This window comes from Lepus europaeus, chromosome 3, assembly GCF_033115175.1.
Source record: "Lepus europaeus isolate LE1 chromosome 3, mLepTim1.pri, whole genome shotgun sequence".
Classification (NCBI taxonomy): domain Eukaryota; kingdom Metazoa; phylum Chordata; class Mammalia; order Lagomorpha; family Leporidae; genus Lepus; species Lepus europaeus.
Window position 1 is genome coordinate 67814962 of NC_084829.1, and position 576716 is coordinate 68391677.

General features: G+C 40.0%; 2 protein-coding genes and 2 pseudogenes across 5 annotated transcripts; 2 read left to right on the plus strand and 2 right to left on the minus strand.

Moving 5' to 3' along the window:
- The first annotated feature begins 22881 nt into the window (after positions 1–22881).
- SMAP1 (small ArfGAP 1) lies at positions 22882–192894 on the plus strand. Of its 4 annotated transcripts, none has more exons than XM_062186342.1 (11): positions 22882–23100; positions 86944–87077; positions 107587–107672; positions 116026–116101; positions 122906–122986; positions 128778–128858; positions 161313–161403; positions 181015–181142; positions 187499–187670; positions 188522–188829; positions 191403–192880. In XM_062186342.1, exons 1-11 carry the CDS (start codon positions 22983–22985, stop codon positions 191535–191537), a joined length of 1410 nt encoding a protein of 469 aa, XP_062042326.1. In that variant the 5' UTR covers positions 22882–22982; the 3' UTR covers positions 191538–192880. The 4 variants fall into 4 exon arrangements, with proteins under 4 accessions (XP_062042326.1, XP_062042328.1, XP_062042327.1 ...); XM_062186345.1 differs by lacking the exon at positions 22882–23100 and adding an exon at positions 99153–99273 and having other exon boundaries at positions 86990–87077; positions 191403–192894; XM_062186343.1 differs by lacking the exon at positions 122906–122986 and having other exon boundaries at positions 22884–23100; positions 191403–192861.
- B3GAT2 (beta-1,3-glucuronyltransferase 2) lies at positions 192828–289421 on the minus strand. The gene is made up of 4 exons (XM_062186346.1): positions 288831–289421; positions 233227–233371; positions 192996–193144; positions 192828–192914 (listed from the first exon to the last, which is right to left on the minus strand). Exons 1-4 carry the CDS (start codon positions 289419–289421, stop codon positions 192828–192830), a joined length of 972 nt encoding a protein of 323 aa, XP_062042330.1.
- A 30534-nt stretch (positions 289422–319955) lies between these two features.
- On the minus strand, positions 319956–321614 carry LOC133756565 (UBX domain-containing protein 2B-like; annotated as a pseudogene).
- Positions 321615–396483: 74869 nt separating this feature from the next.
- Positions 396484–397376, plus strand: LOC133756566 (casein kinase I-like; annotated as a pseudogene).
- The last annotated feature ends 179340 nt before the right edge of the window (positions 397377–576716 follow it).

Sequence of the window (576716 nt, forward strand, 5' to 3'; positions counted from 1 at the left end):
GGAGCTTCATCCAGGTCTCCCATGTGGGTGCAGGGGCCTAAACACCTGGGCCATCCTCTGCTGTCCCTCCCAGGCCATAGGCAGGGAGCTAAATCAGAACTGGAAGAGCCAGGACACGAATTGGCACCCACATAGGAGGCCCCTGCCATAGGCTGGCACTCCACCCACCACACCAAAATGCTGACCCTAAGAAAAAGGTACCTTAGGTGATATTTTAACTGCTAGACCAAATGCCTGTTCTTTTGTAGCTTTTTTAAAATAAAGGATTCTGCATTTTCATTTTGTGTTGAGTGCTGCAAATTATGTGGCTGAACCTGGTGTGAGGATGGATGTTGGAGAAGACCAGAACAGATACACTTAGTTTATTTTTCCTTTCTGGAAAATGGGAAGCAAGAAAATAGGAGGATTCTGAATATTGGCATGAGGGGCAGTTTTAAAGGTTTAAGATTTGTGTGGAGAATCAGTGAGGGAATGTAGTCTTTTGAGGGTTTTAAAATATTTTCAATATGATAATTTCCATAAGCTCTCTTATTACTACATTTAAAATATGCATTTTATGAGCATAAAGAATTACATTTGGGAATTATTGTATTTCTACCAAAATATTTGCCAGACTTAATGTCATCTTGTAAAAAGTGGAATACAGTCAGCTTGACTTGATGTGAAATAAATGGTATGGTAAGGTTTCAATTATTTTTGTAGATTATAGAAATAGTATAAAAGTGGCATGTAAAATGTCAATCACTCTAGGCACTAATTAAATTTAGTTTTGGTAAATGATCTATAAAGTAAGAATTTTAAAAATGTATTTCTGTTTAATTTTTAACAGTAGGATTTTTCAGATTATGAAGAAGGCCAAATAGTCTTTAAACTTTCAAAATTGAAATGTAGAGAAAAATAAACTACTCACAGGATCCTCCCTCAAAGCCTAACCCTGTTTTCACTTTGTTATGTTTTCCTTCCAGATTTTTTCCTGTTACATGCTATATAAACCCTTCATAAATATCCATTAAACATTTATCAGATTGTCCATTATGTGGTTCTGTCATTCATGATTTATCCATTTATCTGTTGTTAGACATTTAGGTTGTTTCTAACTTCCTTATACTTTTATATAAGTATATGAGGATTTCCAATTGAACTCCTTTCCAGCTGAAATACTCCTGAAATTTAACTAAATCCTACTTTAAATTTTTTATTTATTTATTTATTTTAATTTTTTTATAACAGCTATGGCTGGGCCAGTATGAAATGAGGGACCTAGAGCTCCATCCAGGTCCCAAGTGGTGATTTAACCACTACACCAAACAACTGTCCCTAAATTTAACCATATTTGATTTTTCTCTGCCTGTCCCTTTTTTGTACAAACACAAAAATTTGAGTCACTGACCTACAAAAGTATTTGCATCTTAGTTACTAAAACCAGTTTGCCTAAATAAAATTACTTCTGGAAGGTTATAGGTGAAAAAAATACTAAAGCTCACCTTACAGAAAATTACCTTTGTGAACTTATTTTCTGTAATATCACTTCTGAGTTGAAAATGCCTGAGAATTTCTTAGCAGGGAGGCAAGGCAAATGTTCAGATATTGCATGATTCACTGAATTAATCATTGAAGGAGACAGTTTGGGCTGGAAACAGTCTGAGGATCTCTGACAGATATAATAAGCAATTTTCTGTCACCTCTCAACTGTTTAAATGTAACTAGGTCATTGAAGAGCACATTTACATTTTCCCAAATGACCACCTGGATGTTTCACTAGCCCTCTAGCAATGCAATCTAACCACTAACAGCAGTGTCAGTTCAGGGATATTTATTGTGTGGTCAGGAGACTTGAAAGAGTTAATGCACTTTGCAAAATGCCTAATTTGTATTTGGGATTAATTTACTCCCACAGCAAGAACGGGTTTATTAGAGCTTCAGCTATGTCTAAAGAAAATTCTATGTTAGGTGCATCACTGAAATGCTGCTGTCTCATTGTGAGCCTACATGAAAGCAACTTGGTGGAGTAACTTATTTTTGTCTTTTTCTTCCTATGAATTTTCTATAAAACAGCTGGCTTTTTCTAAAATGGGGTTGACTAGCTATTTAGAAGATTTGAGAAGGGGCTAATTAAGTATTGTAGGTTGATTGGGGATCGTAGCTATTTTTATTTTTTAAAAAGCACATACAGAGGAGCATTTGTTTGGTGATTTGCTTGTTGAATTCTTTTTCACTATCCACAGTGTTACAGTGTGGCTGTTGCGTAGGAACAAAGCCCATGATTCTTCACCACTGTTTGAGACTGGGCTGTTGTAATCACTGTCGCTGAACTACATGATTTCACATGATTTTACAAGTGAAGCAAGAGATAAAACTCACACTGACCTCTTGTTTTTATAGAAGTCTTCATTAATTTCTCAAGGAAGAGGTCAGGGCTTAAGTCCACTTGTAGACTTTTCCTTTAGAGTTGCACAGGGTGACAGGATACAGCATGGGAGCCTTCTAGCTGAGGAAAGAGTGACTATAAGGGTTCCCTCCCAACTTCGTTATCCCCATCCTGATTTCTCAGGGGAGCTCTCTTTAATGCCCTACTGACACTGAGCCAATGTTTACCTCCAAAGTAAGCATCATGAATAACACAAAAGAACACTGTCTTAGTCCATTGAGTCTCCTGTAACACAATTGGGTAATTTATAAACAATAGAATTTTATTGCTCACAGTTCTGAAGGTTAGAAAGTTCATGATCATTGTGCCAACAGATTTTGTATCTGGTGAGAGCTTGTTCTTCGTTGATGGTGTCTTGTAACGCCAGGGGGTGATAGGTTTCAACATGAATTTTGGAAGGACAGTTCAGACCGTAGAAATGTGGATGGATCTCTTCAGAAGTAAAGCTCTTATCTTCCCAATCTCCCTTCTTCCTTCTCTTACTATCCTTCAGCTAGTCAGTTCTGTTCTTAAGTCCTGTACTTGGAGTTCCTAAATAACCTGGATGCCTCTTTCCTCTTTATACATATTCTTTATAAAATTTCAGCCTGAGACTCCTCCATGCCCTATCCTTCTTTAGCTAATTTTACCCGTTATCATAATTTCAGTCCAGAGGCCAGCTTCTCTGACAATACCTGTCCAAGTAAAAGTCAGAAACAAGCAAACCAACTCAAAGGATAATAACAGCAACAACTACAAATTTAGAGACTGTTCACTCTTTTCCCATAGCATCCTGCCCTTAAGCGTGAAATGGCATCTAAACTCTATTATAACCACTTATTTACTTAGGGTTGGTCTTTCCTGTTAGTAATGTTCTTTTTTGTTTTGTTTTATTTCAAGTTTATTTATTTCTTTGAAAGGAGACTTACAAAGAGAGAGAGCAAGATCTTCCATCCACTGGTTCACTCCCCAAATGGCCTCAGTAGCCAGGCCTGGGCCAGGCTGAAGGCAAGAGCCACGAGCTTCATCTGGGTCTCCCACATGGGCGGCAGGGGACCAGATATTTGGACCTTCTTCCACTGGAAGTGGAGCAGCTGGGACATGAACCAACACCCATATGGGATGCTGACATTGCAGGCAATGGCTTAACGCACTATGCCACAACACTGGCCCCACAGACAGTAACATTATTGAGAATACTGTTCATCTTTATAGACCATTTTGTTAAAGAGGATGGGACATAGTTCCTTTCTTTAAGGAATTTTCAATTCAGCTTTAGGAAAAAATGGTATTTAAAGCCAGCAGTAGAAAAAATCTACATAATGTGCAAAATGCACATGATTAAGTTTAAAACTGTTTGGCACAGTTATTAGATCAGAAGGAATTTATAGATAAGGCTGGAGATCCATGGAGGCAGGAGCAATCATGGGAAGTTGAGATGAAATTAGCTGGATATTGGCATTGCTGCAGAAATGTGGAAGAGGGTAGGAGGTAGTTTTCTAGGCTAAGAGAATAAAATGAACAAAAATGTGAGAGTTGGAATGAGGTTAAAAATGGGATAAAATCATCCAGATAGAGAAGGCTGGGGCATGGAGAAGGGTTTCAGGCAGAGGCAAGGCTGAAGCCACAGAAGAGAGCTAGTCTGACCAGAAAGAACATGAAGTCATACACTGGTGAAAAGTAACTTACACTGGACTTGGTGTGAAACAATGATCATTTCAGATTCCTAAGGAGAGGATTGTTGTGATAGATTGTAATTTTCCAAGACTTGCAAGGAACCCTTCCTCCTAGGGTTTATGCTTTATTTACTAATTTTTTGTTTCTTTGCTTAAATATGTATTTTATTTCTTTGAATGGCAGAGTTACAGAAAGAGGTCAGGGGAGAAAAAGAGAGAGACAGAGAGATCTTCCATCACTGGTTCACTTCTCAAATGGCCACAGTGGGGCCGGCGCCGCAGCTCACTAGGCTAATCCTCCGCCTAGCGGCGCCAGCACACCCGGTTCTAGTCCCGGTCGGGGCACCGATCCTGTCCCGGTTGCCCCTCTTCCAGGCCAGCTCTCTGCTGTGGCCAGGGAGTGCAGTGGAGGATGGCCCAAGTCCTTGGGCCCTGCACCCCATGGGAGACCAGGAGAAGCACCTGGCTCCTGCCATCGGAACAGCGCGGTGCGCCGGCCGCAGCGCGCCTACCGCGGCGGCCATTGGAGGGTGAACCAACGGCAAAAGGAAGACCTTTCTCTCTGTCTCTCTCTCTCTCACTGTCCACTCTGCCTGTCAAAAAAAAAAAAAATGGCCACAGTGGCTAGGGCTGGGCCAGGTTGAAGCCAGGAGCCAGGAGCTTCATCTGGGTCTCCCACGTGGGCACAGGGGCCCACGCACTTGGGCTGTCCTCTGCTGCTTTCCCAGGCGCATTCGCAGGATCAGAAGTAGAGCAGCCAGGACTGGAACTGGGGCCCATATGGGATGGCAATGTTGTAGGTGGTGGCTTAACCCACTGCACCACAATCCAGCCCTGGGTCTATGCCTTGGCTAGACCATTGACTCTGAATTTGGACATGTGACTTGCTTTGACCAATACGTTATCAGCCAATAGGACTTTTAGTGCACTAGAATTTGTCCTTTGGCTTTGTGAGTCCAGGTTAGCCTCCTTCAAGATGAGAGACCAGAAAAAACATGAAGTGAGAGGCTTGCCTCTGCCAGTCAAGCCAGCCATCCCAGCTGAGGCACCAGATTTGTAAATGAGGCCATCATGGACCATCCAGCCCCAGTTGAGTTGCCAGGTGATTACAGCTGTATAACTGAACTTAGGTGAGACAACAGAAGAACTGTCTATCTAGTTGACACCTTCCAGAATTGCTAACCCACAGAAGTGGATGAGCTGGTGATGGTTGGATTAGGGTACTGGTAATGGAGATGGCAAGACACAGACAGATCTGAAAAGGTTAAGAAGGTAAGCAAGATATATTAGGAATAATATGGGCAGTAAGGGAAAAGGGGAGTCAAGAAGGACTGAAGTTTCTGCCTTATGCAGCTGGGTGAATGGTGCCATGCACTGAGCATGAAAACACCAAGACAGCAGTGTTTTAGGGTGATCATAAATCTGAAGTGCCAGATAGAGCTATTGAGCAGGCAGTTGGATAGTTGAGGCTGGATCTTACAGGAGAGATCTGGGCTAGAGGTGTAAATTAGTGATTGAAAGTCTGTACATGGTAATATACATTAGCACATTTAAAAAGCTAGCAGCATGAGCAAGTAGTGAGTTGAAAGCAGAAGATGGCCTAGGATTGAGGCTTGTGGAATATCAATATTTATCAAGTATTGATATTAGCCAGGTGTAAGTAACTTGAACTGGTGACCAAGAAGGAGAAGCCAAAGAGGTAGGAGAAAATCCTTCATCTTGGGACTGATACCACGCGGGTGCAGGGGCCCATGGACTTGGGCCATCTTCTACTTCTTTACCAGGCCATAGCAGAGAGCTGGATCAGAAGTGGAGCAGCTGGGTCTCGAACTGGCACCCATATGGGAAACTGGCACTGCAGGCAGCAGCCTAACCTGCTACTCCACAGCACCAGCACCAACATGCAATCAATTTTACTACCAACATTAATGACTTAAAATTCTTGGAGCACTTTCAGCCCCTAGTCTGGGAAGAAGCTTCATATGTGCTGTTGAATCCAAACAGAAGGAAAGGGTGGCCAAGACTACAGAATGCAAATTCATAGGATGTGGAAGGTTTTGAAAAAAGATTACTTTGAAGAACCCATTTTTATTTAATGCCTTACTTTTAGAAAAGTAGGGGGAGCAGCGGATAAAGCTACTGCCTATGATACCAGCATCCCATATAGGCACTGGTTTGATTCCCAGCTGCTCCATTTCTGATCCAGCTCCCTGATAATGTGCCTGGAAAAGCAGTGAGGCATGGCCACCTGCACCCACTTGGGAGGCCCAGAAGAAGCTCCTAGCTCCAGATTTTGGACCAGCCCCACTCCTACCATTGCGACCATTTGGGGAATGAACCAGCTGATGGCAGATCTCTCTCTCTCTCTCTTTCTGTTTTTCCCTCTGTAATTTCGCCTTTCAAATACATAAATAAATCTTTTTTAAAAATGGGAAGAAAACAGGAGATCTGATAAGAGCCAAAGGCTACTTAGTCTTGGCCATTTCATAACCTACTTGGAAAGTTCTTGAAACTTTCTATTCAGTTACTAATTTTACTTCCCCATATAGTTCAGATCAACAGTTTAACCTCAGACACATATCCTTAAATATGTTGATAAATCTTTGCAGCTAGCTTCCTCTATTTAACAAATGGCATTGTTCAAATGTTTTGGTAAATTTGAGAAATTTAAGGTACTCTGTTTTTCTAAAGTGCCATGCCAACATATAACTATTTGATATTTTGGCAGAGCCCTATTTTGAATAATAAACAAAGAAAGAGTTGGAAAGAATTTTATTAAGGAAACTTAGCTTTCTATACTCAAAGTAACAATTTAAAAAATAAATGTTAGGGTAGGCATTGTGGGATAGAGGGTTAAGCTGCAGCCTGTAATGCCAGCATCCCCTATGGGCACTGGTTCATGTCCTAGCTGCTCTACCTTTTTTAAAATTTTATTTAAGTTATACAAATTTCATGTATTGAAACATGTTTTGTATGTGAGTAGTTCGTTCCTTTTAACTGCTGAATTAGAACTTCACTGTAAAAACATACCAGTATCTGTTTACCCATTCCCTTTCTTATGAACATGTAGGTTGTTTCCAAGTTTTGGCTATAACAGATAAAGTGGGTTTTTTTTTTTGTTTTGTTTTGTTTGTTTTGTTTTTTTTGACAGGCAGAGTGGACAGAGAGAGAGAGTCAGAAGGAAAGGTCTTCCTTTGCCGTTTGCCGTTGGTTCACCCTCCAATGACCGCCGCGACCGGCATGCTGTGCTGATCCGAAGCCAGGAGCCAGGTGCTTCTCCTGGTCTCCCATGTGGGTGCAGGGCCCAAGCACTTGGGCCATCCTCCACTGCCTTCCCGGGCCATAGCAGAGAGCTGGCCTGGAAGAGGGGCAACCGGGACAGAATCCGGTGCCCCGACTGGGACTAGAACCGGGTGTGCTGGCGCCGCAGGCGGAGGATTAGCCTATTGAGCTGTGGCGCCAGCCAACAGATAAAGCTTTTATGAACCTTCTTTTGTAAGTCTCTTTGAATTTATTTCTTCATTTTTCGTGGAGTTAGAATTGCTGGGTCACCAAGTGGATATTTAAATTTAGCTGGCAACTATTTTTTCCAAGTGCTTAGAATATTTCATGCTCCCACCAGCAATGAGAGTACCAGTTGCTTCATTGACTTCTTCTTTAGTATTACCAGTCTTTTTAATTTTAGTCATCATGCTAGGTATAAAGGGGTATCACATTGTGCTTTTATTTATGTATCTGTAATGACTAGTGATATTTCATGTGCTTACTGATCATTCATTTTTTCGATGTTTCTTTGAGTCTCTGATCATTTTTATGGATTATATGCTTTTTATTATTGATTTTCATGAATTCTTTATGTAATCTCTAAACGAGTCCTTTGTATTTAGCATGTATTACAAATATTTTCCTCAGATTTATAGTTTGGCTTTCAATTTGCTGAATGGTGTATTTTTAAAAATTATTTTATTTATTTGTTTTTATTTAGTTAGGGGCAGAGAGACAGAGATGAGAGACAAAGTTCCAATTCACTGATTCACTTCCTAAATGCCTGCAATGACTGGGTTAGGCCAAATTCAAGAACTGGAAACTCAATCCAGGTTTCCATGTGGTAGCAGGAAGTAGGTAGCAGGAAATAGCATTACCTACTGCCTTCCAGGGTATGCATTAGCAGGAAGCTGGAATTAGCAGCAGAGCCAGAATTTGAAACCAGGTACTCCTGTATAGGATGGAGCATCTCATATGCTGAGACCAGTACCTGCTTAATGGTGTCTTTTGAAGAGCAGAAATTTTAAAATTTAAAGAGGGACTGGTGTTGTGGTATAGCAGGGTAAGCTATAGCTTGCGATGCTGTATTCCATATCACAGGACTGGTTCTGAGCCCTGGCTGTTCTACTGCCTCCAATCCATGCTTATGTGCCTGGGAAAGCAGTGGGAAATGGTCCAAGTCCTGAGTCCCTGCTACCTGTATAGGAGACCCAGATGGAGTTCCTGGCTCCTGGATTTGACCTAGCTATGTTCCAACCATTGCAGCCATTTGGAGAGTGAACCAGCAGGTGGAAAATCTATTTCTCTGTCTCTTCCTCTCTGTCTGTCACTCTGCCTTTCAAATAAAATAAAATAAATCTTTAAAAATATATTTTTAATGAAATCAGTTTTAATTTTTTTCTTGTGTCCTAAGAAGTGTCTGCAAAGGATAAATAACATTTTAAAATATTTGAAACAAGATGATGACTATTTTCTTCCCCTTTCTTCCTAAAATGATGCTAGATTTACTTTGAAGTTATTGAGATGGTATGCACCATTTTGGCAAGAAGGTCAAGGATGAAATTCCATGCATAAGTTGTCTCATTCCAACAAGGTTACTAAATCTCAAAGTCCTAGAAGGAAGGGAATGGGTTTCTTTAAAGACCGAGAGAAGAAATTAGGCTCTCCTTTGAGAATGTGTTGTCTTAATCTATTCAGGCTGCTGTAACAAAATACCTTAGGCTAGGTGACTTATAAACAACAGAAATATTGCTCATAGTTCTGGGAGCTGAAAAGTCCGGGATTCAGGCAAGTGCACATTTGCTACCTAGTGAGAGCTCACTCTTCAGATCATAGATTGTGTCTTCTCTTTGCATCTTCACTTCATACAAGGGGCCAATAAGATACCTTGGGCCTCACTTCCAAGGGCACTAATCCCATTATTAAGGGCTCTCCCTGATGATCAAATCACTGACCAAAGGCCCCACTACTTTATACTATCAGATTGGAGATTAGGTTTCAGCATGCGTGCTTTTGAGGGAAAGAGACATTCAGACATAAACATGCCTTACCCACTCCTTCCACCAAATGGTACATGGTTCATTATCAATAATGCTGATGCTCTACAAAATAACTTCTGTATCTAACAGCAAAAGAGGAACAGAGAGAATGACTTATGAGTGGTAGTCAAAGAATCTAAAGGAAGCTAAATAGTCTTTAGAAAGGACAAGAGCTAGAGCAGCTGTGAAGATCAAGGGAGCAAGATCAAATACATGAATAGATGTCCCTAGGGCTAAATGAGCTCCAGCTGTTTCTGTCTTTGTGTTACTTCCCTTAAGGTCAACTTTCAAGAGGAAAGCATCAGAGTGACCTCATTTGGTCACATGCCTAATATAAGGGCTTTGGTTGATAGTCATTGCTTCAAAACTATATTCAATATGGAAGGGGGATAGTTCACAAAGTAAAATTGGGGCACTGCTACTAGAAAAATGGGATGAACTCTGAGCAGCCAAAAATAATGGATGCCTATTATACCCTTACACAAGCAGAATATGCGTCTTTCAACTTGGATTTATGCCTCCTATTTTAAGCAATATGAAATTGCTTATATGCTTATCTTTGAGTCGTCCCTTAAATAATCCAATTTATTTGAGTTAAATTACCGCCAAGGTCAGGTTTGTGAAAGCAGAGTGTACTTGATTAGAGCTCATCCTAGATCTTTTTTGTTGTTATTGTTTAAATCTTGAAGTTGTCTGTGTATTCCTGTTTACTCAGCAGTTGTCTTTCTAAATTGATATGTTGAAATTCTGTGAAATCTAATATTAAGTGAGGAAAAGGCAGAAGAAACATTAGATAATGTGTAACTTGACTAAGATTGGAAATGAATTGGGAGTGATATAAACAGTTTTTGTAAATTAAATTCCTTTTTTAAAAAATTGCTTTAAAAGTTGTGTTTCGGGGCTGGCACTGTGGTATAGCACGTGAAACCGCCACCTGTGATGCTGGCATTCCAATATGGGTGCCCATCAGAGTCCCGACAGCTCTACTTCCAATCTAGCTCCCTTCTGAAGTTCCTGTTAGAGTAGCAGAGGATGGCCCAAGTCCTTGGGACCCTTTACCCACGTGGGAGACCCGGAAGAAGCTCCTGGCTTCTGGCTTCAGGATGGCCTGGCCCTGGCCATTGAGGCCATTTGGGGAGTGAACCAATAGATGGAAGATTTCTCTCTCTCTTTCTTTATCTATAACTCTGCTTTTCAAATAAATATTTTTTGAAAAGTAAAAGTTACATTTCTTTATTCTGCTTTTAAAAGTTATATATATATATATATATATTTAAAGATTTATTTTATTTATTTGAAAGACAGAGTTATAGAGTGAGAGAGAGAGAGAGAGAGAGAGAGAGGTCTTCCATCCTCTGGTTCACTCCCAGAGTTCACTCAGCCAGAGTGCACCGACCCGAAGCCAGGAGCCAGGGGCTTCTTCCAGGTCTCCCACGTGGGTACAGGTACCCAAGGACTTGGGCCATCTTCTACTGCTTTCCCAGGCCATAGCAGAGAGCTGGATCAGAAGGAGCAACTGGCACTCATATGGGATGCCAGTGCTTCAGGCCAGGGTGTTAACCTACTGCGCCACAGTGCCGGCCCCAGCTATATATATATTTTAAAGATTCATTTTATTTATTTGGAAGACAGAGTTACAGAGAGGTAGAGACAGAGAGAGAGAGAGATTACATGGGATGCCAGCAGTGCAGACCCCAGCTCTAACCCGCTATACCACAGCACCAGCCCCTAAAAGCTATATTTTTAATCTACAAATTTTAATTTTTAAGTTTAATTAATTCTTAAATTTTAAATTTAATTAATATTTTAATCTACAAGTGCCTATATTCAAACTCATTTGCTCATTCATTCATTCAGCAAAAATTAATTGGTTTTCCATGTGCATTAGAGATCTGGAGATCTCTAATAAGGAGATAGTAAAGGAAGCTGATCTCTCACCAAATGTGGGTACTTGAAAACATTCATGGAAAAATGGGGTTAAAGGATAAATTTAGTGCAAAGGATTTGAAAGTCATGCATGATTATTTCATAGGACAAATTTTCCATGGTGTTTTTAATGATCTCTCACATATCATAGATAATAAATTATTATATAGGGATGGCGAATCTTTTTTTTTTGGCCAGGTTCTATGTGGTTATTTATAACATCATTCATGGGCCATACAAAATTATCAACTTAAAAATTAGCTGGGGGCATAGCTACCAGCATAAAAAATTATCAACTTAAAAATTAGCTGGGGGGGCCGGCGCCGCGGCTCACTTGGCTAATCCTCCGCCTGCGGCGCCAGCACACCGGGTTCTAGTCCCAGTTGGGGAACTGGATTCTGTCCCAGTTGCTCCTCTTCCAGTCCAGCTCTCTGCTGTGGCCCGGGAGTGCAGTGGAGGATGGCCCAAGTGCTTGGGCCCTGTACCCGCATGGGAGACCAGGAGAAGCACCTGGCTCTTGGCTTCGGATCAGCGCAGCGCGCCGGCCATAGCAGCCATTTTGGGGGTGAACCAACAGAAGGAAGACCTTTCTCTCTGTCTTTCTCTCTTACTGTCTAACTCTGCCTGTCAAAAAAAAAAAAAAATTAGCTGGGGGGTAAAGCCACCTGCATATGGGTGCCAGTTCAAGTCCTGGTTGCTCCACTTCTGATCCAGCTCTCTGTTATGGCCTGGGAAAGCAGTACAAGATGGCCCAAGTCCTTGGGCCCCTGCACCCGTATGGGAGACCTGGAAGAAGCTCCTGGCTCCTGGCTTCGGAATGGTGCAGCTCCAGCTGCTGCAGCCATCTGGGGAGTGAACCAGCAGATGGAAGACCTCTCTCTCTCTGCCTCTACATATTTGTAACTCTGACTTTAAAATAAATAAATAAATAAATCTTTAAAAGATATTAGACTGCTATAGATTTATTGAATTTCAAGTCCTGACTGGTTGCCTTGGCAGGGCCAGATCAAATGATTTTGTGGTCCTTATGTGGCCTGCAAGCCAGATATTCCTCACCCTTGTGTAGGAAGGATGGGTGAAGCTGTGATTGTTTTTTTTGTTTGTTTGTTTGTTTGTTTGTTTTTTTAGTAATTCTTGTCTCTTGTACCTAACATAGTGCTTGAAACATTGGAGGAACTTAAAATTATATTGTTGAATCGATGAGTAAATGAATGAGAAGAGCAGTAACTCTGCTATCAAAACAATGATGGGGTTAGGAGTATGGAGAAGGGTCAGGTTCAGGAAAGTTTGGTTCCGCTTCAACAGGATGCTTATAAGAAGGAAGAATAGAATTCTTGAGTTCAAACTGGAGGATTAGCTACCCCTCCATGGGTCCATGAGGCGTCAATCTTCAGACACACAGATTGATTTTCTTGCCTCCAAAACAGGAAGTTAAGGTTTGGATTGCTCTTCTGGCTCCTGTATCAGGACCTTTTGTTACTGGGGACACTGGTTGCCCATATAAGCACTAAGACATTGTCAGTGTTTTCACACAAAGGAAATTAGGCATTGAGAATATGGAAATCCCTTTTTCCTGCACTGAGCAGTGAGATGATTGTGGGTTCTTATTACACATTTTTTTTTTTTCAGAAAGATGATTTTTTATTTATTTTATTTTTTTTTTATTATTATTATTTTTTTTTTTTTTTAATTTTTGACAGGCAGAGTGGACAGTGAGAGACAGAGACAGAGAGAAAGGTCTTCCTTTTGCCGTTGGTTCACCCTCCAATGGCCGCCGCGGTAGCGCGCTGCGGCCGGCGCACCGCGCTGTTCCAATGGCAGGAGCCAGGTGCTTATCCTGGTCTCCCATGGGGTGCAGGGCCCAAGCACTTGGGCCATCCTCCACTGCAATCCCTGGCCACAGCAGAGAGCTGGCCTGGAAGAGGGGCAACCGGGACAGGATCGGTGCCCTGACCGGGACTAGAACCCGGTGTGCCGGCGCCGCAAGGCGGAGGATTAGCCTGTTGACAGAGACCTCATTCTTTCCACTCTGAGAGAGTCCACTGATATGTGGGCATAGATCAAGAGTACCCCAGAAGCAGGTCTTTAACCTAGTGGTAAAACCTGTCTATGTGCCACATTACATTACCTGGGTGGGCATGATTCCCAGCTGTAGCTCCTGACTGCAGTTTCCTCCCAAGCAGCCCAGGGGAGGTACCAGTGATGGCTCACCTAATTGGATTTTTGCCACCCACGTGAAAGATCTGGATTAAGATCCAGGCTCCTGGCTCCAGCCCTGGTTGTTGTGGGCATTTGGGGAGTGAACCAGTTTTCTGTCTCAAAAAAAATAATTTTAGTAAAAGGATCTCCACACACTAGTTTTTAGAAACCAAAAACACGGAAACATTCCTTGATGTGACTTTTAAAAGCAAAAGCAAAATAAAATATATGTCGTGTTTGTTTATATACTTGTATCTCCATTATAAATATTCCTCTTGATTCAATACTTTTGTTTGTTTTTCTTGTGCCTCAATATACTTTGTCTCTCTTTAACTATTGTCATTGCTGGATTTAACTTATTCTATTCTGTTTTCTATCCCAAGGGCTAGCCGAGCTTACATAAAGAGCAGGGCCTTAACTCCTAAAAGACCAAACCCCAAATACCAGTTTTGCTACCTTATATCTAGGCAAATTTCGATGAAGTGCTAACACTCTGAGCCACAGTTTCTGTACTATGCATTTCCGTTTCTCCTTCTAGGTAAGTAGTAGGACTGTACTTCTGGTATTAGGAGGAGTATGCACTTGCTTGGGCCAATGGGTTGAGAGTGGAATTAGATATGTATCATTCCTGGGGAGAAACTTTTAAGAAAATCACCGTATTGCCTTTCCCCTGAAAGATGATGGAGATTCTATCAGTCCAGTACCTGAGTGAGGGCAACTTGGTGTAGAATCCTCACCAACTCAAACGCTCATGTAATACGACCAAGAATAAACTTCTATTGTTTTGAGCCTCATTTTTGAGATTATTTATTATCTCTACATGAAGTAGTCCTTATTGACTGCTGTTTCCTGTTGTGAAAAATGAGTATAAAATATTTACTTCAAAAAGTTGATATTTGGATTATTAACACACAGTGGGGAATTAAAAAGTAGTGGCTTTTATTACTATCACAATTCTTTCAGGTGTCTCCACCTTCTCATCACATGTTCATTCTTGTCCATTTCACACAACCCATATTTTTTTCCTTCATTTCTCCACTCCCACATTCCTTCTTTTCCTACGTCCTCTCTAGAATACTGCTTCCATTATGGTGAAACTCCCCAAACCTGTTTCTCATCTTTTTTTCTCCAACTGGGAGCAGAGAAGTTGAGAGTTGAAAGTGACTTCACCTCATTAAGCACCTGCAGAAGCAGACCTTCAAACTCGTTCTCCATCCATCAGGCTCTCATGGAGAACTCTACATCCTGGATCTCATTATTACATGTTACTACAACCCTCTGGGTGCTGTCACTGGCACTCCCTTTTGTTTTTAGCTGTCACTATCCATTTCCTAACCACTCCAAATCACCTCTGGCCTCCAGGAAACCTATAATTATTTGAGGTGCTTCTACCTCACCTCTCCCCAATACACTTTGGACACTTCCCTTCCCTTACACACTCTAGTTAGCTCTAGCACTGCTTCCTATCCTCATACCTTTACTTCTTCCTTTGTTATATCCAACCCTAGCTCTCCCTTCACATTTCAATGAAAGCTCCAATCAATCCCTTGGAAGCCTCACCAGATGATTTCTTTTCTCCTTTTCCTGGGTGAAAGGCTAGTTCCTGGGCAAAAGGAGAACAATGAAGTATATAGCCCATGACTACATGTTGTCTACAATGTAAACAGTTGAGTTTTCTGAGTCATCAGTTGGCATTTGTGTTCAGCCTTACATCCCAGAAACCTCTCCTTTCATGATTTCTGGTTCTCTTCCTGGCTATATCTCATCTCTCTTTTCAGTGACTTCCCCTTCTCTGTCCACTGCAAACCCAGAGTTTAGTTCTTTTTTTTTTATAGAAAGCTTTTATTTAATAAATGTAAATTTCATAAGTACAGCTTTTGGATTATAGCGGAGACTTTAGTTCTTGAGTCTCTCCTCTTTGTTTCTTGCTTTCTATGGAGGAATTTTGACCATGCTTAGGACTTCCATGACCGTTCAAGCACAGATGACTCCCAAATGACTTTTGCCAACACTAACTTCTTCTCAAGCTGAATGAAGTAGGTGTATAATGTTCTAGTAGATATGTGAAGCTTAATGTCTTATGGAAATATTTTTCAAAATTTATTTTAAATTTTAGATGGACATGTAATATTTGCATATTTTAAGGGGTACAACACAACATTTCAACACATATTCATAGTTTAAACTGATAACACCAGGAAAATAAGTTTTTATGAATGTTATAAATGTTATATATGAATTTTTATTATAATTCCAATGTCTACATTTCAAAAAGATTTGATGGAAATCTTTATTTCTTTTTTTTAAATTATTTATTTATTTGAAAGCATTACACAGAGAGAGAAGGAAAGGCAGAGAGAGAGAGGGAGAGAGATGTCTTCCATTCCGCTAGTTCACTCCCCAGTTGGCCCCAATGGCTGGAGCTGTGTCAGTCTGAAGCCAGGAGCCAGCAGGAGCTTCTACCGGGTCTCCCACGTGGGTGCAGGGGCCCAAGGACTTGGGCCATCTTCCACTGCTTTCCCAGGCCATAGCAGAGAGCTGGATCAGAAGTGGAGCAACTGGGACTCAAATCGGCACCCATATTGGACGCCGGCACTGGAGGCAGCGGCTTTACCCGCTACACCATGGCACCAGCCCTGCAAATCTTTCTGTTTCATACATAATCTTTCTGAAAAATGATACCAAAATGTATTAAATATGCAGTGTTAAATTCACCTATTCCAGGTATTTCATACACTTATTTAGGTTGACAATTACTTAGGCAGCAGCTGGAAAGAGATGATCAAGAATTTTATGTTGAAATTTTATGAGGTTACATTTGCTTTGAACATACATTTACTTTTTTTGTTATGCATTTTGTAAATACAACATTAGGAACATTATAATTCTTCCTATAGCCCCCGTCTTCCCACCCACTTGCCCCCTTCCCCCCCTCTCCTTTTCGGTCCGAGAAAGAAAAAGAAACAGAAAGAAAGAAAGAAAAAGAAAGAATGGAGTGAAAAACTAAGAGAATTGATCCTCAGCAATCTAAACAAGGGCTGTTCTTTGTTAATGCTCATCAAAGGTATTTTCGCTTTCTTTTTTCCCCTTCATCTTTTCCCTTCCTTCCTCCCCCTTCTTCCATTTCCTTATCTTTGTGTTTGGAACCTACCAACTCCTCTGTCCTGCTGGTTTATGTAGAATATTATACACAGTCATGAGCTGTAGTCACCTCATTGTGCTGCCAACTACCAGAATCCGCTACATTCACCCTATTTTTTTTTTAATAAAGATTTATTTCTCCGAAAGGCAAGGTGAGACTGAGAGAGAGAGAGGGAGAGAGAGAGAGAGAGAGAGAGAGAGAATATCTTCAGCCACAGATTCACTCTGCAAATGACCATAATGGCTGGGACCAGGCCTGGCTGAAGGCAGGAGACAGGAACTCCATCCAGGTCTCCCATGTGGTTGCCAGGGGTCCAAGTACTGCGGCCATCTTTTGTTGCTTTCCCAGGTGCATTAACAGGGAGTTGGATCAGAAGTGAAGCAGCTGGGACTTTAACTGGTGCTCTGATATTGGATGCCAGCATCACAGGCAGTGACTTAATCTGCTTTGTCACAGGTGGAACTCACCCTACTGTGTTTTGGTAACTATTTTCCAAACCTCCCCTCTCCTACTCTCCAACTATTCCTGGCTTCTAATTATCACTATTTTAAATTCAGGTTGATATTCAAAATATATATAATATGAATTTAAAAGGGGCTGGTACTGTGGTGTACCAGGTAAAGCATCCTCCTGCAGTGCCGACATCCATATAGGCATTGGTTCAAGTCCCAGCTGCTCCACTTCCAATCCAGCTCCCTACTAATGTACCTGAGAGAGCAGTGGAAGATGGCTGAAGTCCTTGGGCCCCTGCACCCATGTGGGAGACCCGGATGAAGCTCCTGGCTTTGACCTGGCCCAGTCCTGGCCATTGCAGCCATTTGGGGAGTGAACCAGCTGATAGAAGTTCTCTCTCCCTCTGCCTCTCCTCTGTAACTCTGACTTTCAAATAAATAAATAAATCTTAAAATATCTACATATGTAACTACCTACCTACCTACATATATATGTAAACATATTTTAACTTGCTCATATGAGAGAAAATATGCTGTGTTTGTCTTTCTGCACCTGGCTTGTTTCACTGAACAAAATGGCCTCCTGTGCACATGTTAATCATGTTCTCCAGCAAATACCCTTTCCTTGATCTCAAATCTGTTCTTTTTTTTCTTCCTCTTCAGTGTGTTCTGTTTTTTATTGTTTTGTAGCAGAATGCCCAACATAGAACATAATTGCAAATATCTGGCTATGCACAAGAGAAGGTAGTGTTTAAGCACCAAGGAGACACAATAAAACAACCAAAACCATTCTTTAAAATTTATTTGTCAGAGTGAGACAGTGAGAGAGAGAGGTCTTCCTTCCATTGGTTCACCCCCCAAATGGCTGTTACGGCCGGAGCTACACCCATCCAAAGCCAGGAGCCAGGTGCTTCCTCCTGGTCTCCCATGCAGGTGCAGGGGCCCAAGCACTTGGGCCATCCTCCACTGCACTCCTGAGCCACAGCAGAGAGCTGGACTGGAAGAGGAGCAGCTGGGACTAGAACCTGGCGCCCATATGGGATGCCAGCACCGCAGGTGAAGGATTAACCAAGTGAGCCATGGCGCCGGCCCCCAAAACCATTTAAATACAACTGAAGTCCTGACAAGTCTCCGGACTCTAGGGCTGATTAGTCGAGATGCCTCACCTGTGGACTCACAGTGACGTTATGGTTCCCTCCTTTCCCCAGCAATTCGTACATGGAATCAGGTGCTGGTGGTCCCACACGATCACCAGGAGCCCCTTCTCTACAGCCTCCCCCAGCCCTTTACAGCCATAATCTGGACAGGACAAAGATGGATGGAATTTTGCACAGTCAAATGGTCAATAAGAGTGAAGTATGAGACTACTCTCTTGATTCTCATTTCTGATGAGGAGACACACTTAGGACAGTTTTCTGTAATTTCTCCATAGCCCAGCATGAATTTTCCCCACCCCCCAACATCTCTGTGAACATTGAACCATATGCCTTTGAAGAAGCCTTTGCTCCATTGTCTTAGAAAATCTTCCTCTAGCATTCAAGAGTCTCCATATACAAGTTATTGGCTCTTTTGTACTACACAGGATTGAAGGGGTAAGAGACCATGCTGAAAAAGACAGCCACAGTTTGGTCAGCCATCTAACTCACTGCAGTGTAGGTGTTCTGGGGGATGCCCATGGTGAAGAAGACTGTCAGGTAGATGATGTCTTGCATGGAGACACAGAAGCTCTGGTATAGGTTCAGGATCTCATGAGACTTTGTGACTTTGATCAGGAAGACTCCTAGGCCTTTGAACTCATGTTCTGTGCCCGATTTCCCAATGTCAGTCACCAGATGGGTTCTGGTGAAATCCAGGGAGTAGATGAGGCAGAGATAAGGTGCTCTGTCCGCCCTTCCAGAGGTCAGATTGCCAACAAAATATCTCCAGAATTGTGTGTGTTTGTCCACACCCTGGGGAACACCTGCATGTTTTTATCCTTGAAGTCAAAGGTAAGGGCGTTCATACGGAAGAAGCAGATCACACAATGGCCAGTTTATCTCTCCTTGGGAATGTTGACTGTGAAGTCCAAGATGCCTGTGTACAGCTGTCAACTGTGACCCGCTTACTGTTGTGTTGCATCCGTGGCAGCAGCTTGACCACTGGATAGGGGCCATGACTATCTTTGGGAGGCTGGTAGCTAGAATGTCCTCTGTAAAGGAGATGGCCTGCTATGCCATGGTGACAGGGCAGGCAGCTGAACCAGAACAGCTTGCATGGTTAACATCTGGGTTCAGCCCTCCTGCTACCACTGAGAGGCCAATCCCTTCTATTCTTAATCTGGGTTAATGGTATCACCATTTAACCTGTCTCCAAACTGAGAAGCCTTGGTGTTATTCTCACCTCCTTTCTCTCACCCTCCACCTAGAGTCAGCTGCCAAATCTTGTTGCTTCTAATTTTGAAACATCATTTGATGCAGTATTTCCCTAAACTCTTTGCTATTGGCTTAAAATAAGCCTTCATAATACCTTCTTTGAAATATTATTGTAACAACTCATCATCTGTCTCCCTAACAGACTTTCCTCATCCATGTTCTTCATGCTGCCATTGTGCTTACTGAGATCAAAGCCTATGAAGTCACTTTTCTGTGTAAAAGCTCCCATTGGCTGTATATGTCCATGGGATTCAAACTACATAATTTGGCTACAAAGCTCCTAACTGCTTGGCCTTAATCTCTCTACCTTGTTTCCTTTTCTATCTTTTTATTTCCACAATCTGGGTTCCTGTTACCTCATATGCTCCCAGCATATAATCCTATACTTTCAAAAGTACACTTTTTGAAGCTACATTTTTTTTTCTCACCTCTACCTCCATTCACTTGAAAAATCCCTACATCTATTAAAATTAGGTTTAAGCATCATCTCCTCGAGGAAGCCATTCCAGATTGTCTCAAGTTACTGGATGTCCTGTTCTTTTTGCTTACAGATTCCTTCGTATTTGTAATAGATTTCAGTATAGTTTTTAATTTTTTCTATTTACATGTTCATATCTCATAGTAGACTGTAAGCTTCTGATTATCAGTGGATAATTGAATGAATATTGTTGAATGAATGCAATGTGTTTTTCTTCCTAAGATGCTTTTGATGTCAGTCTCTTCCTTTCTTCCTACTACAGCCTTAATAAACAATCAACTCAAACTTGGATTTTAGTAACCTCCAAAGCAACATGGTTCAATAATGTAGCCACTAGTCACATGGGGCTATTGAGCATTTGAAATTCAGCTCCTCCAAACTGAAATGAGCTGTAAGTGCAAATACAGACTGCATTTGGAAGACAATGTGAAAAGAATGTAAAATATCTCAATTTTTATATTACTCATATGTTGAAATTTTTAGATACATTGAGTTAAAATGTACTAGTAACTTTTGCCTGTTTCTTCTTAAATGTAGCGGCTAGTATATTTAAAGGTAGAAATGTGGTGTGCGTACTATTTCTATTAGACATTGCTGTGACCTTTTATTCTATCCTGTAGGTCATTTCTTGGTGGTAAACCTGTCTTCTGTTTTTCGGAATACTTGCATAGCTCAGCAAATTTCCAGAGGGAGGGTGTTAAAAGGTTACTTCTGGACTAACTTTCTCCCAAAAAAGTCCTTTTTATCATGCTACTAACCTAGTTGGAGAATCTGTAAGGCCGTATTACTTTGCTCCCCAAGTGTTCCAAAATCTATCATACTTGACTTCTACAGACTTCTTTCTCACTTGGACCTAACCAGTAACCCTGTGCTGTAGTCTGTTTTCCAAGCTACTTGATGTCTTTATGGTTGTGTGCATGTTGCTTTTCCTCAATATCTCCCACTCTACCACCATTCTAAATCAAACCAGTTTTCTGGAGATGGCTGATAAATTTTACTGTCATTTTTTTCCTTTTCATTGAAACTCACTGATATCCTCTTAGTGATTATTTGTCAGAGTTGCACAGCTTAAGCTCTAATTTTCTCAATTACAGGGCATCTTCATTGCTATATCTGTTCAGTTTAATTCCACAAACATTTCTGAGCCCTTGTAGCAAGAACAGAGCTGGGTAGGCAAGAGGGTTACCATTACAAAGAGACTGAAATTAGCAACTGGTGTTACATAAAAGTATAGCATGGGGGCAAACATAGATAAGACAGAACTTGGGGACCCCTGTATCCTGTATCAGAGTGCCTGTGTTGAAGTCCTGGCTCTGCTTCCAATTCCAGCTTCCTGCTGCTGCACACCCTGGAAGGCAGCAGGTGATGGCTCAGAAGGTAGGGTCCCTGCCATTCACATGGGAGATCTGGATTGAGTTCCCAGCTCCTGGCTTCCACTTGTCCCAGCCTCGCTGTTGAGGACATTTGGGAGAGTGAATCCACGGATGGAAGATCTCTTTCAAATAAAAAAAATCATAAACAAATAAAAGAGTATATGACATAGACCCTAGCTCATCACCTTTCTTAGCATCTGCCCCACCACAGATAATGGTTATGTTTCTTGTTTACATAAATTCCATATTAGAAATTGCTAATAATCCTTAAAATACCAAATAGTTCAAACTGTGTCACTCAGAGTTCAAGCCCTATGAGGTTGGATTAGGGAGTTCAAGGCTCTAATCAAAAGTGTCTTCATTCCTAGGCCTTTTTTTTTCTTGCCCTAAGATCACTGTTTATACACTGCCTGGTATTTGGCTACTTGGTCAAACACTTTCTCCACTTCATGAAAGAGCTATTGCCAGGTGTCTGAGACTCTCAAGGTGCACTGCTTTGGATTTGAATCTCAATTCTGTCACTCAGGCAGATTAATTCCTATGAGGTGTACTTTCCTCATCAGTACAATGAGGATAACAGGATCGTACGGTTAAATGAGTCACAATCCCTTAATAAATGTTACCACCAGATTATTTCGCTAACCTGAAATGTAAGGGATTTATTTCTCCTCTTTTATTCCAGGATTCTACCTTCTAGAATCCTGCCTGTTTCAGAACTGCAGAGGAATAAAAGGATGAATACATTCTCTCACTATTATTTCTGCATTTCCAGTGTTGCACCTGTTGGAAAAGAAATGCGGTGGTGAAAGAATCAGAAACGAGAAGCCACTTACTTAACAGCCCGGTCAGGCGTATTACAGAATAAACGTGAGAGGGGGCCTCAGCCACAGAGACCCCCCAGGCTGAAAAGGTTTTACAGGGTAAGGCTGGGAGGGGCTTTCCATCTCTGCTGGCTCTGCAGCTGCTTCAAGATGCAGGTCAAGCTAGGCGGCTGAGCACTGCGGCTGGCTCGGGAGCCGCTGGGTAACTGAGGTAGGACTTAGCACATCTCAGTCTCCCACTAGGCTGTCAAACACACTTGGACTGAACACCTTCCGTGTCTTTGCCCTTCCCCATCAGCGCCAGCACGAGCAGAGGTACGCAGGCGAGGAAAGTGGCCTCCCTGTGAAAGGTCTCCCACGGCCGGGTTTTACTCCAGGCCCTCAGCAACCACCAGCTCCGACGAACCCCGCCAGCTACCTTTCAGGAATCACCTTGGGCCAAGGCCCTTCTGGGAAAAGATCCGGCTAACCGCGGTCAGGGGACGCTCGGCGCATGTGCAACGCGCCCGCGCCCGCGTTCTTTCCTCCGCGCCACCCGGAAGCCTCGGCGCCCTCCGCCTCCGCCTCCGCCTCCCCTCGCCGGCTCCGGCGGTGCGTGCGGGGCCGGCCGGGCGAGGAGGCGGGACACGTCGCCGCCGCCGCCGCCCCTCCTGTTCCAGCTGCCGCCGCGGCCGCCGCTTCCTGGGCTGAGTCCGCCCGCGGCCCCAGCGGCGCCAGGTGCGTTCGCCCGGCCCGGCTCCTGCCCGCGTTCGCCGCCACCGTAGGAGCTCCGGGCTCCCCGCCCCGCTGCCGAGATGGCGACGCGCTCCTGCCGGGAGAAAGCCCAGAAGCTGAACGAGCAGCACCAGCTCATCTTATCCAAACTGCTGCGGGAGGAAGACAACAAGTACTGCGCCGACTGCGAGGCCAAAGGTAACGCGGACAGAGTCGCCGCCCGTGGCCAGGGCCTCCCGCGAACCGTGACCTTCCGGCCGCCGCGGCGCGTCGGCGGGGCCGGCCGCTCCGGGCCGAGCCGGGAGGGCGGCTGCGGGGGCGGCCGCGGGGCTCCCAGCGACCCTCACCTCCGCCCGAGGCGGCGACGAGGTCAGAGCCGAGGGCTCCGTCTGCGTTCGCAGCCTCCTTTCCGCCCCGCCGGTGCCCGCGTCCGGGTGTTCGGATCCTCCGCACAGTGCTGGTCTGGGAGCGTGGACCTGGGCGCCGGCCTGGGCAGTGCTTGGGGTTAAAGGGTTGTCCTGCCTCTGCTCACAGCTACCTCGGTGGGTGGGGCCGCCCTTCGGGTTCTGGCCCCCCTCGACCCTGCCTTGTGACCAAGTCCTGCTGCTCGGGGCTCGGATGCTTCCCACATGGAGCCCTACCTGCCTGCCCACCTGACAGCTTTTGTACAGGGTTCTTGCTTATGCTCTCTGAAAAAGACTGTGGTGGTCCTTTTTGGTGGGTTGGATTTAAAAAAAAATATTGGGAAGGGTCTGTATTGCTATTAGTAGTAGAAGTGATCTTTAGGTTGCTGTTAGCTAGAATGAAGAGGATTTCATTACCTGAATCTCTTGGATAGTGGGATTATGCTCCTGAAGCTATTAGTAATTCTGTTCCCTCAGACTAGATAGTTTGAGAGAACATGTGGGCTCTGGTTTGTGTACCTGATAAACGCTGAAGGTGCATTTTAAAGATCCGGAGATGGAAAAGACCCAGTTTTAGTTTGTTCAGTTGGAGGGTTTCTGCCCCAGCCTTTAAAATACATAACTATTTTTAGTTGATAGGTTGTCTTTGGAGGTCTGATTTATATTTAATGCCTTGTAAGTAATCTCATGGGGAAAAATATTTCAGATTTTTAAAAAGCAATGTCTCCTGTAGTTAGAAAACAGTTTTGCTTATTTGTAAACTGGTTTGATTATTCTGTTAGAAATTTCTTCAAAGCAAGAGATGGTCAGCCTTTGGGAATATCATTTATGGATTTTGCATTATTTGATCTAGACTTTTCCTGAAGCTTTTCTGTTCAAAATACTAAATAAATGAGTCATGTTTCTGTAGGCTGCTCATATTTGATTAGACTGAACCTCACAACATCAGCAAGTTTACTGTCTTAGCAGGTATGGGATTACTAAAAGGATCATGTGGGAATACTGTAACTAGATCATTTTCTGAAACACTTTTGAATATCTTAGTAACTCCATTGAGTCAGTGTTCCATGTATCATATGTAATCTTGTAGATGATGAGTTTAAAATATTTGTATGCCTGGTTCTTGTGATATTTGCTTGGATCTTGACTGTATATGTGGTTATTTGAGAGTACTGAGGTTCAGTTGTGTACTTATCACTAACTCATTACTAGTAAAACACTGAAAAATAGGCTTTTAACAGATCAGAAAAAGAAACATCCTGAAGTTATATAGTATGTTTTGTTTTGAGTAATAAATAACATGGCCAAGTAGAAATTCTGGTAAGTATTAAATGTGTTCAGTAAAAATTGAGCGGGGTAGGCATTTGGCCTAGCAGTTAAGCTGCAGATTGCAGTGCCTGCATCCCATATCAGAGTGCCTGGGTTCCAGTCCTGGCTCTGCTTTCTGTTGCTAATGCATACCATGGTTGGCAGCAGATGGTGATTCAAGTAGTTGGGTCTTTGCCACCCATGTGGGAGACCTGGATTGGTTCTTGGCTCCAGCTTAGGCCTAGATGGTGGCCATTGTGGGCACTCTGGGAGTGACCCAGCAGACAGGAAATCTGTTTCTCTGCCTCCCCTCATAAAATAAATAAATAAGTAAATCTTTAAAAATAGAATAAAATCAATTTTAGTAATTACTTTCCTTCATGTGTAGGGATAATTAAAAAATGTCTTTTTATTAAGATATCTTTCTCCAAAAAAGTACTTCAAAAATTCGATTTTTCCTGATGCTTTCTAAAACAAAAGTTTTTTTTTAAAGTCATACCATATGTTAACAATGTTTTCATTTACTTTTTTTGGTGGAGGGAGGAGAATCATATATTTCTTAAATTAGCATCAAAAGTTTTACTTCTTACTTGAATAGTAGGAAGAACTCATTTGCTCAAAGTGAATCTAGAGTGAATGTCTTTTTTATTGTGGTTTCTATTTGGCCTTTTGTTTGTTGGTTTATTTGTATGTGAGAAATGGAGAAAGTGGGAGAGAGGAGCGTAGATAGCATAAAGAACTTAAGGGTGCAACTTGAAGGGCTTGAATTCAGTTATGATTTAGAAAGATTGTTTTTTTCCCATGTTTCTATTAAATCTAGAATAGTGCTAACATTATCTTGTAAATTATCTCATCGCTTTACCTTGATCTTTCAGGAAAAGTATCAGTTGTAAGGCCACTTACTGATTTCACAGTTGTAATAACTGAAAAGTTTCAAATGATTTGTAGTTTATAGAGTTCAATGCATTTTCGGAAAGTTTTGTTATCTTTGATATGACTGAACCCCGCTTTAGAGCCACTTAGTACAATCTTTGCTTGTTACATGATTTTGTTTCTATTATTGTATATGCCTCATGACATAATAAATGTAGGTAGTGAAATTCTGATTCAATGTATTTTTAAAATACATGCCAAGGGTTTTATTATAGTTGAATTATTAAGAGCATCTATTCTGTTTATGTATTGTGTCTTCCTCATAATCTAATAAATTCCATCAAGCTTTTCATGTGCTTTTAAACTTATTTCTTAGTTAACTCAATTTTCTTTTTTTCAAAGAACGCTTTCTCAGCTGATCTTTGAGAACATGTACCAGAACTAAAGTTTGGGGTTGGAAATTACCCTGTTTTGTTGCCTTTTAATAGTTGGCAGAAGTATGTCAGTTAGATTTTGACATTTATTTATCGAGTTACCAGTTTTTATTTACTGTTTTGGCAGTATTTAGGAAGTAAGGATGGAGAACAAGATGGTAAAGGTGCCAGTTTCTTACTCTTACCGAATTTTTGGGGCAGCTGGAGAATTAGAACAGGCAGATGGAGCTGTGCTTCTTCGACTGGCCACATTTGTGACTTTGTGGGAGTTTTATTTATTTATTTATTTTGAGTAAAACAGGATTCACTTAAGTCAGAAACCTCCTACCACAGCAGCCAGGAGGGGCCCTGCAACAGAGGAAGACACATTTGTGGGGGTTTGAAAGCGGCTTTGTTGGTTATTAGTTGGTGGCAACATGGAGCATTAAGGATGGAGTGCCCCTTGGTAACTTGAAGTAATATTGCAGGTAATAGCTAGCCTTGAATTTGAATATGTGTAAACTGGCATGGAAATGAGTTTCTTTCCCAGTAAGTTTGGGATAGTCAGAAACATAACGATTTTGAACCTTATCAGTTTTCCAACCTGTTTGGTATTGAGAAAGTAAGCTCCTTATTAGGAACAGTTAATCATTTAATTCATGCCATGGATGTTAACTTGAGGACATATGGTTTGTTGAGCAGTGCTTTAGGTTATGAGACTATTGAAAATTTCTAAGACCGAGGAGCTTATTTAGTGAGGGCTGTCTTTTTGCAAATGAGTAGTTCTAAAGCAATGCTAAATTCTTTTTTTTTTTTTTGACAGGCAGAGTGGATAGAGAGAGAGAGACAGAGAGAAAGGTCTTCCTTTTTGCCATTGGTTCACCCTCCAATGGCCGCCGCGGCCGGCGCACCGCGCTGATCCGAAGCCAGGAACCAGGTGCTTCTCCTGGTCTCCGATGCGGGTGCAGGGCCCAAGCACTTGGGCCATCCTCCACTGCCTTCCTGGGCCATAGCAGAAAGCTGGCCTGGAAGAGGGGCAACCGGGATAGAATCCGGCGCCCCAACCGGGACTAGAACCCGGTGTGCCGGCGCCGCAAGGCGGAGGATTAGCCTGTTAAGCCACGGCGCCGGCCAACAATGCTAAATTCTATCAGTTTTAAGAATGACTTCCCTCTCCCCTTATTTCTGCTTCTACTAAGTTGGGGCCTTGTTCCCCTTGTACCCTGACTTTTGCCCATTGGTTGTCTTTACAGTTCCTAGAGTGCTTCCTCAAGGCCTTTGCATATGCTGCTTTTTCAGCCTAAGAAGCTCTGTAACAATTTTTGGGTAATTAGCTTTTACTCATCTTCCTGGTTTCTACTTCATTTTCAAGGGAAGTGATTCTCCTTGATCTGCCACATTAGGTTCAACTTCCATTTATACATGTATAGCGTCACCCTGAATTGTTTATTGTACTTACCACAGTTGTAATTAAACTTGTATTATTGGGTACCCAAATGCCTGTTAATTATAGCTGCAAGAGAGAAGAGACTTTATCTTGCATGGGGTAGTTACTCTCAGGCCTTAGCACAATATATATGACATGTGATAGGTAAAGGTAACTCAGCAAATAGCTTTTGAACAAAGGACTGTGTGAATGAACATGGAGCCCACAGCAGGAGCAGAGTGTGTGGAAGAGTGCACCTGTGAAAGGGAGTGGCATATAGAGTAACGCTGTTAGTCACTGAAGTCTCATTTAAGCTAGGTTCTGAAGATGGAGTGGGATTTTGCCAGTTGGAGAAGGAATTAAAAGACACAGCTGTGCACACAAAAGCATGGGTACATAAAAGAACAGAAAAGATTTCCATTTGGCTTTTTTTTTTTTTTTTGATTATTTATTTGAAAGGCTGAGTGAGAGAGAGGGAGAGACAGAGCAAGAGCAACATCTTACATCATCTGGTTCACTCTCCAAATGGTTGCAGCAACCAGGGTCAGACCAGGCTAAAGTCAGGAGCCGGGAGCTAAATCTGGTTTCCCACATGGGTGGCAGAGACTCAAGGATTTGGGCTGTTATGTGCACCTTTCCTAGCCTCATTACCAGGAAGCGCCTTGGAAGAGGAGTGGCCAGGACTCAAACACACTCCCATTATGGAATGCTGGTGACAGAACTCAGGCCCCTGTTTGACTTGTTTCATCCTTCCTTAAGCATAATCAGATTGGGTAGTGGCAGATCAGAGCAAGAACTGGAATGGTGAGAGATTGGAGGCAAGTCACTTAGTTAGGAGGTGTTTAACAGCCCAAGGAGAGGGACTAGGGGACGTAATCTCAGGTAATGTCAGAGTATCAGTTAGGGTGTAGAGCAAGAAACAGATCCACTGTAGCTGTTTTTTTTTTTTTTTTTTTTTTTTTTTTTTAGCTAAAAGGGGTGTAAGGAAAAGATTTTTAAAAAAATCATTGGAAGAGTTGGAGGAGGAAGAGTCAGGTAGTCATTACTGGACTTCTGGTTTCAAGGCCACATATACTGCCAGTGTTACCACTGTTCCATTGCCATGGCTGCTTTTACTCACAAAACTGGTGAGATGATAGGGGTGCAGAGACTGTGGTTGCTGCAACCACTGAATGTCTATTAGATATTTTATTTTAAAAATTTATTTAAGGGGTCAGCGCCATGGCGTAGTGGGTAAAGCTGCTGCCTGCAGTGCTGGCATTCCATATGTATGCTGGTTCGAGTCTTGGCTGCTCCACTTCTGATCCAGCTCTCTGCTATGGCTTGGGAAAGCAGTACAAGATGGCCCAAGTCCTTGGGCCCCTGCACCCATGTGGGAGACCTGGAAGAAACTCCTGGTTCCTGGCTTTGGGTTGTTATGGCTGACCGCAACAGCAGGATGGAAGACCTCTCTCTCTCTCTCTCTCTCTCTCTATCTCTCTTTGTAACTCTGCCTTTCAAATAAATAAATAAATTTTTAAAAAATTTATTTAAGAAGGGGGGGAGAGAGAGAGGAAGAGAGAAAAAAAGGGAAAGAAAGAAATAGAGCTGACATTCACTGGATCACTCCCAGTTGCTTGCAGTGGCCAGGACTGGGCTGGGCCAAAGTGGGGAGCTGGGAACTCAATCCAGGTCTCCAGCTGGGTGGTGGCAGGGACCCACCTTCTGGAACCATCACCTGCTATCTCCCCAGAGTGCCCATTAGCAGGAAACAGGACTTGGGTGTGGAGCCAGTACTCCAATCCAGGAACTCCAATAGGAGATGCAGGTGTTTCAACCAGCGTTCTAACCTCTAGGCAAGATGCCTTTCCCTGTATTAGGCATTTTTGTTGGTTGCTCTTGTAGGAATGCAGTCTTTACCACACTTGTGCTTCCATGTGAGAATAATTATCAGAACCCTTTTTACATGCAACACTTTGTCTTCAAGGGAATTTTTTAACTTTCTAACCTCCAAAAAGTAGAAATGTGTAGAGTCTATTTGTCATAATTGCTATCACCACATGCAGTGAGGATGGGAGAACATTTAATATTTTAGAGTTAACACATAAACCCATTTTAGAGTAGTTCTCATTTAAAAAAGTAAAGTTCGGGGCCAGTGCTGTGACATAGCTGGTAAACCATATGGGCACCGGTTAGAGGCTCAGAAGCTCCTCTTCCCAGCTCTCTGCATTGGCCTGGGAAAGCAGTAGAAGATGGCCCAAGTTCTTGGGCCCCTGCATCCTTGTGGGAGACCCAGAAGAAGCACCTGGTTCCTGGCTTCGGATTGGCCCAGCTCTGGCCATTTTGGCCATCTGGGGAGTTAACCAGCATATGGAAGACTTCTCTCTCTTTCTCTCTGCCTCTCTGTAACTCTGTCTTTTAAATAAATAAATATATCTTAAAAAAAAAAGTAAAGTTCACTTTGGGGAACTGATGTTTATGATGTCGATGTTTACAGGATTAACTTTTATAAACTAAAGTCTGTGGTTGTAATTCGCCTATGAAATTTGCCAACATGTAAGTTTCCTTGAAATACTGAACAGTATGTTGGAGCTGTTGTTCTTGTAATTTTGCTGATCTTAAGATTTTCCCCTGATGATTGTATGGAGAGCTCTGGTGTCAGAGCTGGCAGAGAAACCACTGGATCCCTTCTAACTCATCAGTTTAAAACTAAGGCTACATGTTGCTCCTTGTATTTTTTTCCTCCTAGCTCTTTTTTAAAAAAGATTAAAATATTGTTTCATTACTTGCTTTAATTATTAAGGAGATTTATATCCTTTTAATTCTTGCTATGTGAGATAATGAATTATGACCCTGTTGATACACATAAGACTTGAAACCTTGCTCTCTAAGGTAAACTATTTGACATTCTAATTATATGCTTTAGAAATTCAAACCACTCTGCCTGTCAAAAAAAAAAAAAAAAGAAATTCAAACCTCTTAACAGTTTTTATTTATTTATTTGAAAGGTAAACAAATCTCTTATCTGCTGTTTGACTTCTGAAATGCCCACAACTGCCAAGTGCTGGACCAGGCCAAAGCCAGGACCCAGGAACTTATTTCAGATCTCCCACATGGGTGACAGGAACCTGACCACTCTTGCCATCATCTGCTGCCTTCCAGGTTGCCTACCAGCAGCAAGCTGGAATCCGAAGGAGAGCCAGGGCCCAAGTCCAGGCACTTTGATATGGGCTGTAAGTGTCACAGGTGGTGTCTGAGCTACTAGGCCAAACACCTGCTCCCAAACCTTTTTCTTACTGCTAATGTTGCTACTGCTACTTCTACTACTATTTTGATAGAATCAAGCTGTTTTTGTTTTCTTTTTTCAGTGGAAAAATAGCAAAAACAAACAAAAAAAGCAAAAGTGCTGACTTGCTGACTGCCTTTACTCTGAGCACTGTAAAGAGTTATTTTAATAAAGATAGATGATAGTAAGGGCTAGTGATGATGTGAGCAAAAGGGTACCCTTATACACTGCTGGTGGGAATGTAAATTAGTATAGCGGTTGTGAAAAACAGAATAGTATTTCCTCAAAAACTAAAAATTGAGCTACCCTGTCATCTAGGAATCCAATAACTGGGTATATATATCCAAAGAAAATGAAGTTAAGGGAGTAGACATTTAGTTTAGCAGTTAAGATGCTGGTGTCCCACATTGGAATACTTGGGTTTGGTTTTTGACTCCAGCTTCTGACTTCTTATTCCTTCTAAAGCACTTGCTGGGAGGCAGCAGTGATAGCTCAAGTAATTTGGTTTCTGACACCCACATGGGAGACCTGGAAATGATTCCTGGCTTCTGTCTTTGATCCTAGTCCAGCCCCAGTTGTTGTATACATTGGGGGGTTAAATCAGTGGATGGGAGCTCACTCTTTTTCATTCTGCCTCACCAGTAAATATATTAAAAATGAAATTGGACTGTCCAAGAGACATTTGTACTCTGATATTTACTGTCACTATTCATAATAGACAAGAAATGGAAACAATCCAAGTGTCCATCAGCTAGTCCAATGAAGAAAATGTGATATATATATATATATACTCACTGACACACACACACACACAGTGGAATAATTTACCCTTAAAAAGAAGAAAAACACACATACACATATACACACACATACGCACACACTGGAATACCCATTTGTGACAATATGGAGTTCATTATGTTAAGTGAAATAAGCCAGGCAAAGAGAGAAATACTTCATGATCTTACTTACATGTGAAATCTTAAAAGCTTGATGTAATGGATTTTGAGAGTGGAATGGTGGTTATCAAAGGCTGGGGAGAGTGGAGGGGAGGGTTGGCTAATGTGTACCAAATTATAATTAGACAGGAGAAAGTTCTGGTGCTCTGTTGCACAGTAGGGTGACTATAGGTTAAAATAGTGTATGTGTTTATACATATATATTATAATGTATGTATATATGTGTTTATATACATGATGTGTATATATATGTAGATATACTGTATATGTTTGAAAAGAGAAGCTACAGGGGAGGATTCTGGATGGTTTCACACAAAAAAATAATAAACATTGAACCTAGGATTACCTGGTATTGAACATTATATATGTATGTATCAGGACATCAGATGGTACTCCATACAAATATACAACTCATATATCAGTTAACATTGTGGTGCTGTGGAGGTTAAGTGGCTGCCTGCATGTCTGGTATGCCATATCTGAGGGCTGATTTGAGTCCAGTTGCTGACTTTACAATTCAGCTTCCTGCCAGTGTGCCTGGGAAAGCTGCAGAAAATGGCCCAAGGATTTGGGCCTCTGCCACCCACATGGGAGACCTGGGTGGAATTCATGGCTTCTGCTTTGGGCCTCACTCTGGCTGTTGTGGCCATTTAGGGAGTGAATCAGCAGATGGAAGGTTTTTTTCTCTCTGTCTCTTCTTCTCTTTGTATCACTCTGCCTTTCAAATAAGTAAAATAAATCTTAAAAATTTTTTCAAAAAGTTGATTAACAGCCATAATTTCATTGACAAGTCAATATTTCTTGGGTGGTATTTGTCATCTTTTCAAGTCTATAATGAAATACCTGAGGCTGAATACTTTGTGAAGAAAAGAGGTTTATTTAGGCTGGTGCCACGGCCCACTTGGCTAATCCTCTGCCTACGGCGCTGGCACACTGAGTTCTAGTCCTGGTTGGGGCACTGGATTCTGTCCCGGTTGCCCCTCTTCCAGTCCAGCTCTCTGCTGTGGCCCGGGAAGGCAGTGGAGGATGGCCCAAGTGCTTGGTCCCTGCACCTACATGGGAGACCGGGAGGAAGCACCTGGCTCCTGGCTTTGGATCGGCGTAGCCAGGGAGGTGAACCAACGGAAAAGGAAGACCTTTCTCTCTCTCTCTCTCACTAACTCTGCCTGTCAGAAAAAAAAAAAAAAAAAAAAAAAAAAAAAGAAAAGAGGTTTATTTAGCTCCCGATTTTGGAGGCTGAGAATCCAAGCATCATGGTGCTAGTTCTGGTGAGGGTCCTCTGGCTGCTTTATATCATGGTAAATGGTGTTAATGGTGGGAACTGTGCCAGATGCAGAGATCACATGGTCACACAAGAAGACAGAGTGGGGAAGGGTCAGGCTCAGTCTTTTTAAACAACTTCCTTTCTTGGGAATTAACAGTGAGTGACCTAACCACCTCTCATTGGGCTCCATCTCTTAAAGGTCCTACCACCTTTCACCTCACCCATCATCACACTGAGGACCAAGTTTCCAGCACTTGAACTCTTGGGGAACATGGGTGGATGGGGGGCAGACCATACCATGGGCACTACAAAGATTAAGTACCAGGTTAGATACTATTGTATGTGCTAAAAAGTTTTGGGTATGGTCCACAAACTAGTTAGAAATCTCAGTAGATATGAAACAGTTGCAAGTTAATGTATATGTTTAGACTGGTGGAGTCATTAGGAATTTAAAAATGGGGTAGCTCCAATGTGACATGGAGAAAGTAAAAAAGAAATTACATTTACACACATAAATTATATAGTGTTTTCTTCTTGCCAGGGATGTTTTCAGTATTTTACATTATTAATTCACTTTATTTTTCAAATAACCTTTTGAGGCAGGTAATACTGTTACCCTGTTTTACAAATAAGGGAATAGGTTTGGTAACTTTACCAATGCCTTGTAGCAACAAGTGGTAGATCCAGGAATCTTTTCATTAAAAATAAAAATAATAATATAAAAAGAAGGTTTGGGGCAGGTGCTTGGCCTAATGGTTAAGATGTGGTTAAGGGGTTCATGTCCCATGTAGGAATCCCTGGGTTTGTTATCTGGCTCTGCTCTTGACTACTTCCTGCTCATGCAGACCTTGGGAGACAGTGATGATGGCTTAGGGAATTGGATTCCTACCGCTAGTACAGGATATCTGGATTGAATTTCAGGCTCCCAGCTTTGGCCTCCAGCCTGGGGCTGTTGCGAGCATTTGGTAAATATAAGGGATCTTCTTCTCAGCTTCTTAAAAAGAAAATTTAGTGATTACTGTGTTTCAGGCACTTTAATAGGAGCTAGAGATTAAAGCAGGGACTAGGTAGATAAGGCCCAGTAAAGTCCCAGATTTACTGCTGAGACTATTACTTGTGTCTAGTGCACCACTGGAGGAGAGGGTTGCTCCTAATTTACCTCCTTGGATTCTTTTTTTTTTTTTTTTAAGATTTATTTATTTAACAAAGAGTTACACAGAGAGAGAAGGAGAGGCAGAGAGAGAGAGAGGTCTTCTATCTGCTGGTTCACTCCCCAATTGGCTGCAATGGAGCTGCACCGATCTGAATCCAAGAGCCAGGAGCTTCCCCCATATCTTATGTGCGGGTGCGGGGGCCCAAGGACTTGGGCCATTTTCCACTGCTTTCCCAGGCTATATAGCAGAGAGCTGGATTGGAAGTGGAGCAACTGGGACTAGAACTGGCATCCATATGGGATGCTAGCACTGCAGGTGGCGGTTTTACCCACTATACCACAGTGCCAGCCCTTCCCTTGGATTCTACTCCATGTGCTTTTTCCTTTATCAATTGAGCTTGGTATCTTCTTGCTATAGTAAATTGTAACTCTCAGTATAAATGTATATGAAATTTTGAGAATCCTGTTAGCCAGTTATTGAATCTGAGGGAGTCTTGGGTACCTCCCAGCATAACTAACAGTATATATTGCTATCCACTATTTGTATAGAACATGTTGGAGTCTCAACATAGCTCAGCTAGCTCTAAGAACCAAATGCATTGGTAAGGATATAGCCTAGAGGGTCAGGATTGAATGTTAGGGGCTCTTAATAACTTGAGTAAATTCTGGTTTTACTGAGATGAGTTAGTTGTGGGAATGTGAACTATAGAATCAGTATTTGAACACAGAAGATTTCGCCCTATAGGGTCTGTGCTGTTAATCATGTATTCAGTGGAATGATGAATAAACACATGCTTTTGTGGTTGAGATTTTGTAATGTAAAGATTGTTTTTAGGAAGAACAAGACCTTTAAGCTAGATTGTGCTATTTTGAAGAGTGATTATTACTGAGGGTGGAAGCTGTCTTAAGTTATCTCTGTATGTTTAACGGTAGAACCACTTTAACTGCAAAATGTCAAATTAAACAGGTTAGATTTTTTGCCTGGTTGCTAGAATTTATTTTACAAATTGATTGAGTTAATAGGCAGATGTGTGAGTGCTTATTTTATTCATTTTTGTCTTCATTATAACTTCTTTGTTTTCTATTTTTGTAGTTATGTCCTTAGCTCGGGTAGGGTAAACAAAGCTGCTTTACTTATCTGAGGACTGGAATGCCTCTTATAAATGTTAATGTTTCTTGAAAAAGTTCCTGTGTCTTCTGCTTAGACACCAGCCTCTACAAAATCCTTTTTCTTTGCTTTGTGGCACGGAAAAATGTGTTTTATGACCCTTTAAGACCTTGTGATCTCCATGCCGCCCCACTCCCCAGCACATAAAAACAATTACATTCCTTATTATCTTGGACTTGTACTCTTTCCTCTGTCTTACAATACCTTCTGCCCTTGGTGGCTGGTTCTTATACATTGTGGTTTTCCAAAACAACTAGGCTAGACCCAACTGGGATTCTTTTTTATTTTATTTTTTTAATATTTATTTATTTATTTATTTGAAGGGCAGAATTACAGAGAGGGAGAGGTAGAGAGAGAGAGAAAGAGAGAAAGGTCTTCCATCCACTGGTTCACTCCCCAAATGGCCTCAGTGACTGGAGATGGGCTGATCCGAAGCCAGGAGCTAGAAGCTTCTTCCGGGTCTCCCATGCAGTTGCAGGTGACCATCTTCTACTGCTTTCCCAGACCATAGCAGAGAGCTGGATTGAAAGTGGAGCCGCCGAGACACAAAATGACATCTGTATAGGATGTTGGGGCTGCAGGCCGGGGCTTTATTTAACCCGCTGTGCCACAGTGCCGGCCCCCAACTGGAATTCTTAATCCAAGTCTGCCATTTGGGTGGTAGAAGTCCAATTACTTGAGCCATCACTGCTGCCTCCTGGGGGTCTGCATTAGCGGGAAGGTGGAGTTATAAGTCAGAGCTGGGTATTGAACCCAGCCACTCAAATATGAGACATGCGCTTCTTAATTGCTTGGCTTAATTCCTGCCCCTTGGACTTTTTAAATCATAGAGACAGCATGCTAGAATTGAGAGCACTGACCCGGATTAAGCTGAGAAAATTAGGTTTGAGTCCAAGCTTTGCCTTTGACTTGCTTAGTGACCAATTGTCCTTGTCTTCTTTGATCCTTACTATAAAGATTTCTTTCAACTGTTGTGTATATCCTTCATGTCACTTGCATGAGTATTTGCTGATATTAATATAAATATTCAGTTACTGAGGGTTTATATCTTTTTTTTTTTTTTTTTTTTTTTTTTTTTTTTTTTTTTTTTGGACAGGCAGAGTAGACAGAGAGACAGAGAGAAAGGTCTTCCTTTTTGCCGTTGGTTCACCCTCCAATGGCCGCCGCGGCCAGCGCGCTGCGGCCAGCACACCGTGCCGATCCGATGGCAGGAGCCAGGTGCTTCTCCTGGTCTCCCATGGGGTGCAGGGCCCAAGCACTTGGGCCATCCTTCACTGCACTCCTGGGCCATAGCAGAGAGCTGGCCTGGAAGAGGGGCACCCGGGATAGAATCCGGCGCCCCGACCGGGACTAGAACCCGGTGTGCCAGTGCCGCAAGGCGGAGGATTAGCCTAGTGAGCCGTGGCACTGGCCGAGGGTTTATATCTTGAGATCTTACTGAACTTTGGGTTACCATTAAACCTTTGTATTTCATATATATACTTTTATATATATAAAATATGTATATTTATATATATATAACTTTATATTTATTTATTTATTTTTAAGCTTTTATTTAGTAAATATAAATTTCCAAAGTACAGCTTATGGATTACAATGGCTTTTTTCCCCCCATAACTTCCTATATTTATTTTATTTATTTTGAAAAATTTATTTATTATTTATTTGAAAGAGTTACACAGAGAGGAGAGGCAGAGGGAGAGAGAGAGAGAGAGGGAGGGAGGGATGGATGGAGATGGGGGAGAGAGAGAGGTCTTCCATCTGATGGTTCAATCCCCGGTTGGCTGCAATGGCCAGAGCTGCGCTGATCCGAAGCCAGGAGCTTCCTCCGGGTCCCCAGTGCTGGTGCAGGGGCCCGAGGACTTGGGCCATCTTCTGCTATCCCAGGCCATAGCAGAGAGCTGGATGGGAAGTGGAGTAGCTGGGTCTCAAACCAGTGCCCATATGGGATGCCGATGGTTCAGGCAGGTCTGTGCCACAGTGCTGGCCCCATATATTTATAAGTAAAATTTTTTTGCTGATGATTTAGGTCTGGCTGAGCAAATTTGCCTGTTATCTTTTATTATCTCATCCCTTAATCATAGAACCCAGGAATACTCCTCACAAATTGAGAAGTCCTTTTGTTTGAAACTTTTTCACTATAATGCCTTCTTGGAGTAATATACTACCACCTCTTTCAATCAACTACTAAAGCTATGTCTTCTTTCATTCATCTTTTTTTTTTTTTTGGACAGGCAGAGTTAGACAGTGAGAGAGAGAGAGAGAGAGAGAAAGAGAAAGGTCTTCCTTTTCCGTTAGTTCACTCCCCAAATGGCTGCCACAGCTGGCGTGCTACGCCAGTCCGAAGCCAGGAGCCAGGTCCTTCCTTCTGGTCTCCCATGCAGGTGCAGGGCCCAAGGACTTGGGCCATCCTCCACTGCATTCCTAGGCCACAGCAGAGAGCTGGAATGGAAGAGGAGAAACTGGGACAGAATCCAGCGCTCCAACTGGGACTAGAACCCCGTGTGCCGTTGCTGCAGGTGGAGAATTAGCCAAATGAGCCGCGGCGCCAGCCTCATTCATCATTTTTAAGAGACTTCTAGGTCTATTGAATTTTCAGTTTCAGTCACCCATGTACACTTATCAATGACAGTGTTTTCTAAAGAGCATGGACTCTAAGTGGCACTTAGCTACATATGGAAATGATTTTAAAGGTTATTTCACTTAAAATAGAGCTTAGAGTGTTATTGGAAACCTGCCAATTTTATGTTCACATGTATTTTGAGGGACAAGTATAAGAAATTTCAGAATCTTATCGGATAGGATTATTTACTTCCTAGTAATCTTCTATTCTGTCTTCTCCCCGCTCCCCCACTCCCTTCCTTAGCAACTTTACTCTTCATTTCATCAAAGATCCAGATGATTACTTTAAGTGTCATTAATGATGTTCGTGGTTGATCTTTTGTAAAGAGTGTTTTTCAAGAATCAGTGATCAGTTTAAACTCAAACTTATAAAAAGGGGAAATCTATGGGAAATCATCCTTAGGATAACTTTATGTTCTAATGTAGGAAAATTAATAAAAAATTGTGCTTTAATCTAGATGTTATTTAGCTTACATGGTTCTGTCCATAAATTGCTTTTGGTGGAGGTTGGTGATTGTGCATGATGCCACAAATCTAGCAGAATTGTGTTCATTGAAGTGAAGTGATCACCTATGATAAATTCATTTCCTTTTGCTGCTATTAAGAATTTACACAATTTACACACTCCCCAGATGCCTGCAACAGCCAGGGCTGGGCCAGGGTCAGAGATAGGAGCCAGGACTACAATCCAGGTCTTTCATGTGGGAGGTAGGAACCCAATTGCTTCCGCCATCAACACTGCTTCCCAGAGTCTGCATCGATGAGAAGCTGGAATCAGGAGCCACAGCTGAGAATCAAACCCAGGTACTCTGATGGGACATGGGTGTTTAACTGCTGTATTAAATACTGGCTTCAGAAGACTGAATTTTTTTTAAAGGTTTTTTATTTATTTGAGATGCAGAGAAGGAGAGACAGAGAAAGAAGTCTTCTGTCCACTGTTCACTCCCCAAATGACTGCAATGCTGGAGCTGGGCTGATCTGAAGCCAGGAGCCTGGAGTTTCTTCTGGGTCTCCCACATGGGTACAGGGGCCCAAGCACTTGGGCTCTCCTTCACTGCCTTCCCAGGCCATTAACAGAGAGCCGAATCAGAAGAGGAGCATCCCAGACACGAACCAGTGCCTGTATGGGATGCCAGTGATGCAGGTGGAGGCTTAAAGTACTGTACCACAGCACTGTCCCCAAGACTGAATATTTTTAAGATGTCCATTCTGTCCAAGTTAATCTCTAAAATTTTACATGACCCCAATAAAAATTCCAGAAGGCTTTTCTTAAAGAAACATTGACAAATGGATTCTAAATTTTTTTAATGAAATGCAAAGGGCTCCCAAAATTCAAAACAAATTTGAACAAGAAAAAAAAATTGGAAGTCTTATACAACCTGATTTCAACAAACATAAATCTCTAGTTATCAAGACAGTGTGGTATTTCTGTAAGGACAAGTATGAACAATAAAACATAATAGATAGCTCAGAAGTAGACTCCTGTACATGGTCAGTTAATTAAAACAAAAGAACAACAAAACCTAATCGATAGGCAGAGAGACACGGAAAGACAGGGAATGAGAGCTACCATGTTTTGGCTTTCTCTTTAAATGCCTACAATGGCTGGGGTGGGGCTGCAGCCAGAGCTAGGAGCTGGGAACTCAATCCAGGTCTCACATGTGGGAGTCAGGAACCTAACTGAGCCATCAACACTGCCTCTCATATTCCACACTGGTGGGAAGCTGGAGTCAGGAGCCAGAGCTGGGAATTGAACCCAGGTACTCCAGTGTGGAACATGGGCATCTTAACCAGTAGGCTAAGTGCCTGTTGGTCAGTTCATTTTAATGGAAGAGTTAAAGTAATTTAATGGAGAAAGGATAGTGTTTCAACAACCACGGCAGCAGAATGGACATCAATGACATTACTTCATACTACACAAAAAAATCAATTTGAAAGGAGTTGTAAAGGTAAATTTAACAGCTGATACTCTGTATTGAGAAAAGCAATCTTGAGTCAGTGCTGACACTGAGCATGCCTCTATCAGACACATTTTGCAGTATTCATCAAACTTGTGTGATGTTGGTAAAACACTTGGCCATTTGTGTGGGGTTAATTGTTTTTAAGACAGGTGAACTTTATCTGGACAGTGTCAAGTATTTCACCTCAAATAAGCATAAGAATTATTTTGAGTTCCATCAGCCTATGTGTATTTCAGTACTTAACTGGTCACTTGAAGTCTGTCACAAAAAAACAGCTAAAATTACCAGAGATGGGGCCGGTGCCGTGGCATAGTGGGTAAAAACTGCCTGCAGTGCACGTCCTATATGGGCGCTGGTTCGACTCCTGGATGCTCTACTTCTAATCCTGCTCTCTGCTATGGCCTGCGAAAGCAGAAGATGGCCCAAGTACTTGGGTCCCTGAACTCGCTTGGGAGACTAGAAAAAAATTCCTGGCTCCTGGCTTGTAATTGGTGCTGCTCTAGTTGTTTTGGCCATTTGAGAAGTAAATGAACAAGTGAAAGACCTCTCTTTCTGCCTCTGCCTTCCTGTAACTCTGCCTTTCAAATAAATACAAAAATAAGTCTTAAAAAATTACTATATAGTTGACTTTTTCTAGAATCATTCCAAAGTTAATTTTCTTGGAAGGTTAACACTTATTCTGACACCAGTTAACAGTGTCTTTGGCTTGTTTGATGTGGATTCTGTTTTTGGGAAATTGTTGCATTCTGGTCTGATTAGTCCACATGAAGTACTCCCATAACATTGTTTAATAATAACAAGCACTTTTTTTCTGCTGTAACCTAAGTGAGTCCCTGAGACAAATGACCTATTCTCTGAGTGGTAATCCTTATAATATTAATAAATGTTGTTCTGTTGTTTCTTGTTCAAAAAAAAAAAAAAAGAGCTAATACTATAATACTTTGAGAAGAAAGTACATGAAAAAAATCTCTGGGGCCTTGAGTTAGTTAAAGGATTCTTGAAAAAGAAATAAAAGTTCATTCTATAAAGATAAAATTGAGCAAATAGACTTAATTAAAATTAAAAATGTTTGATTTTCAAAAGATACTGTAAAAATGCAAAATCATAGACTAGAAAATATTATATCTTTTTTTAAATTAAGAATTTTTAAACTTTTTTTTTAATAAATATAAATTTCCACAGTACAGCTTTTGGATTACAGTGGATCCCCCTCCCCCCCAATAACTTCCCTCCCACCCACAACCCTCCCATCTCCTGCTCCCTCTCCCATTCCAGTCACATCAAGATTCATTTTCAGTTCTCTTTATATACAGAAGATCAATTTAGTATATATTAAGTAAAGCTTTCAACACTTTGCACCCAGAAACACAAAGTGTAAAGTACTGTTTGAGTACTAGCTTTACCATTAATTCGCATAGTACAACACATTAAGGACAGATATTCTACATGGGGAGTAAGTGCACAGTGACTCCTGTTGTTGACTTAGCAATTGACACTCTTGTTGACTTAAACAATTGACACTAAGTAATCACCTTAGGCTCTTGTCATAGGTTGCCAAGGCAATGGAAGCCTTTTGAGTTCGCCAACTCCGATCTTAGACAAGGCCATAGTCAAAGTGGAAGTTCTCTCCTCCCTTCAGAGAAAGGTACCTCCTTCTTTGATGGCCCATTCTTTCCACTGGGATCTCACTTGAGATCATTTATTTAGGTTGGTTGGTTTGTTTTTGCCAGAGTGTCTTGGCTTTCCATGCCTAAAATACCCTCCTGGGCTTTTTAGCCGGATCCAAATGCCTTAAGGGCTGATTCTGAGGCCAGAGTGCTGTTTAGGACATCTGCCATTCTGTGAGTCTGTTGTGTATCCACTTCCCATGTAGGATCATTCTCTCCTTTTTAATTCTATCAGTTAGTATTAGCATACACTAATCTTGTTTATGTGATCCCTTTGACTCTTAGACCTATCAGTGTGATCAATTGTGAACAGAAATTGATCACTTGGACTAGTGAGATGGCATTGGTACATACCACCTTGATGGGATTGAATTGGAATCCCCTGGCATGTTTCTAATTCTACCATTTGGGGCAAGTCCGATTGAGCATGTCCCAAACTGTACATCTCCTCCCTCTCTTATTCCCACTTTTATATTTAACAGGGATCACTTTTCAGTTAAATTTAAACACCTAAGAATAGTTGTGTGTTAATTAAAGAGTTCAACCAATAGTATTAAGTAGAACAAAAAAAAAATACTAAAAGGGATAAAGTATTAAGTTGTTCATCAACAGTCAGGACAAGGGCTGATCAAGTCACTGTTTCTCATAGTGTCCATTTCACTTCAACAGGTTTCCTTTTTGGTGCTCAGTTAGTTGTCACCAATCAGGGAGAACATATGATATGTGTCCCTTTAGGACTGGCTTATTTCACTCAGCATGATGTGTTCCAGATTCTACCATTTTGTTGCAAATGACCAGATTTCATTGTTTGTTTGTTTGTTTTTACTGCTGTATAGTATTCTATAGAGTACATATCCCATAATTTCTTTATCCAGTCTACTGCTGATGGGCATTTAGGTTGATTCCAGGTCTTAGCTATTGTGAATTGAGCTACAATAAACATTGAGGTGCAGACAATTCTTTTATTTGCCAATTTAATTTCATTTGGGTAAATTCCAAGGAGTGGGATGGCTGGGTTGTATGGTAGGGTTATATTCAGATTTCTGAGGAATCTCCAGACTGACTTCCATAATGGCTTTGCCAGTTTGCATTTCCACCAACACTGGGTTAGTGTCCCCTTTTCCCCACATCCTCGCCAGGATCTTGTTGGTAGATTTCTGAATGTGAGCCATTCTAACCGGAGTAAGGTGAAACCTCATTGTGGTTTTGATTTGCATTTCCCTGATTGCTAGTGATCTTGACATTTTTTCATGTGTCTGTTGGCCGTTTGGATTTCCTCTTTTGAAAAATGTCTATTGAGGTCCTTGGCCCATCTCTTAAGTGGGTTGTTTGTTTTGTTGTTGTGGAGTTTCTTGATCTCTTTGTAGATTCTGGTTATTAATCCTTTATCTGTAGCATAGTTTGCAAATATTTCTTCCCATTCTGTCGGTTGCCTCTTCACTCTCCTGACTGTTTCTTTTGCGGTATAGAAACTTCTCAATTTGATGCAATCCCAAATGTTTATTTTGGTTTTGACTGCCTGTGCTTCCGGGGTCTTTTCCAAGAAATCTTTGCCTGTGCCTGTATCTTGCAGGGTTTCTCCGATGTTCTCTAATAATTTGATGGTGTCAGGTCGTAGATTTAGATCTTTAATCCATGTTGAGTGGATTTTTGTGTAAAGTGTAAGGTAGGGGTCTTGCTTCATGCTTCTGCAAGTGGAAATCCAGTTTTCTCAGCACCACGTGTTGAATAGACTTTCCTTGCTCCAGGGATTGGTTTTAGATCCTTGATCAAATATAAGTTGGCTGTAGATGTTTGGGTTGATTTCTGGTGTTTCTATTCTGTTCCATTGGTCTATCCACCTGTTTTTGTACCAGTGCCATGCTGTTTTGATTATAACTGCCCTGTAGTATGTCCTGAAATCTGGTGTTGTGATGCCTCCAGCTTTGTTTTTGTTGTACAAGATTGCTTTGGCTATTCGAGGTCTTCTGTGTCTCCATATGGATCTCAGCATCATTTTTTCCAGATCTGAGAAGAAGGTCTTTTTTGGTTTCTGTTGGCATGGAATATCTTTTTCCAACCTTTCACTTTCAGTCTGCATGCATCTTTGTTGGAAAGATGTGTTCTTGTAAGCAGCAAATAGATGGGTTTTGTTCCTGAATCCATTCAGCCAGTCTGTTTGTTTTAACTGGAGAGTTGAAGCCATTAACATTCAATGTGACTATTGAGAAGTAGTAACTTTGCCCTGCCATTTTCCCAAAGATATTTTCTAATATATGTTTTGAACTTCCTGTGATCTTTTACTGTGAGGTTTCCTTCCTTTACCTTCTTTCATATTGATGGCTGTGTTTCTGTGTTTCTGTGTGTAGCACTTCTTTAAGCATCTTTTGCAGGGCTGGACGAGTGGCGACAAATTCTTTCAATTTCTGTTTGCTGTGAAAGGTCTTTATTTCACCTTCATTCACAAATGAGAGCTTTGCAGGAAATAATATTCTGGGCTGGCAGTTTTTCTCTCTTAGTAGCTGGGCTGTATCTCGCCATTCCCTTCTAGCCTGTAGGGTTTCTGATGAGAAGTCTGCTGTGAGTCTAATTGGAGATCCTCTGAGTAATCTGACATTTCTCTCTTGCACATTTTAGAATCTTTTCTTTATGTTTCATTGTGGTGAGTTTGATTACAACGTGTCGTGGTGAGGATCTCTTTTAGTCATGTTTACTGGGTGTTAGCTTCCTGTACTTGGAAGTCTCTGTCCTTCTCCAAACTCGGGAAGTTCTCTGCTAGTGTCTCACTAAAAAGGCCTTCTGATCCTTTCTCTCTCTCCATGCCTTCAGGATTTCCTAGAACCCGAATGTTGGGTTTTTAAATAGTATCCTGTAGATCCCCACTAGTACTTTGGTTACTGCTACGCACATGGGAGACCTGGGCAGAGTTCCTGGCTCCTAGCTTCAACCTTGGCCAGCTCCAGGTATTGCAGGCATTTTGGGAGTGAACCAACAGATGGAAGATCTCTGTCTCTGTTGCTCTGCCTTTCAAGTAAATAAAAATAAATAAATGAAAATTAAAAGAAATATTGCATCTTAGTCAAAATATTGTGCTTGAATGTTTATATGACAATAATGTAGATGTGCAACAGCTTGTAAATAGGTAAAGACAATACATCTGTACCATGGAATAATACTTTGCAGTATAAAGGATTGTACTAGTGATACAAGAGTAACAGGAGTCAGTCTTAAAATCATTATGCTTGGGGCTCGTGTGGTACAACGGATTAAGATGCTGCCCATGATGCCATCGTCCCAGATGAGCTCTGGTTGGAGTTCTGGCTGCCCTGTTTCTGACCCAGCTCCCTGCTAATGCACATGGGAAAGCAGTAGAAGATGGCCCAAGTTCTTAGTTCCCTGCCACCCATGTGTGACACATAGGTGGAGTCCAGGTTCCTAGCTTTGGCCTGCCCCAGTTGTGGCAGCCATTTGGGGAGTGATCTAGTGGATGGAAGCTTGCCTTCTCACTGCTCGCCTCACCCTGCCCTGCGTCTCTCTAACTCTGCATTTCAAATAAATAAATCTTAAAAAATAATAATTATTCTTAATGAAGGAATCCACATTAAAGACTACATGGTAATATATGATTCCAATTGTATGGAATTCTAAAAGGATAAAACTTAAAGGGATGGAGAATAGATCAGCGGTTGTCAAGGGATTGTAGTAAGGGAGGTCAACTATATTTTAAATTTAAAATGCATTCCAGCAAATATTTTTTTTAAAAAGATTTATTTATTTATTTAAAAGTCAGGGTTGCACAGAGAAGGAGAGGCAGAGAGAGAGAGAGAGAGAGAGAGAGAGTCTTCCATCCGCTGGTTCACTCCCCAGTTGGCTGCAATAGCCGGAACTGGGCTGATCCAAAGCCAGGAGCCAGGAGCTTCTTCTGGGTCTCCTACATGGGTACAAGGGCCCAAGGACTTAGGCCATTTTCTGCTGCTTTCCCAGGCCATAGTAGAGAGCTAGGTCAGAAGTGGAGCAGCTGGGACTTGAACCAGTGCCCATATGGGATGCTGGCACTGCAGGTGGTGGCTTTACCTGCTATACCACAGTGCCAGCCCCAGCAATCTATTTGAATGTAATGAAATTACAGTTCGTAGTTAAGATTGCCATAATATTAACCAAGAAAATACCATTTAAGTACCTTTAACTCTTTGAAGCTAAACAAGTTGTTAGTTCTTTGATATTGGAATTTTTGGTGTGAGACCAGTGGCCCACTTCATAGGACTTGGAAGTACTCATTTATGGAAAATGGTAAACATTTAAGTCAACCTGATACCTTAACACAGAGTCTTAAGTTTTTAAGCTTTGCTTACAATGTAGTAAACTATTTGAAGGCAGTTCTATGCCTACTTCTGTCTTTCTTGTTCCAGAAAGTAGTTAAATTGGATTGTATGTTTATTAATTGTGTATCCTCTATAATTTCTTAAGCATACCAAGAGCTAGAGTAATTTGCTGAATAAACCAAAATGAGTTTGCTATGTGGTCATATGTACAGGGATTTCTCTTGGGAAGAGTTTTGCCAAAATGAATTATTACTCTTTTATTTATATATTTATTTTTAAAAAGATTTTATATATTGTTTATTTGAGAGGTTGAGTTACAGACAGAGGGAGAGACAGAAAGAAAAGTCTTCCATCCATTGCTTTACTCCCCAAATGGCCACACTGCTGGAGCTGGGCTGATCCGAAGCCAGGAGCCAGGAGCTTCTTCCACATCTCCCACATGGGAGCAGGGACCCAGGCATTTGGGCCATCTTTTTCTGTTTTCTCAGGCTGTAGTAGAGTGCTGGATCGGAAGAGTAGCAACTGGGACTTGAACTAGGGCCTGTTGGGGATGCTTTTGCTGGAGGGGGAGGCTTAGCCTACTATACCACAGCATTGGCCCCCTCTTTTATTTATTTTTAAAGATATTTTAAAAATTTTATTTAAAAAGGAGAGAGAGAGAGAGAGAAAGAGAAAGAAAGTGTGTGTGTGTGTGTTTGTGTGTCTGTCTGTCTTCCATCCATTGGTTCACTCCCAAAATGTCAGGAAGTGGTATCTGATGTAGAGTAGTTGGCACCTACCTGTACTCCTGTGTAGGATGTTAGTGTTGCAAGTGGCCACTTAACCCCTATGCCGTGGGGCAGGCTCCAAATTATTGATTTTAAAAGCAAAGGTAGAAGAAGGAAAATCTGAATTTTTGTTGAAAATTTCTGAGACTCAGTGTGAACAAATATGAGAGTTCAAACCTCTAGGGAAATCTTATCATAGTGGAGTCCCCACATTTTTGTGAGGTTTACTTCAGAATTTCAAACAGATTGTCACAGTGAATATTGAAGAACAATATCTTTGCACTGTTACTTACTAGTGGTGGTGGTGGTAGGGGAGTTTTTGAAATACTGTATGGCAGAGCATTCAGTTTTTAGCAAGATTTGCCCTCAGGAGAAACTATTTTATGAGAATCTAATTTGTCAAGATTTTGATTTTTGAATTTACATGTTTATTTTGGTAAAAAAAATATTTTAAATCCATTCGTAGTTTTTTATAATACAAATTTTCCTTTAACTTTTTTAAATAGAAAACTTTTATTTAATAAATATAAATTTCAAAGGTTTGTACCTTTTGGATTATAGCGGTCCATTAACTTTTTTTTTTTTTTTAATCTAGAAACCTTTTATTTAAGGTATACAAACTTCAAGCATTTCATATATACAAATTTAGGAACATAGTGATTCTTCCTACCCTCCCTCCTGGCCGCAATCCCATTCTTCTTCCTCCCTCTTCTATTTCCGTTCTTATGTTTTACAAAGATCTATTTTCAATTAAGTATACTCATAAGATTAACCTTACTCTAAGTAAAAAGTTCAAAAGAGTATGTGAAAAAAAAAAAAAAAGTTCCTCAACAGTAGACGCAAGGGCTGTTCAAAATCATCACATTTCAAAGTGTCAGTGTCACTATTATAGGATTACCTTTTAGGTACTCTATTCCTTACCACTGATCAGGGAGAACATATGGTGTTTGTCTTTTTGGGACTGGCTTATTTCACTAAGTGTAATGGTTTCCAGTTTTATCCATTTTGTCACAAATGACAGGATTTCTTTGCTTTCTTTCTTTTTTTTACCGCTATGTAGTATTCCATGGTGTACAAATCCCATAATTTCTTTATCCAGTCTTCAGTTGATGGACATCTGGATTTTTTTTTTTTTTTAAAGTCAGAGTTACACAGAGAAAGCGAGGCAGAGCGAGAGAGAGAGTGAGAGGTCTTCATCTGCTGGTTCACTCCTCAGTTGGCAGCAATGGTCAGAGTTGCGCCGATCTGAAGCCAGGATCCAGGAGCTTCTTCTGGTTATCCCATGCGGGTACAGGGGCCCAAGGACTTGGGCTATCTTCCACTGCTTTCCCAGGCCATAGCAGAGAGCTGGATGGGAAGTAGAGCAGCTGGGACTTGAACTGGCGCCCATATAGGATGCCGGAACTGCAGGTGGCAGCTTTATCCACTATGCCACAGTGCTGGCCTCAAGGACATCTGGATTGATTCCATATCTTAACTATTGTGAGTGGAGCTGCAGTAAACTTGAGGGTACAGATAATTCTTTCATTTACTGATTTCATTTTGTTTGGGTAAATTCCCAGGAGTAGGATAGCTGGGTTATATGGTAGGTCTATATTCATATTTCTGAGGAATCTCTATACTGTCTTCTATAATGGCTGTACTAGTTTACATTCCCATCAGCAATATGTAAGGTACCTCTTTCTCCACATCCTCACCAACATTTAATTTTTTTAAATTGAGAGGCATAAAGACAGAGACAGAAGGAGAGAGAGATGGACAGACACAGAGAGAGTTCTCATTCTCTGCTTCACCCCCTGAATGTTTGAAATGGCTGGGCTGGCCCAGGCCAAATATGAGAGCTGGGAACTCAGTACAGGTTTCCTACAAGGGTGGCAAGGATTCAAGTGCTTGAGCCTGCATCTGTTTCTTCTCAGGGTGTTCATTAGCAAAAAGCTGGAGTTGGGAGTGGAACCAGGACTCAAACCTAGGTATTCCAATGTGGGATGCAGACATCCCAACTTGTGGCTTAACTATTAGGCTAAATAGCAACCCCCAACAGGGTTTTATGAAGGCCTCAGCTTACTCTTAACTGTCCTGTCCCACCACCTAAGGGTTAAAATTAAGGAACATTTGTGAAGGTCATAGTCAGGAAGTTCATACATTGAAAGACAACTGCTTAATCTTAGGACTGTGGTATAAAGCTTCCCCTTTTTCCATACCTTACTACCACATTACTAAAGACCTATTTATAGTGGATCCTTTTACCCAGTATTTCCTACCTGCCTATCAGAAAAAATTATGACATTCTAAAAAAAATAAGAAGTTGATTTTCTTTCTTTTTTTTTTTTATTATTATTTTTTTTTGACAGGCAGAGTGGATAGTGAGAGAGAGAGACAGAGAGAAAAGAGAAAGGTCTTCCTTTTTGCCATTGGTTCACCCTCCAATGGCCGCTGTGGCCGGCACATCTCGCTGATCCGAAGCCAGGAGCCAGGTGCTTCTCCTGGTCTCCCATGGGGTGCAGGGCCCAAGCACTTGGGCCATCCTCCACTGCACTCCCGGGCCATAACAGAGAGCTGGCCTGGAAGAGAGGCAACCGGGATAGAATCCGGCGCCCCAACCGGGACTAGAACCCGGTGTGCCGGCGCCGCAAGGTGGAGGATTAGCCTGTTAAGCCACGGCGCTGGCCAGAAGTTGATTTTCTTACTTGAAATTTCACAATGAAAGTGTTTTCAGATATTTGAAGTATTATTAAAGCCTATCATTCTGCATCTAAATGTAACTGGAAAAACATGTAAAAATATTTTCATTTGTTTAAATGAATGTATATGTAATTAATATATAAATGGCTAAATATCTATTCATATTGAATGCATTTATTCAATCTATACTAAATTACTGAGTATTTGTAGTGTCAGTCCCGAATGATACTAAAATTAAGAAATAGATTACTAAATCAGCCCCACTCTAAGCTTTACCCTGTATATGGACTTTGAATAGTTGCGTTCAGCTTATTTTTAGAATTCACACCAGGTTAGCAGCATTATGATGATAGCAGAATAGGAACATTTCATATATGTATGTGCTGTATATATACGTATGCATAATTATATGCATATTTATGCATATATGTATGCATAATTACTCTTTATGTTAAACTTGGGCTTAGTATCTTTTCACCAAATCAGTGATAAGTAAAATAGAGAGTAGATTTCTAAGTTAAAAAAAGCCTTAAGACAACATAAAACCAAATATAATGTGTGGGCTTTGACAGTATACTTTTTTGAAATAAACTTTTTTTTGTTGTTGTTGACAGGTAGTTAGAGAGAGACAGAGAGAAAGGTCTTCCTTCTGTTGGTTCACTCCCCAAATATCTTCTACGGCCGGTGCGCTGCGCCGATCCGAAGCCAGGAGCCAGGCACTTCCTCCTGGTGTCCCATGCGGGTACAGGGCCTAAGGACTTGGGCCATCCTCCACTGCCTTCCCGGGCCACAGCAGAGAGCTGGACTGGAAGAGGGGCAACCGGGATAGAATCCGACGCCCCACCCAGGACTAGAACCTGGAGTGCCGGCGCGGCAGGTGGAGGATTAGCCTAGTGAGCTGTGGAGCTGGCCTGAAATAAACTTTTATAAAAAAATAATTTTGAGAGCTAAATTTGTGGGAAATTGAATACATGCTGAGTATTACATGACATTATGGGCTTATTGTTAATTTGTTGGGTGTGCTAATGACATTGTGGTTGAAGGAGGAACTTCATATGTACGTATATATTTTAAATATTATTTGAAAGAGTTACAGAGAAAGAGGGAGAGAGGAAGAAAGAAAGAAAGATATCTTCCAATCTGCTGGTTTACTCCCTAGATGGCTGCCACAGGAACTTCATCTGAATCTTCATGTGAGTGGTAGGGGCTTAAGCCATCTTCCACTGCTTTTCCCAGGTCATTAGCAGGGAACTGGATGAGAAGTGCAGCAGCTGGGACTTGCTCAAACTGGTGCTCATATTAGATGTCAGCATTGCAGGTGGTAACTTTACATGCTACACCACAAAGCCAGCCCTGATATTAACAATTCATGAATCTTTACAATGGATATGTGGACATTCATTATACTATTCTTTTTATCTATTTGGAAATTTTCATAACAAAAACTCAGAAAAAGTAAGTTTGTGGTTTATGTACTTGAAAATAGGCATAAGCTAACAGCACATGAGGAGGACCTTCTGGACTTAAGAAATGTTCCATTCACTTTTGTCTGAAGTTCTGTCTTTCAGTTTCTCTCTCTCTGTCTCTCTCACACAGTTTGTCATATATAGAGAGACATTTATGTAATATTGTACTGTAGGATAATTTTTTGACATATCAACTCTTCCAAACATGCAGAGAGCTTATGTAAATATAACAAGAGAACCAAAATGCCTTTTTTCTTTAAAGATTTTTTCATTTATTTGATAGAGTTGCATAGAGAGAAGGAGAGGCAGAGAGAGAAAGAGGTCTTTCATCGCTGGTTCACTCTCCAATTAGCATTAACGGCCAGAGCTGTGCCGAACCCAAGCCAGGAGCCAGGAGCTTCTTCCGGGTCTCCCGTATGGGTTCAGGAGCCCAAGGGCTTGGGCCATCTTCTACTGCTTTCCCAGGCCATAGCAGAGAGCTGGATGGGAAGTGGAGCAGCCTGGACTCAAACCAGGGGATGCTGGCATTGCAGGCGGTGGCTTTACCCACTACGCCACAGTGTTGGCCCCCAAAATCATTAAATGAACCATTGCAGACAGTGTGATTAAGGAGTAATTAAATTAGCTGTTGGCTCTTTATGGTAGATCCTAATCATCTTATGGTGCCACATTAGAAAAAAGATTACCATGGAGCATCTTAGTTTTTATTAAAAAAAAAAAAAGCATTTGAAAATTTAGTTGTCGATATTTTTATAATTTTAATTTTTTTAAAGATTATTTGTTTATTTGACAGGTAGAGTTACAGACAGTGAGAGAGAGAGAGAGAGACACACACAGAGAGAAAGGTCTTCCTTCCGTTGGTTCACTCCGCAATGGGAGCTACGCCTATCCGAAGCCAGGAGCCAGGTGCTTCTTCCTGGTCTCCCATGTGGATGCAGGGGCCCAAGCACTTGGGCCATCCTCTACTGTTTTCCTAGGCCACAGCAGAGAGCTGGATTGGAAGAGGTGCAACCAGGACTAGAACCGGTGTCCATATGGGATTCTGGCGCCGCAGGCATTAACCTAGTGCGCCACAGCATCGGCCCCTGTAATTTTAATTTTCTGTTATCCTGTTTTTAAAAAAGATATTGAAAAATAATGTAATAAACCTTGAAAAAAAACACCAGAATCACTAATGCCAATCATTGGGGGATTTATCCAGTTATTGGTTTGTTTCTTTCTTTCTTTTGAAGATTTATTTATTTATTTGAAAGGGAGAGTTACAGAGAGAGAGATCTTTTCCATCTGCTGGTTCACTCCCCAAATGGCCACAATGGCATGGGCCAGACCAGGCTGAAGGCAGGATCCATGAGCTTCTTCTCGGTCTCCCACTTGGGGGTAGGGGCCCAAGGACATGGGCCATCGTCCACTTCTTTCCCTAGCTTATTAGCAGGGAGCTGGATGGAAAGTGGAGCAACTGGGACTTGAACTGGTGCCCATATTGGGTGTGGGCGCTGAAGGCCATGGCTTTTAACTGGCTGTGCCACAACACTGCCCCCTATCCAATGGTTTCTCAAAGAAGTGTAGTCTGAGGCCAGTGTTGTGACAGCCCATTAAGCAACTGTTTGCAATGTCAGCATCCCATATTGGAAAGCTGATTCTGGTCTAGCTGCTTCACTTCCATCTAGCTCCCTGCTAATGAGCTTGCCTGCTAATGATCTATGTACTTGGATCCTGGCAACCCTTGTGGGAGATCCAGATGGAGTTCATGGCTCCTTACTTCTGCCTAGCCCAGTCCAGGTTGTTTCTGTGATTTGGGGAGTGAAACAGAGGTTGTAAGAGTCAGTCTCTCTCTTTCTCTTTCTCTCTTTCCTTTTTTCTATTCTTTATCATTCTGCCATTCAAATAAATAAATCTTAACAACAAAAATAAGAGTACAGTTGGATTCAACCAGCTATCAGCAGAAAATATTCTGGCCAAAATGTGTATTAAGCATGAGGAGATGTTTTTCTTTTCATACTCCTTAAATAATACAGCATAATAACTATTTATGTAGAATTTACATAGTAATAGATTTTGTTAAGCATTCTAGAAATGTTTTAAAGTATGTACCTACATACATGTAAGCAAGTACTATTCCATTTTTTATAAGCCTCTTGGCTGTCTAACAATTTTGGCATCTTTGGGGGAACCTGGAACCAGTCTCCCTTGAATACTGAGGAACAACTATAAATTTTAGAAATATTTTTAGAGCACCTATTATGGATAAAATACAGTTAGTAATCGCTATACAAGTTGTATAAGGTATATTGATCCTGAACTTTCTGTATTTAGAATTTTCCATCACAGGGGATAGGAACAGAGCTAACATTAAACTTAAGCAAAATAGGGGACATTGAGTTTTGTATGACTCAGCCCTCGAATTTCTGCATTCACTCCCTTGCCAGTCTCATCCAGTCTCTTACATTTAATCACCATTTACAAGTCTGTGACTCCCAGATATAAGAGTAGGTATCCAGGCCTGGAGACTTCTTCCAGAAACTCCATACTGGTATATGAATTGCATGTTTGTTTAGCAGTGCAAAATTCACATCTAACTAAAATTATATTTCTTACCCATTTTACTCTGCCCTTTTTTTCAGGCCAGAAACATTGGAGTTGTCTCCATTAGCCTTCAAATTGGTCTCCCAGCTTTTATTCTTGCCTACTGTGGTCTGTTCTGATACACCACCAGGGTGATCTTTAAAAAGTCAGATCAGTCAGATCATGTCATTGCTGTACCTGAAACTTTCCATTATTATTATTTTTTTTCTATCAGAGTAGTCTGCATTCCTGTCCCTCCATTGAATATACTAATTATGCTTCTGTCTCAGGGCTTTCATACTTGGTATTTCCTAAACTGGAATGTTCTTCCTTCAGTCATGCACATATTTGGCCTCTTCATCTAGGTCAGGGCCTCACTCAGATATATATGTTGTTTTCTTTAATATATGTTTCTCTTTGTAGAATGTAGAAGTCAAATTTTTGTCTTCTTTTGTTTTTCAGAATGCTTAAAATAATTCCTCACATATAGGTTGTCAACATTTGTTAAATAAATGATTGAGGAGGGAAGGAACATGTTGAGCATAAGAGTAATGTATACAGTTAGCTTAAGACATTATCTGCAAAAGATTTAAAAAATTACAATGCAAGCAGCATATGCAAAGTTAATTTATCTCAGGGACCTTAGAAACATTTTACATAATATATTAAATACTCAGTGTTTAATGAGGGTGACTGTGACACTGGTGATTTTCTTTCTGGAAGATAAGATCTAAATCAATATTTTTCTTTTTCCACTTACTGAAACATTACTTTTATTATTATTATTATTTTTATTATTTTTATTTTTGACAGGCAGAGTGGACAGTGAGAGAGAGAGACAGAGAGAAAGGTCTTCCTTTTGCCATTGGTTCACCCTCCAGTGGCTGCCGTGGCTGGCACGCTGCGGCCGGCACACCGCACTGATCCAATGGCAGGAGCCAGGTGCTTCTCCTGATCTCCCATGGGGTGCAGGGCCCAAGCACTTGGGCCATCCTCCACTGCACTCCCGGGCCATAGCAGAGAACTGGCCTGGAAGAGGGGCAACCAGGACAGAATCCGGCGCCCCGACCGGGACTAGAACCCGGTGTGCCGGCGCCGCTAGGCGGAGGATTAGCCTGTTGAACCACGGCGCCAGCCTGAAACATTACTTATTTTTAAAAGATTATTTATTTATTTGAAGAGTTACACAGAGAGAGGAGGAGAGAGAGAGATGTCTTCCATTGTCTGCTGGTTTACTCCCCAGTTGGCTTCAATGGCCGGAGCTGCGCCGGTCCGAAGCCAGGAGCCAGGAGCTTCTTCCGGGTCTCCCATGCGGGAGAAGGGGCCCAAGGACTTGGGCCATCTTCTGCTTCTGCTGCCTTCCCAGGCCATAGCAGAGAGCTGGATGGGAAGTAGAGCAGCTGGGACTTCAATGGGCACCTATATGGGGTGATGGCACTGCAGGCAGCGACTTTACCTGCTATACCACAGCACCAGCTCCCCAAAATATTATTTAGTGTCAAATTTATAAAAGCCACTGGCTTTGAATACTGCAGTTGTGTTCTTTTTTTTTTTTTTTTTAAGGTTTTATTTATTTTTTCCAAAGAAACCTTTTATTTAATGAATACAAGTTTCGTAAGTACAACTTTAGGAATATAGTGACTCTTCCCCCCCACCCCCACTCTCACCCCCACCTCCCTCTCCTATTCCCAGCCCCATTCTCCATTAAGACTCATTTTCAACTTACTTTATACATCGAAGACCAACTCTATACTAAGTAAAGATTTCAACAATTTGCTCAAACACACACAAACACAAAATATAAAAAACTGTTTAAGAACAAGTTTTCCAGTTAATTTTCAGAGGTCCTGCATGGGGAGTAAGTGCACAGTGACTCTTGTTGTATGTGTGTTTTTTTTTTTTTTTAAGATTTATTTATTTATTTGAAAATCAGAGTTACATAGAGGAGAGGCAGAGAGATCGATCGATCTTCCACCCACTGGTTCACTCCCCAATTGGCCGGAACTGTCCATTTCTTCTAGGTTTGTTGGCAACCAGTTTGTTGGCATACAACTCTTTGTATGTAGTTTCTCATTTTATTTCTATGGTGTCTGTTGTTACATTTCCTCATTCATCTCTAATTTTATTGATTTGGGTCTTCTCTTTGCTTTTTTTGGTTAGTTGGGCCAATGGTATGTCGATTTTATTTAGTTTTTCAAAAACCAGCTCTTAATTTTGCTGATCTTTTGTATTTGTTTTTGGTTTCAATTTTATTGATTTCTTCTCTAATTATAATTATTTCTTTTTTCCTATTAGTTTTGGGTTTGGTTTGTTGTTTTTCTAGATTCTTGAGGTATATTGATAGTTCATTTATGTGGTGCTTTCCAATTTCTTGATGTGGACACCTATTGCTATAAACTTTCCTTTTAACACTTCTTTTGCTGTATCCCATAAGTTTTGATATGTTGTATTGTCTTTCTTTGTTTCCAGAGATTTTTTGCATTCTCTTGATTTCTTCTGTGACCCACTGTTCATTTAGGAGCATGTTTTTCAGTTTCCATGTATTTGCATTTGTTCTAGAGATTCCTGATTTCCAGCTTCATTCCATTGTGGTCTGAGAAGATGCATGTTATGATTTCAGTTTTTTGAATTTTCTGAGGCTTGCTTTATGGCCTTGCATTTGGTCAATCCTAGAGAAAGGTCCATGCACTTGTGAGAAAAATGTTTATTCTGTGGCTGTAGAGTGGAAGGCTCTGTAGACAATCTGCTGGGTCTATTTGGTCTATAGTGTTGATTAACTCTGTTGTTTCCTTGTTGATTTTCTGTCTGGTTGATCTGTCCTTTGCTGAAAGTGGTGTATCGAAGTCCTCCATTACTATTGTATTTGAGTCTATATCTCACTTTAAATCCATTAACGTTTCTTTTAGATAGCCAGGTTCCCTTTAATTAGGTGCATATGTATTTATACTAGTCACATCTTCCTGTTGAATTGATCCTTTAATCATAATATAGTGTCCTTCTTTGTCTTTTTTAATAGTTTTTGTGTTAAAGTCTATTTTCTCTCATATTAGGACGGCTACACCAGCTCTTTTTTGGTTTCTGTTAGCATGGAATGTCTTTCCATCCTTTCACTTTCAGTCTTTGTGCATCTTTGTTGATAAGATGTGTTTCTTGTAGGCAGCAAATATGTGGGGTTTTCTTTTTTATCCATTTAGTCAGTCTGTATCTTTTAACTGGGGAGTTGAGACCATTTACATTTAGGATGATTGTTGTTTAGTACTGACTTTGCCCTGTGATAAAATAGTCCTAATTTTGTATTTTGTGTTTCCTTTATACTTTGGGCCATTTTCTGCATTCATCTTTAGTAGTGATGTTCCTGTTTCTGTGTTTCTGTATGTGGCAAATCCTTGATTGAGCATCTTTTGTAGGGCTAGGTGAGTAGTTACAAATTCCCCCCCCCCCCTTTTTTTTTGACAGGCAGAGTTAGACAGTGAGAGAGAGAGACAGAGAGAAAGGTCTTCCCTTTTTCCGTTGGTTCACCCCCCCAAAGTGGCCACTACAGCCGTTGCGTTGTGGCCAGCGCACTGCACTGATCCGAAGCCAGGAGCCTGGTGCTTCCTCCTGGTCTCCCATGCGGGTACAGGGCCTTTTTTAAAAAAAGAGCCAGGGCCGTGGCTCACTAGGCTAATCCTCGGCCTGCAGTGCCAGCACCCTGGGTTCTAGTCCTGGTTGGGGCGCCGGATTCTGTCTCGGTTGCTCCTCTTCCAGTCCAGCTCTCTGCTGTGGCCCGGGAAGGCAGTGGAGGATGGCCCAGGTGCCTTGTCACCAGCCCAAAGTCCCTCCCTCCTTCCCTCCTTCCTTCCCTCCCTCCCTCCTTCCTTCCTTCCATTTATTTACTTACTTACTTACCTGAAAGAGTTACACAGAGAGAGGCGAGGCAGGGAGAGAGAGAGAGAGGTCTTCCATATGCTGGTTCACTCCCCAGAAGGCTGCAACGGCCAGAGTTGCGCTGATCTGTGCCAATCCAAAGGCAGGAGCCAGGAGCCTCCCCTGGGTCCACTAGGCGGGTGCAGGGGCCCAAGGACTTGGGCCATCCTCCTCTGCTTTCCCAGGCCCTAGCAGAGAGCTGGATTGGAAGTAGAGCAGCCAGGACTCGAACTAGTGCCCATATGGGATGCTGGCACTGCAGGCGGTGTGGCTTCACCCACCACGCCACAGCACTGGCCCCACAAATTCTTTTTCAGTTTGTTTATTTTGACTGATTTTTATTTCTCCTTTATTCATAAATGAGAGCTTTGCAGATTACAGTATTCTGGGTCGAGTTTTTTTTCTCTGTTAGACTTGGAATATATCTCATCATTCTCTCTACCTGTAGGGTTTCTCATGAGAAGTCTGCAGTGAGTCTAATTGGGTTTCCTCTGATTGTGATTTCGTGTTTCTCTTGTGTACATTTTAAGATCTTTTCTTCATGTCTTACTGTGGTGAGTTTTACTGCGATGTGTCTTGGTGAAGATCTTTTTTGGTCATGTCTATTGGGAGTTCTCTGTACAGAGCTCCGCCTACTGGCCCAGCTAGCTTCTCACTGGTAGATGGAACAGGCTCCAATTTTCCATATTCAGACTTCTTTTTGTACAGCTTGCCTGGTGGGGAAGAAATTCTTCTGAAATGTTATGGTCCTCATTCCTGGGTGGGGCATGTGGTGAGGTGGCCTCCGCAGTTGATGTATATGTGCATGGGAAGCAAAGGTAGGAGTGCCCTGCTTATCTTGGAAAATGTCAACACAATATGGCATCTTCCAGCCAGCTGCTGGTCCAGTTTGGTAGGGATGGAGATGGACAGGAGGGTATCCGACCTCTCTATTTGTTCCTCTATACCTTCTCTTTTTTCTCCTTGTGGAACTTCACAAGCAGTTCGCAAAGCTCCCCCTCCTGCTGTTATTTGCACCTCTGTTGACCTCAATTTCCCATGTATCCTGGGCTGCTGGGGACTAGTGCAAGCCTCCCTGGTCTCTGCCTCCGCCACACTTCTGCTGCTTCCCTTTCTGATTTGCCCTTTCTGATTTTGCTTCCCCTCCCCCCTCCCCCTCCCCCTCCCCCTCCCCCCCTCCCCCTCCCCCTCTGAAAGTCAAGAGTTACAGAGAGAGAGAGAGAGGTCTTCCATCTGCTGGTTCACTCCCCAATTGACCACAATGGCCAGAGCTATGGCAATCTGAAGCCAGGAGCCAGGAGCTTCTTCCAGGTCTCCCATGTGGGCTCAGGGGCCCAAGCAATTGGGCCATCCTCCGCTGCCTTCCCAAGCCACAGCAGAGAGCTGGATGGGAAGCGGAGCAACCTGGACTTGAACTGGCACCCATAAGGGATGCCTGCACTGCAGCCAGCGCCTTTACCCTCTATGCCACAGTGCCGGGCCTTCTTCGCTCCTTTTTTTAACTATTTTGCCCCATGTGACTCAGATCATCCTTTTGCTATACTGCCATCTTGGTCCCCCCCATTGTGTTCTAGTTGAGATTGTGTTAATGGGGCTTTAGCACAGAAATAGAACACTAGGTGTGTTTGCAGAAATGCTTTAATACAGAAACATAAAGTGCTTTTGAAAGCCCTGGAAGGTATAGAATGGTAGACTGCAGGCTGAACCCCCAGGAATGACTTCTAGATCTCATCAGAACTGACCTGCCAGGGACTATTACACCTGAGACCTTCACTGAAGATACTGATTCTAAGACAAAATACTAAGTTGGCAGTGTTTTAGGGATTAGAAAACCACTTCTTTACACACCTATAACCTGATGGTGAATGAGTTCCTGAATATGGGGTTTATCTGTCATCTCTGTCAAAACTACTACGTTACCTACAAAAACAGGGTTCTAGACATCTCATGATCTTGACTTTGTATCAGAAAACTGAAAAAGTGCAGGAAGTTGGTCTCTACTTCACTTTTCAAATACTGCATTAGTGCATCTAATTGGTGAAAACTGCTTCTTATTCAGGACTTGTAACTGTAAAGAAATCTGAATAAGTTTTTAGTTTTCCATCTTGGGAATAACAGGAAGGCACACCAGAAATAGGATGGAATAGAGGTTGTGCAGGCAAATCAACAATATCTGCCATGGCTTCTGTCTTAGCCAGTGATATCAGAATGAATGGAACATCCAAAGCTTGCCCTAGAAAGAACTTCAGAATCCCCAGGCAGCAATTTTTTTTTTGTCTGCCTTTGGCTTTCTGACTCTATGAGTTTGTACAGCATGACTCTTCATGCTCTTTTTTGCCAGAGCTTCATTCATTTCTGACTCCAGTAGATACATTTAAAAAATTTTAAAGTAATCCGTCCCTGCTGTTTGGATGTTAGTTTTTAGCTTCTGTGATTACAATTTCTCCTACTGTCAAAACTTTATGTGCACACTTAATTATGTCTTCAGAATAAAATTTAAAGTGTATATTAAAGAATATGTTAGATAAGAACCTGTTTGATCTGTGTTGCTGGGGTTGTTGGGACCAGTTTACCTTCGCACCACTAGGTTACAGACTAGTTGACCTTCTGCACCCAGTCTATTACTGGGTATTTATATATTTTTTTAAAGATTTATTTATTTATTTGAAAGAGTTACACAGAGAAGGAGAGACAGAGACAGAGAGAGGTCTTCCATCCATTTGTTCACTCCTCAGATGGCTGCAATGGCCAGAGCTGTGCTGATCTGAAGCCAGGAGTTTCTTCTTGGTCTCCCACATGGGTGCAGGGGCCCAGGGATTTGGGCCATCTTCTACTGCTTTCCCAGGTCATAGCAGAGAGCTAGAGCGAAAGTGGAGCAACCAGGACTCCAACCGGGGCCCATATGGGATGCTGGCACTGCAGGCGGTGGTTTTACCCCCTATGCCACAGTGCTGGCCCTGAGTATTTGTATTTTTTAAAAACTTCCTTAACATGATTGATGAAAATGGTATCATGCTATTTTGCATTTTGTTGATATTCTTAGGATTAAACAGTTTAATATGCTTATGGGTTATTTTTATTATTTTGTGATTTGCTTCTTCATTTTGGTAGCTTGGAATTTGGCAATTCTCTTTGCATTTTTCTCTTGATCAGTCATTGGGCTAAGAGAACATAAAATTTCAGACAATATATGTTCCTCTTACTTTGGTTTAGTTCCTCCCCTAGATATATCTAATGCTGTGAATAGGAAGCTATTGAGCATTTTGGAGAGATTTTTAGTCTCTGATTTATATTTTTGATAATTTTGGCATAATGGAAGTTTAGAGATGAAGAGACCTGTCATGGTATCTAGTTTAGTCTCCTTGTTTTAGAGAGATGAAACTGATCACGAGGGGTTAAGTGACTGCTCAAAGCTATGGAAACCTAAGATAATAGGAGAGTGAACTAAACCCTCAGAAAACTTCTCTTTTTCTGGTCATAAATTGACCTTGGGGCCAGCATTGTGGCACAGTGGGTCGGGTCACTGTCTGTGACGCTGTCATTTCATATGAACGCCTGTTCCTGTCCTCCTGCTGTTCTTCCCTTTCAGTTTCCTGCTAATACACCCTGGAAAGCAGTGGAGAATGGCCCAAGTGCTTGGGTCCCTGCCATCCACAGGGGAAACCTGGATGCAATTCCAGGTTTTGCCCTGGCCCAGCCCTGGCCTATTGTGGCTATTTGGGGAGTGAAACAGCAGATGAATGATCTCTCTCTCTCTCTAACTTGGCCTCTTAAGTAAAATAATAAACACACACACACACACAAGAAAACAAACAACAACAACAACAAAAAACAAACCCAAACAAACCAAAAAAACAGAGGGCCAGTGTTGTGGCACAGTAGGTAAAGCTGCTGCCTGAGATGCTGGCATCCAGTTTGGGTGTCAGTTTGTGTCCTGGCTGTTCCACCTCTGATCCGGATTCATGGTAATGGCCTGTGAAAAGCAGTGGAAGATGCTTGAGCCTCCGTACCAACGTTGGAGACCTTGATGAAGCTCCGTGTTCCTGGCTTTGGCCTGGCCTAGCCCTGGCCATTGCACCCATCTGAGGAGTGAACAAGTAGATGGAGGATCTTTCTCTGTCTTTCCCTCTATTTCTGTAACTCTGACTTTAAAATAAATAAATCCCTCCTTTATTTTTTCCCCAAAAAGACATAATTTGACCTTTAGAGCAGATAACATTCAGCTTTTTAATCTCTTCATTCTCTTTAAATTCTTTAAATTCATTCATTGTATATAATAAGGGAGGTAAATTCTACTTTTTAATGCTTTTTAATACTGGCCCTCTATTTTTTTGGTTTGTTTGGGGTTTTTTTTTTTTTTTTGGGGGGGGGGTTGTTTTCTATGTAATAGTACCAAATTAGAGAAAAAAAAATCAGAGTGAGTAAATTAGCCAGTTTATTTACATACAAATATGACAACCATGTAAACATATTTCAAAATGTGGAATGCTTTTTGTTGGTGTTGGCAGTGCAACAGAGCAAATGATTATTTCATGAAATCTGTAAACATTGTGGAGAATAGGTTAAAAGAGATAGTTGTAAATATCTTTATCCAAAAGCACTAGAACATTTGTGCTATAATATGCTTTTTCAAACTTTTGAATTTTTAAGTTGAATTTTTGAATATTGCTAGGTTGCTCAGCAAAAAAATAAATGATGTGTTTCATAAAGCTTAAACTTCAAGGCAGTGATGTGAAACAAGAATTCCTAAAACTTAGAGTTCATTTTATTTTCCTCTTTTGTTTTACCCTGTGACCAGAGAATCATTGAATTATCACCACAATTTAACTTGTTTGCTGAGGTAAACTTAACAAATGTCATGGAATTTTATTAGTTTCCTGAACAATATTCTGTGTTTCCTGAAGAATATTCTGTTTTTCAGTGTCCTTATGATGTTTTGAACTTGTTTACATCTTTATTCCTACTTTCTAAATTAAGAGATAACTATAAAATATAATAATAAAATATAATAGTAATGTTTTCTCCATGATAGATTTCCTCCAGTTGATTGTGGCATGGTAGATTCACCATTCTGCTGTTACCCTAGAGAGAGAGAGAGAGTAGTTTAATGACAAGAAGTAGTGGTTCGGAAGTGTCATTGTTTGAGTTAAAAATCTTAAGCTCTACCACTGATGGCTCTGATTGCTTTTTTTTCTTTGTCTCTCCTTCCTTCCTTGTGGTGAGAACATGTTTAAACTTTCTGAGCTTCGGTATCATTACAGGTAGAATAGTGATACCTGTGTCCCACGGTTGTGAGGATTAACTGGCATGTGAAGTAATGTGTGACACAAAGTGAGTTTTCATGATGGAATAAGGAGATGGTAGTTATGCCCAATCTTAGTGTTTTGTATAAATATTTACAGCATTTATACAACTTTGCAGGAAGCATTTGTAAATTTTGTTTGGTAAACAATGTAATTGAACAGACTGTGAGAATAGATGGGAGTGCAAGAGTACTTAATGGAAGGATCAAGAAAAGAAACTGTTCATTGTTTTGCTTTTTGTCTGCTGTTCCACTAGAACACATTTTAGTAAGAAGGATACAACAGGCCTTCCCTGTGGGTGAGGCCCACACTGTCGTGATGGTGGGGCATTGGCATTCTTTTTATTTATTTATTTTTAATTAAAAAAATTTTTTTTATTTAGTTATTTGAAAATCAGAGTTACACATAGAGAGGAAAGGCAGAGAGAAAGAGAGAGAGGTCTTCCATCTGATGGTTCACTCCCCAATTGGCCGCAATGGCTGGAGCTGCGCCAATCCAAAGCCAGGACCCACGAGCTTATTCCGGGTCTCCCATGTGAGTGCAGGGGCCCAAGGACTTGGGCCATCTTCTACTGCTTTCCCAGGCCATAGCAGAGAGCTGGATTGGAAGTGGAGCATCTGGGTCTCAAACCAGCACCCATAAGGGATGCCGGCACTTCAGGCCGGGGCGTTAACCTGCTGTGCCACAGCACCAGCCCCCAGCAAGGTATTCTTGGACAAGAAACACTGGAGACAAGTTTTGGTGAATTTGTCTGTTTATTAACAATCAGGCACAAGCTTTTAGGGGGCAGGCAGAGGAGTGTAGCTAGTTCAGGGCAAAATTCTGTAGGATTAAGCCGATACTGGCGCCTCTGTGTTTCTCCAATCATCTTGAAGGTTATGTAGCCTGTGTAGCCTTATGTGGTCCTTATGGGTCTGAGCCACACCAGGGAACTGTTTACCAGTTTGAGAATTACAAGGCCCTTCAACAGGAAGCAGGGGTTGGGGAAATGTGCCTGGGGCTCCTGCCCCCTGCCAGCAGTCAGGTCATGTGTGCCTCAGTGTGCTGAACACCCCCCCACCCCACCCAGGGCCCCAGGGGGCATGGTATGCCATGCGCTCTTAACCTCCTGTATGGGCTAGGCAAACAGTCTCCCAGCCAGGCACAGGGTCGGTCACCCACGCTTTCCTACACTTTAGGAGCTTTTATTTTAAGGAAATAGGCAGGCCATAGCATAGAATATACTTTGGGCACCTGTATGGAAAGTGTAGTATAAGCATTGTTACAAAATTGATAAAGTAAAATCACCAAGAATAGAGGTTGGGAAAGGCTTTTTAACGAAAGAGGTAGTGCTTGAGGAGGGGTAGAATCTAAAGAAGACTAACAAAATCCTTCCAGGAAGGGAGAACCTGGTAAACAGGTTTATGCATATACTTAGTGGACATACTTTGCATTCCGGGTGCAGGTATAGGTACTGGTTAAACATTTAGGAGAGAGGATAGACAAGATTGTTTAATTGGGAGTCATCTGCGTAGAAGTATTTGCCAAAGCCATGTGACTGGATTGGATGCCTGTCTTCTTGCAGGAAGAGAGCAGAGGAAGTAGAATAATTAAAGGAACTAAATAGCATCCTGGGAGATGGCAAGGAAAACCAAAACAGAGAGGCTTCAGAAGAGGGGTTTCGGCAGAAGGGAGTTAAGGTCAGGGAAATTAAATCCAGCAGCAAAGTAAAAAGGACTAGAAGTGGCCATTTGATTCCTGTATTTTTTGTCAAGTTTAAACTATTTTGTAAGCTCTAATGAAAGTGTTGTGAAGCTGAACCCAAATTGCTTTCAAGCTTGTTTTCCATCTGCTGTACAAAGTATTTTGTTAAGATTTAAGAAAACAAATCTTCAGTATGTCGACACCATTTTTCAGTTTTTCCTAGGCAGTTCTTTGCCATTTTTAAAGCACTTTTGCCAAGTTTCATTGCTTATTTTATTTTCTGCATTTAGTTTACTTTTGAAACACATGCTTGTTTCCCCATAGAAATCTGACAACTTTTATACTCTGAGGAAAATGGAAATTTATTTTGCAGACAAAAGAATGTTGTTAATATGTATGTGAATGGGCCTTGAAATAAAACTTAGTTGACAGGTTGTTTTTGTTTGAGGAAGTATAATTAACTCTTGAATAAGCTGATAACATTGAAAGGGGGTGGTTTCTAGGGAGGCTTGTGAAGTGTACTTTTGAAAAGTATGCATGTATTTTTAGCACATTTTTTTTCATATCTTATACAGTTCCTTTTGTGTAAATGCGTTTATCAATATCTTTTGATTAGTATATTTGGACTTTTAAGTGACAGTTTTATAACATGGCTGCCCTCTTCTGGTGAAAATGTATTATTGCAGTTAACTCAATAGCTTTGGTAAGTTCTTTGAATGAAAAAAATACTCTAATTTGAAAAGTAGCCATTAAATTATATCTGGAAAGAAACCGTTTGAAAGGAGTATGTTCTGTTTGGGACAGGCCTTCCTAGAGAATTATTCCTTATTGAGAAGTTCTGATCTGATACACTGATTATTAATTTTACACTGTGTGTGTGTGTGTGAGAGAGACTTTTTTTAATTGTTTGGTAAATTCTAGATATGTTTCATCTCTTATGGAATCCATATGTTTAACTCATTAATTGAATTTAATTCATTAATTTAAACATTCAGTTGTTTTTTTCCACTGGCCACATTTCAAGGCTTAATAGACACATTTATATGTTGAAAAATTTGAATTATAGAATGTTTCCAAACAGAAAATTCAGTTGGACAGTGAATGCTATTCTAATTTTCAAATGTTGAGTAAAGAGGATTATCATTTTCATGAATTAATTACTGTTTTAAAATTTGTAAGAATTTCTTCCTCTTCCAAGTACCCTTTCCACATAAGATAAAAATAGTTTCTCAGCTAGCATCTTCAGTTAACTGGGGGAGTCTGTGTCATAGGATTTTAGATTACTCAGATTTTATTGTACAGTATTATGTACTGTAAATTAGAGATTTATTTCCAAATGGCTGTAGTATGGCTTTTTCAATGTAGGGCATTGAATGGTTTCTAGTATTTCATTATCTGTTTTGGAGATTAAAGTTAGGTTAAAAATAGTGATCATATTTTCTGTGTGCCATTTAATTGAGGTAATAGCTTATTTCCCCTTTTCATGGATGTTTTGGGTAGAAGGAAAGCTGTAAAACTTTATGACAGTAGGAATTGTACCTACTATGTTGATTAAAAGTTCATGGACACTTGATCCAGTTTAATGCTAACATCTTTTTTTTCTTTTTTAACTTTTATTTAATGAATATAAATTTCCAAAGTACAGCTTATGGATTACAGTGGCTTCCCCCTCCCATAACTTCCCTCCCACCCGCAACCCTCCCTTCTCCCGCTCCCTCTCCCCTTCCATTCACATCAAGATTTATTTTCAATTCTCTTTATATTCAGAAGATCAATTTAATATTACAAACAGGATATTATTGATATGAATTGATATTACTGTAATTTCTATAGTTTTACATGTATTCATTTGCGTGTGTGTGTGTGGTTCTATACAGTTTTATCACAATTAGATTTGTGTATCTATCACCAGTCAATATTTAGTACAGTTATATCACCATGAGGGATCTCTTTTACTGCCCTCTTAACTCACGTGCATCTTCCACCCACTCCTCCTAGCCCCTGGTGACTACAAATCTCTTTTCTACCTCTAAAGTTTGTCATTTCAAAAATGGTATATAAATGGAATTCATTTAATATGTAACCTTTGAGGATTAGCTTTATTTATTTGATGTAATTCTTTGGAGATTCATTCAAGTTGTTGCATGTATTAATAATTTGGGGTGAGTGTTTTGCCTGTTGGCTAAGATGCTGCTTGGGGTGTCTGCATTCCATATTGGAGTGCCTGGGTTTGAGTCCTGGCTCTGCTCCCAACTACAGCTTTCTGCTAGTATATTCCTTGGGAGGCAGTAGGTGATGGCTCCACCACCTTGGGAGACCTGGATTGAGTTCTCAGCACTCACCTTTGGCCTGGCTCACCTCCACGTCATTATGGATATTTGAGGAGTGAATCAGTAGATTGGATATCTTTTTTGCCAAAAAGAAGTATTTCTTTCTCTTTTATTAAGTAGAATTTTATGCAATGTATGTACTATAGTTTGTTTAGTCATTCACATGTTGAAGGACCTCTGGCTGTTTCCTGGTTTTTGGCTATTAAAAATAAAACTGCTCTTAATATTTGTATACAGGTTTCTCTGTGAATATTAGTTTTCATTTCTCTGATAAGTGCCAAGTAGTGCAGTTTTCTTGGTTTTGTGGTAGCTGCATGTTCAGTTTGGAAAACTTCGGCAATTGTTTACAAATTCAAAGTGGTTTTGCCATTTTATATTACTGTTAGCCATGTATGAGTGGTTCAGTTTCTCTGTATCTTTACCAACATTTGATGATGTGACTTTTTTCTTTTAGCCATTGTGTTAGATGTAGTGACAATGATACTAGCTTTGATTTGCATTTCTTCAATGGCTAATGGTATTGCAAACATCTTCATCTGCTTGTTAACTGTATATCCTCTTTAGTGAAATCTATCTATGTTTCTCATGTTCTACTTGAATTTTTTTCTAACTGTTGAATTTTGAAAGTGCTTTATATATTCTACATACTAGTTTTTGTCAGTTATGTCAATTATGTGTAAATATTTTGACTCTCTAGTTTCTCTTTACTTCCTTTTCACGTGGTCTTTTTTTTTTTTTTTTTAAAGATTATTTATTTATTTGAAAGGCAGAGTGACAGATCTTTGATTTGCTGGCTTACTCCTAAATGGTGACTACAGCACCATGGCTGATTCAGGCTGAAGCCAGGATCCTGGATCTCCGTCTGGGTCTCCAGTTGAGTGGCAGGGACCCAAGAACTTGAGCCATTCTCTGTTGTTTTCCCAGGCTCGTTAGCAGGGAGCTGGATCGGAAGCAGAGCCAGAACTTGGCAGTGCATATGGGGCGCTGGCACAGCTTAGTTGTTTGTGCCACAGTGCCAGCCCTTGCTTTTTGACAGAGGAAAGGTTCTTAATTTTGATGAGGACCTATTTATTTATTTTTAAAAGATTTATATATTTTTAAGGGCTAAGCTGAAGCTAGGAGTCAAGAATTCCTTCTGGAATTCCATTCTGGTGGCAAGGACTCCGGCATTTGGGCTGTCTTCTGCTGTCCTCCAGGAGCATTAGCAGGGAGCGAGACTGGGAGTAGAGCTGCCAGGACTCACACCAGCACTCTGATATGGGGTGCTGGTGTCAGGAAATTTAACCTGCTGCACCACAATGCTGATCTCTACTTTTTCTTTAAGTGGATTTTGTTTTTAGCAACTCTTTTAAGTACAATTTGCTTAACCCTGTGTTGTTTCCTAAAGGTTTCATAGCTTTATAAAATGTCCATGATTCAATTTAGGTTGCTTTGTCTTTTGCATATGGACATTTAATCCTTCCAGAACAATTTCCTGAAAAAATTTTTCTTTTTTTCCTGAATTGCTTTTTCACATTTGTTTACTCTATTGACTGTGTATGTTGTGAAGTATTTCTGGAGTTTATTATGTTTTTTGGATCTGTTGGCCTGCCTTTATGCCAGTATTGCCTGCATTTATTACTATAGCTTGATAATACATTTTGAAATCTTTTTCAAAATTGTTTTTGACTATTCTTGGCCCCCTAAATAGTTAGGTGGGTTTTAGAATTAGTTTGTCAGTCTCTACAAGTAATCATTTTGCATTTTAATAAAGATTACTTTGTGTCTGTAGAATCACTTTGGGGGGAATTGACATCTTGAAAAATACTGAGTCTTCCACTTTGTGTACAAAGGGTATCTCCATTTATTTAAATCTTAATAAATTTCTCTCTGCAATATTTTTAATGTGCAGGCCTTGCTTATCTTTTGTCAGATTTATCCGTAAGTTGTGCCTTTTTTTTTTTTTAAATAAAATACCTTTTTAAAAGCTATTGTAAATGGTTTCCTTTTTAAAACTTCTATTTTTATTGTTTTATTATTTTGAGTATGTAAAAATACAGGTGTTTCTACATATTTATCTTACATCCTGCAACTCTGTTAACCTCACATGTTTTAGAAGCTTTTTTGTAGATTCTCTCAGATCCCTTACCTAGACAAATGTCTTCCTCAAATAGACAATTTTTGCTTCCTTTGCCATCTGGATGCCTTTTGTTTCCTTTTTCTTAGTTCATTAGACTGATTAGATCATTCAGTGAAATAGAAGTTGATCCTGTTCTGATGACCCTGTTTCTGGGCAAATTATTAAGTTACATCCATGAGTATGAGGTGAGTGTAGGTTTTTTTATGGATGACTTTTATTGAAGAAATCTCCTATTCCTAGAAGTTTCATCAGAATTAGAATTTGGATTTTATCACATATTTTTTTCTACATTTCTTGAGATGATTATATAGCTTTTCTTCTTTTAGTTTTTTAATATGATACATTACTTTGGTTTTTGCACATTAATACCAGTGTGGCCAGCATTGTATAGTGCATTAAGCCGTTGCCTACAACACTAAAATTCAGTGGCTCTGCTTTTGATACAGATCTCTGTTAATGTAGCTGGCAAGGTAGGAGATGATGGCCTGAGTATTTGGGCTGCTTCCACCCTCAAGGGAGACCTACATGGATTTCCTGGCTTCTGCCTGGACCAGCCCTGGCCATTATGGTGTTTGGGGAGTGAAGAGGATGGAAGCTCTGAGATTTGTTTCTCTCTCTGTAACTGCCTTTCAAAAAAATAAATAAATCTTAAAAAAAAAAACTAACCTTGCATTTCAGGAACAGGCTATACTTGGTTATAGTGTATTCCCTTTCTGGGTATTTGATGTGATTTGCTAAAAATTTTTAAAGGATTTTGTGAAGTTTCATGAAGCAGTTTATTGAGTTTTAGTTTTTATTTCTTGTGACAGACCAGACAAAAGTCTGGGTTTGGTATTAGTTAATGACCTCATAGAATTAATTAGGAAATAGTCTCTATAGCCTCTCTTTTCCTTCCATTTCTAAAAATTTGTATATATTTGATGTTATTCTATAATTATTTCTTTGATTTCCCCATTTTTAGCAAGCTGTGCTTGATTCAGTTTCTTAAAAAGGTATTGCATAGTTCAGGTTACCTATCCCTTCTGGAGAGAAATTACTTGTGTCTGTCAAGGAAAGGGTGCACTTATTAATAAAAAGTTGTTTATAATATTTTTTTTTCTGATATCTTCAGAACCTGGAGTGGTGCCACTTATCTCATTCCTGATGTTGGAATCTTAATCAGCATGGCTAGAGATTTATCAAATTTATTGATTTTTTCTCAAATAATCTGTTTTTATTTTAATTGATTTTTTTACTGATTTCTGGCCTTATTTTTATTTTACCTTTGTTTTGTAAGATAATTTTAGCATGATACACAGTTCTAGATTGACAGTATTTTACTGTTCTTAAGAAGGTGTTCAAGAGGCTGGTGCTGTGGCATAGTAGACTAAGTAGGTGCTGATTCTGGTCCTGGCCACTCCATTTCTGATCCAGCTCTCTGCTATGGCCTGGAAAAGCAGTAGAAGATGGCCCAAGTCCTTGGGTCCCTGCACCAATGTGGGAGACCCGGAAGAAGCTCCTGGCTCCTGGCTTCGGATCGGCGAAGCTTAGGCCGCTATGGCCATCTGGGGAGTGAACCAGTGGATGGAAGAACTCTCTCTGCCTCTGCCTCTCTGCAACTCTGCCTTTCAAATAAATAAATAAATCTTAAAAAAAAAACAAAAGAAGAAGGTGTTCGAGTGTCACCTTGCATTGTTTTTGATGAGAAATCAGTCATTGTTATACAAGTATTCCTTTGCACACAATGTCTTTTATTAAGCTGCCCTTTTTATTTGTTTTTAAAGTTGTCTTAGTTGACTGGTAAATTCACTGTCTGTTCCTCCATATTTTGGCCAGAAATGGAATTCACTGTATTTTAGTAGAAAAAAAGACATGAAAGGAAATTACTTTTAATGGTTTTTGTTTCTTTTTACTAAAACTTAACATTTTTCCTAGACCCTTTCAAGAGAATAGTTAAATTTATTCATAACATCTGTCTTTGTGTAAGTCTTAGAGTTACTAAAACTATGTAGGAGAAAATGACAAAATTACTGATGTTGCTCCTAATTTTCTATTTCAATGAACGCTCCACTCTGCTGACTAAATGATGTGATACAAGTTAATCCACTGCATTAATCTTTCCATTCCCTGAAGGAAGCTTACAGAAGAAATTTCTTAGGATGTGCTCTTCATGTATAAATTGTATTACATTGCTGACTGCTGACATCACAGATTTTTTTTCAAGTCATATTGAAACATTTGGTTATGTTCTGCAGTATATTATAACTGTATATTTCAGATATCATCTCATTCTATTTTATACAGTTGAAAACATCTTTTTATATAATTATGTTTGCTATTCTCAAACTGGTAGAGAATTTGCATTGGGCTTTCCATTTGTTTTTCATTCTAAATTTCAAACAAGGTCAATAGGAGTATATTTCAAAGTGATATTTGTTAGCATCTTGATATCAGTGTTTCATTGTTTTATTACTGGTATCAAAGACATTAAATGGAGTCAAAGTAGTTGGACTCTGCAGCTAATTCAGAATGCTATTTTAGACAGTTTCTGTTTTTCCTTGCATGAAGTATTTTTTAGAATAATAGTTTTAATATACAGAAATATTAATTATTTGTTACTTCATTTCAAGCTCAAAGTTAATTTTAATTTTGCAGATCTCTAATGACAAGCATATAACTTATTTATCTCTCGTTTTGGTCCACTGGAATGCATAGTTCAGGATGTCAGAGAATGTAATGTTTTATATCCCTACTGGATCTCCAACACTTTGGAAATTTTTGGCTCATAGTAAACATTCTGCATATATATATGTATATATATATATATATTTTTTTTTTTTTTGACAGGCAGAGTGGACAGTGAGAGAGAGAGAGACAGAGAGAAAGGTTTTCCTTTGCCGTTGGTTCACCCTCCAATGGCTGCTGTGGCCGGCGCATCTCGCTGATCCGAAGCCAGGAGCCAGGTGCTTCTCCTGGTCTCCCATGTGGGTGTAGGGCCCAAGCACTTGGGCCATCCTCCACTGCACTCCCGGGCCATAACAGAGAGCTGGCCTGGAAGAGGGGCAACCGGGATAGAATCCGGCGCCCCAATTGGGACTAGAACCCGGTGTGCCGGCGCCGCAAGGCGGAGGATTAGCCTGTTGAGCCACGGCACCGGCCCACATTCTGCATATTTTTAATAACAGTGAATCAATGGGTGAAAGAAAGAACAATGAGCTAAGTCTTTTCTGCTTATCCATTTCTCATCTATCTTTCTGGGTTCAGTTCAGATTCATATTGCTTTCATGAAGCTGCCTTTGAATGATGTTACCTCCAGCTACTTCATGTCATCATGGTTTTCTACCTACTGTGAATTCTTGACATATCAGTATAAGAGAATTTTCTGACAGCTGTAACTGCACACAGTTGGAGTAGGCTACAAGAAGAGAATACCATTATTTGAAATGTTTAAGTAGTAGCGGGATGGCCTTGTTATTAACGGCAAGTTGACATGCACACAGTCTTCTTGTTGTAGGTGCTTCCATACTTCTTGCCCATTAATTTCAAGGACCCTGCCCGGTGGAGGTAAACTTTGTGTTAGTTGTAGAAACTGAGGTTTTGAAAGGCCATGTAATTTGTCTACAGTTCCATAGCCGTAAGTATCTGATTGGTGATTCAAACATTGTTCTTTGTGGAGTTATTGTGCTGCCTCCAGTGGGTAGCAACCTGAACACCTGGTCCCTGATGATTATGTGAAATGTGGCAGCTTGATTTTTCTGTCAGTGAATGAAGGCATGAATGGGGCAGATTGGTAGCATTTGGTTAGGAAGAGAAGAATGTTTTGTATTAATGGGATGTTGGAAACAACAAAGGGGAAAGAGAAGCACCAAGCTTTATCATTCTGTTCAGATCTTGGTTTTGTGAAATAACAAGATTTTTGGACAACAAAGTTGGTAGATTTTACTGTTCATTGCTGGGGTTTATTTATTTGGTTTCTGTTTGTATAAGATGTATGTGATCGCATGTAAAAATTTATTTTGTTTAAAAAGATTTATTTATTTGAAAGGCAGAGAGAAGAGACAGAGAGGGAGACAGATTTGTTGGTTCACTACCAAAATGGCTTTAATATTTGGGGCTGACCAGGCACATTGTAGAAGCCTGGAACTCCATTTGGGTCTACAGTATTGGTGGCAGAGATCCAAATGTTTGGGCCATCCTGTGCTGCTTTCTCAGGCACATTAGCGGGGAGCTGGATAGAAAGTAGAGCAGCCTGGACTCAAACTGGCACTCCCATATGGGATGTAGATGTTTCAGGTGGAGACTTAACCTACTGTGTCACAATGCTGACCCCCTCACTTCAAAGTTTAAATGTAAAGATATTTTTTATTTTATTTTTATTTATTTTTATTTGACAGAGTTATAGGCAGAGAGAGAGAGACAAGAGAAAGGTCTTCCTTCCGTTGGTTCACCCCCTAAATGGCTGCTATGACTGGCGCTGCGCTGATCTGAAGCCAGGAGCCAGATGCTTCTTCCTGGTCTCCCATGCGGGTGCAGGGACCCAAGCACTTGGGCCATCCTCTGCTGCCCTCCTGGGCCACAGCAGAGAGCTGGACTGGAAGAGGAGCAACCGGGACTGTTGTGGTTGATTTGTTCTGAGAGGAGGAGCGTGGTGGGAGCAAGAGGTGTGGAGTCACCACACAGACCCCGGGAGTCGGGCGAAAGCTGGCCAAAGGCGAGCAGCCTGCAGACTCGTTTATTTCAGTTGGTACAGCGGCTTAAATATTCAAGGTAGCCAATCCAGTCAAGGGGCGGTTTATGCCCTAACCAATCACAGCCTGTTGCCAGGCAGTATCTGAAGCCATTTAATCACAGCCTGCTGCCAGGCAGGCTCCGTTTGCCATGTTGTTTCCAAAGCCATCCAATCACAGCCTGTTGCCAGGCAGGCTCCGTTGCCAGGTGGGTTTCAAAGCCATTCCTGAGTAACTGATGCTTGCTTGCCAGTGGCCATCTTGGCATGGCCTTCTCATTCCAGCACACTGGACTAGAACCCAGTGCCCACAGGGCTGCTGTCACCGCAGGCAGAGGATTAGCCAAGTGAGCCACAGTGCCAGCCCCTAAAGATATTTTATTTGTTTTACTTAAAAGTCACAGTTACACGTAGAGAGAAGGAGAGGCAGAGAGAGAGAGGTCTTCCATCCGCTGGCTTACTCCCCAGATGGCTGCAACGGCTGGAGCTATGCACATCCGGAGCCAGGAGGCAGTAGTTTCCTCCAGGTCTCCCACCTGCATACAGGGGCCCAAGGATTTGGGCCATCTTCTACTGCTTTCCCAGGCCATAGCAGAGAGCTGGATGGGAAGTGGAGCAGCCGGGACTCAAACCGGCAACCATATGGGATGCCAGTGCTGCAGGCTCGGGCTTTAACCCACTGTACCACAGCACCGGCCCCATTTCATTTAAAGTTAAAACCAGTGAACTAATTTCTTATTTTTATTGAAGATCATGTTTATTGGTAAAACAGTTCTTGATATTGTCTTGCCTATGATTCCATATGGACCAAGCCTATCATATTTAATTGTTGCTTTGAGATACTTGTATCTGGCTGCTGAATGGGTGATCTGGCAAACCACTGCAGGATATGTTTAAAAATAGAGGTTAAAGAGTTAAAGTGGGTTTATATTTATGGTTTATTGTATTCTTTTTGCTTTTCTTAACATTTGAAGGAGTTTTATAATTAAAAATTGAAAAATTATATAAGCCTATTTGCATTTAAGAAATGCCTTTAAATTGAAGAGTATTTTAAGCTTTTGTTGTACCACCAGATGGCACTCACAGTTAATCCAAATTAATATACCCACACCATTTTCTAAATTATGAGTATTGTTAGAATTTTGACATCAAAGTATAATAAGAAATGGGATTTAGAATTCAGGAATGAAAGAAAAAATGGAATAAATGATTTGCTAATGGATAGCCCCAAGCTATATTAAAGAAACCAATGTCCAATAGTTTCTGAAATTTAATCATAGGCATTAAGATAATACTAGAAAAATTTTTTGGTTTAGGAATAGAGCTCTTTAGTGTTTTGTGAAATATGTTTGCCTTTCTTTGTTGCTCTGTGTTTTCTTATGATCTTACCAACAGTTTCTGCATTTTAGCTGCTTTTGACATTAATGACTTTTCTTGTTGAAGTTAGTTTTTGTAATGTTCGATTAACTTTAAGTAACTATTCTAATTACCTTGTGTTAGAATTTGAGTTTGTGGGATTGTGCCATATTTTCATCACAGAAAATGGGATGTTTGAACTTTATTTCAGTTCAATGAAGTGAATAAACTGTTACATTCTAAATAGGCTAAATTTTAGCTGCTAGAATTTTCATGAATTACCTGAGACAGAGAATGTGATTTATTATTTTTGTAACAATAAATGTCGAACATAAATTATTTATACTAAATAAGAATTTTATATTAACCTTATTTAAAAACTTTTTTTTAAGTTAGAAGAAATGTTGATGTAGCAGGTAAAGCCATTGCCTGCAACATCAGCGTCCCATGTGGAAGCTGGTTTGTGTCCTGGCTGCTCTGCTTCTGATCCAGCTCCCTTTTAGTGGCCTGGGAAAGCAGCAGGAAAAGGCCAAAGTGCTTGGACCTCTGCCACAAATGTGGGAGACTGGATAAAGCACTTGGCTCCTGGCTTTGGCTTGGCACAGTCCTGAGTAAAACCAGTAGATGAAAAACTTCTTGTCTCTCCTCTCCCTCTGTGCCTCTAACTTTCAGATGAGTAAATAAATGTTAAAAAAAAAGAGAGAGAGAGAGAGATAAAGGAATACTGGGCAAAATTGTGCTCTGAATTCAGCTATTGAGTATAGTCTTACTATTGCTGTGCAGAAAACAAAACTTTAACAAATGAACTATTTTGACTTATTTATTTATTTTTAAAAATTTGTTTGAACAGAAGTGCTGGAGCTGGGCAAGACTAGAAACCAGGGTCTTGGATTGAACTCCATCCAGATCTCCCACTTGATTGGCAGGGGCCCAAGTAGTTGGGCCATCTTCTGCTGCTTTCTGAGGCCATTAGCGGGGAGCTAGATCAGAAGTGGAGCAGCTGGGACTCGAACCAGCACCCATATGGGATGCCAGCATCTGAGAGAGGGGCTTTACTATTTGCACCATAATACCAGCCTCTATAGTTAATTTTTAGATTTTTGTCTTTTATGCTTTATAATTGGATGGCAGTCAATTTACTTACCACTGTTATGGTCATAAAATATAATTCTTTTTGCCTACATGTTTGTCTTTGCCAGTGAGTTTAATACTTTTTATACATTAAAAATACATATTTTTAGTCTTTTCATTTCAACTTGAAGAACTACCTTTTGAATTTCTTTTTTTTTTTTTTCTGAAGATTTTGTTTATTTATTTGAGAGGTAGAGTTACAGACAGTGAGAGGGAGAAACAGAGAAAGGTCTTCCTTCCGTTGGTTCACTCCCCAATGGCCACAATGGCTGGAGCTGCACCAATCTGAAGCCAGCAGCCAGGAGCTTCTTCTGGTTCTCCCACATGGGTGGCAAGGACCTAAGTACGTTGGCCAACTTCTGCTGCTTTTCCCAGGCAGTTAGCAGGGAGCCAGATCGAAAGTGGAGCAGCGGGCACAGGGACTGTGGGATGCCAGCATCACAGGTTGTGCCCTTACTTGCCACACCACAACTCTGGCCCCTTGCTACTTTTAAAATTCTCTGTTTGTCATTAGATTTTAGCAGTTTAATTATAGTATGTCTTTCTGCAGATTTCTTTGGATTTATCCTACTTGGTATTCTTTGGACTTCTCAGAATCTTTTCATTACTCCAAAAAGATCCCTCAAGTTTGTTTGAGGTCACTTTCAGTCTCCTCTCCTGGTCCCCCAGATTTTTTTGTGACTTTGTCATTAAGTTGTTTATAATGTGGAAAACATGTTTCTTGTGTTCTTGCTAGGTTCTCCTGGTGAACCCAATTTAAAACATAGCTGATCACGAGCAAGGAAGGGCTAGTTAGTATACTTGGGTAAAGAACGATGAGTTTTCCCACTCACAATAGCTACAAAAAAAATTAAGTACCCTGAAATAAATTTAACCAAGGACATCAAAGATCTGTTCCCTGAGAATTATAAAACATTAAATAAAGAGAAGACAAAAAAAATGGAAAAATCTTCCATGTTCATGGATTGGAAGAATCGATATAATCAAAATGTCCATATTACTGAAAGCAATTTACATATTCAATGTGATACTATTCAAAATACCAAGGACATTCTTCTCAGATATATGAAAAATGATGCTGAAATTCATATGGGAACATAGGAGAACCTGAATAGCTGAAGCAATTTTATCCAACAAAAATAAAGCCAGAGGCATCACAGTACCAGATTTCAAGACATATTATAGGAAAGTTATAATCAAAACAGCCTAGTACTGGCACAAAAATACTTGGGTAGACCAGTGAAACAGAATAGAAACTCCAGAAGTTAACCCATGAGTCTACAAGCAACTTACCTTTGACAAAGGAGGTGAAATCAATCATTGGAGCAAGGACAGTCTCTTCAACAAATGGTGCTGGGAAAACTGGATTTCCACATGCATAAGTATGAAGCAAGAGCCCTACCTTACACCTTACACAAAAATCTACTCAGAATGGATCAAAGACCTAAATCTATGACCCAATACCATCAAATTTTCAGAGAACATTAGTGAAACACTGCAAGACATTGGCATAGGCAAAGAGTTCTTAGAAAGGACCCCAGAGGTACAGGCAGTGAAAACCAAAATTGACAAATGGAATTACATCAAATTGAGAAGCTTCTGCACTGCAAAAGAAACACTCAGGCAAGTGAAGAGGCAGCCCACAGAATGGGATAAATTATTTGCAAACTATGCAACTGATAGATTATTAATACCTAGAATATATAAAGAGCTCAAGAAACTCAAGAATAAAACAATCTAGTTAAGAAATGGGCAAAGGACTTGAATAGGCATTTTTCAAAAGAGGAAATCCAAATGGCCTAAATACAGATGAAAAAACTCTCAGGATCACTAACTGTCAGGGAAATGCAAATCAAAACCACAATGAGGTTTCACCTCACCCCCATTAGAATGGCTTTCACATAGAAATCAAAAAACAACAAATGCTGGCAAGGATGTGGGTGAAAAGGTACCCTAATCCACTGTTGGTGGGAATGTAAACTAGTGCAGCCACCATGGAATACAGTATGGAGATACTTCAGAATTCTGAATATAGACTTACCATATGACCCAACCATCACACTTCTGGGTATTTACTCAAAGGAAATGAAGTTAGCACATGAAAGAGTTATCTGGACCCCTGTGCTTATTGCAGCTCGATTAAGAATAGATAAGATATGGACTCAACCCAGATATCCACCAACTGAAGGCTGGATAAAGAAATTATGGGATATTTACAACATGGAATACTACATGGCAGTAATTAAAAAATGAAATCAGGTGATTTGCAACAAAATGGATGCAACTGGAAACCATCATACTTAGTGAAATAACTAGTCCCAAAAGGTCAAATACCATGTGTCCTCACTGATCTGTGGTAACTAATAGAGCACCTAAAAGGTAATCTGTAGAAGTGAAATTGACAGTTTGAAATGTAATGATATTGAACAGCTTTTGCCTTGACTGTTGAGGAGCAGTTTTTTTCCCATACAATTTGTTGACCTCTTTATTTAGTATAGAGTTAATCTTATGTGTATAAAGTTAATTGAATATAAATCTTAGTAAAAACATAAGAATGGGAAAAGGAGAGGGAGGGAGGAGGGAGAAGGGTGGGAGGGAGGGTGGGAAGAATCATTATGTTCCTAAAGTTGTATTTATGAAATGCATGAAGTTTGTAAATCCTTTTTTTTTAAAAAGATTTATTTTTTTTATTTGACAGAGTTACACAGAGAGAGAAGGAGAGGCAGAAAGAGAGGTCTTCCATCTGCTTGTTCACTGCCCATTTGACCGCAATAGCTGGAGCTGCGGCAATTCAAAGCTAGGAGCCAGGAGCTTGTTCTGGGTCTCCCATGCAGGTGCAGGGGCCCAAGGACTTGGGCCATCCTCCACTGCTTTCCCAGGCCCTAACAAGAGCTGGATCAGAAGAAGAGCAGCCAGGACATGAACCGGCACCCATATGGGATGCTGGCACTGCAGGTGGCATTTTTTCCCCCTATGCCACAGCACTGGCCCCCAGTTTGTAAACCTTAAATAAAAGGCTTCTGGGGAAAAAAATAAAAATTGTGTTTGATTATAGTAAAAAAAAAAGAACGGTGGGTTTGTGGTAGGGAAAGAAAAGTGTTCTTTCTAATTTCATGCTTGAATTTGGATAAAGGTTTGATACAGGTAGTTTTCTTTGGGATCATTTGCTTTTTGGTCCATTTCCCCTTTCCTAGACATTGATTGACATGATGTTGCCTTAAGAATTACCCTATTATGGCCGGCGCCGCGGCTCAATAGGCTAATCGTCCACCTTGCGGCGCCGGCACACCAGGTTCTAGTCCCGGTTGGGGCACCGATCCTGTCCCGGTTGCCCCTCTTCCAGGCTAGCTCTCTGCTGTGACCAGGGAGTGCAGTGGAGGATGGCCCAAGTTCTTGGACCCTGCACCCCATGGGAGACCAGGAGAAGCACCTGGCTCCTGCCATCGGATCAGCGCGGTGTGCCGGCCGCAGCGCGCCTACCGCGGCGGCCATTGGAGGGTGAACCAACAGCAAAAAGGAAGACCTTTCTCTCTGTCTCTCTCTCTCACTGTCCACTCTGTCTGTCAAAAAAAAAAAAAAGAATTACCCTATTATGATGCTGCCTTGAGATTTAGCCTTTGTATATCAATGATTTTACCCTCCTCTTGCCTGCTCTTCACCTTTTAGCAAAATTTTCTGTCCTTTGCAGATCCATTTTCCAACAAACAAAACCAAAACAAATTCATTTCTTGTAATCTGGGGATTATGAGGAAAGAACAGATGTGTAACAGTAGAGGAAGAATTGATATTTTGGAGAGCTGAAAAAACTAGTTGTTTTTAAATCTTTGTTATTTGTTTCAGCAATAGATGACTTGGCATTTCAAAAATTGGCAAAATAGAGTAAAACCATTCAACCAGTATGGGAATTTTGTTTGGAATGATAGAATTGATATAGCAGGGGAGATAAAGTGTTTATGGTTGCATTTGGAGATCTGTCCATTCATTGCATGGTCTTAACTCCTCTGTTCCTGCTTTCTAAGTTTCTAAGTTTCTAAAATGGGGTGGTAGTGTTGCTTGCCTTACATGTTCATTAGGATTAAAGAAGACTGTGTATCTGTAGATATGATGAATGATGTCTTAAATATTCCTGGTAATTTGGCAGCAGTAACATATATGGATCAATGTCTTAGCTATCATTTGCAAGCTAGAGACTACCTAAATTTTTATACCTGACATCGGTGCTGGGTACAGAGCATATGGAACCCAATAACATGAAGGCCCTCTTTTTAAAAAGTTTACCATTTTTCAGAAAAGATAGCTAAAGCATTTGACTGTAAATCATTTTAATGAATATTACTTAAGATGTTGTTGGGGGATTAGAGAAAGCGATACAGAGAAATGAGTTCTACAAGAAAACTGCAGTTAGCAGCTGGTGTTAAGTTCTCTGTTGCCTATTGTATTTTATTTTCTTTTTGTAAAAGAATTTAATGGAGTTTTTGTTTGCTAGTTAGTCATGGTAATCAAAAATTTGAGACATGCTCAAAGGAGCATACAGTTTCATCTTATTTCTCAAATGATGTGAAAGTAACAAGTGTATTGATATGCTGTAAAATTCTGTTCGTATTTATATATACATTATTTAGACATACAGTGATTAGTCATTCAATAAACCTCATTTTTCCTTCTCTCTCTCTCTCTTTTTTTTTTTTTTAAGATTTTTATTTATTTGAAAGGCAGAGTTGGAGGGAGAAACACAGGGGTCTTCTGTCTGCTAGTTCACTTCCCAAATGGCCATAACTGCTGGGGTTAGGCCAGCAAGGGTACAGGTACTTGGGACATCTTCTGCTAATTTTCCCAGGCACATTAGCACGGAGCTGGATCAGAAGTGTTGAATTGAGCTGCAATAAACATTAAATTGGCAAATAAAACAACTGTCTGCACCTCAATGTTTATTGCAGCTCAATTTACAATAGCTAAGACATGGACTTAACCTAAATGCCCATCAGCAGAAGACTGGATAAAGAAATTATGGAAAATGCACTCTACAGAATATTATACAGCAGTAAAAAAAAAAAAAATCTGGTCATTTGCAACAAAATGGAGGAAGCTGGAAAACATCATGCTGAGTGAAATAAGCCAGTCCCAAAGGGACAAATATCGTATATTCTCCCTGATCTTTGACAACTAACTGAGCACCTAAAAGGAAACCTGTAGAAGTGAAATGGACACTATGAGAAACAATGACTTCATCAGCCTTGTCCTGACTGTCAAGGAACAACTTACTGTTTTATTCATATGAGTATTTTTTTGTTTTACTTAATACCATTAGTTGAATGCCTTACTTAACACAGAATTATTCTTAGGCATTTAAACTTAACTGAAAAGTGATCCCTGTTAAATATAAGAGTGGGAATAAGAGAGGGAGGAGATGTACAGTTAGGGACATGCTCAATTAGACTTGCCTCAAACAGTAGAGTTAGAAACATGCCAGGGGATTCCAAATCAATCCCATCAAGGTGGCATGTACCAATGCCATCTTACTAGTCAAAGTGATCAATTTCAGTTCATAATTGATCATAATAATAGGATTAAGTGTCAAAGGGATCACATAAACAAGACTAGTGTCTTCTAATACTAACTGATAGAATTAAAAAGGAGAGAACGATCCAACATGGGAAGCAGAATACACAGCAGACTCATAGAATTATAGATGTCCCAAACAGCACTCTGGCCTCACAATCAGCCCTTAAGGCATTCGGATCTGGCAAAAAAGTCCATGAGAGTTTCTCAGGCATGGAAGGCCAAGACACTGAGGCAGAAAAAAATGACCTAAATGAAAGATCTCTGCGAGTGAGATCCCAGTGGAAAGAATGGGCCATCAAAGAAGCAAGTGCCTTTCTCTGAAGGGAGGAGAGAATTTCCACTTTGATTATGGCCTTGTCTAAATAAGGTCGGAGTTTGTGAACTCAAGAGGCTTCCATAGCCTTGGCAACTCGTGATGAGCATAGGGTGATTACTGACGTCATAAATCAGAGTGTCAATTGTTATATCAACAACAGGAGTCACTGTGCACTTACTCCCTATGTAGGTTTTCTGTCCTTAATGTGTTGTACTATGCGAATTAATGAAAAGCTAGTACTCAAACAGTACTTTATACTTTGTGTTTCTGTGTGGGTGCAAACTGTTGAAATCTTAGTATATACTAAGTTGATCTTCTGTATATAAAGATAATTGAAAATGAATCTTGATGAAGAATGGGATGGGATAGGGAGTGGGAGATGGGATGGTTGATGGTGGGAGGGAGGTTATAGGGGGAAAAGCCACTATAATCCAAAAGTTGTACTTTGGAAATTTATATTTATTAAGTAAAAGTTAAAAAAAATAGTGTTGAAGCTGGAACTTGAAATGACACTTATGCTGTTAAAGAAAGCTTGATTGGAGAAATTCCCTTGAACAGAGGCTGAGTGGAGGGTCAGAAGCAGTTTATTAATATCGATGGGCGCTGTGGAATTGCTTCCCAAGACTGAGTGCCCAGTGAAGGTTTCTTACAATATGTATAGGTTTGTCAGCACCATGCTTTAACAGCTACAGAATTGGTGGGCTTGGTTGCAGCCTGTGTGACTCAGGACCACTCATGAGGAACTTGAATACACTTATGGGGTGTGCCAAGAGATTAGGACACCTACCCAGACATCAACAGCTGTGAGGAAGAGATTGGGGAATTCTCAGACATGTGTGGGGAACTTGAACGGGGGTTTCAGTAAACAGGGATTAGGATATCTGCCCTCTTCAGGGATCTTGTTTTTCTCCCTTGTCTCTAGTTGCAGCCTTATTTCCTCCTCAGTGTGGGATGAGGGCATTGCAAGCTTCAGCTTAACCTATTGTGCTTTTTTTTTTTTTTTTGACAGGCAGAGTAGACAGAGAGAGAGACAGAGAGAATGGTCTTCCTTTGCCGTTGGTTCACCCTCCAATGGCCGCCGCGGCCAGTGCACTGCGGCCAGCGCATCGCGCTGATCCGAAGCCAGGAGCCAGGTGCTTCTCCTGGTCTCCCATGGGTTGCAGGGCTCAAGGACTTGGGCCATCCTCCACTGCACTCCCGGGCCATAGCAGAGGGCTGGCCTGGAAGAGGGGCAACTGGGACAGAATCCGGCGCCCCAACCGGGACTAGAACCTGGTGTGCCGGCGCCGTAAGGCGGAGGATTAGCCTTTTGAGCCCTGACGCCGGCTATTGTACAGGCCTCACTTTCTTACTTCTGTCTATAGACAGAAACTTCTAGGCAGGGAAATGGTGGGCTGGAAAAGTGCCAAGATAGGATAATTGAGTTGTAACAAGGGAAAGCAAGGAATCTGTTGCTTTTAGACTACTTTAAGTTGGAGTTAAACAAAATAAAGCTAATTTAAGAAGTGTCAAGATAGTCATGAAAACAGTATAGAAGAAAATAGCAAACTGTTCAACTATTAAAAGTTTGGAGTTGTAGACTGAAATGTTGAGTTTAATCTGACAATAGAATTCAGGATAGATAGATTCCCTCTTTCGTCCAGATGTTCTTTCCTAGTAAGAAGTATATGTACCTAGTTCCATTTTGCTTGACTTCTCTGAAACTTTTGACACTGTCAGCCATCTTTTCTTTCTTCTATTTTAAATTTGTTTATTTACTGAATCTTGATGTGAATGAAACGGGAGAGCGAGCGGGAAAGGGGAGGGTTGCGGGTGGGAGGGAAGTTATGGGGGCGGGGGGAGCCATTGTAATCCATAAGCTGTATTTTGGAAATTTATATTCATTAAATAAAAGATTAAAAAAAATTGTTTATTTATTTGAAAGGCAGAGAGAGAGAGAGAGAGAGGTCTTCCATCTGATGGTTCACTCCCCAAATGGCTGCAATGGCTGGAGCTGAGCCAATCTGAAGCCAGGAGCCAGGAATCAGAAACCTCTGTATCTCCCATGAGGGTGCAGGGGCCTAAACACTTGGACCATCCTCCACTGCTTTCCCAGGTCATAGCAGAGAACCAGATCTGAAGAGGAACAGCCAGGACTCGAACCGGAGCCCACATGGGATGCCAGCACCACACGCAGTGGCTCTACCCACTGTGCCACAGTGCTGGCCCCATCTGTCTTTTCTTCAAAATTTCCTCCTCTGATTTTGTGTTTATACAGCTTTTCGTTTTCTGCCTAAGGCTTCTTACTCTTTTTCTCCTCTTTGTTCTTGGAACTGCTAATGCCATCTTTTTAAATTTAATCTGGATATACAACTAATTTTATTTTTTTAGATTTTAATTAGTTTTTAACATTCAATATGTTTATAGATTCTGAGGATATAATGATATTCCCTTCTTTCCTCCCTGCCATTCTCCTTCCCTCTCCCTTTCTTTTTTTAGTTTTTGAGTTAACATATTTTAAATTTATATTACAGTAAAAAGGCTTATTGCTTCATGAAATAAGTAAAAAGCAAAAAGACCCTAGTTTAGTGGGAATATAGGCAATGACTATGTACAGTAATTGCATTGAAAAATTACTTTCATTCATATACAGTAAATTTTAATCTTAAATCATTAAAACTGTAGTAGTAGCATAACTTTCTTTACCATTGGTTTGACAGAAGTATAAAGCAGAATTTTGCAAAACTGCATTTGCAGCAATGCTGATACCTACAGGTTCATTCATTCATTCATTTTAGTTCCCACTTCTAAGGTAGAACTTGTGGTACTTTCTGTGTCTGGTTTGTTTCACTCAGCATGTTGTCCTTCAGTTCCAAACATTTTGATGCAAATGGTAGAATTTCATTTTTTAATAGTTGAACAGTATTCCATTGTATGTATATATACATACATTTTATATGTGTATATATATCTATATATACACATTCATACACCACATTTTCTTTGTTCATCTGATGATGGACACCTTGGTTGATTACAAATTTTAGGCATTGGTGTTTCAGTGGTAGAATTCTTATAACTATGATCTTGAAGAAGGTGCTCATATCTGTATCTCCAGTTTGAACTTTAGTCTTGTATTCTTAATTGCCTACTGGACATTTTTGTATCAAAAGTCAGTTTTCTGACTCTATAAGAAACTTTGTGCTTTAAATCCCAGGTGCATAATTTCTGATGTTTTGATCTCTACCTTGTTTGTCACTGTATTGTCTTTCACTGAGTCCTGTCATTTCTTCCTGATGCTTCTTACTATGCGTGTTTCCCTTCTTATTGCCTCCACATTTATTAGTCCCTTAACAGGCATATGAAAACAGATCAGGAAGTACAATAGTTCCCTTTATTGATGGTTTTGCTTTTTGCAGTTTCAGTTCTAGAGTATATTTTTGTCCAGAATTATTAAAAGGAAAATTTTCCAAAACAAATGGTTAACTTTTAAATTATGTACCATTCTGACTAGTGTACTGTGATCTTTTCCTCTCTCACATCACCCTACTCGGAAGTGAATTATCCGTTTATCCATTGTATGTGTGTTGTATATGCTACTTGACTGTTAGTCACATAGAAGCTGTCTGTTAAAAGATCCAGTATGATGGTATTGTGGTGCATATGTTGAAGTAACTCTTATTTTACTCAGTAATGGCCTCAAAGCATTATGGCACTTTATTTAAATATCCCACATTTTCCCAAGAAGAATGAATACAATACAAAGAGATATTTTGAGAAACTATAATCAGAAAATAAAAATCATAGGCTTAATGGGCTATATTGTAATTATTTGTTATTGTTGATAATCTCTTACTATGAATAACTTATAAATTAAACTATCAAAGGTGTGTTTACATAGAAAACTATAGTGTATTTAGGATATGGTACTATCTGCAGTTTCAATCATCTACTTGTAGTCTTGGAATATATCCTGTGGATAAGGGCTGATTACTGTATGCTGAATGCTTGGTTTTTAGACTGTTGAGATTAATCTAGAATGTGCTGTTTTAAGGGATGTATGCATGCCAGAATGGTCATAACTGGAAACATAGAGGGAATACAGAATCTCACATGCCTCTGTGAGGGTTACAGAAACAGACTTTATTTTCATGATTTCCCCAGATGATATGTATGTTCTGTAGAGCTTCTGCGACATTTCTTGTTGCAGTTAGATACTTAGCTGCTAAAAAAAATTAAAACCTCCAGCTATTTTCTCTGTTTGTGACTACTTCCTTTTTAGATTTCTGTGTGAGCTTCAAAATACATTGTTTTAAGTGTTTTATGTGTTGTTATAAGTTTTAGAAATGAGATGGGGCCAGTGCTGTGGCCTATCGGGTAAAGCCGCCACCTGCAGTGCTGGCATCCCATATGGGCGTGGTTGGAGTTCCGGCTGCTCCACTTCTGATCCAGCTCTCTGCTAGGAGACTTTTTAAGACGTTTTAAGACAATCAATCTTGTTTCTCATTTCACCAACACATAGTACTAACAGATTACTTTTTTTTTTAAAATCAATCTGTTGGATGCAAAGTAGGAGTTAGTATACTTTTAAAGGGCATTTTCCTTAATTGCCACTGCAGTTGTACATGTTTTCATGTTTCTTGGCATATAAATCATCTGTGAAAATTACCCAGTCATATTGTTGATTTTTTTTTTTTTTTTAAGATTTATTTGTTTATTTGAAAATCAGAGTCTTAAGAGAGGGAAAGGCAGAGAAAATGGCCTCAGTGGCAGGAGCTGAGCTGGTCTGGAGCCAGAAGCTTCTTCAAGTTTTCCTACCATGGTTGGCAGGGACCCAAACACTTGGGCCATCCTCTGCTGCATTTCTAGTTATATTAGCAGGGAGCTGGAAGGAAATGGAACAGCTGGGACTCAAACTGGCACCCAGTGAGATGCTGGCATCGCAGGTGGTGGCTTTACCTGTTAAACCACAATGCTGGCCCCAGTTTTATTTATTTTTGTGTTTATTTTTCTGAATGCTTTTGTTTGATTTCTGTTGTTAATCTTTTAGGCACTGTTTTTCCATTTGATAAGTAACTTACTATTTACATGGGATATTACTAGTACTGATTCAGATTATTGTGTGAAAAATATTGTTCACATAAACTAAAATTAAAATTTTAGAGTATTCTAGAAAAGCAAAATTAGTAAATTGATTAATGTTATTGAACATTGATTTATGACTTTTCAGTGTAGCTAAGGCATGTCTTATCAAGTCCCTCTGCACTGAAAATTTGAGCGTGTGGTTTTTATAAATTTCTACTATAATCGTATTAAAAATAAGAATGCTTCTAATATATCATCATGATGTTTATTATGTTATCTTTTAATATTTGCTTCTTTTCCTTAAATAGGTCCTCGATGGGCTTCCTGGAATATTGGTGTATTTATTTGCATCAGATGTGCTGGAATTCATAGAAATCTTGGGGTTCATATATCCAGGGTCAAGTCAGTCAACCTAGATCAATGGACACCAGAACAGATACAGGTAAAATACTTAATATGGTTTAAGAACATTTAGCCCTTCCTGCATCTAAGGATAAAAGGTGTATATTGAAATGCATAGATCACGTGTAAAATTTGAATGTTACTTGAGTTGTCAGTTTAATTTTTATGTTTATCTCTTGGGTCTATGGTAAAGTCAGGTTTTAATCTATTTTTATTTAAAATGTTGATTTGGGAGTGTTTAAAAAATACTTTTTCTTGTGTTGATGAAATTTGCCTGTATAATTCCCTAATTTTATTTTTCTGTCAATAGAGGGAGCCAGGGTAAAGAAAATACCACCCCTGGTCTAAAAAGTGACTTGAATGAGTTCCCTGTTGTACAGAGGTGCTCTTGATTTTCACTTCAGGTATAGCAGATTTAAGCCAGTCCAGTGAACAGATGTTGTTTAGAGTGGTTTAGCTTTGTTAGAGGTAAGTTTGTAATTTTAAGAGTTTGCTGTTTGTTCAGTGTGACAGTCTTCAACTCTCACAGTTTTGCTTTCTAATCCTTAAGGTTGGCTGCTAAAACAAAAATGATTATTTTTACTAGTGTTATTTTATAATTCATAATGAAATTGTCCTATGTAAGTCCTTTTGAAATAACATTGAGTCAGTGTTGAAGTATCAAATACATAAATATAAAGTTGTCATTCAGTATCTTGGGGAGACTGTTTCTAGGGCTTCCTTGTGCATACCAAAATCTGCAGTGCTCAAGTCACTTATATAAAATGGTATAGCATTTACATATAAGTTATAAACATTCTGTTGACAATTTAATCTGTAGATAACTTATAATACCTATTAAGATGTAAATACTATATAAATAGCTGTTAGACTGTATTGTTTAGGAGAGAGAAAAAAGTAAAAACTTAGTGTTTTAGTACAAGTGCAGTTTTTTTCCACAAACGTTTTCCATTTATGGTTGGTTTAGTCTGGGATTCAGGGCCCATGTAAATGGAGAGGCCCACTGTATGGGGTTGTACCTCATTGATTTGCATGCATACCTCTGTGCAGAATCAGAAAACAAAAATTGCACAAAAATTTGCATGGATGGAGTGAGGTAAGGGTAGAAAAGATAGACTAAGGTACACATTCAGGGTATAAAGTCAAATGTAATTTTATTTGGTTCCATCTTAAATTAGTTTTTGAGCTGTTTGCTGGCTAAGACATGAAGAAAACATGATCTTTTATACATTTTCAACATCCTGGAGGAGAAAACATACAAAGTTATATCAAAGAAGCAGAGCTTGTTGGACACATATAAGATAGTGTTCTTAGTAATATCTGTGTAGCAATTGTGATAACAGATGTCATGATCTTAAAATTTAGGAAACTGTGAAGTAGAGCTTGAAAATATAAAACTTGGCATTTGTCATGGATTATAGAGACTATATGGACTATATTGCCTTTTTAATACTTCATTGTAATTAAGGATAAAACTTGGGCTCCTTGAACAATTCAGAATTGCAGAGATACTATTTTTCTCACATAAGCTGTTCAGATTTGGATAGCATGATCCTTGAGGTGAGCAGCTATACAGAGTACAATATTTATTACAGCCTACAAAATTTTAAGATAGCTAATTCCAGAGAGGCAGCAAAAAAAAGTAATTAAGAGGATTGTCCCTAGAGTTAGACCGCCAGAGTTAGACCTTATACGATCTCACCAAGACACTTAAACCTCAAGATGCTTTGGTTTTGTCATTTGTAAAATGAGAGCAGTAATAGTGCCTATTTCTGTAGTTAAGATGAATTAATATGGATGAAGTATTTAGGATAGTTCCTGGAATATTTTATTTTTTATTTATTTTTTTACAGGCAGAGTGGACAGTAGGAGAGAGAGACAGAGGAAAAGGTCTTCCTTTAGTGTTGGTTCTCCTTCTAATGGCCGCTGCGGCCAGCGCGCTGCTGCCAGCGTACCACATTGATCTGAAACCAGGAACCACGTGCTTCTCCTGGTCTCCCATGCGGGTGCAGGGCCCAAGGACTTGGGCCATCCTCCACTGCACTCCCGGGCCATAGCAGAGAGCTGGACTGGAAGAGGGGCAACTGGGACAGAATCCGGCGCCCCGACCAGGACTAGAACCCGGTGTGCTGGCGCCGCAGGCGGAGGATTAGCCTGTTGAGCCGCGGCACCAGCCTTGGAATATTTTAAACACTCAATAAATTTTAGCTTAGTCCACTTGTTCATTATACAAAACCCTCAGTGTTGCTGCCTTGAGTATCTTTCTGATCTTAACCAATTTAGCCTCCTAGCTAATCTGCTGTGATGAGTTAATTGATTGCTAAATTTACTACTGAGTAAATAAATTTGTGGTTATTACTGAGTATAAATGAATTTTTTCCTTAAAATTTTTACCATTTTTCTAGTATTGGATTTTAAGGCAATTTGACGTGCATCAACTGTCTGTTGAAGTTGCTGTTAATTCAGATTTAAGCATATCCTGTTTCCTTTGGTGCTAGGTATGTTCCATGTAACCCAGTTCTAGTTTATACCATGGCATTTTATGTATGTATCTACTACTTTTTAAAATTTTAAGTACAATTACTGATATAATAGTTCATAGATTTCAGTGAGTTCTGTGAATCTTGGCAAATGTGTGTACTATGTCACCTGCACTCCATTAAAGATAGAGCATTATCAATATCCCAAAAAGTTCCTTTTTCCTTTGTGTTGATATTTTTTTTTTTTTTTTTGCCAAACAGAGTTAGACAGAGAGTTACAGTGAGAGAAAGACAGAGAGAAAGGTCTTCCTTCTGTTGGTTCACTCCCCAAATGACCGCTACAGCTGGCGCTGCTCCGATCTGAAGCCAGGAGCTGTGTACTTCCTCCCGGTCTCCCTTGCCAGTACAGGGACCCAAGGACTTGGGCCATCCTCCACTGCCCTCCCAGGCCATAGAAGAGAGCTGGACTGGAAGAGGAGCATCCAGGACTAGTACCCGGCGCCCCAACCGGGACTAGAACCTGGGGTGCCAGTGTTGCAGGCAGAGGATTAGCATGTTGAGCCATGGCGCTGGCCAGATTCTGGTTATTAATCCTTTATCGGTTGTATATTTTGCAAATAATTTCTCCCATTCTGTAGGCTTCCTCTTCACTTACCTGCATGTTTCTTTTGCAGTATAGAAAGTTCTCAATTGGGCCGGTGCCGTGGCTCAATAGGCTAATCCTCCACCTTGCAGCGCCGGCACACCGGGTTCTAGTCCCGGTCGGGGCACTGATCCTGTCCCGGTTGCCCCTCTTCCAGGCCAGCTCTCTGCTGTGGCCAGGGAGTGCAGTGGAGGATGGCCCAAGTGCTTGGGCCCTGCACCCCATGGGAGACCAGGAGAAGCACCTGGCTCCTGCCATCGGATCAGCGCGGTGGCCATTGGAGGGTGAACCAACAGCAAAAGGAAGACCTTTCTCTCTGTCTCTCTCTCACTGTCCACTCTGCCTGTCAAAAATAAAATAAAATAAAATAAATAAATAAATAAATAAATAAAAAAGAAAGTTCTCAATTGGATGTAACCCCATTTGTCAATTTTGACTTTGACTGCCTGCATTGGGGATGTTTTCCAGGAACTTTTTGCCTGTGCCAATGTTTTGCAGGGTTTCCCCAATGTTCTCAATTAATTTGATGGTGTCAGGTCATAGATTTAGATCTTTAATCCATGTTGAGTGAATTTTTATGTAAGGTGCAGGGGTCTTGCTTCATACTTATGCATGTGGATATTCAGTTTTCTCAGCACCATTTGTTGAATAGACTGTCCCTGCTTCAGGGATTGGGTTTAGCTCCCTTGTCAAACATAACTTGGTTGTAGATGTTTGGATTGATTTCTGGTGTTTCTTTTCTGTTCCATTGGTCTGTCTATCTATTTTTGTACCAGTACCAGGCTGTTTTGATTATAGCTGCCCTGCTGTATGTCTTGAAATCTGGTATTGTGATGCCTTCGGCTTTGTTTTTTTTGTACAAGATTGCTTTAGCTATTGGAGGTCTCCAGTGTCTCCATATGAATTTAAACATCATATTTTCTAGATCTGAGAAGAATGTCTGCTATTTTGATTGGTATCACATTGAATCTAAATTGCTTTTTGAAGAATGGACATTTTGATGATACTGATTCTTCCAGTCCATGAACATGGCAGATTTTTCCATTTTTTTTTTATATCTTTTTCTATTTCCTCCTTTAATGTTTAGTAATTCTCTTCGACATACTTGGTTAAATTTATTCTAAGGTATTTGATTGTTTTGTAGCTGTTTGTTGCCGTGGATTCGTTCTGAGAGGAGGAGCGCGGTGGAGGCAAGAGGTGTGGAGTCACCACACGGACCCTGGGAGTCGGGTGAAAGCAGGCCAGAGGCGAGCAGCCCGCAGACTCATTTATTTCAGTTGGTACAGCAGCTTATATAGCCAAGGCAGCCAATCCAGTCAAGGGGCAGTTAAGCGGGCCAGAGGGGAGCAGCCCACAGACTCGTTTATTTCAGTTGGTATAGTAGTTTATATAGCTGAGGCAGCCAATCCGGTCAAGGGGCAGTTTATGCCCTAACCAATCACAGCCTGTTACCAGGTAGGCTCCGCTGCCAGGTGATTCCCCAGGTGGTTTCCTAAGCTATTCCTGAGTAACTGACGCTGGCTTGCCATTGGCCATCTTGGCATGGCCTTCTCATTCCACCACAGTTGTGAATGGAATTGATCTTAGAAGTTCTTTCTCAGACATGGCATTGTCTGTGTATACAAAGTTTGTTGATTTTTGTGTATTGACTTTATATCTTGCTACTTTACTAAACTCTTTCATGAGTTCCAATAGTCTTAGTTGAGTCTTTTGGATCCCGTATATATAGAGTCATATCATCTATAAACAGGGGGAGTTTGACTTCCTCCTTCCCAATTTGTGTCCCTTTGATTTACTTTTCTTGCCTACTGGCTGTGGCTAAAACTTCCAGGACTATATTGAATAGCAATGATGAGAATGGGCTTTCCTGTCTGGTATTGGATCTCAGTGGGAATGCTTCCAACTTTCCCCATTCAATATGATGCTGGCCATCGGTTTTTCATAAATTGCCTTGATTGTGTTGAGGAATGTTCCTTCTATATGTAATTTACTTAGAATTTTCATCATGAAAGAGTGTTGTATTTTATCAGATGCTTTATCTTCATCTATTGAGATAATCTAATGTTTTTGGTTCTGCAGTTTGTTAATGTGATGTATCATATTTATTGATCTGTCAATGTTGAACCATCCCTGCATACCAGGGATAAATCCCACTTGAATAGGTGAATGTTCTTTTTGATGTGGTAGATTTGATTTGCTAGAATTTTGTTGAGGATTTTTGTATCTATATTCATCATGGAAATTGGTCTGTAATTCTTTCTCTGTTCTGCTTTTTCAAGTTTAGGAATTAAGGTGATGCTGGCTTCATAGAAAGAATTTGGGAGTATTCCCTCCCCCTCAGTTGTTTTGAGTAACTTGAGAAGAATTGGAGTTAGTTCGTCTTTAAATGTCTGGTAGAATTTAGCAGTAAAACCATCCAGTCCTGGGCTTTTCTTTGTTGGGAGGATCTTTATTATTGATTGAATTTATGTTTTGGCTATGGGTCTGTTTACGTTTTCTGTGTCTTCATGGCTCAATTTAGGTAGGTTGTATGTGTCCAGGTACTGATCCGTTTCTTCTAGGTTTATTAGTTTGTTTGCATACAGCTCTTTGTAGTAACTTCTGATGATTCCTTTTATTTCTGTGGTGTCTGTTGTTACATTTCCTTTTTTCATCTCTATTTTTATTGATTTGGGTCTTCTCCTTTTTTTTTTTTTTGTTACTTGGGCCAGTGGTGTGTCAATTTTGTTTAGTTTTTCAAAAAACCAGCTCTTAATTTTGCTGATCTTTTGTACTTTTTTGTTTTAATTTTGTTCATTTCTCCTCTAATTTTAATTATTTCTTTTCTCCTACTAGTTTTGCATTTGGTTTGCTGTTGTTTTTCTAGATCCTTGAGATGCACTAATAGCTCATTTTTTTGGTGCATTTTCAATTTCTTGATTTAGGTACCAATTAGTATAAACTTTCCTCTTAACACTGCTTTTGCTGTATCCCATAGGTTTGATATGTTGTGTTGTCTTCATTTGTTTACAGAAATTTTTTGATTTCTCTTTTGATTTCTTCTATGATCCACGGTTTACTCAGGAGCATGTTGCTCAGTCTCCATGAGTTTGTGTATTTTCTAGAGATTCCTGAAGTGTTGATTTCTAGCTTCATTTCATTGTCGTCCAAGAATTGCATGATGTGATTTCGATTTTTTTGAATTTGCTGAGACTTGCTAAGTGGCCTAACATGTGGTCAATCCTAGAGAAAGTTCCATGCACTGGTGAGAAGAATGTGTATTCTGCATGAATTTTTTTCAGTGTTCCAATCTGGTTAATATTGGCTGTAATGATAATTATTAATGTGTAGCATTTGTAAATTTTTAATATTGGAAGATGTCTGTTTTATCAGCTTGACAACTCTAAACAAAAGTAATGATTTGATTGTCTAGATTGGCTTTCTTTCATAGTTGATGGCATTGTTCCAGTTAATTTTTTTTTTTTTTAATTTATTTGACAGGTGGCGTTATAGACAGTGAGAGAGAAAGAGAGAGAGAGAAAGACAAAGAGAAAGGTCTTCCTTCCGTTGGTTCACTCCCCAGATGGCCACTACGGCAGGAACTGTGCTGATCCAAAGCCAGGAGCCAGGTCCTTCCTCCTGGTCTCCCATGTGGGTGCAGGGCCCAAGCACTTGGTCCATCCTCCACTGCTTTCCCGGGCCTCAGTATAGAGCAGTACTGGAAGAGGAGGAACTGGACTAGAACCCGGTGCCCATATAGGATGCCAGTGCCGCAGGCAGAGGATTAACCAAGTGAGCCACCGCGCCGGCCGGCCAGTTAATCTTAAAACTTTATAATGTGCAGTGTTGATGCTCCTTTCTTTCTCATGCCTTTGTAGTCTGTCAGTTCTTAATTCTTTCATAGCTTCTGCTGCTATCTATTTGCATTTCTCTTTCCATGTCCAACACTTCAGCTTATTCTGGATGTTTATATAACACATCTATAGTTTCAGGTAATTTAAAAGAATGTGACATTCTCAGGTTAAACCTAAAAGACACATGTTATTTCCAAATCTGAATAACATGTTTTTGAATTCATAGTTTTGCTGTATATATTTTCTGTTTTGGTTTGAGGGGTAGGTCACTAAGATAATTGGAGAGTATAGTTTCCTATTAGATCTAATTGTTTCTATGAAAACCTTCTGTGAGGTAATTTGGTAGCCTTTAGTTTAATTTCACAATAATTATGTCATAATGTTGATTTAATTTAAACTTGATCCATGTTAGAAAAAAAATTTTTACCATGGGAGCCAAAAGCATCAATTTTCACCAGTCTTCATCAACAAGCTTTCCTGTGTTCTGTGGCATAAAACAGATTTCTAATTAGGCCAACTGTGGGGAGAATGGGTAAAAGGATACTGAAAGATATAAAGACATCACCATAGTTAAAAAAAAAAAAGCAGCTAAAATTAACAGGTTCTTAAGTTCATGCTCATGTTGTGCTTCAGTGCTAAAATTGGGATATAAAAGTTGATGATACAGAGGATGGAGTGTCTAAATGCTCTTAAGGTTGTAACCAACTTTATTATTAAAAAGCATATTACTTTTTGTCAAAATGTCATTACATTGATTGAAGTGCAGCATTCTTGTGTGGTACCTCTTTGATCTTTAAGAAATGAAAATCTGGAACTTAAAAGAACCTAGAGAATATTGATACATCGTTGAACAGTGTATTGCTTTGATCCTCTCTCTCAGATATTGTGTTAGCTATTATTGAGTAATTAGCTTAGCAGTTTATTACAAAATAAGTTTTCATGATGCTAATTTTTAGTCTCTGGATGAAGATGAGACAAGGTGTGTTTTCTGTGTGAGTTTAGAGGAAAAAGATGTGTTAAATATGATACATTCAAATTTCACCTTTTTTTTTTTTCCTACTGAGGCGATAAGAAAAATTTAAAGATATAACTTGCTTACATTTTTGTTGCACAGCAGTGGTATAGATGTATCACAGCTGTATCCATTTTCTGCAATCACAGCAGCTTTCTTTTGCTTGATGTTTGCATGTGTATCTTCTGTGCTTTTATGTTTAATGTATCTATATATTTAAATATAACCTGGGTTTCTTTCAGACAAAAAAGGCCTATATTTAATGTGCTCCTTCAATATGTAGTATCTGAAAATTTATTTAGTTTTGTCATTTTACTTTGAGTGTTCTATTTTTCTAATTTTGTTGTTCTTCTATAATTTACATATGTCTTTTAACTATTGACCTCATGTGTTTTTTAATGTGTTCTGAATTAGCAGGTTATAAGTTTTTTTTTTTTTTTTTTAAGATTTATTTATTTGAAAGACGGAGTTGTATATATATATAGAGAGAGTGAGATCTTACATCCTCTGGTTTACTCCCCAAATGGCCATAATGGCAGGAGCTGGCAGATCTGATGCCAAGAGCCATTATCTTCTTCTGGGTTTCCTTCATGGGTTCAGGGGCCCAAGCACTTGAGCCATTTCCCACTACTTTCCCAGGTACATTAGCAGGGAGCTAGATGTGAAGTGGAGCAGCCAGAACTTGAAGCGGCACTTAAATGGATCCTGGTGTTGCAGGTGGTAGCTTTTCTTGCCACGCCACAGCATTGGCCCCCAGGTTACAGTTTTGATCTGTTTGTAAGCATATTGTTTCTGGGGGTGATTTCATTATTGAGATATTATTTTTTTTTCTTATAATACTTTTGCATGAGATCTGACCTTCATTCTTTTCTGTTGATCATTTGTATATGTCATGAAAAAAATTTTTTTTTTTGGAAGGAAGTGATGTTCATGATAGCCTTTCTAACTTCACAGACTTTTCTCTCCAGTTGTTTTCACATAATGTTTAAACATAAAGCCACTTACTTTCTGATACTTTTCTGGCCGTGTTTCCTTCTCTCACTTTTATCTAGATCTTCTTTTCTCGTGTCTCCATTATTCTTGTTCTGCTTGATTTTGGGTCAGGTCTTCTCAGTGTGGAGCCCTATTCTTGAAGGGAAATTTGGTGATTAGTTGAGAGTGTTCACAGAGGTAGCTTATTTCCCTCATTCAGAGCGTATTGTCAGTCCTTTGCATTTACTGTTAGATTGGGTAAAAATCCCTTTTGATTTCATGCATTTCTCTTAAATTGCAATTTTTAGTTTATGTATCTTTTGGCTATTTAGAAACTCTTAGATCCATTGGACTCCCCAGTTGAAGGTGTCAGGAAGATCTAATAATTATTAGTGCTTTGTCCATACCTGGTGGTATTTTGAAGTTTCTGTGTTGTAAAAATTGTATGAGTTTTTCTATGTAGTTGTTCTCATTCTCTTCCTATTTTGTATTAGAATATACTTGGAACTTCAGAAACAATCTGCTGTTAAAGAATTCCTGTGACAAGCAATATTTAATAGAGTAAAATTCATTTTCTTTTTAAAGTCTGTGATTTAACTACAGAAAAAAGAGCTCTTTGATTTAACCACAATTGACCAGTGTATATTAGAACATTACTCTTAAAGTTCTGACCCTTAGATACATTTCCATAGAGCCTTATAGATCCAGGTATAAAATAAGTAAATTATTCTTCAGAGCCATTTGTTCAAGAAAATTCCATTTCATGCAATTTTGTTGTTTTGTGGGAAGATTTCTCATTATAATTTTATTAATCTGACAAAATTTTTCAACTCATGGCTTCATGTACATACTTAATTTTTTAATTTGATTGAGATTCAGTGTACACTGAATCCTTGCTGAGATCATTAAATGTATCTTCAAAAAGCAGAGAATGGGCCGGCGCCGTGGCTCAGCAGGCTAATCCTCCGCCTTACGGCGTCAGCACACCGGGTTCTAGTCCCAGTCGGGGTGCTGGATTCTATCCTGGTTGCCCCTCTTCCAGTCCAGCTCTCTGCTATGGCCCGGGAGTGCAGTGGAGGATGGCCCAAGTGCTTGGGCCCTGCACCCACATGGGAGACCAGGAGAAGCACCTGGCTCCTAGCTTCGGATCAGCACGATGCGCCGGCCTCAGCGGCCACTGGAGGGTGAACCAACGGCAAAAAGGAAGACCTTTCTCTCTGTTTCTCTCTCTCTCACTATCCACTCTGCCTGTCCAAAAAAAAAAAAAAAAAAAAAAAAAAAAGCAGAGAATGGGAACAATCTACAGCATTGTGTTTATATCTATAACCTACAAGTGAAGGGTGAGATAAAGTACATAATGTGATACTATTCATGATTCATTTTAATCTGTGAAGGTAAAATGGAGGTTTGCAATTTAAGCAATCCATTTGGAAAAAGTTGGAAAAATTTTGAATTTGAATGTACAGTATTATCTTCTGTATTTTCTTCTTCCTCTTGACAGTTTACTGGTTAAACTTTAATAATGTCTCTAATTTTTTAAAGATTTATTTTTTATTTATTTGAAAGGCAGAGTTACAGAGAGGCAGACAGAAAGAGAGAGAGAGGTCTTCCATCCGCTGGTTCACTCCCCAGATGGCCACAATGGCCAGAGCTGGGCTGATCCAAAGCCAGAAACCAGAAGCTTCTTCCAGGTCTCCCCCATGGGTGCAGAGGCCCAAGGACTTGGGCCATCCTCTACTGCTTCCCCAGGCCATAAGAAAGAGCTGGATCGGAAGTGGAGGAGCCAGAACTTGAACCCATGCCCATATGGGAAGCTAGCACTGCAGGCAGTGGCTTTACCTGCTATGCCACAGCCCTGGTCCCACTAATTTTTTTAAAGGTGCATCTTCTTAATATATAGTTCTTGGGCTAAAGTAGTGAACAAAACTGTATGATACTTAGTAGAAGCCTTTCATTTATTTAATTCTGTTAATTCTTACACTACCTAGTCTAGGTAGAATGGAGAGAGTATAGCTAGATAAATAGCTATTTGAAGATAAAGCCTTAAATCCTCAGTGAAGTACTATATCTGGTAGAACATTGTTAGATGATGTTGAGTGAATATGCATATGAATAGGACATCTGTAAATATTAAATTTCATTGTGTACATTTTAGATATCTAGTTATTCTTCTCCCTGTATTGTGTGACTGTAATGACTACATGCTATCAGGTATAAAAAACTGGGCTGGTATTGTAGAACTGGGTTCTGGCTATATTAAATACATAGTGGGTTATTTCAGCAAATCATTTCCCTTAGAGCTTTTTAAAGTATGTATTATAGTATCTAGTCAAATACTTTTCAGCATTTTAAAACTTTTTCATTAATATTTTTGTAGTCACCTTTAATTGCTTATGAATTATTAAAACATACTGCACGGCGCAGAAGGATTTCCAGGAAGAAAGATGCAGAGAGCATGTTTTATTTGAGAATGTAAGGTAGTATTTTGTGACTGGAGTGCTTGGTGTAATTATGTGTGCCATAGGAGGTAAAGGTGAAAATGATATGCAGAGACTGGTTTGGTGTTGATCTTGTGAATGATAGGATATGGGCCAGGAACGGAATAGGGAGCTGTTAAAGTGTCTTAAGTTGAAAAGTAACATTTAGTGTTCTTTCTTAGAGGATAAATCTAATGGCCTTGTTGCTGCAGTAGTCCAGGCAGTTGATGACTAGGTCTAGAACTAAGGTAGCATTGATAAGGTTGATAAATGGGAGCAGCCTGTAAGAAATATTAAGGAGTTAAAATCACTAAGACTTCTGGCAGGAGATGGAAGAGTTTGGGGTGACTTCAAGAACTGGACCTTAAACACCTATAATGAAACTAGTGGTTACCCCTGGGCTTCAAATGGAGTGAATTTCATAGTCAGTATAGATGACAAGAGTGAGTTGTGAAACATATGCAGATTTTCATAACTGTTTTTTTTTTTTGCTTTTAAAAAGGATGCATTCTCTGAATTTGTAGCAACTAACAATTAGATAAGTCAAGATCTGTGAATTTCTAGACATTGTTGAAACATATGAATTAACAAAGAAAAAAAATCTCCTTGCAAAAGAACATGAAACTAGAGGAATGGACTCTGTATTAAATATTTCCAAAGAGTTCCTGAGACCAAAAATGGTGGCCCTTCTTTTCCAGCAGCTGGAATCCAAAAGATCTTGAAACCAGTCCTGAAAGGCTTGCTCCCATGCAAGAAATCCTGATGGCTTTTGAGAGGAAGATAGAGAACTATTCTGGAAAATTTCAAGTGGTAGTAGAGGTGAGTCACTGACATGAAGAATTTATTCAGGGACTATAATTATTCATTTGTCTTTTTAAATAGGAGGGTTTTTTGAAAAGCTATTTATTTGATATACAGAGGGAGAGGGAGAGAGACACATACCACATACACACACACAGAAAGAGAGAGGGAAAGAGAAAAAGAGAGGGAAAGAGAAAGAAATAAATTTTCCATTCTCTGGTTCATTCTCCAAATGACCACAACAGTTCAGACTGGGTAAGGCTGAAGCCAGCGGCGTGGAACTCCATCCAGATCTCCCATGTAGGTGGCAAGGACCCAACTACTTGTACCATCTTCTGATTTCTTAGGAGCATTAGAAGGGATCTGGATCAGAAGCAAGACAGCTGTTTCCCTGATAAGGGATGTGAGAGATATCTTAACCTGCTTTGCCAGTAACACCAGCCCCAAGAGGTTTTTTTAAAAACACAGATTCAGCTAAGGCAGTTGAAAATTATAGTCTTTGTAGTTTTAAAGATTTTAATGAAAATAGTAGAGCCAAGTATTCCCTACTGCTGGCATAAATACCATAAAAACTGAAAAAAATTTCAGTCCTCAGCAGCAGTACTGTTTAAGAAGATGATTCTAGGAAAAGACGTGATAATCAAATGTCAGACTTGTATTTTTACTGTAAGATCTACTTGGATGGGTTTTAGAAATATGTATGGGGGCTGGCACTGTGGCATAGTGGGTAAAGCTGCTGCCTGCAGTGCCAGCATCACATATAGGCACTGGTTTGAATCCCAGCTGCTCCACTTCCGATCCAGCTCTGCTATGGCCTGGGAAAGCAGTAGAGGATGGCCCAACTGCTTGGGCCCTTATACCAAGAGGAAGACCAGGAAGAAGCTCCTGGCTTCGGATCAGCACAGCTCCAGTAGCTGAGGCCAATCGGGGAGTGAACCAGCAGATGGAAGATCTCTCTCTTTCTGCCTTAACTTCTCTTTCTGTGTAACTCTGACTTTCAAATAAAATAAATAAATCTTTTTAAAAAATGTATGTATTTGATTTGATTCGTAACCCTACTTGAACTCTCTGTAGATGGTGTTTATTTAGATACAGTGCAGAATTAATATTCAGTTTTGGGAACGAGAAATATATGAGCATGGTGCAAACCTCCAAGAGTGTTAAAAGTATAAAGTGATCGGTTTTGTCCCATATTCATCCAGTTTCCTCTGAAGCAACCATATTTGTCAGTTTCATGTGGATTCTTCCTGAAAGATTTTATGTATATACCAGGGGTCTTCAAAAAGTTTATTGAAAATGGACATTATCTTTTAACTTCATTTTCCAGGAGCATTTAAAGCCTTTTCTTAAATACAAACATTTAAGTGATTTATATTCCTACACAAAATCTGACCATGAGGTAGGATTCTTTTTCCCCTCCAGTCTGTTCCTCAGAAAGTTGGGTAGAAAAGTTTTATGTTTAATAGTTTTATCTTTCTTCCTCTGTATTTAAAATAGACATTTAGCATCCTTGTGTTAGACATTAATGTTTAAAATCTATCAGTTATTTTAATGTGTTTCATTTTTGGCGTTGGGAATTTAGAAGATCTAATTGCAACCTAATGGTAACCTAATCACTTGGCAATACTGCTACTCCATTACTCTTTCCACTTACTAAAAAAAAAAGTCAGTAAACTTCAAAGGACACATCATAAACACAAATACAAATTTGTTATTACTAACCAGATAGCTTTCTAAAATAATGCATTAGCATAACTTTTAGTTTATTCTTAGTGACTGAGTGGTAAAGTCAAGGATACATTGCAGGGGACAGATAGGAGGAAGGCATGGAAACAAAGGAATGAAGCATAGAAATGGGAAGTTCTAGGAGCCACATTTATAGCTGCTGAGCCTGGAACAGACTGTTTTTGGCTTTAATTGGTCTAGAACAAATAGAAGCTGTCCCAATATCTTGAAGTAGTTTATCACCAAGAGAGTTCTACATTCCAAGATTTTTAAAAGATCAAAATAAGGAAAAATGCAAAAATTTTTTTTTTTTTTTTTGACAGGCAGAGTTAGTGAGAGAGAGAGAGAGGGACAGAGAGAAAGGTCTTCTTTTTTCCGTTGGTTCACCCTCCAATGGCTGCCGCGGCTGGCATGCTGCGCCGATCCGAAGCCAGGAGCCTGGTGCTTCCTCCTGGTCTCCCGTGCGGGTACAGGGCCCAAGCACTTGGGCCATCCTCCACTGCCTTCCCGGGCCACAGCAGAGAGCTGGACTGGAAGAAGAGCAACCGGGACTAGAACCCAGGGTGCCAGCGCTGCGGCTCACTAGGCAAGTTTTTTTTTTTTTAAAGATTTATTTATTTATTTGAAAGCATTACCCAGAGAGAGGAGAAGCAGAGAAAGAGAGGTCTTCCACCCGATGGTTCACTCCCCAATTGGCCTTAATGGCTGGAGCTGCGCCAGTCCGAAAACAGGAGCCAGGAGCTGCTTCTGGGTCTCCCATGTGGGCGCAGGGGCCCACGAACTTGGGCCATCTTCTACTGCTTTCCCAGGCCATAGCATAGAGCTGGATGGGAAGTGGAGCAGCTGGATCTCGAAGCGGTGCCCATATATGATGCTGGTGCTTCAAGTCAGGGCGTTAACTCACTGTACCAGAATGCTGGCCCCGAAAATTGCACGTTTTACAAGAGGTCTTCAGAAAGTTCATGGAAAAGTCTGTGTTATGAAACTGCATGGATTTAAATTTTGTTTTGTATCAAAAGTTATCTTTTAATTCTATCGTTGTATGAACTTTCTGATATCCCATCATCTTCTCAAGGGAAGGAATCATTACTTTCAGGTGGCTTATCATTTATCTTTTATTAAATGTTTAATTATTTCCTGGCACTGACAGTGACTTAACTCAGCTACATTTTGTTTTTATTTGTTATTACTACCTTTTTTCTTCACTTATTTTAAGTCTCCATTGTCAAGGAAACTGTGTGTGTGTGTTTGCTGCTTATGAATTTGTCACTGGAGATGCCCCACTGACATAAAATAGTGATTTATTTTTATATATGCAGTATTGGCACATAAAGTTTCTTGTTGCATTTGTTTGCCACTTACTGATTCTGCTTAGTTTTAAATTTCTGCCTACCCTTTATTATGTTTGTTAGTTTTTTGTATGTTTTAGTTTATTAAATTTGACATTAGAACATTCTAATGAAAATTAAATCACTAGCTTCAATTTCTCTACATTCACTGTAAAACACAGAACACTTTTAGAGTATATTTGGTTGTTTTTTTTTTTTTTTTAAGGATTTATTTATTTCAAAGTCAGACTTTTAGGGAGAGAAGGAGAGAAGGGGAGAGAGAGAGAGAGAGAGAGATCTTCCATCTGCTTCTTTTACTCCCCAAATGGCTGCAATAGTGAGGGCTGAGCCAGGCCAAAGCCAGAAGCCAGGAGCTTAATCTGGGTTTTCCACATAGGTAACAGGGACTCAAATGCTTGGACCATCTTCTGTTGCTTTAGCAGGTTATTAGCAGGGAACTGGATCGTAAGTGGAAAAGCCAGGACACCAGTGTCATAGGCAGTGGCTTTACCCGCTGTGCCATAAAGCTGGCCCCTAGTTGTTATTTATTTATTTTTTTTGGCAATTAAGCTTCCATTGAAGACTATCCCAGAAGACTTTGCGTATTATATTATGTTTCAGACATTCAAGAAAGAATTCATGTAGAATTATTTTCACAATGCAGTCTTCCAGACAGCCACAACTATTTTGAAAAGTGCATCCTCCTATTTGTTGTTTTTAATGTTAAAACTGACTATGTAAAATGTTTTGTTATTTGAGAAGTTTAAGAAATAGAAATGGTTCTGTATGGTTAGTTGTGAAGACAGTTTGGCCATAGATGCTTTTCAGTAATTCGAATAGTATTTTTTGAAATTGAATCTCATGTAATGTATCAGTCTTCAGATTGGTAATGTTCTATATACTGGGTTATGCAGAGAAACTAAAAAAACATAATTTACAAACTAATGAGGGCATGATACCTTTAATAGCAGACTTTGGAATTCTAAGGCATGATTTGCTATACGATTTCTAAATAATAAAACCTACTTTAGTAATTTTAACAGTGGTTTTTGATGAAAATTATTGAGTCAAAAAGTACAATAAATATAATCTTTCTAGGAATACATTATATAATGCATTAAAATAGAGCAGACCACATTTAATGGGAAAAGTAAAATTAATTTAAAAATATGTTCTACCTAACTTGGATTTGTTGTAACCATGAAGCACATAGTTCTTTATTTATCAATATGATAATTTATTTTCTTAAAGTAAAATGAATGTTGAGTTTGTTTTTAAAGTATATTCTTACAGTAATTTATTTGTCAAGAGGATCAATACATTTTCAGTTCACTGGCTGCTTTGTAATTAAAAAATCTTAATTTTGAGATGAGCTATTGTTTCCTAAGTAAATATCTGTATAAAAATATTTTTAAGACAAACATAATAGAAACTTTAAGTAATTAGTTGTCTTCTTCTTTACTTTTGCATTCTTGACATGTGAGAGAAGGTAAACCCAAATACACACATACAGATGAAATGACATGACTTCTCTAAAGCTGGAGAATTTTCAGAATTACTAATATCTTTGAGCTTTTGTTAGTTTGTTTGATAGTCTTACAAGTATCCCTCCTGTTGGATAAATTGAAAACAGGTGTGGAAAATTTAAATTTTTCAAAATAATGCACAGTACTTAGGATCTGTCTTTATTCCTAGGAAATAAATGGTAGAAATTAAGGTATGTAGCTCATTACCTATAGCTTTAATCTTCTACTGGTTACAAATAATTAAAGATTACTTTTTTTGTTCTTTTAAAATAAATACATGCCATTTATCATCCTGTTTTCATTTTTTTATAACCAGTCTGCTTGTCCCAGCTTTGGGAATCCAGGTCATTAACTACCAAAGAATAATCAACTAAAATTCTCCTTTCTGTCTCTGTGTGTGCTAAAACAGTTTGGTTGAGGGAATTTAAGAAAAAAAGAATAATGTTTAAATCAACAAGAATGATGTTTTCATAATGGAAACAACACTTCAAGTATGCCTCTATCTTGTAAAAGTTTCCTAGATGCTATTTTTGATTGGCTACCACACAGTAATAAGGATTTTGAGTGACAGAACTGGATCTAGTCTTTGCACTTTCACTGATGCATGTGTGTTACCCAACAGAAAAAATCTTGCCATTTCATTGTGGTTTAGTTTCCTCATCTGTAAAATGAACAGTGAGCCTCTAAAGCAAAGAGCCTGGTGTTTGTATACCTTGCTGGGCGTAGTCCCAGTTCCATTGGATGAAGCCTGAGATATCTAAACTACTGATGGCTGGTGTTGCTTCTGTTAAAATAAGTTGAATCATGGAGACGTGCTTTTAGGACTGTTACTTAATAGCTTGGAGAGTAAATTTCCACTCCTATAAAACTAAGGTAATAAAGCCTATTTTAGGATTGTTTTGAAATTTAAAATTGTAAATTTCAGTGTATATATAGGATATTGAATATATGTATATATTCAGCATAACTGTTACACCGTTTTCTTTATGTATTTTCTCCTGCCAGTTACTGAACAGAATTTGCTCTGTTTGATTCTACAGCCAAGAGAGTCCATTTTCATAACTGTTCTTAGGGTCCTTCATTAGGGTGTCTTCAAACCTTGATGCAGTTAGTTTGTACCATATTCTTTATCATTTTCCCAAAAGACCAGCCCATTTTCCCTACCACTTGGCCCTAACAATCATCTCCATATTACTCTACCTTTCATCTCCACTGATCCTTTCACTGCTGATCCCTACTGTACTTTTTTATATATTTGACATTATCTTCTGTAGTTTCATAAAATGATCTCTTTATATTTGTAATGCCATTGAATCTGTTTTCTTCAATCCCAGCAAACACATAGAAGCAACTGCACCTTGTTATTTTTTGGCAGTGGTCTCCTGTAGAAACATCTTACTATTTCACTGTACCTCTCCCTTTTAGATATTTATGCCTCCTTTTTTTCCTACTATCAAATTTTGGTGGATAACATCACTAGAACGATGTTTAATAATTTGGGTTAATGTACATATATACCTTGTTCCTAATTATTTTCTAATTAGTCAAAATAAAATATTGATGACTTGTATTAAATAAATGTGTACAGTCATGTTTGTTTCCTAGACTAATAAAGAAAAAATGTGTCTGTTATAAACACCATCAATTCTAAGATGTATTCTTCCTCAGAGATGTTAAAATATGAAAAGCATATAACTAAAGATTGATAAGATATTGTATGTATAATAGATGCTGCTTTTAATCATCAACTTTTGTTTTTTAAAGATGTATTCATTTATTTGAAAGGCAGAGTTACAGAGAGACAGAGGCAGAGAGGGAGAGAGGAAGAGAGAGGTCTTTAATCCACTGATCTACTCCTCAGATGGCTGCAATGGCTGGAGCTGAGCTGATCCGAAGCCAGGAGCCAGGAACTTCTTCTGGGTCTCCCACAAGGGTGCAGGGGTCCAAGGATTTAGGCCATCTTCCATTGCTTTCCCAGGCCATAGCAGAGAGCTGGATTGGAAGTGGAGCATGCAGGACTCCCAGCTGCTCCCCATATGGAATTCTAGCACTGCAGACAGCCACTGTACATGCTATACTGCAGTGTCAGCTCCAGTCATCAACTTTTATGTTAAAATTTCCATGTACTCTTCTTGCTTACCAGGTAGAAACTTTACCCATTTTCTTACTGACACAGTTTCAGTGACCTATATCTAGATGACTTTTTGCTTCATTTTAGATACTCTACAGTCTAAGAGGCATTTTTTCTTTCCAAATGTTTGATGATTTTATGATTATGTAACTTGATCATCCCTACTTCCAAATTCATACTATGGCTCAAAGATGCAGTATTATCTGAGTATTAGAAATGGAAAACATGTTTTCCCTCTGTTCAGGAAAGGTGAGCTACACTGAAAGTTTCTAAGTTCTCCCCACCCCCCAATTACATAATTACATTTTAGCTTCACTCATACTCATTCATGCCAGTATCCACCATGACATAATAGAGACCTTTGATCTTGTACTGAATGTTCACCTTATACAAAGTTTTTTCATCTTACATAGTTTTGAAGCTCAGATTTACTAGCTTCTGTTTCATCTTGGGCTAAATAACCACCTTCACCTTTAATTCTGTTACTGGCTGCTTTCCCTGTTACTTTACTTTCTCAGTATCTCTAGGGAAGTGACTTATAAGGGGATGCTTACATAGAAGTGAAGTAGAATAGATACCCGAACTGAGTATATTGGAATTTTTTATATCTAAAATCTTTCAGTTGGGAGAAGAGTCAGTATAATTCTTATTTGAAGGAAGATGGTTCTGTGTATACTTAAGTGCAGCAACTCAAGATTGACATTGGTTAATCTGTTAAACCTGAGTCGTTACCTGAGATATATAGGGATTTGTGTCTGGGAAATCAGGAAAATAAAGTATAAAAACTGTTCTATTTGTTAAAAACTTTTTAAGGAGCTCAGGATATATTTATATATATATATATATGTACATATATATATATGTTATGTTACAATAATTATATATTTTTTGGTAAATCTTCCATTTAGTTTCAAGTAGAATATAAAGAAACTACTGTTTGGCTGGTCATTATAGATAGAAGATACTGAAACTTAAACTGGTTGAAATGATTATCAAATTGTTTCATGTCACAGATTTTATGTTACAGATTTCAGAGAAGAGGTAATTTGCAAAATTTGTGAATAAAATCTGACCATTAGCCCAGTTTTTTGTGGGGAAGGCTTTTAGCAGAATATCATAGGACCTTAGTAACCTCAAAGAAATAAACTCAATTCTGTGATGTTCTAGGCCAGCAATATTTCCTTTTTATCTAGCCTCCCTTGTGATCTTCATTGTAAATCATGAGACTCCTAGAGTACTTTAAAGCCCAAAAACAGAGAAAACTTGATTTTGTGTCGTTAGCCATGGCAATAGCAGCATTGTTTAAGTGGTATATATAAGAAACAATACTTTCCACAACTAGGGAATTCACTTTTAGGAAGTAATGAGTATAAAGGTGGTAAGGTTTACACAGAACACAGATGTTTAGAAGACTGTGGATCCATTTGTGTTGACAGATATGGAGGCTTAAAAATAGGTTTCTAATTTGAACTTGAAAAATAATTTTATAGTTGTGATTTAAATTATTTTTCTAAAGAGAAGAGTTATACATTAGAAATAATGTTAGTATTTATGTATATGCATATAGGAATTGCTTTTTAATGTAAATATAATAAAAATTCTTGATTTTCTTTTATTATAGTGCATGCAAGATATGGGAAATACTAAAGCAAGACTACTCTATGAAGCCAATCTTCCAGAGAACTTTCGAAGACCACAGACAGATCAGTATCCTTTAAAACTTGCTCATTGTGGATTTAAAAAGAATTAACTCGTTTTCATTATTCGTTCTATCTTATCTGTTAGTGTTTAGGAAGGTGTGAACTTTATCTTGCTATTGTTCATTAAAGATAGAAATTGATTTTCTGGGCTAGTGGTATGGCATAGTGGGCTGGGCCTCTGCCTGCTATGCCAGCTCCCCATGTAGGCACTGGTTTGTGTCCCAGCTGCTCTTCTTCTGATCTGACTCTCTGCTGTGGCCTGGGAAAGCAATGGAGACTGGCCCAAATGCTTGGGCCCCTCCACCAGCATGGAGGACCCAGAGGAACCTCCTTGTTCTTGGCTTCAGATCGGCCTAGCTCCAGCCATTGCAGCCATTTGGGGAGTGAGCCAGCAGATGGAAGACCTTTTTCTGTGTCTCTCCCTCTCTGTCTGTAGCTCAGCCTCTCAAATTAGATAAATTGATTTTCCTTGAGCAACACTTTGTATATAAGTAGGCTTTTAAGAAATTTTATTTATTTATTTAGGAGGCAAAGAGAGTGAGCAAGCTCCCTTCTGCTGGTTCATTTGCCACATGCCCACAACCAGTTCTGGCCTGTGGCTGAAGCCAAGAACTCAATCCAGTTCTCTTATGAGGGTAATAGGAATCTAGCCAGTCAGTTGAGCCACCACCAAAGCCTTCCAGGGTTTGCATCAGCACTTAAGTTGGAGTCAGGAGCTAAAGCCTAGTATTGTACCCAAGTACTCTGATATGGGATGTGGCATCCCAGCCAGCTACTAACTGCTTGGCTAAACATTCAGCTCTGTAATAGGAATCTGGTAAATACATAACACATATATTATTTTTATGTACCAAATTCTGAAATGTTATAACTGGCCTTTTTGCTTGATCTCTGTCTTTTTAAAATTTTTTTTAAAGATTTACGTATTTATTTGAAAGGCAGAGTTGCATAGAGAGCGCTCTCATCCACTGGTCCATTCCCCAGATGGCTGCAATGGTGGGGCTGGGCCAGGACAGAGCCAGGAGCTTCCTCTTGTTCTCCTACATGGGTGCAGGATCCCAAGCATTTGGGCCATCTGCTGCTGCTGTCCCAGGTACATTAGCAGGGAGCAGGATCAGAAGTGGAGCAGGTAAGAGACACTGCTGGCATAGTAGGTGGTGGCTTAACCCACCATGCTGCAATGCTGGCCCCGATCTCTGTCTCTTGATTGGCGAATGTCTGTTGTTTATTGATTTATATAATTAGAGATTTGATTTGTCTTTTTAAGCCATTTTTTAAACCATAAGAATCTTGTGATTGCTTTAATTTACTCCCTTTCTTTTTGCTCTGAACCCGCAAACCTGAGCTTATATATAAGATGCCTCAAGTTGAAGAATTCTCTTCTGCAAGTTTTATGTAATTATATTTATGTGAAACAGTTTAGTATTTAGCTATTTAAAAGGCAGATTATATATTTAGTGCAATTACTAAATAATTCATGTTAATGTTTTCTGTTAATGTTCTATCTCTAGGTTGTACAACTGTTTGTTTTATATATTTGCCTTTATGAATGGATAGACTATTTTCCCACAGGCATTTTGCTCAGGATGTGTCTCACATTTGTCAATGATAAAATCATTTGATTCTATGGGATTTCTGAAGCTTTATATTGGAGTTTGAGAAAGCAGCTCATAAAAACTGCACTGCTTTGTAAATAAGTTTATCTTCTAAAAAGATAACTTAATGATTTTGACAATGAAATGTAGCTTCCTAAAGGTGAATTGTATGTTACTCATTTGTATAGTTTAACAGTATCTGATTATTTTTATATTTGGACAGAAACCTTTTTTTTTATTATTATTTTATAATTGAAAAGTTAGTAATTTTCAACTCTCCATTTTCTGTTTCCACCTTCCTCATCATTTTTCCCCAAATTAAGTAACCTGATATCCAAGGCAATTTTTGTTGTAGGAAGATCCTAGAGTAAGAATGGGAGGTACATTTTAAGTGTGGGGAAAAAAAAATGAGCAAAAGTATGGAGGTGGGAGGAAATATGACCTATTAGGGTTTTGATGTGATAAAATTACGGAGGAGGTATCATAAGAAAACTAAAAGGTGTTTTGATCCAGATTATAAAGAGTTTTCAATATTATGGAGAACAATTTGGACTTCATTTTATTGGCCCAAGGGGTTGAAGTGTTTGGAAGCATATGAAGGATTTTGAAACAGGAGAAAAAGTAGAAACATTAGCTTTTCACCATAGGGAAGATATTAATTGGAGGTAAGAGGAGATCCTAGAGGTAAAGAGACCATGCAGAATGCTATTTTTAGCTCCAACATGAGCATAATGAAGATCTAAATTATTATAGTGGTGTTGAGAACACAGAGAAAGAAATTGGTAAAACAGGAGCAGTTGGGCTATTTTGAGATTGACTTTGATTCTGAGCAAGATACTGAGATGAACTCAAAGTTTCTAGCTTATATGACTGTAAAGCTTATTTATTTACTGAAAGAATTCACGACCAGATGGAATTTAAGATTTAGAAATGAAAGATAATGAACCATGCTGCATTACCCTGGGCTGACTGAGGTGTTTGCTGGACATAAAAATTGAGTTACCTATTTAGTAGCTAGAAATATGAGTCTGGACCCTAAAGAAAGCAGGGAATGCCGAGTGGGGAGTCACTTAGTCTTTAGGTAGTGTAAAATTCAGGAGTGAAATTATGTTCACTTACAGTAGTGATCATTTGTTCTTTCTTAGTTTTTTTTTTTTTTTTCTGAGAATCTTAGCAATATTCTTTTCTTTTCCTCTAAAAAATGAAGAATAGAGCATGGTAGAAAGAGATAGAATCAGGCCAACAAATCAATGTGGCCATTTGAGGGGTGAACCAGCAGATGGAAGACCTCTCTCTCTGTCTCTACTTCTCTCTCTAACACTTTCTTTCAAATAAATAAAGCAAACCTTTAAAAAAAAAATAAAAAGAATCTTCTGAAAGCTTCTAGACTTTCCCTCCTATTTAAGGGCTCTTGGATATTATTTAATGATAGTCTCTGTGAAGTTATTGTTGCCGCATTTGAGTTTTGATGGCCTTTAAAAATATATAGGCTTATAGTGTGGCACTCTTGGTAGCTAAATCAAGATCTAGGTGAAGATTTCAACTCTCAGTAGCTGCTGTGATTCATGTTTGGCTTTTGTGTATGTATGTTGTTCTTAGCTCAGGCACGCTTATTTGATTTTTACAAATAACACTACTTTCAAAGCATTTACAAATTATGATCATATTCATATAGGTGTTAATCTTTTGTTTTTCACTAAAAGGTAATCTAATGGATGCTGGGAGCAGTTTGAAAAGGGACTTTGCCTGAACTTATTTCAGATAGACTACTACAGTTAAGAATATAAATATAAGATACAAGTACAGCTCTTGGACCATGAGCCCTTCTGTGCTCCATATCCCATATAATACTGTAGCCTTAAAAATTACCTTAGTTATTACAATAGTACTTTTATCATTTCTTCTTTTAATTATGTTGATTTGGATGTTTTATAAGGAAGGCTAGTAACAAAGCTAGTATCTTCCCTCCCCCCTTTTCTCTCCCACCCACCCACCCACTCGTTGGTTGTTAAAAAGATCATTGCTCTTTGAAAAGCTTAACATCTCTATGCTTCTGTAGATATAAATATAGTTGTCTTATCTGTGGAGGCAAGTAGAACCAGACTGTGTTAAAAATCATATAATATGGGATCTCATTGCATTCTAAAAAAGATTTATTGCTTTTTAAAAGCTTTAGTTTATAAAAGTCATGCAAAAGCTGCTGTGTAATTTCTCATGTGATGTGGTTAATTATAGGCCTCACGTGCTGGTAGGTGACAAATGATAAAGCTTTACATTAAGCTTTTCATTATTAGTATTTTTTGTCTTATCTGAAAACTTTAATTACTTCAGTTCCATGCGATCTATTGTGTGCCGAAGCTAATCAGCAGTTCTGCTTTGAGCTTTTCAAAGTTTTTGCTCCTGTCAGTGGTGTGTGTTTGAAACTGGAAGATTTTGTTCTTTGGGAGTAGATATTAATTTAATTGTCTCTGAAATGGTATCTTTAAAGAAAAGGAAGAAAATCTTAATATATAAACAACATGTTAAAAGATAAAGCATGTAATAATTAAAAATTTTTCTGGGCCCATAGAGTACCAATTGTTAGTTTTGGCATTGGAGAAAATTAGGGTTGCTACAGTGAATGCTTTGTTAACTATAGGCATGGAGAAGAATCTAGGATATTTTGATGTCTGTGTACTAAATCCTAAATCAGCCACTTAAACTTGAATTGTAATTAATACAATGAATCTTCAGGAAGTTACTAGAAAAATCACATTATGAAAATACTGTGTGTGGATTTCAAAATATTTTTACACCAAAATTTCTTTTAATTCTGTTTTTCCACAAATTGAAGTACCCTCTTATAATTCTTACATTGATTGTCTGAAAATATTGCTGTTTCTAATTTTTAAAATCATGTTATTGATCTACATCAGTGTAACTATATCCTTACATCTCAAATGATATTTGGAGACTGGCAGATGAAGATATATATTTTCTAGTTTCTAAATTCACTAATTCTTCTATTGTTTCTTGTTTACATACCTGTATGAGCTTAATGATAATGCAGGGCATTTTAACCCTTAACAATGGTTGCTAAGTAGTTCCCCTCCCTACCACAGTCCCTATCTTTTAAAAGGTTTGCCTGTCAGGGCTGGTGCCATGGCTAAGTAGGTTAAGCATTTAGCTGCAGTGCTGACATCCTATATCAACATCTGTTTGACTCCTGCCTGTTCCACTTCCGCTCTAGCTCTCTGTTGGTGCCCTAGGAACGTGTAGAAGATGTGTGCGTGCTTGGGCCCCTGCATCCGAATGGGAGACCTGGAGGAAGCTGCTGGCTCCTTGCTTCCAGTTGGCCCACCTCCAGCCTTTTGCAGTCGTTTGGGGAGTGAACCAGTGGACGATAGACCTCTCTCTGTCTCTTCCTTTATCTGTCTGTAACTCTGCCTCTGAAGTAAATAAATACAACTTGAAGAAAAAAAAAGTTAGCCTATTAGAATAGCTTTATATTAATAAGAGCAAAAAGTTACATAGCATTCACAATTTATGATGTACTGCTCTTAGTTCTTCACATATACTAATTTATGTATTACAGTAATCCTATGAATTATTAGTATTATTCCCATTTTAAAGGTAATGAAAATACTGCACAGTAGCCATTAATTTTCTTTTCTTTCTCTATAGATTTGCCTGTTTTGGATTTTTCATGTAATTGAAAGAATATATTAGCTTCTTGTGTCTGTTTTATTTCACTTAGAATAAAGCTTTGAAGTTCTCCATGTTGTAACAAACATGAGTCCTTCATTCCTTTGTATAGTTGAAATTTTTTGTTGTGCAGATATTCCACATTTTGTTTACTCATACATCAGTTGATCAATATTTGAGCATTTCTATCTTTGAGCTATTATGAATAGTACTACTATGATTATCATTCCACAAACTTTTACTTGAAAACCTGTCTTCAGTTCTTTCAAGTAAATACTCAAGAGTTGCATGGGCAGGAGGGAGCGTGGAGTGGGAGGAATCAGTATGTTTCTAAATTTGTATAATATAAATTACGTGAAGTTTATATACTTTAGGTAAAATTTTTAAAAAGTTGAAAAAAATTTAAGACAGTCATATGTTTTCTAAGGTAACTGTTTACTGATAAATGTGTCCTCGTATAAATCCATCTTGGCAGTTCTTTTGCCCTCTAACATTGAATAAAATTCAGGAGGCAGTAGCTACGGTTCTTTGAACTCACTACCTGTTTTTGTAAATTAAATTAGAATGCAGCCATGCTAATTCATTAATGTAGTTTCTGTGGCTGCTTTGGAGTCACATGGGCAGATCTAGGTAATGAACATCTACACCAACTGTACTTTAGTTCTTTAAGGTCAAACTAACAATGAAACATTGACTTGCATCTAGGATCTTATTTAAAAAAAATGTGTGAGGACATTCTTGCTCTATGAGGCATGCAGGAATTGAGAACACAGGACTGGCATTGTGGTACAGTAAGTTAGGCAGCCTCTAAAACAATGAGTGCGAGTTCAAGCCCCAGCTGCTCTGCTTCCAGTTCAGCTGAACATGACCCTAGTACTTGGGCTCCTGCCATGTGGGAGACCGTGATGGGGTTCCTGGCTTCTGGTTTGGGCCTGGCGCAGGCCTGGCTGTAGTCCATTTGGGGAGTGAACTAGTAGATGGAAGATCTCTTGAACTCTGTTCTGCTCTGCCCTCTCCTTTGCCCCTCCTTTCACTCTCTCTCTCTGTCTCATTGCCTTTCAAATAAATAAATGGATATTTTAAAAAACAAAAAAGGAAGCTGAGAACAACCAAGGACTTGGCATGTGTCCTAGATCACAGTCCTTTGGGTGAATCCCTTGAAATTTAAAAAACTGATTTTATGGCATGTAATGATTGTTTTTTTTTTTTTTTTTAATTTATTTTTTTGAAAGGCAGAGTTACAGAGAGACAAAGGCAGAGTGAGAGAGAGAAAGATCTTCCATCCGCTGGTTCACTCTCCAAATGGCTGCAGTAGCCAGAGCTGGGCCCATCTTAAGTGGGGAGCCAGGAGCTTCTTCTGGGTTTCCCACATTGCACCATCTTCTGTTGCTTTCCCAGGCCATAACAGAGAGTTGGATCAGAAGTGGAGCAGCTGGGTCTTGAACTGGCGTCCATATGGGATGCTGGCACTGCAGTTGGTGGCTTTACCAGCTACACTACAGCTCTGGCACCAAAGTTTTCCTGTTTTAATAATGTATTTTATTTATTTTAAAGATTTATTTATTTATTTGCAAGTCAGAGTTACACAGAGAGAGGAGAGGCAGAGAAAGAGAAGTCTTCCATGCGCTGGTTCACTCCCCAATTGGCTGCAACGGCCGGAGCTGTGCTGATCTGAAGCCAGGAGCTGGGAGCTTCTTCTGGGTATCTCACAGGGGTGCAGGGGCCCAAGGACTTGGGCCATCTTCCACTGCTTTCCCAGGCTATAGCAGAGAGCTGGATTGGAATTGGAGCAGCTGGGTCTCAAACCGGTGCCCATATGAGATCACGGTGCTTCAGGCCAGGGCATTAACCCACTGCGCCAACAGCAGCACCAGCCCAAATAATGTATTTTATTATGTCTTTGTAAAACAGTTGTAGCAACATATCAGTTTGACCTCATGTCATTTTAAAAAATTGTTTACTTGTGTAATTTTTGAAAACATTTCTTATAATATGTAGAAACCTTGGTTTTAACTTTTTTTTTTTTTTGACAGGCAGAGTTAGACAGTGAGAGAGAGAGAGAGAGAAAGGTCTTCCTTTTTCCGTTGGTTCACCACCACCCCCCCCCAAATGGCCGCTACAGCTGGCGCTGCGCCCATCCGAAGCCAGGAGCCAGGTGCTTCCTCCTGGTCTCCCACACGGGTGCAGGGCCCAAGTACTTGGGTCATCCTCCACTGCCTTCCTGGGCCACAGCAAAGAGCAAGACTGGAAGAGGAGCAACCGGGACAGAATCAGGTTCCCCAACTGGGACTAGAACCTCGGGTACCATCACCGCAGGCAAAGGATTAGCCTAGTGAGCCGCGGCGCCAGTGGTTTGAACTTACTACTTTCTCTGTTCTTCAACCTTGCAAGGAAAAAATTGGCCTGTATTCTAATACACAAGGAATCCTATATGACACACTAAGAGACAGCACGAATGATAGAGAATAATATAGTGATTGGAATCACAGTTACTTTTTTCTTTTTTTTTTTTACAGGCAGAGTTAGAGAGAGAGAGAGACAGAGAGAAAGGTCTTCCTTCCGTTGGTTCACCCCCCTGGAATCACAGTTACTTAATTTTTCTGATTCTTTATGATGTGAAAATAATTTTTTATATCACTGGTTTGTGAGAGAAATTAGAGGAAGCAGAATATGTAAAACATATAGCACACAGGGTCTTATACATTGTGTATACTGCACAGATGTTAGTTTCTTTAATACTTTTTTTAATACTTCTTAATACTGAAAACCCAGAATGAACTTGAATTTAGAGTTTGCTAATGAGGGTGATAGTAGTGGAGGGATTAAGAATTGTGGTAGTTACTTTTCTTTCTAGAATTGGGTTGGGTGGTTTTTGATAAATAAGCAAATAAGAAAGAGGTAGACTTTGGGAGAAAGAAAAATGGGATACAGAATTTAGTTGAAGAATTAGTGCTAAGGAAAGTAATAGGTTGGGGAGCAGGAAATTTAAATTTGGAATCTAGACTTTGTAGAAAGGAGTAAATAAAGGCAAGTGGCCATTGTTACCACACTCATACTTTTCCTTAAGTTACTTGTTTTCAGAGCGGTGGAATTTTTCATCCGAGATAAATATGAAAAGAAGAAATACTACGATAAAAATGCTATAGCTGTTACTAATGTAAGTAAAATCTTTATCACCAATTGATGTTTGTTGAGTGGGTTTAAAACTTTTAACGTTCAATACAACCCAATTTGTTTGTTGTAAAAAGTGCTAGTTAAATATGTTTAAATATTTGAATACAAGAAATTCTTTGGTCATGAAATGTTGAACTCTTGCAAAGCAGAACTCCCAGTTTAGAGAGGAGCATATTCTAAATGAATCTGATAATTACATATGTGGCACTTAATTAACTTTATGAAATTTGAAGAAGATAAAGTGACTAAATGCAAAAAGGAGAGATGATTATTTTCTAGATTCTGAAAACGCAGGAAAAAGAAAACAGGCAGTTCTATTTTCCCTGGAGGCTTTGATGAATTTGCTGAGTAGTAGCCTAGGAATATATTAAAAGGTGGCATTTGAGCTGGTTATTATCAAGCATTTTAGTTGAGAACTTATTGTAATAATCAAATATATCAGCTATTTTTTTTTTCCTGACTAAATGTTTCTATCCCACTTAATTATAGTTTAAGGCTAATTGCCTTTCTTATTGAAATCATTTCTTGGCCTTTGATTCCTAGATTAATAAGCAAGCTATAAATCAGTTAATCTTCTGGTTGAAGTCATATCTCAAGGAACTTAGAAGACAATATATATAGTTTCATCTCCTTTTGCATGCAAACTGGGTTTTCCTTCAAGTCCATATGGAGAGGCAATATACTATAATATTCAAATCTTAACAAAGTAATATTTCAGTGCATTGTCTTTGACCATGGAAAAAACTTGTTTAGAAAGTTTTAAATTATCATTAGTGTATATTTTGGAATGAAGACATCCCTCTGAGTAGTTTGATCTGCAGTACAGTGAGTATGAAATGAAATATGAAAGACTGATAAAAATGAACAATTTGTTGAACATTATATTTTAAAATATCCATAAATTTAAGGTTAACTTAAGCATTGTAGAGCGAGGAAGTACTAGTACTTTAAAGCATAAGTAGCATATTTTCATATGAAATGTTAAATAATTTAGTATATTTTATAAAACATACTACCTTATATGTATTATTCTTTTTAAAATCCTAAATATTTTTATTGTTGTTTTGTTATATTTGTATTTGTAGAATTTTTTTTCCTTGGCAACAGTTTGAAAGTTATTTTTATGTAGTAAAATACAGGAAAACAGTTTTATCTTTGGCAACTGTGACAAATGTTATTATGGAGCTTGATTTGATAATAGTATGTTAACTAGGAGAATTTATTCACTCATGGATGTGTGATGGAATAAAATATTTAAAGATTAAATGTAAAGATGCATGTAACTAGTCTTCAGATGATTCAGGGAAATCTGGCAGCTGTGGGTTGTATGTGTTGTGTGTGGATATATGTGAGAGTGTGTGTATGTCTAGGGAGAGAACAGTGTTAATGTTTGGTGAATAGTAGTGATGCTTATGGAGGTAATTGTTCTACAATTATTCCAGTTTTTATACACTTGAGAATAAAAATTTTATGGCATAGGTTGCTTACTGTTCGGTTTATGTTATTAATGAAATTAAAATTTGGAAAAATCAAAAATATAAATCACATTTACTCAAGGGAAAATATATCCCACCTATTCCTTTCTAAGCAAAATAATGATTGAAGAAAATGAGTTTATATTGTAGGGAAGTTCAGAGTAATTTTCCTTTTTTATGTTGGTTACTGTGCAAGTAACTATGATAGTGAGAGTTACATTATATTATATATTTATGTCCAGTGTTTTGTCTTCAGTAATGGATTGGGCATTTATTCAGATAACTTTAAAAAACATTATGCTCTCAGTCTTCTAAGTAGTAAAACAAAGTGGATATGATCCTTGCTTTCAGAGAGCTTTATCATAGTGGAGATAAGACCAGATTTAAAGAGTTAACACAGTATGAGGCAAAATATAAGGAACTTGTATCTAAGGTATTTAAGGCGCATTAGATCACTTACTGAATATCTAAAGAGAAATAGTTTGAAAACTAGTTGTACTCTGATAGAGATGTCTTGAGTGGCTGTTAAATAAGATTCATGTGACTGTTACCCTCATATTAAATGACACTGCTGTGGATTTTGTATTTTTTGGTCTGATTTTTTTAGTTTGTCTCCTCTTGTTTCTACTACTGTTTTTTTAGCAGTATATGTTGCTGCCCTTAATTTTCTAATTTTCAACAATGGCATTGCAGGAAGGACCTAAAGATAGAACCTTTTTCTCTGTGTAAAGCAGAGTTTTTTGAATCTTTTCCAAACAAACAACACACATTTCTTGTCCTCTATGATATGAAAGTTTCAAATACAGTAATAAGACACAAAGCAATAAAGAACAGAAAACAATGGCAAGGACTTTTTGCTAATTTTCTAAAATATTGTCTCGCTGCCTTCCATGCTGGTCCCCCCCCCCGCCCCCCCGCAAGAGACTTAGAAAGAGAGACAGAATAAGACTGACAGAAAGAGCTCCCACTCCCTGGTTCACTCCCCAAATGCCTAAAATGGGTCTGGGCCAGGCTTAAAGTGGTAGCTAGGAGCTCAGTCAGGAACTCACTTGAGCTGTCATCTGCTGCTTCCTAGGTCTACATTAGCAGGAAGCTGGAAACAAAGAGCCAGAGGTGGCTATTGAATCCAAGCAGTCTAATAATACAGGATGAGGGCATCTTAACCAGTAGGCCAAATGCCTACCCCCCAGGTTGTTTAATGTGTTTCTGAACTTGGTCTCATCAGAATGCATCATAGAGAGTGTGAGATGGGATAGGATAGAACCTCTGCCATTCTTATGGATTTATTTACAGTTGTGTAGAGTGGCTTCAGCAAGCTATTCTTAAGTATGGTGTCTGGTCATATAAACATCTTAATTCTGAGAAAATAGAGGCTTATATGTATTGTTTTCATGGAAGGAATTAGTGGTATAGACTTTATAATCTTGATTATGGTATGTTACTGTAAACATAAATTATGAGAAGAGACTTAAAGGGGAAAAGCAAAGTTTAGATAAAGGCAGAAACAAAGGAAACTATGTTCTAAGTATAAGTGCTTTTGTATTGGAAAGAATTTTCACTGGTTGGTAGTCTCAAACAGAAAAAGAGGTATTTTAGGTATTTCTCTTTTTGTATACTCTAAAGTGACTATATGGTGCTGGATACTTTGTGTTTATTTGTGTTAACTTTTTAAAAAAAATTTTTTTTAAAGATTTATTTATTTGAAAGAGTTACACAGAGAGAGAAGAGGCAGAGAGAGAGAGAGGTCTTCCATCCAATGGTTCACTCCTCAGTTGGCTGCAATGGCTGGAACTGCACTGATCTAAAGCTAGGAGCCAGGAGCTTCTTCCAGGTCTCCCATGTGGGTACAGGGGCCCAAGGACTTGGGCCATCTGCTGCTGCTTTCCCAGGCCATAGCAGAGAGCTGGATCAGAAGAGGAGCAGCCAGGACTAGAACTGGTGCCCATATGGGATGCCAGCGCTTCAGGCCAGGGTGTTAACCCACTGCACCACAGCGCCGGCCCCTTGTATTAACTGTAAATACTTTCTTCCCTTCTTCCCAAGGTATGTGTTAACCACTTATTTTGAGCTTAGGTAAGGAGTGACAGAGACTGCTGGTGAAGTCCCCTTGGATTTTCAACTCCATTTATTCATTTAGTTATGCAACAAACATTACTAAATATATGCCATGTGCAAAGCACTGAAATTGAAAAAACTTTTATCCAAAAATAGCTTACTCTCAAACATTTCAGCAATACAGTGTACATGTAAAATGAATTATATTCTAAGGTAGAATATGGTCATTGTTAAAACAGAAAATGCTGAGGGAACACAGAATTTAGGTAGCAGTATTTTCTACTACAACTCTTACAGGATATATGTTTGAAATGATCCTTAATAGAGAAGTAAGATTTCAGCCAAAAGGAAATACACTGATATGCAAGAAGAAGAGGTTGAAAATACAGAAGAGACATCTTATGCTGATGGAACACTTTATGACATCAGTTCTAAAATGAGATGAGGTGGAAGAAAAGTTCAAGTGTGTCATTTGGTGTTTGAGATTTGGTGAGTGGACCATGAGGTGAGTGAGAAAGAAGACTTTTGGGTGTGTAAACGAGGAGAAGAGAATAAATGCAGTTTGAGGAGGCAAGTCTCGAAACGCAGATGGGGATTTGTGGAGGACTTGAAAGCCTGACTGCTCAGAATTTGGCACTTTTTTGACTAACGGATAGTTACTATATTAATTTTATTAGCCATTTAACAAATTACAGAAATTTAATGTCTAACAAAATACAGATTTACTATCTTACATTTCTTTATGTCAGGAATTTGGGCATAAGTATGTTTTCTGATCAGGATTTTAGTAGGCCAAAATCAGAGTTGTCCAAAACTGTGGTCCTCCCTGAGGTTCAGAATCTTCTTTCAAGTTCACAGTTATTGTCAATATTCATTTCCTTATTGCTGTATGAATGACTGAGGTCCCATGTTCTTGGCTAATGCCAGCTGGCACCCACTGTCAATTCCTAAGGGCTACTCTTGGGCCTTTGCTGGATAATCCCATCACCTCAAAGCATTTCTCTCACAGTTCAGATCTCTTTTTTCAGAAAGGGACTACTGTCTTTTTTTTTGTTTTTAAATTTTATTTATTTATTTTTTATTTTTGACAGGTAGAGTGGACACTGAGAGAGAAAGAGACAGAGAGAAAGGTCTTCCTTTACCGTTGGTTCACCCTCCAATGGCCGCTGTGGCCAGCGCGTTGCTGCCGGCGCACCACGCTGATCTGAAACCAGGAGCCAGGTGCTTCTCCTGGTCTCCCATGCAGGTGCAGGGCCCAAGGACTTGGGCCATCCTCCACTGCACTCCTGGGCCATAGCAGAGAGCTGGAAGAGGGGCAACCGGCACAGAATCCGGCGCCCCAACTGGGACTAGAACCCGGGGTGCCTGCGCCGCAGGCGGAGGATTAGCCTATTGAGCCATGGTGCTGGCCAGAACTACTGTCTTTTAAGGACTTACCTGATTAGGTTAGACCAGTTCAGAATAATCTTTAGATTAATTCATCATCAATAGATTTAGGATCTTAATTATTTCTGTACAATTCCTTCTCCTTCACCATTTAATAACCTAATCCAGGGAGTGCCATCCATTGTATTCATAGAATTGCCTATAGTCAAGGGGAAGGCATCATTAGTGTGTATACACCTAGAGGATGGGTATTTTCATGGTTATCTTGGAATTTTGCCCACCACGGGATGCAGAATGAGTCTGCCCTTTCTGGTTGTCCCTTAATTCAATGAGTGGTAGGGAAAGTTTGAAACACATTTACTGTTCAAATCTGACCTGTCTGCACTAGCTCACTTAACCAACAGTGAATCACAATAGGAAGCACAATGATGAAGGGAGTCCCACATCTAGCAAGTCTTTAGTAATCCTTGACATACTCTAAATGCTCCTATTTCCAATTTTATTTTTATGTTCTGCTTCTATGGAGTTGGAACAGTGAAATCCTTATTACAGATTATCATCTTCTGAAGTGATTTTGTAGCCTTTTAATTTTTTTCTTTCTACATAAAATAGATTTCTAGCAAGTAAATATCCAATAGGACTAATCAGCTTTAAGTCAAGGTATAAGGCATAGTTTTGACCCTGAAAGAATGACCCTGCATTTCTTTGTAATGTGTGTATTTTCTTATATGTGCAACTGTCATTAGTAATTATTATTAGCTAATTTACACAATTAGAGCAATGTGCAAGGGAAAAAAACTACAGTATATACTCTTGTGTTATGATTTAAGAATTACTCTTGTAACTAATGTAACAAGCAAATTGAAGGAGGACTTATTACCTTGCAGCGTTATTTTGACATTTTATTATGACCAATCTGTAACTGTGCCATCTCTTTTTAAAATTCCTCATAGGCACCATTGATATGGTAAGGCAATACAGAGATGTCAGTTTTATGGTTTCAAAGATCTACACATTTTGTAAACATATTTCAGTTATATTTTTGCAGTAAAGAGAGCAGGAAGATAATGCTTCCATTAAAGTGATCAACTACACATGTAGAAATTGGGTAGGAAGATACGTGAGAAAGTTTTCAGATGAAACCCATTTTTTGTACTTAAATTGCCTCTGCTGCATATATAACTGTCTCTGCTGCATGTGTAACTGCTGCATATGTAACTGTCTCATAATGCTTTGTGATAATTCAGCAAGTACAGCACTGGAAATGGTGCTTGCATGCTGATCTTAGAGGAGGTATATAAATTGCTTTATTGTAAGCTGCTCAGCTGGTAAACTACATTAGTTCTTTTTTTCTCTCAGTTTTTTTGGTTTTCTTAAAATAATTTATTAAAATTTTAATTAACTTTTTTAGCTCTTTTTATTTTTCATTCTTAAAAGTTTTAAGTAAAAATGAAAACTTAGTTGCAGGTCCTTAGTTGCTCAGGTGAGATGTCTTTATGCGAGATGTCTGTATGCTTCCTAGCATCAGTATTTCAGTAATTACATTAACTAGGAAGAAATTATTAGAGAAGCTTGGTTATTTTTCAAATAGTTTGGTAAATTCTTATCTAAATACTTTTAAAATTTTTGTACCCTAGTGAAACCTATGTTAAGTAATGCAATATTCTATACTAAGTCCTCTCAGAAATTTCACACAGAAATTTTAGGAAAGCAGTGCTTTCCTCTTGATACATTGTTTTCCTTTGTTAACATATATCTAAGTGCTTCTCTAGCTCAGAGACATGCAGGTGTTTGTTTCTTTCCTGTGCCTGTTAGTTCTGATTCCTTTCTTTTTGTCCTTTTCTCCTTATTTTTCCACCTGCGTTCCACAGATTTCCTCCTCTGATGCTCCTCCTCAGCCTTTGGTGTCCTCTCCTTCTCTGCAAACTGCTGCTGAGAAGAGCAAACTGGAGGTATGGGAGTGTTTAGCTGGCTGCATTTTGTAGCACTCAGTGGTAAATGACCTTCCTTCTGCAATGTGCTGTAACTTCAGAGTGCTGTAATGATTGTTACATATTTTAAAAGTGATTTATTTATGTTCATTTTATTTGAAAAACAGAGGCAGAGATATCTTTCAGTTGACTGATTCATATCCTGAATGCCCCCAACAGCTGACAGTGGGCTAGGCTGAATACAGGAGACTAAAACTGAATTCCGATCTTCATTGTGGTTGGCAGGGACCAAAGTTCTTGAGCCATCACCTGCAGCTCATGTTAATATTGAGCTGCTTCCCAAAGAATACATTAGCAGAAAGCCATATTAGAAGTGCAGGAACCAGGACCTGAACCAAGCACTCTGATGTGGGATATGGGCATCCCAAGCAGTGACTTACCTGCTGAGTCAAATGCCTACCCCGTTTATATTTTGAATGAATCCTAGTATTAAATGTGTTAAATGCAAAAATTTCTAAAATATTTTCCACAGACATATTTAAAAATATTTGTTTAATTTCAGAATGACTGATTTATTGGTGCCATAGATATATCTCAACAGTTAAGAAGCGTTTAGTTTGTTTTTGTTACGTCTTTTACTACCTTATTCTGTATAGGAACTTTTTGATCTTTTAGAAAAATCTGATTAACTTTTTTCTATGATTCTGTTATAACCGCAGGCAGAAAGTTAATGCCAAGTTCCTTTATTTAAACAGTAGATGGATAAAATGTATGTTGTAAGGGATCATGAATTTGGACTCTTCTACAATAATGGTTAGAATACATTGTGGGTGTGGGTGGTTAGGCTGCAAAAGCGATCCTTACCCTGATGTGTTTTTAGCATCAACCCTACAAGTATTTGACAGTTTGTTTCCTTTAACTATCCTTTTCTTTTGTGTTGCATTTATCTTAACTGTATTAGTTGAGGCATTCTTTCATTTTTCCTATGCTACTCATTGATAAATGGTATAATTTCAAATGAGGGGTACAGTGACAAAGATACAGCCCCTTCCCTAAAAGAACTTCCAGACTAATGGATGAAAACAAATTACTACACAGCATTCATAGTGCAATAAAATAAGTGCCATGATTGAGGTACACTTATTGTGTTACTGTTAACACAGGAGGCATCCTTTTGATTCGTCTTGCACTCTGAATGAGCATAAGGTATAAGGATTAGGTGGCTTGTGAAGAAACATGGGTAAAGTGCAGCATTTGGGGCATTGCAAGTTGAATGGTATGGCTTAAAATAGGAGTTGGGCAGGGTGAAAAGTTGGGGAGAGAGCCAGCCCCTTGGGAGCTCAGTGAAGGAGTTAGATCATCCTTCTGAAGGTCCAGATGCTTTAATGATAAAGCTTAAGTGGGGAAGGACTGACGGGATCAGATTTTTTGGTTGTAACACTGTTCTCTCGCTTTATGGATATTAAATTTTGTGATGATGAGTGAAGAAGAGGCTTTTGGATCTGTTGCTTGAATCCAAGAATAAACTGATGGAACATGTACTAAATTGGAAACAGAGAAATGAGAATAAAAGTGTGGTTTTAAGAGATCTGAAGAAGATTGAATCCATGGGAGTTAGCCATTGATGAATTGTGGAAGCATTTTGAGAAGGCTTGTGACTTGAGTATCTCCATTGAAAGTGGTGTGATTTAGTCAGGTAAGGATTCAAACCAAAGGGAAGGAAGAGATTGGAGGAAAATAAAGAAAAATCAGAAGATTTAAAACTTGGACATGTTGCGTATGACTATGCAAGATCTAGGTGTCTAGGTTGGATATACATATAGGTGTGTAGTCCAGAGGAAGGAGCCAGGCTGCAGAGAGAAAAGGGGGATAGGGGAGGAGAGGGACACTGCGCAGAGCAGAGAAAGGAAGCTTGTGAGATTTGAGTGACAGTTTTGGAGCAGAAAGGGCAGAGTTAGAAGTGTATAGGCTTGGGTGATTTACCTGTAGTGGTTTAGGTTAGCAGGCAGGCTCAGGAAAGGAAATCTCCAGGAACATGGGGGTTGCTATGAGAAAATCAAAGGAGGCTGAAGACCAAGTCTGACCTTTTGAAAATTTTCATTGAAGATGTTTCTCACCTGCGAAAGGGAATGGAAAATCTTGGGTTATACTTTTAAGCTATGTTGTTTCTGCCTCAAGTCTCTGAAAAAAGTGGTATAATCTAGTGGTCTTCAAAGTCTAGTGTCTGTAACCCAGGCAGTCCATTTGGAATATCTGTTTGTGCTTTTTCCATTATCCTTTTAAAATCTGTATTTTTATGTTTTATAATGTGTATATTATATTGTTATATATGTATCATAAGTAAATCTACACATACGATGGTGTATACATGCTGATAATTCTTAGGAGTACCTAATCAACAATTTTGGAAACTATCTTTTTTTTTTTTTTTTTTGACAGAGTGGACAGTGAGAGAGAGACAGAGAGAAAGGTCTCCCTTTTTTGTTGGTTCACCCCCCCCAAATGGCCGCTGCGGCTGGCGCACTGCGCTGATCCGAAGCCAGAGCCAGGTGCTTCTCCTGGTCTCCCATGCAGGTGCAGGGCCCAAGGACTTGGGCCATCCTCCACTGCACTCCCGGGCCACGCAGAGAGCTGGACAGGAAGAGGAGCAACCAGGACAGAATCCGGTGCCTTGACCGGGACTAAAACCCGGGGTACCGGCGCCACAAGTGGAGGATTAGCCTAGTGAGCCACGGCGCCAGCTGGAGACTATCTTTAATGGAATCTCTCATGTATAATTTTATTATAATGAACCCAATATGTACTTTTCTCTATATATATCAACTTGAAGGTTGATACCAGTTTTCTTGCACTGGAGGTCTGCCATTTTCCTGCAACATTTATATGTGTAGCAACCCAGATTTCAGGAACTGCCATTTTATGATACCAAATACTACCATATTTTGTTCAGAAAATAGTTCAGGACATCTCAGATTCTCACAGTATTCTTTGATCATTTAGCAGCTTCTGACTGTATAAATGGGAATCATCATTGGTCAAGCTGTATGATCTGAGTTTAGAGCCATAAAGTTTCTTCAAAGCCTGAATCATAGTACCACTACCAGAATCAGAGTAGATGACAGCCGTATTTTGACAATTGAAATTTCAGAGTTAAGGAGCATCAAATAATTATTTATTTTATATAGTTAATTATTTTAATTTATTTTGAATGATTTCTTATGATGTGTTCCATCATAATTATTAAGTCAAATGTCTTTGTCATTCATGACTTTGGCTTCCCTGAGAAATAACTGTCTTTATGTATGAGGACTGCTCTAACAAAACACCATAGACTGGATAGGCTATAAGTAACAGATGGTGATTTCTTACAGTTTTGGAGGCTAAGAATTCCAGAATCAGGGTTTCAGCAGGTTCAGTGTTTTGTGAGGACCCACTTCTGCTTCATGTGATAACTTCTTGGGACCTCACATGGCAAGAATGAGTAAAGGAGTTTTAAGGGACTTCTTTTGCAAGAACACTAATCCCATTCATTAGAGCTCTATCCTCATAACCTAACCACCTCCCAGTGGCCCCCACCTAATACATCACATTAGGGATTTGGGTTCAACATATGAATTTTTTAAAAGATTTATTTATTTGAAACGCAGAGTTAGAGTGAGAGAATGAGGGTGAGAGAGAGAGAGAGATCTTCCATCCATTGGATCACTCTCCAAATAGTCACAGCAGCCTGGGCTGGGCTAGGCTGAAGCCAGGAGCCAGTAGTTTCTTCCAGGTCTCCCGTGTGGGTACAGGGACACAGGGACCCAGGCACCTGGGTCACCCTCCACTGCTTTCCCAGACCGTATTAGTAGGGAGCTGGTTCAAAAGTGGAGTAGCTGGGATGTGAACCAGTACCCATATGGGATACTGGCATCTAGCATTACAGACAGGGGCCTTACTCATTACGCCACGACACTGGCCCCTCAATATGTGAATTTTAGAGTGCACACAAACATTAAGAGCATACAACTGAGCTGCTATTGAGAAAAACAAACTGGAGGTTTGGTAGTGTTTTAGCTAGTTGTATTATGTAGTACTCAGTAGTAAATGAACTTTGTTTTACAGGGTGCCATGGTTTGGGAGTGCTCATTGTTAACACACACACATATTTAATAATTTGGTTTTATTTATTTTGTATTTTATTTGAAAGGCAGAGAGTTCTTCCATTCTCCACATGCCCACAGCAGCTGTGCCTGGGCCAGACTAGAGCCAGGAGCCAGAAACTCTGCCCACATCTCCTCTGTGGGTGGCAGGGACTCAAGTACTTGAGCCATTAGCTGCTACTGATGAGGGTGTACTTTGCTAGGAAGCTGGATTAGAAGCAGAAGCAGAGGTGGGGCTTGATCCCAGGTATCAGACACAGGACGTGGGTGTCCCGAGCAGCAACATAATCTGGTGCAACATAGCACTTATTGCTGTTACTATTTTTAAACTTAAAGGTTTTTTTTGTTTGTTTTTTTTGAGATGCAGAGAGACACAAAGATAAAAAAGAAAGAGACAGAGTGCTCACATCTACTGTTTCTCCCCCCAAATGACCTGCGACAATCAAGGCCAGGCCATGCTGAAAGCCTGGAACTCAATCCAGGTCTCACATGTAGGCAACAGGAACCCAGCTACCTGAGCCATCACCTGCTTCCTTCCAGGGTGCACATGAGCAGGAAGCTGTAATCAAAAGTGGAGCTTCAAACCCAGCAACCCAGTGTGGCATGTGGGCATCTCAATTAGCATTATTTTTTTTTTTTTTAAAGATTAACTTATTTATTTGAAAGAAAACAAGAGAGAGATTGATTTCTTCCATCCGCTGGTTCACTCCCCACAGGCCTCAATGAGCGGGGCTGGGCCATGCCAGAGCCAGGAGCCAGGAGCTTCATCTTGGTCTTCCATGTGGGTTCAGGGGCCCTCCCAAGAACTTGGGCCATCCTCCACTGCTTTCCCAGGCTATTAGCAGAGAGCTGGATTGGAAGTAGAGCAGTTGGGACACAAACTGGCGCCCAAGTAAGATGCTGGCATTGCAGACAGCGGCTTAACCCACTATGCTACATTGCTGGCCCAGCAAATTGGCATCTTCACCACTAGGTCAAATGCTTGCCTCAGACTTAAAGTTGTATCCTCTCCTGTCCTTCTGGATAATGCAAATTGTGAATATCATAATACCATTATAGTATATCTCAGCTGCCATACACTACTCAATTGGCTCCAGTTCCCAAGCATTATATTTAACATTTTTTTTAAAAAAAAATTGTGTACTTTTTACCTTTTCCTCCAAATATAAAATTCTGGTAATGGACAAAATATTTTGCAGTATTTAAAATTGAAGTGATTTTATTTTTGTCTTCCTGTTTACGTGTTATAATTTGCCTTTACCTGTATGCTAAGGAAATATGTTCCATCAATTGATTTACTCTTTCTCTTTATTTAAAATTCAGTATTACAGATGCTATTAGGAAGCCTATTTTTATATAAGAATGTTGTGAGAATGGAGATCTCATTTGTTGAAACAAACATAAAACAAATACTAACATGTCAGAGAAGTTGTTAATTGTCTCACTTGTCTTAAGTTTTTGAGAGATACGCTTTATTATATCACCAATATGTAATTTCAGTGGGAATATGAATTTTGCTGTGTTTACTTTTATATTTCAGCAGCACCTGTATGTTAGAATCATTGAATATTTCCACCTTTCTAAAATGACCCAAATGATAAAATAAAAATGAGTTAAAAGTTGCCATGTTTTAAAAAGTAAACTTATCAAAAATTTGGGCTATATTTTAGAAAGAAAAGGAAAAAAAAAAGGAAGAGAAAAAGAGAGAAAAGGAGCCAGAAAAGCCTGCAAAGCCACTTACAACTGAAAAGGTAAAATTCTTTTTTAAAAAATGTGCTACCTATATATTAATGACTTGATGGATATTTATGATATAAAAATATTCATTCTTTAAACAAGTAATTATTGAATGATTACTGTGTGCTAAGCATGTCCTTCTGGCTTATTCAGTGTGAATCCATTTAATCCATTATATATGGAGAGCATGGCTCACCCAAGTTTCTCAAGAAGTCATCTTATGAATGGCATAGAGAATGGTATTTTAGCTTTCATACAAAACTTCAGTAGAAATTTAGCAAATGAAAAGATTTTGTACTTGATGGGGCCTTCAGAAAAGATGCTAGTATTTGATAATTTGAAGCATAGTTAGGATTAAGGTGGAAGGTAAGAGTATTATCAATTCAAGAGAACAGCTTGAAGACAAGAATGAGAACTGGAAATAAATAAGGTATGTCTAAAAAAAATAGTCAAGAAAGAAATATGTCAAGTATAGAAAGAAATGAAAATATAAGGTCAGAATGGTAGATTAAACTCAAAATTATTGATGTTTATTGGTTTTGGGGCAGAAAGGCTTCCAAAGTTTCCCTTGGAAGCGCTTTGGGGTTTTAAAGCAAGTGATACCCTTCATTCAGAAGGGTTCTTTTTGAAAGGGTTCTTTTGGCAGTTATATACAGCATGGATGTGATTAGGCAAATAAGAGGTAGGGGCAACATTTTCTAAATGTTTTTCTAAAAAGAGTGTTTATATATATAATTATGGTGGTTTTCCTCTCATTTACTGGAATAGTCTCTGCTTTCTAAAACTTATAAGCGAGCCTTTGATACTAATGTCCTAAGTACCCCAGGACTCCCCATTCTTGAGATTGATAATCAGAACGGTCTGTCATGGCCCTTAACCAGCCTTCTAGCATTCACTTTCCTCCATTCTTTACACCAGACTTGTCCACTTGCACCTAACTGTACTGTCCATCTCTACTAAATTATTTTGCCAATAACACCCCCCCCCTTATATAAACCTATTCATTTTACATTTCTGTAAAACCCCTCTACATATCTTAGGTATGGTTTCTCCTTTTCTCAAAATTCTGGTAACATTGCTTCACACTTGATTTTATTACTTCTTACCTTGTATTATCTTTTGCTTGCATTGTTAGGTAAATGTCTAATATAGATACATATATATTTCGTATCCTGAGACTATCTGTCATCCAGTTTGGGCTACGTCTTAATATTTCTTTGTATTTCTAACAGTTTCTTTTGAATAGCAGATGCCTAGGATAAATACATGCAGATTGGTTAGTTGTTACTTGTTTCTTAATTCCTGTTGGTGTCTTGATTCCAAGGTCATGTAGAAAGGTTAGTAAAACCAAGCTATGTATTAAATACTAAAGACTCTAAAATTACCCTGCTACATGGATTCTTTGAAATATTTTAAGTAATTTGTTGAACATTTAATTGAGAGACAAAAGAGAACAAGAGATCTCCTCTACCCTGTTGGTTCACTCTGAGGTGTGCACAGTGGCCTGTGGTGGGCCATGCCTCAAGCTGGGAGCTGGAAACACAATCCAGGTCTTCCTGGATTAGAAGTAACAGGGTAACAGGGATCCAATTGTTTGAGCTGTCAACACTGCCTCTGAGGGTCTGCTTAGCAGGAATCTGGAGCTAACAACCAAACCCACGTACTCTGAAATGGATGCAGTCTTCTTAACCATTAGGCAAAATACCTGCCCCTGAAAAAAAAATTTTTTTTTAAATCTTAACATGCTATTTTCAGTGAAGCTGTTTTTGTTTTCAAATTTATTTACTTTTTTTCTGAAGAGCTTTCTCTTATATTTTATTTATTAATATATAGAAAACAGATTTCATGAATGTCTTATATATGATTTCCAAGAATGCAGTGATACTTTCCTCCTCTCTCCTCCTTCTCTTTCTTCCTTTTTTTTTCTTTTAACTTTTTGCCATAGCATACCTTCAATTTATTTTATCACAGGCTCAATGGTTCTCTAAACAAAGATCTTGGTCTACAGGTAAAAGATAGATACATCACTGTTCCTCAGGGGTTTAGAGAAGGGTTGTGGATGACAAATCATTTCGTGCCAGGTTAGCTCAACATACGGCATGTTTTTTCCTTATTTTGAGTAGGGAGGTACTCTATATATTAGCTACAAACAATAGTAAAAAGCATGATATTTATCTTTTTGGGTCTAGCTTAGTTAACTAAGCATAATGGTCTCCAGTTGCATCTTTTTTGTTACAAAAGACAGATTTGATTCATTGTTATGGTAGAGTAGTATTCCATCATGTATATGTACCACATTTCTTTATCCAGTCATCAGTTGATGGATCTCTTGGTTGATTCCATATTTTAGCTATTGTGAATTGATCTGCTGTAAACATGATGGGAACAGATAACTCTTTTATATACTGATTTTATTTCTTTTGAGTATAGTTCTGGAAATGGGATGGCTGGGTAATATGGTAGATCTATTTTCAGATTTCTGAGGAATCTCCAAACTATTCCACAATGATTGTACTAGTTTACATTCCTACCAGCAGTGTATTAGGGTACTTTTTTTCTCCACATTTTTATTTTTTGGTTTTTGGATGATAGCTATTCTGATTCTATTGATGTAAAACCTCATTGTGGAGGCTGGTGCTGTGGAGTAGCAGGTAAAGCTGCCATGCCTGCAGTGCTGGCATCCCATATGGGCACCGGTTCGAGTCTCAGCTGTTCCACTTCTGATCCAACTCTCTGCTATGGCCAGGAAAAGCAGTAGAAGGTGGTCCAAGTCCTTGGGCCCCTGCACCCGTGTGGGAGGCCTGGAAGAAGCTCCTGGCTCCTGGCTCCTGGCTTCAGATGGCCACAGCTCTGGCTGTTGCGGCTTTTGGAGAGTGAACCAGCGAATGGAAGACTCTCTCTCTCTCGCTCTCTCATTCTGGGGCACTGCCTTTCAAATAAATAAATAAATATTTTTTAAAAAATTGTGGTTATTTGTATATCCCTGATGGCTACTGATCTTGAGCATTTTTTTCCTGTATCTGTTGGCCATTTGTATTTCATCTGTTCAAAAATGTCTGTTCATATCCTTTGCCCATTTCTTAACTGGATTGTTATGTTGTTGAGTTTCTTAAGCTCCTTATATGTCCTGGATATTAATCCTTTATTAGATGCATAGTTTGCAGATATTTTCTCCCATTCAGTCAGTTAAACCTCTTTACTTTGTTGGGTGTTCCCTTTGCTGTGCAGAATCTTCTAAGCTTAATGTAATCCCATATGTCTATTTTTGCTTTGATTGCTTTTACTTCTGGGGTCTTTTCAAGTCTTTGCCTATGCCAGTGTCTTGCAATTTCCCCTATGCTTTCCCCTAGTAATTCGAAGGTTTCAGGTTTTAGGTTTAAGTCCTACATCTGTTGTGACTTGATTTTTTATAGGGTATAAGTTAGGGGTCTTGTTTCATACTTATGCAGAGATCTTGTTTTTTCAAAAGCCTTTATTGAAGATGCTGTGCTTTTTCCTGTGAGTGCTTTTAGTTTGTCAAAGATTAGTTAGTTGTAGATGTGTATATTCATTTTTGGGCATTCTCTTCTGATCCTTTTGTCCACAAGTCTATTTTTGTACCAGTTCTAGGCTGTTTTGATTATAACTGCCTTGTATGACTTGATTTGAAATCTGGTATTGTAATGCCTCCAGCTTTGTTTTTTGTTAAGATTACTTCAGTTATTCGAGGTCTTTTGTGTTTACATATGAAGCTTTGGATTGCTTTTTTTCTATTTCTGAGAAGAATATCCTTGGTATTTTGATTGGAATCAAATTGAATCTTTAAATTGCTCTGAGTAACATGAACATTTTGCTGATATTCTTCCAGTCCCTGAATATGGAAGATTTTTCCATTTATGTGTCTTCTTTTTATTTCCTTAATGCTTTATAATTTTCTTTGTAGACACTTTCTTTTAGACACTTCTTGGGTTAAATTTATTCCAATTTATTTAATTTTTTTTAAGCTACTGTGAATGGGACAGATATGAGTTCTTTCTCAGCCATGGGGTTGATTGTGTATACAGATGCTATTAATTTTTGTGTGTTGATTTTATGTTCTGCGTCTTGGTCAAGAGCTTATGAGTTCTAATAGTCTCCTAGTGTAGTCTTTTGGTTCCCCTATTTAAGGATGGTATCATCTGCAAGCAGGCATAATTTGAGTTCTTCTTTCTGATTTGTATCTCTTTGATTTCCTTACCTTGCCTAATGGCCCTGGCTAAAAATTCCAGAATTATATTGAAAAGTAACAGTGAAAGTGAGCATCTTTGTCTGGTTCTGCATCTTAGTGGAAATGGTTCCAGCTTTTCTGCGTTCAGTATGATGCAAACTCTAGGTCTGTCATATTGCTTTGATTGCTGGATTGTGTTCAGATATCCAATTTGCTTAAGGGTTTTTTTTTTTTCCCCATCATGAAAGGATGTTGTATTTTATCAAATGCTTTCTCTGGCATCTATTGAAATAATTTGTATTTTTTATTCTTCAGTTTGTTAATGTGGTGTAACACATTTATTGATTTGTATATGCTGAACCATCCCTGCATCCCTGGGGTAAATCCCACTTGATCTGGGTAGATGATCTTTTTGATGTGTTGTGGGGTTTGATTGGTATCTTGTTGAGGATTTTTTGCATCTATTTTCATCAGGGATATCATTGTGTAGTTATCTTTTTTGTTGTATCTTTTTCTGGTTTTGGAAGTAAGGTGATGCTAGCTTCATAGAAGGAGTTTGGGAAGATTCCTCCCTTTCAATTGTTTGAATAGTTTGAGGAGAATTTGAAATAGTGCTTCTTTAATAGTTTTGTAGAATACAGCAGTGAAGTCATCAATCGTGGGCTTTTCTTTGTTGTGAGGGTCTTTATTACTGTTTTAATCTCTGTCTTGGTTATTGGTCTATTTAGATTTTCTATGTCTTTGTGCCTTGGTTTTAGTTAAATAGTATGTGCTCAGAAATCTGTCTGTTTCTTTGGGATTTATGAATTTGTTGGCATATAGCTGTTTGTAATAATTTTTTATGATTCTTGTTATTTCTGTGATATCAGTTATAACATCTCCTTTTTTATCTGATTTTTCTTTTTTTTTTTGGCTGGTGCCGCAGCTCACTAGGCTAATCCTCTGCCTGCGGCACTGGCACTCCAGGTTCTTGTCCTGGTTGGGGTGCTGGTTCTGTCCCTGTTGCCCCTCTTCCAGTCCAGCTCTCTGCTATGGCCCCAGAAGGCAGTGGAGGATGGCCCAAGTGCTTGGGCCCTGTGCCAGGGCCAGGACCGGGAGGAAGCACCTGGCTCCTGGCTTTGGATCAGCACAGCGTGCTGGCCATAGCAGCCATTTGGGGGGTGAACCAGTGGAAGGAAGACTTTTCTCTCTCTCTCACTGTCTAACTCTGCCTGTCCAAAAAAAAAAAAAAAAAGAAAGAAAGAAAGAAAGAAAAACGCTTTTATTTAATGAATGCAAACTGTATAGGTACAACTTTAGGAATATAGTGGTTTTTTTCCCCCATACCCACCCTCCCACAGCCCACTCCCATCCCACCTCCTACTCCGTCTCTGATCCTGTTCTTCATTAAGATTCATTTTAATTAACTCTATACAGAAGACCAACTCTATACTAAGTAAAGATTTCAGCAGTTTACACCCATACACACAAATGTAAAAAGTACTGTTTGAGAACAAGTTTTACAGTTAATTTTCATAGTACAACTCATTAAGGACAAAGGTCTTATGGGGGGATTAAGTGCACAGTGACCCCTGTTGTTAATTTAACAATTAACACTCTTATTTGTGACGTCAGTGATGACCTAAGGCTCTTGCCATGAGTTGCCAAGGTTATAGAAGCCTTTTTGACCACAAACTCCATCAGTATTTAGACAAGGCCATAAGCAAAGTGGAAGTTCTCTCCTCCCTTCAGAGAAAAGTGTATCCTTCTTTGATTGCCCCTTCTTTCCACTGGGGTCTCCTAAATGTAGGCTTGTTTTTTTTTTGTTGTTGTTGTTGTTGTTTGTTTGTTTGTTTTTCCCACAGTGTCTTGGCTTTGTGTGCCTGAAATGTTCTCATGGGCTTTTCAGTCACATTTGGATGCCTTAAGGGCTGATTCTGAGGTCAGAGTGTTACTTAAAGCAATTGTCATTCTATGAGTCTGCTGTGGGGACTGCTTTCCATGTTGCTGGATATTCCCTTCTTTTTAATTCTGTCTATTATTATTACCAGGCATTTGATGCTATTTATATGATCTCGTTAACACTTAATTTTATTTATAGGTTAATTTTAACACTTAATATGATCATCAAGCATCATTTGTAAGATTTGCCAGGTGGTAACAAATTCCTTCAATTTTTGTTTGTCTTGGAAGGCCTTTATTTCACCTTTACTTATAAATGTGAGCTTTGCTGGGTACAGTAATCTGTATTGATGGTGTTTTTCTTTAAGGACATGGACTATTTCTGTCCACTGTCTTCTAGCCTATAGGGTTTCTAATGAGAAATCTGCTGTCAATCTGATTGAAGATCCTTTAAGCGTAACCTGGCCTTTATCTCTTGCACAGTTTAGGATGTTTTCTTTGTGTTTTACTTTTGAAAGTCTGAATATAATGTGTTGTGGTGAAGATCTTTTCTGGTCATGTCTATTTCAAGTTTTATGTGCTTCCTGTACTTGGATGTACATATCTTTCTCCAAATTAGGAAAATTTTTTATCATTCTGCTTTTCTACTTCATTAGGAATATCTATGACATGTATATTTGGTTGTTTGATGGTACCCCATAAATCCTGAACACTGTTTTCAGTTTACTGATTTTTTTTCTTCCCTTTTTTACTGACTGGAATATTTAGAAAGCTTTTTTTTTTTTAACTTTTATTTAATGCATATAAATTTCCAAAGTACAGCTTATGGATTACAATCGCTTTCCTCCCCGTAACTTCCCTCCCACCCACAACCCTCTCCTTTCCTGCTCCCTCTCCCCTTCCATTCACATCAAGATTCATTTTCAATTCTCTTTATATACAGAAGATCAGTTTAGTATATATTAAGTAAAGATTTCAACAGTTTGCACCCACATAGAAACACAAAGTGAAAAATACTATTGGAACACTAGTTATAGCGTTATTTGTTATCTAGCTTGGATATTCTTTGTTCTGCTTCACTGAGTCTGTTGTTAAGACTTTTCACTGTATTTTTTATATGACATATTGAATTTTTCGTGTCTAATACTTAAGCTTGATTTTTCATTATTTTTTTCCCAGAAACCTTTTATTTAAGGTATACAGACTTCATGCATTTCGTAAACTCAACTTTAGGAACATAGTGATTCTTCCCACCCTACCCGTCCTCCCACACACACTCCAACCCTTCTTCCTCCTCCCTCTCCTATTCCCATTCTTATTTTTTTGTAAAATCTATTTCCAATTAACTTTATACATATAAGACTAACTCTATACTAAGTAAATAGTTCAATAAATAGTATTTAAAAAAAAAAAACTGTTCCTCAACAGTTGAGACAAGGGCTGTTCAAAGTCATTGCATCTCAAAGTGTTGCTTTCAGTTCTATATATTACATTTTAGGTGCTCTGTTTGTTACCATAGACCAGGGAGAACATAACGGTGTTTGTCCTTTCTGCGACTGGCTTATTGATTGTTCTTTAGTATCTGTATCTCTTGGCAGGATTTCTTGTCCATGTCATGTACAGATTCTTTAACTTGTGATTGCTTCTTAATATTTTTGAGTAATCTTAGAATTATTCTTTTGAATTCCTTTTCCAGCATTTCCTTGATCTTCTTGTCTTCACAGTCTAATATTGAAATATTATTGGGTTCCTTTTGGGAAGTCATATTGTCTTCCATGTTCATGTTTCTTGTATTTCCATGTTTATTTTTACACATTTGGGGAAATACTTGTTGGTATCTCTTCTGAAGGCTTTCTTCTTGGGAATGTCCCTCTGTGGCTTACTGTAATCTCTGTGGTTTACAGTGATATCCAGAGATATGTGCTGGGTGGGTTCAAGGAGCTCTGGCCAATGTTTGTGACACCCAGATTGAGCTATGGTAGATCTCCTCTATCCACAGTAGAGGGAGGGTATAGTTATGATGACTGACTTGTCTACAACCTCAGCCCTTCTCTGAGAAAAGACAAATAAACTGCCTAAGGTGAGCTCACACTGTCTGGGAACCCTACCAACTCAGGTGCAGGTACTTCACAAAGGATCTCTGCACTCTTTAGTATGAGTGCTGACCCTTCCACGATGTGGCTCCCCAAAGGCCTAGCCACACCCTATGCTTTTCCCAGCCTGTGTACATGTCACACAGTCTGAGTCTGGTGCTTTGGTGGTGGGAGGGGAGGGAAGCAGAGATGGAATATCCCGTATTGGCTGTCTAGCACCTTGGTGGGTGGAGGGTAGAAGGGAAATAGCGCCGTCTCCCTTCCCAGAGCTAGATGGGTGCTCTATCCCCTGTCAGCTCTTGAGCTGTACTGAAAGTCAGTAGGGACCATGAGGTTCTCCCTCATTCAAAATCAGGGCACCTGCACCCTCATGGGAGACCAGGAAAAGCACCTGGCTCCTGGCTTTGGATCGGCACAGCGCGCTGGCTGTGGCAGCCTTTTGGGGAGTGAACCGATGGAAGGAAGACCTCTCTCTCCACCTCTCTCACTGTTTAACTCTGCCTGCCAAATTAAAAAAAAAAAAAAAAAAAAATCACCAGCCCCCACTGTTAGGATGGTGTCTCCTCTCTAGGTAATCACAGGAGCCACCAGTAGTGTTCTGCTAGCTAGCTGCTCCATTTGAACACTGTCTTGGCTGTTCCACAGAGGCTTCTCTTTATGCTTGCCACTGACATTCTCTACAGTTGTCTCTTGGGAAGGCAGTCTTTCCCCTTGTTCTTGTATCTTTCCATGGGCAAAATCAGTGTGTCTTCTTCCTATTTGGCCATCTTGGACCTGATCTGTATTTGGAATTAGCCCTTACTGTCATCTTATCTTTCATCTTGACCCAAACATGACATTCCTCCTTTTAGATCTAGAACCTCAGATTTTTAAAAGCAGCCTTACGTTACGGAGAGGTAATTTTTCCGCAGTTCATTTCTCTGAAAAACTTCCATCTCCCACTGAAAGTCATGCTCCAGAAGTTAAGCAGTCACGTGCTGGAGGGTCAGGACCAATTGTAAAGTCATTGTGAACACTTGCATTGGTTGATCTTATCGCCACAAGCCTGAAAATACACAATCCTGAAAAATCCTCTCAGAAGCTTGATCACCCAAAATCAGCACAGTGAAAACAATAGTGAATAGTGAGCACCAGAATCCAAATTATGAGGAGTTTTACAGAGATGAGTGCTGATTTTCAATTACATTTTATACTCCATATTACAGAGGAACCAGTTTTAAAAATAAAAAGATTGAGGGAAAGAAAAAATAAGGACCATTTAAACTATTGAATGACCCTATTTGTTCTTGATACATTTCAATCACATATTCCTCCTTCATTCTCAGTTCTTTCAGAATATTCAGCGATTCTGTAACCTGTAAGAGAAACTTAAGGCCGGCGCTGCGGCTCAATAGGCTAATCCTCCGCCTAGCGGCGCCGGCACACCAGGTTCTAGTCCCGGTCGGGGTGCCGGATTATATCCCGGTTGCCCCTCTTCCAGGCCAGCTCTCTGCTGTGGCCAGGGAGTGCAGTGGAGGATGGCCCAAGTGCTTGGGCCCTGCACCCCATGGGAGACCAGGAGAAGCACCTGGCTCCTGCCTTCGAATTGGCGCGCTGCGCTGGCCACTGCGCACCGGCCGTGGCGGCCACTGGAGGGTGAACCAACGGCAAAAAGGAAGACCTTTCTCTCTTTCTCTCTCTCTCATTGTTCATTCTGCCTGTTTAAAAAAAAAAAAAAAACAAAACAAACTTAAGTGAATTCAGTTGGAACTTCCTGTCTTTGACAGTAGGAGTCTTTTAGTTTCTTGAGATGTGTTGTTATTTTCACTTTGAATCTCAGTGCTATCCTGTTCAGTTGAGTTTTATATTCCTTTCTTCTGTCTCACAAGTCCTTGGTTGAAAATTTTGCCTCCTGGTTAGACATATTGATAGTGGCTTTACCCAGGACTCTGCACACAGCAGCTGCCTCTGGTCAATAGTTGGCTTTATTGCCAGTCTATGCCAGGATCCGTGCTAGGTGTATAACTTAAATGTACACTTGTAGATATAAAACTTACATTTAAAATGACCAAGCATATATCCACCTCCAAGGTCAGGAAATAGAGCAGACATTTGCCACTACCTTCTTGAATTTTTATAAGAAAAAAATTAATTCACAAAGTATATCAAAGTAGAATAAAAAAATTCCAGGAGAGAAAGTAGAAAAGTGGAAATGCTATGGGAAAAAGAAGGCCCCTACTTTTTTTTTTTTTTTTTTTTTTGACAGGCAGAGTGGATAGAGTGAGAGAGAGACAGAGAGAAAGGTCTTCCTTTTTGCCATTGGTTCACTCTCCAATGGCCGCTGCGGCTGGCGCATCTCGCTGATCCGAAGGCAGGAGCCAGGTGTTTCTGGTCTCCCATGCGTGTGCAGGGCCTAAGCACTTGGGTCATCCTCCACTGCCTTCCCGGGCCACAGCAGAGAGCTGGCCTGGAAGAGGGGCAACCGGGATAGAATCCGGCGCTCCAACCGGGACTAGAACCCAGTGTGCTGGCGCCGCAAGGCGGAGGATTAGCCTGTTAACCCACGGCGCCGGCCTCCTACTTTTGACAATACTTAAAAATGCCACATAGTTTATCTCAAGCTATGACAAATAGTTGAATCTTTAAAATGATGAATAGTGACTTTTAAAGATTAAGAAACAAAACCAACCATCAAGCTTATTTTTTAAACAAACCTTCTATATCCATAAGATTTCTGAAAATAAATTTTGCTTGATAAATATAAGTAACCTAAACTACTAATACAAGTACATAATATAATTATTAATCTGTTGAACTTGAAATTTCAGTCAGTGCAGCCATGTAAATGTAAGCAACCAGTTGTAAATCAAATAAATGATTCTTAGTAAACCATTAAAGCTAAATGAAGTGGCTCCTTGCCAGATGCTGTATTGATAGGTTATATTGTTTAGCAGTCTGATTGAGACATTTACATAGTCATCATGCTTTCACTTTAATTTAGGCTAAATAAATCCTTCTTGTGATGCCTGAATGTGTTTGAGAATAAAATATTTTAAATAATTAATGCTTTTATATAATTATATAGACATGGTCTAGTTGAATAAAGTCTGCAGATGTCTCAGTATTTTTATAAATGAAATCAGAAGATTCTATTTTCCTCAAATGATTTAATTTCCACTTTAAAGCTGGATCTTGGAGATTAGTTTGATAATGGTCTTTTTTTTGGTAGATTTTTGAAGAAAATAATAGATTTTGTATTGGTATATATATGTGCATATGTATGCATGATATATACATGTATAATAAATATGTACATATATGATATGCACACACACACAAATCTGTTAGGCCTTGAAAGCGTTTTAGTACTGCCTTTTTCTTGCCAAAGTTTTAATGTGGTGTAGATTGCTAGTTGCTGCTGACAAGTCTGTTTGGCTCTAAAACAGAAGAAAATGTAGTGATACCGCTAAGTAAAAGAAATCATCTGGCTGGCGCCGTGGCTCACTAGGCTAATCCTCCACCTTACGGCGCCGGCACACCGGGTTCTAGTCCTGGTCGGGGCACCGATCCTGTCCCGGTTGCCCCTCTTCCAGGCCAGCTCTCTGCTGTGGCCAAGGAGTGCAGTGGAGGATGGCCCAAGTGCTTGGGCCCTGCACCCCATGGGAGACCAGGAGAAGCACCTGGCTCCTGCCATCGGATCAGCGAGCACATAAACAAGAAAACAAAACAGAATCATCACAGATATTATCAGGAAAAATTATTTTCATTTTCAGTGTTCATCCTCCCTGATTTTTTTCCCATGGAAATACAGGTGTCCAATGGGATCATATTTTACATGTTATTTTGTATCCTTTTTTGTTTAAAGGTGTATTTTATTCCTTTTTTTTAAATGGAGTATCTTGAGTGTTTTTTCTTATCAATAAACATACCTATGCCTTTCTATCTATAAAAACATTCCACTGAATGGCTATAGCATAATTTACTTTCCACTGAATACAGTAAGACTCCTAACATTTGTCTGTTAAAATATTGAAAAATAAAAATCTGTGTGTATATATAATGAATGTACAACTGTGTGATAATTTTTAAAACAACTTTTAAGTATTTATTTTTTTAAAGGCAGAATGACAGGGAGACAGAAAGAGAAAAAGAGATCTTCCATGTCTTCACTCCCCAAATGGCCATAATGGTGCAGTCAGGAATCCAGAACTCCATTCAAGTCTCCCAAGTGGGTGGCAGGGAAGCAAGTAATTGGGCTATGTCCAGCTGCTGTCCCAGGCACATTAGCAGGGAGCTGAATTGGAAACAGAGCAGCTGAGACTTGAATCTGTGCTCTGATGTGAATACTAATGTTGCAAGCAGCAGTTTAACTTGCTACACCACATTGCTGATCTCTTAAGATTAACTTTTAAAATTGGATTGCCAAGTCAAAGGATAAGGACCTTTAAAAGTATTTTGAAAAATACTAACAAACTAGTTGTAGAAAATGCAGATGAAAGAAAATAGACTTGATAAGAAGACTTTAATTTGATTCTCAGCTCTGCTGTTTACTAGATATTTGACTACTCTGTGTCTCAGTTTTCTCATAGGTACTGTTAATTGAACAGACATTTCTGAGTATCTTCTACATGCTTAGCACTATTGCTTGTTGTCCTTTATCTTGTAGGATAGTTAGTAATATCTTACTTGTCTTAGCCAAAAATATCTTGAGACATTTCTAAATAATTCCTTGCCTAAGAACTGCTGTTTCAGAATCTAGATTCATGAAATTGTTTGTTGGTAGAGGATGTAAACCTATGTGTTGTGTGACCCTGCCGTGCCAGCATCCCATATGAGCGCCGGTTCTAGTCCCGGTTGCTTCTCTTCCAGTCCAGCTCTCTTCTTTGGCCTGGGAAAGCAGTGGAGGATGGCCCAAGTCCTTGGGCCCCTGCACCCGCGTGAGAGACCAGGAAGAAGCACCCGGCTCCTGGCTTCGGATCGGCACAGCTCCGACTGTTGCGGCCATTGGTGGAGTGAACCAATGGAAGGAAGACCTTTCTCTCTGTCTCTGTCTCTTTCTCTCTCTGTAACTCTACCTGTCAAATAAATAAATAAAATTAAAAAAAAAAAAAAGTCTTTGGGGGGTGGTGCAGAGGTCAGACTGCTGAACAAGAGACCTATGGCTAGCTTAGAAGAGGCAGGAATCTTACATGAAGCATCTAAAAATTTCAAATTCTGTTTTGTACCCTGCTCCACTGTTGATGGTGGATGTAGACATTTTAGTGACAGGTTCATTCTCTTGAGATCAAAGTAAAACTCAAAAGGCAATTAGACTAAAACAGGATGCCTGCCTTTTGTCAATCCTCATCACTCATGGTGTGTCTTTTAAAAGATACATGTGAGTATGTTGTTTAGAAAGATATGTTGATAGGTTTTGGGAGGAGATGTTTGGATTAAATTCTCCAGATGCAACTCTTAGCATACCTGCAGTGTAAAAGGAATGCTAAATTAAAGGGTTGAAAGGAATATAAAAATGATGCAAATAGCTTACCTTCAAGAATCCTAATCAGAAACAGTGATTGAAAGAGAACAATATGATCAACAATTTCAGTATGAACTTGTAGGCTTCAAAGATAAAAGATAAGGAAATGGAGGTGCTAATTACCTGATTTAATCAGTTCATGCTTTTATATTTGTGTTGAAATATTGCTCTGATGAGGAAAAAAAAAGTTGGCTTGGGGGTTAAGGTGCTGCTTAGAACATCTGCAACCCATATTTGAGTGCTTGGGTTCAAGCCTTGGCTCTGGTTCCTGCTTACTAACTTCTGCTAGTGCACATCTTCAGAGGTAACAGTGATTGTTCAAGTAACTGGACCCCATACCACCCATGTGGGAGTCCTGTATTGAGGTCCAGCCTCCTATGTTCAGCCTGAAGCAGTACCAGTTGTTGTGGGCATTTGAGATATAAACCAATGAATGGATAGAAGATGAGTATTTGTCTCTGCCTTTAAAATAAAACTGAAAGTGAATTTTTCCAAAGTTAAAAAAATACTGCATTGGATCTTATAAAATGTACAAATACTAAGAAAAAAGAAAACTTTAGCAAAAGATAGTTGTGACACAATAGAAACAGGATGTGGAGGTTTGAGGATTCAAAGATATTATCATGTTGGGATTTTATTAGACAAGCCTTTGTGGGAGTGTTTACCTTTGACTATTAGGGAGGAGAAGGAAAGGGCAACAGATGAAGAATAATATGAAAAGAATTGAAGTTGTAAGGCTTAGTTTGGCAATAATCCATTTAACCATGATGTAGGATAATATAAGACAGTAAAGCTAATATTGAGAGTGTCTTCAATGTCGTGGTAAATGGATTAGGACTTAAATCCAGGTCCCCTGACATAGGATTATTTGTGATTTTGAGTAGGGAAGAAATGGACTTGTCCCATGATTTAATATGATGATATCTTGGCTGTGTATGTAAGATGGGAAGGAAATGAGGCTAGGGGAAGACACAGTAGCTGAGAGGCTATGACATACCAAGAGATAATTGAGCTTGATATAGAAGCCTGTCTCTAAAAGTAGATTAGCCAGCATCTGCTTCTCAAAGAATGATTGAAAGACGTTTTTTAGTATTAATATGTGTTTACTTTTAACAAACAGCCTTACCAAACCACAAAAGCTATTGTATCAGATTCATTCATTTATCCACTCAGTGTGTATTTATTGAGTAGTCACTCTGTGAGCAGTACCTAGGCATACAATAATAAGCCAAACGAAGTTTCTGCCATAATGTGAGAATGTACGAGTATATAGAATCTTTTCAAATGCATATGGTTCTTTACCAGTGAAAGATACTAACATGATGTCTAGTAATTTCCATCACCTTTACTGTATTCACCCGAAGCTTAAAATGCCTTTACTGTGCCAGTTCCCTGTATTTTATCCTCAGAGATTTTTTAACTAATCAGTACACTATATATTTTGATGCAGTAGATCTGGAATGGACCTCAAAAGTTTGCAGATTTAACATATGTAGCCAGAGAGGAAATATAACAATGTTATATTCTTTCATCATTTCTCTATTCCCTAGCCATTGAAGGTGTTCTTACCATACTTTTATGATTCTGCTGAGTAAATACTAGTCAAATATCCCTATTTTCTTCTTCCTACACCTTATATATTTATTGCTTTAGTGCATTGGACCTAGACTTAAATTTCTGGAACTATTAGAATAATGATCCTTCATAATTGATTTTCAAATACATAGGAAAAGATGTATTTGAGTTTCTGCTGATCTTATCTTTGGAAGGTTCAGAAGTGGTTTTTGGGGTGGAGTGTTTTGCCTACTGCTGAAGCCACCAGTTAACATGCTGCTATTCTGTATTGTTATACTTGGCTTCAATTCCTGGCTCTGGCTCCTCACTCCAGCTTCCTCTTAGCGCAGATCCTGGGAGGCAGCAGTGATGGCTCTAGTAATTGAGTTCTTGCCACCCACAAGTGAGACCCGGATTGAGTTCCCCCCTCCAGCTTTGGCCTAGCCTAGTCCCAGCTGTTGTGGGCATTTGAGGAGTGAACCATGAAGTGGGAACACCCTCTCTGTCTTTCTCTGTTTCTTTACCTCTCAAATTTTAAAAATAATTTTTAAGCGGCTTGTATTAGTTACTGTGTCTTTTAGGGATACAAAATAGGGTGTAGGATTTTGTTACTTTTCTACAAGCTCTTGTTTTCAGAAAACCATAACTTTTTTGGTCTCTCTCTCTGGCACTTTCTGTGTGTGTCTCTCTCCCTCTCCCTCTCTAACTCTGCCTTAATTAAATAATTTTGAGAGGCTGGCATTGTAGCAGGTAAAGCTGCCATCTGCAATGCTAGCATCCCATGTAGATGCGGGTTCTAGTCCTGGATGCTCCACTTTCAATCCAGCTCTCTGCTAGTGGCCTGGGAAAAGCAGAAGGTGGCCCAGTTGTTTGGGCCCCTGCCACCCACATGGGAGCTCCAGGCTCTTGGCTTCGGCCTGGTTGTTGCAGCTATCTGGGGAGTGAACCTATGGACATAAGATATCTCTGTGTCTTTAACTCTGACTTTCAAAATAAATATTTTAAAATAATAAGTTATTCTTGTTAAAAGAAAAACTTCTTTAAAAAAAGAGAAAAGAGAAAGAGAGGCAGAGAGAGAGAGGTCTTCTATCTGGTGTTTCACTTCCCAGTTGGCCGCAATGGCCAAAGCTGCGTAGATCCAAAGCCAGAAGCCAGGAGCTTCCTCTAAATCTTCCCAAGCCACTGCAGGGGCCCAAGCACTTGGGCCATCTTCCACTGCTTTCCCAGGCCCTAGCAGAGAGCTGGATTGGAAATGGAGCAGCTGGGACTCGAACTGGCACCCATATGGGATGCTGGCACTGCAGGCCATAGCTTTACCTACTATGCCACAGCACTGGCCCCGGAAAACTTCTAGTTAGAATAATCTAGCAGGATATTTTTTTTAAGATAATTATATAGAGTGTATGAGTTAAGTCACTTTTCTAAAATAGGCATTACTTAGAAGCCTGCTTTTCATTAATATGGAAGAATTCTAAATTGAGCGTTTCCATCTCCAGACTCTCTTTCTTTAAAATTTTTATTTATTTTACTAGAGAGAGAGAGAGAGAGACAGACAGACAGAGACAGAGACAAAGACACATAAAGACACGCAGAGAGAACCTGCCTCTCCATTGGTTCTCTCCCCAGTTGCCTCGGCTGAGCGGAGCTAAAGACAGGAGCTAGAAACTCAATCCAGATCTCCTGTGTAAAATGGCAGGGACCCAACTACTTGAGCCACCACCTCCCACCTCCCAGGGTGCACATTAGCAGGAAGCTGGAATCAGGAATTCCGGTATAGGTTGCAGATAATCCAACCAGGGTCTTAACTACTGGGCCGAACACCCACCCCCATATCGTTCTTTTTAAATAGGCTAACCTATTATTAAATCAACTGATCACTTCAACAAGTAATTGTAGTTAAAGGAATAATCAGTGACTTCTGGATTTAATCCTTGTAATGTCTGAAATTTGCTTTCTTTATCCCTTTTGTCATTAAAACCAGTATTATAAAGTATCATTCTAGATGGCACATGAAATTGCTGTTGGAAATTTCCCCTACTATTTTCTAAAATGTTTTATTTTTCAAGAAAAAAGAGAATTATAAAAAAATGAGTGCATCTGAAAGTGATATTTTGTATCTTTATGGTGATTTTGCTTTATAAGTTGAACTAGCTTTTAGATTTTTACTTATCGGAGAGAGAGAAAGAGTTCTTCCATCCACTGGCTCATGTTCCAGATGGCCACAACAGCTAAGGCTGGGCCAAGACAAAGACAGTAGTCAGGGACTCCATCTGTATTTCTGATGTGGGTGGCAGCGACCTAAGTCAAAATTTGATCCATCATCTGCTGCCTCCCAGGGTATGCATAAGCAGTAAACTGGAATTGGAAGTTGAGCTGGGACTGTAACCTAGGCAGTATGTTTTGGGATATGGATGTCCTAAGTGGCTTCTTAACTACTGTACCAAATGTTCATCCTGAAGTAGCTTTTTTTTTTTTTTTTTTTTTTTTTTTGGGTAATTTGACAGGTAGAGTCACAGAGTGAGAGACAGAGAGAAAGGTCTTCCCTCCGTTTGTTCACTCCCCAAATGGCCGCCACGCTGGCGCTGCGCCGATCCAAAGCCAGGAGCCAGGTGCCTCCTCCTGGTCTCCCACGTGGGTGCAGGGGCCCTAGGTCATCCTCCACTGCCCTTCTGGGCCACAGTAGAGAGCTGGACTGGAAAAGGAGCAACTGGGACTAGAACTCAGTGCCCATATGGGATGCCGGCGCTGCAGGCGGAGGATTAACCAAGTGAACCATGGCACCAGCCCCCTGAAGTAGCTTTTAAAAATTTCTTGGGTCTGGCACTGTGGTGTAGCGGGTAAAGCCGCCGCCTGCAGTGCCGGCATCCCATATGGATGCCAGTTCAAGTGCTGGCTGCTCTACTTCCAATCCAGCTCTCTACTATGGCCTGGGAAAGCAGTAGAAGATGGCCCAAGTCCTTGGGCCCCTGCATTTACATGGGAGACCTGGAAGAGACTCTTGGCTCCTGGCTTTGGATCGGTGCAGCTCCTACCGTTGCGGCCAATTGGGAAGTGAACCAGCGGATGGAAGAAAAGTTAATCACTATTCGGATTTCTGTTAACATAAATAAGTTTTGTCTGCTTTTAAATTTTGTGTTAATGTTAATACATCGCTACTCTTGCTGTGTCTGATTGCTTTCTCTGTCATATGTCTGTGAGATTCATCCATGTTATTGCAGGTTCATTTCTTATTGCTGCGTAGTATTCTATTGTCTGTATATGTCATACTTTATTTCTCCATTTTACTGTTCTTAGACATTTCAAGTATTTTCTGGTTGAGAGCTTTGTTGAATAAAAGCTGCTACGAATATTCCTGTACATGCCTTTTGGTAAACATGTATATATCTTATTAGGGATAAACCTAAGAATGGACATACTGGTTCATAGGGTATGTATATTCCAGCTTTGGTTCTTCTGCCACAGTTTTCCAGAGTGATTGTGCTGTTCTTATTGTGACAATTACAATTGCTTTGTATTTTTCATCATAACTTGTTATTGCCATTTGTAAAAAACTGGTGGGTATTTAAACACACTCTTTTCTTTAGTTGATGCTAAGCAGATGTACAGAATATACTGACATTTGATAGCTTCCCTTTAAATGAGTAAATAACTTAATTAGCTTGAGATAATTTTGACTAACACATGAAAATTCAGTCAATATGTTTGCTCTTTTGTTACCATTTTATGTATTAAGAAATAATTAAGGGGCTGGCATTGTTATGTATTGGGTTAAGCCTCCGCCTGCAAGGCCAGCATCCCTTTGGTTCCAGTTCGAGATCTGGTTGCTCCACTTCTATCCAGGTCTTTCCTAATGTGCTTGGGAAAAGCGGAGGAGAATGGCCCAAGTCCTTTGGCCCCTGCATCCATGTGGGAGACCTGGAAGAAGCTCCTGGCTCCTCACTTCAGCCTGGTGCAGCTCCAACCATTGTGGCCATTTGGGAAGGGAATCAGTGGATGGAAGATCTGTGTGTCTCTCCTCATCTCTCTGTAACTGTGCCTTTCAAATAAATAAAAAATTTAAAAAGAGAAATATTTAAAATAAGAATTATCTTACAAAAAGCAATAATTTTAGTAAACTCTTTGTTAGTTGAATACCCTCAAGCCTAAAAGCAAAAGGAACTAGTTGAAGTTGTAATAGCTTTTTAATACTTGCTTACTATTAAAGTAACTGATGATAAAAAGTGTGGGCAGAAAACCATAGTTTAGATTCTATTACAGGCTTTGTAGTAAATTGGAAACTTTTTTTTTCCTTCATGGAACTTCTAAAATGTTTTTGCCATCATTTAAAGCATTACTGCAAGTGAAGCAATAAAAAAGGGAAGAAATCCAATTACTTCATGTGCAATGCTTTCATTTCCTATTTAATTGAAAGAAAGGCTTTTTTTCTGTAAGCATGCAAGCATTACAGTCCTTCTTAGTAAATTAGAAATTTCTTTTAGTAGAAACTAAGGAAAGTACTTCTTCATTAATGCTTTGATAGAAGGTAGTTGTAGTAAGGTAAAGCCCATGCTTGAGGATGTTGTAGCTAAAGTGTAAGAGTTGGCAGTTAGGTTAGATGAGTCATTGAAGGTGATTAACATAATAGCCACTTACCTTGTGCTTAACTTATACTGTTAACAGACATTGTTTTACACCCTTTACATGTATTACTTCATAGTTTGACAACAACTCCATGATGTTGATGCTAGTGGTATTTTCATTTATGTTGAGAGTATGAGAGACACAGGTTTGACTGTTTAGTCATAGTTATCCAGCTATGGCTACCCCAAGAATGGAAGCCAAATAGTCTGCATTCAGAGTATCTATTCTTTTTTTTTTTTTTTTTTTTTTGGACAGGCAGAGTGGATAGTGAGAGAGAGACAGAGAAAGGTCTTCCTTTTTGCTGTTGGTTCACCCTCCAAGGGCCGCTGTGGCTGGCGCATCGCACTGATCAGGAGCCAGGTGCTTCTCCTAGTCTCCAATGCGGGTACAGGGCCCAAGGAATTGGGCCATCCTCCACGGCCTTCCCGGGCCATAGCAGAGGTCTGGTCTGGAAGAGGGGCAACCGGGATAGAGTCCGGCGCCCCAACCGGGACTAGAACCCGGTGTGCTGGCACCGCAAGGCGGAGGATTAGCCTGTTGAGCCACGGCGTCGGCCCAGAGTATCTATTCTTAACCCGTATGCTGTATGTCTTAGTTTATTACCTTAACACCTGAAAGTGGTAAAAGAAAGAAGGGAGAATAGGTAAGGGCACAGAACCAACTCCTGTTTTCACTAACTGCCATGTATTGTGCTAAGCAATTTTATGTGGGCCAGTTAATTCTCACTGTCACCCTAGGAAGTTTTAATATAGTAACCATCCAATGGAGAAACATAGCAGAATTGACCCAAGGTCATTTATCTCATAATTGGTAGAGCAAATCTTACTAAGGGAGGCCGCTGAAAGGGAGTTCATTATCTTCCCATGAATAACCACTGTGGGTTAATTTAAACAACTGCTAATACCCATTGGGAAGCAGCAAGCTATTTATATTTTTAACACAAATTTTTAAATAAGAAATGTCCCTGGATTGATTCAAGATACCATCTATGCTAATTAATGGCAAGATGGTATAGTAATAAAAGCTGTGGACTTTGGAGTCAGAAGAATGTCAGTGTTTATGATTAAAGCTTAATTTTAAATCAACTATTCAAAGACATCATAGTCTATAATTATTTTTGGATGAGACTCTGACCTGCCTAATTCTGAAATACACACAAATTATTCAACAAAAATGTAATGAGTGCTTGATATGTGACAGACACTGTAATAGCATAGGCTGTTGAGATACAGCAGTGAACATATGGGACAAAAAAAATCCCTGTCTTTGTGGTGCTTACAGTCTAGTCAGGTGGGTTTAGTTGGGAAACTGATCTTTCTATTATTGTCCTTGTGCTCTCCTTCTGGCTACCTGATAGATGCTGGTCTGCCTGACAGAACTCATTTCCAAGAGCCTCTGTGTTTATTTAGGTCCCACCTGTGCTAACTCTTTGTGGGATCATCAATTTTCTGTTTCTATGTGTGTTCTAAATTCAGTATGTTCTTACTGAATGTCTTGTTAAGTAGCATTATATGTTCTAGCATTGGAATGTAATGATGACATCAGAAAAATTATTTCATCTTCTCGGAGCTTGTATTCTTGGAAAATACTAGGAACAGAGAGAGGAGAGAGGAGGAAACCTTTTGTCTTCCACCTGTGGTTTTTCTCCAGTGCCTTCCTCTACTCTCTTCTTCCATAAAAACAATTCAGACTTAAACAAGCTGGTGTGTAAGGCCTCACTGGGGCCGGCGCTGTGGCATAGCAGGGGCAAAGCTGCCGCCTGCAGTGCCAGTACCCCATATGGGCGCTGGTTCTAGTCCTGGCTGCTCTGCTTCCGATCCGTCTCTCTGCTTTGGCCTGGGAAAGCACTGGAAGATGGCCCAAGTCCTTGGGCCCCTGCTCCCCCCTGGGAGACCCGGAAGAAGTTCCTGGCTTTGGATTGGCGCAGCTCTGGCCATTGTGGCCTACTGGGGAGTGAACCATTGGATGAAAGACCTCTCTCTCTTTCCACCTTTCCTTCTCTTTTTGTGTAACTCTGACTTTCAAATAAATAAATAAATCTTTAAAAAGATTCTATACCTCAGTCATTTTCTCTTCTGACCCATGACTCCTTTGAAGGGAGTAAAGGAGGAAAATATGTCCTAGATGTATATGTATTTTGCTGTCTGTTTTGCTTAATTTTAGTTCATCTTTCAGTACTATTTTCATACCATCCCTCTTTTCTCATGTTTGGATGTACATACTGTTCATTGTATGTAGGAAGTCCTTATTGAAAAGTTTTCTTTGTCCTGCTTGCTCTTGGTGTATTTGCTCCATGACCGTTAGTCATTTAGTAGCCATCTGAATTATCAGAATCAAATTGCTATGTTCAAGTAACCCTAATTTAGCTTAATAATGGCCTGAGAACACCAGAGTACTGATACCAGCAATTTTACTACAATGTTTTGTTATTCTTTTTTTAGTTTATTATTGAGAATCTCTTAGTATACCTACTTTATAAATGAAACTTTTTTTAATAATTCAGGCTTTTTTAAGATTTATTTATTTTATTTGAAAGGCAGAGTTAGAGAGAGAGAGGGAGAGATCCTCCATCTGCTGGTTCACTCCCCAAATGCCTGCAACAGCCAGAACTGAGCTGATCCAAAGTCAGGTGCTTCTTCTGGGTCTCCCATGTGGGTGCAGGTGCCCGAGTACTTGGGCCATCTGCTGCTGCTTTCCCAGGCCATAGGGAACTGGATCGTAAGTGGAGCACCCAGGACTCAAGCTGACACCTGTATGGGATGCTGGCGCCCATATTGGATGCCAGCACTGCAGGTAGTGGCTTTTCTGGCTGTAACACAGTGCTGGCCCCTATAAATGAAACTTTATCACAGGTATGTAGGATTCTGTGCTATTTGTCTTTTCAGGCATCTACTTGAGGTTCTGGAATGTTTCCTCTACTATAATGCAGACAGCTCTCTGTGAGGTCACTTTATTATAGAGAGTGGATGTTGAAGGGGGTTTAAAATGAGTAACCAGCAACTTAGTCAGTAGCGGAATATATACAGTGTAGAGCATGCTTTTTTCCTCCAGCTGATACTTTTAATAACCTTTTTGAAAAGTAAGTAAAAAATATAACCGTGCTGGAACATTTATAAAAGTATTTTATAAATTTGTAAAACATTTTATAAAAGTATTACAGTAAAAACATCCTACAGAGTAAATTAGTAATAAAGTTTTGTAATGTTAAGAGGATTAGATTAAAATAATGCTGATAGCTAACCTGATTTGTGTCTTCTAATGATATATTCTAGAATATGTACATGGACTTTACCATTTTTGAAAGGCGTTTTTTGCACTGAATGTTGTGATGCAGTAGTTGACAGGCTATATGGAAATCTATACAAATGGTCCTTAATGAGGGCTAAAATACTTGATTGGATGTTTCTATGAGAGGAGATATTTAATGCCCACAGTAAGCTTCATTTGTGGACCCCTTTAGTTTTTTAAAGCTGGTAGATTATAAACAATGTAGTCCAACCCTGTTCCTTGTAATTAAGGGTATGGAATGTCTAGCCCACAGGCCATATAAGACTGCGAAATCATTTGGTCTGTCCCTGCCAAGGCAACCACAACTGAGGACTCAAAAGTTCAATAAATCTATGGCAGACTAATTTTTAAAGATTTATTTATGTGTTTGAAAGGCAGAGTTAGAAAGGGAGAAACAAAGAGAAAGATCTTCCATCTGATGGTTCACTCCTCAAATGGTTGCAGCAATCAGGGCTGAAACCAGGAGCCTGGAACTCCATCCAGGTCTCCACATGGATGCCAGGACTCAAATACTTGGGCCTTTGGCTGCTGCTTTTCCAGTTGCTTTAGCAAGGAGCTGGATTAGAAGTGAGGCAGATTGGAGTTGATGGGATGTTGGCCCTGAAAGCAGGTTAACTTTTAAGTTGATAATTTTGTGTAGCCCACAAATGATGTGATAAATGTCTGTCTTTGACACAAAAAGGTTTTGTATCCCTTAGATGAAGAAATGAGAACTATGATCATACAGTCAATAAATGATGACAGAATTTGAATCCCACAGCTCTTGATCAGTGATAACTTTTTACTGTCCTTAATAATAATCACCTGGGGAGGAGGGGGGTTCTGTGGCATAGAAGGTTAATAAACCTTAGCCTGCCATGCTAAAATCCCATATGGGCACTGATTCAAGTCCTGGCTTCTCTGCTTTCTATCCAGCTCCTTGCTTTTCTGCCTGGGAGGACAGCAGGAGATGGATGGCCCAAGTCCTTGGGCCCCCCTGTACCCATGTCGGAGACCTGGATAAAGTTCTTGGCTACCACCTGGCCCAGCCCTGGCTTTGAGGCCATTTGAGGAGTGAACCATTGGAGAAGATACTCATTCTCTATCTTTCTCTCTCTCTCTCACTCTTTCTCTCTCATCTCTGCCTTTCACATAAGTAAATAAATCTTTAAAAAATTAAAAAATAATGATCACCTAGAACCAGCACTACATAAGCATAATCAAAAGTGGGAGGAGTGTTTATTTTTTAAATAAGTTGACCATTTGTGCTTATCCAAACCCTGTAGGAAATACTTCATAGATATCATTTCTATCTCTGACACTGGAACTTAAACTACAATTTTTCATATATATTGGTTCCTTGGTTATTGATGAAATATCTTACAATTTAAATATAGTGCTCAGTTGTCTTGAAAGTTTTTCCTAACCCTGCTTTCTGTCTAGCATCATGAGATGTGGTATAGCTGGAGGTTTTAGGCTTTGGGTTATCTACATTCACTTAGGTTAAAAAGAAAGTACAAAGCTGAAACAGTTAAAGTGTCAAAAAATAGCATAGAATTATTCTGCAATACCTGTAACTGTCAAAATTTCCATTTCTGAGGAAGAAGGGAGACCAGGTTAGACTGAAACTTAATGAGGTTGGGGTTGTAGTGGTAATAGTTAATGATAGTAACAGTGTGGCATTGTAACTCCTGTCATCTATCTGAAATAATACTGATTTTTTTTTTTAAGATTTATTTATTTATTTGAAAGGCAGAGTTACAGAGAGGCAGAGAGAGAGAGAGAGTCTTCCATCTGCTGGTTTACTCCGCAAATGGCTTCAGTGGCCGGAGCTGGGCTGATCAGAGGCCAGGAACCAGGAGCTTCTTCCGGGTCTCCCGCATAGGTACCCAAGGACTTAGGCCAAATCTTCTACTGCTTCCCCAGGCACATTATCAGGGAGCTGGATCTTTTACTTCCTTCTCAGGCCATAGCAGAGAACTGGATCAGAAGAGGCACAGCTGAGACTTAAATTGTTGCCCACATGGGATGGTGGCACTGCAGGTGACAGCTTTACCCGTTACACCACAGTGCTGGCCCTAGAATAGATTTTTTTCACAAGGCATCTCTGGCAACAATGTCTCTGAGGTTTTTTTTGTTTGTTTGTTTTTTTAAAGAAAATAATTCCCCATCACTTCCGAATCTGTTATTCATTTTTTTTATGTAGTAAATATAAATTTCCAAAGTACAGTTTATGGATTACAATGGCTTCCCCCCCGCCTATAATTTCCCTCCCACTCGCACCCCTCTCATCTCCTGTTCCCTCTCCCATTCCATTCACATCAATTCATTTTCAATTATCTTTATATACAGAAGATCGATTTAGTATATATTAAAAAAGATTTCATCAGTTTGCACCCACACAGAAACACAAAGTGTAAAGATACTGTTTCAGTACTAGTTATAGCATTACTTCACATTGGACAACACATTAAGGACAGATCCCACATGAGACGTAAGTACACAGTGACCCCTGTTGTTGACTTAACAATTTGACACTCTTGTTCATGGCGTCAGTAATCCCCCTAGGCTCTAGTCATGAGTTGCCAAGGCCATGGAAGCCTTTTGAGTTCGCCGACTTCGATCTTATTCCGACAAGGTCATAGTCAAAGTGGAAGTTCTCTCCTCCCTACAGAGAAAGGTTTCTCCTTCTTTGATGGCCCCGTTCTTTCCACTGGGATCTCACTCGCAGAGATCTTTCATTTAGGTCATTTTTTTTTTTTTTTTCCCAGAGTGTCTTGGCTTTCCATGCCTGAAATACTCTCATGGGCTCTTCAGCCACATCCGAATGCCTTAAGCGCTGATTCTGAGGCCAGAGTGCTATTTAGGACATCTGCCATTCTATGAGTCTGCTGTGTATCCCACTTCCCATGATGGATTGTTCTCTCCCTTTTTGATTCTATCAGTTAGTATTAGCAGACACTAGTCTTGTTTTTGTGATCCCTTTGACTTTTAGACCTATCAGTGTGATCAATTGTGAACTGAAATTGATCACTTGGACTAGTGAGATGGCATTGGTACATGCCACCTTGATGGGATTGAATTGGAATCCCCTGGCACATTTCTAACTCCACCACTTGGGGCAAGTCCAATTGAGCATGTCCCCAATTGTACATCTCCTCCCTCTCTTATTCCCACTCTTATATTTAACAGGGATCACTTTTCAGTTAAATTTAAACACCTAAGAATAATTGTGTGTTAACTACAGAGTTCAACCAATAGTACTAGAACAGAACAAAAAAAAAAGACTATGATGGATACAGTACTGCATTGTACATCAACAGTCAGGACAAGAGCTGATCAAGTCACTGTTTCTCATAATGTCCATTTCACTTCAACAGCTTTCCCCTTTGGTGCTTTGTTAGTTGTCACCAATCAGGGAGAACATATGATATTTGTCCCTTTGGGACTGGCTTAATTCACTCAGCATAATGTTTCCCAGATTCCTCCATCATGTTGCAAATGACCAGATTTCATTGTTTTTGACTGCTGTATAGTATTCTATAGAGTACATGTCCCATAATTTCTTTATCCAGTCTTCTGTTGATGGGCATTTGGGTTGGTTCCAGGTCTTAGCTATTGTGAATTGAGCTGCAATAAACATTAAGGTGCAGACGGCTTTTTTTGTTTGCCAGTTTAATTTCCTTGGTTAAATTCCAAGGAGTGGGATGGCTGGGTCGTATGGTAGGGTTATATTCAGGTTTCTGAGGAATCTCCAGACAGACTTCCATAGTGGCTTTACCAGTTTACATTCCCACCAACAGTGGGTTCGTGTCCCTTTTTCCCCACATCTTCTCCAGCTTCTGTTGTTGGTAGATTTCTGAATGTGGGCCATTCTCACTGGGGTGAGGTGAAACCTCATTGTGGTTTTGATTTGCATTTCCCTGATTGCTAGTGATCTTGAACATTTTTTCATGTGTCTGTTGGCCTTTTGGATTTCCTCTTTTGAAAAATATCTATTGAGGTCCTTGGCCCATCTCTTAAGTGGGTTGTTTGTTTTGATGTTGTGGAGTTTCTTGATTTCTTTGTAGATTCTGGTTATCAACCCTTTATCTGTAACATAGTTTGCAAATATTTTTCCCATTTCGTTGGTTGCCTCTTCACTCTCCTGACTGTTTCTTTTGCGGTAGAGAAACTTCTCAATTTGATGCAATCCCAATAGTTAATTTTGGCTTTGACTGCCTGCGCCTCCAGGGTCTTTTCTAGGAAGTCTTTGCTTGTACCTATATCTTGCAGGGTTTCTGCAATGCTCTCTAATAATTTGATGGTGTCAGGTCGTAGATTTAAGTCTTTAATCCATGTTGAGTGAATTTTTGTGTAAGGTGAAAGGTAGGGGTCTTGCTTCATGATTCTGCACGTGGTAATCCAGTTTTCCCAGCACCATTGATTGAATATAGTGTCCTTACTCCAGGGATTGGTTTTAGATCCTTGATCAAATATAAGTTGGCTGTAGATGTTTGGATTGATTTCTGGTATTTCTATTCTGTTCCATTGGTCTATCCACCTGTTTCTGTACCAGTACCATGCTGTTTTGATAACAACTGCCCTGTAGTGTGTCCTGAAATCTGGTATTGTGATGCCTCCGGCTTTGTTTTTGTTGTACAAGATTGCTTCAGATATTCGAGGTCTCCTGTGTCTCCATATGAATTTCAGCATCATTTTTTCCAGATCTGAGAAGAATGTCTTTGGTATGTTGATTGGTATTGCATTGAATGTATAAATTGCTTTTGGGAATGGACACTTTGATGATGTTGATTCTTCCAGTCCATGAGCATGGAAGATTTCTCCATTTTTTGGTATTCACTTCTATTTCTTTCTTTAAGGTTTTGTAATTCTCATCGTAGAGATCTTTAACGTCCTTGGTTAAGTTTATTCCAAGGTGTTTGATTGTTTTTGTAGCTATTGTGAATGGGATTGATCTTAGCAGTTCTTTCTCAGCCATGGCATTGCCTGTGTATACAGAGGCTGTTGATTTTTGTGCATTGATTTGATATCCTGCTACTTTGCCAAACTCTTCTATGAGTTCCAATAATCTCTTAGTGGAGTTCTTAGGATTCCTAAAAAAAGAATCATATCGTCTGCAAAGAGGGATAGTTTGAGTTCTTCCTTCCCAATTTGTATCCCTTTAATTTCTTTTTCTTGCCTAACAACTCTGGCTAAAACTTCCAGAACTATATTGAACAGCAGTGGTGAGAGTGGGCATCCCTGTCTGGTACCAGATCTCAGTGGAAATGCTTCCAACTTTTCCCCTTTCAATAGGATGCTGGCCGTGGGTTTTTCATAAATTGCTTTGATTATATTAAGGAATGTTCCTTGTATACCCAGTTTGCTTAGAGTTTTCATCATGAAAGGGTGTTGTATTTTATCAAATGCTTTCTCTGCATCTATTGAGAGAATCATATGGTTTTTCTTCTGCTATTTGTTAATGTGGTGTTATTACATTGATTGTTTTGAGAACATTGAACCATCCCTACATGCCAGGGATGAATCCCACTTGATCTGGATGGATGATCTTTCTGATGTGTTGTTGCATTCTATTGGCCAGAATTTTATTGAGGATTTTTGTCTTCCTTGTTCTTGTTTTCTCGGTTTTTCGTTTGTTGCTTGGCATTGTGGGGATATTTTTTGGTTTATTCTTCCTTTTTTTTCTCACTGTGGTAGCTTTTCTCCTTATGCTATGACTCTAGATTAAGTGTACTGTCTGCTTTTGGTGAATTTCTAGAGGCTTGTGGCGGGTGTGGCCATAGAGCTCTATTAAGTCCTTCAGGGTTAAGGGTTTGCCAAAAGTGACACACACAGGTTTGGCATGGAAAATCTTCTCTCCCTCTTCTTCTTCTTCTTCTTCTTTTTTTTTTTTTAAATTCAGAAGGGAAGTAATTCCGCTCAACTGAGCTCTTCTCCTTGTTGGCAGTCAGTGCCTGAGTGCTAGCTCCAGTGTGTATAATATTCGTCTGCTCTGTCCCAAGGACCACACAAAGGATCTGTGCAGTCCTCAGTACAAGCTCAGATTCCCCTGCAATGTCTCTCACCGGGTAGCCAAGGCTACTGAGTTTGTGGTGTCTCCCACTGAGACTACTCATGTCTCAGCCACACCATGAATTCTCCCACACACCCTGAATTTTTTTTTTTTTTTTCACAGTCCCGGTTCACAAGCTCCACACATTCACTAGGTCTTATCTCCTGTTATTACTTCCTATCAGATTCAAGTTTTTCTGTTTGGATGAGGACGGGTGCAGCCCCGAGCTAGTGTAGCTGCTAAGTATGTCCAAAATGGCGCCTGCTCTATTGTCTCGCTTGCCTTTGTGAGGTGTATGGAGAGAGAGAATCGTGTCCGTACTGTCCCTTTAATTTTTTCTCTCCTCTAGTTAGGCTGGTGTACTTTCCTCCACGGGGCTTTAAGCCTTGTTCCCTGTAGGCTCTTCCAGCTGCTTTTCTGCCAGTGTCTCAGGCTACTGTGGTTTCCAGCGCTGTTGCAGAGGAGAAGATTCTCAGTAGCTGTCTCCCGAGGCGTGGGTGCCCACATCCTCCTTGTAGATCCACCGTGTCCCTCTAATTCTGGAAGAGTTCCCTCTGCAGTTTTTTCCCTAATTCTTCCCTGAGACTTCACTATCTTCACTTTTATTAAACTATCTTTTCCTGAACTATCAGTGAGCTCCCTCCCTATTCCACCATCTTGGAACCCCTTCCTGTAGCCCTCATTAATGTGTATAAGTAGTATTTTGATTATTATGAAAACATAGAAATGTAGTCACAAAAAATGACCTTTGCCTGACATCAGTGTGTTCAAGTTACGACCTCAGTAAAGAGTTGAGGATGGAGAGAAACATGATAGCTTTTAAAGTGATCCACCCTTTTGCCTTTTTGATTTTGAGAGAAGCTGTTAGATGCCAACTGTAAGGATAATTCATGTACGAATTGTTTAAATCCATCTAGAATAGACAACTCTGGTTTAGGGCATGAATGTTATTCATTCATAATTTGAACCATTGTAGAAACGAAGGAGCAACTGTCTTTAATAATTCACTCTGCCAGTCACTCTGTTAAGAATTACTGTTTTCGCCGGCGCCGCGGCTCACTAGGCTAATCCTCCGCCTTGTGGCGCCGGCACACCGGGTTCTAGTCCCGGTCGGGGTACCGATCCTGTCCCGGTTGCCCCTCTTCCAGGCCAGCTCTCTGCTGTGGTCAGGGAGTGCAGTGGAGGATGGCCCAAGTACTTGGGCTCTGCACCCCATAGGAGACCAGGATAAGTACCTGGCTCCTGCCATCGGATCAGCGCGGTGCGCCGGCCGCAGCGCGCTACCGCGGCAGCCATTGGAGGGTGAACCAACGGCAAAAGGAAGACCTTTCTCTCTGTCTCTCTCTCAGTGTCCACTCTGCCTGTCAAAAAAAAAAAAAAAAGAATTACTGTTTTCATCATGATTTAGTTTTATGCTCATGTGTATGTGCAGATGTGCAAAAAAATTCTCTTTAGGGACAAGCATTTGACATAGTGTTTAAAACACTAGTTGGGACACCTACATCGCATATTGAAGTGCCTGGATTCAGGTCTGGGCTCTGCTCCTGCTTCTAGCATCCTGTTAATGCATACCCTAGGAGGCAGCAGAGATGGCTTAAGTTATTGGGATCACCGCCCCCACATGGTAGTGAATGAGTCCCTAGAGTGAGTACCTGGCTCCTGACTTTGACCTCACCTAGCCTTGGATGACACAGGCATTTGGGAAGTGAACTAGAGTATGTGTTTTTCTCCCTTTCAAGTAAATATAATAATAGTTAATTTTAATTTGCTGGCAAAATGCCTTATAAACCAGAATTTGAATTGGGATTTAAAAAAACAAAATCTGAGGCCTGTGTTGTGGTATAGAAGGTTAACCCATCGGCTGCAATGCCAGCATCTCATATGTCTGGTGGTTTGATTTCTGGCTGTTCCTCTTCTAATCTAGTTCTCTGCTAATGTCCTGGGAAAGCAGCTGAAAATGGCCCAAGTGTATAGTCCCAAGCATTTACTGTGAGAGACCTGGATGAAGCTCCAGGCTCCTGACTTTAGCCTGGGGCACCCCTGGCTGTTGTGGACATTGGGAAGTGAACCAACAGATGGAGGATCTCTCTGTCTCTCTCTCTCTCTCTCTCTCTCTCTCTCTCTCCATAACTCTACCTCTCAAAGAAATAAATATATCTTTAAAAAAAAGTGAAGAGGTTCCAGATTCTTAGACCACAGAAAGTAAAAAAATATGAGCAAGTCCATCACAGGTTTTATTTCTTGCTTTTTTCTATGGAATAAAATTTATTTAAATATTATACCAAGAAAGAGTAATAAGATGAAAAGAATCTCTGACTTTATTACTACAAGCGATGCTTTCTTTGAAATTATTTTTAAATCTTCTTGCTAATAAACAAGACAAATCTTACTCATTGAAGGTTGAAAAGTAAAGGAGCATGGAATAGATTGTGTATAGTTTATAAGCTGATGTTTCTGTGTTTGAGAATGGTTATTAAAGAATTGAAATCAGTAATGGTTAGGCTAATGGATAAAAACAGTTTGAATTCTAAAGGTGATAGCAGTGTAAAAAATGAGTAAGGTAGATACTGTTCTTTGAAATTACACATCTGTGATAACTAACAAAATTTGAACTTTTAAATAATGTATTAATTCTTTAGGTAATTACAGAAGAAATGATCTTAGAAGACTGGTTTGAGAAATGAGTAAATGAATGTTGTATTTTCTTAGTTTAAGATAAGTAGGTGTTAAGAGTTCAGAATCTAGTAGTTTTAGATCTTTTCATCCTTAAGATTTTTTATGAGAGTTTGGAATGTGTAATTGTGACTTCAGCTCCTGAAAATGAAAATAACATATTTTAAAAGGAATAGTGTGGGCTTGTTCTGAACATCAAATAGCATTGTGTTCAGCTTTTCCTGGTACAGTGGTGTCTTGCCAGCAGTAGTATTGCTAATGGCAGAACAGTATATATGAGAAAACTCCAAGCCTTCCTCAGCCTTAACTAGCAGGTTGATAAATCTAGGAAATAATAGAAAATGCATTTCTTCAGGAAGTGTAATTTCACATAAAGGAAGTAATCATAGAGAACAATTAAGAGTCAAATGTGTATACTCTCTGTTTTAGGGTACTGATATATAAGGATCATCATCACAAGTTTGAGAACCATGTTTACTTGTTCCTTATGTAGTAATAAATGTTCTGGGCTTCATTATACTATGTTTGCTATGCTTCATTACATATACTACCTTCATCAAAAACATGTGCAGTTGAGCTTAAGATAACCTGTTTGATTTATTTAAGAAAAATTAATAAGTCTGATCATTTACTTTAAAGCTGCAGAAGAAAGAAGATCAACAATTGGAGCCTAAAAAAAGTACCAGCCCTAAAAAAGCTGCAGAACCCACTGTTGATCTTTTAGGACTTGGTAAGTAATAAATTATAAAAGTCATCATTAGTGTCATCCAACAGTTGAAACCTTTTCTTGAATATGATGGCTTTATCTTCAGTATGCCAAAAGATACCTGTTAACTGAATTTGAAAGTGGTTTGATTGGCTTACTGAGTTCTCACAAAAAGGAAATCTTTAATGAGGAAGACAATGTCTTTCAGTACTTCTTCACTGAAATACAGATAATGAGTTCCTTGGGGGAAAAGAAGATATCAAAGTAATCTTCAAAGACTTGTTAGATGTGACATTTCAACATTTGAAATAAAAACCAGAGGTTGGACCTCCCCTCCACACACACCTTTCTCTCTGGTTTTGTAGAGGATTTTTCCCCTTAGCAAAAGAATTCTGAAGAAGCCTTATTATAAAGTGTGTTGGTTTAAAATGTACTTTGAGTTAACGGAAATAACACCCTTTTATACCCAGATCTAGTGGCTAAATTCCTATCTATATACCCAATGAGAATAAAAAGTGTTCATTTTAAGTTAATATCCTGTTTGTTCTCATGGCTGATATAAAAATGAGGGAGTTTCAAAAACTTTCTGGAAAATGGAATTAAAAGATGTTTATTTTGGTACAAAAAATTTCGAAATCCATGCATATAAAATATCTTAAGAAAATTAATGGAAAATATGTATTATGAAAAAATTACAGATTTCAAAATTTTTTGTGCGTTTTTTTTTTTTTTTTTTTAAATCTATTTACTTGAGTGATAGAGAGCTTCCATCTGCTGGTTCACTCCTTAAATGCTCAGTACTGGAGGGCTGGGCTGGGGTCAGAGCCAGGAGTTGGGAACTCAATCCAAGTTTCCCGTATGGGTGACAGGGACCTGTTCACTTTAGCTATCACCGTATCTTCCCACAGTCTGTAGATTGCAGGAACTTGGGGTAGGAAGCAGAGCTGAGAATCAGTTCTAGGCACTCTAATATGGGAAGCAGATGTTTTAACTGCTGTACAAATACTTACTCCAATATCTTTTTTTTTTTTTTTTTAAAAGATTTATTTATCTGGGCCGGCGCTGTGGCTCAATAGGCTAATCTTCTGCCTGCGACGCCAGCACACTGGGTTCTAGTCCCAGTCGAGGCACCGGATTCTGTCCCGGTTGCTCCTCTTTCTGTCCAGCTCTCTGCTGTGGCCCGGGAGTGCAGTGGAGGATGGCCCAAGTGCTTGGGCCCTGTACCCGCATGGGAGACCAGGAGGAAGCACCTGGCTCCTGGCTTCGGATCAGCACGGAGCGCCGGCTGCAGCGGCCATTTCAGGGTGAACCAAGGGAAAAGGAAGACCTTTCTCTCTGTCTCTCTCTCTCACTGTCCACTCTGCTTGTCAAAAAAAAAAAAAAAAAGAAAAAAAAGAAAAAAAAAAGATTTATTTATCTGAAAGGCAGAGTTAGAGAGAAGGTGAGACACACAGAGAAAAAGAGATCTTCCATCTACTAGTTCATTTTCAAATGGCCACAGTGGCCAGAGCCTGGTCATTGAGGTCTTCCTAAGTGCATGGCAGGAGCCCAAGTACTTGGCCCATCTTCCACTGCTTTCCCAGGTACATTAGCAGAGTGCTGGATTAGAAGTGGCATGAACCAGTCCTCCATGGGATGCCAGTGTTGTAGGCAGCAGCTTCACTCAATGGACCAATCTTTTGATTACATTCTCCCATAGACTTTTGATGTACTTTTCTATGTTATCTGGCATAGTAACTAAATAGGCTTTATACAAAGTGTGCTTATTCTGTGTTTATCAACAAATATTATCAGTTCATTTTTTACATTTTTTCCTCCTTCTTCCAAAAGAGTTGGTTTGATAAATGGTTATTTTAGGTAAGATCTGGGTCTTGGAGTGCTATAGTGTTTTTTTCTTTGGAGATAGAGTGACAACTAAAGGGACAAAAATGAATGGCAGTTAGTTGAAGGGTAAAAGTGAGCTACATATACTACTTTTCAAAAAAACTGATGTCAGTTCTTATTAAGTAAATTTTTTCTGTTTTAAGAATTAGAGTTTAATATTGTATTCATACCTTAGGAATCTGGTGTATCATAGATATATTACTCTCTAGAGATAAAATTCTTTTATGATGAATGTAGTGAATTAAACATATAAAAGATAACTAATTTTAGAAACAGAGCTTCAGTCCAAGGGCTCTAAATACAATTATGTTGAATTCAAGTTCATATAATTTCTACATTTTGTTGCATTCGTGGTTAAATGATAAAAAAGACTAATTGCCAAAATAAGAAAATATCTTAAGCTTTGTTTCTTTGTCTTCATTGCATAATTCTTTTGCAGTCTGAGTTCTTTATTTATTAATTTGTAATTCAGAAATGTAAAATATAAACTAGCTCTGATTATGCTCCTACAGATATATTCATTGATTCATCAAATATTTTGTTATCTACTATATGTGTCTAGGTGCCATTGTAGGCACTAGGGAGACAGCTCTGAAAGAAAATGGGTAACAGTCTTTGTCTCCTGGGAGCTTTCATTCTTTCTGGGGAAATAGTGAAAAAAGTTAAGGAATATATGTTGTAGGTTGTATGTAGTAAGTACCACAGATAATAGCAAACAAAATGAGTAGTTGTAATTTTTAATAGGGTGGAGAGGGAGGTGTCATTGGAACAAAGACCTGAAGAATGAATATCTGGGTATCTGCAGCTGCATTAAAAGTAGACAGAACAAGTACAGCTTATCAGAGGCAGCCTACTTGAAGTCCAGAGACCAGCAAGGGTGACAGTGCAGTTAGAGTGGAATGGTCTGAAAGAGAGTGATGGCAGAGAAAATAAGAAGTAAGAGATGAGGAAAAGGGGCAGGCTGGTTTAAGACAGGGATTTGCCTTTTACTCTGAGTAACTTGGAAACACATTGGATAGATTTGCAAAGAAGTTAAGAATTTAGTTTTGGCATTGAAAGGAGTATTGTGGCTCCTGTGCCGAGAATAGATTGTAAGCAGGCAAGGCTGGAAGCAGAACAAGCAGCATAGGAACCATTGCCATAGTACATGGGAACGAGATTGATGACAGACTAGCTGGTGGCATTGGAGTTTAAGATGTAGTCAGACTCCAGATTTACATTGAAGATAGAACCAACAGAATGTGCTGACCAGTTGAATGTGAGAAATGAGGGAAAGGGAGAATTAAGGATGCCACAAAGTATTTTTAGCCTGAGCAATCAGGAAGGTGAATTTTCCATTTACTTTAACAGGAAAGTCTGCAGGAAGTCTAAATGGAAAATCAAGAATTTTGTTTGGGTCATATTCAGTTTGAAATGCTTTTCAGACCAAAAAAGTCTAATTTTAATAAAAGATCTTAATTAGGCGTTTATATGAATTATGAGTCTGGGGAGAAGTCTGCTCTGGGAATGTAAATTTGGAAGTCATCAGCATATAATTTTGTGCACAATTATGAAGTTGGATGAGTTCACAGAAGGAGTGAATATAAACAGAAGAGAAGAGGTTCAAGTGCTGTCCTGTGACACTGAGATATTTAAAGGTCAGGGAAATAAATGGTCGGAAGTGGGGGTGGCTAAAATGGCAAACAGAATGGAGTGAATGGTGAAGTAGGAGGAAAACCAGTACCATGTGGTCTCTATCTTATAAGCTAAGTTAGATTAATTTCTGCATCAGTCAGAATATGCTAGGTTATGCTGTGGTCATGAACACCATGCTCTATGTCATCTCCACTAATGAACCCAGACTGACAAAGCAGACTCTAGAATAAGAGTAAACTTTTTCTATAAAGGAGCAGAAAGTAAATACTTTATGCTTTGTGGGCCATAAAGTCTCCGTCAAAACTGCTTAGACATAGATAATACATAAATGAATTGGCATTGTGTTCCTATAAAACTTCATTTACCAAAAAGATGGCCAAACTTGGCCATGGGCCATAATGTGCTGGTCCCTGATTTCAAACAGTGACATTATGACAGAAAATGGCAAATCACATGTCATGTCTGGTTGTGTTTTTGAAGTTATGTCTCATTTCTACTCGTGTCATTGGTTGCATTGTCACATGGTCGTGCTTTCGTTCTCCAGGAGCATATATGGTCTGTTCACAAGGAGATTTCACCAAATTCTTGTGAACATTAACACAAAGTGAGGAAGAAAGAGTTTTAGAGAGAGCACAGTAAACAGTTGTGTCAGATGCTTCTGACTGATCAAATATAATGAAGATTGTGGATTAATGATTGGATTTAACTGCAGAGGTGACAAGAGTAACTTTGGGATGGTAGAAGTAGAACACGACTGATGTGGGTTCAAGAAAGAATTGGAAGAATAGAGTGAATATATACAGCTGTTTAGGGGAGTTTTGCTATAAAGAGGGGAGAGAAATGGAATCTAAGCTATGGGAAGATGAGGCAGGAAAGGATTTTTTAAAGGGTAACATTATAAGGTGTTTACTTTAGGAATGAATTAGTGAGCAGGCAAATATGATAACTCAGGATGGAAAATTTGCTATAGGAATGTCCTCAAATAGCCATGAGAGGTTGGCATCTACTGAACAAATTAGATGACGGGTGTTTCAGACACACAGATACTGCTGCAATAATGCTACATAATGAGTAACTCCCAGATCTGAACAGCCTACAACAATGAATATTTATTTCTCTTACTCTCAGGTCTGTGGTTCATGTAGGACAGCTCTGCTGCCTCATGTGGTGTGTCTTTTGCCTTCTAGATTATTGCAGGGCACTGTTTATCAACCATTTCACCACCAACACATGCTGTGTGTCCATTTTTCAAGTTCTTAAAAATGGTTTATTGACTTCTATCCCACCCTGTCTCAAAGTCATACAAGAGATTTTAGGGTTTGGGTATGCAGCCCTCCTCATCTGGTCTGTGTTCTGTAATAGTCAACCATTGCTGCCTGTGCCACGTAGCAAACAACTCCAAAATCTCGGGTTCAACAGCTAACATCTATTTAGACAGTTGGAGAGTTTCAGGAAACAGTGTCTACAGAGGAGAACCAAGGTTCTTTAGGGCAAGAAGGTGAAGTAAATGTTTTGAGGTGTTAAAGATATATAGGGGATTTTGCAGATGACTTAGTGGATTTTAGGTCATATAGAAGTGTTCCAGAGGTGGGGGAGGTTGGAGACATGGGCTGACAAAGAGGGATGTCTTGCTGGTAGAGTTTGAGCAGTTTCCTAAACTCTTCTAAAAAATTTTCAAAATTTTTTAAAGTTGTATTAAGCATGAGATTTAATGAGTTTGTGTAAGTCCAGGACACTACAGAAATCAAAGGTCATTTTCAGCTCAAGACAAGCAATGATCGATTCTACATGTGGATTAGCTGTCAGTAGCTACAGCGGGCCCCAGATAATTATCTGGAGCATGCCACTATCCCAAAATGGGGCTCTGGTTTATAACTGCAAATGAAAACACCATGGGGATTTGAAAGAAGGTGCCTTAATATAATTTTTTAGAATTCTGATACTCTCTTTAAATGAATGTTGGTGAGCCCATGGTCTTTTTTTTTTCATCCTGGTAACACAAGTTACACATCTATTCTTAAATTCACCTTTCCTGACCTACTTACTGCCCATCCAAAGGTCACAATAATACATTTTTTTTCTGAAAAGAGCCAATTATAAAATGTTTCACTTTGCAAGCCATATGGTCTCTGCTGGAACTACTCAACTCCCAGTATTGTATGCACACAGCCATAACAGTTATGCGAGTGAGTGTGGCTGTATTCCACAAAACTTAAAAATAAGTGTGGGCTGGGGTTTGCTGACCCGTGCTTTATGTTCCTCTTCTTACCTGCAAGAGCTGCTGCATATTTAGCTGTTACTTGGTGTTTGAAACCTATTGAAATTATTTATTTTAGTGCTTTACTCTCTCATACCAGAAGTACTGTGATATACTTGGTTATTACCTATTTTTAGTCTTATATATTACTGAGGTCTAAGGTCCCCTCTTGACTAAAGTGCCATACCTAACAGTCTCTGAGGGCACCAGACTTCACTCAGTCACATCTAAATTTGAATATGTACTTCCTATGTAAAAAGAATTAAAAACAACTTCTAAGGTGTGTTTGGGAGTGGTCTTCAAGTGTGCTTACCTAGGTAGCTATTTTAGGGCTGTGAATAATACTGCCATTTGGATATTTATAACATGATTCACAGACCATACAAAGTTATCAACTTAAAAATCAGCCTACTGTAGATTTATTGAATTTTGAGTCCTGCCTATGGTTGCCTTGGCAGAGCCAGACCAAATGATTTTGTGGGCCTTGTATGGCCCATGGTCACAACCTGCATCTGTTCCTTGCTGATTGTTAGTTTTGATACTGATAAAAACCGATGGACTGCTTAACAGTTGGTTGGTATCTATTTCCCAGACTAATATTTCCATTCAGTGGTCTTTTGGGGGTAAGGTTGGGGGAGACTTCCTCTGAAAATTAAATCTTCAGGTGTGAGCACATGCTTTATGCCTAAGGATTGAAAAGAAACACAGATTGCTGGTGTTAAACGTGACCTCAGAGGTTTCACTTCAATCTCCCATGAATGATTCCTGCAGGGTTTCTGCTTTGTGGCCATCTGTGTGATGCATGCACACTGCAGGGCAGCCTGTTCCTTGCAAGGAGGCATTGGCCCAGAGTTGTGTGCAGGTCTGAGACGGACTGCCAAGTGTGCCTGAGAAGCCAAGTGCTCTAACCATTTTACAAATTTAACTTGAAACCTGAAATTATTTAAAGTACTGAGCTGTAGAGAGAAGTAGTTAGAGATTCCCTCAGTTATTTCTTATTTGAAATGATCAAAGGAATACACAATTTGGGGAAAGTTTGTGAGAAAGTTTGCAAATTTTACTTTCTTCATTTAGAAAGTCTTTAGCTTACCAAAATGGCCAAGACAATGCTAGTGAAATGTATTTATCAGTATATAATGCATTTCTTTATTAGCAACATATACTCCTGTTTAATATATTAATATTAATACATTACCCTTTTTCTCTAAATATTTTGTTTCAAGAAAGATTTTTTTCGGTAGACGTTAACCAAAGGATAAAACACCCACAGAAAGTATTCTCTTTACCTTTAAAGCAGCAAATTCCTACAGACAAGTTTCTAAACATTTCTCAAAGTTCATATGCTATAAAATGAAACAAATTTGGGAATGAGCTGAGTAAAAGGATGTCAGACTTAGCTAAGCAGCAGTGGGCCTGGAAAGCCACTAGTATCCTATGAGCTATGTAATCCACTAGATCTGGAGAATGTTTATGTAGTTATGAGCACATCCCCCTTTTCTGGGGAAGATATGAAGGGTGGAAGAGGGTCCAAGGACATTTTTTAGTCTGTTAGGTTTTCCAGACATGATTTTAAAAACCTGGTAATGGCATGCTTTGCTTCTGCTCAGAAGACTGTTTGATGAGCTGTCATAACCTTTTCAAAAAGCACATCTTAGGAAATGTTTTCATTTTTGTGTAATCATACCTGTGTGGAAAAGGAAGTACAAAACAGGAATATATTGGTATAAGGGAACTGGCAATGGGCAGATCCTTGCCAGTGGTCCTGAGTCCATGCTAGGACAGTTGGAGAACTGGCACCAGAAGTGATGGAGAAGGGGGCTCCACTGCAGAACTTTCAAGGGAATAGGAAGGAACAGCTTCTTGGTAGTGCTGAAACAGCATAGAACTGCTTAAGATTGTGCTGATGGACTGGGCAGCAAAAAGAAAATAATTAGGGGCAGGCATTTGGGTGCAGTGGGTTAAGCTGCTGCATGGGACACCAGTATCCTGAATTATCAGCAGATATAAAATAGTCATATATTCTCTCCTCTCTCTCTCTTTCTCTCTCTCTCTCTCTCTCTCTCTCTCTCAATCTCAGTGCCTTTCAAATAAATAAATAAATCTTAATAAAAACCAAAAAAGAAAACCTAGATGTCTAAAGAAGTAAAAATGCATCATAAATGGGGCTACTTCTGGCTTAAGTAACAAAAAGCCTAAAAATGGCTGAGCCACAAGGCTATTTAGTTCTCAGTGAGGAATTTGGGGGCACAGTGTTTGGGGCTTGCAGCTGTTGGAACACTGAGGTCAGGGAGCCAGGTTCCTCTTTGCTTCTTCCCATGTTGCCACCGTCATCATGGCGCTGACTGGGATCTGTAGAATTGTGCCCTCGTGGCAACAAATGTATGGTTAGGGCGGCTCTTAGCTTCCCGTTCTTATAGGACCACATCCAGAGGGTGGTTTTTCCTTCATCAGTTTCTCAGGAAGGGAAATTTCTCTCCAGAAAACTCCTCAAGAGAATTCCCAGGGTGCCTGTGATCAGAATTAGATCACATGACTTCACTCTTGCTGCAAGAGTGTCAAGGAAAACGAACAGTAGTCCTGCTGTATCTGATGGTGCTATGTCTCAAGACCCTCCAGTGGATGCTTAAACCTTAGATGGTACCAGATCCCCCTATACCATCTTTTTTTTTTTTTTTAATGTGTATCATACCTATGATAAAATTTAGTTTATCAATTAGGCATAGTAAGAAATTAACAGTAGCTAATGATAAAACTGAACAATTATAATGATACTGTAATAAGGGTTATTTAAAATAAGGGTTATTGAAATTGTTTATTTCTTTAATTTTCCATTTAATCTTTTCAGAACATGGTTGACTATAAGCTACTACAACCATGGAAAATGAAACTGTGGATAAAGGGGGACCTCTGTATTCAGCCTTTACAATGGCGATAGGCTTTGCCATTAAGAAGTACCCAGATAGGGGCAGACATTGGAGTGTTGCAGGTAATGCCATGGCCTGTGATGCCAGCATCCCACATGGGCACTGGTTCATGTCCCAGCTGCTCCATGTTCCATCTAGCTCGCTGCTGATGGCTTGGGAAAGCAGTGGAAGATAGCCGAAGTGTTTGGGTCCTTGCTACCCACACAGGAGACCTGGAGGAAGCTCTTGGCTCCTGGCTTTGGCCTGGCTCATCCCTGGCCATTGCCATCTGTGAAGCGAACTTGTGGATGGAAGACTGTCATCACTCTCCTTGTACAGCAGAAAGAGCATAGTGGGGCTTTGGAAAAGGAGGAACAAACAGAGCTACAGGGTCAAGATCATCTTTTAAGGCCATGTCATTTAGCATTAGCCTGAATATTACCTATATAGCAATAAGAAAAATTAAAAGAGGGTAACAGCTCCAAATAACTGTCAAAAAGAACTGTCAAGAAAATGAAAAATTTGAAAATAACTAAAGCTTGAAAACTTTAATATGCTTCAGCTGGATACAAAGTAAGGTACATGAGGTTTATTTCATGAATCAAGTCATGTGATTTTAATACAGAAGACTTCCAAATACTGTTTTTACTAAGGGTGGACCTTGATTTTTTTATATCAGTGTAATTTTCAAAGAAATGTTTATTTCTCATTTGAAAAGCAGAGAGAAAGAGACAGAGATCTTCTATTTGCTATTCACTACTTATATCCTGGCAACAGCTGGGGTTGGGCCAGGGATCCTGGAATTCAAGCTCGGTTTCCCATGTGGATAGCAGGGACTCAACTTCTTGAGCCATCACTGGCTGCCTTCCAGGGTGCTCATTAGCAGGAATCTGGAATTTTGGAAGCGGAACAGGAACTAAAACCGGACAGCCCATGTCCCAAATAGAATCTTTTTTTTTTTTTTTGACAGTGAGAGAGAGACAGAGTTATAGACAGTGAAAGAGACAGAGAGAGAGGTATTCCTTCCGTTGGTTCACTCCCCTAATGGCCGCCACGGCTGGTGCTGCGGCAATCCTAAGCCAGGAGCTGGGTGCAGGGACCCAAGCACTTGGGCCACAGCAGAGAGCTGGACTGGAAGAGGAGCAACCGAGACTAGTACCTGGCGCCCCAACCGGGACTAGAACCCGGTGTGCCGTCGCCACAGGCGGAGGATTAGCCAAGTAAGCCACGGTGCCGACCCCAAATAGAGTCTTAACATCTGTGCCCAATACCCACCCTTAAAAGGTTTGTTAAGTGGAAAATAAAGAGTTTGTGGAGCAATATGAAGATTTAAAAGACTTTAAGGGTTTTGCCATTAGGGAGAGCAGCACAGAATCTATTGGAAGCAGCCTTCTTTAATCAGAGTTGTTTCTACTTTAATTCCATTCCTGTTTATGATGATGCCTCAGTAGTCACCAGTGAAGAATTAGACTTGGCAGATTTCATTGTAGCAGGAGTATACTCAAGGCTGAATGTTCACAATCAGTCAGAAATGGTAAAGAAGAACATAACATCCATTTACTTATCATATTTTTATCTGTCTTAAACTAGATTAGTAATCCATAACATCTTATATTGCTCTTTAACTTCATTATTTGTGCAAAGAGATTATGACCAGCTAATGCTTCTGACATTCAAGTAAAAGATGAATTCAATTAATATTCATTGAACACCAGCAGAGTTCATAGAACTAATGTAAATACCAAACAGTGCATCTGTGTGTTTACAGTCATATGATTGGGGGATGGAGTTGTAGTCTGGAAACTAGAAAATGAAATTATCCCTGAGGGAGGAAGGATAATTCGGTAAGAGAATTGGTTATGTGAATTCAGTTTTAGATCTGGATCAATGTTAAAAATTCCAAATTTTATTTCTTTAATTCAAAGGTTAATTTTTCTTATTACTATTAGATGAAGAACAAATAAGGCTATTTGGTACTATGGGAATTTGTTTCAAGCAAAATCTAATGATTTGTGGACATCACAGTTGGAGAAACTAAGCAACTACCCAGATCCATGTAGTGATTAGTACCTTATCTCTGTAGAGCATTTATGATGTAAAATATCTTTGCTTCTTATCATTGAGCAGACAGCTGTGGAGTACCTGTCAGGTGTGTGTTAGGGCACATGAACTAGATCGCAGGAGGGTGAGAATGTGACTCTAGCCTGCAGGGTGGAGAAGACGGACCTGTTGTGGCCACGGGTAGTGCGGTGGCAACAGTGCTGCATCAACATGCGGACAGAGTGATTTGGGAGACACTTCTGATTTAGAGAGAGGATATCATTTTCTCTGTAATCCGTGAACTGGAGAGAGGAAGCCCTAGTGTAGGGATTCCAATTAGAAAGCAGTTATCATATCATAGTCAAATAATCATGTGGAAGCCACGGCTTTGAAAACAGAGCTTTGAAGAGGAGCCAGTCAAGGCTATCAGCAGCAACAGTGGGAGAATCTTTCAGACAGGCTCTCGACTCTTGAGAGATTTTAAAGGAGGAAGCTAGGGCTTAGTGTGCACCAGGGCAAGAAATGGAAGGAGATTTGTAACCAGAAGATTACAAGTATTTTACAAAAGTAGTATCATCACACTTTTCCTCCAACAAAAGTAAGATGACTTACTATTTTTTAAATTTTTATTTGAGAGTGGGAGCAAGCAAGTGTTCTGGTCTTACTCTGCAAATACCTGCATTGGACAGAACCATTGTGGACCAAAGCTGGGAGCTGAATCCAGGTCTTCCACATGAGTGGCTAGGACCCAGTTAATTAGTTCGTTGAGCCATCACCTGCTGCCTTCAGGTGTCTGCAAGAGTAGGAAAGCTGGAATTGAGAACCAGAGCCAGATATCCAACTCTGATATGGAATGTGTGCATCTTTAGTAGTTAAGAGCAGTAGTTAACACCTGCCCCCAAAATACTTGTTAATTGTTTTCCTTCATGGCTCTGATGTCATCAAGAAAATTTTCCATAATCTGTGTTTGGAGAGCATTTCAATTCATCAGTCACTTACTGAGCATTTACTTTGTGCCAGACATCAAAGAGGCAGCCGTAGTATCTCTCCCTGGTGACAGAGCATGAGGAATTGGATGGGGACTTTAGGCCATAAACATTGTGCCAATGGGGAGTAACATGCCTATAGCCTTCTGTGGTGTGCTTGTCCATTCTTAAGTACATTCCAGATGCCATTAAACATTAATAGATGAAAAGGATAAGGCATGTGGAAAGGCTGCCACTTTGTCACCTCTTGGGTTAGAGAGAACGTTTGGGAGGTAAAGTCAATCAGTAGGCCTCATTTATCAGATGTGGGTTCTATGGCCTGCAGTGGAGGTGGAGCTGGACCTTGTGGGTGCCAGAGTCATTCACTGCCTCAGAAGTGAGCTTGTGCCAAGTACAATGCCTGAGCTGGTAATAAGGGCAGATCCTGCACTCCTACCATCAAGAAGTTTGTTTTTAGGAGATGATAGGTTGATGGCTATGGATTTTTTTTTTTTTTTTTTTTTGACAGGCAGAGTGGACAGTGAGAGAGAGACAGAGAGAAAGGTCTTCCTTTTCCCTTGGTTCACCCCACAATGGCCGCTCCGGCCAGCGCACTGCGCTGATCTGAAGCCAGGAGCCAGGTGCTTCTCCTGGTCTCCTATGCGGGTGCAGGGCCCAAGCACTTGGGCCATCCTCCACTGCACTCCCGGGCCATAGCAGAGAGCTGGTCAGGAAGAGGAACGACCGGGGCAGAATCCGGCGCCCCAACTGGGACTAGAACCTGGTGTGCTGGTGCAGCAGGTGGAGGATTAGCCTGTTGAGCTGAGGCGCCGGCCCTATGGATGCTATTTTAACCCTAGTTCAGGAAGAAGTGCCTGTTTCTGCCTTGGGGCACCAGGAAATTTTCTCAAACTGATTATAGCATTTGAGTTTTCCAGATGTACTGGCTTATAACCTGTATTGAAATCCTAGGCTTATTGTACAGATACTTTTGAGGTGATGTGATGATTGATATACTTTATATAAAGCATAGATTAGAGTATCCAAACATAGGCCTTAAATGAATATTAGTGTTGAAACATGTTATTAATATGGAATGTTAAATTCTTATTTCTTTTACATTTGTAAATTCCATTTGAAGGTACTTGGAATGGATGAAGAGAAAGATACTAAATATTGTTTAAAATACTTTGTTTATCTTGTATTCTTTCAGATTATTGACATTAGGTGAGTTTTGGCTTAGCCATAGTTAATAGAGCCAACAGCCTCACTCATTGTATTAAGGATTTCTGGATGAGAGAGACTGGCCTTCGAGACTGTCACATTTGAAATGTTACCTTTTTTCTAAGCACTGCTCTCAGTGTCATGAGACAGTGTCTTGTCAGTAAATGCATGCTCGGCATGCCTTATGTTCACGTAAGCTGTAGAACTGATTAAACAGCTTTTTCTGTAGCTCAAAACATTTTACCTTTCTTGTCAATTCTAGTATGTGTGCAATTTAAAACACTCATCTTCCTGTTCAGTTCACAAGTAAGCAGTAGCTTGAAATTTTAAGGTCATGTAGAGAGAAAATAGTTACCCAAAAGCTACTAGCTGTAGGTTTGATGCCCTGTCTTTAAGTTTGAAATTTCTTCTCGATTTTACTGCATTGTCCTAATTTCTTCTGTTTGCCTATTGCCTTTTTAAGGCATCTTTTGTGCTTCATTATCGTTCTTTATAATGATATCCCCAGCTAAATGTCTTCTATTTGCCTTAGGCTTTTCTTGTACTCCAGATTTCCCATTATTTTTTTGTCCACCAACTATGGTTTCTGCATACTGATTAAAGGGGACTACTGCTTCCTCTTGCTGCTGCTGGCTGCTCCCACCAGTTTCCTGTAGCTGAGCAAGGAATACACACAGTAAGGTGTATGCGTGTGGTGAATTCTGATTAGGTGATTGCGCAGGCATCCCCTTATCTCATAGAAGGCATTGTGTAGTGGACCTGAGGTTCCCTCTGCCCTGAAAGAGGAAGTTTGCGTTTGTGTGAATGTGTGTGTGTGTGTGTACACGCACACACAAAATTCACCATGCTGTGCTCTTGCTGGGCCTTTGATCAGGATGCATTTAACTTCCAGTGTTTGTGAATACTCTTCCTTGCTCAAGGGCTGATTATATTCCACAGATACTTCCCTCAGCCATTTGTTCATTGGTGACCATGTCCACCAGTTTCTCTCTGTATAAGTAGAGAAGATACTGGTTTGGTACCAAGGACATTGGAGTTCGGAGATGATGAGGAAGTGTTTGAGACATAGAATAGTTTTTGTACCATCATGTCACTGCTTCTCAAGTTACAAATAACTGTTTTTTGAAAGTTGACTTTTAATTTTTATAATTTTTCCTTTATAATTAGGTATAATCGTAATTATATGACTTTCAATGTAGTGTGGTTTAGAAAGCACTAGTTTAGGGATCAGAAGACTCCATTGTTGCACAAGTTTGCTACTTAACCAGGTGAGTGACACTGAGAAAGTCTTATTCTTACAGTGTCCAACTTTCTGTAACAGGAGACAGTGCAAGGAAATGCCTGGCTCATCTTTCACTGGAGACAAAAATAATAATGGGCAAATGTTTTTAAAAAATATCTATGATAAATATGATGTTTATAAATGATAGTAATGATTGCAAGTCTTTAATTGTCCTTGTTTTAATTTATTTACTTGAATGGCAGAGTTACAGAGAGATCTTCTATCCACTACTCTGTGCTCCAGATTTCGCAACTGCCAGAGCTGGGTCAAGCTGAGGCCAAGAGCTTCATCTGGATCTCCCATATTGATGGGGGGGCCCAAACACCTGGGCCATCTTCTGCTGCTTTTCTCAAGCCATTAGGAAGCTGCATTGGAAGTGGAGCAACCAGGACATGAACCAGTGCCCATACAGGATGTCAGTGTTGCAGGTGATGGCTTTATGTCTGTGCCACAATGCCAGCCCCACTTGTCCTAATTTTTAAACACTATAAATTAAAAATACAACAGCCTTCAAAATAAATTGGGGGAAAACAACCTTTTTAAAGAATGTGGTTTAGGGGCCGGCGCTGTGGCATAGCTGGTAAAGCTGCCACATACAGTGCCAGCATCCCATATGGGTGCCAGTTCAAGTCCCAGCTTTTCCACTTCTGATCCAGCTCTCTGCTATGGCCTGGGAAAGCAATAGAAGATGGCCCAAGTCCTCGGGCCCCTGCACTCCTAGCTTTGGATTGGCCCAGTTCTGGCTGTTGCGACCATTTGGGGAGTGAACCAGCAGATGGAAGATTCTCACTCTCCCTCTCTCCCTCTCTCCCTCTGTCCCTTTCCTCCTCTCCTCCTCCCTCCCCCCGCTCTGTCTGTCTGTCTCTTTCTCTCTGCCTTTCAAGTAAATAAATCTTTTTTTAAAATAAAAGAATGTGGTTTAGCAAGCCAAAAGTATGAGGGAAATTAGCAAACATCGAAACTTAGTGGGAACTTGTTATTTAGTCATTTTCCAAGATTTAGAAGTTTTCATTTAGGCTAAGAATTTATTTCTCAACAATTCTGTCAATGCATAGCTTTTGTAGTACCAATATCCATTGGAGCAAAATCCAGCATCCATCGTTAAAGGATCATGTGGAGAGAAGAAGGAGGTAGAGAAAAAAGAGGAGCAAGTACGTTGTATTTATGTGGAAACAGTTACCTGTGCTCATTGCAAAGGAGTGTTCATAGAGAGAAACTTTGGTTGGGCCTGAGAGAAACTTTAATCTTTTTGGAGGTATGAGAAAATTTTTATCAGTCAATAGAAAATAGTGCCAACCTTGCCACAAAATGTAGCTGTCACTAAGCAGATACTTCCTTTGTCTCCTAATGTATTCCTAAGTCAACTTACCCTGTGGGTTGACATTCACAACAGCTCCATTAACCATGGTAAGCAGTTACAAAGAGCCTAGAATTACTGGTTTTCTGGAATGCCCAAGATTTCAAGAGGCCAGTTTTAAAATATTAATATAAAAAAACAGAATGAAAAAATGAACCTTATTACAGTGTAGTGACAGAAACAGATATCACATTAGCTTGTAGTGAAGGGAGCTGAAGTATACAGACTATATTAAAGAATATGGACATTCACTGTTCTGTTTTTGCATTGGTGAAAATCTTGAAACTGCCTATGAATCACGAATTAATAGATTGTTATAGGCCATTTAATATCACTGCTCACACATGCATAAATTTTGCTATATAAAGAAAACTATTTTTGCCGGCGCCGTGGCTCAACAGGCTAATCCTCCGCCTTGCGGCGCCGGCACACCGGGTTCTAGTCCCGGTCGGGGCGCCGGATTCTGTCCCAGTTGCCCCTCTTCCAGGCCAGCTCTCTGCTATGGCCCGGGAGTGCAGTGGAGGATGGCCCAAGTGCTTAGGCCCTGCACCCCATGGGAGACCAGGAGAAGCACCTGGCTCCTGCCTTCAGATCAGCGCGGTGCGCTGGCTGCAGCATGCTGGCTGTGGCGGCCATTGGAGGGTGAACCAATGGCAAAGGAAGACCTTTCTCTCTGTCTCTCTCTCACTGTCCACTCTGCCTGTCAAAAAAAAACCAAAAACTATTTTTATGTGATCCTATATAAATTATCTTTTAAGTTGTGGTAAAGCAGGCAAGGCAAGTATGTGGTGCAGTGGTTAAGTTGCTTGAGTGCCTGGCTTGAGTTCCAGCTTTGCTTCTGATCCATCTTCCTGCTAATGTGCACTATGGAAGGCAATAAGTGGTGGTCCCTGCTAACTTTCTGAGAGACCTGGATTGAATTCTTAGCCTCTGGCTCAGCCCTGGCCAATGCAGGCATTTGGGAAATGAACCAGCAGAGATGGCTCTGGCTGTTTGTGGGTGTCTGTGTGTCTTTCAGTTTCAAATAATATGAAAATAAATAAATTTTGATAAAATACACATGAAATTTGCTATCCCATATGGACACTGGGTAGATTCTCAGCTTCCACTTCTGATCCAGCTTCCTGCTAATGTGCCTGGGAAAGTGGTGGAAAATAGCCCAGGTGCTTGGTCCCTTGCAGCCACATGGGAGACCTGGCAGAAGCTCTTGGCTCCTGGCTTCAGTCTGGTCCAGCTCTGACCATTGCAGCCATTTGGGGAGTGATGGAAGCTCTATCTCTGTCTCCCCTCCTCTCTCTCTAACTCTACCTTTCAAATAAAATAAATACATCTTTAAAAAAATGAAAAAAATCCCGTTTGTCATATTTTGTAATTGATAGTTGTCTTATTTAAAAATTCTGTTATTAACTATAATAATCTATGCAATGTTTTACATTTTAGTTATCAGTGGTGCTTGACATATATATATATGTGTGTGTGTGTGTATGTATGTGTATATATAAAACATATGTAATATATATACATATGTAGTAAATATATTTTACAATCTTGATATGATTTACCTGAAAAAAAAACTTGAAAAATACTTGATATCTTTCAAATTAACCTAAATTGGTTTTTACACAATATGAATTAATAGAACATTTTTATTGTGACCCATTTATTCATTGATATTAATAATTTGTAATTCACTGGGACTTAAACAGGAAAATTAAAGATTCTAATTTCTGTAGTTCTACTTGGAAAAAGAGATGAAACACATGAATTTCTGTGGGTTGTGGTGAACATGCACAGTAGGTGGTAGACTTTCCATTAAATTTGTCAAATATTCGAGTATCTACTTTGTGCAAACCATCTCAGGTGATTGATTTACCTTTGAGGAGGGTATGGTCTATCAAAAAGAGATCAAATGAGACTATAAATTGTTAAAAGACTGGTGTAAACCCCACGAGATTGAAATTGTGATGCTCTGAACTGTTACTTGGTTGTGGCCAAAGAAAACTGATCTGTGGAAGAGCCATGCTTATAGACTCTCCCCGATTGCACTCACTCCAGATTGTACCCCTTACCCTGGTAAATTAGTGTCTAATATAAAGAGGCGATACAAAATACTTCTAATTTTTTTAAAGTAATATTAGTTGTTTTGAAAGTTTAAGCAGGAGTCTGTCAGAGTCCCTTTCCCTTTACAGCTCAGTGGCTTAGTACTGCATCATCAAAAGGCACCTGTGCCTGAATAAAGGACGTAAGGTGTGGACCTTTGGCGTAGCATTTGAGGCTTGGTTAAAACACCCACGTCGCATATTGGGGCGACTCAGTTCAGTTCCTGACCCTGGCTGCTGACTCCAGCTTACTGCCAGTGCAGACCCTGGGAGGCATGGTGATTGTCCAAATAATTTTGTTCCTACCACTAATATCAAAGACCTGGATTGAGTTTGCAGCCTCCTGTCTCCAGCCACTGCAGGCATTTGGGGAGTGGACTAGCATATAGGAGCTGTCTCTCTGCCTAATGAACTAAAAAACAAGACATTTCAGAGTTTTATATATGTTTCTTATAGAATTAATGTAAATTGTAAATTGCGTGCTTTCTTTTGTCTTTATTATGAATTGCAACATTTCAAACATTTAAAATCATTGAAAGTTATTTCCAGGGAAGTAAAAATGATAAGAAGTGGGGCCAGTGTTGTGGCATGGTGGATAAGCTGCTGTTTGTGACACCAGCATCCCATGCAGAGTGTGAGTTCAAGTCCTAGTTGTTATGCTTCTGATCCAACTCCCTGCTAATGCACTTGGGAAAGCAGCAGCAGTTGACCCAATTACTTGGACCTCTGCCATCATGTGGGAGACCCAATTTGAGTTCTAGGCTCCTTACTTCGACCTGGCCCAGCCTGGGCCGTGGCAGCCGTTTGGGGAGTGAAACAGTAGGTGGAGGACACCTCTTCCTTCTCCCCACTCCGAAATAAATAAATCTTTAAAAAAAAGTTGGGGGAGGTCCAGTGTTGTGGCATAGCAAAAAAGCCACCGCCTGTGATGCCAGCATCCTGTATTTGTGCTGGTTCATGTCCCACATACTCTGCTTCTGATCCAGCTCTCTGCTAATGGCCTGGAAAAGGCAGTGAAAGATGGCTAAGTACTTGGGACCCTGCCACAAACATGGGAGACCTGGAAGAAGCTCCTGGCTCCTGGCTCCTGGCTTTGGCCTGGCACAGTGCTGGCCATTGTGGCCATCTGGGAAGTAAACCAGTAGATGGAAGATCTGTCTTTCTCTACCCCCCCCCCCCCATAACTCTTTCAAATAAATAAATCTTTAACCAAAAAAAGATATGAAGTGATATCACAAACTCATACATGCATTTAGGTTGCATTATTTATAGAAGCCTGGTATCAAATTCCATTTTAGTCACTTATCTCAAAAGCTATGTCTCCTCATACAGTATTAGAATTAAATGAATTTATATATCAATTCCTGGCACACAGGAAGCATTATAAAAAGTTTTTATGATCATACAAATAATCAGGATGTAGAATAATGGGAATAGTATGATGTCATCTGTCAAAAGGTAGGTTTGCATATATACTTGGAAACTAGTGGATAAAGAATATTTCTGAGAGGATAAACAAAATTGGAAATAGCTTCTTTGGGAAAGAGGACAGATTTCTCCTGAGGAAGAGGGGCATATATTTATCAACTTTTTTTTTTTTAAAAGAGTTATTTACTTGAAAAGCAGAGAGACAACAGACACACAGAGAGAGCTATCTTCCAACAGCTTGTTCACTCCCCAAGTGGCTGCAATAGCCAGGTCCGGGCCAGGAACTCCATCTGGGTCTCCCACATGGATGGCAGGTACCCAAATACTTAGGCCATCTTCCACTGGCTCCTTAAGTACATTAGTAGTTAGCTGAATTGGAAATGTAGCCAGGGCTCAAACTAGCACTCTAATACAGTGTGCTTTGATATCAAGTGGCATCCTAACCCACTGTACAACAGTGGCCTTTCTGTCAACTTTTGAGTAGTTCCTTTAAAAAAAAAAAAACTAATATTTCAAATAATTTAAGAGATTCTACTTCAAGACAAAAATTTTTGTTTTCAGATGGCCCTGCTGAGGCACCAGTGACCAACGGGAACACAAGCACAGTACCAGCCCTGAATGATGACCTGGACATCTTTGGGCCGATGATTTCTAATCCCTTACCTGCAACTGTCATGCCCCCAGCTCAGGTATGTGGTATTTCATTTTTGTAAAAGTTCAAAAGATTTGTTTTGTCACTGGCTTGAAAGCTTTTTGTTTTTTGGTCAAGGTTTGGCAAACTAAGATTGTACCTTGTCTTCTCAAAGTTTTATTGGAAGGCAGCCATTCACATTGGTTTATGTATTGCTTGTGGCAACTTTGGAGCTATAAAAGCAGAGTTGAAGAGTTACAGTAGAAGCTGTGACTTATGAAGCCTAAAGTTCTAACTCTTGCTATAAGGAAACAGTAGTGTTTAGAATGAATAAGTAGAAAACAAAGACTACCTCAGCCTTCCCAATAAGGTCACTTCAGAGCTGCCAGTGTATGTAAATGTTGATTGGAATTAAAAGTTCTAGCAAATTCAGAACTCTTATTTTTTTCTGAAGATAAATTGTTTTAGGTTTCCCTTAAAACTTACTTTGCTGTTTGTGTGTGTGAATAAAAAATAAACCTATTTAGAACAGTACTAGTAATGTTCATGATCTTTTAAGAGTACTTTTGGTGAAAAATTTTTGAATTGCTTTCTTACCCTTCCATGGAATTTCTATAAGGTGAAATATATGAACTTTCAGGATGATACAGGTTAGCTCTTAAAGCATACAATATTAAGGTTCTGTTTTAAATTTTAACTTCACAATTCAGCTAGCAGGATACCATAATATTTGCAATAAAATATTTCATTTTCTGTGGAAAAAGAGTCAGATCTGATGGTATGGATGGAAAGTTGTAATAAAAAATAGTGTGTCTTATGACGAAGACTAGTATCATTTGTATTGCACATATTTTCTGTTATATGTCAGGTGTTATATATTTATGACTAGAATTGAACAAACAGATTTCTTAGCAATAATTAGTTTAAATGTATCTTGATCAAAATTGTTTGCAGCAGTAAAGATTATTTTCAGCAAAGACAGTTATTTTATGGCTTTGCCCCTTTCCCTTCTGTGGTAATACACACAAAGAGGGACTAAGTATTACTCTATCTCAGTTAACATTAATTACCATATGAATTCACACAGGCATGGGTTTAAATGAGACAATAAAAATTGTCTAATATTGTGGCTTTGGAAAGAAGTATTTAGGATATTTGACAATCTGAGCATGAAAAGCACTTTGTTTCAGTCTAGTATTCTAGTAAGGCAGTTATATCTTGGGACTTCTTTAGATTGAGTGATATAAGCAGGTTGCTTTACAACTACCTGGAAAGTTAGACTCTCCCTTTGAAGTTTCAATGTACTGCCTGTGTTCTGTTCAGTGTCATAGCAGCAGTTCCAACAATGCACACTTAACACTTAACATGTAAGTGCAGAAGTGAGCTGGGGCTTCTGGCTTTAGGTAGGACAGGACTTGTTTTCATGCTTTGGGTCTTCTGATTAGTGCTTGGTAAATTGACAGGGTTAATTTTTTAAATCATAATTCTCTTCCTGGAACTTTGTTTTAGGACCAAAATTAGGCCAGTTATGGTGAGATCTATAAAATAATTTGGCTGGCAGAATTATCTGTCATCCAATCTGCTTGTAAAGATTAAAAAATCTGAACATTTTCAAAATAATGCCTTCTTAGATCATGCGAGGGAGCTCAATAGAAATTTTATGCATATATTGTACTGTTTTATATAGATTTTTACTGTGTGTAATTAAGCTCAAACTAATTTGAACACCAAGATTATGAATTACTCTGAGTATATATACATTCTAGTATAGAATTTTTCGCATTTTGAATATGAAATAAATTGATTTTACTATTTGCTTTACTTATCTGGAGTACTAGTCTTCCCTAAGGAAATTGGAAATACTCAGCTGACAGGAATGTATATGTATATTGGGGATTCAGGGCAACTGTTTCAGAGTGGTGACAGAAAGAAGCCCCTTTCTTCTTCTGACTCAGGCAGAGTTAGACAGTGAGAGAGAGAGAGAGAGACAGAGAGAAAGGTCTTCCTTCCGTTGGTTCACTCCCCTAATGGCTGCTACGGCCAGCACTGCGCTGATCCGAAGCCAGGAGCCAGGTGCTTCCTCCTGGTCTCCCATGCGGGTGCAGGGACCCAAGCACTTGGGCCATCCTCTGCTGCCCTCCTGGGCCACAGCAGAGAGCTGGACTGGAAGAGGAGCAACCGGGACAGAATCCGGCACCCCGACCGGGACTAGAACCTGGGGTGCCGGCGCCGCAGACAGAGGATTTAGCCTAGTGAGCCACGGCGCCGGCCCCTCTTTTTTAAAAATTAAAAAAAAAAAATTTTTTTTTTTTGACAGGCAGAGTTAGACAGTGAGAGAGAGAAACAGAGAGAAAGGTCTTCCTTTTTCCATTGGTTAACCCCCCCAAATGGCCACCACGGCTGCTACGCTGCGCCAATCCGAAGCCAGGAGCCAGGTGCTTCCTCCTGGTCTCTCATGCGGGTGCAGGGCCCAAGCACTTGGGCCATCCTCCACTGCCTTCCCGGGCCATAGTAGAGAGCTGGAATGGAAGAGGAGCAACCGGACAGAATCCAGCACCCCAACCGGGACTAGAACCCAGGGTGCTGGCACTGCAGGCCGAGGATTAGCCTAGTGAGCCATGGCCCTGGCCCTTTTTTTAAAAAATATTTTTAAAATTTATTTATTTGAGAGGTAGAGTTAACAGAGAGAGAGAGAGAGAGAGAAGTCTTCCATCCACTGGTTCACTCCTCAAATGACCACAACTTCCAGAGCTCAGCCCGTATGAAGCCAGGAGCTGGGAGCTTCCTCTGAGTCTCCTACACGGATGCAGGGGCCCAAGCACTTGGGCCATAAGCAGAGAGCTGAATCGGAAGAGGAGCAGCCAACACCCCCCCCCCCCCATGGATTGACAGAGCCATAGGCGGAGGCTTAGCTCACTACGCCACAGTGCCAGCCCCTCTCCTTTCTATCATACACATGTATACGTGCAGAATCCAGACCTGCACGAGAGCTGAGGCCTGTTCTGACTTCATATGGGATCCCAGAATGCCAGAGAGCTTTTGGTTGCAAGTCCTGTGCAGCCTCTTGAAGTATAAATGGCAGGCAGAGGATGTTTTTCTTTTATCCTTGGTGGTAGTGCTGGCAAACAGAGTGCTAACAGATAAATGGACATGTGAGTGTTTCCTAGTCATGCTGTTTGGTTTGACTGTTTTTAGACTGTTGTGCACAGGTAGAATTTTCCACGTCATCCACCTTCATCGGGAGAAGCATATGCTATGTTTAGAGCTTGTGGATATTAGGCCAATCCCCTATGGCACTGGAGTTGTTTCCTCATCCACTTTGAGTTTTCTTCTAGTTAAATCTCATCCACAAGGAATAGACCCCCAAGGCTTTGAGCAGAAGATTCTTTGAACTAAATATGAAAAGATCACTTAGTGATGTAGTTGCTTTGTTATCTAACAATACTAATCATAAACACTGGGGATTTAATGCTACTACTATGCAAAATGCATCTGTGGTCATCAGGCAAATCCCATTGCACAGGAGAGAGACCAGAGAAGTTAAGGAATCAGTGTAAGGGCATGCTATCCTAAGTCGTTGTAGTCCAGGAAGGCTGGCTCCAGCCCATGCTGTTAGCCTCTGTGTTACACCACTTCATGGCAGCTCAGAAACATTTTAATCAAGGGCATTATTATATTTCATATACCATCATGTCTGATTCCTTACACACTTGAGTTTTTGTAAATTAGGTAGCTTTTGTTTGTGATGTCATAATTCTTGCTTAATTAGGCATAATAGATTCAAAATAGTGTTCTGTTTTGAATTATTTTTTTAAGATTTATTTTATTTATTTGAAAGAATTAGAGAGGTAGAGCCAGAGATATAGAGGTCTTCCATATGCTAGTTCATTCCCCAAATGACTGCATCAGCCAGAGCTGAGCTGATCCAAAGCCAGGAGCCAGGAGCTTCTTCCAGGTCACCCATGTGGGTGCAGGGGCCCAAGGACTTGGACCATCTTCTACTGCTTTCCCAGACCATATCAGAGGGCTGGACTGGAAGTGGAGCAGCTGGAACTCGAAATGGTGCCCTATATGTGATGCCCAGCACTGCAGGCTGGGGCTTTAACCTGCTGTGCCACAGCACTGGCCCCTGAATTATGTATTTTAAATTAGTATCTTAAGTAGAATGTTTGGATGGTAATTTATTACATGAAGTTTTAACCAGTACATTAAATGTTTAATTGTAACTTCTGCTTAATACTCTATTGTATAGTTTGAGAAAAATTTTAGCAGCTTTTACTTGTCTTCATAGAAATTCTTTCCATTTATAAAACATGTCAGTGTGATTAAGGGTACTTTAAAAAATTCATGGAGAACAGAATTAAGTTTATCTTAATGCAAAAAATTTTTGAAATAGTTTTCTCATAATACACATTTCCATGAACTTTCTGAAAACCCCTGTATGATTGCAAGATCACTAAATAAGATTATCAGTTGCTACTGTACAATACTGGAAGATGTAGGAGATTAATGAAAAATTTTGTCTTGTACTAAATATCAACATATGGTTGTATTTTTTTTAAAAGACATTTATTTGAAAGCCAAAATGACAGAGAAAGATCAAGATCTTCCATCCACTGTTTTACTCCCCAGATGGCCACAATAGCTGGGGCAAGGCCAGGCTGAAGTTAAAAGGAGTTCAGAACTCCATCCAGGTCTCCCATGTGGGTGGCAAGGGCCCAAGCAGATGGGCCATCTTTTGCTGTTTTCCCAGGCCCATTAGCCAGAAGCTGGATCAGAAGTAAAGCAGCCCAGACTTGAACCATACTCTGACATGGGATGCAGACATCTCATCACAAGCAGTGGCTTGGCTTGCTGCACACAACTCTGGCCCCTGTTTGTATTTGTACTTAATTTCCCCCTTATCCAAAAGTGAGGTACAACATATGGCTGAATGTACAGATGGTTAGCATTTTGCTTCATTTGTGGATAAATTAGAAGCATTCTAATGTTGTGGTTACTAATCTAGATTCGTTGTATTAAAAGAGTCTTCCAACACAGCTTTTTTTAATTTTCAATTATCTTTTTATACAGAAGATCAATTTAGTATATATTAAGTAAAGATTTCAACAGTTTGCACCCACACAGAAACACAAAGTGTAAAGTACTGTTTGAGTACTAGTTATAGCATTACTTCACACTGGACAACACATTAAGGACAGAGATAAGTGCACAGTGACTCCTGTTGTTGACTTAACAATTGATACTCTTGTTTATGGCATCAGTAATCACCCTAGGCTCTTGTCATGAGTTGCCAAGGCCATGGAAGCCTTTTGAGTTCACCAACTCCAATCTTACTTAGACAAGGTCATAGTCAAAGCGGAAGTTCTCTCCTCCCTTCAGAGAAAGGTACCTCCTTTGATGGCCCATTCTTTCCACTGGGATCTCCCAGAGATCTTTCATTTAGTTTTGTTTTGTTTTGTTTTTTTTTTTCTCCCTGCCAGAGTGTCTTGGCTTTCCATGCCTAAAATACTCTCATGGGCTCTTCAGCTAGATCCGAATGCCTTAAGGACTGATTCTGAGGCCAGAGTGCTGTTTGGGACATCTGCCATTATGAGTCTGCTGTGTATCCTGCTTCCCATGTTGGATCGTTCTCTCCTTTTTAATTCTATCAGTTAGTATTAGCAGACACTAGTCTTGTTTATGTGATCCCTTTGACTCTTAACCCTATCATTATGATCAATTGTGTACTGAAATTGATCACTTTGACTAGTGAGATAGCATTGGTACATGCAACCTTGATGGAATTGAATTGGAATCCCCTGGCATGTTTCTAAGTCTGCCGTTTCAGGCAAGTCCGAGTGAGCATGTGCTGAACTGTACATCTCCTCCCTCTCTTATTCCCACTCTTATATTTAACAGGAATCACTTTTCAGTTAAATTTAAACACCTAAGAATAATTGCAAACACAGATTTTTAAAAGATAAAATCTACAGTCCTCTGTAATGTAGAAGTGTTCTTTATTCCAAGGGATACCACACGGTCCATATAGCAGTACTTGCCGAGGGAGAAGCCTGAGCAGCTCCCACGAGTGGTGGTCCTGACAGCAGCTGCAGAACTAATTTTGAACCCATTGTGTTCAGGATTTCAGTGAGCAGAAATTCAGTGTTAGCCTAGCTGGTGAGTGCAATTTATTATGAAAGAGCTTCAGGTTCCCCTCTCTTACATTAACTGAGTCAAATGAAGACATCTTATCTTCCCTTTACTCCAGATGTTTTTTTGTGTGAGCCAGTGAATGATCTCTTAAATGTCACTGGTTTACCTACTACAGTTGCTTAATTTCTGTCTTACTTCATAACATCATGTGGGTTTTAAATAATAGGTGAGATATGCTTTACTGTGCAGAATTTGACAGCTTATTTTGGTGTGTATCAGGGGACACCCTCTGTACCAGCAGCTGCCACCCTGTCTACAGTAACATCTGGGGATCTGGATCTTTTCACTGAGCAAGCTACAAAATCAGAAGAAGTTGCAAAGAAACAACTCTCTAAAGACTCCATCTTATCTCTGTATGGTACGGGAACCATTCAGCAGCAGAGTACTCCTGGTAATTAACTTTGAAATCTGCTATGAGTGAATTGTTAAAAGTACATCCATTGTAATTATGGTATCAATTATATTTCTTCTCCATTTTTTTATGTAGTGCACACTTGTAGTCAACACAACTATAAAATGAACAAAGCATTAGAATTAAAAAGCATGCACAGATTCACAAAACTTTATTCATTTAGAATTAACAAGGTGTTCACATATCAGTATCTCTTCAGAAGTTTACAGGACAGACTTTTTGAAGAATTACAAAATTTGATTTACATGAAGGTTATGACTTTATGTACAATGTATATTCTCTGCAGGTAAACAAAGCAGTATGAATTACTACATGGTTTCCAAAAAAACTTTGAAACTTTTTTATAATTCTAATCAAGCACTAATTTTTTTGCTAGCACAGTTTTAATCCATCAGACCATTTCCTCTAAAATAAAAGGTGCATTTCACATACATGTGACCTGAAATTATATGGCTACTCGGCTGCTTCCATTAAAGCTAGATATGGTTGACTTCCATTCGTCTATCTGGTATTGGGAGATCAATGGTGTAGGTCAGAGAAACAGCATATACTCTGATGCTATGTAGTTTGGTCTTTGAAAGACGTTTTGTGTGGCTATGGGATAAGATATTTCTTAAATTTTTACAGGTTAAAAACAGATTTCTCTGCATTTTGGAAATAATTGTTTAGCTGTAGGTTGGTCTGAGCAGTAGGAACAGACTGGAATGAAAAATTTTTGCTATAGGGAATTCAGGAGACAGTAATTCATTTGTGTGTTTTACTATAACTGCAGCTGTATGCAGTAGCCCTGTATTCTTACTTATTTTCTATTCATGGTTCTTACGATACAGGTGTGTTTATGGGACCCACAAATATACCATTTACCTCACAAGCACCAGCTGCATTTCAAGGTTTTCCATCAATGGGTGTACCTGTGCCTGCGGCTCCTGGCCTTATTGGAAATGTGATGGGACAGAGTGCAAGTATGATGGTGGGCATGCCGATGCCCAATGGGTTTATGGGAAATGCACAAACTGGTGTGATGCCTCTTCCTCAAAATGTGGTTGGCCCCCAAGGAGGAATGGTGGGACAGATGGGTGCACCCCAGAATAAATTTGGCTTGCCACAAGCTCAGCAGACACAATGGAGCCTCTCACAGGTAAGGGTCATCTACTCTCTAGCCTTTCCCACATCCAAGGGAACAGATTTTTTTTCTAACATGGTTTTGCTTTTTAAATCTAGGCATTTTATAGAAGTGAGAAGGATTAATGTACAAATGGTATCTATAGATAGTGTTTATCAAAGAGAAATGATTTTTCATTTTCCCTATTTATAATGGCTACAAATTACCTTAGACTCCTTATCTTCTCCCTTTGAGTTTAGCACCAGGGGTTACTCAGCTTCCTGCCAGGGCATTTTGTAGTCCATTTTGACCAACCTAATAATTTTTTTAAAGTTTTTAAAAAATTTTATTTTTATTTATTTGACACAGATAGTGAGAGGGAGAGGTCTTCCATCTGCTGGTTCACTCCCCAAATGGCTGCAACAGCTGGAGCTGAGCCAATCCAGAGCCAGGAGCTTTCTCTGGGTCTCCCACATGGGTGCAGGGGCCCAAGGGCTTGGGCCATCTTCCACTGCTTTCCCAGGCCATAGCAGAGAGCTGGATCGGAAGTGGAGCAACCAGGACTCGAACCGGTGCCCATATGGGATGCTGGTGCCACAGGTGGAGGATTAACCTACTACGCCACAGTGCTGGCCCCGGGTCTTTTTAATTTAAACTTTCACAGAGTAGGAAAATAGCCAGTCTCCTATTTTCTTTTTTTATTTGGAAGGCATAATTAGAGACACACACAAAGATCTTCATTCACTGGTTCACTCCCTAAATGGTTGTAAACCTGAGTCTGGACCAGGCCAAAACCAGGAGCCAGGAACTGCATCCTTGTCTTCCATGTGGATGGCAGCATCTGAAGTACTTGGGCAATCTGCTGCTGCTTTCTCAGATGCGTTAGCAAGGAGTGGATCAGAAGTGGAGCATCTGGGACTCAAACTGGTGCTTATTTGAGATGCTGGCATGGTAGAGTGCAGCTTAACCTACTGCGCCACAGTGCCAGCCCCCAGCCTCATATTTTCAATGCACAATTTTGTGAGGGATCTAGGCTGTTTTCCATATCTTATGGTTTCTGCTCATAGATTTTTAAAAGTTCTTTTTATTCAAAAACCCTTGTTAAGTTGTATTTCCATTTAACATATCCTATAAATGTGATTTTTATTTTAAAAAGAGTACCCACAAATTTCTGTAAGGTGTGAACAAGTTCATATTTGTCTCAGACATACCCTCATAAAGTCCTGTTTCTGCCATGGTTGGGCTAAAGCAGTTAGGTGCTCTATTCTTTTTTCTCTAGCTTTATGGAGGTTCATATTCTCACTTCCTTTCCTTTTACACTTCCTGTTTTGGTGATCTTGGTTTCTACTTGACCAGTTTTATCCTGAGAACATTCAGGGAATAATCTAGACTGATCTCTAACATTAGAAAAATCAGTGTATATGTCATGAATGTTCCAAGTTATTGTTATCAGTACAAGTATTTATGAGAATGGACAATTTTCTATAGTAAGACATTGATCTCTGTAGAATCTCGAAACTCCTAAGTGTCAAATGTCAGTAACATCTCTTATGTGGCCAAAATGCTGGAGCACATCCAGCTCAGGTTAAGGTGCATACGCAGTTAACATGAGCTGTTATTTCCAAAGAGCACAGAAGAGTGATGCTCTTCTGTAGCTTTCCATCAGTGGAATATCTTGGCCGACAATAAGGTTATTAAAGTAGTTCATAGTAGTTATCAAGAGGTGATCTATCAATGATGTGGTTAATATTAAAGTCTGAAAAATTTCAAATACATGAACTTTATTAAGTTCAGAACACAGTTTAATTGAATCCACTCTGTACTTTATGGTAAATATTTCCTTTCCTTCACTTATCACCATTCTTAGAAGAGAACCATACAATTAAAATGCTTTTATATAGCTAGCAGAAAAATGGAATTTAAAAATAGTTGTTGCAAAAAATTACTTTTCATGAACTTTTTTTTCATGAACTTTTTGAAGACCCTTCATCTGCATGGATTTCAAAAATATTTTTGCACCAAAATGTACCATTGAATTCAATTTTCCAAGAACTTTTGATATATTTCTATATATATGACACTAGCCTATTAGAAAAATATTTGTAATCTTATACTTTATAGCATACAATGAAAATTAATTTTAGATGTATATATTATAATCACTTGTTTGATATTCAGAAAGAATGTAGAGCCATTTAGGGTTTTAATACAGAATTCTTACAGCTATCATACAAAAATTTATGGGCTAATTTTAGAGTACTTTATTTTCTTAGTCCCAAAAGTTGAGAATAATTGGTTCATTTCATAATACCCAGATACAACAAAGATTGTTTTTTAAAGTTGTGGTTATTAATTTTGGGGGACAAGAAATTGGATGTAGAATCTGAATAATACGATTGATATTATTTTATAGATAATGCTAAAATAAGGAAGAAAATAAAGAACAAGTAGGAAACACAGTAGTTATTTGTGCTTTGTAAAGAGATATTTGTATGGTGGTCTGCTTTTTACCCTATGGCTTTGACTAACTTTCACATTAATAAAAAAATGTCCAACTGTAGCTAAATAAAAAGAATCCTTTTAAACTAAGTTGTTTATGTGTTTCACAGGTGAATCAGCAAATGGCTGGCATGAGTATCAGTAGTGCAAACCCTACACCTGGTTTTGGCCAGCCCCCGAACACAACAGCAGGATGGTCTGGAAGTTCATCGGGTCAGACTCTCAGCACACAACTGTGGAAATGAAAACTGTAATACGAGTTTCATCCAGAACTAACACCTGACATTCCTTGCTAAAACGCATCTAGTTCCTGTTTATTCATGTACATATATATATATATTTTCTTTCTCCCCATTTGTTCATGTTAAGAATTACCTGATTGACCGTGTTGGTCTGTACTGATTAAATTTGATGTGGTGAAAAGCAGGATGAGAAACCATTTTATGTGAAGGGCAGCTTTGGTCACATTTCCAATGATTTAATTAACCACACTATTTGAGAAGCTGCTCAGTCAACTTGCATAATCAGTTTTACTCTCGATAAAATTATAGCTCTAATGTTTGCATATAAGGGAAGTAGTTATCATGTTAGTAATACCTCTAACAGTATAAACCTTACCCCTAAATTAGCCAGTAATCCTGTAGGAAGGTACTATATGATCAAATGTTTAATCATATAAATAGAATGTAAATGTATCACTGAGCACTGTTTTCTAGTGTATCAAAATTCTTTTATTTCATCATTTCATGTCATTGTGCTGTTGTTATGATGTGCTTAACAGGGAACGTGGTTAGTGAAAGGAAGATAAACCTGGATGTTACTACAAAATAATTTAGTGACTGTTTAATTCGAATTTTATCTGCCTCTCTTGTAATTTGGATCTCTTTTTATGTACATAGTGCCAACAAAGATCTTTTCCTGCACTATATGCAAACAGGGTAACTAAAACAAAGCCACTTTCAGTCTTTGAAGGTATGTCCAGGTTTATGACAGTAATTGTGTTTACATTTTATGGTGCCTAGTATTGACAAGATGTTATTTCCCTATATTAAACAGATGAATCCATAAAACTTATTTGTGGGTTTATTTCTTATGATGTATACTGCCACCAGCCGTCCAAAAATTACTTAATGTTGCAGAGTCAGGAATTGGGAAGTTCAGTTGACAAAATACCTGTCATGTGTTTCTAAGACCTGTTCAGTTCTACCAGTTGTAAGACCAAATGGGAAAAAAACAAAAGATATACTCAGAATGATACCTTGCATTTAGTCATTCAGCTGTACTGTACAGAAATCTTCCAATTAAATTGTAAGGAAAACATGCAGAACAAATGAAGACAATATACACATTTTGTACCATCCAATTAACTTATGTTAACTGACAAGCTCTGTTTAAACAGATGTCCATCAGATGACAATAAATTGGCTGTTGTACTGAAGTAAAACGAATAATACCTGAATGCTTTTCAGCCTAAACTGCAAACATCCTCTTCCATATCCTGGGACTGGGAAAGCTGCACCAGTTGCTTCTCCATCTTAGACCTCAATTTTCACTGTGTCCAGGTGGTACTTTGGCTCGTTGGCTAAATTAACCTTTTCTGTCCGGGTGTGCCACACAAGAACCTAAAGGGGATGGAAACATTTTGGGTAACCATGCTGTTAATGCTGACACTCAAGGTCAGGCAGCATAAGGAAAATGAATACCTTGGTGCAGTTATTTGCTTTAGGTTCCAGTTCTTCAACTGTTGTTATCTGTTTTAGAAAGTCAGATTCTTGCATTCCTGGTTGAGATCCACGACGTTTAAATACAGCTTTTGGATTGGACAAGATGACTTGAAGACTTACAGCAAATCCTTTGTGAAAGTTAAAAAAAAAAAAAAAGACTTTATGGTATTGGTGTACTTCTTTTTCTATATGTTACATCAGAAGCAGTTTTTAAAATGCTGTGTGTCAAGTACTGGTTTACAAAGTTGAATATCATAATCTCAAAAGGGAGATTAATCATTACAGTGTTGTAATTCAGTGCAACACAGGACTGTGTAAAATATGAAGTCAGTCTGTTAATAGTAATTTATAAAATCCCCTCTTTATTATGTCCCACCTTTTGGGCTCTGAGAATAATTCATAACTAAATGAAATTGAAAGGCCCAGCCTTCCCTGAGCTGTCCTTGGAGCAGGGAGAGTACCTGCCCAGTTCTCCTGCCTGCTCTTTAATATCATTACATATTGCCTATCAAAATTAGCACCACTCTAACTTGCTCTTTTGTATGTGTTTAGAAGACAGAGAAATAGGTAGAAAATGGTAATACCTTATTTATGGTAATGCCTTATAATTGGTTTCAATTTCTATTCTGGTAGAAAAGGCATGGGTGTGTGGAAGTCTATGCAGGAAACAGTGTATTACTTTTCATTAAAAATTAGTGTTAATTTCCTTTAATGGTTTGGTCATCTGAAAAATCATTACTATGTAGTCTATAGTTTAACAAATTCTGTGTTGAAAACTCAGCCCTTACAACATGCTAAAAGCCATCTCAGCAAGTAATTGTTCTGAAAATCTGAAAGTCTGTTCTTCTTTGCCCAGAGTTGAAGTTGTGCAGACCAAGGCCGGTAACATTTCATAGAAATTTTTGCCCTTCTCTTCATTACCTGGATTTATGCTTCTTTTTGCAAAAGTACAGTTAGCAAAGTAAGTACTAAATGCCACCAGGCAATAATGGAGGAGCTATGAGAAAACCACAACCACATTCTCATAGCCTCTCCAGATCAGTCTCATTCTCTCTACCAGGGTTGGGAAACATCTGGCCTGCAGGCTGTGTAAGACTCATGAAATCAGTTGGTCTGGCCAAGGCATCAACAGGTGGGACTGGAAATTCAATAAATGTATTGCAGACCAATTTTTAAGTTAATTTTGTATGGCCTGTGAATGATGCTACAAATATCCATATGGACCAGAAAATACATCCACCCACCCCTTCTCTAAGACCCTGCTGCCTTTTGGGGAAACTTAACACTAAACTCCGTACAAACACTGCTTGATCCAACTGGTGCTGAGTGAAGCACAACAAAGGAATGATCGTAAAGTGATGGCCTCAGGACTCTCCCTGTGTTCTTCACCAGTCCTGGAGGCAGGCAGCGCGATCCAGCAGAAGGGCACTGAATTTGGAATTAGAAGCCTTTTGTTTTTGCCTATCCTTGCACTTAGAATACTGGCCAAGTCATTTAACTTTTCAGGGGCAGGGGGTATTAGCCACCATTTATGGCTAGAAGAATACTGGTTGACAGGTAGAAGGCTTTTAAAAGATCTGGGTGGTAGAGCCAGGATACCTGCTTGTCACAATTCTGGCAACACATCTGAAGCCTTCCTCAGGCACAGCTAGGACAGCACAAGACTTCTCAACAAAAAGCCAAAGGTTCAAGTTAATACATGATATGCCTTTTCTCAGATCAAATCAGATTTTAATGTTAAAAGATTTCTTTTAAAAATGTGTTTATACATAAGCTTCAGCTTTTTTATCTAAACAAGAGCATGCCAGTCTCAACCACACTAAAACTGGTATATCCCTTCACATGACTTCAGGGTACTCATTTTATTTGCCCTATCTTCAAATTAAATATATATATATATATATATATATATATATATATGATTCAAACTGTGTAGAAAGTAATTCTGAAACTGATAGGAAGCACTTTTGATCTGTTTTCTTTCGTTATCCCCTAAGATGTTAAACACAGGGATCAATCATGATTGCTGGAAGATTGAGATTGGGAGTATTGCTTTCCTTAACTGAGGAATAACTTTCTGGCTCTTACACAGAGTTGCATGTCAAAATGCACAGTTTAAGTGAAGTTCACAGCAGTTGTGGAGCTGTGCCTTGTTTTGCTGAAAGGCCCCCTTCCTAGCCTTCCTGGAGAGTGCTGTGCACCTGGCAGGACCAGAGCCTACAGACTGGTTTTAGTGCTTTCCAGTCTTCTTGACTTGACGAAATAGAATTGAGAATTTAAGGAAGCCAAGACAACTAACGGTATTAGCAGGGCAAAGTACCAGGGAAGAGAATTGAGCTCTGGTGAAAACTTAAAGATAGCTACAGATCAACTGAGTTATGATCAGCAAATGAACCCTGGAATCAGGCAATGAACCACTGGAAAAGAGTAGGTGAATCAATTCTTGGTGTGTCCTCAGGGTGGGGAATAGTTTACATTCTCAACAGAGTGAAGTTATCTAGTAATAATTGGGAATACCTGGTAGCGTACTTGAAAGGTTATTGTGTCCTGAGTTTGTTTTGTCTGAGTGAAAGCAAGCTGGAAAGGACCACAATGTTTCCCAGTAACTTAGTTGTGTCCCGCAACAAAGGTAAAAACATTTACTTACACATTTATATTTTTGCATATGCATACAATGTAAAACTCAGAATGCCTGAGACAAAATTTAACAGATATCCAGAGAAGCAAAAATTATGATACAGATGATAGAATTACAGAACCAAGGACATTAAATACAAGAAAGATTAAGCACAGTAAGTGGAAGATACAAAAAAGATCTACAGTGAGCTCAGTGATGAGAAATAGCCTGAGATGAAAAATATACTGGTGGGATTAACAGACATTGGAGAAGAAAAGATACTGGACTTCAACATACAACATTAAAAACTATCAAAATGAAATAAGAAACAAAGACCAACATAAACACACATACACACGAGTTAACAGAAACAATGAGGGGCCGGAGTTGTGTAGCAGGTTAAACCACCACTTCTGATGCTGGCATCCCATACTGGAGCACTGGTTTGAGTCCTGGCTGCTCCACTTCTAATCCAACTCCCTGCAAATGTGCCTAGGAAAGCAGAGGCAGATAGCCCAAGTACTTGCAGCCCTGCCATCCACATAGAAGACCCAGATGGAGTTAGGGGCTCCTGGTTCCAGCCTGTACCAGCTAGCTATTATGGCCATTTAGGGAGTGAACCAGCAGATGAAAGATACTGCATGCTCTCTCTGCCTGTCAAACATCTTTAAGAAAAGAAAAAAAAGGAAAAAATACTTTAAGATACAACAATCAAAAAATACCCAGATTTTAAAAGTTGGGATATGTAAGACTTGAAGAACACTATCAGCCAACTTGACTAAATGACAATTTATAGAGGCCGGCAGTATGGTGTAGCGGGTAAAGCTACCACCTGCAGTGCCAGCATCCCATATAGGCACCAGTTCAAGCCCTGGCTGCTCCACTTGCAATCCAGCTCTCTGCTATGGCCTGGGAAAGCAGTGGAAGATGACCCAAGTCCTTGGGCCCCTGCACCTGCATAGGAGACCCAGAAGAAGCTCCTGACTTTGGATCAGCGCAGCTCCAGCCATTGCGGCCAATTGGGATTGAACCAGCAGATGGAAGACCTCTCTCTCTTTCTCTCTCCTCCTCTCTCTGTGTAACTGACTTTCAAATAAATAAATACATCTTTTTTTTTTTTAAATGACAATTTATAGAACACCCCAGCCAACTATAGCAGAATACCATCTTTTCGGGTGCAAATGGAACATAATCAAGATAAACCACAGTTTGGGCTGTAAATCAAGTCTCAAGTTTAAAAGAACTCAGACTGTACAAATTATGTTCTGTGACCATAATGGAATTAAAACAGAAATAGCAATATAAGGATAGCTGGAACAACTCTCAAATATTAGAAAACTAAGCAATTATAAATAAAGTGTTCATAGAAGTAATCCAAAGGAAAATGAGAAAGTGTCTAACTGAAATAAATTTGTGAGATGCATCTAAAACAGTTATTGAATGGAAAAAAAATCTTAACACTGGAAAGGAATGAGACCTGGAAGAAGCTCCTGGCTCCTATCTCTGGCCTGTCCCAGCCCTGGTTTTTGGGGGCCACTTGGGAAGTGAACACAAATAAACTTGAAAGGCAGAGTTAACAAAAGGAGAGGGGAGAGAGACAGAAGTCTATCTGCTAGTTAGTCTCCCCCCCCCCCCCAATGGCCACAATAGCCAATAAATAAATCTTAAAAAAGAAAAAAATCTCAACAGATGGAGTAAATGCATGTAACAAATTCCAACCTGTAGTCATGACTAAAAGTGCCTCTGCAAACTTAGAGGTGAACTTTCTTAACTTGCTGAAGGCCAGTTCTAAAACCATCATGGTGCAGCGGGTTAAGCCACCACTTGGGATACTGCCAGCATCCCATATCATGGCGCCAGTTCAGGTCTACTGTACTTCTAATCCAGTTTCCTAATAACCTGCTTGGGAGGCAGCAGATAATGGCACAAGTACCTGGGCTCCTGCCACCCACATGAAGACCTGAATGGAGTTCCAGGCTCTTCCTGGCTCAGTCCTGGCTATTGAATGAATTTAGGGAGTGAACTAGCAGATGGAAGATACCTCCCCACTCTGTGTATGTGTGCACACACACATGTGAGCATACCTTTCCTTTCAACTTAGGATAATAAACATTAGAAGAAATTCTATAGCTATATTCTACTTAATGGGAAAGACGTGTTAAAGTCCTTTAAATTGGAACGAGATGAGGATGGCTGCTCTTTGATTTTATTCAGTAGTGCAAGCCATTAAAATAAGGAAGTGAGGGTGGAATGGGACAGGAATGAGCACATATTCCGAACCTCCTTCCAAGATAGTAGGGTCAACAGTGCTCATTGGTTCCTTCTAATGTATCAGTATCAATTTAAGTTCCTTCATGAACTTGGCCTTTCATAATTCTCTCACTACACATGATCTAATTTCAAAGACTGTTACAAATAAAAACCATTTCCAATTTCTAAAGAATTGACTTTTGGGAACAATACCACTATAGTCTGGTCACAAGAAAGATGGCAGTAGCTTTTCCTCTGGAATCATCACTCTGGCTAGTTGTATGGAATATTGGGCTCTTGATGCAGTCTTAACATTGCCAATAGGTATCAGACAATTTCAAAACTCTCTAACCACTTTAAACAGTAAGAAAAAGACTTCAACTTCCAGAATACACATATATACATGCACACATACACACATTCTACAGTCATGAAACTTGCTAGAGAAAGATACTTGTATGTGTGGTACCTCTTCTCTCTTTTCTAAGTCCCCTGAGGTAACTATCATCCCTCTTCAGAGCAAAGCATACACTGCCTTATTGTAACATTGTGTATTTCAATCTTAATTGCCCAGCCTCCACCACTGAGATAATAATTCATATAAAGTTTAATATATATTAAAATATATTAAAGTTAGACTCTAAAGGGTACAACTAAGTGATTTTTATTTTATTTAGTATATGCCTAACTTTTGGCATCATTTTTTTAAAAAGACTATTCTTTTCCCATTGAATGATCTTAGCACACTTGTTAAAGTCAAGTGACCGGGGCCAGCACTGTGAAGATGGCTCAAGTGCTTGGGCCCTTTCACCCATGTCTCAGACTCAGATGAAGTTCCTGGCTTAGGACTGGCCCAGCTCCGTATGTTGTGGCCATTTGAGGAGTGACCCAGCAGATGGAAGATCTGTCTTTCCCTCTCTCTGCCTTTCAAATAAGTAGATAACTTTAAAAAAAATTCTACTAACCATAAATATGAGGGATTATTTTTAAACTGTCACTTATTTTTCATTAATCTATGTGGTTATCTTGTTAGTACCACATTTTATATTACAGTGGCTCACAGTAAGTTTTTAAATTGAGAATTAAGTCCTCAAACTTTTTCCTTTTTTTCTTTTTTAAAGATTTTATTTATTTATTTGAGAGGTAGAGTTACAGACAGTGAGAGGGAGAGACAGAGAAAAAGGTCTCCCCTCCATTGGTTCACTCCCCAAATGGTCGCAACAGCCGGAGCTGCGCCGATCCGAAGCCAGGAGCCAGGAGCTTCTTCCAGGTATCCCAGGTGGGTGCAAGGGCCCAAGCACTTGGGCCATCTTCCACTGCTTTTCCAGGCCACAGCAGAGAACTGGATTGGAAGAGGAGCAACTGGGACTAGAACTGGTGCCCATATGGGGTGCCAGCAACACAGGCGGATGATTAAACTACTGCGCCAGCATAACAGGTTATAGAAGTTCCTGAAAGCGAGGAAAAAGATAATTGGATTAGAAGGCCTTTTTAGTGAAATAATTACAGAAAACTTCCCTAATTTGGAGAAAGAAAGGAATGTCTAAGCATAGGAAGCACGTAGAACTCCTTATAGACATGATCAAAAAAGATGCTCACCACGACACATTGTAGTCAAACTTCCCACAATAAAACACAAAGAAAATATTCTATGTGCACAAGAAAAATGCCAGATTACTTTCAGAGGATCTCCAATTAGACTCACAGATGACTTCTCATCAGAAACCCTACAAGCTACGAGAGAATGGCATGATATATTCCAAGTCTTAAGGGGAAAACAAAACCTGTCAACCCAGAATACCGTACCCTGCAAAGCTCTAATTTATGAAAGAAGGAAGGAAATAAAGACCTTTCATAACAAACAGAAATTGAAAGAATTTGTCACTACCTGTCAAACCTTGCAAAAGATGCTTAAAGATGTGCTGCACACAGAAATACGGTCATCAATATGAAAGAAGGTGAAGGCAGAAAATCTCCCAGTAAGAGTACAAAGAAAATACAAACAATAAGAATATTTATGGAAAAAATATCAATAGTCATCTTGAATATAAATAGCCTCAACTAAAAGATACAGATTGGCTGAATGGATTAAAAACAAAACCCATCTATTTGCTGCCTACAAGAAATACATCTCACCAATGAAGATACACAGACTGAAAGTGAAAGGATGGAGAAAGATATTCCATGCTAACAGAAAACAAAAAGCTCCAGTATAGCCATCCTAATATCAGACAAAATAAACATAAAAACTGTTACAAGAGACAAAGAGCAGTACATAATGATTAAGGGATCAATTCAACAGGAAGATGTGACAATAATAAACATAGCCCTCAATAGACATTTTTCAAAAGAGGAAATCCAAATGACCAACAGACACATGAAAAAATGTTCAAGATCACTAGCAATCAGGGAAATGCAAATCAAAACCACAATGAGGTTTAACCTCACCCTGGTTAGAATGGCCCACATTCAGAAATTCACCAACAATAGATGCAGAAGAGGATGTGGGGAAAAAGGGACACTAACCCACTGTTGGTGGGAATGCAAACTGGTTAAGCCACTATGGAAGTCAGTCTGGAGATTCCTCAGAAACCTGAATATAACCCTACCATACAACCCAGCCATCCCACTCCTTGGAATTTACCCAAAAGAAATTAATTTGGCAAATTAAAGAGTTGTCTGCACCTCAATGTTTATTGCAGCTCAATTCACAATAGCTAAGACCTAGAACCAACCCAAATGCCCATCAACAGAAGACTGGATAAAGAAATTATGGGACATGTACTCTATAGAATACTATACAGCAGTCAAAAACAATGAAATCCGGTCATTTGCAACAACATGGAGGAATCTGGCATACATCATGCTGAGTGAAATAAGCCAGTCCTAAAGGGACAAATATCATATGTTCTCCCTGATTGGTGACAACTAACTGAGCACCAAAGGGGAAACCTGTTGAAGTGAAATGGACACTATGAGAGACAGTGACTGGATCAGCCCTTGTCCTGACTGTTGATGTACAATGCAATACTTTATCCATTATAGTATTTTTTTTTGTTCTAGTACTATTGGTTGAACTCTGTAATTAACACACAATTATTCTTAGGTGTTTAAATTTTAACTGAAAAGTGATCCCTGTTAAATATAAGAGTGGGAATAAGAGAGGGAGGATATGTACAATTTGGGACATGCTCAATCGAACTTGCCCCAAATGGTGGAGTTAGAAACATGCCAGGGGATTCCAATTCAATCCCATCAAGGTGGCATGTACCAATGCCATCTCACTAGTCCAAGTGATCAATTTCAGTTCACAATTGATCACACTGATAGGTCTAAGAGTCAAAGGGATCACACAAACAAGACTAGTGTCTGCTAATACTAACTGATAGAATCAAAAAGGGAGAGAACAATCCATCATGGGAAGCGGGATACATAGCAGACTCATAGAATGGCAGATGTCCTAAACAGCACTCTGGTCTCAGAATCAGCCCTTAAGGCATTCGGATCTGGCTCAAGTGCCCATGAGAGTATTTTAGGCATGGAAAGCCAAGACACTCTGGAAAAAAAAAAAAAGAAGAAGACCTAAATGAAAGATCTCTGCGAGTGAGATCCCAGTGGAAAGAATGGGGCCATCAAAGGAGGAGGTACCTTTCTCTGAAAGGAGGAGAGAACTTCCACTTTGACTATGACCTTGTCGGAATAAGATCGAAGTCAGCGAACTCAAAAGGCTTCCATAGCCTTGGCAACTCATGACTAGAGCCTAGGGAGATTACTGACGCCATAAACAAGAGTGTCAAATTGTTAAGTCAACAGCAGGAGTCACTGTGTACTTACTTCTCATGTGGGATCTGTCCTTAATGTATTGTCCAATGTGAAGTAATGCTATAACTAGTACTGAAACAATATTTTACACTTTGTGTTTCTGTGTAGGTGCAAACTGATGCAATCTTTACTTAATATATACTAAATCGATCTTCTGTATATAAAGATAATTGAAAATGAATCTTGATGTGAATGAAATGGGAGAGGGAGCAGGAGATGGGAGGGGTGCGAGTGGGAGGGAAATTATGAGGGGGGAAGCCATTGTAATCCATAAACTGTACTTTGGAAATTTATATTTACTAAATTAAAAAAATAATAAACATAGGACCTAATTATAGGGCACCTGGTTATTTAAAAGAAATGTTAATGGAGCTAAAGGGAGACATAGACTCCAATACAACAGTGATGAGGGACTTAAATACCTCACTTGCAGCAAAGGACACATCAACCAGGCAGGAAACAAAGTACAGTTAATCAATACTATAGAACAAATGGACATAATGGATATCTACAGAACTATTCATCCTATAGTTGCAGAATACACATTCTTACTAGTCATGGAACTTTCTCTAGGATAGACCACATGCTATGCTATAAAGCATGTCTCAGGAAATTCAAAAAAATTGAAATCATACCATGCATCCTCTCTAACCACAATGTAATCAAGCTGGAAATCAAGGACTCCAGAATCTCTAGATCTTATGCAAACACTTGGTGACCAAACAACATGCTCCTGAATGAACAATGGGTCATAGAAGAAATCAAAGAGATATAAAAAATTTCTGGAAATGAATGAAGATGACAACACAACATATCAAAATCTACAGGATACAATAAAATCAGTGTTAAGAGGAAACTTTACAGCAATTGGTGCCTACATCAAGAAATTGGAAAGGCACCAAATAAAGGAGCTATCAGTTCATCTCAAGGATTTAGAAAAACAACAGCAAACCAAACCCCAAATTAGTAGGAGAAAAGAAATAATTAAAATTGGAGAATAAACAAAATTGAAACAAACAAAAAAAACAAAAGATCAGTGAAGCAAAGAGCTGGTTTTTTGAAAACATAAACAAAATTGATATACCATTGGCCCAACTAACCAAAAAAAGAGGGAGAAGACCCAAATCAATAAAATTAGAGATGAAAAAGGAAATGTAACAACAGGTACCACAGAAATAAAAAGAATAATCAGAAATTACTACCAAGAGCCACATGTCAGCAAATTGGGAAATCTAGAAGACATGGATAAATTCCTGGACACATACAACCCTTCCTGAGCCATGAAGACATAGAAAACCAAACAGACCAATAACCACAGGGGCTGTACCTTTCTTTATTTTATTTGAAAGGCAGCGTTACAGAGAGAGAAAGTGAAACAGAGAGAAAGATATTTTCCATCCACCGGTTCATTCCCAAAATTGCCTCAATGGCCATGGCAGGGCCAGACCAAAGCAAGGAGCTTCATCTGGGGTTCCCACATGGGTGCAGTGGCCCAAGAACTTGGGCCATCTTCTGCTGCTTTCCCAGCCATTAGTAGGGAACTGTACTAAAAGTGGAGCAGCTAGGAATCAAACCTGCACTCATATGGGATGTTGGCATTGCAGGCGGTAGATTAGCTGCTACACCACAACGCCTGCCCCAAGATTTAGTTGTTTTTTAGAATACCAACATTCCTCAGATTGTTATACACCATTGATTAATTTGTAAAGTTCTGAAAAAGTTGAGTTTGAATATTTTTTTTGCCAGTGTTCCCACTGCTACTATGCAGGGTTTTTTTTTTTTTTAAAAATTATGTATTTATTTGAAAGGCAGAACTAGAGAGAGGTAGAAGCAGAGAAAGAGAAGTAGTGGCAGAGAGAGAGAAACCATCCACTGGTTTACTTCCAAAATGGCTGCAATGGCTGGAGCTGCGCCGATACAAAGCCAGAAGCCTGGAGCTTCTTCCAGGTGTCCCACATGGGTGCAGGGGCCCGAGGACTTGAGTCATCTTCTACTGCTTTCCCAGGCCGTAGCAGAGAGCTGGATCTGAAGTGGAGTGCTTAGACTTGAACTGCTGTCATACGGGGTGCTGGCACTGCAGCCAGCAGCTTTACTTTCTATGCCAGAGCGCTGGCTCCATCAGGAGGGGTTCTTATGCTGTCATCCCCAGTGATATCACTGCCTTTTTCTTTTTACAACCCCTATTCCCATTATTACCCTTTAAGATGGATAGGCAAGAAAGAAAAAAGCTAATGTAGGGCATGATAGATAAAAGTGGCAAACTACTACTCAAGTACATTTTTCCCCATAATCTTGTTACTTTACAGTCCTGGAAACTCAAAATTATCAACTAAAAAACAAATAGCTTAACTGTATTGTTGTAGAAATAATTTCTGCTAGACTGAATCACCTAGACAAAGCAGAAGCCCATATAAAAGGAATATGTTCTTTGCTTATTAATTGGCATCTCCAAAGTGCCACTGTCAATGCGCACATGTGCCACTCTGCATTTTCATAGCGGTAGCACTGAATGCTCCTAATGGCACAGTGTGCTCTTTCACAGCCGTGATAAAGATTCCTCCCCAATCTGCTTCCTAATGGGTAGACAGAACTGCAGTTTACCACGTTTACTTCTAATTATAATTTAGGATAATTTTCTTCTGGTGCAAAAGAGGAATGGAAAAGCATGGCTTGGTTACTAAACAGGTTTGTTAATCTGCTCGAGAATGGTAACTGAAACTCCATGATTGCTTCAGGGTGAAACTTTTTGAATTATAGCCTGTTTTTTTAAACTCCTCCAAAGCCATTTAGCAGACATTGTTCTTTGCATGGGAAAATAAAACACTCTGAATTCTTAAGAAGTATTTTTTACTTAATCTATAAACTCATTTAACTCGTGACTCTGAAAACAATAAAGCATCATGGAAAATTAAATCTCCTAAAGAAATAATGAGGATGATGAACAAGGGTAGGAAACTTCATTCTAACAACCAAACATACATTAAGGAGGCTTAATTAACAGGATACTGAAAATATCCACTGAAGTTCAGAGGGGAAAGCGGTTCTTCTGGCTCCATAGCCACAGAAGGACTCTAATGGGAAATGACCCGCTGTGTAAGCTGAAAATGACAGCACTGACAGGCTTGACCCTGTCCAGGGGCTACTGTCTCATGCTTCCTTCCACCCTGGCAGTTTTCTGCTTCGCATTCTCACAGCACTACTGAATGGGCCACACTAAGCCACTCTAGTCCTAGCCAGAAAATGTAGCAGCACTGGGTTGGAGAGAGCTATTATATCATTTTTTTTAATTGGAGAGGCAGAGAGTCAGAGGGAGCTCCCAATCCATTGGCTCACTCCTCCAAATGCCGAGAGTGGCTGGTGCTGCACCAGACCAAAGCTAGGAGCCAGGCACCCAATCCAGGTCTCCCATATGGGTGGCAGGGACCCAGCCACTTGAACCATCACCTGTTGCCTCCCAGACTTTACCAGGAAGCTGGAATCGGGATTGAAGCTGGGATTTCGGTTCAGTCACTACCGAATGGGATACAGTTGTCCCAAGCAGCACCCTAACTACTGCACCAAATGCCTGCCCACTTCATTCATTCCCACTTTTGTGGGAAATGTGTTAATTTCCTATTTGAAACCTTCAGAAGTCTCCTAAAGACCTATTTTAATAGAGTGGCAATATGGGGCGAGGGGCTGATTGAGTGAGGCCTTTTAATTTAGAACGCCTAGTTTCAAATGCCTGCTCTACTACTTACTAAGTGACTAAGGGAAGTGTTTTCAGTGTTCCAGGCCTCTGTTCCCCTGTTATTAAAAGCTTAATTCAGGGCTGACGCTGTGGCACAGGTTAATCCTCCACCTGCAGTACTGGCATCCCATATAGGTGCTGGTTTAAGTCTCAGCTGCTCCTTTTCCGATTCAGCTCTCTGCTATGACCTGGGAAAGCAGTAGAAGATGGCCCAAGTGCTTGGGCCCCTGTGCCCATGTGGGAGACCTGGAAGAAGCTCCTGGCTCCGGATGGGCTCAGCTCTGGCCATTGCTGCCATTTGGGGAGTGAACCAGCAGATGGAAGACCTTTCTGTCTCTCCCTCTCACTGTCTGTAATTCTACCTCTCAAATAAATAATAAATATAATTGTTTTAAAAATTAAAAAAAACAAACAAACTAGAGATCTAACTTAAAAAAATAAGGTTATTGTAAATCTTCAATGAGCTAATCTGTGTAGAGCACACAGAATTGTACCTGGCACATTTGATGCATTCTCTGTTCAACTCAATCACCACAAAAAGATCTTTCTGGTTCTAATAACGTCTTTATAATGTAATTCTAAATCCTTCTCTCTGACATTATTCATTCCTTCATGAAACCTTTGCAAGCCACTGTCTCTAGTGTTGATGTTGCAGTCCTGAGGAAGACACAGTCCCTGGCCTCTGCTCACCCTGGTCCATCTGGAAGGACAGCTATGGATCTTGCAGCATCAGAAGCGCTGCAAAGGAGACGAGTGCAAATCTGGGCACAGAAGCGAGAGAAGCAGATGCTGATGACTGAATGGGGAAGGGTTCAGAGACAGGGGTGAGACCCGACACGGGCTTTGAAGCACTTGAAGCGTTCTCCACCCACGCAGAGACAAAAGGAGAGCCTGTTACGGCCAGGTATCATCAGGCTGGAGCACCAATGATGGGTGACAAAGGCAGTCAAGTCACTTTGGCCACTTGAGGCCGGGGATTCCATTCACCCTGCCGTGGGGAGCAGTAGCTCGGGTTCTAACCGACAGTAAGCTTCCAGAAAATTCCTCTGGTAGCAGGACAGAGGTCTTGAGGGGGACAGACCAGTCCTGTGGCTGCTGCACTGGATGCGCCTGGTGAGAGGAGACAGAAGGGCCTCGTCTTGTGTTTTGTGCAGGCATGGACGGTAGTGGAGGTTGCAGGTGGCATGGGGCCAGACACTGGGGAGAAGGGAGAGCATTTGCCAGGAACCTAGGAGGCATTTGTAACCCCTCCCTTCCCCAACACAGGTAGCAGGGAAGCAGCAGCACTGGGGCAGCCCCACCCCCACCCACGGCCAGGCAGTTTCCCCTTGCTCACTGCCCCTCTGTGAAGATGTGGGTTCTGCCTGGACATTTCCCGCAGGTTCTCAGCAAGTCCTGCTCTGGTATCTGGAAGTCTACCTGCAGGCTCCCACCTCTGAAAATGATTATTTCATGCCTCCCTTTCCCAGTGGGCTTCTAACCCTTGATGCCCTTCCCATACAAAATCCTACAGTTAAACCTGACCTGACCTTGGCTTTGAACTCTTGCACAGCCTTGAAAATCCGTGGCCAGGCCAGGTCTGACAAGGATGCCAGAGCGCTCCTTGAGGCATGTGTCTCCCACACTCCTCAGTGTCAAAGCCATCTCTTTGGATCACGTTTCAGTATTTCAAATGAATCATGTGAAGACACACCCTCCTTGTCAGAGCACACCGGTGTCCCTGAGATACCACTGCAGGGAGACTTCCTTTCCAGCTGGGGTTTCCGTGGGCGAGCCCAGCCTGGGCAGTCCCTGGTGCTCCTCTCTGAGATAGCTGAGCGGGGAGAAGGCCAAGAGAGCCTGGCCCAGCCAGTGCAAAGCCTCTGAGCCGAAGTCAAACCAATGATGTCCGTGCATCCCATCTGTGCCTCTCTGGCCCGTTTTATCGCTGGTCTCCTATTTGTCACTCTATCTGATTCCCTGTCTTTTTTTTTTTTTTTTTTTTTTTTTAAGTGTGGTTTGCTATTTACAAGAGGTCTTCAGGAAGTTCTTGGAAAATATGCATTATAAAAAGTTTTTTGGACCAAACTTTTGAAACCCCTTCATAGTAACTTCTAGCATTAGTGCTTTGAGCCTGCATATGCACAGGCCCTTTGACATTTTTTTTAGGGACTGGTACAATCTAAATGTCCATACATGCTTTGTGAACATCTGAAATGAAGATACACTTGTGTGTACTGAGTGCAGTGTTTTATATATACGCCTATTAAATCCAGCTTACTGCATAGTCAGCTTCCTACAGCCTTATGTTGGTGTACTTAAATCTGTCACATGTTTAGAGTGTGCTAAGCACGCCTACTATTCCTGTGGAGTTGTCGGGTTTCCTGTTTTTATCTGTGTCTGCTTCTACATGTTGGATCCACCAGCATCTGGTACACGATGGTGGATAATGTAATACTTTTGTACTGTGCACAGTTTTAATCAACATAAAATATTCCTGTTTTTTTATTTATGGCCTGCACTTCTCCTTTGTTCTGCTCTCTTGTTGTTTATGCTTCCTTGTGATGTTCTCATCCATCCCTGTATCGTCCATCTCTATCCCGTTTCGTGTATCCTTAACAACACAACTTTGTCCGTCTTAGTTACTGACAGCAATTTTTTCCCACACTTATTGTGGTTATCATGATGATGTTTGCTTTTATCCCAGTTTCATTATAAACATTTTATCTTTGTTTTTTTTCTTTCCTTCCTTTGAATTCATTTTGTATTTTTCTTCCTCTAATAATTTAAAAAGCTTTACTTGTTTATTAGTGGTGGTCTTAAAGTTCCTTATTTAGAACACTTTCAATGTTTACAGAGTTTCAAAGAACCGCCTTTTCTTTATCATGACTCGAGTCATCTCTGTGTCTGCCCCCCCACCACAAGTGCCTGCCTGGTCGAGTGCTTTTACTCCCCTCCTGCCTCTCACTCCCCACCGGTTACTGAAACACACGAGCATTTTTGTCTTGTGTCTCCTTCTTCCAGATTCCGATGGATTACTTGTAGGCTTTGCACTCACATTAGTGACTTCTCATTCTTAGTCCTAAGGATGCCGAGTGTGTTGCTCATTACTTCACCTCATATAACAACCTCCCAGTGTTTGAGTTCGTTATTCTAATTCACTTTGACTTAAGGACTTTGTTTCTTAAGAAAGATGTCTGAAATGTCTCTTTGGCCATAGAAAGACATCATGATCTCACTGGGCACAAGATTTTAAGGTTCATTTCCTTTCCTCAGAACCTGACCACCTGTTTTTTCCTTCTGTATGGTTGAGCATTGTGGTGCACCTGGGGTGATCAGCGTCTTATGAGGAAGTGTGATGGGGATTGGCAGCATGGATCCTTACAAGGAAACAGAGGCAAGGAAAGGCAGTTCTAGGTGGGGACAAGCATGTGCGAGGGCCTGGCGTGGTGTGGGAGGCAGCAAATCACTGCAACCCAGGAAGGTGACCCGAGACAGGGGCTGGGAGCACCGGGATGCCAGACTGACCACACGGGGCTGGGGAAGCCACTGAACTGCGTCAAGCAGGAGGGTGCCAAGCCAGGGAGTTCATTGTCACTGGGGACGAGAAGAGAATGGTAAGCAGTTCCTGCCACTCTGGGTGGGGGATGTCAGTGACACGGGGTGGAAGTAGGGGCCAGCAGGCTGCCTGGTAGCAGGGTGGAGAGGACTGTTGGGGCAAAAAGCACACAACACGAAGCCTGTGTGTATGCACATGTAAGTGCTCAAAGAACCAAGAGCTGAGAGTTACGGTGGCATGGATGGGCACAGGCTGAGCAGCGAGCGACTGTTCTGGAACGTTCACTGTGGACCAGGCATTGTTCCAGGTGCTTCGTTTGCATTTAGTTCATGTAATCCTCATGATGACCCCACACCAGCATTACCAACTGAAGGTTCAGAAAGGTTAAGAATGCTGCCTTGGCAGACTCAACGCACCAGCGCTGGAACCCGGGGTGAGCCGAACCTCAATAGCCCGAGACACCAGCGGGAAAGCAGAAAGAGGAGACTAGAGGGAACGAGGCTTGAAACTCCATGGGGAAAAATTCACCAGGCTAACTAGAAGAGAGAGAGGAAAAAAAAAAAGTGACCGATACGGACACAAGTTTCTCTCTCTCCGCTCACCTCTCAAAGGCGAGCAAGACAAAGAGCAGGCACCATTTTGGACATACGTCATAAGCAGGGCGACCTCAGGTCTGCACTGGCCCTGAGCCTAGCAGAAACACCTGACTCTGGGGGGAGGGGTGAAATAACAGGAGATTAGCATCTAACTTGGCAACCCAGTGGGAGACTGCAGGAGAATTGGAGCCCACACTGAGGGCAGCAGAGATTCCCTGTGTGGTCCTTGGGAAAGAGCTTCTGATCTCTGGCTCCTGTGGGTATATCATTTGCCTGCTAACTACCTCCAATTATGTTCAGCTGTGTGGAATTACGTCCCTTTTGAATCAAAAAAAGAAAGAGAGAGAGAGAGATTTACCACACCTAACCTGGGAGTGTCATCTTTGACACACCCTCAACCCTGAGGAACCAAACACAGCTCTCAGTCCACACTCATCTCAAGCCTCTAAGGCTCCACCGAAAGCAGACAGTCCACTTAATATAGAGCCATAGTGTAACAAGAAAAAACACCACAGTGAAGAAACCAAATATCTCCAACATGCCAAACAAACGCAAAAATCGAGGTAACAAGAACAAGGAAGACACTATGATGCCCCCAAATGAAAAAGACACCCCAATTCAAGATTATGAAGATGATGAGATAGAAGAAATGCAAGAAGCAGATCTCAAAAAATTGATAACAACATTAAGAAGTTCTCAAAAACAAATTCTTGAACTACAGAAATCCTTAATGGACAAGATAGAAAATCTCTCTCACGAAAATGAAATATTAAGGAGGAATCAAAATGATATGAAACAACTAGTGGAACAAGAAACTGTGATAGTGACGAGAAATCATAATGAAATGAAGAATTCAATAGATCAAATGACAAACACATTAGAGAGCCTTAAAAACAGAATGGGCGAAGCAGAAGAGAGAATATCAGACTTAGAAGACAGAGAACAGGAAAGGAAACAGGCAAACCAAAAAAAGAAGAAGAAATTAGAAATCTAAAAAATATTGTCGGGAATCTACAGGATACTATTAAAAAACCCAACATTCGGGTTCTAGGAGTTCCTGAAGGCATGGAGAGGGAGAAAGGATTAGAAGGCATTTTCAGTGAGATACTAGCAGAAAATTTCCCAGGTTTGGAGAAGGACAGAGGCATCTTAGTACAGGAAGCTTATAGAACCCCTAATAACCATGACCAAAAGAGGTCCTCACCACGACACGTTGTAATCAAACTCACCACAGTGAAACATAAAGAAAAGATCCTAAAAGGTGCAAGAGAGAAACGTCGGATCACTCTCAGAGGATCTCCAATTAGACTCACAGCAGACTTCTCATCAGAAACGCTACAAGCTAGAAGGGAATGGCGAGACATAGCCCAGGTACTAAGAGAGAAAAACTGCCAGCCCAGAATATTATATCCTGCAAAGCTCTCATTTGTGAATGAAGGTGAAATTAAGACTTTTCATAGCAAACAGAAACTGAAAGAATTTGTTGCCACTCATCCTGCCCTGCAAAAGATGCTTAAAGATGTGTTACACACAGAAACACAGAAACATGGTCACCAATATGAAAGGAGGTAAAGGATGGAAACCTCACAGCAAAAGATCACAGGAAGCTCAATTTCTCTTTGACATAGAATTAAACTCTGATGCTCTGTTAAAGCAATGTGTTAAAGTAATCTATTATGTTCTCTTGATGTCTGTTAAATTCTAATTGTTCAAAAACAGCTGAATTTTTATTAAGAGCTATGGGTTATTTAACTATGTGCTTATTTTCAAAGATTTGAATAATCACCTTGTAACAATGATCAAATTTGGTCTATGTTATGTCATGATTTTAAGGAATCTTATTTCAACCAGATATTTTGGATTTTTGAGCCTTCTTGGCATTCTTGACAGGCATTCAAAAAATCAAAGTTTCAAACAATCTGGTCTCTAAAATTTCCAGTAAATCCTGGACTTTGGTTTTTCCAGTTTGGGCCAAACTGAAAAAATTGAAGGACCTATGTCTCTCATCTTATAGAGACACCAACTAATCAGGCTATTTGGATTATATTAGAAGTACTGTCAAGATGTGATGTGGTACCAGACTTTAAGTTTCTATAATGGAAAATGCTATTAATACAAATGTTTGAGAATTAAAAAGTCTAATGATCTTGTGTTACTAGACATGATAGTTATCTTAATGAGAAAGCCCCAGAGGCCTAAAGGGTTAAATACTTGTAAAATCCTACAGGTGCTTTCAAAAATACTGTGAAGTAAGCAAGTGCCTCTTCTTGGTTGATGAGTTTATAATTTTAAACATGGCGACTTAAAGTCTTTTGTCATCCACAGTTATATATGATTTGTTGCTCATAAAACTAAAGCATTGTTGGTTCTGTGTTTAGCTGTCCTCCTATAGGTTCCTATGGACTTTTTCCAGCCACTTCTATTGTATTCAGTACTTTGGGCTGGCTCTGTAAACAGATGAAGCCAATAATGTATTAACAGTACCAACTGAGAGAAAGTATGGTTAACTGAGGTTACTAAAAACAAAAAGCCATTCAAATCAATTGGCAATTGACAAAAAGAGTTAAAGATTTTAAAAGCTATTATTAAAATTGCTTATTGGTCTATTATGCTATGTTATATGTGTGTACATATTGTATGTCCACATAGGGAAATTTTATTAAGAGTTTTATTTTAAATGGCTTATAGATAAGATTGTCCATAAATTTTAGCTGCTAAAATCAACCAAAGATACATTTTAATTTGTGTGCCCTGAATCTGTGTATCATATGTTTTAAACTTGTTGGTAGAAAGAAACTAAAAACATTTTATTTGGTTGTGCTTAAGTTTACTGGCTAAACAAACTACACCATGTTAGATATTTAAGAGGTGTTTTCAAATACATGATTCTTAAAATTTATAGAAGGCACTGGACCTTCTGGTAAATGTTTTCTTAAGTTGTTATCTAATGGTTGAAACTGTTTGCTAAGTATTCATGTGATATTGCTATTGTCAGCAAGCGATCTAGGACTTGCTCCCTCATTTCTCTATTCTAAGCCCAACTTGTTCTTTCATTTCTCTATTCTCTTCAAGGTAGGAAACTAATTCTATTATGAAGGAATCTGTAGGACGCACAATTTAATCTTTAGACCTTATAAAAGAGATGGCTAACATTTTTCTGTCATAGCATAGCCAAAATAAGAACTTAAATAATTATCTCATAGCTAGATTCACTTCGCCATCAGCGAAGTATACAGTAAGTAGAAAAAACCTCCCTTTCAGACCAAAGGGAAAGAAAGTTTTAAAGTGAGAATATAATTTTCCTCGTGGGCATTGCCTACCTTAGAAAAACTACTGCAGAACATGCCTGTGACTATAGACTTGTAGTTCAGGCCACCGAAGATTAGAGATGGGACACGGGCACTCCCTTGACTTGCATCCTCTGGTCTGCTTTAACACAAACCAGGAGGAAAAGAAAGCTAGGCATCAGAAGCAATGGGTGGCAGGCCTATTAATGGCTGATCTGTACAGTGATCTGCCCTCAAGGAGACCCAACAGGCCAGTCCACTGCAGTGGCTTTCAAAGTGGTAAGCTTGGGCTTCAGCAGAAGTCAGCTTGTGAAGAGCCCTGGCAGCTCTGCCAAGAGTTGGATCACTGGAAATGGACTTGCCCTGGAGTCGAAGGATGCCCAGGTCAGAGCCACAGATCTTATTGGCTCTAAGCTGAAAAGCCCTTCACTCAGCCCAGCTTCCAAAGTGACCACTACAGCTGAGGGTATGGTCAAGAAGGGTCAGGGTCAGCAACATTGCAGGCAGAACTGTACATTTCTTGTTAGAGATGCCACCTGCCTTTACCTGGCCAGCTCTCCTCCCAGGCCAGCCAAGTAATGAAAGTCAACAGAGTGCCTTCCCCTAGGAGGTTCACACCTCCCTTAGGATATACCCCATGTGAAGAGATAGATAGGTCTGGGCCTCTGAATTTACAAGGCCTAAAGCCCACCAGATTATTATCAAGCCCCTTCTATCAGGTTCTATTTGCCTCTCAATCAGAAAACTTAATTGTAGCTTAGACATCACCTTTCTTAGCTCCTCTAATAATGACTCTGTCCTTTGTTCTAGGCCCTGTCTAGCGTACTTGGGCCTCATTCCTTTGTAATCATAACCTCTACTCTACCACCAATGGCTCTGCTCCCAACCTGTGTGTACTGATGGTCCTCTTCCCCACTTAATGCTGTATGATTGTTCAAACCTGGTAAATACCACTCTTAGGATCATTGGTTACTATCCTCACTCTGTCTTTTATGACCTTGTCTAAATATGATCAGAGTTGGCAAACTTGGAAGGCTTCCATAGCCTTGGCAACTCATGACGACAGCCTAGGGTGGTTACTGGCGCCATAAACTAGAGTGTCAATTTGTTGGGTCAACAACAGGTGCCACTGTGCACTTGCTCCTCATGTGGGATCTCTGTCCTTAATGTGCTGTACATTGTGATTTAATGCTATAACTAGTACTCAAACAGTATGTTTCACTTTGTGTTTCTATGTGGGTGCAAACTGTTGAAATCTTTATACTAAATTGATCTTCTGTATATAAAGAGAATTGAAAATGAATCTTGATGCAAATGGAGGGGGGGAGGGAGTGGGAGAGGGGAGGGTTGCGGGTGGGAGGGAAGTTATGGGAGGGGGAAGCCATTGTAATCCATAAGGTGTACACTGGAAATTTATATTCATTAAATAATAGTTAAAAAAAAAAAAGAATGCTGCCTTGGGTCTCACCTCTAAGAACTGGCAGAGCCCAAATTCAGCCCTGGCAGTAGAGCCTCCCTCCAACCTCTGGTGCTGAAGGAAATGTGTGTTTCATATACATTTGCTTTGTTTTCCTATTCTGCAACTTGCAGTGAGCATCCTGGATGTATACTGCGAGCGCTGCTTTTCCCCTCCCGCATCTGGCGCCTCTTTGTTCTCTTGCTCTTTCTGGGGTAGAATCTGGGAGGTGGGCTTCTTGCTCTTCGTATCTGCACTGAGCTCCCCCTAGGACCACAACACCGGGCACCCTGGGCTGTCACTGTCCAGCGTGAGCTGGTCCCAGCAGCTGTGCTCTTTGCCAGAACCCTTGCCTGCTCTCCAACTACTCTGGCAATGCAGCTGCCGGCTCTGGCTGTATGATGCCACGTCGTAGAAAAGCTCGCTGAGAATCAACATTCAGAAAGTTTTAAAGCTCTCTGATTCCTGCTTTAACTATTCCAGTGGGATCGCCTGAGTCCTGTGTTTTGTTTTTTAAAAAATTACCTATTCACAGAGGCTCACAGAGGCACAGCAGGTCATGCCACTGCTTGCGATGCCGGCATCCCATACTGGAGCCCCGGTTCAAGTCTCCACAGATCCAGCTCCCTGCATAATAGGCCTGGGAAAGCAGCAGATGGTGGCCCGTGTACTTTGGCCCCTGACAACCATGTGGAAGACCTGAATGGAGTTCTGGGCTTCTGGGTTTAGCCTGGCCCAGCCCCAACCATGTGGCCATTTGGGGAGTGAACCAGCGGACAGAAGATCTCCCTCTCTCTGTCTCTCCACCCAGCCCCCAGTCATGCTGCCTTTCAAAGTAAATAAATCCTTTTAGGTTTTCCTACTCATATTTGTGAACAAAGGTCAAGACGGATCAGCACTGATGGTTCCACGGTCTTCATCAGCAATGGGGAGAGGGCTTGTGCTGGGAAAACGGCGGCTGCTTCCAGCAGTTCCCCCTGCAGGGCCAGGAAAGCACCACTAGGGGGAGACTCGCGCTCTGCAGGGAGCTCTGCAGGTGTGCTGCGCTGGAGAGCTCTCCTTCACCGTAATGAAGGGAACTGCCCGGGTGTTCGGCAGGGATTCGCCAGCTGTCTCTGCCGCCAGGCTGCCCTCAGACCAGGAGCCGGCCACACCTGCCCCCAGTGAGGTGGGGAGCTTTCCTTGCCAAGCCAAGGAGCTGCACAGAAGCTGGCCCGCGTGTGGGGGAGGCCGCTGGGCCTCTGCTGCTCTGGACTCGGGGGCTCCCAGGGAGGCGCCAATCCATTCCCTCGTGCAAGGATCCTTCCTTCGCACTGAGTGCTAACTGACTTTTTCTTTCACCTAAGCCTACCTTTACTTTTCTTCTACAAATGCTTCCAGGTTTCACTGGAAGCATTAGATATTTTCCTAATCTCAACTTCTTAAGGATCTTTTTAATGAATAGAGGAAGGAAGAGATGGCAAAGCCATGTTCATTGATTAAAGAAAGACTGTTCTCTCTCTCCATCACTCAAACATTCTGGCTTAAGAGGATATTTGCTGATCATTCTTTAAAAATAGACTAATCACTCATATACAAAGGTTAACTCAAAATGGGCCAAAGGCTAAAGCGCTAACATTATAAAACTCTTAGAAGAAAACATAGGGGAATAGCATAAAGACATTTACCTTGGCAATGATTCCTTATGACACCAAAAGCACGGGCAACAAAAGAAATAAAAGTAAGTTAGATGTCATCAAAATTAGAAAATTCTGTGTAAAGGACACTATCCACAGAGTGAAAAGGTAACCCACAGAATGGAGAAAAAATTGAAAGTCATATGTGATAAGGGAATACTCAGAACATACAAAGAATCCTATATCTATAAACAATAAGCCAAAAACCCAAGGGGTCAAAATAGGCAAAAGACTTGAATAGACATTTCTCCAGAGAAGATAGGCAAATGGCCAATAATTACATGAAAAGGTGTTCAGCATCACGAATAACTGGAAGATGCAAATCAAAATCTCAAAGAGATAACACTCTATATCGAAGAGGAAGGGTAGAGTGGGAAGTATTATTATGTTCTTAAAAACATATATGATATACATGAAATTTGTCCCCTTTTCTATAAATAACATAAAAGAAGAAAATAATTACTTGTGAGCATGTGGAGAAACTGGAACACTTATACATTGCTGGTAGGAATGTAAAGTCATGTAACCACTGTGGAAAAAATCATGGTGGTTCCTCTAAAGAAGTAATAGATAAATATAATTAACATATTATCCAGCAACTTCTCTTCTGGGTATACTCTTAAAAAGAACTGAAGGAACCAACTGTAGCAGATATCTGTGTGCTCGTGTTCATAGCAGCCTTATGCACAATAGCCCAAAGGTAGAAACAATCCAAATGAATGAGTCGATGAACAGAATATTGTGCAGACACAAAACATGGCTTTCGGATACATACTACAACAGGAATGACTCGTGAGGACACTCTGCCAAGACGAATCGGCCAGACACACAGTGTCTGATTGCACTTACATGAAGTGCCTAGCATGGTGTAATTGACAGAAACAAAGAGTACAGTGGTGGTTGCCAGGGACTGGAAGGAGGTGCGGATGGCAAGTCCCTACGGAAGGAGCACAGAATTTCAATTTGTCCTGATAAGAAGATCCTGGAGATGGACAGTGGTGATGGCTGCACAACTTGAATATACCTAAAGCCGCTAACTGTATACTTCACAAGGATGCTAAGTTTTACTTTGGATATACTTTATCATAATGAAAGTGAAGTGAGCCAAGCAGAGACAATTGCCACATGAGATACCTCAGTGGAAGTGGAAAGCACTGATCTCATAGGAGGAGAGAGTAGCAGAGTGGTCACTAGAGGCTGGGAGGGGTTGGTTAGGAGGTACAAGCAAGTTCTAGCGTTCTTAGCACAGGAGGTTGACTACAGTTAATAAGAATTTCTTGTTATTTCCAGAGAGCTAAGAGAGAATTTTGAATGTTGTCACCATAAATAAATAATAGATAGGTTAACTTCTTCTATTTGATCATTACCCATAGCATCCATGCACTGAAATATTGTACTATACTCCATCAATATGTACGTTATTTTAAAAATAAAATTCAGAAATTATTTTTAAAAAATAGATCAAGCTTTTTCACTTGCATTGAAATCAGATAATCTTTTCACTGAGTGATTTTTAGGCATATGTAAAAATTCCTTTCCTGTACTCAGATTTTCTTCTGGCTTGACCAATGGAAGTATCTTCTATGGAGTAATTTTACCGAGCATTCCCTCACTTAGTGAGGAGGCCCTGGGGCACCCAGCCTGACTCCATGGGTGGCATGGGAGGGGCTGTGGCCACTAGGGACTGTGATGAACCACAGGAAGGGACATGAGAACAGCTTCCGTCTACCTGCATCAGCCATCCTTATCCTGGCGGTATTTTATAATCACATCAAGATTAAACACAGAAACACTCCCCCCCCACCCCATCACAGGCCCCACCCTGAGGCTGTGGTCACACGGAGCAAGGTCGAGGCCTCGCTGTGGGTATTTTTTCAAAGCCCCGGTGTAATGACACACAGCCATGGGGGTGGCTGCTGAGTCAGACCCTGCTAGGAAGCTCTCAGGAGCACAGCTTCGCACTGATGCAATAGGATTAACTTTTAATTATTAAACTAGGAAATGCAAAGACGTTATATTCAGGAAGTCAGCAAACATTCACCCTTTAGCCAGGGCCTGCATGGACTTAGATGAAGGCAGATGGGACGGGGCGGGGGCAGAGACGAGGACAACGCCCCCTGGCAGACATATGCTTAAGTGCTGGGCTCTAGGGGAGCAGATGAGAGGAGCATCTATATACGATGGGTGGAGAGTCAGGAAAGAATTCCCAGAGAAAGCGATCCCGCCATGGCCGGTGAGACCTAAAAAGTGACTAGAAACTGATCAGGCAAACATGGGAGGCCAAAGCGGCCTTCCCTATTCTGAGCTGGAGGGCGGTGTGCGCCCTATCGGGCGCTGTCAGCTGGCCCTGGAGGTAGGCGGTGGTTGAGGGATTTGCAATGAGAGGGACTGAGATGCAGAGTGCTTGGGCTCACGACGATTGTGGCTGCCCAGGAAGGGAGCTGGAAGGACACAGCTGCAATTTCTGAAGCCAGCGAGGACAGAGGTGTGGCAGTCACAGCAACTCAGCTGTGTGCCAAGGAGAACTGGCATGCGTGCCAGCCCTCGGGTTACCTGTGCAGAGCAACCACCCTCAATTCCAATTCTTTACATGAATGAACTGCCTACCTCTTTAACAGGCCCCCACAGAAAATTATATCTGCAGACGTTCTCCTAGGCACTCTCAAGAAAATCAGCGTGGTGAAAAAGGGACATTTCTCCTCCCTGTGACTTGGATGACAAAACATGAGAATCCCTCTTGTATATGTTTCCCCCGTGAGACACCAGTGATCTGTACAATGAATATATGCCTTGTGCTCCACACACACAGGGGCAAACTGAAACTTACACTGTGCCAAACACCTTACAAATCTAAGTGTTACAAATGGCATTTCCTTTTGAATGCTCAAGTGCTTCTGTTTGTCCAGTTTTTCAGCTGGGAAATTGTAAAAATGGGCACATATTTGCTCCTAAACAGCTCCTTAATGATCTTTTCCTGCCTTTGTTTTTCTCTTGTTGACTGTTCTCTTTAGGGGATATGTATTCTGAAGCAAAGGCCAGCATTTATCTGCATACACCATTCTGCACGATGAGCTAGTTCATGGAATGATAATGAGCACAGGTCCACGAGCCAGGGCCGAAATGCGGTTCATCATGAGTCCAAAGCAGAGTTGGAATATTCTTCAGCATCACCTCTGGTGTGCACTGAAATAGCTGTGTGTCGGTAGATCTGAACGTCACAGGTCAGCAGGAACTCTTGCATGTATCTTTCCTCAATTCAACCTCACCTCTCAATTCAACCCAGAGCAGGTGGTATGACCCCTAATCTATAGGGAAGGAAACAGATTCCACTAGATTTTTATACTAGATAGCATATGTATTCCCTGGTAGCACAGGGGGTCAGCGATCCTCCTACCCCATAGCTCCTTCATAGACCTGACCACTGTGACAAGCAAACAAAGCACCAGCCCGATTCCTCTAAACAAGCGTGTGTCAGTGGAACCCCAAAACACCACCTGATCTCGCTTTATTCGTTAAGAGATGCACTTGCTGAGTATCCACCACGTTCCATTGGGTCCTTTGTATGAAATGTCTTATTTGATGAAGAATTTCATTGACTCAATTCAGCAGATAGAAAAGATGGAGGCTCAGAGATCAGGAACCTGGCCCTTTGGGTGTGACTTGGTGAGTGAGGATTCAAAGCCAGGTGGGAAGGCCACCTGTGTAGATGCACTGACCTAACTTTAAATCCCAGCTTTCAGTCACTGCAACTCTGGACAAGTTAGTCAGCAAGTCTAGGCCTCAGGTTTCTAACACAAAACCAGCATATTCTTCATTGTTGAGCGAAGATTAAAGAAGAAAGCCCATGGAGGGCCCATGAATGCCTGGCAAGTACTCAGCAAACAAATAATTATCGAGTCTCCTGGACTTCCATGAAATAAGGCAAAGCTTTACATTTCCAAAACTCTTAGTCCCAAATACTTTATTACACTAGTGATATCTAGTGGGGCGTTCCAGCGCATCAACTTAGACCTGCTAGAATGGAGCCCTGGAATCCTCCCCCACCCCCACCTTCTCCTGCAGCATTGAAAGGGTCTCTCCCATTCTGTCTCTGCCTCTCCCAGCCCTATCATCTGCTGTACCAGAGAAATTTCCTTACCCCATATGCCCGCCTCCATGCAACACTGTACATGTGGGCAGGACATTGGGACTAAGTACGTCATTGAGATCATCAGATGCCTGTAGGTCTCTAGAATGCACCTATTCTGGAACTAGAAAATTTCACAGTCCTCACTGATTTTCAATCCAGTCTAGAGAGTTGACTGAAGTCTAAAAGACTACTTTGCTGGAACCTACATTGCCTCCCTCTGCCCCTAAAGTGCCAGACTCCAAGCTGCTATACGGTAAAGCTGCTGATAAACTCTTTTAAGATATAGTAACAGCAAGTAGTCCTACTGCTACCAGAAGCCACAGAGCCAGAGACAGGGCACTTGCCAGAGCAGAGAGCTCTGTATCCTACAGCTGTGGGGATTCTGGGCACTAGCCCCAGAGCCAAGCTTTCTTACTCTATGCAATCCAATCACTCTAAGCAATTCAAACAAGAAAATTATATCCAGCAAAGCTACACTTTAGAAGTAAAGGAGAAATGAAGCATTTACCATACAAGCAAAAACTGAGAGAATTCATCATCACCAGACCAGCCTTACAAGAAATCCTGAAGAAAGTCCTACACTAGAAATACCCATCATGAAAATATATGACATTACAAAATTCACTAACAGAGCAGATACAATCAGTAACCTATAAACAAAATGACAGGATTTAGTTTTCTTCTATCAGTATTAACCTTGAATATAAATGGATTAAATTCCCCAGTCAAAAGATGCATATTGGCAGAATGAATTAAAAAAAAAAAGATCCAATTATATGCTGCCTCCAAGAAATTTCACTTCATAGGTAAAGATACACAATATAGATTGCAAGTGAAGTGCTGAGAAAAGATGTACCATGCAAATGGAAACCAAAAATGAGCTGCAGTAGCTATTCTCATGTAAGCTAAGACAGAATTTAAATCAAAAACTGTAAAGAGACAAAGAAGGACATCACATACTGGTTAGAGGATCAGTTCAGCGAGAAGATATATCATAAATATATATGCACCCACATAAGATCACCAAGATATAGAAATCAAATATCGTTAGACCTAAAGGGAGAGAGAGACTCCAATACAGTAACAGTGGTGGACTTCAACATCCCACTGTCATCAATTGGCAGATCATCCAAACAGAAAATTAACAAAGAGATATCAGAGTTAATTCTATTATAGGGCAACTGGACTTCACAGTTATAGAATACAAATTCTTCTCACGAGCACATGGAACACTTTTTAGGATAGACCAAGAATCAAGTCTTAGTAAATTATAAAAAATAGAAATCATACCAGGGGTCTTATCAGACCACAAAATGATCAAATTAGTAAACAACAGGCAGAACAACAGAAAACACATGGACCCTGAATAACACGCTTCTGGATGACATTGAAGAAAGAAATAAAGAAGTTCTTAAATGAAAATGGGAACATGACATGTCAGAACATAAGGGATAAAGCAAAAGCTGCATGAAGAGGAAAGTTTATAGCCATAAGCACTTACATTAAACAATGGGAAGACTGTAAATAGACAATACGATGACGACATCTCAAGGACTTGGAAAAACAAGAACAAATTAAACTCCAAAATAGCAGGAGGCAAGGAATAACAAAAAGCAAAGGAAAAATAAACAAAATGGAAACTAAAAAAATACAAAAGATCAAAAAATCTAAAAGCCAGATTTTTAAAAAGTTAAAATAGACAAACCATTTAGAAAAACAAAATAGACAAATCTTTAAGCTAACAAAAACTAACTAGGCTTTTGTTTAGTTGTAAGCCAAACTAAACAAAAGACTAACAAAATAGACAAATCTATAGCCAGAGAAACAAAGAAAAAAAGAGCTAAAACTTTAGAGATGAAAATAGAAATATAATCCCCAATACCACAGAAAATACAAAGGACTATAGGGAACTACTATGAATAACTATTTGCTAACAAACTGGAAAACTTCGAAGAAATGGATAAATTCATTGGATACATACAACCTGCCATGATGAAATCAAGAAGATATTAAAAAACCTAACTAGACTTATAACAAGCAATGAAACTGAACAGTATTTAAAAGACTCCCATCAATGGAAAATCCAGCACCTGTTGGCTTTACAACTGAGTTATACAACACATTTAAAAATGAACTAACTGCAGTGGTCTGCAAATTATTCCAAAATACTAAAAAGCCTGGAACTCTGTCAAACTCTTTCTATGAGATAGGATTACTCTGATATCAAAATCAAAGATTCAACACAAAAAGAAAACTACAGACCAATATACTTGATGAACACAGATGCAAAAATTCTCAACAAAATACAAGCAAACCAAATAAAACACTATATTTAAAAAAAATGATAGTGGGATTTATCCCAGAGATGCAAGGATGGTTCAACATTTGCAAATCAATAAACATCATAAATGATATCAACAGAATGAAAGGAAATATATAATCATCTCAATAGATGCAGAGAAAGCATTTGGTAAGATTCAACATCCTTTCATGACAAAAACCTCAATAAATTAGTTATAGAAGGACCATACCTCAAAATTATAAAGGCTATACATGACAAAACAATAATCAATATCATACTGAATGGAGAAAAGCTGAAAGCATTCCTCCTTAACTCTGCAACAGGACAAGATGTCTTATTCTTATTTAATATAATATTGGAAGCATTAGCAACAGCAATTATAGAAGAGAAAGAAATAAAGGGCATCAACACTGGAAAGGAGAAAATAAAAATATTCATTGCAGTAGTTAGCCAAACTGAAGACTAACAAAATAGACAAATCTATAGTTGGACTAACAAAGAAAAAAAGAGATAAAAGTTTAGAGATGACTATTACCACTGAAAGAGAAGTAGGAAACACCAAGGCTAGTAACAGGAAGCTGTCTTTATTACGCCCGCATAAGGCTCAGTTGGATTCAAATCCCAAAGGACTGAGTCCCAAAGAAAGAGGGACTTTTTCTTAGATACCTTTTAGCTTCTTTATCTCCCTTATGTGGACACATACGCTTTGACTGGGTGTTCTAATGTTACATGGTGGGCTACAGGAATAGAGATAAGATTGATTGTGCATACATAGTTATTGATAACATTTAACTAGTTTCCCCTAATAGACCTAATATTTCTTTCTCATACATAGTGAGCTGTACGCTAACTGGCACTGCCTGGCATCATGGTACCATGCTGCCAGGCAGACATTGAAACAGTTATAAGCAAGTAGGTATGGCTGCATTCCATCCTAAGAAAGGCCCTTCTCTTCCTCTATTTCGGGAACCTACAGATGACACTGTTTTGTACAAGGAAGAAACCTACATAATCCGCCAAAAAGCTGTTAGAACTGATAAACCAGTTCATTAAAGTCATAGCATTAAAAATCAGCATACAAAAAAGTAGCACTTTTATACACCAATAATGATCTTGCTGAAAGAGAAATCAAGAAAGAATCCCATTCACAATAGTTATAAAAATGTAAATACTTACAATTTAGGAATAAATTTAACAAATGTGAAAGATCTCTGCAATGAAAATTACAAAACTGATGAAAGAAATTATCAACACCATCCAAAAATGGAAAGATACTCTGTGGTCATGGACTGGAATAATAATGTTGTTAAAGAGTCCACTCTACCTAAAGCAATCTACAGATTTAATGCAATCCCTATGAAAGTATCAATGACATTTTATACAGAATTTAAAAAAATTCTAAAATTCATATAGGACCACAAAAGACTCAGAATAGCCAAAGTAATCCTGAGCAAAAAAAAAAAAGTTAAGCCAGATGCATCACAATATTTATTTCAAAGCATACTACAGAATTATAGTAGTTAAAACAGTATCATACTGGCATAAAAACTGAAACTTAAATCATGAATGGTTCATACACATGATGCAAAGCAAGCCTCATGATTTTGACTTTATTCTTTTGTCTTTGATGGTCATCTGACCTGAGTTGGGTTATAGTTTATCACAGCACTATCCACCAAGAAAAAATTTGTCAAGTACACTGAGCCAGGCAGAAGTCCTTGTTGCAAATATGAAGACACAGGAACCCATGTACCACAGTTATTCCCATGTCCCTGCAGAGCTCACAGAAGAGCCTCAGTGATCTGCCCTGGCCCTCTCCAAGTTCACAGTCATCACGTCCAACCACCTTTAAAAGGCTGCCTGGTCAGATGGCAGTGGGGTTAGGTGCCTCAGAAGAAGGCAATTGCTCTGCTCCACTCTGAGGCTGGGGTACACATGGGACTAGGGCTGGGCACAGAATGGACAACATGGTGACTTCACCCAAGAAGTGCTACATTCCAGGCTGTCTGGAAGTAGGGGTGAGAGATATAATGCCACCCACTAAATGTTACGGTGCGGAAGTTCAGGGGCTTATATGCACGGCAGGAATATTGGGGAGGAAGCTATGTGAATCTGGGTGCCCTGAGAAGCCGACCTGCAAGCTGAGGTGTGAGGGCTGAGTCAGGCTGAACTGTGGAAAGGGCTCTGCATCGGTGCTGGCCCCGAAGGCTGAGGTTTGGGGGTGAGTGGGGCCAGCCCCAAGGTGAAGGGTAGGATGTGCTGGAGAGCTGAAGGGAGAGCACATTGCCCCAGATGCAAGAAGAGGGAAGAGGCTGGAGAGGTGGGCAGCGGTGGCCCAGGCAGGACTCTGCGGGAGACACTGGGGTGGTGTTGGCCTGGGAGTCCCAGGAATCCAGTCTGCATGCCTGCAGGGCTCCCTTTGCTTGTGCTGCACGGCGGGGTGGGGGCTGGAGAGGGCCTGGTGGACTCGGCAAGCTGGGAACTATGCCATCACTGCCTTCCTCCTCAACTCCAACTCCACAGTCCTCCGTGAGGACAGCCCACCCGCCATGGACCCAGAGCCTAGAGACTTCGCTCAGGAAATGTGACCTCTCCCCCTGGAATTCCTATTTTACTCAACTGGCATTCGAGTTAGCAGACTTTTCTAATTACCCCCAAATTACCATAGTTTTTGCACTTAAGTTACAAGTTGACACATAAAACAAATTATACCTATTAAAACTAAACCAAACTTAAATGTAACACATCACTTATCACCACACCGTATAATAGAACAGGTGTTAAAAAGATCTAAATGTCTGCTGATTTATATGCACAATCTGAAATGGCTTGTTAAAATTGTATAAGTCCCTCATAGCCACGGCATTTAAAGCCTCCTCTAACCCCTGTCCCCATCATCCCCTACCCGGATGGCCGAACGAGCCTCCTCCAGGCTCAGGCCTCAGCTAACTCTGAACCTGAAGACATGTGGTTTTCAAATCACATTAATCGCCAACTTGAAAAAGTGTCAAAGACCCTCCGATACCCACAGAGATGAAGGCAAACTTCTCATCCCAGCAGTCCGTCCTCACAGTCCGATGCCAGCTTGTCTTTCCCCAATGAGCACCACACACCCTGGGATCTGCTGTTCCCCAGACATGGCCTGCTGGCCCTGGGCCTGGCATTCACCAAGGGCCACCTCGTCCACACAGCCTGCCGGAACCTCCTTCAAAGGTAGCTCTGTGTTCTCATCAAATGTAAACCCCAAGCCTGCCCCTTGGGCTTCCTGTGCTGTGTCCTTATGACAGCCTTCTCTTCTCTCTCTCCCCCCACTCTCCCACTCTCCCCCCCCCCCCCCAATCGGCCACATGGACTGTATCTTCCTTGCAGGCTCAGTGCACTGCTATGCCCAGTGAGTGCCTGTTGAATTCAGACCAATGTCACCCGCTTCTCTCAATAGGTAGCAGACTGTTGACTCAGCAACTGGCCCCTCCACCTCCCCAGGCTTTGGATCCCTCACTTCTCCCGCCTTTTTTCCAGGAGTAAGATGTGACTGTCCATGTGAACTTGTCCAGCTAAGGTCCTGATCGCCCCTCACTGCCTCTCCTTTAGGACGTTCCACACTTTCCCCTCTTAAAACGTCAACTTTTCTGCTTCATCATTAAAGAAAAAAAAAACCCTACCTTCCTACCCATGAAAACTGGCCCCCACTTCCTTTCCGCTTGCTGCCAGGGTTCTGGTATGGGGTCTCCTGGTCCTCCTGCCTCTGACTCGTGCTCCCCACCCCAACACTGCACCCTCCACCACCTTCTTCCCTGACAGGCCTAGGGCTAGGGTCTTTTCAGTCTCCAGAGACTAGAAACTACCGCCAACTGGAAAACTGTGATAGAGCACAAGTTGAGGAGGGGCTAGGTGCCGATCGAAGGTATAGATACCGCGGGGGGGGGGGGGGGGGCTTCAGCAGCCTCAATCCCCAGGATCAGAACTGGTGGAAAACAACGTCTGAGTTGCTGGGGACCTTAGGAGTCTCCCCACCCTTCCCTTCCCAGCCCACAGCTCCTCGGAGCGCTCCTAGCCAGGAGCTTTGAAAAACCCTCTGCAATGACTGTGCTGCCCAAATGTCTATATGCTTCTGGCTCCCACACTCCCCAGGGACGCTCGTTCCCCTGGGCCTGACCCAAGGCATCCACAACGGAATCCATGACCTGCTCACCTCCTCACCAGCAGCTTCTTTTTACAAGTTGGCCCCAACACCCTCATGCTGGGCCCTGTCCTCTCCCTTGCTTCTTCCCCCTGCAACCACTTTGACTGCTCTCCAGGGTGCAATCGTAGGCTGCTGCAGGCCTTGCTGTGTGTGCATCCATTCTCGGGGCTTTGTCTCCAGGCCAGAGAACTCAGAGTCCCCTGGGCCTCTCGTCGTCTTCTCTAAGCCACACCTGAGACAGTTTTATCACCAACGATCACATCTCATTTTTATTGGTCGTGAAAAAGTCCACAAAGCCCAAAGTGACCCTGAGCCACCACTTAACATACATTTCGCTGCTGCGGATGCTCAAGCTATCCTTTGCTGACCCTGCGGCATAATAAAAAATACTTTTGGAGTTTGCGGACGATTCCTGGAAAGGAACTTCTGAAACCCTTGACATTTCCTGATAGGAATTTATGATATGCAAATGAAGTAGTGCTTGGTGGGCCCCTAGATAGCTTCGGATCGCGGTGGTCACCAGACAAATGAGGCATGTGATGGCGCGCTGGGAGGGACCCTGGAGAGTGACGGCACCACACAGCCGGCAGTCTAGTCAGTCTCGCCTAACAAAATGAAACCCCAGTAAAAACTCCGAACACGGAGACTGAGCAGCGGCTGTGCTGGCGGGGTGACTTTACAAGGAGAGGCCAAGACGACCCACACCCCCGGGCTTGTCCTGTGTGTGTCTCTTCACTGGGCCAGACCTGATGTGCATCCTTTGAGATGGGATTGTAATACGAAGCATACTACTCTACTGAGATCTGAGTCATCTTAGCAAACTATAAAACCAGAGGGGGCGCTGGGGAATACCAAATGCATGGTGCGTTGGTCAGAAGTGCAAGTGGACTGAGAATCCCTGCACCATGGCTGGTGTCTGAGATAAAGGCAGGTTTGTCAGGGACTTTGAACTTGCGGGATCTGCACCCACCCTGGGTGCTTAGGGCCAGTGCACCCACCTGGATGTCTGCCAGAACAGAGTGCCTGCTGTGTGCCAGCAACTCGGCTGGGAGCTATGACTATCCTGAACAGAGCCTACCCCCTGGCTAGAGTTAGTAACAGAGCGCGCTCAAACGTTGAGAATTCCTAATAAGTATCTCAGCTTTAAACTCGAATGTGGACAAACCCACACCTCCTGGCTAAGCTGACGTTAAGCTCAGTTCTTTCAAGGCACGGGTTCTGAGTAACACCTTCCTGGAAATGCCCACGTGAGTCTGTCACTTGAAAGTAACTCCCTGCCTTTGAAACAGAACTGAAAACAGAGATCCGCTTCACTTTCCGCGGTAGTCAGATGCCTGCAGGCTAAGAACTGGAGTCTGAGGCACCGACCGGCAGACATTCCAGGGCCTCACCGGCCTGGCAGAACAGTGCGGCCACGGAGCAGCGCAACGTCAACTGCGTGTGGCTACTGCGGCTGCCACACATTCCCATTCTGTCTTGTGAGTACACTAATTGTTTTAAAAGTAGGGATCATTATAGTTTAAATTTTCCCAGTCCCACAAAAATACTCTATTTCTGCCACACAAGGTGATTTCAGAACGATGTTTGATATTATCTGAGAGCAAGATTTCAGCACTGGGAGAGTCTGACATGGCAACACAGCTTAAGTTGGAACTGCCCAAATAGCTTGAAATGTCACAGTGCCTGTATCTGACCTGCACATGAACTTCTAGCGATGGGTTACACCCAACTTTCCAGGATAGGTTTTGAGGGCCATGGCTGAACGGTGCTGCACTGCTCAGAGCAAGACAGCCGTGGAAATGTGACATTTGAGTTCTTAAAGTTTCATTATCTCTTGCTTAAAGATTTAGGTGGAAATGTGACATTTGAGCTAAGTTTCATTATCTCTTATTTAAAGATTTATGTATTTGAAAGGCAGAATGATGGGAGCAGGGGAGGGAGGGAGCGGGAGAATATCTTACATCTGCTGGTTCACTCCCCAAATGGCTGGAACGGCTAGGGTGGGCCAGGTCAAATCCAGGAACCAGGAACTCCATACGGGTCTCCCAAGTGGGTACAGGGGACCAAGCACTTGGGCCATCTTCTACTGCCATCCCAGGTGCAGTAACAGAGAACTGGATTGGAAGTGCAGTGGTCTAAGTTTCATTTTTCTTCATTAGCATTGTAAATCTGAGAGAGATCCAGATTCCAAACAGCCCTTACTCAGCTATCACAAAACATTTGCTAGGTAGTGCTCCTCAGATCATTCTAGGCTCAGCAGGGAAGTGGCCCCCAGGCTCCTTCTCTCCCTTGCAGGGGTGGAAAACGTCTGGCCCCCAGGCCTTAGAAGGCCCTGGAAATCATTTGGTCTGGCCTTGCCACAGCAATCAAAATTCAATAAATCTATAGCAGGCTAATTTTTAAGTTGATAATTTTGTTTGGCCTGTGAATGATGCTACAAATAGCCAAATGGCCCTTGGCAGAAGAAAGGTTCCCCAGCCCCGCAGGAGGTGTGTGCATGTGTGTGTACACAGGTCACTTAAAAAATTTATATTTACTAAATAAAAGTTTTAAAAAAATGTGGTAGGAGAGGCAGGTGTTTGGGACAGCCCTTGAGATGTCATTTGGGATGCCCGTGTCCCACAGTGGAGTGCTTAGCTTCAATTCCTGGCTATGCTTCTGACCCAGCTTCTTATTAATCTGTATTTTTGTTTCAAGTACTCAGCTTTCTACCACTGACACAGCACATCTGGACTGAGTTCCAGGCTCGTGGAGTCTGCCTGTCCTGGTCCTGGCTGTTATGGGCACTTGAGGAGTGAATCAGCTGCGGAAAGAGCTCTGTATCTCTGCCTTTCAAATAAGTGAAAGTGCATAGAAATCTAAATATAGGGGCAGGCATTGTAGCATACTGGGTTAAGCTACCACCCATGACACTGGTATCCTAAATGGGTGCCACTTCAAGACCCAGATTCTCCACTTCCGACCCAGCTCTCTTCTCATGTGCCTGGGAAAGCAGCTGCAGATGGCCCAAGTGCTTGGGCCCCTGTACACACATAGGAGAACTGCAAGAAGCTCTGGTCTCCTGATTTTGGATCAGCCCAGCTCCAGCCATTGTGGCCATTTGGGGAGTGAACCAGTGCACGAAAGATCTCTCTCTCTCTCTCTCTCTCTCTCTCTCTCCCACTTCCTCTCTGTATCTCTGCCTTTCAAATAAGTAAAAGATAAATATTTTTTTAAAAAAATAAATATGAAAAAGAAAATGTGGTGGGAAGCACTATTTGGATCTAACAGCCTAAAAGGTCATTGCCCTCTCCCCACATAAAATAAAATAATACTGTAAAGACTCTAAACCAGAATAAACTTTTTTTTCAAAGAAAAGAATCATGGTCTTACCAACTAAATCACTTACAAATCAAAGACTTCAAGGAATAACAATAATTTACTGAAAATTAAGAAATAAAGTCATGAATGAAGAAAAGTAAGTGTGGCAAAAGTTGTTTTCTTAGAGTCAAACATTTTATTCCTATTTTGAAACCAGTATAATGAAAACAAAGCAAACAACTTGTGTTTTATTCTTATTGGTATTCTTTTATTCTGCTTTGAAACTTTGGAAATTTATATTTACTAAATAAAAAAAAAATGGCTTACATACAGAAATCTACCAACAACAGATGCTGGAGAGGATGTGCGGAAAAAGGGACACTAACCCACTGTTGGTGGGAATGCAAACTGGTTAAGCCACTATGGAAGTCTGTCTGGAGATTCCTCAGAAACCTGAATATAACCCTACCATACAACCCAGCCATCCCACTCCTTGGAATTTACCCAGAGGAAATTAAATTGGCAAATTAAAGAGTTGTCTGCACCTCAATGTTTATTGCAGCTCAATTCACAATAGCTAAGACCTAGAACCAACCTAAATGCCCATCAACAGAAGACTGGATAAAGAAATTATGGGATATGTACTTTATACTACACAACAGTAAAAAAGAAAGAAAGAAAGAAAGAAAGAAATCCGGTCATTTGCAACAACATGGAGGAATCTGGCATACATCATGCTGAGTGAAATAAGCCAGTCCCAAAGGGACAGATATCATATGTTCTCCCTGATCGGTGAAAACTAACTGAGCACCTAACAGGAAACCTGTAGAATTGAAACGGACACTATGAGAAACAATGACTTCATCAGCCCTTGTCCTGACTGTCAAGGAACAACTTACTATTTTATTCCTTTTAGTATTTTTTTGTTCTACTTAATACCACTGAACTCTTTAATTAAAACACAATTATTCTTAGGCATTTAAATTTAATTGAAAAGTGATCCCTATTAAATATAACAGTGGGTATAAGAGAAGAGGGAGATGTACAGTTCAGCACATGCTCACTCAGACTTACTCCCATGGTTGAGTTAGACATGTGCCAGGGGACTCCAATACAATCCCATCAAGGTGGCATGTACCAATGCCATCTCACTAGTCAAAGTGATCAATCTCAGTTTACAATTGATCACACTGATAGGTCTAAGAGTCAAAGGGATCACATAAACAAGACTAGTGTCTGCTAATGCTAACTGAGAGAATTAAAAAGGGGAGAACAATCCAACATGGGAAGCAGGATACACAGCAGACTCATAGAATGGCAGATTTCCCAAACAGCACTCTGGCCTCAGAATCAGCCCTTAAGGCATTCGGATCTGGCTCAAGTGCCCATGAGAGTATTTCAGGCATGGAAAGCCAAGACACTCTGGCAAAAAAAAAAAAAATGACCTAAATGAAAGATCTCTCTGTGAGTGAGATCCCAGTGGATAGAATCGGCCATCAAAGGAGGTACCTTTCTCTGAAGGGAGGAGAGAAATTCCACTTTGACCATGACCTTGTCTAAATAAGATCAGAGTCTGTGAACTCAAGAGGCTTCCATAGCCTTGGCAGCTCATGACAAGAGCCTCGGGTGATTACTGATGTCATAAACAAGAGTGTCAATTTGTTAAGTCAACAACAGGAGTCACTGTGCACTTACTCCCCATGTAGGATCTCTGTCCTTAATGTGTTGTCCAATGTGAATTAATGCTATAACTAGTACTCAAACATTATCTTACACTTTGTGTTTTGGTGTGGGTGCAAACTGTTGAAATCTTTACTTAATATATATACTAAGCTGATCTTCTGTATATAAAGATAATTGAAAATGAATCTTGATGAAGAATGAGATGGGAGAGAGAGTGGGAGATGGGATGGTTGTGGGTGGGAGAAAGGTTATGGGGGGAAAAGCCACTGTAATCCAAAAGTTGTACTTTCAAAATTTATATTTATTAAATAAAAGTTGAAAAAAAAAAGATATATTAGTGTTGCTTGAAAAAAAAAAAAGAGGCCTGGATTTCAAAACACTTGGAGGTAAGCCTTATTCAGAGCCACAGACTCAAGACTGAGTTGAGGAAAGGTGTCTCTGAGAGTCCTCAGGGCCTCCCAAGTATAGTTCACGTGCCTTTTTGTCCACCCCCAGGTAAATGCTCTGGTTGTGATGCCAGCTCAGCTCTGTGGCTGTAAATTTAAAGCCAAAGGATGTGGCTGGGGTTACCATGCTGGTGCTCTCAAAATAAGTGTTAAATGCTGAGAACAATGCCCTTCTTTGTCTCCTCCCATGATGCAGTGTGCTGGACCCACGGCATGGCCATCTGTGAGAGCTTTGCCCGTGACTTACTCCTTGCCCTCTCAAATCTGTAGTGGTGTCAGAATAAAGGCAGTGAATTCAGTTCAGATCACAGCCTTCACCTCATAAGAATTCTGAGCATAGAAATTTTGGCTGCTGTTGGAAAACATGCACAACAAATTGGGCAAGCACAGGCTGACAGACAGGCGGAGCTACACTTCAGAGCTGACGACTGATGAGATCAATTTTGAAGCCTTTCTGCTTTCATCTTCTGGGTTATAGATGTCAGGGACTCCCCCCCCCCCCCTCTTTGCCTCTAAGCCTCATGTTTCAAACTACATCCTTCCACAGTTATCACAGGCATCATTTTATATAACCCACGGAATTCAAGTCTCTTTATGATAAAGCAGCATTTTAGAACTTGTGGTCTGCTACAGATCTAATGCAATTCGGTTGATTCATCAGGGAATAAAACTTTAAAAGGCAGCTAGACTCAAAGTTAATACAAATGCTTGAAGAACCAGCAGTCTGATTTTTATATTTTAGTTTTGAAACATATCAGTAAGGCACTACATTTATCAAATAAACATTAAAAAGACTTGTCAATTTTATAGTATTAGATTTATCAATAAACATGGGATGTATGTTGCCATATCAATAAGTCTTCTAGAGAGGAGAACCCAAATGGTCCAGCTAATGGACCTGTTAGGAGCCCCCACTGTCTGATTTAGGATTTGACACAAAAATATCTGTTGGATAAGGGGACAGACATATGACAAGACAGAACAGCACAAGCATTTTCTAATCAACTCCAAGTCATTTCCCACTTGAAATAACCAAAGAGGCTATTTTGAAGCCTTGTTGAAATATTTCATCTGATGAATACGATAGGACTTTATCCAAATTAGTCTTTTAAGCTTCGTCCTTCTGTTGCACTGTCGTAAAAGCGAGCATCAGGAGAACAGTCAGGAACACACCTGCTACCATCCACACCCTCACCTGCCATGTCGATGGCGAAAGGCCTGTCTGCCCTCCAGCCGGTGTACCAACCAACGACTTTGCCGTTTTCCACCAATGGACGTTCATAGCGGCGTCCGCCAACCAGGCCCACTGGCCACACAGAGACCTTGCGAGTTGTCCGCATCTGGAACGGGGAAAGAGATGAGTTAGTTTCCTTAGGACGGAAAAAAATGGTGGAGGGAGCCAATGTGCTCCACATAAAGGAAATAGGAGGGCACAGTATATATTTCAAAGGTTGAAGGTTTCCAGAGAGAATCTTTCTGTGGATAACTTCCACCCAAATTCATCACTGTTGGGCTACCCAGTGCCATCAGCTCTGTACTTGGTATAAATTCAGCTGGTGACTCAACACTTAAGAGAAATGACTATCACTTATTTGAAGGTCAGTTGTGACTATCGAACGTTTTCTATTTGTGTTAAAGTTGACTCTTCTAAACCATGATTCATCTCTTTGGAAGTGAGAAGGTTTAATTCCCATTTAGGAATTTCATGATTCAAGAAGAGCAAAAACTCGGTCACAGGAGCCACAGAGTGTCCTTTGTCCACATTTTTTTATTGCAACAGACACAGAAATCTTGGCTGGGAACATTCATAATGGAATCCAAACACAGTACAGACACCAGGCATCCCCCAAAGGGAGAAAAGAAAACCCCACATGCATCTTAACAGTTCCAACAGAGTGAACTAGAGGGGAAGGTGTATCACACAGGCAGTAGGAGTAGCTGCTCCTCTTCCTGCACACACTGCTAGACACAGCAGAATCTTGGTTAAATACAAACCTCAACTGAACACCTGCTGGCTTTCTTTGAGGGGAATACACACTCACAAGAAGTTTGCTGACATCAGGCAATAATGCTGCAGAAAATGGTTAGCATCTTTCCTGAAGGCATGTGTTAACCAGTCTACTAGGTGCTTCAGAGACAGCTAGAAGACTCTTTGTCCCTTTCTCAGACAAACATACCCCATGCTAGAGCGCATGGATTGGAACAAACTAGATTTAAGATCCACTCACTCTTATGGCTTAACGTCCCTCGGACAGCCCATAACCTACATGGCTGAATGAAGCGGCCCTCAGTGTTTAACTTTTATTGCTGTAAAACTGAAGGGGATTGGGGGAGGGTGTTTGACACAGCAGTTAAGATACCCATATCAGAGTGCCTGCTGGACTCTCAATTCCAGATCCCTGCTGGTGTGCACCCTGGGAGGCAGCAGGTGATGGCTCAAATACTTGGTTTCCTGCCACGCATGTGTGTGACCAGGACTGAGTTCCAGGTTCCTAAGCTTTACCTGGCTCGGCCCCAGCTGTTCTGGGCGTATGGGAGTGAATCTGGGCATGGAAGATCGCTCTCTCTGTCATCACTACAAGAAAGATAATTAACAAATCTAGCACATCCAAAAGTATCCGTGTTTCCCTTTTACACCCATCCCTCCAGTCCTTCTTCACATCCCCCAATCCCCAGGAAATCACAGATAGGTTTGCATTTTCTAGAATTGTGTATGAATGTAATCATTCACCATGGGGTTGGGGGTGGGAGATGCAGTATGGCTTCTACCACTCAGCATGACGCAGACATTCAACCACTGTAATATGTATCAGCAGGTCATTTTTCTTTTTTTCTTAGACTTTAAAAAAACTTTGAGAGACAGCAAGAGACAGAATACCCCATTCTGACTCATTCCACAAATGCCCACAATGGCCAGTAGTAGGCCAGGCCAAAGTCAGGAGCTGGAAACTCCACCCAGGTCTCCCAAGTGGGTGCCAGGGACCCAACTAAGCAAGCCATCACTGCTGCCTCACAGAATACACATCATCAGGAAGCTGGAGTCAGGAGGCAGAGAAGGTATCAGACTCAGGTACTCTGAGATGGGAGGCAGGCATCGTAACTGCTAGGCCGAACACCTGCTGAATGGTATTCTGTTGTGTGGATACACTGCAGTTTGTTTTTTCTCCTACTGATGGACATATGGGCTGCCTCAAGCTTGTATGATTATTTGTGTGCAGTTCTGTGGATTTCTTTTTTTTTTTTTTAAATAACTAGGAGTAAAATGACTACATCATTTAGGGGATGTGCATTGAAGTTCTTTCAAATGTTTGTTTATTTTCATCAGCTTGAAAGGCACAGTGAGAGAGAGAGACTGACAGATATAGACACACTTCAAATGGCCAAAGCAGCTGGATCTGGGCAAGACTGAAGCCAGGACCCAGGAACTCCACCCTGGTCTCCCACATGGTGGCAGAGGTCCAGACACTTGGGCCATTTCCCACTGCCTTCCAGGCACATTAGCAGGAAGCTGGATTGGAAGCAGAGCAGCCAGGACTCAAATCCATGCAGCAATATAGGCTGTAGAAAACAGTGGCTTAACCTGTTGCACCACAATGCCAGCTCCCCATTTAGCTTTTACAGAAACTGCCAGATTATTTTCTAAATTCATTGTGGCATTTTAATTGCTCTTACCACTGTCAATTTCAGTTCCTCTACATTTTCACCATCATTTGGCATTGTCAGTCCTCCAATTTTAACAATTCTTTATTATTATTTTTTGAGAGAGAGAGAGAGAAATTTCATCTTCTGGTTCATTTCTCAAATGGACTCAATGGCCAGGACTGGTCCAGGCCAAAATCAGGATCCAGGAACTCCACCCTTGCCTCCCACATCGGTGGCAGAGGTCCAAGCACTTGGGCCATTTTCCTCTCCCTTTCCAGGCACATTAGCTGGGAGGTGGATCAGAAGCAGAGCAGCCGGGACTCAAACCAGCACTCCAGTTTCAGATGCTGGCATCCCAGGCATCGGCTTAACCCCTGTACCACAATGTGTCCCCTTCCAATTATAGCAACTCTAGTAGGTGGTATCTTATGGTTTTAATTTCTATTTTTCTAGTGATTAATGAAGTTGAACATCTTTTCATATTCTTACTGTCAACTGTATCTCTGGTAAATGTTTGCTTGAATATCTTGTCTACTTTTTGGACAGGCAGAATGGATAGTGAGAGAGAGAGACAAAGAGAAAGGCCTTCCTTTTGCCGTTGGTTCACCCTCCAATGGCCGCCGCTGTGCGGCCGGTGCATCGCGCTGATCCGAAGGCAGGAGCCAGGTGCTTCTCCTGGTCTCCCATGGGGTGCGGGGCCCAAGCACCTGGGCCATCCTCCACTACACTCGCGGGCCATAGCAGAGAGCTGGCCTGGAAGAGGGGCAACCGGGACAGAATCCGGAGCCCCGACCGGGACTAGAACCTGGTGTGCTGGCGCCGCAAGGCGGAGGATTAGCCTATTGAGCCGCGGCGCCGGCCTACTCTTGTCTACTTTTCAAATTGGCTGTTTTTGTACTATTGAGTTTTGAGAGTTATATATTCTGCATCCAAATAGTTTATCTAATAAATGATTTAAATATTTTCTCCCAGTCTGTGGCTCACCTTTTCATTCTCATAGTAGTGTCTTGAAGAACAGAAGTCTTTAATATTGATAAAAACCAATTTAACAATCTGCTCCTTTATGTCATATTTTTGGTGTTGTAACTAAAATATGTTTGCCTAATCCAAAGTCACAAGGACTTTCTCCTACTTTCTGGGAGTATCGTAGTTTTAATACTGTGTTCTATTATAAATTTAAATGATGACCCATTTTCATATATGAGATGATTGCTGAGTAAAGGATTTTTATTCTTTGTATATGGATATCGAACTATTTCAACTTCATCTAATTCTCTCGGAAAACTGAACTGCTTTTGCACCCATCACAAATCAGTTGTGCATATCTGAGGGTATGTGTGGGTTTATTTCTGGATATACATTGGTTTATTTGGTGATATTCATCCCACTACCACACTGTCTTGATTTACCATTTATGAAATGAAAGTACTTCAAAAAATTTGTGGGAAACGGAATTAAAAGCTAAGTATTGGTGCAAAAATTTAAATTTATATGTAGTTTTTCATGACATGTATATTCTACCAACTTTAAAAAAATAACTATTTACTTGAAAGGCAGAGTTAGAGAGAGAAGCAGAGACCAACAGAGAGGTGTTCCATCTGCTGGTTGACTCCCCAAATGGCTGCAATAGCCAGGGCTAGCCCAGGTGAAAGCTGGAGCCTCTTCTAGGTTTCCCAAGGACTTGGGCCATTCTCTGCCGCTTTCCCAGACACATTAGCAGAGAGCTGGGTTTGAAGTGAGCATCGGGACTTGAACTGGCTTCCATGTGGATGCCAGCACTGCAGATGGCAGCTTAAACCTCTACGCCACAGTGCCAGCTCCTCTACCAACTTTTCTAAGGTCCCTTGTGTGATGGTGTTTAAAATTTTTCGCAACAAAATAAACTTCTCTTTTAATTCCATTTTCATCAACTGTTGAAGTACGTCATCAGCAGGCGGAGCTCGGCGTCCGGGTTTTCTCCTACCTCTTAGCCCAGACATGGCAACACCTGTGACTCCGGAAGCACCCTTTGAACCGTCACATCCTCCTGGCATTGAGGGTTTCAGTCCCAGTGTCTACAGGAATCCGGAAGGCTTCAAGGAAAAGTTCCGTGAGAAGCCATTGACCCCATAGGCTGCCTGGGCACAGGGCCGCCCTCACCTACGGCCTCTACTGCTTCCACCGGGGCCAGAGCCAGCGCTCGCAGCTTACGATGCGCACCAGGATCTTGAGCCCTGGGCCCGGCCTGGGAAGCTCCGCGGAGATCATTCCACAGCTCAGAAGCCACCATGAGCCCTGCTGCCGGCCTTCCTCCCTCCTCTGCCCCGTCAGGCCCCAGTGTCCTGGGGGGAGGATGCGGCCCATTGTGAAACCGACAGCTTCATTTCAGAAATCCCAATTTCGGCTCAGCTTGGCCAGTGCCTCCTAATTGTGCCACGCCCTTTTACTCCCTAGTCAATAAACCCTAATCCACTTGTTTGGTGAAAAAAAAAAAAAAAAATCAGGGAATCAGGTAGTGTTAATCTTCCAACTTTCCCCCTCATTTTCAAAGCTGTTTTTACTGTTGTGGGTCCTTTTTATTTCCAAATGAAATAGCAGAGTCAGTTTAAAGCAAATATCCAAAGGACACGTTGAATCTACATATTAATTTGGTGAGAACCAAGATCAAGTCTTGTAACCTAAGAACAGGACTTCTCTCCTCTCTCACTTAGGTCTTTACTTTCTCTCAGCAATCATGGGGTGATCTCATTCTTGAATTCATACTAACATTTAAATCCTAGATTTTTCTCTGTAGGTAGGACAAAAACCCAGGAAACTTACTAAGCACCTCTTCCCAACTCACTCCACCTTCAGGTTCCTATTCCCAAAACTTAATGCAGAAAATAAAAACATTTCAATTTTTTGTCTTATATATCAAACATGCCAAATGCCAAGAAACTCGTTACACCTAATACATGCTTTTTAAGTGAACAGAATGGCTTCATAGCTGTCAGGCACTAAAAATAGCAATATTGTTTTTTAAGGCATTTTCATAAAATGGCTATTTTTCAGTTGCTAAAATACTTTTTGACCAGGACACTAAATTTTCACATCTTGAAAAACTGATGAGCAGAACCCATCTCCGGCATCTATACCCTCTTGCAATTATATAATATTGTGCCCTGCATACAGCAGGTGCCAAATAACTAACGAAGTATTGAAGCACCAGGTGGAATTTAAAGGTGGGCCCACCTGTGACAATCAATCAGTTTGTACCTGGGCCTTGCAAGAGATGTTCTAATCAAAATGGAACACAGACAATAACAGAATCACAAATACAAACATTTTTAAAGGAGACGGAGAGAGATTGCTGCTAAAGAGAACAACTGTGGGACTACCATGAAGGGAACGATTAATTTGCCCATAGCAATTAAGCAAGTTCTATGGCCAATTTTTCACTGGAGGTGCACCATGAAAGACATGTAGACTTTTGCCCACAGAATATAGAATCACCTAGGGTTCTAGGTAATGAGAGGAAGCAAAACCTCACATTTCTATGCCACTTTCATGCTAGAAAATGTAGGCTTTGCTTAGCATACTCTGAATTTTGGAGCGCAGCTCAGTGAGTATTTGTTCACGTTTTATTTTTTCCGGACAGGTTGGGTATTACAGGTGAAGCAGTAATGACTTAAATGCGGGTGATGTGGCAGGATTATGTTTCTAAGTACACTAAGTATTCCAAAGCTTGCCATTTTCATAGTTAAAACACTGTAAAGGATTCAGATGCCCCTGCTGTCTATGCACTGCTCTGCGCTGCGCTCCGAAAGGCGTCATCACAGAGATAGGCACACAGCCCTTCTGCACACGACCACTGTCCTATGTAGAGCGCGCCAGACATTTCAAAGGAAAATAGCACAGCTATTTACAGAGCTTCTGCATCTCACCCGCGGGATCTCTCCTTTGTTCTGTGTCCTTTCCACTCAATCTATGCTCTTTAAGGATTCCTTGGCAGCCACTTTCTCTTCTGAGAGGGGGGAAATGTAGCAAAGATTGTGACTGTTAAAAATGGAATTACCTACATATAACTAAAATATTCTCAGTCTTCAAAAGCTTTCTTAATCAAAAATAGCACTGACATAACAGGCATCACTTCAGGGCCCGGGGTGAGCCCCAACCTACAACAGAGAAGTAAAGCAATGGACAGTAAGATACAGAGACAGCAATCACGTATTTTTAAGAGCCACAGTATTAAAAACAGATCTAGCCCCCAAAGGCACTCTGTTCCCCTTTGCTGAACACCAGTGTCATGATCTTTCATTAACCAGACAGAGCTTGTGTAGCAACGCTGACCAGCTGAACTCACGTCCAGAATCATTTCCGGAGACGCAACGCTTACAAAGGACACAGAGTACATTTGGTGCACCCCGCACTCCTCCAGGGCTGCTGGTGCTTGTTTGCTGCATTGTCGTCTTCCCTAGGAAAAGGAGGAGGCAGATAACTGCTCCGCACGCCCTGCCTGGTGACCCTTATCAACAACCAGCTCCGGGTCCTCGGCCCACTTTTCCTTCTGCGGCTCTAAGCTGTGTCCTTTTGGTCCCTCCACAGGAGATGACTAATCGCCAGCTTCAGGGACTGAGCACTTCAGAGGATCACGTGCCAGGCACTCATCAGAATGCCCTTAGAGGAAAGCAGAAACAAATGCCTTTAGCTTCCCTGAAGACACGGCACTAGCTGAAACCTTGTTTTATTTTTTTCCAAAGGAAAATGAATAGTTTTTGATCTTCTAAAATTTAAAATGCTACGGGCAACTTCAAGGAGTGCAGTTATAATAAAGGATGTGATCCTGTGTCTCCTGTTCTTTAAATTTACCAATTTCAGTGGCATAACAAAAACCAACACATCTAACAGGACCAACCAACTAAAGACACAAAGGAAAAAGCAGAGCAAATATGGGGAAGATTTTAATACAGAGGCCATGATCAGGAAATGAGGGTCCCTTTCAATCTCACTGTTCACAAACATCCAGTCTTTTCCAACACAGGATGACATTTATATGATCCAACATATCCCTAACTTCTCTTTGGAACAGCTTGAAAATGAGCACCATGTCTGCTCCTGTCCTTCCTCTTCTTGCATCTGCCTCTTAATGATTTCTCCACCCATTTCCTGCAACGGTTGTTACTCAGCTCATTGCTGTTCCCTCCACACAGTGTCCTTCATGTAACTTTCTATCGTCTTGGAGATGGAGATATATATATATATGTATATGTATATATATGTATACACATTACCTATTTTGATTTACAGAGTGCCATTTCCACCATGTCACCTTTGAGGCACACAAACAAATTATTTTAAGGAGCTAAAAACTCCAGAAAGCAGAAATGGTCTTAATGCTATATGCTCAATCCTTCTCCTACCTTGTTGGGTTGAAGATTGACTTTCAAATTTTTCCTATACTTCCTTTAATTTTGCATTTATTTTGCATATTTTAACTATTGAAATAACAAACTTTTAGAAACTTAGTGTACTGAGGAATGTAATCCTACCACATCATCTGCATTTAAATAGTTATCACCTCACCTTTCTCTCATGCACCTAATGTGTGTCCAGTCCGATGCTAGGCCCCGTGCAAGGCAGACAAGACCCTTGTCTCAGGAAGCCAACATTCTGGAAGAAAGCAAGGACACAACTAACATAAATTCAGTTACTTAATTCCTACGTCACTAATGGCCATGAAGGAATCGGGTGGTGTTATGGGAGCCTATTGACAAAAATTCTACCTGATCTGCGATCTGTTGGGGCTTCCTTGAGGACATGAGCGCTAGGTAAGCCTAAGTCCTGAGTAGCACTAACCCTTACATACAGAAGCCCAAACGCCTTCCAGGAAGAAAGAAATCCACACCCCCAGGTCTCTGAGAGGAACACTCTGCTGCCTTATCCCTGTGTTCATTAATAAAATAGAAACATTTTGGATTATGGACTTTGAAGTAAGAATTTTCTGATTAGTAAGAACGTTCTATGTGGTAATAGATTAGAATTATAGACATCAGTATGAACTATATTTAGCTTAATACAGGCAGAATTGATTACATACAGGTATACTCATAGATGTATTCTATACACAGGCTAGTATATAGACCCGTGACTCCCAGTTGAGAGTCTTGGAAGCATGGGCACTCTAGTAGCAATGAGCACAGCCAGTTCACAGGTCCTGGCTTCCAGGACAATGCTGCAAAGGAATTAGATCTGCTTGGCAAAGCAGCTGATTTTAGGACTGGGGCAGAAAATACACATGATGAGCTTGAGTATCCTATATAGCCAGAAAATAACTAGGTGCCGAAAAAGAAAACAAAAACAGAAACAGAAACAAAATAAGCTCCCACATTGATGGGGCACGTAAAGGGAACACAGGAGTCTGCTGAAGTGGTTCTCAGAGGCCAAAGCTGGAATAATTTGAACAACAAAATAGTCTTCGATTACAATTCAAAGTGTACAACAAATACCCATGAGTTCACACTGACATAAACAAATGATTGGATAAGTAAATAAATAGATGAAGAGTAAATTTTCCAAGCAGAATTTGAAATATTTCTGTAGCTATTTGTACCTCCCACAGGGAATTGGAGCACATTTCCCCACTCTTCAGGTGCGGGCTACACAAAAGGATTTCCTCCCAGAGCACAGCATGAAATACAGTGGACGGGGCCTAGCTCCACAGTGAAGAAATATGATCTCCCTGCTCCATGATCAAGGTTAACATCAACAGTGACGAATCATGCTGATAGTATGTATCCTTGATGTTATATAACCAGAAAGACATATATCCTCTGTGATATTTTCTTCTAAAAGGATTCGAAGATTCTTACAGAAATGGCTGATTCTAAGAATGAGAAGTGAAATACACAAGATGAACCTGGAGTGGTTTGCAGTACAAGAAGCATAAAATAACAGAATTCTCCCTACATAAACCCATGTGGATGGGAGTGCATCAAAGGGACACAGGCATCTGAAACAGCTCCTGATGGTCAAGGTGGAACAACACAACCAAGAAAATAACGTTGGTGATAGGTACTCTTGACATAATTTTATGAAAATGGCACACTAGACCCCAGTAAAAAATCATATTCACACTCTAATCATGAGAAAAAAATATCCAATAAATTCCATTTGAGAAGCATCCTACAATATACCAGGCTCCTGAAAACTGCCAAGGTCATCAACAACAAAGAAAAGCTGAGAAATTGTCACAGTCAAGAGGAGCCTAAGGAGCTCTAATGACTAAATGTAATGTGGTGCTCTGGATGAGGTCCTGAAGTAGAAAAGTACACTGAGTGAAAATGAAGAACATATGAGTAACACATGGGATTTAGTTACTGTTGGCCAATTGATTGTATGGAGGGGCCAGTATTGTGGTGAAGCAGGTTAAACCACCTACAACACCAGCATCCCATATGAGTGCCAGTTCAAGTCCCAGCTGCTCCACTTCTGACCCAGCTCCCTGCTAATGTACAGATGATGCCCCAACTGCTTGGGCCCCTGCCACCCAAGTCGGAGACCCAGATGGAGTTCCAGGCTCCTGGTTTCTGCGTGGCTGTTGCAGCCATTTGAGGAGTAGACCAGCAGATGGAAGATCTCTAACTTTTCCTTTCAAATAAAAAAATTGTGTCTTATGTAGCATACAAATTCAAAACATTGACAATAGAGAAAATTGGGCATGAGATAGGGGTATATGGGAACCCTCCAGTAACTTCTCAATATCTTTTAAAATTTAAAACTCTTCTAAAAATAAAGCATATTATGAAAAAAAATCCAATCCAAAAGCACCTATGGCGGTCAGTCCCTCTCTACTAACCTCTATCAGGTAGGAGCCAGACTTATTCTCTAGACTGCAGTCAATTTTTTACTCACTTTCCATTTTTTTTTTAATTGTGCAAATGAATGGTTACAAGGTAAAACATGTAGCCACAGGTGACTCTATAGAAAAGTTTGGTTTGGCCTGCACAGATCTTTGTGTTTTAATTGAGATCTATTAAAATTCAAAGGTTTCTGACCTTCCTGAAAATCTGGCAGTTTGAGCTAGCATTCCATCATGGCAACAGTGGGGCAGAGTGTCTTTGTCCTCTGAGCGGCGCTGGCCCTGCTGTCGGCCACAGCAGGCTCTCCCTTCTCCACTTCCCATCACAATCCAGATGCTGAAACCACATGCCAATCACAATTCATTTCCAGCTCAAACTGTCATGGGAGATACTTCTCTCAAATGAGAAAGTGAAAAAGAGACCAAACCACGCATTGCAAGAGCATGGAAGGCAGCAGTGTTTTGTACGGAAATGAGGAATGTTCCTATATATTTATTATGCTAAGTACATGTGTGATCATAAAAGATACCATTAGAAACAAACCATAAAGATCAAAAGAAATAAATAGGAGGGGGTATGATTAAAAATATTAATAAGGCCGGTGCCGTGGCTCCCTAGGCTAATTCTCAGCCTGAGGCGCCGGTACTCCGGGTTCTAGTCCCAGTTGGGGCGCCGGTTCTGTCAGGGTTGCTTCTCTTCCAGTCCAGCTCTCTGCTGTGGCCCGGGAGTGCAGTGGAGGATGGCCCAAGTGCTTGGGCCCTGCACCCACATGGGAGACCAGGAGGAAGCACCTGGCTCCTGGCTTCAGATCAGTGTAGCTCTGGCTGTAGTGGCCACTTAGGGGGTGAACCAATGGAAGGGAGACCTTTCTCTCTTTCTCTCTGCCTGTCAAAAAAAAAAATAAATGAAAATAAACCATGCAAAAATTTTAGTTCTTTAGGTTTTAATACAAGTAAAGGAATACTACTTATACAATAACAATTTCACTTAATTATGTTATTTACTCTAAGGCATGTGAAGTGGATTTTGTTCTCAGCTCTGGCCCAGTCTTGGCCATTGCAGGTGTTTGGAGACTGAACCTAAATATGGGAATGTTCTCCTGAGATTAATTTATAAAAGGAAACAACCAAAGTGTCATATCCACAATAGGGTCATGAGAACAATGAAAAAGCATGGCATTATTATTGTTCCAAAGGAACACAATACTGCTTCTGTGACAGACTCCAGAGAGAAGCTTGCCAAAATGCCTGATAATGAATTGAAAGAAATAACTCTTAGGATGCTCAAAGAGATGAAAGAGGATAGCTGAAAAATCAGAAAAACAATGCATGATATGAATGAGACATTCAACAAAGAGAGATCTTGAAAAGGAATCAAATGGCCCGGCACTGCGGCTCACTAGGCTAATCCTCCACCTGCGGCGCCAGCACCCCAGGTTCTAGTCCCAGTCGGGGCGCCAGATTCTGTCCCTGTTTCTCCTCTTCCAGTCCAGCTCTCTGCTGTGGCTCGGGAGACCAGGAGGAAGCACCTGGCTCCTGGCCTTGGATCGGTGCAGCGCACCGGCCGTAGCGGCCATTTGGGGGGTGAACCAACAGAAAAAGGAAGACCTTTCTCTCTGTCTCTCTCTCTCTCACTGTCTAACTCTGCCTGTCCAAAAAAAAAAAAAAAAAAAAAAAAAAAAGAATTAAATGGAAATCTTGAAAATGGAGAACTCAATAAGTGAGTTGAAAAATAAAGTTAAAAGCCTCAATAATACACTTGATCAAGTAGAAAAAGAAAACCCAAACTTGACAACAGGTATTTTGATATATGCCAATCAGACGAGAGAGAGAGAGAGAGAAATATAAAGACAACCTCCAGGGCCTTTGAGACATCCATTAAATTAACAAATATTTGGGGATTCCTGAGGGCAAATAGAAGAGTACAGGAATAGAAAAGCAACTCAGTGAAACAATAACTGAAAATTTTTCCAGTCTTGAGGAAGAGTTGGACATCTAAGCACAGTAGGCCCAAAGAAAACCAAACAGGTATGACCAGGAAAAATCCTCACCAGAATAAACTATAATCAAGCTCCCCAAAGTATAGCACGAGGAGCAGGCATTGTGAAACAGTGGGTAAGGCTGCTGCTTGGTGTGTCCACATCCCCTACCAGTGTCAGGACTGCTTCTGATCCAGCTTCCTGCCAATGACTCCTGGGAGGCAGCAGATGGCTACTCAAGTCTTGGGCTCCCACCACCCATGTAGGAGACCTAGATAGAGTTCTGGGCTCTGATTTTGGCCTGGCCAGCCCTGGCTGTTGCAGGTATTTGGGGTATGAACCAGTGGATGGAAGAAATCTTTCTCTCTTGTTCTTTGAAGTAGATGAAAAAAATAAATAAGCATTTTTTAAAAAGCATAAAACAAATAATACAAAGATCTGCAAGAGGGGCTAGTGTTGTGGCACATTGGGTTAAACCACTGCATGCAATGTCAGTTGGAATCTTGGCTGCTCTACTTCTGATCTAGCTTCCTACTAATGCACCTGGGAAGGTAGTGGATGATGATTCAAATGTTTGAGCCCAAACTACCCCTATGGGAGACCTGGCTCCTGGCTCCAGCCTGACCCAGCCCTGGCTGTTGTAATCATTTGTGGAGTGAACCAGCAGATGGAAGATCTCTGTCTTTCTTTTGAATGAACGAATGAATGAGTGAATGAATGAATAGTCGTTTAAAAAAACTTACCATCAGACTAACAGAAGATTACTTACCAGAAACCTGAGTGGTCAGGAGGGAATGGGATGACATATGCCAAGTTCTAAAATAAAATAACTGCAAACCAAAATAATATACTCAGCAAAGCTATTGTGGTGAGATTTGTGAACACAGACTAGACGCCAAGGCTGGGAAGTTGTCTTAATTTATGCTGGAACAAAGAGGGGTATTTTCCTATATATGGCTTTAGCTTCTTTGTCTCGCTTACATGGTTATGTGCATACATTTGATTGGATATTCTAATGTTACATGGCGGCCACAGGAAGTGATACAACACTGCCCATGCAGACATGGTTACTGATGATTTTTTTTCCCACCCACACCACTGCTCTGTACTAGCAAGCAGTACCTGAAATGGTTACATATAAGCAGATAATAACTATAGTTGAAGCATTCATAGACAAGCAGATAATGATCACATTTAATTTCCAGGCTAAGTTTCTTTTTCTCTGTCTGACCTTGGGGAGGCCTTTACCATACTATCCTTCATAAATGAGAGAGAAATAAAGACTTTACAAAGCAAGCAAAACTGAGGGAATTCATCCCCACCGACCAGACTTATCAAAGATGGCTAAATGAGTTCCACACACAGAAGCAAAAACAGATAACTACAGCCATAAAAGTATGTAAAACCAGTGGGAAAAGAACAAAGAAAATTCAAAACAACTGAAGAAAAAAATTTTAATAACAAGACAAAACCACTGCTCATCAATAATTACCTTGGGGGAGAGCATTTCACACAGTGGTTACGATGCTTCTTGGGACACCTACACTGCTTATCAGAGTGCTGGTCTGAGTCCTGGTTCCACTTTTGACTCCAGCTTGCTGCTGATAGGTACCCTAGTAAGCAGAAGCTAGTAGTTCAAATACTTGGATCCCTCCAACCACATGAGAGACCCAAATTTAGTTTCAGGTTCCCAGCACTGGTCTGCCTCAGCCCCAGTCTGCAGGTATTTGGGAGGGAACCAGCAGATGGAAGAGCTCTGTCTCTCTGCCTTTCAGATAAGTTTTTAATTATTCATTTATTTGAAATGCAGAGTTATATAGAGAGAGGGAGAAATAGAAAGAGATCTTCCATGCACTGCTTCCCTCCACAAATGGCCCCAGTGGCTGGGGCTGGGCCAGGCTGGAGCCAGGAGCCAGGAGCTTCATCCTGGTCTTCCATGTGAATGGCAGGGGTCCAAGCAGTTGGGTCATCTGCTGATGTGTTTCCAAGGCACATTAGCAAGGAGCAGGATCAGAAGCAAAGCTGCTGGGCTCATATGGGATGCCAGGGTCACAAGCGGAAGCTTAACCAACCGTAACACGATGCCGGCTCTCATAAGATTTTTTAAAAATAACAACATTGAATGTAAATGGACTAAATCCTCTCATTAAAAGATACAAACTGATATGAGATTTTAATAATAGGGGAGGTGGGATGATAGGTATATGGGAACTCTTTGTATTACTAGATCTCAACATTTGTTTTCTGAACTAAAATGTTAAAAATAAAAAAGATGTAGACTGGCCGCTAGAACTTAAAAGTAAGTCCCAGGGGCCAGCACTGTGGCGTAGCGGGTAAAGCGGCTGCCTGCAGTGCCGGCATCCCATATGGGCGCCGGTTCTAGTCCCAGCTGCTCCACTTCTGATCCAGCTCTCTGCTATGGCCTGGGAAAGCAATGTAAGATGGCCCAAGTCCTTGGGCCCCTGCAACCAGGTGGGAGACCTGGAAGAAGCTCCTGGCTCCGGATCTGTACAGCTCCAGCCATTGTGGCCATCTGAAGAGTGAACCAGTGGATGGAATACCTCTCTCTCCCTCCCTCCCTCTTCTTCCCCCCCTCCTTGCTCTCTCTCTTTGCCTCTGCCTTTCAAATGAATAAATCTTTTTTTTTTCTAAAAGTCCCAGTGATATACTGGTTGTAAAAAACTCACTTCACCAGGAAAGAAAAACACAGAATGAAAGTAAAAAGATAGAAAAAAGAAATCCTAGGCAAACAAAAACCAAAGCAAGAAGGAGAAGCTATAGTTAGTCAAAATGGACTTCAAGACAAAAATCATAAAAAGAACCACAGAAAGTCACTATAAAAAAAATCAAAGGACCAATTCAACAAGAAGATGATGTATGTAAATGTGTATTCACCTAATGCCAGAGCACCCAATTTTATAAAACTTACTTTATTTAAAGGGAGAGATAAGCTTTAATACAATAACAATGGCAGGACCTCACCCCCACTTTCCCCAATGGGCAGGTTATCCAGAGGAGAAAATCAATAAAGAAACCTAAGAGTTAAATTGTACTATAGACCAAATTAAATAGACAACATTTTATCCAAAAGCTGACAAGCATACATTGCTTTCATCAGCACATGAAAATTCTCGAGGAAAGATCATGTTTTAGGCCACAAATCAAGTCTGAACCAATTCAAAAATATCAAATCATGTCACAGATCTTTCCTGATCACCATGGGATCAAACCAGAAATCAACAACCAAGATACTTTAGGAATTATAGCAATATATAGAGACTGAACAACATACTTCTGAATGAACACTGGATCACTAAAGAAATCAAAAGAAAATTTAAAGTCATTGAGGCAAGCAAAAATTGAAACATGACACCAAAACTTACTAGATACAGGAAAATCAATACCAAGAGGGAAGTTTATTCAATAAATGCCTACACTAAAAAATAGAAAGCTCTCAGATAAACAACCTAATTATGTATTTCAACAAACTAGAAAGAAACCAACCTGAAAACTATTAGAAGGAAAGAAATAACAAACATCACAGCAGAAATAAATGAAATAAACTAAAACATGTAGAAAATTATCAGTGAAAGTAAGAGTTAGTTTCTGAAGAGAAAAACAAAATTCATACATCTTTAGCTAGACAAAGAAAAAAGAGAAAGCTCAAATAGAGATGAAAAAAGGAGATATTACAACTGATACCACAAAATTACAAAGGATCATTGGAGACTATTATAAACATTTACAAACTAGAAAACCTAGAAGAAATTGCTAAATTTATGGACACATAATGACCAAAACTGATCCATCAAGATAAAAGAAAACCTGAACATATTAATAATGAAAGTGAATAGTAACAATGTCTCTCATCCAAGCAAAGCCCAGGAACAGATGGCTTCCCTGCTGAAACCCGCCCAACCCTGTGATCTGAAGGTAACATTTAAAATGAAGGTGAAGACTTCATGTGGCAGCTCTACGACATTAATCCTGGCGCTACAGATCAGAATCACGAGGAAGAACTAACACCAATTCTTCTCAACCTGAAAAACTGAAGGGAAGGGGGAACACTTCCAAACGCATTTTACCTGGCAAGAATTACCTTGATTCCAAAAGCAGACTAGGACACAGAAAAACACCACCACCTACAACAACTAAAGACAAATGCACCTGATGAACACAGAAGCAAATTTTCTCAAAAAATATTACAAAAACTGAACTCAACCACACACCAATTTTAAAAAATTGACCATAACAAATAGAATTTATCTCAGGATGCAAGTATCATTCAATATATGCAAATCAGATCCCAAGATGGTGGAATAGGGAACAATGTTCTGCACTAGGCTAGGGTTAAATAGTTAGAAAATAAAAGTGTAGAAAGTGCACTCTCAGGGAAGAATTGGAGAAACGGGAGTGGAAATTCTGTGGAAGGAAGAGGAATGCCGTGGGCCTGTGCAGAAGGCGTGGACACAACACCAAAGTAGCCGAGAGCCAGAGCGGGCGACAGCTTGAAGCCCGAGGTGAGACCAAACTGCAGCAGGCCATGTTGATGAGCTGGAGGGGCAGCATGGCACGAGTTTGGCCTGGAGCCCTAGAAGCTAGCAGGTATCCGCGGACCCAGCGGAAGTAAAAGGGATGCGTTTCTCTAATCCGGCACCTGACTGAGCGGCAGTGCCATTTTGGGCTTGGGTGGCAGCTATGGAAGCCCTCGTCCCAGTGCACAGCAACTGGCTGCGACAGGAAACCATCTTCTTAGCAGCATGGGTGGCGGTGGGGGGGGGGGGGGGAGGGCAACATTCGGCCAGGGGCTCTGTGTATGCTTCTGACCCAGAGATTCTAGCAGAGGGAAAAATCCGCAGTTGCCACTGACTTTGAGCCTGACTGGGAGGATCAACATAGGGCTGGGCACCTACATAGGACTGGGAGGCGCCCAAGCCTCCCAGAATACTACAGGCTCCCGGGCTCAAGATGCCTGGGTGGATCATCTATGGATAGCTGGGTTCGGAGAACATTGGCTTCTCTGGACTGGACGGGCTGATAGGGCAGAGTGGAACCTCTGTACCCAGTGACTGTGGAAGCTTTGTGTTCTGAGACTGTGGGGATTCGGTGGCTGCCTGAGAGGCTGCTGGGTATAGCTGGGTCTCTGGGCAATCACTGTCTGTGGCTCCATGTGCTCAGAGCTCTCTGGTTGACTAGGGCGGGTCATTGCAGTGGGATCTGTGTCCAGAGTGAGGACTGCGCAGATCATTCATGCAATTCATAGGGCAATGCTGATGAGTGCCGCAACCACTGGGGGCTAACACCTGGGCACTGATCACTTTGGAGGAGAGGAGGTGAGGGTATGGTCAGAACGAAAGAGGTAATCATCCCCCACTTCTGTTAACAAGAGACTACCCCAATCCAACTTGGGTGCTACCTGGATACTCACCCTACTCACTGAGCAGAGTTCCACGGACACACCCAGCACACACCTCATGGTATTCACTGCAAATGAACACTTCTCTTTAGAAACCCAACAGGCTAGGAGAGAATGGAAAGGCATAGTCCCAATCTTAGGAGAAAAAACTGTCAACCCAGAATACTATACCCTGCAAAGCTCCCACTTATGAAGGAAGGTGAAATAAAGGCCTTCCATTACAAACAGAAATTGAAAGAGTTTCTCATTACTTGTCCATCCTTACAAAAGATGCTTAGGGATTTGGTAGAAATGCAAATTAGTATAGCTGTTATGGAGAATAGTATGGAGGTTACTCAAGACACTAAAAATAGATCTACCATATGACTCAGCTATCCCATTTCTGGGTATATATCTGAAGGAAATGAAATCAGCATGTGAAAGAGATAATGTACTTTTGTGTTCATTGCAACCCTATTCACAATAGCCAGGATACGGAATCAGAAAAGGTCACAAGGTGCTAGTTACAAGGGTATATGAATATGTTAAACACAGTAAACTCCACTAATGAGTATATTTTGCTTTAGGTAACTTACATCAACAAAATTTATTCAAAATAAAAAAGTAATTAGGGTATTTCAATATGAACTTGTGGGGAAATTAGTTACATGATGGAGCCCCAGGGGAAGTAAGGTGGGCGGAATCCAAAGTTGTTTACCACTAAAACTGATTGGCTGCGCAACATCAGGGGAGGTAACAAAACTAGTAACAAGTGTATAGACATATGGCTAGTCCTATAGAAAGCCCCCCGTAAGGTGAATTTTTAAGTGATTGGCTGGTCCTTAGCCCTGCCCCAATGACTCTGCAGTTTTGTGCTATAAAAGGTTCTGTTTCTCAGGAAGTAAATGAGTCCTTGCTAGACTTGGCTCCCCGCTGCGTCTGATTGTCTCCGGGATCGGGAGGCTGGGGAATGGGCGAGCGGCGCACTTACCTTTCCTCGGACCCAGTCCATCCTGTACGGGTGGACTAAGACCCAGCACGAACTTATGCTTGAAGGGCCTGGAAAATTAATACCCCAGTAGAAAAAAAAAAAGTGACACCCAGTTCTTAGTTTGCAAATCCTACTCTTCACTGGAAGGGATTGTTCCCAGGAGAAAGGGGTGATTCCAGGTCTGACACAGGGAAACCCTGAGATGAACTAAAAAGGCAAAGAAATTCTCAAAGATAGATAGGACAAGTTCAAGGACAGAAACTGGTCTGAAGGGCTCCTGGCCAGTTTGAACAATCTGAGTATCAAAAAGTGTGACACTGATAGATTAAGATACATGGGTGGGGGGCAGCAGTGTCGTGGCATAGCGGGTAAAGCCGCTGCTTGCAGTGCTGGCATCTATTATGGGCGCTGGTTCGTGTCCTGGCTGCTCCAATTCCAATCCAGCTCTCTCTTCTATGGCCTGGGAAAGCAGTAGAAGATGGCCCAAGTGCTTGGGCCTCCAAACCCATGTGGGAGACCTGGAAGAAGCTCCTGGCTCTTGGCTTCTGATCAGCACATCTCCAGCCATTGCAGCCATCTGGGGAGTGAACCAGTGGATGGAAGACCTCTCTCCCTCCCTCCACCTCTCCTTTTCTCTCTGTGTAACTCTTTCAAATAAATAAATAAATAAATCTTTGAAAAAATACATTTGCAGATAATGGATCCACATGTCTATTGTTATAGAAAGTATGTGTCGTAACTGTTTTAAGATAAAAGTTGTTGGAAAATAAAATATTCACTCTCCTTTGAAGTATCATTCCATGGGTTACTTAATTACAAGAGAAAGACGTGGTTTCACCATGAGAAATTTGGTAATCTCTTCATTTAAGTGGTCAAGCTTGAAATCATCAAACATAAGACAATCTTACAACACAACAGTACTTCAAAAAGTTCATGGAAAATGGAATTAATGGGTAAATTTATTTTGTTGCAAAAAATTGAAATCCATGCATAATTTTTTAAAAATATGCATTTTCTATGAACTTCCTGAAGAATCCTTGTATGTATGGATTTCAAAATTTTTTGCATCAAAATAAACTTACTTTCAATTTCATTTTCCACAAACTTTTTGAAGTGCCCTCATGGATGCATCTCTGGATGCAAGAGGAAGAAGATAGTATGATTTGTGGTGGTGTCCTTGACAAAAAGGTTCAGTTTGAATTTAGTTGTTAACCCTGTGAAGGAGATTAAATGGCCAAATTCAGGTGTGTATGTTGTATGTGTATCTGTGAACTAAGCATAGTAAAATCAGTGAACCCTTGACATTTTTATTTTCCTCAAAAATTTCTAGAAAAGTAGCAGCTGTTATAGAAAAGAACCCAATTCTCAGCATGTAATTATTGTATACTGTTATACAGCTGTTATGATAACACTGCAGAAAACCAAGAGAACAGGTTACTTACTGCTTTGGCGGTCCCTGTGGCTCCCATGAGCCCATCCTCTCTCCTGTCACAGATGTCTTTCAAGAAAAGTTAAATGAGCTTTGTCTACCCTTCTATCCCTTTATGGGTCTATATAACTTAGTAGAATGTGGTGTTTATTGAAATTACGGATATAATTATCTAATTGCCAATAAGTATGTTAATCTTCATTTGGTTATCAAAAAGGAAAACTTTATATACAGGTAAATTATACTTAGGTTACAGAAAACTTTTTCATATATAACATGTCTGACATATTCCAATAGTCTAAACTGTTGTCCCCTTTAAACTTTGATTCTTTTTGCTACATACTCAAATGTTTCAAAGGTCTGGAGTTCATTAATGGCAGAGAGCAAGTTACTCTATGACAATGTGTTCAGTATGGACAACCATGTAGTTCGCTTGGTGTGGGGATCTGAGGCTCTTAGCCAAATCCAATGACTGGTCTCATTAGTCCAGTAGCCTTTTAACAGGCAAACTCTGATACCAAAAGCTACCCTACACCTCAAAACTCCATTCATTTAAAAGCATATTAATGTCTTTCCTTCTCAAAAAAAAAATCAACATGGTCTGTGGTGGTGGAGGAGGAGGATGTATGTGGCATGTTCACATGGGCAAAGGGGGAAGGACTGCAGGCATGTACTGGATTCTTACTACATAAGAGGTGGCAGAGTTCACTCGGAGAACAGTCACCTTGTTCACACTCAACCTATTTTCCTGAATGAATACTACAAAGACTTCTGCTCTAGTTTACTTAGGACTGTAATTATGTGAGCAAATTGAAATTGCCTCATATCCGTTTCTAAATTCCCCCATGTGAAAACCATCTCCTATTCTTGTCAGGGAGAAGAGGAGGAGAAGATGTCCTTACAGCAGTCCAATCTCTTTAAAGGATGTTCTTATTTAATCATCCAGCTTTAACATTACATGTACCATTCTGGGACATTAAAGACATCATACCTTCTGCCAAGCCTCCAGCTCTCTCTTCAAACAAGTTTTCTTCTTCCCCAGGCAATGAGATATAATCTCTCTTTTCAGAAAATATAATATTCTATCCTATTCTTCAACTTTGTCTCCTATTCCCTCTAAGATCCTTCTAGCTCTGAGTTTCTTCCCTACTATTTAATTACCATCCAACCAGGATTAAAGGCAATTTACAGATATCATACAGAGGAAAGAAAATTGAACAGAAGTGACTGAAAAATCATAAGCTTGGCTATACAGAAGCAAATAGAATGGAAAACAGCATTACCATAGGAAGAGCAAATGCGTAATGTCAGGCATAAAGTTACTGAGAACAGTGCAGGAACCATAGGAGGAGAAATCACAACCCTTATTATGGAACTTAAATGATGTTAATAAATAAGGAGACTGGCTGCAGCAGATACTGTTCGTTGCTTACTCCACATCCACTCTCCCCTCTCTTTTATTGGCTGGACTCCCAGTTTCATTCAGATGGTGATCAGCCCTTGCTCAATGTGACTGAAGAATTGAGGACCCCTCCCAGTGCCAGGGCTAACATGTGACTTGTCAATGGTTAGCTTGGGTGTTGGCAGCTTTAGTCATCAGAGAAGAACTGTCTCTAGGAACTGGTCACCCACTCCCAAGTACAGTCCTTTTCTCCCTCAGCACATTGTCATGTTTGGGTGTGGTGGCTGGAACCACCACAGCCACTTCACAACTAGGAGGAGAACCAGCCTGAGTCAAAGTAATGATATTCTGGGCTAGGTGTTTAGCACAGTACTTTAAGATGCTACTTAGGTTGTATGCATCCTATTTTGGAGGGCCAGGGTTCAAGTTTTGGCCCTGCTTCCAATTCCAGCTTCCTGCCAATGCACACCCTGGGGAAGCAGCAGTGGTGTCCCAAGTACTTGGGTCCCCGCCACTCATGTGGGAGACTTGGATAGAGTTACAGGCTCCTGGATTCAGCCTTGCTTTTCCCTGGCTGTTGCAGTCATTTGAGAAATAAAACAGTGGGTGGAAGATAGATCAATCAATCTCTAAAAAAAATTGAAAACAAATACAAATTAAAGATATAAAGCTGCCATTCTGAGGATGACAAGCTGGAGAGAGACTCCAGGACCTTGATGGCACCCTTGAGTCCCTAAGTCAGCCAACCCTGAAAGCTGCTCTACATCCATAATTCCTACTATGGGAATGTGGTTCCTTGTTCCTCAAAACTTTCCCCCTTCCTAATCTCACAGAAAGGCTCTAAGTTTCAGCGTCCTTTGCAGTTAGGGTTCGGTCTGATGACAGAAGAAAGATTTCTGGTACTTGAGTTGAAGTCATAAAAAGCTATTCTAAGCTTGATCTTTCAAAACCACCTGTGTGGTTGACCAGCAGTCTTCCCACACCAGGGTGCCTTTAGAAGCAGTGTGTTGCAGATGGTATAGAAAGGACGGAAGCACTGGGATATCTGAGTCACTAACTTTGCCCAGGAGAGTCATCAACCTCCAGCAAACTGTGTGGGACCAAGCAATAAGCTACCGTTCTATAGAGGCTCGCAGAAAATAAGGTTTGCTTGCTGCAGCAGCTGTTGCTAGTTTTTCAGCTAACATAGTGAGACGATATATGAGTATGTGATATTATTTAAGTCAATTCAGGTGTTGCTTTTTAAAACTTGCAGTCCTTTAAGGCTCTCTGTTGGTCACGCTTGCCATTTTGCTAGACCAGAGTTCTCAACAAAACGTAGGATTCTTTGTGTTGATGCCCCAAGTGAGTCTGCCTGCAACATAGCTATTCTGGGCTGTTAGTTTACTGCAAGGACCATAAAAGTTTTACCTACTGCATCAGGGCAAAGTGTGGCAGGATTCTATAAAAATAAATTGAAAGCATATACAAAGATGAGTGTTTAAGTGAAGGAACATCAGGGACATCACCCCCAGGGAGTTAGTTCTAGGAGCAAGAGGTCATTTCTGTGTAAGAGGCACACTTACTGTGTCCTGATAAGAAAATCAAAGTTTTCCATTTTGCTAGTCTTTGACATTAAATAGGATCTTAGAACAGCAAGACTGCAGGCTAATTTTTTTCACCGATTAATAAAGTTCTAGAATGTTATGGTGTTGCATATAGAGAATTACCTTCTGGCAAATTCTAATTACCCAAATAAATAGAGCATTTGTGATAACTCCAATTTGAAAAAAGTTTCACAGAAGCAGCAGACTAGATGTGAGGGCAACAATATAAATAGATCTTGAAAATTTGGTACAGCATGAAGAAATGGAGGGAAAGCTATAATGCCATTTGCATGCATTTAGAATACTACATATCAGGGCATGTATTTAGGACAGTGGTTAGGATACCTGCATCCCATATTGTGGATTTGGATCCCAGCTCTTCTTTATTTTTATAAAAGGTTTACTTATTTTTACCCAAAAGGCAGTGAGAGAGTGAGCGTGAGAGAGAGAGAGAGAGATTGAGAAATGTATCTTTTCCATCCACTTGTTCACTCCCCAGAAGGCCACAATATATGCGGCTGGGCCAAGCTGACTCCAGGAACCAGGAACTCCAGCCAGAGCCTCCCATGTGGGTGATAGGGGTCCAAGCACTTGGGCTGTCCTCCACTGCCTTCCTAGGCACATTATCAGGGAGCTGGATCTGAAGTGGCACACGTGGGGGACATAGCCTATCCTGCTACACCAGCCCCAGCCCTGCTCTATTTTCCATCTAGCTTCCTGTTAATATTCAGCCTGGGAAGCAGCAGGCGATGGCTCAAGTACCTGGGGCCCTGCCATCCATGCTGGAGACTTGGACTGAATTCTGGGACCCTGGCTTTTGCTTGCCCCTACCATAGTTGCTGTGGGCATTTGTGGAGTAAAACAGTGGACAAAAGTTCTCTCTCTGTTTCTGTATCTGTCTGTCTTCCTGTCCTCTCTCTTTCAATACATTTTTAAAAAGTAAAATAAAATACTGCACATATGGGGGTAGGCATTGGGCATAACAGCTAAGACACCACTTGGGGTGCCCACTTCCCATATCAGAGTGTCAATGGTTTGAGTCCCAGCCCTGCTCCCAGTTTCATCTTTCTGCTAATGAACACCCTGGAAGGCAGCAGGTGATAACTCAGGGACTTGGATCCCTGCAACTCACATGGGAGACCTGGACTGAATTCCAGGATCGTGGCTTCAACCTACTTAGTCCTGGTTGTTGTGGACGTTTGGGGAATTAACCAGCAGAAGGGTGTGAAATTTCTCTCTTTCTCTTTCAAATATTAAATAGAAACAAAATTCAAAAGTGCAGGCACAGAAAAGCACTACACAGGGGCCAGCGCTGTAGTGCCATGGGTTAAGCCATCAACTGCAGTGCCTGTATCCTATATGGGCACCTGTTTGCTTCCCAGCTCCACTTCTGATCCAGCTCTCTGCTATTGCCTGGGACAGCAGTAGAAGATGGCCCAAGTCCTTGGGCCCCTGTACCCACGTGGAGACCCAGAAGCAGCTCCTGGTTCCTAGCTTCAGACTGACCCAGCTCCCGCCATTACAGCCATTTTGGGAATGAATTAGAAATTGGGAGATCTCTTTTTTTTCTAACTCTGCCTTTCAAATAAATAAATCTTTAAAAAGCACTATATGTTTAACAAAAACACAAACACAATAGTGCACTATATGTACATTAGATTAGATGTCTGAGGATAAGCATAAAAGTAAAAGAAAAACAGAACAAGGGAAGAATATACTCAAAATATATGACAAGCAAATAAAAGAGGAGCAGGAGGGGAAGCTTCTAAGATTATAGAAGTAATTAAATGCTCTCAGAAGCTACTTTAAAAAGTAAAAATCATTCAAACTTGATTTAAAAAAACCCTTTTCCTTGTTTCAGTAAAGGATTATTTTACAGTTAGCATGACCATCCTTTATTTAGGCCATAAGTAAAGATATAGGTAGATTTTGAATGAAATCTAATTTAAAAAGCCCAATTAACAACAAAAACCATGCTGGGCAGTTGACTCAGTACAAGATTCACAGCAGGGTTTATTTAAACAAGGTCTTGTTCACAGATTACTACCACCATAATTGGGAGAAGAATATCGGGAAAAGCATAACAGATACACAAACAGGGACCAATAATATACTAACTATAAGACACACTTTAAGAACACATACAGGATAAAAGGATGGGAAATGATGCAATACATGAACAGGTATATGAAAATTATTGTGGCTATATTAACATCAGATAATGGAGCTTTCAAGACAAAGGTATTACCAGAGATAATGAGGGACACTTAATAATGACAAGAGCATTGATTCATTAAGAAAAAAACAAGTCTTAAGGTATATGCAAATAACATAGCTTCAAAATGCATGGAGAAAAAATGTGTAGATCTAAAAGGAAAAGAATTCAGTCATACACAGAAACTTAACTATTTTCTATTTGACATTGCAAGCAGAGTAAATATTAGTAGGGATAGAGATCATTTGGACTGAACCTGACACATAAAGGATACTATACCCAACAAAACCTGCAGAATGAATGTTCTTTTAACTCCATGTTCCAATACCAACCACATGCTGGAATGTAAACAAATCTCAATGCATTTCAGCTGAGTGGAAGTACATTTTCTTTCTTTTTTTTTTTTTTTTTTTTGACAGGCAGAGTGGACAGTGAGAGAGAGATAGAGAGAAAGGTCTTCCTTTTGCCGTTGGTTCACCCTCCAATGGCGCACCGCGCTGATCCAATGGCAGGAGCCAGGTGCTTCTCCTGGTCTCCCATGGGGTGCAGGGCCCAAGCACTTGGACCATCGTCCACTGCATTCCCTGGCCACAGCAGAGGGCTGGCCTGGAAGAGGGGCAACCGGGACAGGATCGGTGCCCCGACCGGGACTAGAACCCGGTGTGCCGGCGCCGCAAGGCAGAGGATTAGCCTAGTGAGCCGCGGCGCCGGCCTGGAAGTACATTTTCTAACCAAACAGAATTAAATTAGAAATCATGTTGGGTATAGTATCCTATATGTGTCAGGTTCAGTCCAAATGATCTCTATCCCTACTAATATTTACTCTGCTTGCAATGTCAAATAGAAAATAGTTAAGTTTCTGTGTATAACTAAGTATCCAGAAATTAATAGCACATTTTGAGTTATTTAGTAAAATGACAGAATATATGAATAAATCAATAGAAAATACTAAGTAAACATGAAAATAAAACATCAAAATGTGAGGGATGCAACTGAAACAGAGCTCAGAGGAGCAGTGTAGTTTTAATCATGAGGTGGAAAAGAATAATGGTCAAAAAACAAGATATGTTTTTGGCTTAAGAAACCAAAATCTGTGATTCCAAGGAGTCAAATCTCAGCTTCAGAGCCGGCGCTGTGGCGCAGCAGAATAATGCCCTAGCCTGAAGCTCCGGCATGCCATATGGGCTCTGGTTTGAGTCCCGGCTGCTCCACTTCCAATCAAGCTCTCTGCTATGGCCTGGGAAAGCAGTAGAAGATGGCCCAAGTCCTTGGGCCCCTGCACCCACGTGGGAGACCCAGAAGAAGCTCCTGGCTTCGGAACAGCACAGCTCTGGCTGTTGCGGCCAATTGGGGAGTGAACCATTGGATGGTAGACCTCTCTCTCTCTCTCTGCCTCTCCTCTCTGAGTAACACTGACTTTCAAATAAATAAATAAATTAAAAAAAAATCTCAGCTTCAACACTAATTAGCTGTGTAGCCTTGGAAAACTTAGTAAGGCTCTCTGTGTCCACTTCCACATAGATAAGTGTGGATGATAACACCACAGTAGCATTTTATAAGGTTGTTTTGAAGATGAAGTAAGTTAAAACCAGCAAAATACTCATGGTCCTGCTGCTGTTTAAGTGCCTGCTTTCATCAATGTCGTCAGCATCATCACTGCCGTTATCAAAATAAAAGGTTTACAGATAAATTTAACCAAAGAGGCAAAAAGATTATACACTGAAAACTACAAAACATTGCTGAAAGAAATGAAATGGCATCCATGTTCATGGATTGGAAGACTTACTGTTATTAAGGATATCATTACTACTGAAAGTAATCTACTGATTCAATGCAATCCCTATCAAAATCCCAATGATGATTTTTTTGCATAAACAGAATACATCCTAAAATTCATATGGAATACCAAGGAATACCAAGGAATACCTGCTAGTGGCACACCGCCGGACAACCCTTCCCCCAGTGGTTCCCGATCAGCCCTAGGGCTCAAGTTCCTCACAAGGTCAGGCAAGATCCCACTCACCTCTGGATCTCACTTCCCACTTTACTGCCTCTGCTCACACCATAGCCTCTTCTCCATCCTCCTCACCTGGCCACATTCCTACCCTGCCCCAGGTCCCCTCTACCCCTTAACACACTGGGCCTACAGCACAATGGGTGGGGGGGGGTGTTTGCAGCTCTGTCTCTCCTAGCAGGCCCTTGCTGGGGCCTAGAACAGCACTCAGACACAGCAGACCCCCGTGAGATGCCCACTGCACTGGTCAGATCTCTCCCTTTGAGGAAGGGCACCAGTATCTCCCACAGGCCCCTTGTGTCATTGAGGTGGCAAGTGTGAGAGCCAAGGGCAAGTTCCAAGTGCCCTCGCTCACCCACACCCACTTTCCCAGTGACTTCAGATGCATCGAGGGACACAGCCTGCCCCAGGGGCGCCCACAACGTGCAAGTGGCGCCTGCAAGAATCTGTCATCTGGAACATGCTGCGTGCTGTGCTGGGCTCTGCGCGAACCCTCCCTGATGTAGAAGGTCCCGAGGCCAATACACAATGTGTTTCTCACTGGCTAGGCTTCAGAAAAGGAGAGGGAGTGTGCCAACTTTTCGTTTTCCAGGGCTTTCCCTAATTTTTCAACCTCTGACATGGTGGGGGGGTGATAACGAAGAGACAGAGAGGCAACACCAGGCAACACGTGATTCTGAAGCAAGACTGCAAGAAAAAAAAAAATTCATATGGAATACCAAGGCATCTTGAGTAACCAAAAATCATCTTTAAAAAGAATAAAATTGGAGGATTAACACTTCCTGATTCCAAAACTTACTACAAAGCTAAACTAGTCCAAATAGCATGGTACTGGAAGAAAGACATAGACCAATGCAGTAGAATACAGAGGCCAGAAATAAACTCAGATATGTGGACAAATGATTTTCAGCAAGGTCAGTGATTTTTTTTAAGATTTTTTTTTTATTTGAAAGAGTTACATTGAGAAGTGGAGCGGGGGAGAGGGGAGGGGGGAGAGGGGAATCTTCCATCTACTGGTTCACTCCCCGGATGACAGCAACGGCCAAAGCTCACCCAAAGTTAGGGCCAGGAACTTCTTCCAGGACTCCCATGTAGGTGCAGGGGCCCAAGCACTTGGGCCATCTTCTACTGCTTTCCCAGGCCATCAGCAGGGAGCTGGATCAGAAGTGGAGCAGCCAGGACTCAAACTGGCACCCATATGGGATGCCAGTACTGCAGGCTGGGGCTTTAACCCACTACACAACAACGCCAGCCCCAAGGTCAATGCTTTTCACTAAGACCACTCAAAGAGGGAAAGAACAGTCTTTTTAACAAAAATGCTGTTGGGAAAAACTGGAATCCTTATGTAAAAGGATAAAATTGAACACTTACCTAGAACTAATTATAAAAGAGCTAAAACTATGGTGGCCAGTGCTATGGCATAGCAGATAAAGCTGCTGCCTGTGGCACCAGCATTCTGTATAGGCACTAGTTTGAGCCCCAGCTGCTCTGCTTCTGATCCAGCTCCCTGCCAATGTGCCTGGGAAATCAGCAGGAGATGGTCCAAGTCCTTGGGTCCCTGCACCCATGTGAGGGAGTTTAAACAGTGAAACAGGGAACAATAGGGAGTTTCAGTGTTTACAGGAAGGACTTGTTTGCTTGGAAGCTGGGAATAAGGGAACAATCACAGTGTGGAGGGGTCTTGAGAGGGCTCCTTAGTCACTGGGCTGAATGTCCCACTTGCTGCTAACCAGAGCCCACAGCATTGCCTTAGCTGCTTCAGCATCACGTCAAATGACCTTTGCCATTGACACAACTCCACCAATCACCTTGGCAATCTGGCCAAGCACGCCTTCAGCAGAATTCAGGCCATGCAGCAGTCTCTGCGATCTAGGCCTTTAACAGAATCTCTCAGGCCCGACAGTCCTACGAGCTGGGCTTCTTGCTATGGCATACCAGTAGTACAGGGCTTTTGGTCTTTATGTCTTCCAGTTTTGTTTTATCACTTTGTGCGAGGATTTAAAACAAAAAGGGTTAAAAGCTTAGATTTGCAAGGCTTGTAGTTTCTGTGGGCAACCGAGGGTAGTCTGAAAATCAGTTGATTGTCCTCCATGTGGATTGAAATACAGGTGTTCATTTGGTTGGCTGTAGTAAATCCAGTGACATTTAAAAGTGCCTGCCTATCCTCAATGGGGAGCAGCAAAAATTGAGTATTCCTCTTATTTATTTTATTATTGTGATAAAATATATATTGCCACTTTATCTTTACCTTATTAATCTTTTACATGGTAAAATATACATTTACTAATATATATGTAACCTGGCCAGTTCCAGGCAATTTTCCATCTCTACAAATTGGACTATCCTAGGTTCCCTGTGTAAGGATATCATACTGTATTTATTTTGCATGTAGCTGATTTCAGTTAGTGTATCTTTAAGGTTGGTTCACATTGTAGCGTGTATCAGAATTTCATTCCATTTAAAACAACCTTTTCCATGAAACTGCACAATTTTTATGATTAATCAATCACATCACTGTTGATAATAAATACCTGGAGTAACCAGACACGTAGGCCTCTGCTTCTGCCTCCACCTTTGGCAGTGGACAGAGTGCCCTGTGGTTTCTCCACATTAAAATCTCTAACCTGAGTCTGCTTCCTTAATCACTGTAAGGACCTCTCTCTTTCCGGCTAACCTGACACCCTGCTGTGCTGGACACAGCATAGGACCCTTTTTAAAATACACTAGGGGTCTTGAAAAGACATGGATTTCAACATTCCAAAAATAAACATCTTTTAATCCCATTTTCCATAAACTTTTTGGAGCCCCTTTGTATTAAATGAAGGAAAAATAAAAATAATGAGCAGTTAGGGCCTGAGCCCCAAACATCAGTCTGCTGAGTATATGTAACAGGCCTTGCCTGCAAAGCAAGACTGCAGCTTCGGGGGCAGGAAAGGCCTCCCAAGGACATCTGGAGCACACTTGCCAGTGTGAACAGATGTAGCGGAAGAACTTTCCAAAGTTACAAAAATATTCCCCAACTGTCATTTGACCTTTAAAAATGATACTGGTATTTTCATCTTGCAGTGCCAAGTTTATTTGGACGGCAAGCCACAAGTCCACATATGGACCATACTTAATTCTCACTCCCTTCGGCCGGTAGAGCAGTTACCTTGGGGGCTCCAAGACTGACAGCTCTGCTGCAGCTCCAGTAGCCAGGTGGCCTTGTGGAGCCTCTCCAGACCTCCTGTGACCACTGACTTGAGAGATGTCCAAATGGACAGAGAGGATATGTTCCTGTGCAGCCACCTACGTACCGTTTCTTTCATTCTGTCTATACATTTGTATCAGGCCCTGGGAGGGAGCTGAAAAGCAGGGCTTCTCCTGGATTGAAAAACAGACACCGTAAGTTCTGCCTCCTGGACATTAAACGGCAATGCACTCACATGAATGTCTAGGGTATAACCTATCACAGTAAAGCAACGAAACATTAGTTCCCCTAGCATCATGGGGATGCAGGCCTTGCACTAAGCCAGGCCTTGAAGTCACCTCTTCTAGCTCCTCATTCAGTGTCTCTACTAAAGCATCAGTTTCACACTAGGGCACATAACCCCTTAACATACACAAAGATTGACCATGTGGACAAAAAGAACTTCAAGGGAAGAAGTTCGCAGTCTCTCAGCTTTCCTACATTTGCTTTCCTAACACCGCATGTTTGGGTAGGGGCAGGTTTTGCCCTATCTGCCTCCCGTCCCAGTCAGTCTTCTCCCACTTCACCTAAGCACAACCTCTCACCCATGTGAATTCTGTGAGATGCACTGTCCCACTCAGGTAAAAGCTCCAGGGCATCAAACAAAGGTAACTGGGAATATTTTTGTGAAGAACATCAGCGTCTTGAATGAATTAAAAATCCCTTGGAGAGACAAGTAGTTTCTACTTATTTGTATGCAACAAACTGGTATTGCCATTGGCTGAAGGGTCCTCATGTCACCAACGGGTCATTAAAATAGTTTTTGCTGAGTGATCACCATGTGATCTTTGGCTTCAGGATTAACAGTTCAAAAATTTGGAGAAAACTGCTTTAAGAAGAGGTTTTCCAAAGGCCCTTTGAAGTCTTACTTGCCAACTGAAATTTCTTTTGTTGACTGAATGTCCCTCTTAGGAGGTTTGTTGCCTGAAGGAACGCCACCTTTTTGTATTGGTTGTTGTCCATTGGATATTGGCTTGGGGGACCTCGTTCTTGGCAGAGGGGAAAGGGTCAGACTTGATGCTTATGGTTTGACCATGGGGAAATAAATTTTGAAAATGAACTTCCCACCTCTAAGTTGAGGATTAGAAGTAAAAAATATTTTATCTGAAGTTTATCACTTGAAATAATCTCAGTAAATTTTGAGCTCATGTCAAGCATTGGGCAGTCAGAGATTTTCCATATGAACTTTCCAAACACTCAAGCTGAATGAGGCTCCAAGAGTCAGACCAGCAGAAGTTTTCCTCTGTGCTGCACTTATTTATGAGAATATTATTATCTTGATACTCCCTCTCAAAGGTGCTATTGCAAAATGCCACTTATGGTTAAAGAGATACATAGAGTTACAACTTGAAAACTCTGGTATCTATCAGCCCAACAAGGGGAGCTGTTAACTCTCTAGTTCAATACTTGATAGATACATTATTTGCAGTATTTCTTAAGTGTTCATCTTTTTCATTTTGCATTGTATAAAGTGTGTAAAACTTCAAAATATACAATACTGCTGACATTGCTTGTAATTACAGTGTGTAAATATTTTCTAAACACATACATTGATGGGAGGACAAGTGGGTTATTCAGGCTTTAAGTGACCTTTTTGTATTGCAGTTTTCATGGGTAACCACCCACCACATTTAAAACCACTTTGATATATCTTTAACAGTTCCAAATGAGAAAAAAACTATTTTCCATTGTATTTCTTCCTTGTCCCTTTAAAACAAGTGGCCAGATGTCAGGTCAGGCCCTTGAAATTCTGACTCCGGTGGAGTTCTGCAGTCTCCAGGTCACAGTCCAGCCAGTATTTGAATTTAAGCTCTCAGAAAAATGAGGCGATTCTCTTTTAGCACATGTAGCCCATAATTCTTTTTTCTCCCAAATCAAGTGTTTTCCTTTTCCGTCATGCTTTGTCTTCCCTCTGCTGCTGTTAACCCAGTGAATGGGACAGCTGCGAGGGAGAAAATGTTCATTGTACAGAGAATGCCAGTCCCCTTCTGGGACTTGGCAAACAGAGCCTGCACTGAACGGCTGTGTGTTTGGCAATATCATGGTGCCAAAGATCACCTTGTCTAATTTTCTAGTTATGTAAGTCAAACTTATTACCCTTACTGCAAGCTGAAAATCCAGGTATGCATGCTTATGCTTTTGTAAATTGTCTGCCTTTACTAAACTGCTTTTCTTGTATCAGAAAATAGAATTCTTAGTGACATCAAGGTGACAGGCTCTCCATGCACAAAATGCATTTATAGCAGCAAAGGGACAGCATTTGTACATTTTCTATCTCCTCATGGTAGTGACGCCTTTGTCACATTCTGGTATTTTGTGTTAAAGTACAAGCAGCAGCTTGCTTTTGACTTCAGACAGATCTTCCAGATGTAGAAGATACAAAACAGCAAGTTGTCATCCAGGCTCAGGGACAGGATTTACATTTTTATTTTATTAAAACAAGTACCAGTTGGTGGGGACTGGCTAGTAATTATGTGTGGAGTCTTTAAACCAAGTATAATGCTTAAGCTTAAAAACATGAAAATTCTAAGAAATGATTTATTGATGAGGAACTACGTTGGAGAATTAGAGGAAGACTGTCCTGGTTGGTCTCCTAGGATGCAGTGTGGCCCAGGCAGCTGGGGACGTACTGCAGCTAGTGTGACCTGTGCTGGGGATTTCTTACTTGTCTATGGTGTTGGTGCACCTCAGTGTGCATTTATTTTTCCCTGGGCAGTTCTTCTGTCTTTTAACCTACCAGCACTTTGACATATATTAATTGCAGTTTAGTTTTTTTTTTTTTTAAGGATTTTATACTACCTCTTGTTTAAAGTCCTATGACTATATGTGTGCATTACTAACTGCTTTTTCTCGGTTTTATAAAAAAAGGTTTTCTGTCTTATTTGCTTCTTAACTGAACAAAATTGACCTATTAGGAACATAATTTACATTTCCCTCCCAGTCATCTGTAACATCACTAATGGATACAGAATATACGATAAAAATAATCCATTCATGTCACTTAAAAGTCATTTTAAAAAAAAGATTTATTTATTTGAGAGGCAAGTTACAGACAGAGCGAGGAAGAGACAGAAAGAGGTCTTTCATCTGCTGGTTTACTTCCCAAATGGCCACAATGGCCAGAGCTGGGCCGATCTGAAGCCAGGAGTCAGGAGCTTCTTCTGGGACTCTTACATGGGTGCAGGGGCCCAAGCACTTGGGCCATCTTCCACTGCTTTCCCAGGCCACAGCAGAGAGCTGGATCAGAAAGAGGAACCAGCACCCGTATGGGATGCCAGCACCGTAGACAGAGGCTTAACCTACTATGCCACAGTGCCCACCACTAGTCAATTTCTAACATAGATTTTATGTTTAATAATTATCTGACTTTATAACATGATTTTCTTTAATTATTTGTCCCTGTTAATTGAAATGTTGAGACAATACTAAAAAGTTTTTAAGACAGAGATTGATAATCACAGGACTTTTAAAAAATGTTAAAATCTATCTGCATTCACTCTTTGTTATCATTGCAGATATGTGTGATAAAAGAATCAATAAAGACCCTTGAACTTTAAAACACTATTCTAGGATAACATTCTAAGGGATAATGGAGATAGAAAAATGAGCAACATAAAATTTATATGTTTTATATATAATGTTATAGAAAAGTGAGAACGATGGCTTAAAATTGTTACAGTATTTACAGAATCTATCGGATATATTTAAGTTTCATTTATAATACACTGGGAATAACATGCTTTACAACTATTTAAAATTTTGAAAATATACCAGAAAGGGCATAGTTTAAAACATAGTTTAAATTCCTTTAGGTACTACGTGAACAAAAATGTTGACCACTGTGTTAAATCCCTGGGTATGAACAGGATTCTTGCCAGAGACTGCCCTGGCAGGTGCAGGGGCTGTGAAAAAACAAGAAAAGGCACTGTATTCATAAGTAGGGAGGCCACCAGGAGACCCTGCAGGCAAACAGACACATACATGCACACACACACCCTACACCTTCCCAGATAAACTTTAGACTGCTTTATTTATGAAAATTTAAGTGGGGCTGGCGCTGTGGCATAGCAGGTAAAGCCACCGCCTGTGGTGCCAGCATCCCATATGGACGCTGGTTCGAATCCTGGCTATTCTACTTCTGATCCCGCTCTCTGCTGTGGCCTGGGAAAGCAGCTGAAGATGGCCCAAGTCCTTGGGCCCTGTACCCACGTAGGAGATCCGCAGGAAGCTCTTGGCTCTGGATTAGTACAGCTCTGGCCATTGTGGCCATCTGGGAAGTGAACCAGTAGATGGAAGACCTCTTTCTCCCACTCCTTCTCCCTCTGCCTCTCTGTAACTCTGCCTTTTACATAAATGAATAAATCTTTTTTAGAAAAAAAATTTAAGAATGTGTGAAAAACAGAAAAAGCAGCTTATTGAGGCTTCCCACTAGGCAGCAGTCAGGAAGACCAGGGAGAGTGAGACCAGGAGGGGGATGGGCATGAGGCAAGGCTGGCATATCAGATTCTCTCCACCATCTCCAGGAGGTGCTGAACACAGGAACACTTCTCATCGCCCCATCCCAACAAATGACTGTTAAAAGGCTATTTATTTCATTCCCTCCTATTAAGCTGCCCCTCCTTTATAAATACTATCTTTTGATTTATTCATTTGTTCCAGAAATAACCTATCTATCCTATATCAAATATGCCCTACCTAAATCCATGCTAGGCATTGGCACTACGCAGTATTTAAAAACCACACCCAGGATCTCCAGAAGTTCAGCATCCTGCTTTGAGCTACGTGCAAGCCAAACCCTTAACTTTTTCATAGTTGTTAGCCTCAGATCTTACCCCACAGAACTCCCTTTGGCTTCTCTCAATCTAATATGCCCTGTAGATGTGTTTTGCTCTCTCTCATCTCACTTTCTCAGAGTCTTTGTATACAAGCCCTATTCCACTCTTGTCCTTCTAATCACTGTAGTAACACTCAATGGTGTAACTAAGATATCCAGTTTATGCACTTCTAGTTGGCTACAGACTAACTTGGGAAAGTTGAGTTACCTCTAGCTTCTCCCTCCAGGCTTCTAGAAACACGATCCAGATGTCTGGAGTGCAGTATTTAGAGGCATTCAACCGTCTGGCACAATCTAGTTATCTGGTAAACCATTCAATTCAGGCAGTCACCCACAGGGGAAAACAAGTTATTAGCTTGCCTATAGTTCAGTACTTAGAGCAAGTGCACGAGTCAGGCAACACATGCAAATATAATAAAGCCACTGAGTGGTAAAGCTGCATTTGAACACGGGAATGTTTATGCTGAAGTTCCAGTATGAGTTCCCCACCAACTTTCACATGCATGAAGAAGCCCAATATTTAACTGCTTACAATTACCTTGATATACTACTCCCTTATTGGCTATTGAAGGGGATATCTTGCTCCATACATAGATATTCATGAACCTTCTCTCTCTCCTTTCAGCACAAAAGCTCTTAGAGTCAGAGGAGGAGCCATATTTATATTTAAATTATTATCTAAAGAGTTTAATATAATCTCAGATGAATGAGGATGCTCCAAAATGCTCATGGGAAAATTCTTCTCATCAGCACATGTTATGTTTTCCAGGACAGACCACATATTAGGCCACAAATCAAGTCTCAGCAAATTTAAAAAGACTGAAATCATATTATGTATCTCCTCAGGCCTTAAAGAAATAAAACTAGAAATCAACAAGAACAAAAATAGAACATTCATAAATATATGGAAATTAAACCATATGCTACTGAATGATCAATGGGTTGCTGAAGAAATTAAACAGGAAATAAAAACCTTGAAAGAAATGAAAATACAACATATCAAATCCTGTGGGATATAGCAAAAGCAATATTAAGAGTGAAATTTATAGTGTTAAGTGCTCACATTTAAACAAAGTGAAGTGTCTCAAATAAATGATCCAATGATGCTTCTCAAGACTTAGAAAAACAAGAATGAATCAAATCCCAATCAGAAAGAGGCAAGAAATCTAGCAGAAATAAATGAAATTGAAAAAAACAAACAAAAAAAAACACAAAAACAAAACAAGAAACCAAAGATCAACAAAACAAAAAGCTGTCTTTTTGAGAAGATAAACCGAATAAACCTTTAGCCAGACTAACAAAGAAAAAAAATCAAATAAAATTAGATATGAAAAAGGAGAGATTACAACTGACACCAATGGAATACAAAAGATCATAAGAACCTACTCTGAAAAACTATATGCTAATAAACTGAAAAACCTTGAAGAAATGAGTAAATTCCTGGATACATATAATCTACCAAGAAGATATAATCTAAACAGACTTATAACAAGCGATGAGATTGAAGCAATAATTAAAATTCTTCCAAAAGAAAACATCCAGGACCTAATGGCTTTACTACTGAATTCTACAAAACATTTAAAGAAGAACTATAATATTTTTCAAACTATTATAAAATACTAGATGGGATGGAACTTTGTTAAATCCCTTTTATGAGGCCAGCATCACTCTAACACCAAAACTGAATGCTGATGAACGAAATCAGCAAGGACACACTAAAAAGGAAAGATATTCCTTGCTCATAGATTGGAAGAATCAGTATCATTAAAACATCTCCACTATCTGGAAAGAACAGGTCATCAAAGAAGGAGGTACCTTTCTCTGAAGGGAGGAGAGAACTTCCACTTTGACTACGAACTTGTCTAAATATGATCAGAGTCTGTGAACTCAAAAGGCTTCCATAGCCTTGGCAACTCATGACAAGAGCCTAGGGTGATTACTGATGCCATAAACAAGAGTGTCAATTTGTTAAGTCAACAACAGGAATCACTGTGCACTTACTCCTCACGTAGGATCTCTGTCTTTAATGTGCTGTGCATTGTGATTTAATGCTATGACTAGTACTCAAACAGTATGTTTCACTTTGTGTTTCTATGTGGGTGCAAACTGTTGAAATCTTTACTTAATATACACTAAACTGATCTTCTGTATATAAAGATAATTGAAAATGAATCTTGATGTGAATGGAAGGGGAGAGGGAGTGGGAGAGGGGAGGGTTGCAAGTGGGAGGGAAGTTATGGCGGTGGGGAGAAAGCCATTGTAATCCTTAAGCTGTACTTTGGAAATTTATATTCATTAAATAAAAGTTAAAAAAAAAAAGTCTCCACCACCCAAAGCAATCTACAGATTCAGTATAATCCCTAACAAATTATCAATGACAATGTTTACAGGATTAGAAAAAACAATCCTAAAATTCATATGGAATCGCAAAAGACCCAGAAGAGCCAAAGAGATCCTGAGCAAAAAAACAAAACAAAACAAAACAAAATCCAGGTGGAAATCCAGGTGGAGGCATCACAACACCTGACTTTACAGCACGGTTATTACCTTAAAAAACACCACATAGATCAATGGGACAGACTAGACAGCCCAGAAGTCAATCCATGTACATACAGCCAACTGATTTTTGACAAAAGTGCCCAGACCATAGAGTGAAATATGGATAATCTCTTCAATAAATGGTGCTGGCAAAAATGGATGTATAAATGTTGAAGCATGAAATTAGATCCCAACCTTTTGCCATATACAAAAATCAACTCAAGATGGATCAAAGACCTAAATTTAAGACCTGAGACTATGAAGCTGCTGCAAGGAAATGTAGGGGAAACACTCAAGACATTGGTGCAGGTGATGACTTCTTGGATAAGATCCCGAAAGCACAGCCAACAAAAGCAAAAGTAAACAAACGGGATTATATCAAACATAGAAGCTTCTACTCAGCAGAAAAAAACTGATCCATGGAGTGAAGAGGCATGCAACAGAATGGGAAAAGATATTTTTGAGCTACTCTCAGATCAGGGAAAACATATAATATCTGTTTTTACAGAGTACCTGAAATGTAATGTATTAGAGTGAAATAGACATTTCAAGAGTCAATGATTGTTTACAGCCCTTGTCTCTTCCACTGAGGAACAGCGGTTTTTTTTCTTCCATACTGTTTGTTGAACTCTTTTACTAAGTGTAGGGTTAACTATATGATCATTAAGTAAACTGAAAACAGATCTTTGTAAAAAGTAAGAGTGGCATGTGAGAGGGAGGAGGAAGAGGGGATGGAGACTAGGCAGGAGGGAGGCTTGGGTGGGTAGTGTCACTGTGTTTCTAAACCTGTATATAGGAAATACATGAAACTTGTTAACTTAAATAAGATTTTAAAAAAATCATGAAATCAGATCAATAAAGAATATCTCAAATGAAAAGAACAGTCAAACTATTCCAAATACTTTATTTACCCATAAAAGTAATTAACAGATATAGGGATAGAGCTTCACCACTCTTTAAAGTGTGATCAATTTTTAAATAATGTAAACTGGAAAAATGCCATATTTGTGGAAAATAAGTTCAAAATAAAACTCAGATACACACAGAATTTTTTTTTAAAAGATGTTTGCAAGCTACCTAACAAAGATTAATATCCAGAATATATCAGCAACTCAGAAAACTCAACGAAAAACCAATCCAGTTAAAAAATGGGCAAAGAACCTCAATGGACAGTTCTCAAAAGAAGAAATACAAATGGCCAACAAATTATATGGAAAAATGTTCAAAATCACTAGCCATCAGGGAAATGCAAATCAAACTACAATGAGATATCACCATATCCTGTCAGAATGGCTATTATTCAAAACACAGAGAGTAACCAGTGCTGGTGAGGATTTGGAGAAAGGGGAACAATTACATTTTGTTGATGGGAATGTAGATTAATGAAGCCACTGTGGAAAAGAGTATGGAGACTTCTTATAAAATAAGAAATAGAGGGGCCGGCACCACGGCTAACTTGGTTAATCCTCCACCTGCGGCACCGGCATCCCATATGGACACCAGGTTCTAGTCCCAGTTGCTCCTCTTCCAGGCCAGCTCTCTGCTGTGGCCCGAGAAGGCAGTGGAGGATGGCCCAAGTGCTTGGGCCCTGCACCCCATGGGAGACCAGGAGGAAACACCTGGCTCCTGGCTTCGGATTGGCGCAGCGCCGGCTGTAGAGGCCATTTAGGGAGTGAACCAAGGGAAGGAAGACCTCTCTCTCTAACTCTGTCAAATAAAAATTAAAAAAAAAAAAAAAAGAAATAGAGTGTTTTCCACATGATTCAACAATCCTACTACTGGATATATACCCAAATAGAAATACTGTTCAAAATAGGGATTGGCGCTGTGGCACAGTGGGTTAACACCCTGGCCTGAAGCGCCGGCATCCCATATGGGCTCTGATTTGAGTTCTGGCTGCCCCACTTCCAATCCAGCTCTCTGCTATGGCCTGGGAAAGCAGTGGAAGATGGCCCAAGTCCTTGGTTCCCTGCACCCATGTGGGAGACCCGGAGGAAGCTCCTGGCTTCGGATCGGTGCAGCTCTGGTTGTTGTGGCCAATTGGGGAGTGAACCATCAGATGGAAGACCTCTTTCTCTCTCTCTCTTTGCCTCTCCTCTCTCTGTGCAGCTCTGACTTTCAAATAAAATAAATCTTTAAAAAATAGCCAAAATATGGAATCAACCAAAGTATGCATTGCCAGATGAATAAAAATGTGGTATGTGTGTGTATTCATATCGATATATGCACAAAATGGAACATTATTCAGCTATAAAAAAGAAAAAACCTCTACCATTTACAACATCATGTTGAATTAAATAAGAGAGACACAGAAAGACACATACTGTATGTTCTCCTTTATATGTGGGAATTAAAATGAAAAATTAAAAAAAAAACCATGAAAACAAGAAAAGAACTACCTGTGTCAGTATTACTAAAATATATTTTTGTTAAACATAGTATCTTTGTTAAACCAATGTTTAGGTGTTATTACTATTATAGTTTAAATGATCTGTGATTATTCTAAAATTTACTGTATATGGGTGAAATGGTCATCTTTCCATTTGCCATTTGATGATTGTTTATATTATTGCCTATATCATTGCTGAACAAGGGTCTTTTTAGATTTCACTTGTTGATCTCTTTATGAAGTGCAGCATTAAGCCCTTGACTGTAATATTAACTAAAAATACAATATCTCAAAAACTAAAAAAGAATGAAGGAAGGAAGGAAGGAAGGAAGGAAGGAAGGAAGGAAGGAAGGAAAGAAAGGGAAGGGAAGGGAAGGAGAATAGGAGGGAGGGAGGGGAGAGGAAGGATAAGAGGGTGGGAAAAAGTGGTAGGAGGTGGAAAGGGTGAAAGAGAGGAAGAGAATACCATTATATTCTCAGCTGTATCTATAAATTACACTGAAGCTATTCTCTTTGTGTTACTATTACATTAATATGAAAAAATAAGGTATCAGAAAAAAAATGAAACAAGTTCATGGAACTAAAGTTTATTTTGGTGCAAAAAACTTTTTCCACCTGGAAGTGGAGCCAGATGTTAGATGTGCCAGCAATCATCTTCCCACAGAAAAACAAATTGGTCAGTTATTCACTCACCAAGTCACTTTCACAAGTGCCAAGGCAGCCAGGCAAGAGACCCCAGTACCCGGTTTTAGTGTAATAAACACACACATTGGGGGAGGCAGAAAGTAAGGAGTTGCCACACCACGCCCCCGCCAGCTCCAACCAGCTCTTCGCTATGCCCCTGCTCGAGGTGGGCAGAGGAAACTGGACTTGAACCCTAGAACCAAGCTTGCTGCTATAAAACCTAGGGCTGGATAGGGCCCTGCAGCTCTTGCTCTAGGCCAGTACCTACAGAGTAAGCCCATGGATCCTCCTTAGCAAAGTGCCCAAGGAGCCTTCTGATACCCCTCCTTCAACCTCTGACAGACAGTGGAGCCAGACTCCAGCTGTTGGAGAACAGGGTGGAAAAGCCAGTGGAGAGCTTTGGCTCGGAGCTCAATGCCCGGCCTGGCGTGGTGAGACCCAGCTGCATACACAGTCCACAGGCCTTTGTCTCCAGGCCCTCTGCTCACAAGGAGAGCCTTCAGCAGTTTATTCCGAGTCATAAACAAACTGCTGACCGGGGACAAACCTGGGATGGAGGTGCCCTTTAGTGCTGAAACACCAACAAAACACAACGGAAGACTTGTGGCAGACCTTGACATAGGGCGCCACCTAGTGCCAAAATAGCAGAAGCAGCTGCAAGCTCAGAAAAAAACAGACTGCTTAGATTTCTGGATGACAGACACAAAGCCAGGAAAAAAATATACTAATCCCTTCAATGTTCGGACTCTGTCATATGATAACAAGAATTTAAAAAAACTCTAAGGGAACCATGATCTCACCAAATAAACAAAATAAAGGGTCAGAAACCAATCAGAAATAGATACATGCAATTTTCAGGTGCATAATTTTAGACAGGTATTTTTAGGATACTCAGATTCAGGAAAACAGAGAAAGAATTTATAACTCTAAGAGAAATTTATCAGAGAGGGGGTGATTTTTAAAAACATGGAACAGAAATCCTTAAGATGAAAGGCATATTAAATGAAATTAAAAACACAGCAGAAGGTATTAATATCAGAATACATTACATGGAAGATTGACCCCGAGATGAACCTGAAGACAAGTTATTTAAAAAACACATAGTTGGAGGAGAAAAAAAAGGCAAAAAGCATGAAGAGGAATGAAGAAAGCTTACAGGAACTTTGGGACAGTAATAAAAGTGTGAATATCCAAGTACCGGGGTTCAAAGAGGGACTTGAGAAGGCCAAAGGGAGCCGGCACCGCAGCTCAATAGGCTAATCCTCTGCCTGCGGCACCGGCACTCCGGGTTCTAGTTCCGGCTGGGGTGCCGGTTTTTGTCCCGGTGGCCCCTCTTCCTGGCCAGCTCTCTGCTGTGGCCAGGGAGTGCAGTGGAGGATGGCCCAAGTGCTTGGGCCCTGCACCCACATGGGAGACCAGGAGAAGCTCCTGGCTTTGGATCAGCGTGGTGCGCCGGCCACAGCACACTGGCCGCAGCGGCCATTGGAGGGTGAACCAATGGTAAAGGAAGACCTTTCTCTCTGGTCTCACTGTCTACTCTGCCTGTAAAAAAAAAAAAAAAAAAAAAGACGGCCAAAGGGGTGGAAAGCATATTCAAAGAGATGATAACAGAAAACTTCCCAAACCTGAACAAAGAAGCAACTGCCCGGAAACACGAAGGCCGAATGTCACCAGTAAGACTCAACTAAGTCTAAGTCAAGACATATTACAAACACGCCCTCCAAGGTTAAGGATAAAGAGAGAGTTCACAAAGCTGCAAGATGAAAACAAAACAAGTAACATATAAGGTGTCTGAATTTGCCTGAGTGCAGACGTATCATCAGTAACCGCATATAGGCCAGGAGACAGTGGAATGAGATTTTTGCAGTTATGGTAGAAGAAACTGCCAAAAAAGACAACTGTACCAAGTACAGATATCCTTTAGATATGAAGGAGAGATAAAGACATTCCCCATACACAAAAATTGAGGGAATTTATTACCGCCAGACATGTATTATAAGAAATGTTAAACGGAGTCTTCAAACTGAGAGAAATATACTAACAAGTAAAAAGAAAGCATTAGGAGGTAGAAACCTTTCTGAATAGACAGCCTTAACATCCATCTATGCATCTATAGCCAAACAACCTACTTAAGAGCATGCATTGGAGAAGGGACTGTCTTTCTGATAAATGGTACTGGGGATGCTGGATATCCATATGTAGAAGAATGAAATTAAAGCCCTATCTTTTATGTACAAAAATCAACTCAAAATCGATTGAAGACATACATTTAAGAGCTCAAGCCAGGAGACTACTAGAAGAAAACACAGGGGAAACACTTCAAGACACTGAAATGGCCACTTTTTTTGTTTTTAATCAGACACCAAACCAAAGGAAACAATCAAGAATGAAGAGACAGCCTACAGAACTGGAGAAAATATTTGCAATCTATATATTGGACAAGGAGTTAGTATCTAGAATATATAAGGAACTCAACAAAGCACAGGAACAAATAATCCAATTGAAAATTGGCTAATAGGTCTGAAAAGGCATTATTCAGAGGAAGAACATACTAAGGGCCAACATGTACATCTGCACATCCATATTCGGTGCAGCACTGTTTCCAGTAGCCAGCAAATGGGAACAATGTATGTGATCATCAACAGGTGAACAAGGAAAATATATGATACATACACACAATGGAATACTATTGATCCATAAAAGCATGAAAACCTGAATTTACTGATCAGTATATTAAGTGATATTAGGCAGGCAAAGAAACATAAGCATGATCTTATTCTCTATGTAGAATCTAAAAAAATTGTATCATAGAAATTGAGAGTAAAATGGTGAATATCAAAGGCTGGAGAGGACGGGGAGAGGAAAGTGCTAACAGGTACGAAGTTATAGTTAGGAGAAAGAAGTCCAACAAAAATGTATTTTTATATATATTAAAAAGCTAGATAAAATGATTTTTAATGTTTTCATCATGAACAGATGGTAAATGTTTGAAGAGATAGTTATGTTTGCCCTGAATTGAGCACTGTATAATGCAAACATACATCAAGACATCACATATTACCCCATAAATATGTATAATTTTTAGCTAACAGTTTAGAAAGAGAGGGAGATCAGGACGTGAGGATTCAGCATGAAATGTGTGCCTAGCAGAGACAATACACACACATACATACACAGAATACATTAGTGGAAACAAATTGTGCAGGGAAAACAGGTCTCAGACACATCATCATATCTTCAGCGGGCTATAAGATGCAGCAACCATGAACAAGAAGGATATGCTAGTTTTAAAAGATTTCCAATTTATGCAGTTTTTTCATAATATACATTTTACACAAAATTTTTGAAGACCCCCTTGTACTACTATTTTTTAGCATGACAAGACGCACAACACTATAGTTTTTCTACCTATTTACTACCTACCTTATTTAAGGTCCACAGGAAAAAGTTAAAGGTGAAATATTTGTCTGACAAGTACTATGAAAGCCAGACACAAAAAAATGAAAATAAAAATAAAGGAAAGCATGCTGTTCACACTGCTATGTATCCTTTTAAATTTATAGATTTATACAAGAGCATAAGAGTAGCCAGAAGAGGACTCTAGTGGTATGATTTAAATACCACTTTCAAATACAAAGAAATTAAAGATATTTTACCCTAACAAAACAGATTTGGAGAAAAATGCTATAGCTTCTCTCAAAGACAACAGTCTCACAAGAATAAGGAAGAAAACATGAACCCTCAAAGGAACACAACAAGCTTTAGTATTAGAATGTGAAGATGAAGAGATTAATGGAATGACTGAAATGAAATTCAAAAGATTAATCACAGGATTTCTCAGGAGTAATGAGAAGCAAATCCACAAATTAAAATATCCATACATGACATGAATGAAAAATTCTCCCATGAAATTAAGATTTTGAAGAGAAATCAAAATGAAATACTAGAAATGAAGAACTCAATATGTCAAGTAAAAATGTGGTGGAAAAACTTAACAGACCTGGTGAGGTAGGAGAAATAATATTTGAACTAGAAGACAAATCTTTGGAAATTTTTCAGCCAGAACAACCAAAAAAATTAGAAAAATTTAAAAAAGTATTGGAGGTTTACAGAATATTATTAAACAAACCAACATATGGATCTTAGGAGTTCCTGAAGCTGTGGAAACAAAGACTGGATTAGAAATAATTACAGAAAACATCCCTAATTTGAAGAAAGGGATGTACAAATACATGAGGCACATTGAACTGCTTATAAACATGACCAGAAAAGATCTCTACCATGACACATCATAGTCAAATTTTTAAAAGAAAAACATAGGCCGGCGCCGTGGCTCAACAGGCTAATCCTCCGCCTTGCGGCGCCGGCACACCGGGTTCTAGTCCCGGTCGGGGCACCGATCCTGTCCCGGTTGCCCCTCTTCCAGGCCAGCTCTCTGCTGTGGCCAGGGAGTGCAGTGGAGGATGGCCCAAGTGTTTGGGCTCTGCACCCCATGGGAGACCAGGAGACGCACCTGGCTCCTGCCATCGGAACAGCGCGGTGCGCCGGCCGCAGCGCGCTACCGCGGCGGCCATTGGAGGGTGAATCAACGGCAAAAGGAAGACCTTTCTCTCTGTCTCTCTCTCACTGTCCACTCTGCCTGTCAAAAAAAAAAAAAAAAGAAAAAAAAGAAAAACATAAATAAAAGATTCTAAAATGTGCAAGAGAGAAATGCCAGATTACTTTCAGAGGATCTCCAATTAGACTCACAGTTGACTTCTCATCAGAAACCCTATAGGTTAAAAGAGAATGGAGAGACATAATCCTAATCTTAAGAGAAAAAACTGTCAATCCAGAATACTGTACTTTGCAAAGCTCTCATTTATGAATGAAGGTGAAATAAAGACCTTCCATTACAAACAGAAATTGCAAGAATTTGTCACCACTTGTCCAGTCTTATAAAAGATGCTGAAGAATGTGCTACACACAGAAACATGGTCATTACTATGAAAGAACAGGAAGGCAGAAATCTCCCAGTAAAAGTACTAAGGGAATCCAAAGTAAATAATAAGAATATTTATAGCAAAATGGCAGGGCCAAGTTGTTACTTATCAACAGTCACCTTGAATGTATATCTCCAGTTAAAAGATACAGATTGGCTGAATGGATTAAGAAACCCATCTATTTGCTGCCTACAAGAAACACATTTCACCAACAAAGATATATGCAGACTGAAAGTGAAAGGATGGAAAAAGATATTCCATGCTAACAGAAACCAAAAAAGCTGGTGTGTAGCCATCCTAATATCAGACAAAATAGACTTTCACACAGAAGCTGTTCAAAGAGACAAAGAAGGGGACTATGTAATGATTAAGGGATCAATTCAACAGGAAGATGTGATGTGACTGTTATAAACATACATGCACCTAATTACATGTCACCTAGTTATTTAAAAGAACTGTTAATAGATCTAAAGGGAGACAGACTCCAGTAAAATAGTAATGGGGGACTTCAATACCTTACTTTCATCAATGGACAGACCAACTAGATAGAAAATCAATAAAGAAATAACAAAAAAGAGCTAATTGAACTATGGATCAAATGGACCTGATATCTATAGAATCTTTCATCCTAAGTTGCAGAATACACATTCTTTTTATCAGTCCATGGAACTTTCTCTAGAATAGACCATATTTAAGGCCATAAAGCAATTCTCAACAAATTCATAAACACCAAAATCATACCATGCATGTTTTCTGACCACAATGGAATGAAGTTGGAAACTAACAACTCAAGAATCTCTAGAACATAAACGAACACATTGACACTGAACCACATGCTTCTGAATGAACTGTGTGTCTTAGAAGAAATCAAAAGATAAATCAAAAAATTTCTGGAAACAAATGATGACAATATATTAAAATTATAGAATATAGCAAAAGCAGTGTTAAGAGGAAAGTTTATAGCAATTAGTGCTTACATGAAACTGGAAGGGCAACAGATAAATGAGCTATCAATGCATGTCAAGGACCATGAAAAATAACAACAAACCAAACCCTAAATTAGTAGGAGAAAAGATATTTAAATTAGAGAACAAAATTGAAACCAAAAATACAAAAGATCAGTGCAATGAAGAGCTGGTGTTTTGAAAAAATAAACAAAATTGATCCACCACTAGGACTAACCAAAACATAGAGAGGAAGCTCTAAAAAGTAAAATCAGAGGAAACTGAATCAGTAACAAATACCCTCCCAATAAAGAAAAACCTAGGACTAGATGGCTTCACTGCTGAAGTCTATCAGACATTTAAAGAACTAATTCCAATTCTTCTCCAACTATTCAAAACAACTGAAAGGAAGGGAATACTCTCAAATTTCATATATGAAGCCAGTATCACCTTAATTCCTAAACCAGAAAAAGATAAAATAGAGAAAGAATTGTAGACCAATTTCCCTGATGAACAGACACAAAATTCCTCAGCAAAATGCTAGCCAACTGAATCCAACAACACATCAAAAAGATTATTTACCCAGTACAGCAGGATTTGTCTCTGGTATACAGTGATGGCTCAACGTCCACAAATCAATAAATACGATACATCACACTAACAAATTGAAGAACAAAAACTATGTGGCTATCTCAATAGATGCAGAGAAAGCATTTGATAAAATACAACATTCTTTCACGATGAAAACCTAAAGCAAACTGGGTATGGAATGAATATTCCTCAACATAATCAAGGCAATTTATGACAAACTCATGGCTAGCACCTTATTAAATGGGAGAAAAGTTGGAAGCATTTCCATTAAGATCTGGAACCAGACAAGTATGCTTACTCTCACCATCACTATTAGATATAGTCCTGGAAGTTTTAGCTAGAGTGATTAGGCAAGAGAAAGAAATCAAATGGATACAAACTGGAAAGGAGGCAAATTATCCATATTTGCAGACAACATGATTCCATATATAGGGGACCCAAAAGACTCCACTAAGACACTATTGCTACTCATAAAACAGTTTGATATAGTGGCAAGATATAAAATTCACACACAAAAATCAATAGCCTTTGTATACACAGAAAATGCCACGGCTGACAAAGAACTTCTAAGATCAATCCCATTCATAATAGCTACAAAAAAAATTAAAAACCTTGGAATAAATTTAACCAAGGATGTCAAAGATCTCTATGATGATTGTTATGAAACACTACATAGAAGACATTAAAAAATGGAGAAATCTTCCATGTTCATGGATTAAAAGAATTAATATTATCAAAATGTCCATACTACCAAAATCAATGTATAGATTCAATGCAATGATAATCAAAATATCAATGACATTCTTCTCATACCTAGAAAAGTGATGGTAAAATTCACATGCAAGTACAAAAGACCCTGAATAGCTAAAGCAATATTAAACAACAAAAACAAAGCAGGAGGCATCACAATACCAGATTTCAAGACATACTACAAAGCAGTTATAATCAAAACAGTCTGCTACTGGCAAAAAAATTAAAAGACATATAGACCAATGGAACAGAATAGAAACTCCAGATATCAATCCATGTATCTACTATCACTTTATTTTTGACAAAGGAGCTAAAATTGATCCCCAGAACAAGGACAGTCTCTTCAACAAATGGTGCTGGGAAAACTGGATCTTTATGCATAGAAGTATGAACCAAGACCTTACACAAAAATCCATTCAAAACGGATGAAAAATCTAAATCTATGACATGAGACCATTAAATTACCAGATAACATTGGGGAAACCTTACATGAGATTGGCATAGGCAAAGACTTCTTAGAAAAGATTCCAGCATACAGGAAATCAAAGCCAAAACTGACAAATGGGATTACATCAAATTGAGAAGCTTCTGTACTGCAAAAGAAACACTCAGCAAAGTGAAGAGGCAACTGACACAATGGAAGAAAATATTTGCAAACTATGTAACTGATAAAGATTAATATCCAAAATCTACAAAGAGCTCATGAAACTCAGCAACTATAAAACAAACAATCCAGATAAGGGCAAAGGTTTTGAACATACATTTTTCAAAAAAAAAAAAAAAAAGAAATTCAAATGGCCATCACAGACATAAAAAATGTTCAGGATTACTAGCTATCAGGGAAATGCAAAACAAAACCATAATGAGGTTTAACTCCACCCCAGTTAGAATGGCTGTCATACAGAAATTAACAAACAATAAATCTGATGAGGATGTGGGGGGAAAGCTACCCTAATCCACTGGTGGGAATGTAAACTGGTACCACCATTGTGGAAGACAGTATGGAGATACCTCAGAATGCTGAAAATAGATCTACCATATGACCCAGCCACCCCACTCCTGTTATCTTACCCAAGGGAAATGATATCAGCATATGAAAGAGTTATGTGCACCCCTACTTCATCACAGCTCAATTAACATAGCTACGATATGGAATCAATCTGGATGTCCATAAACTAATGGCTAGATAAAGAAATTATAGCATATATTCACTGTGGAATACTATCTAGTGTTAAAAAAATGAAATTTTGTCCTTTGCAGCAAAATGGATGCAACTGGAAACCATTAAACTTAGTGAATCATTATGATTAGTGAAATAAACCAGTCCCAAAAAGACAAATACCATAGTTTTCCCTGAGCTGTAGTAACTAGCAGAGTATCTAAAATGTAAGGTATTGGAGTGAAATCTGAGATTCATTGATTATTTACAGTCCTTACATCTACTGTTGAGGAACAGTGTTATTTTTCTTCATACTATTTGTTGAACTCTTTAATTACTCTAGGGTCAATCATATGAGCGTAAAGGAAACTGAAAATAGATCTTTGTAAAAATTAAGAGGAGTAGGAGAGAGATTAGGAAGAAGGGTGGGAGCATAGGTGGGCAGGAAGGAATGGTGGGAAGAATCACTATGTTCCTAAATCTGTATATATGAAATACATAATTTGTATACTTTAAATAAAATAAAAAAAACAGAATAAGAGAAAAACTCACAAGGGATAAATAAAAGCTGACCTAGCCACAAATAACTTAAATTCAAAGAATGGTAGAATAAATGTAGGTGTAGTGGTACAGTGGGTTAAGATACTGCTTGTGACATCAGCATCCCATATCAGAGTACCGATTTGAGTCTCAGCTATTCTACTTCTCATTCAGCTTCTAGGTAATGCACGCAGAGAGGGAGTGGATGATGGTACACGTGCCCCTGCCACCCACATGGCAGAGCTGTATGGAGTGTGGTGCTCCTGGCTTCTCTCTGGCCCAGCCTTGGCTGCTGTGGGCATTAGGGGGTGAACCAGTGGATGGGAGGCATCTCTCTCCACCTCCCACCTCTTCTCTTCTCCCTCTCCCTGCCACTTTGCTTTTCATGTAGATGAAAAGATACTTAGAAAAAAGAATGGCAGAGTATCAAATTGCAACACCACCAGTAGACTCCTTTTATTCCAATTCTTCCCTTTTTCCAATGCCTTATTTCCACCTGACTGTACATGTTCAATGAGACGAGCTTTAGGGCAGTTACCAGCTCTAGAACCAGAGCATTTGTGTTCAGATTCCTCTCTCTGCCATTAAAGAGTCACATGTCTTTTCAAATTACTTCCCAATGTTTGTTTAAAAAAGGATATGGATTATATTGATCAGAGGTTTAAACAATTGTATTACAGTCATGTTGCACTTTTTAAAAAACCTTGTACTCAAAGAACCGTGTTCATGCCTAAATATCTGTATTGGCATGGGGGAAAACCTACAAACAGGGACAGCACTATACCTACTTGAGGGGGTGCTGTGTGGATAAAATCAATACGCATAACCGTTTAGGGTGGTGCTATCACCCATGGTACATACTCTATTGATGTCAGCTATATTTTGTCTATATTCTTGGCAAAGGATATGGTTAACATTTATTTTAAACTGTGCATAAAGACTACCAGACATGAATGATGAGTTATCTTAGTTTGATTTCTGTGAATTGGAAATCTATTCAAACCTATCTACTGCCCATCTATGGACTGGTGTAATCATTTTGAGCTTTAGGGGAGAATTTGAGAACCATGCAAAACTTAAATTTCATGCTTCAACAGCACTGCAAATGAATATACAATAATGTGTTAACTTATACAGACTGAGCATGAGCGAACATTCCACCACAGTCCAAAAGATTTGGAATAGATATTTCTGAGCATTTTTGAGTTCTATGCAATAAAATGCACAACCTGAATGCCAACTGGAACACTTAATAAATAAGACGGTTGACTTGACTTCTTCTATTTTGCTTTTGCAGCATGCCTTAAAAGCAATTACTATTCCATTACTGTTCACACAGGAGAAAATTTACCAGCCTGTAATTTGGAAATGGAGAAGACAGAAGAAAATGGAGCCACCTACTACAGTTTTAAGAAAGAAGCAAACAGCCTAAATGGTGAAGACATAACTTTCATCACACCAAACAATAATCTGAACATATTTGTATGTCTATTCCTGAAATAATATCAGAAAAAGTAGGTGGAGGGAGGCAGACCGATGAGAAAAGACAATAGGAAAAGGCAAAATGGAGAAGGTCTTTTAAAGCCAAATTGTTATTTCTGGCCCATTAAAACATCAAAGCCCAAACAAAAACTGCTGGTCTCCAAAGGTCTCTGTCAAGTACTGTACATTCAGGAAAAGTAATCTATAGATTTAACATTTATAGCCTAGGGAAATTTGCTATAGTTTTATATACATATTTTTATAAAAGTCTCACATTTTATCAGACCTACAGCATGACCATTAATATATTTCCAGAAGGGGAGAAATAAAACCTAAGGGGCACATTTCAGATAAAATAAAATTTTTATGCTACATTGAAGGGAATCTCCTAGGTCTCTTCAATTTAAAAAGATAATTAAAGCAAGTAATTGTAGAAGGGTGTAAAATAGGTAAGCATAAGTCTCCTTTCAGGAAACCTTTACAGAGTTACTATTGGGGGAAAAGTGCCAACCACTGCGAACCCAAATATCCATCGGATATGGCTCCAATAAGCAGTACGTAACGGGGGAAGCATACGAAGGCTTCAGAAAAGCAGCAAGACGGAATTAAACTTCAACTCTACCTGCCTAGCACACACAAGCTTGAGATGTGCAACAGAAAAAGTCAAACAAGGGGCCCCTGCACCTCACTGCTTTCCAGAAACATCTTCGAGATGAAGATTTCTTCGTTCCTTTCACTAGCCCCACAAGTATCTCAGTGCTGGCCTGTCTTCCAGTCGTACCTCACTAAATTTCAGGTTAAAGAATGTAAAGCTTTTTTCCCCTTGCTTGGAAAGTGCTATTTTTTTAACCTTTCAATGCAATTGATTTCCAAAGGTGAAACGAACTTCACCTGAAAAGCACCCACTTTGAGGAAATCTTTGAAGGTTTTCTAGTGAAGAACAGAAGGCTGATCAATAGTGTTATTGAAAATACGATGAGAGAGCAAGTCACATTTATCTGTAGTTGTGGCTTTTATTAAAGCAGCCTAACTCCTTTGCAAATAAGCTTTTCCAGGGAGCTAGATCGATTGGGTGTACAGGCAGGCAGGATCACCTGTGATTCGTAGTGCATAACCCCATCAGTGCCACAGGAAAAACAGGAGTTGCTGAGGTACTGGAAAGCTGCAAAAACCCCTACCATCTCCTCCAAGGGCCGGCCCAGTTTCTGGGGCTCACACTCAGCTTCCCTTGCAAATGGATTTGGCTGTTAACACAGGATTGTTCAGTGCAAACATTTCTTTCCTGGCAGCAGAGCTCAGTTGAAAAAAGGAGGCTGAAAATTAGTTAGCTGTATGGGAGCAAAATGCACCATTCCAGTTACCAGGAAGGAATAATTAAACACAGATTGCCTGTTGTGTCTTTAATTTAATTTGGAGACCTTTCATCCTTTACTTGCCTTCATTTGCAGCCAATACTTAGTGAGCTAATTTGTACCTGGTTCATTTTTCCTTTTATCTTATCTACTTTTAACATCAACCATGGAAATTAGAAGCACCATGAATAAAAAATGAAGCCTAACTTGGACATTCTTTCCTTAAGTACTGTGAATTACTTAAGAACTAATTTGTGTGCATGCACAATATAAAGGGCTGAGATAGATGAGCATGCCTCAGGCCTACCGCATCCCTCATCAGCATCTTTGCTTTCCCCCCCAAAAAAGCTGCAGGTTTTAAAAATTTCATCTGGTCCTCCCTTTCCTCCAAGGACAGTGACTACATTGTAATACACATGGAATCATCCAAGCACCAGTATGCACGTATGGCACATTACCTCATTAATAAGCTAAAGATGGAAAGGAAACTAGGGCCAGCAGGTAAAGCCACCATTGCAATGCTGGCATCCCATATGGACACCAGTTGGAGTCCCAGCTGCTCCACTTCAGATCCAGCTCCTTGCTAATGGCCTGGGAAGGCAGTAGATGATGGCCCAAGTGCTTGGTCTCCTGCACCCACTTGGGAGACCTGGGAGAAGCTCCTGGCTTCAGCCTGGCCCAGCACTGGCTGTTGTGGCCATTTGGAGAGTGAACCAAAGAATGGAAGATCTCTTTGTTGCTCCCTTTTTTCAATAATCTTAAGGAAACTAAATTTTAAATTATGGAAAGTACACAAGTTTAAGAAAGCAGAAGTTTCACTAATCTAGGGAGTAGACATTTGGTGCAATGGTTGTGAGGGTGCTAGGAAAGCCCACATCCCATATCAGAGCATTGGGTTTGAGTCCAGGCTCTGCTTGTATTCTAGCTTTCTGCTGATGCACTCCCTGGAAGGCAGCAGGTAATGCTTGAGGACCTGGGTCCCTGCCACCCATGTGGGAGACCCAGACCGAGTTCAGGGCCGCTGGCTTTGGCCTGACCCAGCCCCACTGTTGTGGGCATTTGGGGAGAGAACCAGCAGATGGGAGATCTCTTTCAAACAAATAAAAATTTTAAAAATTTCATTAATTAATGAATTCAGTGGGGCTTGCCATTGAAGGTTGGGAGGGGAGGAGAGGAATTTCAATATGGAAAACTGCATGTATCACCACACATGTAATTGGCAAATAGAGGTTTGATCTGTCAGAAACACCTGTCAGCTGGGGGAAGGAAGGTGCTAGCCATAAGATTTCTGTCCGAGAGTAACACCCAGGAGAAACAGAAGCAAAATTCTAAGTGTAACATACACATTAAATTTAAAAACAAAAAACCCTGTATGCTTGGTACTTCTCCATGAACAATAGGTGGGTGCACACACTCACTTTAAGATAAATTTATTATTTCCAATCATACACAATTTTAGTGCCTTGGAAGTTTCTCCTGCATTTTTCTTCAGAATATAAGCCCCTCCTTAGTGGAGAAAATAAAAGTCCAAGTTCAAAATCAGATGGTATCTTTAACCTGGGTGATAATAAAGGCCATCTATACCATGGCGAGCTCATTTATTTCTCTCACTACATGGGGAAAGGAGGGAGAAGATGGAAAACGATTGCTTCTTTTATTGATGAAGGTGAAGAAGTCAGCAATTACCTCTAAGAAATGGATTTTTAAAAGCCAGATAGAAAAATTAACCTGGAAGGATCCAGAATAGGTCTGCCTGAGGTTAAGAAAGCAAAATGGAGCGATCAAGATGAAAGCGTGTGTAGGGGCACGTGTGCGCGTGTGTGCAGACGAGCTGCTTCCTAGCACGCAGCTTCTTTTAGGAGTTCACAGCGTCTCGCTCAGTGTTTTCTCAACGCCCAGATTAGGAGGCGGGGCAGTGGATCTCAGAGGCAGGATGGCTAAGAATTTCAGGTGGAGGAAAGCAATGATCTCGTGGGAGGTCAAGGAGATCAAGAGTTCATTTAGCTCTCACTGAGAAGAAAAATCGACAAAACCACACAACCCAGCCTCATCTGCAGACTACAGACACACACACACACACACACACACACCGTGCCAGTCGGCTGCCTGCCCAGGCCGCCTCGGCAGCAGGGAGACCCCACCCACAGCACCGGGACTCAGCAGCCCGCGCAGGTGTGGCCTGGCTTACTTGCCACGGGGAGGCCTGGGAGAGAGGAGGAGGAAAGAGAGCGGGTAGCCCAGAGGATAGCTCGGGCGGCACAGAAACATAATGGCAGGGTTTTCTTGAAAGACAGAGGTACTTGGAGTCTCAAACAGACCTTTCTCCGGTGTGTAGGAGAGAGATGGAGGCCAGACCACCAGACACGTCCATGCTTTCACTAACAACCATTTCCAAGCAGAGGGTTGCAGGAGAGAAACTAGTCTGCAGGCTGATTTTTCGTCTCTCCCTCTCCAGGTGAAACGCACACCTGTATACTCCAAGGCGCATCTGAGCACAAGCCCAGCCATTCCCCTCCTGTGCCGGTCCCTCCCTGATCTCTCACAGTCAGCGCCTCCCTGCCTGGTGCTCCACATTTAGATCAATCCGAGCAGGTCCCCAGGCCGGCAGCAGGTCCGGGACCCGCTCCTTCCCTTGAGCTACAGTGACCTTCTTACTCCTGCCCACACCTTCTGCATCTCAGGCGAGGAGCGGCTCCACGCGAGTCCCGAAGGCACGCACAGAGAACTGAGAACTCCAAAGTGCAGCCAACACAGAAGGGGACCCGAGTGCGGCTTCCCCCGCTACCCTGCCGGCCCGAGACCCTCTCCCTCCCCGGGCGCCCCCCACCCTCCCAGGTGTATGGGGCGGGCTGCTACCTCCTGGAAAAGCTCCAGGCTGTAGGTGTTGTCGTCGTCGGCGAAGAACAGTACGCCGGGCTGTGCGCGCTGGTGCTGATGCCTCTGGCGCAGCCACGCGAGGCCGGCGTTGCGCTGCTCCGTGGCGCGCGGCAGCCCAGGCCGCTTGTAGCGCCGCGGCGTGGGCACGTGCAGGTGCGTGCTGGGTAGCCCGGCCCGCGCCAGGAAGCGGCTCACCAGCTCGCTGCGCGCCGCGGCGTCCTCCACCAGGATCCAGTGCAGCTGCGCCACCTGGCGGAAGGTGTTGGCCAGGCGGGTCAGCTCGGCTTTCTGCACCGGGCGGCTGTAGGTGGGCGTGATGGCATAGATGGTGGGCAGCTGCGGCTGGGGCGGCGGCTGAGCCCGAGACTCGTTGCGCTTCTCCGGGCTGCGCCCCGGGCCGCCCCTGCGGAGCGGGAGGCGGGCGCTCCCGCGGCCCAACGCGTAAGGAGAGAAGTAGGGGCGCGGGGTGAGCGGGGGCGCGGGTCTGCGCGTGTCCACGTCGAGCATGATGATGACGATTAGGATCCAGGGCAGGAGGATGAAGAAGCGACTGAACAGCACGGACTTCATGGTGCGCGCTTCCCGGACGCCCCAGAGAGGGGCGAGCCTTGGAACTCCAGTGTGCAGCTTGGACGGCGGCTGGCCCGGACTCAGGGAGCGGCGGTGGCCTGCGTGCTTTCCATGGGGGGCGCCGCGGGGGACCCGGAGCCTCGCTGGCTCACCACCTGGGCGCCGGGGCTCGGCGCAGGTGCGCAGAAGCCACGCTGCGTGGAGTGCCGGTGGGCACCACGCGGTGTCCCGCTCTCCGGGGGAGCCGGCGGGAGGCAGAACTCGATGCAGCGGCGCGCTGCTGGCCCCGGAGTTGTGCGGCGACAGCGTAGGTCCTCGCGGCGCTTTTTCCGAAGTGGGAGCCGGCACGGGGTGCGCCTCCAAGCTCGCGCCCCGCGGCGCTGTGGACCAAGGGGCTCCAGCCGCTGCCCCCCGGGACGCTCTCTGGGACACCTTTCCGGAGGCAGCCGGCAGCGTCGGGGCTTGCCTCTCCTTCACATCCCGGGTGAGAGGCGCCGAGGACCTGGAGGGGACGCCGGGGCTGTTGTGCCCAATCTCTGTTCCGAGTCCTGCGCTCCTGTCCCTCGCTCTTCTCTCCTCAGACGCTCTCCCGGCTCCGGCAGCAAGATCCCAAAGCCCGGAAAGAAAGAAAAAGCGAAGGGGCGGGGGCGCTGCAGACTCCCGCGCCCTCCCAGCGCTCTGGTGGGAAAGGCAGCAGCGCGGCGACTGGCCGAGAGGGGAGGGAGGGGGCCCGCTCTGCACCGGCTCTGCGCGGACGGCCCCGCGAGCTGGCTGGGGAGGCGGCCGCTGCACCGCGCACCGCACCGCACCGCACCGCACCGCGGAGGGAGGGGCGGGAGGACGGTCCCCGCCGGGCCGCGCGCTCAGCTGCCTGTCATACTGCAAGGTCTTTAGCGATCAGCCGGGAAAATCCCATTCCACGTGCGGGAAACTCTGGAGACCCCGGGTGAGGAGAGGAGAGAGGCAGGATCGGTCCTCGAGTTCCCAGCCGCGGGGTCGGGGAGGGCGGGGCAGCGGCGACAAAACCCGCTCTCGCCGAGGCAGGAGTCCACAGACACCCATCGAGGTGGAGAGGGGTCGCCGGCCTGACCGCAGCTAGGGCGGGGGCGGGGGGATTTTTAAAACTCCAGCTGAGTACGTTTAACTTATTTTTCTTCAGCAATTTGGAGTCGCGGCCCCTCGCCGTTGGCTGTCACGGGAATTTGCCCGTTTGACCCTCCCAGTGATCCTTTGAAGGAGGTCTGAGAAGCTTGGGGTTCACAGGGATTTCTTCGAGGTCGGTGGCAAGCGCCGAGGGTCCAAAGGACATTGGTCTCCTTAGTACGTAGCCCTGGCTTCCTCTCCGTACGCAGTACAGCCCAGCGGGGCGGGGCTGGCTTTGCTAGATACAAACACGGTGCCATCAAAATCAAACGGAGCACATGGTAACAGTGTCTGAAGACGCCAAGCAAACAGTTGGTGCGTTCCTATCCAGCAGATCTGGCCGAGTCCCGGCCGGTCTGTCATGTCCCAGGAAGAAAGGAGACAGGAGATGGGGCCACACTTGGCAGGCCCGTCCTAGGGCGGTGCTTGCAAAGCAGCGTGAAAACCCCTGTCCCCCAGGCCCATCCTTTCTTGGTTATGGCCTTCCCAGTTTGCTCACAGGTAAAGCCACCCCGCCGCGCGTCTGAGAGCGCAGTGGTGAGCTCGATGCTTGTTGTCTCCCAGCCCCACCTTTGCACCTCCTGCCTGTGATCAGGTCTTGATGTCTCAAACTTCCCCTTCAGATTCTGAAACCTGAGACAGAAGTTCAGGCCAACACCCTACCCACGCCCAACCTCCACTCCTGGCAGGACCAAAGAACCTTCTGTCCCAACTTCCGTTAGGTCACTCACAACTCATGATTAAAGCTGCAGGTGAGTGCACCCTTAACATAACAAAAGGTGAATCCATAAAATCCTGTTCCCTATTTTCCAATAGCCTACTGTGCCTCTTAATGTAACACCTCAGCAAGTGGTATCTTGGTCACGTCTAGGTGAGTGGGCCACACCATGGGTGACAAGGAGGGGAGAGAGGTCAGTGAGGCTTGTAATTAATACTAGAAAGCAGGGCACACTTGCCCAATGTCTCCTCCTCCACCTCACCCACCAAGGTTCCTGAAGTCATCTGTTGGAATTTTGAGGAGAAATGCCTTGTGTTGACTGGAATAAAGCTCAAGTGGCTACTGAATTGTGTTTTTAAATCCTGCTAGTTACAACTATCCATAAAACCTACAACCTAATTGTCTTCTCCAGGAACCAGGGCCATTTGTTCAGACACGGAAAACTTCAAAACCGATCAGATTTGGAATTTGAGGCTTTAACTGGTGCCCAGAATTCACCAATGCCATATAACACAATGCTTATCTAGCATACCAAGGACTGTCCCTTCAATTTTCCCACTGTCCTTACATTTGCACCCACGTTTGCCTCGTGCTGTGATCTGCTAGTGAGCATGTGATTCCTGGAGTCAGGCAGACCTGAGCCAGGCTACTTTCTTTGTGCAGGCTTTCTAAGCCTCAGTTTCCTCTTTTGGAAAATTGAGTTAATACATACTCCATGGGAATCTTGTATGCATTCAATGAAATAGGTCAGGCAAAGTATTAGAAGATCTGGTATTATGCAGGTAGTCCATAAATGGTATTTAAGTAACATTCAAGAGAATATCAACATAGGTGGTCTTGATGAATCCTAATTATCACTTGAATACAAAATAATGTCTCTTTGAAATAGAACTGCCAATGCATTTCAGTAGAGCCCCCAACTTGCAGGGAAGCTCATCTCTGTACTGTGTATGCTAGAATCTTCCAAGTTGGTGGGGAAGAAGAGATTAATTCACCCCAAATACAAGGTACAGCTTGTCAGAGTGATGATATGATTCCAACTGACACTTATTTCAAATGGCTGAATATGCCATATTGTTTTACATTCACTGACCCAGAAGTGTGGCCCTAAATCTGAGTGAAGAGAAAAATATATAAAAGTCATTACTAAGGATGTCCATTTGAAGCTCAAAACCAGAGTAAACAAACACTTAAGTGAAAAGAGATGATCCTGCTTTTAAAATATGCAGAATTTATCAGGTCCTGGAATGGAAGCAGTTCCTTAAATGGAACTTGAAGAAAATGTCATCTTATGAAGCATAATCACTGGATAGCTATAGTACTTTTCCATATAGCTTGTGATATTCTTACATTAAAAAATTTAAACTTGGTCTGTGGCTGATAATGAAGGTGGTGGAAGTCACTAGAGTAATTAAAATAATTACCTATCTTCAGCTTCTGTGCATCCTCTCAGTGTTTATTTTCATTTAATCTCTCTAATTATTTGTGTAACAAAGTGAGCATTGCTTCATCTGTACTAATGAAGCCTTGGCATCAGCTATTGCATTTCAGTATTCAGTTGTTCTCAAATAAACAAACGTAAAAAAAAAAAAAATTCCCATCTGGGGAGTTAACACAAAAACTATCATATAATCACTAAACATTCACGTTTTGCCTTGATGAGTAATATGCTACTGTAACTTCTGCTGCAGGAAGATTCCAGCACCATCAGGGCACTGTTTTTTGAACTAATCACATGTGACATATGAGCCTGGGGTTTTGCTAGTATGACTAAAACAACCTTCAGCTGAGCATTTGGTGACATCCTTGATAGTCAAGTAGGAAGGAAATCAAGAAAAAAATCTATACCCAGAACTAATTTGTATGCATGGAATAATGCAATGTGAAAGTGTTGACAATCAATAGCCACATGCATGTGAACATGAATCCTCTATGCTAAACTATCAGACACAATTATGTAAAAGAATGATGTCAAGTTAAATATTCTAATAGCTTCAGATTCCGGGGATACATGACAATTTCATTGATAACTGTCAAAAATGACATCTAAACCACAAATTAAACAGCTCATTTGGTTTTATTTTCATGCGTCTGGATCCTTTACAAAGATCACTATCAGCCTAGACTTATTCAAAAGTATTTTTTAAAAAAAATTTTAGACATTTGCAGCTATTATGTACAAAATGTGATGTTAGAGGTAGTTTGTTCAGTAAAAATCTCACTTTTATAGAATTGGTTGGGAACAAGGTTATTCTTTCTAGAAAAAGTAGAAATTGGCAATTTATCCTCACAATTTTCTTGCAAAATAATTTCATTCAGTTTGAATAAGAGCTAAAGATATAACATGCAAGTGTTCCTTCCTTTCCTTTTATTAATGATTCAGAATACACAGAAACTCAATAAAACATTCATGAAGGCATACCATCATCCTTTCTTATTTTCCTCCCCTCACTATCTTGAAAATTGGTATTTATATAAAAATAGCAATTTGTTAGTAACACAATTTTACTATAAAACTACATAAACTAACTTTTACAGTTGTTACATGAATAAAAGATCATGTCAATTATTTTAAATGCTATGGTTTATACACATACAATGAAATAAGATTGATAATTATTAAAACTTGGAAATAAAAATATGGGGGTTCCTTATGTCATTGAGTCTATTTTTGTATATGTTCCAAAATTTCCTAAGTTAAAATATCAAAAAATAGCATATCATATACTATAATTTATTTACCAAAATAGTACTGCTGCCCTGCTGCCTTATTTTAAAAATTGTATCAAGGACCTAATTTTTGCAAACATCTTATGGTAGTGTTATGGGTTCAATCATGTCCCTCAAAATTAGTATGTTAAAGCCTGAACCATCAGTACTTCTGTGACCTTAATTAGAACTAGGACAATTTCAGATTTAAATTAAGTTGACATTATACCAGAGAAGGGTAGAATACTCCACCCCCCAATCTACTCTTATTGGCATCCTTATAAAAAGGTGGAAATTTGGACCCAGAGGCAAACACACAGGGAGAATGCCATGTGAAGACTATGGCTGTGCTGCCACAGTCAAGGAATGCCAAAGATTTCTGGCAAACTAGTGAGAGAGCTAGCAGAGGAGCACGGAATAGATGCTTACTTAGTGCCTTTGGCATGAGCATGACTCTACTGACACTTTGATCCTTGACTTCCAGCCTCCAGCAGAAGACAACACATTTCTGTTGTTTAAGCAATACAGTTTGTGGTACTTTGTTACAACAATGTTTGCAAACTAATACAGGTACAGAGTGACAGTGGTGGTGAAATTACAACCTAATAGGGACTTATGCATAATGATATGAGGAAATAAACAGGTGTGCGTGTAGGGATAAAGGAATAGGTGAAGAACACTGAGTATAGAATTCAGGTTCCTCAAGGCTCCAAAGTGAAACACTGAGAGGTGAGATTTATGGTAAACAGTACTAGAAGGGATTATGAGAGGGGCCGTGAAGAGGTTTAATAAGTGAATGCTGTCTCCCATAACTGAGATGACCTTCTGTGCCACAGTAAATCCTCCATATGTATTAGCTGAATCATCTAACTCCACCATATGTCTGAAAGCCAGTGTCATTCCAGTGGGCACTGGCACATCTGGGCAAAGTCCCAGGAGAAAGATCAGTGCTGACCACAGTATGCCATGGTGGTGGCCAAAGGCTCAGGCATTCACACAGCAAGATCAACAACTATATCACCATGTCTTTTCCCTACAGGATGGTGTTAGGTTGACCAGAGGATAACTTAGAAGAAGTTGAGCATCACTATAGTCTTTCATTACATGTATCTTTGATTCACCTAAGGACATACCTTAATCAAGAACACAACCTTTAATACAACAGTGTTTCTACATGGAGAGGCAAATTCAAAAAATAAAGTTTAGGAAAAACAGTGTCTACCTCTAAACTGCTTATTGAAATTAGATGTTTCTCTTCAAATGGTTGTTGCTTAGGTAGGATGCCCTTTATGAGCTATCTCAATGTTGAGTGCAAAAAATTTGGAGTAAATACTATGAATCTGGTGGAGCGTACCAGACAGATGCCAGACTAGAGTTTTAGCCCCTGACTAGCTCTGGGACAAGTCCATGTCCCTGGGCCTCAGTTTCCTCATATATAAGATGAAAATGCTTACATGGTATTTCTCTGAAGTCCATAGGAAATGAATTCTGAATTTTTTCCATTCTGTTTATGGGTTGGTATTAAACAGTTAACAGCGTATTCTTGTTACTGAACCAAGATGAGTCTGCTGGCTATTGCACATCAGAAGAACAAACTCTGAAGCCACCGTCTTTTTCAGAGAGAAAGTTTATTATGAGGTGGCCAAAGAGTTAGGAGCAAGGGTTACTCCCAGTTCTGGGGTCTGGAGTAAGTTTACAAACTATGTAGAAGACAGCTGGCATGTGGAAATGCTGGCCTGGTGAGGCAAGTTCTGATTGGGAGGACCGGAATCAGGGCAGCACAGTGTGATGGTGGTGTTCTAAGTAGCTTTCATAAGAAAGCAGGGACCTTAAAAATATGATTAGACTCACTGTTGAAGCATAATATAGGAAAACTTTTAAGAAAAGATGGGGAAATGTAAGAGTTTTTGTTTTGGACATCAGGGTTAACCCTGGGAAGGGGTGGATTTTGACCTGAAATCATTCTCTTATCAATTCTTATGATCAGTTGCATACATCTGGGAGAATTCAGACCAGGTTAAAGAAGATTGTAGCATCTTCTTAGACAAGTCAATATCTCTTGTCCACTGTCTTAAAACGATATCTATTTCCTTTAGGGAAACACGTTATATGAGCAGTCCAACTCCAAAATATAAGAATTAAAATAGTAGAACATTGTCAATGTTTTACATTCAATTTCTTCTAAATATGCTAGTGCACTGGCTTAAATTAGTTTGCTTTTATTTTCATAACAGATTCATTTATGAACCTGAAGTTGGACAATTGAAATGCCTACATTTATTAGATTCTGTGTCTTGAATGCCAAATTAAGTGTGACTTGGTTTAGGCATGGATTTTGTGTTTTAAGTGAAATATAAGACACTCAAACATAGTGAAGAGGGAGGTTGTTCTCTCATTCCTCTGCCCATAGTTTATAGCCCTAGCCCAAGAATTTAGCCACACAGATTTAGTCAGATAAAGGATCCATTAAGGCAGCTTGTTTCTGAAGTAGAAATAGCATAAAAGCTGCAAAATTGAGTCCATTATTTTTCAAGAAAAGTGTCTGGAATTCTATTCAAATAGAATGCAATTAAGCAGCAAAGTCCTCATTTGGAAACTATAGTATAAGTGCTAAGAGTCACACTTCAACTAATCAAAAATAAGAGCCCTCCAATTCCCAATGAAGTTTATGTTCTAATACAATCTCTAGCAGCTGGTCTCAAGGCTGTCACTCAGCAGGGTCTGAAAGCACTTGATTACTTGGAAGGTGGTTGTAATAAAACACAGAAACCTAAGTGGGTGAACACTGCCCAGCATCGTTTGCTACAGTGTTTTGAGGTTACCTGATCCGGTCAGCCTTGTCATGACAGTGATGACATGCCACCTGTGGAAAGAAGCTGCCTTGAAATCAGGAGACCTGACTGTACATCCTAGATATTCACTCACTGCTTTCCTGCTCAAACCAGTTTCCTCACTGTCAAATGAGGAATGCATATTATAATATACATTATAATATATACTTAATATTTAATAATACTTTCTTTCTGTTGTTGCTGCTATAACTAACAGATGCTGTATTAGAACCATCGTGGGCACCAAACAGCAAGCACTGCCTGATCCCCTTTGTTGCAGGAAAGATCCATGAGTGAGTTGGTGATAGCCAATAGCAAGCAGCAAGTATTTCATTGAGAAAGCAAAAGTATACACTCCACAGTAAGCCTACTCAGAAGGGAGTGGCCCTGTCTCTGAAGGGAGTTTAATATAAGGGTTCTTTAATGAAAGGGAGGTATGTTGTAATTAAGAAATATTCATAGTTTTCCCTGGGAACTAGGTGGAGAGGAGCTACCACCCCTTTTCACTCCTTACCTGGTCCAGTGTTTCCTGTCATAACAGCTGGCAGAGATATCACTTAGTGTGTAACTGTATTACCACGGAGTGTGTAATGGGTCAGCCTTGGTCCCCTGAACTATTTTGAGCCTGGATTAGGCGTCTGTTTATGTTCAGAGCAAGGAGAGCCAAACCATATTCCATAGATTTTGAGATAATAGGAACTACCCCTAGGGAGCTCAGCTGCCCACTCTGCCTCCCTGTCTCACTGTGAAACTAGGTTCTTCCCATTGTACTGAACACACTTTAATACAACAACCCAACAAAATAAGTAGAACAATAAACTTTTCTAAGGTCACCCAGCCAATATGAGGGCACTTCAAAAAGCGACTTAAAAGATAAGTATATTTTGGGGCCGGTGCTGTGGCATAGCAGGTAAAGCTGCTGCCTGCAGTGCTGGCATCCCATATGGGTGTAGGTTCAAGACCTGGCCTCCACTTCTGATCCAGCTCTCAGCTATGGCCTGGGAAAGCAGTAGAAGATCTCCCAAGTCCTTGGGCCACTGCACCCATGTGGGAGACCCGGAAGAAGCTCCTGGCTTCGGATCAGTTCAGCTCTGGCTGTTGGGGCCATCTAGGGAGTGAACCAGCAGATGGAAGACACCTCTCTCTCTCTCTCTCTCTCTCTCTCTCTCTCTGCCTCTCCTTCTCTCTGTGTAACTCTGACTTTCAAATAAATAAATAAATCTTAAAAAAGATAAGTATATTTTTATGCATAATAATTGAAATCCATAAATAGTCTTTTTCATAATATGCATTTTTACGAAATGTTTGAAGACCTTTCACATGCATGGATTATTTTACATTAAACTAAATTTATCTTTTAATTCCACTTTCCATGAAATTTTTGAAGTACTGTCATATAATAAAGATCTTGAATCCAATCCAATTCCACCATTTTTTTTTTTATTCCAAAACCAACAGTCTTTCCACCATGGCCATCTTCCACAAATGCAAACTATTTGAGAGGATAAAAGATCTGTAAATATAAGTTGCATCAGCATTTACACTCCTTGAGATTAAATAAGTTGAACAATGATACAGTAAATCAGTAAGCATTGGCTCCTCCTATTATTACCATTGTGTAGGGTACATTTTTGGTCTCTGAATATGCAGTGAATTAGTAACTATTAGAACAGGACTGATTAGTTGCATTTTTAAAAAATTAGTAATCAAATAATTATTGCAATGCAAAAGCAAAAATTAGGGTATATAAGCCTGGAAAAGGGGGTCAGAAGATCAAGGGTCCCTCTCCTGGTTCCTCCTAATTTGTCACTCATAACAATAAAAGCTATGGAGTGGGCCTTGAGGGAATTGAACAGTTCGTGAGGATTAACTTGCACAGTGTGTGAGTGAATTCTATTTGTAGTAAGCACAGAGCTACAGAAATGCTAGTCAATAGTTAAGGACAGTGATGTCCTTTGAGCCTAGGAATTCACTGATCCTCCTCCTGGCTGCCAGCATCAAATTTGTGGTAAATAGGAGAGAGAAAGGGGTGTCTACTGGACCATCTGCAACTGAAGGTAATGTGGATACAAACTGTGTATTAAAGGGATGGTTTCTTTCTTCCATTTCTTTTCCTTTAAGAAGGACAATTGACTATTAGGAGAAAAAAATCTCTGGTAATATAAATTTGAAAATTCATTTTCTGTATTGTTGGTTAATATTTGTGGAGTTCTTCAAACATTGCTTGTACTTGATAAGTGCTACGTGGGCCAGGTAGTAGTATTGTTGAGATTTTTAGAGAAATTGACTAGGAAGGGTAACCAATACCAACCAGCTCTGTCTGCTCTTGAGGGCTAAGAATCATTCTTGTAAATGTACTGACAAAGACTCTCCTTGACCAAACTTTAGAAAAGCTCCTCCTCTGAGCCCTCTTTTCTAGTTTAAAAAATTATTTATTTTCATTTATTTTTACCTGAAAGGCAGAGAGACAATGAGAGAGAAACATAGAGACAGAGATCTTCTACCTGCTTGTTTGTTCCTCAAATTCTGGCAATAGCCAGGGCTAAGCCAGGCTAAGGCCAGAAGCCTGGAAGTCCATCTGTCTCCCACAAGGATGGCAGGGACACAGCTACTTAAGCCATCATCTGCCTCCTAGCATGCACATTAGCAGGAAGCTGGATGGGAAGCCAAGAAGCCAGAACTTGAAGCAAGCATTCTGAGATGAGAGGTGGGTGTCATAAGGGGTGTCTTAACCCCTCTACCAAACGCCTGACCTTGAGCCCTGTTGTTCACTAGGGTTCATCCTTGGGCTTGTCTTCTAACCTGCTTAGACCAACTGTAGCAGAAGTGCCACTTAAATCAGTTTGGTGAGAATCCTTTTTCCTTGATAGCTAATTACCTTTGATATCTCATCAAACGTCTCATTCTTCAACCTTGATATCTCATGACCCTGGCCTTAGCCTAGCAATGACACTTTTAAGTCGGATTAGCAAGAATCCCCTTGCCCTTATTGATTCTACTCTCCTCCCTCCCTGTGCTTCGGTTACACATCCCCATTCATTCATGCTGTATTTGGAATTGAGCCTAGGTCTACAGTGAGGCCAACCAGCCAGCCTGCCTGCCTACCTGCCTCCCTCCCTTTCTTTTTCCTTCTCTTCCTTCTTCCTCTGCTCATTCCCCTCCCTTCCCCTTTCTCTCTCTCTCTCTCTCTCTCTCTCTCTCTCTCTCTCTCTCTCCCCTTTACTGGTTTAACTATTTACCAGTTACTATTATTTATCCAGCTCTGGTTCTTTTTGACAGCAGAGAACTTTAGAATTCTGACACAAAACTTTTTAAAAATATGTTGAACAATTATGGACAGAGATATATGACACTTGAAAAAGTTCGTCGAAAATAGAATGAAAAGAAATTTATTGTGGCACAGACATTTTGAAATCCATATACAGTTTTTTATGATACTCACTTTTCATTAACTTTGTAAATAACCTTCATATATGTTATATGAGAGAGAGAGAGAGACAGAGAGGGAGAGAGAAAGATAGTTCAGAGTAGAAAGTAGTTCAGAGTAGATAGTTCGGAGGGATGTGACAGTTAATTTTTTGTGTCAACTTGACTTAACAAAGCGATGCCCAGGTAGTAGGTAAAACATCATTTCAGGGTGTGTCTGTGGGAGCACTTATGGAAAAGATTAGCATTTTTATTGGTACAGGGAGTAAAGAAGATCTACTCTCACCAACATGAGCAGGCATTATCCAAGAAGGAGAAAGGGTGAATTCTCTCCCTTTTATCTTGAGCTGGGAAACCCATTTTCTCCTGCCCTTGGAAATCCTGGTTCTGGAACCTTAGACAGGTGCTTACCTCATCTCAGCTATAGTCCTCCCAATAGGGTTTAGACTTCAGACTGGGAGTTACAAAGTCAGCTTCCCTGTTTTCAGGTCTTGAGGTGAGAGTTGTAACATGGGCTTTCCTGGTTCTCCAACTGGCAGATGTGATTCTTGGCCTCCATAAATTTGTAATCCAATTCCAGTAATTGCTTCACCCTCTAGGAGTGTACTGCAAGAATGAAAAAGTAGAATTAAAAGATGAGTTTAATTTTGTACAAAAATTTGAAATCCATGCACTTTTCATAATACATTTTCATGAACTTTTTGAAGACTCCTTATATGAATGGATTTCAAAAATATTTTTGCACCAAAATAAATACCTCTTAATTCCATTTCCACAAACTTTTTGAAATCATATCACAAGTGTGTCCTATTGGCTCTTTTTCTATAGAGAACCATGACTGATAGAAGGAACTAAAGCTGTGCTGTCCAGTATGGTAGTCACCAAGTGGCTATTGTACACTTGAAATGCTGTGGTTACTTTGAATTGTGATATAGTATAAGAGTAAATGTGCATATAGGATGCTAATGGCTTAGTACCATGCTCCCCCCAAGCTCCCTCCATCAAAAAAGAAGCATGTAAAACATGAATATTCCTCAACTTACAATAGGGTTATGTCCTGATAAATTCAAATAAATTGAAAATATCATTAAGGCAAAAATACATTTAATGTATTTAACTTACCAAATACTGTAGCTTAAACTTAGACTACCTTAAGAATTCTCAGAGCAGTTACTTTAGCCCACAGTTGGGCAAAATCATCTAATACCAAGCCTATTTTATAATAAAATGTAGAATAGCCCATGTAATTTATTGTTCAATAAATGTCCACAAAACACAGTGCATTGTGGAACATCAGTTACTCACCCTTGTGATGGCATGGTTGACTGGGAGCTGTGTATGCTGCCAGTGCCCTACATCACAGGCGCATCGTACCACATATTGCTAACCTGGGAAAAGATCCAAATTCAAAATTTGATGTTGGCTTCTACTGAATAATATAGCACCATTCCACCACCATACAATTGAAAAATCATACCCAAACCATTCTAAGTTGGACCTCTTATATTTTCATTATTAATTTTTTTATTGATGATACATTGAAATATTTGCAGTATATTAAACATAATAATATATTATTACATTACCTTGATCCTTATTTTTAATCAAATCCAACGATTACATAATTTACAATTCGTATGTGGCTTGCATTGTCTAGCTACTGGAAAACACTGGACTGAGAAGAAGGGGAAGTAGGAAGGCAGCGTGCAGGGAAAGCAGAGCAGAGAGAATGCGGTCATGTCAGTCACAGGTCCAAACAGGCCCACAGGACATTCACACGGAACTCATTGCTGGGGATTCCATGACAGGGCTTCTTCTTGTACCTATACTACAGGCATAAATAGAACCGCTATCATGGAATTACCCAGCCTGCATAGACCAGGTAAAATGAAGTCATACTGTCAGATTTAGATCATAGGTCACACCTTCCTAGTAATTCCTAACTCACAATCACAAATCAGTTTCTTTTTTTGTTTTTAAAAATTTTTTTATTTTTATAAAAAGAACAATTTTATGCATTCCATAGTTACAGTTCCAAGACAACCACACTTCCCTCACTCCCCTGTCCCTCCCCTCTCTTCTTCAGTTTTATAAAGACAGAATGTTAACTCAGTCTATATTCAAAGGCTTAATTTGCCACTAATCATAATACTGAACAAGTAAAAAGTGTGAAGACCACAGTTCCACAGGAGTAGAAACATGAGCTGTATATGACAATCATATCCTAAAGTGACCATTCCATTCCAATACATTTTTTGGCATTCTGTATTAGCTGTCACATATCACAGAAAACACATGGTATTTGTCTTTTTGAGAATGGCTTATTTCACTAAATATAATGGTTTCCAGGCTGGCACCGCAGCTCAATAGGCTAATCCTCTGCCTTGCGGCGCCGGCACACTGGGTTCTAGTCCCAGTCGGGGCGCCGGATTCTGTCCTGGTTGCCCCTCTTCCAGGCCAGCTCTCTGCCATGGCCCAGAAGTGCAGTGGAGGATGGCCCAAGTGCTTGGGCGCTGCACCCCATGGGAGACCAGGATAAGCACCTGGCTCCTGGCTTCGGATCAGCGCTGTGCGCTGGCCGCAGTGCGCCGGCCACGGTGGCCATTGGAGGGTGAACCAATGGCAAAGGAAGACCTGTCTCTCTCTCTCTCTCTCTCACTGTCCACTCTGCCTGTCAAAAAAAAAAAAAAAATGGTTTCCAGTTGCATCCATTTTTTTTGCAAAAGGTAGGATTTTATTCTTTTTTATGGCTGAGTACTATTCCATAGTGTATGCACTTTTAGTGGGAATGTAAACTAGTACAACTATTATGGAAGACAGTATGGAAAGTCCTCGGAGATCTGGAAATAGATCTATCATATGACCCAACCATCCCACTCTTGGAAATCTAAACAAAGGAGATGAAATCAGCATATGAAAGAGTTATCTGTCCCCCACGTTTATTGCAACTCAATTCACAATAGCTAAGATATGGAATGTACCCATATGTCTATCAATGACTAGATAAAGAAAATGTGGTATATATACACTATGGAATTATGTGAAAATCAGTTTTATGCATCTTGTTAACCTCACTGCTGCTTTGAGAAGGACACTGTGAAACATGTTATAACTACTCAAAACAGAAACTGTTGCATAAGGACCTCTGACTCTATTTTCCCACTCCCCAACTTAGCACATAAATGGTACATTAATATGCACATGATGTGACTTTAGTAGGCTTTTATTGGACAGGCAGAGTTAGACAGTGAGAGAGAGAGAGACAGAGAGAAAGGTCTTCCTTCCTTTGGTTCACCTCCCAAATGGCCACCACAGCCGGTGTGCTGCGCTGATCCGAAGCCAGAAGCCAGGTGCTTTTTCCTGGTCTCCCATGTGGGTGCAGGAGCCCAAGCACTTGGGCCATCCTCCACTGCCTTCTCGGGCCACAGCAGAGAGCTGGACTGGAAGAGGAGCAACCGGGACTAGAACCAGCGCCCATATGGGATGCCGGTGCTGCTGGCGGAGGATTAACCAAGTGAGCCACGGTGCCGGCCCCGACTTTAGTAGGCTTTACATAAATGTCTGCTGAATAGAGGAACAAGTGTTGGTGATATTCAAATAATTAACTTAACCACTATACAGATGCCTTCTATATGGTATTGCAACCAAAGGTGTAGAGGCTCAGTGCTTATTCACTGAAATTCAGACTCACAGCTGTCCATTTGCTGATTCTTGGGTTTCACAAAAGTAGACATTTTTTTTTACTGAAGTGGGTGGAACCTCCTTCCAGAAGCCAGTCTCAGTAGTCTGGCTTGAGGGTGAAGCTTTTTCCCAGTATATAGGGCAGGGACCCGGGAAAGCCTGAATCTTACCTGCCTTGGAGATTCCCAAAGGAACAATACCCACCAAACAACAGCAGAATTAAAAATTTACATGAAGTAATGCCTGGGGTAACCACTGATATTCCAGAGTTAAGCTCTAATAACAGCTGGGTTGGAATTTTCAAACAGTCCCCTACTAGGGACTTGATCAGGGGTATAGCTGAAGGGTGAGGAAGGGTGAGGAAGGGGTGAAGGGAGATAAGATGGCTGCTTTCCAAGAAAGACCCCTATGTCCACTTAGCCAGGGCTGCACGTGCCATGAGAAGAGTGAGGAGATGCCTCGCACAACTGGAAGCCTGCTCCTGCCAGGCGGATGCTCCTCTGAAGGCACAAAGCAGGAGGAGAAGAGAGAGAGAGAGGAAGGCAGAACCTCAGTGGGACCAGTACCTGGACCTGATGTGTACTGGCTCCTCCAGAGTGGGCAGAAGCTGAAGGGTGAGGCCCAGCGAGGCACAGGTGTAGACAAGTTGTTTGAGAGGTTCTTCACTTCCAAATGCACCTGGAGGCAGATCACAGCTGAAGGAGATGTTGTAAATCTTCCCTGAGGTACTCAGAAAAGGGGTCTGGTTCAAGACCTGGCCGTGGGAGACAGGATTCTGGAAGCCAGCCCCACTGAGGATGTTACGAGGGTTCATATTAGTTAATCATTTGTCTCAACTGGTTTAATTTTTTCCCCATGTTTGTTTCTTCTTCTGCTCTTCCTCCTCTCGACTTTTTTTAAAAAAAATTGTTTTATTACAAATATACATACATTCTCATGTTAAAAAGCTATTACTGGGGCTGATGTGGTATAGCAGATAAGGCTGCCTCCTGCAGTGCCGGCATTCCATATGGGTTCGGGTTTGAATCCTGGCTGCTCCACTTCTGATCCAGCTCTCTGCTATGGCCAGGGAAAGCAGTGGAAGATGAATCAAGTCCTTGGGCCCCTGCACCTACATGGGAGAGCTGGAAGAAGCTCCTGGCTACCGGCTTTGGATAGACCCAACTCTGGATGTTGCGGCCATCTGGGGAGTGAACCAGCAGATGGGAGATCTCTCTCTCTCTCTCTCTCTCTCTCTGTAACTCTGCCTTTCAAATAAATAAACAAATTTTTTTAAAAAAGCTATTATTTAGGGGCTGGCATTGTGACATCCACTGCCTTGTCACACTGGCATCCCATATCGGAGCGCCAATTCTAGTCCCAGCTGCTCTGCTTCCCATCCAGCTCCCTGCTAATGTGCCTGGGAAGGCAGTGGAGGATGATCAAAATACTTGGGCCCCTGCTACCTATGTGGGAGACCAGGGTGGAATTCCTGGCTCCTAGCTTCAGTTTGCCCCAGACCTGGCTGTTGTAGTTATCTGGGATTGAACCAGCAGATATAAGATTTCCCTCTCTGTCTCCCCTTTCTCTATTGTTCTGCCTTTCAAATAAAGAAGCTCCTGGCTCTTGGCTTCTGGCTTTGCATTGGCCTAGCTCCAGCATTTGTGGCCATTTGGGGAGTGAACCAGTGGATAGAAGACTCTTTCTGTCTCTACCTCTGCCTTTGAAATAAATAAGTCAATCTTTTTAAAAATGTCTAAACTGATAGGCTAAATGCCCGCTCCTTTTCAAATTTTTAAAGAAAAGATTTATTTGTTTGAAAGGCATAGTGACAGTGACAGAGACAGAGATGGAGCAAGAAAGAGATCTTCCATTCACTAGTTAATTCACCAAAAGGCTGCAACTTCCAGGCCTGGGCCAGATTGAAGCCAGGAGTCAGGAACTTCATCTACTTCTCCCATATCAGGAACCCAAGTACTTGGTCCGTCTTCTGTTTCCTTCCCAGCCATATTAGTGGGAGCTGGATCAGAAGCATATGTCAGCTAGAATTCCAGCTGGCACTGTACTATAGCATACCGGCATTCCAGGGGGAGGATTAACCCACTGGGCCACAATGGTGCCCATATTTTATTTTTAAAGTAGCTTACTCTTCTATTTTTTCCCCCTCAATCTCTTATTTTATACTTTTGTTAAGATGATCACTTCCCTCTCTTTTATCTTATTTAAAAACTTTCTTTCTACTCCCTTACACCTCATTTTTTCAGTAGCCTTTCGTAGGCAATGGTCTAAGTACAGCTGTGGCGACAGTGCTGAAGCAGTGCCAACCTCTTCCTCTAGTTCTGGCAGTGGCTCTCTCATTTTCTCAGCACTGGTTCTCAAACTTAAGCATGCAGCAGAAGCACCTGGCTGGAGGGCCTACAAAGATACCAATGACTTGGTCTCACCCCCAGAGTTTTCAGATTGAGTAGATCTGGGGAGGCCTGGGAGTTTGCATTTCTACCAGGTTTCCACTGACACTAGTGCTGCTAGTCCTGGGAGTTCCCACCACATCCAGAGCAGTTTTTTCAAAATGCCTCATTGACTCCTGGAGGAGGTATACCACAGGTATAAATGTTTATGTGGATGGACTTTTGTTTTTAAGGAGCTATGATAGTTCTGAAAGTTATCTCAATTGTACATTTTAAAACCTCTGGTGCATAAAATCATTCATGTTTGGAGAAATTATATCAATAATATCAGAGCCAGAATGCAAGGTTACATGGACAAATAAGGTCATTCTTCTATGCATTGCCTCCAGTCTGTTCTTGGTGACCATTTGTGTGATTCTGAGTCTAGGCACATATGGAGTAGGGTTTTGGAGTATGACAGAGGTGTTCCTGACGCCTGGCATCATTTTCAAAGTGGTCTTATTTCAGATTGGTCACTTCCTTCAGTGGGTGGTCTTGGTATGTGACATCCTCAGTTTCTTATTCTCATGAAAGTCAATGAAAACTGGACTGAGAGAGTGCTAAATGTGAGTAACTAGCTCAGTTATACCTAGGCTGAGTGGTTTTTCTTACCTAGTTAGGATCTACACCTTCTTGGAACAGTAGGGTATAAAGGAGTGGCCAGTTGTGGGCCTGAGCCCTTTCCAGGAAAGACATTAGGATTCAGGAAGGCATCTGAAACTGAGCTTCTTAATCATTTAGAGGCCTACTGAAAGATACTAGAGCCTTTAAAATCCCTTAAGACCTGAGACTAAGTCTTTAATTTAGGATTTTTTTCTTCTAGTAGTTATATGGGTCCATTCACAAGAATCTGTCTCCCTATGATGGGTTCTGTCTGCTTGCCTTTTACGTAGTTGTTTAAACCTCCTATTCATTCTTAGGAACTCAGACTTGTGACTATTGTCCTACTATTTAATTGTCTCTGTGAACTTTGAGAATTATTATTTGCCTGGCTCATCCAAGGCCACCCATATAATTCAAGAGCTCCAGATTTCCCCCATTATTGCAACTTTAGAATTTGCATAGTGAACAAAACTGTCCTCACTGTGACAGCAACTACAAATTTAGGTGTCCATGACCATCACAGGATTTAATAACTCTGTTGAAGGTTGCAAAGAACTCACTGAAAGCTATTATACCCATGGTTCCAGGTACAAGAGCTAAAGGTTATGGACTAAAATCAACCAACGCCAGCAGTGTATGGGACAGAGTCCAGGAAAGTTCCAAACGTGGGGCTTCCAGCTGTCCTCTCCCTGTGGAGCTATCGACAGCATGACTTTCCTAGTGTGACAATACTGCCAACTAGCAGCACTGCCAATCAGGGAATCTCAAACAACCCTGGTCGGCCACCTTTGTCTTCAGCCTCCCAAGAGGTCCAGCTGATCCCACGTGCCTGACAGTCTTCCTCTGACACATCACATTGTTGAAAAGCCTCAAAGTCCACAGGTAAACAAAGATACTTTTTATCAGACAAGATATCCAAAGGTTTAGAGATTACCTTCAGGGGCCAAGGCCAAAGTCAGACTTCTCCATGGACAAGGTAAAATTCTTTACAGTTACCAAAGCCTAAACTGAGTCATGGCATGCCACCAAGAGTAGCCCTGTTTGGGGTCTCACGTCACATATTTTGTCTCATTCCACCCCATTCCATCCCAATTTCCCCAAGAAGATGCTATATCTACCTCAATGTGGGCTATGAACTTAACTGGCAGTATAGAATCACTGCATTTCATGTAACTTCTCGAGGGAAATAATCAAATTTTCTGTGAATCAAAAGTTCTGCAGAGGGGCAGGTGTTGTGATGCAGCAGGTTAAGCCACTGCCTGCAATGCCACTGGCCCATATTTGAGGACCAGTTTGAGTCCCACATGCTTTGCTTGTAATCCACCTCTTTGCTAATGCTGGTTCAAGTCCTGGATGATCCACTTCTGATCCAGCTCTCAGCTAATGCACCCAGGAAAGGAGTGGTGGATGGCCCTAGTGCTTGGGCCCTGGCCACCTATATGGGAGACCTAGAAGGAGATCCAGACTCCTCGTTTTGGCTGGATCCAGCCCCTCGCTGTTATAGCCATTTGGGGAGTGAACCAGTGGATGGAAGTGCTCTCTCCCTCTGTTTGCCACTCTGCCTTTCAAATAAATAAAATAAATCTTCCAAAAAAAAGTTTCTCTAAAAGAATGCTTGTGAAGAAAAGCCAGATAGAGATGTAGAGTTCATATATACTATAAGGCAAGCTCAACTACCTCTGGAAACATTGTCTGGGCTAGGATCTCATGCAAAGACTTCTATTTCAGTTATGTAAGTGCATACATTATAAACCACATGTGACGACACAGTCCTTGCTATTTGATTATTAATCTTCAGGATTGGTGCAATTAGATATTGCCAGATAGTTACAACGAATGCTCACATTTGCTATGGAAAATGGAAAATGAACACAACATCATGGCTCTGGAAATGCTGTTACCACAACCTGCTCACTGGGAAGATGCATTACAGACTGAGATTCTGCCTAATTAGAACACCGGGAAATTTAACCAATCAGAACTCCACATGCCCTGTCCACTCTCTGGTCATTACACATATGCCAGCTTTCAGAATTCAGTAACTAAAAGATCGTGGTAATTAATTTGGCAGTTACATAAGAAATATGGGTCAACTAAAGAGATGAATTGCCTGTGGTTATGACAATTAATAAAAAAAATAAGATTATAGCCATCCCTATAAGACTCATGTCTGGGAGAGAACATGACAAGGGCAAATATATCATAATATTTTGCAAACGAAAACAAAAATCAAACTGGCAATACTATAAATTCCTCATCTAAGGCTCAAAATCTCACAAACTCATCATTTAAATTTTTTTATTAATATAGAGAACAAATCTCATGTCTTTCATCAGTACAACTCTAAGAAGATAACTATAAAACACTCCCTCCCTCTTTCTTTCCCTCATATCCCCTCCTTCCTTCTTTTCTTTAATTTTTTGAACTACCTTACTTTCAGTCCATTCTATAAGCACAGGCTTAAGGCACCACTAACCATAATATTCAATAAGTAAAAAGTAGAAAGACTGCAGTTCCACAGGAGTAAAAGCAACAATCAAACCACAAGATGTCTGTTTCATACCTACACGATTTTTTGCATTCTATATTAACTATTAAATATCAGAGACAACAATATTTGTCTTTTTGGGTTTGGTTTATTTCACTAAGCATAATGGTTTCCAGTTGTATTCTTTTTGTTGCAAACGACAAGATTTCATTCTTTTTTTATGGCTGAGCAGTATTCCATAGTGTACATATTCCACATTTTCTTTATCTAGTCATCCGTTGATGGACATCTGGGTTGATTCCCTATCTTAGATATTGTGAATTGGGCTGCAACAAACATGGGGGTAGAAATAACATTTTCAGGCCAGCGCTGCGGCTCACTAGGCTAATCCTCCGCCTGCGGCACTGGCACACCAGGTTCTAGTCCCAGTTGGGGTGCTGGATTCTGTCCTGGTTGCTCCTCTTCCAGCCCAGCTCTCTGCTGTGGCCCGGGAAGGCAGAGGAGGATGGCCCAAGTGCTTGGGCCCCTGTACCTACTTGGGAGATCTGGAGGAAGCACCTGGCTTCTGGCTTCGGATCAGTGCAGCGTGCCGGCTATAGCAGCCATTTGGGGGGTGAACTAACGGAAGGAAGACCTTTCTCTCTGTCTCTCTCTCACTGTCTAACTCTGCCTGTCAAAAAAAAAAAAAAGAAATAAAACTTTCATATGCTGATTTCATTTCCACTGGGTAGATTTCCAGGAGTGGGATGGGCTGGGTCATATGGTAGTTCTATTTTCAGATTTCTGAGGAATATCCATATTTTATTTTATGATGGTTGCACAAGTTTATATTCCCACAGTTAATTAGGGTACCTTTTTCCAACATTATCATTAAAATTTATTATTTTTTGATGTTTGGATTATAGCCATTTTAATTGAGGTGAAGTGAAGCTTCATTGTAGTTTCTATTTGTATTTCTCTGATGGCTAGTGATCCTGAGTATTTTTTCATGTGGTTATTGGTCATTTGTATTTCATCCTCTGAAAATGCCTGTTCATGTCATTGATCCATTTAAATGGATTGTTTGCTTTGTTGTTGAGTTTGTTGAGCTCTTCATAGATCCTGGATATGAATCCTTTATCAGTTGCAAATACTTTCTTCCGTTCTGTCAGTTGTCTCTTCACTTTGTTCAGTGCTTCCTTTGCAGTGCAGAAGTTTCATAGTTTGCTATAACCCTATCAGCCTATCTTTGCTTTAACTGTCTGTGCTGCTGGAGTGTTCTCCAAGTCTTTGCCTATGCTAATGTCTTGCAGAGTTTCCCAAATGCTTTTCCCTAGTAGTTTGATGATATCAAGTTGTAGATTTAGATCTTTGATCCACTGTGAGTTGATTTTTGTATAAGATGTAGGGTAGGGGTTTTGTTTCATACTTCTGCATGCACAAATACAATTTTCCCAATAGCATGCATTGAAGATACTGTGCATTCTCCAGGGAGTTCATCTGTTGGTTGTAGTTGTGTGGATTATTTTCTGGGGTTTCTATTCTGATCCATTGGTCTACATGTCTCTTTTTGTGCCACAAACAGGCTGTTCCAATTATAACTCTCCTGCAGTATGTCTTGAAATCTGGTATTGTGATGCCTCCACCTTTGTTTTTGTTGTTTAAGATTGTTTTAGTTATTCAGGGTCTCTTATGTTTCTACATGAATTTTAGCATTGTTTTTTCTAGATCTGAGAAGAATGTTCTTGTTTTGATTGGGATTGCACTGAATCTGTAAATTGCTCTGGGTAGTATGGACATTTTGATTACATTAATTCTTCCAATCCATGAAAATGGAAGATTTTTTTCATTTTTTTGTGTCTTCTATTTCTTTCTTTTTTAATTTCTTTCTTTTGTAATTTTCATTGTTGATATCTTTCACCCCCTTGGTTAAATTTATTCCAAGGTATTTAAGTTTTGTGTAGGTATTGTGAATAGGACTGATCTTTCAACTTCTCAGCCACAGCATTGTTTGTGTATACAAAGGCTATTTAATTTTATGTGTTGATTTTATATCCTATAACTTTACCAAACTGTCTTATAAGTTCCAATAGTCTCTTAGTAGAGTCTTTTGATCCATATATATATATATATGATATATGTATATATCACATATATATGATAATGTCATCTGCAAGCAGGGATAATTTGACTTCCTCCTTTCCAATTTGTTTTTCTTTTATTTCTTTTTCTTGCCTAATGCCTCTGGCTAATATTTCTAGAACTATATTGAATAGCAATGGTGGAAGTGGGCATCCCTATCTTGTTCTGGATCTAAATGGAAATGCTTCCAATTTTCCCCCATTAAATATGATGTTGGTTGGGGTTGTCATATATGTCCTGGATCATGTTGAGGAATGTTCCTTTCATACCCAATTTGCTTAAGATTTTTTTTAATCATGAAAGGATGTTGTATTTTATCAAATGTTTTCTCTTTACCTATTGAGATAATCATATGATTTTAATTTTAATCATGATTTTTATTCTTCAACTTGTTAATGTGATGTATTACACTTATTGATTTGTGTACATTGAACCATTCCTGCATACAAGAGATAAATCCCACTTGGTCCAGGTGAATGATCTTTCTCATGTGCTGTTGGATTCAATTAGCTAGTATTTGATGAGGATTTTTGTATCTATGTTAATCAATGTTATTGGTATATAAGTTTCTTTCTTTGTTGTATCTTCTTCTGGTTTTGGAATTAAGGTGATGCTAGCCTCATAGGAGTTTGGGAGGATTCCCTCTCTTTTTAAATTGTTTTGTTTAGTTTGAGAAGAACTTGAATTAGTTCTTTGTTTTAATTCAGCAATGAAGACATATGACCCTGGGCTTTTCTTTTTTGGGAGGGTGTTTATTACTGGTTCAATCTCCCATTTTGGTTATTGGTCATTTAGGTTTTCTTTGTCTTCATAATTGAATTTTGGTAGATTGTATGTGTCCAGGAATCTATTCATTTCTTCTAGATTTTACAGTTTGTTGGCATTTAGCTGTTTGTAATAATTCATGGTGATTCTTTTTTTTTTTTTTCTTTATGGTATCCATTGTGACATCTCCTTTTTCATCTCTAATTTCATTAATATTGGGGCTCTCTCTTTTTTGGATAGTTGGGCCAATGTGTATCAATTTTATTTTTTCAAAAGCCTAGCTCTTCATTTCTTCAATCTTTTGTATTAGTTGGTTTCAATTTTGTTTATTTCTTCTCTAATTTTAACTATTTTTTCCTCCTACTAATTTGGGGTTTGATTTGTTCTTGTTTTTCTGGATCCTTGAGATGCAGAGATAGCTCATTTATTTGATGTCTTTCCAATTTCTTGATGTAGGCACTAACTACTATAAACTTCCCTCTTTTTAAAAATATATTTATTTATTTGAAAGGCAGAGTTACAGGAATGCAGAGGCATAGGCTAAGAGAGAGAGAGAGAGAGAGGTTTTTCATCAGCTGATTCACTCCCCAAATGGCCACAATGTCTGTAGCTGAGCCGATCCAATGCCAGGAGCCTAGAGCTTCTTCTGGGTCTCCTATATGGGTGCAGGGGCCCAAGGACTTTGGCCATCTTTCACTGCTTTTCCAGGAACATTAGCATGGTGCTGGATCAGAAGTGGGTCAGGCCGGCGCCGTGGCTCAACAGGCTAATCCTCCGCCTTGCGGCGCCGGCACACCGGGTTCTAGTCCCGGTCGGGGCACCGATCCTGTCCCGGTTGCCCCTCTTCCAGGCCAGCTCTCTGCTGTGGCTAGGGAGTGCAGTGGAGGATGGCCCAAGTGTTTGGGTCCTGCACCCCATGGGAGACCAGGAGAAGCACCTGGCTCCTGCCATCGGAACAGCGCGGTGCGCCGGCCGCAGCGCGCTACCGCGGCGGCCATTGGAGGGTGAACCAACGGCAAAAGGAAGACCTTTCTCTCTGTCTCTCTCTCTCACTGTCCACTCTGCCTGTCAAAAAAAAAAAAAAAAAAAAAAAAAAAAAGAAGTGGGTCAGCTGAGGCTCAAACTGGCACTCAAAAGGGGTGTCGGCACTGCAAGAGGTAGGTTTACCTGCTATACCACAGTGCTGGTACCTATACTTCCCTCTTAACGCTGCTTTCCCTGTATCCCATAAGTTTTGATATCTTCATTCATTTCTATTAATATTTTGATTTGCCTTCTGATATCTTCTATGGCCCACTGTTCATTCAGGAGCATGTTGTTGTCTCCACATATTTTCTAGTCTTTCTTAAGTTGTTAATTTCTAGCTTCATTCCATTGTGACCAGAAACAACATACAATTTGAATTTTTTTGAATATGTTGAGACTTGCTTTATTGTCTAGTTTATGGCCTATCCTAGAGAAAGTTCCATGCATTGATGAAAAGAATGTGAATTCTTGGGGCTGGTGCTGTGGTGCAGTAGGTTAATCCTCTAGCTGCAGTGTCAGCATCCCATATGGATGCTGGTTCTAGTCCCAGCTGCTCCACTTCTGATCCAGTTCTCTGTAGTGGCCTGGGACAGCAATGGAAGATGGCCCGAGTGCTTGGGCCCCTGCACACATGTGAGAGTCCTGGAAGAAGTTCCTGGCTCCTGGCTTCAGACTGGCTCAGCTCTGGGTATTGTGGCCATTTGAGGAGTGAACCAGTGGATGGAAGACCTTTCTCTCTGTCTCTCTTCTCTGTCTGTAACTCTACCTCTCAAATAAATCAAAATAAAATTGAATGTGAATTCTGCATCTGTGGGATGGAATGTTCTGCAGAACAATTAGGTCCATTTGGTTCATGGTGTAGATAAGCTCTGTTGTTTCTTTGTTTTTTTTTCTCTACTTGATCTGTCCAATGATTAAAGTGGGGTGTTAAAGTCCCCCATTATTATTGTATTGGAGCCTATGTCTCCCTTTAGATCCATTCATATTTGTTTTTTTTATTTTTTATTTTATTTTTATTTTTATTTTTTATTTTTTTATTTTTTTTTGACAGGCAGAGTGGACAGTGAGAGAGAGAGAGAAAGGTCTTCCTTTTGCCGTTGGTCCACCCTCCAATGGCCGCCACGGCCTGTGAGCTGTGGCCGGCGCACTGCGCTGATCCAATGGCAGGAGCCAGGTGCTTCTCCTGGTCTCCCATGGGGTGCAGGGCCCAAGCACCTGGGCCATCCTCCACTGCACTCCTTGGCCACAGCAGAGAGCTGGCCTGGAAGAGGGGCAACCGGGACAGGATCGGCGCCCCGACCGGGACTAGAACCCGGTGTGCCGGCACCGCAAGGCGGAGGATTAGCCTACTGAGCTGCAGCGCCGGCCCATATTTGTTTTAAATAGTGAGGCACCCTGGTGTTGGGTGCATATACATTTACTATATTCATGACTTTCTGTTGCATTGATATTTTAATCATTGCATTATGCTTTTCTTTGTATCTTTTAACAGTTTTTGTGTTAAATTCCATTTTGTCTAATATTAGGGTGGTTACTCATGCTCACTTTTGCTTTCCATTATCATGGAATATCTTATTCCATCCTTTCACTTTCATTCTGTGTGTATCTTTGATTTTGGGGTGTATTTCTTGTAGGAAGCAAATAGATAGGTCTGAGTTTTTAATCCATTCAGCCAGTCTGTATCTTTTAATTGGATAATTTAGGCCATTTACATTCAAGGTTATTATTGATAAGTAATGACTTGGCCTTGCCATTTTTTCCATAAATTTTCCTATTGCTTTTTTTATTTCCTTTGTACTTTTTCTTGATTTTCTGCCTTCACATTCTTTCCTAATGATGACTATCTTTCTTTGCTTCTCTGTGTAGCACATGCTACATCATTTGTAAGGCTGGATGACTGCTGACAATTTCCTCTAATATTTGTTTGTTTTTGAAGGTCTGCATTTCACCTTCATTTATAAATGAGAGCTTTGCTGGGTATAGTATTATGGGTTGACAGTTTATTTTTATGATGACTTGGACTATGTCTTTCCAGTCTCTTCTGGCCTGTGGGTTTCTGGTGAGAAATCAGCTGTCAGTCTGTCTAATTGGATTTCCTCTGAAGGTCATTTGGCATTTCTCTTGTGTACATTTTAGAATATTTTATGTTTTACTGTTTAAGGTTTGACTGTAACATGTCATGGTGAAGATCTTTTCTGGCCATGTCTATTAGGAGTTTTATGTACTTCCTGTACTTGGATGTCCAGGTGCTGTGACAGAGTGAGGGGGAGGGAAGAGCTCATGGGCATAAGTGGTGCCCTGCCCCCTCTAACTTGCCAGGCCAGATTGAAAGTCAGTTGAGAACACAGATTTATCCCTCTGATAAAATCCCCAAGCCATGCATAGGCTACAGAAACCTCTACTTACCTTATTAAGATGGTATTTTCTCCATTTTGGTTGCTTGGTGCCTTGCTCCAAGAAGACAGAGGTGCCTCACTATATGACTGTAGCATCTCTGTTGCTCCAGAGCATCTCTCTTCTTTTTGTAGAATTTCCACTGCAAACTTCAACTGTCCTATGGGTATGCAGTTCCTCTCCTTTTTATCTGTTATCTTCTCATGGTCAGAATCAGCATGTCTTTTCCCTATTCAGCCATTTTGGATCTCCAACTCATGATTAGGGCAAAATTTTCAAACAGAAACAAGAGTAGAAAGAGTAGGAATTCAAAGTCCCTGGTTGTTTCACTTTTGTCCTACCTCCCTCAACTCCTTGCACCACCTTCTGAACTATTAACAGTACCTTTGAGTTAGATCTCAGAGTGCACCCTCTGCTCACCTCAACTGGCCACTAGAGTAGTAAATGTGAAGTGCAATTGTGTTCCTTTCCTATACTCATCTTTGCCCCACTGCTCTTCGCTGTGATGTAACCAGCCTACCCAGAGTTACTATGAGGTGAGATCCAGGAATCCATGACCATGTTAAACAAATATAGAAATATCATGAAGAACCTTGTCTATTTCTTCAAACAGTATTCTCTCAATGAAGACCTACAAGAGAAATTTGTCTCTAGTCACTTAGTACTGGGAATGGTTGAGATTCATCAGTTTTTGTTTTTGTGTTAAGGTTTATTGAAATTGCTATTGCTATATGATGAATTACCCTGAGACACAGTTTGTAAAATTATCATTTATTATGTTCCTAAGTCCCAAAAGGACACAAGTTGGTTGGCTTATCTTGGCTTCACAATGTCAGGGGTCTCAAATGGAGGACTCCAAAGCTGGGGCTTGGAATCTTCTAAGGCTCATTTCCTTCTTGTGTCTGAGGCTAGCTTTGGTTGACTATTTAACTGGGGCTGTTGGCTTGAACACTTACATGTGACTTCTCCACATGGTCTGGGATTCCTCATACCTAGAAGTTATGCTCCAAGCAACAGCAAACCAGAGGGAGGGAAGCATAGATAGAGCTACATAGAAGCTTTTATAACCTAGCTCTAGTTATCATATAGCTTTACTTCCATTGCTTTCCCCTTGTTAAGACAGTTCCAAAGTTCTTTCCCAGATTCAAAGGGAAGGGAAGTAGGGTCTACCTCCTGGTTGGGTGTAGCAAGCTTCTGGAGGAGATTGAGGGGCTGGATTTTTTGTGCCCATTTTTGGAAAATGTGATTGACCACAGGACCCTCTGACACATGGTCTATCCTATATATTTAGAAATACCAGAGGCGAATCTGTGGCCCACTCAAGAAAGGGTACAGGATTTCATGCCATGTGTTGTGCAGACAAACTGTACTCTGGCTTCATATTGCTTTCCTCCTCTTATTTTCACTGTGTTTCATTTCCCTCATCAACTTTAAGTCTTGAAATATTTTATGTATCTTTTTAAATCACTATAGATAATTTTTGGGGAAACTAAGCTATAAATGAACTAAAATGGAACTCCAGAGAACAAATTATGTTTAAGTGCCAAGTTAATTTCAACAAGAAGATTAAGAATGTGACATTTTGGAATCAAATCTCAACAAATACTCTCTGATACCCAAATTTCAGTCTTAACCAATGTTGATTTGGAATGCAAATCCAGAAGAGTAATTCATCTTTTGATGTCAATTTTCTAATCTCCATAAAGGCACAGTTTTAATTTATCATATTATAAAAATATATTAAATAAGTGAATTCACTTTATAATTGTGCAGTTTGGAAATACAAGTCTCATATGATTCTACCGAACCCATTTCATCTACTTAAATTGCTTTGTATTGTATCACATAAAAATAGTATGCTTTTCCTGAAAAGCTAGGCTAAGAATTTATTAGGATTCTTGGCATGGCTTTTTTTTTTTTTGCCAAGAAGATAATACTATTTAATTTTTCAATGAAGCAATTATGTAGCCATCCTATCTTATTCACTAAAGATGAGATATTGTGTAATACTCTGATGGCACAATTACATTTTATTTGACACATCTATATTAGGGATTCCTTATCAATGAAGAGCAATGAGTTTTATTAAATATGCCACCAACCACATCATATTCATTATAATCAAATTTCATTTTGCCTCATTTGTTTACTATAGTACTTCTGGGCTGCAAAACCAATTTACTCCACTTTATAGAAATTGATAATTTCATGAAAAGATAGCCACTATAACTATTAAATGCAAATTTTACCACAATACTTGTATGGACTGAAATTGGCAATTTAGCCATATCTAAATCAGAAAGCTAAAATGTGATTTTTCTGGAAAAGGGATTAATTTAGCAGCTTTGTAAATATTTCTCATGGGCATTCAACAGTGTAAATAGCATTCACAGGAATAGGATGCTGCAACAGAGCAGTTAATGTTCTTTTAATTTTTTTTTTTTGACAGGCAGAGTGGACAGTGAGAGAGAGAGAGACAGAGAGAAAGGTCTTCCTTTTGCCGTTGGTTCACCTTCCAATGGCCGCCGCGGCTGGCGCTGTGCGGCCAGCGCACCGCGCTGATCCGAAGGCAGGAGCCAGGTGCTTCTCCTGGTCTCCCATGGGGTGCAGGGCCCAAGCACTTGGGCCATCCTCCACTGCACTCCCTGGCCACAGCAGAGAGCTGGCCTGGAAGAGGGGCAACCGGGACAGAATCCGGCGCCCCGACCGGGACTAGAACCCGGTGTGCCGGCGCTGCAAGGCGGAGGATTAGCCTGTTGAGCTGTGGCGCCGGCCAAGTAATATGCATTTAATCAGATGTACTTTTTGTTTCCCAAACCCTTCTTTGTTCAAGTTCTCCATTCTGCTTGATAAACACTTTGTACCCTACTGTCTTTTCTAAAATCTACTGCCTTACCCTGTTAGATAGTTTCCCTTTATATAATGAAACACTGATAATTAAAAATGGTTCTTGCTTTTTCTGCACCCAAGAAACCTAACTGGATAAAGGTTATCATGGCAACTTTAAAGTGCTAGTGATAGGAAGCACTAAAGGTCGGGTCTATTCATAAATTAGCTATGGTTTTTGATAGCTTTCATTTTCCTTTTGAGAATCATCATTTAGATCACTAAGAATTGCTTTAGGTTTTCTTGTTAGCTAATACATATAAAAGGATGTCAATAACACTTTATGACCATATAAAATAAACAGAAACCAAAAAGGTATTGCTATGAAAAAAATGAAATTGAACCATTTATATAACAAGTATGCATAAATATGACCTCTATGAAATATGAGGTATGATTATAAAGTAATTCATTTAAAAATATATGAGAACTTATACCTCCAAAATGAACTTCGTTAACTTCAGAGTTGTGGCAGTGTAGTCAAAAGAATATCTCCAGTTAAGCCCATACTGCCCAACAGGCGGTTACACTGGCTTCACCATTCACTACCAAACTACTCTTCCTCCCTGGGCTTTCAATAATCATTATTGGAACACCTAGTACCTATTGAACATACTCCTTTTGAATAGAAAATTCTCATCTTTAAAGGTGGATTTGAATTTTGAATATTCTAAGGACTGCCCAAAGTGAATTCTTGTGCATAAATGAGGGGTGTTCAAAAGTTCACAAAAATACAATTAAGAAAAGACTATACATGGATTTCAAATTTTTTTTGCAACCAAAATAAACTTTTCTCATTCCATTTTCCACAAACTTTTGAGTACACTGGTAATGAATGATCAAGCTTGGGTAGATCTTTTTTGGTGACATCTCATACACACATACACACACACCTGTGCATGCACACACAAGTGTAGATACACTGAACATAACAAGACATATTAGTGTGTCTTCAAAATTATTTTGAAAAGTACTTCCTAAAATGTTTTTAGTTTCAGCAGCACTGTCTAGTCTCCCCATTATGCCTACTTTAAAGGGTACAAATTCAACTGCATGCCTAACAGTCTGATTTACATTGAAAAAAGTCAATGACCTATGACTTACTTTGAAGACCATTTTGAGCTCATGTTGATGCTGCCAAGAAAGACTCAAGAATCAGTTACTGTTCTGTGGGCTCATCATTCATCTCTGAAATCAAGTTACAGTTGAAAAGTCAAGAATATAGTTATAATATAGTATATGAAAGATTGAATCTTTTGGCCTTAGCATTAAAGTGGGAGATTAAATTACATCAGAATTTTAATTTTATTTATTTATTTATTTTTTATGGTTTTCATCTGTTAGATCTTTATTTGGAAATGAAGACACAAGAATAAAGTAAAGAGCTGCAAATTCGGGACGAGACTGTACAATAAAGTCCCGGACATGCAGGATTCTCTGTATACTGTTGAATCTTTGTATCAAATGACTCCCATCTGCTAATCTGATTTGAATTTTTGTTGTTGGCACTGAGTCATTAATATGAATAACTGAATTAAGCACTGACTTATCCTCTTCTGGAGAGGAAGGTGTTCTGACTATTGCAGGGTAAGGCGTCCAAGGTTTTGCCCTTCTCCACTGAAAGCCTTGCACCTCATTGTAGATTTTATATATTCTTAATCCTGATGTACTCCACATCCAAACTCAGTTGGCCTCCATGAATCAGTCACTGAAGCTCCAAAGGAATCTCTCCTCTCTTAACAGACTCCCAAAATTGAGCATTTATTGGGTCACAGTAACGTCTCAATTCTCCATCATCTAAGCTGAAACCCTTGCTCCATAGGTTAAGCAAAATCTGAACACCTTGCAGCTGATTTTCCCCATAGATGTATTCACACTGCTTACAAAAGGACTTTCCCAATCTGTATCCTCCACCTGGAAAGGACTTATGTTTGTCATCACTTGAAGATCTTGTGGCTTCATTCAGAGGACAGCCCCATGCTGTCCTCTTTGAAAAGTTTACTCACAATTTTCCCAGTTGAAGTTGAACTATATGTAATCCACTGTATTCATGTTCACCTGAATAAAACTTTTAAATCCTATGCACTTGGGGCCATGGGCTTAAACACCTCCTGTTCTGCTCACCCACTTTGGGGCCTCCACCTTCCACTCTATTTTATTTTTATGAAGGGTGAGGGAGGGGGAATTTGAACAAGAAATAGGAAACAATAGCTCTGGGCTGAGCACTGAGGTTGCAGCGTACTCTTATTTCCAGAAACACAACGTCCAATCACATCTCTGAATGTCTTTTGTTTACATTACACCAGTACCCTTCAAAATACAGCAGCTAATTTCTAGACTTAAATATTCAAAACTGCAAGTTAAGTTAAATCCTTGATCACAGAGAAGCTACTTCTTTCTTAGAGTTTGACTTAAAATGAATCTGTATATCATAATACATAATAAAACACTGAGTAAAAGCAACTCTTAAAAATGCCTTTTTCAAAGTAGCATGGCTAAGTCAGTGGTCTAGTTTTCAGTAGTATAACTTGGGACTTTTGACAGTGGCTGTTGGAGCACAAACTCTTCATGGGTTAAGTAGAGATATTAATACTTTACTGGCCTACCTCAAAAGTTTAATATGGGGCTCATAAGAGAAAATAAATGGGTTAAATATAAAGTGCCACAAAATTTGCAAATAGTGCATTGTAAAGGACGTTAGAAGTACGAACTGTCAAGAACATAAGTGGCAGGAATTTCCTGAACTGGTGACACTGATGAATGCAAACACAACTTTCACATTTTCACTTTCCCAGCTAGAAGTAGCTGTGGAACATCAAGACTCAGTGAAATATGTATAAACTAAGGAGACACAGATCCCACAAAGATGTTTGACAAAATTATGTCAATAAATTCACCTATGAAAAATAGAATAGCCCTTACTTTTTAAAAGCTAAGGCCATCATAACAATATTGCCATAGTGTTCTTACCTTCATTGTCTCCATGCAATACTTGTGTTTTGGGGTACATTTTTGTTAGCCCACCTTTGAAATTTTTCATTATGTTTTCATTATACTGCTCTAATCATATTTCCTTTCCAACGTAATGCAGGCATTGTTGTTACCATCTTTTGACATATGACATTTTCATATACAGCCTGCATGGATTTGGGCTGGTTGAATTTTCTACTAAGTTACATCTTTAAATTGACTCCACTTCTTTGTTTTGGTTGCTCATTTCCACGAGTGCCTCCAGTTATATCACAGTTTTCTCTGATATGGAGGTCAGCAAACATATATGCCACGGAACAAGATAAAGCACCATAATAAGAAAGAAGCTTACATAAAAGGAAAATTGATGAATGCAGCAGCATGTGTTTGTGATTAAATCAGAGGCAGAGTCAAGGCTGCCTAGCAGTCCAACCTGATTAACTGTTTTCCAAATCCTGATATAGTACAAAGTAATTGACAATGACAGGGATGGGGGAAAATCAGATGCAAGTTTGGGTGTATCACTGTCAGATGGTTAACGAAACAAATTGCTTGGTGTCTTCCAGAGTTTCCATATTTCTAGGAAAATGTAATTGTTTCTGATATAAACCTTATTTTCACAGACAATAAAACAGTTTTCATCACGTAGAAAATGGAAAAATATTAAGTTTTTAGTAAGAGCCCATCAGAAATCACCTTGTTTATGCCACCCATAAAGATGCAAAGCCAGCTTTCTGTTATTATAAACATATACACCTTCTAAACGCCACATCTCAAACTCTCAGATTATTCTGGAATTGGTTGAAATTTCTTTTACTTAACTAATAATGATGTTGAAGTTGATAACATTCTCAAAACACAGGACAGCACCTTTATTTACTGTAGGGTTAGTCTGAAAATAGATCTTTGTGAAAATTAAGAGTGGAAATAGGAGAGAGAGGAGGATAAAAGGGTGGGAGCGTGGGTGGGAGGTAGGGTAGACTGAGAAGAATCATTTTGTTCCTAAATCTGTATATATGAAATGCATGAAATTTGTATTCCATAAATAAAATTTTAAAAAGATAAATTTAAAAAAGCTGATAAGATGGCATTCTTTTAGTTATAATTTCTCATACTCACAGGAAGTGCATTCAGCAGGAATTATCATATTCATTTTATAAGAGCAGACTGAGGTCCTGGGTTGTTGAATACTCACTGCAAGTCACATAGCTAGTGAGGGGAGGGGCTTTGGCTGGTCAGACCCTATATCCCATGCCATCTCCACTCTGATCCTTATTTATCTGGATAAGCTACGTAGATTGTGAGGAGATTGTATAGCAGACATCATTTATTTGACTTGAATTTCCAATATTATCTCAATACAGTCAGATAACCAATGCAGCAATATAAAGCTAGCCAATTTCATTTCTAAGGCAGAGGCAGTATAAATAATATGAGAGTTAGACTCAAATTTTCTGGCCCTAATATTTACCAGCCATAAAAATTTAGCCAAATAATGTAATTTGATTGAATCTCAGTTTTTACAATCCTTTAAAATAAAGTGCTGGTGATATGATGAGTAGAGGTGCCCAGCATCTTTCTCCTCCCCCATATAGAAGAGCCAAACCAACAGTTAAAAAGCTGTATCTTGAGGTGCCTAGGGAATAGTACCAGCAATCAGTAGGGAAATAGTGGGAATCTAGTAGGATACAGAGACCTGGGATATGAGCATGTGGAGAAGAATCAAGCCATTCAGCAACTGAGCCCCAGACCCAATGGTGGTGAGAATCCCCACTGCAGGGGAGACAGAAAATAGGACTACTTCAGCAGTGCCACCTCACAATTGCCTTATCAGTAATCGAGTTAGAGGAGGAATGCACAGGAAGTACCAACTGGGAGCGCAGTAAGGAGGGCTACCTGGAGATCCTACAGTCAGTTGTTTATTCACAGAGGAATGTGTGCTATATCTCCAACAATCCCAGAGCACAGGCTGCAGTGGTATGCCACCGTTGTGAGAAAAGACCACTGTTGGAACCTACATTGCTCTACAGGACAGAAGCCATTCCTAGAGTCACACAGACATCTCACCACATTAGCAAAAGACCGTAGCCTCATGAATTCAACAAGACCCACTGGAGCAATGATGAACCTGTCAGCCTAGGCGATGCAGTGCTCCGCACTACAAATGACAAAGGTGCAGGGTAGCAGGATGGAGGAGGTGAGTGCCTGTCCCCTGAACCTTGAACCCCCCAGCACCTTTTCCTTCCCCAGACACCCAGAGTGTCACCTGCTGCTTCTATGACCCATGAACAACAGACCTCTCACTCGGGGTTCCTGTGACTCCAGCCCACACTATGCTGCTATGAACTATGCACTCAGGACTACGCTCAGGACTCTGTGTGTGTCCAGCCTGCTCACAGTGCCAGCACTGCTTCTGTGGCTTTGCACAGTCAGTCAGGAAGCAGCTTGGGGTCTGTGCACCCTGATCCTCCCAGGGCCAGCTGGCCCTGTGACTCCAGGGCCTTGTGTAGACAGAATCTGAGGGTTTATGCTTTTTGTTCACTCTGGTCCCACAACTTCTATCGCTTAGCTGACAGTAGCTAGGGAACTGCATGCTAGAGATCTGTGCAACCCCACTGGGTTTCAAGAATGCCCCAACATCCCCCCCCAATCCTCACTCTGCCCCTGCCAACTACTTCCATTCAATACAGCAAAAGAAAGTATTGAGGAGACTATCCAATGGCATCTAACTGGAATTAAAGCCAAAGTAGCTTATCAACCAACACCAGAAAGTACATTCCAGGAAAAAGACCTTTGAGCCACAAAAGCCTTTATTTAAAAGGAGATAGAAATGATGAATCTGACATATGCACAAAAATCAATGTTGGGGGGGCCTATATTGTAGTGTAGCAGAATAAGCTGTTTCACTTGCAATGCTGGCATCCCATATCACCAGTTCAAGTCCCAGCTCCACTTGCAATCCAACTCCTTTCTAATGTGCTTGGGAAGGCAGCAGGTAAGAGCCCAGGTTCTTGGGCCCCTGCAATCCATGTGGGAAACCTAGATGGAATTCCTTGTTCATGGCTTCAGATTAGACCAGCTCTGACTCTTGTTGCCATTTAGGTGGTGAACCAGTGCATAGAATACCCCCTCTTTGATGCTCTGCCTTTCAAATAAAATAAATAAATATTAGAAAATCAATGCAGTGACACAAGAAGTATGAAAAAACAAGTCACTATGATGCCCCTGAAGGAGCACAATGTTCCTTTAGTGCCAGAACACAGAGAAGGGGAGGTTGATAAAATGCCTGATGGAGAATCACAAAGAACGGTTATAAGGATACTTAGGGAGATACAAGAGAAAAAAGTGAAGCAAAATTAGAAAATTGGGGGCCAGTGCTGTGGCGCAGTGGGTTAACACCCTGGCCTGAAGCGCTGGCATCCCATATAGGCACCGGTTCAAGTCCTGGTTGCTCCACTTCCAATCCAGCTCTCTGCTATGGCCTGGGATTGCAGTAGAAGATGGTGCAAGTCCTTGGGCCCCTCACCTGTGTGGGAGACCCGGAAGAAGCTCCTGGCTGCTGGCTTCGGATCGGTACAGTTCCAGCCATTGCAGCCAATTGGGGAGTGAACCAGTTAATGGAAGACTGCTCTCTCTTTCTGCCTCTCCTCTCTCTGTGTAACTCTGACTTTCAAATAAATCAATAAATCTTAAAATATTAGGAAATTGATGAATAATATGTATGATAAATTATTTAAAGAGAGATCTTGAAAAAGAAATATATAGAAATTGTAGAGATGAAGAATTTAATAAGTCAAATAATAAATACAGGTAAAAGCTTTATCAGTGGAGGAGATCCTGTCTGAACACAAAGACAGGTCTTTTGAGATATCATAGTTAGACAAAAAACAGCAATAAAACAAGGAAAAAATGAACAATAATAAAAAAAGAATGAAGACAGTCTCTGTGATGTTTGGGACAGCACTAAGCAAATTAATATTTGCAAAATAGGAATTCTTGAGGGACAGAAAAGGAAAGGCACAGAAAACATCTTCAATGCAGTAACAACTGAAAATTTCCCTGATTTGGAGAAAGATATGGACACTAATGGTACTGGCATAAAAACAAATTGAACAATGGAACACAATAGAAATTCCATAAACGAATCTACAGATCTACAGTCAATTGTTTTGACAAAGATGTTGAAAACATACCCTGGGGAAGATACAGTCTCTTCAATGAATGAGGCTGGGAAAATTGGATATTCATATGCAAGAGACATAACTAAGACTCCCCCTCCCAGGCCCTCGCTGTATACTAAATCAACTCAAAACAGATCAAAGATCTAAATGTAAGACCTAAAACTATGTAATTATTAGAGGGAAAATATAGGGAAGCACTTCGGAAATTGACATTGGCAAAAATTTCTGGATAAGACTCCAAAAGCACAGGCAACAAAAGCAAAAGTAAACAAAATTATATCAAAATAAGAAGCTTCTGCACAGCAAAGGAAGCAAGCAACAGGGTAAAGAGACAACCAACAGAATGGGAGAAAATATTTGTAAACTATTCATCTGATAAAGAATTAATACCCAGAATATTATTAAAATTAAAAAAAATCAACAACAACAAAAAACCCCAAACAATCCAGTTAAGAACTAAGCAAGGGATTTGAAAGGACATTTCTCAGAAATGGCCAACACTTTTATGAAAAATGCTCATCATGAGGTATCAAGGAATGCAAATCAAAATCACAATGAAGTATCACTCGAGTTAGAATGTTATAAAAAAGACAAAGAACTCTGCATGACCTAGGGAAATTCCCCATCTGTATTCTGGGGCTCAGTATAATCAGCAGACTGTACACAAGACCAGAGGACCTGACCTGAGGAAGTCCCCTTTGTAATTTCTTAGTACAGGATGCCAGGTGGCTAGCGTACAAGCACCAGCATCACCTTTGAATACCATGTAAGAACTGAGGGGAAATCCCTTCCATGGCCTGTGGCTCTGGGCCTATACCTGTTGATGCTACAATTCCTGTAGTGGCTTGCAGTAACTGGTGGTTCCTGGAGAACCCTATCTGTCTCTCCTTGTTTAAGGATTATGGCTGCCAGTCCACAGTCTCCTGTATAACCTGCACTGGCCCTGAGACATGGATAAGGACCCACTGCATCCTGCAGCTCCGGGACTGTGATTTTAGGTCCTTTAAGTCCCAGGGATATGTGAACACCTTGGGGCCTGGGAAAGGTCCTATCTGCATTCCTTTGCTCCAGGCCTACACCTCCAGGGCACAATCCCAATTATAACTTGAAATCACAGTGTGGGACCTGAGTAAGGTACCCTCTGAGTCTTAGAGCTCTTGGACTGGGACTGTTGGGGAGCTATATTCCACAAACTTACCTGAGTTCACCACAAGGGATCTGGGTAATAATCTCATAAAAAGAAAAGTTCAGTAACTGCTGGCTGTACAACTGAATTCAATAAAACATTTAAAGAGGAACCAATTCCAATACCCTTCAAGTTATTCCAAAATACCTAAATGGATGGGATTCTGCCAAACTGTTTGTAGGAAGCCAGGATTACTCTTATACCAAAACCAAAGAGACAGAATACCAAAAGGAAACTACAAACCAATATCCTTGATGAACATAGATGCAAAATATCTTGAAAAAATATTAGCAAATCAAATCTAACACTACATCAGAAAGATCACACTTCATAATCAAGTGGGATTTATCCCAGGGACTCAAGGATGATTCAATATTAAAAGCCAATAAATGTAATAAATAACATCAACAGAATAAAGAAAAAATTATATGTTCACATCAATAAACTCAGAAAAAAAAATTTGGTAAGATTCAATGTCTCTTCCTGATAAAACCTCTTAACAAATTAAGTATAGGAGGAACATGCCTCAAAATTATAAATTTATATATTTATATATTTATATATAAATACAATCACAATGATATATCACTGCACTTCCATTGGAATGGCTACTATAAAAATGACATGAAGTAACAGATATTGGTGAGGATGTGGAGAATAGGGAACTCTTACACAATAATGATGGGAATGCAAATTAGTACAGCCACTATGAAAAACAGTAAGAAGGTTTCTTAAAAAGTAGAAATAGAACTGTCATGCAATCTAGTTATTCCACTACTGGGTATATATTCAAAAGATATGAAATCATTCTATCAGAGAGCTGCTTGCTCCACCGTATTTATTGCAGCACTATTGATAATTGCCAAGATTTAGCATCAACCAAGGTATCTGTTATCAGATGAATGGATAAGGAAAATATGGTCTATATACAAATTGGTACAGCATTCAGTCATTAAAAATGGATGAAATTCCGTTATTTGCAGCAAAATGGATGGAACTTAAATAAAATAAGCAAGACACAAAAACACAAATACCATAGGTTATCCCTCTGATGTGGAAGCTTAAAAACCTCAATCTGAACAGAGTGATGATTATAAGAAGCTGGAAGGGGTCAGCTTTAGAGGGAATTTGGTTAATGGATATCAAATCAAGTAGATCAAAGGAGTAAGTTCCTAATGTTACACAGCATAGTGGGGAGTCTAGTATAGTGTATGAATAAGAAGAAAGAAGCTCTAAGCCTCCAAAAATAAATTATGTCAAAGGGAAATATTGAGCACCCTATTTTGAGCAGTATATACTATATACATGGGTATTAAAATGTCACATCGTAGCCCATAAATAGTTACAATTATTGCTACTTAAAAACCTTTTAAAAAATAACATAAGCAGATGAGGATGTGGAGAAAAGGGAACCCTTGTAGACTACTGGTGGGAATGCTAATTAGCATAGCCATAACAGAGAACAGCATGGAGGCACCTCAAAAAACTAAAAATAGCTCTATCAAGTGTTCCAACTATCCTTCTAGGTAAATATTCGGAAAAAAAATGAAATCAACACATGAAAGAGAAACCTGAACTCCCACGTTCATTGAAGCAATATTCACAATAGATAAGATACAGGATCACCCACTGTGTCCATTTATATAAAAATGAAATATTATTCAATCATAAAGAAGAATGAAATAAGGCAGACAGAGAAAAAGAAATGTTAGGCTACAAATGCAAAGAAATGATTAGGAAATGGAAAGGTTGGCTTTGTGGAATGGTTAGTTTATGCTGTGAATATGTGTTGAAATGTTGTGCGGTATCACTTAAAAATGTTTAATGTTAACTCAAAAATTTAAAGTAAATTAAAGTATCTACACAAAAAGGAATTTAAGCCTAAGAATCATAATAAATTTGTTATCAAAGAGTTTTGTGTATATTTAAGATACAAAAATGTTTATTCTTATCAATAGTTAAAAGGTTACTATAATGAAGTAAATGAACCTATCCATCATTTCACACACTCAAATTTTTGAGTGTGGCAAGAATAGCAAAAAACACTACTCTTTCAGCATAAATTTCACATACAATTTTATTATCTATTACACTCACATTGTACATTAAATCTCTAGACTTGTTCAATCTTCATATCTTCTACTTTGTATCTTCTGATTTGTTAACCACTGTTTTGTTATTTCTGTGTATTTGAATTTTTTAAAAGACTTTAAAAATAAGTAAGATCACACAACATTTTTAATTATGTCTGGCTTATTTCACTTAGCATAATGTCTCCCAGCCACTTTCATCTTTTGGCAAATGGCAAGACTTTGTTCTTTTTAGGGCTGAATAATAGTCTATTGTGTGTGTGTGTGTGTGTATATATATATATATATATACCACAATTTTTTAACCCATTATCTGTCAAATGACACAGACTGGTTACCTATCTTGGCTATTATTAATAATAATACAGTGAACAAATTATTCTAATAGTAGGTGGAAGATTCTCTCTCTCTCTCTCTCTCTCTCTCTCTCTCTCTCTCTTTCTCTCTTTCTCCCTCTGTCAAATAACTAAATCTTTTTTTAAAAGTAGTTTAAATTCAGTATTTTCTTATTTTCTGTCTGGTTGATTTATCTATTATCTAGAGCAGGCTATTTTTGAAGTCCCTTACTACTTTTTATTGCTCTATTTCTCCCTTTATGTCTATTAGTATGTGCTTTATGTATTTAGGTGCTTCAATGTTGTTTACATACAGATTCATAATAGTTTTATCCTCTTAATGAGTTCACTCCTTTATCACTAAATAATGACTTCTTTTGGGACAGTTTTTTACTTTTCATTTTAGTCTTAAAGCTAAAGTAGCTCTTTTGTAGGGATTTCAACAGCTGGATTTTTTTTAATCCATTCAGCAACTCTGTTCTCTGATTAGACAATATTAACCATTTACATTCAAGGTTGTAGTTGATAGGTAAGGACTGCCATTTAGTTGTTTCAGGTTTTGTAGCTCCTTTGTTTCCTTCGTCTCACTGTCTTCCTTTGTGATTTGATAATTTTCTGCCGTGCTAAGCTTTGATTTCTATCACTTGTATATCTGCTGTAGTTTTTTTGCTTTGTGGTTATGAGGCTTACATAAACATCTTAGAATCTGCTATTTTGAACCGATAACAACTCAACTTCATTTGCATATACAATTCTGGACTTTTACCCTTCCCTTCAAAATTTATTTATTTTTATATTGTAAATTTATTACATATTATGGCATTAGTTATTTTTGACCACTTTGCTTTTTAATCTTTATTGTAGAGATGTGCATGATTTGTAATAAAAAATGATAAAAAGATTTAGGATATTGGAGTATTCTGGATTTGACTATGTTTTTACCTCTACCAGCAAGTTATATGCTTTCATATGTATACTCATGGCAGTAATAATTGTCATCTTCTTTCCACTTGAAGAACTACTTTAAGCATTCATGTAAGGCAAGTCTAGTAGCAATGAATTCCCTCAGCATTTGCTTGGTAGTTTAAGGCTGTGGGTCTCTGAGGGTAGGATGCTACTTCAGCCTGGCTTTTAGGGGAGGGTGCATCAGTGACCGGGATGGCAATGGGGGGTGGAGGCTCTGTGGTAGCAACTTTTTCAGGGATAGCAAGCTACTGAGTGGGCATGCATAATGGAGTAGCAGGTGAGCCTCAGGTATGGAGGAATGCAATTTTACTTGTTCCTGGAGCAGGACATGCATTAACAGTGGCTCTAATTTCAACATGGTGCAAAGCAGTGTCAGCAGGGGGCCATGGTGGGGAGCACAGCCTTAACTCCTTCTCTGGGGGCGTGCCCTCAGCTGTATTTAAGAGTCAGGAGGACTGCAGGAACCTCCAATAATGAATACTGCAGGTGCAGCATTGATGGGAGCTGCTGAAGTCTATTTGCGTACCTTTTTTTGCAGGGGGAGAAAGTGTTCCTGGTTTCAAGTTGACCTTAGCAGAGGGCAGGGGTAGTGGAGGCAAAGAGTTTCCTTCTCTTATCTATGCAGTCACTGGTGTTTCTGTGTTCTACAGGATTTCTGGAATTTCCTTGCTGTTCTCCAGTCTCTCATTTGTTATTCTGATCAACATTTGGTTGCGTTTTTCTGTTGGCTTTTTTTGAGGTGTGGTTGGGTGCAAAGAGCACTAGGAGCTTATGGTCCACCATGTTGCTGAGCTCTCAGAATGAAGCAGCTCTGTGCAGTTGTTGCTGAGTTCTCAATCAGTATGAGGAAGCTCTGTGCAGTTGGCTTCTACAAATCTAAAGACAGCTGAAACACACAACAAAACAGCATGAGTTTGTTTCAACTACAGACTGGAACCAAATATTGTGTTGTGTATCCCTTGACTATGGTCTTTAACCAAAAGCTATGCACATCAAACCTGAACACAATGAGGGGCCCTCACCCTCCTGAATTGTGTTTAGCGGCAGCACAGCTGAAAAACCTGGAGAATAGGGGAGCCAAAAAGTCCAGTCTCCAACAAAGATGATATGCTTTAACTCATCACAATTTTACCATCTCTTTTCTCTGTGTCTGTCTCCCCCTCTCTATTCCTTGTCTGTCTTTGTCTCCCTCCCCTGCCCCCTCATTTCTCTCTCTTTGGTAGAGTTCCATCCAAGATGGCTGTGAGAGAAGCAGAGAGGTGATGCCTGGTTCAGTTTTCTCTCTGGGCCACATCCTGCATGCCCCTCAGGCGTTCACTTCTTATCTCAGGTGCATTTTTACTCCTCTTTTGCTCTTGCTTCCTCTTTCCTCTTTTATCCCTAATGTGAAAGCATCCTGGAAAATTTGCATATTTGGCTATACTTGGAAGGCCTTGGACAGGCTTTATTGTGTTGGAACCATTTTCTTTACTCTCACTAATCCCACAGCCAGGAGATGGGGGCAGGGATGGGGTGGAATCTCACCACTGCCCCCTGAGAGGGAATAACTGAATCTATAGCATTGTTGCTGTTTCCATCTGTCAGGGTGACATGCCAACTGGCTAAGGCTGAATTATTGATACTCCTTCCCAAAGCAAGTTAACAAAATAATTCGGTGAAAGGGGGGTGGTCCGTTGTAAATGAAGCTAAGTCCATTTTGTTGGCAGAACAGGAAGCTGATGGCTGCCTCAAAGCCAAATCTACTTGATTTATGTTATTGCTGAGAGAGGTTCTCAATGACATAAAGGGAAAGAACATGACAGAACAACAAAATTAGTCTTCTACAAAAGAGGATTCAGATCACTCTCCAAAGGAACCACATTTACTACCACCAGCAGAATTTGTGTAGAGATAACCAAAGGGGAAGTTCTTTCACAGACAAAAGAAATGCCAAGATTCCCTTGCATAACTGAGATTCTTCCATAAATGTGACTTTCAGTCCTGAGGAAAAGGAACACAAAAGCTAAATTCATACTCAAATTTTCCTACAGAGCTTCGGGATATGTAGAGCAATTAATGAACCTGAGATATGGCAACCCGTTCATTTTACTGAACAGTGTCCTAGGAGATCACAAAACATTCCCTTATGTGTTCAGTCTCATAAATTCTATTCATTAGGGAGCATTATTAATTGTTATGCACTAAGTAAACATCTGCTTTATTTTTTACACAGGGTAGGTACTAGGAGGTGCTTATCCTGCAACTGTGTATTCCCCAGGCTGCCAGATGTAATAAATAAATAGGCAAGTTGTACATTGCTGTTCACTTGGATGGACCTTTTAAGTGCCAGCCAAGACACAGGCACAGACAAGAATGTTGAAAGGATTGATTTTCATTTATTTTCAGCATTCCATAGCGTTCCACATGTCTACATTTTTCACTCATCTTTCTCCAAGTCCAGTGAGCTGTTGTAAACACAGGTCTGCAGCACCATCTAGTGGACAGGAGACAGGGGTAGTGCACAGACAACTGGCTATAAAATTTGCAAGTCAAATTTCTGTAGGGGCCAACCCTCTAGTTCCTTGTGGGGTAGTCCAGCTTTATTATAAAAAGAATGAAGCATGAGCTGGATGGCAGGAACTGCTGCTGCATTTTGGTTGTGGCATCTATTGTTGGGGTAGGAAGAGTGGGAAGGCTGCAAGCAAATGGAACAGTGCATCGATCTATGCATTTCGATTGGCAAAGAAACCAGTTGTTAATCAACAAAAAACTGTTGATTCCCAGCTCAGTTGTAGCCACAAAGGAGTGTATCAGCTGTTACTGTTAACAATCAGGTGTTGGGAAGTTAACTACTAGCAACTATGCCCCTGGCTTCATTAAGCAGATCATTAAATGATGGGTGATCTTGAATTCTCCTGAGGGATGCCTAAAGACTGAGGAATTTTAAACAAACTTGAAACTAATTTGCATTTCCTGTTTCAAAATAGGGCTAGTCATTAATTCTCTCCATGTGAAAACTGCATATCGATACCATGTGGATTCTTATGCTTAACTAAAAATGTTGTTACTAGAACCCAGAAAAAAAATCAACCAATACTTCTCAAGTGCCTACTTTATGCCATGCATTCCTTTAGGAGGAACAGACATTAAATCTTTGACATTTGAATTATTTAATACTCTGTGTCATGTCACACAGATAAGGTTCTACTCCAAACTAGAACCAAAGTTTCTCTACTTTTGTTTAAATACACATTGGAGTTATATTAAAATACTGTTGTCGTATGAGGTAACATTTCTCATGAGAGCAACAATATTCAAACATTCAGTTTATTTGCTAGCTTTTTCTCCTATTTCATTTTAATGGGATTATCCTTAATGATAACATGATTTGGACCTCAACAAGGTTTCTTGGGGAAAATCATCCTTTAAGCCAGTCTGGAAGCAATTTCAGATGAATTACTATAAAGTTCTTCAGGCATTCGAACTAAGGCCAGGTTCCTCAAAGCTTGCTCTGTTAAAGGAAGAGAGCTGATGTTGGAGGCTGCCTGTCTGGCCCCAAGAAGTTGGCTTTCACATTCTGTCCTTTGGGGACAACATCAGTCATCCAACCCACCATCTGCAGAAAGGGTTGATGTTTTTGGAGAATCTGGCAATATCAGAAGGGCTGAAAAGTGACAAGATAAAAAAAATTTTCATAATGTTACATATAAGCCTGTCAAAAAGCCAAGATTGTGAGAACTTATTTATTAAAAAATTTTTTTGAGATATGATTGAAAGAAATTAAATGGATTTATAGGATATAACATTATGTTCTGATACACACACACATAAACACAGTGGGATCACATTGGTTGAACTCTTTAATTAACACACAATTATTCTTAGGTGTTTAAATTTAACTGAAAAGTGATCTCTGTTAAATATAAGAGTGGGAATAAGGAAGAGGGAGATATACAGTTCAGCACCTACTCAATTGGACTTACCCCTAATGGTAGAGTTAGAAACGTGCCAGGGGATTCCACTTCAATCCCATCAAGGTGGCATGTACCAATGCCATCTCACTAGTCAAAGTGATCAGTTTCACTTCATGATTGATCATAATGATAGGATTAAGTGTCAAAGGGATCACATAAACAAGATTAGTGTCTGCTAATACTAAATGATAGAATTAAAAAGGAGAGAACAATCCAACATGGGAAGTAGGATACACAGCAGACTCATAGAATGGCAGATAACCTAAACAGCACTCTGGCCTCAGAATCAGCCCTTAAGGCATTCAGATCTGGCTAAAAATGCCATGAGAGTATTTCAGACATGGAAAGGCAAGACACTCTGGCAAAAAAAAAAATGACCTAAATGAAAGATCTCTGTGAGTGAGATCCCAGCAGAAAGAATGGGCCATCAAAGAAGGCGGTAACTTTTTCTGAAGGGAGGAGAGAACTTCCACTTTAATTATGGCCTTGTCTAAATAAGATTGGAATCTGTGAACTCAAGAGGCTTCCAAAGCCTTTGCAGCTCATGACAAGAACCTTGGGTGATTACTGACATCATAAATAGGAGTGTCAATTGTTAAATCAAACAACAGGAGTCACGGTGCACTTACTCCCCATGTAGGATCTCTGTCCTTAATGAGTTGTACTATGTGAATTAATGCTATAACTAGGACTCAGACAGCACTTTATACTTTGTGTTTCTGTGTGGGTGCAAACTGTTGAAATCTTTAGTTAGTATATACTAAATTGATCTCCTGTATATAAAGAAAATTGAAAATGAATCTTGATGAAGAATGGGATGGGAGAGGGAGTGGGAGATAGGATGGTTGCAGGTGAGAGGGAGGTTATGGGGGGAAAAGCCACTATAATCCAAAAGTTGTACTTTGGAAATTTATATTTATTAAATAAAGTTAACCAATAAACATAGTGGGTTCAAAAAGTTCAAGAAAAATGGAATTAAAGGTATGTTTGTTTTGGTGCAAAACATTAAAAAAACTCATGCATAACTATGAAACCTTTTGATGGCTAAGTACATGATCTATCCTAGAGAATGTTCCATGCTTTCATGAAAAGAATGCATATTCTACAGCTGTGGGATGGAATGTTCTATAGATAACTAGTTGGTCTATAGTGATTAGTTTTGTTGTTTGTTGATATTTTTGTCCAAGGATAAAAGCTGAGTGTTGAAACCCCCCATTATTACTGTATTACAGCTCCTCTCTCTCTTTAGGTTAACATTTGTTTTTTTCTCCAGAAACCTTTTATTTAAGGCATACAAACTTCGTGCATTTCATAAATACAACTTAAGGAACATAGTGATTGATGAAACAAAGACATAAGCCTTAGCCATTCTTGCTCATTGCCCAAAAGATAGATAAATATTAGAATTTATTCCTTGCCTTTGAATCTCGATTGGGTCTCACACCCTATTGCCTTTACACCCTGCCATGGCCCCCATTATTTCCCAAGCCTCTCCCCCCAGCCACCTGAAAGACCAGTTCCAGGAATTCACCTCCACCTGCTGCCTCCTACTCCAACCCCCATCCCTAGCCCTTCTAAAATATAAAAAGGCACAGACCCTGGGGTTAGGGCCTTCTGCCACATGTTCCATCAATGTGCACGCTGGGAGTTTGTCACCCACCTCTATGAATTTATTTTCTCTGAATAAATTTGATCTGGCTGTTAATTCATATATGGTCTCCTCTCTATTCTGCACCTCTTTTCCTAACAGTGATTCTTCCCACCATACCCACCCTCCCACCTCTCCTCCTCCTCCCTTTCCTATTCCTGTGCTTATTTTTTTTTACTAAGATCTATTTTCAATTAACTTTATACACATACAATTAACTCTACAATAAGAGTTCAACAAATACTATGGGAAAAAAATCTTGTTCCTCAATAGTTGAGACAAGGGCTGTTCAAAGTCATTGCCTCTCCAAGTGTCAATTTCACTTCTATAGAATACCTTTTAGGTGCTCTATTAGTTATCACAGATCAGGAAGAACATATGGCATTTATTCTTTTGGGACTGGCTTATTTCACTAAGTATAATGGTTTTCAATTGCATCCATTTTGTTTCAAAGGACAGGATTTCATTTTTTTTTTTTTTGACAGGCAGAGTTATAGACAGAGGGAGAGACAGAGAGAAAGGTCTTCCCTCTGTTGGTTCACCCCCTAAATGACCGCCACAGCTGGCACACTGCGCGGATCCGAAGCCAGAAGCTAAGTACTTCTTCCTGGTCTCCCACGCAGGTGCAGGTGCCCAAGCACTTGGGCCTTCCTCCAGTGCCTTCCCAGGCCACAGCAGAGAGCTGGACTGGAAGAGGAGCAACCGGGACTAGAACCGGCGCCCATATGGGATACCGGCACTGCAGGTGGAGGATTAACCAAGTGAGCCACAGCTCCAGCCCCAGGATTTCATTTTTTTTTTTGACAGGCAGAGTGGACAGTGAGAGAGAGACAGAGAGAAAGGTCTTCCTTTTTGCCGTTGGTTCACCCTCTAATGGCCGCCGCGGTAGGTGCGCTGCGGCCGGCGCACCGCACTGATCCGATGGCAGGAGCCAGGTGCTTCTCCTGGTCTCCCATGGGGTGCAGGGCCCAAGCACTTGGACCATCCTCCACTGCACTCCCTGGCCACAGCAGAGAGCTGGCCTGGAAGAGGGGCAACCGGGACAGGATCGGTGCCCCGACCGGGACTAGAACCCGGTGTGCCGGCGCTGCAAGGTGGAGGATTAGCCTAGTGAGCCGCGGCGCCGGCCTCAGGATTTCATTTTTTAAGGCTGTGTAGTATTCTGTGGTGCACATATCCCATGAATTCTTTATCCAGACTTCAGTTGACAGATATTTGGGTTGATTCCGTATCTTAGCTATTGTGAATTCAACTGCAGTGAACACAGGGTTCAGATTATTCTTTCATATCTTGATTTCATTTCCCTTGAGGAAATTTCCAGGAGTGGGATGGCTGGGTCACATGGTAGTCCATATTCAGATTTCTGAAGTATCTCCATATGGTCTTCCACAGTGGCTGTACCAGTTTATATTCCCACTAAGTGGATTAGGGTAGCTTTTCCCCACAACCTTGGCAGCATTTGTTAGTTGTTGATTTCTGTATGAAAGACATTCTAACAGGGGTGAGGTGAAACCTTATTGTGGTTTTGATTTAAATTTACCTGATGGTTTATGATCCTGTGCATTTTTTCACATGTTTGTTGGCCATTTGGATTTCCTGTTTTGAAAAATGCCTTTAAGTATGTTTAAGTCCTTTGCCCATTTCTTAACTGGGTTGTTTGTTTTGTTGTTGTTGAGTTTATTGAGCTCTTTATATACTCTGGTTATTAATCCTTTATTAGTTGCATAGTTTGCAAATAACTTCTTGCATTCTGTCAGTAGCCTCTTAACTTTGCTGAGTGTTTCTTTTGCGGTGTAGAAGCTTCTCAAATTGATGTAATCCCATTCGTCAATTTTAGCTTTGATTCCCTGTGCCTCTGGGGTCTTTTCCAAGAACTCTTTGTCTATGCCAATGTTGTGCAGGGTTTCCCCAGTGTTCTCTAATAATTTTATGGTATTGGGTTGTAAAGTTAGGTCTTTAATTCATTTTTCAGTGGATTTTTGTATAAGGTGTAAGGGTGAGGGTCTTTCTTCATACTTCTGCATGTGGAGATTCAGTTTTTAAGGTACCACATGTTGAAGAGACTGTCCTTGCTCTAGAGATTGGTTTTAGCTCCTCTGTCAAAGATAACTTGGTTGTAGATGAGTGGGCTGATTTCTGGCATTTCTATTCTGTTCCATTGATCTATCTGTTTTTGTACCAGTACCAGGCTGTTTTGTTTATAACTGCCCTGTAGTATGTCTTAAAATCTGGTATTGTGATGCTTCTGGCTTTGTTTTTGTTGTGTTAGATTGCTTTAGTTATTCTGGATTTCCTGTGTTTCCATATGAATTTCAGCATCATTTTTTTCTATATAGGAGAAGAATATCCTTGATATTTTCACCTGTATAGCATTGAATATGTAAACTGCTTTCAGTAGTATGTATATTTGATGCTATTGATTCTTCCAATCTATGAACATGGAATGTTTTTCCATTTTTTTGTATCTTCTTCTATTTCTTTCTTTAATGTTTTGTAATTCTCATTGACATTCTTGGTTAAATTTATTCCAAGGTATTTGATTTTTTTTGTAGCAATTGTGAATGGGATTGGTCTTAGAAGTTATTTCTCAGCTGTGGCATTGTCTGTGTATACAAAAGCTGTTGATTCTTGTGTGTTGATTTTTTATCTTTCCACTTTACCAAACTTTTCTATAACTTCCACTAGTCTCTTAGTGGTCTTTTGAATCCTCTATATATAGAATCATGTCATATGCATATAGGGATAGTTTGACTTCCTCATTCTCAATTTGTATACATTTGATTTCTTTTTCTTTCCTAATGGCTCTGGCTAAGACTTCCAGGACTACTTTAAATAGCAATGGTGAAAGTGGGCATACTTGTCTGGATCCAGATCTCTGTGGGAATGCTTCCAACTTTTCAACTTTTCCACATTCAATATGATGTTGGTTGGTTGTTGTAAATTGCCTTGATTGTGTTGAAGAATTTTCCTTCTATATCTAATTTTCATCATGAAAGGATGTTGTATTTTATCAAATGCTTTCTCTGCATCTATTGAGACAATCATGTGGTTCTGTTCTTTAATTTGTTAATGTGATGTATCACATTGATTCATTTGTGAATGATGAACCATCCCTGCACACCAGAGATACATTCTACTTGAACAGGTGAATAATCTTTCTGATGTGTTATTGGATCTGATTGGCCAGAATTTTGTTGAGAATTTTTGCATCTATATTCATCAGGGAAATTGGTTTGTAGTTCCCTCTCTGTGTTGTATCTTTTTCAGGTTCAGGAATTAAGGTGATGCTGGCTTCATAGAAAGAATTTGAGAGGATTCCCCTTCTTTCAATTATTTTGAATAGCTTGAGAATTGTAGTTAGTTCTTCAAACGTCTGGTGGAATTCAGCAGTGAAGTCATCTGGTCCTTGGATTTTCTTTTTGGTGTGGGTATTTATTAACCATTGAATTTCCATCTGAGTTATTGGTCTGTTGAGTTTTCTATGTCTTCATGCCTCAATTTAGATAGGTTGTACATGTCCAGGATTCTATCCATTTCTTCTAGGTTTCCCAATAAGTTGGCATACAGCTCTTTGTAATAATTTCTGATGATTCTTTTTATTTCTGTGGTGTCTCTTGTTACATTTCCTCCTTTATCTCTAATTTTATTTATTTGTGTATTCTTCTTTTTCTGTTTTTGTTAGTTGGACCAATGGTATGTCCATTTTGTTAATTTTTTCAAAAAACCAGCTCTTCATTTGGCTGATCTTTTGTATTTTTTTGTTTCAATTTTGTTTATTCTTTAATTTTAGTTATTTCTTTTCTCCTACTAGTTTTGGATTTGGTTTGCTATTTGGTGTCTTTCCAGTTTCTTGATATAAGCAGCAATTGCTATAAACTTTCATCTTAACCCTGCTTTTGCTGTGTCCTATAAGTTTCCATGTTATATTACATCTTCATCATTTCCAGAAATCTTTTTATTTCTCTTTTGATTTATTCAGTGACACACTGTCCATTATTTAGGAGCATGTTGTTCAGTCTCTGTATGTTTGCATATGTTCTAGAGATTCCAGAGTTGTTGATTTCCAGCTTCATGACATTGTCATCAATGAAGATACATGGTATAATTTTGATTTTCTTGAATTTGCTGAGACTTGCTTTATGGCCTAGCATGTGGTTTATCCTAGAGAAAGTTACATGCACTGCTGAGAAGAATGTGTATTCTGTAACTGTAGGTTGAAAAATTCTGTAGATATATGTTAGGTCCATTTGGTCCATCGTGTCAACTAACTCTGTTGTTTCCTTGCCAATTTTCTGTCTGGTTGAGCTATCCATTGTTGAAAGTGAGGTACAGAAGTCCCCATTACTATTTTATTGGAGTCTATGTCTCCCTTTAGATCCATTAACATTTCTTTTAAATAGCTAAGTGACATGTAATTAGGTGTATATATGTTTATAACAGTCAAATCTTCCTATTGAATTGATCCCTTAATCATTACATAGTGCCTTTCTTTATCTCTTTTAACAGCTTTTGTGTTAAAGTCTATTTTGTCTGATACTGGGATGGCTACACACCAGCTTTTTTTGTTTTCTGTTAGCATGGAATATCTTTTTCCATCCTTTCACTTTTGGTCTGCATATATCTTTGTTGGTGAAATGTGTTTCTTGTAGGCAGCAAACAGAAGGGTTTTGTTTCTTAATCCATTCAGCCAATCTGTATCTTTTAACTGGAGAGTTGAGGCCTTTTACATTCAACGTGACAATTGATAAGAAACGACTTGGCCCTGTCATTTTTCTATAAACATTCCTATTGTTTTCTTTAGATTTCCTTTTTATTTTTACTGGGAGATTTTCTGCCTTCACCCTCTTTCATATTGATGACCATGTTTCTGTGTTTTTGTGTGTAGTACATTCTTCAGCATCTTTTGTAAGGTTGGACGAGTGGTGACAAATATTCAATTTCTGTTTGTTATGGAAGGTCTTTATTTCACCTTCATTCATAAATGAGAGCTTTGCAGGGTATAGTATTCTGGGTTGACACAATTTTTTTCTTAAGATTTGGAATATATCATGCCATGCTCTGCTAGGCTATATGATTTATGATAATTCAACTGTGCGTCTAATTGGAGATCCTCTGAAAGTAATCTGGTGTTTCTCTTGTGCACATTTTAGAATCTTTTCATTATGTTTTACTGTTAGGGAGTTGGACTACATTGTGTTGTGGTGAAAATTTTTTCTTGTCATGTCTGTTAGGAGTTCTATGTGCTTCCTATACTTGACTATCTCTTTCTCCAAACTAGAGAAGTTTTCTGTTATTATTTCACTAAAAAGGCCTTCTAATCCTTTCTCTCTTTTCATGCCTTCAGGAATTCCTAAGATCTGTATGTTGGGTCATTTGAAAATATCCCATAAATCTCCAACACTTTTTTAAGTTTTCTAATTTCTTCCTCTTTTTCTTTTTCTTTTTTTGGTCTTATTTTAAAATTTCCTGGGACTTGTCTTCTAAGTCAGATCTATTTCCTTCTGCCTCACCAAGTCTGCTACTAAGGATTTCCATCACATTTTAATTTGTTCTATTAAATTCCTCACTTACAATATTGTGTTTTGATTTCTCTCTAAAATCTCAATGTCATAGGAAAAATTTTCATTCATGTCACGTATGCATTTCTTTAGTTCCTGGATTTGCTTCTGATTACTTCTTCTACTTCTTTTCCTTTTTTAAATATTGTATTTATTTATTTGAGAGGTAGAGTTACAGAGAGAGGGAGAGACAGAGAAAGGTCTTCCATCCGCTGGTTCACTCCCTAATTGGCTGCAACTACTTGTTGAATTCTTTATTTGGTGGAGGGTTATGCTTATAATATAAACTTAAAGTATTTCCTTGTAAACATTAAAGAAAATAAGGAAAGAGGAGGGAGGGCAAGAGCATGGGTGGAAGGCAAGATAGGGTGGGAAGTATCATCATGCTGTTAAATCTTTATATATGAAATACATGATATTTGTTCACCTCATATAATCAAAAAATCTAAAAGAAAAAAAATGTAAAGAGGGGCAGCCACTTTGGAAAACAATCCTAAAGTGCCTCAAAAGTTAAATAGTAAGTTATCATATGTTCCAGCAAATCTACTTTCAGGTATATACCCAAGAAAAATAAAACCATTGTTTATACACACACACATGCACATACACACAAACAGAGTCCATGAACAAATGAGAAGTTTTCAACCTCTGTTGTAACTAAGAAAATGCAAATTAAAACCACAGTAATGGCTGGCGGCGCGGTTCAGTAGGCTAATCCTCCGCCTTGCAGCGCCAGCACCTCGGGTTCTAGTCCCAGTCGGGGTGCCGGAGTCTGTCCCAGTTGCCCCTCTTCCAGCCCAGCTCTCTGCTGTGGCCAGGGAGTGCAGTGGAGGATGGCCCAAGTCCTTGGGTTCTGCACCCCATGGGAGACCAGGATAAACACCTGGCTCCGGCCTTCAGATCAGCGCAGTGTGCCGGCCGCAACACGTCAGCTGTGGTGGCCATTGGAGGGTGAACCAATGGCAAAAGGAAGACCTTTCTCTCTGTCTCTCTCTCTCTCACTGTCACTCCGCCTGTCAAAAAAATAAAACAAAAACAAAAACAAATAAAAAAAAAACCACAGTAATATTTCTGCCTGATCTTATTGAAATAAGTTAAAAGTCTAACAGTACTAAATATTGGCAAGGATGTAGATGATTCAAACATACTTGTTTTCCATGGTCATGGTCATCAGCAAGTCATAGATAGAAAGCATAGAAAAACTGTTTTTCTTTGGTCAATGGGGCAGAGAGCAACAAGTTCAAACATACTGGAATAACAAACTTCAATTTTATTGTTAGTGAAAGTCTAAATCGATACTACTTATATAAAGAAAAATTTGTTGACAAATTTCCATATTGAATTTGTATGTTCTCTTAAATTTTAATTAATTAATTAATTAATTTGACAGGTAGAGTTACAGACAGTGAGAAGGAGAGACAGAAAAAAAGGTCTTCTCATCCACTGGTTCACTCCCCAAATGGCTGCAATGTCCAGAGCTGGGCTGATCCAAAGCTAGGAGCCAGGAGCTTCTTCTGGTTGTCCCACATGCATGCAGGGGCCCAAGCACTTGGGCCATCTTCTACTCCTTTCCCAGGTCACAGCAGAGAGCTGGATCAGAAGTGGAGCATCCAGGATTTGAACTGGCATCCATATGGGATGCCAACACTGTAGGTGTCAGCTTTACCCGCTATGCCACAGTGCTGGCCCTTCTTGCTCACTTTTGATTACCATTTGTATGGATTCTCACACTAATTATAATTAATTGTATTTCTTCTTTCCTACTATTTGACAAGGAGGACCTCACATGCAAGGAAACTTTCTTAACTTGGTTTCTTCAGTGTCTGAAAGTCACATAAAAAACAAATTGGGTAAAGTAATTATAAAGAGACATTGATCAGAATTTCAGTTAAAATGAATACGTCCTAGAGATCTGTTGTACAGTTTGGTGAGTATAGTTAATATTAATGGACTATGCACTTGAAAATTACCAAGAGAATAGATCTCAAATGTTCTCATCACAAAAAAAAAAGCATATGGAAAGTGATGGGGATGTTAACTAGTTTAGTGATCATTTTCACAATGTATAACATGAGGGTGATTCAAAAAGTTAATAGAAAATGGGGTTAAAAGATTTTATTTTAGTGCATAAAAAATATGAAATGAGAGATCCAAGGTGGCTGAAGAGTGAGATGCCACACTGACCTCAGCCACAAAAAGATTCGAGAAGAACAAAGGAAGGACCACATTCAAAGGGAACTGATTGAGAGAAATTTTCAGTGGAGAACTGACAGAAAAGAGTGTAGACTCCAGGATGATGAAAGGACAGAGAGCAAACACACAGCTTCCAGCTGTGCCATCAGCTACCCCTGCATCTATGCGGCTAGCTCCTGGCATAGAAATACCGTCTTGCCAAGACAAGATAGGAAGAAGGTGCTGTGGCACCCTGACACTGGCAGCTTTAAGGGAGAATTTCACAGTCCCTACTGATCTCAAGTCCAGCCTGAAAAGCTGACAAGAGTCTGAGCAGCTGCTTTGCTCTGAAATAGGAAACTGCATTGCCTCCCTCCTCCATCCCCACCAAAGGGTCAGATTGAATTTGCTGTCATAGAGACACTATAGAACTCTTATAGCTTGGGGAAACCAAGACTAGAACCCAGGACCCATATGGGATGCCAGCGCCGCAGGCAGAGGATTAGCCAATGAGCAACAGTGCCGGCCCCTGGCTGCTCCTCTTATGATCCAGCTCTCTGTTATGGCCTGGGAAAGCAGTAGAAGATGGCCCAAGTCCTTGGTCCCCTGAACCCATGTGGGAGACGCAGAAGAAGCTCCTGACTCCTGGCTTTGGATCGATGCAGCTCCAGCTTTTGCGGCCAATTGGGGAGTGAACCATCAGATGAGACCTCTCTCTCTCTCTCTCTCTCTCTCTCTCTCTCTCTGCCTCTCCTCTTTCTGTGTGTAATTATGACTTTCAAATAAATAAATAAATCCTTAAAAAAAAGAAAGATATAGACTGGCTGAATGGATAAAAATATAAGACCCATCTATGTGCTGCCTACATGAAACACACTTCAACAATAAAGATATGCATAGACTGAAAGTGAAATGATAGAAAAGATGTTCCATACAAATGGTAATCAAAAGTGAGCAAGAAGGGCCAGCACTGTGGCATAGCGGGTAAAGCTGACACCTACAGTGTTGGCATCCCATATGGATGCCAGTTCAAATCCTGGATGCTCCACTTCTGATCCAGCTCTCTGCTGTGACCTGGGAAAGGAGTAGAAGATGGCCCAAGTGCTTGGGCCCCTGCATGCATGTGGGACAACCAGAAGAAGCTCCTGGCTCCTAGCTTTGGATCAGCCCAGCTCTGGACATTGCAGCCATTTGGGGAGTGAACCAGTGGGTGAGAAGACCTTTTTTTCTGTCTCTCCTTCTCACTGTCTGTAACTCTACCTGTCAAATTAATTAATTAATTAATTAATTAAAATTTAAGAGAACATACAAATTCAATATGGAAATTTGTCAACAAATTTTTCTTTATATAAGAATGAGAGAAATTATTTGCAAACTATGCAATTGATAAAGGATTACTATCCAGAATATACAAAGAGCTCAAGAAACTCAACAACAACAATAACAACAACAACAACAACAAAATCCAGTTAAGAAATTGGCAAAGGTCTTGAACAGGCACATTTTAAAAGAGGAAGTTCAAATTGCTAACAGACATGAAGAAATGCTCAGGATCACTAGCCATCAGGAAATGCAAATCAAAACAACAGGGAGGTTTCACCTCACTCCAGTTAGAATGGCTCTCATACAGAAATAACAAACAAACAAACAAACACAGTAAATGCTGATGAGGATGCAGGGGAAAAGGTACCCTAATCCACTGTTGGTAGGAATATAAACTGGTACAGCCATTGTGGAAGACAGTATTGAGATGCCTCAGAAATTTGAAAACAGATCTACCATAAGACCTTCAATCTCTCTTCTGGATAAAGAAACTGTGGTACATATCTAGTATAGAATATTATTCAGGTGTAAAAAACCCAGAAATTCTGTGCTTTGCAAAAAAAGCAGAGATGCAACTAGAAACCATTATAATTAGTGAAATAAGTCAGTCCCAAAAAGACAAATACCTTACGTTCTCCCTGATCCGTATTAACTAAGAATGCACAGAAAATGTAATGTGTATAAGCTGAATTGATATTTTGAGATTCATTGATAGTTTACAGCCCTTGTCTCTGCTCTTGAGGAACAGCATTGTTTTCTGCTTACTATTTGCTGAATTCTTTCCTATTGTAGGATTAATCTTATAAAATAAACTGAAAGTAGATCATCATAAAAATTTAAAGAAAGAATAGGAAATGAAGGAGGAGGGTGGGAGGGAAGTATCATTATGCTCCTAAATTTGTATATATGACATAAATGAAATTTGTTCACCTTAAAAACTAAATTAATTAATTAAAAATAAAAAAGTTATCCCCTACTCCATTGTCCAGGTGTGTTTCCCCTACATTTTCTTCTAGTACCTTTAGTCTTGGGTATTAAATTTAGGTCTTTGATCCATCTTAAGTTGATTCTTCTATATGGAGAGACATATGGATCTAATTTCATTCTTCTACATATATACACCCAGTTTTGCCAGCACAATTTGTTGAAAAGATCGTCCTTACTCCACTGTATTGTCTGAACACTTCTGTCAAAAATAATTTGCTGGATGCATGTGGATTATTTTCTGGGTTCTCTATTTTGTTCCACTGACCTATGTATCTGTTTTTATGCCAGTTCCAAGCTGATCAATTCTTTTTCTTTTTCTTTTTTTTTAAGATTTATTTATTTATTTGAAGGTCAGAGAAAAAAGGAGAGGCAGAGGGAGAGAGGTCTTCCATTCACTGGTTCACTTGCCAACTGGCTGCAAAAGTCGGAGTTGCGCTGATCTGAAGCAGGGAGCCAGGAGCTTCTTCTGGGTCTCCCATGTGGGTGTAGGGGCCCAAACACTTGGGCCATCTTCCACCGCTTTCCCAGGCCATAGCAGTGAGCTGGATCACAAGTGAAGCAGCGGCGACTGACACCAGCACCCATATGGGATGCTGGAACTGCAGGTGGCGGTTTTACCTGCTTTGCCACAGCACCAGCCCCCAAGCTAATCAATTTATATAGCTTTTTAGTTCATTTTTGAAATCAGGTATTGCGATGACTCCAGCTTGATTTTCCTTGCTCAGGATCACTTTGGCTATTAGAGTACTTTGTGATTCCATGTGAATTTTAAGATTGTTTCTTCTAACTTTGTAAAGAATGCCACTGGTATTTTGAAGGGATTGTATCAAATCTGTAATTGTTCTAGGCAGTATAGACATTTTAATGAAGAGTCTTTTGATCCATGAGCAAGGAAGAGCTTTCTATATTTTTGCATCCTTGATGATTTCTTTGATCAACATTGGGTAATTTTCATTGTAGAGATCTTTCACTTCTTTGGATAAATTTATTTCTAAGTATTGATTTTTTTTGGTGGCTTCTGTGAATGCCATTTCTTTCTTGATTTCTCTTTCTGTGAGTTCATCATTAGCATACAAAAAGCTACTTTTTTGGTATGTTTATTTTGTAACCTGCAAGTTTACTGAATTGATTTATCAGTTCTCACAGCTTTTAGGTGGATTGTTCTGGCTTCTCCATGTACAACATCATGTTATCTGTAAACATGGTTATTTTGACGTCCTCTTTTCCAATTTTGATGCCCTTTCTCCTCCATAATTGCTCTTGTTAATGTGCACATCGTTGTTCCAGTTCTGAGGGGAAATGCTTTCAGTTTTTCCCCATTCATATGATATGGGCTGTTGGCTGTTGATTTGTGATATACAGCCTTTATAATTTTGAGGAATGTTCCTTCTATACCTAATTTGTGGAGTTTTTTTTTTTTTTAATCATAAAAGGGTGTTGAGTTTTATCAAATCTTTTCTCTGCATCTATTGAGATAACCATACGGCTTTTGTTCTTCATTCTATTGATGTGGTTTATGATGTTTATTGATTTGTAAATGTTGATCCACCTTTGCATTTATCAGATAAATACCACTTAATCATGATTTATGATATTTTTGATGTGTTTTTAGATTTCCTTTGCTAGTATTTTGTTGAGAATCTCTGCATCCATCTTCATAAAGGGTATAGACTTGTAGCTTGCTTTCATGTCATGTCTTTGGTTTGGATACCAAAGTAATTCTGGCCTCATGAAAACAGTTTGGCAGAATTCCACCCTGTTCAATGCTCTGGAATAGTATTGGAGTTTAAAAAGTATTGGAGTTACTTCCTTTTTGAATGTTTGGAAGAATTCAGTAGTGAAAGTCCTGGACTTTTCAATGAAGGAAGACTTTCTGATTACTGCTTCAAACTCATTGCTTGTTAGAGGTGTATTTAGATTATCTTTATCTTCTTGATTTAATCTTGGCAGGTTGTATTAATCCAGGAATTTTTACATTTCTTCAAGGTTTTCCAGTTTATTAGCATATAGTTTTTCATAGTAGTTTCTTACGATCCTTTCTATTTCAGTGGTGTCAATTCTAATGTCTCCTTTTTCATCTGTAATTTTATTTTTTATTTATTTGAGCTTTCTCTCTTTTTTTCTCTGTTAGTCTGGCTAAAGGTTTACCTATTTGGTTTATCTTCTCAAAAAAGTAGCTTTTGGTTTTGTTGATCTCCTGTAATTTTTTTTAGATTCAATTTCATTTATTTTAGCTGTGATCCTTATTATTTCTCACCAAATGGTGATTTGAAGTTTGGTTCATTCCTGTTTTTCTAAGTCTTCAAGACACACAATTAGATCTTTAACTTGAGACATTTCTCTTTTTTAATGTTACAAACTTCCCTCTTACTAATGCTTTTGCTGTATCCCATAGGTTTTGATATATTGTTTTCATCATTTATTTCAAGAAATCTTTTGGTTTCCTTTTTTAATTTCTTCAAGGACACATTGATAATTCAGTAGCATGTTGTTTAATTTCCAAGTATTTATGAGTGTTCTATTGTTGTTATTGTTGTTGACTTCTAGTTTTATTCTCTCATAGTCTAAGGAGATACATGGTATGATTTAAATCTTTTGCTGAGACTTGATTTGTGGCCTAACATGTGGTCTATCCCAGAAAATGTTACTGTATATTCTTTGGCTCTTGGGAGAAAAGTCCTGTAAATTGTTAAGTTCATTTGCTCAACAGTATGTTTCAAAACCAATGTATCTTTTTGAATTTTTATCTGAATGATCCCTCCCATTGATGAGAGTGGGGTGGTGTAGTCACTCATTATTAATGGAATCTATCTCTCCCTTTAGGTCTAATAGTGTTTGTTGTATATATCTGGGTGGTCTTGTGTTGAGTGTGTATATATTTATGATTGTTAGGTCTTCTTGTTGAGCTGAACCTTTTATTAAAACATGATGTCATTCTTTATCTCTTTTTACAGTTTTTAATTTAAAGTGTTTCACCTGATATGAGGACGGCTATGACTGGTTGCTTTTGGTTTCAATTTGGCTTGTATATTTCTTTCCAACTCTTCACTTTCAGTCTGTGTGTATGTTTGTGAAGTGAGTTTCTCGTGGTGTGTGTGTGTGTGTGTGTGTTTTAATCCATTCAGCCAACCTAAGTCTCTTAGTTGGTGAATTTAATCCATTTACATTCAAGGTTAGTATAAATAGATAAGAACTAAGATTTGTCATCTTTTTGATTAGATAATGAATCTGTATGCTCTGTTACTGAATTTGATGGTATCATCTGTTTTCATGATATTTATTTCTAATGCAGGATGCCCTTCAGAATTTCTTGTAAGGCTAGAAGGGAGGTGGTGAATTTCTGTTTTCGCTTATCTGGAAAACATTTCTCCTTTACTTTTAAAGGACAGCTTCACTGGATATAATATTCTTGGCTGGAAGTTTTTTTCTTTTAAGACTTGAATCTATCATCTCACTCTCTTCAGGTCTATAGGATTTCTGCTGACAAGTCTGATGTTAATCTAATTTGTTTTCCTTTACATGTAACTTAACACTTTTCTTTTACTGTCTTTAGGTTTCTCTCCTTGTCTTTAACTTTTGACAATTTAACAACAATATGCCTTGGAGAAGGTCTTTCTTGTTTCAGTCTGCTTGGGGTTCTTTGAGCTTCTTGTATTGTCCATGTCTCTTTCAAAACCTAGGAAAATTTCAATTATTATTTCATTTAGCAGGTAATCAATGTCTTTTTCCTTTTCTTCTCCTTCAGAAATACCTATAACATGAATATTTGGCCACCTTATTGAATCCCATATTTCATGTAGACTTTGTTCATTCTTTTTAATGCTTTTCCTTTTATTTTTGTCTCATTGGGTTATTTAAACTTCTTGTCCTCGAGGTCAGTTTCCCTTCCAAATGTGATAGCCAGAGCCTTGTTCTTGGTGCTCAGGGAGACTGGGGTGGCTGTCCTCCTGTCCTACTGGCAAGCCCAAGTGATGTTGGTGCTTGTGGCACCAATTACTGTGGCTATAGGACTGTGTGATGTAGATGGACCCTTCCCCAGGTCCAACTGGTGCTGTGGCCTGTAATACCAACAATCCTAGTCCTAGGTCTAGGGGATGTGAACAGGACTGTGTTCCAGTCATAAAGGGTAACTATAAGGTATACAGAAGATTTTACTCTGGAAGGTAAGAGTCCAGAGAGGTAGAATGCTATGTACACTGAGTAGATTCCAGTGGCACTGAGAAATTTAGAATGAATTGTTATAGGCCTGGTGTTGTAGGGTATAGTGGGGTCATTACCCTGATCTCCCAGGGTGGCAGCACATTTTTTTATGGGCTGTTTCTGGTGTTAGTCTCCAGAAGCAAAGGTGAATCTCCCTTGCTCATGTAATGTGTGAGTGTAGCTCTGGGGATAATTTCCCAAAACTCCTACAGTTGCAGGATGAAGAGGATCTGTCCTTTGCCCCACATGTTGCCCTGACTCTGACTATGAAACTGGTAGGAGAGCAGAGGTGTGCTACATGCATTTTCCCTGATGAGTATGACACTCTGTGGGAGCAAGGGAGGAGAAAGAATCAAGGAGGCTTCCCTGCTCCAAGCCTGGCAATTCCTCAGACCTCAGTCAGCTCTCCAGGCCGAAGTAAAAGTCAGTGGGTGACTGTGGAATTACCTCTCAGCTAAAACTGTGAGCAGCAGGTGCACAGTGATTTCTTCCTTCCTTGGCATTCTAAGATGGCAGCTCCCAGCTGGCAGCTGGCCGTGTGGCACAGCTGGCTGCAGCAGTGTCTCTGTCTTCTCTCTTCTGTCCCACAGAGCCTTGTTTTTCTTCCATTTCTTTACTGAAAACTTCCATCAGTCAGACCCTTGGAAACGTAGTCCTTCCTTTGTCCTTTTCATATTCCAGAGCAGCTTACGTTAGTGTGGCTATACTCTATTCAGCCATCTTGGATCTCTGATATATAGTTTTCATTATACAGATCTTACATTTCTCTGGTTAAATCTATTCCCAGATATTTTATTTTTTGTGGCTATTTATTAGAAATTGTATTGATTTCTTTTTCAGATGATCATTATTGGTGTATAACAAAATTACTGGTTTTGGTACAGTGCCTTTGTATCATACAAGTTTGTAGAATTTATTAGTTTTAATAGATTTTTGGTGGAGTCTTTAAGATCTTATATATATAATATATATATAAATCTTATATATATTATATATATATTATATATATATATATAAAAATCATGTCATTTGCAAACTGTGACAGTTTGAATTCTTCCTTTCCCGTTTGGATGCCTTTTATTTTTTTCGGTTGCCTAACTGCTCTAGCAAGGAGTTCAGCACTTTGTTGAATAAAATTGGTGAACGTGGGCATACTTTTCTTGTTCCAGGTCTCAGAGGGAAAATATTCAGCTTTTTATTCATTCAACATATTAGCTATTGATTTAAAATCTTATCTGATAGAAGTATGGTTACTCCTGCTTTCTTTTGAGTTTGTTATATATGGCCTTTATTATATTGCAGTATGTTCCTTCTACACCTAATTTTTTTTAAAGATTTTATTTATTTATTCGACAGGTAGAGTTACAGACAGTGAGAGAGAGAGACAGAGAGAAAGGTCTTCCTTCCGCTGGTTCACTCCCCAAATGGCCACCATGGCTGGCGCTGTGCTGATCCGAAGCCAGGAGCCAGGTGCTTCCTCCTAGTCTCCCACACAGGTGCAGGGGCCCAAGCACTTGGGCCATCTTCCACTGCCTTCCTGGGCCACAGCAGAGAGCTGGATTGGAAGAGGAGCAACCAGGACTAGAACCGGTGCCCATATGGGATGCAGGTGCCGCAGGTGGAGGATTAACCAAGTAAGCCCTAGTACCTAATTTGTTCAGAGTCCTTACCATGAAGGGATGTTGAACTTCATCATATGCCTCTTTTGCAACTATTAAGATAACTGTATATTTTTTGTCCTTCACTCTGTTGAGAGGTATATCATACTCACTGATTTGCATATATTGAACTATCCTTGCATCCCTGGGGTGAATTCCACTTGGTCATGGTGAATGGTATTTTTAATGTGCTGTTGGATTCAATCTACTAGTATTTTATTGAGGATTTTTGCTTCTATTTTCATCAAAAATATTGGCCTGTATCTTTCCTTTTTATTGTTCCCTTGCTTGGTTATGATATCAAAACCAGGAATGAATTTGGAAGAATTCTCACTTCTATTTTTCAAAATTGTTTAAGCAGGATTAATGTTAATTCTTCTTTAAATGTTTGATAGTATTCAGCAGTAAAGCCATCTCGTCCTGGGCTTTCCTTTTATAAGAATTTTTTTAAATTATTGATTCCATCCTGCTACTCAGTTATTGATCTTTCTAGATATCCTGTTTCCTAATGATTAAATCTGGGTAAGGTTTATGTGTTCTAGAATTTGTCACTTTATTTCTAGGTTATCAATTTGTTGTCATACAGGTGTTTACAGTAATCTCTAACAATCCTTTGTATTTCTGTGATATCAGTGGCAATGTCTTCATTTTCATCTCTAATTCTATGTATTTGAAGCTTCTCTCTTTTTCTTATTCTATGAGTTTACAAATTTTGATTATTTTTTCAAAGAACCAGCTCTTTGTTTCATTGATCTTTTTGTGTTTTCATGTCATTTATTTGTTCTCTGAATTTTATTATTTATTTCCTTCCATAAATTTTGAATTTGATTTTTTTTCTACTTCCTTGAGATACAGCAGTAAGTTGTTTATTTGAGATATGTCTATTTTTTGATGCAGGCATTGATTGCTATGAAGTTCCTTCTTGGTACTGCTTTTGCAATAGACCCGGGTTTGAGCTCCAGGGCTTGGTCCTAATCTCCCTCTCCTGACTTCTCCCCATGTCTGGAGTTTGGCTTTCTGCAGGTGGTTGGGAAGGGGATGCATAGGTTGGGGTGGAGGCCAGTGGGCTCAGCCTGTGAATTTTTCCACAGTGACACTGACACTAGAATTCGGTTAGCTTTCCCTTGCCCAGGTGAAAGATATCTCTCCAGGCCATGGGGGAAGTGTGGCATATGCAACTCTTTCCTTCTTATGTGAAAGGTTCTTATGTGAAACTTTCTTTTCACTTCCTTTAACGTGAATTCTCTTATAATTATAAGAAGATGAGGTACTGTGATCTCTCACTTGGCTACTGTAGGTTTGGTGAAGGTGATTGGGTATGTGCATAGCTGCTCACATTGGTGTCTGTGGGGAAGTGGTTGCTGGAGCTTTTTATCTAGCCATGGTCTTGGCTCTGCTCCTCCTGATTCCCCATTAATCTTGTAAAACAGCCAAAATTTTACTTTGTTAATTTTCTGTTTTTCTTAAAGTTTATATTTGAAGGGCAGAGCAGCAGCAGCAGGAGAGAGAGAGAGAGAGAGAGAGAGAGAGAGAGAGATTTCTTTCATCATCTGGTTCACTCCCCCAAAGGACCTGGTCCATCTTCTACTGCTTTCCCAGGCCATAGCAGAGGGCTGGATAGGAAGTGGAGCAGTTGGGTCTCAAACCGGTGTCCATATGGGAAGCCGGCACTGCAGGCAGTGGCTTTACCCACTACTCCGCAGCGCTGGCCTCCTCACTCATTTTTCTATGCTGTTTTCATTTCAGGTCATTTTATAATTTACCTTGTGACTTTTTTTAAATCAATGGGTTAAAACCATATCATTTAATTTTCAATTATTTTTCTTTTTGTGGGTTTTCAACTTTTCCCCTCAGGCAACTTTCCTATGCCCCTCTACCTATCACATTTGCAGTTCCTTTTGCAATTATTGAAGAAGAAAAACACTAGGCTGATGCTTTTGGACAATTATTAAGCTTATTTCTCAATTTAGATGAAGTGTTATTTATCAAGAAGTTGCTGTGTGCCCCACATTATCTATATTATTGATAGCTCTGGGACTAGCCTGACAGCTAAAAGTGGAAAGAAATTCCTGGCACTTTTATTGTAAAATGTATCTAAAAACTCTAGGGCTTATCCCATTTGCATCATGCTCTAGGTAAAGATTTTTGTTGTACAACTTGTTGACATATTACTTATTTCCAACATTAAAAAAATGATATGGTGACACTTTACCTTCCTTACCCCAATGAGAAGAAATCCTGATATAAGTTTAAGACAAAACGGACTCCTCAATGGCCGACTCTAAGTGTTCTTACTAGAAGAGGAAGTTTCTCTAGGCAGGGCCAAGTTGTATGCCTGGGAGGGGTCACAGAAGAAGCTGCTCAAATTGCCTGTCATTTGGGCTGTTTGATAATGTCCAAGAAACAATTATTTAAGAGTGTAAAGCATGTGATGGAGAAGGCCTGGGAGACTTGCCTGGAGGATCTGCCATCAGGATTCCATCAGGACAAAAGCAGAGCATGGCTGAACAGGAATATGTGGGTTGCTGCCATTGTCTCTACCTCTAATATGACTATCACATGGTTGACCACACAACTGGAAAACCAGCTAATAATTATAGCCAACATTAATCAAGTACTTTCTACAAATTAGGTACTGCACTAACTCTTCCATGTCGCTCAGCTCTCTGCATCTTTGCTGGGCCGCCCTCCTGGTCTGGTCAGGTGTAATCTCTCCACTCAACATGTAACCTCCCTCCTTCCTTCTCCCTAGTCTCTCAGGCTCTGTCGGGAGAGGTGCCCATGTCTTATATCATTCAAATCACACAAAGGTGCTAAAGCAAATAGTACTGTTGTTAGCCCCTTTAGATTTTAGTAAATGAGTGACTTGCCTCAGGTCACTTACAAGGACTTTTTTTTTCTCTGAGACATGTTGCACCCAACAGAGCTTTTCAAAAATGGACAGACCTTTCTCCCTAGCCTGGGCATCTGGTCACTTTTGATAATAAAACCAACTTTGTTATACGGAGATTGGAAGTCAAATATATTTTGAAAAGCTCTCAATGGAATAGACATTACAATGGAAGAAACATTTTTTTTTTTCCAATTTGTGGTCTCTATTACATGGCAAAATAAATGATGCGGAGAAACCCAAGACATTTTTGACAAGCTTTACTTTGACAATAGAAGCAAGCAGCACTTCCAAATCCCATTTGTTTCTCCACTGCATACTGATCCCAGAGTTTATCAGTTTGAATTTATTCCCTGAAGAATAACTCCAGACTTAAGAATTCACTCTTAATTCTTTAGAGGAAATTTCCATATTCTGCATTAATAATCATAAGAATTCAGTAGCAATGTCACTAAGAGCACTCAGAAGATTGCTCTGTTCTCTCACATAGGGACAGGATGATGATGAACTGATGAATAGAACCTTGAAAAAGCAAAATTTACAACATAATACTTGTCATTCAGACATATTTTCAATATGATGGCTCTACTAATGTAGCCTCTAAGCATTTATTATATTAAAAAGACAAGAAAAATATTGGTGAGAGAGAACTAAATTATGCCTATCCGGATTTTCTCCTTTAATAGTAAGCTCTTGGATGCAGAACTGAGTTCCTAGACACATGACCTGTACAGTTACACAAGGCCCTTCTCAGAGGGCGCTGCACTTGCTTTAATGCTCAGTTGTCATCATCTTGAAACTAATTTTGTTTTTGTGCTTATTTTTTTGTAAATTAAGACTGATGGAAAAATGAAGCAATAAGAATTCAAGGAATACCAAGTAAAGTGTGATATGGGGGAAAATGGCAATGCTGATGGCTCCAAGTGGCTACAGTGTCCATTTGACCACAATTTTCTTTAGGTGTAAAATGAACAGGATGATATTCTAAGACAAAAGAATGACCATTGGACACAATCATACCCTTTTTCACTCATATCACTTGCCTGTATTAGCCACTTACAGACAAATGATGTATGGAAAGACAGGGCAACATAATGAAAGATAGGGCAACTCAGTTCCTTTTTCTTTCAGTCCATCCTTACTCATCAATAAGCTGAAGGTAGAGAGTGTCGGTAGAATGTATGCATATCAACAAGTGAAGCAAAGCAGTTGACTTATTTCTGTGCAGTATTTCCACTGTTCTTGTAAGATGAAAATACATATGCATGTATGAGCTACAAAATATGAACTGTGTAATTTCAGTGATTCTGCACGAGTTAAATGTTTTTATATCTGCATTCAAATCTGGCAATATACAATACAAATATGAATAGTAAAAATTATGTTAATAATTAAAAAATTTAATCTTTCTTAGAATGGCATTACATTGCAAATGTAAATCAGCATGACAAGCTGAGAGCCTAAAGAAGGAAAAAAGCTTGACAGTTTGTGGTACCTTTAATGGTACAATTCCCCTGCTCTTTTGAATAAAGGGCCCAACCTTTCCATTTTGCACTGGGCCATTTAATTTATGTACCTGGCCCAGCCTGGATGAGTCATATCTCTGCAGCCTGTTAGCAATGGCCAATTCTTCATTTTCTTTTGTACCTGGCCACTTCCATTTTCTCCACCTGCTTGTCCCCAGCTATCTGTAGCAGAAACCTGCCTCCATTTTACCCTGGAAGCACATGACAGCTTTCTGATGAAGACAAATTGTTGGCTCAGTATCAAGAACTTGAGAGATCCTGGTGCCCTGATTAGATCATCTGATTTCTTCTTTTCTTCCCTGATAAAGTACAAGTTTCCAATTCTTATAAATTCCCCCCATTTACAGACCTGCTGCCCACACTGCCTGAGATGCCATATATGCTCCTAATTTCTACTGATCCCCAGATTCCAGATTACTTGTCTACAACAACCAAAGATGCTTGATTTCTTTAAAAAAAAATTACTTTACTGGAACGAGTGGTTAGTTTAGCAAAGAAACCTGCATCCCATATCAGAGTGCTTGGGTTCAATTCTCAGTTCTGACTTCTAATTCAAGTTTTCCAGTAATGTAGACCCCAGAAAACAGTGGTGATGACTTCGCCGCTGCTGTGGCTCTCTTGGCTAATCCTCCGCCTGCGGGGCCGGCACTGGGGTTCTAATCCCAGTTGCTCCTCTTCCAGGCCAGCTCTCTGCTGTGGCCTGGGAAGGCAGTGGAGGATGGCCCAAGTCCTTGGGCCCTGCACCCGCATGGGAGACCAGAAGGACGCACCTGGCTCCTGGCTTCGGATCGGCGCAGCGCACCCACCGTAGCAGCCATTTGGGGGGTGAACCAACGGAAGGAAGACCTTTCTCTCTGTCTCTCTCTCTCTCTCACTGTCTAACTCTGCCTGTCAAAAAACAAAACAAAACAAAAAAACAGTGGTGATGACTCAAGTAATTGGGTTCCTGTCACCCATGTAGGAGAACTAGATTGGGCTACTGATTTCAGTCCCAGCCCAGCCCTGGATAATGTGGACATTTAGGGAGTAAAAAAGAGGATAAGAACTCTATCTTTATGTCTATACCTCTTATGAATAAAAAAACAAAAATTGTATACATGCACATGTATACAATTAAAAATATGAAAAAAGGATATACTAAGCCTTGCCTCTCATTCCCGTATGCTTATCCTTGAAGTTAGCTATTCAAATCTAGTTTACACATCTATGTGTATACATGCACACACACATAAATATGCACACATGTGTATTTATGTTTTTAAAACCACAATTTGGGGTGGGTATTTAGCCTAGTAGATATGATACCAGCTGGGACATCCCCATTCCATATTGGAATGCATGGGTTCTAGTTCTAGTTCTGCTACCATTCCTGGCTTCCCACTTATACACATCCTGGGAGGCACTAAGTAATGGTTCAAGTAGCCAAGAAGCTGGATCCCTGGCCCCAACATGGGAGATTTGGACTGAGTGCCCATGCTGCTGCCTACAGCCTGACACAGTCCTGACCCTTGCAGGCATTTGGGGGAGTGAAACAGTGAATCAGAACCATCTATCTGTCTCTATCTGTTTCTCTGTCTTTTAAATAAAAATAAATAAAACTTTAAAAAACAAGTGAAGAATGTGCATTTTGCTTTTTTCACTTAAGAATACTTAAGACTTTCATATTAGTACATATAAGGCTCAAGTTTTTTAATTTAAAAAACTCTTCATCCACTGGTTCATTCCATAAACTCTTGCAATAGCCAAGGTGTGGCTAGGTGAAGTCAGTAGCCAGGAACTCCCATATGGGTGGCATGAATTCAATTACTTGAGCCATCACTGCTGCGTCCAGGGTCTGCATTAGCAATAAAGCTGGAACCAGGAGCCAGAGGTGGCTATCAGACTCAGGGACCTTAACCGGTATGCCAAATGCCCACTCTTCAATTATTTTTAAAAACTTCACAGTAGTCCATGATTATCTTTGAAGGACATTTAGATTATTTCTAACAATTTGATATTTCAAACAATGCTGAAATATATACATGTATATATATATATTTCTTTAATATAACTTCACATATTTATATTTCCTAGATTTAGAATTGCAGGATATAAGATTTAAGGATTTAGGGGCTGGCACTGTGGCACAGTGCCACAGTGCCGGCATTCCATATGGGCACCAGTTCAGGTCCCAGATGCTCCTCTTCTGATCCAGCTCTTTGCTGATGGCCTGGGAAAGTAGTAGAAGATGGCCCAAGCACTTGGGCCCCTGCATCCACGTAGGAAACCCAGAAGAAGATCCTGGGTCCTAGCTTCAGATCGGTCCAGCTCTGACCATTGCAGACATTTGGGGAGGAAACCAGTGGATGAGAAGACCTTTCTCTCTGTCTTTCCTTCTCACTATCTGTAACTCTACCTGTCAAATTAATTAATTAATTAATTAATATTTAAGGATTTAAGAAAACATAACAATTTAATATAGAAATTTATCAACAAATTTTTCTTTATATAGGTGGTATCAACTTATACGTTCACTAACAATGGAATTCAAATTTGTTATTCCACACCTGCACCAGCACAGTATTGTCTTTGAACCTGTTGCTCTTGCCCCATTGACCAAAGAAGAACAGTTTTTCTATGCGCTTCATCTATGACTTGCTGATGAGCATGATCATGGAAAACAAGTATGTTTGAATCACCTACATCCTTGCCAATATTTAGAGTTCTAACTTATTCCACTAAGATCAGGAGGAAATACAGTATTACTGTGGTTTTAATTTGCATTTTTCTAAAGAGGTTGAAAACTTTTCATTTGCTCATAGACTGTGTGTATGCGCGTGCGCGCGTGTGTGTGTGTGTGTAAACATGGTTTTATTTCTCTTGGGTATATATCTGAAAGTAGATTTGCTGGAACATATGATAACTTACTATTTAACTTTTGAGGCACTTTAGGATTGTTTTCCAAAGTGGCTGCCCCATCTTATATTTTTTTTTCTTTTAGATTTTTTGATTATACGAGGTGAACAAATTTCATGTATTTCATATATAAAGATTTAACAACATAATACTTCCCACTCTATCTTCCCTTCCACCCATGCTTTTGCCCTTCCTCCTCTTTCCTTATTTTCTTTAATGTTTACAATGAAATACTTTCAGTTTATAATTAAAAGCATAACCCTCCACCAAATAAAGAATTCAACAAGTAGTAAGTAGAAAAAACACTGTTTTGCAATAGACGAGGGCCGTAAACAATAAATCTCAAAATGTCAATTTTGCTGATGTACATTATATTTTTTTGTGCTCTGTATATTAATTACCACAAACCATGGAAAACATATTTGTCTTTTTGGGACTGGCTTATTTCACTAAGCACAGTGGTTTCCAGTTACATTCAGTTTGTTGCAAAAGACAGGATTTTATTTTTACAGCTGAGTAGTATTTTATGGTGTAAATATATGTTTTCTTTACCCAGTCATGCGTTGATGGATAATCTGGGTTGATTCCATATCTTAGCTATTGTGAATTGAGCTGTAACACATATGGGAGGTACAGATAACCCTTTCATATGCTGATTTCATTTCCTTTGGATAAATTCCCAGGAGCAGGATGTCTGGGTCATATAGTAGGTCCATTTTCAGATTTCTGAGAAATCTCCATACTGTCTTCTATAATGGTTGTACTAGTTTATATTCCCACCAACAGTGTATTTTATTTGCATTTTGCTCATGGACTATTCTTGATTCCTCACCAATGAAATGACAGTTTGTATCTTTTGGCCAGTTGCTATTGGACTGTCTTTTTTGTGCTGATTCTCATTTTACAAAGTATAAATAGTATTTGTCTTTTGTGAAATACAAGTGCTGCAAAAATCTTTTTTAACTTTGTGGATTAACAATATCTCTTCCATGAATAGAAGTTTTTAATTTTAAATTTGTTTAATATGTCAGTCCGCAACTGAATTATTTATGCCTCTGATGCTCATCCATGAAATCCTTCCCTGTCCTAACACATAAAGGTGGATTCCTACACTACCTTCTAAAAGTGCAATAGTTCTGCCTTTCACATGTAAGTCTTTAAACTGTTTGGAACTGAATTTCTATATGGTAGGAAGTAGGAATCCCACTTCATATTTACTTTATGGATAACTGATGGCCCATTATTTTTTATTATAGAATTTAGTGAATAGTTCCTCCTTTTCCTATTGAGCTACGATTCCCTTTCTATTGAGAATCAAATTTCCATGTACAGGTTGGTCTGCTCTGGGTTATTACCTCTTATGGGCCAACTTGTGGATACCTGGCCCAATACCAAACTATCTTAAATACTATTGTCAAATATAGAGTTTCATGATAAATATTCATATCATGTGGAACCAATTCCTGATCTTATTCTTCTTTTAGTGATTTGCTCTTCCATATAAATTTGAGAGTCTGTCAAGTCTTAGAAAATTGCATTTTGATTGAATTGCAGTTAATTGAGAAAGGACTATAATCTTTAAAGTAGTCTTCCTATACAGTAACACACACACATACACTTTCTTCTTTTCTGTTTTAAAATACAGTCTATAATTTTCTTCATGATGGGATTACACATATTTAGACTTTCCTGTAAGTAATTTACGTTATTTTTGCTACTTAAAATGCTATCTTTAGATACTATTTCTAACTAAATTTGATTGGTAAATAAAAGAGCAATTATTGACTTCGTAATATTGGCTTAGTACCCAGAAAGAAGGCTATATTATCCTTTGTTTTCTATGCAGAGAACTGTACCACTTTTAAATAATGACAGATTTATTGCTTCCTTTAAAATCCTATTATCTCTAGTAAATGTCAAATAAAAGTAGTGAAAGTAGACATCCATGTCTAGTTCCTGATCTTAAAGAAAACGTTTTCTACATTCCAAGATAAGGATATTTGCTATTGGAGGGGGGCATAATCTCTTAGTGATATTACAGGAGTTCTATGCTTATTTTGCTAAGAGTTGTATGGATTTAATCTTTAATTTTTTAGCTTTGTGAGAAGTGATGAGTTAGTAAGTTTCCATCATTCTATTCTTTCTCCATTTCCCTCTATTCCTTGTGTTTATCTTTGCATATAATACTAACACTTTTATTTATTGATTTAATAAATTAATAATAATGTTTTAATCTTTAACTATAAAAGTTAAGGAATTTAGGAGAGCAGCAAGATGGCGGAATAGGAAGGGAGCACATTGATAGTTCGGCAAGACACATGTTAATAAAAGTGGAGATACTGCAGGGTCAAGGAAGAGTAGGGGAAGAAACAGCAGAGGAAACTCTTCTGGAACTAGTGATTCACAGTGGACCTGCGTGGAGAGCGTGGGAGCCCAAGTTCGGGACACCAGCGGCAGACTCAACACACCAGCGCTGGAACACGAGGTGAGCTGAACCTCCATAGCCCGAGACACCAGCGGGAAAGCAGAAAGAGGAGACTAGAGGGAACGAGGCTTGAAACTCCGTGGGGAAAAGTTCACCAGGCTAACTAGAAGAGAGAGAGGAAAAAAAAAAAGTGACCAATACGGACACGAGTTTCTCTCTCTCCGCTCACCCTCAAAGGCAAGCAAGACAAAGAGCAGGTGCCATTTTGGACATACGTCATAAGCAGGGCAACCTCAGGTCTGCACCTGCCCTGAGTCTAGCAGAAAAACCTGACTCTGTGGGGAGGGGTGAAATAACAGGAAATTAGGATCTAACTTGGCAACCCAGTGGGAGACTGCAGGAGAATTGGAGCCCACACTGAGGGCAGCAGAGATTCCCTGTGTGGTCCTTGGGAAAGAGCTCCTGTGTGGTCCTTGGGAAAGAGCTTCTGATCTCTGGCTCCTGTGGGTATATCATTCGCCTGCTAACTACCTCCAATTACGTTCAGCTGTGCGGAATTACTTCCCTTTTGAATCAAAAAAAAAAAAAAAGAAAAAAGAAAGAAAGAAAGAAAGAGAGATTTACCACACCTAACCTGGGAGTGTCATCTTTGACACACCCTCAACCCTGAGGAACCAAACACAGCTCTCAGGCCACACTCATCTCAAGCCTCTAAGGCTCCACCGAAAGCAGATAGTCCACTTAATATAGAGCCATAGTGTAACAAGAAAAAACACCACAGTGAAGAAACCAAATATCTCCAACATGCCAAACAACAAACGCAAAAACCGAGGTAACAAGAACAAGGAAGAAACTATGACGCCCCCAAATGAAAAAGACACCCCAATTCAAGATTATGAAGATGATGAGATCGAATAAATGCAAGAAGCGGATCTCAAACAATTGATGAGAACATTAAGAAGTTCTCAAAAAGAAATTCTTGAACTACAGAAATCCTTAATGGACAAGAAAGAAAATCTCTCTCATGAAAATGAAATATTAAGGAGGAATCAAAATGAAATGAAACAACTAGTAGAACAAGAAACTGATAGTGACGAGAAATCATAATGAAATGAAGAATTCAATAGATCAAATGATAAACACATTAGAGAGCCTTAAAAACAGAATGGGCGAGGCCGGCGCCGCGGCTCACTAGGCTGATCCTCTGCCTTGCGGCGCCGGCACACCGGGTTCTAGTCCCGGTCAGGGCACTGATCCTGTCCCGGTTGCCCCTCTTCCAGGCCAGCTCTCTGCTGTGGCCAGGGAGTGCAGTGGAGGATGGCCCAAGTGCTTGGGCCCTGCACCCCATGGGAGACCAGGAGAAGCACCTGGCTCCTGCCATCGGATCAGTGCGGTGCACCGGCCGCAGTGCGCCTACCGCGGCGGCCATTGGAGGGTGAACCAACGGCAAAAGGAAGTCCTTTCTCTCTGTCTCTCTCTCACTGTCCACTCTGCCTGTCAAAAAAAAAAAAAAAAAAAAGAAATAAAAAAAGAAAAAAAAAAAAACCAGAATGGGCGAAGCAGAAGAGAGAATATCAGACTTAGAAGACAGAGAACAGGAAAGGAAACAGGCAAACCAAAGAAAAGAAGAAATTAGAAATCTAAAAAATATTGTCGGGAATCTACAGGATACTATTAAAAAACCCAACATTTGGGTTCTAGGAGTTCCTGAAGGCATGGAGAGGGAGAAAGGATTAGAAGGCATTTTCAGTGAGATACTAGCAGAAAATTTCCCAGGTTTGGAGAAGGACAGAGGTATCTTAGTACAGGAAGCTTATAGAACCCCTAATAAACATGACCAAAAGAGGTCCTCACCACGACACGTTGTAATCAAACTCACCACAGTGAAACATAAAGAAAAGATTCTAAAAGGTGCAAGAGAGAAACGTCAGATTACTCTCAGAGGATCTCCAATTAGACTCACAGCAGACTTCTCATCAGAAACCCTACAAGCTAGAAGGGAATGGCGAGACATAGCCCAGGTACTAAGAGAGAAAAACTGCCAGCCCAGAATATTATATCCTGCAAAGCTCTCATTTGTGAATGAAGGTGAAATTAAGACTTTTCATAGCAAACAGAAACTGAAAGAATTTGTCGCCACTCGTCCAGACCTGCAAAAGATGCTTAAAGATGTGTTACACACAGAAACACAGAAACATGGTCACCAATATGAAAGAAGGTAAAGGAAGGAAACCTCACAGCAAAAGATCACAGGAAGCTCAGTTTCTCTTTGACATAGAATTAAACTCTGATGCTCTGTTAAAGCAATGTGTTAAAGTAATCTATTATGTTCTCTTGATGTCTGTTAAATTCTAATTGTTCAAAAACAGCTGAATTTTTATTAAGAGCTAAGGGTTATTTAAATATGTGCTTATTTTCATTGATTTGAGTAATCACCTTGTAACAATGATCAAATTTGGTCTATGTTATGTCATGATTTTAAGGAATCTTATTTCAACCAGATAGTTTGGATTTTGAGCCTTCTTGGCATTCTTGACAGGCATTCAAAAAATCAAAGTTTCAAACAATCTGGTCTCTAAAATTTCCAGTAAATCCTGGACTTTGGTTTTTCCAGTTTGGGCCCAACTGAAAAAATCGAAGGACCTATGTCTCTCATCTTATAGAGACACCAACTAATCAGGCTATTTGGATTATATTAGAAGTACTGTCAAGAAGTGATGTGGTACCAAACTTTAAGTTTCTATAATGGAAAATGCCATTAATACAAATGTTTGAGAACTAAAAAGTCTAATGATTTTGTGTTACTAGACATGATAGTTATCTTAATGAGAAAGCCCCAGAGGCCTAAAGGGTTAAATACTTGTAAAATCCTACAGGTGCTTTCAAAAATACTGTGAAGTAAGCAAGTGCCTCTTGTTGGTTGATGAGTTTATAATTTTAAACATGGCGACTTAAAGTCTTTTGTCATCCACAGTTATATATGATCTGCTGCTCATAAAACTAAAGCGTTGTTGGTTCTGTGTTTAGCTGTCCTCCTATAGGTTCCTATGGACTTTTCCCAGCCACTTCTATTGTATTCAGTACTTTGGGATGGCTCTGTAAACAGATGAAGCCAATAATGTATTAACAGTACCAACTGAGAGAAAGTATGGTTAACTGAGGTTACTAAAAACAAAAAGCAATTCAAATCAATTGGCAATAGACAAAAAGAGTTAAAGATTTTAAAAGCTATTATTAAAATTGCTATATTGGTCTATTATGTTATGTTATATGTGTGTACATATTGTATGTCCACATAGGAAATTTTATTAAGAGTTTTATTTTAAAGGGCTTATAGATAAGATTGTCCATAAATTTTAGCTGCTAAAATCAATCAAAGATACATTTTAATTTGTGTGACCTGAATCTGTGTATGATATGTTTTAAACTTGTTGGTAGAAAGAAACTAAAAACATTTTATATGGTTGTGCTTAAGTTTACTGGCTAAACAAACTACACCATGTTAGATATTTAAGAGGTGTTTCCAAATACATAATTCTTAAAATTTATAGAAGGCATTGGACCTTCTGGTAAATGTTTTCTTAAGTTGTTATCTAATGGTTGAAACTGTTTGCTAAGTATTCATGTAATATTGCTATTGTCAGCAAGCGATCTAGGACTTGCTCCCTCATTTCTCTATTCTAAGCTCAACTTGTTCTTTCATTTCTCTATTCTTTTCAAGGTAGGAAACTAATTCTATTATGAAGGAATCTGTAGGACGCACAATTTAATCTTTAGACCTTATAAAAGAGATGGCTAACATTTTTCTGTAATAGCATAGCCAAAATAAGAACTTAAATAATAATCTCATAGCTAGATTCACTTCGCCATCAGCGAAGTATACAATAAGTAGAAAAAACCTCCCTTTCAGACCAAAGGGAAAGAAAGTTTTAAAGTGAGAATATAATTTTCCTCATGGGCATTGCTTACCTTAGAAAAACTACTGCAGAACATGCCTGTGACTATAGACTTGTAGTTCAGGCCACCGAAGATTAGAGATGGGACACGGGCACTCCCTTGACTTGCATCCTCTGGTCTGCTTTAACACAAACCAGGAGGAAAAGAAAGCTAGGCATCAGAAGCAATGGGTGGCAGGCCTATTAATGGCTGATCTGTACAGTGATCTGCCCTCAAGGAGACCCAACAGGCCAGTCCACTGCAGTGGCTTTCAATGTGGTAAGCCTGGGCTTCAGCAGAAGTCAGCTTGTGAAGAGCCCTGGCAGCTCTGCCAAGAGTTGGATCACTGGAAATGTACCTGCCCTGGAGTCGAAGGATGCCCAGGTCAGAGCCACAGATCTTATTGGCTCTAAGCTGAAAAGCCCTTCACTCAGCCCAACTTCCAAAGTGACCACTGCAGCTGAGGGGATGGTCAAGTAGGGTCAGCAACATTGCAGCAGAACTGTAAATTTCTTGTTAGAGATGCCCCCTGCCTTTACCTGGCCAGCTCTCCTCCCAGGCCAGCCAAGTAATGAAAGTCAACAGAGTGCCTTCCCCTAGGAGGTTCACACCTCCCTTTGGATATACCCCATGTGAAGAGATAGATAGGTCTGGGCCTCTTAACTTACAAGGCCTAAAGCCCACCAGATTATTATCAAGCCCCTTCTATCAGGTTCTATTTGCCTCTCAATCAGAAAACTTAATTGTAGCTTAGCACCTTTCTTAGCTCCTCTAATAATGACTCTGTCCTTTGTTCTAGACCCTGTCTAGCGTACTTGGGCCTCATTCCTTCGTAATCATAACCTCTACTCTACCACCAATGGCTCTACTCCCAACCTGTGTGTACTGATGGTCCTCTTCCCCACTTAATGCTGTATAATTGTTCAAACCTGGTAAATGCCACTCTTAGGATCATTGGTTACTATCCTCACCCTGTCTTTTATGACCTTGTCTAAATATGATCAGAGTTGGCAAACTTGGAAGGCTTCCATAGCCTTGGCAACTCATGACGACAGCCTAGGGTGGTTACTGGCACCATAAACTAGAGTGTCAATTTGTTGGGTCAACAACAGGAGTCACTGTGCACTTGCTCCTCATGTGGGATCTCTGTCCTTAATGTGCTGTACATTGTGATTTAATGCTATAACTAGTACGCAAACAGTATGTTTCACTTTGTGTTTCTATGTGGGTGCAAACTGTTGAAATCTTTATACTAAATTGATCTTCTGTATATAAAGAGAATTGAAAATGAATCTTAATGTGAATGGAAGGGGAGAGGGAGTGGGAGAGGGGAGGGTTGCAGGTGGGAGGGAAGTTATGGGAGGGGGAAGCCATTGTAATCCATAAGCTGTACTTTGGAAATTTATATTCATGAAATAAAAGTTAAAAAAAATAAAAAAGTTAAGGAATTTAGTGTACTATACAATTTTTCACCACTCATTGTCCCATTCCTCCTAAATTTTATTAGTTGTATCACAGGGATTTTGCATATATTTATAGCACTTAAATTTTGCCCTTCAATCATACTGCATTTGTTTTAGTCTACTCCTGCACACAGGTTCAGGGCTTACTACCACTCTGTCCTTTGGAGCTTTGTCACCATATTTTGATTGGCCAAATGTGTCCTCTAATAATTTCTTCAAGAGGTAATCATGGCTGCTATATTCCCTGAGATTTCTTTTCTATTTATACTTGAATAATAATTTTCTGGGAATGAATTCTAACATCATATGTTATTTTCTTGGTGACATTTTAGGCTTTTAGAGTATTTTACCATTTCCTAGAGATTTAGAATGAAAGATCTTTGCTTTAATAGATGAACTGAATATTTTGCCTTTAGGCCCAAATATTTTTTTCATTTTATTTGAAGTGCAATAACATTACTAGGGTGTGTCACAGTGTTTGTGATTCTGTGTTATTGGTTTTTTATTCTTGGAACACAGTGTGCATTTTATGTAGGTTCCACCCTAACTTTTGTTTCTAAAAAGTGTTTTTGAATTATATCTTTAAGTACTTTGTACTGTTTCTAAATTTATTTTGGGTAGGAGGAAGAAGAAAACTGTGGTAGATCCCCTTTTCTGTCTTCTATATCTTTTATTTTATTTGTAATTTTTAAAAACTCTTTTCATTTCCATTTCATTTGCTGTGTTTTCCAATCCTGTCCTCTGTCCCCCTTTTGATGGTTTCAGCCCATCATCTTTTAGGCAACTGTCGATGTGGCCTTTATTTTGTAATGATTTTGTTTTCCTCCTCTTCCTTGAATGCTGCTGCTCCTTCCGTTGTCTCACCAAGTTCCAGTCTCATCAGAGTTCTTAAATCTCTATTCAGAGATCTCACTTTAGAGTGACGGTTGTTTCTCAATAAATTTTTCAGTTTATGCTGCTGTATTTGCTCACAATTTTCATCAGTCTGATGGTGACATTTTCATGGTTCTGTGCTCCAGGAATTCTTCTTAGAGAATCATAGATGTGAATTATTTGAATTATTTTAGTCTTGGTTAATCTGTATTTGTTTCATATCAGCTGCTGCAAGCTCCTCCTAACCTGGAATCTTTTTCATCTTTACTGACAAGCTATTATCTACATTTATAGTGTATATGTACAATTTTCTTCTCATCTCTACCTTGTCTAATTTTCCTTTGTGGCAGTTCAGGTCTTGGAAAACTCCTGCCACCCTCCCATATATATTCTTCTTGCTCCTCCATACAAGATACGGTTGACTTGGTCCCACTTTAGAGAATTATGCTCCAACTCCAAGTTTGAGCTCTGACAATGTAGACATGCTCCCCTTAGCATCTTTTTTACTATCTGTCTTGACCTTCACCTAACTGACTGTTTTTCTCTTAATTCTGTAGTTGGGGGTTATATACATCTCTTACTTTCATTGATGACAGAGTTTACGTTTCTGTTTCTGATATTCTTTATTTCTTTAATATGGTATTTTAGACAAGAAGTAAAACCTGCTATCTCCATTTGGTCATTTAAAATCCTTCCTGTAGCCGGCGCCGCGACTCACTAGGCTAATCCTCTGCCTTGCGGCGCCGGCACACCGGGTTCTTGTCCCGGTCGGGGCACCGATCCTGTCCTGGTTGCCCCTCTTCCAGGCCAGCTCTCTGCTGTGGCCAGGGAGTGCAGTGGAGGATGGTCCAAGTGCTTGGGCCCTGCACCCCATGGGAGACCAGGAGAAGCACCTGGCTCCTGCCATCAGATCAGTGCGGTGCGCCGGCCGCAGCGTGCCTACTGCAGCGGCCATTGGAGGGTGAACCAATGGCAAAGGAAGACCTTTCTCTCTGTCTCTCTCTCTCTCACTGTCCACTCTGCCTGTCAAAAAAAAAAAAAAAAATCCTTCCTGTGGACTTCTTGCTTTCTCATTGAAATAGTCTATCTCCTACACCACCCTACCTTCTAGACTTTTCTCTGTTGTTCTCGGCCAGTAACTACTGTATTTCAAGCCCCTTCCCAGCTGGGTTGCCAACACTGACTGCTGGAGGGGCTCAGAATAATGCCTCTGAGTATTAATCGGTGATGATGGATAACCTCGCCCTTTAGAAGAAGGAAAAACCTGTCAGTACTTTCAGTCACCTTTGAGAAACCTCATTAGATCTGGTAACACTCCCATGAGATCTGAAAACTCTGTGTATTTTTTGCATCTGGCCATAGAACAGCTTCAAATTTCATAATGATTTTCTAGTAATTTTCTTATGTGAATGTCTATAATGGCTTCCTAATCTAGGACTGCTAATACCAAGAAAACATTTATATTTCTTCTGCATGTAACCACAGTCTTGGGTTTAGAAAAAAAAAATGAAGGGTTTCCCAGCTGTAGCTGACCAGCTCAGTATTTCCAGAACTCTGGCCAGACAGGTAAAAGACTAGGCTGTATTTATATGAACGTCAAAGACTGACCTTTCATTTCTGTGCCTTGGCTGTCTGTGTATCTTAGAGGAGAATAGGGAGGGAAGGAATACAGGATATGTTTCTCATGCTGATGAGTAGTGCTGTATCATGGTGATGAGTACAGGCTCTGAGACCAGACAGCCTGGATTCAAACCCTGGCATCACCACCTGCTAAAAGTGATTTGAACAAGTTCTTAATTTCTCTGTGATTCAGTTCCTTTTATAAAAAAACAGATGAAGATGCCAATAATATCATCTCATATTTTTTTTTGTTTGAGTAAAGCAGATAACCATATACAAAATGTTTGGCAAGTAGCATTTAGTAAACACTCTTATTAATTAATGCTATGATACAGCCAAATCCTAGCTTTTAAAACGAACACTAAAGAAGAAGATCCAGGTCTTAATACTGAGATGCAAGAAATGGGTATCTGAGAGAGTGAAGTTTGCAAGCACTGTCACACAGCTCTAAGTGACAGGCCATCTCTCCTAGCTGGCCTGCCATGCACAGGGGCCACAATTAAAGGTCACCCTTCTCTGGGAGCTGGTCTTTGAAGGCTCAGGCAGCCACTAGCCCAACAATTAAAAATGAGACAGGCTGCTCCCACAAAGAGTTTAACTCTTGTCATTTACGTAGCATTTTTATAGATATTTCTCTGTCCATTTGAACAATCCTCTGAGAAGGGCTTTATTATTCCCATTTTATGAATGAGACTTAAGCAGGCTCAGTGACTCTCTCAAGTCCCAAGAGCTACTGGTAATAAGTGGAAACTGCTCCTAAATCCAAGTGCTTCCTTTATTCAGTGCTCAATTTACTAAATTGGTTCTTGAGGGATTTTGAGACTGACTGCATAGCCTTTAAAACATGATCTCTAGGGTGCTTCTCAAACTTCAGGATTTGTAAGAATGACCAGGGAACTTTTATTTATTTATTTACTTATTAACTTTTATTTAATAAATATAAATTTCCAAAGTACAGCTTTTGGATTACAGTGGCTTTTTCTCCCTCATAACTTCCCTCCCTCCCACAACCTCCCATCTCCCTCTCTCTCCCATCCCATTCACATCAAGATTCATATTCAATTATCTTTATATACAGAAAATCAATTTAGTATATATTAAGCAAAGATTTCAACAGTTTGCACTCACACAAAACACAAAGTATAAAGTACTGTTTGAGTACTAGTTATACCGTTAATTCACATTGTACAACACATTAAGGACAGAGATCCTACATGGGGAGAAAGTACACAGTGACTCCTGTTGTTGACTTAACAATTGACACTCTTGTTTATGGCATCAGTAATCACCCTAGGCTCTTGTCATGAGTTGCCAAGGCTATGGAAGCCTCTTGAGTTCACTGACTCTGATCATATTTAGACAAGGTCATAGTCAAAGTGGAAGTTCTCTCCTCCCTTCAGAGAAAGTTACCTCCTTCTCTGATGGACCGTTCTTTCCTCCACTGGGATCTCATTCACAGAGAACTTTCATTTAGGTTTTTTTTTTTTTTTTTGACAGAGTGTCTTGGCTTTCCATGCCTGAAATACTCTCATGGGCTTTTTAGTCTGATCCAAATGCCTTAAGGGCTGATTTTGAGGCCAGAGTGCTGTTTAAGACATCTGCCATTCTATGGGTCTGCTGTGTATCCCGCTTCCCATGTTGGATCGTTCTCCTTTTTAATTCTATCAGTTAGTATTAGCAGACACTGGTCTTGTTTGTGTGATCCCTTTGACTCTTAATCCTATCATTATGATCGATTATGAGCCGAAACTGATCACTTTGACTAGTGAGATGGCATTGGTACATACAGTCTTGATGGGATTGAAGTGGAATCCCCTGGCACGTTTCTAACTCTACCATTAGGGGCAAGTCCGATTGAGCATGTGCCAAACTGTACATCTCCTCCCTCTCATATTCGACCAGGGAACTTATGAAATGTAGATTTATAGATCCAGATGGTCTTCAGGTTTGACAGGGTGACTAAGAAACTTCTATTTGTCCCCCACTTCATCTTCCACTGCAACATCTTGGATCCCATTTTGACCATCACTGCAGTTGGCTGCTGTTCCTTTGATTATAGTTTGGGGTTATGTACACCTCTTAGTTCACTGGGCATTATAGTCAGATGATTCTGTTCATAGGCAGCCTAGGAAACTATACTTGTTAAGGACTAGGGATGAGTAAAACACCATTGCCCACCATGGAGTTCACAGACTAAGTGTGAGAAATGGACACGTGAACAATTCAATTCCATGGACAAGTCGACAATTCAATTCCACATAATGTAGAGACTTTTTCATTCATATAGAGAATACATCTGTCTCAGTTCTGCTCCCTGCTGTTTCTGCTTATATGTAGTTAGGTAGAAATTCACTTGTTTTTTCACTAGCATAACCTGGAAGAAGTTTGTCTACATCTGTCCTTAGGAAAGTCTCATTATTAGTTTTGACCCAATATCAGTCCCTATATACTTATCACAGACTTATGTGTATTTATATGTGAAATTTCTACACACACACACACACACACATACATACACACTCATCCTTTTTCCTTGACTTATCATGAACAGCATGAAACCTTTCCTCACAGTCCTCTTACATGATAAATACTATAACCATATGCTTGAGTAATATTACTTATCATGTGCTCTTGCTTAGTACTTGGTTCTCTGAACGATCTGGTAAGGCAGGCAGATGAATTATTACATATTTTACCCAGAGGAGGAAGAGGTTCAGGGAAGTTTTTGGCTTGACCATTATTACCCTCCTGGTCAATGGCAGCATGGGAAGCAATCCTCTTCCTCTAACTTCCGGTCCAGGCCTCTTTCCAGGGCACTGCGCAACAAAACAAATCAGCAACACTGCAGAGACCAGAAACTGCCTAACCTCAACAGGGGCTTCTGCAACGTAAATATAGAAATCCAGTCATCTCCCTTTGCAGTACTGATAAATGACCTGCTTTGCCCAGTCCTTACAGCTGTTTTTCAGTATTGATGGTGGACAGCTAAGCAAATTACAGGTCAGAGAGCAGCAAAATACTCTAGGCCCATTAAGCATGAGTAAAACGACCATTTTTAAAAGCTGCTTATGGGTCTCATAGGGACACACACACATGGATAAAAGGGGACCCAAAGCAGCAGCTTAGCACCTTAGAAATACAGTGACTATGTTTGTGTCACAGAGAGACTAAATGTTAGTGTCTTTTTTTCTATCATTTTTTAATCTTAGCAGTTCTTAGTCTTCCTTTCATAAAATAACAGTTAATAATTTGTGTGGGTATTTTTTAGAATGTAAGCAAATTCATTGCTTCCTGTGATCATTTTTATTCGAACACCTGGAAATTATGTAAAATATTGGAGATAGTTAAAGCAAGGTTATATGAATTGATTAGCACCACACAGTTACTCAGATGCATTAAGTAAAGATATACTCCTGGAGTAAATGTTGTCCAAATAGTAGCATCATCCCTATTTGAATATTCACATAGCCAAACAAGCAGTTGGGGATCAAGAATGCATGATTCACTGGCTTTGGCAGAGGCTTCACAGTGAACAAAGTAGCTTTATGAAAATCAATAGAGTGACTACAATTATCAAGTGCATTAGTGCAAAGATATTAAGAGCCATAAATCAAATCCATCAACTGAAGAATAATGATGATGTTATGTACAAACAAGAAGCATGATATCAGCTGAGGAAGTGGCCAGAATCCTATTTGAAGCCTTCCAAAGAACTGAAAATAAGCGGTTGCTCTTTGTTTTTAGCATCATTCTTAAGGCTGTTTGTCAGAAAGCTTAATAAAGCAAAACACACAGTTCTGTAATCACTGACAGGCAGTTGGAAGGCAGAAGAAATCCAATCATGCTGAAAGATTTGGCTGGAATTGTCCCCACTCAACTAGCAGAGATTGGCTTGGCCAGGAGTGCATTTGTCAATGCTGTGTACTCCCACGCAGTATGACAGAGCTGAGGAAGTTCCAGAACTGCCACGTACTGAAGTGCCTGACATTCTGAGTAATTTGAATCTTAGAATTTAAGAATTGGAAGACATTGTGCACATGACGTTCACAACTCCTCTATGAACCCAAGTGATTCCTGTACATTCAGGTCTAGGAGACCCTCTCTTCCAAAACTGCCCTTTCCATTTGGAGGCCAGTTTTGTCTGGCCAATCAGTTGCACTGGAGCTATATGGGACCTCCAGTATTACTTAATTACTTAATCTTTCTGAATCTCTCTTTCTCCATGATAAAAATCATTTGTATCTTCAGATATTTCTCCTCTTTCATTGTTTCCAGCCCTTTACTTTATGTTTGAATTTCACCAGATATGCCCCAGTATCTATTCCATTTCTGAAGGATTATTTCCACACATGGATTGTCATGGCTAGCCTCACAGGGGAACTGTTACCTTCATCATTAACACCTCTAGCTCTAAACCTTAAAGATGATTGATGAAATTATGCTAATTTATTCAGTCAGCATTTATTGAGCACTTATTTTGTATCAGGTACTATTCTGGGTTTTGGGAATAGAGACTTCTGCTTACAAGGATGCTACAGTGTAATAGGAAAGTCTACTGTAAATGAGGCTAATTAGTAATAGCATGAACAAAACTATGGCAGAAAAGACTGTAGGGTGATACAGTCAGACTGAACAGAGTTAGCGAAACAAGTCAGGGATAATGGTAATGATGGTGGTGGTGGTGGAATTGGAGGAGGACCAGGAGGCTGGGTGAAAGCATATATGAAATGAGTAGTTAGGCTGCCCTGGGAGATGATGAAAGCAAGCCAGGGAAGAGGAGGAGGGATAATGTAATTTCTGTTAGAGAGATTAGTGGACTCCAAGCAATTCAGTATGCTGAAAGATGAAGAACAGAGGTGAAAGAATATAATGAAGTCAAATAAGGGATTTGGATTTTATTCTGAGCATAATAGGAGGTCATTGATGCTCACTCTCTTAGGCAGGCATGGAAAGCCCCCAGAGGGCAGAAATGGAAACCCCCAGATCCCTGTGCTGGTACAGCAGGTGTTTCAGGTTATAGAATCCAGACTCAGGGATTGGATGTCATGGCTTCCCACGGAAATTCCTCACAAACTTTATGTGGTAATATAAATAGTCTTACGGGTGGGTATTGTGGCTTAACAGTGGGTTAAGCTGTGGTTTGGGATGCCCATAGCAGTTTCTGGGACTGAATCCTTTCTCTTCCTCTGCTTCTGATCCAGCTTCCTGCTAATGTGCCTGTCAAGCAGCAGATGATGGCTCAAGTAACAAGTCCTCCCTGACACCCATGCTGGAGACCCAGATGGTGTTCCTGACTCCTGGCTGTAGTTTGGCCTAGCCTTGGCTGTTGCAGGCATTTTGGGGGGGTAAACCAGCAGATGGAAGATATCTCATGTTCTCTCTCTCTCTCTCTCTCTCTCTCTCTCTCTCTCTTTCTCTCCATGATAGTCTGCCTTCCAAATAAATAAGAATGAATAAACAAACACCAAAAAACTGTTTTAGGTGCTGACCTCATGGAACATATGAAAGTTGGCAAACATACAGTTTTTGGTCCCCATGACCTTTTCTTCCACTCTGAGTGGCTTAGAAAACAAGACTGCTGATAGACCACTTTGACAAAACTAAAGGAAGTAGGAACTGTGCCTACCACATCTAGTTGGCATTCTCTCTATCTTCTGCAATGCTTGTTTGGGTCCATCAGCATAAAAATAACTTCAAACTGGATCTAAGTCCTCATTCCTTCCCATCTATGATCCCAGACTTGACTCCACAGTGTAGCCTAATCCAGAAGAAAGAGTGACAGATTTGAGTTCCTTGGACTGGATATCTTGAATTTATGTGCCACTTGTCCATGGCACTGTGTACTAACATTCAACAATCAGCAGCAGCCCAAAAGTGGAAGAAGAGGCTGACACGTTTCTGGACACAGCAGAAGACCAAGGAGGCAACAAAGTTGAGAACACTGGTGAGTGCAGCTTGCTGAAACAAATAATGGTTCCCTGGGGGTTCAGGTCTGGCAGTTAAAGATGCCAGTCTGGACACCTGCATCTCATATTGGAGTGTGACTGGGTTCAAGTCTTGGCTGTGCTCCAGATTCCAATTTCCTGCTAATGCCCATCCTGGGAGGCAGCAGGTAATGTTTCAAGTACTTGGGTCACTGTCACTCATGGAGGAGACCTGAATTGAGTTCTTTGCTCCTGGCTTTCGTTTGGCCTAGTCTTGGCTCTTTCAGGTATTTAGGGAGTGAACCAATCTCTCTCTGTCTGCCTCCCAAATTTTATAAACTGACTTTTGACAAATATATTCAATTGTTAATCCCTGAAACCTGTGACAATTACCTTAGATGGCTAAAGAATAACTACTACCTTATATAGTAAAAGGTGTGATTAGGTAAGTAAAGGGTCTTAGAAAGGGCTTCTTACTCTGAATTAAACAGATGACCTGTAAGAGTTATCACACCGATCTTTCAAAAATAGGGACAGTTGGAGTTCTGAGACACATACGCAGACGAGACGGTGATGTGAAGATGGGGAAAGAGATTGGAAGGATATATCTGTGGGCCAAGGAGCCACCAGAAACTAGCAGAGAGGCATGGAAGTTTCCCTCTACGAGGCTCTGAGGGAATATGGCCCTGAAGACGTCTTGATTTGTTTTTTTCTGCCTCCAGAACTGTGATGATACATTTCAGTTGTTTTCAGCCAGCAAGTCTGTTGTAACTTGTCTTAGCAGCAGTGGTAAACTAACAGAGTGAGAGACAGTCAAGGAAGTTGGAGATTATGGAGGGAGGCCTAGGTGAAATAGGAAAGATGGCACACATAAGGAGGCATTGCTATAATGGGGGGAAACAGGGGTCTTCTTGAGGGCTTGGAAATATGACAGCCAGAGAGTCTTAAAAGAACCTATATGGAATCTTATTTAATACAGAAGAATAATAGTCTAGAGGAGACACTGGAGCAAAGAAAATTATCATCTGAACCTAAGGTCCACGGGATGTTGAAAACTAAGCAGCTTGTATTCAAGGGATCTCTGGGGTTAGGTTGACTAGGTCCTCGGGAAAAATCCAGGCTCTTTTGAAGGCCAGGGCATAAGGGACACATTCATTAAGCAGCTGAAGATGAAGGGTTATTTGTTAATAAGCAATGTGATATATTAATTAATGCAACATGCAGCAGCATTTGAAACCTACAGCTGACTCATAATAAGCTTGATGATGCAGTAATCAAAATACAACGTTTCTACTATCCGTAGAAGGGATTCAATACAGTTCAGTGCTTTGTGGCTCCTAGGCCTCCTGGAGAATGATGTGTTAGCTCACTCAGTAATTTAAGTAATGTGCACACTTTAATTAGTGAATATAAGACTTTAGAAATCTTCAATAACTAATTTTGTAAGTTACTAGAAGTAACTTAGGAGTAAATAAAAAGGAAAGTCTATGGTATTGCTTATCATTTGTTTATCAGAATTAAAGCAAGGATCTGCAGTATGGAAACATTTTGAATACTCTTAGGAGGACTTTTGTAACTCACAATGATTCTCCGCACTGATATTCCTTCATTAATTTGCATCTTTTTCTTTGTCATGTAACCAGCAACAAGTCACAAAAATTGTGTCTATTTCTCATTTTTCCATTCTTGTCCACAAATACGTTATGAAAGACTTTGTTAAGGTTTCCTCAGGCACCACCAGCTTGAGTTAATGTATTAATGACATCTAATATTTATTGAGCACTTTATATAGATAATTTTCATTTAATCCCCTCAACATCCCTACTAGGTAAGCAGTTTTTATATCTTCATCTTATAGATGAATAAAATGAAGCTTAGGAGAGATAAGTAATTTGCACAGGGTCACAGAGAACAAGTAGAGAAGCAGGCATTAAGTTCCAAGCAGAAGGACTTCAGAAACCTTGTTACTCAATTTACTAAATGGCTTTATAGTCTTTGAAAAGAGTAAAAATGAGAATGTGTGGGATTTCAGAGTACATAAGAAAAGGTGCACAGGAAAAAAAAGGTGCTCTATTCTTCTCTTAAGCCCAAGGACACTTCACTTGAACTCTGTGAGCCAACAGCACTGACTGCTTGTCTGCAGGTGCACTGCTCCACCAGCAATGGTTGCTTCTGTATGCTCTCACAATGCCCCTCCCCTCCCTCTGGTATGGCTGGCATCCTAAGTCCTGTGTGTCACAAGCCCAGGGTGCCAGGGCTGATGCCCTCATTTTGGAAGACTGCTACAGTCTCCTCCTTAGCTGGAGAGCAGGAGCTGCCACGTGCTGCTCTCTTGGGATTTGGGTCTGGTGAGCATGCCATGACCTTTTCTTTCCCAGGAGAAATTGTTCCTATGCTCCTTTTCCCTCTAGGGCTGAGATTTCTCTTCTCTTGCCTTTTCCTTCATTCTTATCCTCCTGTCCCTATCTTTCTTTCTTTTTTTATTATTATTTTTTATTTATTTATTTTTTAACTTTTATTTAATGAATATAAATTTCCAGTGTACAGCTTATGGATTACAATGGCTTCCCCCTCCCATAACTTCCCTCCCACCCGCAACCCTCCCCTCACCCGCTCCCTCTCCCCTTCCATTTGCATCAAGATTCATTTTCAATTCTCTTTATATACAGAAGATCAATTTAATATAAAGATTTCAACAGTTTGCACCCACATAGAAACACAAAGTGAAACATACTGTTTGAGTACTAGTTATAGCATTAAATCACAATGTACAGCACATTAAGGACAGAGATCCCACATCAGGAGCAAGTGCACAGTGGCTCCTGTTGTTGACCCAACAAATTGACACTCTAGTTTATGGTGCCAGTAACCATCCTAGGCTGTCGTCATGAGTTGCCAAGGCTATGGAAGCCTTCCAAGTTTGCCGAATCTGATCATATTTAGACAAGGTCATAAAAGACAGAGTGAGGATAGTAACCAAGGATCCTAAGAGTGGCATTTACCAGGTTTGAACAATTATACAGCATTAAGTGGGGAAGAGGACCATCAGTACACACAGGTTGGGAGTAGAGCCATTGGTGGTAGAGTAGAGGTTATGATTACAAAGGAATGAGGCCCAAGTGCACTAGACAGGGTCTAGAACAAAGGACAGAGTCATTATTAGAGGAGCTAAGAAAGGTGCTGTCTAAGCTACAAGTAATTTTTCTGATTGAGAGGCAAATAGAACCTGATAGAAGGGGCTTGATAATAATCTGGTGGGCTTTACGCCTTGTAAATTCAGAGGCCCAGGCCTATCTATCTCTTCACATGGGGTATATCCTAAGGGAGGTGTGAACCTCCTAGGGGAAGGCACTCTGTTGACTTTCATTACTTGGCTGGGCTGGGAGGAGAGCAAGCCAGGTAAAGGCAGGGGGCATCTCTAACAAGAAATTTACAGTTCTGCCTGTAATGTTGCTGACCCTACTTGACCATCCCCTCAGCTGCAGTGGTCACTTTGGAAGTTGGGCTGAGTGAAGGGCTTTTCAGCTTAGAGCCAATAAGATCTGTGGCTCTGACCTGGGCATCCTTCGACTCCAGGGCAGGTCCATTTCCAGTGATCCAACTCTTGGCAGAGCTGCCAGGGCTCTTCACAAGCTGACTTCTGCTGAAGCCCAGGCTTACCACATTGAAAGCCACTGCAGTCTGTCCCTATCTTTCTTAGTCTCTTGTTTCTTTGTGTTTGTACATCACCCTCCCTATTTAGATGCAGCCTCCTCTCTTTGGGGACCCCTGTTTTTAGAGAGACACACGACTTTTGCTGTATATTTATTTCTTATCAGTCTAATGATCTATTCTGCACAGGAAATACGACCACTAGCCAACACTTGTTCTTACAACTCTCCCAGTTCCTAATGATTCAGACTTCCTTTACTAAGCCTTCTCAAACCATCCTTTTGAGACTTAATCTTAAATCACAATGATATCAGATTTTCCCCATTTTCAGATCTCCAGCACAGGCAATGGATTAGGAATTTCACGAACTGCAGGTTCATCCCACATTTTGGGGTGTAATTCATCAAGGTGCTAAACTTTACCAATCTAGAGCAAGTAAAAACTATCTGGAAATCTGCTTTACTTACCACAAACTTCCAATCCTTCTTAACGACACTTATTCTATCCTTGCTGAGTCTGAAGATAGTTTTCATTAAAGAGAAGACTACAGAATAGTGCATGGCCAGAAATACTATAATCTAGCAAGCCTTTTAAAAAAAGTATTTATTTATTTGAAAGGTACAGCTAGTTAGAGAACGAGAGAGAGAGAGCGAGAGAGAGAGAGAGAGAGACAGATCTTCCATCCACTGATTCACCCCTAAATGGCCATAACGACTTGGGCTGTGTAAGGACAAAGCCAGGAGCTTCCTCTGGGTCTTACACGTAGGTACAGGAACCCAAGCACTTGGGCCATCTTACACTGGCACATTAGTAGGAAGTTACATTGGAAGTAGAACAGCCGAGACACAAATCGGCACCCATATGGGATGCCAGTGTTACATGTGGTGGCTTAACCCGCTCGGCCACAACTCCGGCCCCAATCTAGCAGTCTTAGATTTTGCATTTGAGGCAGATAATCTGCTCTTAACTCCTGAAAGCTACCTAAATTCAACTCTTAATTTTCAGCAAAGTTAGTATGTAAGAACCAGAACAATCAGGTTTCCTGACTTCCAATCCATGTGCTTTCCATTTAAATTGTTCCACTAACACGTTTTCAAACTAAACACATATCATGCATAGTAGATCTATTCAGGACTTGAGATTTTAAATATGTTTGGCAGCTTTTTTATGACTTAAAGAGTTTTATTTATGAATATCATATTAACTATATTATAGGGCAATGGTCCCATTCTTTGAAGCTATGAAGTACATTGATAGGATAGTTCTTATTATGCTCCGTATGTTTATTTCTCCCCAAAATTCATGTTGAAATCTTAACTTTCATGGTTATGGTATAAGAGGTAGGGATTTGGGGGAGGTAATTATGTCGCAAAGGTACAGCCCTCCTGAGGAAGAGACCCAAAGCTAAAGGGACCATCTGGGGTGGGCACTGTGGCACAGTGGGTTAAGTCACAGCTTCGGAAAGCCTGGATCCCACAGGGGAGTGCCAGTTTGAGTCTCTGCTCCTCCACTTCCAGTGCAGCTTTCTGCTAATGTGTTTGGGGAGGCAACAGAAGACTCAAGTACTTGGGTCCCTGCCACCCATGTGGGAGACCGAGATGGAGTTCCTGGCTCTGGTCTTTGGCCTGACCCAGCCCTGGCTGCTACAGGCATTTGGGGAATTAACCAGTGGATGGAAGATTGATTCCTCCCTTCCTCCTTTCTCCCCTCCCTTCTCCCCTCCCTCCCTCCCTTCCTTCCTCACTTCCTTTCTCCCTCCCTTCCTTCCTCCCTCCCTCCCTTCCTCTCTCTCTCTCTCTCTCTCTCTCTCTCTCTCTCTCTCTCATCCTTTCTCTTTCTCTTCCTCTTCTTTTACTCTGCCTTTCAAATAAATCAATCAATCCTAAAAAAAAAAAAAAAAAAGGAGGCACCATCTACAACAAAGCAGGCCTTCACCAGATACTGAATTTGCCACTGACTTGATCCAGGACTTCTCAGCTCCAGGGCTATGAGAAATAAATTTCTGTTGTTTACAAATCACCTAGGCCATGGCATTTTGTTGTATCATTCCCAAATGGACTAAAATGGCCCTATAAATGCCATCCTTTAAAAAATTATCTTGGAGTTAAAAACATAACTAAATATGGATACAAAAAATTATTACATTTTTTCTAAAATCATGCACCTTAAGAAACAAAGTTGTCTATAAAATACTCCAGCAGAAAATTGGGAATGCAAGGACTTTCTCAGAGGGCATGCTTTGGGGTTGACATAAAACAAAGACAAAGCCTGGGGAGGGGGGACAGTGTCTCAGCAAAGATATTTTCTTGTTGCTTTTCACAGGAGCAACTTCCAGGTTCATGTGAGGCTGATTGTTATAAAGGAAGATCAGATGACCCACCTAAACATAGGTAACAAGAAATTCAATTCTAGTGTACAATGTACACAGAGTCTAAAGAGAAGGGATCCTCCCCACTGCACAGCTCAAATCAGAGCTCTGTCAAATCTACCATTTTCTTTACAATCAATGGGAGAAAGTTCCATTGTGGTTAAATTTTACTCTTCAACATTTATTGTCTCTTCAAACAATGGAAAAGAACAGTGGATTAAGAGATAAACAAAAGTTCATTTGGCTTTGCATTGCTATGACAGGTGGAATTTCAGATGGTCCCTATGATCGCTGTCCCCTAGTGTGACTTTGCAGTTACAGTACCTGGCAAAAGCGATTTTTCAGATGCAATTAAGGTCTCCAATCAGTTGATCTCAAGATAGGAGATTCTCCAGGTGGGCTGGACCTCATCCCATGAGCTCCTTCACAGCAGTTTTCTCTGGCTGGTTGTAGAGAGGAAGTCGGAGTGAATTGAAGCATGGTAGGGATTTGGTGTGAGGACGTTTCACACTGTTAAGGTGATGAGGTGGCCGGCGCCGTGGCTTAACAGGCTAATCCTCCACCTTGCGGCGCTGGCACACTGGGTTCTAGTCCCGGTTGGGGCACCGGATTCTATCCCGGTTGCCCCTCTTCCAGGCCAGCTCTCTGCTGTGGCCCAGGAGTGCAGTGGAGGATGGCCCAAGTCCTTGGGCCCTGCACCTGCATGGGAGACCAGGAGAAGCACCTGGCTCCTGGCTTCGGATCAGCGAGATGTGCCGGCCGCAGCGGCCATTGGAGGGTGAACCAACGGCAAAAAGGAAGACCTTTCTCTCTGTGTCTCTCTCACTATCCACTCTGCCTGTCAAAAAAAAAAAAAAAAAAAAAAGAAACAAACAAACAAACAAACAAAAAAAGGTGATGAGGAACATGAGGCCAGGACCAGAGAGTCTCTAGGAGCTGACAGCCAGGAAGACAATAGGGGCATCTGTCATCTTGATCTCAGCCTTATGAAATCTTGAGCTGAAGACCCAGGTGAAATGTGCTAGACAGTTCACCTCTGGAAATGACGAGATAGCAAATATTTGATGTAAGTCGCTAAGCTTGTGGTATATTGTTACATGGCAATAGAAAAAATATAACTATATTCTGGGCCCTGCACCCCATGGGAGACCAGGATAAGCACCTGGCTCCTGCCATCGGAACAGCGCGGTGCGCCGGCCGCAGCGCGCCTACCGCGGCGGCCATTGGAGGGTGAACCAACGGCAAAAGGAAGACCTTTCTCTCTGTCTCTCTCTCACTCTCCACTCTGCCTGTCAAAAATAAAAAAAAAAAAACTAATTAAAAATTTAAAAATTAAAAATTAAAAAAAAGATTTCTATTTTCATATAGAATGATAACATATAAATTGCATGTAGACTTTAAAAAGTTAAGCAATTATAAGCCAGCGCCGCGGCTCACGAGGCTAATCCTCTGCCTTGCGGCGCCGGCACACCGGGTTCTAGTCCCGGTCGGGGCACCGATCCTGTACCGGTTGCCCCTCTTCCAGGCCAGCTCTCTGCTGTGGCCCAGGAGTGCAGTGGAGGATGGCCCAAGTCCTTGGGCCCTGCACCCGCATGGGAGACCAGGAGAAGCACCTGGCTCCTGCCTTCAGAACAGCGCGGTGCGCCGGCCGCAGCGCGCCTACCGAGGCAGCCATTGGAGGGTTAACCAACAGCAAAGGAAGACCTTTCTCTCTGTCTCCCTCTACTGTCTACTCTGCCTGTCTAAAAAAAAAAAGATTAAAAAAAATAATAACTATATTCTAGAGTTTTCCCTAAAATTAATTGGGTTTACTTAGGTTCATTTAACATCATTCTGATGAAGGAGACGCCTTAAAGCATGACTCAGTGATGGTGGAAAGTCAGTTTGGACTTAAGCTGATGTCAAAAACCCACAACAAGTTTTAATTGTCAATACTGGAGGAGCACAGTGATTATGGGCAAGGACACTGGAATCTGGACTCCACCACTTTGCTATTTGTAGGATTTTGGTTAAGTTACTTAAGACTCTTCAAGATTGGGATACAAATATTTAATTTGTGTATTTGATGTGCGGTTTTAGTGAAATGCAGAATTCTTAGCGCATCACCTAGAATACATTACTATTTAATAAATGGCCACAATTATTATTATTCTAGTTTACAAAGGAAAGGCGATGGGGATGTTAAAGGACCATGACAGCAAATAGGAAGGGGGAAAAGCAAAGCATATAAAGGAGAAAATACACATAAATGTAAGCTTTTGCTGTGGGTCCCACAGCTATTGCAGGTACTCAGCAGTCAGATTTTATTCATGGGGAAGCCTTCAAAGAGCCTGGAGATAGAGCAAGTGGCTTCTTTTTTTTTTTTAATAAATAGATTGCATCCGCAGGTTGTATGTCAGTCACCCAAGGCCTCTTCAGACTCTGTTCCTGTTTTGAATTTAATGCTCTGCCTATCTTACTGAACCCGAGGCCACTCAAACGTGAAGCTGGAACTGTGTATGATCAAAAAGTGGAATGCACAGAAGAAAAAGGAAGTGAGTCACACAATACGTCTTTCAAACCTGACTTCACTGGCTGTCCTTCAGGGCTATGAAGAATGAACAGCTCTATTTTGCAAGGCTTTGGGCATCCTAACTAATGGTCAAAGTGTGCCTATTTATATGAAACCTCAGAAATGCAACAGGAAAGAGAAGAAACAAAGATTTCTCAACTACAGATGTTTTTGCCTTAAATTTAATGGGTTCAATACAACTTACCCTGTGAAACACTAGACAGGGAACAATATGGGAGGCTAAATTCATTCATACTTTCTGTCTATGTATTTCTAGATATAATGAGGCTATAAACAGGAAGATATCTGAATGAGATTTAATGAGCTTGGTGTTAGAGGTCCAAACAGTACATTGTATGTGTATGTGTATGTGTGTGTGTGTGTGTGTGTTTTCCCTGAAAATACTCTTAAGACATTAATCACCTTTTCCTAGCCTTCGAGACATTCATTTTATTTCAAGCATATCTATATTATGTGTGGTATCCACAGAGATATTAAATGCTATTTCTTGCAACATTAAAAAACAAAAAAATAAAAATATAACTTTACAATTTTCATCTTATGGGGCCAATGCTATGGCATAGCAGGTTAAGCTGCTGTCTGCAGTGCCAGCATCCTATATAGGGTGCCAATTCAAGTCCTGGATGCTCCACTTTTGACCCAGCTCCCTACTAATGGCCTGGGAAAAGCAGTGGAAGATGGCCCAGGTGTCTGTCCTCCCATCACCCACCTAGGAGATCCAGATGAAGCTCCTGACTTCAGCCCAGCCCAGTGCTGGATGTTGTGGCCATCTTGGGTGTGAAGCAGAAGATGGAAGATTCCTCTCTGTGCCTCTATCTCTATAACTCTTCTAACTAAATAAGTAAGTATTTCTTATTTTTTTTTAACCCAGAAATCTTTTATTTAAGGTATACAAACTTCATGCATTTCATAAATACAACTTTAGGAACACAGTGATTCTTCCCACCTGCATTCCCACTCTTCTTCCTCCTCCCTTTCCTATTCATTCTTATATTTTACTAAGATCTATATTCAAATAAATTTATACACATGCAATTAATTCTATACTAAGTAAAGAGTTTAACAAATAATATGAGGAAAAAAAAACTTCCTCAGCAGTCAAGACGAGATCTATTCAAAGTCATCACATCTCAAGGTGTCAATTTCACTTCTATAGATTACATTTTAGGTGCTCTGTCACCACAGATCAGGGAGAATATATGGTATGTGTTCTTTTGGGACTGGCTTATTTCACTAAGTATAATGTTTTCCAGTTGCATCCATTTTGTTGCAAATGACAGGATTTAATTTTTTTTCTTTTTTAACTGCTGTGTAGTATTCCATGGTGTACATATCCTATAATTTCTTTATCCAGTCTTCAGTTGATGGGCATTCTGGTTGATTCCATATCTTAACTATTATGAACTGAGCTGCAATAAACATGGTGGTACAGATAACTCTTTCATATGGTGATTTCACTTCCCTTGGGTAAATTCCCAGGAGTGGGATGGCTGGGTCATACGGTAGGTCTATATTCAGATTTCTGAGGTATACCCATACTGTCTTTCACAGTGGCTGTACCAGTTTACATTCCTACCAACAGTGGATTAGGGTACCTTTTCCCCCACATCTTCCCAAGCATTTGTTATTTCTTGATTTCCAGATGTGGGCCATTCTAACCTCATTGTGGTTTTGATTTGTATTTCTCTGATGGCTAGTGAGCCTGAGCATTTTTTCATGTGTCTTATGTGTCTGTGGGTCATATGGATTTCCTCTTTAGTAAAGTGCCTGTTTAAGTCCTTTGCCCATTTCTTAACTGGATTTTTTGTTTTGCTGTTGTTGACTTTCTTGAGTTCAAATAAGTACTGTCTTTAAAAAAAAAAAAAAACTTCTTTCATCTCATACAAAATTTATTACTTAGAGTCTCTCTTTAAATATGAAAAAGACATTAAGAATTGGGTAACCCCCAAGGACTAGTTCTTATTTTATTATTTCTGTATCTTCCCTATAATCTTATTTAGGGACAGACACATAGTAGTGGCCAATACTTATTTGTGGCAGGCATGACATGCTTTGGTTTCTGTTCTCTGAGAAGCAGCTGGCCTGGTGAAAGAAGAACTGGACTGAGATCCAAAGCCTGGCTTCCACCATCATACAGCCCTGATGAGGTCAATTCCCCTATGGGCTACTGTTTTTTGTGAAAAAAAAAAAAAATCATGGCGGTTGATCTGTTATCTTTTAGCTCTAACATATGTAATTCTAAAGAAGGAAAATTCACATCAGTACTTCTTATGAGTAAGCAAGAGAATAAGCAACTATACAACGGCACTTTTGGAAAGTGTGTGTGGCATGTGTGTGTGTGCGTGTGTGTGTGTGTTGGAGAGGTAATTCCAGTTTAACTCTCAACTTTTTTTTGACAAGTTTTTCTTCAGAGATGTCTAAGAGCAATCAAAAGTTCCCCACTTAGAAGTGTCTGCTTTTCCTATCCTTCAAAACGTGATCAACTGTCCACCAGTAATGATTTCAGAGGCTGTTACTTAGAGGGAACAGGTGTCTGTGTAAGCGTGCATGCAAGCACGCATGTGTGTATGTGTGGTAACAAATCTGTTAGCATTGTTAAAACTATGACTGAGGGAATTATCACCATTAAACTCCTGTGACAAGAATTCACTTGGTCTTACTTTTTTGTGTGTTTTATGTTTGAAAAGGAGGGATGTAGGAAAGTGGAAATGACTCCTATTTCCAGCTGCTTTTGTCCTTAGAGCAAAGAAGGAATATGAAGGGTGAGAGCAAAAGGAGCAAGTCTTTGAAAACTAACGGCTAGTGATAAAAATCAGTTACTAAAAGATCACCTTTAGAAATAGAGCAAACTTTGATTCTAACAGTGCTAGCTGTTACTGAAATAAGCACAGACAAGTGAGAGCCTGGGCTATTTCAGCCCTTATATGCCCACCCCAGAAAATCCTGCTGGAACCAATTACCAGGCATTTTACAAATTTCTGCCATAGGTTCTGCTGAAGATGCCATCTGTTCAGACCCACGTAGCACTGACCTATTGGTTTTCTGACCTGCATAAGTACTGAAAGAATGCAGCTGCCTAATACAGTCCACTTGTTCACATCCTATGCCCCGAGTTTGTCTTTCAATGAGATGGCTTAGATAGCTAATAGGCTAGACAGACTGCAGTGCATCCTGCAAATGAGGTCATGCAAACTGCCAGCCCTCCAGTCTCCCCTGGGTAATGAGCTGCCAGAAAATGCATTGAGTGTGTCTACCTTTAAAGAAGACACAGAAAAATATATTATTTATTTACCACTGTGGTTTATATCTAATCATGGGGAAAAGCCGTCAAAATGGAAAATTATAATACATGATAATGGTGCAACAGAACTGCAATTCTCATGTTGTTTGGAATCAGGTCACTGGAAAGAGAGCCCAAGTTGTTTCTTAGACAAATGGCTTGAATGCAAAAGGGAGTCAGAATCTTGGATGCTCAAGTCTCAGATATTTTCCCCATTTGACACATGGATTCTTTAGAGCTTTTCATTTGCTTAGGAAAATGAGAATAACTGCTTTGAGAAATTCTGAAGCAAGGAAGGGCACTCAAAAACATTTTCTTCTTTTTTTGATGGTTACTTTTTTGTTTATTAATATATAGAGAACAGATTTCATTAATTTCATAGATATGATTCAACTGATACAACAAGAGACTTGGGTAGATCTCCTACTGTATATATCCCTAACCCTGTCACTTAGAGTTGGTTTCTTAATCTCACACATCTCAGAATCTGTAAAGCAAAAGGTGATAGTTCTCTTCCCATCTATCTCAAAGAGTTTTGAAAATGGAAGAGATAATATATGCAAAAGTTTCTGACCACTCTTCCTTATAACACTCTGTATGATTAGTACTAAGGTCCTTTGTGTATTATCACAGTTTTGCATTGCTGAGTCTTCTTGGAAATAATATCCACACTCTAACGTGGGTGTTCAGAGACACTGCTGACGTTAATGCACTCAGATTAAACAAAGCCATTTCCTTGCTGCCTGACTGTAAACTTGCAGGTGGCTGGGGTTCCCACGCTCTTGAGCCTATTTGGGGGTGCTTTCTATATTCAGTACCACTCAGAGGACACTTAAAGCTTTCCCTTCAAATGTCCACATTTTGGACATTAACTTTGGGAAATGCAGCTGACATTCTCTTCCATCCTGGGTAGTTAGTCAAGAGAAAAATATTCCAGGTTTCTTTCAGGATCTCCTGGAACTATAATACATGTTCTTTATTTTCAATCTCTGGTTTCATAATGCATACTTTTTCAAAATTATCTATTTGATATTCTGGGCTAATCTGGACTGTCACAACATGCATTTCAAACAGACATTTTTGGAGGGAGTAGTATGAAATGTACTAATATATCTTAAAACGGTTTTGAGCAGTGAAATATCTGCAAAATGCTTATATCCCTGTGAGCTAAATGGAGTTTCCCATGTGTCTGATTCAAGCACTAAGTGTAGAAATTATGACTTGAAACACTGGGTAATATAAAAGTAGTGGCATCATTTGAGAACATTAAGACTTGGGCAATAGAAAACAAAAGCACAACTGTTTCAGAGAAAACTTACTATCTTTGAGGACAATTTTCTTGAAACAAGATTTTAAATTTTTCTCATCAATTATGAAAACAACTCTTACCTTATGAAAATAAAATATCAGCATATGTTAATTCCAAGGCCACAGGCTGAAAGCTACATACCAGGAAAAGAAGTTGTTTCTGTTTCATTATAGGCTCTCAGGTTGGGTGTAATCAACATTGGTTTTATTGACACTTTAGGAGTTTAATTGCTAGCTATAGTCACCCTCCACAGAATAAGCAATTGGCCCTCTGTATTATTAAAATAGCTAATTTACATCTCGGTTTTGTCATCCTTTCTTGCCAATACACTTAATAACATTTCTCCCAGAAGGAACATTTGTATACTCTTGGTGTATAAAAAACAGATAATGGCCTACATAGTTATAATTGAGGAAAAATATTACTTTGCCCCTCCTCCTTTGAAAAGGTCCCGTTTGAGTGTAACTTTCATTATTCTCTGGAATTATCCCCCAATCTCTCTCTGTGCCATCTGGAAAGTAGAAAGCTCCGCTTTCCAATATGTGCGCTAATGAGTGTAGGTTCTTGGAAATTATCACAGTCTCAGACAAGTATAGGGAGTTCTTTCTTGGCCTCCTTGCTCATCTAAAAAAGCAGAGCTTAACTGTAACTTCCAGAACCCACATGGTACCTTACAAGGCTCACAAGCACATGTTTCCTAAACCCTGTGCTATACCAAAGACAGGACAAAATAGCCCACAGAGGCATACAATAAGAAATCAGTTATGAGGGAAATTAGATCTCTTAGGTCTTCTGTTAGTAATCAGGCCATACACACATTTAAGGTTAAGATCTAGATTTAGGGACTAGCACTAGGTTAAGATCTAGATTTAGGGATGGGCACTGTGGTATAGCAGGTAAAGCTGCTGTCTGCAGCACCAGCATCCCATACGGGCTCCAGTTCGTGTCCCAGCTGCTCCACTTCCAACAGCTCCCTGCTGATGGCCTGGGAAAGCAGCTCCCTGCTAATGGCCTGGGAAAGTGTGTGTGAACTAATTAACTAACTTACTTACTTTCTCTATCTATCTATCTATCTGTCTATCTATCCATCCATCCATCCATCTATTGTCTCTTGTCTGCTTACAGACACTTGGGGAGGGAGTATACAAAAGAAGGGGCTATCCATAATGATTTGTGTGTCTGTATTCAGCATTAAAGAGGGTACTGAATTTCCTCCCAAAAGCACTTATTATTTCCAAATAATCAATGAATAATACAATAATAATAGATAACTAGAATAATTTTCCAAATAATTTTGAGATCCTGTTTTGAAACTTCTAAGCATAGCTTTCCTTCATGTGCAAGTCACATCATTCCTGATATTGCTATGAAAACTTGCACTACTACAGCTCAATTGAGTCTTATGGACTAATTTACTCATTATAAATAGGAACATATAACAGGTGATAGATTAGCACTTCGAGTAACTATAACAATGATTGAATCAACTCAGTAGGAAGTATGCATCTGCACATTTTTAAAGATCAAGGTAAGAAATGATATTCAAACCATCTAGAAAACTATTATTGAATGTCAGTAATTTTCATTTTTTGCACCTCTTGGGTTGTGCCTTGAAACAAAATGAAACAAACAGCACTTATTTCTTTTGGGGTATATTCTTTTACCCTCATTCTTTGTACCTCAAATGTCCCAGAAAACCAAATGACTCTTCTTAGGCAATAGCTTTTAAAATTATGGTACTTCCCATAGAAATACTATGCTTATAACAACAATCTGCTCTTTTTTTATATCTCTCCTCCTCATACAAACTGTGTAACATTATGTGAACTGGTTTGAACACTGGTGCCTACTTAACTAGTGCTTCTGGTTCCTTTAAAGCTGGTACCAGCTTACTTGTTTTACAGCCTTTATTTCCCTAACCTTAACAATAGGACTAATAATACATTTGAATAATAAAACATGTTTGAGTATCATAAAGAAATTGCTTAGACTGCACCAAAAGTAACGGCTTAATGATTAGCCTTAAAAATCAAGTCCCATGGCCAGTGCTGTAGCATGGTGGGTTAAGCCACCACCTGTGACACAGGTATCCCGTAAGGGTGCCAGTTCATATCCCAGCTGCTCCAGCTCTGATCTAGGTCTCTGCTAATGGCTTGGGAAAAGCAGCAGAATATAGCCCAAGTGTTTGGGGCCCTGGCACTCATGTGGGAGACCCAGATGAAGCTCCTGGTTCTGGCCTGGGCCAGCTCTGGCCATTGTGGCCACCTGTGGAGTGAGCCAGTGGATGACGATCTCTCTGTGTCTTTGTCTTTGTCTCTCCTCCTCTTTCTGTAACTCTTATTTAAAAAAAATCAAGTACCTATTAAACATAAATTATAAATAAACAAATTTTATATGTACCCTGGTTTTTAAACGCTTACATGAGTTACTTTTGGAAAAGCTACAACACCTAGACCACTATGCTAAGAATTTGCCTTGTTGGGTTAAAACTACATAAACATTCCCTGCCCCAAGCTAGATACTTCTAAAACAGATACTATATATGCAAAACTATTCTAGTAAAAGCAACTACCATAAACACCGTTGTGAATACCACTGTTTAGGCATTTTCATTATTTAAGTGTCTTGGCTGGTACATATGCATAAATAATTCATATACTAGAGGAAGGAAACCCCTAGGGAGAGGGAAGGTGCTTCTGTCTCTCTCCTTCCCGCTCTCTCTCTCTCTCAGCATACACATATGTAACATTTTTTCTATCACAGAAGCCTATATGGATAGGATAATTTAATCTGATATATTCTTTTGAAAAGTGATTAATTTATGAAGAAATCAATAAACCCAAAACAGTCTGCCTAGAACAGCTGTCTGAACAGATGGAGGAATATGAGAGAACACTCTGTTGGTGGTTGAGGGGCTGAAGGGAAGAGAGATGGTCTCACCCTGAAAGAAATTTATATCTTGTTAATTCTAATAGGAATTCTGTGACTCTTTCTCCATTACTCCTTATTTTCCCCAAGGCAAACAACCTTTGTAGCCCCTTTCCTTTCTTCTTAGATTAGAATATTTACTATGTTAAAGCTATTTTTTTCAACTATAGTATAAAAGCGCATCATAATATAGTTAAAGGCATATAAAACATAATTATTTAAAGCTTAGGAAGAAGGTTTTAATGTTGATCGATCCACTATTTGCATAGTTTCTTGGTCTTAGCTTACTAAAATTAATTAGGGGCTGGCATTATGAGTCAACCATAAGTGGGTTGTGATGCTGGCATCCCATATCAGAACACCAGTGTGAGAGCTGGCTGCTCCACTTCCAATCAGGCTCCCTGCTCATGTGTCTGGAAAACAGCACAAGATGGCCCAAGTACTAGGGCCCCTAACACCCACGTGGAAAACCACTGGGAAGTTCTTGGCTTCTGGTTTCAGCCTGTCCTAGCCCCAGTCTTGTGGCCATTTAGGGAATGAACTACTAGATGGAAGTTCTCTCTTTCTGTCATTATGCCTTACAAATAAAAAAATAAATCTTTTTTACTTACACACAGAGAGAGAGACAGACAGAGAGAGAGAGAAAGAGAAAGAGAGCAAGATATCTCCTATGTAGGTTGCAGGGGCCCAAATATCTGGACCATTGTCTGCTGCTTTTCCCATGACATTAGAAAGGAGCTGGATCGAAGAGGAGCAGCTGGTACATGAACTGGCACCCACAAGGGATCTGGTTGTCACAGATGGCACCTTGCCACAATGCCAACCTCATAAATAAATCTTTTTTCAAAAATAAATAATTTAAGAGAGAGAAAGAGAAGGAGAAAGGGAGAATAGGAGAAAGGAAAAGAGGGAGAACACGCCCACCTGCTGGTTCATTCTTCAAATGCCCTTAATGGCTGGGACTGAGCCAGAAGTTAGAAACTCAATCCAGGCCTCCCATGTGAGTGGCAGGAATCCAAATGTTTCAGCTATCACTTGCTACTCCCAGGGTCTGCACTGGCAGGAAGCTGGAATCTGGTGCCGGAGCCGAGAATTGAACCCAGGTACTTTGAGGTAGGATACGGGAGTCTAACCACTAGGCTAAATGCCTGCAACTCTGTTGTAAAGAGGAACCATTTCATGTTATAGGGATGTCAATATGCAGGTGAAGTTGTGATTGTATGCAGAATGTTCTATTTTTATTTCCAGCTTCCTGGTTAAATTGATTCTGATAGGAATTCTCAAGATGCTTAGAATTTCATTTGACTCAGATGTAGCCCCCTAGAGGAAAACAAAAGTGATTACTGGGTGAAAAGGAAGTAAAGATAAGAGATAAACCACACTTTGATTCAAGAATTATAATGAAAACTAAATTCACTCATGAGGTACGGATTTATCAAACTGCTAGAAAAAATGGACTACCACTTATTAGAAAGTATAATAGCTAGTCAGTTTTCCCCAGCTTTGGATCTTGATCTTTCATATGATACTATATTGGGATAAATGGATTTGAGAGGCTTGAGTTTCTATGCCTGGCTTATTGTATATTTATTATCTCTAAATAACTGTGGGAATGTACTTCCATCCCTCAATTCAAACACACTAAATATTTTATATACTCTACATTTGAAATGGAAAAGCTCACATGATTTCTAAGGAAATGAATTCTTGGATCATACCCCAAAAGTGATAATAACAACATTATATGATCATTATAGTCATTTGTAAATAGAAGAATAATAACTGTAAGAGCTGCCTTCAAGAACTTAAAACTGTTGGATTTTATTAATTACGGAAATGGCTCATTGCAGCACTTGAAACAATGTAAGCTCTGCTTGGTTATGACCTGTTAATTGATCAGAAAATCTAAGCAGAGTAAATGTAAATAATATCTTCCTACACAACAATTTAAAAACCACTCAGTTGTTTTTCATACTAAGCCAACAATTACTGACTTCTATATATAACAGGATATAGAATCACTTAAATGACTTTCTGTTTGCTACCCCCGGCATTACATAGGGTGCTAGAGTTCATAGAGAAACATAATTCTTGGGGCCGGCATTGTGGTGCAGCAGGTTAAGCCGCTGCCTGTGACGCTGAAATCCCATATGGGCTCTGGTTTGAGTCCCAGCTGCTCCACTTCTGATAAATCTCCTTGTTAATGCACCTGAAAAAGCAGCAGAAGATGGCCAAAGCGGTTGGGCCCCTGCACCTAAATAGGAGACCTGGAAGAAGCTTCTGGCTCCTGGCTTCAGCCTGGCCCAGCCCCGGCTTTTGAAGCCCTTTGGAGAATGAACTAACAGATGGAAGGTCTTCCCCCAAATCCCGTAACTCTGACTTTCAAATAAATAAATAATTAAAAAAAGAAACATAATTCTCTGAAGAGTATCTTGATGCTATAACTGCTACATACACTTCCAAATGATAGACTTTTATTTCTGTGTGACTTTTTTTTAAAAGATCTATTTTATTTATTTGAAAGTCAGAGTTATAGAGAGAGGTAGAGACAGAAAGAGAGGTCTTCCATCTGCTGGTTCACTCCTCAGATGGCCACAACGGCTGGAGCTGTGCCGATCTGAAGCCAGGAGCCAGGAGCCTCTCCTAGGACTCCTATGTGGGTGCAGAGGCCCAAGGACTTGGGCCATCTTCCACTGCTATCCCAGGCTATAGCAGAGAGCTGGATCAGAAGAGGAGCAGCTGGGACTAGAACCAGAGCCCATATGGGATGCCGGTGCTTCAGGGCAGGGCTTTAACCTGCTGCGCCACAGCGCCGGCCCCGTGACTTTTGTTGGTAGCTTTATCTAGTCATGTGAGTGCATCATTATTCACTGTATTACTACAACAAAAATTACAGGTGTGAGCATTTGGCCTTGCAGTTAAGACATCTGCATACCATATTGGAATATCTGGGTTCCATTTTCAGATCTGGCTCCAACTTCCTACCAATGCAGATCCTAAGAACAGCAAAGAGCTGCTCAAGTTAACTGGGTTCCTATCACCAGTCTAGGAAACTCGGATTGCATTCTCAGTTTCTGGCTTTGGCTGAGGCACAGCCCCAGTCATTGTGAGCATTTGGGGAACGAACCAGCAGGTGGATGTTTGTGCTCTTAATTAATTAAATAAATAATTTTTAAAAAAATTGTAGAAATGGCATTTGAGAGTAATTTACATGCATGGGAAGTATGAGTCTAGATTTGGTATATTTTGGAAGGCCCTAAAAAGTGGTATTCCATTTTTGTTCATAGCCAGAAAGCTAGATCAATTCTCAATCTGAACAGCAGAACCTGTAGTACCAACTCCAGAGCACTGACAGTGCTGAAAACAGCCACCGTAGTGCGGGAACTCACATTTGGAAACCGAGAGGCTGAATGTCTCCTCCTCCAGCATCAACGAGATCCTTTCAGTTCCTCTGGGTCCCAAACAGGAAGTTGTCCTCAGTCTTGTTTTACGTTCTCCCATTCAGTCATGATGTGCTGAGGCAACGTATTGGATTAGTCATTGTTTTGAACCATTACTATGCTTTTAGTTTACTAAAATTTTATTCATTCATTCATTATTTATTTGAAAGACACAGAGAAGGAGACAGACAGAGAGAGAGACAGAGATATGGCACATGTACTGGTTCACTCCCCAAATGACAACAACAGCTAATGCTGGGCCAGGTCAAAGCCAGGAGCCGAGAACTCCACCCAGGTCTCCCATGTGGGTGGCAGGGACCCAAGTGTTTGAGCCATCACTTGCTGCCTCCCAGGGTGTGCATTAGTAGGAACCTGGAATGAGAAGCAGAGCCAGAATTAGAACCCAGACACTCCAATATGGGATGTAGACCTCATTAACCAGCTGTGCTTGAATTAAGCCTGCCCCATCACTATTCTTGTACTTCCACGTCCCATTTCCAAAGAGGACCTCACCAGAATGAAGAAAGCAGTATTGCTAGGAAAATTAAACGGTTTTACTTTCAGTCGGATATTATGGCCACACACTGCATCTTTTTATTAAATTAGGAGTTGCTTTCCTCATTGTGAGGCAGGATAGATGCCTTGCTGAGAACTGTGTATCCCTTCAGCATTGAGTTCCTTCTAGTCTGGTCTGCTAGCTCTCAGCTCTGGGCAGGCCTTGCAACCGGTTGTGCACAGGAAGGCCTTCCTTCGGCTTCCACATGCAGGCTGTCTTCTGAGAGCCCTACGTGTGCTACGAACCTAATCCTCAGAGAAATCTCCTGAGGATGTGTTACGGTGGCGCCCTGCTATACACACAGGAAAACTGAGGCACAGAGGAGACATACCACTTCCAAAAGCCACGCAGTTGGCACCTGTCGAAGCCAGGTATTAGACCCAGGCACTTTGGCCCGGGGAGTTCAGTCTTAATGCCAATTAGTCATACAAGATGAAAAACAGCAACAAAGGCGTCAATCGTAAGAGAGGTGACGTCAAATCCACTCTGATACAAAGTTGTCACGATGATGAAGAAATGTGTAGACAGTTCTAAGGAACGCCACGTTCCTTCTTTCCAGGGACTGTGTTTTCAAACGCCCTTCCCTGCCACTCCGCTCCAGCCGGGCGGCAGCGCTGTGGGCGCGGGATCCACGCTCTCACTCACCCCGCTCCTTTGCAGCAGGCCATGTCTCCGTGGAACCAAGGCAGTAGCAGCCGTCCAGAAAAAGCGGCCCGGCCTGGGAAGGGGGAGACCCCCTCCCAAACTGCAGCCTGGCCCAAACAGAGCTGATGGAGCGGCGGGATTCTCTTCTCTTTGGCCAGTCGTGGGCTGTGTCACGCTGCGAAAGGCCTCCGACCTCCGTTTTCGCCGTGGGTGGAAGCTGAGCCTCGGAGGAGGGGCCGGGCGTTCGCCGCCCTCTTAGGCTCTCCAGGCCGAACTTGTTGGCGCAGAGAAAGACTGGAGTGAACGGGGGCGGGAGTATGTCTGGCCCTTTCGGGGACATTTATCTGGCGATTAAGTCACCGTTGGCGAAGGAGTGGCACTGAAGCCGGAATCTCAGCGGGCCAGGCGTTCTCATTTGTGGTATGTGAGCAGAGTCTTCAAGGTGTGGCTGGTATCCCGCATATACTGTGGTACGATCCAGGTAAAAAGACTAAAACGTGTTAGTCCTGGATCTTCTGGGGTTCAGCCTCCAGGATCTCTTCAGCTTCTGTTCAAGAAGATTTCACAGTGGAAACTTTCTTAGGCTAGCCACTGGAAGATAAGTAGAACTGAATATCTGCATATGCAGAATTTTGTACACAGAGGCGTTAAAGTGGATAACTTCCTACATCACGATAATAAGTATTGATTTTGGTTTGACCAAGAAGTACAAAGACAATAGGACAAGGTGACACATACCATGCAGAAAACATAAAAATCTCCCTGGCACTGGACAAAATGCTAGTAGCATCAGTGCACAGCTTGGGGGTGAGCAGAGCTTTGGAGATGACATGGAATCATTAGGCTATGTTTTGATGTACTTTAATAGAGCCAGCCTGCCATGGCAAGGATTAGAGTCTGCAACAGAGAACAGAAATAGGAAAAGATTAGTGACAAGCTGCACACTCCAGTTGAAGTTTCATGTTACTGCAGAATTTGCTGTGTACTTAAACTGTTGCTGTGGGCTGCACTGTAAGGAATCCTTAGATGACATGTATCCAAGACAGCCATTCTGCATCTCAGGACTCAGAACCAGCAAGATGACTACACCTTTGACAGTAAAGCAAGAAGCAGTGTAGCAAGCAGCCTCTTCCAGTGGGTGAGTTCAACAGGCCTAAATCCCTTAGGGAAGCCAGCTGACAAAACCAAAAGTAGCAGGAATGGTTTTTAAGCATGAATTGAGGCACAAAAGACACAAAACATAATATAGGAGCAGAATTTGTTTCTCCCCGAATCTAATTGTTTTTGTTCATATGTACATAATACAGTGGTTGTGGACAGCCATTTACTTGGTTTAAAGAACTTACTTTCAGTATCAACTGACTTTGGGTAGCATTGGCAGATACCAAATTCTAGCTGCTGTAATTATGTTAACTGAAATAGTGAATCATGGTGTCTGATTTTCTATCACAATTTTTTTTTCAAATGGAAAAGTTGGCTAAATGGTTGATACAAATTGGCAGAGAAATTGTGCCTACATCTTTTGTTAAAATCTTTTATTTTGAACTATAATGCTTTGAGGTCTCATTTTAGAAAGAAATGCACGAACAGTGTTCAACCACAGTTGTGACAGTTTTTAAGTGCTTGAAGTTGCACATTGTTAGGGTTTTTCCATCCCTGGGATTGGCAGGTTGTTCACTTAAAACATTCTTAAAATGGCTGGCTTCTTGTTTGCAAGCCTGCTGTTGTAGCAAACAAGGATTCTGGTGATGGAGCATATGAGTGACTGCCTGATAACCTGTGCTAGAAATAATAGAATTTAAAGTAAAGACACAAGAAAGACTTAGTGACTGGTAGGTTATCTTTAGGACTCTGTATTAATTATATAATGTTCTTAATATTTTCTAAAAAGCATGTTTGTCACAGGAATTTAGTTAATATCTTACGTATGAGCATGTATAGGTTGCTTACGTAATCACTGTAAACATCTATATGACCCGAGATTTTGTTTCTGCTTTGAAATGGGTGCCTTTTTGTTTACAAGTTCATTAAAAAGTAAAAATTGTTTCTGTTTAAAAAAAAAGAGCTTAACCTGCTCCAGTATGTGATATATTTTCCCCCAAAAGAAATTGATTTTTGCGCAGTGTGTGACTTGAAACTGCCAAGAAGGTTAATGCCCTAGGCCCTGGCTACCAAGTAGGATTTAAGCCTGTGGAGTGATATAGCTGAGGGATATTTATCATGGATTTTTGGAAGGTGCCCCCTCTCCCTGGGAGCCATTCTGCATTCTGGCTAAGCTTCCAGCCAAATGTTCATTTTGGGGAGCAAGAGATGTAGGATAGAAAAAAAAAGGCAGCTTAGAGAAGAACCTGCCAGCAGATACTGAATCCTATTTTGTTTAGCAAAACCATTGTGAGAGATTTCTACTAGACTGATTTTATTGTTGCAAGCCCAAGATTCCACTCCAGATAATAATAGCTATAAAAATGCCTTGCATATATAAAATTTTAATACTCACAATAACTTTATGAGCTATGTATCATTAGAAATCTTCAATATGAGGCTTAGAAATGTTGTCACTTACCCCAGGTCACACAGCCAGTGAAGGACTAAGTTGAGAATCAAGTTCAAATCTTATCTGAGTCCACAACCATGCTCTTAAGTACTATCATATCTGCCTCTTAAGTCATAAAGGCGCCAGACTAATTTTATAAAACACAATTGCCTTCAACTAGGCAATTTAGCTTTGAGGGAGAAGCGGGGATTATTTCTCTGTCCACCTGAGATATCAAAATTCCATAAGGTTTTTTTCCTACTCATTAGTTTACAAAAAGTAATAAAAATATCTCTCTGGAAGCAGAATATCCAAATCTGAGCCACTGTGAATTGCTTGAGAACAGTCACATCTTTATTGAACTTTGTGCCCCTAACACCTAGTCCAATGACTAGTAGTCAGTGATGCCTGCTGAATGAACATAAGAATGATTTAATTCTCTTTGCATTATCCTCTTATCTGATTTTTTTAAAAAAAGATTTATTTAGTTACTTGAAAGAGTTACACGGAGAGAGGAGAGGCAGAGAGAGAGAGAGAGAGAGAGAGAGAGAGAGATCTTCCATCTGCTGGTTCACTCCCCAGTTGGCCACAACGGCTGGAGCTGTGCCAATCTGAAGCCAGGAACCAGGAGCTTCCTCCAGGTCTCCCACATGGGTGTAGGGACCCAAGGACTTGGGTCATCTTCTACTGCTTTCCCAGGTCATAACAGAGAGCTGGATTGAAGTGGAGCAGCCGGGACTCAAAGTGGGCGCTCATATTGGATGCCGGCACTGCTCCCCGATCCACTGATTTTGTTTTTTAAAAAATATTTCTTTATTTGAGAGGCAGAGAAAGAGCAAGAGCCAGCAAGTGAGAGTGAGAGAGAGAGGGCTCCCATCTGCTGCTTCACTCCCAAATGCCCACAATGCCCAGTTTGGGCCAAGGCCAAGCCCTGACTTAGGAACTCAGTCCAGGTTTCCCATATTGGTGGCAGGACCCAATTACTGGGGTCATTACTATGAGCATCTTGAGTCTGCATTAGCAGGAAGCTGAGGTCAGGAGCCAAAGGCAGCTATCAAGCCCAGGTATTCTGGTAAGCAAAACAGCCATCTGAATTGTCTCAACTACTTGGCCAAACATTTGATTCTGATTTGGTTTTTAATTTAATGTTTTGACTAGATAATACTTTACATCCTTCAAAATTCAAGACCTGAGGGTATGCAATAAAGTCTCTTTCCCCCTCCTAGTTTCTAGCTAACTAGCTTCCCTTTCTCTGAGTCATCGTATGATTGGTTTCCTGTGTATTCCTCTGTAAATTTTAAGCATATTTAAGTAAAAATCTATATTTATCCCTTTGAACACAATATAGTTCTTATACATATTTCACTATAAAAATGTAAAGTCTTATTTATAAAAATTTGACCCTTAAAATGTAGAGAGAAAAATTCTAATGTTGAAGTAACTTATCAGAAACATTTTGAGATATTTTTCTCTGATGGAATTATGAGATATCCTTTGCTCTTTTTCATTCTTTTTTTCTCTAAGTTGAATCCAGATGTTAACAGGGAATGGCTAGACAGTATACCTAGTCAAGATTTCAACTGAATAGCTTTTAACTTTGGCTACTGCAATAAATAGCAGGGCACTCTGGCAAGACAAAGGGGCAACTGCAAAATCATGACTTCCAGGGTCTGAAGGTTCTTGCTTTCTGACAAAAATTATGGCAGGGTAAGGATGCAAATAACACTGAAATATTTTACAGCAGGCGTCTTAAGGGGATCTTTTTTTGCAGAATCTATTCACATTTGTGGTGATTAGAAGACTGTAGATTTGAACAGTTGTAGGCAGGGACTGAGAACACCGTGGAGTTAGTTTGTGTGGAACAGCCTGCATCGGTGGGGATATGATGGTGTGGAATGAAGAGTTGAGTCAGCAGTGAACTTTGCACAGTGACAGCAATAGAGAATGCTGACCAAAACAGCCTCCTTAGCTTGTTTTTTTCAAGTTAAGGGCTACTTCAAGCTACAAGATTTACTTTTTTTTTTTTTTTTTTTTTGGCAGGCAGAGTGGACAGTGAGAGAGAGAGAGACAGAGAGAAAGGTCTTCCTTTTTGCCGTTGGTTCACCCTCCAATGGCCGCCGCGGCTGGCGTGCTGCGGCCGGCGCACCGCGCTGATCCGAAGCCAGGAGCCAGGTGCTTATCCTGGTCTCCCATGGGGTGCAGGGCCCAATCACTTGGGCCATCCTCCACTGCACTCCCTGGCCACAGCAGAGAGCTGGACTGGAAGAGGGGCAACCGGGACAGAATCCGGTGCCCCGACTGGGACTAGAACCCTGTGTGCCGGCGCCGCAAGGCGGAGGATTAGCCTAGTGAGCCGCGGCACTGGCAAGATTTACTTCTACTCTCACTGGAAAGACTGATAATTTACACATTATGCCCGTGTAAATATGTTGAAATGTTTGATACAGTTACTGTGTATGTATATATATGTATACTTTGTGAATGTGTACATCTGTGTATATTTACACTCACATATAAAGACTTTTAGTAATTAAAAATTTTCCTTTACAAGAAGGGTTCTGTAAATTCTTAATCCATCAATTTTTTTCTTTTTTGTCTTTAAGATTGCAATTAAAAAAAATCGTTCATGTGTTTTTCAGAGAATATCTGGATTGTGAGAATTTATATGCAATTGTAATTGTGGCTTGGTATGGACTGACCAGGGAAGTAGTAGCCCTTATAAATTGGTGTCTGAAGTCAGTAGAATACTGTCTGAGAATGCCACAGTCCACACAAGGTTCTGTTTGGAAAGTGTTCTCTTTTTTCTTTTAGCTTCGATGAATTGAGACTAATATCTTCAACAAAAAAAGTCAGAACGTCCTGTGTACTGTAAGTCAAAGCATAGAAAATACCCATGCAGTAAATTTCCAAGAAGAATGTTGTAAAGAATTGCTTTCAATCTTCTAACCGCTGGCCTTGCTCCACTCATTGTGGTTGTTAAATTCATTCCTTTCTCTGCTACAGTAGCCTATTAGTGATGTGGTGAAGGTAGGGACCCTAGACCCAAGGGTCTGACACATGGTAAGCACTCATTAAATATTTGTTGAGTACGTATTGAATACATGTACATGTTTTAAAGAAATAAGACAGTGAAGATGAAGTACAAATATTTCCCCAGGAACTTCACATAAATGATGGTCTTTCTAGCCCATTGTTACCACTCTTTATTATCTCCTCTGGTACTTTGAAATGAGATCTCCTTGGGCTTGTGATTCACTGTCTTGAATTACTCCAAAGTGTTTTAATTGCCTCTGGAAAGTTAATGCTTCTAAGGAACATCTTTAATCACACTGAAGTAAAGATATTCTTCACCTTGGCATTCATGACCCTCTGTAGTACATCCCTACTGTTTCTGTTTTCCACTATATGCCAAATTCATATCCCATAGTTGAATTAGGCTGGGCATCTTCCCATTTCCCAAGCAAATATCACACTTTATTGCTGCTGCATGGACATGCCTTGTGAAATTCCATATTCTGCTATGTGAAATCTATTAGCCATTTTATGATGTTTTTCATCTTAACTACCCCTCTTATGCCATATATGATGTCTTCTTCCTCTGCCAAATATTACAACTTCTTCTATACTCATATTTTTCTCTTCATTCTTGAATTACTCTGCTGCAAGGATGGAGATTTGTTGATTTTTTTTCACTCTACAACATTGTTATCCAATTTTCCTGGAAATTTTGTATTTGGCCTGAAGAAGTTTCCTATACAAGCGCTCTCAGTGATTAACATCATATAAGTTTAGAAAATCCTCCTAGCTCTGAGAAGAACATCTTAAGTACTCAAAATATTACCTAAAAAGTAAATAAAATTCGCTGTGTAAGAAACAGCTGTTGGTCTTCTTCTTCTTCTTTTTTTTTTTTTTTTTCTTTTCCATGGTATCTTGGCTTTCCATGCCTACAATGCTCTCATGGGCTCTTCAGCCAGATCCGAAAGCCTTAAGGGCTGATTCTGAGGCCAGAGTGTTGTTTAGGACATCTGCCATTCTATGAGTCTGCTGTGTATCCCACTTCCCATGCTGGATCTTTCTCTCCCTTTTTGATTCTATCAGTTAGTATTAGCAGACACTTGTCTTGTTTGTGTGATCCCTTTGTTTCTTAGACCTATCCAAGCCATCGAATGTGAACTGAAATTGATCACTTGGACTAGTGAGATGGCATTGGTACATGCCACCTTGATGGGATTGTATTGGAATCCCCTGGCACATTACTAACTCCATCATTTGGGGCAAGACTGATTGTGCATGTCCCAAACTGTGCATCTCCTCCCTCTCTTTTCCCACTCTGAAATTTAACAGGGATCACTTTTCAGTTAAAATTTAAACACCTAAGAATAATTGTGTGTTAATTACAGAGTTCAACCACTAGTACTAGAACAACAACAACAACAACAAATACTAAAAAGGATAAAGTATTACATTGTACATCTAGAGTCAGGACAAAAGCTGATCAGGTCATTGTTTCTTATAGTGTCCATTTCACTTCAACAGGTTTCCCCTTTGGTGCTCAAATGAAAGATCTCTGTGAGTGAGATCCCAGTGGAAAGAACGGGGCCATCAAAGAAGGAGGTACCTTTCTCTGAAGGGAGGAGAGAACTTCCACTTTGACTGTGACCCTATCGGAATAAGATCAAAGTCAGCGAACCCTAAAGGCTTCCATAGCCCTGGCAACTCATGACTAGAGCCTAGGGAGATTACTGACGCCATGAACAAGAGTGTCAAATTGTTAAGTCAGCAACAGGAGTCACTGTGTACTTACATCCCATGTGGGATCTGTCCTTAATGTGTTGTCTAATGTGCAGTGATGCTATAACTAGTACTGAAACAGTATTTTTACACTTTGTGTTTCTGCATGGGTACAAACTGATGAGATCTTTACTAATTATATACTGAATCGATCTCCTGTATATAAAGATAATTGGAAATGAAAAAAAAAAAAACCTGGTGTTAAATTGGAAATGGCATAGAAAATTAATTAATTTTTTAAAAAAATATTATGTAGGATCTCTGTCTTTAATGTGCTGTACACTCTTATTTAATGCTATAACTAGTACTCCAACAGTATTTTTTTTTCACTTTGTGTTGCTATATGGGGGCAAACTGTTGAAATCGTTACCTAATTTATACTAAACTGATCTTTTGTATATAAAGAGAATTGAAAATGAATCATGATGTGATTGGAAGGGGAGAGGGAGCGGGAAAGGGGAGGGTTGTGGGTGGGAGGGAAGTTTTGGGAGGGGGAGCCATTGTAACCCATGAGCTGTACTTTGGAAATTAAAAAAAAAAAAAAAAAAAGAAACAGCTGTTGGATAGAAAAACCAGTGACCCCATCTATATATGAAAACATAGGTTTATGTTTGACTTTGATCTCTCAACAATATTGCAAGAATAGATTCAGCAGACCCTCAAACAAGACGATGGGCACACTAATTCAATTTTAGACAAACATATCCTTTTTACTATGTAACATATAGGTACAGTATTGGAAAAGTGAGGGATTATGATGCATCTTATTTTAATTTTTAACAATTCAGAAATGTTCAAAGAAAGTTTCTCCCTGTGGGTATGATTCAGTGGCAATAATTAATAAATCATTCATTTTCTAAAGAGAATATTTGAACTCTCATCATTAGTCCATGTTATATCTGACCACTTCATGTCCTTAAAACATGTACCTTAAAAAGAAGCAGCAGTTCACCACCTAGAGTATCGTCTCATGATATGTAGGAAAGACATGTTTAGATATCTCATGATATCTGAAGACATGTTTAGATAGAATACCTAAGAAACACACTTCTATTTAGTTTTCATTCATCAGATTTTACTCGTTCTTCCTTGTACATCCACCTGACCATCTCCTTTCATCAGATGCCTTTTCTTTACAGGAGACTGAATCTTGCCTTCTGTTCCTGTGTTCTTTGACTTCCACTTGTCCCTACTAACTATCCAGGTTTCACCCTTTAATTTAATTCAAATGATTGTAAGAGACACTCAGGTCTATCTAATACCTGATTTCTTGTTTAGGAAAAACTTTTTAAATTAAAAAATGTTTTTATTTGAATGCTAGAATTAAAGAGAGAGAGGGACACACACACACACACACACAGAGAGAGAGAGAGAGAGAGAGAGAGAGAGAGAGAAAGAGAGAGAGAGAGAGAAAGAGAGAGAGAGAGAGAGAGAGAGAGAGAGATCGATCTTCCATCTGCTGGTTTACCCCCTAAATGGCTGCAACAGCCAGGGCTGGGCCAGGCTGAAGCCAGGAGCCAGGAGCGTCATCTGAGTCTCCCATGTGAGGGCAGGGGCCCAAGGTCTTGGGCCATCTTCTGCTGCTTTCCCAGGTACATCAGCAGGGAGCTGGATGGGAAATGATGCAGCATGTACTTGAACTGGCACCCATACAGGATGATGGCACTGCAGACAATGGCTTAACCTGCTACACCACAATGCTGCCCCAGAAAAAAAAAAAACAACAAAATTTTTAGTACCATTTTCCTTTCTAGAATATAAGGAGACTTTAGACTGGCAGCCTTTTATTGCATGTCTTTTTGGCCCAAATATCTTGACCAGCATACCATGTCATGTGAACACCCTATCCTATGGGTGAAGTGGCCACTGGGGCACTTGTTCAGCAAGGGCCATGGGATAGGACCTATTAGAAGGGCATGGTAGTGGAGAGCATGCTTGCCTACTCCAAGATGTCACTTTGAATAAGTGGTAACTCAAAGGTCACTTTCTTTGTAAATATATATATATATATATATATATATATTTATTTATTTATTTATGTGTGTGTGTATATATGTGTGTGTGTGTGTTTTAAATTAAATCTGATACAAATACTTAAGTATTTAAAATTACACTTAAACAAACTGAAAGTAATGTTAAGTAACTAATATTACCAGGTCCATGACTATGTAGACAAGCAGGGCTGACATGCAAGAAGTGGTCTGGATGTTACTGGTATTTTTTTCTTCCTTCTTCTTTATTCCTTCCTGCATTATCCCACTTTTCACAGGACCTTCTCACATGGTTGTTTGAAGTCCAAGGCAGAACATTTAATACATTTGAGCAAAGTGCTTCTCAAACCAAAGAGACCGAGACAATTATGAGACAAGTAAGGGACAAACTTGGAGCTACTATCCAGTTAACAGTGGCGGTTCTGCATTGTTAGGGAAGGGATCACATCCTCTCAGCCTCTGTTTCCTAGAAATCTGGTTGCACTGGGTCCAAACACAGTTCTGTGCACTTTATGAGGCCCATCCAAGAGCCTCCTGAGGCTTTTGGCTTAGTTTTTGGGATTCTCTCTGTGCCTCCTTACTTTAACTAGTATCTACAGATGCTGCCTCAGTCTTGGCCATGTTAATTTGGGTATGTAGATCTGGGGTTTTCTTCCCTAGTTGCTGCAAGAACTTGAACTCTGTAATTAATACACAATAATCCTTAAGTGTTGAAATTTAACTGAAAAGTGATCCCTGTTAAATATAAGAGTGGGAATAAGAGAGGGAGGAGATGTACAATTTTGGACATTCTCAATCGGACTTGCCCCAAATGGTAGAGTTAGAAACGTGCCAGGGGATTCTAATACAATTTCATCAAGCTGCCATGTACCAATGCCATCTCACTAGTCCAAGTGATCAATTTCAGTTCACAATTGATCACACTGATAGGACTAAGAGTCAAAGGGATCGCATAAAAAAGACTAGTGTCTGCAAATACTAACTGATAGAATCAAAAAGTGAGAGAACGCTCCAACATGGGAAGGGGGAGACACAGCAGACTCATAGAATGGCAGATGTCCTAAATAGCACTCTGGCCTCAGAATCAGCCCTTAAGGCATTCGGATCTGGCTGAAGAGCCCATGAGAGTATTTTAGGCATGGAAAGCTAAGACACTCTGGAAAAAAACAAAAACAAAAACAAAAACAAAAACAAAACACCTAAATGAAAGATCTCTGTGAGTGAGATCCCGGCGAAAGAATGGGTCATCAAAGAAGGAGGTACCTTTCTCTGAAGGGAGGAGAGAACTTCCACTTTGACTATGACCTTGTCTAAATAGATCAGAGTAGGCATACTCAAAAGGCCTCCATAGCCTTGGCAACTCATGACAAGAGCCTAGGGAGATTACTGATGCCATAAACAAGAGTGTCAATTTGTTAAATCAACAACAGGAGTCACTGTGCACTTACTCCTCATGTAGGATCTCTGTCTTTAATGTGTTGTTCAGTGTAAGTTAACGGTACTTAAACAGTATTTTACACTTCATGTTTCTGTGTGGGTGCAAACTGTTGAAATCTTTACTTAATATATACTAAATTGATCTTCTGTATATAAAGATAATTGAAAATGAATCTTGATGTGAATGGAAGGGGAGAGGGAGTGGGAGATGGGAGGGTTGCGGGTGGGAGGGAAGTTATAGGGGGGAAAAGCCATTGTAAACCATAAGCTATACTTTGGAAATTTATATTCATTAAATAAAAGTTAAAAAATAAAAATAAAGGAGATATTTCCTTTGATTAAAAAAATGCATAAAATTTTAAAAATTTTCTGACAATTTATGGGTCATAAGTATGAGTCAAATCAGGGAGTGCTCAGTCATCTACCATCTCCCTGGCTCTCCCCTTTCTCCTATTTTTGGTGCAGCTAGGACCTCCCTTCCCCGGTATAACATCTCTCCATATGTCTTGGTCTGTTTTGTGCTACTATAACATAATAGCTAAGACTAGGTAATTTATAATGAACAGAAAATCATTTTCTCACAGATCAAGAGGCTGGCATCTGATGAAGGCATTCTTTTTTTTTTCTTTTAAAAAATTTATTTATTTATTTGAAAGTCAGAGATACACAGAGAAAGAGAGGCAGAGAGAGAGAGAGAGAGAGAGAGAGAGAGAGAGAAAGAGAGAGAGAAAGAGAAAGTCTGATATCCACTGGCTCACTCCCCAATTGGCTGCAATGGCTGGAGCTGCTCTGATCCAAAGCCAGGATTCAGAAGCCAGGAGCTTCTTCCTGATCTCTCACGGGGGAGCAGGGGCCCAAGGACTTGGGGTAGCTTCCACTGCTTTTTCAGGCCATAGCAGAAGAGCTGGATCAGGAGTGGAGCTGCCGAGTCTCAAACTGGCGCCCATATTGAATGCCAGTACTGCAGGCAGCGTCTTTACCTGCTATGCTACAGTGCCAGCTCCCGAAGGCATTCCTGCTGCATTGTCCTGTAGTGGAAGACACAAGACAAAAAGGAAAGTGATGTCATCTTTTTATAAGGAGCCAGCACTGTTGATAATATATTAATTCGTTCATGAAGGTAGAGCCCTCATGATAAAATCTCCTCTTAAAGGTCCCAACTCTTAATGTAGTTACAATGGCAATTAAATTTCAACAGAAGTTTAGGAGGGAACATTCAGACCATATGTATGCCTCTTTAAAGGGTCAGTCAGTGTGTTTTCTGAACTGTGGGTGATTTCACTTGAGAGATGGGATTTGGGATCAGTTTCAATCTTTAGTGATTGCTGAAGGCATTCTTGTATTAAGTCATTTAATGTTAAATGATGATGTGAACAAATGTTAATAAGGAAGAGAAAGAAACACAGATGATAGACTGTAAAAGGTTGTTGGTTCTAGTCCTAGTCGGGGCACCGGAATCTGTCCCGGTTGCCCCTCTTCCAGGCCAGCTCTCTGCTGTGGCCAGGGAGTGCAGTGGAGGATGGCCCAAGTGCTTGGGCCCTGCACCCCATGGGAGACCAGGAGAAGCACCTGGCTTCTGTCTTCGGATCAGCGCGGTGCGCCGGCTGCAGCGCACCAGCCGCGGCGGCTATTGGAGGGTGAACCAACGGCAAAGGAAGACCTTTCTCTCTGTCTCTCTCTCTCTCACTGTCCACTCTGCCTGTCAAAAAAAAAAAAAAGTTGTTGAAGTTAGAGTGAAATAAGCAAATGAGAAAAGGCAGTCATTACTGACTTAAGCTATTAAATGAAATATATAGTTCTAAAAGATATTAAACATTTTGGGAGGAAGAGAAATCATTTTTTTATTTTATCCTCTATTAATTCCCTGGAATAATTTTGCTCCCTTTTCATATTTCCAATCTTTTCCAAATCTCTCTCCTTCCTTTTTAAATTGGGAGGGGTTTTTTTCCCTTTGCTTCAATAACAATCTGAATTTAATGGGTTAATCAACTTCTTATATTGTAATATAGGTAAACATTTTATATCCAAGTGTGATAGTGAATGGATATGAACTTTGAAGTGGTGAACAATCTGGATATTAAAGAAGATTTGTTCTAGAAATGTAGGTTAAACAGAACTGGTAACAGATGGCTCAGCATCAGGGAAAGGTATTAAATGCATCTTTAATTGGTATTAAATGCTTCCCTCTTCTGCAGGGAGCAGAAGAGAAAGGAGATTCACAAACACTGAGATGACTTGATTATCTGAGCACAGCTATGGCACATTTTTGTTTATCAAGATGACATATGTTTTTCTTATCATTAAGTGTCCACTAAATTGTGTTGATTTGTGAAAGTAGATTATAAGCCAGAACTTGAGAGAGTGTAGAAACCAAACCATGTAATAGGGAAACCAGTTTGTCTTTCTGGTTCTGGCTTTGCCACAGACGGTATGACCTTTGGTGAAACAATAAACTATTCTCTGGGTGCTTTAGGTTTTACATATGTAGGCTGATAAAACTCCTGCTTCCTTATCTCAAGAGGCAAATGTGGAATGGTCCAAAACTATGCACTCTTTAATTTGTAAAACCTTTCCTTTAAAAATGACCATTATGTGTAATTACAATGCTGAAAAGCCATAAAATATGGCAAATTCAGTTGCACAAGCTGAGCCCAACTCTGTTGCTACAACTTACTATGAAAGGATACAGACTTTGGGTTTCATTCATAAAATATGAAAAATGACTTGATGGTCATGTATCTGAGATCAAATAGAAAAGTTTGACTTCATGTATGTGTTTTTATCGCTCCAGGTTGACCCTTTCATATAGTTTGTGACCTTATTTACAAAGAAATAGCTTTATCATATAAATTTTAGAAAATATAGAGGGAAAGAAGAAAATAAAATCAATTGTTGGGGCGCGATGGTGTAGAAGGTTAAGCGTCCTCCTAGAGTGCGAACAAACCATATGGGCGCCGGTTTGAGTCCCGGCTGCTCCACTTCTTACCTAACTCCTTGCTAATGCACCTGGGAAGGCAGCTGAGGGTGGCCCGAGTGCTTGGGCCCCTGCATCCATGTGGGAGACCCAGAAGGACCACCTGGCTTGGGCCTGGCCCAGCCCTTGGCCCTTGCAGCCATTTGGGGAGTGAACCAGTGGGTGGAGGATACCTCTCTCTCTCTCTCTCTCACTCTCTCTATCTCTCTATCTCCCTCTCTTTGTCCCTCTTTCTCTCTCTCCCTCCCACCCTCCCTCCCCTTCTCTTCCTCCTCTCTTAGTATTTTTGACTTTCAAATAAACAAATAAAATCTTTAAAATCACTTATTACCTCACCATCAGGGTGACTGTTGCAAACATTTTGATATATGTTATGGCAAACTTCTTTGTTGGTATGCAAAAGAAAAGTTTTGAGAATAAAATGAACTAGACTCTCAGATTATTGGTGAACGTTATAGTTTTCTCTTTATTTTACTTGGCAATTATTTCCTTACTCAAGCTTTCCCTTTCAGTATATAGCTTTGCTAGGCTACAAGATCTCAAGAGTTCCTTTTCTCCCTTCTAAAGGCAATAAGGACAACTGACAATGGGTAACTATAGATTCAGTGGTTGGAAATGACCTAGAATTTGTTTCTTGTTGCCTTGGAAAACCAAAATGTCAGATTAAATATATTGAGTAACTGTTACTGTAAGGTCTTAATTTTTTAAACCTTCTGATTATCCAAATAAAACCAGAAGCTTAAAAAATCTCACAGACAATATGTTTTCAGCAAAGAAATTCTCAGTAGAGATGTTTCCACTTAAGTATAATAAACATTAATCTGTGGGAAAGTAAATGGCAAAAATGATAAATTTATTTCTATTGACTGTATTTCAGCTGTTTAAGGTGATTACTGAGTAAGAAGTAGAATTTGCTTTTATTTAAAAACAATAGACATAATATTTTTATTATTGAAATCTGAGATTGATAGTGTATCTGGAAATAATATGTCATTGATCAGGTACTGGCAGCAAAATAGCTTTTCTATGATTCTGCAAATATTAAGCCACAGATTAGAAAATGATCTGGAAAATCATTTTCTCATAAAAATCATATAACACAATAAATTAACATAATATTTAAATGCAAATCAAGGAGTTTTCAGCAACACTTGCCAAGACGTAGGGTTGCAAAGGGAAGGGTGACTTAAGGTTTACTATTTTGTTTGTTTTATGGACACCAATCTCAGGTTGCTATCTATTGCAATTCAGTTGGAGACATTTTGTCATCTAAATCAAGTAAAACAAGAAGTAAATTGAATAGTCTATAAGAACCACTTAGAAGCAGTTCAACATTAACATTTTATTAGATCCTACGGGAAGATAGTGAAATGTTCTCACCAAAATAGAAATGAACATTTGGACCCTGACCCTTCTTTATCTAACTGTTTATGGTAAGGGCAATGTACCTTCCACAGAGCTTTTCAGTTTCCATATAAGAATACACAAAGAATAACTCATCAGGTCACAAAGCAGCAGATGAAGAAGGGTGTAGAAAAAACTGAACACCATTATTAAGCCAAAATGCTATATATTTAAGTGGATATACCATGTATTTATTAAGTGAATATTATGTTTAGATTCTAGTTCTCAAACAGCTGAGACAAGTGGAGCTTAATATAGCACTAGTTAGATAGGGAATTTAGGACATTTAGGCACCATTATTTTTCCTGATGGCTTACTTTCACTGGCATTTTAAAAATATAAGCAAGACTACTCAAGAACAGACTTATAACAGGAACACAGTATCTCCTGTGGAAGATAAAACATTTGCAGGCTGCACTCTTTGCTACAGACTCAAGAAATACTAGGAAATTGTTTTGCTGTTCTCTCAACTCACTTGTGAGGAATACAAATACCATGTTTAGGTGGACTCTCACCTGATATGATAGCTGTGCATGATTTGTGTTTGTGTCACAGTTGGTTGAGGAAATCAGAGATAATGTAGGCCACCACTCTTTCCCCACTTCTTGTTTCTCAAGTAGTGTGATTTTTTAAATGAGTGCACTGAGGCTCAAGAGGATTAAAGAGATTGAGTGACTTCCCAAGATTATAGGTGTTAACTAGAGCAGAGCTGAAACTAGAACCAAGGTCTCCTCATTCAAAGGCTATGCCTTTTCATTATAACTCTCTGCTTCAGTAATGTAGGTCACAGAATTCAGGGAACTACTTTCAGCAAGATTTCTGCATGAATCACACAAAGTTCACTTATATCCTTCCCCAGAGTGTGCAAAGCCATTTCTAGAGAGGTTGTGTTTCCTTTCTTCACGGAGTTCAGCTCAGATATTAGAAGACACTCGAGATCATCCCGGGTGCCAGGCAGCTTTGTTGTCCTCCAGAACCTTATTCCTCTCTTCTCCCCTTAACTGGTGCTTCTCAAACTATCTGTAAGAAAGGACCACTTGTTATTATTATAGTTGCTGTTATTTTGTAAAATTTCCAATGTTCTTGTCATACATGAGTTTTACAACACTTGAGTTCATCTGTATACCAGGAGAGGAGGCTGCTTTTCACGCACCTGAATATTGCAGCAATGTTTATTTTCAGCTTGCATACTTCGTAGTTTGGGGAGAGCCACAAGCACTTTGCAAAACAGCCCTGGTCTGTAGCCTACACTTTGAGTAATACAAGCCTAAGAGACACATTTGTGAATAAGATGTTCCCTCTCCTCAGTTCCTTTCCAACAGTCCCCACTCTCCCCACCTCAGGAGATTAGCAATTTCTCCCTGAAAAAGCAGGAGTCAGATACCTGCTTCCTTTTCACTCTCTCTTACCCGACACTATCTTGGCAAACTAGATGAGCTTCTAGATGAACATTCTTCCTTAGCTTAAAGGGGGAAAGCATCCTTCTTTAAATCCAGTTTGGCACAGTGATTAAGATCACTTTCTCTGGAGCCAGACTGCCTAGATTTAGGTTCTTATTTTTCATTTACAGTGTCTTTCAGCTGGGTAATCTTGTACCTTAGTTCCTTCATCTATAAATGACTTAAAATCTTACCCAATGTGTAATAAGTGCTCAAAAAATGTCAGAGGTTATCATTATCCCAGACCAGCCTTGGTGTCTGAGCTTTGCATCTGCTCTCCTTGCTACAGGGAATTGAGATTGTAGGAGATTAGTGTCCTATAGAGAAAACAATGTCAGGAATTGAAGAGCCACAGGAGATTTGGAATCAAGACGAGATTAAAGATTTCCAGTAGTATGGTCATGTGTTTAGAGCACAGCATTTGTTACCACCAGCCACTGAAACTAGATGTTGCATTCAGGATCTTGATTTCAGCATCTGAGGAGTTGTAAAGCTCTGCTGTGTAGCACAGCCCAGAAGCCTGGGAAGATCCTGGAGGAAGAGCCCAACTTCATAGGTTCTAGGTTTCAAACAGGCCAGATATCTAGAGGGTGGGTCTTGTAATAAGCCCTCTGGGATGGTGGTGGGAGATGATATGTGAGAAATTCTCAGCTTCATTTTAATAGAGAGAGCATGCTGTTTACACTTCTGACCCCACTCTGAAGGTTACTGGAGACATTTTTTGACTTCTTATAAAGTCAAAGACATAAATAATCTCTTGTGTAAGGGGTCCTCCAGAAGCATTTTAGAATAGCTAGACACTCATGTAGCTTCTTATTACCAAAGGTATCAGAGCCACAAATACCTTTTGAAATCTCAAAGATAATGATGAGTAGGAAAAGTAGAATCCATGGCTTCAGTTGAGAGTGAGGCTGATTCAGAAACCAGAGGACATAGAAATACAATATATAAAAAGATAAGTAATTTTGAGAAGTTCATGTAGAAAGCAATCCTGGAAGGAGTATGGGGAAATTAAACCGCAACAGCTGGGATTGAATGCTGGGCTGCAGAATGATAGAAGTCAGCAGCAGTAGGTGCAGATCTAGCTAAATAGGCTCTAGAAAATCAACATTTATAGGAAGAAGTTTGGCACTGAGCATCATCAGTAGCTTCATCCCAATCACCAGTGAGATGGAATGAGGTTAATGCCACTTGTAGGCAGACAACTTTGTTGCTCACATCCTGTCCAATAGAATTAAAGTGAAACTTCAGAGGTATTGACTTGTTCCCTGTGGAAATCACTCGTCTTTCCACTCTGACATGGAACTTCCATTGAACCATTCTGTAGACTCAAAATTTCTCTTAGACACACATTTTTGGGTATATGATATAGGCTTTCCTAAAGAGTTCATAGCAGCTTAAGTCAGAATTTGAGCAAGATGAGCTTGGTCTGCCTTACTCAAGTGATGAGAAGAGAGGCACAATTGATAACCAAAGAACATTTGAGTCTTATCCCAGCAGAATTCTGTTGAAATCATTTGCCATTTTTCATTGTAGCCTATCTCCTTTATCTTTGATTGAAACTGTTTTTGTTGTGTCTGAAGAACACTGTTTAGTATTTTATTTAGTGCAAGTCTTATGATGACAAATTTCCCTGTCTTATTTGTCTGAAAATATCTTATTTTTATATTTATTTATGAAAAGTATTCTTATAGTACATAGAATTACAGGTTTTCAGTTATTTTAGCACTTAAATACATTATTTCATTTTCTTCTGGATTTTATTGCCAGCTCTTAGATTAAGAATGAAACTGTCAGCCTACTTAATAGCTTTTTGTAAGGTAATCATGTTTTTTCCCCTTTGGCTGACTTAGGATGTTTCCCTTTGTTTTATTATGATTTTGTGCAAATTCTCTTATTTTTTAATCCCATTTAGGGTTTGCAGTACTGTTTCAATCTCTGGCTTGATACTTTAAAATATTTTAGAATATTCTGTTAGTCATTCACTCTTCAAATACTCTTTTAACACACTCTGTTTTTCCTAATATGATTCTATATTAGAACATCTCATAATATCCTTTAGGTCTCTTCCCTTCCATGTATTTTTCATCTTTTTTGTTTCCATGATTCTTACCAAATAAGCTTCATGCTTTTCTATTCAGTAATTCTTTCCCAACTGTTTAATATTCTGCTAAATCCATTCATTAAATTATTTCATTTGAATTTTGTGTTTTCTAAGTTTGACTATTGAACAAGTGTTGTTGGAAAAACTGGATTTCCACATGCAGAAGGATGAAGCAAGACCCCTATCTTACACCTTACACAAAAATCCACTCAAAATGGATTAAAGACATAAATCTATGACCTGATACCATCAAATTATTAGAGAACATTGGGGAAACCCTGTAAGACTTTGGCATGGGCAAAGACTTCTTTGGAAATACCCCAGAGGCACAAGCAATCAAAACCAAAATTCACAAATGGGATTATATTAAATTGAGGAGCTTTTGTACTGCAAAAGAAGTAACCAACAGAATGGGAGGCAACAGAAGAGGCAACCAATAGATTGGGAGAAATACTTTACAAACTATTCAACTGATAAAAGATTAATAACCAGAATATATGAAGAGAAACTCAACAACAGTGAAGAAATGGGCAAAGGACTTATACATTTTTCAGAAGTGGAAATCTAAATGGCCAACAGACACATGAAAAAATGCTCAGGATCACTAGCCATCAGGGAAATGCAAGTCAAAACCACATTGATATTTCACCCCATCCCAGTTAGAATGGCTTTCATACAGAAATCAAGAAACAGCAAATGCTGGCGTGGATGTGAGGGAAAATGTACCCTTATCCACTGTTGGTGAGAATGTAAACTGATAAAGCCACTATGGAAGATACTATGGAGATACCTCAGAAGTCTGAATATAGATCTACCATATGATCCAGCCATCTGACTCTTGGGAATGTACCCAAAGGAAAGGAAATCACCATTTCAAAGAGTTATCTGTACCCTCATGTTTATTGCAGCTCAATTCACAGTAGCTAAGACATGGAATCAGCACAAATGCCTGTCAACTGAAAACTGGATAAAGAAATTATGGGACATGCACACTATTGACTACTACACAGCAGTAAAAAAATGAAATCTGGTCATTTACAACAAAATGGATGCATCTGGAAAACATCATTGTTAGTGAAATAAGCCAGTCCCCAAGGGGCAAATACCACATGTTTTCCCTGATCTGTGATAACTAATAGAGCACCTAGGAGGCAATCTGTAGAAGTGAAATTGACACTTTGAGAAGCAATGACTTGAACAGCCTTTGTCTTGACTGTTGAGGAACAGTATTTTTTATACTATTTATTGAACTCTGTACTTAACATAGAGTTAAACGTATGTGTATAAAGTCAAATGAAAATAGATCTCAGTGAAAAATAGGAATGGGAATAAGGGAAAAGGAAGAGGAGTTGGGAGTATGGATGGGAGAGTGGGCATGGTGAGAAGAGTCACTGTGTTCCTAAAGTTGTAATTATAAAGTGTATGAAATTTGTAAAGCTGTATAGTTCTGCATACATTCCTACAGACTTTCTTCTAAGGGTACAGTTTAAAAACTGGCCACGGGACCCCAAATCCCCGTAAACTGGGTGGTAAAAATACCATCTTACATGTTAAAGTGGTCATATGGATAGGATTAATGGTCTGGTAATAATAATAGATAGAATTAAAAAGGAGGGAATGTTCCAATAGGGGAAGCAGTCCACACAGCAAACTTATAGAATGGCAATCTCTTTAAATAGCACTCTGACCTCAGAATCAGCCCTTAAGGTATTCTGGTCTGGCTGAAAAGCCCACCAGAACATTTCAGGCATGGAAAGCCAAGACACTGTGGCAAAAAAAAAAAAAAGTCCTACATGAAGGACCTTGGTGGGTGAGACCTCAGTGGAAGTGGTCATCAAAGAAGGAGGTACTTTTCTCTGAAGATAAGAGAGAACTTCCAGTTTTCTTATGGCCTTGTCTAAATACTGATGGAGTTTGTGGACTCAACAGGGTTCCATAGCCTAGGCAACTCATGTCAAGAGCCTTGGGTGATCACTGATGTCATATATAAGAGTGTTAATTGTTAAATTAACAACAAGAGTCACTGTGCACTAACTTCCCATGCAGGAACCTCTGTCCTCAAAAAGTTGTATTATAATTATGGCTAACTGCTTGCAAAACATATAGCATTCTTGGGTGTGTCTTTGAAGTTAAATAAGTTTCTAAAAAAAGTGAAATTAATTTCAAGATGCAATGACTTTGAACAGCCCTTGTCTTGACTTTTGAGGAACAGTTTTTCTTTTGCTTTTTGGCTTTTGGTTGAACTCTTTACTTGGTGTAGAACTGATCTTCTGTGTATAAAGTTAATCGAAGATGGATCTTAGTGGAGAATGGGACTGGGAATGTGAGAAGGAGGAGGAGGAGGGGTGGGAGAGTGGGTGGGAGTTTGGATATGATGGGAAGAATCACTGTATTCCTGAAGTTGCACTTATGAAATGCATGAAGTCTGTATTCCTTAAGTAAAAGGTTTCTTGGAGGGGAAGATATTACAAAAAATGCATTAAAGTTTGAATTCCATTTTTTTTCTTCTAAAAACAGTTTTCAGAACACAAAATTCTTTTATCTTTTTTCTCCTTTAATGTATGACCTTTATTTTAAGCCTTTATTTAAAGGCTTATTAATTTTTATTTATTTGAAAGACAAGATGACAATGAGAGAAGGAGGGAAGAAAAGAAGAGAGGGAGAGAGATAGAGAGGGATCTTCCATCCACTGGTTTATTTATCAGATGCCCACAACAGCCAGACTGAAGTCAGGACCACAGAACTCCATCACGGTCTCCCATGTTGGTGGCAGGGACCCAAGCAATCAGGTCAGAATCTGTTGTTTCCCAGAGAACACATTGTCAAGACACAAGAGCAGAAGCAGACTTGGGTATCAAACACAGATGCTGTGTTATGGGATACGCACATCCTAAGTGGTGGCTTCATACACTGTCCCACAACCTTTGGCCTGTCTTTATTTATTTATTTATTTATTTGCAAAATTTTAATTATCTTCCTTTATTCCCTTGTGTACCTTAAAAAAGAAATTTTTAAAAGTTTATTAAAGTGTAATATTCCAATAAAAAAGTGCACCTATCAGTATATATCATGATGAATCTCCACAAACTAAGTACATTTGTGTAACCTTCAGCTAAATCAACAGACATATCATTACCAATGCCCTACACACCTTTTTTGAACTTTTCCAGAAACTCTCTCTTACTTCTCTATCTAATCATCCAACAAAAATCACTATTCTGTCATGTCTACTTTTGGACTTTAGATGAATCAAATAATAAAATTATATTTTTGTGTGTTTTGCTTTTTTGGCTTAACTATTTTTGTGAACTTCATCCATATTACTTCATGTAGTAACAGTGGATTGTTCATTCCTACCGTGTCACAGTTTATTTAATGTCTGTTGTTTAAAGTTTGGTATTAGTAAGCAGGAGGGCCAAAATTCTGGTACGTATCTTTTGGTGAACATACCTAGTTATTTTTAATAAAGTGCTAGGCATTGTGTTAGTAAAACTGTAGAAAAATTGGCACGTAGGATTTTATCATCCTTTTTATGTAGAAAAAATGGATATCTGCTTCTGCTTAGAACAACTTCTGGATTTTCCAGTTTGTTGGCGTATAGCTGTTTGTAGTAATTCCTCGTGATTCTTATTGTAAGGAACAACGTATTTAGGAGTAGACATTGAAAGAGACAGCTGAGACAGGGTAACCAGTAAGAAAAAGCAGGCAGCTAGAAATGAGCTAGTGAAAGGCAAGAAAGAAACAGTTTCAGAGTAAATAAAAAGCTCTATAGGGTCAGATATATTAAAAAGATCAATTAAGGTAAGGAAACAATACCAGATTTCAAGCCATACTACAGGGCAGTTATAATCAAAATAGCCTGCTGCTGTCACACAAATAGACACACAGACCAATGAAACAGAATACGATTCATTCAATTTGGCTCTACTTCTATAGATTCTAGTTTTAAATATACACACAAATTTATATTTTAAAAATATTTGAGATCAAATATCTGTTTGACCATGAGACTCACAAAACAATAAAGGAAATGAAAGGATACTTGGGAGATAGTCAGCCTTTAAGGATGGGACTTGGTGAGAGTTCTGTACATGCTGCTCTTTAGCCTCTAGTCACAGGATAGGGTGCTTCTCATATTCTCTTGCCCACATATTTCATTTGAATAATACCCATTTATTAGACATACATTATTATTACTGTCCACCCCATCTGAGTCACTGACTCAATGCTATTTATATTTGAAGCATGAAAATACCAATTTAGTCATGTCTTATAGATCCATATGAAGAAAGTAGCCTGTGTATTGGTGAAGTTTCCTGTATTTCTCCTTTTCCTGTTCTAAAATCTTACATTTTTTTGCATCACAGAATTGAGAATATATATTGTCTTAACTTTGCTCTTCAATTGTTTCAAGTTATTTAGCTTTGTAAATGCAACTTGAGAATTTCTTGGGAGTAACATCTGCCTTTTCCACTTCTTTGTTTTCCTTGGTGCCTAGAATGGAACTGGGTTGCAGCAAGTGCCCAGGCACTATTTATTTTTTGACAGAATCAGTCAATTCAAGGGAAATTAGAATCATTCAGAACCTTTAGGATTTTTGACTCTGACTAATAAAAGAAGAAAAAATTTTCACTCAAATAGAGATTTCATTTTCTACTTTTCTAAGTAAATACCAATGAATATATCTTAATGTCCTTATGAAAACAAGTATTATGGAGTACTTTCTCCTTAAGAACTTATAAATAGGAATGTAGAATGGCTATACATCAGAAAATTACTATGTAAAAATGAATCACTTTAGATATGCTTATAAAATGTCTTTTCCAATAGCTTTCAGATTCATTATGAAAATAGTTATGTCCAAGATGACATGTCACATAAACATGTAGAGACATGTTTGTTTTTATAAGATTTATTTTAGGGTCCACATATAATATGAATACACTGTTGATGACCATAATATATGAAATGAATAAAACATCCATTGGAAATAAATTTTTAAAGCTTTTAATTTCAGAATAGTTTTAAATTTACTGAACAATGGTTATAAATTCTTGAAAAGGATTCCTATGAGGGTAATAACACATCATGTGGATTTCTGTTATGCTCATGGACCCTGTGCAGTTAAGGAAAGAGCCCTGGACTAGCAACCAGATCTCTGGAGTCACATTTCATTTCTATCCATTGCTGTGAGGATCTTGAGTAACTCTCTTCTTATGGCTCCACCTTATTTTTCTTATCTGTAGTACAAGACTATTAATACTATCCATAGAAAAATTTAACTTTATTTTGTCTAATATAACACAAAGGCAGTTAAACACTATAGCAATGCAAGGGAATCACTGATGAGAGATGGCAAATCAGCAGGAGATCATGTTGATGAGAACTCTGCAGCCAATGGCCTGGATGTCACCCCCAGTTCTGCCATTTTGCAGCTACCTGACCTTTGGCCACATTCTCGTTTTCTCATTTGTAAAATGGGTAGTATTGATAGCACCTACCTCACAGAACTGTTGTGATGATTAAATGAGTTACCACTTATAAAGCATTAATACTACCTGCCACAAAGTAAGAGCTACATAGTCATTAGCTACCACCATTCTTGCTAATTTCATGCATGTTCTAAAGAACAGATAATTTGAGATGTTCTTGAAATGCTGAAAAACAGCTGGATATGAAATGAAGCTGTCCATTTTTTGATCTATAGGTTGCATTTTCTGTGACTTAGACAAAGTCTCTATCCTTTGACTTATATTTTCAGGGGATGGGGAGAGACAAAGAATAAAGAAACAGATGCATCCATTAGGAAGTGACTAAAATGGCTTATTTGGAAGGTAATATGAAGGTAATGAATAAAAATATGGAGGATGTTACAATTGTGTGATCAGAGAAGGCTGCTTCAAGAATGCAATGTTCATGCCAGGTGTGAAGAATGGGGAAAAAAAACCGCTGCCAGTATAAAAGTGAACACTGAGCAAAATTCCAGGGAGGGTCAAGGCTTACAGACTTGGGAACGTAGAGGGCTGACACAGCTGGGATATAGCATGGACAGAGAAAGCATGTGATATGGTTGAAGAGAGGAGTGAGTTCACATGAGGCTTTTTAGGCAATGGCAAGGAATTGAATTTTGATCTGTGAATACCAAGAAACCATTGGAATATTTTGTTTGGGGAAGGGGTATAAGAAACCATTATAAAACACTTAATTTTATATATCAAAGACCTTTTAAAAATTAAAAAGGGAGGTTAAATGATGAGCAGTTCTTTTGCAGTATGTAATTTTGCACCACTAGCAGATTTTGATGACATTAGGTCTGTTTTCCAAACAACTGATGGAGATTAGCATGTTAGCTACAGTAACATTTTTTTTTTTTTTTGGACAGGCAGAGTGGATAGTGAGAGAGAGAGAGACAGAGAGAAAGGTCTTCCTTTACCGTTGGTTCACCCTCCAATGGCCGCTGCGACCGGCGCACCGCGCTGTTCTGAAGGCAGGAGCCAGGTGCTTCTCCTGGTCTCCCATGCGGGTGCAGGGCCCAAGGACTTGGGCCATCCTCCACTGCCTTCCCGGGCCATAGCAGAGAGCTGGCCTGGAAGAGGAGCAACCGGGATAGAATCCGGCGCCCCAACCGGGACTAGAACCCAGTGTGCCGGCGCCGCAAGGCAGAGGATTAGCCTGTTAAGCCACGGCGCCGGCCAGCTACAGAAACATTTAAGAAAGGCATGCTAGGTGCTGTTGTCTTGTCTTTGGGGATTAATGCCCATCGATCAGCACTGCTGGTATTAGACACATTGTTTTTACCTGGCAAGAGGCCGTTATTTCACCACCAGCAGCACCCCCCACTTTCTACTCCCCAGGTGATTGTACACCCCGCAGGGAAGACAATTTCTCGGTCTTAAAAGGGACAAACTGGCTTTGCTTGTGAATAACAGAAACTATATGGTCCAGAGTAGCCAAGAGGTTAGAAGCTTGAGTTAAAGTCCATTTCTTTGCATTTCCCTTGAACTGCCCCTCACTCCTGGAATGGCTGCTGCAGCACCTATCACCACATCCATAATCCAGGCAAGAAGAAAAGAAGGGAGTAGAAAATGGTGGTGCCTACATCAGGGACTCAGACGTCTTTCTCTGTACATCCACAAGTGGTTTTTGCTGATACATCATGCTTTAACTGTGTTCCACAGCTGCTTTTTAGAGCAAAGCAGTCTGAGAGAGTGAATTATTTTAGCACCAAGAGTTAAGGAAAAGGTTGAAATGAGTTGGAAAAAGCCACCCTATGTTACTTTTTCACAACAGGGTTCTTTCAGAACTTTACTTCTAGCAGGGACAAGATCTACAGCAGATAGCAAACTGCTGCAAACACTCGGCATGAAAAATTACATCTGGAAATGGTTGTCCTGGGAGCCAAATAAATTTTCCAGCTGACTATGAAATCTGAAAGTGAAGGTAAACATCTGTATCAAGTAGTAAATAAAATTTTAGGATTGAGTAACTTCCATAATTGATGCCAGATTTCAGTGATTAGAGTCACACTTACAACCATCCATTTAAATGATCATTGTACTTGAGAGGGTAAGCCACTTGTCTTCAATTCCTGTATAATAAAGCATCCTGGCACACAAGCACCATTGCTTCTGAGTCAGTCAGACTCTGGCTGGAGCTCATCTTGTGTATTTTCATGTAAGTTTGGAGTATTGTCCCTGTGATGTATTACCGGATGGAAAAGGAGATGCAGACTCCCAGATTTTATAGTATCTGGCATGCTTTAAAAGGAAGAGAATAGCAGTTAAATGGCTGGAAGAACTATAACAATTATAGATCCCAGACAACGTCTTCTTAGAACAATGAAAGTGATTTGGTAGGAAGCCGATAAATTTAATCTATTTTAAAAAGTAAATCTTGATTAGCTGTGATTACAGTGAAAGTATACAGCTGAGGAATAAGATGACCTTCTACACTTGCTGTGTCCTCTTGGCAACTTTCCTCAAGTGCATAACAGGGAAAACAATAGCTACCATAATGGCTATTCGGATTTGGCTACGTTGCAGCCAAATAACATTTTGATTCTGAGGGATTCCTGGGATAGGTGATCTCTTCTTGCTGAGAGAGAGAGAGAGAGAGAGAGAGAGAGAGAGAGAGAGAGAGAGAAATTTCCCTTTTTCATTTTGAGGAAGACAGCACCCAAGGCAGCAAATTGATTTTGCTGAAAATAATTTCTAATTGTTTCGGAAGAGCACAGCCAATTCTTTACAGAGAGACCTACAGAGGCTGTTCGATGTTATTTTTGAAAGGTATTGCAGTCTAGAATTCAGTCTCATCAGTGTCCATTGTCCGCTGGCAGTTGTCTAGATAGATGGTTTTGACGGCAGAGTCATGGCTGTGACTTTCTGTGCTTTGTTTTTACTTGATCCTGGTTCTGTGGGCTTCCTGCAGATTCTACCTAAATGTCCACTTTCCATTTCATTAGCTGGAGTGAGTTTCTAGAATTTGTAGCAGGTACAGGGTACTTGTGGTAGATACGGAGATACATCTTTCAAGGAAGGACTTGTGACTCTATTTTAGGATTTGCCTCAGCAGCAGAGGGCTGGTTGTGTTGGATAGCTGCCTAATCATGACTGCATTTTGTGCTATGCCCATTTGTACATCCTTAACTGTTTAAAAATCTGTTCCTTTGGGGTATTCATTTCGCAAGCATTTAAAAATGTAGCTTTCAAATCTTCAGGCACTCCATTAAAAGACTTCTTCAGGGTGTGCCTCAGTTGGCTGGATTAAATGGTGGCAACAAATAGTGGCTCTGTAGAGGGATTTTAACTGCCAGAGACTTCATCCTTGCTAAGGGTTAAGTATCTGTTTATTCAGGCAATAAACTAGCATACTGCTTGGAAATATCAAATATGAAACTATATTATCTTCTAGATTAGCCACAGCTGATGAGATTACATCATATTTATTTTGTTAAATTAAAATGAGAAATAATCTTTGTACATATATTTAGGATTCAACACATATTAATGGAATTTCAGCTTTTTGGGGGGAGGGAAAGTAGCGTTTATTGAACTGCTACAATATATCTGGAAATTAGTCCCCCAATACCTCTGAAATTTATGCAGCATTATATTCACTATATAGACAAAACTCTGAGATTCAGATTATTTTAAAAGAAGAATTAATTCAAGGTCACTTAACCAAGAAATAGAGGTGCCTCTTGGGTTTATTTAATTCTAAGACTTACATCTTTTCATTCATCTGGTCATTAAACATTCAGTATCTTAACTATCAGGTGGAGTAAAATAACAAATAAGTGTTGTTGTTTTTTCTGTCAAAGAACTTAGTGACTAGAAAGGGAAGCAGACCCAACAACAGATTTTTACACACACACACACACACCTGCACACACACATAAACACAACACATACTGTGATTAGTCCATGCTAGAGGCATGTACAGTGTCACAAGAGAGCATCATCTAGGATGGTGGTCAAGGAGGGCTTCACTAATGAGTCAAGAATAAACTGAGGCCAAAAGGGGAATGAAAGGTAGCCAAGTAGTGAAGGGAGAGATATAGCTTATCTATCTATCTATCTATCTATCTATCTATCAGGATATTTGTGAAAATATGGTGGAATGATAAGTGGATGATGAGGCCAGAGATATGGATCAAAATCACATGTTGAGAAATCTCATGTACATTGAGTTTCAGTTTTCCTTCTTCAGGAATTGGGGAGATCATGAGATATTTTAGAGAGAGCAACATAGTTAACTTTTCATTTCTAATATCCAGTATCAGTTTCATGGGTTTGAGACTCATGCATTCACACAAAGTCCTACCTTTAGAGGGGCCCTACATTGGGTTTAATGTTCTGTTCTTGCTATCTAGATGTCCTTGGCTATTTTTGAACAAGGGATCCCTCATTTTCATTTTTCACTATGCATTGTAAATTATACAGCCAGTCCTAATGTCTGCTGTAGTGATGGTGAGACATGTAGAACTCAGAAAGTAATAGATAAAAATCTAGAGTGAGTTTTTATGGTATTTAAGTTAAGAAATGACAAGCACTGGCAGTGAGGACAGAGGAGCAGAAGGATAAAATAACCATAGGTGTTTGAGAACGGAAGACTCAAGGAGTAGCTGGAGTAGGAAGGATGGACATAGGGATTCTAAGGTAACCAATTGGATATCTTTGTGGTATACTTTAGAGCAAGTCAACAATCTCAACTTTGGGCATGTCGAATTCTGTAGGTCTGTGAAATGTGTAAGCAGGAATGACCATTCTACTCTTTTTCCTTTTTTTTTTTTTTTAAAGATTTATTTATTCATTTGAAAGTCAGAGTTACACACAGAGAGAAAGAGAGAGAGAGAGAGAGAGAGAGAGAGAGAGGTCTTCCATCTACTGGTTCACTCTCCAATTGGCTGCTATGGCCAGAGCTTGGCCAATCTGAAGCCAGGAGCCAGGAACTTCTTCTGGGTCTCCCACATGGGTGCAGAGGCCCAAATACTTGGAGCATCTTCTATTACTTTCCCAGGCCATAGCACAGAGCTGAATCAGAAGTGGAGCAGCCAGGACTCCAACTAGCACCCATATGGAATGCCAGCATTGCAGGCAGCAGCTTTACCTGGTATACCACAGCACTGATCCCTGACCCTTCTACTTTTTGGGGACCTATTCTGGTGTTCTGGGACTCATCCATCCAAATGGCCTCTAAACGAGGCCAAAGATCCTTGATACTGATGGGCAATGACTTGGGCAAGTGGTGTTTTCCTTTTGCAAGAAGTAGATAGAGAAAATTAGCATAAATATTATTTCTGTACAAAAAATGCAGAAACTGGGCTCCTATTTGAAAATTAGTTTTACCTGTCTATAGCAAAGAAAGAATTATGTGTGTCTTGAGGATTTCTTTTTTATTGATTTCTAAAGGTTGAAGGATTATGCTGAAATTTGGTATGGATGGATAGATAAAGGAGAAGTCTACTCATTAATTTTCCAAGGGGCACTTAATTTCTGTTCTGATAAATCTTTATGGGAGGTGGTCTCTGGGCTGTGTTTGGAGAAGCTGAAAACCAAGTGTCTTGTTCCAGCACAAGGACCCAAGTTTGTTGGGAACCTTCAGACAGAGGGTCCAAAGTCAATATGAGTCACATCTAATATTTTAACCATAGAGAAAAGTTAAGCTCTTTTCCCTATAGTATTTCTACAAGCTCTGGTCTCTGGACGCATTGTGCTTTCCATTTTATTTGTATTTTACAACTAATGCTGGCCTTGCTTCGAGTTCACAGAGTGTGAAGCACAAAGTGTGAAACTTCCCTGAGCCTCGGTTTATCAATCCTGCTCTGTTGAACACACATAGTGGAGAGAGTTTATGTACATGGATTCTGTGTATGAGAAAGTGCTACACAAATGAAGGGCAGTTTGGCTAATTTTGATTTGTAGTGCCTGTAGAGAAGAACCTTTTTGTGTGGAAATTAGTAATTGTAGGGAGGTAGGTCACTGAAGCAATTCTCAAAAGAGAAAGCAGAGGAGTTGTTTTCCCCTGTGTGGGGTTGGGTGGAAAATGCCTAGGGTCACTTCTGCTGCACGTTTTGTCTTTCGGTCAGAGAAGGCAGGTGCACGAGGCTGGAGGTGACTCATGATTTATAGCCTGTCTAGTTTTGTTTCTATGCTTGATGTTCTGACAAATCCAGAATAAGGAAGTAAATCGTGTTCATCACTCAGGACTCTAAACAGCTCCACACATCAAGTAATGGTGAATGTCATTCATTGTCATTTCTCCAAAATTAAAAAAAAAACCATTTTATATTGACACATCCTTTGCTATAGTTCTTTTTGTATTTTTTGGTTACATTTCCAAGTGTATGTTTTCAAAACATTTTTAGGTAGATGATGAGACTTTTTTCAGTGGTTGTGGTCTCTATTCTGCTGTTTTCTCTTGAATTAAAATAGAACCAAAAAATGGTACATATTAGTTTAGATTTGCTATTTGGCATATTTGTCAAGTATTTTTTAAATTATTTATTTATGTGAAAGACAAAACTACAGAGGGAGGGAGGGATTGAGAGAGAGAGAGATATCTTCCATCCTCTGGTTCACTCCCCAGATGGCTGCAACAGGCAGGAGGGGCCAGGCCAAAGCCAGAGCCTGGAGCTTCTTCTGGTTTTCCCACATGGATGCAGGGGCCCAAGCACTTGAGCCATCTTCTGATGCTTTTCTAGACCATAGCAGAGAGCTGGATTGGAAGTGGAGCACCTGGGACTTGAATTGGACCCCCCCCCCCCAAATTGGATGCAGTTGTTGTAGGCAGCAGTTTTACCTGCTATGCCACAATGCTATTCCCTCAAGCATTTCCAGGGGAAAAATGTCCCTATAGATAGATTATAGCTGGAATAGGCCTCACAAATAGTGAATTGAAATGGTCTTATTTTATAGATGGAGGCCTAGAAATGGTAATTTGTTTGGGAGTTTACCAGTTGAGACAGAATTGGAACTCAAGCTTTTCTAATTGTGAACTTCATTCTCTGGATCATGCTGAGGGCAAGCTAGGGAGAGGACCTGGGCCCCTCTATCCAGGCCACATCTGCTTCCTCTATGGAAAACAGTTCCCTTTCTGTGCAGCACTGAGAAAGAAAATTGATTCATTTCTTCAGCACTTAATGGAAAGTGATATTTCTTATGCCAGAGATGTTTTCACAATATATATTTTTTATGATTCCATGCTTGTTTCTGAATTTAAAATCAGTACATTTACATAGGGTATACTTGTTATTTTTACTTGCAGATCTTCCATAAGTTTCCTTTGCAAACTTGTTATTTTTAGTGTTTTTTTTCTTCAACAGATATTACTAACCTCTCTTATTTTTCTTACCCTTGTATATTTTAACAGCAGGATTTGCTCTTAGAAAATTTTAATTATTCATTTGCATTCATGTGGAGTGCCACTTTATGTTGAACCAGTTCTTTTGAAGAGTCTGTTTACTTGACATATCTTGTTTCATGTGGTATTTCCTGGTTATCAAGAAAAGAAGAAATAAATTACATTCATCATAAAATCTGTTGAACTGATCACAGGCAATTCAATATTTAAATTTCCAAAGTCACAGCTTCTTAACAATGCCATGGATGAGTTTTGGGGGAAGAAAACGTGATTGAATAGGAAAATAACCTCACATTGTGTGGGTGTGATTGCTTTCCTCTCCCTCCCAATGCATGCGCACTTATTCCAAACAATCTGACTGACTCCAGTGTGCCAGGGAAGTCACATCCGTCAGGAAATTAGTAGCTCATTTTGGGGTGAGGAGGGATCATCAAACTTTGCCAGTTTCTGTAGGGAGACATTAAGTGAATAGACATCTATTAACTAAAAGCAGGTAAAACCAGAGAGGGCAGTTTACAAGCGGGGAATCTGCCCAGTGTCCACCAAGAGAAAATGTTTGCATTCCTACTTGATATAGAGGAAGAGATGAAGAATTTCCCAGGAGTCCACAAGGAAATTTTGTTTACACTTGAACAAACATGTCGAGCAGAGGGCGGGAACAACTGGGAAACTGAAAAGGAAAAATAATGGGAGCACATTAGCCTTTCTGGCCTCTTTATTCAGTGTCTAGTCCTCATGTTAACTGAGTGTGTAGCACTTGTACTTCATCACAAAATGTCTATCCCACGCTAAAGTGATGCTTAATGTCTGTCTTTCCCTGCCTATGTTCAAATCTGTGCTCTGCTCCTTACTAGCCATGTAATTGTGTGCTAGTGACTTGATGTTGATTCACCCTCTCAGTTTTCTCATCTGTAAAATGGGGATAATGAGATACTTACCTCTAAGCATTAATACAGATAAAAATGTTGGAATATGGCTTGGTCCAGGGTTGCTAAGGGTGAAGCCTGCTTCCATCTTGCTTCCTACTTTGTTCCAGTGTTTTAGCACCATGCCTGGCTCGTTGGAAAGCCTTGGTCAACATTATTCGCTTACTGAACTTAGGCCCAGCAGCCCTCCACAGCACCACTCAACCTCACCATCCCCTCCATATGACTCAGGAGGGGTCAACTCAGGCTTACTGCTGTCACACCCCTGCTGTCAACTTGAAGAACTTCAAAGTGGATGATGTACCCTGTCTGAAAGTGGGCTCAAGAGACGGGCTGAATTTTCTCCAGACATCATCCCTCAGGGGTCTCTGCTTCTCAGACGGGACTAGCCTTTCATGCCCACTTCATGTGCAGAAGGTACTTTGATTTTGTGTACCACACTGGCAGTTTCTGCCTCATGAGTATCCCTGTGCATGGAGTACTTTCGTTAATTAAAAAAAAAAAAACTTTCTAATTGAGATAGCACAGCAATAAAATTACCTAAAAAGAAAAAGAATAATGATGCAAGAAAGTTTCCTGCCCCACTTTTCCTACTCCATCTCCCAGTACATCAAGGAACCCTGCTTTTAGCTATTTCTGTTGATTTTCAGATAATTGGCCCTGTAACACAGTATTAAGCATATGCCTCTATTGATTTTTTGTTTTTGTTTTTTACTTTAGACAACACTTGCTATCTCCCCACTATAAAAGTGTTTCTGTCTACCTCCTATTTCCTCCACTAGTGTTGGGTAGTTTCACTTTTTAGGTGCTCTTCAGTCTTCTAAATAATGTTTCCTCTAGAGTCAGTTTTGCTTTTTTAAAAAAAATATAATTCATTTATTTTTCCTTATTTGAATGGCAGAGAGAGAGAGAGAGAGAAAGTGATAGAGAGAATCTCCCATTTGCGGGTTCACTCATCAAATACCTACAATAACTAGGGTTTGGCCAGGCTAAAACCAGGAGCCAGGAACTCAATCCAGGTCTCACACATTTATGGCAGGGACCCAAGTACTTAAATTTCCCAGGGTGCGTGTTATCTGGAAGCTGGACTCAGAACTAGAACCATGACTTGAACCCAAGCACTCTGGTTTGGAATGTGGGCATCCCAAGACCTGCGTTAATCACTGCACCTAATGCCCACGCCCAGAGTCAATTTTTCTTATCGTTTACCTTGACCTTTATTTTTAACATTGATACTTATGTTTATTTTTTTAAGATTTACTCATTTATTTGAGAGGCAGAGTTACAGAGAGGCAGAGGCAGAGAGAGAGAGAGAGGTCTTCTATCTGCTGGTTCATTCCCCAAATGGCTGCAACAGCTGGAGCTGCGCCAATCCAAAGTCAGGAGCCTGGAGCTTTCCAGGTGCAGGGGCTCAAAGACTTGGGCCATCTTCTGCTGCTTTCCCAGGCCATAGCAGAGTTTGGAAGTAGAGCAGTTTGGGACTGGTTTGGAAGTGGAGCAGCCGGAACTCGAAGCAGCACCCATATGGAATGCCAGCACTGCAGGCGGCAGTTTTACATCCTGTTTCACAGCGCCAGCCCTGCTTATGTTTATTTTTATTGTAATGTTTATGTATTCTCGTTTTAAAAATATTTATTTTTTAACCATTTGAAAGGCAGAGTTACATAAAGAGGGAGAGACACACACACAGAGATAAATTCCATCTGTTGGTTCACTCCCCAAATCACTGCAAATGATTGGTGTCAGGCCAGGACAAAATCAGGAGCTGGGAGCTTCTCCTGGGTCTCCCATACCGGTGGCAGGGACCCAAGCACTTGGGTCCTCATCTGCTACTTTTCCCAGGCCATTGCAGGGAGCTGGATTGGAAGTGGAGTAGCGAAGGCTTGAACTAGCGCCCATATGGGATTCCGGTGTTGCAGGTGGCAGCTTCACCTGCTATGCAACAAAACCACCGGTAATGTTTAATTTTTTAAAAGATTTATTTATTTATTTGAAAGTCAGAGTTACACAGAGAGAGGAGAGGCAGAGAGAGAGAGAGAGAGAGAGTTCTTCCATCTGATGGCCCACTCCCCAATTTGCCACAACTGCCAGAGCTTTGCTGATTTGAAGCCAGGAGCCAGGAACTTCCTCTGGGTCTCCCACAAGAGTTCAGGGGCCCAAGGACTTGGGCCATCCTCTACTGCTATCCCAGGCCATAACAGAGAGCTGGATCGGAAGAGGAGCAGCCGGGACTAGAACCGGTGCCCATATGGGATGCCAGTGCTTCAGGCTAGGGTGTTAACTTGCTACACCACAGACTCGGCCCCTGTAATGTTTATTTGTAATGTTGATGCTAAGTGATATTCACTTCTTGCATTTCATACCTTCTTTATGACAACAGATAAATTTTACCAAGAGCAGGACTTTGATTTGGGTATAACATCTGTGCATGGATCATGAGGTGAAGCAGGGTGTGCCTACTGACAAATTTTCGCTGGCAAGAAGCTAGCTGAAGACTTTGGGTTGTCCACATTCCAGAGTGAGGTTGCCTTTTCTTGGAAGCACCAACATCCACACCTAAAGCCTTAAGTTTTGCCAAATGGCTTAATACAATTCTTCAGAAAGGAACCTTCCATTTTGCCTCAAGATTAAATGCCTCCACCATGCTCTTAGTGCTGGAATGGCAATGAGGGATCATAAAAGGGCAAGGGATTGGAGATTTGGAATATGTAGCCAGTCCTGGACAGACTGTCAATGAATTCAGTCCTACCCCAACTCAGCTCCATTTCTCATGTATGTAATGTAGCAACAGAGGACTGATACATATTCAAAAGTTCATATGTAGTCCAGAGCGAATGTAAATAACTGAAAATGATGCAGTGAATAACCGAGTTGGGAAAAAATTCAGGCTGGGTTAGAGTGTTATGACAAGGGGAGACTCCAACAACAATGTATGACATATGAGGTTTGCATCTCTCAGCCAAAGAACAAGTAAATCTGAGCGGTTGTAAAGAGGAGAGTTTCAAATCATTATAAATGGAGACTTAAAGACACAGTCTTGTCAAGGTAGCAGGCTGAGGGCTGGGTTAAAAAAATTAGAGTGGATCGACAGAACATTACAGGGCCATTACCAACAAGGATCACCTTCGATTTGAGCTTAAGGAAACATAGAGCGCACTTAGTCAGACCCTTTATTGCATGAAGACAACGATAAGACATAAAGAGGTTAGTGACGCCAACCTTTAAGCCACGTCTTCATCCCACCAAGCCCATTAGACTGTGAGTGTAGACAGCCTGGAATCATTTTACAACACCTCTGCCCCAGTCTTCCTCATTACACATTTGATTCATTCCCAAGGACAAAAGCATAAATGTGTTCTCAGGATGTTGACTGTTCAATAAATTATGTAAGGCTATAAACACATTTCAGCACATTTGAAAACAGATTTTCCTTAATTTTTTTCCTATAACATAGTCTCTAAATAATATTCTGGTCAATTAAAATCCCTTATGATCAATGATCTCATCACTTCCATTTTTTATAATTTTCAGAAAACCTATCCTAAAATATGGTTCTCATGTCATCATTTCTAAGAATTATCTTTCCATTATTTTTGTCCACACTGCAAATTTTGCCAAAACCATTTCCTTTGCTAGTCAGGGGTCTTAATATTATGATTGCTCTTATAAAATGCGTCGCCCATCAGCATTAGTGTTGCTCATCTGTTCTTTATTGTGTTTATGCTTCTCTTGTGTACACAGCTCCTTGATATCTTGAATCCTCCCTGCTGTCATTTCATTATTTGGACTATGTCTCTGTAATACTGAGGACATGGCACATTTTTTGTTTTTCTTACATTAATCAATCTCAATATGTACTTTCAGTGATGGCTAGTATAATAGTTATTTCATTTTGGAGGTTTTTTTCCTCTCTTATCTCAGCTTGACTTTTCCTTCTGTTCTTTTGCATTTGCCTGTAGATATACAAGGGAACTTCAAAACGTTCATGGAAAATGGATATTGTGAAATAATTATGCGTGAGTTTCAATTTTTTTTTTTTGACAGGCATAGTTAGAGAGAGACGGAGAGAAAGGTTTTCATTCCATTGGTTCACCCTGCAAATGGCTGCTATGGCTGGCGCGCTGCGCCAATCCGAAGGCAGGAGCCAGGTGCTTCCTCCTGGTCCCCCACGTGGATGTAGGGCCCAAGCATTTGGGCCATCCTCCACTGTATTCCCAGGCCATACAGAGAGCTGGACTGGAAGAGGAGCAACCAGGACAGAATCTGGCGCCCCTACTGGGACTAGAACCTGGGGTGCCAGTGCCATAAGTGGAGGATTAGCCTAGTGAGCCACAGAGCCAGCCAATTTTTTTTGCACAAAAATAAATTTACCTTGGGGCTGGTATTATGGCCCAGTGGTTATACTGCTGCATGCAATGCTGGCATCCCACGCTGGCCAGTTTGAATCTCGGCTGCTTAACTTCTAAAGCAGCCTGGGAAAGCAGCAAATGATGGTCCAATTTCTTGGGCTCCTGCCACCATCTGGGAAACCAGGATGAAATCCTGGCTCCTGGCTCCTGGCTCCTGGCTGCAGCCTAAACAAGCCCCAGTTTTTGTGGCCTTTAGGAGAGTGAATCAGCAGATGGAAGATCGATTTCTCTCTCTCTTTTTCTCTTTTCTCTCTGTCATTCTTCCTTACAAGATAAATCTTTAAAAATTAAATTTACCTTTTAATTTTACTTCTATATGAAATTTTTGAAGTACACCTGGTATTCCTGGTATTTAAGTTTTACTTTGCCATTTTCTCCTGTTTATGTTATTAGTATAGTAAATAAAATTATTCCATAGATTAACCATAGGATGTCCAAGTTGGATACTATAAGGTAATTCTCTAGAAGTTTGAAACTTTTTAAAATATTTTACTTATTTATTTAAGAGGTACAGTTACAGGCAGTGAAAGGGAGATACAGAGAGAGGTCTTCCATTTGCTGGTTCATTCCACAAATGGCCACAACTGCCAGAGCTGGGCTGATCTGAAGCCCGGAGCCAGGAGGTTCTTCCATGTCTCCCACATGGGTATAGGGGCCCAAGTGCTTGGGCCATCTTCTATGGCTTTCTCAGGGCATAGCCGAGAACTGGATCAGAAGAGGAGCAGCCAGGACTAGAACCGGTGCCCACATGGGATGCTGGCTCTGCAGGCAGAGGATTAACCTACTATGCAACAGCGCGAGGCTCACAAGTTTGAATTTCTGTGGTGACATGTCAAATGTTTATGCCAACTGTCATTATCTTACAATTTTGCTTCTGTTTTTTAGTAGGAAGTCAGAGCTGGGACAAGTACCAGGTACTCTGATATGGAATGTGGGTGTCCCAAGTGGTGACTGAGTGTGCCACAGGCCTATCTTTTGTTTCCTTTACGTGCAGTTCGAATTTTAGAAACATTTTCTCTCCATTGGTTCAAATCTGGCACCAGATCACCTCCTTGCTTCCCACCCCAGTAAGTACCCTCTATATAATATCTAGCACATCTAACCACCAATGACACTCTGTGTATTTCCTTTTTGTTTCAGTTCTTAAAAAAAGCTCCTTCAAAATACACAGAACATGATTATATTTCAATATATAATTCTGTACAAACAGAAAATAAAACACCACAGCAAAATAAAAAAGACGACATGGCATTTCATTTGCATTGCATGATGAAACGTTAACATACTCAGTCATAAATAAACTCTTTGGAATCATAACAAAGAGAATAAAATTACAAGAGAAATGATAAAAAGGAACAAATGAAATAAAATGAAGCAACACAGTTTGTTAATAAGGCTATATGAAAATGATCTTAACATTTATGGAAGACAAAGGCAATTTTTGTTTGCATTATCAGTGATAAAAAACACTGATATCTAATGCTTATGCTATTCTAAGAAATGAAGAACTATGATTCAAACTCTGGAGAACTTGGCCTGAATAATGAAAAATTACTCCAAATGTAGTTATGTGCATATTTACCCCTGGGAATTGCAACCCACAGAAATTCAGAATATCCACTACATAGAATACCTGTAGCTAATATATAGCTCATGCCCAAAACTAATTCTATCAATTTGTTGTTGACCACTGAAAGGGAACCTATGCCATTAATTCTATCACCAGTGTCACCAAAACAACACATTGTCTTCATAAAGCACGGGGTCTCCTCCCTTAATCTGTGTTACAGTGAGCACTCCTTGAAGATCAGAAATGCTGGACTGAGAAATCTCCTTTTGAAAAGTGACCCAACAGGTGTCACTGAAGAGAACATTCGCTAGACACAATGGCTATTTTTAGCATTCTTGCTGAAATAAATTTAAGGAGCTGGACTGGCAAAGACACAATTGCACAGAGAAGTTCTGGGTGGTAGAATGAGTGGATGTCACTTACCCCAGAGTAAATTTAAAGGACATGGAATTTTGTAGAATTTAGTATTTCTACTACTTATATGTGTGCTTTCTCCTTCTAATTCTACTTGTCAGTGATATCTACTATTAACGAAGTTTTGTGTATTTCATTAGAGCATTTATTCATAAAGAGCTCCTTTTCAAGAATCCACCTCTTTTAGTGAACATTTTTTTAAAGAAATATTTTGTTTATTTGAAAGGCAGAGTTAGAGAGAGAGGGGGAAGACAGGGAGAGAGGGGAGAGATGGAGAGAGAGAGAGAGAGAGAGAGAGATCTTCCATCTGCTGGTTCGCTCGCCAAATGCCCATAATAGGCAGTACTGGGCCAGGCCAAAGTCAGGAGCCAGGAACTTATTAGAGGTCTCTCACATGGGTACAGGGACTCAAGTACTTGGGGTCATTCTGTGCTGTTTTTTTCTGGCATGGTAGCAGGGAGCTGGGTCAGAAATGGAGCAGCTAGGACTCAAACCAGTGCCCATATGGAATGCTGGCGCTGCAGGTTCTGCAACATCAGCCCAAAATATGGATTTTAATTTGCATTACCAAACAATAAATCTTAGTGTTTTCTAACTAATCGGAAATCTATACAATCCAAATCATATAAGACCATACCCAATTTACGTCTTATTTCTTGAGAGAAGTGAGAGTGAACAAATGTTTGCATAAAATCAGAACACCTCTTATAAATTGCCTGATGTTTTTGCTGATATTGTATTAGTTTTTTTATTACTGCATTACCAAATTACCAAATTTATTTTATAGTTCTGTCTTATAGTCTGTCATAGGTGACAACAGACTCAAATGAAGTGATCAGCAGAGCTGTGCCCCTCATTGAAGGCATTGGGCAGGAGCTCTCCTTGTCCTTTTTAGCTTCCAGAGTCTGCCTCCATTCCTTGGCTGGTGGTCTAAGGGGATATACGTATCCAAAATCAAAGCAGCAATGACAGGTTGAGTTCTTCTCGCATCACATCACTCTGATCTACCATCTGCCTCCCTTACTTCTACATTTTAAAGACCTGTGTGTTTTGACCAACATCACCCCCAACCCCGCATAATCCATCTCAACTTTAATTGCATCTGCAAAATCCCTTTTGCTATGTGAGATAACATATTTAGATAATCTAGGAATTAAGATGTAGGGATCATTATTCTGCCTATTATAAATACCATACCTGAAATTTTGGGGGTTGCCAATAATAGAGGTGTTTCATGTAACCTGTTAATTCATTAAAACAGTAACTATTGAGTACTTATTGTTTAAAAGGAATTATGTTAAATGTGCATATTATGAGAGGGACTGAGAGAAACTGAAATTATGTTGTGTAAGTCATCTTTTTGGGTGCAAGTCTTACATACGTTCATCAGTTTCCTCAATAATGCCTTAATCATGAAGTCTTTTTTCTCTCCTGCACTGGTTGGCCCTTCACTTTAGCACTGGGATGAAATATCACATCACAGGAGATGAGATCTAGCTCTCAGTGAGGGGCTCCAAAGGATCTGAACATTTAGTGTGGAGCTGATTGAATGAACCTCAAAGTACAGGGGTGCTAGCCTCCAATGGGAAAAAGGAGCTAGGGTTGGCTAACAGTCCCTTTTCTCTGTGTGTGATGTGGGTTACACTAAGGTATAGTTCCTCCTTACCCCATTCTGGTGAAGTTCTGCATGCCAAGTAAACACACCTGCTGACATTTCAGGGTTTTTCCATAGCTAGTTGTGAAGCAATAGTCAGTGCGGTAACCCTTTGCATTAAATTCTTCTTTCTTTTCTTTTATCCTTTACCCATCGCCCTCACTGCTGCAGCCTTGCACTTCTCAAATAAATTGTTAGCAACTTAATCCCTGTCTCAGGCTGTACTTCCTGGAAGACAAAGGCTAAGACACAATTAGTTAGGCTTTCTCCCAATATCCGTAAATGACTCAGACAGATGTTTCCAAATTCACAAATTCTTTTTCTATTAAAATAATCATGAGGATAGATATTAAAATTAGATGACAGGGGCCAGCATCGTGGCTCACTTGGTTAATCCTCTGCCTGCAGTGCTGGCATCCCATTTGGGCACCAGATTCTGTCCCAGTTGCTCCTCTTCCAGTCCAGCTCTCTGCTGTGGCCTGGGAAGGCAGTGGAGGATGGCCCAAGTCCTTGGGCCCTGCACCCGCATGGGAGACCAGGAAGAAGTACCCGAATCCTGGCTTTGGATCAGCACAGCACTGGCTGTGGCGGCCATTTTGGGGGGTGAACCAATGGAAGGAAGATCTTTCTCTCTGTCTGTCTCTCTCACTGTCTGTAACTCTACCTGTCAAATAAATAAATAAAAATCTTTAGGAAAAAAAGAGTAGATGACAGAAGATAAATACAGACACAGAATGAAAAAAAAAAAGTTTAAAAGAAAAACCATAAACCTACCTTCTTTTTCAGTTCTTGCCCTTGCTCTTGTGCTGTAATCGATCACTACTTGACCTTGACTTTTCAGGGAGGATGAATCCTTTTACAATACCTCCTGTTAATAAAAATAAATGGTAAAAATGAACTCACTTCTTCAGGCAGATTTTTTCTTTTAAAATTTTTTTCCAAACAGTGAAAGTGTCCTGAGTTTGGGTAAGGATTTGAGTCCTGGTTTGACTGACTGACAATATATAAAGGAATAATTGCTCTCTGGAAGGTGAGGATACTACACTCAGGAAGAGTATAAGATACACCCAAATTTAGGCTTTTTGCTTTGCATCAGATAAACAGCTTTTGTATGATTATCCTTACATAGCCTTCCTCAGTTTCTACAAATGTCAGCTACATGTGCTTCATTTTATTGTCTCATTTTGCCTATCAGCTCAAATGTAAAATCTCTATTGTCTTCTCCCAAATAGGTTGTAAGGGCTTGTTTGGTAGGTTCTTGTTTAGCTTTTCCTACAGGGTCCAGTAGTAGAGTGCCTTTTACAGAATAGGCACTAATAATAGTTCTTTTCTCATTGGAGATGACTAGCAATGATCACTCATACAATAAATATGGAATATGATAAATCTTTTTAAAATATATTTTTATTTATGTATTTTCATTTTATTTGAAAGGCAGAATGGAAGAAAGAGAAATAGATTGAAAGAGATCTTCCACCTGTTGTTTTATTCTGCCAAATGCCCTGGGCTAGGCCAAAGCCAGGAACCCAATTCCATCAGGTCTTCCACATGGGTGGCGAGGACCCAACTACCTGCACCATCACTTGATGCCTCTCAGGGTACATGTTAGTAGGAAGTTGGAAGTTAAGTATCTAGGACTTCAACCAGGCATTCCAGTATGGGATGCTAGTGTCCCAAGTTGTCACTTAATTGCTGCACCAAATGCCTGCTTTCTGATAAATCTTAAATATAATTTCTATTTCTACACAATTAACAGAAAATGAAATCAACAATACAAAAATGTCCTTTGCATCCTAACTTTGACATTTTTCCATTCCATTCTGAAGGTATCCTGGATACCACCAAACAGGGGATTGTAGCATGTAACTCTATCTCTAGAAGAATATTCAGATGCATGTTCAAAATGTACTTGTTTCCAATGGAAATTGAGAGCAGAAGATTTACATAAATTGTCTGAGGGATAGCACCTATTCTTTTTGTATGTTACATTACATAAAGCCCTCTAGAAGACTTACTCCTTACCTTTAAAAAGTCAACTGTATTGCCTGGAGAACCAAATAGAATATGTATTTGCCATTTTTATTTCTCAGAAATAGCAATTCAAATTATATTAATCTCAGGTGATATTTATCTTGGATAAAGTATGTGTCTTAAATCAGATAATTTTCTAGTCACAGTGGAGTTGATAGAGAGTTCTAAAAATAGTTAGATCAGCCTATGGTGCACAAGCTATAAAAATAGAAGCCAGGTATAAGCTTGACAGATTCCAAAGATAGTCTTTGATATGATTAGCTAATATGATATTGCAGGTTGTTTTAATATTAATGAGCTATAAAGTCAGTGTGAGAAACTGCACAAAGAACATGGAAACCTTGTAATATAATCATCCAGGCAGCAGTAAGATTAACAGTATTTTGCAATAATTGGAGAAACAATCATAAATAAGCATGTGTTAAAATATATCTGTCTAAAAAATGTAGTGTCCTATGTATGCTACAAGAAAAAAGTTAGATAATTGTTACAAATCAAGAGTTGTCACTTTTCCTGGACTCACTCCTTGGTCAATACATGGAAAATGTATCTGTCTATATTACAAAGTGTCCAACAACTGCTAGCAAGTGCCCAGATTTGGTGAAACCCTTCATTCTCTACATTGAACCAGAGTCATGTGGCATGATAATTCATTCAGATTATAATGTGTATTCACTGTTGATGAGTCGTTAAGAATGAGATTTATTGTGCTTGATGTTCTCTTCATTTTGCTCATACTACCACCCTCATAATACACCAGGGGTGTTTGTAGGCCTATAATTTTTTTCCTGGATTTTTAATGAGCCTAAACTATTTGAATTTCTGCTAGGCATTGCTAGGGAGTGAGGAAGAGGGGCAAAATCCACAAAGCTATGTTAGGCAACTTCTAAATAGCCCTACTGTAGGCTCCCTCTTGACATGATTCTACATCCTAATGTTGTATTTATTTGTCTTTCTCCTCCACTGGACTGAAAATGCTGAATTATTGAATAAACAAATGGATATTACACAGCTTTTTCCTATTCACACATATATTGTTTTACAAAGACATCACATTTTTTACGTGTTAATTTCAGATCTGCTTTTTTTCTCCTAACCTATTGTGGTCATCCTTCCTTGTGAATAAATAAGTCTATGTATTTTTACTTTATAATTTATGATGACTGAATAAATTCCACTACATGGATGCATAATTATGCTATCATCTACAGAATATCTGAGATGCTCCTTTTCATGGCCAACACAATCTCACCCTTGTGCTACGTAAATCTACATTTTCTACCCAGTAACCTCTGTGATTCCAGTGGACCTATCTGTTTGGGAAAAAACTTAATATAGGTCACATGTTTGTGTCCCATAGAATTCATATATGCAAATCCAACTCCCAATATGATGATACTATGAAGCAGGGCCTTTGGGAAGAGGGGTTATGGGATCATGAATGGGAATAGTGTCATTATAAAAGACCCAAGAGAGCTGCTGTGTCACTTCCATCATGTGAGGACACAGCTAGAAGGCACAGTTTATGAATTAGGAAGTAGTTCTTCACCAGACAATCTACTAGTGCCTTGATCATGGATTTTCCAGCCTCCATAACCGTGAGAAATAAATTTATGTTATTTATAAGCCCATAAGTTTATGACATTTTATTACAGTAGTCTGAGCAAACTAAGAGACACAGATTACTCTCCTAAGGACAAACTATGTCCTTTTCACTGTGGTTGACCTCAGGTCCATGTCTGATTCTCATCCTCTCCTTCCTCTCCACTCTAAATTTTCATCACCCTCAGCTGTTAACTCAGTAGGTCTTGGTGTCTTACTTTTGAAAGGTGTTTCAGTGTCTAAATGATTCTCAGACTGGGGTTGCCATATTCACAGTACAATGTGAATTACAGTGCAGTGGGGCAAGGGAGAATTATGTTTTTTTTCCCCAGAACCATATATTCTTCCTGTGGGAATGGAGGGCCATATTGAGGTCTCTGACTTACCTGGTTTATTGCATCATGAAAGATGACCCATCCTTAAAGTGTGCTATGAGCCAGAACTTCTGTCCTGACCTTAGGAACCAATTCCTGTACCCCTTGAGGCTTAATTGCTTCTGGATGGTCCAATATGTGATGCACCTTGTGGTCATGCAGACCCTCCCCAGTCTCATTGTGAAGGAAGTGACGGGTATGCAGTTGTCTCCATTTATACCTTTTTCTATACCCATTTTCTTCCCTTCCGTGCCTTGCTTTGTATTCCAGGAGGCTAACCCTTTGTGATGACATCACTAGTTTGGATATAGAGAATGAGAGTGAGATGGGTGGTTGGGAGGAAGAACCATGAAATTAAAGGGAAAGTAGATGAAAAGTTTAGGATTTTTTGGTCAGACTTCCTTGTTTTGATCCAATAGCTTTGAATCATTGTATTCCTCTGTGTGCTTTCACATCTGCCATTCTCATCAGACTCCAGGTTCATTATTTCCTAGGGAATTCCCTTATTTTTTTAAACATTTATTTAATAAATATAAATTTTGAAAGTACAACTTCTGGATTATAGCAGCTTTTCCCCCCATAACCTCCCTCACACCCACAACCATCCCATCTCCTACTATCTCTCCCATCCCATTCTTCATTAAGATTCATATTTAATTATCTTTATATACAGAAGATCAACTTAGTACATACTAAGTAAAGATTTCAACAGTTCGCACCCACACAGATACACAATGTATAAAGTACTGTTTGAGTACTAGTTTTACTGTTAATTCACAAAGTACAACACATTAAGGATAGAGATCCTACATGGGGAGTAAGTGCACAGTAACTCCTGTTGTTAATTTAACAATTGACACTCTTATTTATGACATCAGTAATCACCCGAGGCTCTTGTCATGAGCTGCCAATGCTATGGAAGCCTCTTGAGTTCACAAACTCCGACCTTATTTAGACAAGGCCATAATCAAAGTGGAAGTTCTCTCCTCCCTTCAGAGAAAGGCACTTCGTTCTTTGATGGCCCATTCTTTCCGCTGGGATCTCACTCACAGAAATCTTTCATTTAGGTCCTTTTTTTTTTTTTTTTTTTTTTTTTTTGGCCAGAATGTCTTGGCTTTCCATGCCTGAGAAACTCTCATGGGCTTTTTAGCCAGATCCGGATGCCTTCAGGGCTGACTCTGAGGCCAGAGTGCTGTTTAGGGGTACTTCCCTTATTTTGCCCCTAGTCAGATACTGTGTTGTGAAAAGCGCTTGCTTGTAGATCAAGCATCATGTAAGGCCCCTGGTGTAGTGTTGGCTAGGCTCTGAGGATAAGAGAGGAAGAACTCACATTGGTGGGGTCTTACTCCTTGTGAGGGTGAATGCTGGCCGCTCCATGATGGAAAAAGTTCAAGGCACCCAGGCCAGCTAGGTAATGGAAGTCAACAAGTCCCTGCCACTAGAAGGTTCACACCTCCTTTGGGATGAACCCCATGTGAAGAGATAGATAGGTCTGGGCCTCATAACTGGCAAGGCCTTAAAGTGTACCTGACTATTATCCGGCCCCTTCTGTCAGTTTCTATTTGCCTCTCAATAGGAACACTTATTCGTGGCTTAACACCTTTCTTACATTTTCCAATAATGACTCTATCCTTTGTTCTAGACCCTGTCTAGCCCACTTCGGACCTTATTCCTTTGTAATCATAGCCTCTACTCTAATATCAGTGGCTGTACTCCTGACCTGTGTGTATTGATGGTACTCTCCCCCACTTAATGTTGTACGATAGTTCAGAATTTTCTCCACAGACAAACCCCTCTACCTACAAGTGATGAGTGGCCTTTCTCCCAGTCTTGAATGGGATAAGCTTTGCAGCCTCCTTCTCCTCAGTAGAGATCTCAGGAACAGCTTTGGGCCACAACATTATCTGGACCAGCCAACTCCAAAACAACTCCAGCAGTTACAAGAGGAAGTCACTAGGTCCATTGAGATCTTAGTTGATGATATCTGAGGTCTCCAAAGCCATATCACCTAACAGGCGTGGTACTATGGAACAGACGGGCATTAACCATGTTGTTATTATGTTAACCAATCAGGCCAGGCAAAACCACATCCATCAAACAGAGTCCAGAGACCTTCCCCCTCATTTCTTCTCCTCTATGAAATCCTCTCATTACTTGGTTAATGCCACTCTTAGGATCATTATCACCCTGTCTTTTATACTACGGACAGAGTCTGTTTAAGTGTTTACAGGAGGTGATAAGGGAATGAACCAAAGCCTTCACCAATCAGGTGGTCAAACAAATGCTGCTACAGGGATATACTCAGCTCTCTATCCAGAATATCGCAGCTTGAGACATCGCACCATGCCAGCAAGAAGTAGCTCTAAAAGAAAGATCATTATCCCTCTACCCCTCCTGGACTTTAGGAGTTGATGTAATCTCATGCAACACCTGCTTTATAAAAAACAAAAGGGGGGGAATGTTACTAAAATGTCACAGGTCTTATTTGTGGTGCTATCTACGTCCCAGACACCATCCTAGGCTCTAGCCCCCCCCCCCCCCGAAGCCAGGTGATCAGATGGCCCAACCACAGATGTCAGCTCCACTCCTACCCTAATGGGATTCTCTGCTCCTATTTCCCTGCCCCCTGCAAAGGTATAACAGGACTTGTTAATCACGCACATGCTCTCTTTCTTAATTCTTCTCTCTCTTACTCTCTTGACCTCCCTCACTCCCAGCCTGTTGGGCTTTCCCCACCCATCAATAAACCTTAAAAAAGAAAAAAAAGTTTAAGGCAGTGAACTTGCTGCCAATTAGTCAGTTGTTCTCTTTGAAGAATAAGCCATGCTGGAGACTCAACACTGGTCTCTATTGCTGGCAGGTTGGCATTCAGAGGCAGAAGTAACTCACTGGTTTTGGAAAATGGTAATTGATGCTGTTGGGGCCACTGCCATCTTCTAGCCTGGTCACTATGACTGCTCCATGCATGTATCCATCATGCCCTTGCTGGATGAAGTCTAAGTAATGGCAAATGACTGGATCTTTTTGTCTTGTTGTTCATTTATTGCCTCTTTTGTGGTGGATGCTCCCTGGTGGGTGTTAACATGTGATGCAAAAATTATACTTTGCGTTCACTCCCATATGACTATCTACAAGCCTGTTCTCACAGGCCCTGTTGAATGAATATAGCAAATAAGGTCATTTTGAGATGAACAAATGTAAAGAAGAAAATTCTAGTCCTGTACGAAGTTGAATAGTTTAAGAGATAATTACAAATGCAATACCATGTTGACAAGTTTGATTAAAGTTATGATAACTTGAGATTTAGAAATCAAAGGGATACAAATTGGGAAGGAGAAAGTCAAAATATCCTTATGTGTAGATAACATGATTCTATATATAGGGGAACCAAAAGACTACTAAGAGATTCTTGGAAATCATAAAAGAGTTTCGTAAAGTGGCAGGACATAAAATTAACACACAAAATCAATAACCTTTGTATACACAGACAATACCATGGCTGAGAAAGAAGTTCTAAAATCAATTCCATTCATAATAGCTACAGAAAAAAATAAATACCTTGGAATACATTTAACCCAGTAGGTAAAATATCTCTACAATGAAAATTAGAAAACATTAATGGAAGAAATAGAAGAAGACACCAAAAAATGGGAAAATCTTCCATGTTTGTGGGTGTCAAGAATTAATATCATCAAAATGTCCATACTACTGAAGATAATTTACAGATTCAATGTGATCCCAATCAAAATACCAATGACATTCTTCTCAGATCTAGAAAAAAATTATGCTAAAATATGCATGGAAACACATGATTGCTAAAGCAGTCTTCTACAACAAAAACAAAGCCAGAGGCAGCACAACATCAGATTTCAAGACATACTACAGTGCAGTTATAATCAAAACAGCCTGCTACTGGCACAGAAACAGATGTGTAGGCCAATGGAATAGAATGAAGCCTCCAGAAAACAATCTACCCATCTACAACCAACTAACCTTTGACAAAGGAGCTAAAAAGCAATCCTCAGAGAAGGGACAGTCTCTTCAACAAATGGTTCTAGGAAAATTGGATCTCCACATGCAGAAATATGAAGCAAGACTCCTACATTATACCTTATACAAAAAAAAAAAAAAAAAAAAAAAAACCTCAAAATGGACCAAGGATCTGAACCTATGACCTGATACCATCAAATTACTAGAGGAGAACATTGGGGAAAATCTGCAAGACATTGTCATAGGCAAATACTGTTTGGAAAAGATCCCAGAAGTACAGACAATCAAAATCTAAATAGATAAATGGGTTTACACCAAACTGAGAAGCTTCAGCACTGCAAAAGAAACACTCAGGAAAGTGAAGAGGTAATCAACAGAATGAGAGAAAATATTTTCAAACTATGAAGCTGATAAAGGATTAATATCCAGAATCTATAAAGAGCTTAAGAAACTGAAGAACAACAAAACAAACAATCCAGTTAAGAAATGGGCAAAGGACTTGAACAGGCAGTTTTCAAAAGAGAAAATCCAAATGGCTTAAAGACACAGGAAAAAGTACCTAAGATCACTGGCCATCAGAGAAATACAAATAAAAACCACAATGAGGTTTCATCACACCCCAGTTAGAATGGATCTCAAACAGAAATCAATAAACAATAAATTCTCGTGAGGATATGAGAAACAAGGCACCCTAATCCACTGTTGGTGGGAGTGTCAACTAGTACAGCCATTGTGGAAGACAAATATGGATATACCTCAGAATGCTGAAAATAGATACACCATATGACCCAGTCATTCCACTCCTGGGAATTTACCAAAGGTAAATGAAATCAGCACATGAAAAAATTATCTGTACCCCATGTTTATTGCATCTCAGTTCATGATAGATAAGACATAGAATCAACCCATCAACCCAGATGTTCATCAACTGATGATTGGACAAAGAAATTATGGTTTATATACACTAGGGAATACTACTTAGCAGTTAAAAAAATAATGAAATCCTGTCTCTTGCAACAAAATGGATGCAACTGGAAACCCTTATACCTAGTGAAATAAGCCAGTCCAAAAAAGACAAAAATCATATTATTTCCTTGATCTTTGGTAACTAAAGGAGTACCAAAAATGTAATGTATATGAGTAAAATTGACATTTAAGCTTCAATGATTGTTTATATCCCTTATCTCTACTGTTGAGGAACAGAGGTTTTTTTTATACTATTTGTTGAACTCATTAATTAGTGTAGGGTCAATTTTATCAAGTATAAAGAAAGATGAAAGTAGATCATCATAAAAATTAAGGAAGGGTGTGTTTGTGGGCAGGAAGGAGGGTAGGGTGAGAAGTATCACTATGTCCTTAAATCTGTATACATGAAATACATGAAATGTATATACCTTAAATGAAATTTTAAAAAATTCTAAAAATAGAAACAATCTCATAATTTTTATTCTTAGAAAACACTGCCAACACTATGCCATAGGAAGTTTGTTGCCAACAGAGGAGGAAAAAGAGACTGAGAAAGTTTTCCTGGTAGTTAGTAATCCTGAATCCTCATTCTAGCTGGAGGCTACCAACCCAGGCACAGAAATGAGAAAGACAAACCAGGGAATGAAGCTTAATAAGTATGTGGAACCAGAGAGGATATGACCTGAATTTGAGGCAAAGAACTCTCAGTGGTAACTGTCAACTGAAGGCAAGAAGGATTAGCCTACTGTTTTAAACCTCTCTCTTCCCACCAGCTAGAATAGGAGGCTTCTGCGTTTTTGGAGTAAGAAATCTTCTGGTTTGAGGAATATGCCATAAGGGACCCTGCTAAGGGCCTTATGAAAAGGCACAGTTGGAGTAAACAGCCTGCTGACAGTTGAGATTTGAATTTCAAATGCAGGAACTTCTGAAAGGAAAACAGTCTCAGTGCAACATAAATTGCTTCCAAATACTCAAAGACACAGCAGAAAGGGCAACAGGAAACCACATGAGGCAAAACAATTTTGATAAACTGTTAGAAAATCTGTTCTTTTTCCTGCATGCTCCTCCCAGCCCCAAGTAACCAAAAGAAGCAGTTCAATTAATTGAATCTATGCAGGGATTTCAAAGAAATTCTGAGGAGGAAGGTATTTTGGAAAACTACATGGAATGATTGAATCAACAGTTTCCTTTGACGAAATATCCCCTAGAGAGCGAGAGAAATTCCTGATCCAGTGTGAAGTCAGGCAGTCAGCTGGAATACATGTAACTTTAAAAGTTGGAAGCTGTGTCCTGTTGGCCAGTTTCTGTTCTACACCTTACAGGCTCAACAAGGAATATACATAGCAATTAGTCACCACATGTTTTTTCATCAAGCAGTCTGCAGTAGATTGTAGACACCTCAACCAAAAAAATCTTCATTTTCTACCATGAGAAAAAGCATTAAAGCATCTACCATTGTGTGGCTAGGGTATGAGATAGGCCAACTATGTACATGTCACATGCTCAGAATCATCCAAAAGGTTAAATGTTTTTATAGAAAGGAAAATACAATTTTGTGAGCCACATATGAAGAATAAATAAGATGAGTTGGAGGGTAGGATTTAGAATACATTTGAAAAGCACAGGCAGATTACTATTTTTCCAATCCTGTTTTTTTGGTTGACTTTTTTTTTTTTTTTAATTTCGTGTATCCCTATTGGTAACCTAGTCAAAGAGCAAATGTTGGATGCCTGCATTTCAGGCTGCACACACATTATTCTACCAGTGGGAAATAAGGTTCTTGCAGTCCTATTACAGAAAGCCAAATTGCTTCATCCCCAGAAGCCAGAGGATTTCACTAGCTGGCGGTGGGGAGCTCATACAAAGCTGTAATTTGCAATCTGAATCTAATTTAGAACCTCATTTTTTTTAAAAAAAAAATGAAAATTAATATATTGAAAAAACACCCTGCACTACCACCTAGCTTCCTCTTAAATTCTTTAGAATTTACCAATAATCAATTTCTTTAGGAAAACTAGAGTTTAATCATTGTGTTACACATTCTTTCCTTTTGCACACACAGTACTATGGGGAATATGGTGAAAACCAAATTTGACTGTTTAGAAACAAATCATCACATCATCCAAAAGAGCGAGTATCTTTCAAATAGTATATGCTTCAGAAAAACTATTTTGCCTTTTAAAAAATGTGAAAATTGTATGTGAATTCAGCCTTAAAATAAGCTTAGGAGAGCACTCTACCAACGTGAGATTGAATTTAGGGGCTGTCACTCCTGTAGATGGAAAGAGCAAGAACAAAAAAGGTCACACAGATCTAAGCTCTGGCGTTGTTCACCCACACCCACCCTTTCTCAAGCTGAATTAATGAGCAGTCTATGGATCTCCAGCTTCCCGACCATAACAAGCTCACAGTGGAGACAAGGAAAAGAGCAAGGGAATTCACAACTCAGAAATGTTTCCCTTCACTTGAAAGGTGTGCTGTAGCCAAGACAGGATCAGGATATTATTAGGCAAATAAACACCACTCTGCACTGCTGGAGGTTGGCAATGAAGATACAGGGTTAACCTTCTCAAAGGAAAGTTGCAGACAACACAAAGCCCCTACCCTTCATCTTCTCCATGTCCTGATTGATTCCGGAGCTCTTAACAAATGGAGAGAATCAGCCAAGTTGTCTTTTTCCTCCCTCCAGCTTCCTCCTAGTCTCTGCTGTGAGTAAAAGCTAAAGACTAGGAAATGACCACAAGCTGGACAGAAGGGAAGGATTGGAGTGGGAATCATCTGTCAGCTGTTTTTTTTTTTTTTTCTTAAACTTTTATTTAATGAATATAAATTTCCAAAGTACAGCTTATGGATTACAATGGCTTTCCCCCCTCCACAAACTTCCCTCCCACCCACAACCCTCCCCTTTCCCGCTCCCTCTCCCCTTCCATTCACATCAAGATTCATTTTCAATTCTCTTTATATACAGAAGATCAGTTTAGTATATATTAAGTAAAGATTTCAACAGTTTGCCCCCTCATAGTAACACAGTGAAAAATACTGTTGGAGTACTAGTTATAGCATTAAATCACAATGTACAGCACATTAAGGACAGAGATCCTACATGATATTTTTAAAAAATCAATTAATTTTCTATGCAATTTCCAATTTAAAACCAAGTTTTTTTTTTCATTTTCAATTATCTTTATATACCAAAGATCGATTCAGTATATACTAAGTAAGGATTTCATCAGTTTGCACCCACACAGAAACACAAAGTGTAAAAATACTGTTTCAGTACTAGTTATAGCATTATTTTGAAGTAGGCAGGCATACAGATTGGAGTTGATTGAATTTGTGAACTGGAAGACCACGCCCCTGTGTGACCTCATGCTCCTACCTGATGCCTTTGCCACGCCCTTGTGTGGCCTCATTCCCCTACCTGGCCATACCGGGGTGCCCACCAGCCAATCAGGTTAATTGACCACTCCCCTTTGGAGTGGGTTAAAAGCCTGGGGCAGAGTGTGCCTGGCCCTGCTCCTTCTCCCTGGCTTCTTGCTAGGAAGGGGCTTGCTGTAGCCCCATTCCTCCAGGGCGCATGGGCTTTGGGCCATGTGCTCCAGGCTTCCTGGCCTAGATGCTCTTCCACGTGGCTGGCTCCTGGTGCTCGGTATGAACCCCTAATTACCCCTCTCTTAAATAAAGCTCTCACTCTCCTATGCATCTTTCTTACTGAATAAAAGCTTAAAACATACCATGCTGAATCGTTTATCTGTGCCGGTATTTAGAATTCTTCTCTAAATATTAGGCAAGAACACTCTTGGGCTTATTAATATCGGGGATTTAGTAATAAGCCTGTGGTGAAATCATAAGGCACCCCAAATTCTGGTAGTACATGTGGCACCCCGGCTAGCATTTCTATGGAACTTTAAGGGGCCACATTTTAGTGTGAATTTTAGGGGGTCTTGTCTGATTTCAACTTCATATTGGACAACACATTAACGGGGCCATCAAAGAAGGAGGCACCCTTCTCTGAAGGGAGGAGAGAACCTCAGCTGTTAACTCAGTTCTGGAAAACTAAAGCCTGAAGAACACTTTACGTGGTAAAGGTTTTGTGGGACCCAAACATTACATGATGTGTGGGGGCAGGGGACTTTCTTTAAGGAAAAAGAAGAGACTCATTTATAAAATTAATATTAGGTATGAGAAAGTGTACAGTTTTTCAGAATAAAAAAATCATAAAGATATAAATTTTGAAAAACCTAAGAAATATTTCCCTGTGTATATCTTGTGATTTCTCATCTCAATTAGTGCATTAAAATTTTTCTGGGTCTCTTCTCACTACCACTGGAGAAGCTATAGTCAGGAATAGCTACATAATTTGTAGGATGTAGTGCAAAATGAAACTGTGGCATCTTGTTTAAAAAGAATTAAGAATTTGGAGATCATGGAAATAGAGCATTAAACAAAGCACATGGCCCTTTTGAGTGTGGGGCCCTTTGCAAAGGTTGCACACTTATCAGCACCACAGAATACAGGAAAATAATAAGTGATAAAATATTTCTATTAACTGATGGACTCCCCTCTGTAATATATTTTTCCTATGTGTTTTGGCCATATATTTTTTGATTACCACTTTGTGTGATGAGCAGATGTAATACATTTTTTCAATAAAAAGGAAAAGTAGTTCAGTTTTTCCTATAGCATATGTGACTAAAATTTGTCTTTTTAAAAAATCATTGGCTACTTTGAAAAGTTTCTTCTAGCGTTGCAACTCATTATTGTTCATGCCATGTAAGGGTTTAGGATTATTATTAAACTTAGGAAAATCACGGTCAAGTTCCTTTCTTATGGGAACTGTGAGATTTGCTTTAACCAGACAGGCTTGGCACCAGCTGCATGCTTCCGGAGCTTGGCTCTCTGGGGTGCATTCGCATTGCAGAATGACCTCTGGCCCTTCTTCCTGTTGATATGGTAGGAGCGTTCACATAAGAGAGAGTGGTGGGAGCATACCTTGAAGCCATTCCTTCACTAGAATATCTACAATAACATGAGAGTGGTGTCTCAAACTAAATGATTCCCAAACCTAAGTTCCTCTAGACTGGATTCCAAAGATACTTGTGACCTCGACACCAACAGACAGGATGGAAAATGTGACAATTTGGGCAGTGGGGTTCTGAAGTCAAGATAGAAAGAGACAATGTTCTTAGGTAACCACTGGTAAAATATTTCACTTCTGCAAATTTTGTAATAACAAGTGATATGGAAAGGGCTCATGGAGGATTCACTCACATTAGCCTTGTAGTAAATCGATTTCTGATAGTGAAACACATCACATCAGCATTTGGCAATCTACTCAATTGAAGAAAATATGTTCCAACCACAACACAGAGCCATGAAGCTGGCTCTAATACTAACTGGGCAATTGGTGGTCATTTTCTTTGCTAGACAGAAGGTGACTTAAATTCTACATGGCAAGGACTGCTGGCAACCCTTTTGTGTTTTTTAGGAGCACATGTCTACTTAGATAATATGGGCTGTGCTACTTATTATAAGGTAAGATGAATGAAAAGAGGCTACTCACTGATTTGAAATGGCCATTTCTGAACATATCATTTGACATTTACTCCTAGAAAAGTACATGCACAGAGAGAGTGTTTTCCAGAAAACCAAGGTTCTGTTCTGAAAAGAAATATTTTACTCATTCCGCAAGCAATGTGACTTAGAAAAGACTTAATTTTGTAATGCGATGTCATTTAGACATTTGGTACCTAGCATTTCACAGTTCTTAAAAGTAAATGTGATTATCAGACATTGGTTTCACAGTCGGAGTTCAAGAGGCAAATAGCCTACAAAACAAAAGCAAGGGTCTATGATGATATCCAGCAGTGATGAATGAGTCCCTAGAGTCAGCTTGCAATCTTTCATTGACAGAGAGAAAAGCAGCAACATGAAAAAATTGAAAATTGGATAATCTGCCCGGCTAATCAGAGCTGCACACTCACTCTTTGGCCTTTTTTTTTTTTTCTTAAAAACACACAAAAAAAGATTCATTTATTTGAAAGCAGAATTACAGAGAGGCAGAGGCAGAGAGAGAGAGAGAGAGAGAGAGAGAAAAAGAGAGAGAGAGATCTTCCATCTTCTGGTTCACTCCCCAGATAGCTACAATGGCTGGAGCTGTGCCGATTTGAAGCCAGAAGCCAGGAGCTTCTTCCAGATCTCTCACATGTGTTCAGGCGCCCACGGACTTGGGCCATCCTCCACTGCCTTCCCAGGCCATAGCAGAGAGCTGGATTGGAAGTGGAGCAGCCAGGACTCAAACCCGCACCCACATGGGATGGCCGGCACTGAGGCAGTGGCTTTACTCACTATGCCACAGACTCGGCCTCTTCTTTATCCTCATCCTTCTCAATCCCTTGGCCATCCTTGAGACTACTAAACTCCTTCCTGAATTCCTTTCTTTCTATTTATAATTCTTATTTATTTGTGTTTATTTATTTAGAGAACACTTCCTACTTCTGGCTCATTCCCCAAATTGCCATGAAAACCAAGACTGGGCCGGGTGGAAACTGGTAGCCAGGAACTCAAATCAGGGACTCTCACATAGAGGGCAGGAGCCCAATTACTTGAGCCATCACTGCTGCCTCCCAGTTCTGATACATGAGCAGGAAGCTAAGTCAGGAGCCAGAGCCAAGTATTGAACTCACGCACTTGGATATGGAGCCCCGGCATCTTAACTAGCATTTTAACAGCTAGCCCAAATGCTCATGCCCTCCTTTGTTTCTTTGGTTTTCCTACCTCCCTTCAATTCCTATGATGGTAAGTTTTCTGTCCACTCCTCCACCCCTTGCTCTCCTCATATTTTCTCCTGTTCTACAACCTCTGTTTACCTCCTTCGCCCTTTCTGTGGTTTCACTCACGCTGACTCTCATTGTCTTCTCCTTCTAGTCTCACATGATTGACTTGCTGGCTTGTAAAGCCTCAAACACTTATTATATTCCTTCTGTTTCTGCCCACCCCCCACTGCTAGTCACTTGGTTTGAAGATTTGGGTCATCTCTGACTATTCCAGCTTCTAATGCCGAAATCTATCTCTCATCTGTACTTTTCTCTTCGTCTCCAATAGCATTATTTCAATTTTGCCCTCATCACTGCCTAACTGATTAAAATACTCTCTGCTTCAACTTCAATCTTTTTTTTAATATATTCTAAATATTTCCTCTAAGTATAATTAAACATTACATTTCACTGCTCAAATACTTCCGATAGCTCTTCATTGCCATCCTTCATAAGGTAAAAAAAATCCTTAATGTAATATTTCAATCTTCCCACAATCTAACTTTCCCACATCTTTCCAGCATTATGTCATGCATCTCTTCCTCATTCACCCTTTGATTTAGTGGAGGAGAAATGAAAGGACAATGTATGACATAGGGTTGTCATGTGGATAATTGGGACCTGATTATTTCCCCAGAGCACCAACAAAATGTTTTGATGAGAGACTTAATGAGAAAGGACGTGTAGCTAGGTTAATGGCTATGGAAATGAACAGAGGGACTGGGCCAATAATGAGCACAGATGCTCTTAAATGGACCGAGCTTGGGATACAGGTTGTCTGCATCCCTAGAATGTTTAATGTCCTTCACTCGTCAGTTAGCGAAGGCAGACTTTGCAAATGTCCCTCGGCACAATTCCTGGAATGCTGAAATCTTAAAAAATCATTGTTAGTGGACTGACAACTTTTGCCTCTCTTTATGAAAAAAGACAGGAAGATGCCCTGGAATAGCAGTCCTGATGTGCTGTATTTACATCTTTTGTTATCTTTTACTTTGCATTGACATTTTCTGTCATCTCTTATGGAAAGTTAATTTTAAGACAGTTTTCTCACATTATCTCTTCTCCGAAGGAGATCTGATCATTGGGAACATAGAATGAAGAAAATGCATGAGGCACAATGGAGACTGGAGTATTAGGAAAAGGTGGCACTGTGATAAAACACAGACGAAATAACTCTATTAATTTTTCTGCTAAATCATTGAAAGAAGGGGTATGACAAGACAGCATGCGTTTTTATTTTTAAACACTCGTATCCTAGTTTGGTTTGTCTTGATATATTTATATCAGTTATGTATTTGTTACAAAGTTTACCTCTGACACACATACGCTGAGCTTCTCTCTCATCTAACTCTACCACACACATATGATGATTCTGTAAAGATTTTTTGCAAAATGCATATAATGAAAAAACTATTCATCAATTTCAATTTTTTGCATAAAAATTTTTTGCATGAAACTTGTTTTTAAAATCCATGTCTCCATGAACTTTTGAAATATCCTCATATGTACACACCCAGCCATAGTCACATCCTATTTGAAGAAATAAGATAAATGAGACCAGCATTTAAGCTCATTTAAAATATATTGATCAGTATATTTAATTGACGATGAATACTCTTAGTTTAATAATATTTGATTTGGGTAAAATTAAAAGCAAAATCAATAGATACATGTAAGAAATGAGGTACAAAGTGTTTCAAATTGAGGAAATAATATTTTGGTGTAGGCAATTAACAGAAATAATGTTGTCATTTTGAAAAGCCATACAATGTTCCCTAATAATTTGATGGTATCAGGTTGTAGATTTAGATCTTTAATCCATATTGAGTGGATTTTTGTGTAAGGTATAAGGTAGGGGTCTTGTTTCATGCTTCTGCACGTGGAAACCCAGTTTTCCCAGCACCATTTATTGAATAGACTGTCCTTACTCCAGGGATTGGTTTTGGATCCTTGATCAAATATGAGTTGGCTGTAGATGTTTGGATTAATATCTGATGTTTCTATTCTGTTCCATTGGTCTATCCATCTGTTTCTGTACCAGTACCATGATGTTTTGATAACAGCTGCCCTGTAGTATGTCCTGAAATCTGGTATTGTGATGCCTCCGGCTTTGTTTTTGTTGTACAAGATTGCTTCAGCTATTCGAGGTCTACTGTGTCTCCATATGAATTTCAGCATCATTTTTTCCAGATCTGAGAAGAATGTCTTTGGTATTTTTTTTTGACAGGCAGAGTGGACAGTGAGAGAGAGAGAAAGAGAGAGAGAGACAGAGAGAAAGGTCTTCCTTTGCCGTTGGTTCACCCCCCAATGGCCGCTGAGGCCTGCATGCTGTGGCCGGCACACTGCGCTGATCAGAAGCCAGGAGCCAGGTGCTTCTCCTGGTCTCTCGTGCGGGTGCAGGGCCCAAGGACTTGGGCCATCCTTCACTGCACTCCCGGACCACAGCAGAGAGCTGGACTGGAAAGGAGCAACCAGGACAGAATCCGGTGCCCCAACCGGGACTAGAACCCGGGTGCCAGTGCAGCAGGCAGAGGATTAGCCTGTTGAGCCGCATTCTGATTGGTATCGCATTGGATCTATAAATTGCTTTTGGGAGAATGGACATTTTGATGATATTGATCCTTCCAATCCATGAGCATGGGAGCTTTTTCCATTTTTGGGTATCCTCTTCAATTTCTTTCTTTAAGATTTTGTCATTCTCATTGTAGAGATCTGTAACGTCCTTGGTTAAGTTTATTCCAATGTATTTGATTGTTTTTGTGGCTATTGTGAATGGCATCTCATATGGGTGCCCGTTTGTGTCCCGGCTGCTCCACTTACGATCCACCTCTGATCCTGGTAATGTTCCTTGGAAAGCAGTGGAAGATGACCCAAGTACTTAGGACTCTGCACCCACGTGGGAGACCTGTATGAAGCTCCTACCTTCTAGCTTCGGCATAGCCCAGCCCTGGCTGTTGTGACCATTTGGGGAATGAATTAGCAGATGAAAATCTCTGTCTCTCTCTTTCTCTCTGTAACTCTACCTTTCAAATTAATAAATAAATCTTTTACAAAATTCCAACATCCCTGTATGACAAAAACTTTGAACAATTTATTTATAGAAGGAATGTTACTCAACATAATAAAGGCCACTTTTAAGAAACCAATACTAGCATCATACTGAATGAGAAAAAACTGAAAGTTTTCTCTGTAAGATCTGGACCAGACAAAGATATGCACTTTTACTACTTTTATTCTACATAGTACTGGAAATTCTAGGTGGAACAATTAAATAAGAGAAGGAAAGAGAGGACATCCAAATCAGAAAGAAAGAAGTCAAATTGTCACAGTTTGCAGATGACATGATCTTATATAGAGAAAACCCCAAAGACCACAATAAAAAAACTGTTAGGATTAACAAATAAATTATGAAAATTGCAGGATATAAAATCAACATGCAAAAGTCAGAAGTGTTGTCAGATGCCAATAGTGAATTATCTGAAAAAGAAATCTAGAAAGCAATCCCACTTTCAGTAAGTACAAAAGATATATAGTAATAAATTTAAACAAAGAGATAAAACATCTCAATGAAGATTATATAACAGTGATGAAAGAAATTTAAGGGACATACATGAATGAAAAGACATCTCATGTACATGGTTTGGAAGAATCAATATTGTTAAAATGTGCATACCATCTAAAGTGATTTACAGAGTCAGTGCAATCCCTATCAAAACTACCAAAGACATTTTCCCTATAATTTGAGAAAATACTGCTAGAATTTATGTGGAACCACATAAAATAAAATAAAATATAAACAAAAACAGAAAAACCCAAATAGCCAAGACAATTTTGAGCCAAATGAGTGAAACAGGAGACATTACATTAACTGACTTTAAAATATATTATCAAAACTATGAAAGACATTTTCCCTATAATTCAAGAAAATACGACTAGAATTTTTGTGGAAATACAAAAAATAAAATAAAATATAAAATATATTACAAAGGTGTAGTAATCAAAGAAGCATGCTACTGTCATTAAAACAGAAATACAGACTAATGGAGCAGAATAAGGATCTAGAAATAAATCCATGCATATACAGCCAACTGATCTTTGACAAGATCATTGGAGAAAGGACAATCTTTTCAATATATGAGTATGGGAAAACTGGGTATTCATGTGTAGAAAAATAAAACTACACCACTCTATGTATAAAATTAATTCAAAATATAGTAAAGACTTAAATTAAGACTTGGAACTGGGGCCAGCTGTGATACAGTGGACTAAGCCTCTGCCTACGGCACCAGCATCTCATATGTGTACTGGTTTGAGTCCCTATTGCTCCACTTCTGATCCAGCTCTCTCCTGTGGCCTGGGAAAGCAGTAGAAGATGAGTCAAGACCTTGGGCCCCTGCACCAATGTTGGAGACCCAGAGGAAGCTCCTGACTCCTGGCTTCCAATTGGCTCATTGCTGGTCGTTGTGGCCATTTCGGGGGTGAACCAGCAGCTGGCAGACCTCTCTCTCTCTCTGCCTCTGCCTCTTATTTATTTCAAATAAATAAATCTTTTAAAAAAACACCTTGAACTTTGAAACTACTCTAAGAAAACATAAAGTAGGTGCACAGGATAGTGGGATGAGCAAGGATTTTTTGGATCAGACCCCAAAAGAACAAGAAACAAAGGCAAACAAACAGGATTTCATCAAACTAAAGGGCTTCTGCCCAGCAAAGCAAACAATAGAGAGAAGAGAAAACATAATGGGAAAAACGATTTGCAGGTTACACATCCAACAAGGGGTTAATAGCCATAATATATAAGGAACTCAAACTACTCAGTATCAAAGTTATTATCTGATTTAAAAATAGGCAGTAGATCTAAACAGACATTTCTCAAAAGAAGAACTACAAGTGGCCAACAAGTACATGAAAAAAATGCTCAATATCACTAATCATCAGGGAAATCATCACTAATCATCAGCAAATGAAAACTACAATGAGTTATCACCTCATGTCAGATAGAATGGCTATTGCAAAAATGTCCAAAGATAACAAGTCCTGGCAAGGATGAGACAAAAAAAGGGGACCCTTGGCCACTGTTGGTGAGAAGGTATATTAGTATAGCCATTGTGGAAAATATAATGGAAATTCCTCTAAAAAAAAATAGAGCTACTGTGTGATCTTGCAAACCCACTACTGAGTACATAGCCAAGGGAAATGAAATCAAAATGTTGGAGAGACATCTGCATTTCCATGTTTATTGTAGCATTATTCACAATAGCCAAGAAATGGAAACAACCTAAGTGTCCATCAGCTGATGAACAGATAAAGAAAATGTACAGATGCACAGTGGAATACCATGAAAGAACAGCATGGATAGAATCAGAAGTCATTATGTTAAATGAAATAAGCCAGGCAGGTACCATATGATCTCAGTCATAGGTGGAATATGACAAAGTTTGTTTTACATAACTTAAGAGTATAACAGTAGTTAGTAGAGGCTGTGAGAGAGGACAGAGGGGAAAGGTTGACTAACCAGCAATAAGTTACAGTTATATTGAAGGAAGAAGTTCTGGTGTTTTATTCCATAGTAAGGCAACTATAGATGATGATAATGTGTATTTCTCTAAAGCAACCAAACAAACAAAAAAAAACTAGAGGCAAAGATTTTCAATGTTTTCCTCATAAAGATGTGTTAAATGGTTGAGGGGACAGGTATGTTTACCCTGATTTGGACATTATTCAGGTTGTTCATGGATAGAAACATCACACAGTAGCCCATAAATCTGTACAATTTTTATGTCAGTTAAAAATCAATTTTGAAAAGACATTGAAGTGTTGCAGATTTAATCACTAAATGTCTTACACTAAATTAACACTAAAGTAATGCATAATTATCTAGTATTTCAACCAAAGGAAATTTGTTTACCAACATTAATTTAGTCTCCTACTGACATTAGAAGTAAATTAGGAATATTATTATATTGGTTTTACAAATGACTAAATAGAGACAGAGAAATATCAATTGAAATTCCCAGGGTTATAGTGAAGTCAGCAGAAATTGGAATCTGTGGATATTAATTTATTTTTGTTTGGTTCTAGTGATTATTAAAATGTGTCTTCTCCTAAGCCTCACATTAGTTAACATTTTTTTAAAGAGTTACAAAATCCCTCATTCTTTTAAGAATCCTACTTCTTCTGATTAACTCTTACAAAGTATTAAAAAGAAAAAGTTAATATATTTATCATGAAAAATAATAAAAACATTTTAAACATTATTTAGAAACATTGAATAAAATAAAAATAATGATAAAAATAGAAAACACTTATTGATATGAGGATAGGTGAAATTGAAGGCAAAATATAGGGAAAATCATGATTTCTTTCCTTTTGATTCTCTCATCCCTAAACATCACCAAATCATGTTTTTCACTTCATTTTTTAGTTGATTAATGGTTCGGATATTTCTTGTCTTTCTATCTAACCCTTATGACATTTTTTATTCAGAATTTTGGGGACTTTGGGGTCTGCATGAGTACAATCTACCATAATGCCAGAAGTTTCCTGTTATTCTATATTTCTTGCTTTGTGGCCTTGGAGTGGAAAAATAAGGTCTAGCCTCTTTCCTTGATATTCAGAAATGGAGATTGATAATACCTGTTTTAACTAGAAGATGAGTGCATGTTCTTAGGGTCTTTATTAGGAAGGTGAGAAAGACGTGGGAGATAGTAAAGACTGTGAAAGAAAATGGTGGGGAGGTACTGGACCAGTGAAATAAGGGAAACAGGAAAGTGTCAGTGTTCCCTTCAAACTAAACCCTTTAGGCCACCCAGGCAAAGCAATGCTTCTCTGAATCTAAGTGTGGCTATGCAGAGGCCATCACGTTGCTTAGTAACCAACACAAGGTAAGGTATGTGACAAAGGAAGGAAGTTGAAAACCTTATCCCTCTAAAATATTTAAACTGAAATTCACACAGTTCAGTTTGTAATGCAGACAAATTCGGGTGTATTAGCCTTATGTATTTTTTTAAAGATTTATTTTTTATTTATTTGAAAGAGTTAGAGAGAGAGGTAGAGACAGAGAGAGGTCTTCCATCCACTGGTTCACTCCCCAAATGGCTGCAATAGCCAATCCAAGGTCAGGAGCCAGGAGCTTCTTCCAGGTCTCCCATGTGGGTGCAGGGGCCCAAGGACTTGGGCCATCTTCTACTGCTTTCCCAGTCCATAGCAGAGAGCTGGATTGGAAAAGCAGCAGCCAGGACTAGAACCTGTGCCCATATGGGATGCTGGCACTTCAGGCCAGGGCTTTAACTCACTGTGCAGCCCTAGCCTTATGCATTTTTTTAAATGAAGTTTATCTTTAAATTTCTAAATAGAGTTGAGCAGGACTGGGAAGCTTGGGGATATTTAAATACTTTTCCATTGGCAGATGTATCTATGACAGAAAGATGTCATCCTTTTGATGGGTAACATTAATATTGCTGTTTCTGCAACATGTAAATTCATTCTGTCTATGAATTATGTCTCTCTTCATGTGATTTCTCAAAACAAGACTAGTTATCATAATAAATATTTTATTATACAAAAAAGAGGTGATTTTCTAACATCTACTTTTATCATTCTGTCTAAACCTGTTTTATGATATAGTAGGGCATTTTGAAAAATAGAAACTTGATATGGTTTTAGGGAAGAGTCCCAAAGAAAAGATTTACATCATAGTCCTTTGCTTAAAGGCTTAATATTGCACAAAGGTCAAGAGAACACTTTGATTGCTAAAAATCATTTTCTTTCCTTAGGGACAGCACAATAGCACATTAAATCAATCAAGTTCAATCTGGCAGAAAGACCTCTAAAAAAACAAACAAAACCAGAACAAATGTTTGGTGCAGCTGTTAAGAATCTATTGAGACACTTGCATCCCATATCAGCTTGCCTGTGTTTGAATCCCACCTCTGCTTAATTTCAGCCTCCGTATGTACCTCCTGAAAGGCAGAAGTGACTCATTTCCTTGGGTCTCTGCCACCCACATAGGAGATCTGCGCTGAGTTCTGGGCTCCTGGCTTTGGGCTCCTTTCTGTTGTGGGCATTTGGGGGATGAGTCAATCGATAGAAGATTTCTGTTTCTGTCTTTCTACCTTTCCAATAATAAAAAATGTGACAAATAAACAAAACAAGCAACTAGGACTTTGTTTGCATTCTCAGCTTGGTCTCTGCAGGTGCTCATTAGACAACCAGCCTTTCATCACCTTCTCACTTCTGAGAAGGTCACTTTGGGTACACAACTTCATAATGCCCTGGATCTCACCTCTCAACATTTAGCAGTGTTGCAATGATTTAATTTGAGATTAATATATAACAACACCCCTAGCCTAAAAGATTGATGAGGACAATCTGTTTTGCCCTTGTATATATTTACAGCATGATTTTTTAAAAGAATATATGAGGGCCTGCACCGTGGCTCAATAGGCTAATCCTCCGCCTGCGGCGCCGGCATACCGAGTTCTAGTCCCGGTCGGGCGCCGGATTCTGTCCTGGTTGCCCCTCTTCCAGGCCAGCTCTCTGCTGTGGCCCAGAAAGGCAGTGGAGGATGGCCCAAGTCCTTGGGTCCTTACCTGCGTGGGAGACCAGGAGAGGCACCTGGCTCCTGGCTTCGGATCAGCGCGATGAGCCGGCCGCAGCGCATCAGCCACGGCGGCCATTGGAGGGTGAACCAACGGCAAAAGGAAGACCTTTCTCTCTGTCTCTCTCTCTCTCACTGTCCACTCTGCCTGTCAAAAAAAAAAATATATATATGAACCTACGAATATGTTATATAACCATAGACTGGCTGTGGTATGCCATGTAACAATACCTGTATTAGAGAAAACGTTTGATGATCTTTAGACCTGATACAAATATATGAAAAATTCAGCAGGCTGCAGAAGAAAACAATATTGACTATCTTGCCACCTTTTATTGTTAATTTGAGAACCTGTCTGGGAACCAATTTGGCCAGACTAATGATTGTCTCTTGCTTACTTCCTCTCATGTATCAGTACTTTTTATATTATGTCTTTGTTTCCTCTGCTTCCAAAACCTATTGCTTGATTGTCTCTAAAGTAAAAATGTAATTATTTCATATAAATGCCATTTTAAAATTTCAACTTTTTTGACAAACAAATATAAAAACAGAAATGTAGGGAAATTATTATTTTTTTTTGATTTGTGATCTAAGTATTTTCTTCTTTTTTAAAAAAGATTTATTTATTTATTTGCTAGGTAGCGTTACAGACAGAGGGAGACAGAGAGAAAGGTCTTCCATCCTCTGGTTCACTCTCCAAATGGCCACAAAGGTCGGAGCTGAGCTGATCCAAAGCCAGGAGCCAGGAGCCAGGAGCTTCTTCTAGATCAAGGGTGCAGGGGCCCAAGCACTTGGGCCATCTTCCACTGCTTTCCCAGGCCATAAGCAGAGAGCTGGGTCTGAAGAGAAACTGGCATCCATACGGGATGCTGGCACCACAGGTGGAGGCTTAGCCCACTACACTACAGTGTCAGCCACTATTTTCTTTTGAAACCTGAAATATTATATGTATATACAATTCTGGATTTAAGAATTCCACCTTGATAAATCATTTTCCTTAAGAAACAGTGATAATTTTTTCCTGTTAACAAAACCATGACATTTGATTGGCAGAAGTTTCACTGATGAAACATGGCTGAATTCAGTCCACATCCTTGGAAAAAATTTCGTTTTGAAACTTGGATTTATTGTGGATTGCCTTATCATTATAAAACATTCTACACAGCTTTTTATAAAATACTTTGAAAATTTCAAGTAAGTGTCAAAATCTGGTTGCATTTAAAGTGAAATGTGGTTAAGACACTGCTTTGTACCCCATATCCCACATCAGAGTGCCTGATGTTGAGTCTTTACTCTGCTTCTGATCCCAGGTTGTTGCTAATGTACTCCCTGCTGGGAGGCAGCACGTGGTGACTCAAGTACTTGAGTCCCTGACACCCATATAGGAGATGTGGACTGAATTCCTGGCTTCTGGCTTTGGCCTGGCCCAGCCCACAGCTATTGCAGGCATTTGGAAAGGGAACCAGTGGATGGAAAAATCTCTTTTCCTTTCTGCCTTTCGAATGAGATAGATAGAGATAGAGATGATAGAGAAAGAGACAGAAACAGAGATAGAGATAGAGATAATAGATGAGAGAAATTGGAGCTTTAGTGAAATATGTTAAAAGTGTCAGGTTATGGTCGGCGCCACGGCTCAATAGGCTAATCCTCCACCTGCGGCGCCGGCACACCGGGTTCTAGTCCCAGTCGGGGCACCAGATTCTGTCCCAGTCTCTCCTCTTCCAGTCCAGTTCTCTGCTGTGGCCCGAGAGAGCAGTGGAGGATGGCCCAAGTCCTTGGGTCCTGCACCTTCATGGGAGACCAGGAGAAGCACCTGGCTCCTGGATTTGGATCAGCGCAGCGTGCCGGCCGCAGCGGCCATTGTGGGGTGAACCAACGGTAAAGGAAGACCTTTCTCTCTGTCTCTCTCACTGTCCACTCTGCCTGTCAATAAATAAATAAATAAATAAAAGTGTCAGATTATAATATCTCTGGAAGAGGAAAACAACAGTGTGATGGCTAAATTTAGGTGTTAACTTGATTGGGTTAAGGAATATTTAGAGAGCCGGTTGAGCATTGCTTCTGGGCTCACCTAGAAGTGTATTTCCAGAGCAGACTGGCATATGAGTCAGTGGACTGAGTGAAGCAGATCTGCTCTCAATGTGAGCAGGTACCACCTAATCAGCCAGGGGCCCAGAACAAACAAAAAGAGAAAAGCTGGTTCTCTCCCCTCTTGAAGCTGGGAGTCTTGTCCTTGTACCGTTGCACATCAGAACTCCACGTTCTATAGCTTAGGACTCCAGGATTTCCACCAGTGGTCCCCTGGTCTCAGGCTTTTGGTCTCAGACTGAGAATTCCATTAGCTCCCTCAGTTCTGAAGCTTTCCTGCTTGAAATGAACCATACTACCAGCATCCTAGGGTCTCTAGCCTGCAGACACCCTGCCCCACTTCTCAGCCTCCCCATGGTTGCATGAACCAATTCCCCTAATAAGTCTTCTTTCATCTGTCTGCCTGCCTGTCCATCCATCCATCCATCCATCCATCCATATGTTCATTTGTCTATCTCTATCTATCTCTCTACCTATCTATCTATCTATCTACCTATCTATCTATCTCCTGTTGATGCTATGTCACTTGAGAACATTAATACAAACAGCCATGGAAACTGATGAAAACGTAACATGGGAAAATTTGAGTCCCAAGGATTTAACCAAGATTATGGCTTAGCTAAGGAAAAAGAAATAAAAATGATTAGAAATAACAAAACTAATATTTTGAAAGTTGGTAATTTGGCCTATAATATTGACTGCATACTAGACCAGTAAACTTCATTCTCTGATTCTCAGAAATATGCCATATTATGAGTAAAGGTATGAAGAAGTTTAATTAACTCAAACTTATTTAAAATTATTTTATGCCTGTTATATAGGGGGATAATATGTATTTCTTGAATGAAATGTTGTTGTTTAGGACATTAAATTACTCCCAGATGCCATTTCTCCCCATGTTTCTACCAACACCAGCCAGATAACTTTTGAAAACCCTTGTAGTGGCCTGATATTTCAAAAGCAGGAACTAACAGCAGAAGGAGTCAGCAGGCTGGATTACATGGCTGCTTTGTCATGTGGCTTGTCACCTTGGTATTTTGATTGACATGTTTTGAAGAGGTTCCAGATTTATGTAAACACAAAGTTTACCACAGTTTCATTGTTCAAGTTGTACAGGTTACAGAATGGTCTGTGGGATCTGAGTAACCAGTGACAAATATGAGGGATTATTATTTGGATTTCTGTGGGGCTTTCTAGGGGTTCCTCTTAGGCTCGGCAAAAACAAAGTTTGAAATGTGACAACTGTGGGCTAACCATGATGTAGGCAAGGAGGTAGTGTTAGCCAGGAGGAGCTGAGGTTTGCCAGCACTGCACGGTTGCCCTGCCCACAGCAACCCTGGCCTACATGTAGCAGCCTGACCAGTGTCACACAGCCCAGAGTGAGCTGCTCTAACCACTCAACTTCTTTGTGTCACCCAACCCCCACCTTCCTCACTTCCCTGCTTCTGTGCTCCACCTAAACCTCCCTTTCTGTGCACTGCCGTGAACTGCCTTCCACACACTGCCTAATACTCCCCCTATTTTGTGTAGTGGGAAACTGCAACTTCTGTGATTTCACTACGTAGATCTAATGTCAGCTAAAATTCTTCAGTATTGGTGCAGACTGCATTCCTGTGATGAACTTTAATTCATATAATTCAATTGTAATAAAATTGCCATGGCCAACACTGCCATTCTCATCGTGCACCTGACACCATGGCACTTTTAAGATTTCCAAGAAAGGACAAGGAAATCTATGGCACTCAAGCCCTGCTTCAACTCCACCTCCTTTGAATATTCAGTTAGTCCCTGCTCCAGACACCACTCCCTGTACCTCCAGATAGTATGAACGTGTGGCCCAGAATCTTGTTGATGGCCACTCACTCTATCCCCAGCTTGCCTACACTCATGCCAATGTGTGTATTTCCATTTTAAATAAATCGTGCTTCCTTGCACACCTTTACTTATGTCTCCTTGAATTCCTCCTTCTTACATGGTGACAAGAAATGACTAATCCCATCCAAGGGCCAACCCATAACAAAGGGATATTTCTTAGGCCAAGGATTTTTTTTTAAAGATTATTGTATTATTTCTTTGTAGACAAGCAAAGAAGATTAGAGAACTATACTTACTCATACTATACTGATAATGCCATAGATTGTGGAAGTGCTTTGAGACCTGTCTACAATGCAAGATGTTTGTTGAAATATTTTTTCAATGTTGTTATTAATAGCTAAATTGTAATGAATAACATAATTTTTAAGAAGAAAATTTAAAGAAAAATATACGTCTACTATAATGTTTTATAAAATAGGGATGAAAGCATAACTACTGGATTAGGCCCTTTAGCTTTGTTAGATAATCTTAAAAATAGTGAAAATGATATTATCATGTAAAATATTGTTATTTTATGTGATTAAAAAATTACTAGGAGAAATAATAGTGACACAGAATTTCCATGTTACATACAAAATGCCTCTTTGTTATAGTCACACATCTGGACTTTGATTCATTTGTAGATCTTAGACTAGAGATATGTTTATTTTGCAATTAATTAAGGATGACAGGGTTTCTAACATTCAATTGAGGTATATTAGATTTCATTAACTAAGGCAAACATTTATTGAGTGTTCATCATTTCCTGGCATTTCGTTAGCTGCTGAGGATTCAAAGGCGAATATGACATTGTCTTTGCCTGAGAGCGATAATATACTAACTGAAAAGGTCAGGAAGGGAATATGTGGTGCCTGATAAGTCCTTATACAGTAGGAAGCAAAATCTTCAGCTTTTCTAAAATAAACATTTGGTTTTAAATTATAAATGAGGAATTAATACTCCTGAACAAAGACAATATTTTTCCTCCAAAGACTAAACATTCCTAGAACCCTAGCAGGTCAAAAAAGGGAGACTTAGATGAAAAGGGCCCTAGAAAACGCATGCTATGGGAGGGACAAAGTAGGAAGCAGTGATGTGCAACTTTCAGATGTTTTGGTTGGCACAGTGCTCTGCAAACGTTTTGAGGACTGTGAGGGAAAGGAGATGCATCTTCTGTCTGTTGTTCAGAAGTCAGAGTTGTCAGGTCAGGAGTAAATCCCTTGACACAGTGATTGTTTTTCTGAGTCACTCTTAAGAGTTCCAGTAGTGGTGGTATGCAGGAACCAGGCAGGGAGTTAGATAGTGACAGGTTAGCTGGAACTCCTTCCAGACCTGCCTTGTAACTCTGTGCCCTTACCTATCAATCTACTATGCCTACTTTCCCATGATGACCCTGTGTCTCATATGGGCCCAGAAAGGAGGGGACGCCATGATGGACACATGGAAGTCAGGCTTCACGTGGAAGAACCATGAAAATCCCAGAAAGCCTCACGCATACCAAACTCCACCCTGACCACACTCCATTTGCATATTCAATTAGAGCACCATCTCTTATACCATTGAAGAGACTGACAATGTAGGAGGTGCCCTTGTTTGGTTCTGACCATGCTTGGGAATCCTCTGGCCTTCTCCCTACCCCATCTGCCTTTTTCCATAGGCAACTGGCCCATGCATGACAAGTATTTCAGCGTGTGTTCTCTCTCTTGTAAATAAATCTTGCTCTCATTTGTGTGCTGTGTTTAGGCTTCTGCTTTGAGTTCTGATCTCTGTGGGGGCAAGAACCTGAAGTAAAGATTAAGATACAAAGGCCCATAGTAGAGGGACAGGTTCTGTCCTGTTCCAGGAGTTTGTGCAGTAGCTGTGTACATATATTTCAGGGTAGAAATATAGGTAGATTTCCATTTTGGGAATAAGTTGCTCTTGACAGACTCTAAGATCCTCTAATTGTTTGTCATTCCAGATCTGCAGAGTAAGATGAGTATCTTGTGTCCTGAAGCTGAAATACTACTGAAGAACCTCCCCAGTGTGGGAGAAGTTAATTAGCTGTCAAACTGTAGTAAGTATTGTTAATTTACTGTTCACAGACATCCTATTTCCCTGGATACCTCACAAAATTAGATAAGTCAAAGCCTTGAAATAATAATATGGTTTATTGAAAAAAGGAATAAAAAACTTTCATGACAGACCAAAAAGGTTGCAATTCATACCTGATTTCTAATTTAAGCATAGAGAAAAGCTTTCTTGGAAATGGGGATAACTAAATAGTAACACAGTCTCTTATAAATGAAAATCAAATCAATGCAGTAGCAAGTTCACAAACCTCTTAGGAGGTCCCAGAAAGCTGTGCTGAAATGAATTATTACAGCCTAATTGACATCACCACAAGGAAGCATAAAGTTAAGACTTTGTAATCAGTTACAGATTTCAAAATATTTTAAAAGAGCTAGACTAATATAATGTTTTTCAACTATAAAATAAATTTTTGAATCCCAATAAAAAAAGAATCCCAATAAGGCATCAGAACATCTATGAAGATATTTTTTAAAAATTATGAAATAATAGAATTAAAAGATGAGTTTGGTATAAAAAATTTCAAAATCAATTATCCTTATTTTTTTCATGACATACTTTTTCCACGAATTTTTGAATGTCCCTTGTGTATTTTGTGAAAAATTTTCATGTTTGTGATCTTTTAAAACAAGATTTATTTAAAAGTCAGCGGGTATGCTGGAGACAGACAGAGAGAGGGATCTTCCATCCACTAGTTCACTCCCCAAGTGGCCTAAATGGCCAGAGCTGAGCCAGGCCAAAGCCAGGAGCCAAGAGCTTCATCTGGGTCTCCCACATGCATAGCAGGGACCAAAGTACTTGGGCCATCTTCTGCTGCTTTTCCAAACTTACTCCAGATCTAGAAAAGTAGAGTCCCTCGGCTTGTATCTGGTGATTTTAGTTTAGTGAACAGAGATATGAACTTACAGTTTTACTTTATAGAGATCTAGAGAGGCTCGGGATTGTGTGTCACGAATAAATTCAGATTTAATTGAATAAAATCACGTGCCTGGGGGCTGATTAATGATAGAGCTAGAAACAGAACCCAGTGAGTCCTTGGTTCCAGGTTTCTTTTCACATCACCACTGCTGTGCTCAACATCATTAGGAAGTATGTAATTTGTACCCACTTGTGAATAAAAGGTATTGAGAAGTACCCAACTCAGAAGGGCACACAACAAACACACACATACACACAAATCAGACTGTTTGGCCTTCCTAATTACGTTTGACACACCTGTTACTGATTCTCTCTCAACTTTTTTTTTAAAGATACATATTATTTATTTGAAAGACATAGTTACAGAGAGAGGTAGAGACAAATAGAGAGGTCTTCCATCTGCTGGTTCACTCCCCATATGGCCGCAATGGCCAGAGCTGCACCGATCTGAAGCCAGGAGCCAGGAGCTTCTTCCAGGTCTCCCACGTGGGTGCAGGGGCAAAAGGACTTGGGCCATCTTCTACTACTTTCCCAGGCTATAGCAGAGAGCTGGATCAGAAGAGGAGCAGCCGGGACTAGAACTAGCACCTATATGGGATGCCGGCGCTTCAGGCCAGGATTTTAACCCCCTGCGCCACAGGGCCAGCCCCCTCTCAACATTTTAATCATCTCTTTGATGGAGCTTCCTAAACTTGGTGTTCTCTTTGGCTTTTGAACCATATCTTCTCTTTGTGTTTCTGAAGGCTGTTCATTGGTTCTTACTAATTTTTTGCCAAGACCACTGATCGCCAGGGGCTGGTCGTTACATTGCTTCACTGCCTTCCATTCTGTTCTTCTGTTCTGACTTGCAGTCTGGTGAGACTGCGCTGCTAGACTCCTGATATTAAAGTTTTGTTGTCTGCACATGCACATGCACATGGGCTGCGGCATTTGCTGTGGAAGTGGATGTAACTGGTCATTCTACTATTGCTTGAACATGTGTGTGACTGCAGTTTCTGACTCATTTGGTGAGAGCTCTGCAGTAGAAGAATGAGTCCCAGCTGGCTCAGGTGATTGTATTAGTTGGGCATGAATTGGGATGCAGCAGAGAGATACCTGTGGAAGGACAGTGAAATGGTGACATCCATGTTTGAGATGAAGGCATATTGGCCCTGCAAGCTGTGTGATCTCTGGTCACTGTATTCACAGTCGACATTACATGACTGACATTACTCTGGTGAAAGAATTGAGTTCTAAGATCAGAAAACCCTTATAAGTACTTTCCATTTTCATCCTTAGTAATGAGACAACATTTAGTACTCTGCAGATAACTTTCTTTTAGGCTTTAAAAGTAAATCAACAACTGGGTGGATGAAATACTTGCATTACAATGAGGACTAAAGAGATAGAAATCATTTATTAATAAAAGACATATAAACTATTTTACAGTCATAGTAAATAGTCACAGACTCCTAGGTATAGGGCACCTATTTTTACCTCTGCTCCATTTAGTTAATTATAATTTACTCTGTCCTTCCTTCCTTCCTTCCTTCTTTCCTTCCTTCCTTCCTTCTTTCCTTCCTTCAGTAGGTATTTTTGGAGCACAAAGCATCAGGCTCTATATAGATTCAATCCTCTAGGAGCTCCTGGTCTGGCAGGGGAGACTCTCAAGTGGTCAGGCTTGGGGGGTAAGAGCTATGAGAGAGGTGTGAGTCCTGGTGGGACACTTGGGCACTTTCCATTAAATTAATGTAATTGTGTGAGTCTTGGTTTTTTCAACCGTGAAATCCTACAACATGCCAGCTTACTCAGCATTAACTTGCAAAAATTCCCCCCAACCCAGAGCAAGGCACATTTCCCCCTTCGTATGGACCACATGTTGTTCCATGGTGTTTTTATACAATTTTCAACAACCTATCCTTGCATCCATCCCCTCACATCTCTGTGTATATGCCCCTCAGAGCATAGAGGGGAACATAGCTGACTGCAGCCGCTGCTGTTTTGGCTTTATCATGGTGCTCACACTCAGGTCATGCTGTCTGCAGCCAATGCCTGGGCATGTCCAATTCCTTCCCAGCTAGGACTTCTCCAGGCAGCCAGCTTGGAGACTCCCCATCAGCACAGCTGGAATGTTCTCAGCTCTTCCTACCCAATCCTTCCTACCCTCCCCTTTCAAGGTGTGAGACTTAAATCACAGTTCACGAACTCTCCCTACCTTCTCCTACTCCCTCTGCCTTTATTCTTCATGGGCATGCTCTCCAGTAAATCTCTGATATATTTCATCTTGTCTTGGCATCTGCTTCTCTGAGGACATGAACTGTCACACTGTGATTTTATGTCCATGTATATTTTTAATGTTAACAGATGTTGCCTGATTGCTTTCCAAAGAGGCAGTATAAATTTACATTTATCAGCAGTGTAGGAGAGGTTCCTTTGTTTCATTCTCCACTAGTGATTACTATGATTATCCCTTTGAACTTTTGCAAAAAGTGAAGCTTTCTATTAGTGTATTTCAGTGTTTTCTCTCTTTTTTTTTTCTGCCATTAAGATGCTCTTATGTGAACTGTCTATTCATATCCTTTGTTCATAATTTTCTTTGGAATTGTTATCTATTTAAAATCCATTTTAATCACATTTTGTGTATTATATATGAAAATTGTGTTAAATTGGAAGTTTAGTCTATCACCTCAGTGTGCTACAGATTGGGCACAACAAACAGCATGGCCAGGACAAGAGGTAAATTTTCAGAAGCAACTAAAAAGGGGGTTCCACACTCATGGTTTTCTCAGTCACACTGAGATTCTGGAGGATCAGGCTTTTGGAGGTGAAAATGTTTTGAAAAGAGGATTTCTTTGGAGAAGCTATGTGATTCTTCTTTCCCCTGAGTCTAACAAGAACTGAAGTGTACTTGAAGACCATGTTATGTATGCTCTGACAGAGAGAGAGAGAAAGAGAGAGAGAGAGAGAGAATATGCTTGTTTGCCTTAGGTGGCTGGTAGTCACAGTTGTCAAAGCAAGAAATGTGTGTGTTCCTAATGGACCTGATAAGGGTTCCAAAGTGGGAGAGAGCTCACACAACAGAGTTGTTTCAATTCCTTTCCTGGGGGTAATTAGAGGTATTAATTAAGAACAAAGGAGAGCCTGAGTTGATTGGAACACAGGAAAACTAGATCTGAGGGTACAGCTGGAGAAAATGTCTTCTCCATGTTTAAGAATATGTGGGAAAATATGACTTCTGAGGGCCTCTGAAGAATGAAAGCATTGATACTTTTCAAATCTATCTTTTGTATATTGGTTTTCTGTTAAAAATTTGATTTTGAAGTTATTTTAGATTCATAGTAGTTGCAAGGATAGAGATCAGTTGTTCACTTAGTTTCCTTGAATGGTCACACTTTACAGCACTGTACTCTATTGTACACTGACATTGGTGGGATCTTGCTATCTTGCTGCAGAGTATTTGCTTCACCGAAGGGATCCCTCATGTTGCCCTTTATAGCCACACCTCTTCTCTCCTGCCCACGCTCCCTGTTTAACTCCTAGTAACCCCTAATCTGCTTTCCATTTTGGTATCATAATAATCATTTGAAGAATTGAGGTTAACCGAATATTGTTTTTTTCCCTTTTAGAGTGATTCTCTGGAGATGCATTTCAGTTGTTTTATATATATATATCTCAATAGTCAATACTTTTGAATGCTGAGTAGTATTTCATACATATGTACCACAGTTTGTTTAGCAATTTTCTTGTTGAAGAATACTTGGATGACTTCTAGTATTTGACTGTTAGGAATAAAACTGCTATTAAATTTTAGGCATGGGCTTTAATATGAACATATTTCTGTTTATATTGCTCTGGGATGAATGCTCAGGACTGCCATTGCTGGGTCAAATGGTCATAGAGTTGCATGCTTTTTTTTTTTTTTTTTAAAGAGACTGCCTATTTTCAGGAATTGCTGTTCCATGTGTTCAAACTAGCCACACACCAGTGATCTGATTCCTTCACATGTTTTCCAACATTTGGAGTTGTTACCATTTTTTATTTTAGTCATTCTGATAGATGAGTAATGATCTCTCACTGTGTTGTTCCCTAATAACTTAAATAGATTTTCCTTCATTAGATTTCCCCTAATTTACATTTTCCTAATAGCCAATAATGTGACCAATTTTTCATATGTTTACTTTCTATCTACATCTCTCCTTTAGTGAAATGTCTATCTATATATTTGTGTTTTTTCCCATATTCTAATTGGATTGCTTTTTAGTTTACTATTGAGTTTGAGAGTTAAACTATGTTGTGGATTAGTCCTTTGTCTGATATGGGGTTTGCTAATATTTTGTACTGTAAAAAATCATGTTGTTTTATCCTCTTAAAAGTTTTAACAGAGGGGGCAGTGCTGTGGCGCCGTGGGTGAAAGCCCTGGCCTGAAATGTCAGCATCCTACATGGGCACCGGTTCTAGTCCCGGTTGCTCCTCTTCCGATCCAGCTCTTGGCTATGCCCTGGGATAGCAGTGGAAGATGGCCCAAGTCCTTGGGCCTCTGCACTCGCATGGGAGACCCGGAAGAAGCTCCTGTCTCCTGGCTTCGGATCGGTGCAGCTTGGGCCATTGCAGCCAGTTGGGGAGTGAACCATCGGGTGGAAGACCTCTCTCTCTCTCTCTCTGCCTCTCTTCTCTCTGTGTAACTCTGACTTTCAAACAAATAATTAAAAAAAAAATTTAACAGAACAAAAATGTTGATAAAGCCCAAGTTGCTTTCACTGAGCAAAAGCTTCAGTTTTGGTGAAGTCCAAATTCTGTTTTTCCTTTTTTGAATTATGCTTTTGGTGCCAAATCTTTCAAATCTTCCCCAACCTTGAATCTAGATTTTCTCTTTTTTTATGAAAATTTTACAGCTTTTACAAACTTATTTATTTTTATTTGGGGGGAAGAAGGGAGGGAGAGAGGGAGAGAAGGAGAGAGAGAGAGAGAGAGAGAGAGAGAGAGAGAGACCCATACACAGAAAGAGCTCCCACCTGCTAGTTCACCCTCACATGTCCACAATAGCCAAAGCTATGCCAGGACTGAAGCTGAGAGTGAGGCACTCAGTTCAGGTCTGCTACATGGGTGGCAGGATCCTGATTTCCTGAACTATCTCTGCAGCCTCTCAGGGTCTGCACTAGCAGGGAGATGGAGTCAGGAACTGCAGCCAGGATTGGAACCTAGGTGCTTTGATGCAGGGCATGTGTGGTGTCCCACATATACTGCTAATGCTCTGCAAGTAAGCTATGATTCTATTTTGAATTAATTTTCAATAAGATTAAAAATTAGGTTGATAATTTTGTTTGGCTTTATTTTTTTTCCCTCCTTTAAGTATCCAGTTGTTTCAACACTATTTGTTGAAAAAGGCTATCATTGTCTTCACTGAATTGTTTTGGCACTGTTGTCAAAAAATCAGTGGGACATATTTGTGTAGGTTTATATCTGGGTTTTTAAATTATGTTTCAGTGATCTATGTGTAATCCTTTTGCAAATATGACAAGGTCTTGATAGCTACAGGTATATAGAAAATCAGGCAAACACTCATTTTTCTTTTTCAAACAATTTAAATCTATCCTAGTTCCCTTGCCTTTTGCTATAAATTTTATAATAGTCTTCTTTATATCTGTAAAAGATCTTGTTGGGGTTTCTATTGGAATTATATATTAGATTGAGGCAAATTGATGTATTTATTATGTTGAGTTGATTCACAAACATATCTCTCTATTTATATAGATCTTTGTTTTCTTTCATCAGTGTTATGTATCAACATTTCAAAGTAAAAGTAATGGAAATGTTGTGTTAGATTTATACCTAAGTATTTCAGTTTTTTGATTGATTATAAATGATATTTTATTTAAATATTATGTATTAATTGTTTGAGTATATAAATATAATTTATTTCTTTAATTTATCTTATTACATGTGTCCTTGCTGAACTCATTTATGCTGAGTATTTTTGAAAGTTTTTTAGATTTTCTGTTTTGTTTTTTTTTGTTTGTTTGTTTGACAGGCAGAGTGGACAGAGAGAGAGAGACAGAGAGAAAGGTCTTCCTTTTTTTGCCGTTGGTTCACCCTCCAATGGCCGCCGTGGCTGGCGCGCGGCGGCCAGCGCACCGCACTGATCCGAAGGCAGGATCCAGGTGCTTCTCCTGGTCTCTCATGGGGTGCAGGGCCCAAGCACTTGGGCCATCCTCCACTGCACTCCTGGGCCACAGCAGAGAGCTGGCCTGGGAGAGAGGCAACTGGGACAGAATCCGGCGCCCCAACCGGGACTAGAACCTGGTGTGCCGGCGCTACTACTGAGCCACGGCGCTGGCCCAAAAGTTTTTTAGATTTTCTATGTAGACAATCATGTCATCTGAAAATAGATGGTTTTATTTCTTTCTGATTTATATTCCTTTATTCATTTTTATTTCTTAGATTTTATTATTTTTCTAAAAATACAAATTATGCAATTTTATTTATTTGTTTGAATTTGTAAATTTTGATTTTATAAATTTTTGTTGGATTATTTTTATTATGCTTCTTTAAAAGTTTTTATTAATGATAATCTTACATATTTATGAAATACATTATGACATTTCAGTACGTGTATACTATGTGTAATGATCAGATCAGGATAATCAACATTTCCCCTTCTGTGACTGACTTTCTTTCTTTCTTTCTTTCTTTCTTTCTTTCTCTCTCTCTCTCTCTCTTTCTTTCTCCCTTTCTTTCTCTCTTTCTTCATATTTGAATTTTATTTAAGTTATACAAGTTTCATGTATTTCATAGATAAAATTTAGGAATACAGTGATACTTCTCACCCTACTCTCCCTCCTGCCAGTGCTCTAACCCTTCTTCCTCCTCCCTCTCCCATTCCTACATGTAATTTTTACAAAGATCTATTTTCAGTTTACTTAATGATCATATAGTTAACCCTACACTAAGTAAAAAAATTCAACAAATACAATGAAAACAAAAACAAAAACAAAAACAAAACGCTGTTCCTCAGGGAAGAGACAAGGGCTGTAGACAATCATCGAATCTCAAAATGTCCATTTCACTCCATTTGAGGTACTCTATTAGTTACTTTGGATCAGGGAAAAATATGATATCTATCTTTTTTAGGACTGGCTTACTTCACTAAGTGTAATGGTTTCCAGTTGCATCCATCTTATTGCAAAAGACAGGATTTCATTTTTATTTTACAGTTGAGTAATACTCCATAGTGTATATATAATTTCTTATATATACACTATATATATATATAATTTCTTTACCCAGTCAACAATTGATGACCATCTGGGTTGATTCTATATCTTATCTCATTGTGAATTGTACTGCAATGAACATGGAGGTAAAGATAAATCTTTCAGATGCTGATTTCTTTTGGCTTGGGTAAATTCACAGGAGTTGGATGACTGGGTCATATGGTAGGTCTCAATTCAGATTTCTGAGGTATCTCTATAATGTCTTCCACAGTGGCTGCACTAGCTTATATTTGCACCAACAGTGGATTAGGGTGCCCTTTTTACCACATCCTCACCAGCATTTGTTGTTTGTTGATTTCTGTATGAGAGCCTTTGTAACTGGGTTGTGATGAGACCTCATGGTGGTTTTAATTTGCATTTCCCTGATGGCTTATGATCCTGAACATTTTTTCAAGTATCTGTTGGCTATTTGAATTTCCTCTCTTGAAAAATGCCTGTTCAAGTCCTTTGCCCATTTCCTAACTGGATTGTTCATTTTGTTGTTGAATTTCTTGAGCTCTTTATAGATTCTGGATGTTAACCCCTTATCAGTTGTATAGTTTGTAGATATTTTTTCCCATGCTGTCAGTTGCCCTTCATTTTGTTGACTGTTTTCTTTTGCAGTGCAGAAACTTCTCAGCTTGCTTTAATCTCATTTGTCAATTTTGGCTTTGATTGCCTGTGCCTCTGGAGTCTTTTCCAAGAAGTCTTTGCCCATGCCAATGTCTTGCAGACTTTTTCCCAATGTTCTCTAGTAATTCTATATATCAGGTTGTAGATTTATGTCAGGTATAAGGTAGGTGTCTAGTTCAGAAGTTTCTACTTCTGCATGCAGAGATCCTGTTTTCCCAGAACAATTCTTTGAAGAGACTGTCCTTGCTCCAAGGATTGGTTTTAGCACCTTTCTCAAAGATTAGTTGGTTGTAGAAGCATGGATTGATTTCTGGAGTTTCTATTCCATTCCATTGGTCTACATGTCTTTTTGTGCCAGTACCAGGCTGTTTTGATTAAAACTGTCCTGTAGTATATCTTGAAATCAGGTATTGTGATGCCTCCAGCTTTGTTGTTGTTGTAGTATAAGATTGCTTTAGCTATTCTGGATCTCTTGTGTTTCCAATGAATTTTACCATCATATTTTTCTAGATCTGCAAAGAATATCATTGGTATTTTGACTGGGATCTAATTGAATCTGTAAATTGCTTTAGGTAGTATGGACATTTTGATGATGTTGATTCTTCCAATCCATGAATATGGAATATTTTTCCATTTTTTATATCTTCCTCTGTTTCTTTCATTAATGTTTTGTGATTTTCATTGTAAAGGTTTTTGACATCCTAGATTAAATTTATTCCAAGGTATTTATTTCTTTTTGTAGCCATTGTGAATGGGATTGACCTTAAAAGTTCTTTCTCAGCCATGGCATTGTTTGTGTACAAAAGGGCTATTGATTTTTCTGTGTTGATTTTATATCCTGTCATTTTACCAAACTCTTTGATGAGTTCCAATAGTCTTTCACTGGAGTCTTTTGGATATATAGAATCATGTCATCTACAAATGGGGATAGTTGAACTTCCTTCTTTCCAATTTGTATCCCTTTGATTTATTTTTCTCGCCTAATGGCTCTAGCTAAGATTTCCAGGACTATATTAAATAGCAGTAGTAAGAGTGGGATTCCTTATATAGTTCTGGATCTTAGAGGGAATGTTTCCAGCTTTTCCCCATTGATTGGATGTTGAGCATGGGTTTGTCATAAATTGCTTTGATTATGTTGAGGAATGTTCCTCTTATGCCCAATTTGCTTAAGGTTTTCATCATGAAAAGTTGTTGTATTTATCAAATGCTTTCTCTGCATTTCTTGAGATAACCATATGGTTTTTGTTCTTCAATTTGTTAATGTGATGTATCACATTTACTGATTTGTGAATATTAAATCAACCCTGCATACCAGGGATAGATTGCACTTGGTCTGGGTAAATGAATTTCTGATGTGTTGTTGGATTCGATTAGCCAACATTTTGTTGAGGATTTGTACATCTGTGTTCATCAGGGATATTTATATGTAGTTCTCTTTCTCTGTTGTACCTTTTTCTGGCATAGGAATTAAGGTGATTCAGGCTTCATAGGAATTTGGGAGGATTTGCCTTCCTTTCAATTGTTTTGAATAGCTTAAGAAGGATTGGAATTAGTTCTTCTAATGTCTGGTAGAATTTAACAGTGAAGCCATCTGGTCCTGGGCTATGCTTTGTTTGCAGTGTCTATGCTACTGATTCAATTTCTGTCTTGGTCATTGGTCTGTTTAGGTTTTCTATGTCTTCATGACTCAATTTTGCTAGATTTTATGAGTCCAGGAATCAATCCATTTTGTTTAGATTTCCCAATTTGTTGGCATATAGTTTTTTATAGTAATTCCTGATGATTCTTTTTCTCTCTGTGGTATCTGTTGTTACATTTTCTTTTTCATCTCTGATTTCATTGATTTGGGTCTTCTCCCTCTATTTTTTGGTTACTTGGATGTGTCAATTTTGTTTATTTTTTCAAAAAACCAGATCTTCATTTCACTGATCTTTTGTATTTTTTGTTTCAATTTTATTTCATCTCTAATTTTATTATTTATTATAAATTTTATGATTTTTATTTCCTTCCTTCTACTAATGTAGTGTTTGATTTGTTGTTGATTTTCTAGGTCCTTGAGATGCATTGATAGCTAATTTATTTGGAATATTCCCAATTTCTTCATGTAGACACTGATTGCTATAAACTTCCTTCTTAACACTGCTTTTGCTGTATCCCATAAGTTTGATATGCTGTATTGTCATCTTAATTTATTTCCAGAAATTTTTTTTATTTCTATTTTCATTTCTTCTGTGACCTACTGTTCATTCAGGAGCATGTTGTTCAGTCTCCGTTTGTTTGCATACTATTTAGAGATTCTTGAGTTGTTTATTTCCAGCTTCATTCCATTGTAGTAAAAAAAAAAGATATATGGTATGATGTTGATTTTTTTTTTAATTGCTGAGACTTGCTTTATGGCCTAGCATATGATCTCTCCTAGAGAAAGTACATGCATTGATGAGTAGAATGTGTATTCTACAGCTGTGGTGTGAAAAGTTCTGTAGATATCCCTTAGGTCCATTTAGTCCATACTGTTCATTGTCTCTGTTGGTTCTTTGTTGTTTTTCTGTCTAGTTATCTGTCTATTGATGAAAATGGGCTATTGAACTCTTCCATTTCTATTGTATTGGAGTCTATGTCTCCTTTTAGTCCATTAACATTTTTTAAAAATAGCCAGACATCTTGTAATTGGGTGAGTATACATTTATTATAGTCACATCTTGCTTTTGAATTGATACCTTAGTCATTACCCTTCTTTGTCTCTTTTTAAACAGGTTTTTGTGTTAAAGTTTAAATATTGTCTGATATTAGGATGGCTACACCAGCTCTTTTTGCTTTCTGTTAGCATGGAATATCTTTCTCCATCCTTTCACTTTCAGTCTGCATGTATCTTTGTTGGTTTAGATGTGTTTCTTATAGGCAGCAAATAGATTGATCTTTCCTCTTAAGACTTGAACTATGTCTTGCCATTCTCTTCCAGCCTGTAGGGTTTCTGATGAGATGTCAACTGCGAGTCTAATTTGGGATTATCTGAAAGTAATCTGGTGTTTCTCTCATGCACACTTTAGAGTCTTTTATTTATGTTTTGCCTGGAAAATTTGACTAGAATGTGTTGTGGTGAAGAACTTTTCTGGTCATGTCTGTCCTTAGGAATTCTATGTTCTTCCTCTTCTTAGATGTCCCTTTCTTTTTTTTTTCAGATTTATTTATTTATTTGAAATTCAGAGTTATACAGAGAGAGGAGAGGCAGAGAGAGAGAGAAAGAGAGAGAGAGATTTTCTATCCGATGATTCACTCCCCAATTGGCCACAATGGCTGGAGCTGTGCCAGTCTGAAGGCAGAAGCCAGAAGCTTCATCAGGGTCTCCCATGCAGGTGCAGGGGCCCAAGGACTTGGGCCATCTTTCACTGCTTTCCCAGGAGATAGCAAAGAGATGGATCGGAAGTGGGGTAGCTAGGACTAGAACCAGTGCCCATATGGGATGGCGGTGCTTCAGGCCAGGGTGTTAACCCACTGAGCCCCAGTGCTGGCCCCTGACATCCCTTTCTTTCTACAGACTAGAGAAGTTTTCTGAATTATTTTACTAAATAGGCCTTCTAGTCCATTATCTCTTTCCACACCTTCAGGAACTCCTAAGATCTGTATGTTGGGTCATTTGATGGTATCTCATAAATCTCCATCACTGTGGTTTTTTTTTTTTTGACAGGCAGAGTGGACAGAGAGAGAGAGAGATTCAGAGAGAAAGGTCTTCCTTTGCCGTTGGTTCACCCTCCAATGGCCGCCGCTGCTGGTGCGCTGCGGCCGGCGCATCGCGCTGATCCAAAGCCGGGAGCCAGGTGCTTCTCCTGGTCTCCCATGCGGGTGCAGGACCCAAGGACTTGGGCCATCCTCCACTGCCTTTCTGGGCCATAGCAGAGAGCTGGCCTGGAAGAGGGGCAACCGGGACAGATTCTGGCCCCCTGACCGGGACTAGAACCTGGGGTGCCAGTGCTGCAGGTGGAGGATTAACCTAGTGAGCCATGGCGCCGGCCATCACTGTGTTTAAGTTTTGTAATTCCTCTTGTTTTTTGTTTGTTTGTTTGTTTATTTTATTTTTATATTTTCTGACTGAAAGATTTCCCAAATATTTGTCTTCTAGCTTGGATATTCTTTCTTCTGCCTTACAAAGTCTGCTGTTAATGCTTTCTACTGCATTTTTTTGTTTGATCTATTGAATTCTTTATTTCTAATATTTCATTTTGATTTCTCTTTTAAAATCTCAATTACATGGGAAAATTTTTCATTCATGTCATGTATGGTCTTCTTTAGTTTGTGGATTTGCTTCTGAGTGCTTTTGAGTAACCCTATGATTGATTTCTTTAATTCCATTTCTGGCATTTCATCATCTCTTCATCTTCACCTTCTAATATTGAAATGTTGTTGTGTTCCTTTTGGGGAGGGGCGAGGTCATAATGTCTTTTTATTCTTGTTTCTTGAATTTTTGCATTTATTTTTAGGCATTTGTGGAGTTAATTGTTGTTTTGTTTGTTTGTTTGTTTTTTTCCTCTGTTGGCTTTTATCTTTAAGCTATGCCTCTGAGGCTTAGTGGAATGTCTGCAATTTCAGTGGATACCAAGAAGTATGTGGTAGATGGGGCTGGGAGCTCTGGTCAGTGCTCCATTGTGGGCAAATATCCAGTGTAACACCCATGTCAGGTGTGGCTCCTCTTATTAACAGAGTGGGAATGGGATAGTCACCTCTGTTGGTGTGATCACCCCCTCACCTCCTCTTCTCCAAGCTGAGCCATGCCCAGGTGTTAGCCCCCAGTGTGTTCAACACTCATCCGCACCACATTATGAACCACACAAATAATCTGTGCTGTCCTCACTGTAACATAGTTCCTGCTGCAGTGTCCCACCCAGGAAACCGAGGAGCTCTGAATATGTGGAGCTGTACCCAGTGAGTGCACATAGACCAAGGTACACCCTGTACCCTCTCATGTAACGACCCAGTCACTCCTACCATCCAGGCTCAAAGTCGGTTGGGGCTGCAGATTTTTCTCTCCACTGGAATGTCTGGACCACATGCATAAACAAGAGCCATTGGCCAAATGTTACTCTGTCCCCTCAGCTACCACTAGGACTGCCCAGAAGATACCATCCTGTCTCAGCCATTTGCTGTGCATGCGCACAAAGGCTTTTGCAGCTGCTGCTGCATCCCAAAACGGTGTCTTCCCTTTCTCAGCCAAGCAGCAGGTGTTATTGTGGGGAGGTTGGGGTGAGATAAATGTATCCCCTCTACTTCTGTTGGCTCTGCCAGCAACCGCTAGCAACTGCTAGTCCCCAGGGCTCCAGTCTAGACGCACACCAAGCTCTCTCTCCAGTTACAGCAACACAGTTTGCTGTAGTCCAGTCTCACCTCTGTCTCCAAGCTGCTGCCTGCTCCAGCTCTTGGCTGCTGTAGTTATGTGTTCTGTCTGTGTTCGTTCTGTGCATCCGCATCTTCCACACAGGTCCACAGCATCTCTCTTCCCTTGTAAGATTTCCAGTGCAATTTTCTCTCCAATTCTCCCCTGAGAGTACACTTCCACACTTTTTCTTTTTACTGTTTATCCCTAGCCTAGCGCAGTATGTCATTTCCTAATCCTCCATCTTGGACACTCTCTGTGACTTTACTTTATGATTGGAGCCTTGGAGCTTCTCTTTTGTATTTGCTCATAAAGTATTTGATAGGTAATTTATTGGAAACCATAATGACCCCCCATACTGTGTAACCCTAGGTTTATTTCAATTTCTAGATTTATTGCACTGGCTAAAACTTACAACACTCTGGGGAAAAAGTATTGAGAGTAGAATCCTTGCTTTGATCATAATTCTGTGGGGAAAACATTCAGTCTACCACCACTTGGTATGTTAGCTATAGCTTGTGTTCTTTATCAAGTTGAGAAAGATCCTCTCTGTTCCACTGGATGTCATAAATGCCTGAGTAAATGCAAATTTTTTTTCCTTTCTGCTTTTTTTCTGCCTTATAAGTAACAAAACCTTTATTTAAATATTATTTATTTTATTTAACAAATCTATATGACTCCATAAGTAAAACTTTTTATAGAAAACTGCCTAATAGGACTTATAATGTATGTAGATGTAGTTCATTTATCAATTTAAAATCATAGCTGGCCGGCACTGTGGCTCAATAGGCTAATCCTCCGCCTGCAGCATCAGCACCCCAGGTTCTAGTCCTGGTCGGGGCGCCGAATTCTGTCCTGGTCGCTTCCTGTCCAGCTCTCTGCTGTGGCCCGGGAGTGCAGTGGAGGATGGCCCAAGTGCTTGGGCCCTGCACCCCATGAGAGACCAGGAGAAGCACCTGGCTCCTGCCTTCGGATCAGCGAGACGCACTGGCCCCAGCGGCCATTGGAGGGTGAACCAACGGCAAAAGGAAGACCTTTCTCTCTGTCTCTCTCTCACTGTCCACTCTGCCTGTCAAAAATAAAAAAAAATAAAAAAAATAATTAAAAATTTAAAAATTAAAAATTAAAAAAAAGATTTCTATTTTCATATAGAATGATAACATATAAATTGCATGTAGACTTTAAAAAGTTAAGCAATTATAAGCCGGCGCCGCGGCTCACGAGGCTAATCCTCCGCCTTGCGGCGCCGGCACACCGGGTTCTAGTCCCGGTCGGGGCACCGATCCTGTCCCGGTTGCCCCTCTTCCAGGCCAGCTCTCTGCTGTGGCCCAGGAAGGCAGTGGAGGATGGCCCAAGTCCTTGGGCCCTGCACCCCATGGGAGACCAGGAGAAGCACCTGGTTCCTGCCATCGGAACAGCGCGGTGCGCCGGCCGCAGCGCGCCTACCGTGGCGGCCATTGGAGGGTGAACCAATGGCAAAAGGAAGACCTTTCTGTCTCTCTCTCACTGTCCACTCTGCCTGTCAAAAATAAAAAAAATTAAAAAAAAAAAGTTAAGCAATTATAGTAAAGTGTTGGGTCAAATTTAAATTTATCAATAACTATATTAAGTATTAATTGTTACTCAAATTAAAAGGCAGAGATTATAAAAAATTATAAATAATAAGATCAAATTTTATAGCATCTATAATGACTATATCTAAATGTAAAGACATAGATAGGCTGAAAGTAAATGGGTAAAAAAAGACATGTGTGCAAACAGTGAGCATTACAGGTTGGAGTGGTTATATTAACATTAAAGTACATTTCAAGACAAGATTTTATTTTAGTTAAAAAATTTCAATATAATTAAAGGGTCAACAAATCATGAGGATGTACAGTCATAAATGTGTATGAGTCTACCAGCAGCTTCAAAATACGTGAAGCCAAAGTGTACAGAATGAAAAGGAGAAATAGACAAATTCACAATTAACATCTCTTAATAGAATCACTAGACCAAAAAAGTAAGAGTGTAGGGATTGTGAACGATATTATCTACCACAGTAAAATAGGTGTTTATAGGACATGGTACACAATAATGGAGAGATTATTGTATTCAAGATTCCATTTGCATAACATTCTTGCAGTGACAAAATGATAGAAATGTAGAACAGAGTAAGCAGCAGTTAAGAAGGCAGTGTGGACAAGTGGATATACTATAAAAGGTAAATATGGGGGCTCCTGCAATACAGGAAATTCTTTGAATCTTGATAGTGTCATTATCAATATTCTGATTATGCTATTGTACTATAGCTTCATAAAGTGTTAGCTTTGGGAGAAAGTGGATAAAATGTATAGAAGATTTTTTATTTCTTTCAACTCCGTATGAGTCTACAATTATCTCAAAATAAAAAGATTTCTAAGAACATCAATATACAAAGAAAGAAACATATGCTTACCATTAAAATAAGTCTGAATATATTTTTAAAAATGAAACCACTTGTGGTAGCATCAGTTATTATACAAGTCTCCGCTTCTCCATTTATTTAAAATAGCATCTTTATCACACATGAATTCTCATGTATTTGGGGATCTATTTCTAGAGTTATCAGACTACTTCTGTCCCTAAATGGCCACAGCGTCTGGGTAAGGCCCAAGCTGGAGCCAGGAGCCTGGAACTCCATCTGGGTCTCCCATGTGGATGCAGGGGCTCAAGCACTTGGGCCATCCTCCACTGCTTTCTCAGGCGCATTAGTAGGAAGCTAGATCAGAAGCAGGGCAGCTGGGACTTGGACTTGCCCTGCAATATAGGACTAGTGTCACAGGTGAGAGCTTAACCTGCTGTGCCCCAATGCCAACCCCATGTAATCTATATTCTTGAAGAGTCTTGTTGAGAAGAGAAGTTAAATCTTGAAAGTATGGGAAGACAGCTACCTCTTCTCCTAATCTCATTTCTTACCCTTTAATAAAGGTGAACTATTTTGTATAAGTTCCTGTAAATGGACAACTGTAGAACCTCCACTGTACGAAACAGTATCTTTAAAAAAAAATTGCTTTAAAACTCGTAAGGTCTTCAAAACATAACTGTCAAGGAAGCCATAAAGAAAGTTGCAAATGCTAGCTAAACATTTTTTTTTTAAGATTTATTTATTTACTTGAAACTCAGAGTTACACAGAGAGAGAAGGAGAGGCAGAGAAAGAGAGAGAGAGATCTTCCATCTGCTGGTTCCCTCCCCAGTTGGTCACAACGGCCGGAGCTGAGCCAATACAAAGCCAGAAGCCAGGAGCTTCTTCTAGGTCCCCCATGCGGGTGCAGGGGCCCAAGGACTTGGGGCCATCTTCTACTGCTTCCCCAGGCCATAGCAGAGAGCTGGATCAGAAGTGGAGCAGCTGAGTCTCGAACTGGTGCCCATATGGGATGCGAGCACTGCAGGCGGCAGCTTTACCTGCTACGCCACAGCACCGGCCCTGCCACTAAACATTTTAAATATGTTACTAGAAATCAAGTCTTTATTTCTTAAAATGGAAGTATTTAGGCTTGGGAAATGAAAATGCAACTCACGATGAAGTAATTTTCAAAAGTCCTTAGAAAGTACATGGTTAGTAATTTGATGATTTATAACTCAGAATATTGACTAATTGCCTAAAGCCACTAATATTTTGGATACATACCAGCACGATATTAGAGGATTATAAATCTGTCACATGAGTAGGTCTTTGAAAAAAAAAGTTACTGTTTCTCCAACATTTAACTGTAAAAACTGTAGAACAAGCTACTTTGATATGTCCTTGTACTTGCTATTTTCTGCTACTCAGCCCCATGCCTGCTTTTGTATTCTTTTTCCTATCTCTCAGGGCTGCAAACCTAAAAATTCCATTTCCAAGATTCACCTACCCACTGCGTTTGGGCTGTGATCTGCTAGTAGGAGGTGCTGATGAGAGCAGCAGGTGACGGAGAACAGCAGTTGTGTGGCTTCTGCAGTGACCCCAGCAGGTGCACAGCCCCCTGCCCTGTGCAACAGGGACAGGCACAGTGGCAGCAGAGGTAGTCCCAGCAGATGCAGTGTGACCAAGGACTTACAGCCTGAAAAGTTAGTGAGGGTGTGGCAAGAATTTGGGTCCTTGCCCCACGACTCTGCTGAGCGCCACAGCAAGATGAGTTGGGACCAGGGCTTTGGCTGTTTCAGAAAGAGAATTACTGAGCTTTGGGTACCAGCTCCAATCCTGGATAGTTCTTTCAACACATGAACCCTTTAGACCTTTCAACAACACATCTGTAGCCATTTTCTGTTAAAATTGCACTCCAACTCTTTTTCCTGTAACCAATCACTTTGTTTTCAATAAAAGAAAGCTTTCTGTTTTCCGACTGGAAACGAACTCAATCCGTAATAAGACGTCTAACTATGGAGCTTGGTTGTAACGAGGTTGAGTGTGTTAGGAAAACCAAAGAATTTCTGTAAGGCTGGCAAACAGAGCCCTGGGTCTTTAAAACCGCACAGATGGTAATTTCCCCTGGGAGCAGGTTCTCTTTACTTTGGCCCAGTTTAAGGTAAAATTGTCCCCTGGAGGGAGGGTTTTGTAGTTTCTTCATGCTACATTTCTTCTTTTTCTGCTCTCTTCCTCCCGTTGGGTAACTGCTGTGAACTTGGGTTCTGCAGAGGCCTGAGTCAGCCAGGATGCTGCTGGTTTGAGGAGGCACCCTGCTGTTGCTTCCCAGCACAGGACCTTTCAAAAGATCTCAGCGCTGACCAAGGGAACCTCAGCCACAGGCAGGGAAGCAAGCCTCTACTGTGCCTCAAGCAGGAGGGAGGTTTGCGAATTAGGGCCATTCTAGTAGGAAAAGTTAAGGCCCTCATGGTTTCCCTCTCCCTGCAGATGGATGACATCCCTCATGGGAATGTAATGTTCCTCCTTAATCAATGGTAATCAAGTCTGTCAGCTTTTAACAGGTGTTCTATTTCAGTGAGGCATTTTATTTTCACTGTGACTGGTAACCATACATAGACTCAATGCATCCACTGTAAGAAAAATATAAAAACCTGTACCCAAACTCAGACTAGTGGAACAGCCAGCTCAGGCAACCGACAGACTTTTTCCAGGTTCAAGTCCTCAGTTTGACTGGATGATTAATTTTCAACTTTGATTTTTCAACCAAACTCTGATTTTTCAGTTAACATTGCTCTGCCTCCCATTGAGGCTGTTCACTGGAAGACTTCTCAGGAGCTGATAGTTTGCACCTCAACAGCAGAAAACATTGTATCAGTCATTTATACTCAATATATGACTAATAAAGAAAGCAGTGACTTTCAGTGTTTGGTTATCTCCACTACACATTTTCTTTTTTAGACATTTAATCTCTACTTTGAAATTAAAGTCATTCAAGGTATTTAGGCATCAATAAGCTATTTTCCATCCTTTGTATGTTGCAATGGATGTTGTTGCTACAGTATTAGCAGAAGCAGTTATTAGCAATAAAACAATTTTTGTGTGGGTGACCCTCTAATACACCAGGGAAGACTGGAAAGTTGCATATGGCGTCTTTTTCTCAATCGTTCACTCATTAGTTTTTCCAAACAAGTATTTAATTACTCATTTTATGTAGTTGCAGGTGGAGTGCTAGGCATTATGGGAACAGCTGAGACTAAAGAAAACAAAGGGTATTGGGCAAGAGTTCAGCTGCTTTTCCACTTGGAGCTTGGGGAGCTCCAGCAAATTACCTTGGATCTCTCTGCGTTGTGGGGAAAATCATGTTATCGACCTCAGTGATTTGTGCGTAGGTATCAACACACACCTCTCTAATTGCTGAGTCAGATGTCCCTTTATTCCCTATTTTGCCTCAGTTGCTCAGTCAACTCTGAATGTAACATGATTCCTCCCTTTCTGTCCCTTGGATCCAAAATTTACAGATAATTCTTTGTGTTTTTCAAATAAGGAGTTCTAGTTGCATTTTTTAGACTATGTATTTAGACTATGTATATTTTTAAATGATTTATTTATTTTTTGAAAGGCAGAGTTACAGAGAGGCAGAGGCAGGAAGAGAGAGAGAGAGAGAGAGAGAGTCTTCCATCTGCTGGTTCACTTCCCAAATGGCAGCAATGGCTGGAGCTGCACCAATCCGAAGCCAGGAGCTTCTTCTGGGTCTCCCAAGCAGGTGCCGGGGCCCAAGGACTTGAGCTATCCTCCACTGCTTTCCTAGGCCAAAGCAGAGAGCTGGATTGGAAATGGAGCATCCAGAACCGGTGCCCATATGGCATGCTGGCACTGCAGGCAGCAGCTTTACCCACTACACCACAGCACCGGGCCCCTAGGTGTATTTTGTATCTTTACTGTATCTAAGATTATATGCTTACCTGTTTAATGATATTTTAATGATATTTTGCTAACACAAAGACTGTTGTCCATATATGTGGTACCTCATTCCTAGGCTTTCTGTAATATTTCTATCTGTGGCAATGATGTTTCTCACAACGCTGTGTGGAACACATTCTTTTTATTAAATAAAGATGTCCATGCATAAAAATCAGTCTGCCAAATTAATAAGGTATTACTTGATAATCAGGGAAACTTCACAGGATAGTTGTCTTTGACATGTCCAATTTAAAACAAAAGCTGGGATAGAAGATGCCATTGTCATGCAGAAGATGAAGTCACAGCTTGCAACACTAGCATCCTATGTCAGAGTGCTGGTTTAAGTCCCACCTGCTCCTCTGACAACCCAGCTTCCTGCTAATGAAGCTGGGAAGTATTTGTTTTGTTTTAAATTTATTTGACAGAGTTAGACAGTGAGGGAGAGAGACAGAGAGAAAGGTCTTTCTTCTGTTGGTTCACCCCCAAAATGGCCGCTACGACTGGAGCTACGCCGATCCAAAGCCAGGAGCCAGGTATTTCATCCTGGTCTCCCATGCAGGTGCAGGTGCCCAAGCATTTGGGCCATCCTCCACTGCCTTCCCAGGCCACAGCAGAGAGCTGGACTGGAAGAGGAGCAACCAGGACTAGAACTCGGTGCCCATATGGGATGCTGGAGCCACAGGTGGAGGATTAACCAAGTGATCGATGGTGCCGGCCGCTGGGAAGTATTTGTTCCCTGTTGGAGACCTGGATTGAATCCATGGCTCCTGGCTTAAACCTGCCCTGCAACCATTTGAGGAGTGAACCAGTGGATGGAAGACTTTCAAATAAATAAATAAATAAATCTTTTTTAAAAAACTAAAATACCATTGTATCTGGAATAAACTTAACCTTCTGCCTTATTACTCAATTTAGTACATTCTTAGAGTTATTATGGAATTACCAAGTAGCATCTGGGGAAATATTAGTGGCAGTGACAAAATGACTGTTGTATATATTCAAAGCTTCCCAAAAATAGTCTTTAAAGTAATAAAAAATTAAATAAAATCAAACTGCTGCTGGGAATATTTATATAACACTAGTCATTTGTCTTTATTAAAATATATGTCCCTTCTATACTTTAGGCCATTGCTGTGGATTTTTACAGATATTTGACATCACTTTAATTTGCTAAAATGACTATTTCCCTATATTTTAATTTCTGCTTTCAAGCTGTTAAGACCAGAGTGGCCTGGAAGTAATATCTAAGAAAAAAAAAAAAAACCCTTTGATCAGGTAGTTTTTGTGGGAAATGAGCTTGGAAATGAAATGGGGTAGATAGCACCAATGAATCACTGAGTTGCACTGCTGTGGATATCTGAGCCTTGATTCCTGGTGGCCTTTTGTCAGTCTGTGGGGTGCCTACCCGAATTATCCCCCTCAGGGAGGAATGGAATGAGTATTCCTTCCCTGCCCCACTGGTTGAGTGTTGCCCCGCGGAGTGACATGTTCTCTGTGGGTCTCCTTTGAGTGTGCCTGGCACTGCGCATGTGCTGGAGAAGAGGCCCTGGGCGACCAAGGAGGGCAGGTGTCTGAGCCTGGTCTGTAGCTGGACTCTGACATGAGGATGTGAGGCCGTCACTGGAGTGTTCAGCATGGGCTACCAGGATTTAGTTGGAAAATTTTTAGATTAAATAGAACAAAAGCTATTCATAAGGAAAATGACCTTATTTGAGCACTGTATGCCTTCTTTGCCTGCTAATGTCTTTATTTTCAAACTTGGTAAAAAGACAACTTATCGGAGTTGGAGAGATCACTGAGTTACTTAATTAAATATAATAAATCTGATGTTTTAACACTAGATAGGGTGATTAATTCTGTATTCCCGAATCTAGCCTCATTTAGAATATACTCCTAGGGCTTTTTATTCTTACGTTTATAAATTATGCACTCATTGAATCTAATATTTTGCTGATAATGGGTATGTACTACATGAAGTCTTTTCTTCCTTTAAACAGATAGTATTCCTGATAGCAATTAGGGTGGGAAAAAGAATATCCTTTAATGTGGTCTATATTTTCAGGTTTTCTTACAGTTCAGTTTAGTGATGATAGGGTCATTAGAATATGAATGTAAAACCTCAACAGATTTAAACAAAAAATACAAAAGTGAAAACTAGAATGAAAAGATATGGTGACGATAACAAACATCTTTCATAATCTACAGAAGAATGGATTTATGGGTAATTTTAAAGAAGGAAACTTCTGCATCAACATGTCAGGAAAGACATTCTGTGTTTCTTTGACTGTAATGCGATTCAAAGCCTTCAATATCTTCTTGTCATTTTTAAGATCAAGTCCAAACTAGGTCATTTAAGAGCATCCACAAACAGTCCCCAGTTTATATTTCCAAATCTGTTTTCCAGGACATGCTTGCAGGAAGGAGCTCTCCTCTCCAACCCATCTTATTTTGCTTTCAAAAATATTAGCTCACACAGTCTGCATAAAATGTCTAGGGGCAGGTCCCATTTTTACCCATATTTTTCAGTGAAGGAAACTGAATTACATACAGGTTCAGTAACTTGCCCCAGATCATCAGTTGGTAAGTGGTGGAGCCAAGATTTGAACTCGAATCTGGCTTCTGAGTCTGAGCTGCTCTATCACACCCTGGGCTGCCTCACCATCTTTCAAGCTTGCCTTTAGATTTCTGTACTGCAGTTTTGCTTTGCCTCATGTAGAATGTGTTCCTCTTCTTTTTCTTCCTCTTTTAATACCATTTTTTTCTTTAAGACTGAAATCAAGCCCCACCCCCCGCCTCCCCACCACTAAAAGTTCTCCCAAGGCTACACCTGGCCCCAACCTGGCCCCAGCATCCTCCTCTTTGGATATATAGAGCACATTTAGATGGCAGAGTTCATTTGGCACCTCTCACCTACCACCTTAACTAAACAAGGTCTGTGTGTGTCTGCACATGTGCAGGTTTCTCCTTAATCTAAACACTTCCTCACTGATGATGGGGTAGGACTGCTTTTATCTTAGAGATATGTGGGAAGTTATGGGAGGGGGGAAGCCATTGTAACCCATAAGCTATACTTTGGAAATTTATTTTCATTAAATAAAAGTTTAATAAAAAAAAAAAGAAATATGTACCTTTTATTTTCAGCAGAATTGAATATGAAGAGAGTAGCAGTCCAAGCCGGACCCCAGAGGGCAGGGACTACGGCTTGGTCACTTCTTTGGGTGCCCTATAACCCAGAATGTCACTTATGCTTTGTGCATAGTTAGTGATCAGTAACGGAGCAAGAGAATTTATTTGCTAACTGTCCACACATTTGATAACTTGTTGGACATTAAGGTATCTTCAAAGTTACTTTTTATTAGAATTTTTTTTGGAGGATCAAGATTGTTAGACCTTAATGCTGCTCAACCATTCTGACAAAAAATGGTCCAACTAGTTAAGACATTTTCTACTTGTCACTAGGTGTGGAGGAGGAAGGGTGATTTATTTTATTGTTTATTTTTGTTATTTAAAATCTCATTTTTTCTTTCAAATGCATTTAATCTTGTACAAAGAACATTTCTCAGCAGTAGTAAGCATACACATTTAAAAATGGAGACCATAGGGAGATTACTGACGCCATAAACAAGAGTGTCAAATTGTTAAGTCAACAACAGGAGTCACTGTGTACTTACTTCTCATGTGGGATCTGTCCTTAATGTGTTGTCCAATGTGAAGTAATGCTATAACTAGTACTGAAACAGTATTTCACACTTTGTGTTTCTGTGTGGTGCAAACTGATAAAATCTTTACTTAATATATACTAAATCGATCTGTAAATAAAGATAATTGAAAATGAATCTTGATGTGAATGGAATGGGAGAGGGAGCAGGAGATTGGGGGGTGCGGGTGAGAGGGAAATTATGGGGGGAAAGCCATTGTAATCCATAAACTGTACTTTGGAAATTTATATTTACTAAATAAAAAAAATGGAGACCAATCCTTTACTCCAGTGCTTCTCAAACTTTACAGGGATCACCTGGGATCTTGTTAAAATGCAGATTCGGAGGCCCTGGGTCCAGTGTGAAGCCTGAGGGCCTGCAGGCCTAACAAGGTCCCAGGTGATACTGATGCTTCTGGCCTCTAGGTTATACCTGAGTAGTGAAGAGAAGTCCCCACCCAAGCTGGCCTAATTCTTTTCTTTTTCTTGAAAGCTTCATCATTATGACACCATTTGTGCTTTTTTTTCAGCCCAGCTAGAGCTATGGGCTGTGGGCCCTGGGTAGATAATGAGCCTGCTTTCCTAGGATTGGTATGAGGATTCAGAACGGTACACCCTTGCTGCTCAACATATGACCTGCAAAGCCACAGCAGCAGTCTCCTGGGAGCTTGTTAGACAGGCAGGCTCTCAGACCCCACCCCAGATCTTCTGACTCATCTGTGCTTTAATAAGATGCCTTGGTAAGTTGTGTGCGTATCAGAGTTCGAGAAGCACTGACACAGTCCAGACCAGATGGAGTAACTGGGGCTTGTGAAGTGCTCAAAAGATAGTAGCCATTACTCTTTGAGTCCTTAAACCATATGAGCTATTTATTCCTTTCTTATTTTAGAAATGAGAAGATTGTAACACAGGTTGTAAATAATAGAACTAGGGTTCCAACCCAGATAATTTGATTCCAAAGCCTGTGCCGTTAATCCTGTACAGCTGTTCCCCAAAGAGATGTGAGTTTCTTGAATAAACCTTTCATCTCTCAGGTACTTGAAAATCCAGCAGCACTCACTGAGATGATCCAAACAGAATCCTCTTGCTGAGTTGCATCTCCTCCCCCACCCCCAGGAGAGCATTAAAAGTTACTTGTCCTCCATCGGATCCAGTGCAAGCTAATGATGGGTGTCAGTTTCCCCACACCACTCACCCCAGAGGTATTTGTCTTCCACAGTTTTCTGAAGGTAAGCCTTTTACTCAAAAGACAGTATGCCTCTGGCAGAAATTCTAGGCCTTGTAGCATTGGTAGAAATATATTTCAGAACAGGGGTGAAATGTAGTAGAATGAGTGTGTGTGTGTGTGTGTATGATGCTAAGATCTCTCTTGGCATCTCTGAATCCCAGGAATCCCAACTCTTAGAAGACACTTCATTTGTAGGTAAGATGGACTTTTGTGAGACACTCACACAGGCCTAGATGTTTGGATGATGTTTCTGTCAGGAAAACTCACAACCAAATAAATCTGGGAGGACAAGGAGAAGAAGAAGAGTTAGAAAGTCTGGATTGTGGCTCTTACATTTGATGTCAAAGTCCAGGGCACGGAAGGAGCAGGATTTGAGGGCCAGAGGCATGGAGAAGCAGTTGAATCTAGAAGATTTGCCTTACTCTGATTCTGCCACTTTTGAATTTCAACTTTTTGTAGAAATTTTTGTTTTCAACTTTGCTTTCAAGTATTTAAAACAGGTTAATAGAATGTAGAGTTACTGTGAGAATTAGTCCTGTTTCTTTATCTTAATTACTTGATATCTAAACTTGAGGTGATTTTCAATTTGCTCCTGTTTCTGATTCATAGGCACTGATTAAGTTTTCTTTTGCATTTTTACTAATAGGAATCTAATGGGCTTGCTGACTGTTCTAAGGTCTGTTTTGAATTTGGATAATGTCTTTTAAAATTGACAGTTTTATGTAAAAGTTCTATTTACCCTATGGTTTTTGTTTGTTTGTTGTTGTTGTTTTGGATTAAGACTACTCCCCAGATAAAGAATTTATAAGTCCAGAGGAAAGCATGTTGGGTCTCTGAATGTTTTGCATCCTTTTCGTTAATGTTGTTATTTAAATTTTGATTAATCTGTATGGTTTCTAAATTTGTCTTGTTGTAGAGAGATAACACACTTGCAAGTATATTTGGACAGTTGTTAAGTCCCTGAAAAGCTGTTTGCTACCCTCATCCTAGATCAACTTGGAAAGACATTACTTTTTTTTTTTTTTTTTTGACAGGCAGAGTGGACAGTGAGAGAGAGACAGAGAGAAAGGTCTTCCTTTTGCCGTTGGTTCACCCTCCAATGGCCGCCGCGGCTGACGCGCTGCGGCCGGCACACCGCGCTGATCCGATGGCAGGAGCCAGGTACTTATCCTGGTCTCCCATGGGGTGCAGGGCCCAAGGACTTGGGCCATCCTCCACTGCACTCCCTGGCCATAGCAGAGAGCTGGCCTGGAAGAGGGGCAACCGGGACAGGATTGGTGCCCCGACTGGGACTAGAACCCGGTGTGCCAGTGCCGCAAGGCGGAGAATTAGCCTAGTGAGCCGCGGCGCCGGCTGGAAAGACATTTCTTTAGGACTAACATGTAAGAAAGAGTGGAGAAAGCCTGCCATTGGTAGATATGAGATTCAACTAAATCTGGCAGATCAATCAAGCTAGTCTATCAATCAATGCTATTTTGCAAACAAGGATTTAGGAGGCCATCATAATGAATACAAAGGGAGAACCATTTCTTGTTGGGAGGGAATCCAAATTCTGAATTAAGAGTGATCATTCTTCCCCTGATGTTTCTCTTTCCCCAGTGCTCATCTACACCTATTCTATTTACATGCATATACATACATTGCTTTGATTTTAATAAAAACTATTTTAAGAGAGTATAAATTTAGAAATCTACAGCACTTCTTTTAATGACATAGCACATTGCAGTAATAACATAACAAAAGGTGAAAAGTAATGATCTATCACATGTCACCATATTATACAGTATTTATATGTTGCTGTGGATTTGTTCTGAGAGGAGGAGCATGGTGGGGGCAAGAGGCACGGAGTCACCACACAGACCCTGGGAGTTGGGTGAAAGCAGGCCAGAGGCAAGCAGCCTGCAGATTCGTTTATTTCAGTTGGTACAGCAGCTTAATAGCCAAGGCAGCCAATCTGGTCAAGGGGCAGACTATGCCCTAACCAATCACAGCCTGTTGCCAGGTAGTTTCTGAAGCCATCCAATCACAGCCTGTTGCCAGGCAGGCTCTGTTGCCAGTGGCCATCTTGGCATGGCCTTCTCATTCCACCACATATATAGAACATATTCTCAACATATGTGTGTTTATTTGTGGTAGATTGAAGTTTAATTCTTAATTTCATATGGGAAAAAAGTGTGACTTTATATCCTTTTTCTCTTTTCAAAAATGTATTTTATAACTAGTATAACACAGCTTGTTTTAAAACTTCACCCTGCCCCCTCTCTACCAGAAAGGGCAGGGGATTCTTTTTTTTTTTTTTGACAGGTAGAGGGTAGAGTTATAGACAGTGAGAGAGACAGATAGAGAGAAAGGTCTTCCTTCCATTGGTTCAGTCCCCAAATGGCCACTACGGCCGGTGCGCTGCCCTGATCCGAAGCCAGGAGCCAGATGCTTCTTCCTGGTCTCCCATGTGGGTACAGGGGCCTAAGCACTTGGGCCATCCTCTACTGCCTTCCTGGGCCACAGCAGAGAGCTGGACTTGAAGAGGAGCAACTGGGACTAGAACCGGCGCCCATATGGGATGCCAGTGCCGCAGGCAGAGGATTAACCAAGTGAGCCATGGCGCCGGCCCCAAACACACAGCTTGTTTTAAACACTGACATTTATAACTCCCTAATAAGATGAAGCCAAAGTTTATCTTATTAGAAGCAAGATACATCATCACCTCACCTTCAAACATTATTGCGCTTTTAACTTTCATAATTTGACAAAAATTCATGAAATTATCTTCAGACTGGCTTTAACAGACAAATAATACCTTTAAGCAGACATGAGTGTACTGAATTATTCATTAGATACAAATTTTACAAACATTACTTGTATTGGTGGTACTGGTGCAGCTGGAGAGTATGAAGCCTTCTCCAGGGGGCGCTGTGAGACCCACCAATAGCGTGGTGGAACTTGGGACCCTTTCCAAGGCTCCAATTTACGACCTGCATATGTCAGCCCACATATTGGTGTCAGGATGACTTCTTATAGCTTTATGGAAGGGATCAATGAGGATAAGCTCAAAGAATTTGTACATGGGATCTTCACCAACCCAGTTGAATTCAGGATTTCCAGAGTCACACAGCAGCATCCAGCTTGGGCCTCAGCAACAGAAAGCTTTGTGCAAACTTTGCTGGTTAACACCATGATGGACAGGTTTGCTGTAGCTTGCACCTATGGGAACCAAGCAGTTGTGGCCACCACAGTGCACATGAATCCTATGTATGACATGAGCTTGCTTGGCCTTGTATCCCAGGCTCTGCATCTTATGGACTGGGTAGGGTGGGGCACTCTGCAGAGCTTGGAGAGCTGGCAGTACTGCCAGCAGCAGACCCTCAGGAGAAAGTTCATCCTGACTTGTTCTTTCTCCATAGCTCCTGGAGGTACTGGCATGGACCCATCCTGGCTTATCTGATGGCTTCCAACTGATGGAAAAGAAGGAACCTTTCTCTCTGTGACGTTATCGTCTGTAACAAATTCATTTTTTGCTTTTGAGCCCCCAGTCTGCTGGGAGAGGGTGAAGAAGGCTTTTCATTAGCTCTCTCCTGGGACTCCAACCCCACACAACCACCTCAAGTTCTCAAGTTGCAAGATAGAGATAGACAAGGGAGAATGATTACTGGTTCCTATATTGCCATGGAGGTGTTTGGAGTGCTGGTGGCCATGACTTCTTAGGGCCCCATCTTCTGCTGCTTAATGTCATTTTTAGGACGTGGCCAGTGAATAGGCCCATCTGGCTAGACGTAGGGGATAACTCATCTCTCTGAGGTCTGACTACTTGATCCTCTCCTTTTTGTTCTTGGGAATCCTTCTGTCTTTTTTCCTCTTTCTAGCCTTGAGGAATCCTTTCATAGTTTTAGAGAAATCCATCTTTCTTCATATGTGTGCCTGCTTAGGACCTGTGTCATGATACAGCAGATTAATCTGCTGCCTGCAATGCTGGCATCCCATATGGGCACCTGTTCGAGTTCTGTCTGCTCCACTTCCAATCCAACTCCTTTCCAATGTGCCTGGGAAAGCAGCAGATGATGACCCAAGGACTTGGGGCCCTGCCACCCATGTGGGAGATGAGATGAAGCTCCTGGTTTCATTGTGACCATTTGGGGAGTGAATTTGAGGATGGAAGATTCTCTCCTCTCTAAAACTCTTCCTTTCAAATAAGTACATAAATAAATCATTTAAAAAATCATATGTATGTCTGCTCCATCCTTTATGAGGCTTTGGGGAACTAAAGCAGGCATTTCAGCTGAAAAGCACATTCCTACTCTTCCTTGAGGCACTGAGCGTGGACCTGATGGGGTAGAGGATATTGGGGAAGAGGCAGGTGCACAAAGCTGTTTTAGTAGAAGGAGAATTCCTAAAAGAATCATTTCTGTATGTACAAGGGTACTTCAAAAGTTTGTATAAATATAATTAAAAGATAAATTTATTTTGGTGCAAAAATAATTGCAATGGTAAACAGGGATTTCATTGTGTATATTTCATTGAGAAAGTACTATTCTAGAATAGTACTTGAATAGCCTTGAATTTAAGTTGCGAAGTCTGCAAGCAACATGAAACATACAAGTGTTCATCCACTCTCTCTCACTTTTCAAAGAGGCTTCTTAGTTAAAAGAGGCACAAATTGTAAACAGTGCAGTGAAATTACCCTTCTATTATAAGTTTCTAAGGACAATTAATTTTAGGTGGCTGGCAAATATACTGTGAAAAGAAGTGTATTGTTAAGTAACTGTAGTCAAGTTTTTTTTCCTACTAATAAGGCACTTCAAACCTTACCTTTTAAATATATTCCATGATTAATATAAATTATATCCACAGCATGACAAATATTTTTCAAAAACAAAGAATTTTCATGGATGGAGATCAAATCATAGATAAATAAATAGGTGTGAAATCCTTTCATTGCTACAATAATAGGATAATTTTTATAATAGTCAAGCATCCAAATCTTTTAATGGGTTTTTTGAAATATAAAAGACTGAAAAAAATCAGTTATGCCTGTTCCCTCCTTTGCTGCGTGCTTATTTGAAAAACTCCTTGTTCAGTTAATGTTCTCTTGAAAAATAATAGCAGCCCTGTCTGGAATAGAAAGAAGAATTGAATTCTTAGTGGTTTTCTTCTCAGAAATTTCTATACTAGTTTTGGGGGAAATGTTTTCCCAGTGATAACATTGATCCTTTTTTTTCTTCCAGTACTCTGACAATAGCTTACAATCTTATATATGATTTCCAATTTTTAGTACTTCTTCCAACCTAATGCAGTTACTTGCATCAGATTTCACTTTTCTCTTAGATGAGCCACTTCCCAGCGCACACCACCTCACCTCTGGTTGTATGTGGTTAAGCTGAGCTTCTCAAACCATCTGTAACGAGGGGCTGAGTTTCTGTATTCAGACTCCCAATTCCTGTACCAATCTCATCACAGACTGGAAACAAACACCTGGCTAACTGGCACTGGTGTGTGGACCACACTTGAAGTATTCTGGGGTCCTGTTCCAAGGTCTACTATCTCTGCTCCTCCTCCATGCCATCCTGGAAAGCTGCCTAAAATACTGCCTTCTAACCAGAATCCACATCCATCATGCCGGCTCAAGACCCTGAGAGTACTCTACCTGTATCTTATCCACACATCTTTGTCTTCTCTGAGGTTTTTTCCCTTTCCTGTAGAGCAAGTCCTCAGCCCCTAACCATAAAGAAACCTTTGTCTGCTCCATCTGGCCACATTCATTTCTAGACTTCCCGGTTATCTAAAGCATCCTGAAAATTGCATTGTTTTTCATATGGGTTCTTTTTAAAGTTAATGAGTGTATTTCACTTCAACAAGTTTCCTTTTTGGTGCTCAGTTAGTTGTCACTGATCAGGGAGAACATATGATATTTGTCCCTTTGGGACTGGCATATTTCACTCAGCATGATTTTCCAGATTCCTCCATTTTGTTGCATATGACCTGATTTCATTTTTTTTTTTTTTACTGCTGCATAGTATTCTGCAGAGTACATGTCCCATGATTTCTTTATCCAGTCTCCTGTTAATGGGCATTTAGGTTGATTCCAGGTCATAGCTATTGTGAATTGAGCTGCAATAAACATTAAGGCACAGACAGCTTTTTTGTTTGCCAATTTAATTTCCTTTGGGTAAATTCCAAGGAGTGGGATGACTGGGTTGTATGGTAGGGCTATATTCAGGTTTCTGAGGAATCTCCAGGCTGACTTCCAAAGTGGTTTTACCAGTTTGCATTCCCACCAACAGTGGGTTAGTGTCCCTTTTTCCCCATATCCTCACCACCATCTGTTGTTGGTAGATTTCCGTATGTGAGTCATTCTAATCGGGGTGAACACTATGCGAAACAGTGACTTGATTAGCCCTTGTCCTGAATGCTGATGAACAACTTAATACTTTATCCCTTTTAGTATTTTTTTGTTCTACTTAATACTATTGGTTGAACTCTTTAATTAACACACGATTATTCTTAGGTGTTTAAATTTAACTGAAAAGTGATCCCTGTTAAATATAAGAGTGGGAATAAGAGAAGGAGGAGATGTGCAGTTCGCCACATGCTTAATCGGACTTGTCCCTAAAGACAGAGATAGAAACATTCCAGGAGATTCTAATTCAATCCCATCAAGATTGCGTGTACCAATGCCATCTCACTAGTCAAAATGATCAATTTCAGTTCACAATTGATCATAATGATAGGATTAAGAGTCAAAGGGATCACATAAACAAGACTAGTGTCTGAGAATACTAACTGATAGAATTAAAAAGAGAGAGAACAATCCAACATGGGAAGCAGGATACACAGCAGACTCATAGAATGGCAGATGTCCTAAACAGTACTCTGACCTCAGAATCAGCCCTTAAGGCATTTGGATCTGGCTGAAGAGCCCATGAGAGTATTTTAGGCATGGAAAGCCAAGACACTCTGGCAAAACAAAACAAAACAAAAAAACAAAAACAAAAACCTAAATGAAAGATCTCTGCGAGTGAGATCCCAGTGGAAAGTATGGGCCATCAAAGAAGGAGGTACCTTTCTCTGAAGGGAGGAGAGAACTTCCACTTTGACTATGACCTTGTCAAAATAATATCGAAGTCAGCGAACTCAAAAGGCTTCCATAGCCTTGGCAACTCATTACAAGAGCCTATGGAGATTACTGACGCCATAAACAAGAGTGTCAAATTGTTAAGTCAACAACAGGAGTCACTGTGCACTTACTCCTCATGTAGGATCTCTGTCCTTAATGTGTTGTACAATGTGAATTAACGGTATAACTAGTACTCAAACAGTACTTTACAATTTGTGTTTCTGTGTGGGTGCAAACTGTTGAAATCTTTACTTAATATATACTAAATTGATCTTCTGTATATAAAGATAATTGAAAATGAAATTTGATGTGAATGGGATGGGAGAGGGAGTGGGAGATGGGAGGGTTGCGGGTGGGAGGGAAATTATGGTGGGGAAAAAGCCACTGTAATCCATAAGCTATACTTTGGAAATTTATATTTGTTAAATAAAAGTTAAAAAATAAATAAATAAAATTAATGAGTATAAATGAATTTGGTAGGAAAGAAATATTAAATGTTCCTTGTGAAGAGAAGAGGAAGGCAGGGAGCAGGCTACCATGTCAACAAGGTGGTGGTGTAAGGAGAGAGAAGAATTCTCAGCCTTGGTTGTTTAGGGCTGCCTATGTGACAGTCTGGTGATAGTTTACCCTGACATGAAGAAGTTGGTGTTTGTGTGGACACATACAGAAGGAGAAATTGATTGTGTAGAGGACTAAACCTTGTATATAACCTTTTAACATTGATTTTATTGAGATAATCGCAAATTCACACCTAGTTGTAAGCTGTAATGTAGAGACATTCCAACTATCCTTTGTGCAGTTTCCATCTTCTGTAGCATCTTGCAGAGCTGTAGAAAAGTATCACAATCAGGATATTGACATTAATTTGATCCAATGACCTTTTTATATTTTACCAATTTTAAGTGTGTCCATTTTGGTGCATATGTGTATTTACTTCCATTGAAGTTTATTAAATGTGTAGGTTCTTATACCCACCATAGCAGTCAAGACACAGAGCAGCTCCATCACCAGAAGCACCTGCCCTAATTGTTAGGAGATGAGTCACAGATTGGTGCCTCCTCACACGGGGCACAAAATGTTAGGAAAAAGAGGCACAGAATAGAGAGGAGGCAGAATACGGATTTACAACCAGATGGAATTTATTTAGAGAAAATACATTCGTGGAGGTAGGTGAGCAACTGCTGCATGTGCATGGTTGGAACACGTGGCAGAAGGCCTTGATCCCAGGGGCTGGGCCTTTTTATATTTTAGCAGGGCTAGGCATGGGGGTGGGAGCAGGCAGAGGTGAATTCTTTAACTCATCTTTCAGGTGTCCCTGTTGGGCACTGGGAACCTGAAAAGAATGTGGGGTTGCCGTGTGAAGGCAATAGGGTGTGAGACCCAATTGAGATTCAAGGGCAAAGAATAAATTCTATTGTTTAACTGTCTTTTTTGACAATGAACGAGAATGGTTGAGGCTTATGTCTTTGTTCCAACAATCCTGACTCTGAGTATAGTTAAGGAGAAGGGGTGTGATTCCATTTCTTCTCTGGTTACTTCATGCTGATACAGGGTGTAGACATGGAGCCAGGACTTGAGTGGGGGTCTATACTCAAGATCAGATTGATTGAAGAAGAGCAGTCTTGTGTTGCTCTTGTGAGATGGCTTGAAATATAACAGTTATTTGTCCCTACAAGATCCTTTGGAATAAACTAATTATACATTGCAGAAATAGGAGTACTATGATTAGGAGGACAGAAGATGCTACTGAAGATGTTGCTCATGGTGGAAATGATGGCCAAAATGAGGCAGTTACCTTGTGAATACATTTCGTTAGCATGCCTTTTTATGTGTTCAATCCCAACTCTTACCACACCTAATTTATTGATGTAAAAGCAACATTTTTCAGCCAAAGTGAGGCGAAGGTCCATGTCTGGTTGGAGAGGAGGCAGATGTATGCCTGGTTACCACAGAGAAAGAATGACCTTGTTTCTGGTCCTATAAAGGCAGTCATATGATAAGAGATAACCTTTACACTTTCATGTGGCAGGGGAATATGATGAGTAAATGCCATTGCAGCCACTTTCATTGGATGTGAAGAGTAGTGGTGGCTAATAGGGGGTGGGCCTGGGAGACTGACAGGTAAGCTACAGGCATCGTAGGGCAATGAACCCACATTATGGGAACAAGGAAAGGAATCATGCATGATGCATAAAGGGACTTGACCAATTAGCGAGGCCATAGCAAAAATGTCTTGGACAGGTACAGCAGATGGATCCTCTGGTTTTATTTCCCTATATGATTCTGATGTGCCTTCCTCTAGCTGTACCAGTGTTTCTTCCTGGGAATTCCAGAAGTGATATATGTTCTGGGTTTCTGCTAGGAGACTAATGGCCTTTTATAATCGCACTCACTCCATTCCTTCAGCCTGAGCCTACTTCTTTTATTTTTTTTTTAAAGACTTATTTATTTATTTTAAAGGCAGAGCTACAGAAAGGCAGAGGTGAGGAGGGGGGAGGTCTTCTATCCATTGGCTCACTCCCCAGATGGCTGCAATGGTTGGAGCTGGGCCAATCGAAGCCAGGAGTCTGGAACCTCCTCCAGTCTCCCACAAGGGTGCAGAGGCCCAAGCACTTGGACTGACTTCTACTGCTTTCCCAGGCCACAGCGGAGAGCTGGACCAGAAGTGGAGCAGCTGGAACCCAAACCGGTACCCATAAGGGATGCCAGCACTACAGACTACAGCTTTAACCTGCTGAGCTGGATCATCGGCCCCTTGAGCCTACTTCTAATGCCTGGCAGCAGCTAATGTGCCCTCTGTCTTTATATTCTGCCGTTTCAGAGATGTTACTGTAACATAAGCACATGTTATATAACATGGAACAATTGGCTTGGCTTTTGTTGTGGTTGCTCAGTGTAACTCTCTGGAGATTCACTCTAGTTGTTGAATGTGTCAGCGATTCATTCATTCTTATTGTTATATGATATCTTATGGCCTGGATATATCCGAGTTTGCTTCAGCATTCCCCTATTGAAGGACATCTGGGCTGATGCCAGTTTTAGGCCATTATAAGTAAAGTGATTATGAACATTTATGTATAGGTTTTTGTGAGAACATAAGTTTTTATTTCTCTGGGATGAGTGCCAAAGAGGGCAACTGTTGGATCATATTGTGGTTGCATGTTTCAGTTAACCTTTTAAAGTCATTTTAAAAATCGTTTTCCTACTCTACATTCCTGCACTGTGATGTAAAGTTCAGTTGCTTGAACGGTTATGGCTCTGATATTAATCCCTAAATAAAACTTTCTTACTTAGTTCTTTTTGCCTCCTTCAAGTAATCTTAAAACATGCATTTCACATTATTCTTTCAGCAAATCTATGAGCTCAGTAGCATTTTTCAGGAATTTAAGACACAGAGAAGTTAAGTAACTTGGGTCATACAGATAATTAATGCCATGGTGTAAACAAACCCCAAGACCTCTAAAGTAATTTTTAAAACTGTATGTGGGGCCAGCGCCGTGGCTCAACAGGCTAATCCTCCGCCTTGCGGCGCCGGCACACCAGGTTCTAGTCCCAGTCGGGCGCCAGATTCTGTCCCGGTTGCCCCTCTTCCAGGCCAGCTCTCTGCTGTGGCCCGGGAGTGCAGTGGAGGATGGCCCAAGTGCTTGGGTCCTGAACCCCATGGGAGACCAGGAGAAGCACCTGGCTCCTGGCTTTGGATCAGCGTGGTGCGCCAGCCACGGCGCACCGGCCGCGGTGGCCATTGGAGGGTGAACCAACGGCAAAAAGGAAGACCTTTCTCTCTGTCTCTCTCTCACTGTCCACTCTGCCTGTCAAAAATTAAAAAAACAAACAAACAAACAAACAAACAAAAAACTGTATGTGGTGACATATCAATGGGTCATGAAATCAGCTGAGTCAGTCACAGACAGAAGGTCATCTTTTTTTTTTTTTTTTTTTTAGATTTATTTATTATTTGAGAGGAGGATTTACAGACTGGGAGAGGGAGAAACAGAGAGGGAGGTCTTCCATCTGCTGACTCACTCCCCAAATGACTGCAATGGCTATAGTTGGGCTGATCCAGAGCCAGGAGCTTCCTCTGGGTCTTCCAAATGGGTACCAGGGTCCAAGCACCTGGGCCTTCTTCTGCTGCTTTCCCAGGCCACTAGCAGAGAGCTGGATAGGAAGAGGAGTAGCCAGGAAACTAACTGGCACCAAAATGGGATGCTGGCACCTCAGGCGGAGGCTTAACCTACTATTCCACAGTACCGGCCACAGACAGAATGTCCTTCAAAAGAAAGAAGTAGACTAGAATACAAATATCACAGTGCATTGCATGTATAGTAAAAGTTTGTATTATATGACTTTTATTGCATTTTTATGTGTTTATATATAAATGTATTTATATAAAATTGGATAATGGTTAAAGGTGCTGGAAAACTCTTAAACCCCAAATTTAATTCTTTTTTAATTCTTCTGTGTCCAGCAAGGACTTAGAACTAGAGTAATGATTCTCTAACTAGAATAAAGGAATGGTTTTGGGTTAATATTGGAATAAAGGTGAGTTTGAAAGAGATCTTTTACCTGATAGGAATTTGTCAAGGTGTTATTTGCCACTTTTTGAAACTTTCTTTTCTTTGGCACTGGAAATAGACTTTGTACAAAATTCTTTCAGTAGAAAAAGGAATATTACCAATTAACTTGATAAATAATAAAATTATCTTAAAATTAATAACAAAACATTAGAAGAAGCTAGATCCACAGGATTTCCCCCAAGGTTATGCATTTCGAAACTGCTAGAGGCAAGACGCAATGATCCAACTCTAACTTTTCTGGCATTCAACCATATAGTTCCTCTGACTCTCTGCAGGATAGGGTAGTTAGTTTGACTTTGTTATAAATAGACTGTACTTGTATATACCAAGACTTTCCTTTCTTAAAGATTTACTTTATTTATTTGAAAAACAGAATTACAGAGAGAAGTAGAGCCAGATAGAGAGAGAGGAGTTTTCTATCTGCTGGTTCACACTCCAGATGACCACAACGGCCAGAGCAGAGCTGATCCAAAAGCCAGGAGCCTCTTCTGGGTCTCCCACACAGGTGCAGGGGCCCAAGGACTTGGGCCATCTCCCACTGCCATCCCAGGCCACAGCAGAGAGCTGGATAGGAAGTGGAGCAGCCAGGACTTGAACCGGCACCCATATGGGATGCTGGCACTGCAGGCAGGGACTTTAACCCGCTATGCAACAGCACCAGCTCTGCCAAGACTTTCATATAACATTTATGTACCCCGGAACTGAGAAGGCCAGGGAAGACAGACCAACTGTCAGCAAATACTGGATGGGCTACCAGGTAAGAAAGGGAGAAAATTGTTTTCAGTCCTACACCATGGGGTGAAATTAGAATCAGAGTTTGGCAGTTATAAAGAGAGAATTTGGTTCATTCTGAAGAAGACTTTTCTAAGTAAGCTGACCAGGAATGAATGAACTGCTTAAAACAGTCTTGAACTTACAAAATGCAGTATTCACTAACTTATCAGAGATCCATCTATTCTGACTGTCAGAGGCAATTTTTTCCATTGGTACAAATGTTCCTTAAGGTCTTTCCCACATCCAAGTTCCTAAGAATCTAGTGCTAGATGACTTTTCCCCCTATTAGTCATTTGTCTCTGCACATTCTACCCACATGCCATATTTCCTTACAATCTGTTTAGACTTAAAAACATTTTTTCTAATTGAAACCTTTACTACCATGGTTTCTTTCAAGTAGACACAGTTTGTTGAACACCGAGCATAAGGAATATACATTTTCTCTCATAGTATTTTGAGTTATGTCATAAACTAATTAATCCATATTGTAGAATGAAATAGAATGGTATGGAATTGGAGTCCTGTGTTACCAAAGTAAAACAGAGACCTGCTTGGTAATTATCTTCAAGAAGTAAGTACCTACATAGTTGGTAAATGCAACAGAGGAAATTTGCTCAAAATCATGGTGATAGCAAGTGATCTCATAGCTATTACATGGTTACACAGCTAATGAGTTTTGATCCTGTCAATGCTCTTTGGTGACCTCTTGAATAAATGTTAAATTTTTCATGAAGGGAAATGTATGCAGAGGAACTACTCACTTCTACTGAGAGCATATTCAAGGAGTTCTGAGTTGAAATGTGAGTTATTTATTATTTATGTGATAAAACTCACTTTTTAAATATGTTGCTTAATACGTTGTTGAAATGTTAATATATATATATATATATATATATATATATATATATAAAGATACCCCATTCTTCCACAGTGTTTCTTTTCATTATGAACAAAAGGAATTTTTTTTTTAATAGATAGACACTTCTATTCTGAAAGCAAAACAATTTTAAACCACAAGATTTTACCTTATGGACTCACATTTCAAACTCCTCTATATAAGATGTTGAAGTGCGTGTCAAGTGCTATCAGGAAAAATGTTGAGTGAAACTAAGACACATAATTCAGTTCCTACCTTTTTATGTTGCAGTGTAAACTATCTAACATCATTCATGTTTCTTGTGCTCTCACAATGACGTCCACGTTATCCTCTTATATATGAGATTAAGTTCCTTTCTGTTAGACCAAAGAAGGGTGGACATTGACTCTGACATATGACAGGTATGATTTATAATGTCTCTGTTAGTATTAATACTAGGTTTGGTTAAGTTCAGATGTTTAAAATTAATTAATTTATTTATTTATTGGAGAGAGAGAGACCCCATCTGCTTTTCATTCTCCTAGTGCCACTGAAGCCAGGATCCCAGGGCCCCAGAACTCATGAGAGTGACAGGGACCCAAGTACTTAAGCCATCACCTGCTGCCTCCAAGCATGTGCATTAGCAGGAAGGTAGAATTGGGAGCCAAGCAAGGACCCTAACTCAAGCACTCCAATATGGGATGCAGGCATCTCTAAAAAGCGTCACTTTGAAAAGGAATAAGGGGGCTGGCAATGTGAAGATGACTTGAGGAAATGATCTAATAGAGAGGGTTGACCAGGTTATAATGAGAACTGTATTTTCCTTCCTATGGCTTCTTGTCTCTGCTGTCCACTGAATGGCCTCCTGAACCTTTAAAAATGTGCATATTGGAGGAGGAAGATGGCATTGGGCAGGGGCCAACCTAAAAATCAAGACTTTGGTGCTAGTTCAAGCTTGTCCTCCCTAGGAGACTAACTCTGCTGCTGATGGCATTGCAGTGTGGGCTTCTGCTAACTCCTTGTGACCCTACCGAGCCAGATGTAGAAATTGTTTTATGGGGCTTCTGATAGTGAGAAATGTGAGAAATCCCACATGCTGCCATCACCAGCAGGAAACTCTTTAGACAAATTCCAATGGACAAAATTTATCCAAATCTGAACTCAAAGCATAATGTTGAGAGGGCTGGCACAGCCTAAGTTTGCAGCAAGGGTTTTCACTAGAACCATAAAGGGATCGATTCTGGATGTGTGGGGGGAGAGGTTGCTTGGCTCCTTGGCCCTCCTGACTCCTGCAGGCAATACTAAAGCAGCAATTTTCATGTCTTATTCCTTAGAGAGAGGAACTTGGTGATTAAAGAGGGAGTAAAAATGGGTGCGAATAGTTCCCTCTAAGTTTTTTAAATTTTGGACAATTTTGATGGTTTATTATGTTATTTATTTACTTATTTTTAGTTGTCACTTAAATACTTCACATGAAGTAGTGAGAGATGGTACAAGGTGTTCATATAATGCTAACAGCTCGCAAGACTTTCATATACCTGGGATATTGCTATTATTATAGTCTAGGTACAGAACATTTCCATCACCACGTAGATCTCTTCTGTAGCCTAAACCACTTCCCTCCCACCTCATTCACTCCTTGAGTCCTGGAAACCAGAAAGTTTGTCATTTTCCAGAATGTTATACAAATAAAATAATAGGTTCCATAGCACTTGAGATTAGCTTTCTGACTCCACAATTCTTTGCAGGTTCATCCGGATTGTTGCATGTGTCAACAATGTATTCTTTTTATTGCTGAGTAGTAGTCATGATTATGGATATATCACAGTTTCTTTAACCATTCACCCACTGAAGGACATTTGGATAGATTATAAATTTGGCTATTGTGAACAAATTTTTGGATAACACATACGTACAGATTTATGTATGAATATTAGTTTGTGTAAATATTGTGTGACTTTCCTCAATCTATGCATTTAGTGCTTTGGTCATGTCCCACCAATTTTGATATATTGTATTTTTTATTTTCATCCGGTTCAATGTATATATATATATATTTTTTTTTTTTTTTGACAGGCAGAGTGGATAGTGAGAGAGAGAGACAGAGAGAAAGGTCTTCCTTTTTGCCGTTGGTTCACCCTCCTATGGCCACTGCGGCCGGCGCATCTTGCTGATCCGAAGCCAGGAGCCAGGTGCTTCTCCTGGTCTCCCATGCAGGCGCAGGGCCCAAGGACTTGGGCCATCCTCCACTGCCTTCCTGGGCCATAGCAGAGAGCTGGCCTGGAAGAGGGGCGACCGGGATAGAATCCAGTGCCCCAACCGGGACTAGGACCCGGTGTGCCAGCACCGCAAGGCGGAGGATTAGCCTGTTAAAGCAATGGCGCTGGCCAATGTATATATTTTTAAACATTTCTCTTGAGACTTCTTCTTTGATCCAGAGATGATTTAGAAATGTGTTGTTTAGTTTCTAAGTGTTCAGAGATTTTCTTTCAATTATTGATTTATAGTTTTATTATGTTGTAATTGGAGAACACACTCTGTAGGATTTTAACTATTTTAAATTTTTGAGGCATTTTTTATGGCCTGGATATGGTCTATTTTAGTACATATCCTGTGGACACTTGAAAGTAATGTGTATTCTGCTACTGGTGGGTGGCATGTTCTATGAATGTCAATTAGATTGTGTTGAATGATGTGTTGTTGAATTCTTCTGCATCCTTGCTGATTTTCTGACTAGTTCATACATTAATTGTTGAGGGGGTATTCAAATTTTCCACTATAATTTTGGATTGTCTGTTTCTCCTTTAGTTTTATCAGGTTTTTATTTTTTTAAAGCTCTTTTGCTTTTGTACACATTTAAGATTTTTACATGTTTCAGCACATTGTACTCTTTTATATTATATAATGTCTCTTTGTTTCTGGTAATTTTCTTTGCTTTGAAGTTTACTTTATCTGATATTGTATAGCCAGTGATGCTTTATTGGATTAATATTTTAGTGATATATCTTTTTTCAGTTTTTTAACTTATAAGTTGCTTATGTTATTATACTTGAAATGTTTCTTGTAGACAGATAATAGTTGGGCTGTGTTTTTTAAAATCCACTCTACAGATCTCTGTATTTTTTAAATGTGTGCAGGTTTTTATCATAATTGACATATAATTGTACATACTTATGGGGTATAGTGTGGAATTTCAGTGCATATTCATCAATTCAAATATTTATCACTTGTGTTGGGAACATTCAGAATCCTATTAGCTATTTTGAGACATACAAATAACTTTTCTTAACAGTGACCTCACTGTGCTTCAGATCATCACAAGTTCCTCCTCCCACCCAACTGCACCCTTGTACCCACCAACCATGCTCCTCTCTCTCTCTTCTCCTCTTTCCGGCCTCTGGTAATCACTACTCTACTCTCTACTTCTGTGAGATCAACTTTCACATGTAAATGGGAACATGCAATAGTTTTCTTTCTGTGCTGAATTGTTTTACTTAACATAATGTTATCTAGACTCATCTGTGTTGCTGCAAATGATAGGCCTGTGTCCTTTTTTGTGGCAGAGTATTATTCCATTCCATATAGGTAACCATGTGTTCTTTCTAAAAAATATTTATTTTATTTGAAAGGCAGAGTTACAGAGAGGCTGAGGCAGAGAGAGAGAGAGAGAGAGAGAGAGAGAGAGAGAGAGGTATTCTATCTGCTGGTTCACTCCCCAGATGGCCACAATAGCCAGAGCTTTGCCAATCTGAAGCCAGGAGCCGGGAGCTTCTTCTGAATCTCCCACAGGGTCCAAGGACTTGGGCCATCTTCCACTGCTTTCATAGGCCGTAGTAGAGAGCTGGATCAAAAGTAGAGCAGCCTGGACTCAAACCAGCACCCATATGGGATGCTGGCACTGCAGGCAGTGGCTTTACCCACCATGCCACATCACCAGCCCCAACCATGTGCTCTTAATCCATTCATCTACCAATGGAGCACCTAGGTTGACTCCACACCCTCTATGTTCTGAACAGTGCTACAGTAAATATAGGAGTACAGGCACCTCTTTGACATCCTGGCTCATATATATATATATATATATATATATATATATATATATGATGAAGGAGCTGATTGGTCTTTAACTTCTTTAAATTTTTGGTAGAGTTCATCAGTGAAACCATCTGGTCCTGGGCTTTTCTTTGTTGAGAAGGTCTTTATAAGTGATCCAGTTTCCATCTTGGTAATGGGTCTGTTTATGTTTTCTATGACTTCATGGCTCTATTTAGGTAGGTTGTATGTGTCCAGGAATCTATCCATTTCTTCCAGGTTTCCCAGTTTGTTGGCATACAGCTCTTTGCAGTAATTTCTGATGATTCTTTTTATTTCAATGGGGTCTGTTGTTACATTTCCTTTTTCATCTCTAATTTTATTGATTGGGTCTCCTCTCTTTTTTTGGTTAGTTGGGGCACGGTGTGTCAATTTTGTTTATTTTTCAATAAAACAGCTCTTCATTTTGCTGATCTTTTTGTATTTTTGTTTCAATTTTCTTGATTTCTTCTCTAATTTTAATTATGTCTTTTCTCCTACTAGTTTTAGGCTTGGTTTTCTGTTGTTTTTCTAGATCCTAGAGATGCATTGACAGCTCATCTTTTGGTGCCTTTCCAATTTCTTGATGTAGGCCATCTATTGCTATAAACTTTCCTCTTAACACTGCTTTTGCTGTATCCCATAAGTTTGGATATGTTGAGTTGTTCATCTTCATTTGTTTCCAGAAGTTTTTTATTTCTCTTTGGATTTCTTCTATGACCCACTGTTCATTCAGGAGCATGTTGTTCAGTCTCCATGTATTTGCATGTATTCAAGGGATTCCTGAGTTACTGATTTCCAGCTTTATTCCATTGTGGTCCAAGAAGATACATGGTATGATTTCGATTTTTTTGAATTTGCTGAGACTTGCTTTGTGGCCTAACATGTGGTCAGTCCTAGAGAAAGTTCCATGTACTGCTGAGATGAATGTGTATTCTGCAGCTGTAGGATGAAAAACTCTGTAGATATCTGTTAAATCCATTTGGTCTATAGTGTCGATCAACTTTCTGATTTTCTGTCTGGTTGATCTGTCCATTGCTGAAAGTGGGGTATTGAAATCCCCCATTATTATTGTATTTGTGTCTCTGTCTCTCTTTAGATCCTTTAACATTTATTTTAAATAGCCAAGTGCCCTGTAATTAGGTGCATATGCATTTATAACGGTTATATCTGTTCAGTGCTCCAGGGTGAAGAGGGTGTCTGAGGTGACACACCCAGGTTTGGTGTGGTAAATCCTCTTTTTTTAGTCAGAGGGGAGGTTTCTTCTAACTGTTGACATAAACTCAGCTGGGCTCCTCTCCTCCAATGAAACTAGCCCAAGTGGGTATATTATTGGTCTGCTCTGCCATAAAGAACACACAATGAATCTATGCAGTCCTCAGTGTAAGCTCAGATTCCCCAGCAATGTCCCTCTCCAGATAACCAGGGAGCCCTGATCTCATGGAACCTCCACAGTGACTGCTTAAAGTCCCAGCCACACCTTGAATCTTCCCAGGCATCCTCAGTGTTTTCACAGTCCCAGCACACAAGCCTCCCAGAGTCACAAGCACCCAGACCCCCTGTCTATTCTCCCCACCAGAATCAGGAGTCTCCACTTGGCAGGCTGCTGGGCACAGACATGAGCTGGCACAGCTGTTACATATGTCCAAAATGGTGCCTGCTCTCTATCAGCTTGTTACAGGACACAGTTGCAGGGTGATGGGGGGGAGGGGGGAATGTGCCCCTCTTTTGTTTTTTCTCCTCCAGTTTGGCAGGTACACTATCCCCCATGGAGCTCCAAGATGGATTCCCTCTAGGCTCTTCCTGCAGCCTTTTTGCTGGAGGCTTGGGCTGCTGCAGTCTGCTCTCACCTCACTCTCCAATGCTGTTGTGGAGGCTCTTGGCTGCTGGGGTCCTCAGTCGTGGGTGTCCATGCCCTCCATGGAGGTCCACTGTGTCCCTCCAATTTGTGTAGAGTTTCCTCTGCTGTTTTTCTCCCTGACTCTTTCCTGAGACTACACTCTTTCCACTTTTTCAAAACTATCTTCTAGAGGAGCGCAGCAAGCCCCCTCCTTACTCTACTCTACCATTTTAATCCCCTCCCATTTATCAGTTCTAACAGGGTATTTTTTTTTTTTTGGTGAAGATTTTAGCTTTTCTCTATATAGGATCATGTCAAATGCAAATAAGAGGGAAAATTTGACTTCCTCCTTTCCAAACTCAATGCCTTTATTTCTTTCTCACTTAACTTCTATGGCATCACTCCTAGTCATTGTTGATAAGAGTGGCAAAAGTGATCCATTGACTTGGCAGAAACATGTGGTTCAATTTCCATGTATTTTTCTAATTTACACAGTCCTCCTGATTGGTAAGTAGTTTGATTTCATTATAGTCTGAGAGATTATTATTTTGATTTTTAAAAATTCGTTGATGCTTGCTTTGTGTCCTAATATAGGGTGTATTCAGGAGAATGTTCCATATTCTGATAAGAATGTGTATTCTACAGCTGTGAGACAAAGTGTTTATACTACAGATGTTAAGTCCATTTGATTTGCAGCACAGTTTAAATCCAGTATTTCATTGTTGATTTTCTGTGTGAATGATATGTCCATTGACAAGTGGGAGGTTGAGGTCCCAACTTATTTTTTTTTTTATTCCTTTGGCATGTTTCCTTTTTTTTTAAACTTTTATTTAATAAATATAAATTTCAAAAGTACAACTTTTGGATTATAGCAGCTTTTCCCCCCATAACCTCCCTCCCACCCACAACCATCCCATCTCCCCCTCCCCCTCCCATCCCATTCTTCATCAAGATTCATTTTAAATTATCTTTATATACAGAAGATCAACTTGGTATATACTAAGATTTCAACAGTTTCTATCGTCAAGTCTCTACCTTCCTTTAGAGTATTTGATTTACACACTTGGGTGGTCCAATGGTTTATATATGTGCTTACAATGGTTATTTCCTTTATGAACTGATTTTTTTTTTTAAAAAAAGATGTATTTATTTATTTGAAAGCAGCGTTACAAAAAGGCAGAGAGAGAACCCACTGGTTCACTCCCCAGATGGCCGCAACAGCCAGAGCTGTGCTGATCTGAAGCCAGGAGCTTCCTCTGGATCTCCCATGCATGTGCAGGGGCCCAAGGACTTGGGCCATCCTCCACTGCCTTCCCAGGCACAGTAGCAGGGAGCTAGATTGTAAGTGGAGCAGTTGGGGCTCAAACCAGCACCCATAAGGGATACTGGTACTGCAGGCTGGGGTTTTAACCTACTGCACCATAGCGCAATCCCTACTTTTCATGTCTTTTTATCTTCCCCCATTTCTAATATAATTGCATTAAATATTTTTGTACATATGTTTATAACCACACCAGACAGTTTTACACTTTTTGCTTCTTTTTTATTAGCTTAATTTTTTTTTTAAATTACTTATTTGGAAGTCAGAGTTACAGAGCAAGAGGGAGAGACAGAGAAAAGAGATTTTTCATCTGCTCGTTCACACCTGAAGTGCTCACAAGGGCCAGGGCTGAATCAGGATGAACTCAGGAGCTTCATTTGGGTCTCCCACATAGTTGGCAAGGGCCAAACACTTGCGTCATCTTCCATTGCTTTTCCCAGGTCATTAGCAAGGAGCCACCAGGACACCAACTGGCACACATACAGGATGCCAGAATTGCATGCGATGGCTTTACCTGCTATGCCACAATGCTGGCCCCATCATCCTAATCTTTAGAAACTTAAAGAGAAAGAGAACATACTGTATTTATCCATTCATTTATTTACTGTGCTCTTTGTTCCTCTTTGATATCTCAAAGTTCTTTTGTTACCATTTCCTTTCTAGTTGTAGAGTTTCAATTAAGCTTTCTTATTGGGTAGGCCTGCTATTGACAGATTTTCTTCTCTTTAATTGCCCCCGTTTGAGAATGAATTTATTTCCTTTTTATTACTGAGTTATAATTTTGCTAGGTATAGGATTTCTAGGTTGATAATTTTTAGCACTTGAAAGATATTGTTTCATTTTTACTGATTTCCATGATTTCTGGTGAGAAATCTGCTTGTAACTGTCCCCTGTAAGGAAGATACTGTTTTTTTTTTTTTTTTTTACAGTGATTGCTTTCAGGAGTTTTTATATGTGTTACAGTTTTAGAAGCTTAATTATGATGTATCTTGGCGGGGAGGAGTTCTTTGGGTTTTTTCTGTTCTGTCTGTAGGTTTTCATCTCTTGCCAAGTTTATGAGGTTTTCAATCATTGTTTTTCTTTGTATACTTTTTCAGCTTCACCCTATATTTCTTCTCACTCTGGGACTCTGATGGCATGAAAGTTTGATGATTTTGTTATAAGGCTTTTTAAACATTTTAAGGTCAATTTTCTCTCTGTTGTTCTTATTGGGTGATGTCTATTGATCTTTCCTCTAAGTTTGATGATTCTTTCATTTGTTCCTTAAATTCAGTTGTTGACCCATCCTCTAGCTTTTAATTTTGGTGATTATAGTTTTCAGTTTTAAAATTCATTATTGATTTTTCCTTATCTTTTATTTAGTTTTGGACTTTATTTTTCTTTGTTGAGGCATTCCTTTTTTTGTTTGTTTGTTTGTTCAGCTGTGTTGATTGAAGCATTGTTGGTTTAAAAATGAATTGAAATGTTGTTAGAAAAATCCAGTTCATGGCTGAAGAGCCCATGAGCGTATTTTAGGCATGGAAAGCCAAGACACTCTGGCAAAACACACACACACACACACAAAAAAAACCTAAATGAAAGATCTCAGCGAGTGAGATACCAGTGGAAAGAACAGGCCATCAAAGAAGGAGGTACCTTTCTCTGAAGGGAGGAGAGAACTTCCACTCCCCCCCCCCCACCAGGAGCAGAAACGGATGCTGGGAGAATGACTGTTCCCGATCATCCAAACGATGCACTCAAACCTAGCGGGCAAGATCACGGGCATGCTGACTATGACATTGTCTAAATAAGATTGGAGTTGGGGAACTCAAAAGGCTTCCATAGCCTTGGCAATTCATGACAAGAGCCTAGGGCGATTACTGACGCCATAAACAAGAGTGTCAATTTGTTAAGTCAACAACAGGAGTCACTGTGCACTTACTCCTCATGTAGGATCTGTGTCCTTATTGTGTTGTTCAATGTGAATTAATGGTATAACTAGTACTCAAACAGTATTTTACACTTCATGTTTCTGTATGGGTGCAAACTGTTGAAATCTTTACTTAATACATACTAAATTGATCTTCTGTATGTAAAGATAATTGAAAATGAATCTTGATGTGAATGGAATGGGAGAGGGAGCAGGAGATGGGAGGGTTGCAGGTGGGAGGGAAGTTATGGGAGGGGGGAGCCATTGTAATCCATAAGCTGTACCTTGGAAATTTATATTTATTAAATAAAAGTTTAAAAAAATTGCAATGTTGCAATTTCTGGGTAAAAAAAAAAAAAGAAGAATCCAGTTCAAAAAGAAATTTTAAATAACATATAGGTTTTAGTTGAAAATTCTCCACATCAAGAACCAGGAAGATTTCAAGTACTGAAAAAAATCTAAATGGTAGATGCCAATTCTGAGATTACAGAGATATTAAAATTATCTAATAAAGATTTTAAAGCAAACATTGGAATTCACAAAATATCTATTAGTCTTCTCATAAGATAGTTCTGCTGATGACAAATCTTCTTAGTTTACTTCTTTTCAAATTTTACTTATTGAATAAGTCACATTGCACTGAAATATAACTAAAATGAAGAAAGGGGTAGGAATTTGGCCTGGTAGTAAGACATCGCATAAGATACCTACATCATATATCAAAATGCATGATATGATACCCATCTCTAGCTCCTGAATCCAGCTTCCTCCTGGGACCTGGGAAATAACAGCAGTGGTTAAAGTAATTAGGTTCCTGCCACTCACATGGGAGACAAAGATTGACTTTCCAGCTTCTGACTTCAGCCTCAGCCCAGCTTCAGCTGCCATGAGTATTTGGGAAATGAACCAATAGATGGAGTCTTTCTCTCTCTCTCCTCTCCCCTATCTGCTGTAGATAAATCAATTTTATAAAATTGTCATAGATGATGCTCAATATGATTTCCATTTTTTTTTGACAGGCAGAGTGGACAGTGAGAGAGGGAGACAGAGAGAAAGGTCTTCCTTTGCCGTTGGTTCACCCTCCAATGGCCGCTGTAGCCAGCGCATCTCGCTGATCCGAAGCCAGGAGCCAGGTGCTTCTCCTGGTCTCCCATGGGGTGCAGGGCCCAAGGACTTGGGCCATCCTTCACTACACTCCCGGGCCACAGCAGAGAGCTGGCCTGGAAGAGGGGCAACCGGGACAGAATCCAGCGCCCTGACCAGGACTAGAACCCGGTGTGCCGGCGCCACTAGGCAGAGGATTAGCCTGTTGAGTCACGGCGCCGGCCTTGATTTCCATTTTTAAAAATCTGTTGAAATTTGTTCTGTTACATTATATATAATCTATCTTGGGAAATTTTCTGTATATTACTGAGAAAAATACATATTCTGCAGCTGTTGGATAACATCTATAGATACCTGTCTAGTCCAGTTGATTTGGGTGGAATTTAATTCTGTTGTTTTCTGCTGTTTCTTTGTTTATTTGATGTTTGTATGGACAATCTGTGTATTATAGAAAGTGAGGTGTTCAAGTCCCTTACTATTAATATTTTGGACCTTATTTCACCATTTAGGCCTATTAATATTTGCTTTATGTATCTGGGTGCTCTGATAATACACACACACACACACACACAATTGTTATTTCCTCTTGCTGAATTGAACATTTTATAATTATATAATGACCTTCCCTTCCTTGTCACTTTTTACCGCCTTTAACTTCACTTGATCTTAGCCAAAAGGCTGAGAAGCAATACTGCCTTTAACTTAAAATCTATTTTATCTGAAAAAAAATATGGCTACTCTTGCTTTCCTTTGGGTTCCATTTCCATAGAAGATCTTATTCCACTCTTTCACTTTCAGTCTATTTGTGGTATTTAGAGATGAAGTGAGTTTCTAAAAGCATTATATAATGGGGTCTTGTTTTTTATATTCATGTAGTCACTCCATGTCTTTGAATTGGAGATTTTAATCCATTTACATTTAATACAATTATTGTTATGTTAAAACCTTACTTGTACCATTTTGATAATTGCTTTCTAGTTTTATTGTAGTTTCTTTCTGTCTCCCCTATCTTACAATTTTCATTTATGGTTAAGTGATTTTCTCCAATAGTATGTTTTGATTCTTTGCTTATTATTGGTAAGTCTATTATATATTTTTTACTTTGTGGCTACCATGAATCTTACAAAAAAACCCTCCTTTTTGTTGAAATTATTAGCAACTTAGTATTAATTATAAAGATGGGGAAATAAGCAAACAATAATAAAGAGATGAGAGATACTAAAGAAGACATCTATGCTAGCATTCCATTCTTCCCCACATGTAAAATTTTTGTTTTCATTTTACCCTTTTTTATATTGCATGTTTCTTAACATTATAACACAGCTATTATTTTTAGATGTTTTTTGTTTTTTAGTCTCCACACTAAATATATTGTTTATATACTATGTTTACAATGTTATAGTATTTTGAATTTGTCTGTATGGTTACTCTTAGCAATGAGTTTTATAATTTGTAATAATTTCTTGTTACTTCTTAGTGTCTCTTTCAGTTTGAAAGACACCCTTTGGTATTTTTTTTCTAAGACAAATTTGGTGGTGATAAATTTTCTCTGCTTTTGTTTTCCTGGAAATGTAGTTAGCTTTGCTGGTTACAATGTTCTTGGGTGGCAATGTTCTTGGGTGGTCCTTATGTACTAGGACCACCTCATCTCATTCCCTTATGACCTGTAAGGTTTATGCTGAGAAGTCTACAATCAGGTGAATTGGTATGTCTTTATGAGTTAGTTGCTTCTCTTTACCTGCAGCATTGATTACTTTCTCTTTATTTTTAACCTTGGAGAGTATAATTAGATGTCTTCAGGTAGACTTGGTTAGGTCAAGTCTGACTGGAGATCTTTGTGTGTGTACCTGAATAGTTGTGTCTTTCTCTATGTTTGAGAAGTTTTCTGTTATAATTGCTTAGAACATATTTTCCACTGCTTTGGGCCCCATAACTGGAATATTTGTTTTTTCTCATGATGTCCAAAATTCCTGTGTGTTTTTTTCTGACTCTTGATTCTTTCTTGATTTCTGTTCCAATTGTATATTTTCAAATAATCTGTCTTAAAATTCACTGACTGTTTCTTTTGCTTGTTCTATTTTGCTGTTGATGACTTATATTGCATTTTAAATTTTTGTTAGTGTACTATTTAGTTGAAAGATTCCTATTTGATTTTATTTAATTACTTCCATCTCCTTATCAAATATCTGTTGGAGTATTACATAGTTTCTCAATATTCTCTTCAAGTTTGTTGAATTTCCTTAAACTAATTGTTTTGCAATATTCCTCTGAGTATTTGGAAATTTCAGTTCCTAGATGGTGCTTTTTGGCATCTTATGTTACTCACTAGGTGAGGTCATGTTTCCCTGGAAGTTCTTGATACTTATTGGTATACAATATCATCTGTACATTGAAGGATCAGTTGTAGTAAACTGGCTTTTTGTGGCTACTCTTTTACAGTTACAAGCATTACACTTACTTTGAGCCTGTGGGCACTTTTGCTATTTTGGTAGTAAACAGAAGCCAAAGTCCATGTTTGCCACAAGTCTGTTGTTGATATCTTTCACTGTACTCCCAGAGTTCAGACTTATTCATAAAGAACTGGGGCAGGTCCTACAAAAGGGGTACTTCATCCATGTAAGCCTTTTTCTGACATTGGCACTAGGTTAGGCCTATACTTCTAGTTCTGTGGCCACCACGCTATGATGCTAGGTCACACTCAGAGACCATAGCCTACCCAAACCAGAGCAGCCTAGGGGTAGGAATGAAGTCCACTCTCCTATGCTCTGTTGCTGAGCTGTACTCACTGGCCAAGGCCACTTCTCCCAGACACTGGTGATGCTGGTTGCGCATAGGACTGATCAACTGGGGCCAGAGAATGCCACTTGGCATTGAAATCCAGAAGCTCAGTCTGGAGACTGGCACTGTAGCATAGCCAGTTAAGCCACTGCCTGCAATATCAGCATCCCATATGGGTGCTGGTTCTAGTCCCAGCTGTTCCACTTACAATCCAGCTCCCTTCTAATGCTTCTGGGAAAGAAGCAGAAGACCCAAGTGCTGGGCCCACTGTACCCACTTGGGAGACATAGAAGAAGTCACCTGGCTTTGGTCTGCCCAGCCCTGATCATTGCTGCCATTTGGGGAGTAAACCAACAGATGGGAGATCTCTCTCTCTCTCTCTCTCTCTCTGCCTCTGCCTCTGCCTCTGCCTCCCCTTCTCTGTAAGTCTGCCTTTCAGAGAAATAAATAAATCTTAAAAAAAATTATAGAGTCTCAGTCTGCAGTTACTGGTCTGGGGATAGGAACCATTAGGATCTGCTCAAGGTTGAGTTTTACCAGCCTGGCACTGAGTCCAAAATAAGTACTATGCTTCCTTGCTGTCTATTCAAGGCAACCTTTCAGGTGCCAAGGAATGCAATAAGTAGATCTCACCTAGGTTTCCCAGTCAGTTAGGCCCACCTGAGACTGGTGGGGATGAAACAATTTCATCCCACTGGAATGTAGGCCCCCTCCTTGTGCTAGGCAAGTCTGCAGGTTCTGTCTGTGAGAACTGGCCTGCGGGTACAGGCCTTTGGGGTTTATGGAGTATTGGGTCTTAGGGTGGCAGGCTGACCTCTGAGCTGCAAGGTGAGGTCTTAACCTCCCTCTCCTGCCCTCTCTGTAGTGGCTGGAGTCCTACTCCACTTTCTCCAGGCAATTGGAAGAGGGCTGGCAGGAGCTTCCTGCCTATGGAAGCTCCAGATACTCTGTGCGGGTAGGAACCTGGAAGTGGAGGCCCTGCTGTTCTCACTCAGTTTTATCCCAGTGAGCTTGGCACTGAGATTCAATTATCTGTCTCTCCTCCAAGTAGGAAATATCTCTCTCTATGCTGTACTCCTAGGTGTTGGGGGATGGGTGATATGGGCAGCTCTTTCTATGGGACTTTTCTTATGACTATATTAATATGAGGCACTGTGATCTCTCACCTGACTTTCTTGGTTCTTCTGAAGATGACTTGGTACATAAATAGCTATTTAGATTGTTGTCTCTGTGGGAAGATTGTTGCCAGAGTGTCTTACTCAGCCACCATCCTGCTCCACCTCTCAAAGTTTTCAGTCTTGACAGGTTTCCCCTTACCAGAATTTTGGCCACAGAGAACAAGCTTCTGTCTGAACTCTTGCTCCTTCTGGTACACTCATTGGTGTTTCTGGGTTGCTAGATTCTTTAGCCGCAAGTCTGAGATATGTGGGGTAAATACAACCCAAGGGACTTACCACTGTATTGTTTCCTGGGTTCTGAGATACCTGCACAGCCTGCTATCTTTTCCCTACCTTCTAGTGTTGCATTTGTTTTATGTATGAGCAGGGTTTTTTAGTTGTACTTAGTGGAAAATATTGGGAAAAATATGTCTACTCCATCTTCTTGGAAGTAATGTTCATGCTTTCATACTTTTTAAAAAACTTAATTATACGCTGGGGCTGGTGCTATGGCATAGTGGGTAAAGCCACCATTTGCAGTGCTCACATCCCATATGGGTACCAGTTCAAGTCCCAGCTGCTCCACTTCTAGCTCTCTGCTGTGGCCTGGGAAAGCAGTGGAAAATGGACCAAGACCTTGGGCCCCTGCACCTGCATGGGAGACTTAGAAGAAGATCTTGGCTCTTGGCTTTGGATCGGCTCAACTCCAGCCGTTGTAGCCATTTGGGGAGTGGATCAGCAGATGGAAGACCTCTCTCCTCTCTGCCTCTGCCTCTGCTTCTCTGTAACTCTGCCTTTCAGATGAAACAAAAATTTACACAGATACGTTTTTTAAAAAATATTCATTTATTTATTTATTTGAAAGAGTTACAGAGAGAGAGAGGGACAGACAGAGAGAGATTTTCCATCTGCTGGTTCACATCCCAAATGGTTGCAAAGACTGGAGGTGGGACAGATAGAAGACAGGAGCCAGGAGCTTCTTCCAGGTCTCCCACGTGGGGACTGGGGCCCAAGGACTTGGACCATCCTCTGCTACCTTCCCAGGAACATTAGCAGAGCTGGATCAGAAGTGGAGCAGCTGGTACTTGAACTGGTACCTATATGGGATGCCAGCACTGCAGGCAGCAGCTTTTACCTGCTGAGCCACAGCACTGGCCCCTACACAGCTATTTTATAACTGTTATAATTATTACATTTAAATCTTGGAGGCCTAAACATTTTTTTCCTTATGTTTTTTTCCTTATGCTTGGTGATCTTGATCTGAGGCCACAGTTGGTCTACCTGTACCTGTAACCAACTTGAAAATATTTTTTTCTCCATAGAGAACTTTCTTTTGTTTCTACCAGATGCCAGGATATGCCATCTGGGACCATCTCAGCATCTTCACTGGGTTTGTAATTTATTTCATTTTAATTCACTATCAGGTTCAGCTCTTCCTCTTACCTTTGGCTCATGGCGTGGTCTCCTGGTTGCCTATGTGGGCATCTTTCCTTAGGTACCCTGCCTTTATTTTTCCTGTGTGTGTGTGCACGTGTATATGTGTATGTGTGTGTACACAAGTATGTGGCTCAGTGCTCAGGCTTTACCTCATGGGTTCTTTTTAGAAGTTGGGGTTCCTTTGAAGAGTTTTCTTACTTTCTGTGATCCTAGAAATTCAACACAATTTTGTTCTTCTTCTTTTATTCAAAGAGTCATAATGCCAGAGGCAGAACCTACTTATTTTTCTTTCCCTTTTACAAACATTAAAAAAAAGTTATTTAAACAAATTCTCAGAAGTCCAGTGAAAACACCTCACAGTATTAGAGTTGCTTTTCCCAAACTATGTGCTATGAAAACACAACATAATGTGACGTAGATGGTAATAGGCATTCCTAAAACAAAAAACTGTTTCAGGAAAGAAAAGAAAAGAGAAAAGAAAAGAAAAAAGAAAAGAAGAAAGAAAAGAAAAGAAGAGAAGAGAAGAGAAGAGAAGAGAAGAGAAGAGAAGAGAAGAGAAAAGAAAAGAAAAGAAAAGAAAAGAAAAGAAAAGAAAAGAAAAGAAAAGAAGGGAAAGGAAGGAATAGTGGGATGGGACCAGCATTGTTGCATAGCAGGTAAAGCCATCAACTGTGATGCTAACATCTTAATTGGGCGCCAGTTTGTATGCCAGCTGCTCTTCTTCTGAAGCAGCTACCTGTTAATTTGTCTGGGAAAGCACTGGAGAATAGCCCAAGTGTTTGGACCCCTACTACACAAGTGGGAGACAGAAGAATCTCCTGGTTCCTGGCTTCAACCTGGCCCAGCCCTGGTCATTGCAGCCATTTAAGAAGTGAACCGGCAGATGGAAGATGTCTCTTTCTCTTCCTCTCTCTCTGTAACTCTGACTTTCAAACAATTAAATAAATCTTTTTTTTTAAATGGGGGAAATCTCATACTGTTTCTATGACTCTTAGAAATAGAGTACATATTCTCACATTAAACTTCCTGAGGATCTGTGCAGTAAATAAAGCTTTAAAATTGTGATTCACTCTGTATTTCCAAAAACTTATTTGCATGTAGAACCCTAATTGTCTCTCTCTCTCTCTGTCTCTCTCTCTCTCTCTCTTTCCTTTCCTTTTTCCCTTCCCTCTTTCTCTTTCTCCCCTCCCTCCCTACCTCCCTCCCTCCCTTCTTCCTTCCTTCCTTCCTGTCTTCTGTCTCTGTGTTTCTTTGTTCTTCTTCATAGGGGGATTTATTCATATGTAACAGGACACTGGAGTTAGTTTGGGATAATGCTAAATTAGTCTGTGTCAAAAAATAGTGCATTTGGAGTTAGGTGACATGGGTTCTAGTACTGGCTTTGTCAAGCTGCAGGATGATACTGGACAAAGGCATAACACATTTGAGCCCCAGCTTCTTCCTTTATAAAGCGGTTGAAGGAGATGATTTCTAGGGTGTTCCCAGCTTCACCATTCTTTTCTTTCACTCAGTGGAGCAGCTAATGCCTTCTTGCATAGTTCAAGATGCATACCTTGGAATACTATTGGAAGTACGTGTTGCTGCTGCCTTTCCAGTTTTATGATGTGACTCACCTCACCAGCTATCTTCTCTCATGCTCTGCACCTTGGGGGTTCTGCCCTTCCTGGAATTTCCAGAGCACTATGCTTTTGTACCCAGGTTGAATATTTCTCTTCAGAGCTATTTTTGTTTTTCCAGTCACTGTCACAACCAGTTACATCAGAAGTGTAACTGCAATGAGGAAAACCCACCCACCAGTGATTTTTACCTTCTTGGCCTGCATTCATATGGCAGACAAACTGACCTTGAGCAACAAGGGTTAATTTAGTTTCATTATTTTCCTTTTTTTTTTTTTTTTTTTTGCTCAAAGTGAAATTAGCACTGTATCTGGAGCCACAAAGGCTAGGTTTGAAGGCTGATTAACTTAGGTTGAGTGGCCATTTTGCTTTTCTGGGACTTGCTTTCCCTTCTTTAAAGCATATTGATGTTGTTTTATGGCTCTACCATGGATTCCGCATGACAATAAATAGGATACTACTCTGTATATCACAAAGGCTTAGCTGTGGAAGGCATTATGAAAGGCACATAACGATTTTCATGACTGAGGTTACTTATAGTTTGTAGAATAGGAGGTTGAAACAATAACTGGAGACACACATGCTGAGGCTATTTATGAAATAAAGGTGAAATATCCAATCTCAGAGTTTGTCCTTGCCTTCCCTCACCCGTGGTTTTTTATATAAGAAAGAAAAACAGGATCTTAATTGAAAACATAGTCCTTTGGTATTCCAGGTAAATAGAATTTTTTTAAACAAGGGTGGACATTTAGCCTAGCAGTTAAGACTGGTTAGATACCTTCAACCCACATCAGAGTACCTGGATGTAATTTTTGGCTCCAGATTCTCACTCCAGCTTCCTGCTAATGCAGACCTCAGGACATAGCAGTGTAGGCCTTACGTAACTGAGCTCCTGCCGCTCATATGGGACACTTGCCTTGGGTTCCTGACTCCTGGCTTCAGTCCCAGCCTAGTCCAAGACCTTGTAGACAGTTGAGAAGTGAACCAATTCTGTCTGACTGTCTGTGTATCTCTATCTCTCAACTACAGAAAAAGAAAAGAAAATTAAGGAAATATCAGACCAATTTAGGTTAAGATATGTTCATATGCTTGAGTTTATTTTCAGTCAAAAAATCCCCTTAGTTATTTAACTCAGGAGAATGAAAACTGATGATCTAGAAGTAAAAATTTGTATATCCTCCTACTTTGTCTCATAAGTCATTTGATTTTAAATCCTTTTTTATTTCATATAATCCTTTGCAAATGAATTAATGAATAATATTCCTCTAGGTCTGTTCCTTTGAGAATGGAATTCTTGTGTGTATAGTTTATTAAATCCTTGTTAATATCTATGATTTTACCATATTAATAAAAGCTCAAAACATATTCCCTTAAACGTGGAGGGAAAGTTACAAAATAATTTTTTCTATGTTCAATAATCTTTCTTGCAAAAGTGTGAGTTTCTTTTTTTTTCTTATGAAGATAATGAATGATACAAATCCACATCTTCAAGCTGTTAGAGATTTGGCTTGTGGGCAAAGAAGCCTTTGAAATTCTTGTAATTGTCACTGCTCTCTGAGACTCTTTTCATTTCAAGAAATTGAATTAAGGCACAATCAGGAGATCCTAGCCTGAAAGGACTGGGTCACAGCCTGGAATATTTCATACTGATGTGATTTGAAAGGCTTGCTGAAAATTTCTGATTAATGGGGCTTTGTGATGAAAGTGTGAGTAGACCTTGCACTGTGTGATGTCAGCTCAGCGTTCTTGCAGTTCAGGGCACAAAGCATCAGGAGCAAGGTTGGCCTTTTCTCTCCCCATCCCATGGCCCATTTCTACCCTAGGCTCCCAGGTACTTTTGGTTTAAGCTTTCATGTTTGATCTAGAAGAGTCATGTTAGAAAATAGCTAAGAAATATCTACCTTCTGAAAAAATATCCATTCCCTCTTTTTGCCTACCTAATTCTCATTTAACCATCTGAACTAGGGCTTAGATGTCACCCAAGCAGAAAGGCATTTTTAAACCCTTTGACCTCAGTCAGGTCCCCTTTTCTGTGCTTCTAGTGCACTCTGTAATCTTACAGAACACTGATCAGGACCATCGAAATGCCCAGTTTACTTGATTCCTCTGAGTCCCACACAAACAACCAGCTGTGCCTATAGAACTTCCTCCAATGATGGAATGTTCTAACCTCTGCTAATATAGTAGCTAGTATTCCTAAGTGGCTACTAAGCACTCAAAATGTGCCTTCTGCAGCTAAGAAACTGAGTTTTAAATTTTATTTAATTTTAATTATATTCATCCTTATTGAAATTGAATGAATGTTGGTGTCCTATCCTTATTTTGCTGTAATCATACTGTATTTTATAACTGAGATTCAGAAACCTGATAACCAAAGCTTGAATTCTCACTCTATCATTTCATGTTTATGTTGGTGGTAGCTTAACTGTTCTAAGCCTTGGTTTCTTTGGCTTTAAAATGGTCTGTTGTTAGTACCTACCTCATAGGGCTATAATAAGCATTAAATACATATATTAGTGCTAAGTGCTATAGTTGGCCGATAGTTAAGTTCTACTATATGTTAGTCATCATTATATTGATATGTTTAGCATTATCTTTTATTGAGAGGATGGATGAGAGAAAGAGAAAAAAGAAATGGTGGCAGTAGCGGGAGGGAGATCATCACTCCTGTAGAAAGTATTGAATTTTGTGCAAGATCATTTAAACCAAACACTACAGGGATCATTATGCCTGCATTGTTTTATTTGAGATGCTTAACCATCCAAAGGATTGCTACTCTCATGTGTCCCATATGGGATGGACTATAGTGCATGGTTGAGATAGCACCATAAACAAACAATGGCAATGAAATGGAGTAATTTTATGATACAGATGGAGAGACTATTTTTAAACCAACAATCTTCTCATCATTTATAGTATAAATTAAATTTAATGCAATTGCAGCAAATTGTATACTAGAGTGTCAGTAAGATGCTGAGAGGAATGACTTTATCCAAGAGCAATTTCCCACTGCTATCACCATGTATTGGCACAGTTGGCAACTAGGCTGGGTCTCTCCTCTGCAATGAGAGAATAAATCATATTTTTTCTGGTTTGACATATTTTTCAATACACAGTTGATGAGTGAAATTTTAAAAATATCTTTTATATTCTTTCATATTCAGATTATTATTTTGATTATTGATACATTTGTCTCTGTCGGGGCCGGGGGGAGTAAGACAGCGGTTCTTAGTTTTTGAAACCTCAGGCTATGCCCTCTCCATTTTGGAGGAAACTTAAAGCATTACTATCCATATTTTATGATAGAAAACTAAAGCTCAGAGAATTATTGTTTGCCAAAGCCACTTGGTTAGTAAATAACAGAAGTGGAAAGAGCCTGGATTTGGGACTTCTAGTTCAATGTAATTTCCAGTGAGTTTTGAATTTAGGAGACAGTAGAAGAAATGAAATAAAGGATAAAAAAGGAATACTTATAGGTAGCCCTTACTTATTTCAGTGGGATCCAGCCTTTTATTAATCACAATGAGGATCTGATGTAAACAACTAATTCTCTCCATTGAAAGAATACTCATAAGATTTTCTTTCTGACAATTTTGGGGAATAATACTCTTTCAAATTCACTGATGGACTCTTATATGAAAACAGTGTAGAAAGACCCAAGTTTCACTTTTAAGGAATTAAAAATAATGCCTCAAAATCACTGCCCTCGTAGTAATTGATGTTCTGAAATGTCTGTTGGAATAGGGCACATCTTCATAGTATGATAATAAACTCTAAACAGATTTTATATATATACATATACTCTAATAACAAAAACAGTAATTATAAGTGTGTGGTCTTTTCTTAACTTCATATTTGATGTGGCCATGGTAGAATCTATGAAGTTAGGATGTAGTGCTTTTTGTTTGTTTTGAAATAAGGAAGCATTATAATGCATTGTTCAGTACCAATAACCTTTAAAGTTAGATATTGGTATCAGTTGTTATCAAAGTGAATATATTTTAAAGGCATTTGCTTCCTAGGAAATAAAATAGTCTAGTTCTAAGAAGTAAAACTGGAGGATACATTAGCTGATGCTTTCAAGTTCATAAAAATGTACTGGGGGAAGAAATCAAGACAGGAGGAGATTTGAAATAGTATAAGCAAAACTGGCATTTTAAGAATTGAACTAAAGATCAGGGACTGTGGTACAGCACTTTAAACTCTATTTGGGTCGCCACCAAACATAGAAGAGTGTTGATCTGAGTCTCAGCTGCACTGTTTCTGATCCAGCTTCCTGTTAATGCACATGGGAAAGCAGCAGATGATGGCTCAAATACTTGGGTTCCTACTCACATTTGAGACCTGGATTGAGTTCTTGACTCCTGGCTTGCATCTGGCCCAGCTCCAGGTGTTGCAGGCATTTGGGGAATTAATCAGTGGATGGGATTGATCTCTCTCTCTCTCTCTTTCTCTCTCTCTCTTACTTTCTCTCTCTCTCTCCCCCCAACCCCCACCTCTCTGTCTCTCCCTCTCTGTCACTCTGCATTACAAAAAAATAAATAAATCTCTATAAATTAGTTGCTAAGACTAATAAAGAAATTGTATTACATAACTGGAGGTCCTCTAAACATGTATATTAATGTTAAACTTCCAATTCACTAATTGCAAGTTGCTGGTAGGAACAATATAAAAATTGAAAGAGACATCATAAAGTTTATTTCTGGTTTGAGATCTCATTTTTACTACTCCTTTTGAAAATGTGAAGCTCTTCTCAGAACAGTAATTTTAAATTATGTAACTGAAGAATGAAACAGATACAGGGAAGTTATCGTAAAGAAATATGTGCCTTTAATATCTTCTTATAAAATGCAGTAAGCCATCTATTTCTTTCCTATCTTCCAAAATATATGGGAAATAGCTCCAGGATAATTTGGATAAAATTTATCTTATTTGTCATCGGAGGTGCTTTCTATTCATTTTAAAGGAACTATTCAGGGCTTTATCAAGAATTTCATTTTCCTTAATAAATTCAGGCTATCTTTCCTTGAAGGACAAGCTACTTTAATGCCAAGGGAGAAAGGCTGACATTAATATGTGTTTTCACACAAATACATTCTTGTGGTAGAATAGTGCAACACCAACATCATCATTAGAAACAAAATCTATAATCAAAGTCCATTATTTTGAAAGACATTCATTCTCTGGCTACTGCTGATTGTGGTCTAATTCCCCCTTTCCTGCTTGATTTGATCCTAATGAAATGAGCTCTAAAGTATATTTCTAAAATGGATAGTCACACATGAGAAAATACTCGGTAGGACTTTTATTGTCATGGTTTATGCCTACCAAAGAATAGGGAGTAAACCATGCCTTGTTTCACTAGCTATTCTCTGAGCCTAAAACAGTCAGTGCAATTACCAGTTGAGTTTAATAGCTGTTTATGAGCCCTGGTCCTGGTGCTGAGAATCCAAGATGAAGAAAACACATTATATTGGCCCTGAAGAACCTCACAGATGAAGGGCAAGAACTAATTCACAAGGATCTGATTTCCACTCAGGAGAGTTAATGCTTTGAGAGGTGTGTGCATGGAATATACTGAACATAGGAAGATACCCAGCCCAGCCTGGAGAAAGAGGAACGCTTAGTCATACAAATAAAGGGTTACAGTGGGGTGGGGGAATGTGTTGCAAGCTCAAGGCCAGCATGAACAGAGAGCATGGGGCTAGAAATGGTGCAGCATGCTTGAAAGTTACTGGAGGAAGAAAGAGATACACTGCTGGGGAACCAAGCAGGGTCCATATTCTCACATCAAGGAGTCCCTCGTATGCCATACTAGGAACAGGTATGGACTTGACTCTGTATGTTTACCTGTTTATAAGAGAAGTCTGGGACATAATTAGAGACTAGGAGATTGTCAACATGCAGCTAGAAATTTTAAAATGAGCAATACTGCTCCAGGAGGCTCTGTCAAAGAAAGAGTGCCTGAAGGGAACCCTGGAAAGCCCCGACATTAAAGAGCATCCATAAAAAGAAGGAAAGATGCAGAGGTAGGACAACAGGTTAGCACCTTGTCTTAGGAGTGGTCAAGAGCATCAGAAAAGTCCAATGAGATTTAAGTCACATTCACAATTAGGGGATAACAGTGGCTTATTTAAATTTAGGGGGTTATTGTAATAAATTGAGAGTGAATGAGATTCTCTTACCAGAAACTCAAGTGAACAGGGCAAGTTTGTTTTTCTGAGGGAGAATCCTGAGCATATTTGAATGCTGATGGTAGGTGTCAGGAGAATTGAAGGATAGAGAATAGACAATAGAGATAGAGAATGAGAGCAAGACAGCAAGAGAGAGAGAGAGAGAGAGAGAGAGAGAGAGAGAGAGAGAGAGAGAGAGATGTTGCTGGAGCCAATTTCAGGTAAGGTTGGGAAGGGCTGGGATAAACATTCTGTTTTGATGAGACATCTTTCAATCAGAGGAGGGATACATCTTCCTTTGAGATTGCAAAGAAGGAAGCAGGGGCTATTAGAGCAATTTCAAAAAGTTGTCATTTATTTTTTGAGAATATAATGTTTTTCTCATGGTTCAATATTTGAAAGATATACAAGACTATCCAAGGAAAATTTTCACTCTATCCTAGCTTCTCATTCAGTTGTTACCTTGTTATAAAACAGTTTATTTAACACCTGTAGTATGTGGGTACTGTTTTCCATGCTGTAGATGCAACAGTGAAAAAAAATAGATGACGTTCCTGCTGACATATCATTTTCTTTGTGTATGTGTGTTTGTGTGTGTACACTAGGAAGAGATTGCAGCAAATAAAAAAATGGGCAGTGTTTAATATAACAAAGTTATATTTAAAAAGTAAGCAGATGCTGTATTTATGCAAGACAATCAAGGAGGGCTTTCTGAGATGGGTTTGAGCAGTATGGGAGTGGGCTGTGTCATATCTGATGGAAGAGCATTCCAGGAAATGGGAACAATTAGAACTCCCTAAAGCAGGAAATTGGTGGAGAGTCCGAGGATCCAAAAGAGGAGATCAGGTGTGGATTTAAGAAAAATGGAAGAGACAAGTGGAAGTCAGAGAAGTAAACAGAAGCAATGTCTGGTACAGCCTGTGGACTTCATATTTCATCCTGATTTTGAATGTTCCACTTCATAATAGGATTTTAGTGTAAATGTTAAGACACCATGAGATTTTTGTTAGAATGCATATTGTGACTCAGTATGTCTCAGGTGGAACTTGAGATTCTGCACTGTTATTTCCAGCAAGCTCCAAGATGATGTGGTTGCTGCTGGTCTTCAGCCTGCATTTGGAGTGCACACTGATCTGGATGCAGTAACGAAGACATCCCCTCTAGCCCAGACCTGGTTGGCCTGGGGTGTGAGAGAACAAATAGCTGCAGCAGAAGAGGCGTGAGTACAAAGCAAGGTGGCAGGTGGCAGTCCAATTAAGAGGATGCAGGAGAGGAGTTGAGGATATATGTGATTTCGCTGATATCTTGCTGTGTTCCCAAAAGTGCAGTAAAAGTTTGCAGGGTGCTGAGTGTGTAGGATTGAGTCAGATGAGTAGATATACAGAATTTAAAGAATAAGCAGGTGAGGAAGGAGGATGACCGCATACCTTGAGGGGCTGATAGTGAAAGAGTGACTGAGATAAGTGAGAGTGTGAGAAAGGACGAATTTACTCCTGATGTTCTCTTAAGAGTAACTTCACCATCAGTTTTAGTTTTAGCCTCCTTATAAGATCAGCATTTTGAGCAACCTCTTGTAGCGAACTGCAAGTGTTGTGCATTAAGGATCAGGGATCTTCCCAGGATCAAGAAGAGATCTGGGGGCCTCCTTCATAGTTCTTCTCATGTTAGGGTTCGGGTCTAGAGAGATGCAATCTTACCTGGGGTGGATGGACCTCTGAGGGCCTATTTGCCTATTTCTTCATGGCCACCTAGTTCTCTTCCTCAAAGTAAGCAATGCTACTTATCTCCTGTGTGTCTTTTCATAACAATTTTATGTGGACAAAAGACTCAAGGAGGATATAAAATATTTTAATAGTACAATTAACAAGCTTGATCTAATGGCCATAGGCATAATACCACCCCCAATGGCTGCAGAGTACACATTTCATTTCTTTAAAGAGCTCATGGAATATTTACCCAAATTGATCCATACTGGGCCATGAGGGAAGTCAACAAATTTCGAAGAATTGGCATCATACAGATTATATTCTCTGACCAAATTATAATTATGTGAGAATTCACTAACAAAGATATAACCAGAAAAAGCCTTACTTTTTTTTTTTTTAAAGATGTGTTTATTTTATTTGAAAGGCAGAGTTACAGAAAGTCAGAGAGAGATCTTCCATCCATTGGTTCACTTCAGATGGCTGCAAAGGCTGGAGCTGAGCCAATCCAAACCCAGGAGCTAAGAGCGTTTTCCAGGTCTCCCACGTGGGTGTAGGGACCCAAGGACTTGGGCCATCTTCTACTGCTTTCCCAGGCCATAGTAGAGAGCTGGGTCTGAGTGGAGCTGCAGGGACTCGAACCAGCAGCGGCTTTACCCGCTATGCCACATCGGCGGCCCCAAAGCTTTACTTTTCAAGTTAAAAGAGAAAGTTCTAAATAACTTACAGATAAAAAATACATCACAAAAATAATGAAATGTTTGGAATTAAATATATAATTTATTATACTTATATATTAATACATTAATATATAGCTTAATATATAATTATATATTTAATTCCAAATATTTGCTCATTTTTATGACAGCTAAGGCACTACTCAGAGGAAAGTTTATAGCCTTAAATTCTTGTATTATATAAGAAGAAAAGATAGAAATCAACAAATTAGTCATTTATTTTCAAATATTAAGAAGAAAAAAACAAATTTCTCTGGAGAAAGTAGAAAAATTGAAAGACTAATGAATATGAATTTAATGAGACAATATCAACATGCAATAGAGAGGTTGAGCAAAGCCAAAAGTGGATTATTTGAAAATATGACTGTGATAAACTAATGGAGAATTCAAGAAAATAAACAGCAAAAGGTGTAAATGGGGGGATTGAAACAGGGACATATCTGTGGCAACAGCAGAGTCAAATGATCATGAAAGAATATTTTAAATAGCATTGTTTATAACAGAATTATTAGACAAATTCCTAGCAAAACATTCCTTACCAAAATGGACTGTAGTTGAAGAGATCTGGGTTGCAATTGGCATCTGAAGCAGTGGCATATTATGGAACTGAGTTCTTAGCTGTGGAATCTGACTTTAACTTCAGTTAGATAGTATCAGAATTGAATTGAAGGACATCCAATTGATATCCACTAGAGAATGCTTTGCATGTTTGGGGAATAATCGCACATTTTGGTGACATGATATGTTGAATGCAAGAGCAGGAAATACAGTTTGGTTTCTTCTATATCATGTAGAAATAATTTTAGATCTTATGTTATACATAATATATATAAAATTGATATTTATAGATAGATATCAATATAGATATAAATATAATGTATGAAACTAGGATGTTTGTTTATTCTACTCTGTTCTCTTCTATAGAATATACAATGTGTCATATTCTATCTTTTTCTTAGCTTGGTCTATTATATGTATGATACTTAACCCTTAATGAGACAGGTCTCACTAAATCAAGTCTCTCCTGACCTGGTTGTGTATTTATTTCCAACTGTAAATCAATCAGGATCAAGGAGCAGCCACATCCAGACCGAAAAGACCCCTTATGGCCACATTAGGAACTTTTGCAACCAGCACACATGTGCACACAAACATACAGATATATTATAATTCTATAAAGGTGGGTTATTTATGGTTTTGTCCACCACAAAAGGCTAGAAACCTACTATGAGGATACTTGACAAGTTTGTGGAAAAATTAAATTAAAAGATTATTATTTTGATACAAAAATTTCAAAATTGATATGCCATTTTCCCGTAATACACACTTCCCATGAGCTTTTTGACGATCTGTCATATAAATGAGCATCTGTAACTCTGATTGTTGGTTTTTGTTTACTATTTTCCATTAAATGAAACCAGGTCATCACCGAAAAAAAAATTTTTTTGACAGGCAGAGTGGACAGTGAGAGAGAGAGACAGAGAGAAAGGTCTTCCTTTGCCATTGGTTCACCCTCCAATGGCCACCATGGCGGGCACAGCGTGCTGATCCAAGGCAGGAGCCAGGTGCTTCTCCTGGTCTCCCATGGGGTGCAGGGCCCAAGCGCTTGGGCCATCCTCCACTGCACTCCCGGGCCATAGCAAAGAGCTGGCCTGGAAGAGGGGCAACCGGGACAGAATCCGGCGCCCTGACCGGGACTTGAACCCTAGAACCCGGTGTGCCGGTGCCGCAGGTGGAGGATTAGCTTAGTGAGCCGCGGCACCGGCTCAACACAGAAAATTATGACTGTTGTTATCAAACAAAGATGAGTCTATGCTTTTGTGTTTTGGAAAGCCAAACAAAGAAGACGTGGTCCTTTGCAGAGAAAAAGTTTACAAGCAGCTAAGCAAGGAGTCAGGAAGAGTACTCAAATATGAGTCCCAAAACAGCTTTTATGAAAGAAATTTATTGGGAGGAAGATTAAAGGTGGCAATAGGGCATGGGAGTTAATTATTCAACTTAGAAAGGGGAGTGCTTCTGGCCTCAGAATCAGCCCTTAAGGCATTCGGATATGGCTCAAGAGCCCATGGGAGTATCTTAGGCATGGAAAGCCAAGACACTCTGGAAAAAAAAAAAAAAAAGAAGAAGAAGACCTAAATGAAAGATCTCAGCGAGTGAGATCCCAGTGGAAAGAACGGGACCATCAAAGAAGGAGGTACCTTTCTCTGAAGGGAGGAGAGAACTTCCACTTTGACTATGACTCTGTAGGAATAAGATCGAAGTCGGCGAACCCTAAAGGCTTCCATAGCCTTGGCAACTCATGACTAGAGCCTAGGGAGATTACTGACGCCATAAACAAGAGTGTCAAATTGTTAAGTCAACAACAGGAGTCACTGTGTACTTACATCTCATGTGGGATCTGTCCTTAATGTGTTGACCAATGTGAAGTAATGCTATAACTAGTACTGAAACACTTTGTGTTTCTGTATGGGTGCAAACTGATGAAATCTTTACTTAGTATATACTGAATCGATCTCCTGTATATAAAGATAATTGAAAATGAAAAAAAAAAAAACCTTGGTGTTAAATTGGAAATTACATAGAAAATTAATCAATTTTTTATAAAAAATATCATGTAGGATGTCTGTCATTAATGTGCTGTACACTGTGATTTAATTCTATAACTAGTACTCCAACAGTATTTTTCACTTGGTGTTGCTATGTGAGGGCAAACTGTTGAAAACTTTACTTTATATATACTCAACTGATTTTCTATATATAAAGAGAATTGAAAATGAATCTTGATGTGAATGAAAGGGGAGAGAGAGCGGGAAAGGGGAGGTTGTGGGTGGGAAGGAAGTTATGGGGGGGGGGGGAAGCCATTGTAATCCATAAGCTGTACTTTGGAAATTTATATTCATTAAATAAAAGCTTTAAAAAAAAAAAAAGAAAAAAGAACAGAAAGGGGAGTGCTAAGTACTCTTTGAACTCTCTGATGCTAAAATCTCCCAAGTTCATCCAGCAATCAGTGGCACAGCTTTGTTTGCCACCCCATAGTTCTGACTGGATTTAGCCTGTTTTGCCTAGGAGTCTCAACAGTTTCCTGCTGTTTTTGCATGGAAGGCATAAAGTTCTTAGTTCCTTGTTCTTAACCCAGTAAGGTACTGTTTCACTTTTAGTGCTGGACAGAAAATGCACAGTGAGCCTGTAATAGTTTCATAGGGGAAATCAAGGAAACTATCAAAGATTAGTGGGCTTTAATTTAGTTTAGTAAATTACTTGGGAACCAACCTAAAGGTAGGGCAATTTTAAAAAAAATAAATTTCTGTTGTTTTTAATTTTTTTTTTATTTTAAACATTTGAGAGTAAGAGAAGAAAAGAGAAGAGAGGGAGAGAGAGAGAGAGAGAAAATATTTTCCATTTCTTGATTTACTCTTCAAATGCCTATGACACTGGCCTACACTACGCTGAAGCCAGGAACAAAAACCTCAGTCCAGATCTCTCATGTGGATGCAGGGGCTCAACTACTTGAGGCATCACCTGCTGCATCCCAGGGGCAATGATTAGCAGGAAGTCAGAAATGGAAGCAGAGCCCTGATTCTGAATCCACGCACTCTGGTATGCAATGTGATCATCCCAAGCAGCATCTTAACAGCTGCACCAAACACTCACACCAGGAAGTGCGATTTCAACATCATAAGGCCAGTAAATAAATGCACAAGTTCATAATGAATTATAAAACTCCATCTAATTGGCCAGCGTCGTGGCTCACTAGGTTAATCCTCCACCTGCGGCACCTGCACACCAGGTTCTAGTCCCGGTTGGGGCGCTGGATTCTGTCCCGGTTGCTCCTCTTCCAGTCCAGCTCTCTGCTGTGGCCTGGGAAGGCAGTGGAGGATGGCCCAGGTCCTTGGGCCCTGCACCTGCATTGGAGACCAGGAAGAAGCACCTGGCTCCTGGCATTGGATTGGCACAGCGTGCTGGCCATAGCGGCCACTTGGGCCTTCTCAGGTCTGTGAGTAGGAAGTTGAATCAGAAGCAGAGCATCTGAGAATTGAACTTGCACTCCATATGGGATAACAATGTGGTCTCCAATTTTATTAAAATTCTTGAGGCCGAATCTGATTGCCTCTTGATTTATAGGGAATACAGAGAGAAGAAGAATATATTAAACTACACTATGGGAATGCAATAAACAGTTGGAAATTCTACAGGCTAAATGGTTCCATTTCTTCAAAGAAAGGATACAAATGAAAGCAAAGATTAAGAGTGACTTAAATTGGAATCCCCTGAGTGGTGGTTCACTTTATAAAAATTAGTTAAGCTGAACATTTTAAATCCAAATTATTTAATAAAAAATGTTTACAGAAAAAAAAAAAACTTTTTCAGGAATTTACCATCCAAGGAAAACATATATGTGAGAATATTTAGAATCTCACAGCATTACTGTTAATTAATAGTCTCTAGATGATTTAAATAGGAATTTAAAAAAAGAGAATATCACTACAGTTGGTGTAAGGAGCCTGGATATTATGCTTTTCAAATTTTTTTAAAAGAAGCAAAGTAAAGCAACCTGACATTATGTCATGCATTAATTCAGTGTTTCCCAGCTCTAAACCCACTCTTCTTTCCCAGCCTTGTGATTCTAGAGCTGTGATTCAATGTAGGCATTGCCCCTTTCCTACCTGATATGCTGCTAGCTTTTGTCAACAGAAGATGCTAAAGAGAAGCTTCCAGGTGGTACTTACTGGAAAAAGGGGCTTGTTGGTCTCATCCAGCATACTTTATTCCAAGCAGTAGCAAGTAGATTGGTGTGCACCTGGTCGAGTAGGAGTGGGGGAGTAGTCCTGCAGTGTTGACCAGAGCAAAGGATCCTATAGGTCAGTGCTGGCCAGGTTCCCAGCAAGTACACCTCCACTGGAGTTCATCCCCACAGCAGCAAATGTAGGTCTCTGTGTAACTGCACCCTTTCCTCAGAGTTCTGACTGCCCCTGACTCTTGCAGGTCCCAGTTCCCTAAGTCTCCAGGATCTGTCCTTATTCCCATTCACTAAGTCCCCAGGGGGTGGTAGCTGCTTTCTGAAGTTGTTATCTTTGAATACCGTAGAGCTCTTTTTTATACCATTTAATGACTAACCATATTGACTTTGTTCATTCCTTATATTAAAATGTTTAAAATATTTTTAATTTTTTTCATTAACATGCAATTTTACTTGTACATTTTTATGGGGAACAGTACAATATTTCAATATGTATATATGTGTGTGTATATATATATATATAGCATAAACTGATCAAATCAGGTAGCTAGCATAAATAACACTTCCATTTCATTTTCTTTGCTTTATGTATGGACCAATAAGCTCCACTCTTCCAATTTTACCTGCAGTATATAATATACCATTGAGAACTATAGTTGGCTCATTCTGCATTGCAGCACTAGAATGTTTTTCTTGCATCTGTTTTGATGCTTGTTACTCAAAAACTACTCCCATCCCTCTCAGCCTGTAGTATTCAGTATTCTAAGATCAACTTTTTTCTTTTTACATTATGCACAAGGGAGAGAATGTGTGGTATTTATGTTTCTGCTTCTGACTTAATAAAAATTTACCAGCCCAAGTTATTGGTGTTTTTTGTTTGTTTGTTTGTTTGTTTTGTGGGCCTTGATTGAGTGAGACTATGGAAGAGAATCAAACATTTACGCCCACGGGGGTGAACAGTTGAAGGTTTTGGGGGAAGGAAATGATGTTCTCTTTAAGTTAAAAAAAAAAGTCATTGTAAATTGACAAATGATCGCTGTTTATCTGTTTAAAATGGTGTTCTGAAAATTCCTGGATAGAGAGTTTCAAGTGGCTGACTAGCTCAGAAGCAGGGGAGCTAGGAGACGAGACATGCTGATGATCGGTAACAAACAAAATGAAATGATTCAGTGTTGTCAGAACATGCAAAGAGGAGAGGGAGATAGGAGAGAATTGAAGGGAAGAATTAATCGATTCAGGCTGCTCACAGATAAAAAGTAAGGCAGATGTTGGTAGTTTCAACATTTCAGGAATATTGGTCATTTTAAGCCAAATATATTGATAAAGAAACATGGAAAAGGAAATCTATAGGGAGGAAAGTGGCAGCTTGAGGCTCAATCATATTGAGTTTTAAAAGAAAATGGCATATCTGGATGAAAATTTCAGGGGCAGTTGAAGAAAAAGGTCTGGAGCTCTGGGAGAGGTCATTGTCTTGCCCAAAACTTAACAATGTTTTGTTTATTCCTTAGAGGCTATTCAGTGTCTTCTGTGTTCTGTGCGTTGAGACCTGGAGTTAACTCAGTGCATGCATGGTTCCTGCCTTGGGAGCACACACACTGGTTGAGGGACTGTAGGCAAACACATCTGTACACGTCCTGTAAATCATTCCCTCTGACAGCTTCCTTGGACTCCAGACACTGAGGTCCCTGGGGCCTTACTGGTTGTCCAGCACTTCTCAGACTCAGTAACAAGGTTAGACATTGAATTCAGGTGATTAGATACACAGCTAAATGCTTTTTTTTCACCCTACTAGGCTAGCTGCCTCTATAGACACATTAGCCTCTAAGTACCCTCCTTCATACTGTCACTAATTAATATATAACCCAAGCTGTTAACTGAAATGACTTCTGCAACAGAGGAAGTGCTTCTCTTTCCATAGGAATTTTACTTTTAACAGACATCAGAGCCCTACTCTACGGGATAACACAACAGTGGTAAATTTCAGACACCAGCCAACCGAAGTGTAAGCCTGATATTAGTGCATCCTTCCTAATGGGCCTGAAGTAGCACTGCTAAAGCAACATTCTGCTTACTCTAAGGCTACGCCTTCTCTTCCATCTGTTTGCTGGGCATTCTCTTGGATTCAAACCAGATAAAAGCCAAGGATTCAAATGGAGAAGTGCCCAAATCCTGAGAACAAATTTCAAGTCTAACTTTCCTTTCCCTCACAAAAGGCTAAAATTTTGCTGACAAGGAAATGGAAGACATTTCCTAAGTTTGTGGTTATTTGGTCAGCCAAAATTTTCTAATTTCATCAGATATTAAGAATGTAGTGAAACACAATAAAAAAGTATCAGCGTGTTTGAGGGAGACAGTCCAAACACTTTTTCTTTGGTTGTTTCAGAGAACATACATTGGAGTCACATAGCATGGCTCTTACCTTGACCCTACTACCTGCTAGTTTTGTGATGTTAGGAGTCAGCTAACCTCTCTGTGCCTTTGTTTCCTACCAGTGAAATGTTCATATATAATACTCAGTAATTTTAATCACTATTGTTAATTTATCTAAGGTGCTCAGAACCCCTGGGAAAACACTATGTGTTGATATTATTAGTATCACAGAGTTTATTATATCCCACATATAGTGAGTTCTTTGGTTATTGATTTTCCTTGCCTGACCTCTGGTGCTAGAGTAGGCAGAAGAGATGATCCTACCCTCGAGGAGTGTCCACTTTACTTGGAAAGACAGGTGTAAGCCTATTTAGAGAAAACCAGCAAGAGAGCAAGTTGATGTTATCTGAAAGAAAGAGTGGGCTTTACTGGTGGGCAAAATTACCCAGGACCAGTTCATTCAGAAAGCACACGTGTATATGTATATATGGGAAGGGCAGGTATGGAGAACAGAGAAGGTGAACAGTGAGGAGGTGGCTTCGGGGGAGACTTTTCTGCAACAGTAAGATTTTACTGAAGAAAAGTGAAGGTCATTGGAGAAGGTGGGGATATTGTGAGCAAGGGAAGAAACTGATAAGACATGTAACTTTGCCTAAGAGGGAAAGTCTGAATCTCTTGTGATATGAGGACTTGCATGTGGGAAGAACAACTAGGTTCTCAGGGCTAGCTGGCAGACAGAATGACAGTACTCCCTACAAAATAGACTAACCAGGAGACTGAAGATGAATTTTTAAAAAAAAAAAATTCTTTATTTTAATTAATTGAAAGGCAGAGAGAGGGAGAAAGGAAAGAGAGAGAAGGAGAGAGAGAGAATGTGTGTGTGAGAGAGAGGGATCTCCCACCCAGTAGTTCACTCCCCAAATACCTATGATATCTGAAGCCAGGTGGAAGCCTAGAGCCAGGGACTCAATCCAGGTCTCACATGTGGTTGTCAGGGGCCCAAATACTTGAGCCATCACTGCTGCTTCCTTGGATGCACATCAGCAGGAAACTGGAATCATGAGTGGAGCTGGAACTGACAAGGCACTCCAATTTGGGATGCGGGCCTCCCAAGTAGCCTCTTAACTGTTGCACCAAATGCCTGCCCCAGAAGCTGATTTTTGGGAGGCCAACACATGTAGCTGCTTCCCAGATTAAGGTTTTGGGTGGACTGGATGAGACATTGCATAAAAATCATTTAGCACAGTGCCTGGCACAGAGTCAGCGTTCAATATATGCTAGCTACTATTATCTGTGTACCCTAAAGATTTTAGTGCACTAATTTAAGTGCAGTGCTAAGAAATTCTGGCCATGAAGAATATAGAAATATGCATATTCTATCTTCTAACTTTTGTTTGCACACTGAGTCTTTTTTCCTTCAGTAAACAAAATATATTTTTATAGCTACAAGATTAAACTTGAATTCTCACCGTGATTTTAGCTGTGATTAGAAAAACCGAGATAATAAAACAGTTATACCACAGGCAAGGACTTCCAAGAGGTCTTAGGGAAGCAAATTAGCCAACATTCTGTCACTTTTTCCTCTGATTATGAGTCTCCCTTAGAATTAATTTTTTCCATCTAGAATAAAAGAAAATGAAAATCTTGACAGCCTCGGTGCAGAAAGAGTTGATGGTATTATTAGAACAAGTACATTCATTATGGGCTATAAAGCTTGCTGAGAGTGCTAATGGCATTTATAGTGCCATGTGGGTGAACCACCTGGGGACATTTGGTTGTATTAGAACCTTGTGTACAGAATGTAATGCATTTCATTTGTGAAAAATAGATTTAATAATTTGTTGACTTTTGTCTCCCCCCGCCCCCGCCCCAGACTCTCTGCTCTCCTTTGCATTTTACTTAAAAAAAGCATTTACTTAAATGCATGAACATTGAAAGCAGGCATTGTAACTGAAGTTTTACACCACTGATTCTGCAAAATTATAAAAATGTGGTGAGGAGAGTGTAAAGGAGCAGGCAATTAATGCTATTTGTATAGATGGTTACATTGAGCGCTGATAGCCTTTTTAAAAATGTACATCAGCTGTGTGTGTAATTATCTTTTTTCACTGTCAAGGGCAACTGAGATCAGGGCTCAAGGAATATGAGTTGGGAAGCACCTTGGTGATGGTCTAGTGCAACCCTACTTACAGATGAGGACATCGAGGGCTCATGCAACTTCCAGGGCCCAGAACACGGGGCAGAACCTGAACCCTGTTGCTCGCTTGCTGGCTGCCTCCATTCTTTCTACCTCACTCTGAGGCCACTAAATGTTCATTGCTGGTAATGAGGCCTGAATCACTTAAATCGCTAAAGAATTTTCAGGGTTTCAAAGGGCTTTTGTGAAGTTCTGGGGTTTGTCAAAGGTCATGGATAAGGGTGAGAGAGAAGGATCTGGATTCATGACTCAAATCCTTAGACTTACATTCCTTTAAACCACTAAAGATCATTTGAACTAATGATTTGGAGTTTCTGTCAAAGTATCAGCTGCTGGCCCCACCCTCCATAACACTTGTGAGTCTATTTTGACTTCATTTCTGTGGGCCTAGAGTTCTCCTCTAAAAACTGGACAGGCCAAAGCAGATGACTAGGAATCTGCTGGTTCAAAACTGTGAGAATCTGATGATCTGGATACAGTGAAGTATACAATTCTCTAGATTCCTTCCATAAACGCTTTACTGTTTACTGTTAAACAACTCAGCACATTTCCTGCCCATGTGCCTTTGCAGTCATTTCTTTTTCCTAGAACACTCTTCTGCCTCCTCTTAATTCATTTACCTATGATTTGTCTTAACTATAAATGCCAAGGGAGCAGAGAACTGGCTGAATTCTTCATTGTCCTACACTTGAAGCAGTATCTGGTGCAAAGTAGGCAATCAATAAATATTTGTGAGGAAATGAATCAGAATGATTATAGGTGCTGCTTAGATCCCATCTTCTGAAGCCTTATTAAATCACAAACTAGGGGTCATTGATTCTTTTTTTTTTAAAGATTTATTTTATTTATTTGAAAGACAGAGTTACAGAGAGAGGTAGAGCCAGAGAGAGAGAGAGAGAGAGGTCTTCCATTCGCTGGTTCACTCCCCAAATCATGGCAACAGCCAGAGCTGTGCTGATCTGAAGCCCAGAGCCAGGAGCTTCTTCCGGGTCCCCAGTATGGGTGCAGGGGCCAAGGACTTGGACCATCTGCTGCTGCTTTCCCAGGCCATAGCAGAGAGCTGGAATGGAAAACAAGCAGCAGGGAGAGGAACCGGCACCCATAAGATGCTAGTGTTGCAGGCCAGGGCTTTAACCTGCTGCACCACAGCGCAGCCCGGGGTCATTGATATGTAAATGTTGACTCAGTGTCGTCTGGAACTCTGCTTGGTTCTGACCCAGACAGAGAAGGTAAGGAGGCTCTTGCCAGGAAATATATGTTTTGGCATCAAGTCAGTTTTGTGTTTCTCAGGCTGAGTTTTAGGCTTTAGTTCTGGACTTTGGGTCCCCTTATGGCCTCCAGGGTACATCTGATGCTGATGATTACTCCAGTGCCCTTCCTCTCCAGCCAGCACCTGGGTACACTGTTTAACTTTATGTTCAAAAGGTCATACAATGTCTTCTGGATATCGAGTTCTGCTCACCAGGCTGACCTTCCTTCTGACAGCTGTGTCTGCTCTATGCTGAGGGTAGGTTACTCCTGGCTCCCATCCTTTCCTGACATGCTCTGGTTGAATCCGTTGGCTCATGATCTGTGTCATGCCTGTGTGGAAGTCACACACATGGTTCCCTGATATGAGTGTCTGCTATGATATTTGCATTACCAGGCCAGTCTGCTTGCTGACAAGTGCCCTGGAGGATTCTTTCTGTTCCATTTATTGGTGTTGACACGTTGAGGTCCCTTTCCTGGTGCTGAGTCTCTTGCTGAGTCACTCCTGCCACTTGGAGTTGGGCTGACAAAGCCAGCCACCGTACAGGTTGGCACCTACAGTGTTCCATCATAAACTCCAACTTACAGAGTTCACTGGCTCCACTGGTCTGTCTTCTTAAGTGTTTGGGTAAGTCTCTTCCCAGTCATGTTCTTGTTCAGCAAGGATTGTGATTAAGAGCGTGTTTTGATATCAGGGTGCCTGGACACTAGGAGTGAGACATTGGCAAGCTACTTACTTCCAAGTCTCCATTTTGCTTATCTGCAAAGTGGAGGAAGAACACAGGCAGGCACAGCATTTTCTCTCATGTTGTAATGAGGACTGAATGAGAAGTAAATGTAATCAGTAAGTTATACGTGGGATCCAGAGTTAATGGGCTCCCCAGCCTGCTTCAGCTCTTTTAAATTGTGGCCTTCTGTGAGCTCCCATAACACTTATTCTCCACTCTACTAATTTTAGATTTAAAGGCACTATATTGCAATGATATGTTCCATTTTTAAGATCCATGTCTTATATCTCCAACTGTATTATTAATTCCTTCAAGTAAAAATCTGTGGCTGGTACCTTGCATCTCCCATGTATAGCCCACTGTCCTGCAAATACTAGATATACAATGAACCCATATGTTTATTTCTGGTATAAATAGTAATCATAATATCAAAATCAAACACCATAATCCCACAAACTCTGATGAGTTTGTTTACCCTGGACTGATTTCCCCTCGTCAGTAGTGCATTGGCAAAGACAAATGCCAAGGCAGAGGAAAACACTTAGTAACCATCCTATGGATGGTGTAGGTAGCAGCTGTCCTGGGATGATATTCCTTGTTAATGATGTGCTGAGATTCACTTGTAGCAGTGGTGAGAAATAACAGCAGTCATGCTGAAAATCTGCTTTCTGATTATCTCAGGAAGAAAGATGGCATTGTGGGACTGAGCTAGTTGAGACGAAATCCCCACTCCGGAGCGCTGTTGAATACAGCTTTGCTTGTAGTGGTAGATCCTTTTCCTCGCCAGATAGTTCTGCATCTGCTCATTTAATTGTTGATGATTTTCTTGAAACAATATACTTTTGACTTTATCTACTACTGACCAATAATAGAATGAAATCTGCCACAAAGGTCATCACTAAGTTCAACAAATGACTCATTAACTTTCTTGGAGAAAGGAATTTGACACCATTAACTATGAGAGCAGTTTTTTCTTTTTATTAAGCGTATTTGCGTTTTGAGTTGAAAAGCAAAAGGCATGTGTGCTTTGACACGATAGCATTTGCAATCAAAGAACTATAGCAAAGGAGAGAATCAGAGAAGAAGAGTTATTGTAGGATAGGAGGATTCGGACTGGAGGCTACAGGTAGAGGTTGGGAGTGAGGACCTCAAGTTGGAGAAAGGGGTGCTGGGTTTCAGGTCTTCACCCTCTTAACTGCAAAAGAAGTTTCGTCCCTTTGTCTCCTTCTTCATTAAGATGGGAGAAAAATCTATTTTCTCCTTCTGCCTTACTCAGAGAGTCATAAAGCTCACACATGAAAACGTTTGTGAAGGATCCTTAGCAGCTTCAAGGCACTGAATAAGTGCAAAGCAAATGAGATGGTTTTGCTGACTACAGCCCCCTGTGTGGATGCACGAGTATAGCGACCTGGACTGAGCAGACAACAAGGTTCAGAATGTGCCACAGGATGGCTGCCAACATTTAGCCACAGACTGGCTGGTTGGAAGCAGAGCAGGACATTCTCATAGGGGGAGCCTCACTTTTCCCTTTTTCCTCTTCAGCAAATGCTGATAGAGGGGCACAGAAACTTCTGCTCCTGATACTCAGGAAAAGGAACATGATCTCAACTCTCAGTGTCTCCTTCAGAGAAGAAATCTCTGGACGCACCGAGAAACAGACACTTGCTTTTGTATGAGTCAGTCTTATTTTAGAAGGAGAGGACTGAGAAGAACAGACTTAAAATTATAAAAGGGATATTATTTGGCAAAGAGAGGAGAAGGTGATTATTCCCAAGAAAAGAGAGATGAGACAGTAGGAGAGCAGGAGAGCTTTATGTCGGCTTGAGGGTTGGGGGCCACACAGCCCATTACCAGCGAAGGCTGGGTAGACTGCTGATATTTTTAAGAAAAAGAGAGGTAATTACCTTTCTGAGGTGACTTAAGGGCATTTCTTTCCAAGGCCTTTTCAGTTTCTTTGTTGAATCTATAAACTTTGTAAGGGGAAATAGAAATGTATATCTACTTCAAGAATAATATGACAAGCTATCTTTTAAAATGAATCCTTGCTTTTTAAGACTTGGTATTTTTCAGTACAGTGACACCTAAGAAATGAGGACAAATAATGAAATTTGAAAGAAGATATCATGAAAACACACTAGTAACTCATTTGTTAAGCATGTGATATGGTTTCCTGTAAGGCTGTTGTCTTAGGATTAACTCCTAGACATGTAGCCCCCAGTACTATCTCTAAAGGAGGTTGGGAGAATAAAAACCATAAGCTTAATATAGATCGTTTCAAAATTGAAGTGATCCATTGTCCACATTCCCAGAGGCTCAGGAAGAAATAGCCAGCATCAGATTGCCCATCTTTCTTCAAGAGAATAACAAGGTAGTAACAGAGTAGAAAGAATATATAAAAATAACTGACCCAAACCGTAAAAGCTCTAGGTGCACCTCAGAATAGCCTCAGGGGACTATAGGCAATAAAAGTGTACTGTATTTGAGATTTCTGCTAAATGATACTAGATTTTTACTGTACCCCACCACCCTCTGTCCATCTGCCAAACTGTAACCTCTTCTATCTCTTCTCTTACTTTTGCCACAAAAGCAAAAAGGTGGGGGGAGGCGTTACTAAGAGGAATGATGGATATGTTAATTTGTTTCAGTATATAGTAACCATTTTATAATTTACATGCATCCCATAGCATAATATTGTGTACTTTAAATATGCACAATAAAATCTAATTTAAAAAATTAACAGCAGCAGTAATACCAAAACTAGCCTCGGAGGTCTCTAAATCCTTTTTCAGAAAAAAATTATCTCTTTTTTTTTAAATTGCATTTTCATTTTTTGGGGTGGGGTGGGGAAAGAATCTTCTATCTGCTCATTGATTCCCTAAGTACCTGCAATAGACAGGGCTGGACCACACCAAAGCCAGAAGCCTGGAACTCAATCTAGGTTTCCCTTGTGAGTAGCAGGGGCCCAAGTACTTGAGCAATTGCCTGCTGTTTTCCAGGATGGATTGGCAGGAAACTGGGTCAGAAGTAGAGGTGCCAGGACTTGAACCAGGCACTCTGATAGGAGATGCAGGATTCCCAAGCAGGAACTTAACTGCTGCACCAAATGCCTGCCCCCAGAAAAATGCATCTTTCTTGACAGTATTAATGACATTAGGGCTTTAAAAAGTACTTACTTTCCATCTATTAAACTTTGGTGAAAAAACACTTATCCAAGGCAAGAAATAGTTCATGCTAGCCGATCCATTAATCCCTGAACTAGACCTATAAATGAAATCATTTATGGAGGAAAGAATTAAAGAATTTATAATCTTTGTCAAAATCTCAAAATAACTTCCATTATTTCTCTGTTTCAAATAATGATTCATAGGCAGATCCAAAGAGTAATGATTTTTAAATTAAAAAGTTTTATGAGCTTTTCAAGTAGAGGAATAAAGCTTGAGGGCCAGGTTCTTTCTCTGAGGGAAAAAGCCAGTACGGTGTGGGGAGGAGCTATAAAAACCAAGCAAACGAGAAGAAAAATCTATGTAAGGTTCCCACTAAAACATATTTACAGAGCACAGTAAAACTGTTCAATCCCAACGGTTATTAGTAAGAGAATGATTCCCTAAGCAAATTAATAGTATAAAGAAGATTTCATGTAGGACTAAGAACTCAATTATGGGAATAAGCCATGCTTGTCATTAACAGTACAGTTTGCAAATGAAAAAACGTCTCAGTTGATGCTTCGGACAATTCTAATTGACAATGCTTTTGTAAGCCAGCAGTCTGGGTTCAATGTTTAAAACTAATTGTATACTCAAAGAGTGTGTGAGAAAGTAAAGAAATTTAAGCTGATCCAACATCTCAATGAGAAAAATCAAATCCTTTAAAGCTAGTTGACAAAAAGCTAGGACTATGGTTATGTTTTAAAATTTTGTCTAGATTTCCTTTCTCTAAAAAGATGCTTTATTAAAAATAATCACCAATTCATACAAGATGGAAAGAGACCTTAAAATGCATCTAAATTTTTTGTAACCTTTTCATTGACATATAACCTACACACTGAAAAGTGCACAAGTCATAAATATACTGTCTGATGAAGGCTCTCAAACACAGCCAAAGATCAAGAAACAGAACCAAATTCCAGAACAGCCCTTGAGCCCCCTTCAGGTCACTATCTGCTCTAACCTCCCAGGATCACAGATTTTTATGTCTAGTTAAGGAATGAATAAACTGAGGTCCATGCTGGATAAACTATTTTCCTGAAAGCATATTCTTAGTAAGAGTATGAAACACAGTCTTGTGAAGCCTATTTCAGCTTTCAGCCACTAATCAAATCAATTCATCAAATTAACTCTTTGGAATTAATTTAACTCCATCTCACTTAACAAGATAAAGCCCACCATGTTATAAAACCATAATAAGAGCCTCAAAATGTTTTGTTGAGTGAATTAATGAAATTGTTCCTGCCAAATGGTTGTCTAACTTGTTCTCAAATATTTGTGCTTTGAAAATTTATGCATTGACTGGATGCAATATCTTTGTCTTTTATTGGATATTAATCATAGTTTTTGAAGTTTCCTCCTGTTTTATATATTGCTTTATGTCCTTTGTAAATCTTTTTTTTCTTAAGAAACTTCTTTTTTTATGATTTATTTGAAGGGCAGAGTTATATAAAGAGGAGAGACAGAGACAGAGACAGAGAGAAAGAGACCTTTCATCTGTTGGTTACCTCCCCAAAGGGGCTGCAAAGGCGGGGGCTGAACCAGACCAAAGCTAGGAGCCCAGAGCTTCTTCCAGGTCTCTCATGTGGGTTCAGTGGCTTAAGAACTTGGGCCATCTTACGCTGCCTTCCCAGGTGCATTAGCAAGGAACTGGACTGGAAGTGGAACAGCCAGGTCTGAAACCAGTGCCTGTATGACATGCTGGCATCACAGGCAGAGGCTTAACCTGCTATGCCGCAACACTGGCCCTGTATGTCTTTCTTGATGTTGTCACATTACTTTGATGACTTGGGCTATCTGTATTTGTGAGATACACTATGAAACAGTACATGGAGGTGGTGGTGCTTTATGTAGGAATATTCTGTAATGGCTTGGAAATGAGCCACCTACTCACCAGTTGACATCCACTATCTGTATTGGAAGATCCTGTCTCTGGAGTTATTTTATTTTGATAGAAAATAATTTTTCAGATGCCTGAGGGAAGATGAAGACTGCAAGTGTTTTGGAAACTGTGGGAGAAGGAGTTGTGAGGCTTACTCATGGGCAGGCTTTCACCAAATTCTATTTTCATTCCTGGACTTCATCCCCATTCGCCTGTTGAGGATGACTAAAAAGTCAATTTCCTTTTTATTATATTATATTGTAATTATTATATACCACACAATGGTAATTTAAACAACATTAGGGATAAATTTTCCAAATCTTTTTTTAAAGATTTATTTATTAATTCGAAAGGTGGAGTTACAGAGAGAAAGAGAGAGAGAGAGAGAGAGAGAGAGAGAGAGATTTACCATCTGTTAGTTCACTCCCCCAAATGGCTGCAACAGCAGGAGCTGGGCCAGTCCAAAGCCAGAAGGCAGGAGCTTCTTCTGGTCTCCCACATGGGTGCAGGGGCCCAAGCATTTGGGCCATCCTCCCACTGCTTTCCCAGGCGCATTAGACTGGATTGGAGCGCAATTGGAAGTAGAGTAGTCAGGACTCAAATCTGTGTCCTTGTGGATTACTGGCACTGCCAGCAGCGGCTTACCCTACTATGCCACAGTGCCAACCCCTCTTTCAAATCTTAATTCAGTCTGATTTTAAACAATTGTGGTCACAGCTGATTTTTTTCTTTATTGAGATATAATTTAAATACCATAAAAATCACTTAGGCTACATGTGCAGTCAATAAATCTGATGGATTGGGCAGCGGTATTCAGGACATAGAACAGTGCTGTCACTCTGAAAAAAACTTTTTGTGCCCCTTTGCACTTGATTCATTGCTCCAACTTCAGTTCCAGGAAACCCTTGACCTCCTTTCTCTCGCTGTTTCGTCTTTTCTAGAATTTCATGTAGTGGAATTGAATGGTATGTAGTCTTTCATATAATATAATCAATATTTTTAGGATACGTGCATGTTGTCTGTATTACTACTTCAATCCTTTCTATTGCTGTGTAGTATTCCATTCTATGGGTATATTTATGGATGATTTATCTATTCACATGGTGATGAACAGTTATTTTGGTAATTGTAGATAACACTTTGTGTACAAGTCTTCATGTGGACACAAATTTCCTTTCCTCTTGGATAAACGCCCAAAAGTAGGATTGATGAATATACTATGTGATACTGACATACTTACAAAGCAGCTGTGCCGATTTGCGTTCTCACTAGCTATCTTTCAGAGTTGTTACTGAACCACATTATCTTGAATATTGGTATTGTTAGTATTTTTTAAGATTTATTATTTATTTGCAAGGCAGAGTTAGAAAGAGGCAGAGGCAGAAAGAGAGAGAGAGGTCTTCCATCCCCTGGTTCACTCACAAATGGCCACAACAGCCAGAGCTAGGCTGATCTGAAGCCAGGAGCCAGGAACTTATTTCAGGTCTCCCATGCATGTTCAGGGGCCCAAGGACTTGGACCATTTTCTACTGTTTTTCCAGGCCATAGCAGAGAGCTGAATAGGAAGTGGAGCAGCTGGGACTCGAACTGGCGGCCATATGGAGTGCCAGTGCTATAGCCCAGGGCTTTAATCTGCTGCACTACAGTGCTGGCTCCTCAAGTTACTTTTATGTATGATGTGTTATATGATTAGAGGGTTATTTCTTTTTTACAAATATCCAGTTGACCCAGCACTATTTCATGACAATTTTTCCCCCTTTGAATTTTCTTGGCCTGAGGAAGAACTTGGCATGTTATAGGAATAGAAGGGAGATCAGTGTGGCCTGAATGCAGTGAGAAAGGAGGGTAAGGCCAAACTTGCAAATTTTGAAGCCTTGGTAAGAAATTTGGATTTCTCGTGCCAGGGAATTCCAATGCAATCCCATCAAGGTGGCGTGTACCAATGCCATCTCACTAGTCCAAGTGATCAATTTCAGTTCACAATTGATCATAATTATAGGTCTAAGAGTCAAAGGGATCACACAAACAAGACTAGTGTCTGCTAATACTAACTGACAGAATCAAAAAGGGAGAGAACAATCCAACATGGGAAGCAGGATACACAGCAGACTCATAGAATGGCAGATGTCCTAAATAGCACTCTGGCCTCAGAATCAGCCTTAAGGCATTCGGATCTGGCTCAAGAGCCCATGAGAGTATTGTAGGCATGGAAAGCCAAGACACTCCGGAAAAAAAAAAAAAAAAAAAAAAAGAAGACCTAAATGAAAGATCTCAGCGAGTGAGATCCCAGTGGAAAGAACAGGCCATCAAAGAAGGAGGTACCTTTCTCTGAAGGGAGGACAGAACTTCCACTTTGACTATGACCCTGTTGGAATAAGATCAAAGTCAGTGAACTCAAAAGGCTTCCATAGCCTTGGCAACTCATGACTAGAGCCTAGGGAGATTACTGACGCCATAAACAAGAGTGTCAAATTGTTAAGTCAACAACAGGAGTCACTGTGTACTTACGTCTCATGTGGGATCTATCCTTAATGTGTTGTCCAATGTGAAGTGATGCTATAACTAGTACTTAAACAGTATTTTTACACTTTGTGTTTCTGTGTGGGTGCAAACTGATGAAATCTTTACTTAGTATATACTGAATCGATCTTCTGTATATAAAGATAATTGAAAATGAAAAAAAAAAACCTGGTGTTAAATTGGAAATTTCATAGAAAATTAATCAATTTTTAAAAAATATATCATGTGGGATCTCTGTCTTTAATGTGCTGTACACTGTTATTTAATGCTATAACTAGTACTCCAACAGTGTTTTTTCACTTTGTGTTGCTACGTGGGGGCAAACTGTTGAAATCTTTGCTTGATATGTGCTAAACTGATCTTCTGTATATAAAGAGAATTGAAAATGAATCTTGATGTGAATGAAAGGGGAGAGGGAGCGGGAAAGGGGAGGGTTGCTGGTGGGAGGGAAGTTGTGGTGGGGGGAAGCCATTGTAATCCATAAGCTGTACTTTGGAAATTTATATTCATTAAATAAAAGTTAAAATAAAAAAGAAACTATATGAGCACAAAAATATTTAAAAAAAAGAAATTTGGGTTTCTGAGAACAATTTTTAATTTTTAAGCATATTAAACAGAGATGCTGCATGGTTTGACTAACATGTTTAAAACATTTTTTATTTATTTGAGAGGAAAGAGGGGCAGAAAGCGAGAGAGCAGGAGCAACAACAAGCTACCATCTGCTGGTTTACTCGCCAAATGATTGCAACATCTGGGGCTGATTCAGGCCAATGCCATGAGCTGGGAACTCAGTCCATGTTTCCAGTGTGGGTGACAGATTTATAACTACCTGAGCCATCATTGCTGCATTCTAGAATTGGGAGTGGAGCCAACACTCCCAACACAACCATGCCAGGCGTTTTACCTGCTAGGCTATACACCTGCATCCCTACCCCAGTTTACATCTGTTTTTTTAAAGATTTGTTTATTTATTTATGTGAAAGGCAGAGTTACAGAGAGAGAAGTAGAGACAGAGGGCAAAAGAGATATTCCGTCCACTGGTTTGCTCTCCAAATGGCCACAATGACCAGGGGCTGGGGCAGGCTGAAGCCAGGAGCCAGGAGTTTCTTATGCATCTCCCAACTTAGTGCAGGGGCCCAAACACTTTGTCCATCCTCTGCTGTTTTCCTAGGTGCATTAACAGGGAGCTGGATTGGAAGTGGAGCAGTTGAAACTCAAATTGGTGCCCATATGTGATGCCGGCATTGCAGGCAGTGGCTTAACCTGCTATGCCACAACGCTGGCCCCCAGTTTACATGTAAAAAGAGAATTATTCATTTGTTTGCATCATTTTAGAAACCTACTCTGACAAAAGGTTTCTAAATAGGTTTCTGCTGACCATGCAGTAGTAAGCTAGGTTTGATGAAGTTTTTTTTTACTTATTCAGTGGGACAAAATTTTTAAATTACCAACCTCAAATTTGCACACATCTCTCCCCCTTTGTAAACAACATACAAAACCAGACCTAATGCACTTTTTTGGATGCTAGCTAACATGCTGCTACTGCCAGAAATTTTTGCAAGGGTTATTAAAAATGCTACCTGGTGCTTTATGTCCTTTTGGCTTCTCTTCCTTTCTCTGTTTCTTTATTGCCAAGGTAAACACTACTCTAATGCCAATGAGAAAAAGCTTGAGAAGACTTTATAGCTTTTAGATATTATATTCTCTTGGTGATTATTACCAGTTTAATTTGAAGTATATGAAATTAGATAACCGTGAGAAATCTGGGATAAAATTTTTAAACTAAAGAAACATATAACTGCCATTCTACTTTCTGTTTCTATGAGATTGACTTTTTTGGTTTACCCACATAACTGAGATCACACAGCATTTGTCTCCCTGTGCCTAGCTTATTTCACATAACATAATGCCCTCTATGTTCATCTACATTGTTGAAAATGACAGAATTTTGTTTTTCTTTTCCCCCAGGGCTGAACAGTATTCCACTGTAAATACACACCACATTTCAAAAATCCATCTCTCCATTGATGGGCACTTATGTTTTTTCCATATCTTGGCTATTATGAATAGCAACAGTCACAAGGCTGAACAGGCAGTCCTTGGGCGCATGTCCTCAGGAGAGTATTTTCTGTGTAAGATCATAGTAGCCTTTGTCCAAGCTTGTGGTTCTGGAAGAGTGTTTGTGAGAGTAACTATTATCAGGAAATCACGCATGAGAATCTTTCCTTCACAACCTCTTTCCTTTATTTATTCTTTTGGTTAGGGTTGACACAAGTGATTCCACTTTGATTCTGACGACTTTTATAGCCTCCTAGGCTTTCTCATTTCTAGAACGGTTTCAGTATGCTACTCTGGAGTAGCATATTGCATCCAGATTTTAGAAAACATGTATTTTGTTGTTCTCAGACATGAAACTTAAGTGTACAGAATAAGTCAATGCTGCATTCTGTATTTCTTTCCATATACTCCCTTTTATGTCTTTATAATTTATATTTTCAATAGTGTTGACTATTACTGAGTAGTACTGAATATTTAATATTTTAATATTTCTCTTTATGCCATGAACTATAAACCTTACATGGATTTTTTTATCTTTTTAAGATTTATCTATTTATTTGAAAGAGTTCTGGAGAGAGTGAAAGAGACAGAGAAATAGAAATCCTCCATCCATTGGTTTACTCCCCTACATGGTTGCAATGGCCAGGGCTGAGCCAAGTTGAAGTCAGGAGCCCAGAATTCCACCTACATCCTCCCCATGGGTAGCAGAGACCCAAACACTTGGGCCATCCTCCATTGCCCTTCTATGTACATTAGCAGGGATGTAGAACAGAAGTGGAGTGGCTGGGACTAAACTGGCAATTATATGGATGCTAGCATCACAGGCAGTGGCTTAACCCATTCTGCCACAGCACTGACCCAGAATGTTAATTTTCTTAAGTAAAAAACCAAGTGAAAATCTTCAGTAAAATGGAAAGATTAGATATTTTATATTAGAGAGCTCATAATAATGTATTATATAGGTATGAATGAAAAACTGGAAGTGTAGAAGTAGTAGAACTCCAAACATACAGAAGAGGTAAGGAAGTGAAAATGTTAATTAGGCTGCTTACATGATTTGATAAGTTTATATCATAAACATGTGTTGGAATATTTCACTGTAGCCCATAAAAATATTCAGGTATTACATGTTAAGCAAAAATTCTAAAATGAATTAAATTTGGGGGACAAGCATTTGGTCTAGTGCCCCATCCTATATTGGAGAACCTGGGTTTGAGTCCTGGTTCCTGCTTCCAGCTAATATGGTCCCTGGAGACAAGGATCATAGCTCAATTTTTGGTCCCTGCCACCCACATGGGAGACTAAATTGATACCCAGCTCCTGGCCTTGGTCTGTCCTAGTCTTAGCCATTGTGAGCATTTGAACATTCAACCAGAAGATGGGAAATTTCTGTCTTTCTGTTGGTCTGTTTCTCTCTCTTTCAAATACTTTTAAACCATCTATTTTCAAAGTTTTTTTTAAATGTAATTCTGTTATGGTTGTGTTAAAAGAACAACACTTCAAAATGGTCTGTGACAAGGTGGTGATAGAGTGGGGTTATTTTGGGGAAATGAGTAAAGGTCCAGATAGAGGACAATAAGACATGTACCAATAATTACTGAAGCTGGGTCATGGCTACTTTGAGTTACATATATTCATATATGTGTGTGTATATATATATATGCATTTAAATAAATGTATATGCGTGTACACACATACATATAGATGTATATGTATATTTTTTAAAGATTATATATTTGAAAGTCAGAGTTACACATAGAGGCAGAGAAAGAGAGAGAGAGAGAGAGAGGGAGAGAGAGAGATCTTCCATCCACTGGTTCACGCCCCAGTTTGCCACAACAGCCGGAACTGTGCTGATCCGAAGCCAGGAGCCAGGAACTTATTCCAGGTCTCCCATGTGGGTACAGGGACCCAAGGAGTTGGGCCATCTTCTACTGCTTTCCCAGGCAATAGCAGAGAGCTGGATAGGAAGTGGAGCAGCTGGGACTCAAACCAGCACCCATATGGGATACTGGCACTGCAGGTGGCAGCTTTACCCGCTACATCACAGTGCTGGCCCCATATGTGTATATTTTAGGATGCGAGGGTGATCTGGCTGAGACATCTGTCAAACCATTGATCGCTAGGGTTGATTTGGCTTATCTGGCTGGCTAGGCAGGTGTCCCCTTCCTCCCTCACCGCTCCATGTGTGTTCCTCCCAAAGCTGCTCATTCGGTCAAAGAAGACAACCTTCCCCACTAGAGGAGGACTGGTCTTCCATCAAGGGTATACAAGTAGCTGCACTCCCCTGCTGGAACCTCCAAACAAGCTATCAAGGTCCATATGTACATATTTTTAAAGCAGGGAGAGAGAGAGAGAGAGAGAGAGAGAGAATTTTCCATATCCTGGGGTCCCAAGATTTGAATCATCTTCTGCTAACTTCCCAGGCACATTATCAGAAAGTTGGATCAGAAATGGAGCATCTGGAACTAGAACTGGCACTTCAATATGGGATGCTAGAATCACACGTGGTGGTTCAACTTGCTGTGCCATAAGCCCCTGGGTTAATTGTATTGTCTCTCTAGTTTTATATATACATATACATATACATATACATATATAATATATATCCTGTAATGAAAAAATTAAAAGTAAAATGATATTCTTCACAGGGTGGTAGGAAGAGCACAAAAAATCAGTTACTGTATTTACTAGCACAAGGGGTCTCATGAAATTTATACTTAATTGACTCATTTTTTAAAAGCCTCAATCATAAATAAGACAGGTGGAAATTCAGGGAAATAAAATACATAAAATAGATAGGATATTTCAAATTTGTTAATAATAAAAGTCAGTTTTAAAATTCATATTGAAGTATAAAGACCCCAAGGTTACAAAAGACAATTTGAAAGTGAAGGAAGAGGGGAAAGAAGAAAGTGTTTCACCAATATGGAAATTTTTTATGACATCAACATCATTTAAGGCAGTGTGAAATTGGTACATGGACAGAAAAAGCATTAGAACAGAATAATGTGAAGAAACAGATCCCATGTGTGTTGATGGTATCGTAGTCAACAAGGAGTGATGTACTATCTAGGAAATTGTCAATTTAGAAAAAAATCACATTCTAGATATCTATTTCATACCATATAGAAAATAAACTATGTCTCTTTCTGTCACTCTGCCTTCATGTAAATAAAATATATCTTTATTTACAAAATGATGGCCCAAGAACTTGGACCCCTGCTACCCATGTAGACGTCTTGGATGGAGTTCCTAGCTCTTGGCTTCAGCCTGGCCCAGCCTGACCATCAAGGCTATTTGGGGAGTGAATCAGTGGATAGAAGATTGTTCTTTCTGTGTCTCCCTCTCTCTCTGCAAGTGGATTAAAGATCTGAAGGATCTGTGATCTGATCTGATCTGATCTGATGACATGATATGATATGACATAGTTAATATAACACTATATATACAAGTACATATAATCCATTCTGGATGGGAAAGGATTTCTTTTACAAATACTTAAAAGACTCAAACCAAAAAGGAGAAGCATTGATTAGATTTGACTGATACTGAAGTGTGAAGGGATTACATTAACAGGACATATTAGTGACGATTGAATCAATATAATTAGAAGAGATCAGCTACATATATATTACATATAAACTGGAAACGGAGATGAAGCAGCAGCTCACAGGAGGCAAAACAAAATGACCAATAAAGTTGGAAGCAAAATCTCCTGAATAATCAGGGAAATACAAAATAAAATAATCAGATTCAATTCACAGATATATGACTAACAAAAATTTTAAGGGTTACAATTCCAAGTGTCAGTGAGGAAGCTAAATAATACCAACTAATGAGGGTATGTCTAGATAGACATCTAAGTACAGAAACTCTATTATTTGTAGAAGGGACATAAACAACATCATTTTTAGCATCATTGTTAGAACAAAATACTGGAAAAAATGTCAATCATAAACAAAACTGAAAAAGAAAAACTGATGATTACAATAATAGGGCACCATCAAGCAATGAACATTAACTACATTTGCAAGTATCAACATGGATAAATTTTATAAAATATAATATTAAGGAAAGGAGCCAAGTCACAGAAAAAAATATTATCATAAGGTTTATATGAAGTTTAAACACTTCCATAAATGCATATAAAAGTTGCCAAATATAAAAATCAGAGTGATAGTTATTGGCTAAGAAGAATTTAGCATGTTCATCACAGGCTATAATGGGGTTGGTAAGACTTTGTTTCTTAAAATGGGTGGTGGGCATATGGGTATTGTATTATAAAACTTTTACATATACTAAGTATTCTGTGATTACTAAAACTAGTCAGAAATACAGTTAGAAAGATGTTCACTGAGTTTCTTTAAAGTGCCAGGCACTGTGCTAGACAGCTGAAAGGACTATCACATTGGACAAGAGGACATGGTTCTTACCTTTGAAGCCTACCTGGGAGCACGGCCATTAGATAAGTTATTACCACCATTCCAAACAACTTGCCATTCCCCAGACATTTTTTTAAATGAATTTCTGCCTTCTCTTGAACCTGCCTGCTATTCTTGTGACCATCTTCCCACATAGATCCCCGTGACTGTAACATTTTCCTTGATGTCCCCTGAGGCACTGAACTTACCTTCCTTCTTGATACCACCATGCCCTCCTTTCTAAACTCTAAACTGTAATGATTAGTTTGTCTTTTTGTCCCCGACAGTAGACTTTCAGCTCCTTAAAAATAAGGACCACTTCCTGTCTCTTCACCATCATGGCACAGGGCAGGCACATAATTAATGTTTAGGAATTGTGTTGTCATGTGGCAAGTGAAGCACCAAGGCAATTTTGTTGATACTGTAGGATTCAAATGAAAGCCATACAAACACATCCTTTGTCTTAAAAGCTAAAATATGGTTGGGAAAAAGTTTACTTTAAAATAGCAAATATAAACACAATTATAGTCACCACTGAAGGTGTTTTTTTTTTTTTTCAGTTGTAGCAGAGAAAGAGCCAATCCTGTTTTATTTTAGCTTAATTATTTTGATTTTCTTTGTCAAAATACTGACTTTCTGATGTGCATGAAATTTCTTTTAAATAGCATGAAAATAAGTAAGTAAAGTTAATGAAGAGTTCAGGAAATTTTGGTGAAAGATTTTTTTCCTATACTTGATTCATGCAGAACTTTTCCATTATTGACCAAACTGCATGGAAAAATGCTTTTCTGTTATGCTAGTAAGAAATGAATAGCTGTAGTTTCTTTGTTAGTATTTCTTTCTTTCTTTCTTTCTTTCTTTCTTTCTTTCTTTCTTTCTTTCTTTCTTTCTTTCTTTTTATTTGACAGAAGAGTTAGACAGTGAGAGAGAGAGAGAGACAGAGTGAAAGGTCTTCCCTCCGCTGGTTCACCCCCGAAATGGCCGCCACAGCAGGAGCTAGGCCAACCTGAAGCCAGGAGCCAGGTGCCTCCTCCCAGCCTCTCACGCAGGTGCAGGGGCCCAAGCACTTGGGCCATCCTCCACTGCCCTCCCGGGCCACAGCAGAGAGCTGGACTGGAAGAGGAGCAACCGGAACTAGAACCCAGCGCCCATATGGGATGCCAGTGCCGCAGGCCAAGGATTAACCAAGTGAGCCACAGAGCCGGCCCCCTTTGTTAGTATTTCTCTCCTTGAGTTGATATTTCATAAGAAATTCTCTTTGGGCCGGCACCACAGCTCAATAGGCTAATCCTCTGCCTGTGGCACCGGCACACCGTGTTCTAGTCCCAGTCAGGGAACCGGATTCTGTCCCAGTTGCCCCTCTTCCAGGCCAGCTCTCTGCTATGGCCCGGGAGTGCAGTGGAGGATGGCCCAAGTGCTTGGGCCCTGCACCCGCGTGGGAGACCAAGAGGAAGCACCTGGCTCCTGGCTTCGGATCAGTGCGGTGCACCGGCCGCAGCGCGCCAGCCGCAGTGGCTATTGGGGTTGAACCAAGGGAAAAGGAAGACCTTTCTCTCTGTCTCTGTCTCTCACTGTCCACTCTGCCTGTCCAAAAAAAAAAAAAAAACCACTCTTTGAATTGCCTTATGTATAAGTATTTATATCTCCTTATAGCATTGATTTTTTTTCTTTGTACTATCAATTCATGTTATTTTAGTGTAACATAACCTTTTCCAAACTACTCCGAAGGACAAGTTTTACAAAATAAAATTTACAGAAAATCTATTAAATACTTATCCTGGAGCACCTGAGATTAAAAAGACTGTAGTATGATACCACATTTACCTGTATGCAAAAGCAACTTGAAATTGAGATGACAGTATTGATATGACATGTGTTTGGCTAGAATATATTGTAAAAGATGCTTTCTCTATTGCCTGTGACTACATCTTTTTTGAGGTTTCCTGCACTGAATAATCTTCAATCACACACGCATTTAAAAAGGGATTGTATCAAAGGCCTTAAGATCATAAAACCACAGATAAATTTAGTTTTCCATTATCTCACCAGTGACCGGGACTTGTTTTGCACTGACTCGCGCTCACAAAGGCACAACCCATTCGTATAACCAGGACTCTAGGACTCTTATTAGACCAACTCATCAATATAGAGAGGAAGAGAGCAATTTGGCACATGTAATTCAAAAGAATTTCTTTAAGATTTATTTGAGGTAATATCAGAAAGTTCCTTTGATTTCTGCCCTAAAAGAAAATTGGATCTTAAATATAATTCAAAGAAGCACATCTTTTGGAGTACCAGAAATGAAACAGGCTTCCTGCCTGGAGTCACTTGCCTATTGCTCTAGCAGAATGAATTTTCTGCGCTATGGGAAAAGGAAACATGATTACATTTAGCTGTCTCAGAAAACTGCCCTAAGCGGATGCCAGCTATCTCTACTGTTATTTAATGTTGAGTTAGGAGCATTGAACAATAAATTCAGACATGACAAAAGAAGCAGGGATGGGGCCGGCACTGTGGCATAGTGGGTAAGGCCGCCACCTGCAGTGCCCAAATCCCATGTGAGCGCCGGTTCGAGACTCAGCTGCTCCACTTCCGATCCAGCTCTTTCCTGTGGCCTGGGAAAAGCAGTAGAAGATGGCCCAAGTCCTTGGTCCTCTGCACCCACATGGGAGACCTGGAAGAAGATCCTGGCTCCTGGCTTCGAGTTGGCGCAGCTCTGGCTGTTACAGCCAATTGGGAAGTGAACCAGCGGATGAAAGACCTCTCTCTCTCTCTGCCTCTCTTTTTCTCTCTGTGCAACTCTTACTTTCTAATAAGTAAATAAATCTTATTTTAAAGAAAAGCAGGGGCATAAGAATGTGGAAAAATAAAGAAAACTATCTATTTGCTATCATTAAAATTTTCAAATATGTGATCAAATCAATAAAAAATAACATACACATGAATTCCATGAGGCAACAAGATACAGCTTTAACATAAAAATCATTTTTCTCATAAATATGAACAATAACCAGTTAGAAAACATACTAGAAGAAAAACTCCATTTATTTAACAAGAAATGTTAGATACTGATGCATAAACATCAAAGGAAACATGCAAAATCTATACGAGGAAAACATTAACTGAAAGGTACAAAAATAGATTTTAAATAATGGAAATAAATTCTCCTGTTTTGAACAGAATGAATCAAAACAAAAAAAAATTCTCCCCAACTTAATATTTAAATGTAATGTTACAAAAAATATAACAACTTTTATTTCCAAATTGATTCTGAAGTTCATTATAAAAGTAAACATATAGGAGTACTTAGGGAAATTCTTTCTGAAAAAAAAAGTGTAATTAATTTACTAATTATTGAACATATGCCAACTTCTATCTTTAAAACACAGGGTGCCAGTTCATGAAGAGACAGATCAGTAAAAGGAACAGCATTGCAATTTCAGAAACAGAACCAAGTACATACAAAAAAACATAATATACAATGAAGGTGGCATCTCAAATCATTAAGAAAAAACATGGACTTTTTGATAAATTATGTTAGAACTACTGGAAGACCATTTATACTTCACCAGTAAACTCCAAATAAGGCAGAGATCTAATGTTAAATATGAAACCATGTAAGGGTGAGAAGAGAACTGGTGAAATTTTAAAATAACCTATGGGTTAATAATGACTCCAATTCCAGATATGGTAAAAATTTTATGTATTCAAGTACATTTTAATAAACTTTTGAACAACCAAAATATTATACAATTCAATGACAAATGGAAGATGAAGAGAAAATACTTGTTACATAGTTATCCATTTCAAAAAATCACCTGAGAAGGATGCCCCCATCTCTACCATCACTTCATGTTATACTTATCATAGAAAAATGTAGGAATAGTATTTCTAACATATCAAAATTACTCAAAGCAAATTGTTAAAAAGACCAATAACATAATTCTAAATGAGCAAAAGACATGAACAGCTAGTTCACAGAAGAAAAATGTAAAAAAATGAAAAAAGTCTTCAAATTAATAAAAAGAAGTTATAAAACTTCTCTCCTAAAAAGCGAAATGGAAATTGAAACTTTACTGAAAACTAGTTCTTTCCTATTAGAATGACAAAATTTCAAAAACCTGATGACATATGTGCAAGGCTATAAGAAACAGATTCCCAAAATATTGTTGATGAGAGTGCAAAATACTACAACCTCTGTGAAGGGAACTTGGCACTGCTTAGAAAAATTACATGTGAAATATCTCTTGACGTGGCAGCAGTTGCCTGTGGGAGTTTACACTGAAGATACATTTTCACAAATGTGAGGGAAGAATAACAGCAACATAGGTACATAGTTATTCATTGAAGCACTCTTAATGATAGCTAGTTATTAGAAACAATCCAAACTCCCAACTACAGGAAACTGACAAAATAAGCTATGGTGCATTCACATTTTCACTGGAAAAAAAAAAAAGATTTAGGAAGAGCTCTGTGAAGTGATAGGAGGATATTTCTAGGATGCATTATAATTTGGGGGAAAAATCACCCAGGTATCTATAGTACTTTGTCTTTTGTTAATAAAAGGGAAATGAGGGGTGGTGTTTGACCTAGTAGTTAAGCTGCCACTTGGGATACCTGCATCCCATATCAGAACCTGGCTCAAGTCCAGGATCCTCCTCTGTTTCTTATCCAGTTTCCTGCTGATGTGCATCCTCGGTGGTAGCAAATTTTGGTTGACATACTTGGTTCCCTGCTACCTAAGTGGGAGACTTGGATTGAGTTCTGGGCTCCTGGGTTCAGCCTGGACCAGACTTGGCTCTTTCAAGCATTTGGAGAGTAAATCAGATGATAGAAGATCTTTCCCTCCCCCTACCTCTTCCATCTCTCAGCCTTTTCTTTTTTTTTTTTTTTTAAAGATTTATTTATTTATTTGAAAGTCAGAGTTACACAGAGAGAGGAGAGGCAGAGAGAGAGAGAGGTCTTCTATCCGATGGTCCACTCCATGAGTGGCCACAACGGCTGGAGCTGCACCGATCCGAAGCTAGGAGCCAGGAGCTTCTTCCGGATCGCTCACACAGTGCAGGGGTCCGAGGACTTGGACCATCTTCTACTGCTTTCCCAGGCCACATCAGAGACCTGGATCAGAAGAGGAGCAGTTGGGACTAGAACCGGCGCCCATATAGGATGCTGGTGCTTCAGGCCAGGGCATTAACCCGCTGCGCCACAGCGCCGGCCCCATCTCTCTGCCTTTCAAATAAAATGAAATAAAGAAATAAGAAAACATTTTAAAGGGAAATGAGACCACATACCACATTAGATTAGATAAAAAGATGGTGATGATGATGAGGAGGAGTGTGTGTGTATGTGTGCATTACAAAACAGAAATACAAGAAGGATAAATGAAAACTAAAAAAGTTTTTATCCATAGAAATGAACAGAAACAGGGTGGATGGGATGGTGAGTGAGACACTGCAGAACATAACTTTTTGTATGCTATGACTTTTGAACAAAATAAATGCTTTGCACATTTACAAATAAAGTTAAAAATAATAAAAAAAAAAGTTAGGTCTATATTGGATATAAATTAAAAATGGGCATACTCATAAATGAAATTGAGGAACTGACAAAAGAAAATCATGTAAGTAAATTTTGAAGCTATTAGCCTAACTGGATATCACCAATAGATTTTTTTTCTAAGTATGAGAAAAACTGAAAAGAAATCTTGAACTCAGTGCTAGTTTCTCTGTTAGTAATGGTGTTGATGTAGTCATTCTGGACCTATTTTGTATGCATTGTAGAAAAGAGAAAAATGGTGAATAAATTGATGTTGGAAACCAATTGTCTTTCATTATAAGGGATAGAAATTACTACTTTTGAAGGAGTGAAGGTGTTGGATTTCAATTGTAGCTATCAGTATGAACTCCTGATATAAATATAAATGAGAGGACTTCAAAAAATTCATGAAAAATGGAGTTAAAAAATAAGTTTGTTTTGGTGCAAAAATTTGGAAAGCCATGCATTTTTCATAAATATACCGTTTCCATGAACTTTTCGAAGGCACCAAGAATGTATTTCGAAATATATCCCTACGAGGAGTAATCAAGTGTTCCTGTCAAGAAGAGCTGTTTCCAGGAAGGGACGAGGAAAGCACAAGGCCACCTGGAACGTCTTTAGCCAGAAGCATGGAGCCATCAGGACTCAGGAGCCATCTTACATGGAATTCCAGTAACCAGGCTGGGAATACTCTGAGGCTCAAAAAATAAAACAGATATACATAAGGTAGGTAATGGATTGTAACATAGTGAACAAAAGAACCCACTAGTTTATAATTATACTTGTAAAAAAAAGGCGGAATGGTACAAAAAGTACTTTATGAAGAAATGTCCCTTAAAGGATGTAGAAATAAAATAGTTAGAAATGTCCCTTTTCAAACACCAACATACTAAGTTATCAAGGCAAAAATCCTCAATGCATAGTAAAACCACAGAATAGAAAGTTGCTGGGGTATAGGATATTCACAAAACTGCCACCACTCTGAGCCAAAAGTATTATGCCACAGATGATAACTTTCAAAGTGTACAGGATTTGTTTACAATTCTGAGGCCTAGAAGACACAACTGTGACCAAGTGATTAATGTTAGCATTAATAATAATGGGACCAACTGTCATTTTATACTTCCTAATGAGAAGTAGGAGATGTAGACTTACGTAGTATTCTTGCCAAAAATTTTTAACATGAATTTAATCACGATTAAACAGGAATTAGAAATTTAGGACACTATATAAGACCACTGACCTGAATGGGTAGGGTGGGAAGTATAACTAAGTTCCTAAATCTGTAAAATACATGAAGCTTGGATAGCTTAAATAAAATTTTTTAAAAATCGGTGTTTTGAAAGGCAAAAAACTGCAAGAGAAATAAGAGACAAAGGAGAAATGAATACCATTGTAATGAGTGATTCTTAATTAGAATCTGAAAACATAAAACAGATACATTAGAATAATTAAGGAAATTTGAGTGGTAGGAATTACGGTGCAACAGTTAAGTCATTGCTTGGGATGCCCGTAGCCCATATCGGAGTGCCTGGTTTGATCTTGGCTGCATCAGTTCTGATCCAGCTTCCTGCCAACGTGCACTCTGGGAGGCAGCAGCGATGACACACATGCTGGAGTCCCTGGAGAGCTGGATGAAAGGTCCAGGCTCCTGCTTTAACTTGGCCCCATCCTGACTGTTGTGGGAATTTGGGAGTGAATTAACAGAAGGAAGGCCTCTCTTTTTCTTTCATTTCTCTCTCTCTCTCTCTCTTTCTCATTTCCTCCCTTCAAATAAAATGAAAATAAATAAGTAAAAAATTAAACATTTGAATATAAATTTTAAATTTGATGGCATTACTGTATCAGTACATGCTTTCTTATTAATAATAATCTAATATTGTGGTTTGGAATACATTGTGGTCATGAAGAAAAATATTTTTTAGTGACATGCTAAAGCAGTCAGAGCTGAAGTGTCATAATGTCTTACTTATTTTCAAATGTTGTTACATGGAAAAAAGAAAGTATAAACAGTAAACATGGCAAATGTAACAACTGATGACTCTAGGTGAAGAATATATAGATATTTTTCATATTTTAAAGGTTTTTTTTGTTGGTTTGAATTTTTTAAATAAAAGATTGAAAGAAAATAAACCATCTGAAAACAATGATTTTTCTCCCCTGAGGGGATTTCTGCTCTGTTAAGCATCTCAAGATAATTTTACATTATTTACATTCAAGTAGTATATAGCAACTTTCCCTTAGAGACTGCAAATTGGCCACATTAGAAGAGTAGAAAATTTCATTCTTTTTCTCCATCCACAGCAGTGCTCTCTTTGACCATTATTGCCAGGTTCTAACATGAATAAAAATGAGATGGTGTTGGTATCCCTTTCATACTTTGACTTGATTTACTTTGGATATATTCTCAGAAGTGAGATAGCTGGGTAATATGGTAGATTTCTAGCTTTTTGAGGTACCTCTATACTGTTCTCCATAATGGCTGAACTAATTTTTTTTTTTTTTTGACAGGCAGAGAGACAGTGAGAGAGAGCGACAGAGAGAAAGGTCTTCCTTTTCCGTTGGTTCACCCCCACAATGGCCAGTGCGGCCAGTGTGCTGTAACCAGCACACTGCGCTGATCCGAAGTCAGGAGCCAGGTGTTTCTCCTGATCTCCCATGCAGGTGCAGGGCCCAAGGACCTGGGCCATCCTCCACTGCCCTCCCGGGCCACAGTAGAAAGCTGGACTGGAAGAGGAGTGACTGGGACAGAATCCAGCGCCCCAACCGGGACTAGAACCCAGTGTGCCGGTGCCACAAGGCAGAGGATTACCCAAGTGAGCCACACTAATTTAAATCCCCAACAAGAGTATATAAGAGTTCCCCCTTTTCTCCACAACTTTGCTGGCATTTTTTTATTTTTGTCTTTTTTATAATAACCAGTCCAATTGGAGTGAGATGATCCCCCTCATTTTGGATTTTTAAATGTTTATTTTTCATGTTTATTTATTTGAAAACAAAGACAGAGAGAGAAATAGAGAGCGAGATCTTCCATCTGTTGGTGCATTTCCTAAATGCCCACAATAGCTGAGGCTGGGCCAGGTTGAAACTAGGAGCTGGGAACTCTGTCCAGATCTCTCATGTGGGTGGCAGAAGCTCAAGTAGTTGAGCCATCACCTGCTGCTTCCCCTGGTGCACATTTGCAGGAATTTGGATCTGAAGTAGAGGCAGGACAATGATTTCCCCATGAGTGGCTTAACCTGCTGCACCACAACTCGCATGCCCATTCTGATTTTCATTTGTATTTCCCTGATGGCTAGTGACCCCAAATACTTTTTAATGTGTTTTCTGGCCATTTGTATTTCTTCTTTTGAAAAGTGTCTATTCACATCCTTTGCTCATTTCTTTACTAGATTGTTTGATTTGTTGTTGCATTTCTTGAACTTCTTTTATATTTTAGATATTATTCCCTTATCAGGTGCATGGTTTGCAAATATTTCTTCACATTCTGTCGGGTTGTCTCTATACTCTGTTGGTTGTTTCCTTTGTTGTACAGAAACTTTTGAGTTTGATATAATCACATTTGTGTATTTGCTGTTATTCCTGTGCTTTTGGAATCTTATCTAAAAATTCATTATGTATGCCAATGTCTTGAAGTGCTTGCCTATATTTTCCTTTAGCACTTTCATAGTTTCATGTCTTAATTTTGATCTTTGATCCATTTTGAGCTGATTAAAGGTAGCAGTCGTATTTCATACTTTCCATATAGAAGTCCAGTTTTCCCAGTGCCATTTATTAAAGAGACTTTCTTTTCTCCAGGGAGATTTTTCTTTAACACCTTTGTCAAAGACTAGTTGTTTGTAGATGTGTGGTTTTATTTTTGGCTTTTCTATTCTGGCTCATTGGTCTAGGTGTCTATTTTTACATCAGTATCATGTTGTTTTAGTTACAATAGCCCTTTATTGAAATCTGGTATTATGATGTCTCCAACTTTGTTTTTATTAAGATTGCTTTGGCTATTTGGAACCATTTTCACGACTGCAAAAATATGGAGTCATAGATCTTCATCAATGGATAAACAAATAAAGAATATATTATATATTTATATATACACACACAGTAGACTATTATTCAGTCATAAAAAGGAATGGAATCCTGGCATTTGCAGCAAAATGGGTAGAACTGGAGATCATTATTTCAAGTGAAATAAGCCAGGTACAGAAAGAAAACTATTACATGTTTTCTGTTATGTATATAAGTTAACAAAATATGTGCAGATATACAGTAAAAAAGTGGATGCCATAGTTTTTTGTATATAGGTATTTATGAATGTCTTCACTGAATTACACCTCTTCCATTACAGTATCTTTCTTTTCTCATCTTGTGATATTATGTATCCACCCCTGCTTTCTTTGTATGTTTGTATTTCTCTGGTGTATATTTAATTCTCTAACTTTCCAAATGTTTCTGTTTGGGTGTACCTCCTACTCATAGCACCCAGTTGGGTTTTCTCTGTGACTCACTCTGAAAGCCACTTTTATTAAAACAAAATAAAAGAAGAACTTGGTGGTAGAATTTCTCTAGTCACAGAGGCTTTGTGTTAAAGCTTCTTAAAACGTTTGACATTGTAAAAAAAAAATACTGTGGAAAAAAATAATGGGAAAAAAGAAACCTCTTAGACTGAGAAAGTATTTTTGAGTGGATCAAGCTCTTTTCACGGTAACTTAAAGCAAGTCATATATATTTGAAGACTCTTTTACCTGTAAAGCAGCCATTGATTTATGTATTCTTGTCTCCTTAACTCAATTATTCCTTGCCTCGTTAAAGATAAGTCAATTAGAAGTTTTCACTTAAAAAAAAAAATCCTGAGCTTCTCTGTGGGAGTTTGTGGTATCTGGGTAGCTTGGTGTCCTAACTATTTTCTAGAGTTTTCTTTAAATGCACTTCTCCAGGTGTAAATCTGTGCCTTGAGGTATCAAAACCTTCTTAAGCCTATGTAATTTATGACTAGGACAAGATTAATGTGTGGAGAAAACTAGTGGGCTGTCCCTTCATAATTAATGAGCAAAATGACCTATCAGGAGATAGAACCCTTCAATATTTTATCCTTTACTAATCTCCTAAGAATTGATTATGATCACCTTCCTTATGATAAATTAGACAAAATGAAAGACATCATTACCTTAGAACAATCATTTTTATGATGCTAAACCTCAGAGTGAATAATACTATCCCAAAGCAGTAAAGGATATTAGAGGAAATATCTCTTATTCTCCTTTTTAATTTTATCCAGTATTATGCCAGTTATGGTTTGGCTTATGTATCCAATAAGATTTCATGTCTAAGAGAGCGGCAAGATGGCGGAATAGGCAGGGAGCACACTAATAGTCCGGGGGGAGAGACAGTTTAATATAAGTGGAGATACTGCAGGGTCAAGAAAGAGTAGGGGATGAAACAGCAGAGGAAACTCTTCCGGAACTAGTGATTCACAGTGGACCTGCGTGGAGAGCGTGGGAGCCCAAGTTCGGGACACCAGCGGCAGACTCAACACACCAGCGCTGGAACGCGAGGTGAGCCGAACCTCCATAGCCCGAGACACCAGCGGGCAAACGGAAAGAGGAGACTAGAGGGAACGAGGCTTGAAACCCCGTGGGGAAAAATTCACCAGGCTAACTAGAAGAGAGAGTGGAAAAAAATAAAAAAAGTGACCGATACAGACACAAGTTTCTCTCTCTCCGCTCACCTCTCAAAGGCGAGCAAAACAAAGAGCAGGCACCATTTTGGACATACGTCATAAGCAGGGCGACCTCAGGTCTGCACCGGCCCTGAGCCTAGCAGAAACACCTGACTCTGGGGGGAGGGGTGAAATAACAGGAGATTAGGATCTAACTTGGCAACCCAGTGGGAGACTGCAGGAGAATTGGAGCCCACACTGAGGGCAGCACAGATTCCCTGTGTGGTCCTTGGGAAAGAGCTTCCAATCTCTGGCTCCTGTGGGTATATCATTCGCCTGCTAACTACCTCCAATTACGTTCAGCTGTGCGGAATTACTTCCCTTTTGAATCAAAAAAAGAAAGAGAGATTTACCACGCCTAACCTGGGAGTGTCATCTTTGACACACCCTCAACCCTGAGGAACCAAACCCAGCTCTCAGTCCACACTTATCTCAAGCCTCTAAGGCTCCACCAAAAGCAGACAGTCCACTTAATATAGAGCCATAGTGTAACAAGAAAAAACACCACAGTGAAGAAACCAAATATCTCCAACATGCCATACAACAAACGCAAAAACCGAGGTAACAAGAACAAGGAAGACACTATGACGCCCCCAAATGAAAAAGACACCCCAATTCAAGATTATGAAGATGATGAGATCGAAGAAATGCAAGAAGCAGATCTCAAAAAATTGATAAGAACATTAAGAAGTTCTCAAAAACAAATTCTTGAACTACAGAAATCCTTAATGGACAAGATAGAAAATCTCTCGCACGAAAATGAAATATTAAGGAGGAATCAAAATGAAATGAAACACCTAGTGGAACAAGAAACTGTGATAGTGACGAGAAATCATAATGAAATGAAGAATTCAATAGATCAAATGACAAACACATTAGAGAGCCTTAAAAACAGAATGGGCAAAGCAGAAGAGAGAATATCAAACTTAGAAGATAGAGAACAGGAAAGGAAACAGGCAAACCAAAGAAAAGAAGAAGAAATTAGAAATCTAAAAAATATTGTCGGGAATCTACAGGATACTATTAAAAAACCCAACATTCGGGTTCTAGGAGTTCCTGAAGGCATGGAGAGGGAGAAAGGATTAGAAGGCATTTTCAGTGAGATACTAGCAGAAAATTTCCCAGGTTTGGAGAAGGACAGAGGTATCTTAGTACAGGAAGCTTATAGAACCCCTAATAACCATGACCAAAAGAGATCCTCACCACGACATGTTGTAATCAAACTCACCACAGTGAAACATAAAGAAAAGATCCTAAAATGAGCAAGAGAGAAACGTCAGATTACTCTCAGAGGATCTCCAATTAGACTCACAGCAGACTTCTCATCAGAAACCCTACAAGCTAGAAGGGATGGCGAGACATAGCCCAGGTACTAAGAGAGAAAAGCTGCCAGCCCAGAATATTATATCCTGCAAAGCTCTCATTTGTGAATGAAGGTGAAATTAAGACTTTTCATAGCAAACAGAAACTGAAAGAATTTGTCGCCACTCGTCCAGCCCTGCAAAAGATGCTTAAAGATGTGTTACACACAGAAACACAGAAACATGGTCACCAATATGAAAGAAGGTAAAGGAAGGAAACCTCACAGCAAAAGATCACAGGAAGCTCAATTTCTCTTTGACATAGAATTAAACTCTGATGCTCTGTTAAAGCAATGTGTTAAAGTAATCTATTATGTTCTCTTGATGTCTGACCTTATAAAAGAGATGGCTAACATTTTTCTGTAATAGCATAGCCAAAATAAGAACTTAAATAATAATCTCATAGCTAGATTCACTTCGCCATCAGCAAAGTATACAGTAAGTAGAAAAAACCTCCCTTTCAGACCAAAGGGAAAGATAGTTTTAAAGTGAGAATATAATTTTCCTCAAGGGCATTGTCTACCTTAGAAAAACTACTACAGAACATGCCTGTGACTATAGACTTGTGGTTCAGGCCACCGAAGCTTAGAGATGGGATATGGGCACTCCCTTGACTTGCATCCTCTGGTCTGCTTTAACACAAACCAGGAGGAAAAGAAAGCTCGGCATCAGAAGCAATGGGTGGCAGGCCTATTAATGGCTGATCTGTACAGTGATCTGCCCTCAAGGAGACCCAACAGGCCAGTCCACTGCAGTGGCTTTCAACGTGGTAAGCCTGGGCTTCAGCAGAAGTCAGCTTGTAAAGAGCCCTGGTAGCTCTGCCAAGAGTTGGATCACTGGAAATGGACCTGCCCTGGAGTCGAAGGATGCCCAGGTCAGAGCCACAGATCTTATTGGCTCTAAGCTGAAAAGCCCTTCACTCAGCCCAACTTCCAAAGTGACCCCTGCAGCTGAGGGGATGGTCAAGTAGGGTCAGCAACATTACAGGCAGAACTGTAAATTTCTTGCTAGAGGTGCCCCCTGCCTTTACCTGGCCAGCTCTCCTCCCAGGCCAGCCAAGTAATGAAAGTCAACAGAGTGCCTTCCCCTAGGAGGTTCACACCTCCCTTAGGATATACCCCATGTGAAGAGATAGATAGGTCTGGGCCTCTGAATTTACAAGGCCTAAAGCCCACCAGATTATTATCAAGCCCCTTCTATCAGGTTCTATTTGCCTCTCAATCAGAAAACTTCATTGTAGCTTAGACAGCACCTTTCTTAGCTCCTCTAATAATGACTCTGTCCTTTGTTCTAGGCCATGTCTAGTGCAATTGGGCCTCATTCCTTTGTAATCATAACCTCTACTCTACCACCAATGGCTCTACTCCCAACCTGTGTGTACTGATGGTCCTCTTCCCCACTTAATGCTGTATAATTGTTCAAACCTGGTAAATGCCACTCTTAGGATCATTGGTTACTATCCTCACTCTGTCTTTTATGACCTTGTCTAAATATGAGCAGAGTCGGCAAACTTGGAAGGCTTCCATAGCCTTGGCAACTCATGACGACAGCCTAGGATGGTTACTGGCGCCATAAACTAGAGTGTCAATTTGTTGGGTCAACAACAGGAGCCACTGTGCACTTGCTCCTCATGTGGGATCTCTGTCCTTAATGTGCTGTACATTGTGATTTAATGCTATAACTAGTACTCAAACAGTATGTTTCACTTTGTGTTTCTATGTGGGTGCAAACTGTTGAAATCTTTACTTAATATACACTAAACTGATCTTCTGTATATAAAGAGAATTGAAAATGAATCTTGATGCAAATGGAAGGGGACAGGGAGCGGGAGAGGGGAGGGTTGCCGGTGGGAGGGATGTTATGGGAGGGGGAAGCCATTGTAATCCATAAGCTGTACACTGGAAATTTATATTCATTGAATAAAAGTTAAAAAAAAAAAAAGATTTCATGTGTTGGAAGCTTGGTCTCCAATGTGGTGATGGTAACAAGTGGTGGGACCTTTAAGAGGTAAGTCCTAGTGGGAGTTCCTCAGGTCAAGAGGAGTCATACCCTTGGAAGGAAATGTGAGAAGCCAGTTGCTCTCCAGCTTCTTGTCCTGCTATGTCATCTCTCATTCTTGTATGACCTCTCATTGTGATGTGGTAAGAGCATCATGGGGCCTTCACTAGAGATGTGCCAATAATTGTTTCATGGCTTTGAATCTCCAGAACTCTTTTTAAAGTATTCAGCCTTGGATATTTCATTATAGCAACCAAAAACAGACGAATAGAGTGCGTAACTCCAAAACAGAATGTCCACCCAGGCTAGTGCAGCTGTGTGATTACCATCTTCTGGAGAGTGAAGTGTATACAATTTTCACAATCAAATTCAAGAAAAATAATTAAAATGTTATGAATAGAAAAACAGATATTAATTTGAATTATACTTAGAATGAGAAATCATATCTACATTTTAAGAACTAATATAGGCCACAAACAGAAAAATTATCATAAACAGTGTGTGTGTGTGTGTGTGTTACTCAATGGCCCAATAAATTTTTTTTTTATTTTGGTTGTACTCTTCATCATTTTTCCATGAAACATCAATGTTATACTATTTTCCATAATTACAATAGGAAGGTAGTTTAGTCTCTCCTCAAGCACAACTGATTAAAATTTATAGAATTCAATTGCTCAGAAACTTTGTTTTCATAGCTTGTCATGCGATTTTAAGGACAAATGTCAATTCTGGAAAACTCCAGTAAGTTTCCTTCATATATGTTTTTTAAGATTTAGAATGTCCCAAAAGTTTAATACTGAACCAAAAATTATTTGGTAGAAGCAACTAATTATGGTCTTAAAAGACAAGTATGAAGGATTCAATACAACATCCACAAATGTACAAAGCTATTAGCTTGACATTACAAATCCAGCAGAAATACTTACAAGAAAGAAGAGTAAATATCACTCTGTGTATTCCCCTTCCTCCTAGGGAAGAAGTTATTCATGTAGAGTAGAAAAATCTGATGGAAGATTTTCTTTATGAGAAAGTAGTGGGTAGATGCCTGTTGGAATGTGATAAACAAGCAGAATCATTTGCATGCAATTCTAAATAAATTAATCAAATGGCAAAAATAAAGCAGGAAATAATTTGCCCCACTTTTTGGAAAAATTTTTGTGCAGGAATTTAGGAAGATATTGGAATAATAGGAGATGATAAATTATGTCTCTATGAAATAATAACCAGCATTGTAAAAAGATATAAATTACCATATTTGATAATATAGAGAACAAAATTTCCATCTTTCAAAATATATTCAGTATAGATTTGTGCTTTAGTTACCTGTGCATTTAAAAATGAATCACACAAATCTTCAGAAACACATCACAAAAATATTATTGTATTTCATTATGTTACCATCCAAAAACCTGACAAGGACCAGTTTTTCAATTGGCCTAAGTTGAGGCTGACAAACAAATCCTTTTCATTTTTTTATGCAGAAGTGTGCAGGCATACATGAATGTGTAAGTGTGTGTGTGTGTGTGAGAGAGAGAGAGAGAGAGAGAGAGAGAGAGAGAGAGGACAAAGAGAGACAGCGCTTTCATACCAATACATCGAGAATCTGAAATTTTATGTTTTATTTCTACCTCTGACAGCAATTAGTTCTTTCATTTTAGGAAAATCACTTAAACTGTGCCTCACTTTAACATTTGTATGATGAAGATTGGGATATATAATAGCTAAAAGATTTCTGCGAGCCCCAATATTCTGAGTCTATGTATACCTGAACAAATATTAATATTCTTTAACTCAGCAAGTAGATGGAACAGAATCCAGATTGCTGAAAAATGAAAACAGTGGAATAAATTCAAATAAGATTAAGATTATGGATCTCATAAATAAAACAGATAGGTAATGAGTATTAATGACCCTAAGATTAATTGAGGCCTTCATTAATGTCAACATCTTGTTGGTTGTAATTTTCTGTCTTTTTCTGTCCTTCTTTTCAACATATGATCTCATCTCTTCCTATCATGAGACCATTTTCGTACTACTGAAAAGACACTATAAAAGACATGACACTTCTAGCCCTTTTCTTCTTCTTTTCTCTTGCTAGGATGTATAAAGTGTCCTTTGTCTGATGAAGAATGAATCCTTCTAATTGAGCTTACAGCCCCTTCCCTCTTTATCTCAAAGCCATCAATGCCCCTTCTTATTGAAATAACTTCAGAATTCTGATAGCTTTACTTTGTATCTGCTTGTTGACAAGTGAGAAATTTATATGACCAGCATGGACCTATCCAACTTGTGTGAAGTAACTGACTGCATGATTACTACTTGTAGGTTTCTCACATCTTCATTCTATGGCTATATAAAGTTCAAAATCTTGATTTTGCCTCTAACCCTTCTCAACCTGGAAATTAAAAACCCCAATTCTATCTCTGTATGTGGCTTTTATGCTCCCAGGAGCTCAAGTGAGAAGCCATGGCAGCATCCTAGTTTCTCTTGTGCCCACTGCCAACATTCGAGCCAAATTATGTTGCGACCCAGGCTGCTTCTCTTCAAGTGTAAGCATCCCAGTCTACAGCCCTGTATTTTCTCTCTTGAGCTTTTATATTAGTGGTCTCCCTGCTTCTGCTTTTGTTCATTTATATCTGATTATACTCCCAGCATTCAGACTATATAATAATGACATTATTGTTAAAAAATATGTAAAGATAAAAATTATTTGGAATAAAAAAGCACAAAGAACAATATGAAAATTCTCCTTAAAGCCCATCACTTGGAAATATTAGATTAATTATTACTGTAAACATCCCTTTATACATTTGCTTAAATAGGTAAATAGCAGAAGTTATGCTTTTCTAATAGCTACTTCTTTAAAATGTATATATGCATATGTAATTATATAAAACTTTGTCAAAAATAAAAAGGTGACTTGTAAGAGGAATCTTCAAAAAGTTCATGGAAAATATATATGATAAAAAACTATATAGGCCGGCGCCGTGGCTTAACAGGCTAATCCTCCACCTTGCAGCGCCGGCACACCAGGTTCTAGCCCCGGTTGGGGCGCCGGATTCTATCCCAGTTGCCCCTCTTCCAGGCCAGCTCTCTGCTATGGCCCCAGAAGGCAGTGGAGGATGGCCCGGGTCCTTGGGCCCTGCACCCGCATGGGAGAACAGGAGAAGCACCTGGCTCCTGGCTTTGGATCAGCGAGATGCGCCGGCCGCAGAGGCCATTGGAGGGTAAACCAACGGCAAAAAGGAAGACCTTTCTCTCTCTCTCTTTCTCTCTCTCTCACTATCCACTCTGCCTGTCAAAAAAAAAAAAAAAAGCTATATATGGATTTCAAAAATTTTGCACCAGAATAAATTTATCTTTAGAATTTCTTAATAATAATTGTACATATTTATAGGCTAATATATGACATTTCAATATATGTAGACAATGTGTATTGATCAAATCAGAGTAACCAGCATTTACCCTTTTGTTAACATTACTTTATGATTAGCGCCTTGGAGCTCCTTCCTTCTGTTTGCTCATAAAATAGGTGACCTTTCATTTGTTGTGAACAATAATCATCTAATTATGCTGTGTAACAGTTGGAACTTACTCCTTCAATCTAACTCCAATTTGATGTTCATTATCCAAACTCCCTCAAGTCCCTACCACCCCCAGCTTCTAGTAACCACCATTTTGTGTTCAGAATGAGTTGATTTTTTTTTAAGCTATGACATATAAGAGAGACCATGTAGGATTTGTCTTTCTTTTTTTTAAGATATATTTATTTATTTGAAAGAATTGCAGGGATAGAGGGATAGATAGAGGGATAGAGATCTTCCATCCGCTGGTTTACTCCCCAAATTGCCACAACAGCTGGGGCTGGGCCAGGCTGAAGCCAGGAGTCAGGAACTTCTTTCAGGTCTCCCACATGGGTACAGGGGCCTGAAGACTTGAACCATCCTCTGCTGCTTTTCCAGACACATTGACAGGGAATTGGATCAGAAGTAGAGCAGCTGGGACTCAAACTGGTGCCCACATGGGATGCTGGCATTGCATATGGCAGCCTAACCTGCTATACCACAAAGCCAGCTCCTAGTATTTGTCTTTCTATGCCTGGCTTATTTAACTTAACTTAATGTTCTCCAGTTACACTCATTTTGCTGAAAACCACAGGATTTCATTCTTTATTATGATTGATTAATATTCCTTTGTATATATCTACCAAATTTTCTTTATCCATTCATCTGATAGCAGACTAATTAGTCAATTATGTATCATGGCTGTTGTGAACAGTGTTGTAATGAACATGGTGGGACACATATCTCTGATATAATGATTTCATGTCTTTTGGATATTTATACTCAGTAGTGGGATTTCTAGATTATATGGAAGTTCTACTTGTAGATTTTTAAGGAATCTCCATAATGTTTGCCATAGTGGCAGTATTAATTTACATTCTAACCAATAGTGTATATGAATTTCACTTTCTCCACATCCTTGTCAAGGTTTGTTACTCTCTGTCTTATAGATAATAGACATTTTACCAGGGGTATTGTCATGATTTTGATTTTCATTTCCTTGATGGCTAAGGATATTGAGTATCTTTTTCATCTATTTGCTGACCATTTGTTTTTGTTTTTGGTTTTTTTTTTTTTATTTCTTCTTTTGATAAATGTCTATTGAGATCCTTTGCCCATTTTTTTGACTGGATTTTTTGTTGTTGAGTGTTTCTGAGTTCCTTATATATTATGGATATTCTTTGTTGGTTAAGTAGCTGGAAAATATTTTCTAATCTTCTGTCACTTGTCTGTTCACTCAATTGATTGTTTCTTTTGCTATGCAGAAACTTTTGAGTTTGATACAATCTTATTTGTCTGGTTTTGCTTTTAGAGCCTGTGCTATTGGGGATTTATACAAAAAAAGCACAGCTTGCACAAATGTCTTAAAAAATTTCTCCTTTATTTTCTTTTAGCAGTTTCATAGTTTTGGGTCCTAAGTTTGGGTCTTTGATCCAATTTGAGTGGATTTTTGTATATGGTGAGAGGTAGGGATATAATTTTTTTTTCTGTGCACATGCATACACACACACATATCCAGTTCTGCCAGCACTATTTATTGAAAAGACCATCCTTTCTACAAT

Bases quoted from the DNA above. Each gene is read 5' to 3' on its own strand.
- SMAP1 (XM_062186342.1), top strand. From the start codon at position 22,983: ATGGCGACGCGCTCCTGCCGGGAGAAAGCCCAGAAGCTGAACGAGCAG. The intron at 122,987-128,777 runs GTATGGGAGTGT...GCTATATTTTAG, and splicing joins CTGAGAAGAGCAAACTGGAG to AAAGAAAAGGAAAAAAAAAA. The intron at 181,143-187,498 runs GTATGTGGTATT...GGTGTGTATCAG, and splicing joins CTGTCATGCCCCCAGCTCAG to GGGACACCCTCTGTACCAGC.
- B3GAT2 (XM_062186346.1), bottom strand. From the start codon at position 289,421: ATGAAGTCCGTGCTGTTCAGTCGCTTCTTCATCCTCCTGCCCTGGATC. The intron at 233,372-288,830 runs GTAGCAGCCCGC...TCCCCGTTCCAG, and splicing joins GCCTGGAGCTTTTCCAGGAG to ATGCGGACAACTCGCAAGGT. The intron at 193,145-233,226 runs GTGAGGGTGTGG...ACTTTCACAAAG, and splicing joins TTTCGCCATCGACATGGCAG to GATTTGCTGTAAGTCTTCAA.